The following is a 576,716-nucleotide window of genomic DNA, read 5'->3' as shown; positions in this document are numbered from 1 at the left end:
AATTGTCCGCAGCAGACCGGCCCTGACGGAAGCCACCCTGGGACGGAGCCAGGATACCGCGCGACTCAAGGACCCAACACAAACGCCGCCCCACCATACGTTCGAGCAATTTGCACAAAACGTTGGTGAGGGTAATGGGACGATAGCTGTCCACCGCCATAGTGTCCGCACCGGGCTTCAAGATGGGGACGATAACACCCTCTCGCCATTGCTACGGGAACACGCCCTAGCTCCAAATGCGGTTAAAGATGGTGAGGATGTGTCTCTGGCAGTCCCTGGAGAGATGCTTCAGCATCTGCGCGTGGATGCAGTCTGGTCCCGGTGCTGTATCAGGGCAATCGGCGAGGGCAGCGAGGAATTCCCTCTCGCTGAAAGGAGCATTGTATTTTTCAGAACGATGTGTGTGGAATGATGACGGAGTCCGCTCGGCGCGCTCCTTTAGAGAGCGAAAGGCAGGAGGGTAAGTTGCAGTCGCAGGTGGTCAGCAATGGCGGCAGTGTCAATGCAGACAGCGCCGTCCAAGGAGATTCCAGGGACACCCATAGGGGTCTGGTATCCATAAATCTGCCAGATGCGGGACCACACGAGCGACGGGGAGACACGGGAGCCCAAGGATGAAACGTACCTCTCCCAGCACTCCTGCTTACGCCGTGCAATAAGACGATGGGCCAAAGCACGGAGCTTCTTAAAGGTGATGAGGGTCTCCAGCGACGGGTGCCGCTTATGACGCTGGAGAGCCCGCCTACGGTCGCGAATAGCCTCACCAATCTCCAGCGACCACCAGGAGACAGCCTTCCTCCAAGGGAGTCCAGAAGAGCGGGGGATGGCAGTCTCGGCCGCAGAAATAATTGACGAGGTCAAGACACAGACCACCTCGTCAAGGTCGAGCTGAGCCAACACATGCTCCACGGCGTGACCGCGGTCATCAGAGACAGTCCCACCCCATAGAGGGTTGTGGGCATTGAAATCGCCCAGAAGCAGCAATGGCGGCGGGAGTTGAGCCAGCACCGCAGCCAAGACATGTCGGGGAGCTGCCCATATGGAGGAACGTAAACAGAGCAAACGGTAATATCCGGCGAGAGCTCAATCCTGACAGCGACTGCCTCCAAAGGCGTCAGAAGGGGTACTTGTGAGCTACAGACAGAGTGGTGAACAAAGAGGCAAACTCCACCTGAAGCTCGTTGACAGTCAGCGTGGTTCTTATAGTATCCCCGATAACCGTGAAGGCGCAGTCTTGGGCTGTAGCGCATGGTTTTCAGTTTTCGGCAGCCAAGACCTGTGTTACGCATTTTTGCCGGCGACGCACTGTTCACCCGGAGTCACGGCTTTATCTTGACGGCGAGCTTCTTACAGTGGTGGAGTTACATAGGTTTTTGGAGGTGGTTTTTGATGCCCGGTTGACTTGGCTGCCTCATATTCGGCAGCTTAAACAGGCGTGTTGGCGGCATCTAAATGCTATTCGATGCCTGAGCCACACCAGGTGGGGCACCGACCGATATACTCTCCTACGGCTTTACCAGGTGTTAATCCAGCTCCGTCTGGACCATGGGGGTCTGGCTTATGGCTCAGTATCCCCATCTGCATAGCGGCTGCTGGACCCAATTCTCCACAGCGGGATACGCCTTGCCACTGGTGCCTTCCGGACCAGCCCTATGGACAGCATAGTTGTGGAGGCAGGTGTCCCTCCACTGCGGTTACGACGCCAACAATTGCTGGCTGCTTATGCTGCCCATGTTTTTAGCTTTCCTGGGCATCCAATTTATCGTGTCCTGTTCCCGCAGTCAGTCGTCCGTCTGCCAGAACGTCGGCCCCGGTCGGGTTGTCCGATCGCCGTATGCATCAAACAGCTTCTCTACGGGCTTATGTGTTTCCCTGTTCCACCTCCTTTCCGGGCCCCTCTGAGTACACCCCCATGGTGTGTGCCTCGCCCTTGCCTTCGGCTCGACTTGGCACAGGGCCCGAAGGACTCAGTCCCTCCGGAGGCCTTCCGACGCCGCTTTTATTCCATCCTGGCCACGTATCAGGGCTCTGGAGTTGTCTACACCTACGATTCTATGGTTGCTGTTCGTCTCGGTTATGCACTAACTCTAGGGGACCATTCTGAACAACGTTCGTTGCCGGCTGGCTGCAGTGTTTACACTGCTGAGCTGGTCGCCATCTTTCGTGCCCTAGAGTATATCCGCTCCTGCTCAGGTGAGTCCTTCGTTATCTGTAGCGATTCCCTGATCGGTTTATGAGCTCTCGACCAGTGTTTCTCTTGTTCTTGTCTGGTGATGGCTATCCAGGAGTCCTTGCATACTCTTGCCCGTTGTGGCAGATCTGTTGTCTTTGTTTGGACCCTGGGCCATGTTGGGATAACTGTTGACCGCCTGGCGAAAGAGGCCACCAGTGCACCGTCTCTGGAGATTGGCCTCCCGGCGACTGATTTGCGGGGACTATTACGCCGCAAAGTTTTCGATTTATGGGACAGTGAATGGCGCAACCTGCCCGTGCCAAACAAACTCCGCCGTATCAAGGAGTCTACTACTGTTTGGCTGTCATCCATGCGAGCCAACTGCAGGGTCTCAGTCGTCCTTTGTCGGCTTCGTATTGGCCACACCCGACTCACGCACAGTTATTCACTGTGTCGTGAGGATCCCCCACTTGTGGGGCGTCCTTGACAGCGGTCCATATTCTGTTGGAGTGCGCCCTTTTAACTGTGCTCAGGCAGACTTTTGTGCTGTCTGCTATGTTCTCTGCGCTTTAATTGACGACTCTTCCATAGCGGACATAGTTCTGCGTTTTATTCGGGCAGGGGGATTTTATCACGTAATGTAAGTGTGTGTGTTTTTGTGTTGATTCTGACCTATGACCTATGACCTACGACCTATGACCTACGATTTGTCTGTTTTTTTTTGTCATGTGTTTCTCGGTGGTTGGCTTTTCCCTTTTTGTTTGTGTGGCCGGCCAACCACCGTCACACTCTGTGTGATTTTAGTTCATCTTGTCTGGTGTTTGTCGAATTTTCTCTTGTCCTGTGTCATCTGTCTTTTTTCCGTTATCTGTTTTTATTATTTGTGAGTGTTTTTAAGTTTTGGAGCAATGGACCGATAACCGTGGCAGTCTGGTCCCTTTAATCCCCAAAAACTAACCAAACCAACCAACCAAGTCATGGGTGACGGGAATTCGGTAGTAGGAAAAGGAAGAAAAGGAAACCTAATAGGTGAATATGGATTGGGGCTAAGAAATGAAAGAGGAAGCCGCCTGGTAGAATTTTGCACACAGCACAACTTAATCATAGCTAACACTTGGCTCAAGTATCTTTAAAATGGCTGTATACATGGAAGAAGTCTGGAGATACTGACAGGTTTCAGATAGATTATATAATGGTAAAAGAGAGATTTAGGAACCAGTTCTTAAGTTGTAAGACATATCCAGGTGTAGATGTGGATTCTTACCACAACCTATTGGTTATAAACTGTAGATTAAAACTGAAGAAATTGCATAAAGGTGGGAAATTAAGGAGATGGCACCTGGATAAACTGACTAAACCAGAGGTTATACAGAGTTTCAGGGAGAGCATAAGTGAGCAGTTGACAGGAATGGGGAAAGAAATACAGTAGAAGAAGAATGGGTAGCTATGAGCGATGAAGTAGTGAAGGCAGCAGAGGATCAAGTATGTAAAAGACGAGGGCTAGTAGAAATCCTTGGGTAACAGAAGAAATATTGAATTTAATTGATGAAAGGAGAAAATATAAAAATGCAGTAAATGAAGCAGGCAAAAAGGAATACAAACGTCTCAAAAATGAAATAGACAGGAAGTGCAAAATGGCTAAGCAGGAATGGCTAGAGGACAAATGTAAGGATGTAGAGGCTTATCTCACGAGGGGTAAGATAGATATGCCTACAGGAAAATTAAAGAGATCTTTGGAGAAAAGAGAACCACTTGTATCAAGAGCTCAGATGGGAACCCAGTTCTAAGTAAAGAAGGGAAAGTAGAAAGGTGGAAGGAGTATATAGTGGGTCTATACCAGGGTGATGTACTTGAGGACAATATTATGGAAATGGAAGAGGATGTAGATGAAGATGAAATGGGAGATACGATACTGCGTGAAGAGTTTGACAGAGCACTGAAAGACCTGAGTCGAAACATGGCCCCCGGAGTAGACAACATTCCATTAGAACTACTGACGTCCTTGGGAGAGCCAGTCGTGACAAAACTCTACCATCTGATGAGCAAGATGTATGAGACAGTCGAAAAACCCTCAGACGCCAAGAAGAATATAACAATTCCAACCCCAAAGAAAGCAGGTGTTGGCAGATGTGAAAATTACCGAACTATCAGTTTAATAAATCACAGCTGCAAGATACTAACACGAATTCTTTACAGACGAATGGAAAAACTGGTAGAAGCCGACCTCTGGGAGGATCAGTTTGGATTCCGTAGAAATGTTGGAACACGTGAGGCAATACTGACCCTACGATTTATCTTAGAAGCTAGATTAAGGAAAGGCAAACCTACTTTTCTAGCCTTTGTAGACTTAGAGAACGCTTTTGACAGTGTTGACGGAAATACTCTTTCAAATTCTGAAGGTGGCATGGGTAAGATACAGGGAGCGAAAGGCTATTTACAATTTTTACAGAAACCAGATAGCAGTTATAAGAGTCGAGAGAGATGAAAGGAAAGCAGTGATTGAGAACGGAGTGAGACAGAGTTGTAGCACCTCCCCCAAGTTATTCAGTCTGTATATTGAGCAAGCAGTGAAGGAAACAAAATACACAAGCAGACATATATGTCTGTCCTTTTCCCCCCTAAATTAAGTCTTTCCACTCCTGGGATTGGAATGACACCTTAACCTCTCGCTTAAAACCCACATCCTTTCGTCTTTCTTTCTCCTTCCATCTTTCCTGATGAAGCAACCTTTTATAACCTTTAATCACCAATAATTGCGTGGATATTCAAACACACTCACTTAGAAACAATAGCTGGTTACATGATAACAACTCAGTATCTTATTTTACTGCCGTGCCGAGACATGCGGCCGGCGCCGTTCGTAGCTAGGTGGCGCTGCCGCGCCCAGCCGAGTTGCGGAGCGCCTCTATCGCCGTTTGCGCGTACTGTTGTGGCGGCCGTGTTAAATGTCGCGGCACTGTCACAACACTTTTCCCCCTTGAAAAAAAAAAAAAAAGAAAACACTTCCTTGGAGACATGGACAGTGCGGAGACATCCATGGCCTCTTGTGAGGACCCGAGAAGATCCCGCGGGGAGACACGAGAGTATGGTCGAAAATGTCCAGGACGGAAACTCCTGCGTGGATCGTGCCTCCTGGACGAGATGATGGGTGAAAACTCCGGAGCAGCATCCATAGGTGTCGTGGACCCAGGGGTCCCGGAGAGGGCGGCGTCGTGACTGGGGCAGGTCCCGGCGTACTCGGAAGCGGTAGCGACGTCGGCTGCATCAACACGTACGGTAGATAGGCAGCAGCGACGGAACTGGCTTCTCGGGCTGGTGGAGGCGAAGGAAGGGGCGGTGGCACCGGCATGCCCACCACTCGTGGGCGCATCTGGTCGTAATGGCGAACAACCGTGCCGTCGTCCGTACGTATTTCACAAATCCGGCGGCCGCGAAGAGCCTTGACCACTCCTAGAATCCATTTAGGGCGAGATCCATACCCTCGTGCCCACACGTCGGCGCCCACCGAGTATTTTACCCCACTAGGGGACACAGCACAATGCCTGACAGGGTGAAGCAGGTGCAGTAGAGTGCGCGGTTGGCGGCCATGCAAGAGTTCAGCAGGGCTGCGATCACCCAGAGGCGTGAAATGATAAGAACTCAGAAATTGCAGCAGAGCGCTATCTGTGGAAAAATCACTAAGGAATTTTTTCATCTGGCGTTTGAAAGTGCGGACAAGGCGCTCGACCTCCCCATTCGACTGCGAATGGAAGGGCGGTGCTGTAACATAATGAATCCCTTGTCCAGTACAAAAATCATGGAAGGCCTGCGAAGAGAACTGAGGGCCATTGTCCGTGACGATCGTGGATGGAAGACCTTCTAGCGCAAAGATTTTGGACAAAGCCAGCGTCGTCGCCGCAGTGGTGGGTGACGGACACAGAACAACAAACGGAAACTTTGAGAAGGCGTCAATCAACAGTAGCCAATAAGTACCGAGGAAGGGGCCGGCAAAGTCAGCGTGCACCCGTTACCATGGCTGCGCCGGATCAGGACACGGAGAGGGCATTGTACGAGGTGCAGCCAGTTGTTGAGCACACCGACCACACGCAGCAACCATGTGGGCGACGTCCGAATCAATACCGGGCCAATAAACGTGCCTGCGGGCCAGGGACTTAGCCCGAGAAATACCCCAATGGCCTTCATGCGACAGTTTGAGAACATCTTTGCGAAGAGAGGCTGGCACCACGACCTGTGGAGATGCGCCATCCGTGGCCAGAAGAACAACACCATCACGAACAGACTGACGAAGGCGCTAGGCATGGTAGTTGCGAAGGGGATCCGATGCCTGGCCCTTGGTCCTGTGTGGCCAACCCCGTTGAGCAAAACCGATCACCTGATGCAGGACCAGGTCCCGCGCAGTTGCCGACGCACCCTGCGTATCTGTAAGTGGAAAACCCTCGACCGCACGACGTTCCTCCTCATCAATGTGGAAATAGAGGAGTTCATCACGATCGAAAACCGAGTCGGGGCCCATCGGCAATCGCGACAATGCGTCAGCGTTGGCGTGCTGGGCCGTGGGGCGACAGTGAATCTCATAGTGAAAACGAGACAAGTATAAGGCCCAACGTTGCAGGCGGTGAGCTGCTTTATCTGGAAGCGACGCCGATGGGCTGAACAGGGAGACCAGCGGCTTGTGGTCGGTGATGAGGTGAAACTTAGAACCATACAAAAAATCGCTGAACTTTTTTAGAGCATAAATGATAGCGAGCGCCTCCTTTTCGATTTGAGAGTTACGCCGTTGCGCATCGTTGAGGGTCTTGGAAGCATAGGTGATGGGTCGTTCCGACCGATCCTCATACCGATGGGCGAGAACAGCCCCTAGGCCATACTGTGACGCGTCAGTCGCCAGAACCAAGTGCTGACCCGGACGGAATGTGGCAAGACATGGCGCCGACTGCAAATGAGCCTTCAGGCGGACAAAAGCCTGCTCACACATGTCGGACCAACAGAAAGGGACGTAACAGCTGATGCAGTGGATGAGCTACCACCGCCGCGGATGCAATGCATTTATGATAATAAGCAATCTTGCGTAGAAACACCTGAAGTTCTTTGACTGTAGATGGCCAGGGTAGAATGTTAATGGCCGCAACATGCTGACGTAGAGACATAGAGGACGTATACCCTTATGGGACAAGTGGAAACCAAGATACACAATGGAGGGTTGGAAGAACTGTGACTTGTCCAGATTGCACCTCAACCCAGCCAAATGTAAAACCCGAAACAGTGAACGCAAATTGCGAAGGTGCTCCTCAATGGAGGCCCCCGTGACAACAATGTCATCCAGATAGTTTATGCAGCCAGGAACGGAAGCCGTGAGCTGTTCCGAAAACCGCTGAAAAATTGCCTGTGCGCTTTAATCACCAATAATTGCGTGGATATTCAAACACACTCACTTAGAAACAATAGCTGGTTACATGATATCAACTCAGTATCTCTTATTCGACTGCCGTGCCGTGACATGCGGCCGGCGCCGTTCGTAGCTAGGTGGCGCTCCCGCAGTCAGCCGAGTTGCGGAGCGCCTCTATCGCCGTTTGCGCGTACTGTCGTGGCAGCACTGTTAAATGTCGCGACACTGTCGCAACACAACAATGGGTTGCAAAAGCTTTAATTTTGTGTGTGTGTGTTTGTGTTTGTTTTGTGTGTCTATCAACATACCAACGCTTTCGTTTGGTAAGTTACATAATCTTTGTTTTTTGATAATAACTTTTCACCGACATAAAAATAGTCAGTCCATAACTGATTGATCAAAACCCTAACTTACTTCACTGCTTGCCTCAGCACTAGCAGTCCATGTTACACATTCTGCCCATTATTGGTTTGGCAGTTTATGATAACCTATCAACTCCTTGCCCCACATTGGCAAGCCCTTTGGTTATTGCTCACATAGCATTTTAGGTAGTCCTCAGCTTCAGGAGCACAGCATTTTTATTCTTTTCTCTTCTTTTGCTACCAAACAACAAATTTTTCAGCAGTTTATTGTCATCATTTCCAATTTTTTGTATCATTGTGTCATATCTTTGGTTTAAATTGCATTAATGGTATAAATCATAGCATCTGTAACTTTAAAACAGTAATTAGACACTGTTAACAAAACCAGTTCTTTTCAAATGACATCAGGTAACATATACACATCATTAATAAATAAAATTTTAAATGTCATACTTGGGATCAAGTCAGGACTAAGAATTTCTTACTGTTCATTTATCATTGCTTTCCCACACACTGTTAGGTCATTACATATATAATACTCAGTTTTGAACACACATTCAGTTTTTCAACACTATATTTACCCCTATTTTCAAAAACAATTACATTTAGTCATATTCTAGTGTTCCTTTACCTTGTTTTCAGTATTCTTACCTTTTCTCGTCCATATTTTTTTTTCAATTACTTTCCCATTACATTTTCCCTTTACAATACCCACTATACTTACATTATTCTTGGTCATTTTCTAGTGTACCCAATTTATTTATCCATTACTCTTTACAAAAACATTCACCTTTAGTCATATTATACACGGAAAATTTAGTGTTATTAAATTTTTTATCGTTATTCAAATTCACTAAAAAAAACTGAGTATGTTTGGGGTTCAAATGCCTCTGAGCACTATGGGACTTAAGATCTATGGTCATCAGTCCCCTAGAACTTAGAACTACTTAAACCTAACTAACCTAAGGACATCACACAACACGCAGCCATCACGAGGCAGAGAAAATCCCTGACCCCGCCGGGAATTGAACCCGGGAACGCGGGCGTGGGAAGCGAGAACGCCTCCGCACGACCACGAGATGCGGGCGTATGGTTGGGGAACCACGATTTAAAATAAGTTTCAATTAATGTTAATTTAAAGTTTGAAGCAATTTTTTAAACTGTGGCTGGAACACTAGAAGTAAGTTATTTTAAAGTCAAATTTACATTCCGTAAGACATGATTCAATATAAAAAGGGAAGATCGAAAGAAGATAGTCAAAGTTCCGAATGAAGAAGGGGAAGGTTGCCAACACGAAAAGAATCGGAAGTAGTGCTGGCAATGACTAAGGCACCTGGTCCTCACCTGACAATGCAAAGAGTGCATGTCCCCTGAGAGTACAACATTTCATTCATCATAGGTTTCTGTGGACATACAACTTCAGGTCAACAATATATCTAACTCCTAAAGGTGTCCTTGACCTAGGGTACACAAGAAAATAAGCATTTGCATGTGGAGTTCCTTGCACTTCAAAAGGCCAATTGTAAATATATTTGAATTTAGAAATTTCATTATTAATTTCACTAGATTTTTCATGGGTCTCCACTAAAACATAATCTCCAAGCTTAAATTTAGTTGTTTTGAGGTTTATATCATGTCTTTTGGATCTAGTGGCCGCTTTCTCTTTCATTCTTTTCTTAGCTAACTCTTTTTTCTCATGCAGGTTAATTCCTACAATAGGTAGGAATTGCAAGATCTCTTCAATAATACTTTTACTTTTACAGTCCAACAGAATTTCTTCAGGGTTAAAACCTGTGGTTTCATGGTATAAAGTGTTCATGGTCTTTTCAAAGTCAGTTACAAATCTGCCCCAAGCCTCCTGGTTATGGTGACAGCAGGTTCTACCTAGCCATCCTTATTCACACATATACCTTTCGACAGGGTTACTAGCCGGGTGGTAGGCAAAAATATATTTAACTTGAACATCATGTTGCTTCATGCCTTCTTTCCAGATTTTTGAAATAAGTTGTGGCCCACTATCAGACAAGACTGCTTTAGGTTTACCAATGGTATTAAAATACTCAGTCATCTTACTAAAGACTGCTTTAGCAGTGGCTTTCCTGATGGGATATAATTTAATAAACTTGGAGAACACTTCCAACACTACAACAATGTAGGACCAATTCCCTGAGGTTTTTTGGTAAAGTACCATACAAATCCACTGACAATAATTCTAATGTTTCCTCTGGTACTGTATTTTGCATAAAACCTTGATTTACTCTATTTGTTACTTTTTCCCTCTGACAAACACCGTGAGATCTTATTCTCTGAATAATTTTCATAGCAGCACCTACATTAATCATGACCACATCAGTTAACTTTTCAGTACACTTTTTGGGACCACAATGCTCTAAGGCAAGATGAAAATAATCAATCACTTCAGTCTCAAATTGCCTAGGCCAACACACCTTCCATTCTTCAGTACTGGTATTCTTTCTCCTGTATAAAATTCCATTAAATATCTTGTAAGATCTACTGATTTGTGGGAAATTAGGGTTACTAAAATTAACTTTCGCTGTCGTCCATATTTCATCCTCATTCTGGTGGAACCTCATGCTTTCACAAATTTGCTCAAATCTTTTCCCACCTGGAACCTCATTAATATATCTTGTATGAAATTTGCCATCTTCATTACATTCCTTCGGTAAGTTGTCCATACCCTCAGGCAATCGTGATAAGGTGTTATCTATGTAATTGTCACTACCTTTAATATACAATATCTCATAATCAAACTGTTGTAAGTATAGGGCCCATCGATTCAAGCTGCCGGTAAAGAGTCGACAGTTTTTCAGAAAGGTTAATGCCTTGTGGTCTGTATGAATTATAGTTTTATGTCCCCATAAATAAGTCCTAAATTTCTTTAATCCCCAAATGATTGCTAAAGCCCCTTTCTTTGAAATAGTATAGTTTTTCTCATATTTAGATCAAGTCCTACTAGCAAAAGAAATGGTCCTATGTTCTGTTTCTCCAGATTCTGTGTTTTCCTGAAATATTTCAACACCAATACCATAAGCACTACTGTCTGTAATCATGTGAAATGGCTCACTTAAAACTGGATGATGTAAAATGTTTTTCCTTACTAACTCAGTTTTCGGCTGCCAAGACCTGTGTTGTGCATTTCTGCCGGCGAAGCACTGTTCACCCCGAGCCATGGCTTTATCTTGACGGCGAACCTCTTGCTGTGGTGGAGAAACATCAGTTTTTGGGTGTAGTTTTTGATGCCTGGTTGACGTGGGTGCCTCATATTCGGCAGGTTAAACAGATGTGTTGGCGGCATCTTAATGCTCTGCAATGCTTGAGCCACACCAGCTGGGGAGCCGACTGATCTACCCTCTTATGGCTCTACCAGCCATTAATTCAGTCCTGTCTGGATTATAGGAGCCTGGCTTATGGTTCAGCATCACCTTCTGTGTCGTGGGTGCTGGACCACATTCTCCACAGTGGGATTCGACTTGCCATTGGAGTTTTCCGGACCAGCCCTGTGAACGGCATACTTGTGCAGGCAGGTGTCCCTACATTGCTGTTAAGGCGCCATCGTTTACTGGCCGCTTATGCTACACACGTTTGTAGCTTGCGTGGGTGTCCCAACTATCATCTTCTGTTCCCTCACTCTGTCATCCATCTCTCAGAACGTCGGCCCTGGTCGGGTTGTACGATCCCTCTCCGCGAGGGAAAGCTTTTCCCCGGGTTTGGGATTTTCCCTCTTCCACATCCTTTCGGGCCCCGGTCCATACACCCCCATGGTGTGTGCCCCGCCCATTCCTTAGGCTGGAATTAGCACAGGGGCCGAAGGACTCATTCGCTCCTGAGGCCTTCCGCTGCCACTTTCTTTCCATCTTTGCCACATATCAGGGCTCTGGCGTTGTCTACACCAACGGCGGGATGATTGCTGGTAGTATCAGTTATGCTCTCACTCTAGGGGACCATTACAAACAACACTCATTGCCGGCTGGCTGAAGCGTTTTCAGTGCTGAGCTGGTCGCCATATCTCTTGCCCTAGAGTATGTCTGCTCCTGCTCAGGTTAGTCCTTCGTTATCTTTAGCGACTCCCTGAGGAGTTTAAGAGCTATCGACCAGTGTTTCCCTCACCCTCGTCTGGTGATAGCTGTCCAGGAGTCCCTCCATGCTCTTGCCCATTGCGGCCGCTCGGTGGTCTTTGTGTGGACCCCCAGCCATGTTGGGATACCCAGGAATGAACATCTGGACCGCCTGGCCACACAGGCCACCAGTGAACCTACTCTGGAGATAGGCCTCCTGGAAACTGATTTGCAGGCAGTCTTACGCTGTGCAGTTCTCTCGCTTTGGGACACTGAAGGGCGCAACCTGACCACGCCAAACAAACACCGTCCTACAAGTCGATGACAGGTGTGTGGCGGTCATTCATGCGAGCCACTCGAAGGGACTCAATAGTCCTTTGTTGGCTCCGCATTGGCCACACCCGCTTGACACACAGCCATTTACTGCGGCATGAGCACCCGCCTCTATGTCGCTGTGGGTTGGCTTTGACAGTGGTCCACATTTTTTGTTGGCCTGTTCCCTTTTAACTGTGCTCAGGCAGACGTTTGCACTGCTTGATAGGCTCCCTGCCCTTTTAAAAGATGACACTGCTATGGAAGGCTTAGTTTTGCGTTTTATTCGGGCAGGGGGCTTTTATCACGGAATCTAAATGTTTGTCCTTTTTCTATTGATTCTGGCCTGTGGCCTACGATTTTAATCTGAGTTTTTAGTGTGTTTCTCGGTGGTTGGCTTTTCCTTTTTTGTCTCTATTGTCAGCCAACCACTGTCACACTCTGTGTTCTTTTAATTCCTTTTATCTGGTCTCTGTCTACGTCTCTCTTGTCCTGTGTCGTCTGTCGTCTTTTCCATTGTCGTCTTTATTCTGTGTGAGTGTTTTCAAATTTTGGAACAAGGGACCGATGACTGTCGCAGTTTGGTCCCTTTAAATTTCCCAAACCAACTAACCAATTACTTGCATGGGAAAGACCTTGGAAGCGGATGGTCAACCGCCGCCATGACTGGATGTTAGATTCTCGGCAACTCCTTAGTCGCTTTCAGTGTGGGTTCAGGAGGTTTCGTTCCACCTTCGATAACCTTGCCCTCCTGGAGGCAGCTATACAACAAGCTTTCCTACTCCATCATAACCCTCTATTTGTATTTTTTGACATCGAAAAGGCCTACGATACCACTTGGAGGCATTTCATCTTGGAGTAGCCTCTGTGCAGACGCTGGTGAACCGCCACTTCATATGCGACGACGGCTACTTAACGGTGCGCCAGGCGTATAAAACTTTGTCCACACCATACACACCTGCGTACCATATCATTGCTCAGCTTCCTGTGACACAGCTATTTCATAACCGGCAACATGCGAAGCGGCCCTATGAGATGCGCGCAGGATAGGCTCTCTGCGATGGGTATGGCTGGTCTTCATGTTTTACGTCGTGGTAGGAGCAGATTTCCACCTTGGCTCCATGGAGACCCAGACTTATTTTAGATTTGACTAATTTTAAGAAAGATAGTAAACCAGATTTTACATTCCAATCTATGTTTTTTAACATTTTAGATGTGTATCACGGTTTTCCGTCGTTTACGCTGATGGCTCCAAACAGGAGAATTTCATTGGTTGCTCTTTAGTGTTCCCTGATGATGTTACCCGGATTCGCCTCCCTGATGAGTATACCGTTTTCGCAGTGGAGCTCCACGCGATCCTGAAGGCACTGGAGCAGATGAATCGTGAACGGGGATACTGATTTTTCCTCTGCTCCGATTCTCTTAGTGCCTTACAATCACTGCAGAATCTGTACCCAACTGAGGAGATGGTCCAGCTGATATATGATCAACTCTACCTGCTCCAAGGGCGGGGTAAGGAGGTGTCCTACTGCTGGGTGTCTGGCCCGATCGGAATATGGGGCAATGAACAGGCCGATCGGGCTGCCAACGAGGCCTGCAGAGAGCAGGATGTGGTCCAGTGTCCTATTCACGTGCAATCTGTCATTTCTGCACTCCACAAGAAGTGCATGGAGTTGTGGGAGGAAGAATGGCTGGCTGTGACGGCCAATAAACTGCGGTTGGTGAAGTCAAAAACTCGGCCGTGGCGTTCCTCCTGCCAGTTGCTCAGGCGGGAAGAAGTGGCCCTCACACGTCTTCGGATCGGGCACTGTCCTCTCACACATTGCTTTTTATTACGGCGGGAGGATCCACCGTTTTGTGATGCTTGTGGTGTGCACATCTCTGTCCGGCACATTTTAACAGACTGCATTTTATACCGTGATGCAAGGGCAGAAGCACAAGTTGCTGGGGATCTGCCTTCTGTTTTAGCTAACGATGAGAAGTGTGTGTCAAGAGTTTTAAGTTTTGTGCTGTGTCTGGACTCTGGCCTAAACTTTTAGGCTGGAGGTTTTAGTGTATTGCAGAGTGGCTGACACCTCCCTTTTTTCCTTTCGGTCAGCCAGCCATTTCCATCTGCTATATTGTCTTAGCTCCCTCTACCACTTTCTTCCTGTGTTGTCCATGTTTTACTGCTGATGACATGCTTTCACGCTTCGGTGTGAGTAGGCCCATATTTTTCAAAGCTTGTTACCTGTGTTTTACGTTATGTTTTATCTTACTGTTCTGGGTATTTTCTTAACACGTGTGTCAATCTGTTACTGACTGGGCGCTAAGACCATGCTGTCGTGCGCCCAAAAAACCCTCTACTACTACCACTACCGTACTGTGCTGGATGGTGCCGTGGCTGCGAAGATGGACCTCGCCATGGACGTCGGGAGTGAAGTTCCGCATCATGCAGTTTATTGCGCACCTTTTGAGTCATAACACGATGTCCTTTGGCTGCCGAAAAGCATTATTCAACATGGTGGTGTTGCTGTCAGGGTTCCTTCGAGACACAGTCCGTAGGTAGCGGTTATCCACTGCAGTAGTAGCTCTTGGGCGGCCTGAGCGAGGCATGTCATCGACAGATCCTGTCTCTCTGTACCTCTTCCATGTCCGAACAACATCGCTTTGGTTCACTCCGAGATGTCTGGATACTTCCCTTGTTGAGAGCCCCTCCTGGCACAAAGTAACACTGCGGACACGATCGAACCACGGTTTTGACCGTCTAGGCATGGTTGAACTACAGAAAACACGAGCCGTGTGCCTCCTTCCTGGTGGAATGACTGGAACTGATCGGCTGTCGGACCCCCGCCGTCAAATAGGCGCATGGTTGTTTACATCCTTGGCCGGGTTTAGTGACATCTCTGAACAGACAATAAGAATGTGTCTGTGATACGATATCCACAATCAACGTTTATCTTCAGGAGTTCTGGGAAACGGGATGATGCAAAACTTTTTTTGATGTGTGTTTTTTACATATAGCACTGGTACAGTGTTGGGAAGGTGATTACTAGAGTACGTAGCAACAGAAGAGATGAGCAGTACTATAATTTTCCTCCCTATTTCAATTTCGAAAAAAGACGGTAGATTCCACTATTAGTCTAGAATTACTTGGCTTCTTGTAAAGGACTAGAAGGGAAATATTGCCAGAGGCTGTAAAGCAGGTATTTAGTAACAGTAAAATTATATAATGGGAAACTTGCTCTCTTCAAGTTATCATATACATTCTACCTTGTACGTTTATTTTCTGAAACATTAAAGAGAAACGTTGATCTAATACGTAGATCAAGAACTAAAGTAAGTCATTGTAAAGATCTGGTACGGCAGGACTGAAACTACTCTCTGTCTCTGACTTGATCTTGATACTGCAATCATTAACAAACATGATATTACCACAGATATTACCACAAACATCTTCTGAGATTGTCCTAAATGCTTTCTCCGAAAATTATTTCGAGCAGTTAATCCACGAACCCACGCGAATTGTAAATGGTTGCGAAAACACATTTGACCTCTTAGCCAAAAACAATCCAGAGCTAATACAGAGCATCATAACTGATACAGGGATTAGTGATCTCAGGGTCAATACCGTTTCTTTCAAATCCACCAAAAACAAAAGCAAAATAATTTTATTTAAAAAAGCGGATAAAGTGTCACTAGAAGCCTTCCTAAGAGACAATCTCCATTCCTTCCGAACTGACTATGCAAATGTAGACGAGATGTGGCTCAAATTCAAAGACATAGTAGTAACAGCAATTGAGAGATTCATACCTCATAAATTGGTAAGAGATGGAACGGATCCCCCGTGGTACACAAAACAGGTCAGAACGCTGTTGCAGAGGCAACGGAATAAAACATGCGAAGTTCTGAAGAACGCGAAATCCCGAAGATTGGCTCAAATTTACAGACGCGCGAAATTTGGCACGGACTTCGATGCAAGGTGCCTTTAATAGGTTCCACAACAAAACATTGTTTCGAAATTTGGTAGAAAATCCGAAGAAATTCTGGTCGTATGTGAACTACACAAGCGGCAAGACGCAGTCAATACCTTCGATGCGCAGTGCCGATGGTACTGTTAACGACGACTGTGCCGCTAAAGCGTAGTTATTGAACGCAGTTTTCCGAAATTCCTTCACCAGGGAAGACGAATGGAATATTTCAGAATTTGAAACACGAACAGCTGCTAGCATGAGTTTCTTAGAAGTAGATACCTTAGGGGTTGCGAAGCAACTCAAATCCCTTGATACGGGCAAGTCTTCAAGTCCAGATTGTATACCGATTAGGTTCCTTTCAGATTACGCTGATACTATAGCTCCCTACTTAGCACTCATATACAACCGCTCGCTCACCGATAGATCTGTACCTACAGATTGGAAAATTGCGCAGGTCGCACCAGTGTTTAAGAAGGGTAGTAGGAGTAATCCATCTAACTACAGACCTATATCATTGACGTCGGTTTGCAGTAGGGTTTTGGAGCATATACTGTATTCAAACATTATGAACCACCTCGAAGGGAACGATCTGTTGAAAAGTAATCAGCATGGTTTCAGAAAACATTGTTCTTGTGCAACGCAACTAGTTCTTTATTCGCACAAAGTAATGGCCGTTATCCACAGGGGATCTCAGGTTGATTCAAAATATCTGGATTTCCGGAAAGCTTTTGACACCGTTCCTCACAAGCGACTTCTAATCAAGCTGCGGGCCTATGGGGTATCGTCTCAGTTGTGCGACTGGATTCGTGATTTCTTGTCAGGAAGGTCGCAGTTCGTAGTAATAGATGGCAAATCATTGATTAAAACTTAAGTGAAATCAGGTGTTTCCCAGGGAAGCGTCCTGGGACCTCTGCTGTTCCTGATCTATGTAAATGACCTAGGTGACAATCTGAGCAGTTCTCTTAGGTTGTTCGGAGATGATGCTGTAATTTACCGTCTAGTAAGGTCAACCGAAGACCAGTATCAGTTGCAAAGCGATTTAGAAAATATTGCTGTATGGTGTGGCAGGTGGCAGTTGACGCTAAATAACGAAAAGTGTGAGGTGATTCACATGAGTTCCAAAAGAAATCCGTTGGAATTCGATTGCTCGATAAATAGTACAATTCTCAAGGCTGTCAATTCAACTAAGTACCTGAGTGTTAAAATTACGAACAACTTCAGTTGGAAAGACCACATAGAAAATATTGTGGGGAAGGCGAGCCAAAGGTTGCGTTTCATTGGCAGGACACTTAGAAGATGCAACAAGTCCACTAAAGGGACAGCTTACACTACACTCGTTCGTCCTCTGTTAGAATATTGCTGCGCGGTGTGGGATCCTTATCAGGTGGGATTGACGGAGGACATCGAAAGGCTGCAAAAAAGGGCAACTCGTTTTGTTGAGCCCAACCTACATAGGTAGGAATGACCATCAAAATAAAATAAGAGAAATCAGAGCTCGAACAGAAAGGTTTAGGTGTTCGTTTTTTCCCGTGCGCTGTTCGGGAGTGGAATTGTAGAGAGTATGATTGTGGTTCGATGAACCCTCTGCCAAGCACTTAAATGTGAATTGCAGAGTAGTCATGTAGATGTAGACTTCTTTTCAAGAGATATACAACGCCGTTAAAAAAAAAGTAAATCGATTTAAAAAACACAGTGGTTTCAGTTTGACAAAGGATAAATAGTATTAACTATCCCTATTCATAAAAATATTGGACCTGTTGTGTACGAAACTCTTCTTTGTTGAGAACTTTGTTTCGGTTCTTCAACTGTTTGTAAAATGTAAGGAGTGTTGCATGTTACGTGCGACGTCCAGTACCTTAACTGCGATAGTGGATACAACTGCTCCCTGTAAAACCGTAAAACTGTTGAAGGGGCCAGATGATCTTGTGCCAGACAGTGATAAATTTTCACTTTTGTGTTTCATAATAATTTACTTTCATTCACAGGTTTTCCGCAGAATGGTTTTCGCAGCGGTTTAACTCTTCATACTTTTTTACAATTTACACTAACGGCCACGATAGAAAGCTGGATGAGTCACAGCTCTAGCACTGATCGCTTCACGCTGCTAATTAGACATTAACAAGGGAACTCCATTCGCTTTGCGACCAGAAGCGTTTTCTGGCTTATGTAATTCAGTCAGATATAATTCGTGAGAAACGTGCTGTAATCAAAGGTAACATCGACTGCTAGAATAATGCTTTGTGTCTGTAACGAGCTGTTCGCGTTTTTGCTGTCAGGGTCTGACATCGTTATTGACTCAAAGCAAAAGCTAAACTGTTACCTAATGCTTTATGTCTGCAACGAGCTGTTTTCGTTTTTGCTATCAGAGTGTGAATCGTTATTGACTCAAAGGAAAAGCTAAACGGTTATCTAATGCACAGTTTATAGAAGATAGTGTTCGTTGAGGTTTCACTGTAAGGGCGTCGCTTAATGTTGCATGTCCTAAAAAAAAAAAGAATAACTAAAACTAGACTATGATACTGTATAGAAAAACCCTTCACTGTGGAGCATCGTTAGTCGTTTTGTTTGCATTGTCAGGAGCGATTAAAAAAAGGGCAGATTAGCTAATATGCCCTGCGGCGTAACTAAATCTAACGTGCATAAATGGAGAGAACCCTAATTAGTTTGCTTCGTAGTGTGAATTCAGTCGCTTTCTGTCATAGAGAGACACAAAATGAAAGCGAAGAACGAGAGTTGTTTCTATGGAGTGCATACGCCTATACTTATGGTTCTGTTCTGGTGCAGAAGTAGTGAGTGTTACCTGAACGCTTCCGTCACAGCAGAACTGGTTCTTGACGTCCAACAGTACACGCATACGAGCTTCGTCAATCTTGTGCATACCTACGCAGAAGAAAGGACTGGTGAGTCGCCGCACATCGTGTTATTAGTACTGTACCGAGATATACACTCTTGAAACTTCCTGGCAGATTAAAACTGTGTGCCCGACCGAGACTCGAACTCGGGACCTTTGCCTTTCGCGGGCAAGTGCTCTACCAACTGAGCTACCGAAGCACGACTCACGCCCGGTACTCACAGCTTTACTTCTGCCAGTATCTTGTCTCGTACCTTCCAAACTTTACAGAAGCTCTTCTGCGAAACATGCAGAACTAGCACTCCTGAAAGAAAGGTGGTAGAGCACTTGCCCGCGAAAGGCAAAGGTCCCGAGTTCGAGTCTCGGTCGGGCACCCAGTTTAATCTGCCAGGAAGTTTCATATCAGCGCACACTCCGCTGCAGAGTGAAAATATCATTCTGATATACACTCATGCTCGAGAATTTTTTTTTTTATTAGAGATTCAACAGGCGGTATTGCTGGTGCTGGAAGCTTTTGTCTTAAATTATTTTTTGTCTTAGTTACATCATACTGGCTAATTTTTGCCCTAGACCTTAGTTTCAAGTGATACCACGAAATTATACTACCGAGCCGCGAAAATAGTTTGCTTTTATTATTCTGGGGAGCAGGATAGGACTACAACAATTGTCACGTATTTCAAGGTTATGGCAGCAGATGTATTTGGCAGCTTCTTGCTATTTCTTACGCACATTGGGAAAATACACGGTGTTTCTCGTGCTTGTAGATAGCTAATAGGTCTTAATGAAAGTTAGTACATAATTTGTATGCATACGACCTTAAAGAAACAAAGACCAGGAAATTTGTTTATGCTAACTGTATTGCTTAGCTCACATAGGATCAAATCTTTAGGGAAGCCGAAGAAACACTAGCGTCAGTCCCGAAGATTTTGGAGGAATACTACCAACATAGTTCTGTCCAACTGAATCCTCAAAAGATCTTTCTATCAACGTTCCATCTACGGAACAAACAAGCAAGACTCTCCGACAGTGGAGACCTCTATAACAGCTAGGTGTGAGCCTAGGCAGGTCACTGACATACAAAACCCACCTCCGGAATGCGGCAGCTATAATCAAAGCTCAGAACATTACACTCTGGAAGTAACAGGAACCGCCCGGGGTGCCCTTGCAGATCTTGAGCTTTAACTCTTTCACAATCAGTCGCAGAGTACTATTGTTGCACCTGGCTCCACAGTGCTGACATTAAAAAAAATGACACACTGCTCAGTGCAGCAATGTGCCTCATTACATCGAACATTCGCCCCACAAACACACACTGGCTACTGATTCTTAGTAACATTCCACCACCATCCTTAGATCACAATCGGTGCTGAACGTATGGACAACAATAGAAACAACCCAGAATTACCAAGTCATTCAGAATTTTCATTATCAGAACCCCAGCGATTGAGGTCTAGAAAACCAACGAGGCGCACAGCAATCAGTCTTCAGAACAGTCATTTCAATACGCAAAATGCCTGGAATAAAAAATAGCAGGTGCAAACTTCCTCGATGTATCACCAATTTATTAAAACTCCCTGGAAGCGTCCAGCAGAATTGCATTTACTCCGACAACAGTGGTGCCTGCTGAATCGTATCAGTAATGTAATATCTTGTATAGACACCTTGTATTAACCTGACACGTTCCACATCATTACGAAGTGTCGTATTCATGGTCTACGGTACAAGTACTAATGTAATGTAATGTAGTCTAATCTAACCGATCGGGACAGATTCGGAGCGTTTCTGGACAAGCGGGGTTGGATGTCCTCTCCTCAATGAGGCTGTGACGAAGTGCAGCAAACTGTACATCATGTAACATTTGAAACATTTCAATGTTCCCTCAGAAAATTCTAAGGGGCACTGGAACTCCTGTACAATTTGTCTGCAGAAGCTTCTGATTGGATTTCAAACATGAACTTTGGGCTAGAAACCATTATAAATTTCAGAGTGGGCGTTTCCCTGTAGAAATGCACGTATTTGTTGTCTGGCATTGTCTCCTGTCATCACACGCTAAACAGAATATTAGATTAGTGCATAAGTTCGTAGCGATTTTGTATTGCATGTTGTTATTCCGGCTCATATGACTTTATTTATTGATTGACGTTTCTTATTTCTAGTTCCCTGTTACTTGTCATTTTGTCATTTGGAGACAGTAGGTTGAGCTAGAAAAGGAGTGCTAAGTGGAAAAATCGGAACATATTCTTCTCTTTGGGCAACGGCCCTGTCGCAGTGGATACAGCGGTTCGCGTGAGATCAGCGAAGTTAAGCGCTGTCTGGCGTGATCGGCACTTGTATGGGTGACAGTCCCGGCCGCCATGCGCTGTTGCCATTTTTCGAGGTGCACTCAGCCTCGTGATGCCAATTGACGGGCTACTCGACCGAACAGTAGCGGCTTCGGTCACGAATACCATCATAACGACCAGGAGAGCATTGTGCTGACCCCACGCCCCTCCTATCCGCATCCTCCACTGAGGATGACACGGCGGTCGGATGGTCCCGATAGGCCACTCATAGCCTGAAGACGGAGTGCTTTATTCTTCTATCTGAGTTTACTAGAGAGAGGACAGAAACATGTGCGTCGTGTGTGAAGATAATGCCACTGGACAGAGCTCGGCAAGAAAATGGTCTTTTCGTTTTAAGGAGGACCGTTTTGGCATTAGTGGCTCTCCACATTCAGAAATAACTTCGAGGTTTGAAGAAGATCATTTAAACTCATGAATTGACGATGATGCATGTCAGTGTACGTGAGAAGTAGAAAATGTGATGAATGGTAATCATTCCACAATCATGCGATATTTGCATGCAATTGGTAAGGTTCAAACAGCGGGTGTACAGCTACTGCATGTTCTAAGGCAAAATCACAAAAATCTGTGGGCGGGCATATGTGCAGCTCTGCTTGCTCGCTTGTCGTCAACTGGCTCGTTAACAACCCAACGATTTCTATCCTGTGTCTGTGGGCGGGCATATGTGCAGCTCTGCTTGCTCACTTGTCGTCAACTGGCTCGTTAACAACCCAACGATTTCTATCCTGTGTCTGTGGGCGGGCATGTGTGCAGCTCTGCTTGCTCACTTGTCGTCAACTGGCTCGTTAACAACCCAACGATTTCTATCCTGTGTCTGTGGGCGGGCATATGTGCAGCTCTGCTTGCTCACTTGTCGTCAACTGGCTCGTTAACAACCCAACGATTTCTATCCTGTGTCTGTGGGCGGGCATGTGTGCAGCTCTGCTTGCTCACTTGTCGTCAACTGGCTCGTTAACAACCCAACGATTTCTATCCTGTGTCTGTGGACGGGCATATGTGCAGCTCTGCTTGCTCACTTGTCGTCAACTGGCTCGTTAACAACCCAACGATTTCTATCCTGTGTCTGTGGGCGGGCATGTGTGCAGCTCTGCTTGCTCACTTGTCGTCAACTGGCTCGTTAACAACCCAACGATTTCTATCCTGTGTCTGTGGGCGGGCATATGTGCAGCTCTGCTTGCTCACTTGTCGTCAACTGGCTCGTTAACAACCCAACGATTTCTATCCTGTGTCTGTGGGCGGGCATGTGTGCAGCTCTGCTTGCTCACTTGTCATCAACTGGCTCGTTAACAACCCAACGATTTCTATCCTGTGTCTGTGGACGGGCATATGTGCAGCTCTGCTTGCTCACTTGTCGTCAACTGGCTCGTTAACAACCCAACGATTTCTATCCTGTGTCTGTGGGCGGGCATATGTGCAGCTCTGCTTGCTCACTTGTCGTCAACTGGCTCGTTAACAACCCAACGATTTCTATCCTGTGTCTGTGGGCGGGCATATGTGCAGCTCTGCTTGCTCACTTGTCGTCAACTGGCTCGTTAACAACCCAACGATTTCTATCCTGTGTCCACCTGCTTGGCTGGGTGGTAACGTGGTCGCCTTCCCTGCAAGCGTGCCCGGGTTCGATTTCCAGCCGAAATGGAGATTTTCTCCTATCGGGGACAGGCGTGTTGTGTTCCTTTCATCCTCATGACTGGCGCACAAGTCGCCCAATGTGGCGTCGACTGAAATAAGACTTGCACTTGGCAGCCGAACTTCCCCAGATGGGGCCTCCCGGCCAACGAAGCCATACACTCATTACATTTCATTTCTACCCTGTACCATCAGTGGTAACGAGAAATGGTGTTTTTATGTTAACGCAATGGAAATACAAGAATGGTTGAGCCCAAACAAGGCAGAAACTCTCCTTACAAAGACCTAAGCGCATCCACAAAAGATAATGAATTTTATGCATCTAGTGGAACAGCGACGGTGTGGAGTACTAAAAATTCCTTCCCCGAAGTATAACTATCACTGCGGACTCTTACCGTCAACGAATGAGACGTCTTGCAGACGCAGTCCAAGAACAACGACCGGGAAGACTGCGTGGAGCGATTTTACTCTACGATAATGTCTGCTGCATGCTGCTGGACTGACAAAAGACACTACACTAGCTAGGTTGGGAAGCCATTTCGTACTCTACTTGCCCACCTGATCTTGCACCCTAGATCTGGACCTTCTCCGCACTCTGTCGAACAAGCTTCAAGGAACGTCCTTCCCTAAAGAAAATGCCCTCCGACCGTGGCTGAACGACTTCTTTGGCTCAGTGGATCAATATCACGTGTATTTCTTGTTTTTATTAAACTTACGGAAAAACGCTATGACCGAATGCACCAACACAGCACATAAATAGTGTTGTTTTAGGAAGGGCAACTGGATCAACGCCACTGTAAATGAGGCGTCTGCAGTCGTTCAAAACAGCAGCGACAAATACCATTTAGGCGTCCTGATACAAATCGCCGAACATTTGAATTTTTGGGTGGCCATTGTTTGCGAGGATCATACACATGAAGGTTCCCAAATGTTTGGATAACTCCTTCGTAGATCACTTGCACGGCAGAGTAGTGCCATAGACTTCTCCTGATACGGGAATAAAACAAGGCATAAGAACATAATGCTCTGAGGCATTTTTATGTGCACCGTTTACCAGAGAATGGTAGTCGACTTACCATTGGAAACGATAAGGGAATGTTGATTGGACACTTGCGTCTTTCCATATGTGGTCGATCTTCTCACAGTAGGTAATGGAGATTCTTGAAAACACGTAGAGGAACGGCGGAACGCAGCTTTATCCATGACCCAGTTATGTGTTGCAGGCAACAAACTGTAAATTGCAACAAACAAGACTTTTTGCCTGGTGCTGTAGGGAAAGTTATCGATAACAAGGAATATTTAGATTAGAGTAGGCAGTCTTCGGATCATTTAGAATAGTGATATAGCGACATCGGGTGATATGTCTGTATGAGGGGAGAATGAGAAAGCCTCTAAGCCCATGCACAAAGCTGCATTATTGCGGCAAAAATTTCAGGTTACTGCGAACTCCCAGAAAATTTTAGTGGGTCGCGTACTACATCCCAGTAGATGGGGTGCATAAGAATCGATGACCGCATTCTTATGCTATCTATCATTTTACTGTTGTGTCACTACTCCAGTAGTAGTCAATAAACGTCAGGTAACTGTATAACACTACTGTCAGCTACTGCTATACGATAACCTTAAAGTTGGGGGCAGTTAGTACAATGAAATTATTTTTATTCAAACAGTTATGGTATAGAACAACAGAGCAGTGTTACCCTCTGAGAGGAATTTGGGTATGTTGACCGTGTTGTACGTAACGGAGGTGGCTTATCGTAAGTGAAAGTAAAAATTACGTCAATATTTAAACAGTAACAAACAATGTTTCACCTATTTACACTGTTCAAAGAAAAAAGAAAATGGTCGCCAGCCTAATTAGGCAAGAGAATGAGTAACATTCTTATTCAAGAACTGAAAATAAGTAAGAGTAACTTTAATGGACAAACACAACCTATACTTTGTCACACGCGAGTGCAATGAACTCTGGCACCTGAGTACAGTATGTTCACGTTAAGGTTGGAGCTACCAGATCAGAACAAACTATTTGCATAAATATAACAGGTAACAAAACTCACTATTACCTTGAGAATTTAGTCAAACTGAATGGTCTCAATAATGTTACTATAGTATTAATTTTCAAACAAATTCATATCTGACACGAAATATGGATATAGTTGACAGCAAATTTAGTGACTGTGCATAGATTAAGTCATTCACTAATAAACATCTTTCTACTTAGAATGAAAATGAAATGGAATTCACTAACAAATTACTTCTCACTGTCCTTTTAATAAAGAAGTTACTGGTTTCATACATAGTGGTTTTTCTGTTACTTGTTACCTAGCATAAGCACAATAGACAAACTGTTGATCCTGTTACAACCTTAATATGCACTTTTAATACACAAAAGGAACCCAATATTTTACAGAATTTGACTTGAATAGCAAGAGCAATTGGAACTTTCTATAATTAAGTAACGTGGAGCATTTAAACTACTTTCAATGGAGGTGCCCCTTAATCTTTGACCACTGTAGCACAGCAAACTAAACACGCTTTCATTACATCAGTGAAACAAGCACTTAGCAAGCATGAACATATAACTCTCAACAGTTGCAGTTCTGAACTTCTACTGCATTGAAACACAAAATTGAGATATTTGTAAGATCCTTTCAACAAACAATATTAAATTTAGCACACTCTATTGCCAAATTAATTTTAATATGTTTTCAGTGAAGGACACTCGGTAATCACTTTAGCATGGGAAGGACCCTAAGTGGTTATGAGACTAGGGATAAAAAATCAAGGTAGTTTTAAGAGTATAAGTTACCTTATATTTGCGCACCTTAAAACATCGAATGAGCTGATCTTTCACTGTACATTACTATAATGTTCCATTACAATGATTGCACAGTGTGGTGGCGATTGCATGTTGGTAGGTGGATTTGCAGGTAGAATTGTTGGACTCTCGTTTCTTAGGGGTGATGATAGATACCAATTCCAGAATAGTTCCAGTTGTTTAGGTTGGTTGGTTTGGGGGATTTAAAGGGACCAGACTGCTACGGTCATCGGACCCTTTTTCTAAAACTTAAAAACACCCACACAGAATAAAGGCGAACAAGGAAAAGATGACAGTCGACACAGTGCAAGAGAAAATTAGAAAAACACCATAGAGAAAAAATAGGAAGAGCTAACCATCGATAAAATATTAAAAACTCAGTCTAAAACCGTAGGCAAAAAGCCAGACTCAACACTAAATAAAGATAAACACTAAGAGCAAATGATAAAAGCCCCCTGCCAGAATAAAACGCAGAACTAAGCCCGTCATGGCAGGGAGCGTATCAGGCAGCACAAATGTCTGCCTGGCCATAGCTAAAAGGGGACAGTCCAACAAAATGTGGGCCACTGCGAAAGCCGCCCCACAGTGACATAGAGAAGGGTCCTCCCGATGCAGTAAATAAGTTACTGTGTGTCAGCCGGGTGTGGCCAATGCGGGACCGACAAAGGAGAACTGAGGCCCTGCGATTGGCTCGCATGAATGTTCGTCACACAGTCGTCGTCTCCTTGATAGCATGGAGTTTTTTGGGTGTGGTCAGATTGCGCCTTTCAGCGTCTCATAGCGCAAAAACTTTGTGTAAGACTGCTTGCAAATCAGTCTCTGGGAGGCCAACGTCCACAGAATGTTTACTGGTGGCCTCTTTCGCCAGGCGGTCAACATTTTCATTGTCGGGTATCCCAACATGTCCTGGGGTCCACACAAAGACCACAGAGGGGCCCCTGGACAGCCATCACCAGACGAGAGCGAGGGAAAAACACTGGTCGATAGCTGCTCAGGGAGTCGCTACAGATAACAAAGGACTCACCTGAGCACGAGCGGATATACTCTAGGGTACGAAAGATGGCGACCAGCTCAGCAGTGAAAACGCAGCAGCCAGCCGGCAAGGATCGTTGTTCGTAATTGTCCCCTAGAGTTAGAGCATAACCGACACGACCAGCAACCAACGAACCATCAGTGTGAAACAAACCAGAGCCCTGATAAGTGGCAAGGATGGAATAAAAGTGGCGGCAGAAGGCCTTCGGGCCATGTGCCAATTCGAGCTGACGGCAAGGGCGAGGTATACACCGCGGGGGTTTATGCAGAGGGGCCCGGAAAGGAAGGGGAAGAGGGAAAACCCCAAGCCCAGAGATAAGCTCTGTGTCAATCGTACAACCTGACTGGGGCCGACGTTCCAGGAGATGGACGATTGACTGCGGGAACAGGAGACAGTAATTATGATGCCCGGGCAAGATACAAACATGCGTAGCATAAGCGGCCAGTAAATGTTGGCGCTGTAACCACAGTGGAGGGACACCTGCCTCCAGAAGTATGCTGTCCACAGGCTGGTCTGGCAAGTCGGAACCCGCTGTGAAGGATTGGGTCCAGCACCCCCAACACAGATGGGGATCCTGAACCATAAGTGAGGCACTCATAATCCAGACGGGACTGGATTAACGCCTGGTAGAGCCATAAGAGGGTAGATCGGTTGGCACACCAGCTGGTGTGGCTCAAGCATCGCAGAGCATTAAGGTGCAGCCAACACATCTGTTTAAGTTGCCAAATATGTGGGAGCCAAGTCAACCGGCCATCAAAATCCACACCCAAAAACCGATAGGTCTCCACCACAGTAAGAAGTTCGCCAGCAAGATAAAGCCACGGCTCAGGGTGAACTGTTGGTCGCCGGCAGACAGACGTTAAGAGGCTAGGGCTGCAGAACGAAAGGTCAATGACGGAGTACGTGCCATGTGCCACACTGAAATGTGTGAAGGCACCATCATTTAAAATGGAAAGGTCGAGCTGTGCCAATATATTCTCAACGGTGGCGCCTCGACCTGTTGCCACTGACCCCCTCCCCCCCCCCCCAACACACACAGAGGGTTATGGGCGTTGAAGTCGCCCAGTAACGAGAAAGGTGGCGGCAATTGAGCTATCAGAGCAGCCAGGACATGCTGCGGGACATCATCCGGCGGAAGATAGAGACTGCAGACAGTAACAGCCTGTAGCGTCCACACCCAAACAGCGACAGCCTCTAAAGGTGTTTGTAGAAGGGCAGACTCGCTGTGAGGAGAGTGAAGGACATAGATGCAGACGCCACCAGACACCCTTCCATAAGCTGCCCGGTTATTATAATAACCCCGATAGCCACGGAGGGTGGGTGTTCACATGGGCGGAAACAAAGTTTCATGAAGAGCAATGCAGAAGAAAGGGTGAAGGCTGAGAAGTTGTCAGAGATCAGCTAGGTGGTGGAAGAAACTGCTGCAGTTCCACTGGAGGATGACATTGTCCATGGCTGAGAAAGGCGTCAAGGGACTGGGGAGACAGATTACGCCACTGGGTCACCTGCTGCCTCCGATTGTGCACCTGTGCAAATGCTATCCATTGCGTCTGAGGGACCGGCGAGATCGAGGTCCTCAGCGGACGCAAGACTCTCCACCTCATCCTCAGACGCAGAGCTTGTAGGAAGTGGTGGAGTAGGTGCCACCGTAGGTTCCTTGGTCTTACAGGTCTTCAATGTCACTTTCTCTCGCTGTTCCTTTGGTTGCCATTGTTGGGAAGGCTTATTGGACTCGCGAAGCTTGACGACCAGTGACCTGTGTCTTCTTCAGCCATTGGTGGGGTTTCAGCTGTGCCGATGGTAAGAAACTGGGAAGGGAGTGACCCAAGGGATCCCTTCCGAGCGAGAGAAGCCGAAGAAGATTTACGCTTCTCCGGCTTAAAAGTGGGGGACTGGTGTTCCTGATGTTTGGGGGTGTGTTGCTCCTGAAGTAGATTGAGCAGGATCAACAGGGAGTGAAGTGCCCCCCACCATCAAAGGGGGCAGGTGTGGTCCTCTGGCTCTGAGAGCTGACGGTGTGTGGTGCAGCTATGGGGACTGTAGCAGGAGTGACAGTGGAGGCATAAGACGACGTCATGCGTACTGGATGAAGACGTTCAAATTCCGCTTAGCCTCTGTGTAGGTCAGTCGATCCAGGGTCTTGTATTCCATTACGTTCTGTTCTTTTTGTAGAATCTTATAGTCCGGCGAGCAAGAGGGATGGTGCTCTCCACAGTTAACACAGATGGGAGGTGTGGCACATGGAGTATCAGGATGGGATGGTCGACCACAATCGCGACATATGAGGCTGGAAGCACAGCGAGAAGATATATGGCCGAACTTCCAACACTTGAAGCAATGCAGTGGGTGAGGGATATATGGCTTGACATCACAATGGTACAACATCACCTTGACCTTCTCAGGTAATGTGTCGCCCTCAAAGGCCAAGATGAAGGCACCGGTGGCAACTTGGTGATCCCTCGGGCCCCGGTGGACGCGCCGGACGAAATGGACACCTCTTTGCTCTAAGTTGGTGCACAGCTCGTCATCAGACTGTAAAAGAAGATCTCTGTGGAAAATAATGCCCTGGACCATATTTAAGCTTTTATGCAGGGTGATAGTAACAGAAACATCCCCCAGCTTTGTACAAGCGAGCAAGGCTCGTGATTGGGTAGAGGATGCTGTTTTTATTGAGACTGACCCTGACCACATTTTGGACAAGCCCTCCACCTCCCCGAACTTGTCCTCTAAATGTTCTACAAAGAACTGAGGCTTCACAGACATAAAGGATTCCCTGTCAGCTCTGGTACAGACGAGATATCTTTCACTGTCATTCATAGCCTTTCGGTCCTCCCATGGTGTGGCCAGGGAGGGGAATGATTTGGGTTCATACACATTAGCCTTAAAGTAAGCTTTTCAACGCTCAGTGACTACTGGTGGCTGGCCACCAGCCATAGAAGATGTGCCACGCTTCATTACGTGTCATCTACCCTGATGCCACCTCCTCACAGGCGCCACCCAGCCACAGCAAGAGCCACCTGGCAGGATGGCCATTGCTGGGAGTCCTGGTGCCTCAGAGACATGGGCATCTACTCCTTGGGATACATGGGGAGTTAACGGCGCAGTCATCAGTAGAGCGATCTCTGCGTTGTCAGTGGGCTACAAGCAATAGGGTACATGGCAGCCCCACCACAACGGACTGACTACCGTGCTGGATATTATGTGCCATAAAGTCCATGGTCGTCGTCTCCGCAAAAAGCAACACTACACAGTGCATAGTGAAAATTACACCCAGGAATACATCCTCGTCCAAGAGATGGAGAACGAGCGGGATGGCAATGCGACGGCGAGAAAGCTCAGTAGAGGTCTTAATGCAGGATGGACAAAATGCACCATGTAAGGCGCCCTTTCCCAGTTGGCACGCTCTGCGGAAGAATTTGCAAAGATGGAGGCCAAACGCAACAGGGGACCATGACATAAAGGCCGAATCATTTGAGACTCCTTTTAGACGCCTCTTATGACAGGCAGGAATACCGCGGGCCTATTCTTACCCCTGAACCCGCAGGGGGCCAGTTCTTTATCCATCCATCCGAGGCATTGGAAAGCGTCAGGAAAAGCCTCTCTCGGAACCAGCACATACACAACTTTTACATGAGCAGTTGATAGTTTGGTAGATCTTCTCCGACTGACTCTTGGTTTCCCCTTTTCTACCTATTCCAACCACAATTTGCACGTGCTGCACGCTTCTGTTCCCGAGAGGAACCACCACACCTTTTACATGTAAAAAACTAAGTACCCTAAGTGAAGGTCAGCAGTTTACATAACAGCAAACGAACATATTAAATAAAACAGAACATTTGCACATATTGATAGTTCTACACAAACACCTTTACAGAAGCTCAATGACGTAACATTAAATAAAACAAAAGGCAAAATAAATCAATAGAGCATTAGAGCTATGGTGTTACAACTGCAGTTGCCTACATCTGTAGACAATTTTGGTGTAGCCGTGCGAGTCTTCAATGTCAGCAGTTTACATTCTCTGAGGAATGAAGTACAACGTCCTTCCTTATATGTCTGTTATCTGAAACGTTTCTCATTTCGAAGTTAAAATTAATAACGGGGTTTGTACTCAACCATATGTGCCGCATCCCTGGTCCTGGATTTTTAGACAACTGTAAATAGACAATAAAGTAAATGAATATTTAATCAAGTATTAAGTTTCAGAATATTGTTTATTGTAATTTTGAAAAATCTAACCTTCTGTACATAACTAAGATAATTTCTAACATGAACCTTGCTGGCACATTAAAACTGTCTGCCGGACCGAGACTCGAACTTGGGACCTTCTATTTTCTAACATACTTATAATAATGAAATGAATCTTACTTAACAGGCTACATGCTTTCTGTTCAACATCACACAAAGTACTGCCCCCGCACCCCAACATGACTGTCACTATATATATATTCTTTAACAATCCACAGTATAGTTGTAAATGGTTTTGTAAAGAAATAACAAAGAAAATTTGTGTCTCCTAATTAGTACAGTATTTCGTTAATTACATTGACTCATACATATTAAATATATGAGTGAATTTTAGTGTGTTTACTAATTTAAGTGTTTACAAACGCTTTTAACAATACTTTGGTTGTTTTTATTAATTACAGAAGATTCATGGTTAAGGGAATATTCCTACCAATTACTGAGCCTACTCCCTTCAATAGAATTACAATGTAATAACTGGCTAATTTGTATCTATTCCGCAAGTACATGTTTATGTACACCCCTATAATATTTATGTCAGAAATTTTCTGTTTATGGTCGAAAAATATTTTTAAATCGGTTTTAATGGACTGTTACGTCTCAGGATGAAGTACAACTTTTCTTCCTTATTTGTCTGTTACCTACTGGAGACTGTTGATAGAAGAATCCTTACTCGTTCTTAGAATGTATCTGAAGTGACCAAGTAAAGTCTTGTAGCCAAAATTGGTTTGCAGTCGGCAAGATGTGTGGTTGGGTTTCTAAGGATGAAGTGAAAAGTATGATTGAATACGCCTACAATCACCGAGAGGAATACTGTAACATGTTGAACTTAGTACAAAGAGTCCTCGGTGAAGTCCGCATACAGGTCCTCGGGCAATGCAAGTCACGTGTTGAGACCAGTTCTGTTGCCCTTCACTGGAAGGGGACGTTGTGACTGCAACTAGGGTGATACTCGGCTGCTGCTAGACTGGAGCTACTCTAAATCACGCGATCCATCTACATCTGCGTGATTACTCTGCAATTCACAATAAAGTGCCTGACGGAGTGTTCACTGAACCACTTTCAAGTTGGCTCTCTACCGTTTGACTCACGAACAGCGCGGAGAAAAACTGGTTTCTCTTATTCTATCGTGATGATCATTTCTCCCTATGTAGGTAGGTGCCAACAGAATGTTTTCGCAATCGCAGGAGGAAACTGGCGATTGAAATTTCATGAGAAGATCCCGTCGCAACGAAAAACGCCTTTGTTTTAATGATTGCGTCTCCAATTGATGTATCACGTCTGTGGCACTATCTCCCCTACTTCGCGATAGTACAAAACGAGCCGCCCTTCTTTGAACTTTTTCGATGTCATCCGTCAGTCCGACCTGATGCGGATCCCACACCGCACAGCTATACTTCCGATGGCCGTAACAGTCTGTTCCCTTCAATCCCACAAAGCAACCAACCAACCAACAACTTTACTCCAGAAAGGGCGGACAAGCGTGGTGTAAGCAGTCTCTTTAGGAGGCCTGTTGCACCTTCTAAGCGTTGTGCCAATAAATCGCAGTCTTTGGTTTGCTCTACCCACAACATTATCTATGTGATTGTTCCAATTTAGTTTCTTTGTAATTGTAATCCCTATGTACATAGTTGAATTTACAGCGTTCAGATTCGTGTGGCTTACCGCGTAATCGAAATTTAGCGGATTTCTTTTAGTGCTCATGTGAATAACTTCACACTTTTTTATTCAGCGTCAATTGCCACTTTTCGCAGCATACAGATATCTTACCTAAATCATTTTGCAATTCGTTTTGGTCATCTCATGATTTTACAAGATGGTAAATGACAGCAACGTCTGCAAATATCCTAAGAGGGCTGTTCAGATTGTCTCCTATGTCGTTAATATAGATCACGAACAATCTATAACACTTCCTTGGGGAACGCCGAATATTTCTTCTCTTTTACTCGACGATTTTCCGTCTATTACTACGAACTGTGACCTTTCTGACAGGAAATCGCAAATCTACTCGCACAACTGAGGCAACATTCCACAGGAACGCAGTTTGGTTGGAAGACGCTACTGAGGAACGGTGTCGAAAGCCTTCTGGAAATCTAAAAATACAACTGTTTTGGCCTTTAATGCGAAGGTCCCCATTGGGGTTTGACCTCCATTTTTCCAAATTCAACAGAAGTACGAGCCTTTTGGTGAAGGACACCTTACATGGTGCACCATCAGTCCTCTGTGCCCTAAGACCTTGGCACTCTTTATCGTCTTCGTGTCGTAACTACACCTTCCATCCCTTATTTTGGGCGTACACCTCCGGTGGATTGTGTAAGTTACATCATTAGTGCGTCACCATCTGCATCCACGATCACTATGGACTACCCATGGCACTCAAAATCCAGCACAGTAGCCAGCCCGTTGTGGTGGGGTCGTCATGTACCCTCTAGGTTGTAGCCCTCTGACGACACAGTGATCGTACTGCCGATGCCTGAGCTGACACCTCCTCACGTAAGCCAAGGAGTAGATGTCTGTCTCTCTGGGGCATCAAGACTCTCGGCAACGGCCATGCTGCCAGGTGGCCTTTGCTGGGGCTGGCTGGCGCCTGTGGGGAGAGCCCCTGGTCGGAGTGGGTGGCATCGGGGCGGATGCTCCGCAATGAAGTGGGTGAAATCTCACTCTGGTGGTCGCCCGACCGCCAATGTCTCTAAGCGTGGTAAGGTGGAATTTAACACTGTGACATATAGCCCGAATTCGTTCCCTTCCCTAGCCACACCATGGGAGGATCGTAGGGCTGCGTACAGACAGGAGTTGTATTCACCGCGATACCTTGTGTGCAGCAGAACTGATGGGGATTGGTTTTTGGGAACTAAGCCTCCTTTCTTTGAGCACAATCTCGAAGATAAGTTTGGGGAGGTGGCGTCTCTTTCCAAAATGAGGAGCGGGGCCATTCTGATACAGGCAGCTGCATCTGCACAGTCCCGGGCATTACTCGCCTGTGAGAAGCTCGGTGACATCCCCATTACTGTCACCCCTCATAAGTCATTAAATTTGATCCAGGGGATTATTTTAAAGATCTTCTGCTGCAGTCTGATGATGATCTACGGGAAAACCTGGCACGAAGAGGTGTGCACTTCGTCCGTTGTGTCTTTAGGGGGCCGAAGGATGATATGGTCGCTACTGGTGCCTTCATCCTGGCCTTTGAGGGCGACTGCTTGCCTGAGAAGGTCGAGGTCATGATCTACCGGTGCGATATCAAGCCCTATGTCCCCCCCCCCCCCCCTGTATGCGATGCTTCCAGTGCTGGAAATTCGGACACATGTCCTCCAGGTGCACTGCCAGCCCCACGTGTCGTGATTGTGGACAACCTTCGCATCCTAATGCTCCATGTGCTCTCCACCTCCACCTGCGTTAACTGTGGGGAGCATCATTGTCCCTGCTCGCCAGATTGTGCAGTCTACCAAAGAAAGCGGAAGATACAAGAAATTAAGACCCTGGACCGTTTAACTTACCAAGAGGCAAAGAAGAAGCTAGAACGACTCAACCCCACACCTATATTGAGAAGTTATGCTACCGTCACACTGCCGCCACCAGCTCCTGCAACGACTCCCTTCTCCGTTGGCCCACAGAGAAATCAAGTAACGCCTGCCCCACAGCTGGGACAGGCCACTCTCTCTTCCACTGTTCCCAAAACACTCAGTTTGGGAGCAGTGCGCCCCGAACAACCGGGGACGTCAGTCCCCACCTCTCAGCCGGAGAGACGGCAGCCATCTCCGGCTGCTCAGCCGGGGGGGCTGCAGCCCTCTCCGGCTGCTCGGCTGGGGACGCAGCAGCCTCCTCCGGCGTCACTTGTTCGGAAGGGATCCCTTGGGGGAGTCTCTCCCAAGGTCTTCCGCAGTGTCTCACAAGACACTAGCCAGTAGCTGAAGAAGGCACCAGCTGCTGGTCGAAGGGCTTCCCGCTCTTGTCTGTTCCTGATGATGCATCAGAAAAGCCCTCCCGGCATGCAAACCCTCCTCCGAAAGACAAGAGAGAGAAGAGGAAGCTCTCTAAGAAGGATAAGGACACAGTGGTTCGTGAACCACCGCTTCCTGTCACCTCAGCCTCTGAGGATGAGGTCGAGCTCTTGGCGAGATCGAGATCATCAGGGGACGCAGTCTCCTCGGAAACTAGGGCCGTAGCGACGTCCGTCACTCAGTCGATGGCCGCATGTGACCCTGCGAAGTAATTTGCCTTTTCCGTGCCTGCATGCCCGTAAGTAAACGCTTTGTACAATCCTCCAGTGGAATTGTGGCGGTTATTTTAGCCATCTACCCGAGCTGTGCCAGCTTCTAAGCATGACACCTGCTTTGTGCATTGCCCTCCAGGAAACCTGGTTCCCGATAATGGAGACCACTGTCCTTCGTGGATACAGGGGTTATTACTGCAACCGTCGCACTTACAATAGTGTGTCAGGTGGATCGTGCGTGTATGTCCTTACCTCTGTATATAGTGCTCCTGTGCCCCTTCAAACATCATTGGAAGCTGTGGCTGTCAGAGTAAGGACTACTCAGGACATAACCGTCTGCAGTGTGTATCTCCCTCCAGGTGGTACAGTCTCCCTGACCGAATTGGCTGCACTTGTCACCCAACTTCCCACGCCTTTTCTTCTCCTGGGGGATTTTAAAACTCACAATCCCCTATGGGGTGGAACGAAGATTACTGGCCGAGGCAGAGATGTCGAGAATCTCATCTCCCAACTCGACCTCTGTCTCTTAAACACTGGCCCCGCCACACATTTCAGTGTGGCGCATGGCACGTTCTCGGCCATAGATCTGTCGTTGTGCAGCCCAGGGCTTGCACCATCGGTCCACTGGAGAGTCCATAACGACTTGTGTGGTAGTGACAATTTTCCCATCTTCCTTTCACGCCCCCAGCATCGCTCCCATGCCCGCTTGCCTAGATGGGCATTTAGCAAGGCAAATTGGGAAACGTTCTCCTCTGCTGCCACTGTTAACTTTCTCCCCCATGATACCATCGATGTGGCGGTTGAGACACTGACTGCAGCTATTGTTTCCGCTGCGGAACGCACCATTCCTCTTTCGTTAGGGTGCCCCCGGCGAAAGTCAGTGCCTTGGTGGTCCCCGGAGGTCGCTGAAGCCATTAAAAAACGTCCGCGGGCCCTTCAGCGACATAAACGGCACCCGTCTTTGGAGAACCTCATTTTCTTCAAACGTCTACGTGCTCAGGCACGGCGGCTCATCCAGAGGCGGAAACAGGAGTGCTGGGAGAGGTACGTTTCCACCATTGGTTCCCGTACCTCACCCTCCGAGGTGTGGATGAAGATTCGTCGCATCTTTGGATTGCAGCACTCTACAGGTGTCCCACCGATGCCGATGCATTTGCCGAGCATTTCGCGCAGCACTATGTTCGGGCCTCTGCATCAGGGAATTACACGCCCGCGTTTCGCGCGCTAAAACGCCGGGAGGAATGCGAACGGCTTTCTTTTGCTTCTCGCCATCCTGAGGCGTATAACACCCTGTTTAGTTTGTGGGAACTCCAAAGCGCCCTGGCACAGTGCCCCGATACAGCCTCTGGGCCAGACGGCGTCCACAATCAGATGCTCAAATACCTATCCCTGGACTGTCAGCGATGTGTTCTTGCCATCTTCAACCGCATATGGGGCGATGGTGTCTTTCCGTCGCAGTGGCGAGAAAGTACCATCATTCCGGTGCTGAAGCCTGGTAAGGACCCGCTTAATGTGGTTAGCTATCGGCTCATCAGCTTGACAAATACTCTGTGCAAGCTCCTGGAACGTCTGGTGAGTCGATGGCTGTGTTGGGTGCTCTTGTCTCGGGGTCTTCTGGCTCCGTGCCAGAGCAGCTTCCGTCAGGGCTGTTCCACCGCCGGTACTTTGGTCTTCCTTGAGTCTGCAATCCGCACTGCTTTTTCCAGGCGCCAACACCTCGTCCCCGTCTTTTTCGACCTCTCCAGAGCATATGACACTACGTGGCCGCACCATATTCTCGCCACGTTGCTCGGGTGGGGTCTCCGGGGCTCTCTCCCCATTTTAATTCAGAATTTTTTATCTGATCGGAAATTCCGCGTTTTAATTGGCACATCCCATAGTTCACTTCATATCCAGCAGAACTGCGTTCCACAGGGCTCTGTATTGAGCGTGCCCCTTTTCCTTGTGGCCATTAACGGCCTTGCAGCAGCAGTAGGGTCGTCTGTCTCACCTACGTTATATGCTGACGATTTCTGCATCTTCTTCAGCTCCTCCACCATTGGTGTTACAGAACGTAGGTTGCAGGGAGCCATACGCAAGGCGCAGGAATGGGCCCTAGCCCATGGGTTTCAATTTTCTGCTGTGAAGACTTGTGTCATGCACTTTTGTCGGCGTCGAACTGCCCATCCACTTTTGTCGGCGTCGAACTGCCCATCCCCACCCTGAGCTCTATCTTGAGGGTGCCATGCTCAGGGTTGTTGACACTTACTGTTTTCTGGGACTGCAGTTCGATGCCCGGCTTACGTGGCTTCCACATATGTGTCAGTTCAAGCATCAGTGCTGGCAGCATCTGAATGTCCTCTGCTGCCTCAGAAAAACAACTTGGGGTGCAGATCGTAACATGCTGCTGCAGCTCTACAAAGCCCTCGTGCTGTCCCGACTGGATTATGGGAGTGTGGCGTATGGCTCAGCGTCGCCCTCAGCATTGCAACTGCTGGACCCCGTTCACCATTGTGGGGTTCTACAGGCGACAGGAGCATTATGCACCAGCCCTGTTCATAGCCTCCTTGCTGGGGTTCCTCCGCTTCGTATTCGGCGTTAACAACTGTTAGCGAACTATGCTGCCCACGTCCATTGTTCGCTCCATCACCCTAACTACCATCTCCTTTTCGCTAATGCGGCAGTCCATATCCCACACCTGCGGCCACGATCAGGCCATACAATTGGGATGCGTGTTTGGTCGCTCCTTCCTGAACTCGAGTGTTTGCCTCTTCCGTCTGCTTACCAGGTCCGCCCACATACACCACCTTGGTGTATTCGTCGGCCGCAGCTTCGGATGGAACTTTCCCGATGGCCTAAGGATTCGGTTCCTCCTGCAGTCTTGCGCCGCCATTTCCTTGCTCTCCTCGGCGCATACAATGACTTGGAGGTTATCTATACCGATGGCTCGATGGTTGATGGCCATGTGGGGTACGCTTATGGTCATGCGGACTATGTCGACCAGCGCTCCTTGCCGGAAGGCTGCAGTGTTTACACCGCAGAACTGACAGCCATTTCTCGTGCCCTTGAGCGTATTCGTACCAGCACTGGAGAGTCATTCGTCATTTCCAGTGACTCGCTCAGTAGTCTGCAGGCTCTTGACCAGTGCTACCCACGCCATCTCATTGTTGGTGCCATACAGGGGTCCATTCACACTCTTGAACAGCGTGGTCGTTCAGTGGCGTTCATATGGACCCCGGGCCACGTTGGAATCGCGGGAAACGAACTTGCCGACGAGTTGGCCAAAGAGGCAACCCGCAAACAGACGCTGGAGATCGGCCTACCGGCATTTTATCTCCGAAAGATTTTGCACCGTCGAGTCTTTGGGATGTGGGGAGACGAATGGCGCGCTCTGTCTGCACCTAATAAGCTGCGGCAAGTAAAGGAGACCACGACCGTGTGGGGTTCCTCCATGCGGGCCTCTCGCAGGGATTCTGTTGTTCTGTGTAGGCTCCGCATTGGTCACTCTTGGCTGACGCACGGTCATCTGCTGCGTCGAGAGGACGCCCCTCATTGTCGCTGTGGTGCAACCATGACGGTGGCGCATCTGTTGTTGGAATGTCCTCTTTTAACCGCTCTCGGGTGTGCTTTTAATCTGCAGGGTGATTTATCCTCTCTTTTAGGTGACATTGTCTCTATGGCAGATCGGGTTTTACGTTTTATTCGCGCAAGCGGCTTTTATAGCTCCATTTAATTTTATTACATCACCCTCTTTTGAGCTGTATTTGTAATTAGTTTTGTGTTGTAATTCGACTCCATCCTAATCTTTCAGGTGGAGGTTTTAACGTGTTGCAGAGTGGCTGGCTCATCTTTTTATTTTCGTGATCAGCCAGCCACGAACCAATGCAGTTTGGTCCCTTTAATCCTCAACCAACCAACCAACCTAAAAATATGGAATCAATTTGACATGCCCTGTCGGTAGCACGCATTATTTCATGAGTATAAAGAGCTAGTTGTGTTTCACAAGAACGACATTTTCTGAATCCGTGCTGATTGTGTGCCAATAAATCATTTTCTTCGAGGTAATTCATAATGTTCGAACACAGTATATGTTCCAAAACCCTACAGCAAATCGACGTTAGTGATATGGGCCTGTAATTCAGCGGATTACTCGTATTTCCCTTTTCGGGTATTGGTGTGACTTGAACAATTTCCCAGTCTTTAGGTACGGATCTTTCTATGAGCGAGCGTTTGTATATAATAGCTAAATATGGAGCTATTGTATCAACATACTCTGAAAGGAACCTGTCTCGTATACAATCTGGGTCGGAGGCCTTATCTTTGTTAAGTGATTTAAGCTGCTTTGCTACACCGATGATATCTACTTCTATGTTTCTCATCTTGGCTGTTGTTCTTAACTGGAATTCAGGAATATTCACTTCGTCTTCTTTGGTGAAGGAGTTTCGGAAAACCGTGTTTAATAACTGTGATTTAGTGGCACTGTCATCAGTGACTTCACCGCTATTAGCGCGCAGTGAAGGTATTGATTGCGTCTTGCTACTGGTGTGCTTTATGTACGACCAGAATCTCTGTTTTCTCTTAGATTTCGAGGCAGAGTTTAGTTGTGGAAACTATTAAAACGATCTCGCACTGAAGTTCGTGCTTTATGTCGAGCTGCAGTAGAACTTCGCTAATATTTAAGATTTTGCGTTCTTTTAACACATTGACTACTACTTGAGTTAAATATAACTCACAGGAAGTGTTCTCTTCGGGCCAAGTGAAGCAAATACAACACACTGACATTTTTCCATTTAAAGCTCCGTGGTGCAGTTGTAACTCACAGGAGCGTGCTGTGACTTGGTGTTACAGAAGGTTAAAGCCGCAGTAATTAATCATGTTCGTGGCCTACGTTTTTCTAGAGCTCAAGAGTAGTTATTGACATTTGAATTCGTGAGTTATATATAACTCACGTGGCTCAGCCGTATTCGACTTTTCTTCTTTTTATTATTTAGTTTGACATATTACTTGCCGGCCGCGGTGGCCAAGCGGTTAAAGGCGCTACAGTCTGGAACCACGCGGCCGCTATGGTCGCAGGTTCGAATCCTGCCTTGGGCATGGATGTGTGTGATGTCCTTAGGTTAGTTAGGTTTAATTAGTTCTAAGTTCTAGGCGACTGATGACCTCAGACGCTAAGTCGCGTAGTGCTCAGAGCCATTGGAACCATTTTTGAACATATTACTTACACAGTAGACTGCAAATTACATACAGTTTTATTTACATTCTAATTGCAACAAGATTGAAACTGAAAAATTTGGGTCATTCCACATTGTTTTTCTAACACTTGTATGCACTGTGCTTTATGAAAAAACACTCTACGCAAAAATGTGAGTCACAATTCTTACATTTCCATGCAGTTTGTTTGCATTTCTTGACAGCTTTCTCTTGTCCAAATTCATTCTTCATTTTTTCGTTGCACACTGTACATCTACATCTGGCTGCTGCCATGTTCACAAGTGCACAAATCTGCAGGTAACGCGGTGGCTTTGGTGAGAGATGTCTCAGGTTCATTGACATCTTGTGTATGGAGTAGTCTCGAAGTCACTTCCTCATTGAATTCTGTGATGGAGTTCTTGTCGTTGTTGATGTATCGGTAAATCACATGAGCATTTACCAGTGCTGACCCTGTCAACAATTCAATTGCAAGCTTCCTGTACCATTTTACACCCCGCCTAGACAATGCGAGTACGACTTCATTTGGCCAGAAAAATTTATAAAAGACTTTGACAGATTATAGTCAATTATCATTGCTGGGTTTTTATTTGTGCCCTTCCTGGTATGAACTTCTTATTCTTCTTCTCCATGAAAAGTGCTGAGTATCAGAACATCCCTCTTATCTTTCCATTTCAGTACTGCTACACCTGTGGTACTTTCCTTTGCTTTGTGTTCCCCCTTCTTCAGTTTTGCCTGTACAACATCACGAGGATTCAGTTTCCTGTTTGATCTTACAGTGTTGATTGTTCAAGAAGCTGGTGTGCTAGATGAACACCTGTGTAAAAGTTGTCTGTATATAAGATTCTCTTCTCATTTAGTAATCCACTTATAAGGCTCATAACAACAGAAGTGGCTTGAGGAACACCAGGATTCGCATTCTTCCCACAGTAAACTTTCATATTCCAGGTGTAGCAACACTTAAGACAAAAGTTTGAACAATTTAATTCTGAATTTAAGGCGCTTATTCTTTATATACTGAATGAAACTTAGTCTTCCTCGAAATGGCACAAGTGTTTTGCCAATGTAAACTTCTTTCTCCGGCACAGCTACACTTTGAAATCTCTGCTGTAATTTATCAATAAGATGTTGAATTTTGAATAAGCGGTTTCCCAATTGGCACTGGTTGTTACCGGAAAAATGCCACGTACGTAAAAGCAGTTCAAAACGATTGCGTGACATAACATTTTGTACATTGTTGTGATGGAGGATATTTCTTCACCAATAATTTGGAATCCTCGATTTTACATTTAGTGACATCCACAACAAAAATCCTAAAAATTGTTCAATTTCAGTTTTGCTGACATCAGTCCACGTTTTCAGTCGTGAATTAATAGTTAGTGAATGACTTTCTGAGATTTGTTTTGCGTACAAATTAGTTTGTTGAGTCACATATTCTAAAATTTCATCAGTTACAAAATATGTGAAGAAATCGTATGGTGTCTTGCCCTTGAGAGTTAGTGCAGCAGAAGCATTTACACCAGAACTGGAATGAATAAATATAAAATTTTATATTTTTACCCGTAACTGGCCCCCAGGCAACATCATTAGTATTTGTTCTAAGTGTGTCGTCTTCATATTCACAACTTTCTGATGTTACACTTACTTCAATTGAACCTGAATCAACTGCAGTAGTTATGGCACTAACATGGTTAGGTGTGCTTTGTTACCTGATTTTTACAGCTGTGAAGTCTGGTTCTTTGACTGAATGTGGACTTAAAACTCTTCTTCCTATCTTCACCGATGTGATTCCATCATCAGACCTTCCGGTTTCGCTTCCGGTCTCCTCTGGTAAAAATTCACCTGAGCTACCACCAAATAAAGACACAGAATGTTCATTACTTATGTCCATAACTTCATTTAAAAGTTGCTGTACATGCCTTTGTTCATCTTCATAACTTCTACGAGACTTTTCTTCTGCCACAATATCACATTGTTACGGAGCAAAGAACGCTGAATAAAGTCTGTAGCAACAATGCTGGAAAGCAATAATGGAACTTTACCCAAATAATGCTGTGGAATGAAAAACTAACAGGAGTACAAACCTAAAATTATCAGCGACATAGCAAGTGACACACCTGATACCTTTACTCTGGGGCCATGTGAATCATATGTAACTCACACAAAAAATTTAAAAAAATAGGTAACGAAATGCAATATTTTCACTTTACTTGCACTAGCAAGTTTACTTGGAGCAAACTAATGCAGGATACTGAAAAAACGTAAATGGCCCAATGGGGTCGATAACCCAACTATACCATGGCAGTCAATGTGTTAAATTTTTCATGTTCTTGTCGTTGCTTCTGCAACAGCGATCTGACCCGTTTTATGTGCGGTGGGGGATCAGTAGCATCACTTATTAATTTATGTGATATACAGGGTGTTACAAAAAGGTACGGCCAAACTTTCAGGAAACATTCCTCACACACAAAGGAAGAAGATATGTTATGTGGACATGTGTCCGGAAACGCTTACTTTCCATGTTAGAGCTCATTTTATTACTTCTCTTCAAATCACATTAATCATGGAATGGAAACACACAGCAACAGAACGTACCAGCGTGACTTCAAACAATTTGTTACAGGAAATGTTCAAAATGTCCTCCGTTAGCGAGGATACATGCATACACCCTCCGTCGCATGGAATCCCTGATACAGCCCTGGAGAATGGCGTATTGTATTACGGCGGTCCACAATACGATCACGATGAGTCTGTACATTTGGTACCAGGGTTGCGTAGACAAGAACTTTAAAATGCCCCCATAAATGAAAGTCAAAAGGGTTGAGGTCAGGAGAGCGTGGAGGCCGTGGAATTGGTCCGACTCTACCAATCCATCGGTCACCGAATCTGTTGTTGAGAAACGTACGAACACTTCGACTGAAATGTGCAGGAGCTCCATCGCGCATGAACCACATGTGTCGTACTTGTAAAGGCACATGTTCTAGCAGCACAGGTAGAGTATCCCGTATGAAATCATGATAACGTGCTCCATTGAGCGTAGGTGGAAGAACATGGGGCCCAATCGAGACATCACCAACAATGCCTATCCAAAAGTTCACAGAAAATCTGTGTTGATGACGTGATTTTGCACAATTGCGTGCGGATTCTCGTTAGCCCACACATGTTGATTGTGAAAATTTACAATTTGATCGTGTTGGAATGAAGTCTCATCCGTAAACAGAACATTTGCACTGAAATGAGGATTGACACATTGTTGGATGAACCATTCGCAGAAGTGTACCCGTGGAGGCCAATCAGCTGCTGATAGTGCCTGCACACGCTGTACATGGTACGGAAACAACTGGTTCTCCCGTAGCACTCCCTATACAGTGACTTGGTCAACGTTACCTGGTACATCAGCAACTTCTCTGACTCGGACATTAGGGTTATCGTCAACTGCACGAAGAATTGCCTCGTCCATTGCAGGTGTCCTCGTCGTTCTAAGTCTTCCGTAGTCGCGAGTCACAGGCTGGAATGTTCCGTGCTCCCTAAGACGCCGATCAATTGTTTCGAACGTCTTCCTGTCGAGACACCTTCGTTCTGGAAATCTGTCTCGATACGAACGTACCGCTCCACGGTTATTGCCCCATGGTAATCCATACATCAAATGGACATCTGACAACTCCGCATTTGTAAACACTCTACTGACTGCAAAACCACGTTCGTGATGAACACTAACCTGCTGATGCTACGTACCGATGTGCTTGATGCTAGTACTGTATAGCAATGAGTCGCATGTCAACACAAGCACCGAATTCAACATTACCTTCCTTCAATTGGGCCAACTGGCGGTGAATCGAGGAAGTACAGTGCATACTGACGAAACTAAAATGAGCTCTAACATGGAAATTAAGCGTTTCCCGACACATGTCCACATAACATCTTTTCTTGATTTGTGTGTGAGGAATGTTTCCTGAAAGTTTGGCTGTAACTTTTTGTAACACCCTGCTCATCTCTCAATTTCCGTCGATACTATCTCTTTGAAATCATTCCACATCGTTTCTACGCTTACATGATCAGATCGGAAGGAATGGAGACTGTTTCTTAAAAAAGCGTCAAGGGAATTTTTATCAGCTTTTTTAAAGAGATGTACGTCGGTGGCGCCTCAGCCGAGGGGGCGTGGCATTAGTGGGGGTGGCGGTTGGGCAGCGACAGTCGCTGTCGCTGCCTTTCTACGTGAAAGGGTAACATTTGGTAGTTGTGTACCAAGTTTACGTTGCAGGTTACAGAAGTTGCTCAATGTGACGGCCACCTGCATCTAAAACAACATGGTACCGCACTAGAGATTGCTCTACTTCTGCCCGCAGTACTTCAAGGGGACCATGGAATATTCAGCCGTCGTGGCACAGCTCGTGCAGTGCTTGAAGATCGCTCGTTGCGTCGGGAATTCTCAGCCATGGCAGCAGTAACATCTCCAAAAACTGGACCGCTGTTTGCCGTCGGCCTCTCCTAAGAGCCATTTCCGGACAGGCAATTAATTAGAACTTCTGAATCATGTTCTTCAATTCCGGTGTGGAAAGAGAACCTCTGTGTATTCCTTTAATGCGTCGATTCTGGCAAAGAGCAGCAGTTCTATTGCTGCCCCCAGAGGCTCAGCATTCATTTGCAGGGTACGGGCTTGGCGACCCCGGGGTTCCTGAGCTGGGCTGGTAAGCGGCGCCAGTCCCGTGTCACCGTAAGGTCTGGGCACACTTCAGCGGCTGTGGAATGTTGTGTGTCTCAGAGAATGGAGAGCTTGGCTTGACCGCCCGGATCGCGGGGATGGCATAAACCTCTACAAACAATCCCTCAATCTCAAGGTGTGCTGCGCGCTGATGAGATGCATGGCTGTTGAGGTGGAACAGTCGTTAGCGGGCAGGCTCTGGGTAACCTGCCGCACCTCAGTTGTATAAGGCTTACCTAGGCACGCAGGGCTCTGTCTAGGTGGACTTCTAGTTCCCTAGCTACTCGTGGGACCGAGATGGAACCCTCAAACTTTTCTTCTTCTCCCAGCAGAAAGGGTGGGCCGCTGGTAGGTTCCAACACCCAATCCAACAAGAGGGCTCATGTAGCCAGTCCTCCTGATTCCGTCAGTAGCAACAGAATGCATGCTGCTTCGCAGAATGTGTTTGTTATAGTTAAAAGAAAAGAGGGGAGTTTTGATAGTGTTTCATCATTTTATATACAGAAAGGCTTCGAAGGCATTGCTGCCACCTTAAAATCTGTTAAGCACTTGCGAAATGGAACCTTGTTGGTTGAAACACCTAGCTTCCAGCAAGTCACGAACCTTCAGAAGGCACAATTCCTTGGGGAGTTTGCGATAGAGACTGGATTTCACAACACCTTAAACTACATCAAAGGTGTTGTGACTTGCAGGGATATCGTTGACATTTCCCAAGACGAACTGAAAGCTGAATGGTCCCAGGAAGGCATTGTCGACGTGCAACACGTTATGAAAAGGGTGGATGGCGGTCTCGTGAAGTCAGATTCGAAAATTACTACTTTCAACAGCACCAAAGTACTGGAGCATGTGAAGGCGGGTTTTCTACGTCGCAGTGTACGACCTTATTACCCCATCCGCATGCGGTGTTTTAAATGCCAATACTTTGGGCATACTACTCTCGGCTGTAGAGGGGAAGCCACTTGCAGGAAATGTAGTAAAGCTGCCCATGAGGGAGTTGGTTGCTCCTCTCCTCCCAAGTGTGTCAACTGGTATGGGGATCACACTGTGTGGAGTAGGGATTGCAGAGATTTCCTTGAGGAACGGAAGATCCAGGAACTTAAAACCACAAAACGCATCCCGTATAGTGAGGGGAAGAAAATATACAGGTCCATGCAGCCACTCGCGTTCGCTGTCTCCTTTTCTTCCTTTCTGAAACAGCCAGTCTTGAAAACTGATGCCGCTACACAAACGGAGGTTGCTACTGTCAGCACTAGCACCTGCGTTTGTCAATGTACGTGTGTTGCTGCCGTTCCTGTGAAGCCTGCTCCCCCCCCCCCTTCCTCCCGGCCTTCTGACCAAGCTGTAGTAGCTGACGTCATGGACCTACCTGCCCCTCCATAGGTCATGTCATGTGCACTGCCCAGCGCTGCTACACCCCCTCCAGCTTCTGAGATTTTGGCTCCAATGCCACCTCAGACCAAAAAATCTAAGCCAAAGCCATGGGTAAAGGCTCACCCACTGAAGGAGGCTGAAGGCATACAGTCTGCTGATGTTGATGTCATTCTCTCTGACGTCTCTCTCGACTCCTCATCAGAGGCGATGGAGGTTGATGTCAGACTGGGGCAATTATCTCGCCCCAAAACTGAGCCTCCACATGTTGTGGACTCACCTCCCGGACAGAAAGTGAGGATGAAGGCACTCCCACCCAGATATATATGGCTCCCATTTTACAGTGGAACATGAATGGATTCTGGACACATGTGGAGTAACTGAAACTCCTACTACAGCAACGTCCCCTGTGCTTGTGTTTACAGGAAACACATTTAAAACCATCTGATGCTCCTGTACTAAGGGGCTATATGTTATATCGCAAGGATGACCTGACTGGGGAAAGGGCCAAAGGCAGTGTCTCCGTGTTTGTCAATAACACTACTCTGCTCTCCCCCTGGATACTGACCTGCAAGCAGTTGCAGTTTAAATTCATTCATATTGGAGGCTTACCGTTTGCTCCCTTTATTTACCTCCTCTGGATGCAGTGAACTTAGAGGATCTTACAGATCTTATCGAACAACTCGACTTCAATGACCATCATGTCCTGTGGGGCTCCACTTCTCTTTGCACTTGAGGTCGAGTTTTGGAGAGCCTCCTGACATCTCAAGTGTTGTGCATCCTCAACACTGGTACTCTGACTCGTTTCTCTACTGCTACTGGGTCATTCTCAGCCATTGACCTATCTTTCTGCTCTCCAATCCTCACCAACTCTGTTCACTGGGAGGTCATTGACGATCTTCATTCGAGCGATCACTTCCCCATCCAAATTCATCTCCTGCATAGTGTATTGGTGGAGCAGAGGATGATTGGCAGGGCTCACTGGCCACTTTTCAGTCAGTTGGCTGTCTTTGACTGCCGCAACAGCGTACAGGAATGGGTGAATCACATCATACTTGTGATCCATCATGCTGCTGACCTGTCCATACCAAAGTCTTTTGGCCCTCTTAAGCGGCGTCTTGTGCCCTGGTGGACAGAAAAGTGCCATTCAGACATCAGCGACAGGCATGCGGCTCTTCAACGATTTAAGTGCCGCTCAACAGTGTTCAATCTTACTGCCGTTCGAATCGCGAGAGCCAGGGCATGCCGTGTCATTAAAGAGAGCAAGAAAAGGTCATGGAAGGAGTTCCTGGACTCCATCAACCATTGCACTTGTGCCACAAAAGTATGGGAAGCCATCCGGAGGATTTCCGGTGTATGCAGCCATTTACCAATAGCTGCAGTCCTGAAACTGGGGTACGTCCAAACGACACCCAGCAACATTGCTTAGACGCTGGCAGAGCTTTTTGCACAAAGTACTGCCACTGCAAACCAGGATCCAGCGTTTCGTCGTTACCGTGCGACTGTCAAGAGAGCAAACTTGGACATTCGGTCGAACAGTTCTGAGGCCTACGACTCCCCTTTCTCCAAGTGGGAACTGGAATCGGCACTTATTGAGACTTCTGTTCCCCCCTCGTGGAGGGAGGAAATTCTCATCCCTCTCCTCAAAGCAGGAAAGGACTTCACATGGCCGAGTAGTTATTGGAGTATCGCGTTGACCAGCTGTGTTGGAACGACCCTGGAACTGATGGTTAACCGTCGTCTGGTTTGGCTGTTAGAAACCAGATAGCTCCTTAGTCGCTGTCAGTGTGGATTCCGAAAATTTCGGTCCACAGTCGACAACCTGACACTCCTAGAGGCTGCTATTCTGCAGGCTTTCCTCCGTTGGCATCACCGTATCGGTATCTTCTTTGATATCAGTCAGGCATATGATACTACTTGGATCCCTCAGGGGGCTCAGCACTCGTTTGCTGGGTACAGGCTTGGCGAACCCGGGGTCCTCGGGCTGTGGACTGGTGTGCGCCGCCAGTCTGCTGATACCGTAAGCTCTGGGCATACTTCAGCGACCACCGTTTGGCGCAACGGTGGAACGTTGTGTCTTAGGGACCGGGGATCTTGGCTTGGTTGCCTGGATCGCGAGGACGGTACATACCTCTATAAAAAAAACCTTCAATCTTAAGGTGTGCTGCGCGCCGTTAAGATGCATGGCTGTTGAGGTGGAACAGTCGCTAACGGGCAACCTCTGGGGAACCTGCCGCACCTCAGTTGTACAAGGCTTATCCAGGCATGCGGGGCTCTGTCTGGATGGACGTAAGTTTCCCTAGCTGCTCGTGGGACGACCATGAATACCACGAATTCTTCCTCTTTTCCTCATTCTAATTTTTCGCTGGCCAGTGGGATGGGTGGACCGCTGGTAGGCACTACCGCCCAATCCAACAAGAGGGCTAGGTTAGCCAGTCCTCCTGACTCCGGCGTCAGCAAATGTACAGCGGTTCAGAGTAACAGAGCACATACTGACAACCAGAATGTGTTTTTAATAATAAAAAGGAAAGAGGGTTCCTTTAAAAAGGTTTCGCCATTCTATATCCAAAAGGGTTTAGAAGGAATAGCTGGAACATTAAAATCAGTGAATCATTTACAGAATGGGACACTGCTTGTTGAAACATCAGCTGCTCAGCAAGCAGTTAACCTTCAAACAGCTAAAAGCTTGGGGGAATACACTATAGATACACAGCTTCAAAGCACCCTGAACTCCAGTAAGGGTGTTGTTACCTGTAGGGATCTCGTGGACATTCCTGTAGAAGAATTAAAGAGTGAGTGGGCTCAGGAGGGAATTGTTGACATTCAGAACATCATGAAAAGGATGGATGGGAACCTGGTGAAATCAGACTCCTTCATTCTTACTTTCAATACCCCCAAACTCCCAGAACACGTCATCGCAGGATTTCTTCGACTAAACGTCCGGTCGTATGTTCCAAACCCAATGCGCTGTTTTAAGTGCCAGCGTTTTGGGCATACAACTCTAGGGTATAAAGGAGAAGCGATGTGTGGCAACTGTAGTAAGGCTGCCCATGACGGAATTGACTGTTCGTCGCCTGTCAGATGTATAAACTGTTCTGAAAGCCACCCTGTTTGGAGTTGAGACTGTAGAATCTTCCCAGAGGAACGTAAAATACAAGAAATAGAAACAACTAAGTGATCTCCTACAGTGAAGCCAAAAAGATCTTGAAGGCCATGCAGCCCGCCAAATTCGTTACGTCTTTTGCTTCCATTGTTCAGAAGCTGCCTCCAAAGGTCGATGCATCTACACAGACGGAGGTTGTTAGTATTGGCACGAACACCTGCACATGTCAGTGCACTTGCAAGACAGCAAGTGTAACAGAGCCTGTCGCCCCTCCTAGAACAGCAGAGAAAGGTACAGTAGCTAACATTGAAAAGCCCCAGGCATCTCCGATTGCTGAGGCTGTTCCAAAGCCCAGCATGGTCATAAACACCCTAGCTCCGGTTCCAGAAAAGCCCTCTAAACAAAGAAAAGCACATGTGAAGCAGCACCAACAGATTAAATCGGCTGGTAAACCCTCGGATCACGTTAATGTGGTCCCGCTAGACTTTTCATCAGACTCTTCCCCAGAGCTGATGGAGTCTGAGAATATGGGGCAATCATCTCGCCCCAAGACTGAGACTCCACCCGGTGCAGTCTCCCCACCTCGGCGGAAAGAGAGGCAGAAAATACAACCACCGTGATGGCTCCCACACTACAATGGAACCTGCAAGGGCTCAGGACACATGTGGAGGAACTACGTCTATTGATTCAGGATAGAGCTGTAAGTGTATGTCTGCAAGAGACAAATTTCAGTGAAACGTACACCCCAGAGCTACGTGGTTATGTCCTCCACAAAAACGACGACCTGAGTGGACAGAGAGCTCGAGGAGGAGTAGGTATCTTCGTCAACACCGACTACCACTCCTCGCCTATCTCCCTCACGACGGATTTACAGGCAGTTGCAATATTAGTCCATGTGCGTTATATGCTAACAGTATGTTCGCTTTACCTGCCCCCACATGAAGTGCTTGACGAAGAGGCTTTCAGTGATCTTCTTACACAGCTCCCCCACCCCTTCATCCTCTGTGATGATTTTAATGCACACAATATGCTTTTGGGGCTCTGTGAGTACTTGCCCAGGGGTAGAGCAATTGAGAGGCTTCTCCTGTCTACCAGTGCCTATTTGCTAAATACAGGTCAAAACACGCATTTTTACATTGCAACTGGGTCGTTCTCTGCCATTGATCTCTCGCTTTGCTCTGCAGCCATCCCCCACAATGCTGCATGGGAAGTGGTTGATGACTTACACGGCAGCGATCACTTCTCCATCCGGATGCATACCCCCTGCGGGTTTGGGGGTAAGAATAGGCCCGCGGTATTCCTGCCTGTCGTAAGAGGCGACTAAAAGGACTCTCAAACGTTTCGGCCTTACGTGATGGTTCCCTCTTGGGTTTGACCTGCAATTTTCAAAATTTCCGTTATTAGTGCGTGCCAGTTGGGGAAGGACGCCTTATATGGTGTTTTTCTATTGGTCCATCGTGCACCACCATCTTGCATGCTATCTGTTGTTGTGTGGCGGGATTTACACCCCATGTCTTCTGGGTTGCCTCCTCGTCTTGTGCGCAATCCCCTTCTTAGCGCCCATGACAACTGTGGACCCTTTCAACACCTAAAATCCAGCACGGTAACCAGTCCGTTGTGGTAGGGTCGTCATGTACCCTCTTGGTGGTAGCCCCCTGACCACACAGGGATCGCACTACAGATGGCAGAGCTGTTTCCTCCCCATGCATGCCAAGGAGTATGTGCCCATCTTGTCTGGGGCACGGGGACTCCAGGCAATGGGATATCGGCCAGGTACCCATTGCTTTGGCTGGGTGGTGCCCTTGGGGAGAACCCTCGTTCGGAGTAGGTGGCATCTGGGCGGATGTGGCGCAATGAAGCGCAATAAATCTCACCAAGGATGGTGGTCGCACTGCCACCAGCGTCTCTAAGCGAGGCAGAATTGAATTTTATGCTGCACAATATGACTCTCAGTCGTTCCCCTCGTTGGCTGCGCTGTGGGAGGGACGGAGATTTAGTGCCAAGCTGGAGCCTTATGTTCCACAATACCTTGTCTGCAGCAGGACTGATGGTGACTCCTTTCATTCGACAAAGCCTCTGTTTTTTGTGGAACACCTGGAGGATAAGTTTGGAGAAGTGGCGGGGTTGTCTAAAATGAGGAATGGGTCCATCCTCCTCAAGACGTCCTCCCCAGCCCAGTCACGGGCGTTGCTCTTGTGTGATAAGCTGGGTGACGTCCCTGTTATCATCACTCCCCACAGTAGCTTAAATATGGTCCAGGGGATTATATACCATCGCGACCTCTTGTTACAATCCGACGACGAGCTGAGAGCTGACTTGGAACGACGTGGTGTGCATTTTGTCCCTCGTGTACACAGAGGACCCAAGACTAACAGGGTGGCCACCGGTGCCTTTATCTTGGCCTTCGAGGGTGCTGTATTGCCTGAGAAGGTCAAGGTAATGGTTTACGGTTGTGACGTCAAGCCATATGTCCCTCCCCCGATGCGATGCTTCCAGTGCTGGAAGTTTGGGCATATGTCCTCCCATTGCCCATCCAGCGCCACATGTCGAGATTGCGGAGGCCCATCTCATCCCGATTCTCCATGTGCGCCTCCGCCTGTCTGTGTCAACTGTGGGGAACACCACTCTCCATTCTCGCCGGACTGCACCGTTATTCATAAGGAGTGGAAGATAATGGAATTTAAGACCCTGGACCGGCTTACTTATCGTGAGGCAAAACCGAAATTCGAAAGGTAGTAGCCTGTCCCACTTCGAACGTCCTATGCTGCAGCCACGTTATCGTCGCCCTCGTGGGCGGCAGTTGTCGCCTCATCTGTGCCGCCTTCAGTGGGCCCTCGGGGCCGTACATCTGTCTGCCCCCCTCGTGTCTGGGGGCAAGCCTACCTCTGTTGCCCCCTTAGCAGTTGGGGGCAAACCCTCTTCTGTCACTCCCCCCGCACATGCTTCGGGAATGACATCTGCTCAAAAACCAGGGGGCTCGATCCCTCCCCCTCCCCCTCCTTCTCCGCCAGCGTTGCCTCTGCCGGTTCCTCTCTCGCAGAAGGGGTCCCTCGGGGCCCTCCCCTCCCTTCTTCCGTTTCTTCTCCTACCCAGCCGGATGTCAGCCAGTGGCTGAAGGTTCCGCCACCTGCTGGTCCTAGGGCTTCTGCGTCGTCGTCAGCTTCCGACGCTCCTTCAGAGAAACTCTCCCAGCCCTCTAAGCCAAAGGACAGATGCGAGAAGAAGGAAAGGAACGTGTCCAACAAGAAGGACGTTCTGGCGGCTTCAGAACCAGCTGCTGTAAATAGTTCTGGCTCTGGGGATGAGGTGGAGATCCTCGCACCTGCCGCAGATCTCGCCGTGACGGAACCCTCGGGGGCCTCTCCTATGGACACAGCTGATTCTCGCCCAGTGGCGGCCGTTGACTCCGCGGCGCCGTCTGCCTCTTAGTCGCCTTCACGCCCTCCCAGTCCATTCCTGCTTCCATTCTCAAGTGGAACTGCCCCGGTTACCTTTCAGCGGGAGGGAATTCCTCGCTGCCCTCGCCGATTGCCCTGATACAGCACCAGGACCGGACTGCATCCACGTGCAGATGCTGAAGCATCTCTCCAGGGACTGCCAGAGACTCATCCTCACCATCTTTAACCACATTTGGAGCGAGGGCGTGTTCCCGTCGCAATGGCGAGAGGGTGTTATTGTCCCCATCTTGAAGCCTGGTGCGGACCCTCTGGCGGTGGACAGCTATCGTCCCATTACCCCCACCAACGTTTTGTGCAAATTGCTCGAACGTATGTTGGGGCGGCGTTTGTGTTGGGTCCTTGAGTCGCGCGGTCTGCTCGCTCCATCCCAGGGTGCCTTCCGTCAGGGCCGGTCTGCTGCGGACAATTTGGTGCAGCTGGAATCTGCTATCCGTACGGCCTTTGCCCGCCGCTAGCATCTCGTTGCTGTATTTTTTGATCTGCGGAAGGCATATGACACAACATGGAGGCATCACATCCTTGCTACGCTGCGTGAGTGGGGTCTTCGTGGTCAGCTCCCAGCTTTTCTTCAAAACTTTTTATTGCGCCGCTCTTTCCGGGTGCAAGTCGGTGCCGCCTCTAGTTCATCTTATACACAGGAAAATGGGGTCCTGGAGGGCTCGGTGTTGAGCGTCTCCTTATTTCTAGTGGCTGTTAATGGTCTGGCTGCAGCCGTGGTGCCGTCGGTGTCTCCCTCTTTGTATGCCGACGACTTCTGCATCTCATTTAGCTCAACGACTATGGGAGTCGCCCAGCGCAGGCTGCAAGTAGCCGTTCGCAAGGCAGCATCATGGACTCTGACTCATGGTTTTCAGTTCTTTGCAGCCAACACTCGAGTTATGCACTTCTGCAGGCGTCAGACGGTCCTCCGTCATCCTGAACTTTACCTCGACGGCCAACTATTTGAAGTGGTGGACACTAGCCGCTTTTTAGAACTCGTCTTTGGTGCCCGGCTCACATGGGCTCCCCAAATTACTCAGCTGAAGCAAAAGTGCTGGTGGCACCTCAACGCCCTCCGCCTGCCTGAGCCATGCGTCTTGGGGTGCATATCGCTTCACGCTGTTGCGATTGTACAGAGCCCTTGTGCAATCCAGGCTTGATTATGGGAGCCTGGCCTATGGGTCTGCATCACCCTCAGTGTTGACGTTGTTGGACCCCATACACCACTGTGGGGTGCGGCTTGCAACTGGCGCTTTCCGTACGAGCCCCGTGGATAGTCTGCTGGTGGAAGCCGGGGTTCCCCCGCTGCGGATTCGCCGCCACCGACTGCTCGCCGACTATGCTGTCCACGTGCATTGCTCACCGGGCCATCCCAACCATTGCCTGCTTTTCCCTGCCATGGTTGGTGCTCCCTCTGCCTGATCGACGACCTTGGTCTGGGCTTTCCTTTGCTGTCGGCACCCAGTCCCTTCTGTCGGAACTGGGGTCATTCCCTCTTCTGCCTCCCTTCCGGGTCCTTGCAGCCACGCCTCCCTCGTATATGCTCCGTTCGTCCGTCCGTCTGGACTTTACATGGGAACGCAAGGACTCGGTCCCGCCTGTGGCCCTCCGTCGCCGTTTTCTCGCGCTCCTCGCCTTATTTTCAGGCTGTGAGCCTGTCTACACTGATGGTTCTCTGGTAGATGGTCGTACTGCCTACGTATTTGCTCACGCTGCCCATGTTGAACAACGCTCCTTGCCGGCTGGCTGCAGTATTTTACTGCAGAGGTGGTGGCCATATTGCGCGCTCTTGAGCATATGCGTTCCTGCTCAGGTACGTCCATCGTCATCTGCAGTGACTCCCTGAGCAGCCTCCAGGCTATCGACCGCTGCTATACCTCTTCTCCTCTAGTTTATTCAGACGTCTGTTTTTGCCATTACCCGCTCTGGTCGTTCGGTGGTCTTTGTTTGGACGCCAGGTCACGTTGGCATCCCAGGAAACGAATGTGTCGACAGGCTGGCCAAAGAGGCGATCGACGCCCCCGCTTTGGAGATCGGCCTCCCGGCTCGTGATCTGCACCTCGTGTTGCGCTGTAAGGTGCTTGGGATGTGGCATGATGAGTGGCGTAGCCTGACATCGCCGAATAAACTGCGGGTTGTTAAGGAGACGACCGATGTGTGGCGGTCCTCTCTGCGGGCTTCTCGCAGGGACTCTGTTACCCTGTGTTGGCTCCGCATCGGCCATACCTACCTGATGCACAGACCTCTTTTGCGTCAGGAGGATCCCCCCCTGTGTCAGTGTGGGTCCCGGTTGACGGTCGCCCACATTTTGTTGGAGTGTCCCCGACTGCACACCCTCCGGCAGTCTTTTAGTCTTCCGGGCACATTGCCTTTGGTTTTATGCGACGATGCCTCCATGGCTGACGACATTTTAAATTTTATCTGTGGTAGTCCTTTTTATTGTTCCATTTAGGGAGGTCCTGCACCTTTCCCTTTCTGTGTCTCTTGTCCTCGAGTCTCTCATAATTGGTTGCAGATTTTAGTGTGTATTCGGATGGTTGACTCTTTCCCTTTTTTGTTCTCATGGTCAGTCACCCAGTCTTCGGCCCTCTTCTTTTCTTCCGTTTCTTTCTGTCCGGTGTTCGTCTGTACTCTTCTTGTCTCTAGTGTTGGCTGCCACATTTGCCTTCTTTCAGTGACTGGGGGGGGGGGGGGGGAAGCCTCCTCCCCCTTGGGATTTTACCTGCTCCATAAATTTTCGTCTCGCCTGTTTTTGGAATGGGGGACTGATGACCTTAGCTGTTTAGTCCCCCTTTAACATCCCAGCAACCACCACCACCATAATGTCCTTTGCTGCCAGAATGAACAGGAGCGGGGTTAGTGGGTCTCCTTGGAGTACTCCGTTTGTTTGCCTTATTGGTTCAGACAGGTCGAGGTTGTCCGAGATCCTCATCTCATTCCATTCATTTATGGAGTTTACAATCCTCGTCCAGACGCTGTCTCTTCCCAGGGTTTCGTCGAGCATCCTCTTTACTAATGATCAATCGAGGAGGTCGAAGGCCTTTGTGAATTCTATGAATACAGCATAATATTTTTGCTTCTTATCGATGGTTTTCCATATGTTTTTTAAAAGCAGCTCCACTGCTGTGATAGTGGATCTTTTTGCCCTGAACCCGAATTGAGATTCTGGGAAGGTGGTCTTCCAAAGTGTGTCTTATTCTTCCTGTGATTAGTTTTGTGAATACCTTAAAAGGGTTGTTTTCCAAGGCTATTCCTCTGTATTTGTTTGTGTCCTTTGGGTCGCCCTTCCCTTTGTTCATTACCCTTACTATTGATTTTCTCGACTGGCCTGGGATTTTTTGCTGCTTCATTGCATTTGTTATAAAGTTTTGTCCAGGTTGGTGCTAGCAGATGGGCTGTGTCTTTAAGGTATTCGTTGTAAAGCATGTCCGGTCCCGCTGCTTTCTTCCTTTTTGTTGCTTCAATGATGTTTCGGACCTCATTCGGAGTGAGTGGGGACCAGGCTGCCATCTCTTGCGGTGTGAGGTCTTGACTTGCTACCTGTGCTCCTTCTGTACAATCTTTGTTGATAATGTCTTTGAAATATCTCGTCCCTTCTTCCATGCTTATATAGTGTGACTGTGCCTGCTTTCGGGGGCGGACTGCAATGAATGGGTCTCTCCTGGCTTCTTCGGCTAGTCTTCTTCCCCGTGTGCCATTCTCTTCTCCCTTGTTAGTGATTTGTAGGATCTTCTTTTCTCAGCGTATGTTTGTAGTAGTGAGTAATTATCTGTGTTCGTTTTTAGTCGGTGTAAAGCTTGGAGTACTTCTTTTCTTTGGTGATAACACTCTTGATCGAACGGTGGTTTAGCTCTTCTCACTTTCCTGGGGGTGGTTGCTTGTTTAAAAGTTTCTCCAGTTCAAGTGCTGCCTCCTGTACTTTTGAGTTGTCTATTAAGCACTCAGTTTGTTCTATCTGGCCGTGGTATTCTTCCACTTTCCTTGGATCCAGTATCCTTAAGAGCAGTCTCTTCTCTTGGTTCTCTCTTGCCTTCCAATCACTTTGTATGACTATGTTCATCAGGATGTGTTTTCTTATAGGCGTGTGGTTTGCATTCCAGAGTGGGCTTATGTCCCCTTTTATGTTTCCTCTTATGAGGGACGTTGGTGTCGTTTAGCAGGATGAGGCCTTCTTCTTGTAGTGATTCGATTACTAATTTTGTTTTGTGATTCTGTACACCCAACCGACAGTTTAAATCCCCTGCGATAAGTAAAGGGGTGTCTTTCTTGCTCCGTCTTATTTGTTGGCCCAGTTCATCGATTATGTCTATGACCGATTCGCTTGGCTGGAAGTAGGTTGCTAATATTGTGATGTGTTTTACTTCTATTAGAATGGAGTGATTTAGTTCTGTTGTCGCTATAATTGGTGTTATTCACGGTTTCAGTAGGACTGTTATTCCCCCTTGGGGTCGCCCCCTTTCTCCTTGCTTTGGCAGCATATTTATGCTATAGAATTTAGGGTGTTGCCAATGATCTGTGAGAAAAGTTTCTGTGAATATTGCTACATCATAACCTTCGAGGAAGTCTGTTGGAGCTATGCATGCTGCGTTTTTAAATCCTTCTACATTCCATAACATTATCTTCATTTTTTTTCTCCCTTCATTTTCTCCTGGTTTTGTCGTCTCCGGGCACATCTGGTTTTGACACTCTACTACTGGTGTGCTTCTCAGATTGTCTGCTATGTTGTGGCATTGCTGGTCTTGGGCCAGTGAAAATCCTGAGTTCCTTCGATGACAGCCTCTTGTAGGTTGGCCGGTTTCTGGCTTCATTATATAGGAAGTCCTGATCCCTGATAGGTTTCTTTTATCTTTCTCCCCTCCCATATCGTATTTGTCGGGTCTCTGATGACCTTACTTCTTTTCCTGTTGTTTGCGTTATCTGTTCCTCTTTTGGGGGTGGGGGTAGCGGGTCCTCTTCTGTTGCTGATGATGTTGCTTCTTTTTCCTCTATCGGGCATGGTGAGGTTTGTAGGTCTGCTGCTGTAGGTGCTGAGGTTGTTTCTTTTTCTTTTATATGGCACAGTGCAGGCTTTCCTGCCTCTTCCTTCATTGGTAGTATTATGGGTGTGTGTCTGCCCTTGTAGTTTGTCAAATTTTCCCAAAATTTCTTTGCACAGAATGGTTTTTCCGCGGTTGTTTCTGTGTAAACCGTGCCTTGTGAAATGCTCTCTTTGTGAGCTTGTTGCATTTATGAAAGTCACATTTGGGAAGCTGCTACATATCTTCCTAAATATCCTATTTGTTCTGGTAATTTCTTTATTTACGCAGGACTCGACCATCAAGTCGTGTCTTTGAGGAATGCTTAGTACATTTACTTCAGAATGAGTAGCTTTCCCTAGAGTTTCCCTCAGTACTCTTCTTGCATTGATACTTTCGTTTCTATAAATGTCGTTTCCTCCACCTATAATGACACATTTCGCACCTTTTGTTACGGATGTTTCCCAGGATTTCAACACTTCACTTAATGGCGCGCCTGGCTTGGTGATTCCGCTTACTTTTAGTTTGTTTTGCATATTGGCCATATTTTCTGCTAAGCCTCTTCCGTGGCTGTCTGAGAAGATGTATACGTCACTTTTATTTCTATTATTCTCACTTGTCTCATACATATGATCCTTACTTTTAGTTCCCTGTTTGATCGAGTCTTCATTGGTGTCAGGAAGCTCAACTTTATTCATTGTTTTCAGATCGTGATGTTTTTACACTATTTCACACGCCAGGTTATTTTATGCCTAGTACTCTGCTCGATTTTCACTTCTTGTTTTGGTTTACGATCCCAATTTACCCCTTCTTTCACACGCCAGCTTATTATAGGACTAGCAAATGACTCATTTTCCACTTTCTGTTTTAGTTCCCTGATCGATTTTACTAGGTTCTTTGTATACTCTTTAGCTTGCAGTAGATCCTGATCTAGAATTTGTGCGACCTTTTATTCCTGCATATTTGCTTGTTTTAATAAACACATTGATCGTAAACAACAACTGATTACTCCACAGTCACAAATTGTGCTTACCTTTTGAAGTACGTCTTGTTCTTGTGTATAGCCAGCGTTTCCTTCCTATGCATTGTCTTGTTTTGATAAACACATCGGTTGAAAACAACAGTAGCTAATTTCCCCCTTGTCACGTTTCATGTTTGAGTCGCTGAACACAGTTTTAATCCATTTAGAAGACTTTCACTGCATAGAATACATTTTATATCGGTGAAATATACGTTTTTCCCAGAGCCCCTTACTACTGCTTCTCTACTCGCCGCCATGTTTACACACTATTGTAAGTGCTACGGTTGCAGTAATAACCCCTGTATCCACGAAGGACAGGGGTCAGCATTGCTGGGAACCAGGTTTCCTGGAGGGCAATGCATAAAGCAGGTGTCATGCTTAGAAGCTGACGTAGCTCAGGCAGATGGCTAAAATAACCGCCACAATTCCACTGGAGGATTGTACAAAGAGTATCCTGGAGGGGCATGAAGGCATTGAAAAGGCAAATTACTTCGCAGGGTCACATGCTGCCACCGACTGAGTGACGGACGTCGCAACGTCCATCGTTTCTGAGGAGACGGCGAGATCCAGGTCATCAGGGGACGCAAAGAGCTCGACCTCAGAAGAGGATGCTCTCTAAGAAGGATAAGGACCCAGTGGTTCCCTCGCCACCGCTTCCTGTCAGCTCAGCCTCTGAGGATCTCTCTTGCCTTTGGGAGTGCCTTTTCTGAGGAGGGTTCGCATGCTGGGAGGGCTTTCGTGACACATTATCAGGAACAGAGGAAGAACGTGTAGCCCTTCGACCAGCAGCTGGGTTGGTTTGTGGGATTAAAGGGACCAGACTGCAACTGTCATCGGTCCCTTTTTCCAAAACATAAAAACACCCACACAGAGTAAAAAATGGATAATAGAGACAACAAATGACACAGGACTAGAAAAACTCAGACAAAGAACAGACAAAACAAATTAAAATCACACGGAGTGTGGTGGTGGTTGGCCAACCATAGCGAATAAAAACTCAGCCTAAAATCGTAGGCCAAAGGCCAGAATCAACAAAATAACGTAACAAACACTCAGATTAAACGATAAAAACCCCCTGCCTGAATAAAACGTAAAACTAAGCCAGCCATAGCGGGTCATCAGTTAAAAGGGCAGGGAGCGTATGAGGCAGCGCAAATGTCTGCCTGACCACAGCATGCGAACCCTCATTAGAAAAGGCACTCCCAAAGGCAAGAGAGATCCTCAGAGGCTGAGCTGACAGGAAGCGGTGGCGCGGGAACCACTGGGTCCTTATCCTTCTTAGAGAGCTTCCTCTTCTGAGGTCGAGCTCTTTGCGTCCCCTGATGACCTGGATCTCGCCGTCTCCTCAGAAACGATGGACGTTGCGACGTCCGTCACTCAGTCGGTGGCAGCATGTGACCCTGCGAAGTAATTTGCCTTTTCAGTGCCTTCATGCCCCTCCAGGATACTCTTTGTACAATCCTCCAGTCCCTGCAAGTGGCTCGCAGGGCTGACCGCCACACAGCTGTCGCCTCCTTGACAGCACAAAGTTTATTACGTGTGGTCACTTCGCGCCATTCATCGTCCCATAGCGCAAAAACTTTTCGGCGTAAGACTGCCCTCAAGTCAGTCTCTGGGAGGCCAACGTACAGAGATGGTTTACTGGTGGCCTCTTTCGCCAGGCAGTCAACATGTTCTTTGCCCGGGATACCGACATGACCAGGAGTCCATACAAAGAAGACAGAGCCGTCGCAATGGGTAGGGATGCCTGGAAAGCCACCACCAGACGAGAGCGAGGGAAACACTGGTCAATAGCTCGTAAACTACTCAGGAAATCGCTACAGGTAACGAAGGACTCACCTGAGCAGGATGGGATATACTCCCAGGCACGAAAGATGGCGACCAGCTCTGCAGTAAAAACGCTGCAGCCAGCCAGCAAGGATCGTTGTTTGTAGTGGTACCCTAGAGTTAGAGCATAACCGACCCGATCAGCAACCATCGAACAGTCAGTGTATACAACGCCAGAGGCCTGATACGTGGCTAGCATAGAATAAGAGCGGCGGCCCTGTGCCAAATCGAGCTGAAGGCAAGGGTGAGGAACATACCATGGAGGTGCACGCAGAGGGGCCCGGAAAGGAGGTGGAAGAGGGAAAATCCCAAGTCCAGAGAGAAGCTCTTTGACGCGGAACGCAATCGTGCAACCTGACTGGGGCCGACGTTCTGGCAGATGGACAACCGAATGCGGGAACAGAAAACGATAATTTGGATGCCCAAGCAAGCTAAAAACATGGGCAGCATAAGCGGCCAGTAAATTTTGGCGCCGCAACCACAGTGGAGAGACACCTGCCTCAACAAGTATGCTATCCACAGGCCTGGTCCGGAAGGCACCAGTGGCAAGTTGTCACCTGCTGTGTAGTGTTGGGTCCAGCACCCGCAATGCAGATGGGGATGCTGAGCCATAAGCCAGACTTCCATAATCCACATGGGACTCGATTAACGCCTGGTATAGCCGTAAGATGGTAGATCGGTCGGCGCCCTAGCTGGTGTGGCTCAAGCATCGCAGAGCATTTAGATGCCGTCAACACGTCTGTTTAAGCTGACGAATATGAGGCATCCAAGTCAACCGGGCATCAAAAACAACTCCCAAAAACTTATGTGTCTCCACTACAGCAAGAAGTTCGCCGGCAAGATAAAGACGCGGCTCAGGGTAGAGTGTTCGACGCTGGCACAAATGCATAATGCAGGTCTTGGCAGCCAAAAACTGGAAACCATGTGCTACAGCCCAAGACTGCCCCTTGCAGATAGCGTCCTGTAGCTGACCTTCAGCAGCTGCAATGGTAATGGAGCTATAGTAGAGGCAGTAGTTGTCAGCATACAGGGAAGCGGAGACAGAATTGCCCACTGCTGCAGCAAGCCCGTTTATTGCAATTAAAAACAGGCGGACGCTGTGGACAGATCCCTGTGGCAGCCCGTTCTCCTGAACTCGGGAAGAACTATGTGAGGCTGCGACTTGCACGCGGAAGGTTCGATGCGACAGAAAATTTCGGATGAAAATCGGCAGTGCACCGCGAAGACCCCATCCATGAAGCGTAGAAAGGATGTGATGACGCCATGTCGTATCGTACGCCTTCTGCAAGTCGAAGAAGATAGTGATCAGGTGCTGACGACGGGCGAGGGCAGTATGGCTGGCCGACTCCAGGCTCACCAGATTGTCAGCGGTGGAGCGGGCTTTACGGAACCAACCCTGAGACGGGGCTAGCAGGCCCTGAGACTCCAGTACCCAATTCAAGCGCCGGCTCACCATCTGTTCAAGCAACGTGCAAAGAACGTTATTGAGGCTAATGGGACGGTAGCTGTCCATCCCCAAAGGGTTCTTGCAAGGTTTCAGAATGGGGATAACAATACTTTCCTGCCATTGCGACGGAAACTCACCCTCGACGCAGAGATGGTTGTAAAGGTCGAGCAGCCATCGCTGGCAGTCCACTGAAATGCGTTTCAGCATCTGACAGTGGATTTGATCTGGCCCAGGAGCAGTATCAGGGCAAGCGGCTAGGGCACTGCGAAATTCCCACTCACTGAACATTATACGATTCTGGATGGTGGGTGCAAAACGAAAAGCTCCGATGTTCCGTCCACTCTTTAATGGAGCGGAAGGCCAGGGGGTAATTCGCAGAAGTGGAACTCAGAGCAAAATGCTCTGCCAAGCTGTTTGCAATGACGTCGGAGTCAGTACAAACTGCTCCATCCAGCGAGAGTGCTGGTACGCCATTGAGGCGTCGAATCTTGTCCCAGACCTGCGATGGAGAGACATGGAGGCCAATGTTGGAAACATACCGCTCCCAGCACTCCTGCTTGCGTTGGTGCATAAGGCGGCAGGCCTGCGCACGCAGCTGTTTGAAGGCAATGAGGTGTTCTATGGAAGGATGTCACTTGTGACGATGGAGCGGCCGCCGGCGATCTTTAATTGCTTCACCGATCTCAGGTGACCACCATGGCACAGTCCTCCGCCAAGGGGACACAGAAGAACGAGGAATGGGAGATTCTGCGGCAGTAACGATGCTGGTGGTGACTGAGTGAACCACTGCATCAATGTCGTCGTTAGAGAGAGGCTCAATAGAGGCAATGGAGGAGAACAGCTCCCAGTCAGCCTTAATCATAGCCCATCTGCGGGGGGCTCCCAGAAGAGTGACGCCGTGGCAGTGACAGAAAGATCGGAAAGTGGTCACCATCACACAGGTTGTCGGAGCTCACCTAGATCGTGGAAGAAACCGCTGCAGTTGCACTGGAGGACGGTATTGTCCATGGCTGAGAAAGGCATGAAGGGACTGGGGAGGCCGTTTACGCCATGTGGTCACTCGCTGCCACCGTTTCAGTACCCGTGCGAGTGACATCCAAGGCGTCTAGGGACCGGCGACATCAAGGTCCTCAGTGGACGCCAGGATCTCGACCTCATCCTCAGACGCAGAGCTCGAAGGGTGTGGTGGGGTCGGTGCCACCGCAATTTCTGTGGCCTTAGAGGTCTTTCGCTTGGACTTCTCTTGCTGAACCTTGGGTTTCACCAGCTCGGAAGGCTTCACCGATTCAGTCTCCGGGACGGAGGAGGATCGCGAAACCCTACACCAGCCGCTGGTGTGGACTTATGCCACTGTCTGGCGTCAACCTTCCCGCTGGTGGAAGTCTGGGAAGGGAGGGACACAAGGGAACCCTTACGAGTGAGAGTAGCCGAAGAAGTTGGACGCTTCTCCGGCTGAGAAGTGGGGACAAACGTCCCCGATGGGTGGGAGGATGTTGCTCCTGAGGTAAGTGGTGCAGGAGCAACCGGGTGGGTAGAGAGCCCCCCACGGGCAAGGGGCCAGGAGGAGTTGTACTGCTCATCGAGCCGGCTGGAAGTCTCTAAACGGATGGGGCTAGCACAGTTGTTGTAGCAGCGGCGTAAGAAGATGTTATTCTCACAGGATGTACCCTGTCATATTTCCTTTTGGCCTCAGTATAGGTCAGTCGGTCCTGGGGCTTATATTCCATGATTTTGCGCTCTTTCTGAAAGACTTTGCAGCCTTGCGAGCAAGGTGAATGATGCTCTCTGCAGTTGACACAGATGCGGGGCACATGGAGTATTGGGATGCGATGGGCGTCGGCAGTCTCGACATGTGAGGCTGGAAGTGCAGCGAGAAGACATATGGCCGAACTTCCAGCACTTAAAGCACCGCATTGCGGGAGGGATATAGGGCTTGACGTCACAACAGTAGACCATCACCTTGACTTTCTCTGGTAATGTATCACCCTCGAAAGCCAAGATAAAGGCACCGGTAGCAACCTGATTGTCCCTCGGACCCTGATGAACGTGCCAGACGAAATGAACACCTCTACGCTCTATGTTGGCGCGCAGCTCGTCATCGGACTGCAAAAGGAGGTCCCCTATGGAAAATAAAACTCTGGACCATATTTAAATTCTTATGTTGTGTGATGGTAACGTTAACATCCCCCGACTTGTCACAAGCAAGTAACCTGCGTGACTGGGCAGAGGATGCCGTTTTTATCATAACTGACCCAGAGCGCATTTTGCACAAGCCCTTCACCTCCGCAAAGTTGTCCTATAAATGGCCGACGAAGAACTGAGGCTTTGTGGATAGAAAAGATTCCCCATCAGCTCTCGTACAAACTAAGAATCCGGGCGAATAACTGGCAGGATGGCCATTGCCGGGAGTCCTGATGCCCCAGGGAGATAGGCATCTACTCCTTGGCATACGTGGGGAGTTAACGGCGCCGGCATCAGTAGAGCGATCCCTGTGTTGTCAGGGGGCTACAACAAACAGGGTACATGGCGGCCCCACCACAACGGACTGGCTACCGTGCTGAATGTTAGGTGACATGTGGTCCATGGTCGCCGTCAGTGCAGAAAGTGGCACTGCACAGCGCAAGATGGAAAGTGCATGCAGGAACATATCCATGTCCAAGAGATAGAGAGCGGGCAGGACTGCAATGCAACAATAAATAAGCTGGCGAAAGATGGACACAATGCACCAAGTAAGGCACCCTTCCCCAATCGGCTCGCTCTTTGGAAGAATTTTGAGATATGGAGGTCAAACCCCTACAGGGGACCATCGCAGACGTCTGAAAGTTTTGAGACTCCTTTTAGTCGCCTCTTACGACAGGCAGGAATACCGCAGGCCTATTCTAACACCCAAACCTGCAGGGGAACAACCAGCAGCTGGTGGCTTCTTCAGCCACTGGCTAGTGTCTTTTGAGACACTGAGGAAGTCCTTGGAAGGGTCTCCCCCAAGGGACCCCTTCTGAAAATGTGAGGCTGGAGGAGGCTGTTGCTTGTCCGGCTGAGGAGCTGGAGAGGGCTGTCGGTTCTCCGGGTGAGAGGGGGGGGGGGACTGAAATCCCCGGTTGTCCGGGGCGCACTGCTCTCAAACTGGTTTTTTTTTTTGCGAGTAGTGGAAGATAGAGTGGCCCCTACCAGTGGTGGGGCAGGCGTAGCTTGACTGTTCTGTGAGCCAACTAAGAAAGGAGTCTTTGCAGGAACTGGTGGCCACAGTGTTACAGCAGCATAACTTCTCAACATAGGTGTGGGGTTGAGCCGTTCTAGCTTCTTCCTTGCCTCTTGGTAAGTTAAACGGTCCAGGGTCTTAATTTCGTGTATCTTCCTGTCACGGTGGTAGACTGCACAGTCTGACGAGCAGGGAGAATGATGCTCCCCACAGTTAATGCAGGTGGGAGGCGGAGCACATCGAGCATTAGAACGCGAAGGTCTTCCACAATCTGGCAGTGCATCTGGAGGACATTTGTTCAAACTTCCAGCACAGGAAACATCGCATAAGGGGCGGGACATAAGGCTTGACATCGCAGCAGTAGATCATGACCTTGACCTTCTCAGGCAAGCAGTCGCCCTCAAAGACCAGGATGAAAGCACCGGTAGCGATCCTATAATCCTTGGGTCCCCTAAAGACACGATGTATGAAGTGTACACCTTGTCGTGCCCAGTCCTCCCATAGCTCGTCATCAGACTGTAGCAGAAGATCTTTATGAAAGATAATCTCCTGGACCAAATTTAGGGTCTCATGGAGAGTGACGTTAACATGTATATCACCAAGCTTCTCTCAGACGGGTAATGCCCGTGCTGTGCAAATGACGCTCCTTGATCAGAATGGCTCTGCACCTCATTTTGGAAAGAGACACCACCCCTCCTTTGGCCCTTCCCCCAGCCAGGTCATCCCTGCGATATAATGTATGGCCTTTTAGTACAGGAGCATCAGATGTTTTTAAATGTGTTTCCTGTAAACACAAGCACAGGGGGCGCTGCTGCGTAAGAGTTTCAGTTCCTCCACGTGTGTCCTGAATCCATTCATGTTCTACTGTGTAATGGGAGCCATCTATCAGGATGGGAGTACCCTCATCCTGACATTCTGTCGTTGAGGGGAGCCCACAACAGGCGGAGGCTCAGTTGTGGGGCGAGATGATTGCCCCAATATGACATCTACCTCCATCGCCTCTGAACAGGAGTCGAGATAGATGACAGAGAGAATGACATCAACATCAGCAGATGGTGTGTCTTCAGTCTCCTTCAGCAGGCGAGTTTTCGCCTTTGCTTTTGGTTTCGACTTTTTGGTCTGAGGTGGCGTAGGAACAACAGCCTCAGAAGTGGTAGGGAATGTAGAAGCGCAGGGTAGTGCACAAGACTTGACCTTGGAGGGGCAGGAAGGTCCATCATGTCAGCCACCATGGCCGTTTCTGAAGTCCGGATGGAGCAGCAGGCTTCACAGGAACCGCAGCAGCACACGTGCATCGACAAGCGCAGGTGCTAGTGTTGACAGAAGGAACCTCCGTTTGTGTAGTGGCATCAGTTTTCAGGACTGGCTGTTTCAGAATGGAAGAAAAGGAGGCAGCGAACTTGGGCGACTGCATGGACCTGTAAATTTTCTTTGCTTCACCATATGGGATACGCTTTGTGGTTTTAAGTTGCTGGATCTTTCGTGCCTCAAGGAAAGCTCTGCAGTTCCTACTCATCACAGGGTGCTCCCCAGAGCAGTTGACACACTTGGGAGGAGAGGAGCAACCAACTCCCTCATGGGCAGCTTTACCGCATTTCCCGCAAGTGGCTTCCTCTCTAAAGCTGAGAGTAGTGTGCCCAAAGTGCTGGCATTTAAAACACTGCATTGGATTGGGGTAATAAGGCCATACACTCAGATGTAGGAAACCCGCCTTCACATGCTCCGGTAGTTTGGTGCTGTTGAAAGTAAGAATAAACGAGTTTGACTTCACGAGAGCGCCATCCACCCTTTTCATAACGTGTTGCGCACTCGACAATGCCTTCCCGGGACCATTAGGCTTTCGGTTCGTCTTGTGGAATGTCAGCGACATCCGTGCAAGTCACAACACCTTTGCTGTAGTTCAAGGTGTTGTGAAATTCAGTCTCTATCGCATACTCCCCAAGGAATTGTGCCTTCTGAATGTTCTTGACTTGTTAGAAGCTAGATGTTTCAACCAACAAGGTCTCATTTCGCAAGCGCCTAACATATTTTAAGGTGCCAGCAATGACTTCTAAGCCTTTATGTATGTAAAATGGTGAAACTTTATCAAAACTCCCCTCTTTTCTTTTAACTATAAGAAACACGTTCTGCGAAGCAGCATGCATTCTGTTACTACTGACGGATTCAGGAGGATTGGCTACATGAGTTCTCTTGCTGGATTGGGTGTTGGAACCTACCAGCGGCCCACCCTTTCTGCTGGGAGGAGAAGTATAAAAGTTCGAGGGTTCCATCTCGGTCCCACGAGCAGCTAAGGAACTAGAAGTCCACCTAGACAGAGCCCCGCGTGCCTAAGTAAGCCTTATACAACTGAGGTGCGCTAACTACTGTTCCATGTCAACAGCGATGCATCTCATCAGCGTGCAGCACATCTTGAGATTAAGGTTTTTTTTATAGAGGTTTATTCCATCTTCGTGAACCGGGCAGTGAAGCCAAGGTCCCCATTCCCTGACACACACAACGTTCCCCTGCCGCGCTGCACAGTTCTTGCAGAAGCATGCCCAGAGCTTACGGTCATAGGTGATAGGCGGCGCTTGCTAGTCACAAGCTCAAGAATCCCTGGCGGCGCTTACCAGTCACAAGCTCAGGAACCCTGGGGTCGCCAAGCCCGTACCCAGAAAATGAATGCCGAGCCCCTGGGGGTGCTATCAAGACTACTGTTGTGTGGCGCTGCTCCTTGCAGGTCTCTCGCAAGGCTTCTGTTGTACTCTACCAGCTGCGCGTTGGTTTTTATTGCGCTGCGAGGACCCTTCTCTCTTTCGTTGTGGTTCGGCTTTGATGGTGGTCCATATCTTGTTGGATTGTCGGCTCTTAACTCCGGTCAGGCAGACGTTTGCTCTGCCTGATACACTTCCTAACCACTGTCACACTCTGCGTGATTTTAATTCCTTCTGTCTGGTCTTTGTGTCTTTCTTGTCTTGTGTCGTCCCTTGTCATCTCCACTGTTTGTTTTTATTATTTGTGGGTATTTTAAGTTCGTGGAAAAATGGACCAATGGCACTTGTAGTCTGGTCCCTTTAATCCCACAAACAAACCAACCAATCAGTAACGCTGACTGGGACTCGTTGACCTCCATTGCCACTATGATTCTCATTTTCATGACGTCATTGATGTGGGGGTTCACACGATCACCACCGGCATCGTTTCTGCAACGGAATGTGCAATTCCCTGTTCTTCCCGGTCCTCTTGGTGGGGACTGTACCTTGGAGGCCACCGGAGATCACCGAGGCGATTAAAGATCAGAGGCGGTATTCGTAATTGGAACTCCTCATTACTTTTAAGCGGCTCCATGCCTGAGCTTGACGTCTTATTCGCCAACAAAAGCAGGAGTGCTATGAACGGGATGTCTCCACCATTGGCATCCGTACCTCTCTATATCAGGTTTGGAGCATGATTACTCGGCTCTGTCGGTACAAGCACCTTTCAGAGCACCTGGGCTTCCCCATAATGGAGCAGTCTGTACTCAATCAGACACGATTTCAGAAGTGACCACTCAGAATCGTACAATGCTCCATTCAGTGAGTGGGAATTCCATACTGCTCTAGCCGCTTGCCCTGATACAGCACCTGTGTCGGATCGCATCCACTATAAGATGCGCAAACACCTCCTGGTGGACTGCCAGTGACAAATCCTCGACCATTTCAACCATATCTGGGTTGAGGGTGAGTTTCCATCACAATGGACGTGGCAAGAACCCACAGGAGGTGGACAGTTACTGGCCCGTTAGCCTCACCAACGTTCCATGCATTTTGCTCGAACCCATGGTGAGCCAGAAGTTGTGTTGGCTACTTGAATCTCTAGGTCTTTTGGCTCCAGCCCAGGGTGGGTTCCATAAGGGCCGCTGTGCCAAAGATAATCTGGCGTGCCTGGAGTGTGCCATCTGCACAGCATTTGTCCGCTTCAGCATCTGGTAGCCATCTTTTTTGGCATGCATAAGGTGTACGATTCAATGTGGCAATATCGCAGCCTCACTACGCTTCATAGGTGTCGTAGGGTCTTGCTTCCGATTTTCATTCAAAATTTTCTGTCCCTTCGTTCTTTCTGCATGCAAGCTGGTTCCTCCCATAGTTCCTCTCGAGTCCAAGAGGATGGTGTCCCACAAAGCTATGTCTCCAGTGTCTTTTTAGTTGCTATCAATGGGCTATCTGAGGCTGTGGAATCATCCATATTGGCTTCTTTGTATGCTGATGACGTTTGCCTGTACTCTAGCTCCACTGGTTTTATGGTTGCCGAACAGCAGCTACAGGGTGCTAATCGCATGGCGCATTCTTGGGCCGCCACACACGGGTTCCAGTGCTCGGCCGACAAGATCTGCATCATGCATTTCTGTCGTTGACACACTGTTCACCCTGTGCCGTGGCTTTACCTCAACAGCGAACCCCTTGCTGTGCTGGAGATGCACCTGGTTTTGGGATTGCTTTTTGGTACTCAGTTGACTTTGCTCCCTCTTATTCGAAAGTGTAAACAAACGTGCTGGCGCCATCTCAACGCTCTTCGCTGCTGGAGTTCCACCAGCAGGGATGCCGATCAGTCTACCTGACTGTATCAGCCCTTGTTTCAGTCCCGTCTCTATTATGGGAGCCTAGCTTACAGTTCGGCATCACCTTCCACATTGTGGTTGCTTGTCGCTATACTTCACTGCAGGATCTGATTCGTAACTGGAGCTTTCAGCATAAGCCCTGTAGGCTGTATACTTGTGGAGGCTGGTATCCCTCCATTGCAGATTTAGCGCCTACGTATACTGGCTGCTTATGGTGCAAATGTTTATAGCTTACCTTGGCATCCAAATTACCATCTCCTGTTCCCCAACGTGGTCGTCCATCTTCCAGACAACAGCCCTGGTCAGGGTGTACGATCATGGTTCACGTCTTGGTTCTTGGGCTCATATACGTGTACCCCTGTGGTGTGTGCCCCACCAATCTTCTGCTGAATTTTGCACAGGGTCCGAAGGACTCAGTGCCTCCTGAGGCCCTCCGCCGCCGCTTTCTTTCCATTCTTGCCGCGTTTCGCGGCTCTGACGTGGCCTATACCGACGGTTCGATTGTTGCTCGTCGAATTTGTTATGCTATTACTCTTGTGGATCACTCTGAACAATCATGGTCAGGTGAGTTATTCGTTATCTGTAGTGACTCCCTGAGCGGTTTACTAGCTAGCGACCAGTGTTTTCCTCGCTCTCGTCTGGTGATGTCTATCCAGGAGTCCATCCATACCCTTGCTCGTTGTGGCTGCTCCGTGGTCTTTGTGTAGACCCCGGGTATTGTCAGCATCCCAGGAAATGAATGAGTTGACACGCTGGCCAAACAGGCTGTCAGTGCACCAGCCTTGGAGATTGGCCTTTTGGAGAGTGACCTCAGCCTAGTTTTGCGGCAGAAGGTACTTGGCACATGGGGTGAAGAATGGCGCACCCTGCCGTCACCAAACAAACTTCGGGCTGTCAAGGAGACTACTGGTGTGTGGCGCTCCTCGTTGCGCACCTCTCGCAAGGAGTCAGTTGTTCACTGCTGGCTCCACATTGGCCACACCTGGCTGATGCATGGTCATCTCTTGTGCTGTGAGAACACACCTCTCTGTCGCTGTGGATCAGTGTTGACAGTGGTCCACATCTTGTTGATCTGTCCGTTTATAACTGCACTCAGGCAGACGTTTTGGACTGCCTGATACGATCCCTGCACTTTTATCGGATGTCGCTGGAATGGCAGACCTAGTTTCCAGTTTTAGTCATGGGGGGGGGGGGGTGGCTTTTATCGCTCGATCTAAGGGTTTGTGTCCTTTTTTGTATTGAGTCTGGTGTTTAGGCTTCGGTTTTAGATTGTGGTTTTTAATGTGTTTCCTGGTGGTTGGCTTTTCCTTTTTTGTTTCCATGATCGGCCAAGCACTGTAAATCTTTAAGTGCTTTTATTTCCTTGTTTTCTGGTTTTTGTCGTCCCTTGTTACCTCTTTTACTTGTTTCTATGACTTGTAAGTTTTTATGGTCGTGGAACAACTGACCGAAGACCTTTGTAGTCTGGTCCCTTCGACCCCCCCACATAGCAACCAATCAACCAACCGAGCCTGACGCCTTATTTGCCGATGGAAGCAGGAGTGCTGTGAATGCTACGTCTCTACACGGTCAGTGTACCTGGGCATTCCCTGAATGGCGCAGTCTGTACTTACTCCAACATGAATGCAAACTGCTTAGCGCAGCATTATGCTCAGAGTACCGCTTCTACAAATTACCTGCTAGCCTTCAGGTCCCTAAAAGAGTGGTTGGAACATCCAAGCCTTTCATTCAACATGCACCTCCCTGAATCATACAATGGTCAATTCAGTGAGTGGGACTTACAATGTGCCCTAGCCACTTGCCCTGATACGATTCCTGGGTTGGATTGCATCCACTATCAGATGCTCAAACACCTCTCCTATCAGATGCTCGAACACCTCTCGGTGACCTTCCAGCGACGGCTCCTAGACCTATTCAACCGTATCTGGGTTGAGGATGAGTTTCTGTCACATTGGCGAGAAAGCATTGTAATCCCCATATTGACACCTGGCAAGAACCCACTGGAGGTGGACAGCTACTGCCCCAGTAGCCTGACCAACGTTCTTCACAAGTTGCTCGAATGCATAGTGAGCCAGAGGTTGAGTTGGGTACTCGAGTATCAGGGCCTTCTGGCTCCGGCTCAGGGTGGGTTCCGTAAGGGCCGCTCTGCCGCCGATAATCTGGTGTGCCTGGAGTCTACCATCCATACGTCCTTTGCCTGCTGTTAGCATCTGGTCACCGTCTTTCTCGACATGCAGAAGGCATACGAAACGACATGGCGACATCACATCTCTCTACTGTTCATGGTTGGGGTCTTCGGGGTACGCTCCCGATTTTGATACAAAATTTTCTGTCAGTTCGTTCCTTCCACATTGCAGCCGCTGAACTGCAGCTGCAGGGCGCTATCTGCAAGGCGAAGTCCTGTGCTGTAGAGCATGGCTTCCAGTTTTCGGCTGCCAAGACCTGCATTATGCATTTCTGCCAGCGATGCACTGTTCATCCTGAGCCATGGCTTTATCTTAACGGCGAACCTCTTGCTATGGTGGAGACGAATCTGTTTTTGGGATTGGTTTTCGATACCCGGTTGACTTGCCTGCCCTATATTCGATAGCTTAAACAATCGTGCTAACTGCATCTTTACGTTCTTCATTGCTTGAGTCACACCAGCTGGGGTGCCGATGGGTCTAACATTCTGCGAGTGAACCAGGCTTCAGTCCTGTCTAGATTGTGGTAGCCTGTCTTACACTTCGGTATCACCTTCCGCGTTGAGATTGCTTGACCCCATCCTTCACAGCGGAATCCAACTCGCCACTGCAGCTTTCCTCACAAACCCCTCACCAGCATACTTACAGAGGCTGGTGTGCCTCCATTGCGGATCCGGCGCCACCAAATGCTTGCCGCTTATGCTGCACAAGTTTGTAGGTTGCCCAAACATCCCAGTTACCGTCTGCTGTTCACCAAATGGATCGTCCATCTTCCAGAACGGCGGCCCCAGTCAGGGTGTATGATCACGGTTCGCATCAGGGCACTTCTCTCTGGGCTTGAGGTTTTCCCTCTTCCCCTTCTTTCCCGGGCCTCTCTACATATGCGCCCAATGTGTGTGCCCTACCCATGCCTTCGGCTCGATCTGGCAGAGGGACCGATTGACTCAATCCATCCTGAGACCCTTCGCCGCCGCGTTTCGAGGATCTGACATTGTCTATACCGACGGTTCGATGGTTGCTGGGGACCTATGCTGGGGACCATTATGAACAATGCTTGCTGCCAGCTGGCTTTAGTGTTTTCTCTGCAGAGATGGTCGCCATCTCTCGTGCCCTAGAGTATATCCGCTCCTGCTCAAGTGTGACTGTCCTTATCTGTAGTGACTCCCTGAGCGGTTGACTAGCTAACAAGCAGTGTTTTCCTTGCTATCGTCTGGCGATCGCTATCCAGGTGTCCACCCATACTCTTGCCCATGTCTGTAGCTCGTGGTCGTGCGGTAGCTTTCTCGCTTCCTATGCCTGGGTTCCCAGGTTCGACTCCCAGCGGGGTCAGGGATTTTCTCTGCCTCGTGATGACTGGGTGTTGTGTGCTGTCCTTAGGTTAGTTAGGTTTAATTAGTTCTACGTTCTAGGGGACTGATGACCATAGATGTTAAGTCCCATAGTGCTCAGAGCCATTTAAACCATTTGAACCTCTTGCCCATTGTGGATGCTCCGTGGTCTTTGTGTGGACCCCAGGTCATGTCGGCATCCCAGGAAATGAACGTGTTGACACACTGGCCAAACAGGCTGTCGGTGCACCAGCCTTGGAGATTGGCCTTTCGGTGAGCGATCTCAGGTGTTTTGTTGCAGATGGTACTGGGCACCTGGGGTAAGTATGGCGCACCCTGCCTACACCCAACAAACTATGGGCCGTCAGTTAAGCTACTGGTGTGTGGCACTCCTCCTTGCAAGTATCCAGCAAGGACTCAGTTGTCCTCTGCCGGCTGCACATTGGCCACACCTGGATGACCCACAGTTATTTATTGCCCCACCTTTATGTCAATGCGGGTCAGCTTTGACGGTGGTTAACATCTTGTTAGACTGCCCGCTTTTAACTCCGCTCATGCAGATGTTTTTACTGCCTGATACACTTCCTGCACTTTTATCAGATGACGTTGCAATGGCAGATTTAGTTTTGAGTTTTATTCGTGCATGTGGTTTTATCGCTTGATCTAAGTGTTGGTCCTTTTTTGTGTTGAGTCTGGCCTTTGGCCTAGGATTTTAGACTAGGGTTTTTAATGCATTTCTTGGTGGTTGGCTTTTCCTTTTTTGTTTCTATGTTTGGCCAACCACTGTCACGCTCTGTCTGATTTTAATTCCTTTTGTCTGGTCTGTGTCTTTCTTCTCCTGTGTTGTCTGTTGTTATCTCCATTGTTAGTTTTTATTCTTCATGGGTGTTAAATGTTCATGGAAAAAGTGACCGATGGCCCTAGTAGTCTGGTCCCTTCAATCCCACAAACCAATCAACCAACTTCTCATGAATCAGTATGTCATTTTTGAACAAGACCATGCTTGTCCACTCATGGAATGTGTCTATGAACTATGGGCATTATGTTCAGATACTGCCAGGCCAACAAGTTCCTCACATCTCTGACCAACAGAACATGTGTGCGATCACCTCGCACGTCAACTCGGCCTCAGTATCCAGGATATCAAGTTCCAGTTACAACAGTTAGATATAAGCTCATCCCAAGAGAGGCTACTACGGGTTGCAAAGCCATTCTGATAAGTCGACTCATGGCTTAAGTTCTTTTGTGAATTTTGATCGATTTTGGACTCACTGAAATAGCTTCACATACCCTCACAACTCGTAAAGTTTCATTTCGGTACTTCTTACCCTTCCAGATGCTTCACTGTTTTTAGTCAGGCAGGTTTAGTTTTTCTTCACCATGTTGCTACTGAGCTGTTGTCATTTTAGTAAACGCAGTAAAGAAACAACATGTCGGACGTAGTGGAAGCCTATCGTCCTTCATAAATTGAGCTACATGGACGTTCTCAAAAGCAGTAGTGATTTTACACACGACAGTGTTTTCATGATGTGATTGACCTGTAAGACTGTAGAGAAGTAGCGACTAGTTGAGTGTGTTTTATGCCCTCAGATTACAGAGGAGTGCTGTACACGGCCAGGGTTCTAAAGGCCCTGCATTCGCGCTTCTGCAGGGCAACTTGTTCGGACTTGGCCTCCGTCCGAGCGTTGACGGCGAGCACTAGCTACAGCGTTCTGCATTTCCTCCCGTACATCAAACTTGATGACAGCGATCTTCTCAGCCAGGTAAAGAGACCAAACGTTTTTGAACGGTGTAGCGGTTACAACTTGTTAACGTTGTTAAATTTTCTCGTTTCATATCCTTTCAGAATGATAACACCATGTTCACGATGGGGATTCCTAAACTTCATTTCTATTTCATGGAATCTTTTTCAGGACAAGCGACAAAATTTTCAATCTTTGATTTTTGTGAACGATATTTTTATGTCGATAGCGATTATTGTTCAGAGACGACTGTCAGCTCATGTGATTTGAAATGGTGAAGAAATGATTTTAGATTTCATTTAAACTCCTCATCGATGACTGATATTTAAACACTGTGTTTCCAAAATGTGAACCCAGCGGAGCGAGCTCAATCGACTTGAATCTCGGTCGCGTAAAACATAAAAGATTTGTGTTCAATAGTCGTTAAAAATACGCCATGTTAATCTACTCATTCTGTTTGACGTAATGGTGTTAATATTTAACTGTGGTTTTATCCAAGGACAAAATATAATCAGTGCTATAGCCAAACATAAAGAAATAATTATTGAGAGCAGCAGTCACTCACAAGCAACACAATAACTCCGGAATGCACTTCCACTAAATGTAAGGGTATCATGTTGGCATCTCGTGGGAGCTCGATTACGAGGTACCAGGATCGATTCCTAGATCATTTCGTCATCACTGACGCGCTAGTCACCGAAATGACGCCAATTAAAAAGCCTTGACCCCCGGCGGGTCTAGGGGTAATAATAGGCCCACGGTATTCCTGCCTGCCGTAAGAGGCGACTAAAAGGAGTCTCCAACGTTTTTGCCTTAATGTAATGGTCTCCTTAGGGGTTTGACCTATCCTTTTCAAAATTTTCTGTTAGAGCATACCATTTGGGGAAGGACGTCTACGTGGTGTATCATAAATCCATCTTGCCCTCAGATCTGGCACACTCGATATCGTCATGGAGTTTGACTTGCACCGAGCTTCCGGCCACTTTGGTTGCGGTGTGCTCCAGGTAGCATACATTCCCTCCACTGTGCGCTTTCATCTTCGCCTTCACGTTACAAATGGCTATTCGACAGTCCATTATGATGGAGTCGTCATGTACCATCTTGGTGGTAGCCCCCTGACGACACAGGGATTGCACTGCTGATGCCTGATCTGCTATCTCCCCACATATGCCGAGGAGTAGATGCCTATCTCTCTGGGGCATCAGGACTCCCGACATAGGTCATCCTGCCAGGTGGTTTTTGCTGTGGCTGGGTGGCGCACGTGGGGAGAGCCCCTGGCCGGCGTGGGTGGCATCAGGATGGATGACGTGGATGACGCGCAGTGAAGCGTGACCCATCATCTCTCGCTACCACCAGCAGTCTCTACGTGATCGAGGTCTAACCTCAATGGCAAGAAATACGCAATGAAGCGTGGTACATCATCTTTTGCTGTTGGGCCTCCACCAGCAGTCTCTAAGCGCTCGAGATCTAACCTCAACGGGAGGAAATTTGATCCGAGATCATTTCCCTCCCTGGCCACTCCACAGGAGCAACGTCTGGCTAAAGAAGGCAGTGGAGATTATTCGCCCCAGTATCTCGTCTGTACGCGAGATGATGGTGAATCATTTATGTCGACCAAGCCCCAGTCTTTTGTGGAGCATTTAGAGGACAAGTTCAGGGAGGTGGCGGACTTGTCCAAAATGCCCCCTGGGTCAGTTCTAGAGTTATAGCATAACCGACACGACCCGAAACCATCGAACCGACAGTGCAAAACACGCCAGAGCCTTAATATGTGACTAGGGTGGAATAAAAGAGGCGGGGGAAGGCTTGCCCAAAATGCGCTCTGGGTCAGTTCTAATCAAAACAGCATGCTCTGCCCAGTCACAGAGGTTGCTCGCTTGTGAAAAGTTGGGGGATGTTTCAGTTACCATAACGCCCCATAAGAGTTTAAACATGGCCCAGGGTATTATATTCCACAGGGATCTTCTTCTGCAGTCAGACGATGAACTGCGCACCAACCTAGATCAACGTAGCGTTTACTACGTTCGGCACGTCCATCGGGGTCTGAGGGATAATCAGGTGGCTTTCGAGGGTGATACCTTACCTGGTAAGGTGATGGTGATGGTTCACGGCAGTGTTGTGAAGCCATATATCCCTCCTCCGGTGCGATGTTTTAAATGCAGGAAGTTTGGGAATTTGTCACCCACTGTACTTCCAGGGTCACGTGTCAAGATTGTTAACATCCTTCGCATCCCAATACTCCATGTGCCCCACCTCCTATCTGTATTAACCGCGGAGAACAGCATTCCCCGTGGTCTCCGGACTGTAGGGTATTCCAGAAAGAACAGAATATAAGACCGTGGACCACATGACCTACGCTGAGGCTAAGCGGAAATATGACAGTCTACATCCTGTGCCAATGACGTCAACCTACAGTAACAATGGTTCTCCAATCTCCTGCGTCGTCACATACGGTTGGCTCTATGACTCGCCAGAATCCACCTGCTCCCTTGATTGTGCGGAGCACTTCACTCCCTGTTGCTCCTGCTTCATCTACTTCAGGAGCAACACCCCCCTCCCCAATCATCGGGGACATCTGTTCCCACTTCCCAGCCAGAGAAGCGTAAGACTTCTTCGGTTCCTCTCGCCAGGAAGGGGTCCCTTGGGGATCTCACTTCGCAAGTTTAGACCAGTGGAAAAGCAGACACCCGCCAGTGGCTGAAGCAACTAGAGATCGCTGGTCGTAGGGCTTCACGGTCCTCATCCGTCCCTGAAACTGACCCGATGATGCCCTCCCAGCTGGAACCACCGAAGGCGCAGCACAAAAAGCTGAAAAAGAAAAGGCTCCCAAGATTACAGCCATATCGATGGCACCCATCCCACCACTTCCTATAAGCTCAGGGTGTCTGGTGGCGTCTGCATCTATGTCCTTAACTCTCTTCACAGCAAGTCTGTCCCTCTACACACACCTTTAGAGGCTGTCGCTGTTCGGGTGTGGACGCCACAGGCTGTTACTGTCTGCAGTCTTTACCTCCCACCGGATGGTCATGTCACGCAGCATGTCCTGGCTGCTCTGATAGCCCAATTGCTGCCACCTTTCTTGTTACTGGGCGACTTCAACGCCTATAACCCTCTGTGGGGTGGGTCAGTGGCTACATGTCGAGGCGCCACCATTGAGCATTTATTGGCACAGCTCGATCTTTCGATTTTAAATGAAAGTGCCTTCACACACTTCAGTGTGGTGCATGGCACATACTCCGCCATTGACCTTTCCATCTGTAGCCCTAGCCTCTTACCGTCTGTCCAATGGAGAGTGCATGACGACCTGTGTGGTAGTGACCACTTTCCGATCTCTCTGTCACTGCCACAGCGACAATCTTCTGGGCGCCCTTGCAGATGGGCTATGAATAAGGCTGACTGGGACTTGTTCTCCTCCACTGCCGCTATTGAGCCTCTCTCTAATGATGACACTGATGCGGTGGTTAAATCGGTCACCACTGGCATCCTTACTGCCGCCGAAAATGCCATTCCCCGATCTTCTGGGGTCGCCTCGGCGGCGGACTGTGCCTTGGTGGTCCCCTGAGATCGCTGAAGCGATTAAAGATCACTTGCGGGCGCTCCAGCGTCACAAGCGACATCCTTCCGTAGACCACCTTATCGCCTTCAAACGGCTGCGAGCGCGAGCCCGCCGCATTATCCGCCAACGCAAGCAGGAGTGCTGGGAGCGGTATGTGTCCACCATTGGCCTCCATGTCACTCCATCGCAGGTCTGGGCCAAGATTCGACGCATCTACGGCTATCGGACCCCTGTCAGCGTCCCTGCGCTCTCACTGAATGGAGCAGTTTGTACTGACTCCAACAACATTGCAAACCGCTTCTCAGAGCATTTTGCTATGAGTTCCGCTTCTGTGAAATACCACTTGCCTTCCGCTCCATTAAAGAGCAGATGGAACGTCGGAGCCTTTCGTTTCGCACCCACCATCCAGAATCGTACAATGTTCCATTCAGTGAGTGGGAATTTCACAGTGCCCTAGCCGCTTGTACTGACACCGCTCCTGGGCCTGACGGCATCCACTGTCAGATGCTTAAACCCCTTTAAGTAGACTGCCAGCGACGGCTCCTTGACCTTTAAAACCGTCTCCGGGTCGAGGATGAGTTTCCGTCGCAATGGCGGGAAAGTATTGTTATCCCTATTCTGAAACCGGGCAAGAACCCTTTGGAGGTGGACAGCTACCGTCCCATTAGCCTCACCAACGTTCTTTGCAAGTTACTTGAACGGATGGTGAGCCGGCGGTTGAACTGGGTACTGGAGTGTTGGGGTCTTCTGGCTCCGTCTCAGGTTGGGTTCCGTAAAGGCCGCTCCACCGCCGACAGTCTGGTGAGCTTGGAATCGGCCATCCGTCAGCATCTGGTCGCTGTATTTTTCGACAAGCGGAAGGCATACGGTACGACATGGCGTCATCACATCCTTTCTACGCTTCATGCATGGAGTCTTCGGGACCCTCTGCCGATCTTTATCCGAAATTTTCAGTCGTATTGTACCTTCTGCGTGCAAGTCACGGCCTCCCATAGTTCCTCCCGAGTCCAGGAGAACGGGGTACCACAGGGATCTGTCCTCAGTGTCTGCCTGTTGTTAATTGCAATGAAGCGGCTCGATGCAGCAGTGGGAAATTCTGTCTCCCCTTCCCTGTATGCTGACGACTTCTGCCTTTACTAAAGCTCTATTGGCATTGCAGCTGCTGAACATCAGCTACAGGGCGCTATCCGTAAGGCGTAGTCTTGGGCTGTAGCTTATGGGTTGCAGTCTTTGGCTGCCAAGACCTGCGTTATGCATTTCTGCCGGCGACGCACTGTTCACACGGACCCGCGGCTTTATCTTGATGGCGAACTCCTTGCTGCGGTGGTGAGACATAGGTTTTTGGGTGTGGTTTTTGCTGCCCGGTTGACTTGGCTGCCTCATATTCGGCTCCTTAAACAGATCTGTTGGCGGCATCTAAATGTTCTGCGATGCTTGAGCCACACCCGCTAGGGCATCGTTTGATCTACCCTGTTGCGGTTCTACCAGGCGTTAATCCAGACCCACCTGGATTATAGAAGCCTGGCTTATGGCTCAGCATCCCCATCTGCGTTGTGGGTGCTGGACCCTATCCTCCATAGCGGGATACGCCTTGCCACTGGTGCTTTCCGGACCAGCCCAATGGACAGCATACTAGTGGAGGTGGGTGTCCCTCCACTGCAGTTCCGGCGCCAACGTCTGCTGGCCGCTTATGCTGCCCATGTTTTCAGCTTGCCCGGGCATCCTAACAATCGTCTACTATTCCCACAATCGCTCGTCCATCTTCCAGAACGTCGGCCCAGGGCTGGATATACGATCGCGGTCCGCGTCCGAGAGCTTCTCTCCGGCTTGGGGTTTTCCTAGTTCCACCTCCTTTCTGGGCCCCTCTGCATACACCCCCGTGGTGTGTGCCCCGCCCTTGACTTCGGCTCGACTTGGCACAGGGCTCGAAGGACTCAGTCCCTCCGCGGGCCTTCTGACGCTGCTTTTATTCCATCCTCGCAACGTATCAGGGCTCTGGCGTTGTTTACACTGATGGTTTGATAGTTGCAGGTCGTGCTCTAACTCTAGGGGACCATTCCGAACAACGTTCATTGCCAGTTGGCTGCAGCGTTTTTACTGCTGAGCTGGTCGCCATCTTTCGTTCCCTAGAGTATATCCGCACCTGCTCAGGTGAGTCCTTCATCATCTGTAGCGATTTCCTGAGCAGTTTACACGCTACCGACCAGTGCTTCTCTCGTTCTCGTCTGGTGATGGCTATCCAGGAGTCCCTGCATACTCTTGCCCATTGTGGCTGTTTTGTGGTCTTAGTGTGGACCCCCGGCCATGTTGGGATACCCAGAAATGAAAATGTTGACGGCCTGGCGAAAGAGGCTTCCAATAAACCATCTCTGGAGTTTGGCCACCCGGAGACTGATTTGCGAGCGTTCTTGCGTGACTAAATTCTGGAACTTTGGAACACTGAATGGCGCGCCCTGCCTTCACCTAACAAACTTCGGGCCATCAAGGAGGTTACCGGTGTGTGGCACTCCTCCTTGCGGATCTCTCGCAAGGAGTCTGTTGTCCTTTGCTGGCTGCGCATTGGGCACACATGGATGACGCATGGCCACCTATTGCAACGTGAGGACCCACCTTTATGTCGCTGCGGCTGTTTTGATGGCGGTCCACATTTCATTGGACTGTCCACTTTTAGCTGTGCTCAGGCAGACGCTCGCACTGCCTGACACGCTCCCTGCCTTTTTAACAGATGACTCTGCCTTGGTGGTCTTAGTTTTGCCTTTTATTCGGGCAGGCGTTTTTTATCATTTAATCTGAGAGTTTATGTGTTTTAGTATTGATTCTGGCTTGTGGCCTCCGATTTTAAACTGAGTTTTTAATGTGTTCTCGGTGGTTGGCTATTCCTTTTTCTTCTCTATGGTCGGCCAACCACTGTCACACTCTGTGTGATTTTAATTTGTTTTGTCTGATTTCTGTCGGAGTATTTCTTGTCCTGTGTCGTCTGCCGTCTTTCCTGTTGTTCGTTTTTTATTCTCTTGGGGTGAATTTAGTTTTTTGGAAAAAGGGACCTATGACCATAGCAGTCTGCTCGCATTAATCCCACAAACCAACCAACCTGCAAGCTCTGTGTCTGAGGATTAGGTCGAGATTCTGGCGTCTGCTGAAGACCTGGATCTCGCCAGTCCATCAGACTCAACAGATTTCACTCGTGTGGGTACTGAGTCGGTGGCAGCAACTGACCCAGCGGTGAAAACTGCCTCCCTAGTCCCCTCACGCCTTTATCAGTCATGGACAATACCATCCTCCAGTGGGACTACAGCGGTTTCTTCCATCATCTAGCTGAGCTCCGACAACTTCTCGACCTTCGTCTTTTACTCTGTATTGCTCTACAAGAAATTTTGTTTCCAGCAATGTGAACCCCCTCCGTCTGTGGCTATCGGGGTTATTATAGGAACCGGGCAGTGTATGAAAGGGTATCTGGTGCCGTCTGCATCTATGTCCTTCACTCCCTTCACAGATAGTCTGTCCCTCTACAAACACCTTTAGAGGCTGTCGCTGTTTGGGTGTGAACGCCACAGGCTGTTACTGTCTTCAGTCTTTATCTTCCACCAGATGCTGACGTCCCGCAGCGTGCACTGGCTGCACTGATAACCCAATTGCCACCACCTTTCATGTTACTAGGCGACTTAGCCCCCTGCGGGTTCGTGGGTAGGAATAGGCCCACGGTATTCTTGCCTGTCGTAAGAGGCGACTAAAAGCAGACTCAACTGTTTCAGCCTTTAATGTGATGGTCCCCATTGGGGTTTGACCTCCATTTTTCCAAATTCAACAGAAGTACGAGCCTTTTGGTGAAGGACACCTTACATGGTGCACCATCAGTCCTCTATGCCCTAAGACCTTGGCACTCTTTATCGTCTTGGTATCGTAACAACACCTTCCATCCCTTATTTTGGGCATACACCCCCAGTGGATTGTGTAAGTTACATCATTAGTGCGTCACCATGTGCATCCACGATCACTATGGACTACCATGGCACCCAAAATCCAGCACGGTAGCCAGCCCGTTGTGGTGGGGTCGTCATGTACCCTCTAGGTTGTAGCCCCCTGACAACACAGGGATCGTACTGCCGATGCCTGAGCTGACACCTCCCCACGTAAGCCAAGGAGTAGATGCCCGTCTCTCTGGGGCATCGGGACTCTCGGCAACGGCCATCCTGCCAGGTGGCTCTTGCTGTGGCTGGGTGGCGCCTGTGGGGAGAGCCCTTGGTCGGAGTGGGTGGCATCGGGGCGGATGCCCCGCAATGAAGCGGGTGAAATCTCACTCTGGTGGTCGCCCGACCGCCAATGCCTCTAAGCGTGGTAAGGTGGAATTTAACGCTGTGACATATAACCCGAATTTGTTCCCTTCCCTAATCACACCATGGGAGGAACGTAGGGCTGCGTACAGACAGGAGTCGTATTCACCGCGATACCTTGTGTGCAGCAGAACTAATGGGGATTGGTTTTTGGGAACTAAGCCTCCTTTCTTTGTGCACAATCTCGAAGATAAGTTTGGGGAGGTGGCATCTCTTTCCAAAATGAGGAGCGGGGCCATTCTGATACAGGCAGCTGCATCTGCACAGTCCCGGGCATTACTCGCCTGTGAGAAGCTCGGTGACATCCCCATTACTGTCACTCCTCATAAGTCTTTAAATTTGGTCCAGGGGATTATTTTAAAGATCTTCTGCTCCAGTCTGATGATGAGCTACGGGAAAACCTGGCACGACGAGGTGTGCACTTTGTCAGTCGTGTCTTTACGGGGCCGAAGGATGATATGGTCACTACTGGTGCCTTCATCCTGGCCTTTGAGGGCGACTGCTTGCCTGAGAAGGTCGAGGTCATAATCTACCGGTGCGATATCAAGCCCTATGTTCCGCCCCATATGCGATGCTTCCAGTGCTGGAAATTCGGACACATGTCCTCCAGGTGCACTGCCAGCCCCACGTTTCTTGATTGTGGACAACCTTCGCATCCTAATGCTCCATGTGCTCTCCGCCTCCACCTGCGTTAACTGTGGGGAGCATCATTCTCCCTGCTCGCCAGACTGTGCAGTCTACCAACGAGAGCGTAAGATGCAATAAATTATAACGCTGGACCGCTTAACTTACCAAGAGGCCAGGAAGAAATTAGAACGGCTCAACCCCACACCTATGTCGAGGATTTATGCTGCTGTAACACTGCCGCCACCAGTTCCTGCAAAGACTCCTTTCACAGTTAGCCCACCGAACAGTCATGTTACGCCTGCCCCAACACAGGCAAGGGCCACTCTCTCTTCCACTGCTCCCAAAACACCCAGTTTGGGAGCAGTGCACCCCGAACAATTGGGGACGTCAGTCCCCACCTCTCAGCCAGACAGGCGGAAGACCTCTCCAGTTGCTCAGGCAACAGCCCTCTCCGGCTGCTCAGCTGGGGACATGGCAGCCTCCTCCAGCCTCACTTGTTCAGAAGGGATCCCTTGGGGGAGTCCCTTTCAAGGACTTCCCCAGTGTCTCACAAGACACTAGCCAGTGGCTGAAGAAGGTACCAGCTGCTGGTCGTAGGGCTTCCCGCTCTTCGTCTGTTCCTGATGATACGTCAGGAGAGCCCTCCCAGCATGCGAACCTGTCTCCCAAAGACAAGGGAGAGAAGAGGAAGCTCTCCAAGAAGGATAAGGACCCAGTGGTTCCCGCACCACCACTTCCTGTCAGCTCAGCCTCTGAGGATGAGGTTCGCTCTTTGCGTCCCCTGATGACCTCGATCTCGCCGTCTCCTCAGAAACGATGGACGTTGCGATGTACGTCACTCAGTCGGTGGCAGCATGTGACCCTGCGAAGTAATTTGCCTTTTCCGTGCGTGCATGCCCCTACAGGACACGCTTTGTACAATCCTCCAGTGGAATTGTGCGGTTATTTTAGCCATCTACTTAAGCTACGTCAGCATCTAAGCATGACACCTGCTTTATGCATTGCCCTCCAGGAAACCTGGTTCCCGGCAATGCGGACCCCTGTCCTTTGTGGATACAGGGGTTATTACTGCAACCGTAGCACTTACAATAGTGTGTCAGGTGGATCGTGCGTGTATGTCCTTACCTCTGTATATAGTGCTCCTGTGCCCCTTCAAACATCATTAGAAGCTGTGGCTGTCCGCGTAAGGACTACCTAGGAGATAACCGTCTGCAGTGTCTATCTCCCTCCAGGTGGTACAGTTACCCTGACCGAACTGGCTGTACTTGTCACCCAATTTCCCACGCCTTTTCTTCTCCTGGGGGATTTTAACGCCCACAATCCCCTGTGGGGTGGAACGAAGATTACTGGCCGAGGCAGAGATGTCGAGAATCTCATCTCCCAACTCGACCTCTGCCTTTTACACACTGGCGCCGCCACACATTTCTGTGTGGCGCATGGCACGTTCTCGGCCATAGATCTGTCGTTGTGCAGCCCAGGGTTTGCACCATTGGTCCACTGGAGGGTCCATGACGACTTGTGTGGTAGTGACCATTTTCACATCTTCCTTTTGCTACCTCAGCGTCGCTCCCATGAACGCTTACTTAGATGGGCATTTAGCAAGGAAAACTGGGAAACGTTCTCCTCTGCTGCCACTGTTGAATCTCTCCCTCACGGTACCATCGATGTGGCGGTTGAGACACTGACTGCAGCGATTGTTTCCGCTGCGGAACGTACCATTCCTCGTTCGTTAGGGTGCCCCCGGCGAAAGTCAGTGCCTTGGTGGTCTCCGAAGGTCGCTGAAGCCATTAAAGAACGTCAGCAGGCTCTTCAGTGACGTAAGCGGCACCCGTCTTTGGAGAACCTCATTTTATTCAAATGTCTCCGTGCTCAGGCCCGGCGGCTCATCGAAAGGCGGAAACAGGAGTCTGGGAGAGGTACGTTTCCAGCATTGGTTCCTGTACTTCACCCTCCCAGGTGTGGTTGAAGATTCGGCGAATCTTTGGATTGCAGCACTCTACAGGTGTCCCAGGGCTTACCATCAACGGGGCGGTATCCACCGATGCCGATGCAATCGCCGAGGATTTTGCACAGCACTATGTTCGGGCCTCTGCGTCGGGGAATTACCCGCCTGCGTTTCGCGCGCTAAAACGCCGGGAGGAAGGCAAACGGCTTTCTTTTGCTTCTCGCCACACTGAGGCCTATAACGCCCCATTTAGTTCGTGGGTACTCCAAAGCGCCCTGGCACAGTGCCCCGATACAGCCTCTGGCGTCCACAATCAGATGCTCTAACACCTGTCCCCGGACTGTCAGCGATGTGTTCTTGCGATCTTCAACCACAAATGGGGCGATGGTGTCTTTCCGTGGCAGTTGCGAGAAAGTACCATCATTCAGGTGCTGAAGCCTGGTAAGGACCCGCTTAATGTGGATAGCTATCAGCCCATCAGCTTGACAAATACTCTGTGCAAGCTACTATGTTGGCTGCTCGGGTCTCGGGGTCTTTTGGCTCCGTCCTAGAGTGGCATCCGTCAGGGCCGTTCCACCAACGATACTTTGGTCTTCCTTGAGTCTGCAATCCGCACTGCTTTTTCCAGGCGCCACCACCTATTCTCCGTCTTTTTCGACCTCTCCAGAGCATATGACACGACGTGGCGCCACCATATTCTCATGACATTGCACGGGTGGGGTCTCTGGGGCTCTCTCCCCATTTTTATTCAGAATTTTTTCTCTGTTCGGACACTACGCTTTTTAACGGGCACATCCCATAGTTCATTTCATATCCAGGAGAACGGCGTTCCACAGGGCTCTGTATTGAGCGTTCCCCTTTTCCTTGTGGCCATTAACGGCCTTGCAGCAGCAGTAGGGTCGTCTGTTTCACCCACGTTATATGCTGACGATTTCTGCATCTTTTTCAGCTCCTCCACCATTAGCGTTGCAGAACGTAAGTTGCAGGGAGCCATATGCAAGGCGCAGGCGTGGGCGCTAGCCCATGGGTTTCAATTTTCTCCTGCGAAGACTTGTGTCATGCACTTTTGTCGGCGTCGAACTGCCCATCCCCACCCTGAGCTCTATCTTCAGGGTGCCTTGCTCAGGGTTGTTGACTCTCACCATTTTCTGGGATTGCTGTTCGATGCCCGGCTTACTTGGCTTCCACATATTCGTCAGCTCAAGCATCAGTGCTGGCAGCATCTGAATGCCCTCCGCTGCCTCAGCAACACAACATGGGGTGCAGATCGTAATGCGCTGCTGCAGCTCTACAAAGCCCTCGTGCTGTCCCGACTCGATTATGGGAGTGTGGCGTATGGCTCAGCGTCGCCCTCAGCAATGCAACTGCTGGACCCTGTTCACCATTGTAGGGTTCGACAGGCGACAGGAGCATTCCGCACCAGCCCTGTTAATAGCCTCCTTGCTGAGGCTGGGGTTCCTCCGCTTCGTATTCGGCGTCACCAACTGTTAGCGAACTATGCTGCCCACGTCCATTGTTTGCCCCGTCACCCTAACTACCGTCTCCTTTTCGCTAATGCGGCAGTCCATATCCCACACCAGCGGCCACGATCAGGCCATACAATTGGGATCCGTGGCTGGTCGCTCCTTCGTGAACTCGACTGTTTGCCTCTTCCATTTGCTTTCCAGGTCCGCCCACGTACCCCACCTTGGTGTATTAGTCGGCCGCAGCTTCGGCTGGAACTTTCCCGATGGCCAAAAGATTCAGTTCCTCCTGCAGTCTTGCGCCGCCAATTCCTTGGTCTCCTCGGCGCATACCATGACTCGGAGGTTATCTATACTGATGGCTCCATGGTTGACGGCCGTGTGAGGCACGCTTATGGTCATGCAGACTATGTCGACCAGCGCTCCTTGCCGGAAGGCTGCAGTGTTTAGTTTTAGGGAAAAGGGACTGATGACTATAGCAATCTGGTACCTTTAATCCCACAAACCAACCAACCATTTATTTATTTTGTACCATCTCAGCCAACCCCGAAATGTACTGAATCACTCACCCACACATACACCCACGATTTGTATACAATATTTATGTTGATTGTAAACACGTTACTTATATCCACACAACTTTTCGGCTATACACTGCTCATACCATGTAAGTTACATGAAAGTAATGCTATTCAGTTACTTAATGTTGTTCTCTGAATTTTATCCGTGACACACAAATAAAATCGCTACACCACTCAAATCGTCTTGCCACAGATAATTAATACAACCCGGGCGAAGACAGGATAGGTCGCTAGTTTAATAATAATGTGGTTCTAGTCAAATTATTTTCGGAAATCGAGAAATTCTATATCTACCTTACTCCCTAGATCCATGGCTTTGAAGATGTCATGAGCGTGACAAAAGTGTGAAATTGGGTTCTACATGATCGATGTTTCTGGATTCAAAACTAGTTGGCATCGAACGGGCATTCTGTGTAATATACCTCATTATGTCTGAATTGAGATTATGTCTTAAGATTCTACAAGGAGTGGATGTCATGCACACTCTAGTCTCGTCTATCACTTCTTCTAACCGCCTTGATGTGTGTCATCTTTCAAATACTGGGCACAGTTTTTTGTTTGAGATGTCTTGGGTAGGTTATAGTTCAAAGATTAGCTAACTCAGCCATAAATTCGCCATAGAATCTGATAGGGAGTCGATCGGGCCCTGAATCTTTGTTTAATTTTAGCGATTTGAGCTGCTGCTGAACACCTCACACACTTTCACAACAAGGCGCTGGTTGTAGATGGCGCAGATCCCGGAGGCGGCGCTCTGGTGGGGTCGGTGGGCGCTGGTGACCAACTCGCCGGTGGATCTGGAGGGCGCCCTGTCCCACCTGCAGCTGACCATTCAGAGCCGCATGCTGGTGGTCCAATCGTCCACTGTGAGTGACCAACTCCTCCTGAACTTAACCGAGGTGTTCCGTGTGGCCAACATGTCGCCACTTGTGATTAAGCACTTGTGCGACTGGACGCCCAAGCAACTGCAGAACTGGACACCCAAGGTCTTGCGCCATTGGACACTTAAGCGTTTGTGCGACTCGAAGCGTGGAGACCGGGGCAGTATCATCTGGAGCCTCATGAAGAGTAAACCGAACCTAAATGCCATACACCTGAGAGCCGCCACTTTCAAGGTAAGTCCGCTCAATAGCAATCAAGTAAAAGGATAGTACAGAGAATGTTTGGACCATCACTAGCCAGCTTCTCGAAGACAAGAAGGGTACAGATACTGACGGAGGTGCGACGATAGCTAACAGTTACTGTTGTGTAGTTTTATGCCTAGCAGTATCCTGTAAGAGTAAACCCATTCAGTTTTTACCTGTGGTTTACCTGTGCCTTAGATACTTGGGCTTTGCACAGCTCTATTTAAAAAGAATAGGTGTATGTAGTCGTAGGGTCGAGCAGTGCACGTCTGCTTTCATGCCCCTCTGCTCATTAGCCGCAAATAATAACATGTAACTATTATCCTGCAGTCTATGCATTGGATAGATCTAGCGAGATGGCGCTGAGGTTAGCATATTGGGCTCGCATTCGTCAGGACAAAGGTTCAAACTCGTGTCCAACCGTTCTCATTTAGGTTTCCAGTGATTTTCCTGAATCGCTTCAGGCAAATGCCGGGATCATTCCTTTGAAAGGACACGGCCAATTTCCTTTCCCATCCTTCCCTCTGGGCCAGATAGCATCCACTCTCAGATGCTGAAACACCTGTCATTGGACTGCCAGCGACACCTCCTCGACGTTTACAACCGCATTTGGGTCGAGGGTGAGTTTCCGTCGCAATAGCGGGAAAGTCTCTTTGTCCCCATTCTGAAGCCAGGGAAGAACCCTTTGGAGGTGGAGAGCTACCGCATTAGCCTCACCAACGTTCTTTGCAAGTTGCTTGAACGGATGGTGAGCTGGCGCTTGAATTGGGTACTGGACTCTCAGGGCCTTCTGGCTCCATCTCAGGGTGGGTCCCATGTAGGCCACTCCGCCGCCGACAATCTGGTGAGCCTGAAGTCGGCCATCCGTACTGCCTTTTCCCGCCGTCAGCATCTGGTCGCTTTCTTTTTCGATATGCGGAAGGTGTATGATATGACATGGCGTCAACACATGCTTTCTACGCATCATGGTTGGGGACTTCGGGGCCCTCTGCCGATCTATATCCGCAATTTTCTGTCGTATCGGACCTTCCGCGTGCACGTCGCGGCCTCATATAGTTCCTCCCAAGTCCAGGAGAGTGTGTGCCACAGGGTTCTGTTCTCAGTGTCTGCCTGTTTTTAATAGCCATTAACGGGCTCGCTGCGGCCGTAGGAAATTCTGTCTCCGCTTCCTTGTATGCTGACGTCTTGTGCCTTTACTTACAGCTCTATTGGCATTGCAGCTGCTGAACGACAGCTACAGGGCGCAATCCGCAAGGCGCAGTCTTGGGCTGTAGCGCATGGTTTTCAGTTTTCCACAGCCAAGACCTGCGTTATGCATTTCTGCCGCCGACGCACAGTTGACCCGGAGCCGCGGCTTTATCTTGACGGCGAGCTTCTTCCTGTGGTAGAGTCACATAGGTTTTTTAGGGTGGTTTTTGATGCCCGGTTGACTTGGCTGCCTCATATTCGGCAGCTTAAACAGGCGTGTTGGCGCCATCTAAATGCTATTCGATGCCTGAGCCACAGCACGTGGGGCGCCGACCGATCTACTCTCCTACGGCTTTACCAGGCGTTAATCCAGTCCCGTCTGGACTATGGGAGACTGGCTTATGGCTCAGCATCCCCATCTGCGTTGCGGGTGCTGGACCCAATACTACACATCGGGATACGACTTGCCACTGGTACCTTCCGGATCAGCCCTGTGGACAGCATACTAGTGGAGGCAGGTGTCCCTCCCCTGCGGTTATGACGCCAACGTTTGATGGCCGCTTATGCTGCCCATGTTTTAGCTTGCCTGCCAGAACGTCGGCCTCGGTCAGGTTGTACGATCGCGGTCCGAGTCAAAGTGCTTCTTTCCGGGCTTAGGGTTCTCACTGTTTCACCTCCTTTCAGGGCCACATTGCGTGCACCCCCATGGTGTGTTCCTCGCCCTTGCCTTCGGCTCGACTTGGCGCACGGCTCGAAGGACCTAGTCCCTCCAGAGGCCTTCCGCCGCCGCTTTTATTCCATCCTGGCCACGTATCAGGGCTCTGGCGTTGTATACACTGACGGTTCGATGGTTGCTGGTCGTGTTGGTTATGCGCTAACTCTAGGGGACCATTCCGAACAACGCTCCTTGCCAGATGGCTGCAGTGTTTACACTGCTGAGCTGGTCGCCATCTTTCGAGCCCTAGAGTATATCCGCTCCTGCTCAGGTGAGTCCTTCGTTATCTGTAGCGATTCCCTGAGCGGTTTATGAGCTCTCGATCAGTGTTTCCCTCGTTCTTGTCTGGTGATGGCTATCCAGGAGTACCTGCGGCAGGTTCAGGGGTAAGAATAGGCCCACGGTATTCCTGCCTGTCGTAAGAGGCAACTAGAAGGAGTCTCAAAGGTTTTGGCCTTATGTGATGGTCCCCTCTCGGGTTTGACATCAATACATATTTCAAAATTGTTCCGAAGACCAAGCCGATTGGGGAAGGGCGCCTTACATGGTGCACTGTATCTGTCGTGCATTGATACCTTTAGCCGGCTTTCTCGTCGTTGCCATGGTGTCCCGCTCGTTTTCATTCTCTTGGGCGAGGATACATCCCTGGGTGCGATTACTACGCTGCACTGTGCAGTGTTGCTTTTAGCTGCGACGATCCCCCAGGGGCTCAGCATTCACTTGCTGAGTACGGGCTTGGCGTCCCCGGGGTCATGAGCTGGGGACTGGTCTGCGCCGCCAGTCTCCTGTCACCGTAACCCCCGGACATGCTTCAGCGACCACCGTACGGCGCGGCGGTGAAATGTTGTGTGCTGCGGGTAATGGTAATCTTGGCTTGACTGCCTGGATTGCGAGGAAGGCCAACCTCTAAAAAAACCCTCAAGCTTTCGATGTGCTCCGCGCCTAGAAGATGCATGGCTTTTGGGGTGGAACAGTCGCAAGCGGGCAACCTCTGGGGCACCTGCCGCACCCCAGTTGTATAAGGCTTACTCAGGCACGCGGGATGTCTGAGCGGATCTTTAGTTCCCTAGCTGCTCGTGGGACCGCAATGGACGCTTCGACCTCTACATTTCCCCCTACCAGTGGCTTGGGTGGGCCACTGGTAGGAAAACACACCCCATCGAAAAAGCGGCTAGGCACTGCGAGTCCTCCAGCGCCTGGTGTTGCTAGAGATTTAATAGAATGTAGTAACAGAGCATGTGCTGATAATCAGAATGTGTTTTTGATTATTAAAAGGAAGGAGGGTAGCTTTGAGAGGGTTTCTCCCTTATACATCCACAAGGGTCTTGAGGGAATTGCAAGAACGCTGAAATCTGTAAAGCGACTGTGCAATGGGACTCTGTTAGTTGAGACTTCTAGTTCCCGTCAAGTCGCTGCCCTTCGGAAAGCAACCTGTCTAGGAGAGTACGCTGTCGAGACCGAGCTCCACTCCACTTTGAATTATAGTAAGGGTGTTGTGACGTATAGGGACTTGGTGGATATCCCCACAGACGAGTTAAAATCTCAGTGGGCTGACAAAGGTATTGTTGACGTGCAGCATATTATGAAACGAGTCGATGGGGACCTCATGAAATCTGACTCGTTTATTCTCACGTTCAGTTGCCCGAGACTCCCAGAGCATGTTAAAGTGGGGTTCTTACGTTTGCCAGTAAGGCCATATTTCCCCAACCCAATGCGCTATTTTAAATGTCTGCGCTTTGGGCATACTACTTTGGGGTGCAATGGGATAGCCACTTGTGGTAAATGTGGTCAGCCTGCCCATGACGGAGCCGATTGTTCATCGCCTGTGAAGTGCGTGAATTGCTCTGGGAGTCACCCTGTGTGGAACCGGATCTGCCCCATCTATCTCGAGGAACGGAAGGTACAAGAGATTAAAACATCTAAGCGCATCCCCTATGGTGACGCCAAGAAACTCTTTAAGGCCATGCAACCTCATTGTGTTTTCAACATCTTTCGCTTCCGCTCTCAAAAAACCGGTACAACTGGCCACTGTTGCTACTCAAACGGGGGTTGCTAGTGTTAGCACTAATACCTGCGCTTGCCAGTGCACTTGTGCTGCTGCGATTGTTTTGCAATCTGCGGCTCTCCCCGCTACATCGGACAAGGCCGTGGTTGCTGACATTGGAGTATTTCCTGCCTCTCCCCATATGGCGCCTTCTGCCCAGGCGAGTAAACCTCCAACTGTTGACAAGGCTCTGCATTCTAAGCCCCGCAAGACAAAGCCTCAGAAGGTGAAGGTTTTGCCACCTGAGGAGACTAGTCAGCGGCGGTCCGATGACAAGGCCATCGTACAGTCTGACATCTCCAGTGGGTCGTCATCGGAGCTTATGGACATTGATGTCGACTGGGGGCTATCTTCTCGGCCCAGGAATAAATCTCCGGCCAGTACGGTCTCTCCTCCAAAGCACAGAGGTAGGGTGAAAGTTCAGCCACCCTGATCACTGGCTCCTATATTACAGTGGAACCTGAATGGGTTCAGGACGCATGTGGGCGAATTACAACTCCTTATACGAGAGTGCCCCTTGTGCTTATGTCTCCAAGACACACATTTTCGGGCCACTGATGCTCCTTTACGGGGCTATACCGTATATAAAAAAGATATGCACCCCTCATCTGAACTCCCTCTAGTCACCGACTTGCAAGCAGTTGCAGTTGACATTCTTGTGGGTCGGAGGCTCACAGTCTGTTCAGTTTATTTACCGCCTCCGGATGCGATAGACTCTGAGGCTCTCAAAGACCTTATTAGCCAACTCCCCCGCCAATTTCTTCTTCTGTGTGTGTGTGTGTGTGTGTTTCAGGTTTACGGGCGCTAAACAGCGTGGTCATCAGCGCCCAAACGCATAGAAACAGGAACACAAGCGGCGAAGGGACGAAGACGGACGCCGAACAAGGAGAACGGCTAAAAGACACAGGCCTGACGCAGTTCCAAATGCGCACATACAGAGGCAAAACAAGAGGAGAAGAAACACACTAAAAAAGGAAAGGAAACACAAGGAAAAGAGAACAGATACCGAAGGGAAACAAGGAGGTAATCGTGACTGGCGGACCTCTTACCTAAAACCTGGGTGAGCCAGTCACCCAGCAGCACATTAAAACCTTCTCCCTAAAATCCGAGGCAACAGATTGGACAGGACACAAAACCATAAGACCTTAACCACAGTCGCTGCGTCGTCTTGCAAAATAGAGGGCAAATGCGGTGACAAGGAAACCACCGCCCTCTGGTCAGAGAATAAAAGACAGTCAAGTAAAATGTGGCGGACAGTAATCTGGACGCCACAAGCACTGCAGATTGCGGGGTCCTCCCGCCGGAGTAAAAAACCATGCGTGAAGGGACTGTGTCCAATGCGGAGGCGAGTGAGGAGAACCTCATCCCGCCTGTATGACTGGTAGGACGTACGCCATGGTCGCGTAGTGGCCATTACCAGACGCAGCTTATTGTCAGAAACTGCCAACCACTCCTCTTCCCATTGATGCATAACACGAAAACGCAAAAGGGAGGTTACAGCATGGAGGGGGACGGCACATTCAACAACGTGAGGGAGAGAACATGCATCTTTGGCAGCCACATCCGCCAGTTCGTTTCCCCTAATACCCACGTGCCCCGGCACATAGCAGAAAGAAACCTCCTTCCCCTGCCGTTGCAGGTGGAGTAGGGCATCATGGATGTTCTGGACGACCGTATCCGCTGGGTACAAGTGTTGCATGGTCTGAAGGGCACTCAGGGAGTCAGAAAAGATGAGGAACTTAAGCCTGGTAACACATCTCATCTGCTCCAATGCCCGCAAGATTGCAAACAATTCGGCATCGAGGATGGTAAACGCCGCAGGAAGCCGTAACTTGACGACTCGATCAGGGAAAACAACAGCACAACTAACAGTGTCTCCCTGTTTAGAGCCATCTGTGAATACAGGTACATGGTCCGGATGCTGGTTTAAAATATCGTAAAATAAGGAGGTAAAAACAAACGCCGGAGTGCAGTTCCTCCGGTTCTCCGACAAGTTTGGAAGGATGCTGGGCCTCTGGAGCAACCAGGGAGGCAGGCGAGTAAAACCTTGTCGTTGGGGGGTCACACTCTCCACACCAAGGGACTCAAGCAAATGCTTGGCACGAATCCCAAATGGTTTTGCTGCCCTGGGACGACTGGAAAAGAGACGTTCCATAGGCGGTCGGGCAACGGTAGGGTACGCAGGGGAGGTAGGACAGGCAAGGAAATGACACAAACGTCGCACCATGAGGAGTTTCCGCCGGATGGCGAGCGGCGGTTCCCCTGCCTCAGCACACAGGCTGGGGATGGGGCTGGTACGGAAGGCACCAGTGGCCAGCCTGATACGCTCATGCTGTACTGCGTCAAGGATCTTCAGATCCGAAGGCCTTGCTGACCCATACACGGTGCAAGCATAGTCAAGACGCGATCGGACGAAAGCCCTATAAAACTGCAGCAAACGCGCCCGATCTGCTCCCCAGGACCGATGGCTCAGACACTTCAAAATATTCAGTGTCTTCAGGGCCCGCACCTTGAGGTCTTTAAGGTGAGGCAACCACGACAACTTAGAATCAAAAGTGAGGTCCAGGAACCTCACAGTGTCTCTAAAAGGAAGAACGGTGTCCCTCAGACGCAATTCAGGGGAGGTAAAAAGACGCCGAGAACGATTAAAATGAACACACACAGATTTGTCTGCAGAAAAGGTAAAACCCGTCTTTGCAGTCCATGCCTCTAAGCGCTTTATCGTAAGCTGTAACTGCCGACTAGCACTTACAAGACTGGAGGAAGAACAGAAAACAGCAAAATCGTCCACAAACAGGGCGCATTTGGCAGGACTCCGGATAGTAGGCGTGATATTGTTAATAGCAACGGCAAAGAGGGTGACACTTATAACGCTGCCCTGAGGAACACCATTCTCCTGCACGTACAAATCCGATAGCACATTACCAACCCGATACCGAAAGAGGCGGTGAGAAAGAAAGGACCGAATGAAGATGGGGAGACGGCCACGAAAGCCCCACTCATGGAGTTGATTGAGGATAAGGCGGCGCCAAGTAGTGTCATACGCCTTATTAATGTCAAAGAAGACCCCTAGACAATGCTGGTTACGTAGAAAGGCCTGCTGGATGGCGGCCTCAAGCAGGGTCAATTTGTCTATAGTGGAACGACATCTCCTAAAGCCACACTGAGAGGGGCTAAGGAGCTGCCAGGTCTCGAGCAGCCAAACCAGGCGGCGGTTGACCATCCGTTCCAATGTCTTCCCAACACAGCTCGTCAAGGCAATACTCCGATAACTACTGGGAAGCGTTCGGTCCTTCCCTGGTTTGAGGAGGGGAATCAAAATTGCCTCCCTCCATGAGTCAGGGTACGTGCCAGATAACCATATCATATTGAAACAGTACAGGAGAACTTCCTTGGATGGCAGCAACAGGTGCCGCAGCATGCTGTACCGGATTTGATCATGACCAGGCGCAGTATCATGAGCCACAAACAGCGCAGAATCCAGTTCCCACATTGTGAAGGGGCAGTTATAGGGTTCAGAATTTAGAGACCGGAAGTCCAAGTGACCCCTTTCGATGGCAGTGCGGTAGCGGCAGAAATATGGATCACAGTTAATAGTGGCGGTAGATTCCGCAAAATGCATGGCCAGTGTCTGGGCAATGTCTCTCGGCGCCGTGAGGAGACATCCCTGATGCAGCAATGCCTTGACAGGTAGCTGGCTGAGTTTCCCGGAAATCCTCCTCATGGCTTCCCATACTTTCGTAGAACTAGTGGAGCGAGAGATGGAATTCAAGAACGATTGCCATGACCGTCGTTTGCTCTCTTTAATCAGTCGCCGCGCTCTGGCCCTTGCCACCCGAAAGGCCGCAAGATTGTCAGCTGAGGGACGGCACTTGAAGCGGCGCAGTGTTGCACGGCGGGCGCGGATGGCTGAGTGGCACTCAGTGGTCCACCAAGGGACAGAACGCCTCTTGGGACGACCGGATGACCGTGGGATTGACAATTCAGCAGCATGTGAGATCACGGCTGCAACATGGTCTACCCATTCGTGGACGCTGGCACGGTGTTCCAAAACAGCCAGTTGGCTGAAAAGTGTCCAGTCGGCTCTGCAAAGGTGCCACCGGGGCGGCACTGGTAATGCCACAGCCTCATCCAGGAGGCGAATCCAGAGGGGGAAGTGGTCACTAGAATGGAGGTCAGCTGCAGCCTCCCACAGAGCGGAATCCGCGAGTGCTGGAGAGCAAAAGGAAAGGTGAATAGCCGGTGACGATCCGGAAGCAGTACAGAAATGAGTTGGAGCACCAGAGTTGAGGAGGCACAGTTCTTCAGACATCATGACGCTTTCCAGAATGCGACCCCTGGGGCAAGTAGTCGGAGAGCCCCATAAGACATTATGAGCGTTGAAGTCCCCCACAAGAAGAAATGGGCGAGGGAGTTGGCTAATAAGGTCCGTGAGAGCCTCAGAGTCTATCGCATCCGGAGGTGGTAAATAAACAGAACAGACTGTGAGCCTCCGACCCACAAGAATGTCAACTGCAACTGCTTGCAAGTCGGTGACGAGAGGGAGCTCAGATGAGGGGTGCATGTCACGGACAAAAACCGCAACACCACCCTTTGCCCTTTGCCCCATCAGATCATCTTTTCGATATACGGTATAGCCGCGTAAAGAAGGAGAATCAGTGGCCCGAAAATGTGTCTCTTGGAGACATAAGCACAAGGGGCACTCTCGTATAAGGAGATGTAATTCGGCCACATGCGTCCTGAAACCATTCAGGTTCCACTGTAATATGGGAGCCAGTGATCAGGGTGGCTGAACTTTCACCCTGCCTCTGTGCTTTGGAGTAGAGACTGTACTGGCCGGAGATTTATTTCTGGGCCGAGAAGATAGCCCCCGGTCTACATCAATGTCCATAAGATCCGATGACGACCCACGGGAGATGTCAGACAGTACGATGGCATCATCATCGGACCGACGCTGACTAGTCTCCTCAGGTGGCAGAACCTTCATCTTCTGAGGCTTTGTCTTGGGGGGCTTGGAATGCAGAGCCTTGTCAACAGTTGGAGGCAGAAGGCGCCATATGGGGGGAGGCTGGAAGTACCTCAATGTCAGCAACCACGGCCTTGTCCGATGTAGCGGGGAGAGCCGCAGATTGGCAGGTTTTAGTGTTAACACTAGCAACCTCCGTTTGTGTAGCAACAGTGGCCAGTTGTACCGGTTTTTTGAGAGCGGAAGCGAAAGATGTTGAAAACACAGGAGGTTGCATGGCCTTAAAGAGCTTCTTGGCCTCATCACAGGGGATGCGCTTAGATGTTTTAATCTCCTGTACCTTCCGCTCTTCGAGATAGATGGGGCAGATCCGGCTCCAGACAGGGTGACTCCCAGAGCAATTCACGCACTTGACAGGCGATGAACAATCGGCTCCGTCATGGGCAGGCTGACCACATTTACCACACGTGGCTATCCCATTGCACCCCAACGTAGTATGCCTAGTATGCCCAAAGCGCTGACATTTAAAACAGCGCATTGGGTTGGGGAAATATGACCATACGGGCAAACGTAAGAACCCCGCTTTAACATGCTCTGGGAGTCTCGGGCAACTGAACGTGAGATTTGACGAGGTCCCCATTGACTATTTTCATAATGTGCTGCACGTCAACAATTCCTTCGTCAGCCCACTCAGATTTTAGCACGTCTATGGGGATATCCACCAAGTCCCTATACGTCACAACACCCTTACTATAATTCAAAGTGGAGTGGAGCTCGGTCTCGACAGCGTACTCTCCTAGACAATTTGCTTTCCGAAGGGCAGCGACTTGACGGGAACTAGAAGTTTCAACTAACAGAGTCCCATTGCGCAGTCGCTTTACAGATTTCAGTGTTCCTGCAATTCCCTCAAGACCCTTGTGGATGTAAAAGGGAGAAACCCTCTCAAAGCAACCTCCTTCCTTTTAATAATCAAAAACACATTCTGATTATCAGCATGTGCTCCGTTACTACATTCTGCTAAATCTCTAGCAACACCAGGCGCTGGAGGACTCGCAGCGCGTAGCCGCTTTTTCGATGGGGTGTGTTTTCCTACCAGCGGCCCACCCAAGCCACTGGTAGGGGGAAATGTTGAGGTCGAAGGGTCCATTGCGGTCCCACGAGCAGCTAGGGAACTAAAAGTCCACTGAGACAGAGCCCCGCGTGCCTGAGTAAGCCTTATACAACTGGGGTGCGGCAGGTGCCCCAGAGGTTGCCCGCTTGCGACTGTTCCACCCCAACAGCCTTGCATCTTCTAGGCGCGGAGCACACCGAAAGATTGAGGGGTTTTTATAGAGGTTGGCCTTCCTCGCAATCCAGGCGGTCAAGCCAAGATTACCATTCCCCGCAGCACACAACATTTCACTGCCGCGCCGTACGGTGGTCGCTGAAGCATGTTCGGGGGTTACGGTGACAGGACACTGGCGGCGCAGACCAGTCGCCAGCTCAGGACCCCGGGGTCGCCAAGCCCGTACTCAGCAAGTGAATGCTGAGCCCCTGGGGTTATTTCTTCTTCTGGGGTACTTCAACGCTCATAATGTCTTATAGGGCTCTCCGACTACTTGCCCCAGGGGTCGCATTCTGGAAAGCCTCATGATGTCTGAAGAACTGTGCCTCCTAAACTCTGGTGCTCCCACTCATTTCTGTACTGCTTCCGGGTTGTCATCGGGTATTGACCTTTCCTTTTGCTCTCCAGCACTCGCGGATTCTGCTCTGTGGGAGGCTGCAGCTGACCTACATTCTAGTGACCACTTCCCCCTTTGGATTCGCCTCCTGGATGAGGCTGTGGCATTACCAGTGCCGCCCCGGTGGCAACTCTGCAGAGCTGACTGGACACTTTTCAGCCAACTGGCTGTTTTGGAACACCGTGCCAGCGTCCACGAATGGGTAGACCATGTTGCAGCCGTGATCTCACATGCTGCTGAATTGTCAATCCCACGGTCATCCGGTCGTCCCAAGAGGCGTTCTGTCCCTTGGTGGACCACTGAGTGCCACTCAGCCATCCGCGCCCGCCGTGCAGCTCTGCGCCGCTTCAAGTGCCATCCCTCAGCTGACAATCTTGCGGCCCTTTGGGTGGCAAGGGCCAGAGCGCGGTGAGTGATTAAAGAGAACAAACGACGGTCATGGCAATCGTTCTTGAACTCCATCTCTCGCTCCACTAGTTCTACGAAAGTATGTGAAGCTATGAGGAGGATTTCCGGGAAACTCAGCCAGCTACCTGTCAAGGCATTGCTGCATCAGGGATGTCTCCTCACGGCGTTGGGAGACATTGCCCAGACACTGGCCATGCATTTTGCGGACTCTACCGCCACTATTAACTGTGATCCATATTTCTGCCGCTACCGCACTGCCATCGAAAGGGGTCACTTGGACTTCCGGTCTCTATATTCTGAACCCTATAACTGCCCCTTCAAAATGTGGGAACTGGATTCTGCGCTGTCTGTGGCTCATGATACTGTGCCTGGTCATGATCAAATCCAGTACAGCATGCTGCGGCACTTGTTGCTGCCATCGAAGGAAGTTCTCCTGAACTGTTTCAATATGATATGGTTATCCGGCACGTACCCTGACTCATGGAGGGAGGCGATTTTGATTCCCCTCCTCAAACCAGGGATGGACCGAACGCATCCCAGTAGTTATCGCAGTATTGCTTTGACGAGCTGTTTTGGGAATGCGTTGGAACACATGGTCAACCGGCGCCTGATTTGGCTGCTCGAGACCAGGCAGCTCCTTAGCCCCTCTCAGTGTGGCTTTCGGAGGTGTCGTTCCACTATAGACAACTTGACCCTGCTTGAGGCTGCCATCCAGCAGGCCTTTCTACGTAACCAGCATTGTCTAGGGGTCTTCTTTGACATTAATAAGGCGTATGACACTACTTGGCGCCGCCTTATCCTCAATCAACTCCATGAGTGGGGCTTTCGTGGCCGTCTCCCCATCTTCATTCGGTCCTTTCTTTCTCACCGCCTCTTTCGGTATCGGGTTGGTAATGTGCTATCTGATTTGTACGTGCAGGAGAATGGTGTTCCTCAGGGCAGCGTTTTAAGTGTCACCCTCTTTGCCGTCGCTATTAACAGTATCACATCCACTATCCGGAGTCCTGCCCAATGCTCCTTGTTTGTGGACGATTTTGCTGTTTTCTGTTCTTCCTCCAGTCTTGTCACTGCTAGTCGGCAGTTGCAGCTTACGATAAAGCGCTTAGAGGCATGGACTGCAAAGACGGGTTTTACCTTTTCTGCAGACAAATCTGTGTGTGTTCATTTTAATCGTTCTCGGCGTCTTTTTACCTCCCCTGAATTGCGTCTGAGGGACACTGTTCTTTCTTTTAGAGACACTGTGAGGTTCCTGGGCCTCACTTTTGATTCCAAGTTGTCGTGGTTGCCTCACCTTAAAGACCTCAAAGTGCGGGCCCTGAAGGCACTGAATATTTTTAAGTGTCTGAGCTATCGGTCCTGGGGAGCAGATCGGGCGCGTTTGCTGCAGTTTTATAGGGCTTTCGTCCGATCGCGTCTTGACTATGCTTGCACTGTGTATGGGTCAGCAAGGCCTTCGTATCTGAAGATCCTTGACGCAGTACAGCATGAGGGTATCAGGCTGGCCACTGGTGCCTTCCGTACCAGTCCCATCCCCAGCCTGTGTGCTGAGGCAGGGGAACCGCCGCTAGCCATCCGGCGGAAACTCCTCATGGTGCGACGGGTGTGTCATTTCCTTGCCTGTCCTACCTCCCCTGCGTACCCTACCGTTGCCCGACCGCCTATGGAACGACTCTTTTCCAGTCGTCCCAGGGCAACAAAACCATTTGGGATTCGTGCCAAGCATTTGCTTGAGTCCCTTGGTGTGGAGCGTGTGGCCCCCCAACGACAAGGTTTTACTCGCCTGCCTCCCTGGTTGCTCCAGAGGCCCAGCATCCTTCCAAACTTGTCGGAGAACCGGAGGAACTGCACTCCGGCGTTTGTTTTTACCTCCTTATTTTACGATATTTTAAACCAGCATCCTGACCATGTACCTGTATTCACAGATGGCCCTAAACAGGGGGACTCTGTTGGTTGTGCTGTTGTTTTCCCTGATCGAGTCGTCAAGTTACGGCTTCCTGCGGCGTTTACCATCCTCGATGCCGAATTGTTTGCAATCTTGCGGGCATTGGAGCAGATGAGATGTGTTCCCAGTCTTAAGTTGCTCGTCTGTTCTGACTCCCTGAGTGCCCTTCAGACCATGCAACACTTGTACCCAGCGGATACGGTCGTCCAGAACATCCATGATGCCCTACTCCACCTGCAACGGCAGGGGAAGGAGGTTTCTTTCTGCTGGGTGCCGGGGCACGTGGGTATTAGGGGAAACGAACTGGCGGATGTGGCTGCTGAAGATGCATGTTCTCTCCCTCACGTTGTTGAATGTGCCGTCCCCCTCCATGCTGTAACCTCCCTTTTGCGTTTTCGTGTTATGGATCAATGGGAAGAGGAGTGGCTGGCAGTTTCTGACAGTAAGCTGCGTCTGGTAAAGGCCACTACGCGACCATGGCGTACGTCCGACCAGTCATACAGGCGGGATGAGGTTTTCCTCACTCGCCTCCGCATTGGACACAGTCCCTTAACGCATGGTTTTTTACTCCGGCGAGAGGACCCCCCCAATCTGCAGTGCTTGTGGCGTCCAGATTACTGTCCGCCACATTTTACTTGACTGTCTTTTATTCTCTGAGCAGAGGGCGGTGGTTTCTTTGCCACCGGATTTGCCCTCTATTTTGCAAGACGACGCAGCGACTGTGGTTAAGGTCTTATGGTTTTGTGTCCTGTCCAATCTGTTGCCTCGGATTTTAGGGAGAAGGTTTTAATGTGCTGCTGGGTGACTGGCTCACCCAGGTTTTAGGTAAGAGGTCCGCCAGTCACGATTACCTCCTTGTTTCCCTTCGGTATCTGTTTTCTTTTCCTTGTGTTTCCTTTCCTTTTTTAGTGTGTTTCTTCTCCTCTTGTTTTGCCTATGTATGTGAGCATTTGGAACTGCGTCAGGCCTGTGTCTATGAGCCGTTCTCCTTGTTCGGTGTCCGTCTTCGTCCCTTGTGTTCCTGTTTGTATGCGTTTGGGCGCTGATGACCACGCTGTTTAGCGCCCGTAAACCTCAAACACACACACACACACACTAAACTTCGGTTACACGGTAAATGTGTCACGTCTAAAGGCCGCAAATTCAACTAAATGTCTGGGAATTACAATTACCAATAACATAAACTGGAAGGAACACACATAAAATCTTGTGGGAAAGGCTAACCGAAGACTGTTTAATTAGCAGGACACTTAGGAAATGTAACAGATCTGCTAAGGAGACTGCCTACACTACACTTGTCCTTCCACTTTTAGAATACTATGCCTGGGACCGTTGCTAGATAGGATTGACGGAGTACATCGAGAAAGTTCAAAGAAGGGCAGCACGTTCTGTATTATCGCGAAATAAGGGAGAGTCACTGAAACGATACAGGATTTGGGGTGGACGTCATTAAAACAAAGGCGTTATTCGTTGCGGCAGAACCCTCTCATGAGATGTCAATCACTAAGTTTCTCCTCCGAATGCGGAAGTATTTTGTTGACACCGACCTACATAGGGAGAAACGATCATCATAATGATAGGGGAAATCAGAGCTTGGCGGAAAGATATAGTTGTTGGTTATATCCGCGCGCTGTACGATATTGGAATAATAGAGAATTATTGTGAAGGTGGTTCGATGAACCGACTGCCAGGCACTTAAATGTGATTTGCAGAGTATCCATGCAGATGTGGATGTAGATGTAGGGCAGAAGAGAAACCCTATCACCTTTGCAGTTCGAACAGGAATTAAGTGTGCAGTACGTTTCAGTTGTGTTATAGTTAGCTTACAGGATGGAAGAGCTGTCCTCTTAGCAGCCGAGTGATGGCGATGGCAGTGTTGACACTTCACCAGAAGATCATAAATGCTGTACTCTTTGGAAAGTCGGAGCGTTACCTGCAACCATTACCTGATATGTACAGAAATTTCATATGCAATGTACAACACCCACATTTTATCTTTTTGCTGTTTGTGTGTTATTTGTTTTTCAGAACATTCCTGTCCAAGATACAGTGAGAGTGAATGGAGAGATTCGTCTTACTGGGTACATGGGTGAAGTCTGGAATATTTTCGAACGCTACATGAATTTCAGGTAAGCCACTTTCACAAGAATTTTCGATGTATGTACCAAGTATTGTGTAAGACTTTATGTGTAAGTCTGCAGTTTTTGAAATCGAATTGTTGGTTGTTCTCTAGAGTTACTGAATTATGAATGTTCTTCTCTGTTCGTTCGGTGCACAAATTTTGCGTAGATTTAAAATGTGTATGTGCCGTGAAAACGAACACACAATTGAAGAGGTTTGGATGTGATATGTTCTGCAATACACTGACCTCTGCCGCCGTCAATAGATATGTGTTTTATTCCGTACATGGAAATGTGCCTTCTTGGAACCGAGCTAAGCTTTTAAAGTATTTTACTAATGTTTCGCACACTATCAAACAACTGAAAGAAGTATATATTTATTTACTCGCAGTTTACAAATTTAGTTGAAACTGATCAGTACCAAAGACAGCACTGCCTAAAAACTCGCTGTTAAATGTTTTATCGATTATCTTACGTAGATATAATTTGTTTCTGTGTGTACAAGTCTGGTGAGTAAGTGAGTAAAAGCCCTCGACATTATCGGGCAATAACATGGGAACTGAAATAAATTTTTTTGTATCTTAAGAAAATTTGTGTGCACTATAGCTTCTACTTTACGGTTGAACTCTGTCCTAAGGAAAACATTTCAGTACAAAATCAAATAACGAAACTCAGTACCGTAGACCAATAAAAAATTGCGAAAAAAGATATGTTACAGCTTGCACAAATAAGATTTTTATGTCGGATGTAAATACCTTTGAATGTTATGCCACCTTCTCGGAGACAAGGAAAAATCCATTTTCTTGACATTCTGTGTTTTTTTTCCCGCTGCTGTCTTCTTCTAACTTCCTGCCTAGCATTTGCGAGTGGATACTGTGCCAGCTGCAACACGGAAACCGAGGGAACAGGCGTCAAATTTCGACAACTAATTCAATTTTTATTAATGCAAAAATAATACAGCTCATTTAAATTTTTCTTTTTGATTTTTTTCCTTAAACATAGCACTCAGGTACGAATGTTATTGACTTTAATATTGTGCTTATACACTGAAGAGCCAAAGAAACTGGTAACCTGCTTAATATCGTGTATGCCTCCGTGAGCACGCAGAAGTGCCGCAATACAACGTGGCATGGACTCGACTAATGTCGGAAGTAGTGTTGGAGGGAACTGACACCATGAGACCTGCAGGGCTGTCCGTAAGTCTGTAAGACTACGAAGAGAAGCTGAATGAGGTTAAGGAGTTGGTCTTTGGTGGAGAAGGAGGGTCGGAAGCCACAATGGGTAAGAGGGAGGAGGTAGTGTTGATTGATTCAAAGACCTTACTGAAGACAGAGGTGAGGCAGATGGGACGATAGGAAGAGGCGACGAATGATTGTTGGGTGTGAGGAATAAGAGGACATGGGAAGTCTTCCACAGGTCAGGGTAGAATCCTGTAGAGATGATGACATTATAGAGATGGTGATAAGCCGGCTAGTGTGGCCAAGCGGTTCTAGGCACTTCAGTCTGGAACCGCATGACCGCTACAGTCACAAGTTCGAATCCTGCCTCAGGCACAGATGTGTGTGATGTCCTTAGGTTACGTAGGTTTAAGTAGTTCTAAGTTCTAGGGGACTGATGACCTCAGATGTTGAGTCCCATAGTGCTCAGAGCCATTTGAACCATTTTTTTGGTAGGGAAGGTGACGATGAGTCGTGTGCAGGTCTGGCACCCAGTCCCAGCGTTTCTTTGCTGTAATAAGGTTCTGTACATGTCGCTGTATTTACTGGTGGAGTTGGAGTGTCCCTACGAAAATTGCGCAAAAAGGAGCGATAGAGGTGGCGGGATTCATGGAGGAGGAGGACAGCCCGAGGAGGGAGAGTGGAACGGTGGGGTTGGATGGTTTTAGTAGGAACATGGGCCTCCACGAGATGTGGATGATGTCGTCAGGATGGTGACAGGTAAGAGGTTGGCTTTCGACCTGGGTGGCGATGGATTCCTCATAAACATCCTACGACGGTAGTCATGGATGACCTTGGGAGGGGGTGCTGAGTGGGGAGCCAGAGGGGATGGGTGGTGAGCAGACGTGATGGTGAGGACGGGGAGGTGGTTGCTACATGTGGGGTCAAGGATGTTGACAGCAATACGGCCAAGGAGGTTGGTGGAGGCAATGATGACATCGGAGGTGGTGTCGATTTCAGGATGGGTCTGCTGGGGAAGGGGAACAAGGTCACCTTGGATCGTGGAGAGGAACTGATGCCACCACCGAAGTGCAGCAGGGGAGTGGGTATGGATGTTGATGTCAGTGGCAATCACATAGGTGGAGAAGATGTGGTCAATGTGGGAGATGAAGTCATAGGGAAGAGGAGCAGTGGAGTGGAGATAGATGGTGGTGCAGGTAATGGTGAGGGAGGGGAAGAAGACGCTGAGGATAAGGTGTTTGGTGGGGTCATTGAGGAGGGTTTGTAGCCAGACAGTGATATACTTAAGGTGGCCGATTGCGGCTCTACCCTGGGCTCGAGGACCAGGAGCATCAGTGCAGTGGAGGATATAGTGAGAGGTGTGGATAGAATGGTGGGACTGGAGAAAGGTTTCGTTCAAGAGGAAGGTGTCGACCTGGTGGTGGGGGAGGGTGTTCATGAGTACATATTTGTTGGTGCATAAGGAGCAGATGTTCTGGAAGAGAATGTGACACTCATGCCATGCCATGATGGGAAGAGGTGGGGAGCGAAAAGAGGGAAGGGAAGAGGCTTAAACTGGGTTGTAGAGGCAGGTGAAGATGAAGTGGGCTCAGTTGTGGGAGTAAGTGGTGAAGGTGTTCAGGTGAAAGATGGAGTGGGCAGCAAGGGAGATCTGCTGGAAGGTATGGGGGCGCTGAAAAGGGTGAATGTTTTGGAGGACAATGGTAATGAGCCGGATGATATCCTCAGTCATGGCTGGTGGACAGAGGGAATTGTTGGGGTGGACAGGGGGATCAACGGGACGGACAGGGACTGTAAGCTCAGCGGTAGCAGGAGGTGGCTTAGCTTCACACTTGTGGGAGTAGGTGGGATGGAGGCTATTGCAGGTGTTACAGGAAGGAGGAGGAGCAAGGTTGGGGCAGTGTTTAGGAAAGTGGGAGGCCTTGCAATGGGGACATGTTGGAGGGGGGGTGGTTTACAGTTGGGGGGGTCAGGTGATCTTTGTATGTGAGGCATCACTGGCAGTGGTAGGACTGGGAAGGGGTTTTGGAGGATTCAACAGGGTGGTGACGGTGGTAAATCAGGGCAACCTGCGTGAGGAGATGGTCAATGGAGGGGGCAGACTCTGAAAAGACCCACATGAGGAAGGTGGGACCGGAGGTATTGTAAATACGGTGGGTAGAGTGGATTTCCATGTCTAGGTGGGAATTCAGTTCCGCCAACACCTCATCCTCCATGATCACTGGGCTGAGCTTAGTGATCACAGCCATGTAGGGGGGAGGGTGACAGGGATGCTAGGGGTGATGAGGAGAGGAAGGGTGTCAGGGGTGCATGAGGACCAAACATAACACGTGAGAGTTTATGGAGGAGGTCTGTGTGAAAGATTGATAAGGACTGAGTCCCTGCAGGGAATCAGTTGGGAGATTGGAGCACCAGATAGATACTTCCGTATCTCCCTGGTGAGTGTATGGGCATTAGGGAACTTAGCACCTGGGATTGACAGGACAAAGGTGTGGAGGGTGGGGACTGGGGTATGGGTGGCTGGAGGAGGGGTGGTGTCCATTTAGATGACGGGATGAGGAGGAGGAGGAGGTGGTGACTTTTTGTGGGAAGTGGTGGGAGCAGAATCGGCAATGGCACGCTTTTGGGGGTTTTGGAGACTATAGGCTGGGAGGAGGGGGGAGGGACGGGGAGGAGAGGGAGTTGGCGGGTGGCAGATCCTGGTGGTGTGGTGGAGGTGCCAGGAGAAGCAGCTGGTTCAGTGGTGGGGCCAGGGGGGTGCTGGTAAGCCCCTTATATACACTAACTGCTGGATGTGATGTCACTAGTGCTTGCAGCAACGCCCTATAGGGCACACTTTTGACTGTCGTTCGATGTGTCCACGCCGGCCGCGGTGGTCTCGCGGTTCTAGGCGCTCATTCCGGAACCCCGCGACTGCTACGGTCGCAGGTTCGAATCCTGCCTCGGGCATGGATGTGTGTGATGTCCTTAGTTTAGTTAGGTTTAATTAGTTCTAAGTTCTAGGCGACTGATGACCACAGATGTTAAGTCGCATAGTGCTCAGAGCCATTTGAACCATTTTTTGATGTGTCCGCTTCAACCGCGCAACGACTGCCTTCCACGCTGTGCTGAGTTGCAGGCCACCGTCTCTGTTTAGGGTGCTGTCGTCGATTTTTATTTCAATCCCAGAAGTCATTACTGCGAGCCACTACCGATGTTTTGTAAAATTAAATCCAGTGTCCGTTTTCTAAGGATTGATCAGTTAAAGCAGATTTCTGTGGGTAGCGTAGGTGATAAAACCTCACATGCCTCTTATGCGTTTGTTCCTCACCGCGTACTGACTGTCCGACACGAGACTGGTCAAATTCCCAAGGGTTCTTGTAGACCTCAGGTGTTCTGAGACTTGCTGCGTCTTTAGCTAGTCTCATTAATTGACGGATTTTTGTCAGAGGCCTGAACACTGATATTTTTTCAGCAGGCCGCTTATCTTGCTCAACACGGACCCACAGAACGGCAAGGAAGCAAGTTTCGTTTCCTGCTCCTCGCCGGTGGTGTTTTGTTTATTCTTGTTCGAAATCAGTTCATTTATTTGATAAACTTTGTAGCTGTTGTTCCTGGAGACCTTGCGTAGTTGGCTCAGGTCGTGGGCAGGTTATCGGTATTTGGTATCACTTCTTGCACGTTACTCCAGTATAAAACAGTGCGCTTCTGTGCCAGGTGACAATAGCTGATGGCTTGCAGATACGGATCGTTGTGGGTGAGTTTTCTACAGACGCTGTGGCCAAGGCATCCATCTCTTTGCAGCGGATGAGACCATCGAGGAGAGGCAATACATTGCCTTTTTCCATCTCCAGTGTGAACTGGATGTTACTGTTAATGCTGTTGGGATGTTTCAAGAACTCATCAAGTTCCTCACGCCTGTGGGGTCAAATTACGAACGTGCGTCAGCTTATTGAAAGAAACAGCTAGGCTTTAAAGGCGTCGTGCCCTAGGGAATGTCCTCAAAATTCTCCATGAATACGTATGCAACAGCTGGAACTAGCGGGCTACTCATTAGCACGCCGCCCGTCTGATCGTAATAGTGACCGTTGCACAGAAAGTGGGAAGACGTAAGAGAGTGCCTAAATAGGTCGACCACGTCACTTACAAAGAACTGGGATGCTAGGTCCAAACAGCCTTTGATGGACAATGCGTTACCCTTCCTCGACGGCGTTCTCTGCCGCGAACGAAATGGATGCCTGTGCCACAGCGCCTGTAGAAAACCCACCCACACCGATCTATACTTACACGCCATCAGCCATCATCACCCAGCACGGAAGCGCACTGTTTTACAAACATTAGTGCATTGTGGAAGTATGATATCAAACGCTGGTAACCTGCTTCATGAGTTGAGTAACCTATGTAAGGCCTCCAAAAACAACGGCTATAACGTTCATGAAATAAATGAAGTGATTTCTAACAAGAATCACAATAAAACAACCGACGAGGAGCAGGAAAAGAAACTTGCTTTCTTGTAGTTCTGTGGCTCTGTGTCGAACAAAATATGCAGCCTCTTGAAAAGACATCAGTTTCCAGAATCCGACAAAAATCCGTCAATTACTGAGACCAGTTAAAGACACAGCAAGTCTCAGAATACCTGGGGTCGACAAGATCCCTAGCGAGTGTAGCCAGTCTTATTTTGGCTAGGCAGTACATATTGTCGAAGGAGCATGAGAGGTTTTATCGAGTATGCTACCCCCAGAAATCTGCTTCCACTGAGCAAGCTTTACAAAACAGACACTGGACAAAATTCGACAAAACACTCGTCTTGGCTCTTAGTAACGGCTTCAGGTATTAAAATAAAACCGACAACACTCTGGCCTGCAACTGAGCATGGCGTGGGAGCTAGTGTATTCTAGGGGCGTACCAGCAGTCATACCACTTCACAATGGCCAAGGAGTGCTTGGTCGAAAGCTTGTGCAATTTTAATCGTTTGACGCGGCTGGAAACCCGAGAGCATTTTATTTAATGTTACCAGTGGAAAGCCGTATTGTTACGTTTCGACGATAACTGCCACTATTCGTATAACTCACAATGCGTGCGTATTACCTATGACGGAGTTACCCCTTGTTCGTCGCACAGGTCACCACAGTTCTAGCATTTCTGTCACCCATCTTCTTCACTGATGAGGCTGTATACGATGGTGCTCCAACTCACTGCACTATAGAGTGTGAAGCTAAAACAGCAGTACAGACACAAAGTTCTCTCTTGCCTTGTGTGTTCTCACGTGCACTTCCAATCACTGAAACCTACTGTCAAAGCTCTTGAATCTCCACCATCGAGCGGATGTAGGTCGCTTGGAACGTATTTCCCGCCTTATGTCCATTAGGCCTGTTTGTCCATTCAGAGATCGTTTCATGTAGTTTGTCCCAATTCAGTAAAATCATTGTGTATATTATATTACGGGACAGAAACAGGTTATCCCTCAGGGGGCTCAGCACTCGTTTGCTGGGTACAGGCTTGGCGAACCCGGGGTCCTCAGGCTGTGGACTGGTGTGCGCCGCCAGTCTGCTGATACCGTAAGCTCTGGGCATACTTCAGCGACCACCGTTTGGCGCAACGGTGGAACGTTGTGTCTTAGGGACCGGGGATCTTGGCTTGGTTGCCTGGATCGCGAGGACGGTACATACCTCTATAAAAAAAACCCTTCAATCTTAAGGTGTGCTGCGCGCCGATAAGATGCATGGCTGTGAAGGTGGAACAGTCGCTAGCAGGCAACCTCTGGGGAACCTGCCGCACCTCAGATGTACAAGGCTTATCCAGGCATGCGGGGCTCTGTCTGGATGGACGTAAGTTTCCCTAGCTGCTCGTGGGACGACCATGACTACCACGAATTCTTCCTCTTTTCCTCCTTCTAATTTTTCGCTGGCCAGTGGGATGGGTGGACCGCTGGTAGGCACTACCGCCCAATACAACAAGAGGGCTAGGTTAGCCAGTCCTCCTGACTCCGGCGTCAGCAAATGTACAGCGGTTCAGAGTAACAGAGCACATACTGAAAACCAGTGAAGCGTTTATGGAATGGGACACTGCTTGTTGAAACATCAACTGCTCAGCAAGCAGTTAACCTTCAAACAGCTAAAAGCTTGGGGGAATACACTATCGATACACAGCTTCAAAGCACCCTGAACTCCAGTAAGGGTGTTGTTACCTGTAGGGATCTCGTGGACATTCCTGTAGAAGAATTAAAGAGTGAGTGGGCTCAGGAGGGAATTGTTGACGTTCAGAACATCATGAAAAGGGTGGCTGGGAACCTGGTGAAATCAGACTCCTTCATTCTTACTTTCAATACCCCCAAACTCCCAGAACACGTCAAGGCAGGATTTCTTCGACTAAACGTCCGGTCTTATGTCCCAAACCCAATGCGCTGTTTTAAGTGCCAGCGTTTTGGGCATACAACTCTAGGGTGTAAGGGAGAAGCGATGTGTGGCAACTGTAGTAAGGCTGCCCATGACGGAATTGACTGTTCGTCGCCTGTCAGATGTATAAACTGTTCTGAAAGCCACCCTGTTTGGAGTAGGGACTGTAGAATCTTCCTAGAGGAACGTAAAATACAAGAAATAACAACAACTAAGCGTATCCCCTACAGTGAAGCCAAAAAGATCTTTAAGGCCATGCAGCCCCCCACATTCGTTACGTCCTTTGCTTCCATTGTTCAGAAGCCGCCTCTGAAGGTCGATGCATCTACACAGACGGAGGTTGTTACTGCTGGCACGAACACATGCACATGTCAGTGCACTTGCAAGGCAGCAACTGTATCAGAGCCTGTAGCCCCTCCTACAACAGCAGAGAAAGGTACAGTAGCTCACATTGAAGAGCCCCAGGCATCTCCGACTGCTGAGGCTGTTCCAAAGCCCAGCATGGTCATAAACGCCCCAGCTCCAGTTCCAGCAAAGCCCTCTAAACAAAGGAAAGCACATGTGAAGCAGCACCAACAGATTAAATCTGCTGGTAAACCCTCGGATCATGTTAATGTGGTCCCGCTAGACGCTTCATCAGACTCTTCCCCAGAGCTGATGGAGTCTGAGAATATGGGGCAATCATATCGCCCCAAGACTGAGCCTCCACCCGCTGCAGTCTCCCCACCTCGGCGGAAAGAGAGGCAGAAAATACAACCACCGTGATGGCTCCCATACTACAATGGAACCTGCAAGGGTTCAGAACACATGTGGAGGAACTACGTCTATTGATTCAGATTAGACCTATGTGTGTATGTCTGCAAGAGACAAATTTCAGTGAAACGTACACCCCAGAGCTACGTGGTTATGTCCTCCACAAAAAGGACGACCTGAGTGGACAGAGAACTCGAGGAGGAGTAGGTATCTTCGTCAACACCGACTACCGTTCCTCGCCTCTCTCCCTCACGACGGATTTACAGGCAGTTGCAATATTAGTACATGTGTGGCATATGCTAACAGTATGTTCGCTTTACCTGCCCCCACATGATGTGCTTGACGAACAGGCTCTCAGTGATCTTCTTACACAGCTCCCCCACCCCTTCATCCTCTGTGGTGATTTTAATGCACACAATATGCTTTGGGGCTCTGTGAGTACTTGCCCCAGGGGTAGAGCAATTGAGAGGCTTCTTCTGTCTACCAGTGCCCATTTGCTAAATACAGGTCAAAGCACGCATATTTGCATTGCAACTGGGTCGTTCTCTGCCATTGATCTATCGCTTTGCTCTCCAGCCATCGCCCACACTGCTGAATGGGAAGTGGTTGATGACTTACATGGCAGCGATCACTTCCCCATCCGGATTCACCTGCCACATGCAGTGGAACCAGAAAGGAAACCGCCTGGATGGGTGCTCGGTAGAGCCAACTGGGCACTGTATAGTCAACTCGCCCAGTTTGAACATCGGGTTAGTGTCCAGCAATGGGTGGATCATATTACTGAAGTGATCCACCGCGCCAGTGAAGCGTCCATCCCACAGTCCACGGGACAACCGAAGCGGCAGCCTGTCCCTTGGTGGAGCGACGAATGCCGCTGTGCAATCGGGGCTAGGTGGGCAGCTCTGCGTAGGTTCAAATGCAGGCCAACTGTAGAGAGAACATTGCAGCTTTTCGGGTGGCGAGGGCAAAGTGTCGTCGGATTATACGAGAGAGCAAGAAGAGGTCGTGGCAGCAGTTCCTTAACGCCATTAATCGTTCTACACGAAGTTCCATTGTATGGGAGACCATCAGGAGGATTTCTGGGAGAGGTGGGAGGTGCCCTATGGCTGCTAGAATGTGGAATGGTACTCTCCACACGACCTCAAAAGATATTGCCCAGTCTATGGCGGCTCATTTTGCAGCTATTACTGCAACCGCCAGTCAGAATCCAGCTTTCCAGCTCCACAGAGTGGCTGCTGAGAGGAGCAGTTTTGACTTCCGCTCACCCAATAGAGAAGAGTACAACTGCCCGTTTTCCATGTGGGAACTGGATTCTGCATTGTGTGGGGCTCGTGATACATCCCCTGGTCAGGATAGAATCCACTATAGCATGCTGCGGCACCTCACAGGGAGAAATAAAGAAATCCTCCTCCGACTTTTTAATTTAGTTTGGATGTCCGGTCACTTCTCGACTCGTGGCGTGAAGCAATTTTAATTCCTCTTTTAAAACCTGGGAAAGACTGCACGTGCCCGGGTAGTTACCGTAGTGTCGCCCTCACAAGCTGCGTGGGAAAGACCTTGGAGCGGATGGTCAACCGCCGCCTTGTCTGGATGCTAGAATCCAGACAACTCCTTAGTTGCTTTCAGTGTGGGTTCAGGAGGTATCGCTCCACCTTTGATAACCTGGCCCTCCTGGAGGCGGCCATACAACAGGCTTTCCTGCGCCAGCGTCACCTGTTGGGAACATTTTTGACATTGAAAAGGCATACGACACAACTTGGAGGCATCTTATCATCAGGCAGCTCCACGAATGGGGTTTTCGTGGATTTCTTCCCAATTTTATTCGGTCCTTCCTGTCGCCTCGTTATTTTCGGTACCGAGTCGGAGACGTACTGTCTAGTCGCTTTGAACAAGAGAACGGTGTCCCTCAAGGTAGTGTTTTCAGTGTGACGGTCTTTGCTATTGCTGTTAATAGTATTACGTCTGTTGTGAAAAGTCCTGTGCAGTGTTCCTTGTTTGTGGACGATTTCTCTGTATTATGCTCTTCTTCCAGCCTTGCAACGAAAACTCGTCAGTTGCAACTCACTCTCCGACGTTTAGATGACTGTGCACAGAAGAGTGGTGTTCAGTTTTCAACTGATAAGTCGGTGTGTGTTCTTTTTAACCGTTCTCGTTACATTTTTGACTTGCCTGAGTTGAGGATGAGGGACGCCGTTCTGAATTTTAAAGACACGTTGAAGTTTCTGGGGCTCGCTTTTGATTCTTAGCTTACGTGGCTGCCACACATTAAGGAACTGAAAAAAACGGTCTCTTAAGGGGCTGTCTATTTTAAAATGTCTTAGTCACCTCACATGGGGAGCAGACAGCACTTGTCTGCTCCGGTTTTACAGAGCCTTCGTGCGGTCCCGGCTTGATTATGGATGCACGGTGTATAGGTCTGCAAGACCCACTTATTTGAAGCTGTTGGATGTGGTGCACCATGGGGCGTTCAGAACGAGCCCCATACCGAGCCTGTGTGCAGAGGTAGGTGGACCGCCACTTCACCTCCGGCGGCGTCTACTAATGATGCGCCAGGCCTATCAAACATTATCCACACCATACACGCCTTCATACCACACTGTTGCTCAGCCTCCACTGGAAAGGCTTTTTCGCAACCGGCAACGAGCAACAAGGCCCTATGGGATTCGTGCAAAGCATTGCATTTTAGAGATGGGTGTGGCCGGTTTTAATGTTTCATGTCGAGGTTGGAGCAGATACCCACCTTGGCTCCTCCAGAGGCCCAGACTGATTTTTGGTTTGGCAAATTTTAAGAAAGACAGTACATCAGGTTTTACCTTCAAATCTTTATTTTTTAACATTTTAGATAGGCATCATGATTTTACAGTAGTATACACTGATGGATCCCAACAGGGGGATTTTCTTGGCTGCTCAGTAGTGTTCCCCGACGTGTCATCAGGATTCGCCTTCCCCAGGAATACACTGTTTTTTTCCGCAGAACTTCACGCGATCCTGAAGGCATTGGAGCAGATACGGTGTACTCAGGGCAAAAACTTTCTAATTTGCTCTGACTCAATGAGCGCATTACAGTCACTGCAGAACCTGTACCCAGCGGAGAAGTTGGAACAGCTGATTTACGACCAACTGTACATCCTCCAACAACAGGGCAAGCAAGTGTCCTTTTGCTGGGTGCCAGGGCATGTGGGCATACGGGGAAATGAACAAGCTGATAGAGCTGCCAAGGACGCCTGCAGATTACCGGAGGTGACACAATGTTCTATTCCTTTGCAAGGTATTGTTTCTGTGCTGCGGCGGAAGTGTATGCAATGGTGGGAGGAGGAATGGCTGGCGGTGAGGGTAAATAAGCTGCGATTGGTGAAACCCATCATCCAGCCGTGGTGTTCCTCCTGCCGGTCACCTAGGCGTGACGAAGTGACCCTTACACGTCTTCGCATAGGGCACTGTCCTCTTACGCATGCCTTCTTACTGCGGCGAGAGGAACCCCCGCTGTGTGATGCTTGTGGCGTACGAATCACTGTACGCCACATTTTAGTTGAGTGTGATTTATATCGTTCTATCAGGGCGGAAGTTAATATTAGTGGGGATCTGCCCTCGATTCTAGCCGATGACGAGGCGAGTGTAAGGTACTGTGATGTTTCTGGCCTTCAGCCAAAAATTTTAGGTTGGAATTTTTAGTGTGTTGCCGAGTGGCTAACCACTCATTTTTATACTTGTAATAGGCCAGTTCCAAACATGTGCTATGTGCTTCATTTTAACAATGTCACCTACGTTCTCTTGCAGTTATCCTCTTTATGTGCTGCATTCCACTTTGCAACTGTTGACGTCCAAACTGCCTATGTAGCCTTTCACTTTTAATTTTAGTCCTATTTTAGCACTTGCTGCATTTTAGTGTCACTCCGTTGTTGTTTCCGTTCGGGCGCTAAAGACTACACTGTTGAGCGCCCATATCCACCATATCCATCCATCCATCCATCCAGAAACAGGTTAAGAAGCCCTCATTGGGTTGTGTCTTTGTCGATGGTAGTAGGATCAACGGTTGTTATTAATGACGTGAGTAAAATGATGTATATATTTGTATTTACATACAAGTTGAAAAACGGCTGTGGCTGTACCATGTCTCTGCCCAGCCTTTGTACATCCATGGCTGTTTTTCAGTTTGTATGTTAACATAAATTTATGCATCACGTTACTTGTGTTAGTGATAACAGCCATTGTTGCTAGTATTCATTGTAGAGAGACGTTAGAGATGGGGACCTGTATCAGTAGCAGAGAACTTCCAACATTTTGAAACGATGGAATAAGATGCATTTACCTCTTTTCTTATGAAATGTTTTCCCAGATTGCGAATACGGTTATACAACAGTTACATTATTTCCTAGAAACGTAAGGAAATTTGCGCTGGATCATGCCTCCAGCCCAGATTCCCCGCTTGTCGCCTTACTGCTTGGGCTGTCGGAGCATGCCTCCAGGATCGATCCAAACTTCCACGTGTCCTAGTGCCTACGTCCCATAGTGCCCGCACACAGTTCATTTGATACCTCATAGGGAATTACATTGTATTCTCGTCACTTTGCCTTGCTTTGGCATGAAATACAGTAGTGGTGTGTCTACTTAGTTCGATGCGATGTTCCCTTGTAATGAGCGTGAAGTCCGTCTTCGTGTCAGGGTCCGGCACAAATTTTCATACGTTTCTAGCAAACCACATAGCTGTCGTATAATCGTATTCGCAATTTGCGAGTACATTTTATGACCTAATACCGCCGTCAGTCGTCAGCAGTGTATTCTTTCGGACATACATGCACGTCCGAAGGAACACTGCATAGAATTTGACAGACACACGACTACTGTGCTTTTGTTACTTCTCTGCGAATAGACCGCATCGGTCTGTTTTGTTTCGTTGTTAATCTGAGGTGAAAAGGCTATTATATCCCCCCCCCCCCCCCTGCTTACCCCTTATCCACCCAAAAGTCGGCACCACATTAAGTCCAGTTTATTCCTTCCGTCACTCCTATATAATCTTCCTTTTCGCAGCAGAATGACAACTGTAAGCAGAAAGCGAACTTTTGAGTGCAGTGTTCACGATACGTGTCTTTCCACATTAATTACGTTTATTTCGTAATCTGAAATCTTAATGATGTAGAACAACAAAAAATATAAAATCTGAAAACGTCCAAAGACGAAAACGAACGAGGAGTTGCAGGGGGAGAAGACAAAAAGCCTCTCGCCCCGTCTATAAAGCTGGCACTGATCGTTTCATATTACTTTCCTAGCAATTAGACGTATTACGTGAATGAAGGTGACTTCCCCAAAAGCTGAAAGTGCACACGTGTTGCAGCACCTCTTTCAAGGATATGAATAAGGAGTTTTGGGGGAAGAACGTGAGCGGCAACTGGACGGGTGTGATCGGCGCCATCGTGAGTGGCGAGGCGGACGTCGGCGCCGCGGGGGTGGCCATCACGCCCGACACGTTGCCAGTGGTGGACTTCCTCCTGCCCTTCATGCGAATACAGTAGGTGATGCTCTGCTCTGCGCGTCTCAGAGGCCTGCTTGTGCGCACACTCACCTGCTTCTTAGATTTTGCACGCCTCGTTTTCATTTTTCAGTGATGATAAAATACTCGACACTATTTCCAATCATTTTCTTATCGATAAAATAATTATTTCAAAACGACCAAAGTATGACATTCATTGCTTCATTCGTCGTGTTCCGTAGATGCCATTAGCAACGGGAACATTCGTGGACGCGGAACGTGCCAAGGACTATATAAACAAGAGGCAAGGAAGGAACACAGACTTAAGCTGTACACTGGAGCTATATCAACAGCAAATTACCACTGTATTGCTCAGTGATATTTATGCTCATGGCAACTAAAATAATTGAGTAAATTGGAATGAAAGCTCATTCTTAGAAAAAAGTTGACGCTTTCGCAGTAATACTAGGGCTTGCTGAAAAGTAATGAGTCAGAAATTTTTTATTTGAAATTATTTAAAGTTTCTTAAATAAAAACTTTAAAAAATTTCAGATAAAAAAATTCTGACGTTTCTTAAATCAAAACACCCCCCATGAACCATGGACCTTGCCGTTGGTGGGGAGGCTTGCGTGCCTCAGCGATACAGATGGCCGTACCGTAGGTGCAACCACAACGGAGGGGTATCTGTTGAGAGGCCAGACAAACATGTGGTTCCTGAAGAGGGGCAGCAGCCTTTTCAGTAGTTGCAGGGGCAACAGTCTGGATGATTGACTGATCTGGCCTTGCAACATTAACCAAAACGGCCTTGCTGTGCTGGTACTGCGAATGGCTGAAAGCAAGGGGAAACTACAGCCATAATTTTTCCCAAGGACATGCAGATTTACTGTATGATTAAATGATGATGGCGTCCTCTTGGGTAAAATATTCTGGAGGTAAAATAGTCCCCCATTTGGATCTCTGGGCGGGGACTAGTCAGGAGGACGTCGTTATCAGGAGAAAGAAAACTGGCGTTCTATGGATCGGAGCGTGGAATGTCAGATCCCTTAATCAGGCAGGTTGGTTAGAAAATTTAAAAAGGGAAATGGATAGGTTAAAGTTAGATATAGTGGGAATTAGTGAAGTTCGGTGGCAGGAGGAACAAGACTTCTGGTCAGGTGAATACAGGGTTATAAATACTAAATCAAATAGGGGTAATGCAGGAGTCGGTTTAATAATGAATAAAAAAATAGGAGTACGAGTTGGCTACTACAAACAGCATAGTGAACGCATTATTGTGGCCAAGATAGACACGAAGCCCACGCCTACTACATTAGTACAAGTTTATATGCCAACTAGCTCTGCAGATGATGAATTGAAGAAATGTATGATGAGATAAAAGAAATTATTCAGATAGTGAAGGGAGACGGAAATTTAATAGTCATGGGTGACTAGAATTCGTCAGTAGGAAAAGGGAGAGAAGGAAACATAGTGGGTGAATATGGATTGGGGCTAAGAAATGAAAGAGGAAACCGTCTAGTAGAATTTTGCACAGAGCATAACTTAATCATAGCTAACACTTGGTTCAAGAATCATAAAAGAAGGTTGTATACATGGAAGAACCCTGAAGATACTAAAAGGTATCAGATAGATTATATAATGGTAAGACAGAGATTTAGGAATCAGGTTTTAAATTGTAGGACATTTCCAGGGGCAGATGTGGATTCTGACCACAATCTATTGGTTATGACCTTTAGATTAAAACTGAAGAAACTACAAAAAGGTGGGAATTTAAGGACATGGGATCTGGACAAGCTGAAAGAAGCAGAGGTTGTATAGAGTTTCAGGGAGAGCATAAGGGAACAATTGACAGGAATGGGGGAAAGAAATACATTAGAAGAAGAATGGGTAGCTCTGAGGGATGAAGTAGTGAAGGCAGCAGAGGATCAAGTAAGTAAAAAGACGAGGGCTGCTAGAAATCCTTGGGTAACAGAAGAAATATTGAATTTAATTGATGAAAGGAGAAAATATAAAAACGTAGTAAATGAAGCAGGCAAGAAGGAATACAGACGTCTCAAAAATGAGATCGACAGGAAGTGCAAAATGGCTAAGCAGGGATGGCTAGAGGACAAATGTAAGAATATAGAAGCTTATCTCACTAGGGATAAGATAGATACTGCCTATAGGAAAATTAAAGAGACCTTGGGAGAGAAGAGAACCACTTGTATGAATATCAAGAGCTCAGATGGAAACCCAGTTCTAAGCAAAGAAGGGAAAGCAGAAAGGTGGAAGGAGTATATAGAGGGTTTATACAAGGGCGATGTAGGTGGTGGTGGTTGTTGGGATTTTAAAGGGGGACTAAACAGCTAAGGTCATCAGTCCCCCATTCCAAAAACAGGCGAGAAGAAAATTTATGGAGCAGGTAAAACCCCAAGGGGGGAGGAGACGCCCTTCCCCCCAGTCACTGAAAGAACACCAATGTGGCAGCGAACGCTAGAGACAAGAAGAGTACAGACGAACACCGGACAGAAAGAAACGGAAGAAAAGAAAAGGGCTGGAGACTGGTTGACTGACCATGAGAACAGAAAAAAAGGTAAAGAGTCAACCATCCGAATACACACTAAAATCTGCAACCAATGAGAGACTCGAGGAGAAGAGACGCAGAAAGGGAAAGGGGCAGGACCCCGCTAAATGGAACCATAGAAAGGACTACCACGGATAAAATTTAAAACGTCGTCAGCAATGGAGGCATCGTCGCTTAAAACCAAAGGCAACGTGCCCGGGAGATTAAAGGACCGCCGGAGGGTGCGCAGCCGGGGACACTCCAACAAAATGTGGGCGACCGTCAACCGGGACCCGCACTGACACAGGGGGGATCCTCCTGACGCAAAAGATGTCCGTGCGTCAGGTAGGTATGGCCGATGCAGAGCCGACACAGGATGACAGAGTCCCTGTGAGAAGCCTGCAGGGAGGACCGCCACACATCGGTCGTCTCCTTAACAGCCCTCAGTTTATTCGGCAAAGTCAGGCTACGCCACTCGTCACGCCACATCTGAAGCACCTTACGGCGCAACGCCAGCTGCAGATCACGAGCCGGGAGGCCGATCTCCAAAGTGGGGGCGTCGATCGCCCCTTTGGCCAGCCTGTCGACACGTTCATTCCCCGGGATGCCAACGTGACCTGGTGTCCAAACAAAGACCACTGAACGACCAGAGCGGGTAATGGCGAAAAAAGACTCCTGAATAAAGGATACCAGAGGAGAAGAGGTATAGCAGCGGTCGATAGCCTGGAGGCTGCTCAGGGAGTCACTGCAGATGACGATGGACGTACCTGAGCAGGAAAGTATATGCTCAAGAGCACGCAATATGGCCACCAGCTCTGTAGTAAAAATACTGCAGCCAGTCGGCAAGGAGCGCTGTTCAACATGGGCAGCGTGAGCAAAAGCGTAGGCACTACAACCATCCACCAGGGAACCATCAGTGTAGACAGGCTCACAGCCTGAAAATGAGGCGAGGAGCGCAAGAAAACGGTGACGGAGGGCCACATGCAGAACTGAGTCCTTGGGTTCCCGTGCCAAGTCCAGGCGGACGGTTGGCTGGGGCATACACCAGGGAGGCGTGGGTGCACGGACCCGGAAGGGTGGCAGAAGAGGGAACGACCCCAGTTCCGACAGCAGGGATTGGACGAGGACAGAAATGGAAAGCCCAAACCTAGGTCGCCGGTCGGGCAGGGGGAGGACCCTGGGAGGGAAAAGCAGGCGACGATTGGGATGGCCCGGTGAGCAATGCACGTGGACAGCATAGTCGGCGAGCAGTCGGTGGCGGCGAAACCGCAGCGGGGGAACCCCGGCCTCCACCGGTAGACTATCCACGGGGCTCGTACGGAAAGCGCCAGTTGCAAGCCGAACCCCACAGTGGTGTATGGGGTCCAACAACGTCAACACTGAGGGAGATGCAGACCCATAGGCCAGGCTCCCATAATAAAGCCTGGACTGCAGAAGGGCTCTGTACAATCACAACAGCGTGCAGCGATCTGCACCCCAAGACGCGTGGCTCAGGCAGCGGGGGGCGTTGAGGTGCCGCCAGCACTTTTGCTTCAGCTGAGTAATATGAGGAACCCATGTGAGCTGGGCATCAAAGACGAGTCCTAAGAAGCGGCTAGTTTCCACCACTTCAAGTAGGTGACCGTCGAGGTAAAGTTCTGGATGAGGGTGGACCGTCCGACGCCTGCAGAAGAGCATAACTCGAGTCTTGGCCGCAGAGAACTGAAAACCATGAGTCAGAGCACATGATGCTGCCTTGCAAACGGCTAAGTGCAGCCTGCGTTCAGTGATTCCCATAGTCGTTGAGCTAAATGAGATGCAGAAGTCGTCGGCATACAAAGAGGGAGACACCGACGACACCACGGCTGCAGCCAGACCATTAATGGCCACTAGAAATAAGGAAACGCTCAACAGCGTGCCCTGCGAGACCCCATTTTCTTGCATATAAGATGAACTAGAGGCGGCACCGACTTGCACCCGGAAAGAGCGGCGCAATAAAAAGTTTTGAAGAAAAGCTGGGAGCTAACCACGAAGACCCCACTCACGCAATGTAGCAAGGATGTGATGCCTCCATGTTGTGGCATATGCCTTCCGCAGATCAAAAAATACAGCAACGAGATGCTGACGGCGGGCAAAGGCCGTACGGATAGCAGATTCCAGCCGCACCAAATTGTCTGCAGCAGACAGGCCCTGACAGAAGGCACCCTGGGATCGAGCGAGGAGACCGCGCGACTCAAGGACCCAACAAAATCGTCGCCCCACCATAAGTTCGAGCAATTTGCACAAAACGTTGGTGAGGGTAATAGGACGATAGCGGTCCACCGCCAGAAGGTCCGCACCGGGCTTCAAGATGGAGACAATAACACCCTCTCGCCATTGCGACGGGAACACGCCCTCGCTCCAAATGCGGTTAAAGAAGGTGAGGATGTGTCTCTGGCAGTCCCCGGAGAGTTGCTTCAGCATCTGCGCGTGGATGCAGTCCGGTCCTGGTGCTGTATCAAGGCAATCGGCGAGGGCAGTGAGGAATTCCCTCTCGCTGAAAGGAGCATTGTATTTTTCAGAACGACGTGTGTGGAATGATAACGGTGTCCGCTCGGCGCGCTCCTTTAGAGAGCGAAAGGCAGGAGGGTAAGTTGCAGTCGCAGAGCTCGTAGCAAAGTGCGTGGCAAGGTGGTCAGCAATGGTGGCGGCGTCCGTGCAGACAGCGCCGTCCAGGGAGATTCTAGGGACACTCATAGGGGTCTGGTATCCATAAATCCGCCGGATGCGGGACCACACGAGCGACGGGGAGACACGGGAGCCCAAGGATGAAACGTACCTCTCCCAGCACTCCTGCTTACGCCGTGCAATAAGACGACGGGCCAAGGCACGGAGCTTCTTAAAGGCGATGAGGGTCTCCAGAGACGGGTGCCGCTTATGACGCTGGAGAGCCCGCCTACGGTCGCGAATAGCCTCAGCAATCACCGGCGACCACCAGGGGACAGCCTTCCTCCGAGGGACTCCAGAAGAGCGGGGGATGGCAGCCTCGGCCGAAGAAATAATTGACGAGGTCAAGACACGGACCACCTCGTCAATGTCACCCTGTGGGGGAGAAGCAATGGTGGCAGTGGAAGTAAAAGCCGGCAGTCAGCCCTATTGAGAGCCCAGTGGGGCAGGCGCCCAGAAGAATGACACTGGGCAGTGACAAATAGATGGGAAAATGGTGACTTCCGCACACGTCAGGATGCACTCTCCAGTGGAGGGATGGGACAATTCCGGGGCTCCAAAGAGAGAGATCGATGGCCGAGAACGATCCATGGGCCACACTGAAATGCGTGGGAGCACCGGTGTTCCAGAGGCTAAGGTCGAGCTGAGCCAACACATGCTCCACGGCATGACCACAGTCATCGGAGACAGTCCCACCCCATAGAGGGTTGTGGGCATTGAAATCGCCCAGAAGCAGCAATGGCGGCGGGAGTTGAGCCAGCAGAGCAGCCAAGACATGTCGGGGGAGCTGCCCATATGGAGGAACGTAAACAGAGCAAACAGTAATAGCCGGCGAGAGCTCAATCCTGACAGCGACTGCCTCTAAAGGCGTCAGAAGGGGTACTGGCGAGCTATAGACAGAGTGGTGAACAAAGAGGCAAACTCCACCTGAAGCTCATTGACAGGCAGTGCGGTTCTTATAGTAGCTCCGATAACCATGAAGGGCAGGGGTCCGCATTGCTGGAAACCAAGTTTCCTGAAGAGCAATGCAGAGAACAGGGGAAACACTCAGAAGCATCCGGAGCTCAGGCAGGTGGCGGAAATAACCACCGCAATTCCACTGGAGAATGGAAGCAGGAAGGGACTGGGAGGGCATGAAGGCGACATAGGGACAGATGGCGCCTCAGAGTCAACGGCCGCCACCGGGTGAGAGTCAGCTGTGTCCATAGGAGAGGCCCCTGATGGTTCAGTGAGGGCGAGATCCGCGGCAGAGGCGAGGATCTCCACCTCATCCCCAGAGGCAGAACTCTGTATAGCAGGTGGTACTGAAACCGCTGCAACGTCCTTCTTCTTGGTCACATTCCGTTCCTTCTTCTCGCATCTGTCCTTTGGCTTAGAGGGCTGGGAGAGTTTCTCTGAAGGAGCGTCGGAGGCTGACGACGACGCAGAAGCCCGATGACCAGCAGGTGGCGGAACCTTCAGCCACTGGCTGACATTCGGCGGGGTAGGAGAAGAAACGGAAGAAGGGAGGGCCCCGAGGGACCCCTTCCGCGAGAGAGGAACCGGCAGAGGCAACGCCGGCAGAGAAGGAGGGGGAGGGGGAGGGATCGAGCCCCCTGGTTTTTGAGCAGATGTGACTCTCGAAGCATGTGCGGGGGGAGTGACAGAAGAGGGTTTGCCCCCAAACTGCTAAGGGGGCAACAGAGGAAGGCTTGCCCCCAGATACGAGGGGGGCAGACAGAGATGTACAGCCCCGAGGGCCCACTGAAGGTGGCACAGATGAGGCGACGATAATGTGGCTGCAGTGTAGGATGTTCGAAGTGGGACAGGATACAACCTTTCGAATTTCAGTTTTGCCTCGCGATAAGTAAGCCGGTTCAGGGTCATAAATTCCATTATCTTCCGCTCCTTATGAAGAACGGGGCAGTCCGGCGAGCATGGAGAGTGGTGTTCCCCACAGTTGACACAAACAGGCGGAGGCGCACATGGAGAATCGGGATGAGAGGGGCGTCCGCAATCTCAACATGTGGCGCTGGATGGGCAACGGGAGGTCTTATGCCGAAACATCCAGCACTGGTATAACCGCATCGGGGGAGGGGCGTATGGTTTGACGTCACAACAGTAAACCATTACCTTGACCTTCTCAGCCAATACAGCAACCTCGAAGGCCAAGATAAAGACACCGGTGGCCACCCTGTTAGTCTTGGGTCCTCTGTGTACACGACGGACAAAATGCACACCACATCGTTCCAAGTCAACTCTCAGCTCGTCGTCGGACTGTAACAAGAGGTCACAATGGTAAATAATCCCCTGGACCATATTTAAGCTACTGTGGGGAGTGACGGTAACAAGGACGTCTCCCAGCTTATCACACAAGAGCAACGCCCGCCACTGGGCTGGGGAGGACGTCTTGAGGAGGATGGACCCATTTCTCATTTTAGACAACCCCGCCACTTCCCCAAACTTATCCTCCAGGTGTTCCACAAAAAACAGAGGCTTTGTCGTAAGGAAGGAGTCACCATCAGTACTGCTGCAGAGAAAGTATTGTGGTACATAAGGCTCCGGCTTGGCACTAGATCTGTGTCCCTCCCATGGCGCAGCCAACGAGGGGAACGACTGAGGGTCATATTGTGCAGCATCAAATTCAATTCTGCCTCGCTTAGAGACGCTGGTGGTAGTGCGACCACCAGCTTGGTGAGATTTATTGCGCTTCATTGCGCCACATCCGCCCAGATGCCACCTACTCCGAACGACGGCTCTCCCCAAGGGCGCCACCCAGCCAAAGTAACGGGTACCTGGCCGATATCGCATTGCCTGGAGTCCCCGTGCCCCAGACAAGATGGGCACATACTCCTTGACATGCATGGGGAGGAAACAGCTCTGGCATCTGTAGTGCGATCCCTGCGTGGTCAGGGGGCTACCACCAAGAGGGTACATGACGACCCCACCACAACAGACTGGCTACCGTGCTGGATTTTAGGTGTTGAAAGGGTCCACAGTTGTCGTGGGCGCTAAGAAGGGGATTGCGCACAAGACGAGGAGGCAACCCAGAAGACATGGGGTGTAAATCCCTCCACACGACAATAGATAGCAAGCAAGATGGTGGTGCACGATGGAGCAGTAGAAAAACACCACGTAAAGCGTCCTTCCCCAAATGGCACGCACTATCAACGGAAATTTTGAAAATTGCAGGTCAAAACCAAGAGGGGACCATCACATAAGGCCGAAACTGTGGAGACTACTTTTACTCGCCTCTTACGACAGGCAGGAATACCGCAGGCCTATTCTTACCCCCGAACCCGCAGGGGGGATGGGCGATGTACTTGAGGACAAAATTATTGAAAGGGAAGAGGATGTAGATGAAGACGAAATGGGAGATACAATACTGCGTGAAGAGTTTGACAGAGCACTGAAAGTCCTGAGTCGAAACAAAGCCCCGGGAGTAGACAACATTCCGTTAGAACTACTGACGGCCTTGGGCGAGCCAGTCATGACAAAACTCTACCAGCTGATGAGCAAGATGTATGAGACAGGCGAAATACCCTCAGACTTCAAGAAGAATATAATAATTCCAATCCCAAAGAAAGCATGTGCTGACAGATGTGAAAATTACCGAACTATCAGTCTAATAAGTCACAGCTGCAAAATACTAACGCGAATTCTTTACAGACGAATGGAAAAACTGGTAGACGTGGACCTCGGGGAGGATCAGTTTGTCTTCCGTAGAAATGTTGGAACACGTGAGGCAATATTGACCTTACGACTTATCTTAGAAGAAAGATTAAGAAAAGGGAAACCTACGTTTCTAGCATTTGTAGACTTGGAGAAATCTTTTGACAATGTTGACTGGAACACTCTCTTTCAAATTCTGGAAGTGGCAGGGGTAAAGTACAGGGAGCGAAAGGCTATTTACAATTTCTACAGAAACCAGATGGCAGTCATAAGAGTCGAGGGGCATGAAAGGGAAGCAGTGGTTGGGAAAGGAGTGAGACAGGGTTGTAGCCTCTCCCCGATGTTATTCAATCTGTATATTGAGCAAGCAGTAAAGGAAACAAAAGGAAAATTCGCAGTAGGTCTTAAAATTCATGGAGAAGAAGTAAAAACTTTGAGGTTTGCCGATGACATTGTAATTCTGACAGAGACAGCAAAGGAACTGGAAGAGCAGTTGAACGGAATGGACAGTGTCTTGAGAGGAGGATATAAGATGAACATCAACAAAAGCAAAACGAGGAAAATGGAATGTAGTCAAATTAAATCGGGTGATGCTGAGGGAATTAGATTAGGAATTGAGACACTTGAAGTAGTAAAGGAGTATTGCTATTTAGGAAGTAAAATAACTGATGATGGCCGAAGTAGAGAGGATATAAAATGTAGCATGGCAATGGCAAGGAAAGCGTTTCTGAAGAAGAGAAATTTGTTAACATCGAGTATAGATTTATGTATCAGGAAGTCTTTTCTGAAAGTGTTTGTATGGAGTGTAGCCCTGTATGGAAGTGAAACATGGACGATAACTAGTTTGGACAAGAAGACAATAGAAGCTTTCGAAATGTGGTGTTACAGAAGAATGCTGAAGGTAAGGTGGATAGATCACGTAACTAATGAGGAGGTATTAAATAGGATTGAGGAGAAGAGAAGTTTGTGGCACAACTTGACAAGAAGAAGGGACCGGTTGGTAGGACATGTTCTGAGGCATCAAGGGATCACCAATTTAGTATTGGAGGGAAGCGTGGAGGGTAAAAATCGTAGAGGGAGACCAAGAGATGACTACACTAAGCAGATTCAGAAGGATATAGGTTGCAGTAGGTACTGGGAGATGAAGAAGCTTGCACAGGACAGAGTAGCATGATGAGCTGCATCAAACGAGTCTCAGGACTGAAGACCACAACAATAACAACAACAAATAAAAACAAACGTTATTAACAGAATGAGATTTTCACTTTACAGCGGAGTGTGTGCTAATGTGAAACTTCCTGGCAGATTTAAACTGTGTGCCAGACCGGGACTCGAACTCCAGACCTTTCCCTTTCGCAGGCAAGTGCTCTATCGTCGTAGCAACCCAAGCACGACTCACGCCACCTCTCATTCTGGAAACATCTCCCAGGCTGTTGCTAAGCCGTGTCTCCACAATATCCTTCCTTCCAGGAGTGCTAGTCATCAAGTTTCGCAGGAGAGCTTGTGTGAAGTCTTTCAGATAGAAGACGAGGTACTGGCAAAAGTAAAACTGTGAGGATCGGGCGTGAGTCGTGCTTGGGTAACTCAGATGGTAGAGCACTGGACTGATGCAGCCACAATTGCACGACAGATGCCGTCGCTGAGGAAAACCACAGAAAGGCAGAAAGGGAAATTCAGTAGGCTGTCGCAGGAAAAACCTGGGGCAGAAGGTAAAAGAACAGAACGCGCCGTTATAAATATGACGACCAGTAACATCGACGCGGCTGCCATGTCGGCTATCAAGAACGGACTTGGCACCATCTAGAAACAACCATTTCGCTGGCATCATATGTGGTATAGAGCAAGCGGTTTGTAAGTTTCCCAGAGAAACTGCATAAGAATTCAACACGAAACGAGCCACGTTCTTTGAAAATCGAAGCCACCAGTCTCGAACTTGACAAGAGCTGAGCGTAATGGTCTTCACGTGCTCCGCAACAATCTCCTCGCTGTAGTTTTACCATCAGACAAGGGCAATGGAGCCGTCATTATGGAACGATTCGAATGTGACGCAAAGATCCGGTTGATGCTACAAGAGGCGACGTATCAAAAGCTTTCAAGCGACCCAACATCCACAATAATGAGGAAGACGTCGGGGCTTCTACAGCGGTCTTCACTGGAAGAGAATGTCGTTAAGAAGCTCATCCCTCAGGCACCTCGTCCACATACTTTGTACGGCCTTCCTAAGTTCATAAGGAGCACACTCCTCTACGCCTCGTCCTAAGTGCCATTGTATCACCGACGTACAGACTAGTCAGACATCTGGCCAGTCTCCTTACTCCGCACGTTGGTCATTGCGAGCATCACATCAAGAATACGACCGACTTCATCAGTCGCATTAAATATCTGCGCCTCGGAGAGGAAGATATGATGGTTAGCATTGATGTGGTGTCACTGTTCAAGCGTGTTCCCATCAAAGACTTTAGATTTGCTCTCGCAGTTATGGCTCGGAGCACTATGGGACTTAACATCTGTGGTCATCAGTGCCCTAGAACTTAGAACTACTTAAACCTAACTAACCTAAGGACATCACACACATCCATGCCCGAGGCTGGATTCGAACCTGCGACTGTAGCAGTTGCGCGGTTACGGACTGAGCGCCTAGAACCGCTAGACCACCGCGGCCGGCTCTCCCAGTTATTTGACGACACTGTTTTGGATTGATTTAAGCACACTCTGACATCATCGTACTTTTTGTATGATGGAGTATGCCCATTCGCTCCAAAATGGTTTAAATGGCTCTGAGCACTAAGGGACTTAACATCTGAGGTCATCTGTCCCCTAGAGCTTAGAACTACTTAAACCTAACTAACCTACGGACATCACATACATCCATCTACGAGGCAGGATTCGAACCTGCGACCGTAGCGATTGTGCGGTTCCAGACTGAAGCGCCTAGTACCGCCCGGCCACAGCGGCTGGCCCGTTAGCTCCAGTTATAGCCAACCTCTTCACTTCGAGAACATCGCCCTGGATATGGCTCTAGCAAAGTGTAGTTGCTTTTATCGTTACGTCGACGACACATTCGTTGTCTGGCCTCATGGGCGTGAGAAGCTGGGAGAATGTTTCAATCACGTCAACAGCATCCGTGATGGCATCAGTTTCATGATGGAGGAAGAGAAGGATGGTGTCTTGCCTTTTTTAAACGTCCTCGTTCGCCGGAAAGTAAATGGGCTTCTCAGCCACAGTGTTTATCAGAAACACACCCTGGGAGCTGATGACCACGCTGTTTAGCGCCCGTAAACCTCAAACACACACACACACATACACACAAACCGATATCTGTATGCTCCTCTGTTCTGAGGACATTTCTTCATGAATAGTATATATTGGATATAAACAGGGACATAGATGAATAAATATATTTATAAGCATGCTGCTACCGTTTTTTCGTGTAACTGTGGAGTGCTTATGCCCTGACGCGATTAACAGTAATCGGCCAGTTTGACCTCCAATAACGCATGTACTATTCAGCTTACATGCCTGTAATTCAGACCAACTTAGGTTTACACTAATAGATTTCTAAAGACACATCGATTGACAAAATCGGATGAACCATTTAGATTTTGCAAATTCGTTGCTGGGTGTTACTTGCATAATTTACAGTCAGATACTAAACTTTAAACTAATAAAGATATTGAAAATATGATTGCACCATCAGAATCGTTGTACAAATAATGGCAATGTACATGTTTCTTTTTAAGGTAGTATGATTCCTCTGGCTATTATTAATTTCTTCACAAAGTGAAATGTCTGCTATTATGGTGTCACAGAGTCTGCTATCTTTCGCACTCCCGGCACACACATGTCCTTGATCGACACAAAGCACAGTCCTCGACACCGCCTCAACATGGAATTCCCAGACACGCAGTCGGCCTGGACCACGCGCAGGGGCTACCCCTCTTGCTCCGGCCATTGTCTGGCACCACACGGCCGCCGTCGAGGCCTTTGCCCGACGAGCAACCCGTGCGGCCATGCCAACTCCGAACTTAGAATATTTTCAGGGCGCCACAACCCGCTCGTTACCTCACACAATGCACTCAAGGAACACACAAGCATGCTTTAAGAAATCATAGCACCATAGCTAGCAACCACGCAGGTTGAATGGCACAAACAAGTGTTGGTGTGGAAGCTTTTCAAGGAACGATATCTCATGAACGACTTACACTAGAATCCTACAACAAACGCCACTGACATTCTAATTTACAGTATTTTTAGTTTGTTAATGCCAATAGGCATGATTTCATTTAAAAAAAGTGTACGTTTGCAAAAAATGCACTTTGTAGGTGTTATTATGATCAGTTGATTAGCAAACAATATGAGCACCTGACTACCAATCCATTCTGTGAAAACCACGCATCAACAGCACTTTCCATTTCGGCAATATTTGCGGTTCAACTTTTATACACACAGTGTGTGTGTCTGTATTTTTTATTTGTTTTGTTTATATACTTACTTACTGGGCCACTAAGCTTTTGCTTACAAAATAGGTGGTCCAAACAGCTGAAAAGATTGAATATACCTGTGCGAGAAGAAGTGTGTAGGGTTGCAGTACCCATAGAACTAGAAATACTGGGCAGAATTACAGTAAGCACGTTTTTGTTTCGATAGCTGAGAATTTTTAGAGGAAATAAACTTGAAGGAAAAGGTAAGTAGTGAATGGGCAATCACAATGGCAATCAGAACTAACCGACTGCCATTTGCCCCTCTGCCAATGGCATCATTTAGATCTGTTATGGAGGATTGCTGTCAGCACACCGCTCTCCCAGCCACTGTCAGCTTAACAGACTTAGTGCTGCTACTTCTCCTCAGCTGCCACCGTGAGTGCATCTCATACCATTCCTCCCACCAAGGAAAAATCTCCAGTAGTTCTGGGAACTGAATCCAGATCCTGTACATGGTAGTAAGTCACATTTGCCACTCAGCTCCAGAGGAGGGCAAGTAAACACTAAATTCCCCTCAAGGTATCAATTAATACAAAAATAATTTCTTTACACGACTGTCGAGCCATACGCAGTAGTTAAAAATAGGGGCAGCTCCTGCATAGGCTTGCATGTTTGCACTACCCTCGGAAATAATTTTGTTGAACTATATTTCCTTCTGAGCTTTCTATACAAGTGGAGAATTAGAGTCCCGTTTACCTTTTTTGAATTGCACGGGCTCGCCCCAAGCGCCGAACGCAGCCACGAGGGACGGAAATGTGCCGACAGCACCTTGGATTTGCACTGCTCTTGCAAACCCGGACTAGGTGTCTCAGCGAGGGCGCGGGGTGCGGAGGCAATTCTTGGCAACACTGTTCTCGTATACGTGCTTTATGTGTATAAACATGTCGCCCGAAACACCCTGCCAGCCTCAGAAAAAAAACAGAACTCTTCCGGAGGGAATCCGAACTGTCAGATCTTGGAACAAAATGGGATTCTCGAACTTCCTTATCATTTCACATGTAACTGCGAGAGGTGTAACTATTCACTATGCGTTGTGCTCGTTGTTTCAGCGTGTGCTATAGTGCATTTTGAGGCTCAGGTAACAAGTGAAGGTGTAAAATAGTGAATCAGGTAATTTCCTCACTCTTTCAACCCTTCAACTTACGCAAGTTTGAAGAAAAATTAGAAATCAAGAGACTAGGTAGGCCGACTCCTACGTTGAATATTTCACAGACAGTCGTAAATTCAATAGAAAATTCAACTCCGAACTGTACAGCAAGCTTGAATGGCTGTGTGGTTGTAATTTGAAATAAATTTGAAATAATTTTGAATAAAAATCTCTCGGTGTACATGCCGCGTCAATTCAGGATAAAACTCCAAGCTTTCGAGCACTACCTCCATGGTCGTCATCAGGGCTACAACTGACTGTCGTAAAGTAGCGAGGCTCCCAGTTTTATATGCAAAGGACGGCTTCTGATTGGCTGGAATACGTCATAGCAACAGCGACATGGCGCGTAGTGAAGTGGTGCCCTCTACTTCCATAGATGTAGTTTCTATCCCGCGTTCTTGCAGCGCCATCCCTTGAATCAGGAGGTAAAGTGAAGGAAGTTTTCCTCTGCGATTTTTCTTTATCCAGTGCACTCTTCCAGGTGTTGGGAAGTGCATAGCCGTTGTCTCTGTTAAAGTTGTTATCGCTAAGTCTCATTTCGACTGCTTCCCGGATCACAGAGTCCCAGTAATTCGATGCGTGGGCTATTGCTTTGGTTTCTTCAAATAAAATCTTATGCTTGTTAAGTAGGCTGTGTTCAGCCACCGCTGATTTTTCCAAATACCTGTATTTCAGGTGGCACTGATGCTCAATGCAGTGGTCGACAACGGTTCTTACAGGCTGGCCCACGTAATTCTTGCCGCATTCGCAAGGAATACTATAAATTCCCGGCACCCTCAAGCCGAGACTATCTTTGACTGGTCTCAACATTTTCTTAATTTTCCTATGTGGTCGGAAAACTGGTTTTATTCCTTGCCTCTCTAGGACTCTGCCTATCTGACTCGTTGTAGCAACGCAAAATGGAAGCTGCGCTATGTGTTGGTCGTCTTCTTGTTTATGGACGGCATCGTGTCTTACTTTCTTGGAAAATACTGATTTAATTTTACGAGCAGAATAACTATTCCTCTTGAAAACAGTCGTCAAATGTTTAATCCCGGGACCGAGGTGATCCTTGTCGGAAATAGTCCTGGCTCTGTGTACTCAAGTATTCAGCATAGCTCTCGTCTGAGACGGATGATGGAAGCTGTGGCTATGCAGATATAAGTCTGTATACGTTGGCGTCCTGTACCCAGAATAGCCCAGTCGTCCATCCGGTTTTCGCTCCACCAACACATCTAAAAAAGGTACCATCCCTTCCTTCTCTACCTCCATTATAAATCTTATGTTTGGATGTACACCATTCAAATGTTCTACGAACTGCTGCAGCGTGTCACTGCCATGTGGCCAGATTAAAAAAGTATCGTCTACGTATCTGTAGAAGCATGATGGGCAGAGGTGAGCACTGCTCAACGCTTGTTCTTCAAAGTCCTCCATGAAAAAATTCGCTATTGCTGGTGATAGTGGCGAACCCATGACTGTTCCATCCGTCATTTAATAATAATTTCCACTGTATAAAAAGTAAGTGGTCGTCAAGGTATGCCGGAACAACTTCAAAATTTCTGAAGAAAAATGAGCAACCAACAGTTGTTATGTGTCATCCACAGGTACTTTGGTGAACAGAGAAACCACATCGAGGCTGACCATGATATCATTTGAGCCTATCTTCATCTGTTGTTTGATGATATCATAATTGTTAATATGATGTGGGCTGTGACCAACTATAGGCGCCAACAATTTAGTTAAGTGTTTTGCAAGCCTGTACATAGGAGAGCCAATAGCACTAAGAATCGGTTTCAACGGGACATTCTCTTTATGAACCTTTTTCAAACCGTACAATCTTGGTGGCCTAGTTGCTCTCGGCCATATGTTCTTCACCAGTTCGTCGGAGAGGCCAGAGTTTTTTAGTAGCTCCCTTGTCTTCCTGCTGAGCGCCGATGTGGGCTCCGATCTGAGAATCTGATATGTGCTATCCTCCAGAAACAATCCAACTTTCTTGTGGTAATGTGCAGCATTGAGGATTACCGTGGCGTTCCCCTTGTCAGCAGGTAAAACAACTAGATTTTCAACCTTCTGCAACAATTTCAGTCCTTGTCTCTCCTCTCTGCTGATGTTTGACTTAGGGGGCTTGGATGTCGCTAAAATCCGGCTAGTAGCAAGCCTTACCTTATCCGCTGCTTCTTGAGGAAGATGACGAACTGCTTGCTCCACTTGTAACGGCGCGTGGGGCACACAGTACTCTTTAAAGCCTGTACAATCATAAGTGAGCGGGGTTCACCTCATGAGAAAGGATTTTCGTATAGATATCGACCGCGTGTACCTGAATGGAGGCAAATCAGACTTACACCCACTCTGTAATAACAATGATCCGTCAAGAAAGTCCGAAATGCAATTACACGTCAGGATGGACCAAAAGCAACACTGAAGATGGTACCAATTTGATAATAATACGGTCGACAGCCTAATTAGGTATTAACTGAGTTTCTTCCCTGTACAAATTTGTATATATTCATGCAAAACAACACGTAGTAACACTGCATATTATAGTAGAATTTTAGAACCAGAAAATCTATTGAACTGATAGTTTCACGTTCTGTAGTGATATGGAAAAACCATGAGTACATAACACTACATTATAATGTATACTACAAAACTTTATACTCTCTACTAATCTGATTAAAATCGGGCATAGGTTACCCTAGCAATAGCACTATCGTGACACACACAAAATGTCAATTTTGATAAAGATAAAACACTGATAAATTCTGGCTTTTATATTGACTTTAACTTTTGCTGGTCAAACCAATTTAGAACACTTCAGAATTCAAATGAATAAAAAAAGGAGGGGACCCTGAAACTGTTATGATCACTGTATTTAAAAAAATGATTACTGAATTTATTATGCGTTCAAGATTTCCAGTATATAAGTTACTACTCTTTTCATCTTACTCCACAAGGCTTTGGTCAGGCCACTGCCAGACTCCAACTACTACTGCTGAGCCCATTGTGCCGTGCAGTGCCCGCGTGCATTTTCCCGCGCTCGCCTGCCATCCACCTTTTATCGCTCTCTCACAGACAGGGTATTCACCCGAGGTTTTGCATTATAAATATCCTAACACATTGCCTACGTATGGACCAGACGCACAGCTACAATTTTAAACGTCTTACAATAGTTCCAAAATTTGTTACGTTTCGATTCTATTACAATATTGCTTGACATTTGACATAAACATTAATATTCACATTAAAACTTGTTTACAGTTTTCTTAACACAATGACATGAAACAAAAAAGAAATGAAATCAGAACATCAATTAAACTAGTTTATCGAAAAATCAGACGAAAAGAAAATTACTTATATGTACAATAGTACAGCGTCGTTGTTGTTACACACTCCACTCAAACACAGGTAACTTACGTGGATTTTTTTTTGTTTGGGGTTTAAGGGTGCTCAACTTCTGAGGCATTAGCGCCCAGTCACAATTGTAAGAGCACATAGAATCTAGTAAAGCGGGGGGGGGGGGGGGGGGGGGCACCAGAAAGTTCTTACAGAGATGCAGATAAAATAAGTGAAAGAGTTAGATGTCTTTCGACAAGCCAGTCAAAGTAATAAAACGAAGAACACGAGCAGCCGCTCGAGAGTCATCAGCTAAAATATCCTGTGAAGTAGATGGCAGAGACAGGACAACACGAGATTGACTAAAACGGGGACACGACAATAAAACATGGCGCACTGTCAATGCACGACCACAAGGGCACTGCGGGGCTGGGTCACCGGAGAGCAGGTAGCGGTGGCTAAACCGGCAATGCCCAATCCGTAACCTGGTCAGAAGGACCTCCTCTCGCCTAGATGGTCGGAAGGAGGTCGTCCAAGGGGCCCGGAGCTGGTTTCCTTGAAGGGAGGACCAAGTATCCCACTACAATGACATAAACTTCTTACATACAACCCCACTAATGTCACCCCCTGCGGGTTCGGGGGTAAGAATAGGCCCGCGGTATTCCTGCCTGTCGTAAGAGGCGACTAAAAGGAGTCTCAAAAGTTTCGGCCTTCTGTGATGGTCCCCTCTTGGGTTTGACCTGCCATTTTCAAAATTTCTGTTGTTAGTGCGTGCCATTTGGGGAAGGACGCCTTACGTGGTGTTTTTCTATTGGTCCATCGTGCACCTCCATCTTGCATGGTATCTATTGTCGTGTGGCGGGATTTACACCCCGTGTCTTCTGGGTTGCCTCCTCGTCTTGTGCACAATCCCCTTCTTAGCGCCCACGACAACTGTGGACCCTTTCAACACCTAAAATCCAGCACGGTAGCCAGTCTGTTGTGGTGGGGTCGTCATGTACCCTCTTGGTGGTAGCCAACTGACCACGCAGGGATCGCACTACAAATGCCAGAGCTGTTTCCTCCCCATTCATGCATGCATACACCACCAGAATTTGAAACACGAACATCTGCTAGCATGAGTTTCTTAGAAGTAGATACCTTAGGGGTTGCGAAGCAACTCAAATCGCTTGATACGGGCAAGTCTTCAGGTCAAGATTGTATACCGATTAGGTTCCTTTCAGATTACGCTGATACTATAGCTCCCTACTTAGCACTCATATACAACCGCTCGCTCACCGATAGATCTGTACCTACAGGTTGGAAAATTGCGCAGGTCGCACCAGTGTTCAAGAAGGGTAGTAGGAGTAATCCATTTAACTACAGACCTATATCATTGACGTCGGTTTGCAGTAGGGTTTTGGAGAATATACTGTATTCAAACATTATGAATCACCTCGAAGGGAACGATCTATTGACACGTAATCAGCATGGCTTCAGAAAACATCGCTCTTGTGCAACGCAGCTAGCTCTTTATTCGCACGAAGTAATGGCCGCTATCGACAGGGGATCTCAAGTTGATTCCGTATTTCTAGATTTCCAGAAAGCTTTTGACACCGTTCCTCACAAGCGACTTCTAATCAAGCTGCGGAGCTGTGGGGTACCGTCTCAGTTGTGCGATTGGATTCGTGATTTCCTGTCAGGAAGGTCGCAGTTCGTAGTAATAGACGGCAAATCATCGAGTAAAACTGAAGTGATATCAGGTGTTCCCCAGGGAAGCGTCCTGGGACCTCTGCTGTTCCTGATCTATATAAATGACCTGGGTGACAATCTGAGCAGTTCTCTTAGATTGTTCGCAGATGATGCTGTAATTTACCGTCTAGTAAGGTCATCCGAAGACCAGTATCAGTTGCAAAGCGATTTAGAAAAGATTGCTGTATGGTGTGGCAGGTGGCAGTTGACGCTAAATAACGAAAAGTGTGAGATGATCCACATGAGTTCCAAAAGAAATCCGTTGGAATTTGATTACTCTATAAATAGTACAATTCTCAAGGCTGTCAATTTAACTAAGTACCTGGGTGTTAAATTTACGAACAACTTCAGTTGGAAGGACCACATAGATAACATTGTCGGGAAGGCGAGCCAAAGGTTGCGTTTCATTGGCAGGACACTTAGAAGATGCAACAAGTCCACTAAAGAGACAGCTTACACTACACTCGTTCGTCCTCTGTTAGAATATTGCTGCGCGGTGTGGGATCCTTACCAGGTGAGATTGACGGAGGACATCGAAAGGGTGCAAAAAAGGGCAGCTCGTTTTGTATTATCACGTTATAGGGGAGAGAGTGTGGCAGATATGATACACGAGTTGGGATGAAAGTCATTACAGCATAGACGTTTTATTCGCGGCGAGACCTTTTTACGAAATTTCAGTCACCAACTTTCTCTTCCGAATGTGAAAATATTTTGTTGAGCCCAACCTACATAGGTAGGAATGATCATCAAAATAAAATAAGAGAAATCAGAGCTCGAACAGAAAGGTTTAGATGTTCGTTTTTCCCGCTCGCTGTTCGGGAGTGGAATAGTAGAAAGATAGTATGATTGTGGTTCGATGAACCCTCTGCCAAGCACTTAAATGTGAATTGCAGAGTAGTCATGTAGATGTAGATGTAGATGAAGGAGTATGTGCCCATCTTGTCTGGGGCACGGGGACTCCGGGCAATGGGATATCGGCCAGGTACCCGTTGCTTTGGCTGGGTGGCGCCCTTGGGGAGAGCCCTCGTTCGAAGTAGGTGGCATCTGGGCGGATGTGGCGCAATGAAGCGCAATAAATCTCACCAAGCTGGTGGTCGCCCTGCCACCAGCGTCTCTAAGCGAGGCAGAATTGAATTTGATGCTGCACAATATGACCCTCAGTCGTTCTCCTCGTTGGCTGCGCCGTGGGAGGGACGCAGATCTAGTGCCAAGCTGGAGCCTTATGTACCACAATACCTTATCTGCAGCAGGACTGATGATGACTCCTTTCTGTCGACAAAGCCTCTGTTCTTTGTGGAACACCTGGAGGATAAGTTTGGGGAAGTGGCGGGGTTGTCTAAAATGAGGAATGGGTCCATCCTCCTCAAGACGTCCTCCCCAGCCCAGTCACGGGCATTGCTCTTGTGTGATAAGCTGGGAGACGTCCCTGTTACCGTCACTCCCCACAGTAGCTTAAATATGGTCCAGGGGATTATTTACCATCGCGACATCTTGTTACAGTCCGAAGACGAGCTGAGAGCTGACTTGGAACGACGTGGTGTTCATTTTGTCCGTCGTGTGCACAGAGGACCCAAGACCAACAGGGTGGCCACCGGTGCCTTTATCTTGGCCTTCGAGGGTACTGTATTGCCTGAGAAGGTCAAGGTAATGGTTTACCGTTGTGACGTCAAGCCATACGTCCCTCCCCTGATGCGGTGCTTCCAGTACTGGAAGTTTGGGTATATGTCCTCCCGTTGCTCATCCAGTGCCACATGTCGAGATTGCGGACGCCCCTCTCATCCCGATTCTCCATGTGCGCCGCCGCCTGTCTGTGTCAACTGTGGGGTACACCACTCTCCATGCTCGCCGGACTGCCCCGTTCTTCATAAGGAGCGGAAGATTATGGAATTTAAGACCCTGGACCGGCTTACTTATCGCGAGGCAAAACTGAAATTTGCAAGGTTGCATCCTGTCCCTCTTCAAACTTCTTATGCTGCAGCCACGTTATCGTCGCCCTCGCGGGCGGCAGTTGTCGCCTCATCTGTGCCGCCTTCAGTGGGCCCTCGGGGCCGTACATCTCTGTCTGCCCCCCTCATGTCTGGGGGCAAGCCTTCCTCTGTTTCCCCCTTAGCAGTTGTGGGCAAACCCCTTTCTGTCACTCCCGCCGCACATGCTTCGGGAGTGACATCTGCTCCAAAACCAGGGGGCTCGATCCCTCCCCATCCCCCTCCATGTCCGCCGGTGTTGCCTCTGCCGGTTCCTCTCTCGCGGAAGGGGTCCCTCGGGGCCCTCCCTTCTTCCGTTTCTTCTCCTACCCTGCTGGATGTCAGCCAGTGGCTGAAGGTTCCGCCACTTTCTGGTCGTAGGGCTTCTGCATCGTTGTCAGCCTCCGACGCTCCTTCAGAGAAACTCTCTCAGCCCTCTAAACCAAAGGACAGATGCAAGAAGAAGGAACGGAACATGTCCAAGAAGAAGGACACTCCGGCAGTTTCAGTACCGCCTGCTGTCAATAGTTCTGGCTCTGGGGATGAGGTGGAGATCCTCACCTCTGCCGCGGATCTCACCCTCATGGAACCCTCGGGGGCCTCTCCTATGGACACAACTGACTCTCGCCCAGTGGCGCTATCTGCCTCTTAGTCGCCTTCACGCCCTCCCAGTCCTTTCCTGCTTCCATTCTCCAGTGGAATTGCGGCGGTTATTTCCGCCACCTGCCTGAGCTCCGGATGCTTCTGAGTGTATCCCCTGTTGTCTGCATTGCTATTCAGGAAACTTGGTTTCCAGCAATGTGGACCCCTGCCCTTCGCAGTTATCGGGGACACTATAAGAACCACGCTGACTGTCATCGAGGTTCAGGTGGAGTTTGCCTCTTTGTTCACCACTCTGTCTGTAGCTCGCCAGTACCCCTTCTGACGCCTTTAGAGGCAGTCGCTGTCAGGATTGAGCTCTCGCCAGCTATTACTGTTTGCTGTGTTTCCGTTCCTCCGTATGGGCAGCTCCCCCGACATGTCTTGGCTGCGCTGCTGGCTCAACTCCCGCCGCCATTGCTGCCTCTGTGCGATTTCAATGCCTACAACCCTCTGTGGGGTGGGACTGTCTCCGATGACCGCGGTCGCGCCATGGAGCATGTGTTGGCTCAGCTCGACCTTAGCCTCTTGAACACCGGTGCTCCCACGCATTTCAGTGTTGCCCATGGCTCGTTCTCGGCCATCGATCTCTCTCTTTGCAGCCCCGGACTTGTCCCATCCCTTCACTGGAGAGTGCATTGTGACCTGTGTGGTAGTGACCATTTTCCCATCTATTTGTCACTGCCCCAGTGTCATTCTTCTGGGCGCCTGCCCCGCTGGGCTCTCAACAGGGCTGACTGGCCGGCTTTTACTTTCGCTGCCACCATTGCTTCTCCCCCACAGGGTGACATTGACGAGGTGGTCCGTGTCTTGACCTCGTCAATTATTTCTGCGGCCGAGACTGCCATCCCCCGCTCTTCTGGACTCCCTCGGAGGAAGGCTGTCCCCTGTTGGTCGCCGGAGATTGCTGAGGCTATTCGCAACCGTAGGCGGGCTCTCCAGCGTCATAAGCGGGACCCGTCTCTGGAGACCCTCATCTCCTTTAAGAAGCTCCGTGCCTTGGCCCGTCGTCTTATTGCACGGCGTAAGCAGCCGAGTGCTGGGAGAGGTACGTTTCATCCTTGGGCTCCCGTGTCTCCACGTCGCTCGTGTGGTCCCGCATCCGGCGGATTTATGCATACCAGACCCCTATGGGTGTCCCTAGAATCTCCCTGGACGGCGCTGTCTGCACGGACGCTGCCACCATTGCTGACCACCTTGCCACGCACTTTGCTACAAGCTCTGTGACTGCAACTTACCCTCCTGCCTTTCCCTCTCTAAAAATGAGCTCTCCAAGCGGACGCCGTTATCATTCCACAGACGTCGTTCTGAAAAATAAAATGCTCCTTTCAGCGAGAGGGAATTCCTCACTGCCCTCGCCAATTGCCTTGATACAGCACCAGGACCGGACTGCATCCACGCGCAGAAGCTGAAGCATCTCTCCGGGGACTGCCAGAGACACATCCTCATCATCTTTAACTGCATTTCGAGCGAGGGGCGTGTTCCCGTCGCAATCGCGAGAGGGTGTTATCGTTCCCATCTTGAAGCCCGGTGCGGACCCTCTGGCGGTGGACAGCTATCGTCCCATTACCCTCACCAACGTTTTGTGCAAATTGCTCGAAGGTATGGTGGGGTGGCGTTTGTGTTGGGTCCTTGAGTCGCGCGGTCTCCTCGCTCCATCCTAGGGTGGCTCTCGTGAGGGCCGGTCTGCTGCGGACAATTTGGTGCGGCTGCAATCTGCTATCCGTACGGCCTTTTCCCGCCGTCAGCATCTCGTTGCTGTATTTTTTGATCTGCGGAAGGCATATGACACAACATGGAGGCATCACATCCTTGCTACTTTGCGAAAGGTGGGTCTTCGTGGTCAGCTCCCAGCTTTTCTTCAAAACTTTTTATTGCGCCGCTCTTTCCGGGTGCAAGTCGGTGCTGCCTCTAGTTCATCTTATATACAGGAAAATGGGGTCCCGCAGGGCTCAGTGTTGAGCGTTTCCTTATTTCTAGTGGCCATTAATGGTCTGGCTGCAGCTGTGGGGTCGTCGGTGTCTCCTTCTTTGTATGCCGACGACTTCTGCATCTCATTTAGCTCAACGACTATGGGAGTCGCCGAACGCAGGCTGCAAGCATCCGTTCGCAAGGCGGCATCATGGGCTCTGACTCATGGATTTCAGTTCTCTGCGGCCTAGACTCGAGTTATGCACTTCTGCAGGCGTCGGACTGTCCACCCTCATCCGGAAGTTTATCTCGACGGTCGCCTACTTGAAGTGGTGGACACTAGCTGCTTCTTAGGACTCGTCTTTGATGCCCGGCTAACATGGGTTCCTCATATTACTCAGCTGAAGCAAAAGTGCTGGCGGCACCTCAACGCCCTCCGCTGCCTGAGCCATGCGTCTTGGGGTACAGATCGCAGCACGCTGTTGCGATTGTACAGAGCCCTTGTGCAGTCCAGGCTTGATTATGGGAGCCTGGCCTATGGGTCTGCATCACCCTGAGTGTTGACGTTGTTGGACCCCATACACCACTGTGGGGTTTGGCTTGCAACTGGCGCTTTCTGTACGAGCCCCGTGGATAGTCTACTGGTGGAGGCCGGGGTTCCCCCGCTGCGGATTCGCCGCTACCGACTGCTCGCCGACTATGCTGTCCATGTGCATTGCTCACCGGGCCATCCCAATCATCGCCTGCTTTTCCCTGCCAGGGTCCTCCCTCTGCCCAACCGGCAACCTAGGTCTGGGATTTCCATTGCTGTCCGCGTCCAGTCCCTGCTGTCGGAACTGGGGTCGTTCCCTCTTCTGCCACCCTTCTGGGTCCGTGCACCCACGCCTCCCTGGTGTATGCCCCAGCCAACTGTCCGACTGGATTTGGCACGGGAACCGAAGGACTCAGTTCCGCATGTGGCCCTCCGTCACCGTTTTCTTGCGCTCCTCGCCTCATTTTCAGGCTGTGAGCCTGTCTACACTGATGGCTCCCTGGTGGATGGTCGTACTGCCTACACTTTTGCTCACGCTGCCCATGTTGAACAGCGCTCCTTGCCGGCTGGCAGGAATATTTTTGCTGCAGAGCTGGTGGCCCCCACTTTGGAGATCGGCCTCCCGGCTCATGATCTGCAGCTAGTGTTGCGCCGTAAGGTGCTTCAGATGTGGCATGACGAGTGGCGTAGCCTGACTTCGCCGAAGAAACTGCGGGCTTTTAAGGAGACGACCGATGTGTGGCGGTCCTCCCTGCGGGGTTCTCGCACGGACTCTGTCATCCTGTGTCGGCTCTACATCGTCCATACCTACCTGATGCACGGACATCTTTTGCGTCAGGAGGATTTCCCCCCCCCCCCCCCCCCCGTGTGAGTGCGGGTCCTGGTTGACAGTCGCCCACATTTTGTTGGAATGTCCCTGCTTTTGCACCCTCCGGCAGACTTTTAATCTCCCGGGCACGTTGCCTTTGGTTTTACGCGACGATGCCTCCATTGCTGACGACATTTTAAATTTTATCGGTGGTAGTCCTTTTTATGGTTCCATTTAGGGGGGACCTGCCACTTTCCCTTTCTGTGTATCTTGTCCTCGATTCTCTCATTGGTTGCAGATTTTAATGTGTGTATTCGGATGGTTGACTCTTTCCCAATTTTTGTTCCCATGGTCAGTCAACCAGTCTCCGGCCCTCTTCTTTTCTTCCGTTTCTTTCTGTCCGGTGTTCGTCTGTACTCGTCTTGTCTCTAGTGTTCGCTGCCACATTGGTGTTCTTTCAGTGAGTGGGGGGAGGGGCGTCTCCTCCCCCCTTGGGGTTTTACTTGTTCCGTAAATTTTGTGTCGCCTGTTTTTGGAATGGGGGACTGATGACCTTAGCTGTTTAGTCCCCCTTAAACATCCCAACAACCGCCCACTAATGTCAGATGACGGGACACAATGGGAGACTGGCCGAGGCAGGAGGCAGGAGGACTGCAGCCTTCGCTGCAGCTTCAGCAGCCTCATTCCCAGGCACTCCTACATGGCCGGGAACCCACAGAAAGCTGACAGTAGAGCCATCATCAGCAAAAGAATGGAGGGACTGCTGAATCCGGTGCACCAAGGGATGAACCGGATATGGAGCTCCAAGGCTCTGAAGAGCACTGAGTGAATCAGAGCAGAGTACATACGATGAATGGCGGTGGCGGCGGGGATACTGAACGGCCTGATGGAGAGCAAAAAGCTCGGCTGTGAAGCTGGAACAATGGTCGAGGAGCCGGTATTTAAAGGTGACGGCCACGACGACAAAGACACAGCCGACACCATAGTCAGTTTTGGAGCCATCAATGTAAATAAAGGTGTGACTGGCAAGTCGCGCACGAAGTTCGACAAACCGTGAGCAATACACTGCAGCCGGAGTACCCTCCTTCGGGAGCGAACTGAGGTCGAGATGAATATGAACTGGAGCCTGGAGCCAAGGTGGAGTCGGGCTGTCACCCAGTCTGAAGGTGGTAGGGAAGGCAAAATCCAATTGTCGAAGCAGGCGACGAAAGCGGACTCTAGGGTTCAGCAGGGCAGACATGTACAACCCATACTGACGGTCGAGAGAATCGGCGAAGAAGGACTGATAAGAGGGGCGGTCGGGCATTGACAACAGCCGGCAGGCGTACCGACAAAGCAGTACCCAACGCCGGTAGGTCAATGGTAATTCGGCAGCTTCAGCATAAAGACTCTCGACGGGACTAGTGTAGAATGCTCCGGTCGCAAGACATAACCCCTGATGGTGGATGGAATTGATACGGCGTAAGAGGGATGGCCGAGCAGACAAGTAGATGAGGCTCCCATAATCCAGGTTTGATCGGACTACGGATTGATACAAGCGAAGAGGACAGTGCGATCTGCTCCCCAAGATGAACAACTAAGAACTCTGAGGACATTAAGGGAACGTGTACAACGGACAGCCAAATAAGAGACGTGCGGAGACTAACAAAGTTTCCTGTCCAATGTGAGCAGTAGAAACTTAGTTGTTTCCATGAATGGGAGAACAACGGGACCGAGATGTAAGGATGGGGGAAGGAACGTTTTATATCGCCAAAAGTTGATGCAAACCGTCTTCTCTTCAGAAAACCGAAAGCCATTAGCCACACTCCATGAGTATAGGCTGTCAAGACAACGCTGAAGGCAGCGCTCCAGGAGGCATGTTCTCCGGGCACTGCAGTAGATCGCGAAGTCATCGACAAAAAGAGAGCCTGAGACATTAGGTGGAAAGCAATCCATAATTGTATTGATCGCTATGGCAAAAAGTTCTACGCTCAAGACGGAGCCCTGAGGCACTCCGTTCTCCTGGAGGAAGACGTCGCACAATACGGAACCCACACGTACCCTAAACTTTCGATCTGTTAAAATGGAATCAATAAAAAGGGGCAGGCGACCGCGTAGACCCCACCTGTGCATAGTGCGGAGGATACCTCCTCTCCAACAGGTATCATAAGCCTTCTCCAAATCGAAGAACACGGCTACTGTTTGGCCCTTTCGTTAAAAGTTGGTCATGATGAATGTCGACAAGATCACAAGGTGGTCAACAGCGGAGCGGCGGCGACGAAAGCCGCATTGAACATTGGTAAGTAGCCGTCGAGATTCAAGAATCCAAACTAACCGAGTGTTAACCATGCGCTCCATCACCTTACAGACACAGTTTGTAAGAGAAATGGGGCAGTAACTAGAAGGAAGGTGTCTATCCTTCCTGGGTTGGTGTATAGGAACAACGACGGCGTAACGCCAACGCATGGAGACTTGACCTTCGGTCCAGACGCGATTGTAGGTACGAAGAAGAAAGCTTTTGCTTGCCAGAGAAATGTGTGTCAGCATCTGAACGTGAATGGCATCTGGCCCCGGAGCAGAGGACCGGGACAGTGCAAGTGCACGTTCGAGTTCCCGCATAGCAAAGGGGGCATTATAATTTTCCAGATTCAGCGAGTGGAAGGAAGGTCGCCGAGCCTCTTCTGCCTCTTTCCTGGGAAGGAAGGCAGGGTGGTAATGGGCGGAGCTTGAAACCTCCGCGAAAAAGCGGCCGAAGGCGTCGGAGACATCCACAGGATCAACAAGTACCTCATTACCTGAAGTCAGGCCAGGTACCGAGGAGTGGGCCTTAATGCCCGACAGCCGGCGCAGGCCACCCCAGACGACAGAAGAGGTAGTAAAACTGTTAAAGGAGCTGGTGAAAGAGGCCCAACAAGCTTTTTTGCTGTCTTTGATGACTCTACGGCATTGCGCTCGGAGTCGTTTGTATCCAATAAAATTCGTCAACGTAGGATGGCGGCGAAAGCTGCGTAAAGCACGTCGTCGAGCACGGATAGCGTCTCTACAAGCCTCATTCCACCAGGGGACGGAAACGCGATGTGAAGAAGTGGTAGTACGAGGAATGGAACGTTCGGCAGCATTGATGATAACAGCCGTGAGGTATTCGACCTGACTGTCACAACTGAGAAAATCGTGGTCCGGAAAGTTCGCCAGGGAGGAGTAAAGTCCCCAGTCAGCTCTCGGTATGTTCCAGCTCGAAGGACGTGGGGATGGGGTGTGGTGCAGGAGACGAAATGGTCGCTCGAATAGGTGTCAGAAAGGACATACCATTCCAACCGACAGGCAAGAGTGGTAGAACAGGTCGAGAGGTCCAAGTGGGAGTAGATATGAGTAGAGTCCGAGAGGAAAGTTGGAGCGCCAGTATTGAGTCAGACAAGATTGAGATGGTTGAAGACATCCGCCAAGAGGGAGCCTCTCTGACAGGATGCATCAGAGCCCCGAAGGGGATGATGGGCATTGCAGTCGCCAAACAATAAAAACGGTGGAGGAAGGTGAACAATCAGGTGCATCATGTCAGCCCGACTAACTGCGGATGACGATGGAGTGTAGACAGTACAAACAGAGAAAGTAAAGGCAGAAAGTGTAATACGGACAGCTATTGCTTGGAGTGGGGTGGTCAATGGGATGGGATGGTAATAGACATCGTCCCAAACAAGCAACATGACCCCACCATGAGCTAGAATACCGTCCACAGGGGTGAGGTCAGACCGCTCCGGGGTATAGTGGGTAAAAGCAATACAGTCAGTTGGGCGCAACTTGGTTTCTTGGAGACCAAGGATGAGCGGACAGTGCAGGCGGAGGAGCAGTCGTAATTCCTCTCGATTAGATCGAATACCTCTTATGTACCAATGTAACAAAGCCATCGCTAGTCAGAAAAAGGGGGAACGAAACGGGTGAAGAGCTGGTCACCTCGACGGCGGCGGAGGGCCTGGTTTTGAGGGAACAACGCTACAACCAGCGGGAGGCGGATCCTGTACCATCGAGTCGTTGCCAGCTGCGGCCGCATTCCTGGGGTGCGTAGGAGGGGCAGCATCATTCGCTGACGACAGGCCAGCTGAGCGCCTGGCAGCAGAGCGTCCCGGCGAAACTGAGGACGGCCGGGACCAGTGACTCACGGATGGAGCGTCAGACGAATCGCGCCGGGGTGGATGTGGTGTGTTGGGGCTTACGGCGCTCAACATCGAGGTCATCAGCGCCCTGACACACATTAAAAGGAACGAACGTGGACAGACCTAAGTAAACTAAAGCACGCACTCAAAGAAAGTAGGAAAAGAAGGAAAATGCTACATAAGAAAGTAAAACCTAAGGAAAGGGGAAACATAGCAACAAGAATGTCACAGGAAATTGTAATTGGCTGGCCACTTACATAAAATACGGGCTAGCTTGTCACACAGTGAGCAAATTAAAATCCTCTCCCTAAAATCTTTGTAAAAAAATTTGACATGGCACTGAACTTTAAAACTTTAGCCACATTCGTCCGAGTGTTGCCTAAAAGAGACGGCAGGTCCGTTGGCAAGTCAGCTGCGGCCCGCTGGTCAGAAAATAAAACGCAATCCAATAAAACGTGGCGCACAGTGACCTGGACGCCACAAGCACCACACATTGGAGGGTCCTCTCGCTGGAGCAGGTAGCCATTCGTCATAAGGCTGTGGCCTATTCGAAGCCGAGTGAGGAGAACCTCGTCCCGACGATGGGGCTGAAAGGAAGTACACCACACACGCGTTGTGGGCTTGACTATACGGAGCTTATTGTCAGTCACTTCCAGCCACTCATCCTCCCACCAACGCATAACCCTTGAGCTCAACAGCGAGGTGAGTGCGTGCAAGGGGATAGCACACTGAGATACGTGTGGGGCGAGACACGCCCCCTTGGCTGCGAGATCTGCCCTTTCATTCCCAGCACTGCCGACATGCCCCGGAACCCAGCAGAAAGCTACAACCTTCCCCAGTCGCTGTAGTCGGATGAGGGCATCCTGGATGGTCTGGACAGTTTTGTCTGCCGGATACAAACGTTGCAATAAGTGAAAGGCACTGAGTGAATCGGAACAGACAAGAAATTTACGAGAGGAAGAATGTCTCATGTGCTCCAGTGCCTGCAAGATCGTAGACAATTCTGCATCAATGACAGCGAAAGTCTGAGGCAGGCGGACCTTGAAGACACGATCTGGAAAAACAACTGAGCAACCAAACAGAATCCCCTTGTTTCGACCCATCCGTAAAAACAGCTACATAGTTGTGGTGCTCAAATAAAATGGCAGAAAATGCTGCATTAAAAACGGTGGCAGGAGTGCAATCTCTCTTGTACTGCAATAAATCTAAAATCACTCTGGACCTCTTCGGTAACCAGGGTGGCAGGCGGTTAAAACCCTGGATTTGTGGTTGTACAGACTCCACACCGAGGGACTCTAGTACACGTTGCACACGGATCCCAAACGGCAACGTAGCCCGGGGACGGCGGGAAAAAAGGCGGCACAGAGGTGGATGGGCAACAAGATGGTGAGCAGGCGAGCTGGGAGCTGCAAGAAACTTACAAGCCTGGCGCACCAGCAGGAGCTGCCGCTGGATGGTAAGTGGCGGTTCCCCAGCCTCAGCACAGAGGCTGGGTATGGGACTGGTCTGATGAGCACCCGGGGCCAGTCGAATCCCAGCATGGTGAACAGCGTCAAGGATCTGCAAATAAGAAGGCCTCGCTGACCCATATACTGTGCACCCATAGTCCAACCGTGAACGCACGAAAGCTCGGTAAAACTGAAGGAGACGCGCCCTGTCCGCTCCCCAAGACCAGTGGCTGAGGCACTTGAGGATGTTGAGTGCCTTCGAGATTCTGGCTTTCAAGTCACGTAGGTGTGACATCCATGACAACCTGGAGTCAAAAATTAGGCGGCAGAGAACCGAAAACCCGTCTTTGCAGCCCACTCCTCTAACCGCCGCACTGTTAGCTGCAACTGACGGCTCACGGTTGCAACACTGGAGGAGGAACAGAAACAGCAAAGTCGTCCACAAATAAGGAGCACTGTACTGGACTCCTCACTGTAGGCGTTATACTGTTGATGGCTATGGCAAAGAGGGTAACTCTTAAAACGCTGCCCTGGGGGACACTGTTCTCTTGCTCAAAGCGATCAGGCAGTGTGTAACCGACGCGGGTCCGAAAAAACCGCTGAGACAGGAAAGACCGAATGAAAATCGGGAGGAGGCCACGAAACCCCCATTGATGCAGTTGTGCAAGAATACAGTATCTCCAAGTAGTATCACATGCCTTACTGATATCAAAGAAGATACCAATACAGTGATGCTGACGGAGAAAAGCCTGCTGAATAGCCGTCTCTAGGAGGGACAGGTTGTCGACTGTGGACCGAAATTTTCGGAATCCACACTGAAAGCGGCTAAGGAGTTGTCTGGTCTCTAACAGCCAGACCAGACGCTGGTTAACCGTCCATTCCGGGGTCTTTCCGACACAGCTTGTCAAGGAGATACTACGAGAACTACTGGGACATGTGCGATCCTTTCCTGGTTTGAGGAGAGGGATGAGGATTGCCTCCCACCACGAGGTGGGGAACACTCCTGTGTACCATATGAGATTAAAACATTCGAGGAGGATTTCCTTTGACGCCGCTGGCAGATGTCGAAGCATGGAGTACTGGATGCGGTCGTAACCTGGTGCAGTGTCAGAAGTCTCACTAAGAGCCGATTCAAGTTTCCACATGGAGAAAGAGGAGTTGTACGCCTCAGAACTGTTCGACCGAAAGTCCAAGTTCGCTCTTTCGACAGTCGGACGGTAGCGACGAAACGCTGGATCCTGATTTGCAGTGGCAGTACTTTGTGCAAAATGCTCTGCCAGCGTCTGAGCAATGGCTCTGGGTGTCGTTTGGAGGCATCCCCGGTTCAGGACTGCAGCTATTGGTAAACGGCTATGTTTACCTTAAATCCGCCGGATGGCTTCCCATACTTTTGTGGAACAAGTGGAACGGTTGATGGAGTCCAGGAACGCCTCCCATGACCGTTTCTTGCTCTCTTTAATGACACGGCGTGCCCTGGCTCTCGCGATTCGAAAGGCGGTAAGATTGACCGCTGTTGGACGGCATTTAAATCGGCGAAGAGCCGCACGCCTGTCCCGGATGGCGGAACAGCACTCTTCTGTCCACCAAGGCACAAGGCGCCGCTTAAGAGTGCCAGAAGACTGTGGTATGGACAGGTCAGCAGCATGATGGATCACAAGCGTGATGTGATCCACCCATTCTTGGATGCTATTGTGGCGGTCAAAGACAGCCAACCGAGTGAACAGTGGCCAGTTAGCCCTACCAATTATCCACGATGGTGGCCGCTGCTCCAGCAATACACCATCCAGGATATGAATGCGGATAGGGAAATGATGGCTGGAATGAAGGTCGTCAATGACCTCCCAGTGAACAGAGTCGGTGAGGGTTGGAGAGCAGAAAGATAGGTCAATGGCTGAGAATGACCCTGTAGCAGGAGAGAAATGAGTAGGAGTACCTGTGTTGAGGATGCACAACACTTGAGATGTTAGGAGGCTCTCCAAAATTCGACCTAGAGCGCAAAGAGAAGTGGAGCCCCACATTACGTTATGGGCATTGAAGTCTCCCAGGAGGAGAAATGGGCGGGGGAGTTGGTTGATAAAATCTGTGAGAGCGTCCAAGGTAATTGCATCCAGAGGGGGTAAATAAAGGGAGCAAACGGTAAACCTCTGAGGTGAATGAATTTCAACTGCAACTGCTTACAGGTCAGTATCCAGGGTGAGAGGAGAGGTGTGGTGGTCATTATTGACTCCACCTTTGGCCCTTTCTCCGGTCAGGTCATCTTTGCGATATGACGTACAGCCCCTTAGTACAGGAGCATCAGATGATTTTAAATGCGTTTCCTGTAAACACAAGCACAGGGGGCGTTGCCGTGCTAGGAGGTGCAGTTCCTCCACATGTGCCCAGAATCCATTCATGTTCCACTGTATAATGGGAGCCATCTATCAGGGTGGGAGTACCTTCATTCTCACTTTCTGTTGGGGAGGAGAGCCCGCAACAGACGGAGGCTCAGTTTTGGGGCGAGATGAGTGCCTCAGTCTGACATCAACCTCCATCGCCTCTGAAGAGGAGTCGAGAGAGACGTCAGAGAGAATGACATCCACATCAGCAGACTGTAGAACGTCGGTCACCTTTAGCAGGCGAGTCTTCACCTTTGTCTTTGGCTTCGATTTTCTGGCCTGAGGCGGCATTGGTGCCAAAACCTCAGAAGCAGTAGGGGGTGTAGCAGCGCTGGGCAATGCACAAGACTGGGCCCGGGAAGGGGCAGGAAGTTCCATGACGTCAGCTACCACGGCCTGGTCAGAAGGCCGGGGGGGGGGGGGGGGGAGCAGCTGGTTTCACAGGAACGGCAGCAGCACAAGTACATTGACAAACGCAGGTGCTAGTGCTGACAGTAGCAACCTCCGTTTGTTTAGTGGCATCGGTTTTCAACACTGGCTGTTTGAGAACGGAAGAAAAGGAAGCAGCGAACGTGGGCGGCTGAATGGACTTGTAAATTTTCTTCGCCTCACCATACGAGAGGCGTTTTGTAGTTTTAAGTTCCTGGATCTTCTGTTCCTCAAGGAAAACTCTGCAGTCCCGAATCCACACAGGGTGATCCCCAGAGCAGTTGACACACTTGGGAGGAGAGGAGCAGCCAACTCCCTCATGGGCGGCTTTACCACAATTCCCGCAAGTGGCTTCCCCTCTACAGCCGAGAGTAGTGTGTCCAAAGTGTTGGCATTTAAAACACCTCATGGGGTTGGGGTAATAAGGCTGTACACTGAGACGGAGGAAACCAGCCTTCACATGCTCTGGCAATTTGTTGGTGTTAAATGTAAGGATAAACGAGTGAGTCTTTACGAGAGTACCATCCACCCATTTCATAACGTGTTGCACGTCGACAATTCCTTCCCGGGACCATTCAGCCTTCAGTTCGTCGTGGGGAATGTCAACGAGATCTCTGCAAGTCACAATACCCTTGCTGTAGTTCGAGGTGTTGTGAAATTCAGTCTCTATCGCAAACTCCCCAACAAATTGTGTCTTCTGAAGATTCTGGGCTTGCTGGAAGCTAGATGTTTCAACCAACAAGGTGCCATTTCGCAAGCGCTTGACAGATTTCAAAGTGCCAGCAATACCTTCTAAGCCCTTCTGGATATAAAATGGTGAAACTTTTGCGAAACTCCCATCTTTTCTTTTAATTACAAGAAACACATTCGGCGAAGCAGCATGCGTTCTGTTACGACTACCTTAATCAGGAGGACTGGCTACACGAGCCCTCTTGTTAGATTGGGTGTTAGAACCTACCAGCGGCCCACCCTTTCCACTGGGAGGAGAAGAAGAAAAGTTTGAGGGTTCCATCTCGGTCCCACGAGCAGTTAGGGAACTAAGAGTCCACCTAGACAGAGCCCCGCGTGCCTAGGTAAGCCTTATACAATTGAGGTGCGGCAGGTTCCCCAGAGGTTGACCACTAACGACTGTTTCACCTCAACAGCCATGCATCTTATCGGCGCGCAGCACACCTTGAGATTGAGGGGTTGTTTATAGAGGATTATTCCATCCTCGTGATCTGGGCGGCCAAGCCAAGATCCCCACTCGTGAGACAGACAACATTCCACCGCCGCGCCGCATGGTGGTCGTTGAAGTATGTCCAGAGCTTACGGTGACAGGGGACTGGCGGTGCTTACCAGTCCCCAGCTCAGGAACCCCGGGGTCGCCAAGCCCGTACCCAGCAAATAAATGCTGAGCCCCTGGGGGCGCCGGGGTGGAGAGGGGGATAAAAACTTCTTCTTGGAAGTCACGGGGATGGTGGGCTGGACCCGAAGAAGGTCCTCACGCGTGGGGTCCGTTTTGGAACGCCAGACCTCAGAAGCCGGGGTCAGGAACGTTTCTCCGATGGACGCCTGAGAAGAGGATCGCTTCTCAGGTGGCGGAGGGGGAGGAGGAGGAAGGGTGGCCCCTGGGGCAGAGGGGGCAGGGGCCGCGAGGTAGGAGGATTTGTAAGGGAGGGATTTGGGAGGCGGACGCATAGACCCCAGATGGGGTGAGGAGGTGGAGGGGGGCCAGGATAGGGGTGAGGATACTGTGGAAGGAGTGGACATGACTGAGGCAAACGAAGTTGTCAACGTCACGGGATGGAGGCGGTCATACTTCTTCCTGGCCTCAGAATAAGGGAGACTGTCCAAAGTTTTTAATTCTTGAATCTTCTTCTCCTTCTGATACGCGGGGCAGTCTAAAGATCTAGGCGAGTGGAGGCCAGGACAATTGACCCACCGAGGTGGTGGGGTGCATGTATGTTCCTCAAGAAGAGGACATCCACAATCGCCACAAAGGGGCTTATCCTCACACCGTGATGACATGTGCCCGAAGCGCAAACACTGAAAGCAGCGCATAGGAAGCAGGATGTAAGGTCGCACGTCGCACCGGTAGCACATCACCTTTACCTTCTCTGGGAAAACGTCCCCCTTGAAGGTGAGGATAAAGGCCCCGGTGTGGATGCAACATTCTTTGGGGCCGCGCTGGACTCGCCAGACGAAATGCACGCCTCGGCGCTCCAGGTTGGCCCTGAGCTCCTCATCAGATTGCAGCAGGAGGTCCCGATGAAAAGTAACACCCTGCGTCCTATTCTGTGCCAGATGCGGGACAATGGACACTGGGATGTCCCCTAGTCTGTCGCACGCCTGGAGCGCCGCCGACTGTGTGGCGGAGGTGGTCTTTATAAGAACGGACCCCGAATGCATTTTACTGAGAGCCTCGATTTCCCCGAAGATGTCCTTGATGTGCTGGACAAAGAACATGGGCTTGGAGGTGGCGAACGTCCCCCCATCGGTCCGAGAGCAGACTAAATAGCGGGGGAAGTACTTCGCCCCAAGCCGGCTGACCTGTCCTTCCTCCCAGGGAGTGGCCAAGGGGGAAAGGGCAGGAGAACGAGAACCAGAGACAGTACCTTTCTTTTTAAAAGACTCGGCCGCATATCTATCTGATAAATGTAGACGTTTCATCTACGAAACGTCCGCCCTGATACCACCCACTCCGACCAGGGGCTCTCCCCATGGGCGCCACCCAGCCTCAGCAAGGGCCACCTGGTAGGATGACCGTTGCTGGGAGTACTGATGCCCCACAGAGACGGGCATCTACTCCTTGGCCGACGTGGGGAGGGTGCAGCTCAGGTATCGGCAGTACGATCCCTGTGTTGTCAGGGGGCTACATCCTAGAGGGTACATGATGACCCCACCACAACGGGCTGGCTACCGTGCTGGATTTCGGGTGCCATGGAAAGTCCATCATGATCGTAGGTGGAGATGGGGACGCTATGGGCGGAACTTGTGCAACCCATCAGGTGTTTAGGCCCAATTTGAGGAATAGTGGGTGCAGTTACAACGCCGTTACAATGCTGAGTGCCAAGGTCTTAGTGCACTGAGGACCAGTGATACACCATGTAAGGCGTCCTTCCCCAAAAGCCTCGTACTTCTGTAGAATTTTGAAAAATGGAGGTCAAACCCCAAGGGGGACCATCACATGGATGGCCGAAACGGCTGAAACTCCTTTATTCGCCTCTTACGACAGGCAGGAATACCTTGGGCCTATTCTTATCCCAGACGCACAGGGGGAGGGGGGGAATCTTACGTGGAGCTGGGGCAATCCTTTACTGAGAGCCGAGATGGTAGCTTCATCAAGTTCCTTGCCAGAGAAGTTGATAACAGTGCAGAGAATACCGTTGGACCCAGTAGTTCCTTGATCACGGTTAAGCCGCTCAAATTTATCGGCCTGTTTCGCTGCAGTCCTGCTTAAATTGGCTTGTTGGTGCGCAGCCAAAGTCATATCCACTCATTCCCAGTCCAAAGGTGAGAGGATTCCAGCCAGAAATAAATGGCAACAAAATAACAGGCGAGCGTTCATGTCTAGTTCATACCTAGTATGACATATCCTCTCTTTCACGATAGCGTGGCTGGTCTTTCGTAAAATTCTGTTTACTTCAGCGGTTGTGATGTTGTGTTTGACAGCTGCAAACTTTGGTACTACCTCCTTGTCACGACAACGTTGTTAAAAAGCCAGATTGCTCAGCAACTGAGACTGTTTCAGGCGCAGCTTCTCTAGGTGACGAACTCTGCGCGCTATATCCTCCCTGTAGAGGAAACTAATATGGCTACAAAGTCTTTCGCGACGTATTTCTTGATTTATTTGGAGGAAAGCTTTTGTGGAATAAACAAAGAGTCTGTGATACTCAACACCTACATGACAAAATCAGAAAACACGAACTTTCTTCGATATATGTGAGTGGCAAGTCTAGGCAGTGTGAACATAGCTACCCAATTAGACAGTGGGCACAGAAGATCTGTGGCTTTACACAACCAAAAAGTGACCGATAACATGTTCATACAATAATTAGCAACTGAACCCACTTCTGTGCTGGTGTTCTAGGGATAGTGTCTTAATTTTGATGAAAAATCGTTACCAATGGCGGCTGAAGACTTTCAGCATAAGAAATCATCCTCATTCTGCCAACGACCTTGTTAAAGAGGGCGAAGGAGTGGACAGAGGTTCAGGGCGCTCTTTACCCCTGCAGTGGTAAACTGCCCCTAAGAGGCGGAAGAATCAGCAATGATCAACGGCATGAGGTTGCAGAAGGCAATGGAAACCACTGCATTAAAGACACATAATTTGTATTTACATGGCATGGGCCTGCAATGGAAAACGTATCATGATGATCTCTCCATTCACAGAATACATCGGACTAGTCTCCCATTTGGATCTCCGGAAGGGGCTACCAAGGGGGAGATGACTGTGAGAAAAAGATCGAACAACCAACGAAAGGATAGTGTTCAGTGAATCGGTGCGTGGAATGTTAGAAGTTTGATCATGGTAGGAAAATCTGAAAACGGAAATGTTAAGACCCAGTCTATCAATCTAGATGTGGTGAGGGTCAGTGAAGTGAAAGGAAAAAAAGAGTAGCATTTCTGGTCAGCTGAGTATATGGTATAATGTCAACAGCAGCAAAAAATGTTATCAAGGGTTCAAAAAAAGGCTCTGAGCACTATGGGACTCAACTGCTGTGGTCATTAGTCCCCTAGAACTTAGAACTACTTAAACCTAACTAACCTAAGGACATCACACACATCCATGCCTGAGGCAGGATTCGAACCTGCGACCGTAGCAGTCCCACGGTTCCGGACTGCACGCCTAGAACCGCGAGACCACCGCGGCCGGCTGTTATCAAGGGTTTTGTAAACCCTCGTCGCCAGTTTTGTAAAGGCCTCGTCGCTACTGCTGTGGAGGCCGAGTTTGTGAGTCCTTGAAACGGCTTCTGGTGCAGTACACCGCTAAGACAATTTCTCCCTGCCACTGTTACACAGTTATACCCCTGGGGCAGGTGACAGAATAGGAGGACGAAGGTTCTACAACACTGCAACAAATTAGTAACAAATGAGTTAAAAAGGTTTACTTATCTTTGTGACTAGCTGAAATATAAATTCTGCAATGCTGCTTGCAATATAACACAAAAAGAGGCCTCAATGGCTAAGTGCAAATAATCGTAGGTACACTTCACAGTACACAGCAAATGCAATATACAGCAGCTGGCTTTTCACTTCTAAGCGTTCGATAAACGACGATCCGTAATGAAGTCAGTCCTGGACGATGATCTATAACGAAGTGGGCGAGAGCTGCTCTTCGGTATTCCGAGTAGGCTTCTGTCCTCTGTGGTCCGATCATTGGCGGATTGTACTCGGCCGGCAATTGGCCGAGGTGAATACGATATCTTCATCGTCAGCGCCGCCAGTGGAACTCGCACAAATGTCGAGTCTCTAAGGCACGAGCACCAGCTCGCATCTTTGCGCCTGGGGTGCTTTTGCTCTGGCTGTGACTTTTTCAGACGATACACCAAAGGGAGTATGATTTGGTATGTGTAGGAAGATAGGGCAGATAGTGAGTTGCTGTGAGTATTTCAGTGACAGGGTTGTTCTCGTCAGAATCGACAGCAAATCAACACCGACAACAATAGTTCAGGTATACATACCGACATCACAAGCAAGAAATGAAGAAATAGGGAAGGCATGTTAGGATATTGAACGTGTAATTCAATGCGTAAAGGGAGATGACAATGTAATACACGTGGGGGATTCGTTGGCGTGGAGGATTTTTTGGTTGATTCCGGGGAAGGGACCAAACAGCAAAGTCATTGGTCCCATCGGATTAGGGAAAGATGAGGACGGAATTCGATCATGCTCTTTCACAGGAACCATCCCAACATTTATCTGAAACGGTATAGGGAACTCACGGAAAACTTAAATCAGGATGGCCAGACGCTGGTTTGAACCGTCGTCCTCCTGAAGGTGCGCCTTGTGTGCTAACCACTGCACCATCTCGCTCGGTAGGGGGGAGAGGGATTGAATTGCGGTTGCAGGGGAAGGAGCAGAATAAAAGTTTACGGGAGACTAAGGGTTTCGTAGTTGGATTAAGACGCGAGACACTGAGTTATGAAATAAATTTCAGCTACTAATAGCGAATACTCTGTTCAAGAATCACAAGTACACTCTGTATTAAAACTGCATTTAGTAAAAGCAACTGCTTTCACAGCCACCTCTAAAACCATCCAGAATGAACTCCCCCAATGCACGCTCCAGTAATGCCAAGAGTAAATAATAAAGAAAGTTAAAGATGTGGAGCTTTTGGCTGTAACGTCTCACGAAGCCAGTGATGTAGCGTGCGGATCGTGATGGTTGCAGTATACAGGTACATTATTAATGGAAGACCAGTTGAAAAATTTTGGGACTTCATCACACCAGTGAAGCATGATACACAATCTTTGGCAATATACATCATAGATCAGATAAATGGTCACATGGTCAATTGTCCACACACACACTAACAGCACAAAAATATGATGATGGGAACCATTATTTAATTTTTTTGTGTGCTTCTGTGCCTTCTACGTGCAGTTACTTATACAGACTATTACTCCTCGTAGAACGCAGTCTAAGTATTGTCTTCGTATTACTGAGTACCGATACTCTCGAAGTTTGCACCTAGACTGGGCCGACGAGCGATGGGCTACTGGTTAAATCAGCGTTCACCAGGTCTCTGAACTCTATCTTCCTAGAGGTGTGGCGCTGCCCACTGTCTCCATTAGCGCGCAGGTCAGTGCCTTCTTCATGCCGTTTCTTGATGCTACGCTTGTCGGATTGCAGCGAAGATTTAGGACTGCGTACTTGTGTAAGGCCAAGCAGATGGAAACTGTCGAGACGCAACACGGCTATGACAAAAGAAGTACCCTCACAGACATCAATCACATCACGCAATATTCCCCCCCCTCCCCCCCCTGCGGTTTTGGGATAAGAATAGGCCTACGGTATTCCTGCCTGTCGTAAGAGGCGACTAAAAGGAGTCTCAAACGTTTTGGCTTTATGTGATGGTCCCCTCTTGGGTTTGACATCCATTTTTCCAAAATTTCCGTTGTTAGTGCGTGCCATTTCGGGAACGACGCCTTACATGGTGTTTTTCTATTGGTCCATCATGCACCACCATCTTGCATGCTACCTATTGTCTTGTGGCTGGATTTACACCCCATGTCTTCTGGGCTGCCTCCTCGTCTTGTGCGCAATCCCCTTCTTAGCGCCCACGACAACTGTGGACCCTTTCAACACCTAAAATCCAGCACGGTAGCCAGTCCGTTGTGGTGGGGTCATCATGTACCCTCTTGGTGGTAGCCCCCTGACCACGCAGGGATCGCACTACAGATGCCAGAGCTGTTTCCTCCCCATGCATGCCAAGGAGTATGTGCCCATCTTGTCTGGGGCACGGGGACTCCGGGCAATAGGATATCGGCCAGGTACCCGTTACTTTGGCTGGGTGGCGCCCTTGGGGAGAGCCCTCATTCGGAGTAGGTGGCATCTGGGCGGATGTGGCGCAATGAAGCGCAATAAACCACACCAAGCTGGTGGTCGCACTGCCACCAGCGTCTCTAAGCGAGGCAGAATTGAATTTGATGCTGCACAATATGACCCTCAGTCGTTCCCCTCGTTGGCTGCGCCGTGGGAGGGACGCAGATCTAGTGCCAAGCAGGAGCCTTATGTACCACAATACCTTGTCTGCAGCAGGACTGATGGAGACTCCTTTATTTCGACAAAGCCTCTGTTTTTTGTGGAACACCTGGAGGATAAGTTTGGGGAAGTGGCGGGGTTGTCTAAAATGAGGAATGGGTCCATCCTCCTCAAGACGTCCTCCCCAGCCCAGTCACGGGCGTTGGTCTTGTGTGATAAGCTGGGAGACGTCCCTGTTACCGTCACCCCCCACAGTAGCTTAAATATGGTCCAGGGGATTATTTACCATCGGGACCTCTTGTTACAGTCCGATGACGAGCTGAGAGCTGACTTGGAACGACGTGGTGTTCATTTTGTCCGTTGTGTGCACAGAGGACCCAAGACTAACAGGGTGGCCACCGGTGCCTTTATCTTGGTCTTCGAGGGTGCTGTATTGCCTGAGAAGGTCAAGGTAATGGTTTACTGTTGTGACGTCAAGCCATACGTCCCTCCCCCAATGCGGTGCTTCCAGTGCTGGAAGTTTGGGCATATGTCCTCCTGTTGCCCATCCAGCGCCTTATGTCGAGATGGCGGACGCCCCTCTCATCCCGATTCTCCATGTGCGCCTCCGCCTGTCTGTGTCAACTGTGGGGAACACCACTCTCCATGCTTGCCCGCCTGCCCCGTTCTTCATAAGGAGCGGAAGATTATGGAATTTAAGACCCTGGACCGGCTTACTTATCGCGAGGCAAAACTGAAATTTGAAAGGTTGCATCCTGTCCCTCTTCAAAATTCTTATGCTGCAGCCACGTTATCGTCGCCCTCGCAGGCGGCAGTTGTCACCTCATTTGTGCCGCCTTCAGTGGGCCCTCGGGGCCGTATATCTCTGTCTGCCCCCCTCGTGTCTGGGGGCAAGCCTTCCTCTGTTGCCCCCTTAGCAGTTGGGGGCAAACCATCTTCTCTCGCTCCCCCCACGCTTACTTTCGGAGTGACATCTGCTACAAAACCGTGGGGCTGGATCCCTCCCCCTCCTTCAGCGCCAGCGTTGCCTCTGCCGGTTCCTCTCTCGCGGAAGGGGTCCCTCGGGGCCCTCCCTTCTTCCGTTTCTTCTGCTACCCCGCCGGATGTCAGCCAGTGGCTGAAGGTTCCTCCACCTGCTGGTCGTAGGGCTTCTGCGTCGTCGTCAGCCTCTGACGCTCCTTCAGAGAAACTCTCCCAGCCCTCTAAGCCAAAGGACAGATGCAAGAAGAAGGAACGGAACATGTCCAAGAAGAAGGACGCTCCAGCAGTTTCAGTACCACCTGCTGTCAATAGTTCTGGCTCTCGGGATGAGGTGGAGATCCTCGCCTCTGCCGCGGATCTCGCCGTCACGGAACCCTCGGGGGCCTCTCCTATGGACACAGCTGACTCTCGCCCAGTGGCGGCCGTTGACTCTGCGGCGCCGTCTGCCTCTTAGTCGCCTTCACGCCCTCCCAGTCCCTTCCTGCTTCCATTCTCCAGTGGAATTGCGGCGGTTATTTCCGCCACCTGTCTGAGCTCCGAATGCTTCTGAGTGTTTCCCCTGTTCTCTGCATTTCTCTTCAGGAAACTTGGTTTCCAGCAATGCGGACCCCTGCCCTTCGCGGTTATCGTGGATACTATAAGAACCGCGCTAACTGTCAACGAGCTTCAGGTGGAGTTTGCCTCTTTGTTCACCACTCTGTCTGTAGCTCGCCAGTACCCCTTCTGACGCCTTTAGAGGCAGTCGCTGTCAGGATTGAGCTCTCGCCAGCTATTACTGTTTGCTCTGTGTACGTTCCTCCGTATGGGCAGCTTCTCTGACATGTCTTGGCTGCGCTGTTGGCTCAACTCCCGCCGCCATTGCTGCTTCTGGGCGATTTCAATGCCTGCAACCCTCTATGGGGGGGGGGGGGGGACTGTCTCCGATGACCGTGGTCGTGCCGTGGAGCATGTGTTGGCTCAGCTCGACCCTCGCCTCTTGAACACCGGTGCTCCCACGCATTTCAGTGTGGCCCATGGCTCGTTCTCGGCCATCGATCTCTCTCTTTGCAGCCCCGGACTTGTCCCATCCCTTCACTGGAGAGTGCATCCTGCCCTGTGTGGTAGTGACCATTTTCCCATCTATTTGTCACTGCCCCAGTGTCATTCTTCTGGGCGACTGCCCCGCTGGGCTCTCAACAGGGCTGACTGGCCGGCTTTTACTTCCGCTGCCACCATTGCTTCTCCCCCTCAGGGTGACATTGACGAGGTGGTCCGTGTCTTGATCACGTCAATTATTTCTGCGGCCGAGACTGCCATCCCCCGCTCTTCTGGACTCCCTCGGAGGAAGGCTGTCCCCTGGTGGTCGCCGGTGATTGCTGAGGCTATTCGCGACCGTAGGCGGGCTCTCCAGCGTCATAAGCGGCACCCGTCTCTGGAGACCCTCATCGCCTTTAAGAAGCTCCGTGCCTTGGCCCGTCGTCTTATTGCACGGCGTAAGCAGGAGTGCTGGGAGAGGTACGTTTCATCCTTGGGCTCCCGTGTCTCCCCGTCGCTCGTGTGGTCCCGCTTCCGGCGGATTTATGGATACCAGACCCCTATGAGTGTCCCTAGAATCTCCCTGGACGGCGCTGTCTGCACGGACGCCGCCACCATTGCTGACCACCTTGCCACGCACTTTGCTACGAGCTCTGCGACTGCAACTTACCCTCCTGCCTTTCGCTCTCTAAAGGAGCGCGCCGAGCGGACACCGTTATCATTCCACAGACGTCGTTCTGAAAAATACAATGCTCCTTTCAGCGAGAGGGAATTCCTCACTGCCCTCGCCGATTGCCTTGATACAGCACCAGAACCGGACTGCATCCACGCGCAGATGCTGAAGCAACTCTCCGGGGACTGCCAGAGACACATCCTCACCATCTTTAACCGCATTTGGAGCGAGGGCCTTGTTCCCGTCGCAATGGCGAGAGGGTGTTATTGTCCCCATCTTGAAACCCGGTGCGGACCCTCTGGCGGTGGACAGCTATCGTCCCATTACCTTCACCAGCGTTTTGTGCAAATTGCTCGAAGGAATGGTGGGGCGGCGTTTGTGTTGGGTCCTTGAGTCGCGCGGTCTCCTCGCTCCATCCCAGGGTTGCTTCCGTCAGGGCCAGTCTGCTGCGCACAATTTGGTGCGGCTGCAATCTGCTATCCGTACGGCCTTTTCCGGCCGTCAACATCTCGTTGCTGTATTTTTTGATCTGCGGAAGGCATATGACACAACATGGAGGCATCACATCCTTTCTACGCTGCGCGAGTGGGGTCTTCGTTGTCAGCTCCCAGCTTTTCTTCAAAACTTTTAATAGCGCCGCTCTTTCCCTGTGCAAGTCGGTGCCGCCACTAGTTCATCTTATATACAGGAAAATGGGCTCCCGCAGGGCTCGGTGTTGAGCGTTTCCTTTTTTCTAGTGGCCATTAATGGTCTGGCTGCAGCCGTGGGGTCGTCGGTGTCTCCTCCTTTGTATGCCGACTACTTCTGCATCACATTCAGCTCAACGACTACGGGAGTCGCCGAACGCCGAACGCAGGCTGCAAGCAGCCGTTCGCAAGGCGGCATCATGTGCTCTGACTCATGGATTTTAGTTCTCTGTGGCCAAGACTCGAGTTATGCACTTCTGCAGGGGTCGGACGGTCCACCCTCATCCGGAACTTTACCTCTACAGTCACCTACTTCAAATGGTGGACACTAGCCTCTTCTTCGGACTCGTCTTTGATGCCCGGCTCACATGGGTTCCTCATATTAGTCAGCTGTAGCAAAAGTGCTGGCGCCACCTCAACGCCCTCCGCTGCCTGAGCCATGCGTCTTGGGGTGCAAATCGCAGCATGCTGTTCCGATTGTACAGAGCCCTTGTGCAGTCCAGGCTTGATTATGGGAGCTTGGCCTATGGGTCTGCATCACCCTCAGTGTTGACGTTGTTGGACCCCATACACCACTGTGGGGTTCGGCTTGCAACTGGCGCTTTCCGTACGAGCCCCGTGGATAGTCTGCTGGTGGAGGCCTGGGTTCCCCCGCTGCAGATTCATCGCCACCGACTGCTCGCCGACTATGCTGTCCACGTGCATTGCTCACTGGGCCATCCCAATCATCGCCTGCTTTTCCCTCCCAGGGTCCTCCCTCTGCCCGACCGGCAACCTAGGTCTGGGCTTTCCATTGCTGTCCGCGTCCAGTCCCTGCTTTCGGAACTGGGGTCGTTCCCTCTTCAGCCGCCCTTCCGGGCCTGTGCACCCACGCCTCCCTGGTGTATGACCCATCCGTCTGTCCGCCTGGACTTGGCACGGGAACCCAAGGACTCGGTTCCGCATGTGGCCTTCCATCACCGTTTTCTTGCACTCCTCGCCTCATTTTCAGGCTGTGAGCCTGTCTACACTGGTGGTTCCCTGGTGGATGGTCGTACTGCCTACGCTTTTGCTCATGCTGCCCATGTTGAACAGCGCTCCTTGCCGGCTGGCTGCAGTATTTTTACTGCAGAGCTGGTGGCCATATTGCGCGCTCTTGAGCATATGCGTTCCTGCTCAGGTACGTCCATCGTCATCTGCAGTGACGCCTGAGCAGCCTCCAGGCTATCGACCGCTGCTATACCTCTTCTCCTCTGGTATCGTTTATTCAGGAGTCTGTTTTTGCCATTACCCGCTCTGGTCGTTCAGTGGTCTTTGTTTGGACGCCAGGTGACGTTGGCATCCCAGGGAATGAACGTGTCGACAGGCTGGTCAAAGGGGCGATCGACGCCCCCACTTTGGAGATCGGCCTCCCGGCTCGTGATCTGCAGCTGGCGTTGCGCCGTAAGGTGCTTCGGATGTGGCATGACGAGTGGTGTAGCCTGACTTCGCCGAGTAAACTGCGGGCTGTTAAGAAGACGACCGATGTGTGGCGGTCGTCCCTCGCAGGGACTCTGTCATCCTGTGTCGGCTCCGCATCGTCCATACCTTCCTGACGCACGGACATCTTTTGCGTCAGGAGGATCTCCCCCTGTGTCAGTGTGGGTCCCGGTTGACAGTCGCCCACATTTTGTTGGAGTGTCCCCGCCTGCGCATCCTCCTGCAGACTTTTAATCTCCCGGGCACGTTGCCTTTGGTTTTATGCGACGATGCCTCCATGGCTGACGACGTTTTAAATTTTATCCGTGGTAGTCCTTTTTATGGTTCCATTTAGGGGGGACCTGCCCCTTTCCCTTTCTGTGTATCTTGTCCTCGAGTCTCTCATTGGTTGCAGATTTTAATGTGTGTATTCGGATGGTTGACTCTTTCCCAAGTTTTGTTCCCATGGTCAGTCAACCAGCCTGCAGCCGTCTTCTTTTCTTCCGTTTCTTTCTGTCCGGTGTTCATCTGTACTCTTCTTGTCTCTAGTGTTCGCTGCCACATTGGTGTTCTTTCAGTGACTGGGGAAGGGGCGTCTCTTCCCTCCTTAGTGGTTTTACCTGTTCCGTAAATTTTGTTTCGCCTGTTTTTGGAATGGGGGACTGATGACCTTAGCTGTTTAGTCCCCCTTAAACATCCCAACAACCACCACCACCAAGATTCGACGCCTCTGTGGCTATCGGACCCCTGTCAGCGTCCCTGCTCTCTCACTGAATGGAGCAGTTTGTACTGATTCCGACGTCATTGCAAACCGCTTGGCAGAGCACTTTGCTCTGAATTCCGATTCTGCCAACTACCCCTTGGGCTTCCACTCCATTAAAGAGCGGATAGAACGTCGGAGTCTTTCTTTTCGCACCCACCATCCTGAATTGTACAATGTTCCATTCAGTGAGTGGGAGTATCGCAGTGCCCTTGCCGCTTGTCGTGATACCGCTCCTGGGCCAGATAGCATCTACTCTCAGATGCTGAAACACCTTTCTGTGGACTGCCAGCGACGCCTTCTCGACCTTTAAAACCGCATTGGTTCGAGGGTGAGTTTCCATCGCAATGGCGTGAAAATCTTGTTGTCCCCATTCTGAAACTAGGGAAGAACCCTTTGGGGGTGGACAGCTACCGTCCCATTAGCCTCACCAACGTTCTTTGCAAGTTGTTTGAACGGATGGTGAGCCGGCGTTTGACTTGGGTACTGGAGTCTCGGGGCCCTCTGGCTCCATTTCAGGGTGGGTTCCGAAAAGGCCGCTCCGCCACCGACAATCTGGTGAGCCTGGAGTCGGCCATCCGTACTGCCTTTGCCTGATGTCAGCAGTTGGTCGATGTCTTTTTCGACATGTGGAAGGCGTATGATACGATATGGCGTCATCACATCCTTTCTACGTTTCATGGATGGGGTCTTCGGGGCCCTCTGCCGATCTTTATCCGCAATTTTCTCTCGTATCGTACCTTCTGCGTGCACGTCGCGGCTTCATGTAGTTCCTCCCAAGTCCAGGAGAACGGCGTACCACAGGGTTCTGTTCTAAGTGTCTGCCTGTTTTTAATAGCCATTAACGGGCTCGCTGCGGCCGTGTGAAATTCTGTCTCCGGTTCCCTGTATGTTGATGACTTCTGCTTTTACTACAGCTCTATTGGCATTGCAGCTAATGAACGTCAGCTACAGGGCGCAATCCGCAAGGCGCAGTCTTGGGCTGTAGCGCATGGTTTTCAGTTTTCCGCAGCCAAGACCTGCGTTATGCATTTCTGCCAGCGACGCACTGTTCACCTGGAGCCGCGGCTTTATCTTGACAGCGAGCTTCTTACAGTGGTAGAGTTACGTAGATTTTTGGGGGTGGTATTTGATGCCCGGTTGACTTGGCTGCCTCATATTCGGCAGCTTAAACAGGCGTGTTGGCGGCATCTAAATGCTCTGCGATGCCTGAGCCACACCAGGTGGGGCGCCGACCGATCTACACTCCTACGGCTTTACCAGGCGTTAATCCAGTCCCGTCTGGACTATAGGAGTCTGGCTTACGGCTCAGCATCCCCATCTGCATCTTGGGTGCTGGACCCAATACTACACAGCGGGATACGCCTTGCCACTGGTGCCTTCTGGACCAGCCCAGTGGTTGGTTTGTGAGGGGGTTAAAGGGACCAGACTGCTACGATCATCAGTCCCGTTTTTCAAAAAAAACTAAAATCACCCACAGAGAATAAAAAACGAACAACAGAAAATATGGCAGACGACACAGGACAAGAAATACTCAGACAAAGAACAGACAAAACAAAGTAAAACCACAAAGAGTGTGGCAGTGGTTGCCCGACCATAGGGATAAAAAAGGAAAACCCAACCACCGAGAACACATTAGAAACTCACTTTAAAATCGTAGGCCAAAGGCCAGAATCAACACAATACAATAAAATTAATCAGAAACACTCAGATTAAACGATAAAAAACCCCTGACCGAATAAAACGTAAAACTTAGTCACCCATAGCAGAGTCATCTGTTAAAAGCGCAGGGAGCGTGTCAGGCAGTGCGGACGACTGCCTGAGCATACTTAAAGGTGGACAGTCCAATAAAATGTGGACCACTATCAAAATGGAGCCTCCCCCAGGGGCTCAGCATTCACTTGCTGAGTACGGGCTTGGCGACCCCGGGGTCCTGAGCTGGGGACTGGTCTGCGCCGCCAGCGTCCTGTCACCGTAACCCACGGACATGCTTCAGCGACCACCGTACGGCGCGGCGGTGAAATGTTGTGTGGTGCGGGGAATGGTAATCTTGGCTTGACCGCCTGGATTGCGAGGAAGGCCAACCTCTATAAAAACCCCTCAATCTTTCGGTGTGCTCCACGCCTAGAAGATGCATGGCTGTTGGGGTGGAACAGTCGCAAGCGGGCAACCTCTGGGGCACGTGCCGCACCCCAGTTGTATAAGGCTTACTTAGGCACGCGGGGCTCTGTCTGAGCGGACTTTTAGTTCCCTAGCAGCTCGTGGGACTGCAATGGACCCTTCGACCTCTACATTTCCTCCTACCAGTGGCTTGGGTGGGTCGCTGGTAGGAAAACACACCCCATCGAAAAAGCGGCTACGCGCTGCGAGTCCTCCAGCGCCTGGTGTTGCTAGAGATTTAGCAGAATGTAGTAATGGAGCACATGCTGGTAATCAGAATGTGTTCTTGATTATTAAAAGGAAGGAGGGTAGCTTTGAGAGGGTTTCTCCCTTTTACATCCACAAGGGTCTTGAGGGAATTGCAATAACACTGAAATCTGTAAAGCGACTGCGCAATGGGACTCTGTTAGTTGAAACTTCTAGTTCCCGTCAAGTCGCTGCCCTTCGGAAAGCAACCTGTCTAGGGGAGTACTCTGTCGAGACCGAGCTCCACTCCACTTTGAATTATAGTAAGGGTGTTGTGACGTGTAGGGACTCTGTGGATATCCCCACAGACATGTTAAAATCTGAGTGAGCTGACGAAGGAATTGTTGACGTGCAGCACATTATGAAACGAGTCAATGGGGACCTTGTCAAATCTGACTCGTTTATTCTCACGTTCAGTTGCCCGAGACTACCAGAGCATGTTAAAGCGGGGTTCTTACGTTTGCCCGTACGGCCATATTTCCCCAACCCAATGCACTGTTTTAAATGTCAGCACTTTGGGCATACTACGTTGGGGTGCAATGGGATAGCCACTTGTGGTAAATGTGGTCAGCCTGAACATGACGGAGCCAATTGTTCATCGCCTGTGAAGTGTGTGAATTGCTCTGGGAGTCACCCTTTCTGGAGCCGGATCTGCCCCATCTATCTCGAAGAACTGAAAGTACAGGAGATTAAAACATCTAAGCGCATCCCCTATGGTGAGGCTAAGAAGCTCTTTAAGGCCATGCAACCTCCTGTGCTTTCAACATCTTTCGCTTCCGCTCTCAAAAAAGCGGTACAACTGGCCACTGTTGCTACACAAATGGAGGTTGCTAATGTTAGCACTAATACCTGCGCTTGCCACTGCACTTGTGCCGCTGGGTTGTTTTGCAACCTGCGGCTCTCCCCGCTACATCGGACAAGGTCGTGGTTGCTGACAATGAGGTACTTCCTGCCTCTCCCCATATGGCGCCTTTTGCCCAGGCGAGTCAACCTCCAACTGTTGACAAAGCTCTGCATTTCAAGCCCCCCAAGACAAACCCTCAGAAGATGAAGGTTCTGCCACCTGAGGAGACTCGTCAGCGTCGGTCCGATGACGAGGCCATCGTACTGTCAGACATCTCCCGTGGGTCGTCATCGGAGCTTATGGACATTGATGTCGACCGGGGGCGATCTTCTCGCCCCAGGAATAAATCTCCGGCCAGTACGGGCTCTCCTCCAAAGCACAGAGGCAGGGTGAAAGTTGAGCCACCCTGATCACTGGCTCCCATATTACAGTGGAACCTGAATGGGTTCAGGACGCATGTGGCCGAATTACAACTCCTTATACGAGAGTGCCCCTTGTGCTTATGTCTCCAAGAGACACATATTCGGGGCACTGATTCTCCTTCTTTATGGGGCTATACCATATATCGAAAAGATGATCTGACGGGGCAAAGAGCAAAGGGTGGTGTTGCTGTTTTTGTCCGTGACATGCACCCCTCATCTGAGCTTCCTCTCGTCACTGACTTGCAAGCAGTTGCAGTTGACATTCTTGTGGGTCGGAGGCTCACAGTCTGTTCAGTTTATTTACCACCTCTGGATGCGATAGACTCTGGGGTTCTCACGGACCTTATTAGCCAACTCCCCCGCCCATTTCTTCTTCTGGGGGACTTCAACGCTCATAATGTCTTATGGGGCTCTCCGACTACTTGCCCCAGGGGTCGCTTTCTGGAAAGCGTCATGATGTCTGCAGAACTGTGCCTCCTCAACTCTGGTGCTCCCACTCATTTCTGTACTGCTTCCGGGTCGTCATCGGCTATTGACCTTTCTTTTTGCTCTCCAGCACTCGCAGATTCTGCTCTGTGGGAGGCTGCTGCTGACCTCAATTCTAGTGACCACTTCCCCCTTTGGATTCGCCTCCTGGATGAGGCTGTGGCATTACCAGTGCCGCCCCGGTGGCACCTCTGCAGAGTTGACTGGACACTTTTCAGCCAACTGTCTGTTTTGGAACACCATGCCAGTGTCCACGAATGGGCAGACCATTTTACAGCCGTGATCTCCCATGCTGCTGAATTGTCACTCCCACGGTCATCCGGTCATCCCAAGAGGCGTCCTGTCCCTTGGTGGACCACTGAGTGCCACTCAGCCATCCGCGCCCGCCGTGCAGCACTGCGCCGCTTCAAGTGCTGTCCCTCAGATGACAATCTTGCGGCCTTTCGGGTGGCAAGGGCCAGAGCGCGTCGAGTGATTAAAGAGAGCAAACGACGGTCATGGCAATCATTCTTGAACTCCATCTCTCGCTCCACTAGTTCTACGATAGTATGGGAAGCACTCAGGAGGATTTCCGGGAAACTCAGCCAGCTCCCTGTCACGGCATTGCTGCATCAGGGATGTCTCCTCACGGCGCCGAGAGACATTGCCCAGACACTGGCCATGCATTTTGCGGACTCTACCGCCACTATTAACCGTGATCCAGATTTCTGCCGCTACCGCACTGCCATCGAAAGGGGTCACTTGGACTTCCGGTCTCTAAATTATGAACCCTATAACTGCCCCTTCACAATGTGGGAACTGGATTCTCCGCTGTCTGTGGCTCATGATACTGCGCCTGGTCATGAACAAATCCGGTACAGCATGCTGCAGCACTTGTTACTTCCATCAAAGGAAGTTCTCCTGAACTGTTTCAATATGATATGGTTATCCGGCACATACCCTGACTCATGGAGGGAGGCGATTTTGATTCCCCTCCTCAAACCAGGGAAGGACCGAACGCATCCCAGTAGTTATCGCAGTATTGCTTTGACGAGCTGTGTTGGGAAGACGTTGGAACGCATGGTCAACCGCCGTCTGGTTTGGCTGCTCGAGACCAGGCAGCTCCTTAGCCCCTCTCAGTGTGGCTTTCGGAGATGTCGTTCCACTATAGACAGCTTGACTCTGCTTGAGGCCGCCATCCAGCAGGCCTTTCTACGTAACCAGCATTGTCTAGGGGTCTTCTATGACATTAATAAGGCGTATGACACTACTTGGCGGCGCCTTATCCTCAATCAACTCCATGAGTGGGGCTTTCGTGGCCGTCTCCCCATCTTCATTCGGTCCTTTCTTTCTCACCGCCTCTTTCGGTTTCGGGTTGGTAATGTGCTATCTGATTTGTACGTGCAGGAGAATGGTGTTCCTCAGGGCAGCGTTTTAAGTGTCAGTCTCTTTGCCGTCGCTATTAACAGTATCACGTCCACTATCCAGAGTCCTGCCCAATGCTCCTTGTTTGTGGACGATTTTGCTGTTTTCTGTTCTTCCTCCAGTCTTGTCACTGCTAGTCGGCGGTTGGAGCTTACGATAAAGCGTTTAGAGGCATGGTCTACAAAGACGGGTTTTACCTTTTCAGCAGACAAATCTGTGTGTGTTCATTTTAATCGTTCTCGGCGTCTTTTTACCTCCGCTGAATTGCGTCTTAGGGACACCGTTCTTCCTTTTAGAGACACTGTGAGGTTCCTGGGCCTCACTTTTGATTCCAAGTTGTCGTGGTTGCCTCACCTTAAAGACCTCAAGGTGCGGGCCCTGAAGGCACTGAATATTTTGAAGTGTCTGAGCCATTGGTCCTGGGGAGCAGATCGGGCGCGTCTCCTGCAGTTTTATAGGGCTTTCGTCCGATCGCGTCTTGACTATGCTTGCACCGTGTATGGGTCAGCAAGGCCTTCATATCTGAAGATCCTTGACGCAGTACACCATGAGGGTATCAGGCTGGCCACTGGTGCCTTCCGTACCAGTCCCATCCCCAGCCTGTGTGCTGAGGCAGGGGAACCGCCGCTCGCCATCCGGCGGAAACTCCTCATGGTGCGACGGGTGTGTCATTTCCTTGCCTGTCCTACCTCCCCTGCGTACCCTACCGTTGCCCGACCGCCTATGGAACGTCTCTTTTCCAGTCGTCCCAGGGCAACGAGACCATTTGGGATTCGTGCCATGCATTTGCTTGAGTCCCTTGGTGTGGAGCGTGTGGCCCTCCAACGACAAGGTTTAACTCGCCTGCCTCCCTGGTTGCTCCAGAGGCCCAGCATCCTTCTAGACTTGTCGGAGAACCGGAGGAACTGCACTCCAGCGTTTGTTTTTACCTCCTTATTTTACCATATTTTAAACCAGCATCCGGACCATGTACCTGTATTCACAGATGGCTCTAAACAGGGGGACTCTGTTGGTTGTGCTGTTGTTTTCCCTGATCGAGTCGTCAAGTTACGGCTTCCTGCGGCGTTTACCATCCTCGATGCCGAATTGTTTGCAATCTTGCGGGCATTGGAGCAGATGAGATGTGTTCCCAGTCTTAAGTTGCTCGTCTGTTCTGACTCCCTGAGTGCCCTTCAGACCATGCAACACTTGTACCCAGCGGATACGGTCGTCCAGAACATCCATGATGCCCTACTCCACCTGCAACGGCAGGGGAAGGAGGTTTCTTTCTGCTGGGTGCCGGGGCACGTGGGTATTAGGGGAAACGAACTGGCGGATGTGGCTGCTAAAGATGCATGTTCTCTCCCTCACGTTGTTGAATGTGCCGTCCCCCTCCATGCTGTAACCTCCCTTTTGCGTTTTCGTGTTATGCATCAATGGGAAGAGGAGTGGCTGGCAGTTTCTGACAATAAGCTGCGTCTGGCAAAGGCCACTACGCGACCACGGCGAACGTCCTACCAGTCATACAGGCGGGATGAGGTTCTCCTCACTCGCCTCCGCATTGGGCACAGTCCCTTCACGCATGGTTTTTTACACCGGCGGGAGGACCCCCCAATCTGCAGTGCTTGTGGCGTCCAGATTACTGTCCGCCACATTTTACTTGACTGTCTTTTATTCTCTGACCAGAGGGCGGTGGTTTCTTTGCCACCGGATTTGCCCTCTATTTTGCAAGACGACGCAGCGACTGTGGTTAAGGTCTTACGGTTTTGTGTCCTGTCCAATCTGTTGCCTCGGATTTTACGGAGAGGGTTTTAATGTGCTGCTGGGTGACTGGCTCACCCAGGTTTTAGGTAAGAGGTCCGCCAGTCACGATTACCTCCTTGTTACCCTTCGGTATCTGTTCTCTTTTCCTTGTGTTTCCTTTCCTTGTTTAGTGTGTTTCTTCTCCTCTTGTTTTGCCTCTGTATGTGCGCATTTGGAACTGCGTCAGGCCTGTGTCTTTTCGCCGTTCTCCTTGTTTGGTGTCCGTCTTCGTCCCTTCACCGCATGTGTTCGTGTTTCTATGCGTTTGGGCGCTGATGACTTCGCTGTTTAGCGCCCGTAAACCTCAAACACACACACACACACACACACACACACGAAACGGAGCCGCAGTGACATAAAGGTGGGTCCTCACGTCGCAATAGGTGGCCGTGCGTCAGCCATGTGTGCGCAATGCGCAGCCGGCAGAGGACAACAGACTCCTTGCGAGTGGCCTGCAAGGAGGAGCGCCACACACCGGTAGCCTCCTTGATGGCCCGAAGCTTGTTTCGTGAATGCATGGCGCGCCATTCAGTGTCCCAAAGGCCCAGAATGTTGCTGCTTAGGAATGCTCGCAAATGTGTCTCTGGGAGGCCAATGTCCAGAGATGGCGTACTGGTGGCCTCTTTCGCCAGGTGGTCATCATTCTCATTGCCGGGTATCCCAACATGGCCTGGGGTCCACACGAAGCCCACAGAGCGGCCGCTACGTGCAAGAGTATGCAGGGACTCCTGGATAGCCAACACCAGACGAAAACGAGGGAAACACTGGTCGAGAGCTCGCAAACCGCTCAGGGAATAGCTACAGATAACGAATCACTCACCTGAGCAGGAACGGATATACTCTAGGGCACGAAAGATGGCAACCAGCTCAGCCAGCTGGCAACGAGCGTTGTTCAGATTGGTCCCCTAGAGTTAACCCCCTGTGGGTTTGGGGGTAAGAATAGGCCTGCGGTATTCCTGTCTGTCGTAAGAGGCGACTAAAAGGAGTCTCAAACGTTTCGGCCTTAAGTGATGGTCCCCTCTCGTGTTTGACCTCCATATTTCAAAATTTTTCCGCAGAGCGAGCCGATTGGGGAAAGGCGCCTTACATGGTGCACTGTATCGGTCGTGCATTGAAACCTTTAGCCGGCTTTCTCGTCGTTGCCATGGTGTACCGCTCGTTTTCCATCTCTTGGCCGAGGATACGTCCCTGGGTGCGATTACCACGCTGAACTGTGCAGTGTTGCTTTCCGCTGCAACGACGACCTTACACATTTTTGCACCTAAGATCCAACACGGTAGCCAGTCCATTGTGGTGGGGCCGCCATGTACCCTGTTGGTTGTAGCCCCCTGACAACACAGGGATCGCTCTACTGATGCCTGCGCCGTTTACTCCCCATGTATGCGAAGGAGTAGATGCCTATCCTCCTGGGGTATCGGGACTCCTGGCAATGGCCATCCTGCCAGGTGGCTCTTGCTGTTGCTGGGTGGCACCCTTGAGGAGGGCCCTTGGTTGGAGTAGGTGGCATCGGGGCGGATGACCCGCAATGAAGTGTGGTACATCATCTCATGCTGCTGGCCAGCCACCAGCAGTCTCTAAGCGTTCAAGGGCTCATTTTAAAGCTAACATTTATGACCCCAAATCGTTCCCATCCCTGGCCACACCATGGGAGGAACGAAAGGCAATGAATGATAGTGGCATGTATTCGTCCAGGTATCTCGTCTGTACAAGAGCTGATGGGTAATCCTTTGTATCCATGAAGCCTCAGTTCTTTGTAGAGCATTTGGAGGACAAGTTTGGGGAGGTGGAGGGCTTATCTAAAATGCGCTCTGGGTCAGTTTTGATAAAAACAGCATCCTCCGCCCAGTCACACAGGTTGCTTCCTTGTGACAAGCTGGGGGATGTTAACGTTACCATCACACCACATAAGAGTTTAAATATGGTCCAGGGTGTTATTTTCCATAGGGACCTACTTCTGCAGTCTGATGACGAGCTGCGCGCCAACTTAGACCGTAGAGGTGTTCATTTCGTCTGGCGCGTTCATTGGGGTCCGAGGGACAATCAGGTTGCTACCGGTGCCTTCATCTTGGCCTTCGAGGATGATACATTACCGGAGAAGGTCAAGGTGATGGTCTACCGCTGTGACGTCAAGCCCTATATCCCTCCCCCGATGCGGTGCTTTAAGTGCTGGAAGTTCGGCCAGATGTCTTCCCGCTGTACTTCCAGCCTCACATGTCGAGATTGCGCACGCCCATCTCATCCCGATACTCCATGTGCTCCGCCTCCCATCTGTGTCAACTGTGGAGAGTCTCATTCACCTTGCTGGCCAGACTGCAGGATCTTACAGAAAGAACGCAAAATCATGGAATATAAGACCCTGGACCGACTGACTTACACTGAGGCTAAGCGGAAATTTGAACGGCTACATCCCGTGCGCATCATGTCATCTTATGCGTCCGTTTTCACTCCTGCTCCAGCTCATTTAGCTGCACTACAGACAGTCAGCCCTCAGCGTCAGAGGATCTCACCTGCCCGCTTGACGATGGAAGCCCCTTCTCTTGCTGTTGCTCCCACACCTTCTACCTCGGGAGCAGCACCCACTAAACCACCGGGGACACCAGTCCCCACTTCTAAGCCGGAGAAGCGTAAGTATTCTTCGGCTTCTCTCACTCAGAAGGGATCCCTTTGGTCACTCCCTTCCCAGGTTCCTACCAGCGGTACAGCAGACACCAACCAGTGGCTGAAGAAGCCACAGGCCACTGGTCGTCGGGCTTCGCGATCATCTTCGTTTCTGGAGACTGACTCCAATAAGCCCTGTCACGAACTTCAACCAAAGGAACAGCAGGACAAAACGACACTGAAGCCCTGTAAGACCAAGGCACCTGCGATGGCTCCTACTCCACCACTACCTACAAGCTCTGCACCTGAGAATGAGGTGGAGATTCTTGTGACTGCTGAGGACCTCGATCTCGCCAGTGCCTCAGACGCAATGGATAGCATTTACACGGGTGCTCCATTGGAGGCAGCAGGTGAGCCAGTGGCGTAGTACGCCTTCCCAGTCCAGTCACGCCTTTTTCATACATGAACAACTCCATCCTCCAGTGGAACTGCAGCGGTTTCTTCCACCATCTAGCTGAGCTACACCAACTTATCAGCTTTCACCCTTTCCTCTGCATTGATCTGCAGGAAACTTGGTTTCCGGCAATGCGAACCCCCGCCCTCTGTGGCCATCGGGGCTATTATAAGAACCGGGCAGCTTATGAAAGAGTGTCTGGTGGCGTCTGCGTCTATGTCCTGAAATCTCTTCACAGCGAGTCTGCCCCTCTCCACACACCTTTAGAGGCTGTCCCTGTTCGGGTGTGGACACCACAGGCTTTTACCGTCTGCAGTCTCTACCTTCCACCGGATGGTGATGTCGCGCAGCATGTCCTGGCTGCTCTGATAGCTCAATTGCCACCACCTTTCCTGTTACTGGGCTACTTTAACGCCCATAACCATCTTTGGGGCGGGTCAGTGGCAACAGATCGAGGCGCCATCGTTGAGAATTTATTGGCGCAGCTCGATCTCTCGATATTAAATGATGGTGCCTTCAAACACTTCAGTGTGGCGCATGGCACATACTCCGCCATTGACCTTTCGATCTGTAGCCTTAGCCTCTTACCGTCTGTCCAATGGAGAGTGCATGACAACCTGTGTGGTAGTGACCACTTTCCGATCTTTCTGTCACTGCCACAGAGTCCGTCTTCTGGGCGCCCTAGTAGATGGGCTCTGAATAAGGCTGACTGGGACTTGTTCTCCTCCACTGGCGCTATAGAGCCTCTCTCTAACGATGCAATTGATGCAATGGTTCAATCGGTCACCACCGGCATCATTACTACCGCCGAATCTGCCATTCCCCGTTCTTCTGGATCCCCTCGGCGGTGGACTGTGCCTTGGTGGTCGCCTGAGATCGCTGAAGCGATTAAAGCTCGCCGGCGGGCGCTCCAGCGTGACAAGCGACATCCGTCAATTGAACATCTTATCGCTTTCAAACAGCTGCGTGCGCTAGCCCACCGCATTATCCGCCAACGCAAGCAGGAGTGCTTGGAGCGGTATGTGTCCACCATTGGCCTCCATGTCACTCCATCGCAGGTCTGGGCCAAGATTCGACGCCTCTATGGCTATCGGACCCCTGTCAGCGTCCCTGCACTCTCACTGAATGGAGCAGTTTGTACTGACTCCGACTCATTGCAAACTGTTTGGCAGAGCACTTTGCCCTGAATTCCGCTTCTGCCAACTACCCCTTGGGCTTCCGCTCCATTAACGAGGGGATAGAATGTCGAAGTCTTCCTTTTCGCATCCACCATCCTGAATTGTACAATGTTCCATTCAGTGTGTGGGAATTTCGCTGTGCCCTCGGCGCTTGTCCTGATACCGCTCCTGGGCCAGATAGCATCCACTCTCAGATGCTGACACACCTTTCAGTGGTCTGCCAGCGACGCCTCCTCTACCTTTACAACAGCATTTGGGTCGAGGGTTGGTTTCCGTCGCAATGGCGGGAAAGTCTTGTTGTCCCTATTCTGAAACCGGGGAAGAACCCTTTAGAGGTGGACAGCTACCGTCCCATTAGCCTCACCAACGTTCTTTCCAAGTTGCTTGAACGGATGGTGAGCTGGCGCTTGAATTGGGTACTGGAGTCTCTGGGCCTTCTGGCTCCATCTCAGGGTGGGTCCCATGTAGGCCGCTCCGCCGCCGACAATCTGGTTAGCCTGAAGTCGGCCATCCGTACTGCCTTTGTCCGCCGTCAGCATATGGTCATGCGGAAGGCGTATGATACGACATGGCGTCATCACATCCTTTCTACGTTTCATGGATGGGGTCTTCGGGGCCCTCTGCTGATCTACTGATCTATATCCGCAATATTCTGTCGTATCGTACTTTCCGCGTCCAGGAGAACGGTGTGCCACAGGGTTCTGTTCTAAGTGTCTGTCTGTTTTTAATAGCCATTAACGGGCTCGCTACGGCCGTGGGAAATTCTGTCTCCGGTTCCCTGTATGCTGACGACTTCTGCCTTTACTACAGCTCTATTGGCATTGCAGCTGCTGAACGTCAGCTACAACCCGACCGGGGCCGACGTTCTAGCAGATGGACGACTGACTGCGGGAACAGGACAAGATAATTTGGATGCCCGGGCAAACTAAAAACATGGGCAGCATAAGCAGCCAGTAATTGTTGGCGTCGTAACCGCAGTAGAGGGACACCAGCCTACACAAGTATGCTGTCCACAGAGCTTGTCCGGAACGCACCAGTGGCAAGTCGTATCCCGCTGTGTAGTATTGGGTCCAGCACCCAAGATGCAGATGGGGATGCTGAGCCACAAGCCAGACTCCCATAGTCCAGACGGGACTGGATTAACGCCTGGTAAAGTCGTAGGAGAGTAGATCGGTCAGCACCCCACCTGATGAGGCTCAGGCATCACAGAGCATTTAGATGCCGCCAACACGCCTGTTAAGTTGCTGAATATGAGGCAGCCAAGTCAACCGAGCATCAGAAACCACCCCCAAAAACCTATGTGACTCCACCACTGTAAGAAGCCCGCAGTCGAGATAAAGACACGGCTCCGGGTGAACACTGCGTCGCCGGCAGAAATGCATAACGCATGTCTTAGCAGCCGAAAACTGAAAACCAAGCGCTACAGCCCAAGACTGCGCCTTGCAGATTGCGCCCTGTAGCTGACGTTCAGCAGCTGCAATGCCAATAGAGCTGTAGTAAAGGCAGAAGTCGTCAGCATACAGGGAACCGGAGACAGAATTTCTCACAGCCGCAGCGAGCCCGTTAATGGCTATTAAAAACAGACAGACACTTAGAACAGAACCCTGTGGCACACCGTTCTCCTGGACGCGGAAGGTACGATAGGACAGAAAATAGCGGATATACATCGGCTGAGGGCCCCGAAGACCCCATGCATGAAGCGTAGAAAGGATGTGATGACGCCATGTCGTATCATACGCCTTCCGCATGTCGAAAAAGACAGCAACCAGATGCTGATGGGGGGCAAAGGCAGTACGGATGGCCGACTCCAGGCTCACCAGATTGTCGGCGGTGGAACGGCCTTTACGGAACCCACCCTGAGACGGAGCCAGAAGGCCCCGAGACTCCAGTACCCAATTCAAGCGCCGGCTTACCATCCGTTCAAGCAACTTGGAAAGAACGTTGGTGAGGCTAATGGGACGGTAGCTGTCCACCTCTAAAGGGTTCTTCCCCGGTTTCAGAATAGGGACAACAAGACTTTGCCTCCATTGCGACGGAAACTCACCCTCGACCCAAATGCGGCTGTAAAGGTCGAGGAGGCGTCGCTGGAAGTCCACTGATAGGTGTTTCAGCATCTGAGAGTGGATGCTATCTGGCCCAGGAGCGGTATCAGGACAAGCGGCGAGGGCACTGTGCAATTCCCACACACTGAATGGAACATTGTACAATTCACGATGGCAGATTGCAAAAGAAAGACTCCGACGTTCTATCCGCTCTTTAATGGAGTGGAAGCCCAAGGGGTAGTTGGCAGAAGCGGAATTCAGGGCAAAATGCTCTGCCAAGCGGTTTGCAATGATGTCGGAGTCAGTAGAAACTGCTCCATTCAGTGAGAGCACAGGGACGCTGACAGGGGCCCGATAGCCATAGAGGCGCCGAATCTTGGCCCAGACCTGCGATGGAGTGACATGGAGGCCAATGGTGGAACATACCGTTCCCAGCACTCCTGCTTGCGTTGGCGGATAATGCGGTGGGCTCGTGCACGCAGCCGTTTGAAGGCGATAAGGTGTTCGAGGGAGGGATGTCGCTTGTGACGCTGCAGTGCCCGCCGGCGATCTTTAATCGCTTCCGGCGACCACGAAGGCACAGACACAGATGAACGGGGAATGGCAGATTCGGCGGCAGCAACGATGCCGGTGGTGACCGATAGTACCACTGCATCCATGTCGCCGTTAGAGAGAGGCTCAATAGCGGCAGTGGAGGAGAACAAGTCCTAGTCAGCCTTATTCAGAGCCCCTCTGCTAGGGCGCCCAGTCATGCACTATCCATTGGACACACTGTAAGAGGCTAGGGCTACAGATGGAAAGGTCAATGGCGGAGTATGTGCCATGCGCCACACTGAAGTGTGTGAAGGCACCATCATTTAATATCGAGAGATCGAGCTGCGCCAATAAATGCAGAACGATGGCGCCTCGACCTGTTGCCACTGATCCACCCCACAGATGGTTATGGGCGTTAAAGTCGCCCAGTAACAAGAAAGGTGGCCTGAATTGGGCTATCAGAGCAGCCAGGACATGCTGCATAACATCACCATCCGGTGGAAGGTAGAGACTGCAGACGGTAAAAGCCTGTGGCGTCCACACCCGAACAGCGACAGCCTCTAAAGGTGTTTGGAGAGGGACAGACTCGCTGTGAAGAGAGTTCAGGACATATATGCAGATGCCACCAGACACCCTTTCATAAGCTGCCCGGATCTTATAGTAACCCCGATAGCCATGGAGGGCGGGGGTTCACATTGCCGGAAACCAAGTTTCCTGCAGAGCAATGCAGAGGAAAGGGTGAAGGCTGATAAGTTGGTGGAGCTCAGCTAGATGTTGGAAGAAACCGCTGCAGTTCCACTGGAGGATGGTGTTGTCCATATCTGAAAACAGGCGTGAGGGGACTGGCAAGACAGATTACGCCACTGGGTCACCTGCTGCCTCCATTGGAGCACCCGTGCAAATGCTATCCATTGCGTCTGAGGGACTGGCGAGAGCGAGGTCCTCAGCGGACGCAAGAATCTCCACCTCATTCTTAGACGCAGAGCTTGTAGGTATTGGTGGAGTAGGAGCCAACGCAAGTTCCTTGGTCTTACGGGGCTTCAGTGCCGTTTTGTCCTGCTGTTCCTTTGGTTGAAGTTGGTGGCAGGGCTGATTGGAGTCAGTCTCCGGAACTGAAGATGATCGCGAAGGCCGACGACCACCGGCCTGTAGCTTCTTCAGCCACTGGTTGGTGTCTACTGTGCCGCAGGTAGGAACCTGGGAAGGGAATGACCCAAGGGGTCCCTTCTGAGCGAGAGAAGCCGAAGAAGACTTACGCTTCTCCGGCTTAGAAGTGCGGACTGGTGTCCCCGGTGGTTTAGTGGGTGCTGCTCCCGAGGTAGATGGTGTGGGAGCAACAGCAAGAGAAGGGGCCCCCATCGTCAAGCTGACTGTCTGTGGTGCATCTAAAGGAGCTGGAACAGGAGTGACAGTGGAGGCATAAGATGACATCATGCGCATGGGATGCAGCCGTTCAAATTTCCGCTTAGCCTCAGTGTAAGTCAGTCGGTCCAGGGTCTTATATTCCATGATTGTGCGTTCTTTCTGTAAGATCCTGCAGTCTGGCCAGCAAGGTGAATGAGACTCTCCACAGTTGACACAGATGGGAGGCGGAGCACATGGAGTATCGGGATGAGATGGGCGTGCGCAATCTCGACATGTGAGGCTGGAAGTACAGCGGGAGGACATATGTCCGAACTTCCAGCACTTAGAGCACCACATCGGGGGAGGGATATAGGGCTTGACGTCACAACGTTAGACCATCACTTTGACCTTCTCCGGTAATGTATCATCCTCGAAGGCCAAGATGAAGGCACCGGTAGCAACCTGATTGTCCCTCGGACCCCGATGAACGCGCCAGACGAAATGAACACCTCTACGGTCTAAGTTGGTGCGCAGCTCGTCATCAGACTGCAGAAGTAGGTCCCTATGGAAAATAACACCCTGGACCATATTTAAACTCTTATGTGGTGTGATGGTAACGTTAACATCCTCCAACTTGTCACAAGCAAGCAACCTGTGTGACTGAGGGGTGGATGCTGTTTCTATCAAAACTGACCCAAAGCGCATTTTAGACAAGCCCTCTACCTCCCCAAACTTGTCCTCCAAATGCTCTACAAAGAACTGAGGCTTCATGGATACAAAGGATTACCCATCAGCTCTTGTACAGACGAGATACCTGGACGAATACATGCCACTATCATTCATTGCCTTTCGTTCCTCCCATGGTGTGGCCAGGGATGGGAACGATTTGGGGTCATAAATGTTAGCTTTAAAATGAGCCCTTGAACGCTTAGAGACTGCTGGTGGCTGGCCAGCAGCATGAGATGATGTACCATGCTTCATTGCGGGACATCCGCCCTGATGCCACCTACTCCGACCAAGGGCCCTCCCCATGGGCGCCACCCAGCCACAGCAAGAGCCACCTGGCAGGATGGCCATTGCCAGGAGTCCTGATGCCCCAGGGAGATGGGCATCTACTCCTTGGCATACATGGGGAGTAAACGGCGCAGGCATCAATAGAGCGATCCCTGTGTTGTCAGGGAGCCACAACCAACAGGGTACATGGTGGCCCGACCACAATGGACTGGCTACCGTGTTGGATTTTAGGTGCAAAACTGTATAAGGTCGTCGTTGCAGCGGAAAGCAACACTGTACAGTGCAGCGTGGTAATCGCACCCAGGGACGTATCCTCGCCCAAGAGATGGAAAACAAGCGGGACACCATGGCAACGACGGAGGTCAAACCCGAGAGGGGACCATCATATAAGGCCGAAAAGGTTGAGACTCCTTTTAGTCGCGTCTTACGACAGGCAGGAATACCGTGGGCCTATTCTTACCCCAGAACACGCAGGGGGACCAGCCTAGTGGACAGCATAGTTGTAGAGGCAGGTGTCCCTCCATTGCGGTTAAAGCGCCAAAGTGTACTGGCCACTTATGCCGTCCATGTTTTTAGCTTGCCCGGGTATCCAAACTATCGTCTCCTGTTCCTGCAATCGGTCGTCCATCTGCTAGAACGTCGGCCCCGGTCAGGTTGTACGATCGTGGTCCGCGTCAGAGAGCTTCTCTCTGGGTTAGGGTTTTCACTGTTCCACCTCCTTTTCGGGCCACTTATCGTACACCCCCATGGTGTGTTCCTCGCCCTTGCCTTCGGCTCGACTTGGCACAGAGCCCGAAGGACTCAGTCCCTCCAGAGGCCTTCCGCCGCCGCTTTTATTCCATTCTCGCAACGTATCAGGGATCTGGCATTGTTTTCACTGACGGATTGATTGTTGCTGGTCGTGTCGGTTATGCACTAACTCTAGGGGACCATTCCGAACAATGTTCAATGCCTGCTGGCTGCAGCGTTTACAGTGCTGAGTTGGTCGCCATCTTTCGTACCCTAGAGTATATTCGCTCCTGCTCAGCTGAGTCCTTCGTGATCTGTAGCGATTCCTTGATCGGTTTACGAGCTCTCGACCAGTGTTTCCTTTGTCTTCGTCTGGTGATGGCTGTCCAGGAGTCCCTGCATACTCTTGCCCATTGCGGCGGATCTGTGGTCTTTATGTGGACCCCAGGCCATGTTGGGATACCCGGCAATGAAAATGTTGACCGTCGGGCGAAAGAGGCCACCAGTACACCATCTCTGGACATTGGCCTCCCGGAGGCAGATTTACGAGCCTTCCTACGCAGCAAAATTCTTGACCTTTGGGACGCTGAATGGCGCGCCCTGCCTTCACGAAAACAAACTTCGGGCCATCAAGGAGGCTACCGGTGTGTGGCGCTCCTCCTTGTGGGCCTCTCGCAAGGAGTCTGTTGTCCTCTGCCGGCTGCGCATTGCGCACACATGGATGACGCACGGCCACCTATTGCAACGTGAGGATCCACCTTTATGTCGCTGCGGCTCCGTTTTGACGGTGGTCCACATTGGACTGTTCAGTTCAGCTGTGCTCAGGCAGTCGTTCGCAGAGCCTGACATGCTCCCTGCCCTTTTAACAGATGACTCTGCTATGGCTGACTTAGTTTTACGTTTTATTCGGGTAGCGGTTTTTTATCATTTAATCTGAGTGTTTCTGTTTTATTTTATTGTTTTGTGTTGATTCTGGCCTTTGGCTTACGATTTTAAACTGAGTTTTTAATGTGTTCTCCGTGGTTGGCTTTTCTTTTTTTATCCCTATGGTCGGCCAACCACCGCCACAGTCTGTGTGGTTCTACTTTGTTTTGTCTGTTCTTTGTCTGAGTATTTCTTGTCCCATGTCGTCTGCCGTCTTTCCTGTTGTTCGTTTTTCTTCTCTTTCGGTGGTTTTAGTTTTTTTTGGGAAAAGGGACCGATGAGCATAGCAGTCTGGTCCCTTTCATCCCCCAAACCAACCAACCTTCGAATGTTAGCACAATGGTGACGTAAAAAATAATCAGCACTCCGAATTTAAGTTACGCTCCCTTTTTATTGCTTTTGTTGCAATATCACGTAACCCACAAAGCATCACTTCACAATACAAAACATACTTGAAAACATCTTCCTCACTGTTGAAGTTCACATTTTATAAGCTGACTACAATATACGTTTTTTCAACATGACGTCCAAGACTTGACTTTACAGTCTGTAACTCTCTAACTAACTACTTACGCGCCCAAAAATCAAGAGTTACAAGTACGTGAAATATCATGGTGACAAAAGAAAGAATACACACAAGAATAATATCATTGCAATATAAACATATCGATGAATCAGAGTACCTCTACATTAATGAAATCAAATCTGAATGTCGTCACAGAAATATGTTAACTACTTTACAGAAACACAGCAGAATATTGCTGGTATGGAGAGGTTCAGGTGAGGTGCCGTAATGGTTGCGTGATTCACGTACCATCACCAGCCACAGTGTATGGGGTAGAGCCATGTGGGCGTTGCCCTGTGTGTTGCAGCGCCATGGTGTTCCTGCACGGGACGGCCATCAGCGAGGTGGACTGGGCGTCCGCGACGCGCCCCTTCCCGCCGCCCCTCTGGCTGGCCTGCCTCGTCGTCGGCCTCATTACGGCTGGTGTCTCGGCAGTCCAGCTCTGCCTCAACAGCCGCACCAGGACACCCATTCCCGCGGCAGCAGCGGAGGAGACCCTCGTCTCTCTAGGAGCGCTCTTCTGCCAGCAGAGTAAGACCAACTTCAGTGTGGGTTGTGGCAGCTAGCGATCTCCTCGTAATACTAACACATACTGAGGTGATAGAAGTCATGGGATACCAATATGCCCATGTTCCGATGGCTGCTGTATTGTATACACAAGCTGAGTAAAAATGACAGTTCCGCCAAGGCAGTGCATTGGCCGATGCATATCTTTGGCGTGCTTATAGTCGCATGACGGGAATTAACACACTCCAAACGCTGAATCGTAGTTTTAGTAACCAAAACCAATCACGGGAACGCCTTGGGCTGCGGATCGGAGCCGCCAGGCGGGGAAGCCGCGGGTGGAGGAGCCCGCACCACCGGGTAAACACAAGGACGAGTCGGACGACAGACCAACGACAACCGACAACGGCCGACTATGACCGACACAACAAGGAAGAGATAAACAACGGAGGTTTGTAGAAACAACAACACCAAACACCAACAGTAAAACCGCTCGAAACCAGAGCCAGGCAAATGTCAACAACGAGCAACGACCAGAATGCAGTACCGCCGAGATAGAGACGCAATCCAGAGGGAGCACCAAACTGGCTAGACTAGGGTGAGAGCGGGTCCCTATATACGAAACCGGAGGGAGCAGCTATTGGCCGGGGTCTGCACGTGGTGTAGCGATGGCGCACTCGCTGCGCGAGAGCCGCTGTGCGGAAGAGCCTCCGCGGACGCGGAGCCCTCTATGGGCTAACCACGTCCATTTGTTCTGGCGCGTGTTCAACTTCCACCGCAGGAGGTACTAGAGTGGTTGCGGCTTTCCATTTCGGAAATCGTTAGGGAATTCAGTAGTCCGAGGTCCACAGTCTCATGCCGAGAGTACCAAATTTAACGCATTGGTCGACAGCCTTCACTTAACGACTGAGAGCAGTGTAAAGTTGTCAGTGCTAACAGACAAGCAACACTGTTCGAAATAACCGCAGAAATTAATATGGGATATGCGACGAAGGTATCCGTTAGGAGAGTGCGACGAAATTTGGCTAGGACAGCAGACGATTGACGCAGGTGCCTTTGCCAACAGCACAGCGTCTCCTGCAGCGCCTCTCCTAGGCTCGTGACCGTGTCACCTGGACCCTAGACTACTGTAAAACCATAGCCTGGTTTGATGAGTCCCGATTTCAGTTGCTAAGAACTGATGGTAGGTTTCGAGTGTTGAGCAGACCCAATGAAGCCATGGACCCATGTTGTCAGCAAGGCACTGTGCAAGCTGTGATACCTCCATAATGGTGTGGGCTGTGTTTACGTGAAATGGAGTGGGTCCTCTGGTCCAACTGAACCAATCATTGACTGGAAATGGTTATGTTCTGTTACTTGGAGACCATTTGCACCCATTCATGGACTCCATGTTTTCAAACAGTGATGGAATCTTTTTGGATGACAATGTGGCATGTCACAGGACCACAACTGTTGGTGACTGGTGTGAACAACATGGCAAATGATCTGCCCACCCGTCGGCCATTTATGCGACATAATCGAGACGTCAGTTTGTGTACAAAATCCTACGCTGGCAATTGTTCTGCAATTATGAATGGCTGTGGAGGCACTGTAGCTCAATGTTTCTTCAGGGGACTTCCGACCACTTTTCCAGTCATGCCATGCCGATTTGCTGCACTATGCTGGGTAAAAGGTGCTCCGACACGACGTTAGCAGGTGTGCCATGACTTATGTCACCTCAGTGTACACTGATGAGACCAAACATCTGGGAACTTGTCTGCCAGGTTGTGGGTAAGTCATGTCTCCGCAATATCCTTTCTTCCAAGAGTGATAGTCCTGCAAGTTTCACAGGGGACATTCTGGCGGAAGTAAAGCTAGGAGGACGGGTCGTGAATCGTGTTCTGTTAGCTCAGTTGGTAGAGCACTTCCTAGCAAAAGACAAAGATCCCGAATTCCAGTCTCTGTCCGGCCCACACTTTTAACTTGCTATGAAGATTTGTATAAGCTCGCACTCTGCTGTACGGTAAAAACTACATTCTGGGTCTTTGACTTTTGTGGGAATCGTGCATATCTTTGGGTACAGTGCATATTAAAGTGACTGGTACATAATTTTACTACATGTCTTTCAACTTGGCATTAGTTGTACACAGTTGACTGCCTAATTTAATACTTCCCTTGACTGTCTGGAGAACAGGAGGGGCTCTTGGGTTACAAAGCAAAAGTTGGATAGTCCTCTATCTTGAATTTTTAAATATTTTATTTATTTATTTATTTACTGAAACTACATTCTGATTAGCTGCCTCATTTTAATACTGCGTTGCAACTGGCTGGAGAGGGGTATGGAGGTGGAGTATATAGCACAAATGGGTTAGTTCTGCTGTGTTGCAATTTTTATTTCCCACAACTTTGCATTTTTAAGTTTCCTATCAGCTTTATCTCAATTTTTAGAATTATCCATCATTCTGATATGTCATTGCCGCTAGCATGTATGCAGTCCCCTGCACATGCATGCAGGCAGTTCAATGAGTGAAGTTCAAAGTGTGCTGTTTTAGCCACTGGCAATACCACTGCTGTGTCGACATATGAACGACATTATGAACCTAATTTCTGCCGTGAAATACACCCATAGACACTGTAGACGACCCATTAATAACGCCTGACTTACTTTTCACAAGGTTTAACAAAAAGAGGAGAAGTTTCTAAGAAGTAAAACAAACGAAATTTAAGTTTGAAGCAACATAGCGCAATGATTGCAGTCAATGTTCTAAGAGTAATAAGTAGTGCCTTACATGGTCAACTAGTTCAAGACAAATAAGTTTACCATTTGTGGCCTATGTTGTTAATGATCCTGTAAAAACTATGAATTTGTGTGATGGAAGAAACAATTTTCGATGGCAGTGTCTCGGTGTACTGCATTACAAGAGGAGGCGCTGCATTTCTATGAACGCCAACAAGCATTTAACGTTCATGCAGGTGAAGCGCTTGCTCAGTTCACAGCCACCATCTGTATCTTGGTGTGTGTCTGAAGATGGTCTGAAACAGACCGAAACCGGTAATCTTACATTTAAAATATAAAAAACAAAAGTTTGTTGTGGTTGTGATTGTTTATATTCAATTTTAAATACAAAATAAACCGCTGTAATCCAGAGAGACATGCTCTCAAAAATTACGTCTTTAGAAGTGACTGGGTTTCTAATCTTTCGCCCGAGGCAGAATGACGACCCCCCCGCCCCCTGATGTTTTGGGGGCTAGAATAGGCCCGCAGTATTCCTGCCTGTCGTAAGAGGCGAATAAAAGGAGTCTCAACTGTTTCGGCCTTTAATTTGGTGGTACCCATTAGGGTTTGACCTCCATCTTTCTAAATTCTTCCGAAGAGCGAGCCGATTGGGGAAGGGCGCCTCACTTGGTGGACTGTATCCGTCGTGCATTAAAACCTTTAGCTGGCTTTCTCGTCGTCGCAATGCTGTCCTGCTCGAATAACAGTATGGCCACCGGTGCCTTTATCTTGGCTTTCGAGGGTGCTCTATTGCCCGAGAAGGTCAAGGTAATGGTTTACCGTTGTGACGTCAAACCATACGTCCCTCCCCCTATGCGGTGCTTCCAGTGCTGGAAGTTTGGGCATATGTCCTCCCGTTGCCCATCCAGCGCCACATGTCGAGATTGTGGACGCCCCTCTCATCCCGATTCTCCATGTGCTCCTCCGCCTCTCTGAGTCAACTGTGGGGAACACCACTCTCCATGCTCGCCGGACTGCCCCGTTCTTCATAAGGAACGGAAGATAATGGAATTTAAGACCCTGGACCGGCTTACTTATCGCGAGGCAAAACTGAAATTTGAAAGGTTGTATCCTGTCCCACTTCGAACATCTTATGCTGCAGCCACGTTATCGTCGCCCTCGCGGGCGTCTGTTGTCGCCTCATCTGTGCCACCTTCAGTGGGCGCTCGGGGCCGTCTGCCTCCCTAGTGTCTGGGGGCACGCCTTCCTCTTCTGTCACTCCCCCCACAAAAACTTCGGGAGTGACATCTACTTAAAAACCGGGGGGATCGATCCCTCCCCCTCATTCTCCGCCGGCGTTGCCTCTGCTGGTTCCTCTCTCGCAGAAGGGGTCCCTCGGGGCTCTCCCTTCCTCCGTTTCTTCTCCTACCCAGCCAGATGTCAGCCAGTGGCTGAAGGTTCCACCGCCTGCTGGTCGTAGGGTTTCTGCGTCGTCGTCAGATTCCGACGCTCCTTCAGAGAAGCTCTCCCAGCCCTATAACCGAAAGGACAGACGCGAGAAGAAGGAACGGAACGTCTCCAAGAAGAAGGACGTTCTGGCGGCTTCAGAACCACCTGTTGTAAATAGTTCTGGCTCCAGGGATGAGGTGGAGATCCTCGCCTCTGCCGCGGGTCTCGCCCTCACGGAACCCTCGGGGGCCTTTCCTATGTACGCAGCTGACTGTTCCCAGGTGGCGGCAGTTGGCTCTGAGGCGCTGTCTGCCTCTTAGTCGCCTTCACGCACTCCCAGTCCCTTCCTGCTTCCATTCTCCAGTGGAATTACGGCGGTTATTTCCGCCACCTGCCTGAGCACCGGATGCTTCTGAGTGCTTCCCCTGTTGTCTGCATTGCTCTTCAGGAAACTTGGTTTCCAGCAATGCGGACCCCCGCCCTTCGCGATGATCAGGGATACTATAATAACCGCGCTGCCTGTCAACGAGCGTCAGGTGGAGTTTGCCTCTTTGTTCACCACTCTGTCTGTAGCTCGCCCGTACCCCTTCTGACGCCTTTAGAGTTCGTCGCTGTCAAGGTAGAGCTCTCGCCGGCTATTACTGTTTGCTCTGTTTACATTCCTCCAGATGGGGAGCTCCCCCGACATGTCTTGGCTGCATTGCTGGCTCAACTCCCATCACCATTGCTGCTTCTGGGCGATTTCAATGCCCACAACCCTCTATGGGAAGGGACTGTCTCCGGTGACTGCAGCCATGCCGTGGAGAATGTGTTGGCTCAGCTCGACCTTAGCCTCTTGAACACTGGTGCTCCCACGCATTTCAGTATGGCCCATGGCTCGTGCTTGCCCATCGATCTCTCTCTATGCAGCCCCGGACTTGTCCCATCCCTCCACTGGAGAGTGCATCCTGACCAGTGTGGTAGTGATCTGTTTCCCATCTATTTGTCACTGCCCCAGTGTCATTCTTCTGGGCGCCTGCCCTGCTGGGCTCTCAACAGGGCTGACTGGCTGGCTTTTACTTCCGCTGCCACCATTGCTTCTCCCCCACAGGGTGACATTCATGAGGTGGTCCGTGTCTTGATCACGTCAATCATTTCTGCAGACGAGGCTGCCTTCCCCCACTCTTCTGGACTCCCTCGGAGGAAGGCAGTCCCTGGTGGTTGCCAGAGATTGCTGAGGCTATTCGCGACCGTAGGCGGGCTCTCCAACGTCATAGGCGGCACCCGTCTCTGGAGACCCTGATCGCCTTTAAGAGGCTCCGTGCCTTGGCCCGTCGTCTCATTGCACGGCGTAAGCAGGAGTGCTAGGAGAGGTGTGTTTCATCCTTGGGCTCCCGTGTCTCCCCCTCGCTCGTGTGGTCCCGCATCTGGCGGATTTATGGATACCAGACGCCTATGGGTGTCCCTGGAATCTCCCTGGACGGCACTGTCTGCACGGACGCTGCCACCATTGCTGACCACCTTGCCGCGCACTTTGCTACTAGCTCGGCGACTGCAACTTACCCCCCCCCCCCTCCCGTCCCCGCCTTTCGCTCTGTAAAGGAATGAGCCGAGCGGATGCCGTTATCATTCCGCACGCGTCGTTCTGAAAAATTCAATGCTCCATTCAGCGAGAGTGAATTCCTCGCTGTCCTCGCCGATTGCCCTGATACAGCACCAGGACCAGACTGCATCCACGTGCAGATGCTGAAGCATCTCTCCAGGGACTGCCAGAGACACATCCTCACAATCTTTAACCGCATTTGGAGCGAGGGCGTGCTCCCGTCCCAATGTTATTGTCCCCATCTTGAAGCCCGCTTACGACCCTCTAGCGATGGACAGCTATCGTCCCATTACCCTCACCAACGTTTTGTGCAAATTGCTCGAACGTATGGTGGGGCGGCGTTTGTGTTCGGTTCTTGAGTCTCGCGGTCTCCTCACTCCATCCCAGGGTGCCTTCCGTCAGGGCCGGTCTGCTGCGAACAATTTGGTGCAGTTGGAATCTGCTATCCGTACGGCCTTTGCCCGCCATCAACATCTCATTGCTGTAGTTTTTGATCTGCGGAAGGTATATGACACCACATGGAGGCATCACATCCTTGCTACGTTGCATGAGTGGGGTCTTCGTGGTCAGCTCCCAGCTTTTCTTCAAAACTTTTTATTGCGCCACTATTTTCGGGTGCAAGTCGATGCTACCTCTAGTTCATCTTATATACAGGCAAATGGGGTCCTGCAGGGCTCGGTGGTAAGCGTCTCCTTATTTCCCATGACCATTAATGGTCTGGCTGCAGCCGTGGGGTCGTCAGTGTCTCCTTCTTTGTATGCGGATGACTTCTGCATCTCATTTAGCTCAACGACTACGGGAGTTGCCGAACGCAGGCTACAAGTAGCCGTTTGCAAGGCAGCATCATGGGCTCTGACTCATGGTTTTTAGTTCTCGTGCAGCCAAGACTCGAGTTATGCACTACTGCAGGCGTCGGACGGTCCACCCTCATCCTGAACTTTACCTTCGATGGCCCCCTACTTGAAGTGGTGGACACTAGCCCCTTCTTAGGACTCGTCTTTGATGCCCGGCTCACATGGGTTCCTCATATTACTCAGCTGAAGTAAGAGTGCTGGCGGCACCTCAACGCCCTCCGCTGCCTGAGCCACACATTTTGGGGTGCAGATCGCTGCACGCTGTTGAGATTGTACAGAGCCCTTGTGCAGTCCAGGCATGATTATGGGAGCCTGGCCTACGGGTCTGCATCACCCTCACTGTTGACATTGTTGGACCTGGAGTTCGGCTTGCAACTGGCGCTTTCCGTACGAGCCCTGTGGATAGTCTACTGGTGGAGGCCGGGGTTTCCACACTCCAGAGTCGCCGCCACCGACTGCTCGCCGACTATGCTGTCCATGTTCATTGTTCGCCGGGCCATCCCAATCATCGCCTGCTTTTCCCTGCCATGGTCCTCCCTCTGCCCGAATGGCGACCTAGGTCTGGGCTTTCCATTGCTGTCCGCGTCCAGTCCCTGCTGTCAGAACTGTGCTCGTTCCCTCTTCTGCCTCCCTTCTGGGCCTGTGCACCCACGCCTCCCTGGTGTATGACCCGTCCGTCCGTCCGCCTGGACTTGGCACGGGAACCCAAGGACTCGGTTCCGCATGTGGCCCTCCGTCACCGTTTTCTTGCGCTCCTCGCCTCATTTTCAGGCTTTGAGCCTGTCTACACTGATGGTTCCCTGGTGGATGGTCGTCCTGCCTACGCTTTTGCTCACGCTGCTCATGTTGAACAGCGCTCCTTGCCGGCTGGCTGCAGTATTTTTACTGCAGAGCTGGTGGCCATATTGCGCGCTCTTGAGCATATGCGTACGTCCATCGTCATCTGCAGTGACTCCCTGAGCAGCCTCCAGGCTATCGACCGCTGCTATACCTCTTCTCCTCTGGCATCCTTTATTCTGGTCGTTCGGTGTTCTTTGTTTGGACGCCAGGTCACGTTGGCATCCTGGGGAACGAACGTGTCGACAGACTGGTCAAAGGGGCGAGATCGGCCTCCCGGCTCGTGATCTGCAGCTGGCGTTGCGCCATAAGGTGCTTGGGATGTGGCATGACGAGTGGCGTACCCTGACTTTGCTGAATAGACTGCGGGCTGTTAAGGGGACGACCAATGTGTGACGGTCTTCCTTTGGGCTTCTCGCAGGGACTCTGTCATCCTGTGTCGACTCCGCATTGGCCATACCTACCTGATGCATGGGCATTTTTTGCGTCAGGAGGATCCCCCCTATGTCAGTGTGGGTCCTGGTTGACGGTCATCCACATTTTGTTGGAGTGTCCCCGACTGTGCAGCCTCCAGCAGTCTTTTAATCTCTCTGGCACATTGCCTTTGGTTTTATGCGACGAAGCCTCTGTGGCTGACGACGTTTTAAATTTTATCTGTGGTAGTCCTTTTTATGGTTCCATTTAGGGGGTTACTGTCTGCAGTCTCTATCTTCCACTAGATGATGGTGTCCTGCAGCATGTTCTGGCGGCACTGATACCCCAATTGCCGCCACGCCCATAACTCTCTGTGGGGTGGGTCAGTAGCAACAGATCGAGGCGCCACAATAGAGAATCTCTCCCTTTTAAATGACGATGCCTTCACACATTTCAGAGTGAAACATTGCACGTAGTCCGCCATATACCTTTCGATCTGCAGCCCTAGCCTCTTACCGTATGTTCAATGGAGTGTGCATGACGACCTGTGTGGTAGTGACCACCTTCCGATCTTTCTGTCAGTGCCACAGTGTTACTCTTCTGGGCGCCCTTGCAGGTGGGCTATGAATAAGGCAGACTGGGACTTGTTCTCCTCCACAGCCGCTATTGAACCTGTTTCTCATGAAGCCATTGATGTGGTAGTCCACTCAGTCAACACCGGCATCGTTACTCCCGCAGAATCTGCCATTCCCCTTTCTTCTGGGTCCCCTCGGCGGCGAACTGTGCCTTGGTATCGCCAGAGATCGCTGAGGCGATTAAAGATCGCAGGCAGGCGCTCCAGCGTCACAAGGGCATCCATCTTTCGAATACCTCGTCCCCTTTAAACGGCTCCAAGCACGGGCCCACTGCATCATTCGCCAACACGAGCAGGAGTGCTGGGAACGGTATGTTTCCACCATTGGCCTCCATGTCTATCTGTCGCAGGTCTGGGCAAAGATTAGACGCCTCTATGGCAAATGTACGCCTTTTAGCGTCTCCACGCTCTCACTAAATGGGGCAATTTGTACTGACTCCAACATAATTGCCAACCGCTTAGCAGACCATTTTGCTCTCAGTTCTGCTTCTGTGAATTACCCAATGGCCTTACACTCCATTAAAGAGCGATTGGAATGTCGGAGCCTTTCATTTCACACACGCCATCCTGATTCCTACAATCTCCCATTCACTGAGTGGGAATTCCACAGTGCCTTATCTGCTTTCCCCGATACAGATCACGGGCCAGATCGCATCCACTGTCAGATGCTGAAACACCTTTCAGTGGACCTCTGGGATGAGGGTGAGTTTCTGTCACAGTGGCGAGAAAGCAATGTTATCCCCGTTTTGAAACCTGGCGAGAACCCATTGGAGGTGGACAGCTACCGCCTCATCAGCCTCACCAACGTTCTGTGCAAGTTGCTCTAACGCATGGTGAGCTGCCGGTTGAGTTGGGTACTCAAGTCTCGGGGCCTTCTAGCTCAGTCTCAGGGTGGGTGTTTTTCTATTGGTCCATCGTGCACCTCCATCTTGCATGCTATCTATTGTCGTGTGGAGGGATTTACACTCCATGTCTTCTGGGTTGCCTCCTCCTCTTGTGTGCAATCCCCTTCTTAGCGCCCACGACAACTGTGGACCCTTTCAACACCTAAAATCCAGCACGGTAGCCAGTCCATTGTGGTGGGGTCGTCATGTACCCTCTTGGTTGCAGCCCCTGACCACGCAGGGAACACACTACAGATGCCAGAGCTGTTTCCTCCCCATGCATGCCAAGGAGTATGTGCCCATCTTGTCTGGGGCACGGGGACTCCGGGCAATGGGATATCGTCCAGGTACCCATTGCTTTGGTTGGGTGGCGCCCTTGGGGAGAGCCCTCCTTCGGAGTAGGTGGCATCTGGGCGAATGTGGCGCAATGAAGCGCAATAAATCTCACCAAGCTGGTGGTCGCACTGCCACCAGCGTCTCTAAGCGAGGCAGAATTGAATTTGATGCTGCACAATATGACCTTCAGTCGTTCCCCTAGTTGGCTGCGCCGTGGGAGGGACGCAGATCTAGTGCCAAGCTGGAGCCCAAGACCAACAGGGTGGCCACCGGTGCCTTTATCTTGGCCTTCGAGGGTGCTGTATTGCCTGAGAAGGTCAAGGTAATGGTTTACTGTTGTGACGTCAAGCCATACGTCCCTCCCCCGATGCAGTGCTTCCAGTGCTGGAAGTTTGGGCATATGTGCTCCCGTTGCCCATCCAGTGCCACATGTCGAGATTGCAGACGCCCCTCTCCCAAGGACTCGGATCCGCATGTGGCCCTCCGTCACCGTTTTCTTGCACTCTTCGCCTCATTTTCAGGCTGTGAGCCTGTCTACACTGATGGTTCCCTGGTGGTTGGTCGTCCTGCCTACGCTTTTGCTCACGCTGCCCATGTTGAACAGCGCTCCTTGTCGGTTGGCTGCAGTATTTTTACTGCAGAGCTGGTGGCCATATTGCGCGCTCTTGAGCATATGCGTTCCTGCTGAGGTACGTCCATCGTCATCTGCAGTGACTCCCTGAGCAGCCTCCAGGCTATCGACCGCTGCTTTACCTCATCTCCTCTGGTATCCTTTATTTAGGAGTCTGTTTTTGCCATTACCCGCTCTGGTCGTTCGGTGGTCTTTGTTTGGACGCCAGGTCACGTTGGCATCCTGGGGAATGAACGTGTCAACAGGCTGGTCAAAGGGGCGGTCGACGCCCCCACTTTGGCGATCGGCCTCCCGGCTCGTGATTTGCAGCTGGCATTGCGCCGTAAGGTGCTTCAGATGTGGCGTGATGAGTGGCGTAGCCTGAGTTTGCCGAATAAACTGCGGGCTGTTAAGGAGACGACCGATGTGTGGCGGTCCTCCCTGCGGGCTTCTCGCAGGGACTCTGTCATCCTGTGTTGGCTCCGCATCAGCCATACCTACCTGACGCATGGACATCTTTTGCGTCAGAAGGATCCCCCTGTGTGTCAGTGTGGGTCCCGGTTGACGGTCGCCCACATTTTGATGGAGTGTCCCCGCCTGCGCACCCTCCGGCAGACTTTTAATGTCCCGGGCACGTTGCCTTTGGTTTTATGCGACCATGCCTCCATGGCTGACGACGTTTTAAATTTTATCCGTGGTAGTCCTTTTTATGGTCCCATTTAGGGGGGACCTGTCCCTTTCCCTTTCTGTGTATCTTGTCCTCGAGTGTCTCATTGGTTGCAGATTTTAGTGTGTGTTTTCGGATGGTTGACTCTTTCCCTTTTTTGTTCTCATGGTCAGTCAACCAGTCTCCGACCCTCTTTTTTTCTTCCGTTTCTTTCTGTCCGGTGTTCATCTGTACTCTTGTTGTCTCTAGTGTTCGCTGCCACATTGGTGTTCTTTCAGTGACTTGGGGGGGGGGGGGCGTCTCCTCCCCCCTTAAGGTTTTACTTGTTCCGTAAATTTTGTTTCGCCTGTTTTTGCAATGGGGGACTGATGACCTTAGCTGTTTAGTCCCCCTTAAACATCCCAACAACCATCACCATCCTTGGGGGTCCACTGCCGATTTTCATCCGAAATTTTCTGGCGCATCGAACCTTCTGTATGCAAGTCGCGGCCTCCCATAGTTCCTCCCGAGTTCAGGAGAATGGGGTGTCAGAGGGACCTGCTTTAAGTGTCTGGCTGTTTTTAATAGTAATTAACAGGGTCGCTGTGGCGGTGGGAACGTCTGTCTCAGCGTCCTTGTATGCTGACGACTTCTGCCTCTACTGTACCTCCATTGGCATTGCAGCTGCTGAACATCAGCTGCAGGGTGCTATCTGTAAGGCGCAGTCTTGGGCTGTAACGCATGGCTTCCAGTTTTCAGCTGCCAAGACCTGCATTATGCATTTCTGCCAGTGACGCACAGTTCACCATGATCCCCATCTTTATCTTGCCGGCGAACTTCTTGCTGTGGTGGAGACACATCGGTTTTTGGGTATGGTTTTTGATGCTCAAATGACTTGGCTCCCACTTATCAGCAGCTTAAACAGACGTGTTGGCGGCATCTAAATGCTCTGCGAAGCTTGAGCCACACCAGATTGGGCGGCGACCGATCTTTCCTCTTACGGCTCTACCAGGCATTAATCAAGTTCTGTCTGGATTATGGTAGCCTGGCTTATGGTTCAGCATCCCCATCTGCATAGCGGGTTCTGGATCCAATTCTTCACAGTGGGATCTGACTTGCCACTGGTGCTTTCCAGACCAGCCCTGTGGACAGCATTCTTGTGGAGGCAGGTGTCCCTCCACTGCAGCTACGGCGCCAATGTTTACTGGCTGCTTATGCTACACATGTTTTTAGCTTGTATCCTAACTATCGTCTTCTGTTCCCGCAATCGCTCGTCCATCTTCCAGAACGTCGGCCCCGGTGGGATTATACGATTGTGGTTCACGTTGGAGAGCTTCTCTCTGGGCTTGAGGTTTTCCCTCTTCCACTTCCTTTCCGGGTCACTCTGCATACAGCCCCGTGGTGTGTGATCCACCCTTGCCTTCGGCTCGAATTGGCACAGGGCCCAAAGGACCCAGTTCCTCCAGAGGCTTCCCGCCGCCGCTTTTATTCCATCTTAGCCAGCTATCAGGGCTCTGGCATGTTTTACACTGACGGTTCGATGGTTGTTGGTCGTGTTGGTTATGCTCTAACTCTAGGGTACCATTACGAACAACGATCTTTGCCAGCTGGCTGCAGCATCTTCACTGCCTAGCTGGTCGCCATCTTTCGTGCCCTAGAGTATATCCGCTCCTGCGCAGGTGAGTGCTTCGTTATATGTAGCGACTCCCTGAGCAGTCAACGAGCTATTGACCAGTGTTTCCCTCGCTCTCGTCTGGTGATGCCTGTCCAGGAGTCCCTCCATGCTCTTGCCTGTTGCGACTAGTCTGTGGTCTTTGTGTGGACCCCAGGCCATGTTGGGATTCCAGGCAATGAACATTTTGACCGCCTGGCCTAACAGGCCACCAGTGAATCGGCTCTCGACATTGACCTCCCGGAGACTGATTTGCGAGCAGTCATCCGCCGCGAAGTTTTTGCACTTTCGGTCGCTGAATGCCGTGATCTGACCACACCCAATAAACTCCATGCTATCAAGGAGACGACGACTGTGTGGCGTTCCTCCATGCGAGCCACTCGCAGTGACTCAGTTGTCCTTTATCGGCTCTGTATTGGCCACACCCGGCTGACACATGGCTATTTACTGCTTCGTGAGGACCTGCCTCTATGTCGCTGCGGGGCGCCCTTGAAGGTGGTCCACATTTTGTTGGCGTGTCCCCTTTTATCTATGCTCAGGCAGACATTTGCGATGCTTGATACGCTCTCTGCCGTTTTAACAGATGACTTAGCCATGGCAAGCTGAGTTTTGCATTTTATTCGGGCAGGGGGCTTTTGTCACTTCATCTAAGTGTTTGTCCTTTTTTGTGTTGAGTCTAGCATTTAGCCAACGGTTTTTAATGTGTCTCTCGGTGGTTGGCCTTTCCCTTTTTGTCTCTATGGTCAGCCAACGACTGTCCCACTCTGTGTGTTTTAATTCCTTTTGTCTGGTCTCTGTCTAAGTCTTTCTTGTCTCGTGTCGTCTGTAGTCCTTTCCATGATCGTTTTTATTCTGTGTGGATGTTTTAAGTTCTGGAAAAAGGGACCGATGACCGTAGCAGTCTGGTCCCTTTAATCCCACCAACCAAACCAATCCAATCCCCCTAACCAACCAATCACTTATATGGTCGCAACTTTTCTCGTAGGCATGTGTTAGCTATCTATGTGCCAGAAAGAAATGTGTAAATACGCTGACGCGGATTGACTACATCCCTCACTAATGCCGGGGATCAAGTGTCAACGTGCCACCGTGATATTTTCAATTTAATTTTTAACTAATTTAGTGAAATTGCGTAATCGCCATATTCTGGTTGAAAGTTTTCCTAATGGCTTTTCCCCTTTCCTAGACATTGTCAGCCTTGAATTAAATGACTTTTTTCGGGTGATCTCCAAAAGATGTTGTTACCCGGTCTCAGTCCACAAGTCACTATTCTATGGTATTCCTAAAGAACTTGTTCATTTTTGGCGTCTCATAGATTACACGATAACGTCGATGGTCAATGAAGTCGACGGACGGTCTTGCTTCCTTCTCTTTTCAAGGAAGATAAAATGGTCCTCGTTCAAGAAAGCTTGGATCGATGTGCCTTTACTCACTTCGTCCGGTTACTCTCTTAAACTTCGACCATAAAATTGTCGCTCGAGCTATAAACACTTGTCTCTCCAAGGTGGGCCACAAGATCATTGCCATTCACCAAAGTCCAAAGTTATGTGGCTGGATGCACAATACTGACTTCTGTTATGTAGTTTCAGTGGCTGCGGAAAGTAATGTCTAAGGGGCCATGCTATTTTTCGACTTGCATAGTGTGTTAACTGCTTTGAGTTTTACGTATAAAGCCAGCCATGTCCTAGCCGATCTTCGCACAGGTATCTATGCTTCAGTGGTTGTGAGTGGCCACCTTAACTCCCCGACCCCAGATTTCGATCTCAGGAAGCCCCTTATCCATGTCTTTGTTCTTGGAACCCTTGCTTCGCCGTATTATCATGCAACTGCATGGCTAGACCATGTAGGAGGAAAGATTTTCGGTCTGCTCGTACGCCGATGACGTCATGGTTTTAGTTCGAAATGCCGACGACATTTTTGGGCTCAAGGATACCTTCGATTCCTTTTGTCGCCTTGCTGGTGTCCACATTAATTATCGCAAATGCACTTTACTGTCATCGCGATATTGGTCCGTGACCACAAGACTAAAGAGGCCATAATGGATAGCGACCCGACCAAACCGGCGGCACTTAACGGGCGAGAGGTTACGATTTGTGTTCAGGGAGTGATTCTCAAACACGAACTCGTGCTTCAGCAAGTGCGACTCTTAGACACCTATATGTTCAGTGATGTGTATAACATTGCACAGATATTCTCGCTTCCCATGACGATGACCGACAGACTCACCCAGCTATCGGTTCGGTTCTCATGGTGACGATAAATCTTTCGAGTTTGGTATGAAGTGATGACCAAGCCCAACGAGCTCGTAGGATGAAGTTTTCACGATGATAAAGTGAAGGCATCCATCTCGTTTGCACACACTTTGTCTCAACACGTACACAGACACCCTATTCCATTACATGTCGTTTATTGTCCTTTCTCCGGCTAGTCAGTCTGACTCCTCCTATCGATGTGGGATGGATTAGCTCTGAACTGCGCCATATCCTCTAATGCTTTATAATTGACATGCTCGTAGCTGCTTATATCCTTTCAAAGACACACCTCACTACCGGACTCTTATTATCCCGTCGTTGTGAACAATCTTGCCTCTCCCATGAAGAAACAGCTTCCCTGTCAATATCCTGGTAAAATGACTGGTGTCATCTTGGTCTTCCTATATTACCGGTGGAGATCACTTCGTCGCGGAGTAGTGTCACTCATCACTTCATACCGAATGGCTACCGTCTTTTTCACTTAGGTCTTCACACTACTGACCAAAGTGAGGAACTCATACCTTACTTCACAGGCTGGTCTCTTGTGGATGGACTCATTGGTTTTGGATTCGTTGACAGTTAGCTTTTCTTCTCAAGACCTTGAATCCTCTTTTTTGAATGAACTTCATATTCGTCCAGATGTATCCTTTTTTTTCCCCCGGACGAAAACGAATACGACCTCTGGATCCTGGGTCGCTACATTCACTATGTTGCTCAAGGAGAGAACAAGCCTCATCTCTGTGTCGTTCACCAGAATCTGGAGACCGCGCATGGGAAGTAGGATTGTTGATGTTTTTCAAAATATCGCGTTTCCGATATATCGATATTTAAAAGCATATCATTATCACAAGTCGGCATCTCGAGGAAATGTATCGATATATCGACGGAAAGAATACTGACGTACCCGCCTAAAAAAAAAGTCAGCTGCACATTGTAAATACACTGCCGGTTTTTAACCTTGATATTTGAGTGCTGATTTACTATTAGATATTCTGTACGTCAATACGCTAACAGCCTGCCTATCTCCCTTAGAGCAAGAATTGAAAGGAAAACAATGTACGTTCACGGTTGGCATAACCACTTTGCTAACAGTGGTAACTGCATGTAAATGGCGCAATAAAAGATGTCAGATCAGTCCGTCGTCTGGCTTCCTCATTGGATTTATGCGGAGTACTTCATGTTGACTTCCATGTCTTTTCATGTCTGCCAACGCCAGCGGCCTAGCAGTTTCTGTTGGTAGCGCCGATTACGTTGGCATTTGCCGTCACACATCTCTACCCACCACAAAGACCAGTCTTGTCATTTATATTTTTGTTCATCATTTTCAGTAACTGATTTTGAAGAATATCAATGTGAAGAAATAGCACACTAATTGGGTTGAAAATTATTTTTGGGATCAACTGATGTGTTATTTCTTAACATCGGAAATCTTGTTATTCCATTCACAACGCCGTCCCCCAGTGCAATCGAACTTCTTCTTTTGTGCCAATATACTTTCTTCACACAGTCAAAAGAGAAAGACTGGGCGTGATGAAAGCTCTAAAAGTAGTAAGGCTCCTTCACGCAGTGAAAATGAAATTATTCTACTACAACTTCTAAAGAACAACTTCAAATATTTAACAAACATTTTGACAGATATAATATAAAATAAAAATTAGGAACACGACAGTACCATATTGATATCGATTTGTCTGTATATCAGTGGAATAAATACCGCTGACATATATTGATATTTTTTGAGAAAAAGTATCGATATATCGATATTTTATCAACAGCTCTAAATAGCAGTGAAATTACAGTGAAATCCAGACCTTTAGCTACTGAGAGGCGTTGATAAATATCACTTGGGACAGTTGAAAATGTGTGAAACCCTGGCACTCGTGCTTACATGGTAGACGCTCTATCCATCTGAGCTACCGATGACACAGAATGTATCTCTGGCACGCACCCCGTGAGACCCACAACCCAACTTACTGTCCACACACCACTTTTGTAGTGTCTGCAGCTGCCATGTTGTCGAGAATTTTTTACAAAGATGCTTTTTCTCGTCTTTATCCGACAGGATATTTTATTGGCTTTTCTTCCTCATACACAAATAAAAAAATTTAAAAAAGTAAATAATAGAGAATAGATAGTGCATTAGCTGCCTAGTTTCTCAGAACCTTTTTGTCTAGTTTTGTTACTAATAATTATTCGTTTCTCAATTAGCAGCTCATAGTACGTAGTGATGTTAACTATGGTTGTCTGAATGTTCACGAAAGTAAAAGCCAATCTGATAAAAAAAAAGTTGTTAGAGACATGAGGTTATGGTATTGGAGGAAGCAGGTTCGTGTCCTGCTATCAGCAATTTCTTTTTTTCGTTTTCATTTTCGTAACAGATTCTGGTTCTTTCTTATTCATGTAACAAGAAGTATCTGTAGCAGTATTCGATGTACTGCTACATACAACAGCGAGCTCTCGGAGTTTCTTCGATGTTGTGACTTCATCCTGATTAAAAAAACGAAAGACGAAACTCCTGCAAGTGAAACAGCCAGCAAAGATATTTGTATTCTAGCTTGTTACGGATGCTTTACTATTTATTCCGAAAATGTCGCAATTTCCGAGGGTGTGTTTAGGCACGAACGTAAGAGCACAGCTAACATTACAAAACACTTTGCGGTGAATCCTTACGATATGTGAATATTCCAGGTGCAGAATCCAGCAATTATATGGACTGAGTTTTGTTTCCATCCCATTTTTCACAATAATAGGCGCAGTGACAAATAAGTTTTTTTCAGGAATAATTTGCTCATAAATTGTTCCCGCATTGTTTCACATGCAAACACTTTCGTGATCATCACAGCGCCCACAAAGATAAAAATCACTACACCAGACCGCACACAGGCTCATCAAAATCGAAGCAATCGAATTGGTTCTCGCCACTTTGAAATGCTATTTGTTATTTTTGTTTCGGTTGTAGCTGTCCCCAGAGGTAAGTGACGGACACATTCTTCCTACACGGACTGTCTGTGAACAAGTGACTTATTCGTGGCGCGGCAGGAGCATGCGTCACGAAACAATGGCCGTGAAGAAATGACCTGTCTTTCAAAGTGTTCGTGATGATTTCAGCTGTCAGCATCTTAGAGTGTACGCCGCGTAGCTTGGTGGGTGAGGTCCGGATGCGCAGAAGCACGGATGTATCACGTGACGTCCCAACCAACATTGTTCAGCCGCAACGTGCGCTCGAGTTCATTTCGTACTGTGTGGGACGAGTTTACGACTGGTTTTAGCAGTCCGCGTGGCGTTCTTTCGAAAGCAGGCGAGAGAAATAGTGCTTCGCGCGTACCAGTGCTTGAGACGGGGTTGGAAGCAGCATTCACGTCTGATCACAATCGAAAGAAATTCGTAAGTGAGCTCCACTATTTGAGCAAGAATGTATTACGGCGCAAAATATTTGACATGTTTAGTAAAGGTGAATATCCTACGGCAGAGAAGCTATGTTCATATATGAAAGAAGCTGACAGTTACAACGGTAGCAAATCTACCATGGTCACATTATTAAGGGAAAGGGGATTTAAATAAAGAAAGGCCAGTGACGGAAGAAAACTGCTCTTGGAGAGAAGCGACACTGAAGCAGAAAGAACTGTGTTCTTGAGATCAATGCACGACGCAAAACAAGCCGGAAAAATGACGTATTACGTCGATGAAACGTACGTGAATCAGGACCATTCAAGACCACTGTGCTGGAGGACAAGTGAGGATATTGGTGGTCAGAAGGTTCCTATAGGAAAAGGGAGACGCCTTAGTGTGCTACACGTTGGTTCTGCAGAGACAGGCTTCATACCAGAAAGTAAATTAATGTTTAAAACATCAGAGTCAAAGCCTTCATGCCGGCCGCGGTGGTCTCGAGGTTCTAGGCGCGCAGTCCGGAACCGTGCGACTGCTACGGTCGCAGGTTCGAATCCTGCCTCGGGCATGGATGTGTGTGATGTCCTTAGGTTAGTTAGGTTTAAGTAGTTCTAAGTTCTAGGGGACTAATGACCACAGCAGTTGAGTCCCATAGTGTTCAGAGCCATTTTTCAAAGCCTTCATATGACTACCACTTTGAAATGACTTACGCTGTCTTCAAACTGTGGTTTGCACAGCAGCTACTTCGTACCTGCCGGAGAAAATTTCTGTTATTATCATGGACAATGCAAGCGTGCACTCTGTACATATGAATAAGGCTCCTACTTCAAACACCAGAAAGGATGAACTTGTCATCTCATGTCAGCATCACAGATCGGGGCAAAGTGACTCATGCTCGTAAATACACAAAAGCCGAAATTCCACTCTTATGAGATGGATAAACTGCAAAACAGCTTGGTCAACGAGGAATCAGGTTACCATCATATCACTGCCACTACCGTCCTGCTGAGCTCGTATGGATGCAAGTTAAAGCCCATGTAGCAGAAAGAAACAGCATCTCCAGGATTGCTGATGTCGAAAAACACACACATGAAGCAGTGAACAACGTAAATATCGCTGCATGGGCAAACTGCGTGAGACATTCAAAAACACTTCAGGTTGGAAACTTTCACAATTAATCTCGACGATTCTGATTCGTCTGAACAGCGGGGGTGAAGACTATGTTTTGGGCTAACCGCCTAAGTACTGCTTTTTGCTGCTTAAGCCTCCATTATATAATTTGAAACTAGGTTTGCTTGGCTGGTAACGGACTGATAAAAAGATATTTGTTCCTTGTGCAGTTTCGGTGTGGACTTTGTTTAAAGCTTGTCTTTGGTCTTCAGCAGCTCGCTGATTTTGTTGTGAACTCTGTCTAAAGTTTGACTCCTATCCGTAAAAATGTGTAAAGTTTATTTTGTATTTATGCTGTTCTAACGGCTGTCTTCACTTTTGAAACGTTACTTATTCGTTCATTCTACATGATATGTTAGTTATGTCAGAGATTAAGTATTCTTATATCTTCTTCGAAAATTTGTGTTAGAAAGATTATCAAAATCTGTCTTTGCTTCCCCGTGACAGTTCCAACAAACAGCGAGTGGAAACATGTTATATTATGTATGGTAATAATTACGTACAATAGAAACAATACGGACGACAATTATAAATGATTTGATATAAACGAGGTGTCTAGAAACAGAAAACGCCATTGTTTTATAATCATGATTTTTAATGTATGACAGATCTTTTTAAAGTTTCAGAAATAAGATTCTTTCAGCTGCATGCCGAAAAACTCTACATGCAAATCGGTCAGACGTTTGCTTAAATCACTTAGAAAGACAGGTATAAATTTCGTATGTGCAAATATCTACTCAGCAGCTTCAGATACATAACTGTGACCACAGTTAACAAGCCATCACAAGGTGAACGTAATCGTCCGGTTCGAAAGGGACGTCTTGTAAAATATTTTATCAGTATTATAAAAATGGTTTGAGGATGGTCAAAGGCAACTGCTGGTCCCGGATGTGACAGTAATTATAGATGTTTCACTAATTTTCATTTATTCTTTTTAATTTTTATTTTTCATGAAATCACAAGGTGAACGTATTTCAAAGTTCGAAAAAGATAAATGGACGTGCCGCGGTTTTTCCCAATTACTCATTATGGTATTTTCGTGTTTGATCGACGGAAACTGTTGTAACTGCGACCGGGACGGTCGCGGGGCTGAAAAGACGGAAAGGGCGGCGGGAGCCGAGGAGAGGCCCGCGAGCAACAGAACAGCGGGAGAGGACGGACGCGACCAGCGGAGGACAGAAGGAACGGCAACTAGGTCGAACAACGGAGTCACAAGGAAACCTAACAACCACGTCCACTCGTGCACAGAACAAGTGAGCAAGCGGTCTAACGCGAGGCGATGTGTCAACAGACGAAGGGGGCGGGCTGGCAGCAGCTTAGTACGCTGCTCTACAGCCTGCAGGCTTTTTAAAAACGTAGGAAGAAAAGAAACAAGAAAAACAGGCGATAAAACGGTGACTTAAATTGTAAAACGGCGGAAAATTGTGGAAAGTTAAAACATGAAGCAAAGGGGTTGGAAATGTTAATAAAATGCACAGGAATCAGACAAATAACACAGTAGACACACAATTCAAAAAACATGGCGACAGTCTGGTTTCTGTTCGCAAGAGATAGAAAATCACACCCAGCGACAGTATGATGGCCGTTCGCAACACTTCCCAAATGACACACAACACTGAACACTCACTGGAAAACACTGCACGAAAATGTCGGCACAAAGATGACACTCCCTAGCCAAGGGCAGATGGGGAGGGAGGGGGGACCTGAATGAGGGGGAAAACAAGGAGGGAGGAGAGGAAAAAACGAAAGGGGGGAGGAACCAAAGGAGGGAGAGGACTCATAAGAGGGGAGAGGGTCAGGGCAGACGAAAGAGGGAATGTGAAAAAGCAGAGAAGGGAAATGCAAAAGGACTCAGGGGAGAGAAGGGGGCAGAGAGAGGGTAGGTGGGGAAAAAAAAAGAGGATGGAAGGGGGGAGAGGGAGCCCGGGAAAAGGACAGAGGAAAGGAGGGGGAGTGAGGATCAGAATTGATAGGAGGGATAAATGGAGGGAGAGAGGGCATCATCCAGGAGGGGGAGTTGATGGAGGACACCTTGGGAAAGCAGATGAAGGTTGTAGAGAAGGAGGGTAGGGGGGACGCAACAGTGAAGATGTGGCAGGGGGCGGTGATGAGAGAGGAGAGGAGCAACCAGGGGGTAAGGGGGATCAAGGTGGCGGGAGGTGTAGAGTATGCAGATATGTTCGAGGAATAGGAACAGATGGGGGAAAGGAATGAGGTCATAGAGGATATGCGTGGGGGACGGGAGGCATATACAGAAGGCGAGGCGGATTGCATGACGCTTAAGGATCTGGAGGGACTTATTAGAATTTGGGGGGGGGGGCAGATATCTAGGTGGGACTGGCATAACAGAGGATGGGACAGATTAAGGATTTGTAGGTGTGGAGGATGGTAGAGAACTGCAACCCCCATGTCCAGCCAGAGAGGCGTTTGAGGAGTCGGAGGTGGTTGTGGGCTTTGGAATGGATGGAGCGGAGATGAGGGATCCAGGTGAGGTGGCGGTCAACGGTGAGGCCAATGTAGGTGAGGGTGGGGGTGAGGCAGACAGGATGGGTGCAGATGGTAAGGGAGAAATCCAGGTGCCGGAAGGAGCGAGTGGTACGACCTACAATGATTGCCTGGGTCTTGGAAGGATTGATTTTCAGGAGCCACTGGTTACACTATGCGGCGAAAAGGTCAAGGTGATTCTGGAGAAGGCGTTAGGACCGTTGGAGGGTAGGAGCGAAGGCGAGGAATGCAGTGTCATCGGCATATTCCAAGAGGTGTACTGGAGGGGAGGGGGGGGGGGGGGGTTGGAGCATATCTGCCGTGTACAGGAGGTAGAGAAAGGGGAGAGGACAGAGCCCTGGGGCACACCTGCAGAGGGGTAGAAGGTGTGGGAATTGGCATTATGGATGGTAATGTAGGAGGGGCAGCGGGAGAGGAAGGAGGCCATCAGGCGGATGTAGTTGACAAGAAGGGCATAGGTTTAGAGCTGGCTGAGGTTTTTTTCCTTTATTGTTATTTTAATACCTATACAAACAGGTATGCTGTCAGCGGCATGCTACGCCGCTCTTCAGCCATAATGTTGACAATGACAGAACACAGGTTGGAGAAATAGAATGAACATAGTGACGGGCTAAAAAATAGTGGTCACAGATACACAAAAAAAAGTATGGAGCCGTTCACACTCGACGATAACGACACTGAAAACACGTTGACACGGCACACAGAACACTGATGAATCTGACGGCACAAGTGAATGTAGAAGCGTGACGGCAGACAGTAAAAACACAAAACGACGTCACACACACGAGACACAGATGGCAATGATCTCCTGTGCGCGAAAGTCCACGTAGCGTGTACGAGTCCGGAGACCTGCCAAGAGGGGAAGAAAGGTGAAGGGGGAGAGGGTGGGGAGGGGAGAACAAAGATGCCAATGGCTGAGGAGATGGGGGGAGGGGAAGCCCGGGGGAGGGTGGGGAGAAAGGGAGGAGGGAGGGTGCCGAAAGGAACAGACCGAGGAAGAGGGAGGAGGATAAAAGATAGTAGGAGGGGTATATGGATGGAAGGAGGGCATCATCAGGGAGGGGGAGCTGGCGGAAGCCACCTTGGGAGAGGGTAAGGAGGGTGGAGAGATGGAGAGATGGAGACCGGGTGGGACGTGGGAATAAAGGCGCGGCAGCGGGTGGGGGTGGGAGAGGATGGGCGAGACAAGTGGGTGAGGAGGATCGAGTTTGTGGGAGGTGTACAGGATCCGTATCCTCTCAAGGAAAAGGAGGAGGTGGGGGAATGGTATGAGATCGTACAGGGTCCGCGTGGAGGAGGGGAGATGGATGCGATAGGCGAGGAGGAGAGCATGGCGTTCAAGGATTAGAAGGGATTTATAAAAGGTAGGGGGGCGGAGATCCAGGCTACATGGGCATAACAAAGGATAGGGCAGATGAGGGATTTATAGGTGTGGAGTATGGTGGAGGAGTCCAGACCCCACGTGCGGCCGGAAAGGAGTTTGAGGAGATGGAGTCGGGAGCGTGCCTTTGTTGGCTGAGCGAGAGGCAGGCGCTTAAGTACGCTATCGGGGGCGCCCCTATTGGCTGGAACCACGTCTTCCACTGTGGCGCCCTCACTCTAAAAGCGGGCCGGGAGGTGCGCGCGCCACAGCTTACGGCGCGATGGTGCAGAGACCTCTAGGGGTCTTCGACGTCCATGACGTCTGGCGCGGATTCAAATTCCGCGGCGCGCGGTACCAGAGAAACGGAAAACAATGTAAATGGTTTTTACCATTACCTATTAACTTGCGTTATTACACTTTTTATACAGCCCCGTATCTTAAAGGCACACAGTTTGATGACGTGGCCTTCCTCAGAAAGGCCCTTATCGCACGCGTACACAGTTTTAATGGTCGGCAGTCAGCAGGCGACTGCTGAATGGAGCGCAGCTAAGGGTGTGGCCCTGACAGCGGCTCCGATATCGGTGGGTTCCGCCGAAGACCGACATCGGCCGGAGACGGCAGGGATTTTAGATCGATACGGCAGTACGTGCGCGGTCAGGCTATACCCGATCTTATTTCCCGAACGTATAGACTTCGGAGGACATTCGGTGAAATTCAAGCCAGTTTGTTTTCTTCGGTCAAATCAACCGACGTTCTCAGACACGAAATATGGAGCGTGAGAAACGGGTAAGTTTAGTCCACGGAAGAGTGAGTTTGTGGCATCCTGAGGATGAAAATATTATAATCGGGATTTTTCGGAATCTATGCACTGAAATCACAGGTTTATTCAAAACCTTAAATAGGCAAAATCTTTATTCGAAATTTTAGGCGTAGAGTAGAACCTCAAAAATTAATTTGTTCAATTGAAAAGGGCGGCGTATCTTACATGCTCATAGCTACTGTACTGGATCTTTTTTATGGTAGATTGTCACTAGTTGTCTAAAAATTATTACTACTGCTTACTGGCGTTTTATGCCTGTAGGGTAGTAATTATATTAACACGAAGTACTTTGCAAATATGGTGTACGGAGGGAATTTCCACTTCTATGTATTTAGGTTTCCAAAGTATCTTTACGCTATATTTATGCTTGTCTTTGACTCATGTGCTGAATGACTGTCTTTGAAGGTTAACTGACGTACGTCTGCACAACGTTAAATACATACAGCGAAACAATGTTTATAACTTGCTTTTCTTGCTTTTCAAGGTCACCAAGAATTATGTCGAGTATGTAACAGAATGTTTCTCCCGTCATCTTATATGTTCGCAAAACTTGTCTAGTTATTCCGATAACTGAGGACAGTGTGTATAGCACTCGCCACGTTCTCTACGAGACAGGAAAGCACATTCACGTGCATTTGGCGTCTGTTTAATAGCTGAAGCCGTTATGCAGAACTCGTGTCCAAGCACAGATGCGTCGTGGTATCCACCCCACCCTGAGACGTTGAAATCTAACCTACTTCATACATAGAATGGATTCTAACCTAACCTAACGCCCTTGATCCTGCCAAAAACTGGCGAAGCAGATCGGACGCACTACAATCAAGGTATCGGCCGAAGTTAGCGGCCGACCTGGCGACGATGTCTGATCAGCATTGTCAGTGCCACTGTGCACGCAGCCTAACGCACAATGGTTCAAATGGCTCTGAGCACTATGCGACTTAACATCTGTGGTCATCAGTCGCCTAGAACTTAGAACTAATTAAACCTAACTAACCTAAGGACATCACACACATCCATGCCCGAGGCAGGATTCGAACCTGCGACCGTAGCAGTTGCGCGGTTCCGGACTGAGCGCCTAGAACCGCGAGACCACCGCGGCCGGCCCCTAACGCACAGTGTGGCTGTATTGAAACATACGGTTCCCCTACCAACTACTGGCTGCGCAAACTGTACAGCCGCCAATTTACACTATGGGATCAGAAGTATCCGGACACCCCCAAAAACATACGTCTTTCATATTAGGTGCATTGTGCTGCCACCTGCTGCCAGGTACTCCATATCAGCGATCTCAGTAGTCATTAGCCATCATGAGAGAGCAGAATGGGGCGTTCCGCGGAACTCACGGACTTCGAATGTGGTCAGGCGATTGGGTGTCACTTGTGTCATACGTCTGTACGCGAGATTTCCACACTCATAAACATCCTTAGTTCCACTGTTTCCGATGTGATAGTGAAGTCGAAACGTGAAGGGACACGTACAGCACAAAACCGTACAGGCCGACCTCGTGTGTCCACTGACACAGACCGCCGACAGTTGAAGAGGGTCGTAATGTGTAATAGGCAGATGTCCATCCAGACCATCACACAGGAATTCCAAACTGCATCAGGATCAACTGCAAGTACTATGACAGTTTGGCAGGAGGTGAGAAAACTTGGCTTTCATGGTCGAGCGGTTGCTTATAAGCCACGCATCACGCCAGTAAATGCCACACTACGCCTCACTTGGTGTAAGGAGCGTAAACATTGTACGACTGAACAGTGGAAAAACGTTGTATGGAGTGACTAATCACGGTAACAATGTGGCGATCCGATGGCAGGGTGTGCGTATGGCGAATGTCCGGTTAACGTCATCTGCCAGCGTGTGTAATGCAAACAGTAAAATTGGAGGAGTTATGTTGTGGTCATGTTTATCATGGAAGGGGCTTGCACCCCTTGTTGTTTTGCGTGGCAATATCACAGCACAGACCTACATTGATGTTTTAAGCACCTTCTTGCTTCTCACCAGTGAAGAGCAATTCAGGGATGGCGACTGCATCTTTCAGCACAATCGAACACCTGTTCACAGTGCACGGCCTGTGGCGGAGTGGTTACACGACAATAACATCCGTATAATGGACTGGCCTGCAAAGAGTCCTAACCTGAATCCTACAGAACACCTCTGGGATGTTTTGGAACGCCGACTTCGTGCCAGCCCTCATTGACCGACGTTCATACCTCCTCCATGAAGAATGGAGCTGCCATTCCCCAAGAAACCTTCCAGCACCTTATTAAACCTATGCGTAAGTAATTTTGAGCCAGGTGTCCGGATACTTTTAATCACATAGTGAATGTGGCGTGCACTATAGTACAGCGATCGGTTTTGTGAATCAATGGGTTGGCAAACAATGTGGGGAGGCGGACGATATCTGTGCCGTGTATGAGAGGTACTCATAAAATTTTAACTATCAGCTCTAAAACATGAAATTAGGAAATTAATTGTTTATTTGCTTGCAAGTACATGTCTATGGCCTCGATACAGACTGAAATCCGCACACCAGTGTACTCTAGTACCCCGTTAGAGGAGCCAAATACAAAGGTTTTCAGCAATTACTGCAACCAGTCACCTTTTATGTAGATGTATTTTATTTAACCATGACCGGTTTCGAGCTGCCTAGCAACTCATCATCAGATGGTATATACATTCAGTGCTTTTTTGTACCCATTGTGTGGGTGGTTGAGTATCTGTGGCTAGACAGAAACGAGAACAAATAATCGCTACATGTGGTACAGTAACACGAAATATTTACATCATAATTTATGTTTAACGTATAAGAGCAAATAATCACTACATGTGGTACAGTTATACGAAATATTTACAGTTTAATTTACGTTTTGAGGTGTTACTTACAGATAAATCTTTCTGCAGGTATATATATCTCTTTTAGGAGGTATTCTTGAAACCATTGTTGTTCTTGTTTTTCACAATTTCACAAGTTAAAACTTTCTCTAGATGTATATTACTTTTATGAGGCACTGTTGAAAACATATATCTTGTTTTTCGTAATCATCGCTGAACACACATAGCCACAGATACGAATACAGGATTTACACATTATAAACAAGCCAAAGATTGCAATATAACTACATTATCAAAGATTTCAAGTTGACCAGAGACATTATTAGTCATCACTCACACTGACAAGAAATTTGTCTTTATTACATAGAAAATAAATATAAATTAGCTTAAACTAGTAAAATGTTTATTTATAAATTAACTGTGCAATTTTAACAGGTATATAAAACTAGATTTTTTACATTATATTTCAGTTACATTCAAGATTATTGGTATTGAGAGTATTATGACAGCTAATTTCTTGCTCCTTCCATTGGCTGATCTTAGCATATGATGTCTGGGATGAGAAAGGTTGATGGTTAACTTAAAATAATAAGTAATGCTGGTATTTGATAGAGTGTGGAAAAGGAGTTGGCGGTGGGGGGGGGAGGGGGTATAGGAAAATAGAGAGGGGGGGTTGAGAGGGTGATGTGGAGAGAGAAGAGAGCTGAAGGGGGGGGGGGGGGCAGAAGTGGTAGAAGCTTTTATGTGTGTGTGTGGGGGGGGGGGGCATTTTCTTTCTGAATGACTGTTTAGTTTTTTAAGTTCAAAGAATCTTTAAAATTTTGAAAGAAGGAGTTATTCGCCAATTCTGTCTGCTCATTTAAAATGGTATGTGGGGAATTATGTTTGTGAGTAAAAATCTCTAATTGTTCGAGAAGATCCATCTTGATTCCCTTGTCTACAGTGTGTAGGATTTGAAGGTTAGTTTTAATGTCTGTTATGGAATGTTTATTATCTGCTAGATGGGTAGCAAAAGTGGATCTATTTAAGTTGTTTAGGCGAAGTGCATCAGTGTGCTCTTTGTATCAGATCTCAAAATTTCTACCTGTTTGCCCTATGTAGTAGCAGGAACAGCTGTCACATCTTAATTTATATATACCAGATTTTTGGTAGGGGTGCTGGCTCTTTTGGTGTTGTGGACTATTTTGTTCTGTATTTTGTTGTTAGTGTGAAAACTTATTTTGACATTATGTGGTTTGAATAGCTTAGCAAGTTTGTATGAGATATTGCCGAGAAAAGGCATACAAACGAATTTGGTTTCTTCTGCTACTGAGGTCTGGTTTGCTGGTTTTGCTTTGATAGATATAATGTTTTTATCTAATTTTTCAATTATGCTTGGGTCATAAGCATTGTTTGATGCTATTGTTTTTAATATATTGATTTCATTAATTTTTGCAGTAGGATCAGCTTGAATCTTGTTGATACGGTTAAGTGCTGATTTGAAAAAAGCTAGTTTATGCTGATTTGGGTGGCATGATGTATTGTTTATTATGACATCTGAAGTGGTGGGTTTCCTATATATCTGAAATTTATGTTTGTTGTTGTGATATGTTATGTTTAGGTCAAGAAAATAGATTCAGTCACAGAGTCCACTGATTACTTTGAGTACCGTGCCATAAAGTGTTTTCTGGATTTGATGGGGGAAAATATTTGCAGCAATTAATGACAGGTTGTCGGACGTTTACGTCAACAATACGCTATAATATGAGATAATGGTCAGGAGGCGAAGACGCTTCCAGTATGAACAAATCAGCCTAAGAAACAAAGAAAGAAACGTAGAACATCTGGAGGCTCTGGTACTCGAATATCAGCTCACTAGAACTGAGACCACGCTGACGTCATTCAGTTACATCTAAGTGCAAGACCGTCAAATCTGTTCAACCCAGCATGTAAATGCCGATTTACTTGCCGTATCAGCATGGCCGCAGAGCATAGGTTTGAAACGCAACCTACGTAAAACACAAGCAGTCTTCGTCGTCCACAGATCCTCACAAAGGGCTTATTACCCCTCAGATCAGAGAATCTCTTCCATTATTAATCCTAAACTGAACAACCTTTCCTTTTCTGCAAGAACTTCGAGATAATCCTGGATCATCATTCAGAGCGGATGAAACACACAACTGCGGACTGTCAGAAGCTACCTGCATCACTTCACTCACTACAGAAGTGTAAAGAAGTATTTTCTTTCGAGTTGAAAAATACACTCAAAGAAATACTAACACTCCCCATACTTGACTAAGGTGATGCTATTTTCCAAAGACCTCCGTACGAAAGCTCACGCAGGCCGGAACAAGCGATGAATGCTTGTGCACCATACACCTGTGACGTGCGCTTTTTGGACCATATCACATCGACCTACAAAGAGGTATCATGGCTACGTACCGGTAAGCGTAGAGGCTATCATACTCTTTCTCAATCATTGCGCTCTCTTTTATTTGTCTTCAACTCTTAGTATACTATCTAATCAGTGCAGGAGAAATATTCGTTCTCAACAGAGTGAAGTCCTTTCTGTTCCATCACTAGCAATGCTATGTTCTCTAAATTATTTTCTGTATCAGGATCCCGAGTTTGGAAAAATCTTCCTCAAAATACCAGAGAAATTAAATTCCTTCCAAGCTTCAAAAGATGGGTAATGGTCCACCTTCTGTCGCAATAGCCACCTCGCCTACATTCTTTGCAGTTCATTCTCGTAGGTCCCCTTCCCCCAGAACTTTTCCCTCCCCCTTGTCGGCAGACTATTTATGTTCTGTTGTTTCCTAAGATCCACTGTTACTTCAGTCTTCTCTCCTTCGTTTATCCACTCCGCTCTGATAATATTAAACGTGGCGTCAAATGTGTTAAGTTAATCTATATCATTTTTAATGCCGTTTACATTATTGTTGTTGTTGTTGTTGTTGTTCTTAGTGTCAGTTATTATTGTTTTATTATTATTATTATTGGGAATGTTTTGCAACATCTTTTATATGTGTTGTTCGTGATCAGATGTAAGAGAGCGCCTTAAGATCCTGATTAGCCTAAATAAGCAACAAATAATCCATGTTCATCTACAAAACAACCTCAACATGAAAGTCTGCACACACTTGCCACAGAAACTCCCCTGCGGGTCCGGGGATAAGAATAGGCCTGCGGTATTCCTGCCTGTCGTAAGAGGCGACTAAAAGGAGTCTCAGCTGTTTCGGCCTTTAATGTGATGGTCCCCTAAGCGGTTTGACCACTCCATTTCTAAATATTTCCGTTAGTGCGTACCATTTGGGGAAGGACGCCTTACATGGTGCATTCTATATCCATCTTGCCCTAAGACCTGGCGTATTCGTTTTTGTCATGGAGTTGGACTCACACTGAGATTCCAGCTACATCGGCTGCAGTGTGTTCCGGGTAGCCTACGTTCCCTCCATTGTGCACTTCCATCTTTGTTCCCTTTATTAACAGGTATACGACACCCGACAACCAGCACGGTAGCCAGTCTGTTGTGGTGGAGTCGTCATGTACCCTCTTGGTGGTAGCTCCCAGCCTACACAGGGATTGCACTGCTGATGCCTGAGCTGCTACCTCCCCACATATTCCGAGGAATAGATGCATATCCCTCTGAGGCATCGGTACTCCCGGCAAAGGCCATCCTGCCAGGTAGTCTTTGCTGTGGCTGGGTGGCGCCCGTGGGGAGAGGCTCTGGTTGGAGTGGGTGGCATCAGGGCGGATGACCCGAAATACAGCGTGGTACATCATCTCTCGCTGGTGGGCCTCCACGAGCAGTCTCTAAGCGATCGAGGTCTAACCTCAACAGGAAGAAATTTGATCCAAGATCATTTCCCTCCCTGGCCACTCCATGGGAGGAATGTATGGCTAAAGAAGGCGGTGCATCCTCTGCCCAGTCATGCAGGTTGCTCGCTTGCGATAAGTTAGGGGACGTTTGTGTTAGCATCACACCCCATAAGAGTTTAAACATGGTCCAGGGTATTATATTCCACAGGGATCTTGTTCTGCAGTTCGACAATAAACTACGCGCCAACCTAGAATGACAAGGTGTTCACTTCGTCCGGCGCGTCCATCAGGATCCGAGGGATAATCAGGTGGCCACTGGTGCCTTCATCTTGGCCTTCGAGGGTGATGTCTTACCCGAGAATGTCAAGGTGATGGTTTAATACTGTTATGTGAAACCATATATCCCTCCTCCGATGCAGTGTTTTAAATGTTGGAAGTTCGGGCATATGTCATCCTGCTGTACTTCCGGGATCATATGGCGAGATTGAGGACGTCCTTCACATCCCAATACTCCATGTGCTCCGCCTCCCATCTGTGTTAACTGCCTAGAACACCATTCCCCCTGCTCGCTGGACTGTAGGATATTCCAGAAAGAACGGAAGATAATGGAATATAAGACCCTGGACCGCCTGACCTACTCCGAGCTAAGGCGGAAACATGAGAGGCTCCATCCTGTGGCAATGACGTCGACCTACGCCACTGCTGCAACGACGGTTCTCCCATCTCCTGTGTTGTCCCATCCGGTTGGATCTATGATTGATCAAAATCCACCAGCCCCCTTGATTGTGGGGGGCACTTCACACCCTTTTGCTCCTGCTCCATCTACTTCAAAGGCAACACCCCTCCAACCATCAGGGACATCCATTCCTCCTTCCCAGCTGGAGAAGAGTAAGACTTCTTCGGCTACTCTCGCCAGGAAGAGGTCCCTTAGGGACCTCCCTTCGCAAGTTCTGACCAGCGGAAAAGCGGACACTCGCAAGTGGCTTAAACAACCACCAGTCGCTGGTCATAGGGCCTCACGGTCATCCCTGAGACTGACCCAGTGAAGCCCTCCAAGCCTGAAGCACCGAAGGCGTAGCGAGAGACGCAGAAAAAGAAGAAAGTCCCCAAGAATGACAACCCCTCCCACTGCTTCCTACAAGCTCTGCATCTGAGGACGAGGTGGAGATTCTGACGTCCACTGAGGACCTCGATCTCGCCTGTCACTGAGACACCATGGATAGCACTGGCACAGGTGCTCAATTGGAGGCAGCAGCTGACCCAGCGGCGTAATATGCCTTCCCAGTCCCTTCACGGCTTTCTCAGCCATGGACAATACCATCCTCCAGTGGAACTGCAGCGGATTCTTCCACCATCTAGCTGAGCTCTGCCAACTTGTCAGCCTTCACCCTTTCTTCTGCATTGCTTTTCAGAAAAGTTGGTTTCCAGCAATGGGAACCCCCGCCCTCTGTCGCTATCGAGGTTATTATAAAAACAGGGCAGCTTATGAAAGGGTGTCTGGTGGCGTCTGCATCTATGTCCTTAAATGTCTTCACAGCGAGTCTGTCCCTCTACAAACAGCCTTAGAGGCTGTTGCCACAGGCTGTTACCGTCTGCAGTCTTTACCTTCCACCAGATGGTGATGTTATGCAGAATGTCCTGGCTGCGCTGGTAGCCCAATTACCGCCACCTTTCTTGTCCGCCATCTGTACTGCCTTGGCCTGCCGTCAGCACCTGGTCGCTCTCTTTTTCGACATGCGGAAGGCGTATGATACGACATGGCGGCATCACATCCTTTGTACGCTTCATGGATGGGATCTTCGCGGTCCAGTGCCGATTTTCATGTGAAATTTTCTCTCGCATCGAACTTTCCGCGTACAAGTCGCAGCCTCACATAGCTCCTCCCGAGTTCAGGAGAACAGGGTGCCACAGGGTTCTGTTCTAAGTGTCTGTCTGTTTTTAATAGCCATTAACGGGCTCGCTGCGGCCGTGGGAAATTCTGTCTCCGCTTCCCTGTATGCTCACTACTTCCGCCTTTACTACAGCTCTATTGGCATTGCAGCTGCTGAACGTCAGCTACAGGGCGCAATCCGCAAGCAGTCTTGGGCTGTAGCTCATGGCTTCCAGTTTTCGACTGCCAAGACCTGCGTTATGCGTTTCTGCCGGCGACGCACTGTTCGCCCAGAGCTATAGCTTTATCTTGATGGCGAACGTCTTGCTGTGGTGGAGACACACAGGTTTTTGGGAGCTGTTTTTGATGCCCGGTTGACTTGGCTGCCTCATATTCGGCATCTTAAACGGATGTGTTGGCGGCACCTAAATGCTCTGCGATTCTTGAGCCACCGATCTACCCTCTTCCAGCTTTACCAGGCTTTAATCCAGTCCCGTCTGTATTATGGGAGTCTGGCTTATGGCTCAGCATCCCCATCTGCATTGCGGGTGCTGGACCCAATACTCCAGAGCGGGATACGGCTTGCCACTGGTGCCTTCCAGACGAGCCCTGTGGACGGCACAGTCATGGAGGCAAATGTCCCTCCACTGCGGTTACGGCGCCAACGTTTGCTGGCTGTTTATGCAGCCCATGTTTTTAGCTTGTCTGGGGATCCAAATTATCCTCTTCTGTTACTGCAATCGGTCGTCCATCTGCCAGAACGTCGGCCCCGGTCAGGTTGTACGATCGCCGTCCGAGTCTGAGAGCTTCTTTCGTGGCTTGAGGTTTTCCCTCTTCCACCTCCATTCCCAGCCCCTTTGGGTACACTCCCATGGTGTGTTCCTCGCCCTTGCCTTCGGCTCGACTTGGCACGGGGCCCGAAGGACTCAGTCCCTCCGGAGGCCTTCTGCCGCCACTTATATTCCATCCTGGTCACGTGTCAGGGCTCTGGCGTTGTTAACAGTGACAGTTCGATGGTTGCTGGTCGTGTCAGTTATGCTCTGACTCTAGGGGACTACTATGAACAACATTCATTGCCAGCTGGCTGCAGCGTCTTTACTGCTGAGCTGGTCGCCATCTTTTGTGCCCTAGAGTAATCCGCTCCTGCTCAGTTGAGTCCTTCGTTATCAGTCGCGACTGCGTGAGCAGTTTACGAGCTATCGGCCAGCGTTTCCCTCATTCTCTTCTGGTGATGGCTATCCAGGAGTCCCTGCATACTCTTTCCCGTTGTGGCCGTTCTGTGGTCTTTGTGTGGACCCCAGGCCATGTTGGGATACCCGGCAATGAATATGTAGACCGCCTGGCGAAAGTACACCATCTCTGGACATTGGCCTCCCGGAGGCAGATTTGCGAGCGTTCCTATGCAGCAAAATTCTGGACCTTTGGGACACTGAATGGCGCGTAGTGCCTTCACGAAACAAACTTCGGGCCATCAAGGAGGCTACTGGTGTGTGGCACTCTTCCTTGCGGACCTCTCGCAGGGAGTCTGTTGTCCTCTGGCGGCTGCGCATGGCCACCTATTGTGACGTGAGGACCCATCTTTATGTGTCTGCGGCTCCGTTTTCACTGCGACCCACATTTTATTGGAGTGTCCACTTTTAGCTGGGCTCAAGCAGACGTTCGCACTGCCTGGCACACTCCCTGCCCTTTTAACAAATGACTGTGCCACGGTGGACTTAGTTTTGCGTTTTATTCGTGCAGGTTTTTTTTATCATTTAATCTGAGTGTTTTTTATGTCCTTTTTGTTTTGATTCTGGCCTTTGGCCTACGATTTTAGACTGAGTTTTCAATTTGTTCTCGGTGGTTGGCTTTTCCTTTTTTATCTCTATAGGCGGCCAACCACCGTCACACTCCGTGTGAGTTAATTTGTTTTGTCTGATCTCTGTCTGAGTCTTTCTTGTCCTGTGTCGTCTGCCCTATTTTCTGTTGTTCGTTTTTTATTCTCTGTGGGCGATTTTAGTTTTTTTTTAAAAAAACGGGACTGATGATCGTAGCAGTCTGGTCCCTTTAACCCCCACAAACCAACCAACCAACCAACTTGTCACAGAAATGTGCACAAAACAGTCATACTTAGCTGGGAAGGTGTACATGGGTCCAAACAAAGAACTGCATTCTGACTAAGGTAGTTGAATGTTTAGAGGGGAACCCCGGCTAATAATGCAACCATTTACTTTTACGGTTACCAGTCTTCATAAAGAGATACATTGTTCTTCAAATTATATCGCTACTGTTGTCTATGTAATATATTATATAGCTATCGGGTTTACCTGGCGTCACTTGGGGAGTTGATATGACATTGTGTGGTAGTTGGCATAAAGGGATAAACTTTAAAATATAAGAGGTGAACATTTTGTTGAAAACGTATTCTAACTATTTTCAATACTCGTTTGTATACAACATTTTTCATTTTGTTATCTGGAACACATATATATGCACAAATTTTTCGAATTTCCTGCTCGTACAGTTGACCGTGAGAGAAGCAGGAGTCTTTGAGATTGATGCCGCAATATCTTAAAGTTTCTTCTTGTGCTGTGTTAATTTAAAAACTGTAGGTTAATTTGAAACTTCCTGGCACATTATCAGGTGCAACAGTGACATTAAAGCCGAAATATAGATAGTGCGGAATGTAAATATAGTACTACACAATCAGATACCGCTTTACTCTTTCAAAAAGTACTGCATGACTGTGGCTCAACACCATCAAAAACTTTGTACCATATCATGTGCCATCCTGTAAGTGCTTAAGCAGACACTGAATGGAGTCGGGTCTGTTTAGAAAAGTGTTTCGTTTGCTGTAGATTTCAGTTCAAGAGTCATGTCCATAATGAGATTTTCACTCTGCAGCGGAGTGTGCGCTGATATGAAACTTCCTGGCAGATTAAAACTGTGTGCCAGACCGAGACTCGAATTCGGGGCCTTTGCCTTTCGCGGGCAAGTGCTCTACCAACTTTCTTTTCCACTTTGTTCGTTGTTGATCGTTGTGTTTGGTCGTTACAGACGTCACATGACATTCGTTCAAGTTCGTTGTTGATCCTTTCGCTCAGTTTTTTTTTATTACAGAGGCCAACCAGCGCTCTCTTACCGAACACACTGAGCTACCGTGCCGGCGACCAACTAACACTCCTGGAAATGGAAAAAAGAACACATTGACACCGGTGTGTCAGACCCACCATACTTGCTCCGGACACTGCGAGAGGGCTGTACAAGCAATGATCACACGCACGGCACAGCGGACACACCAGGAACCGCGGTGTTGGCCGTCGAATGGCGCTAGCTGCGCAGCATTTGTGCATCGCCGCCGTCAGTGTCAGCCAGTTTGCCGTGACATACGGAGCTCCATCGCAGTCTTTAACACTGGTAGCATGCCGCGACAGCGTGGACGTGAACCGTATGTGCAGTTGACGGACTCTGAGCGAGGGCGTATAGTGGGCATGCGGGAGGCCGGGTGGACGTACCGCCGAATTGCTCAACACGTGGGGCGTGAGGTCTCCACAGTACATCGATGTTGTCGCCAGTGGTCGGTGGAAGGTGCACGTGCCCGTCGACCTGGGACCGGACCGCAGCGCCAAGACCGTAGGATCCTACGCAGTGCCCTAGGGGACCGCACCGCAACTTCCCAGCAAATTAGGGACAATGTTGCTCCTGGGGTATCGGCGAGGACCATTCACAACCGTCTCCATGAAGCTGGGCTACGGTCCCGCACACCGTTAGGCCGTCTTCCGCTCACGCCCCAACATCGTGCAGCCCGCCTCCAGTGGTGTCGCGACAGGCGTGAATGGAGGGACGAATGGAGACGTGTCGTCTCCAGCGATGAGAGTCGCTTCTGCCTTGGTGCCAATGATGGTCGTATGCGTTTTTGGCGCCGTGCAGGTGAGCGCCACAATCAGGACTGCATACGACCGAGGCACACTGGGCCAACACCCGGCATCATGGTGTGGGGAGCGATCTCCTACACTGGCCGTACACCTCTGGTGATCGTCGAGGGGACACTGAATAGTGCACGGTACATCCAAACCGTCATCGAACCCATCGTTCTACCATTCCTAGACCGGCAAGGGAACTTGCTGTTCCAACAGGACAATGCACGTCCGCATGTATCCCGTGCCACCCAACGTGCTCTAGAAGGTGTAAGTCAACTACCCTGGCCAGCAAGATCTCCGGATCTGTCCCCCATTGAGCATGTTTGGGACTGGATGGAGCGTCGTCTCACGCGGTCTGCACGTCCAGCACGAACGCTGGTCCAACTGAGGCGCCAGGTGGAAATGGCATGACAAGCCGTTCCACAGGACTACATCCAGCATCTCTACGATCGTCTCCATGGGAGAATAGCAGCCTGTATTGCTGCGAAAGGTGGATATACACTGTACTAGTGCCGACATTGTGCATGCTCTGTTGCCTGTGTCTATGTGCCTGTGGTTCTGTCATTGTGATCATGTGATGTATCTGACCCCAGGAATGTGTCAATAAAGTTTCCCCTTCCTGGTACAATGAATACACGGTGTTCTTATTTCAATTTCCAGGAGTGTAAGCTACCCGAGCACGACTTACGACCCGTCCTCACAGCTTCAATTCTGCCAGAACCTCGTCTCCTATCTCCCAAACTTCACAGAAGCTTTCCTGCAAACTTAGCAGAACTAGCGCTCCTGGAAGAAAGAATACTGCAGAGACATTGCTTAGCCGCAGCCTGGGGGATGTTTCCAGAATGATATTTTCACTCTGCAGCGGAGTGTGTGCTGATATGAAACTTCCTGGCAGATGAAAACTCTGTGCCAGACTGAGACTCGAACTCGGGCCTTTGCCTTTCGCGGGTGTATTAACACTGTGTCCCGTACCGAGACTCGAACTCGGGACCTTTGCTTTGCGCGGGCAAGTGCTCGGTCCGGCACACAGTTTTAAATTACCAGGAAGTTTCATATCAGCGTACACTCCGCTGCGGAGTCGAAATCTCATTCTGTAGGTTAATTTGATTTGAAGTTGCACTCTTTTAAATTGGAACAGCAGTTCAGTAGAGATCTGCGGTATTCTGGGGGTAAGTAGTGTGTGTCCTTTGTACTTTCCAGTCATAAGTTCGGCTCCGATGATGTTATTCGATAGCTATTTGACGCTCATCCTTGTTGCATTACATAGTTCTGCTGAGTTGAGATCTCTGAGTAATATAACCGGAGATGGAATTTTAAGTCAAAGGCAGTGTAACTGTAGGTTAATTTGAAACTTCCTGGCACATTATCAAGTGCAACAGTGACATAAAAGCCGAAATATAGATAGTGCGGAATGTAAATATAGTACTACACAATCAGATACCGCTTTACTCTTTCAAAAAGTATTGCATGACTGTGGTTCAACACCATCAAAAACTTTGTACCATATCATGTGCCATCCTGTAAGTGCTTATACAGACACTGAATGGAGTCGGGTCTGTTTAGAACAGTGTTTCGTTTGCTGTAGATTTCAGTCCAAGAGTCATGTCCATTACGAGATTTTCACTCTGCAGCGGAGTGTGCGCTGATATGAAACTTCCTGGCAGATTAAAACTGTGTGCCCGACCGAGACTCGAACTCGGGACCTTTGCCTTTCGCGGGCAAGTGCTCTACCATCTGAGCTACCGAAGTACGACTCACGCCCGGTACTCACAGCTTTACATCTGCCAGTATCTCGTCTCCTACCTTCCAAACTTAACAGAAGCTCTCCTGCGAACCTTGCAGGTCCCGAGTTCGAGTTTCGGTCGGGCACACAGTTTTAATCTGCCAGGAAGTTTCAGTCATGTCCATATCCATATATGGCATGGAGGTTAGCTGTTTGGTGTTGTAGGAAGAGAGTGCTGCTTTTGGAAGCACTAGTGCTGACATCACTTCTATTGCAGGTCACGTCCTGGCAGCCCAGAGTGGCATGTACTGGCTGTTGTTCATGCTGCTGTTGCTGGGAGCACTGGTTTTTATGTCAAATCTCTTGTGGGCTACAAACTGGCAACCAAGCATGGCCCACATTGGCTGTTGTTCATGGTGCTACTGCTGGCAGCACTTATGCTGACATCTCACCCATTTTGGGTCAGAACATCACGGCCCAGAGCAGCATGCACTGGTTGTTGTTTGTGCTGCTGCTTCTGGCAGCCCTGATGCTGACATCAAACCCATTGCAGGCCACAACTTGGCAGCCCAGTGTTGCTTGCACTGTCTGTTGTTCATGGCTTTGAGCACTATGGGACTTAACATGTTGTTCATGCTACTGTTACTGGGAGCTCTGGTGGCTACGTCGCATCTGTTGCAGACCACATCATGGCGCCACATTGTGGCCCACAATGGCTATTGTTAATGCTGCTGCTGCTGGCAGCACTGATGCTGACGCCACATCCGTTTTGGACCATAACATCGCGGCCTAGAGTAGTCTGATGTGGCTGTTGTTTGTGTTGCTGCAGGCAGTGCTCATGTGACAGCCATTGCAGATCACAACGTGGCAGTCCAGTGCGGCCTCCACCAGCTGTTGTTCGTGGAGCACTGGTGCTGAAGTCACATCTGTTGCAATCCACAACATGGCAGCCTAGCATAATCACATCAGCTGCTGTTGTTGCTTCTGCTTCTGTTGGTGATACTGGTACTGATATCATGTCCATTGCAGGCCACAACATTACTTCCCGGCGCGGTCCGCATCGGCTGTCATTCGTGCTGGTGTACGCATTGGGCGCGCTTCTGCTCGCCATCTACTCAGCGTCCGTCACGTCCATGCGTGCTGTGCGCTACGAGACGGCGCCCTTCTCATCCCTTGCCGAGTTGGCGCAGGACCGTAACACTATTCTGGTGATGAGCAACAAGACCATCTGGGTGGACATGTTAGAGGTAAGCAGGTCTCATTTTGCACCAACAAGACCATTCAAAATTTCTTCCTTAACTTGGGCATGTGGTATTTCTGGGCGACAATTATTGAACTGTGTGGAAAAAAACAGTAAATTAGTTACAGACTACGGCATGCACACACTTTATTCAACATGTAAACGTCACTACAGGTATTCAGATTTAGGCCATGACATGTTCGATATCCTGCCATCGTTGGCGATTATGTGGCACAGACGAATAGCGAAGTTCTGCATGACCCACTGAAGTGTGTCGATGGTGTCGAGGACCTACTGAACGACTGTTTTCAGCTCAGCAGTGGTTTTGGAGTTATTGCTATACACCTTGTCTTTAAGGTAGCCCCACAAAAAGGAGTCGAACGTGTTCAGATCCGGAGAATATGGTGGCCAATCGAGGTCCATGCTACTGGCCTCTGGGTACCCCAGAGGATGAGGTCTTCAAAGTGCTCCTCCAGGACATCAAACACTCTCCTGCTTCGATGGGGTCGAGCTCTGTCTTGCATGAACCACATCTTGTCGACATCAGGGTCACTTTGGATAATGGGGATGAAATCATCTCCCAAAACTTTAACGTACCTTTCGACAGTCACTGTGCCATCAAGGAATAAAGCACCAATTATTCCGTTGGCTGGACACTGCACCCGTTGAGGGTGAAGAGACTTCTCGACCATGAAATGCGGATTCTCAGTCGCCCAAATGCGCCAATTTTGCTTATTGACGAACCCATCCAAATGAAAGTGGACTTCATCGCTAAACCAAACGACACAGCGCATGCTAATTCCCATCATACCCCGCGGTTGAACGTCGTCACGCAAACCGTTCAGAAGTTATGACGATTTTATTTCATATAGTTCAGTAACTGTCACCCTGTATTTAAATCTTGGTATCTCAGAACATAGTTACTTTAATGCAGTGCCATCTATTGGTAGCTTACAAAGCCACAGAAATCACTGAATTCTGTACTTGGTGATAGCAAATAAGAACAGCTATGAGTATTCCAGAATGCGATTTTCACTCTGCAGCGGAGTGTGCGCTGATATGAAACTTCCTGGCAGATTAAAACTGTGTGCCCGACCGAGACTCGAACTCGGGACCTTTGCCTTTCGCGGGCAAGTGCTCTACCATCTGAGCTACCGAAGCACGACTCACGCCCGGTACTCACAGGTACTGGCAGAAGTAAAGCTGTGAGTACCGGGCGTGAGTCGTGCTTCGGTAGCTCAGATGGTAGAGCACTTGCCCGCGAAAGGCAAAGGTCCCGAGTTCGAGTCTCGGTCGGGCACACAGTTTTAATCTGCCAGGAAGTTTCAGCTATGAATATTGTTTCTCCCACCAGTTAAACAGTGTGTGCTGTACTTCGTTTTCTGTGTGTAAGTGAATATACAGCTGCTGAATTATGCCTAGTTTACAGCTACCAGTATAGGCAACGTTAGACAATGATGTCCAGACTGAACAAGTGATGATTTTCTGTTTAAATTCGAGAGTATTTCGTGTGTGTGCCCTTGCCACTTCTAAAAAGTTAGAATTTCAGTCTCTCCTCCAACCCCATGATCCCTACCTCAAATTGTTCTGTGCAGCATTCTCCATGTCCTGTTAAATTTTTGTACACTCTTACGAAAACACCCTGTGTAACCGCATCGTAGTCGCGCTACGTTGCAGGTACTTTGCAACAATGCACTCAAACTCGCACGTGTAATACACTGAAGGGCCGAAGAAATTGTTACACCTCCCTAATCTCGTGTAGGACTCAAAATTGGACGCAAAACTGCCGCAACACGGCGTGCATGAAGTCGACTGATATCTGAAGTAGTGCTGGAGGAAACTGACACCATGAATCCTTCAGGGCTGTCCATAAATCCGTAAGACGACGAAGGGGTGGGGATATCTTCTGAACAGCACGTCGCAAGACATCCCAAATGTGCCCAATAATGTTCATGTGTGACGAACGGAAATGTTTAAACACAAAAGAGTGACCCAGGAGCCACTCTGTAGCAATTCTGGACATTTAGGGTGTCGCATTGTTCTGCTGAAATTGCCAAAGTCCGTCGGAATGCGCAATGGAAATGAATGGATGCAGGTGATCAGTTAGGATGTTTACGTATGTGTCACCTGTCAGAGTCGTATCTAGACGTACCAGGGGTCCCATATCACTTTAACCGCACACACCCCACACCATTACAGAGCCTCCACTAACTTGAACAGTCCCTTGCTGAGAAGCCGGGCCCAAGGATTCATGAGGTTGTCTCCATAGCCGTACACGTCCGTCCGCTCGACACAATTTGAATCGAGATTTGTCCGACCAGGCAACAGAAGTCCATCGAAGGTGCGAGGGATAAAGCGTTCTGTCGTACAGTCATCAATGATACACGAGTGGGCCTTCGTCTCCGAAAGCCCATATCCATGGTGTTCGTTGAATGGTTCGCACGCTGATGACTCTTGATGCCCCATCATTGAAATCTGCAGCAATTTGCGGAAGGGTTATCTTCTGCCACATTGAACGATTATCTTCAGTCGTCGTTGGTCCCGTTCTGGCAGTATCTTTTTCCGGCCGCTGCGATGTCGGAGATTTGATGTTTTACCAGGTTCCTGATATTCACGGTACACTCTTGAAATGGTCGTTTGGGAAAGTCGCCACTTCATCGCTACGTCGGAGATGCTGTGTCCTATAGCTCGTGCGCCAGCTATAACACCACGTTCAGATTCACTTAAATCGTGATAACCTTTCATTGTAGCAGCAGCCGATCTAACAACTGCGCCAAGCACTTGTTGTCTTATACTGGCGTTGCCGACCGCAGCGCCACATTCTGCCTGTTTAATCTCTCTGTATCTGAATATGCATGTCTATGCCAGTTTCTTTGGCGCTTCAGAGTATGATGAAGGAGGGAAGTGTGGGTATCAAAAATTGTAATGGGAGACTGCAGTAACCAGGTTCAAATGATTGTCTTCAGATTTATTTATTTAGCGTATGGCTCATAACACCACAGTAAAAATTACAGAAACACCACGATTTAAAAAAAAATCACATATGTATAAACAGAACAATAAATAACAGTTTGAATATAAGTACACCGCCAATTGTAAATTTACACTCAGAGAAGAGCAATCACAAGCAGACGTCAGGCTTAGATAATATATAGTCGATTGCCTCTTGGATCGCCATTAGAAAATCCTGTGGGTCACCCTCATATGCCCTTAGTGGGCATTCCTGCACCATGTGTTTGACGGTCTGTCTCTCAGCGCCACAATCGCAAGCGGCGGAAGGAAGTTTACCCCATCTGTGTAAGGAGTCGGCGCATCTCCCACAGTTGGTTCTGATGCGATTAAGAGTTGACCAAACTTTGCGAGGGCAATCAAATCCTTTTGGTTTACTAAAGATACATGGCATACTGTGGCAGTTTACTGCTCTTCTGCCCTCCCATTCCTCTTTACATCGGTCATTTATTTTAAAGTTGGTTTGGCGCAGAGCCTGTGCGGTCTTTAGTGGAGGATGCCTAGACTGGAGTCGCTTTCGTTGGATGTCGTGAGTATCTTCATGAGTTTGTAATTGAGGGTTGGTCATGGTTTTTTGAAATTCCCTAACCAGAGCGTGTTCTCGGCGCAGGTTAGGAGGGTCTATGTTACTGAGAACGGGCAGCCACACTGTAGGAGTTGGCCTGATTGTGCCTGATTTAATATGCATTTTTGCATTAAGTTGGCTATCTACCATATGTGTGTGTTTGCTGTTGAGCCACACTGGGGCACAGTATTCTGCCACTGGATACACCAAGCCAAGTGGGGATGTTCTTAAGGTAGATGCTGTGGTGCCGCAAGTGGTGCCACAGATTCAAGACTACAAGAAAAAGTACAACAGTTCTGTTAAGAATGCAATGAACTTTTGCATCCATTGCTTTTTGTATACCCAGTTGTTGGTGTTTCGATATTTTTTCCCATATTTAAGTGTAGTTAACGAGTGTGTGCCCACTGCTTACAGAGAGGCGAGACGGAGATGCAACGTGCGCTGTACAGGAAGTACGTGCGCCATTGGCCGCAGTCGCTCGGCTCAGTCCGCCCGATGGGGGACCTGCATCGCGCATGCGCAGAGCAGCGTGTGGCTGTGGTGGAGCCGCTGGAGGCGGTGGCGATGGTGGCGCCGCGGCTCAACTGCAGCCTGCGGCCCGTGCCGGAGCCGTTCGCCAAGCTGAGCCTCGGCCTGCCCATCCGCAAGCAGTCCCCCTACAAGCTGCTCTTCAACAGCATGTGAGTTCCGTCTTCGCCGCTCGCCACACACATACGTGACAGAGGGATGCCTTGTACGAGGTGTGTGAGAAAAGCGATGAGATGGACAACGCTGCTAGCGAACTGGCAATGCTCTATTCTTCTTCTTACATAGATCGGTGTGTTGGTGCCTTCCAAGTTTCAGCTCCATACAGCCATAACGTGACTTTTCAGACCGCAGAATTTAGAGCAACGTTGTGGCATTAAGTTTTGTGTTGAATTTGGTGATACTGCGAGTATGGCCTTTGAAAAGTTGAAACAGGCCTATGCGGAAATGTTCTTATGAAGAGAGCAAGTTTCTCGCTGGCACAAACCATTTTTAGAAGGTGTTGAAGATGAACCTCACTCAGGAATGACCTCTGAGCCGTGGCGTGGCTGCTGCCGTGCCTTTCGAATTCCTGGCGCCACTACCTCAGTCTGCCATGCGATGTCCCTCCAGTTTGAGGCCACTAAGATCTTTGTTGATGGAGATAGGGGTGTTGTGGCATGGTGAGTTCGGGGGCAGTAGCAGAGCGAGGAGGATGGTCTGAGAGGTCCGCCACACAAGTATGGCGAGCACTTGCACAAGCATATTGGGCACAGAGTCCGGTGAGTAGTTGCTGGGCATATTTGAGAGCCGATTTGAATCCATGGCTGACTTCAAGTGGCGTCTTCATGCGTAGACTGGGGCCCTACACTGTATCGTTCATACCGATCGGTGCACTGAGTTAGTCTCGGTAGTGATGTCGTTTTCGGTACTGTGTCCGAATTTTCTATTCAGTAAGCCCCCCCTGCGGGTTCAGGGGTAAGAATAGGCCCGCGGTATTCCTGCCTGTCGTAAGAGGCGACTAAAAGGATTCTCAAACGATTTGGCCTTATGTGATGGTCCCCTCTTGGGTTTGACCTCCAATTTTCAAAATTTTCGTTATTAGTGCGTCCCATTTGGGGAAGGACGCCTTACGTGGTGTTTGTCTATTCGTCCATCATGCACCACGATCTTGCATGCTATCTATTGTCGTGTGGCGGGATTTACACCCAAAGTCTTATGGGTTGCCTCCTCCTCGTCTCGTGCGCAATCCCCTTCTTAGCGCCCACAACAACTGTGGACCCTTTCAGCACCTAAAATCCAGCACGGTAGCCAGTCCGTTGTGGTGGGGTCGTCATGTACCCTCTTGGTGGTAGCCCCCTGACCACGCAGGGATCGCACTACAGATGCCAGAGCTGTTTCCTCCCCATGCATGCCAAGGAGTATGTGCCCATCTTGTCTGGGGCACGGGGACTCTGGGCAATGGAATATCGGCCAGGTACCCATTGCTTTGGCTGGGTGGCGCCCTTGGGGAGAACCCTCGTTCGGAGTAGGTGGCATCTGGGCGGATGTGGCGCAATGAAGCGCAATAAATCTCACCAAGCTGGTGGTCGCACTGCCACCAGAGTCTCTAAGCGAGGCAGAATTAATTTTGATGCTGCACGATATGACCCTCAGTCGTTCCTCTCTTTGGCTGCGCCATGGGAGGGACGCAGATCTAGTGCCAAGCTGGAGCCTTATGTTCCACAATACCTTGTCTGCAGCAGGACTGATGGTGATTCCTTTCTTTCGACAAAGCCTATGTTTTTTTGTAGAACACCTGGAGGATAAGTTTGGGGAAGTGGCGGGGTTGTCTAAAATGAGGAATGGGTCCATCCTCCTCAAGACGTCCTCCCCAGCCCAGTCCCGGGCGTTGGTCTTGTGTGATAAGCTAGGAGACATCCCTGTTACCGTCACTCCCCACAGTAGCTTAAATATGGTCCAGGGGATTACTTACCATCGCGACCTCTTCTTACAGTTCGATGACGATCTGAGAGCTGACTTGGAACGACGTGGTGTGCATTTTATCCGTCGTGTGCACAGAGGACCCAAGACCAACAGGGTGGCCACCGGTGCCTTTATCTTGGCCTTCGAGGGTACTGTATTGCCTGAGAAGGTCAAGGTAATGGTTTATCGTTGTGACATCGAGCCATACGTCCCTTCCCCGATGCGGTGCTTCCAGTGCTGGAAGTTTGGGCATATGTCGTCCCGTTGCCCATCCAGCGCCACATGTCGAGATTGCGGACGCCCCTCTCATCCCGCTTCTCCATGTGCGCCTCCTCCTGTCTGTGTCAACTGTGGGGAACAACACTCTCCATGCTCGCCAGACTGCCCCGTTCTTCATAAGGAGCGGAAGATTATGGAATTTAAGACCCTTGACCGGCTTACTTATCGCGAGGCAAAACTGAAATTTGAAAGGTTGCATTCTGTCCATCTTCACACTTCTTATGCTGCAGACACGTTATCGTCGCCCTCGCGGCAGTTGTCGCCTCATCTGCGCAGCCTTCAGTGGGCCCTCGGGGCCGTACATCTCTGTCTGCCCCCATCCTGTCTGGGGGCAAGCCTTCCTCTGTTGCCCCCTTAGCAGCTGGGGCAAACCCCCTTCTGTCACTCCCCCCACACATGCTTCAGGAGTGACATCTGCTCCAAAACCGGGGGGCTCGATCCCTCCCTCTCCTTCTCCGCCGGCGTTGCCTCTGCCGGTTCCTCTCTCGCGGAAGGGGTCCCTCGGGGCCCTCCCTTCTTCCGTTTCTTCTGCTACCCCGCCGGATGTCAGCCAGTGGCTGAAGGTTCCTCCACCTGCTGGTCGTAGGGCTTCTGCGTCGTCGTCAGCCTCCGACGCTCCTTCAGAGAAACTCTCCCAGCTCTCTAAGCCAAAGGACGGACACGAGAAGAAAGAACGGAACATGTCCAAGAAAAAGGACGCTCCGGCAGTTTCAGTACCGCCTGCTGTCAATAGTTGTGGCTCTCGGGATGAGGTGGAGATCCTCGCCTTTGCCGCGGATCTCGCCCTCATGGAACCCTCGAGGGCTTCTCCTGTGGACACAACTGACTCTCGCCCAGTGGCGGCCGTTGACTCTGCGGCGCCGTCTGCCTCTTCGTCTATGGGGTGGGACTGTCTCCGATGACCGTGGTCGCGCTGTGGAGCATGTGTTGGCTCAGCTGGACTTTAGCCTCTTGAACACTTGTGCTCCCACGCATTTCAGTGTGGCCCATGGTTCGTTCTCGGCCATCGATCTTTGCAGCCGCGGACTTGTCCCATCACTTCACTGGAGAGTGCATCCTGACCTGTGTGGTAGTGATCATTTTCCCATCTATTTGTCACTGCCCCAGTGTCATTCTTCTGGGCGACTGCCCTGCTAGGCTCTCAACACCGCTGAGTGGCAGGCTTTTACTTCCACTGCCACCATTGCTTCTCCCCCACAGGGTGACATTGACGAGGTGGTCCGTGTCTTGACCTCGTCAATTATTTCTGCGGCTGAGACTGCCATCCCCCGCTCTTCTTGACTCCCTCGGAGAAAGGCTGTCCCATGGTGGTCGCCGGAGATTGCTGAGGCTATTCGCGACCGTAGGCGGGCTCTCCAGCGACATAAGCGGCACCCATCTCTGGAGACCCTCATCGCCTTTAAGAAGCTCAGTGCCTTGGCCCGTCGTCTTAATGCACGGCGTAAGTAGGAGTGCTGGGAGAGGTACTTTTCATCCTTGGGATCCCGCGTCTCCTCGTCGCTCGTGTGTTCCTGCATCTGGCGGATTTATGGATACCAGACCCCTATGGGTGTCCCTGGACTCTCCCTTGACGGCGCTGTCTGCACGGACGCTGCCACCATTGCTGACCGACTATCCACGCACTTTGCTACGAGCTCTGCGACTGCAACTTACCCTCCTGCCTTTTGCTCTCTAAAGGAGCGCGCCGAGCGGACGCCGTTATCATTCCACACACGTCGTTCTGAAAAATACAATGCTCCTTTCAGCAAGAGGGAATTCCTCACTGCCCTCCCCGATTGCCCTGATACAGCACCAGGACCGGACTGCATCCACGTGCAGATGCTGAAGCATCTCTCCGGGGACTGCCAGAGACACATCCTCACCATCTTTAACCGCATTTGGACCGAGCGCGTGTTCCTGCCGCAATGGCGAGAGGGTGTTATCGTCCCCATCTTGAAGCCCAGTGCAGACCCTCTGGCGGTGGACAGCTATCGTCCCATTACCCTCACCAACGGTTTGCGCAAATTGCTCGAACGTATGGTGGGGCGGCGTTTGTGTTGGGTCCTTGAGTCACGCAGTCTCCTCTCTCCATCCCAGTGTGGCTTCCGTCAGGGCCGGTCTGCTGCGGACAATTTGGTGTGGCTGGAATCTGCTATCCGTACGGCCTTTTCCCGCCGTCAGCATCTCGTTGCTCTATTTTTTTATCTGCGGAAGGCACATGATACAACATGGAGGCATCACATCCTTGCTACATTGCGTGAGTGGGGTCTTCGTGGTCAGCTCCCAGCTTTTCTTCAAAACATATTATTGCGCCGCTCTTTCCTGGTGCAAGTCGGTGCCGCCTCTAGTTCATCTTATATACAGGAAAATGGGGTCCCGCAGGGCTCGGTGTTGAGCGTTTCCTTATTTCTAGTGGCCATTAATGGTCTGGCTGCAGCTGTGGGGTCGTCGGTGTCTCCTTCTTTTTTATGCCGACGACTTCTGCATCTCATTCAGCTCAACGACTACAGGAGTCGCCGAACGCAGGCTGCAATCAGCCGTTCGCAAGGCGGCATCATGGGCTCTGACTCATGGATTTCAGTTCTCTGCGGCCAAGACTCGAGTTATGCACTTCTGCAGGCGTCGGACGGTCCACCCTCATCCGGAACTTTACCTCGACGGTCACCTACTTGAAGTGGTGGACACTAGCCGCTTCTTAGGACTCGTCTTTGATGCCCGGCTCACATGGGTTCCTCATATTACTCAGCTTAAGCAAAAGTGCTGGCGGCACCTCAACGCCCTCCGCTGCCTGAGTCATGCGTCTTGGGGTGCAGATCGCTGCACGCTGTTGCGATTGTACAGAGCCCTTGTGCTGTCCAGGCTTGATTATGGGAGCTTGGCCTATGGGCCTGCATCACCCTCAGTGTTGACGTTGTTGGACCCCAGACACCATTGTGGTGTTCGGTTTGCAACAGGCGCTTTCCGTACGAGCCCCGTGTATAGTCTTCTGGTGGAGGCCGGGGTTCCCCCGCTGCGGATTCGCCGCCACCGACTGCTCGCCGACTATGCTGTCCACGTGCATTGCTCGCCGGACTGCCCCGTTCTTCATAAGGAGCGGAAGATAATGGAATTTAAGACCCTGGACCGGCTTACTGATCGCGAGGCAAAACTGAAATTCGAAAGGTTGTATCCTGTCCCACTTCGAACATCTTTTGCTGCAGCCACGTTATCGTCGGCAGTTGTCGCCTCATCTCTGCCACCTTCAGTGGGCCCTCGGGGCCGTACATCTCTGTCTGCCCCCCTCGTGTCTGGGGGCAAGCCTTCCTCTGTTGCCCCCTTAGCAGTTGGGGGCAAACCCTCTTCTGTCACTCCCCCCGCAGCTGCTTCGGGGGTGACATCTGCTTCAAAACCAGGGGGCTCGATCCCTCCCCCTCCCCTTCCTTCTCCGCCGCCGTTGCCTCTGCCGGTTCCTCTCTCGCGGAAGGGGTACCTCGGGGCCCTCCCTTCTTCCGTTTCTTCTGCTACCCCGCCGGATGTCAGCCAGTGGCTGAAGGTTCCTCCACCTGCTGGTCGTAGGGCTTCTGCGTCGTCGTCAGCCTCCGACGCTCCTTCAGAGAAACTCTCCCAGCCCTCTAAGCCAAAGGACAGACGCGAGAAGAAGGAACGGAACGTGTCCAAGAAGAAGGACGCTCCAGCAGTTTCAGTACCCACTGCTGTCAATAGTTCTGGCTCTGGGGATGAGGTGGAGATCCTCGCCTCTGCCGCGGATCTCGCCCGCACGGAACCCTTGGGGGCCTTCCCTATGGATGGAACTGACTCTCGCCCAGTGGCGGCCGTTGGCTCAGAGGCGCCGTCTGCCTCTTAGTCGCCTTCACGCCCTCACAGTCCCTTCCTGCTTCCATTCTCCAGTGGAATTGCGGCGGTTATTTCCGCCACCTGCCTGAGCTCCGGATGCTTCTGAGTGTTTCCCCTGTTCTCTGCATTGCTCTTCAGGAAACTTGGTTTCCAGCAATGCGGACCCCTGCCCTTTGCGGGTATCGGGGATACTATAAGAACCGCGCTCCCTGCCAACGAGCGTCAGGTGGAGTTTGCCTCTTTGTTCACCACTCTGTCTATAGCTCGCCAGTACCCCTTCTGACGCCTTTAGAGGCAGTCGCTGTCAGAATTGAGCTCTCGCCGGCTATTACTGTTTGCTCTGTTTACGTTCCTCCATATGGGCAGCTCCCCCGACATGTCTTGGCTGCGCTGCTAGCTCAACTCCCTCCGCCATTGCTGCTTCTGGGCGATTTCAATGCCCACAACCCTCTATGGGGTTGGAATGGTTCCAATGACCGCGGTCGCGCTGTGGAGCATGTGTTGGCTCAGTTCGACCTTAGCCTCTTGAACACCAGTGCTCCCACGCATTTCAGTGTGGCCCATGGCTCGTTCTCGGCCATCGATCTCTCTCTTTGCAGCCCCGGACTTGACTCATCCCTTCACTGGAGAGTGCATCATGACCTGTGTGGTAGTGACCATTTTCCCATCTATTTGTCACTGCCCCAGTGTCATTCTTCTGGGCGCCTTCCCCGCTGGGCTCTCATCAGGGCTGAGTGGCCGGCTTTTACTTCCGCTGCCACCATTGCTTCTACCCCACAGGGTGACATTGAAGAGGTGGTCCATGTCTTGACCACGTCAATTATTTCTGCGGCCGAGACTGCCATCCTCCCCTGGTAGTCGCCGGACATTGCTGAGGCTATTCACAACCGTAGGCGGGCTCTCCATCGTCATAGGTGGCACCCGTTTCTGGAGACCCTCATCGCCTTTAAGAAGCTCCGTGCCTTGGCCCATCGTCTTATTGAACAGCATAAGCAGGAGTGCTGTGAGAGGTACGTTTCATCCTTGGGCTCCCGTGTCTCCCCGTCGCTCGTGTGGTCCCGCATCCGGCGGATTTATGGATACCAGACCCCTATGGGTGTCCCTGGAATCTCCCTGGACGGCGCTGTCTGCACGGACGCCGCCACCATTGCTGACCACCTTGCCGCGCACTTTGCTACGAGCTCACCGACTGCAACTTACCCTCCTGCCTTTTGCTCTCTAAAGGAGCGCGCCGAGTGGATACTGATATCATTCACGTCAATCTGAAAAATACAATGCTCCTTTCAGTGAGAGGGAATACCTCGCTGCCCACGCCGATTGCCCTGATAAAGCACCAGGACCGGACTGTATCCACGCGCAGATGCTGAAGCATCTCTCCAGGGACTGCCAGAGACACATCCTCACCATCTTTAACCGCATTTGGATCGAGGTCGAGGGCGTGTTCCCACCGCAGTGGCGAGAGGGTGTTATCGTCCCCATCTTGAAGCCCGGTGCGGACCCTCTGGCGGTGGACAGCTATCGTCCCATTACCCTCACCAACGTTTTGTGCAAATTGCTCGAATGTATGGTGGGGCGGCGTTTGTGTTGGGTCCTTGAATCGCGCGGTCTCCTCTCTCCATCCCAGGGTGGCTTCCATCAGGGCCGGTCTGCTGCGGACAATTTGGTGTGGCTGGAATCTGCTATCCGTATGGCCTTTTCCCGCCGTCAGCACCTCGTTTGCTGTATTTTTTTATCTGCGGAAGGCATATGACTCAACATGGAGGCATCACATCCTTGCTACATTGCGTGAGTGGGGTCTTCGTGGTCAGCTCCCATCTTTTCTCCAAAACATTTTATTGCGCCGCTCTTTCCGGGTGCAAGTCGGTGCCGCCTCTAGTTCATCTTATATACAGGAAAAATAGGGTCCGGCAGGGCTCGGTGTTGAGCGTTTCCTTATTTCTAGTTGCCATTAATGGTCTGGCTGCAGCCGTGCGGTCGTCGGAGTCTCCTTCTTTGTGTGCCGACGACTTCTGCATCTCATTTAGCTTAACGACTACGGGCGTCGCCGAACGCAGGCTGCAATCAGCCATTCGCAAGGCGGTATCGTGGGCTCTGACTCATGGATTTCAGTTCTCTGCGGCCAAGACTCGAGTAATGCACTTCTGCAGGCGTCGGACGGTCCACCCTCATCCGGAACTTTACCTCGACGGTCACCTACTTGAAGTGGTGGACACTAGCCGCTTCTTAGAACACGTCTTTGATGCCCGGCTCACATGGGTTCCTCATATTACTCAGCTGAAGCACAAAGTGCTGGCGGCACCTCAACGCCCTCCGCTGCCTGAGCCATGCGTCTTGGGGTGCAGATCGCTGCACGCTGTTGCGATTGTACAGAGCCCTTGTGCTGTCCAGGCTTGATTATGGGAGCTTGGCCTATGGGCCTGCATCACCCTCAGTGTTGACGTTGTTGGACCCCAGACACCATTGTGGTGTTCGGTTTGCAACAGGCGCTTTCCGTACGAGCCCCGTGTATAGTCTTCTGGTGGAGGCCGGGGTTCCCCCGCTGCGGATTCGCCGCCACCGACTGCTCGCCGACTATGCTGTCCACGTGCATTGCTCACTGGGCCATCCCAATCATCGCCTCCGTTTGCCTCTGTCACCGTTTTCTTGTGCTCCTCGCCTCATTTTCAGGCTGTGAGCCTGTCTACACTCATGCTGCACATGTCGAACAGCGCTCCTTGGCGGCTGGCTGCAGTATTTTTACTGCAGAGCTGGTGGCCATATTGCGCGCTCTTGAGCATATGCGTTCCTGCTCAGGTACGTCCATCGTCATCTGCAGTGACTCCCTGAGCAGCCTCCAGGCTATCGACCGCTGCTATACCTCTTCTCCTCTGGTATCCTTTATTCAGGAGTCTGTTTTTTCCATTACCCGCTGTGGTCGTTCGGTGGTCTTCGTTTGGACGCCAGGCATCCCGGGGAACAAACGTGTCGACAGGCTGGCCAAAGGGGCTGTCGACGCCCCCACTTTGGAGATCGGCCTCCCGGCTTGTGATCTGCAGCTGGCGTTGCGCCGTATAGTGCTTGGGATGTGGCATGACGAGTGGCGTAGCCTGACTTCGCTGAATAAACTGCGGGCTGTTAAGAAGACGACCGATGTGTGGTGGCCCTCCCTGCAGGCTTCTCGCAGGGACTCTGTCATCCTGTGTCGGCTCCGCATTGGCCATACCTACCTGACGCACGGACATCTTTTGCGTCAGGAGGATCCCCCCCCCCCCCCCCCCTGTGTCATTGTGGGTCCCGGTTGACAGTCGCCCACATTTTGTTGGAGTGTCCCCTCGTGCGCACCCTCCCGGGTACGTTGCCTTTGGTTTTATGCAACGATGCCTCCATGGCTGACGACGTTTTAAATTTTATCCATGGTAGTCCTTTTTATGGTTCCATTTAGGGAGGACCTACCCCTTTCCTTTTCTGTGTATCTTGTCCTCGAGTATCTCATTGATTGCAGATTTTAATGTATGTATTCGGATGGTTGACTCTTTCCCATATTTGTTCTCATGGTCGGTCAAACAGTCTCCGGCCATCATATTTTTTCTTCCGTTTCTTTCTGTCCGGTGTTCGTCTGTACTCTTCTTGTCTCTAGTGTTCGCTGGCTCATTGGTGTTCTTTCAGTGACTGGGGGGAGGGGCGTCTCCTCCTCCCTTGGGGTTATACCTGTTCCGTAATTTTTGTTTCGCCTGTTTTTGGAATGGGGGACTGATGACCTTAGCTGTTTAGTCCCCTTCAACATCCCAACAACCACCTTAAATGATGGTGCCTTCACACACTTCAATGTGCGCATGTTACATACTCCACCACTGACGTTACGATTTGCAGCCCTTGCCTCTTACTGTCTGCGAATGGAGTGTGTATGACGACCTGTGTAGTAGTGACCACTTTCCGATCTTTCTGTCACTGCCACAGCGTCACACTTCTGGGCGCCCCAGCAGATGGGCTATGAATAAGGCTGACTGTGACTTGTTCTCCTCCACTGACGCTATTGAGCCTCTATCTAAGGACGACATTGAAGCGGTCGTTCACTCACCAGCATCGTTACTGCCGCAGAATCTGCCATTCCCCGTTCTTCTGCGTCCCCTCAGCGGAGGACTGTGCCTTTGTGGTCGCCTGAGATCGCTGAAGCGATTAAAGATCGCCGGCGGGTGTTCCAGTGTCACAAGCGACATCCCTCCATAGAACACCTCATCACCTTCAGACAGCTGCATGTGCGGGCGCGCCGCCTTATCCGCCAACGCAAGCAGGAGTGCTGGAAGCGGTATGTTTCCACCATTGGCCTCCATGTCTCTCTATCGCAGGTCTGGGCCAAGATTCGACGCCTCTATGGCTATCGAACCCCTGTCAGCGACCCAGCGGGCTCACTGAATGGAGCAGTTTGTCCTGACTCTGACGTCATTGCCAACAGCTTGGCAGAGCTTTTTGCTCTGAGTTCATCTTCTGCGAATTACCCCCTGGCATTCTGCTCCATTAAAGAGCGTATGGAACGTCGGAGCCTTTCGTTTCGCACCCACAATCCAGAATCGTACAATGTTCCATTCAGTGAGTGGGGAATTTCGCAGTGCCCTAGCCGCTTGTCTTGATACTACTTCCTGGGCCAGATTGCATCCACTGTCAGTTCCTGAAACGCCTTTCAGTGGACTGCTAGCGACGGCTCCTCGTCCTTGACAATCATCTCTGTGTCGAGTTTGAGTTTCTGTCGCTATGGCGGGAAAGCATTTTCATCCCCAGTGGGAAACTCTGTGTCCACTTCTCTGTATGCTGACGACTTATGCCTTTACTGTAGCTCTATTGGCATTTCAGCTGCTGAACGTTAGCTACAGGGCGCTATCTATAAGGCGCAGTCTTGGGCTGTCGCTCATGGGTTCCAGTTTTCGGCAGCCAATACCTGCGTTATGCATTTCTGACAGCGACGTATTGTTCATCTGGAGCCGCGGCTTTATCTTGACGGCAAACTTCTTGCTGTGGTGGAGACACATAAGTTTCTGAGAGTGGTTTTTGATGCCCAGTAGACTTGGCTGCCTCATATTCGGCAGCTTAAACAGGTGTGTTGGCGGCATCTTAATGCTCTGCGATGCTTGAGCCACCCAAGCTGGAGCGCCGACTGATCTACACTCTTACGGCTCTACCAGGCATTAATCGAGTCCCATCTGGATTATGGGAGCCTGGCTTATGGCTCAGCATCCCCATCTGCGTTGCGGGTGCTGGACCCAAACCTTCACAGCGGGATACGCCTTGCCACTGGTGCTTTCTGGACCAGCCCTGTGGACAGCATACTTGTGGATGCAGGTGTCCCTCCACTGCGGTTACGACGCCAACAGTTACTGGCTGCTTATGCTAACCATGTTTTTAGCTTTCCCGGGCATCCAAATTATCTTCTCCTGTTCCCCCAGTCACTCGTCCATCTGCCAGAACGTCGGCCCCGGTCGGGTTGTCCGATCGCCATCTGCATCAAATAGCTTCTCGCCGAGCTAGGGGTTTTCCCTGTTCCACCTCATTTCCGGGCCCCTCTGCATACACCCCCGTGGTGTGTGCCTCGCCCTTGCCTTCAGATAGAATTGGCACAGGGCCCAAAGGACTCAGTCCCTCCAGAGGCCTTCCGCCGCCGCTTTTATTCCATCTTATCAGGGCTCTGGCATGTTTTACACTGACGGGTTGATGGTTGCTGGTCGTGTCGGTTATGCGCTAACTCTAGGGGACCATTCCGAACAATATTCATTGCCAGCTGGCTGCAGCGTTTACACTGCTGAGCTGGTTGCCATCTTTTGAGCCCTAGAGTATATCCTCTCCTGCTCAGGTGAGTCCTTCATTATCTGTAGCGACTCCCTGAGCGGTTTACGAGCTCTCGACCAGTGTTTCCCTCGTTCTAGTCTGGTGATGGCTATCCAGGTGTAACTGCATACTCTTGCCCGTTGCGGCCGATCTGTGGTATTTGTTTGGACCCCAGGCCATATTGGAACACCTGGCAATGAAAATGTTGACCGACTAGCAAAAGAGGCCACCAGTAAACCATTACTGGAGATTGGCCTCCCGGAGACTGATTTGCGTCTTCTCCCCCCTTGGGGTTTTACTTGTTCCGTAAATTTTGTTTCGCCTGTTTTTGGAATGGGGGACTGATGACCTTAGCTGTTTAGTCCCCCTTAAACATCCCAACGACCACCACCACCACCACTGATTTGCGGGCAGTCTTACGGCGTGAAGTTCTCTCGCTTTGGGACACTGAATGCTGCAATCTGCCCACGCCAAACAAACCCCGTCCTATAGAGCCGACGCTGGGTGTGTGGCGGTCATCCATGCAAGCCACTCGCAGAGATTCAGTTGTTCTTTGTCGGCTCTGCATTGCCCACACCCAGCTGACACACAGTTATTTACTGTGTAGGGAGAACCCTCCTCTATGTCGTTGCGGGGCGCCTTTGACAGTGGCCCACATTTTGTTGGCCTGTCCCCTTTTAGCTGTGGTCAGGCAGACATTTGCGCTGCCTGATGCGCTCCCTGCCCTTTTATCTGATGACTCTGCCATGGCATGCTTAGCTTTACGTTTTATTTGGGCAGGGTTTTTTTATCATTTAATTTGAGTGTTTGTTATGTTTTTTGTGTTGATTTGGGCCTTTGGCTTACGATTTTAAACTGAGTTTTTACTGTGTCTCTCGGAGGTTGGCTTTTCCCTTTTTTTCTCTATGGGTGGCCAACCACTGCCACACTCCATGTGATTTTAATTTGTTTTGTCTGTTCTTTGAGTTTTTCTTGTCCTGTGTTGACTGTTGTATCTATTGTCCGTTTTTTTTTACTCTGTGTGGGTGTTTTTAAGTTTTGGAACAAGGGATTGATGACCGTTGCAGTCGGGTCCCTTTAATCCCACAAACCAACCAACCAAGATCTGGTACAGGTCCATCTGGAGCATTTTGCCATGCCACATACCTTTCCCCATCTTACCGAGAGCTGTAGCGTCTCTGTAAGCCCTCGTCAAGTCTGGCGCACCCCCTTCTACTGGCCTCTGCCCTCACATCGATTTTCAACGTTCTCAAATTACCTGATATTAATATGCCTCCAACCTTCTTTACTTGCTGCTTTCTGTTACAGTGCACAGTGAAAGTACGCAGAGGTGACAAAGGTCGTGGTTTAGCGATGACATAACGGTCAAAATGAATGGTTTACAGCAGGCTCGTCCAAACTGTACCTCTAGGGCCGTTAGCGCCCGCGATCGCCCGCGGCCACCGCCCCGGGCGAATTCGTGTGTTGTGGCAGTGGCCGAGCCGTGCCGCTTAGCTGGCCGTGCGGACCGCCCGAACGCCAGCCGGCAGATATATTTGTTCGACCGTTTTCCCTTCGGGCAGAGGACGCCTCACAAGTGCTCCAACTAGAGCTGATTGTCCTACAGTGCCGTATCCGCCTGAAGGACCGCTTTCTTATGTGTGAAACTTTCGATGATTTTTACAGCTGTCTTCCACGAGACAAATAACCTCTTTTGCACAAGCACGCGGCCAAAGTTCTCTCACTGTTTGATTCCACGTATATTTGTGAGCTCTTTTTCTCTCTTTTTAAAGCTTGCTAAAACTAAGAACCATTCATTCCTTGGTGATAAAAATTTGACCAATTCTCTGAGGTTAGCAGTCTCACGGAATATTGTACCGGGCCTAGACAAAATCGTTTCCTCGAAAAAGAAAAACCTGTAAAATGTCAGTTGTCTTCTTTAACAATGTTGACTGTAAGAATTAAATAGCATTATGACCTTAATTCTATTTTAATAAGTTTTCAAACTTGGTCAGTTAAAATTATTACATACAAAACAGCAAACTAACGATCCGATTTCTAAACTCTGAAAAGGGTTACAAAAAATTGTAGGACGAAGTATAACAAAAAAAATACTTACTTGTGGCTACTAACAGTAAGAATGAGACTCTACATCCCTTACATAAAATTAATTCCAAAATAGAATATTTTGTTTTCATTGGAACTGACCGCGGGACAGTCTAGCGCAGAGCAGTGCTGTGCGGTCTCACTCACTCTGCAGCTATCTCTCTCTCTCCTATGGCGACACTAGCGACACACGGTCGCGGACGGGGCGCTGAACTACACTGCCTTGCGCCTGGGCGCGGGCGCGCCCGCCTGGCGCAATTCTTGGATGAGCCTGGTTTACAGGAAAGGCAGAAAACGAAACGACATTTTTTAAAAACTTCATAAAACAACAGTAAAATTATCTATGCATTGGAAAGTTGGCCTAATTGTGACACTAAGTGTTCTCTACAAAATTCAAAAATTATTTCCTTCAAACAACATCCGATTCACCCCCTTGCAACCCTTTAAGTAAATTGTTCTTCTGATATTGTTATCGAAATTAACAAATACGACTAAAACAGGTGTGGGAAAAAAGGAAATATATCTCTAAACCATAATTTTTTGCCCCTCTGTGGGTCCGGGACTTAGAATAGGCCCAAGGTATTCCTGCCTGTCGTAAGAGGCGACTAAAAGGAGTCTCACACGTTTCGGCCTTTATGTGATGGACCCCTGTAGGGTTTGACCTCCAGTCTTCTAAGTTTCTCAAAGACTGCGCCAATTGACGAAGGGAGCCTTACATGGTTAATCGTGTCCATCATGCGCTGAGACCTCTCACATCTGCACTTCTGTTCATTCTCCAGCTGTTGGGTCAGGTCACCCTCCCAGGTGCGTTTTCCTCCATCCACTGTGCAGCATCGTTTTCTGTGCTGACGATGATAATGAACATGTTTGATTGTTTGTACCTGATATCCAGCATGGTAACTAGTCCGTTGTGGTTGGGTCTCCATGTACCCTGTTAGTTGTAGCCCACATAGGGATCACGATGCTGATGCCTGCGCTTTTTGTTCCCCACATATGCCAAGGAGTAGATGGCCGTCACCATGGGGCATTGGGACACCCGCCAATGGCCATCCTGCCAGGTGGCCGTTGCTGAGGCTGGTTGTCGCCCATGTGGAGGGCCCGTGGTTGGAGTGGGTGGCATGAAAGCCATGATGTATAGTACATCCTCTCTTGCTGGTGGTCAAACACCAGCAGTCTGTAAGCATCAAGGGCTCAATTTAATGCGCACAAGAACGACCCCAAATCATTCCCCTCCCTGGCCACACCACGGGAGGAACGCCAGGCTAAAGATGGCAGCAAATATTAGGTGCCCTGGTACCTTGTATGTACAAGAGCTAATGGAGAATCCTTTGTGTCAATGGAGCCTCAGTTTTTTGTAGAGCATTTAGAGGACAATTCTGGAGAGTGGAGTGATTGTCCAAAATGCAGTCAGGGTCAGTCTTGATAAAAACAGCATCCTCTGCCCAGTCACAGGCATTACTTGCTTGTGACAAGCTGGGGGATATTTCTATTACCATCGTACCCCATAAGAGCTTAAATATGGTCCAGGGTATACATTCCACAGGGACCTTCTGTTACATTCTGATGACGAGCTGCTTGCAAACTTAGAGCAACGGGGTGTTCATTTCATTCAACATATACACTGGGGTCCAAGGGATAATCAGGCTGCCACTGGTGCCCTCTTCTTGGCTTTTGAGGGTGACACATTACCTGAGAAGGTGAAGGAGATAGTCTGCTACTGTGATGTAAAGCCATATACCCCTCCTCCAATGCGGTGCCTTAACTGTTGGAAGTTCGGCCATATGTCTTCCTGCTGTATTTCCAGCATCACCTGTCTAGATTGTGGACGTCCTTCACATCCCTATACTCCATTTACCCCACCTTCCATCTGTGTCAACTGTAGAGAGCATTATTTACTGTGCTTGACAGACTGCAGGATTTTACAGAAAGAGAGGAAAATCATGGAATACAAGACCTTGGACCGACTGACCTACACTGAGGCTAAGAGGAAATTTGAATGCCTACTCTTACACCACTGCTGGGACAACAATTGTAGCTCCAGCAGTTTCGCCAATTCCAGTCAGCTCTCCAAGCCAGAAGACAACATCTGCCCCCTTGATGGTGGGTGGGGGGCATCTCCCTGCACCACCTTCTTTGGGAGCACTGCCTCTCAAACCATCAGGGACATCAATCCCCACTTCTCAGCCAGAGAACCGTAAGTCTTCTTTAGCCCCTCTCACTAGAAAGGCGTCCCTTGGGTCACTCCCTTCCCAGGTTCCTATGACTGGCAAAGCGGACACCTGCCACTGGCTGAAACAGTCATAGGACTTCATGGTCCTCGTCATTCCCTGAGATTGACTCAGTGAAGCCCTCCCAGCCAGATAAACCAAAGGTGCAGTGAGAGAAACCCAAAAGCAAGAAGGTCCCCAAAAACCCATATATTGTGGTGGCACCAATACCACCGCCACCTACAACTGCATATGAGGATGAGGTGAAGATTCTGGTATCCTCTGAGGACTTAGATCTCACTGGACCCTCTCACACAATGGATGTTGATAGAGCAGGTACTCAATCGGTGGCAGCAGGTGACCCTGCAGCATAAACTGCCTCCTTGACCGCTTCATGCCTTCCCAGCCTCACGACAACGCTATCCTCCAGTGGAATTGATCTATGGCAACTTTTAAGCTTTACACTGCTTTCTGTATTGCCCTCCAGGAAACCTGGTTCCTGGCAACACAGACTGCTGCCCTCTGCGGCTGTAGTGGATATTACAAGAACTGTCGTGAATAGCATCAGGTGGAGTTTGCGTCTATGTCCTGAACTCGGTATGAAGTGAACCCATGCCCCTTCAAACTCCTCTTGAAGCTGTGGGTGTCAGGATAAGGACGACACAGGAAATAACTGTCTGCAATGTATATCTTCCTCCAGATGGTGGAGTACCCCTGAATGTATTGGCTGCACTTATTCATCAACTCCCTAAACCTTTCCTACTTTTGGGAGATTTTAATACCCGTAACCCCTTGTCGGGTGGTACCATGCTTATGGCCAAGGTAGAGATGTCGAAAATTTACTGTCTCAGCTCGACCTCTGCCTGTTAAATACTGGAGTCCCCACACATTTTAGTGTGGCTCATGATACTTACTCGGTCATTAATTTATCACTTTCCCGCCCAGGACTTCTCCCATCTATTCACTGGAGAGCCCACAATGACCTGTGTGGTAGTGACCACTTCCCCATCTTCTTGACACTCCCTGGCATCATGCCTATGGACGCCTACCCATATGGGCTTTAAATAAGGCAGACTTGGAAGCTTTCACCTCTGCTGTCACCGTTGAATCTTCCCCTTACGGTTCCTTCGATGTGGTGGTTGAGAGGGTCACTAGAACGATCGTTTCTGCGGCGGAAAACGTGATGCCTTATTCCCCAAGGTGCCCCTGGCAAAAGACAGTGCCTTGGTGGTCGCCGGAAATTGCTGAGGCCATTAAAGAGCATAGGTGGGCTCTACAGTGACATAAGTGGCACCCGTCTCTGGAGAACCTCATAGTTTTTAAATGGCTCCGTGCCGGCGTTCGCCAGCATATAAAAAGACTGAAACAGGACTGTTGGAGAGGTACATCTCGACCATTAGGTGTCATACGTCACCTTCCCAAGTCTAGAAGAAGATAAGGCGTGTTTTTGGGTACCATTGCATTAACATACATGGCGTGCCATTTACCGACGCCAAAGCAATTGCGGAGCACATTGCTGAGCACTTCCACTCATGCCCTGACGAGTCATTTCTCCTCTGTACTGATTCATTGAGCAGCCTCCAACATATTGACCAGTGCTGTCCTCACCACCATCCTTTGGTAGTGACCATCCAGGAGTCCATCTATGCCTTGGAATGGTCCAGTCGTTCAGTGGTGTTTGTCTGGACCCCAGGTCACGTCCGAATTCCAGGAAATAGACTTGCCGACAGGCTGGCCAAACAGGTTACATGGAAATCCCATCTGGAGTTCGACATCCCCATACCTGATCTGCATTCGTTATTTCGCTGCGGGCCTCCTGGCTCCGTCTCAGGGTGGGTTCCGAAAAGGCCGCTCTGCCGCCGACAATCTGGTGTGCCTGGAGTCGGCCATCCGTACGGCCTTTGCCCGCCGTCAGCACCTCGTCACTGTCTTCTTTGGCATGTGGAAAGCGTACGATACGACGTGACGCCATCACATCCTGTCTACACTTCATGATTGGGATCTTCAGGGTCCGCTGCCGATTTTCATACGCAATTTTCTGTCGCATCGTACCTTCCGCGTGCAAGTCGCGGCCTCTCTTAGTTCCTCCCGAGTTCAGGAGAACGGGGTGCCACAGGGATCTGTTTTAAGTGTCTGCCTGTTTTTAATAGCAATTATCGGGCTCGCTGCGGCGGTGGAAACGTCTGTCTTAGAGTCCTTGTATGCTGACGACTTCTGCCTTTACTATAGCTCTATTGGCATTGCAGAAGCTGAACGGCAGCTGCAGGGCGCTATCCGCAAGGCGCAGTCTTGGGCTGTAGTACATGGCTTCCAGTTTTCGGCAGCCAAGACATGCGTTATGCATTTCTGCCAGCGACGCACTGTTCACCCAGAGCCGCGGCTTTATCTTGACGGCGAGCTTTTTGCTGTGGTGGAGTCACATAGGTTTTTGGGTGTGGTTTTTGATGCCCGGTTGGCTTCGCTGCCTCATATTCGGCAGCTTAAACAGATGTGTTGGTGGCATCTTAATGCTCTGCGATGCTTGAGACACACAAGCTGGGGCGCCGACCGATCTACTCTCCTATGGCTCTACAAGGCATTAATCCAGTCTTGTCTGGATTATGGGAGCCTGCCTTATGGCTCGGCATCCCCATCTGCGTTGCGGGTGCTGGACCCTATCCTACACAGCGGAATACGACTTGCCACTGGTGCCTTCCGGAGCAGCCCTGTGGACAGCATCCTTGTGGAGGCAGGTGTCCCTCCGCTTCAGTTAAGGCGCCAGCATTCACTGGCCGCTTATGCTGCCCATAAGTCTCCTGTTCCCGCAGTCAGTCGTCCATCTCCCAGAACGTTGGCCCCGATCTAGTTGTATGATTGTGGTCTGCATCCGAGAGCTTCTCTCCGGGCTTTGGGTTTTCTCTGATCTACCTCCTTTCCAGGCCTCTCTGCGTACACCCCAGTGGTGTGTTCCTCATCCTTGCCTTCGGCTCGACTTGGCACAGGGCCCGAAGGACTCAGTCCCTCTGGGTGCATTCCGCCGCCGCTTTTAGTCCATCCTCGCTACGTATCAGGGCTCTGGCGTTGTTTACACTGACGGTTCGATGGTTGCTGGTCGTGTTGGTTATGTTCTAACGCTAGGGGACCATTATGAACAACGATCCTTGCCAGCTGGCTGCAGCGTTTTTACTGCTGAGCTGGTCGCCATCTTTCGAGCCCTAGAGCATATCCGATCCTACTGAGTTGAGTCGTTCGTTATCTGTAGCGACTCCATGAGCAGTTTCCGAGCTATCGACCAGTGTTTCCCTCGTTCTCATCTGGTGATGGCTATCCAGGAGTCCCTGCATTCTCTTGCCCATTGCGGCCGCTCTGTGGTCTCTGTGTGGACCCCTGGCCATGTTGGGATACCTGGCAATGGAAATGTTGACCGCCTGGAAAGAGGCCACCAGTAAACCTTGCCTGGACGTTGGCCTCCCGGAGACTGATTTGCGAGCAGTCTTGCGCCGCAAAGTTTTCGCGCTATGGGATGCTGAATGGCGCGGACTGACCACCCCTAACAAACTCCGTGCCCTCAAGGAGACGACGACTGTGTGGCGGTCATCACTGCGAGCCGATCGCAGAGACTCAGTAGTCCTTTGTCGGCTCCGCATTCGGCACACTCGCCTGACGCACGGCCAGTTATTGCGCCGTGAGGACCCACCTCTGTGTCGCTGCGGCTCCGTCTTGTCTGTGGTCCACATTCTGTTGGAGTGTAGCCTTGTAGCTGCGCTCAGGCAGACATTTGCGCTGCCTGACGCGCTCCCTGGCCTTTTAACAGATGACTCTGCCATGGTAGACTTAGTTTTGCATTTTATTCGGGCAGGGGATTTTTATCATTTAATCTGAGTGTTTCTTTTTTGGTGTTGATTCTGGCTTTTGGCCTCCGATTCTAAACTGAGTTCTTAATGTGTTGCCCCTTTCCCTTTCTGTGTATCTTGTCCTCGAGTCTCTCATTGGTTGCAGATTTTAATGTGTGTCTTCGGATGGTTGACTCTTTCCCAATTTTTGTTCCCATGGTCAGTCAACCAGTCTCCAGCCCTATTCTTTTCTTCCATTTCTTTCTGTCTGGTGTTCGTCTGTACTCTTCTTGTCTCTAGTGTTCGCTGCCACATTGGTGTTCTTTCAGTGACTGGGGGGAGGGGCGTCTCCTCCCCCCTTGGGGTTATACCTGTTCCGTAAATTTTGTTTCGCCTGTTTTTGGAATGGGGGACTGATGACCTTAGCTGTTTTGTCCCCCTTAAACATCCCAACAACCACCACCACCACCACCACCTTAATGTGTTATCGGTGGTTGGCTTTTCGTTTTTTTTTTTCCTCTATGGTCGGCCAACCACAGTCACACTCTGTTTGATTTTAATTCGTTTTGTCTGATCTGTGTCTGTGTCTTTCTTGTCCTGTGTCGTCTGCCATCTTTTCTGTTGTTCTTTTTTATTATCTGTGGGTGTTTTTAGTTTTTGGAAAAAGGGACTGATGACCGTAGCAGTCTGGTCCCTTTAACCCCACAAACCAACCAACCAACCTATTTCGCTGCACGGTTTTTCAGCTTTGGGAGACGGTATGGCATAATCTCAGTACGCACAACGAACTGAGTGCATCTAAGGAGACTGCGAATGTGTGGAGGTCCTCAATGAAGGCCTGTCCCAGGGACTCTTTGGTTCGTTGCCGGCCCCGCATTGACGACGCTTGGGCGACCCACGAGTACCCCAATGCTGGTGCGGCGTGCGGTTGACAGTGGCCCACATACTCATCCGCTGTCCATCTTTGGCTGCCCTGCGTCATCAGCTTCGTTTATCGGACTCGTTACAGCTAATCTTAGCAGACAACGCATTATTGGCTGATCTAGTTTTACGTTTCATGCGTGATGGGGGTTTTATCCTTCTATATAAGTTTTAGCGCTTATCTTTTGTCCCTCTGTTTTCTCTTCCCTACTGCTGTTAGGTTGGAGGTTTTGATACGTGGCAGAGTGGCTGACTTCTCCTTTTTATTCTAGTAGTCGGCCAGCCACGGTAATCTGCTTTCTTGTTTTCATCTCTTCTGTTTGTTGCGTCTCTCTGTTATTAAGTGAAATAAAAACTTCCAAATGACGTAAAAGTAACAAATTACATTTATGTGGGAAGAGAGTCATAAAAGGTCCTGTAATATTTACGAATGATGTTACTGTTAACCAAATTGTTTAAATGTAGAATTTTGTTTCCTGAGAAGGTTATTTTTACAGCATAAACAGTTTCAGATACAAATTACTCCCATCTTCATTCCCTGTTAAACGCCTCTTTCTCCCTTTGAACTGAACTTTTCCTTTCACGGACTGTTTGTAGCTGTTCTTATACTGAAACACATCAATTCCCTTTTCACATCGAAATAATTTAATTTCGGACACTTTGAAAACACTCTCGTCAACGTCCTTAGCCCTGTAAGGAGCCATCTCATCATTCAAAGCTTTAATGTCATTGAAATCTGAAAAACCTATTTCTCAAAGATATAGCCGATTTCCCTTCTTTTTTGCATTTCGGATGACTGATAAGTATTGATCGGGTACATAAATTGGCCCTGACTACTTAGCAATCTCGAGAAGAGAATGAACATTGTAATCAATGTGATTTTTACGATAGAAACATTTTGTTCCATGATTTCTGCGAGCCACAGTCTGAGTTTATGGCACTTACTTATTCATCTATTGCCCTCCACAACTGTCAGAGTAAAATACGACAGCTGTCCCAGGAAGGTTCTTGGATAACTCTTCTTGCTATTTCTACCTCGCCTCGGTTTCCAATGCCTCGATTTCCTCTGCCACGTGATGACTGGGTGTTGTGTGTATCTCCTTAGGTTAGTTACGTTTAAGTAGTTCTAAGTTCTAGGGGACTGACGACCATAGATGTTAAGTCCCATAGTGCTCAGAGCCATTTCAACCATTTGCCATCCAATGCCTCGTTTCCAATCTCAGTGACCTGCAACAAACAACAAAAATAAGTAGAACAGACTTCAAGAGTAATTATAGATAGTGAAAAAAATGTGTATATGTTCACTTACCGTGACACTGTAACAGTTGAGCCTCGACTTGTAGGAAAAGGTAGATGTTTGTCCCGTTGGTACCGGTAAGACAGCTTGTAAATCATGAACAGTAAGTTGTATTTTCTTATTTTGAGCCAACTCCTCATCCAAGTTTTATTCTATGCGACTCAGTTCTTTTTCCTTCTGATGTTCTTGAAATGCTTCTTGTAGCTTTGCCTTGTCTTCGTGTGTAGCGTTTTTGTAAGCTTTGCATTGGTCGCACTGATCCTTCTTTGGAACAAAAAATCCGGTGTTAAATTCGGTAGTGAATATATTCAGGCGTCATAATTCGCAGCTGGCAGGTTAGTGGACGATAGCACTGAAGAGTCATTTCTGTGCATTTCTGCGACGGATAAGCCACCATCTATGAATACTGTAGTTGTGTCACTTCTTACATAGTGACTCTCAATATGGGGAATTGAATTTATGTGATTCCTAACTGACGTCAAGATTTCTGAATCGGTCTTACAGTATTTACATGTTGTCTCCTTTTGCCCACAGATGTAATCCCAGTGCCAGTCCTTTTCACTTCGATAACAGTACGGATTTGCCTTTCGGTTATCCCCAAAGTGTTTATCAGAAGTGTTTTGCACACATGAATCTTCTACTCATCTTCCACCAAGTAGAAAACGCAATTCGGCTTTCTAGGTTCTTGGGTAGTAATGCGACGATATTTGAGAACGAGCGTTTCAGTGCATTTATTTAGAAAATCCCGTTGTCTTTGTAACGAACTCAGTAATTCGTGAACAGTTGGCATCTATAGTCTTCTGTTTATCAGTACACGGAGCACCCATTTTTCGAGTCTTGACAATTTCATCCGGACGTGATGTTTAATTTTTTTCCACTGTTTCTCAAAGTTTTGGCTTTTACTGTGCCCCAATTGCTAACATTTCGAATTCTTTTATTAGGCTTTTTAATGGGAGTTTTTCCTTATGGACGACTGATTCTTCACTTGAATTAAGCGATTCATCGCTGCTTGATGGATGATAATTGTCACTCGAGCGGGAGGAGAAATCTGAACTGCTGTCGAAAGTGCTGCTCGGTAAAGGAGATGTTATTGGCAACCTTTTCAGAACTGATTTAGTCGCGCTTGCCCTTTCAACCACATACACATTTGTAGCTTCTGGCAGTTGTGTTACCTTGGTATTTATGTTTTGATGATGATGCCTGGTAGGTTGGTTTGTGGGGGTTGACTACAGAGGCCATCTACAGTATGCTATGGCACCTCACAATGGGCAACAAAGAAATCCTCCTCGCACTTTTTAATGCAATTTGGACATTGGGTCACTTTCCTGACGCGTGGCGTGAGGCAGTTTCAATCCCTTTTTTAAAACCTGGGAAAGACCGCACGAGCCCAAGTAGCTACGGTAGTGTTGCCCTCACTAGTTGCATAAGGAAGACCTTGGAGCGGATGGTCAACCGCCGCCTTGTCTGGATGTTGGAATCCCGGCAACTCCTTAGTCGCTTTCAGTGTGGGTTCAGGAGGTTTCGTTCCACCTTCGATAACCTTGCCCTCCTGGAGGCGGCTGTACAACAAGCTTTCCTACGCCGTCATCACCTTCTAGGTGTATTTTTCGACATTGAGAAGGCCTACGATACCACTTGGAGGTGTCTCATCCATGGGTAACTTCTCGAATGGGGTTTTCGTGGTTGTCTTCCTCTTTTTATTCAGTCTTTCCTCTCGCCACAATATTTTAGATACCGAATTGGTGACGTCCTGTCTGATCGCTTTGAGCAGGAGAACGGTGTCCCTCCTGGTAGCGTTTTAAGTGTGACTCTCTTTGCCGTCGCTATTAATAGCATTACGTCCATAGTGAAAAGTTCTGTCCAGTGTTCTTTGTGGAGGATTTCTCTTTGTTTTGCTCTTCTTCAAGCCTTGTAACGACAACTCGTCAGTTGCAACGTACGATTAGACGTTTGGATGACTGGGCGCGGAAGAGCGGTTTTAAGTTTTCCACCGAGAAGTATGTATGTGTTCTTTTTAACCGTTCTCGTTCGATTTTAACCTTTCCTGAGTTGCGGATGAGGGACACTATTTTCACTTTTAAAGACATGGTGAGGTTTCTGGGGCTCATTTTTGACTCCAAGCTCACGTGGTTACCTCATCTTAAAGACCTGAAACGGCGGTCACTTAAGGCTTTAAGGAATTTAATATGTCTTAGCCATAGTACATGGGGAGCTGACAGGACTTGTCTGCTCCAGCTTTACAGGGCGTTTGTGCGATCTCGGCTCGATTATGGGTGCACGGTGTATGGGTCTGCGAGGCCTTCTTACTTAAAGATGTTGGACGTTGTGCACCATGAAGGGCTTCGGTTGGCCACTGGGGCATTCCGAACTAGCCCCATACCAAGCCTCTGTGCAGAGGCTGGTGAACCGCCACTTCCTATGCGGCGACGGCTACTTACAGTGCGCCAGGCGTATAAAACTTTGTCCACACCATACACCCCTGCATACCATACCGTTGCTCAGCCCCCTCTGGCACAGTTATTTCATAACCAGCAACGTGCGACGCAGCCCTATGGGATTCGCGTACAGGATTGCCTCGCTGCGATGTCTATGGCTGGTCTTCGTGTTTTGCGTCGCGGTTGGAGCAGATCTCCACCTCTGCTCCTCCGGAGACCCAAACTTATTTTAGATTTGACTAATTTTAAGAAAGATCGCATACTAGATTTTACATTCCAATGTCTGTTTTTTAACATTTTAGATGTGCACCACGGTTTCACTGTCGTGTACACTGATGGCTCCAAACAGGCGAATTTCCTTGGCTGTTCTGTAGTGTTCCCTGATCAAGTTACCCGGATTGGCCTCACTGCTGAATATACCGTTTTCGCAGCGGAGCTCCACGCGATCCTGAAGGCACTGGAGCAGATGAATCGTGTTTGGGGCGATCTATTTCTTCTCTGCTCCGATTCTCTTAGTGCCTTACAATCACTGCAGAACCTGTACCCTACTGAGGAGATGGTCCAGCTGATACATAACCAACTGTACTTGCTCCAACGGCGGGGTACAGAAGTATCCTTCTGCTGGGTGCCTGGTTATGTCGGCATCTGTGGCAATGAATATGCTGATCAGGCTGCCAAGGAGGCCTGCAGAGAGCAGGATGTGGTCCGGTGTCCTATTCCCTTGGAGTCAGTCATCGCTGCACTCCACAGGAAGTGCATGGAGGTGTGGGAGGACGAATGGCTGGCGGTGACGACCATTAAACTGCGGTTGATAAAGTCAACCACTCGGCCGTGGCGTTCCTCCTGCCGGTTGCTCTGGCTGGAGGAGGTGGCCCTCACACGTCTTCGGATCGGGCACTGTCCTCTCACACATAGCTTTTTATTACGGCGGGAGGATCCACCGTTTTGTGATGCTTGTGGTGTGCACATCTCTGTTCGGCACATTTTAACAGACTGCATTTTATACCTTGATCCACGGGCAGAAGCACAAGTTGCTGGGGATCTGCCTTCTGTTTTAGCTAATGATGAGATGTGTGTGTCTAGGGTTTTTAAGTTTTGTGATGTGTCTGGACTCTGGCCTAAAATTTTAGGCTGGAGGTTTTAGTGTATTGCATAGTGGCTGACTCCTACCCTTTTTTCCTTGCGGTCAGCCAGCCACTTCCATTTGCTACATTGTTTTAGCTCCCTCTAACATTTTCTTCCTGTGTTGTCCATGTTTTACTGCTGACGCGCTGCTTCATCCCACGTTTTGGTGTGGGTGATCACATGTTTTTCAACGTTTGTTACCCATGTTTTCTGTTCTGTTTTATATTCCTGTTCTGGGATTTTTCTTGACACCCGTCTCACTAAGTTACTGAACGGGCGCTAAAGACCTTGCTGTTGTGCGCCCAAAACCCCTCTACTACTACTACTACAGAGGCCATCGGTCCCTTGTTCTACGACCATAAAAACCTACAAGGAATAAATATTAGTAATGAAGGTAACAAGGGACGACACAGAACGAGAGAGACACAGACAAAGACCAGAAAACAAGGAAATAAAAGCACATAGAGTTGTACAGCAGTTGACCGACCATGGTAACAAAAAATGGAAAAGCCAACCACCAAGAGACACACTAAAAACCGTTTGCCAAAGGCCAGACTCAACAGAAAAAAAGACACAAACCCTGTGATCGAGCGATAAAAGCCCCTGCCCGAATAAAACTCGAAACTAATCCTGCCTTTGCAGCATCATCTGTTAAAACTGCAGGGAACGTATCAGGCGGCGCAAACGTCGGCTTGAGAGCAGTTAAGAGCGGCCAGTCCAACAAAATGCGGACCACCATCAATGCTGAACCACAGCTACAGAGAGCTGGGTTCTCGCAGTGCAATAAATAACTGTGCGTCAGCCAGGTGTGGCCAATCCAGAGCCGATAGAGTAGAATTGAGTCCTTGCGAGAGACTTGTATGGAGGAGTGACACACACTGTTATTCTCCTTGACGACCTGAAGTGACTGCAGATCACGCTCCAAAAGGCCAATCTCCAGGGCCAGTGCACTGACAGCCTGTTTGGCCATCTGTTAACCCATTCATTACCCAGGATGCCGTCATGACCTGGGGTCCACAGAAAAACCACGGAGCAGCCGCAACGGGCAAGTGTATGGATGGACTACTGGATAGCCAGCACCAGGTGAGAGTGAGGAAAACACTCGCCGATAGCTCGTAAACTGCTCAGCGAGTGACTACAGATAACAAAGGACTCACCTGAGCAGGAGCAGATATGCTCTAGGGTTCAAGAGATGGCTAGCAGCTCTTGAGTGAAAACATTGCAGCCAGCCGGCAATGGGCATTGTTCAGAATGATCCCCAAGAGTAATAGCATAACCAACTCTACCAGCAACCATCGAACCATTGGTGTAGACCATGTCAGAGCTGTGAAACGTGGCAAGGATAGAAATAAAGCGGCTGTGGAGTGCCTGAGTCCTTAGGGCCCTGTGCCAAATCCAGTCGAAGGCATGGGTGGGGCACACAACATGGGGGTGTACGTATATGGGCCAGGAAAGAGGTGGGAGAGGGGAAAACACAAGCTGAGAGAGAAGAGCCCGGATGTGAACGGCGATCATACACCCTGACAGGGGCTGCCGTTCCGGAAGATGGACGACCGAGTTGGGGAACAACAGACAGTAATTTGGATGCCCAGGCAACCTACAAACGGGTGCAGCATAAGCGGCCATTAGACTTAGTCGCTAGATCTGCAGTGGAGGGACACATAGAGCATTGAGATACTGTCAGCATGTTTGTTTAAGCTTTTGAATATGAGGGCGCCAAGTTAACCAGACATCAAAAAGCAATCCCAAAAACCGATGCGTCTCCACCATGGCAAGAGGTTCGCCGTCGAGGTAAAGCTATGGCTCAGGTTGAAAATTGCGATGCCAGCAGAAACGCATGGTGCAGGTTTTGGCAGTCGAGAACTGAAAGCCATGGGTGACAGTCCAAGACTGTGCCCTGTGAATAGTGCCCTGTAGCTGCCATTCAGCAACTGCAATGCCAGTGGAGCTATAGTACAGGCAAAAGTCATCAGCATACAAAGAAACCGAGATGGACGTTCCCACAGCAGCAGCGAGCCCATTGATAGCAACTAAAAATAGGCAGACACTCAAGACAGAGCCTTGCGTGACCCCTCTCTTCTGGACTCGGGAGGAACTTTGGGAGGAACCAACTTGCATGCAAAAGGAATGAAGCGACAGAAAATTTTAAACAAGAATTGGGAGCAGGCCCCTGTGACCCCACTCATGAAGCGTGGTGAGGATGTGATGTCACCATGTGGTATCGTACACCTTCCATGTGTCTAGAAAGACGGCAACCAGATGCTGACTGCAGGCAAATGCCATACAGATGTCAGATCCCAGGCAGACCAGGTTATTGGTGGCAGAGCGGCCCTTACATAGCCCACCTTGGATGGAGCCAGAAGGCCCTGAGATTCGAGTAGCCAACTCGACCTCTGACTCACCATGTGTTCGAACAACTTGCAAGTGAGGCTAATGTGGCGGTAGCTGTTCACCTCCAGTAGGTACTTGCCAGGTTTTAACACGGGGATGACGATTCTTTCCCGCCATTGCGATGGGAACTCACCCTCAACACACATACGGTTGAAAAGGCAAAGGAGGCATCGCTGGCACTTCACCAACAAGGTGTTTGAACATCTGATACTGGAGGCAGTCCAGCCCAGGAGCCATATCAGGGTAAGCGGCTAGGACACTTTGAAATTCCCACTCACTGAACAGGGCATTGTACGATTTGGGGTGACACATGTGGAATGAATGGCTCCGATGTTCCAACCGCTCTTTCAGGGAATGGAAGTCCAGTGGTTAATTCATAGAAGCAGAACTCTGAGCAAAATGCTCTGCTAAGAGTTCTGCAATCGTGTCTGCTTCAGTACAGACTGCTCCATTTAGGGAAAGCTCAGGGACGCTGACGGGGGTCTGATATCCATAGAGACACCTAATCTTGGTCCAGACCTGCCATGGAGAGGTGGACACATACCTTTCCCAGCACTTCTCCTTCGGTCGGCGAAGGTGTTCCAATGATGGGTGCCACTTATGACGCTCGAGGGCTCGCCTGCCATCTCTAATCGCCTCAGAGATCTTGGGTGACCACCAGGCACAGTCCTTTGCCGGTGGGAGCCCATCTGAGGGGGGGGTCGGGGGGGGGCGCCCAGAAGAGTGACGCTGTGGTAGTGACAGAAAGATTGGAAAGTGGTCACTACCACACAAGTCGTCATGCACACTCCATTGTACAGATGGTAGAAGGCTAGGGCTGCTGACCGAAAGGTCAATGCCTGTGTACGTGCCATGCACCACACTGAAATGTGTGGAGGCACCATTATTTAAGAGGGAAAGGTCGACCTTTGCCAACACTTGCTGAACGACAGTCCCTCAGCTTGTTGTCACCAATCCACCCCACAAAGGATTATGGGCGTTAAAATCGCCCAGTAACAGAAAAGGTGGCGGGAATTGGTTTGCCAGTGCAGCTAATACATGATGTGGGACATCACCATCTGTTGAAGATAGATACTGCGGACAGTAACAGCCTGAGGTGTCCACACCTGAACAGCGACAGCCTCTAAGGTCCAGAATGAGATTTTCACTCTGCAGCGGAGTGTGCGCTGATATGAAACTTCCTGGCAGATTAAAACTGTGTTCCCGACCGAGACTCGAACTCGGGACCTTTGCCTTTCGCGGGGAAGTGCTCTACCACCTGAGCCATCGAAGCATGACTCACGCCCGGTCCTCACAGCTTTACTTCTGCCAGTATCTCATCTCTAAGGTCTTTGAAGAGGTAAATACTTGCTGTAAAGAGAGTGAAGGACATAGATGCAGACTCCACTAGACACCCTCTCATAAGCTGCCCAATTTTTATACAAACCTCGATAACCACGGAGGGCAGAGGTTCACATCGCTGGAAATCAAGTTTCCTGGAGAGCAATGCAGAAGAAAGGGTGAAGGCTGATAAATTGTTGGAGCTTAGCAAGGTGGTGGAAAAAGCCATAGCATTTCGACTGGAGAATAACATTATCTGTGCCCAAAAAAGGCGTGAAGGGACCGAGGAGGCAGCTTACGCCGCTGGGTCACCTGCAGCCACCGAGTGAGGTCATGTGTCCATTGTGTCTGGCAAGGGAACCTCCCCATCGCACCCCCCTGAGATTTAGTTATAAGTTGGCACAGAGGATACGCCTTGAAAAACTGAACACAGATCAATCGAGAAAACAGGAAGAAGTTGTGTGGAACTATGAAAAAAATAAGCAAAATATACAAACTGAGTAGTCCATGCGCAAGATAGGCAACATCTAGGTAGTGTGAGCTCACGAGCGCCGTGGTTAAGTGGTTAACGTGAGCAACTGCGGAACTAGAGGTCCTTGGTTCAAGTCTTCCCTCGAGTGAAAAGTTTAATTTCTTTATTTTCGCAAAGTTATGATCTGTCCGTTCACTCATTGACGTCTCAGTTCACTGTAATAAGTTTAGTGTCTGTGTTTTGCGACCGCACCGCAAAACCGTGCGATTAGTAACGGAAGGACGTGGCCCTCTAATGGGAACCGAAAACATTTGATCGCAAGGTCATAGGTAAACCGATTCCTCCACAGGGAAACACGCCTGATAAATTTACACGGCACTGGTGACGTCATGTGCGTCACATGACAGGAATATGTTGTCGACCCACCTAACTTGTACACTTGACGAATGGGTAAAAAGATTCTTCTACCTTGCCTGATTTAGGTTTTCTTGTGGATGTGATAATCACTCCCAAAGAAGTGATGAAACATAAGAGTTTGTCACATCAACTGAAACAAATAAATGCAACAGTTTTCGCTGAGCTCTGTCAAAACATATGTTTTAAACGTTTTCAAATTTTTCCGTGTGTTTCGATGTTTGTTTAGGTGTAGCGTCCCCATACTGCGGCTCAGTTACCTTGCATCGGACGGACGGACGGATAGATAATAATTGTCTGAAAATAAAAAATAAAGCTTTTCACTCGAGGGAAGACTTGAACCACACTAACCACGGCACCACGGCGCTCCTGAGCTCACACTATCCTTGATGTAGCCTGTCTTGCACATGGACCACTCAGTTTGTATATTTTGCTTACTTTTTTCATAGTTCCACACAACTTCTTCCTGTTTTCTCGATTGATCTGTGTTCAGTTTCCCAAGGCCTACCTACTGTGCCAACTTATAACTAAATCTGAGGGGGGTGCGATGTAGAGGTTCCCTTATGAGTGTCTGGCGAGATCTAGGTTCTCAGCGGATGGCAGAATCTGCACCTCCACCTCTGATGCAAAGCCTGTAGGGTTGGGTGCCACTGCAAGGTCCTTGGTCTTGGAGGTCTTCTTCTCGGACTTTTCCCACTGCTCCTTGGGTTTCATTGGCTGGGAGGGCTTCACTGATTCAGTCTCCAGGACACAGGAGGATTGTGAAGCCATACAACCAGCTTCTTATGGGCACTTCAGTCACTGGCGGGCGAGATCTTTCTCACTGGTGGAAACATGAGAACGGAGGGACCCAAGGGACCCATTGCGAGCGAGAGGAGCCGAAGAAGTTGGATGTTTCTCCAGCTTAGAAGTGGGGACAGATCTGCCTGATGGGTAGGGGGTTGTTGCTCGTGAAGTTGGTGGTGCAGGAGCAACAGGAAGGGTAGTGCCCCCAACAATTAAGGGAGCAGGTGTAGTTTTTCGCCTTTGAGAGGTGACTGTTGTAGGTGGAGCTGATGGGGCTAGAATACTGGTAGTGACGTTGTAAGAGGAGGTCATACGAACAGGATGGAGGCATTAAAACTTCCGCTTAGCCTCAGTGTAGGTCAGTCAGTCCAGGGTCTTATATTCCATGATTTTCTTCTCTTTCTGAAAAATCCTGCAGTATGTCGAGCAAGGTGAATCATGTTGTCCACAGTTGGCACAGATGGGAGGAGGGGCACATGGAGTATCGGGATGTGATGGGCGTCCGCAATCTCGACATGTGGGTCTGGAAGAACAGCGGGAAAATATAAGGCCGAACTACCAGCATTTAAAGCACCACATCGGGGGCAGGGATATAGGGCTTGATGTCACAGCGGAAGACTCTCACCTTGACCTTCTCAGGCAATGTATCACCCTCAAAGGCCAAGATGAAGGCATTGGTGGCAACCTGATTATCCCTCAGACCCCGATGAACATGCGAGACAAAATGAACGCCTTGCCACTCCAAATTTGCGCGCAGCTCGTCATCAGACTGCAAAAGCAGGTCCCTGTGGAATATAATACCCTGGACCATATTCAAATTTTTATGGAGCGTGATGGTAACAGAAACATCCCCCAACTTGTCACAGGTGAGTAATGCCCGTGACTGGGTAGAGGATGCTGTTTTTATTAAGACTGACCCAGAGCCCAGTTTGAACAAGCCCTCCACCTCCCCAAACTTGTCCTCTAAATGCTCGACAAAGAACTGAGGCTTCATCGTCGTGAAAGATTCCCCATCAGCTGTCAAACAGACTAGGTATCGGTGCGAATAAGGTACACTGCCAAGCTTAGTCTTTTGTTCCTCCCATGGTGTGGCCAGGGAGGGGAACGATTTGGGGTCATATGTGTTTGCATTAAATTGAGCCCTTGAACGCTTAGAGATTGCTGGTGGCTGACCACCAGCAAGAGATTATGTACCACACTTCTTTGCGTGTCATCCACTCTGATGCCACCCATTCTGACCAAGGGCCTTTCCCACGGACGCCACCCAGCTGCAGCAAGGGCCACCTGGCAGGATGGCCATTGCTGGGATTCCTGATGCCCCAGGGAGATAGGCATCTACTGCTTGGCATATGTGGTGAGTTAATGGCGCAGGCATCAGCAAAGCAACCCCTGTGTCGTTAAGTGGCTACAACCAACAGCATACATGGCGGCCCCACCCCAACGGACTGGCTACTGTGCTGGATATCAGGTACAAAGAAGTCCATGGTCGTCGTTGGTGTAGAAAGCGACATTGCATAGTGGATGGTTGAAACTGCACCCAGGAATGTATCCTCGCCGAAGACATGGAGAATGGGTGAGACCCCAATGCGATGACGAGACCAGGGCGAAAGATCTGAACGCACTGTGGACTGATGTACCATATAAAGCGCCCTTGCTCAATTTTCCCGCTCTTTGGAAAAAAATTAGGTGTTTCTAGGTCACACCCTACAGGGGACCGTCACATAAATGCCGAAACGTGTGAGACTGCTTTTAGTCTCCTCTTAGGACAGATATGAATACCGCAGGCCTATTCTAACCTCCAGGCCCGCAAGGGGGGGGGGGGGGAGGGAGGATGATGTCTGTGACTCCACTGTGCTCACTTGCTTGTCTCTTATTTCATAGTGTGGGCTCTTTACTGCTCATCTGAGCTTGTGGTTCGCTTATTATGGAACAATTTACTTCCCTTGTCACTTTGTTATGCTCGACTAGCCCTTGAAGATCAACCCCCCAGGGGCTCAGCATTCACGTACAGGCTTGGCGACCCCGGGGTCCTGAGCTGAGGCCTGGTCTGCACCGCCAGTCTCCTGTCACCGTAACCCCCGGACATGCTTCAGCGACCACCGTACGGTGCGGCGGTGAAATGTTGTGTGCTGCGGAGAATGGTAATCTTGGCTTGATCGCCTGGATTGCGAGGAAGGCCAACCTCTATAAAAAACCCTCAATCTTTCGGTGTGCTCCGCGCCTAGAAGATGCATGGCTGTTGGGGTGGAACAGTCGCAAGCGGGCAACCTCTGGGGAACCTGCCACACCCCAGTTGTATAAGGCTTACTCAGGCACGTGGGGCTCTGTCTGAGCGAACCTTTAGTTCCCTAGCTGATCGTGGGACCGCAATGGACCCTTCGACCTCTACATTTCCCCCTACCAGGGGCTAGGGTGGGCCACTGGTAGGAAAACACACCCCATCGAAAAAGCGGCTACGCGCTGCGGGTCCTCCAGCGCCTGGTGTTCCTAGAGATTTAACAGAATGTAGTAACGGAGCACATGCTGATAATCAGAATGTGTTTTTGATTATTAAAAGGAAGGAGGGTAGCTTTGAGAGGGTTTCTCCCTTTTACATCCACAAGGGTCTTGAGGGAATTGCAGGAACACTGAAATCTGTAAAGCGACTGCGCAATGGGACTCTGTTAGTTGAGACTTCTAGTTCCCATCAAGTCGCTGCCCTTCGTAAAGCAACCTGTCTAGGAGAGTACGCTGTCGAGACCGAGCTCCACTCCACTTTGAATTATAGTAACGGTGTTGTGACGTGTAGGGACTTGGTGGATATCCACATAGACGTGTTAAAATCTGAGTGGGCTGACGAAGGAATTGTTGACGTGCAGCACATTATGAAACGAGTCAATGGGGACCTCGTCAAATCTGACTCGTTTATTCTCACGTTTAGTTGCCCGAGACTCCCAGAGCATGTTAAAGCGGGGTTCTTACATTTGCCCGTACGACCATATTTCCCCAACACACTGCGCTGTTTTAAATGTCAGCGCTTTGGGCATACTACGTTGGGGTGCAATGGGATAGCCACTTGTGGTAAATGTGGTCAGCCTGCCCATGACGGAGCCGATTGTTCATCGCCTGTGAAGTGCGTGAATTGCTCTGGGAGTCACCCTGTCTGGAGCCGGATCTGCCCCATCTATCTCGAAGAACGGAAGGTACAGGAGATTAAAACATCTAAGCGCATCCCCTATGGTGAGGCCAAGAAGCTCTTTAAGGCCATGCAACCTCCTGTGTTTTCAACATCTTTCGCTTCCGCTCTCAAAAAACCGGTACAACTGGCCACTGTTGCTACACAAACGGATGTTGCTAGTGTTAGCACTAATACCTGCGCTTGCCAGTGCCTTGTGCTGCTGCGGTTGTTTTGCAATCTGCGGCTCTCCCCGCTACATCGGACAGGGCCGTGGTTGCTGACATTGAGGTACTTCCTGCCTCTCCCCATATGGCGCTTTCTGCCCAGGCGAGTCAACCTTCAACTGTTGACAAGGCTCTGCATTCCAAGCCTCCCAAGACAAAGCCTCAGAAGGTGAAGGTTTTGCCACCTGAGGAGACTAGTCAGCGTCGGTCCGATGACGAGGCCATCATACTGTCTGACATCTCCCATGGGTCGTCATTGGAGCTTATGGACATTGATGTTGACCGGGGGCGATCTTCTCGCCCCAGGAATAAATCTCCGGCCAGTACGGTCTCTCCTCCAAAGCACAGAGGCAGGGTGAAAGTCAACCACCCTGATCACTGGCTCCCATATTACAGTGGAACCTGAATGGGTTCAGGACGCATGTGGCCGAATTACAACTCCTTATACGAGAATGCCCCTTGTACTTATGTCTCCAAGAGACACATTTTCGGGCCACTGATGCTCCTTCTTTACGGGGCTATACCGTATATCGGAAAGATGATCTGACTGGGGAAATGGCAATGGGTGGTGTTGCGGTTTTTGTCCGTGACATGCACCCCTCATCTGAGCTCCCTCTCGTCACCGACTTCCAAGCAGTTGCAGTTGACATTCTTGTGGGTCGGAGGCTCACAGTCTGTTCAGTTTATTTACCGCCTCAGGATGCAATGGACTCTGAGGCTCTCACAGACTTTGTTAGCCAACTCCACCGCCCATTTCTTCTTCTGGGGGACTTCAATGCTCATAATGTCTTATGGGGCTCTCCGACTACTTGCCCCAGGGGTCGCATTCTGGAAAGAGTCATGATGTCTGAAGAACTGTGCGTCCTCAACTCTGGTGCTCCCACTCATTTCTGTACTGCTTCCGGGTCGTCGTCAGCTATTGACCTATCCTTTTGCTCTCCAGCACTCGCGGATTCTGCTCTGTGGGAGGCTGCTGCTGACCTCCATTCTAGTGACCACTTCCCCCTTTGGATTCGTCTCCTGGATGAGGCTGTGACATTACCAGTGCCGCCCCGGTGGCACCTCTGCAGAGCTGACTGGACACTTTTCAGCCAACTGGCTGTTTTGGAACACCATGACAGTGTCCACGAATGGGTAGACCATGTTACAGCCGTGATCTCCCATATTGCTGAATCATCAATCCCATGGTCATCCGGTCATCTCAAGAGGCGTTCTGTCCCTTGGTGGACCACTGAGTGCCGCTCAGCCATCCCCGCCCGCCGTGCAGCTCTGCGCCGCTTCAAGTGCCGTCCCTCAGCTGACAATCTTGTGGCCTTTCGGGTGGCAAGGGCCAAAGCGCGGCGAGTGATTAAAGAGAGCAAACGACGGTCATGGCAATCTTTCTTGAACTCCATCTCTCGCTTCACTAGTTCTACGAAAGTATGGGAAGCCATCAGGAGGATTTCCGGGAAACTCAGCCAGCTACCTGTCATGGCATTGCTGCATCAGGGATGTTTCCTCACGGCGACGACAGACATTGCCCAGACATTGGCCATGCATTTTGCGGACTCTACCGCGACTATTAACTGTGATCCAGATTTCTGCCGCTACCGCACTGCCATCGAGAGGGGTCACTTGGACTTCCGGTCTCTAAATTCTGAACCCTATAACTGCCCCTTCACAATGTGGGAACTGGATTCTGCGCTGTCTGTGGCTCATGATACTGCGCCTGGTCATGATCAAATCCGGTACAGCATGCTGCGGCACTTGTTTCTGCCATCCAAGGAAGTTCTCCTGAACTGTTTTAATATGATATGGTTATCCGGCACATACCCTGACTCGTGGAGAGAGGCGATTTTGATTCCCCTCCTCAAACCAGGGAAGGACCGAACGCATCCTAGTAGTTATCGCAGTATTGCTTTGACGAGCTGTGTTGGGAAGACGTTGGAACGCATGGTCAACCGACGCCTGGTTTTTCTGCTCGAGACCCGGCAGCTCCTTAGCCCCTCTCAGTGTGGCTTTCGGAGATGTCGTTCCACTATAGACAACTTGACCCTGCTTGAGGCCGCCATCCAGCAGGCCTTCCTACGTAACCAGCATTGTCTAGGTGTCTTCTTTGACATTAATAAGGCGTATGACACTACTTGGCGCCGCCTTATCCTCAATCAACTCCATGAGTGGGGATTTCGTGGCCGTCTCCCCATCTTCATTCGGTCCTTTCTTTCTCACCGCCTCTTTTCGGTATTGAGTTGGTAATGTGCTATCTGATTTGTACGTGCAGGAGAATGGTGTTCCTCAGGGCAGCGTTTTAAGTGTCACCCTCTTCGCCGTCGCTATTAACAGTATCACGTCCACTATCCGGAGTCCTGCCCAATGCTCCTTGTTTGTGGACGATTTTGCTGTTTTATGCTCTTCCTCCAGTCTTGTCACTGCTAGTCGGCAGTTGCAGCTTACGATAAAGCGCTTAGAGGCATGGACTGCAAAGACGGGTTTAGCCTTTTCTGCAGACAAATCTGTGTGTGTTCATTTTAATCGTTCTCGGCGTCCTTTTACCTCCCCTTAATTGCGTCTGAGGGACACCGTTCTTCCTTTTAGAGACACTGTGAGGTTCCTGGGCCTCACTTTTGATTCCAAGTTGTCGTGGTTGCCTCACCTTAAAGACCTCAAGGTGCAGGCCCTGAAGGCACTGAATATTTTGAAGTGTCTGAGCCATCGGTCCTGGGGAGCAGATCGGGCGCGTCTGCTGCAGTTTTATAGGGCTTTCGTCCGATCGCGTCTTGACTAAGCTTGCACCGTGTATGGGTCAGCAAGGCCTTCGTAAACGGAAATGGCATTGACCTAAATGTATGAAAAGACCATTTTGCTCACATCAACACTTACGTGAAGAACAGTTATGACAAAAAAGTTATTTAAAAGTTGAGGAAACGATGACGCTATGTACAACTAGGAAGCAGAAGTTATTCAAACATCGGGAAAACAACGACAACGTACACTTACGTCGTTATTGCACGAAGCATTTTAGTTGAAATGAATCTCAGTCCGCAGTATTAATAACTTGTGTCGTCATTTGAGTGGATACGTTATTGCATTCACCAAACTGAAACACGCCACTGACAATTACGAAAATGTTCTTCCCAACCCAAGTCACAACAATCGATATTTCCACAAAGACGCAACTACCCTCTCTAGCAGTACTATGTATAACTACAGTTCTGACGACCTTGCACTGCATGCGCTACCTTTTTCTGAGATGACTGATAAATAACGTCGATTTGGTGAATTTTTCAGTTGTGCCATTGTTCTTCCGGAACAGTGATATACAGGTCGCGGCATTATCACGTACACAAAGTTGAAAAGGGCAGTGCATTGGTAGAGCTATCATTTGTGCCCAGATGATCATTGTGGAAAGTTTCCGATGTGATTATGGCCGTACAAATTAAGAGGCTTTCATTGCGGAATGGTAGTTGGAGCCGGACACATGGGAAGTCCAATTTTGGAAATCCTTAGGGAATTCAGTATTTCGGAATACACAGTGTCAAGAGTGTGCCGAGAATACCAAATTTCAGGCGTTACCTCTGACCATGGACAACGCAGTGACTGATGGCTCTGACGTAACGACCGAGAGCGGTGTTGTTTGTATATAGATGTCACTGCTAACAGACAAGCAACACTGCGTGAAATAACCGCAGAGATCAATACGAGGCGTACGATGAATGTGCCCGTTAGGACAGTGAGGCGAAATTTGGCGTTAATGGGCTATGGCAGCAGACGACCGATGCGAGTATCTTTGCTGAGAGTACAAAATCGCCTGCAGCACCTCTACTGGGCTCGTGATCATATTGGTTGGTCCTTAGACGTCAGGGAAACCGTGGCCTGGTCAGATGAGTCGCGATTTCAGTCAGTAAGAGTTCAGGGTAGGGTTCGAGTGTGGTGCAGACCCCACGAACCCATGGCTTCAGGTTGTCAACGAAGCACTCTGCAAGCTGATGGTGGCTCCATACTGGTATCGGCTGTGTTTACACAGAATGAACTGGGACCTCTGGTCGGACTCAAGCGATCTTTGACTGGAAATGGTTATGTTCGGGTACCTGGAGATTATTTGCAGCCATTCACAGACTTCATGTTCCCACGACAATGCGCCTTGTCAGTGGGCCACAGTTGTTTCCGACTAGTTTGAAGAACATTCTGGACAATTCGGGTGAAAGATTTGGGCACACACATCGCCCAACGTGAATCCTGCTGAACATTTTAAAAAAATATATAAACTCCAATCAAACACGCCACGAAGGCCTAATAGTACTGTCCGGGTGTCGTGTCATCCTCAGTCCATGAGGGGGGGGGGGTGGTTAGGAAGGGGGGGGGGGTCATGTGGTCAGCCTACTGACCTCCCAGTTGTTTGTCAGTTTACTAGAATGAAGCAACTACTTCTCAATCAAGTAGCTCCTCAGTCTGCCTTAAGAGGCCTGAGAGAATCCCGCTTGCCAACAGCGTTCAGCAGACCGGACAGTCGCCCATCCAAATGCTAGCCCAATTCGACGGCGCTTAGCTGTGGTTATCTTACGGGAACCGGCGTTACCACTGTGGCAAGGCCGTTGGTCCCATGAAACGTCTGTGGGACGTAGTGGAGAGGTCAGTTCGTGCACAAAATACTGCACAGACAACACTTTCGCAATTATGGACGCCTACAGAGGGAGCATGGCTGAGTATTTCTACAAGGGACTTCCAACAACTTATGGAGTCCATGCCACGTCGAGTTGCAATAGTACGCCGGGCAAAATGAAGTCTGACACGATATTGGGCGGTATCTTTTTTCGCCTTACAGGGGAACCTCCCCATCGCACCCCCTCAGATTTAGTTGTAAATTGGCACAGTGGATAGGCCTTGAAAAACTGAACACAGATCAATCGAGAAAACAGGAAGAAGCTGTGTGGAACTATGAAAAAAATAAGCAAAATATACAAACTGAGTAGTCCATGCGCAAGACAGGCAACATAAGAGCTCAGTAGCGCCGCGGTCCCGTGGTTAGCGTGAGCAGCTGCGGAACGAAGGGGCCTTGGTTCAAGTCTTCCCTCTACTGAAAAGTTTAATTTTTTATATTCAGACAATTATTATCTGTCCGTCCGTCCGATGCGAGGTAAGTGCGCCGTAGTATGTATCCACAAGAAAACCTAAATCGGGCAACGTAGAAGAATCTTTTTACCCATTCGCCAAGTGTACAAGTTAGGTGGGTTGACAACATATTCCTGCCATGTGACGGACATGCCGTCACTAGTGTCGTATAGAATATATCAGACGTGTTTTCATGTGGAGGAATAGGTTGACCTATGACCTTGCGATCAAATGTTTTTCGGTTCCCATTGGAGAGGCACACGTCCTTTCGTCTACTAATCGCATGGTTTTGCGGTGTGGTCACAAAACACAGACACTAAACGTATTACAGTGAACAGAGACATTAATGAACGAACGGACAGATCATAACTGTGCGAAAATAAAGTAAGTACACTTTTCACTCGAGTGAAGACTTGAACCGAGGACCTCTCGTTCCACAGCTGCTCACGCTAACCACAGGACCACGACGCTCCTGAGCTCACATTCTCCTTGATGTTGCCTATCTTGCGCATGGACTACCCAGTTTGTATATTTTGCTTTTTTTTCATAGTTCCACACAACTTCTTCCTCTTTTCTCGATTGATCTGTGTTCAGTTTTTCAAGGCCTATCCACTGTGTGAACTTGGAACTAAATCTGAGGGGGGTGCGATGGGGAGGTTCCCTTGTTAGTAGATAAACAGCTTCGTCAGTAGAGCAGTCTTTCTGAAATCCAACCCCCCTGCGGGTCCGGGGGTAAGAATAGGCCTGTGGTATTCCTGCCTGTCGTAAGAGGCGACTAAAAGGAGTCTCAACTGTTTCGGCCTTTAATGTGATGGTCCCCATTGGGGTTTGACCTTCATTTTTCCAAATTCAACAGAAGTATGAGCCTTTTGGGGAAGGACACCTTACGTGGTGCACCATCAGTCCTCTGTGCCCTAAGACCTTGGCACTCTTTATCGTCTTGACGTCGTCACTGCACTCTCCATCTCTCATTTTGGGCATACACCCCTGAAGGATTGTGTAAGTTACATCACTAGTGCGTCACTATCTGCACCCACGATACCTATGGACTTCCCATGGCACCCAAAATCCAACACGGTAGCCAGCCCGTTGTGGTGGGGTCGTCATGTACCCTCTAGGTTGTAGCCCCCTGACAACACAGGGATCGTACTGCCGATGCCTGAGCTGACACCTCCCCACGTAAGCCAAGGAGTAGATGCTCGTCTCTCTGGGGCATCAGGACTCCTGGCAATGGCCATCCTGCCAGGTGGCCTTTGTTGTGGCTGGGTGGCGCCCGTGGGGAGAGCCCCTGGTCGGAGTGGGTGGCATCGGGGCGGATGCCCCGCAATGAAGCGGGTAAAGTCTCAATCTGGTGGTCCCACGACCACCAACGTCTCTAAGCGCGGTAAAGTAGACTTTAACGCTGTGGCATATAACCCCAAATCGTTCCCTTCCCTCGCCACGCCCTGGGAGGGTCGTCGGGCTGCGGACAGACAGGAGCCATATTCACTGCGATACCTTGTGTGCAGCAGAACTGATGGTGATTCGTTTTTGGGGACTAAGCCTCTGTTCTTTGTGACCCATCTTGAAGATAAGTTTGGGGAAGTGGCGTCTCTTCCAAAATGCGAAACGGGGCCATTTTGATACAAGCAGCTTCAGCTGCACAGTGAAGGGCATTACTCACCTGTGAGTAGCTTGGTGACATCCCCGTCAACGTCACTCCCCATATGTCACTAAATTTGGTCCAGGGGATTATCTTTCATAAAGATCTTCTGCTACAGTCTGATGACGAGCTACGGAAGAACCTGGCACGACGACATGTACACTTCATTCGTCGTTTCTTTGGGGACCCAAGGATAATAGGATCGCTACCGGTGCTTTCATCCTGGCCTTTGAGGGCGACTGCTTGCCCGAGAAGGTCAGTGCGATGTCAAGCCCTATGTCCCGCCCCCTATGCGATGCTTCCAGTGCTGGAAATTCGGACACATGTCTACCAGATGCACTGCCAGCCCCACGTGTCGTGATTGTGGATGACCTTCGCATCCTAATGCTCCGTGTGCTCCGCCTCCTACCTGCGTTAACTGTGGGGAGCATCATTCTCCCTGCTCGCCAGACTGTGCAGTCTACCAACGAGAGCGTAAGATGCCAGAAATTAAGACGCTGGACCGCTTAACTTACCAAGAGGCCAGGAAGAAATTAGAACGGCTCAACCCCACACCTATGTTGAGGAGTTATGCTGCTGTAACACTGCCGCCACGAGTTCCTGCAAAGACTCCTTTCACAGTTAGCCCACCGAACAGTCATGTTACGCTTGCCCCATCACAGGTGGGGGCCACTCTCTCTTCCACTGCTCCCAAAACACCCAGTTTGGGAGCAGTGCACCCCGAACAATCGGGGACGTCAGTTCCCACCTCTCAGCCAGAGAGGCGGAAGCCCTCTCTGGCTGCTCAGGCAACAGCCCTCTCTGGCTGCTCAGCTGGGGACATGGCAGCCTCCTCCAGCCTCACTTGTTCAGAAGGGATCCCTTGGGGGAGTCCCTTCCAAGGACTTCCCCAGTGTCTCACAAGACACTAGCCAGTGGCTGAAGAAGGCACCAGCTGCTGGTCGAAGGGCTTCCCGCTCTTCGTCTGTTCCTGATGATACGTCAGGAAAGCCCTCCCAGCATGCAAACCCTCCTCTGAAAGACAAGAGAGAGAAGAGGATGCTCTCTAAGAAGGATAAGGACCCAGTGGTTCCCGCACCACTGTGTCCTGTCAGCTCAGCCTCTGAGGATGAGGTCGAGCTCTTTGCGTCCCCTGATGACCTCGATCTCGCCGTCTCCTCGGAAACGATGGCTGTAGCGACTTCTGTCACTCAGTCGATGGCAGCATGTGACCCTGCAAAGTAATTTGCCTTTTCCGTGCCTGCATGCCCCGACACGACACACTTTGTACAATCCTCCAGTGGAATTGTGGCGGTTATTTTAGCCATCTACCTGAGTTGTGTCAGCTTCTAAGCACGACACCTGCTTTGTGCATTGCCCTCCAGGAAACCTGGTTCCCGGCAATGTGGACCCCTGTCCTTCATGGATACAGGGGTTATTACTGCAACCGTAGCACTTACAATTGTGTCATGTGGAGCCTGTGTGTATGTCCTTACCTCTATATAGTGCTCCTGTGCCCCTTCAAACATCATTGGAAGCTGTGGCTGTCAGAGTAAGGACTACCCAGGACATAACCGTCTGCAGTCTCTATCTCCCTCCAGGTGGTACAGTCTCCCTGAGCGAATTGGCTGCACTTGTCACCCAACTTCCCATGCCTTTTCTTCTTCTGGGGGATTTTAACGCTCACAATCCTCTGTGGGATGGAACAAAGATTACTGGCCGAGGCAGAGATGTCGAGAATCTCATCTCCCAACTCGACCTCTGCTTCTTAAACACTGGCGCCGCCACACATTTCAGTATGGCGCATGGCACGTTCTCGGCCATAGATCTGTCGTTGTGTAGCCCAAGGCTTGTACTATCGGTCCACTGGAGAGTCCATGACGACTTGTGTGGTAGTGACCATTTTCCCATCTTCCTTTCACGACCCCAGCGTCGCTCCCATGGCCGCTTGCCTAGATGGGCATTTATCAAGGCAAACTGGGCAACATTCTCCTTTGCTGCCAATGTTGAATCTCTCCCAAACGGTACCATCGATATGGCGGTTGAGAAACTGACTGCAGTGCGGAACATACCATTCCTCTTTCGTTAAGGTGCCCACGGCGAAAGTCAGTGCCTTGGTGGTCCCTGAAGCCATTAAAGAACGTCGGCGGGCTCTTCAGTGACATAAGTGGCACCCGTCTTTGGATAACCTCATTTTCTTCAAACGTCTCCGTGCTCAGGCACGGCGGCTCATCCAGAGGCGGAAGCAGGAGTGCTGGGAGAGGTACGTTTCCACCATTGGCTCCTGTACTTCACCCTCCCAGGTGTGGATGAAGATTCGGCGCATCTTTGGATTGCAGCACTCTACAGGTGTCTCAGGGCTTACCACCAATGGGGTGGTATCCGCCGATGCTGATGCAATCGCCGAGCATTTTGCACAGCACTGTGTTCAGGCCTCTGCATCAGGGAATTACCCACCTGCGTTTCACGCGCTAAAACTCTGGGTGGAAGGCAAACGGCTTTCTTTTGCTTCTCGCCGCCCTGAGGTGTATAACGCCCCATTTGGTTTGTGGGAACTGCATAGCGCCCTGGCACAGTGCCCCGATACAGCCTCTGGGCCAGTTGGCGTCCACAATCAGATGCTCAAATACCTGTCCCCGGACTGTCAGCGATGTGTTCTTGCCATCTTCAACCGCATATGGAGCGACGGTGTTTTTCCGTCGCAGTCTCCAGAAAGTACCATCATTCTGGTGCTGAAGCCTGGTAAGGACCCGCTTAATGTGGATAGCTACTGGCCCATCAGCTTGACAAATACTCTGTGCAAGCTACTGGAACGTATGGTGAGTCAACGGCTCTGTTGGCTGCTCGAGTCTCAGGGTCTTCTGGCTCCATGGCAGAGCGGCTTCCGTTCCACCGCCGATACTTTGGTCTTCCTTGAGTCTACAATCCGCACTGCTTTTTCCAGGGGCCAACACCTCGTCTCTGTCTTTTTCGACCTCTCCAGAGCATGACATGACGTGGTGGCACCATATTCTCGCTACGTTGCACAGTTGGGGTCTCCGGGGCTCTCTCCCCATTTTTATTCAGAACTTTTTATCTGTTCGGACATTCCGCGTTTTAAATGGCACATTCCATAGTTCACTTCATATCCAGGAAAATGGCGTTCCACAGGCCTCTGTATTGAGCGTACCCCTTTTCCTCGTGGCCATTAATGGCCTTGCGGCAGCAGTAGGGTCGTCTGTTTCACCCACGTTATATGCTGACGATTTCTGCATCTTTTTCAGCTCCTCCACCATTGGTGTTGCAGAACGTAGGTTGCAGGGAGCCATACGCAAGGCGCAGGCGTGGGCCCTAGCCCATGCATTTCAAATTTTTCCTGGGAAGACTTGTGTTATGCACTTTTGTTGGCGTCTAACTGCCCATCCCCACCCTGAGCTCTATCTTCAGCACGCCATGCTCAGGGTTGTTGACACTTACCGTTTTCTGGGATTGCTGTTCGATGCCTGGCTTACGTGGCTTCCACATATTCGTCAGCTCAAGCGTCAGTGCTGGCATCATCTGTATGCCCTCCGCTGCCTCAGCAGCACAACTAGGGATGTAGATCGTAATACGCTGCTGCAGCTCTACAAAGCCCTTGTGCTGTCCCGACTGGATTATGTTAGTGTGGCGTATGGCTCAGTGTCGCCCTCAGCATTGCATCTGCTGGACCCCCTTCACCATTGTGGGGTTCGACAGGCGACAGGAGCATTACGCACCAGCCCTGTTCATAGCCTCCTTGCTGAGGCTGGGGTTCCTCCGCTTCGTATTCGGCGTCAACAACTGTTAGCGTACTATGCTGCCCACGTCCGTTGTTCGCCCTGTCACCCTAACTACCGTCTCCTTTTCGCTAATGCGGCAGTACACATCCCACACCTGCGGCTGCGATCAGGCCATACAACTGGGATCCGTGTTTGGTCGCTCCTTCCTAAACTCGAGTGTTTGCCTCTTCCGTCTGCTTACCAGGTCCGCCCACATACACCACCTTGGTGTATTCGTTGGCCACAGCTTCGGCTGGAAGTTTCCCGATGGCCAAAGGATTCGGTTCCTCCTGCAGTCTTGCGCCGCCATTTCCTTGCTCTCCTCGGCGCATACAATGACTTGGAGGTTATCTGTACCGATGGCTCGATGGTTCATAGCCTTGTGGGGTACACTTTTGCTACTATGTCGACCAGCGCTCCTTGCCGGAAGGCTGCAGTGTTTACACCGCAGAAGTGACAGCCATTTTTCGTGCCCTTGAGCGTATTCCTACCAGTACTGGAGAGTCCTTCGTCATTTGCAGTGATTCGCTCAGTAGTCTGCAGGCTCTTGACCATACGCCATCCAATTGTTGTTGCCATCCAGGAGTCTGTTCATGCTCTTGAACAGTGTGGACTTTCAGTGGTGTTCATATGGACCCTGTGACATGTTGGGATAGTGGGAAACGAACTCGCCGACAAGTTCGCTAAAGAAGCCACCCGCAAACTGCCGTTGGAGATCGGCCTACCGGCAAGTGATCTCCGATCGGTGTTACGCCGTCGGCTCTTTGGGATGTGGGCAGACGAATGGCGCACTCTGTCTGTACCCAAGAAGCTGCGGCGAGTAAAGGAGATGACGACCGTGTAGGGTTCCTCCATGCGGGCCTCTCGCAGGGGTTCTGTTATTCTCTGTAGGCTCCGCATTGGTCACTCTTGGCTGCGTTGAGAGGACCCCCCCTCATTGTTGCTGTGGTGCAACCATGAAGGTGGCGTATCTGTTGTTGGAATGTCCTCTTTTAACCGCTCTCAGGTGTGCTTTTAATCTGCAGGGTGATTTATCATCTCTTTTAGGTGACAATGTCTCTATGGCAGATCGGGTTTTACGTTTTATTCGCGCAAGCGGCTTTTATAGGTCCATTTAATTTTCTTACATCACCCTCTTTTGAGCTGTATCTTTTAATTAGTTTTGTGAAACGACTCCATCCTAATCTTTTAGGCTGGAGGTTTTAACGTGTTGCAGAGTGGCTGGCTCATCCTATTATTTTCGTGATCAGCCAGTCACGATCCTCTGCTGTACAGTTTTAATTCTTTCTGCCTTTCTTCTCTGTTGTTTTTGTTGCTGTGCTCCGTTTTCCATGTTTCTTTATTATTGACGTTGGGGATTTTCTTCCCTAGGAATTTTTATCTTGTGCTTCGAATTACAAATGGATGGTTTCACTGTGCTCTGTGTGTTTATGAAACAAGTGACCGATGACCTATGCAGTTTGGTCCCTTTAATCTGTAAACCAACCAACCATCTGAAATACAAGTTGGACTGGGCAAGTACCCAATTGCTACAGCATAGGATCGCCTCCTCGTTGCATCGAATAAAGAAACATCGATACATCGAGTGTATTAAAGCGTGATCATCAGATCGGTTCTGTTCGATGTACGGATGTTATAGGTGGGGTGTTTTGACGCGGCAGGGTGCTGAGGATGTGGTCGTCGGGCGTGCTGCAGCGGCTGGACCGGCAGACGTGGCCCGCGTGGCTGCTGTCGGACCTGCGCAGGCCGCTGCGCCGCCGCCACAGAAAGCGAACGCAGCCGGCCGTCGCCCTGGACGACTGCGCGCCCGCGCTGGCCGTCGCCGCCTCCGGCTGCCTGCTGGCGCTGCTGCTGCTCGCCGCCGAGGTGGCGCTGCACGCCGCCCGGCGACCCTGAAACCACAGTCTAACGTAACAATCGCGACACTCACTGCTGTAAAAGTTGTTGCCGTTTGACAGATGGAGCGACACTAGCGCTCCAAGCGGCGGGTAAGGTGAACGGCAGACGCGTCGTAAGCATAATGTTTGTTTGCATCCATTTCCTACGCAATTTATTCGAGTTATTTTCTTGCCTCCAAGAGTTTGTGTAGTATCAGAAGGCATATACGTTTCTAAAAATGATTCTAAAATATGCGCAAGTATGGACAAAAACCGTGAATAGAGTGACAAGCTAGAACACATTCGTGAAGAAACACTTGTGACATTGGACAGAATTGCAGCTTACCACGTTGATATCAAAAGAATATAAACATACAGATTCACATGTAAGTAGCACAGACATGTACCTCTACATGCAAAAGCGATCGACAGCTCGTTTATCGTTCTGTAGGCTTACTGTGTTTGTCATTGTCGCCTGTTGCCACAAGTACGACCTTCATCTTTATATTACCCTAAGTGGGACAAGCAACTGCTAAATAGTGGGAGACATATGCTGAAAACACTATAATGAGCTGATTACATTACATTTCACGAAAAACCAAATATTTGAATAATTTTCAAACAATCTGTCATAGGACTGTTTTACAGCTTTACATTGACTGTCGAATCTTTGTGGCAGTTTCTTCTTCATCGTTAGCTGAGGGGGTTTATTTGGAATATCAAACAGTGTGGGTACTGCATTCCAAAGGGGTTTGTTATTGTCTGCGTTCATGAATCGGTTTTGTTCAAAATGTAGCGAACAAAAACTAATATTATTATACAGGTAAGCTGGGTCTTTCTTCGTAAGGTCTTCTCGTCTGCTATTAACTAGCCATTTTCTGCTCCTAAAACGAAACATTCATTATTTACACACATATAGTTTGCAAGTGAATCCTGACGATACTGTTTAGTAACATGATGGTATATACCTCCCAGGATCCTTGGGAAACCTAAAAAGGACAGCTGTGGTGTCTTCTTCCTGTTGTTGTTGCAATTTATTGCGCTACAAACGCTCCCGATGCTAAAAACCATTATATAAACCAAAATAAACAATCATTATTCGCTTTCACGATCGCGCCGAACTCACAGTTCAACCTACTGGCCGCTTGGGGCGCTGTAGCAACAGATTAAAGCCGAAGTGTCGCGACTGTTATGTTAGACTGTGCTGAAACCCTCTCTACACGACCGACCTTCTTGTCTCGACCGATTACTCTAGACGGGTGTGTCTACTGCAGCGCCCCTAGCGTTTGATTACCTTACTGACCAGGAAATGTGATCCCAGTAGTGAGATCAGCTTTTTGAAACCATCTGTACAATATTGTGGGCTGAATTCCTAGATATCACATCTCGCAATCTTCCACCCTGGGGAGCTCTCATTTCCAAACGTGATCCGCTAGAGCTTTAGGAAAGAAGGGCTTCCTATGCAAGTGGTTGTGGATTCGAATCTCACCAGGTGCTTTGAATTTTTTTACTTTTAAATCTTTATCGTAATGACTTTGATTACTTTTTTATTCAGTTAATTATCTGAGATATAACTTTTATTTACATGTTTTTTTGAAATTATTTAACCACCTGTGGGGCGGCGAGTAAGTTACTTCACTGGTATAAATTTTTGATGCCGACTCATGAGCCTGGCAACTAATTTGGTGGTCAGCCAGAAAGCAAAGGGAAACATACTGACCTTAGTTTCCAGTCTGTAGGGCCACATCCTGGTCCAGCCCACTGAAAGAAAAGTGTCTATTTCCCATTTCTTTGCCGGATCAGGATTATTACTTCAGTAAAAGTTTAAAGTTCCAATCAAGATTTAATTTAATTAAAGTTTCTCACAAACAACACTTAAAATTGCGTTATGTTCAATTGAAAACAAGTCTTTTTGATCTAACACCACCTTTAGCAGTTCAGAGCCGACCCCTACGGTAACTTCCTACCAGATTGTTTGTCGCCCTGACTAACATCACTCAATTGAAAGTTTGCAATAAATGTTCAAAAATTAATGCTCCCCATAAAAGTGGAAATAAATTCACCACTTGCCACGCGGAATTGAATTTCACACGGACGGCATACTAACAGTTGTTTTACCGAATTCTAAACGATCCAGGATGGTGTACAATACCCGCGAGTTTCACTGCCAAATATGCGCTTGTCACAGCTCGGCTCTGACGTCATCCGAGGCAGAGCGCGACCAGACGTTCAACTGGCGTGGACCTCACAGTGTCTGAGAGCGAAGTGTCAGGGGCTGTATTTATAAGGGGCCGGTGCGGACTGCCGAGAAAACAGCTGTTGTCTCTGTCTATTTGCATACGGCGGTAGTCTACAAACGACCGCTATCTCGGGTACATAATCTTTAATAATATAATTACCAATCACTTCAGAAACTTCTTAATTTTTTGATGGTAAGCAGATAAGCAGTTTGAAAGCACGTAGAAAGTTTCAGCTCGCTAGAACGAAAACTTTGCTTAATAGAATTTATTTAGTGGAACTAACGGTAGATTGTTACCTCTGAACCATATCTTTGCTAAGAATTACATTAGTTGCTATTTATGTTACAAGTCTTAAACTTGGTGTAGCTCTATTATTTCATATATTTGATCATCTGGTTTAACCAAAATCCTCTATCATTAAAATTTCAAGTACTTGATCTACAACACTTAGGTACATTTTAGTTACAAAATTAGTTTTTATTTACTCAAAAACTATAAGAGGTAGATTAACGTGGACTCTCTGTTATTATTTTACGGGTGTACTGAAGAATAAAACAAATTTTCAAGTTACTAAGTCCATTATTTAACGCCTCTGATTTTTCTCTTAAAACGGCATTTTTCCATAAACTATTAAGTTTGCAACATCAAGAATTGGTATTTGGAACATTATTGCACTAAACTACAACTTAACCAAGTTTTAAACATAAATTTTGATTTTTAATTTCATACTAAATTGTGGTGCAATACTTGTGCGCTACATCTAGACGCGTGAAGGTGACGTGGCGCTACTGGAAGTGAACTTGGGTAAGTCCCAGAGATCTCGCTCGCCTCTGTATATCACACATGATACAGCGTTTGGTTTACTTCACACCATATCAACTTTTTCAATCCTTCTCGTTTTGAATTCTTGTGATTCTTTTTCCATACAAATCTTGGATCGTGTGAATTTTATTATTTGTATTTATCCATGGCGATATTCAAACATTTGAGAATTCTGATCTATCAATGAAAAAAGAAAACAGAAAACAAAATCATCTATTTACATTGAGTCTGCAGTGGTGTCAAAAATGTACTTTTGGGTTATAAAACATACATTTTCTTGGATGGCAATACTAACACAAACATATAAAACATAAATTCTTATTGCAGTACTTACAAAATAATGCAGATCAAGAGTCAAACGAAGGAAGAGTTTATAAGTAAAACGAAATTCAAGCAAAATGAGGAATAATGAATGCAATAATGTGGATGAAAATATAGGACGATGGATCAGAAGAAATTAGATTGATGTTAAAGAGATGGAAATAATTGAAGTTACTCACACAATGACCCCAAGTGGAAAAAGAATTATAAGAATAAAAAATGTAAGCAATTGAAAAAGTTCATGTGCTGATTCAAATAATGTGACAAAGTATATAAGTAAAGAAAGTTATATTTAAACCAATCAAGTGAATGAAATAATGATCAAAGTCACTTCCATATAGATTTAAAAATTAAAAAGTTTCAAAGTACCTGATGAAATATGAATCCATAACTTCCCACATTTGAGGCCTGTACTATAACCATTGGCAGCTGAAGACTTCGGCAGAAGAAGTCACTCTCATTTTGCCCATGACCTTGTCAAAGAGGGTGGAGGAGTGGACAGAGGTTCAGGGCACTCTCTTGTCCTATGGGTGGGAAACTGACCCTAAAGGCAGAAGAATCAGCAATGATCAATGGCGTGAGGATGCAGAGGGCAATGGAAACCACTGCTTTGAAGATATGTAACGTGTATCCACAGGACATCCATTGGGAAAAGATTCCGGAATAGTCCCCCCCATTCAGATCTCCAGGAGGGGACTGCCGAGGGGGAGGTTACCATTAGAAAAAGATTGAATAATAAACGAAAGGATAACGTTCAACAAGTCAGGGCAAGGAATGCCAGAAGCTTGAATGTTGTAGGGAAACTAGAAAATCTTAAAAGGGAAATACAAAGGCTCAGTATAGATATACGAGGGGTCAGTGACGTGTAGTAGCAAGAAGACAAGGATTTCCAAAAATGGTTCAAATGGCTCTGAGCACTATGGGACTCAACTGCTATGGTCATTATTCCCCTAGAACTTAGAACTACTTAAACCTAACTAACCTAAGGACATCACACACATCCATGCCCGAGGCAGGATTCGAACCTGCGACCATAGCAGTCGCACGGTTCCAGACAGCGCGCCTAGAACCGCGAGACCACTGCGGCCGGCTAAGACAAGGGTTTCCGGTCAGATGAGTATAGGGTAATATCAACAACAGCACAAAATGGTATAGTGGGAGTAGGATTCCTTATGAATAGAAAAGTAGGGCAGAGAATGAGTTACTGTTAACAGTTCAATGACAGAGTTGTTTTATCAGAATCGACAGCAAACCAACACTGACAACGATAGCTCAGGTATACATGCCAACATCGCAAGCTGAATATGAAGAGATAGAGAAAGTGTATGAGGATATTGAAAGTGTAATACGGTATGTAAAGGGGGGGAGAAATCTTATAGTCATGGGGGACAGGAATGCAGTTGGAGGGAAGGCGTAGAAAAAAAGGTTACAGGAGAATATGGGCTTTGGACAAGGAATAAGAGAGGAGAAAGACTAACTGAGTTCTGTAACAAGTTTCAGCTAGTAATAGCGAATACTCTGTTCAATGTTCAAGAATCGCAAGAGGGGGAGGTATACTTGGAAAAGACTGGGTGATATGGGAAGATTACATCATAGTCAGACAGAGATTCTGAAATCAGATTCTGGATAGTAAGGCCTACCCAGGAGCAGATATAGAATCAGGTCACAATATAGTATTAGTGAAGAGAAGGCTGAAAAAGGAAGAATCAATACGCAAAGAAGTGGGATACAGAAGTACTAAGGAATGATGAAATACGGTTCAACATCTCTGAAAAGTGCCATCACAGAAGTTGCGAAGGAAAACATAGGTGCAACGAAGGTAACTATTAAGAAACCATGGGTAACAGAAGAAATACTTCAATTGATCGATGAAAGGAAGAAGTACAAAAATGTTCTGGGAAACTCAGGAATACAGAAATACAAGTCGCTGAGGAACAAAACAAATAGGAAGTTCAGGGAAACTAAGACGAAATGGCTGCAGGAAAAATGGAAGACATTGACAAAGAAATGATTGTCAGAAGGACAGACTGAGCGTACAGGAAAGTAAAAATAACCTTCTGTGACATTAAAAGCAAGGGTGATAACATTAAGAGTACAACAGGAATTCCACTGTTAAATGCAGAGAAGAGAGCAGATAGGTGGAAAGAACACATTGAAAGCCTCTATGAGGGGGAAGATTTATCTGATGTGATAGAAGAAGACACAGGAGTCGATTTAGAAGAGATAGGGGGTCCAGTGTTAGAATCAGAAATTAAAAGAGCTTTGGAGGAGTTAACCTCAAATAAGGCAGAATGGATAGATAACATTCCACCAGAATTTCTAAAATCATTGGGGGAAGTGGCAACAAAACAGCTATTTACATTGGTTTGTATAATGTATGAGTTTGGTGACATACCATCTGACTGTGGGAAAAGCATTATCTACACAATTCCGAAGATGGAAGGAGGTGACAAGAGCGAAAATTATCGCACAATAAGCTTAACAGCTCATGCATCCAAATTGCTTACAAGAATAATATACAGAAGAATGGAAAAGAAAATTGAAGATGCACTTGTTGACTATCCATTTGGCTTTAGGAAAGGTAAAGGCATGAGAAAGGCAATTCTGACACTGCGGTTAATAATGGAAGCAAGACTAAAGAAAAATCAAGACACGTTCATAGGATTTGTCGACCTGGAAAGAGTGTTCGGCAATGTAAAATGGAGCAAGATGTTCGAAATTCTGAAAAAAAGTAGAGGTAAGCTATAGGGAGAGACAGGTCAAATAAATTATCTACAACAGCCAAGAGGGAATAATAAGAGTGGAGGACCAAGAACGAAGTGCCTTTATTAAAAAGGGTGAAAGACAAGGATGTAGCCTTTTGCCCCTACTGTTTAATCTGTACATTGAAGAAACAATGATGGAAATAAAAGAAAGGTTCAGGAATGGAATTAAAATGCAAGGTGAGAGGATAATAATGATATGATTCATTGATGACATTGCTATCCTGAGTGAAAGTGAAGAAGAATTAGATGATATGCTGAATGGAATGAACAGTCCAATGAGTACAGAGTATGGATTGAGAGTAAATCGAAGAAAGATGAAGGTAATGAGAAGTAGTAGATGCGAAAACAGGGAGGATTAATATTGGGATCGTTCGTCAAGAAGTAGATGAAGTTAAGGAATTCTGCTACCTAGGCAGTAAAATAAAAGAATGATGGATGGCACAAGGAGGACATCAGAAGCAGACTAGCAATGACAAAAAGGGCATTTCTAGCCAAGAGAAGTCTAATAATATCAAATATCATCCCTAATTTGAGGAAGAAATTTCTGAGAATGTACATCTGGAGTACAGCATTATATGGTAGTGAAATATGGGCTGTGGGAAAACTGGAACAGAAGAGAATCGAAGCATTTTAGATGTGGTGCTTCAGACGAAAGTTGAAAATTAGGTGCAGTTATAAGGTAATGGATTAAGAGATTCGGCACAGAACCGGAGAGAAAAGGAATTTGTGGAAAACATGGATAAGGAGAAGGGACAGGATGATAGGACATCTGTTAAGACATCAGGGAATAATTTCCATAGGATGCAAATGCTACTTTGAGATGAAGAGGTTAGCACAGTAGAGGAATTCGTGGCACACCATGCAACTAGCCTATATAACATGTCTTCTTTAAAGCCGCTGAGAATCACTTGAAACTCCAAAAATTATTTTATGTTATTCGCAAGCAAAGGCCCACCAGGGTGAGTGGCTGCAGAATGTAATACCTGGGACCTCAAACTATGTCACTGTACAGATGCTTTCAAAAAATTGATCCCGCTGTCGGGGGATTCTCCTCAGTGAAATTTACTAACAAAATGCAGGACAAGCCATGATAGAATTTACTAATGATTAAATCAAATTTTATAGTGGAATTTCTTGTCAAAGATCATGTGGTAAATTGATCAATAAGAAAAGTGTCATCAAAACATTTCAGAACATATACCTTTATTTACTTGAGCAAATATATACTTGCAAACATATCAGAAGAATATGTAGAACACAGTAAATAGCTTCTTTTGGCTTTGTCCTTTGTATATTGTTTTCTTGCTAATTGCGAAACAGCAACGAAAATTATTTTTCTCATCCAGCAATTCTGACTTTTTCACTGATGACATAATTTTCTCTACAACACTTTCATCTTTTTACGTTCTTATTTATGCACAGTCTAGGGATTTTTTGCTGTGTAAAACGTAAATTGACTTGTCCTATATCATGATGTGCTTTGCTGTACAAATTGTATGATCTACAGGACCAACAATAAATCAAATCAAAATCAAATCAAATACTTTTTACTTTCACTTATTTCATATACACTCCTGGAAATGGAAAAAAGAACACATTGACACCTGTGTGTCAGACCCACCATACTTGCTCCGGACACTGCGAGGGGACTGTACAAGAAATGATCACACGCACAGCACAGCGGACACACCACGAACCGCGGTGTTGGCAGTCGAATGGCGCTAGCTGCGCAGCATTTGGGCACCGCCGCCGTCAGTGTCAGCCAGTTTGCCGTGGCATACGGAGCTCCATCGCAGTCTTTAACACTGGTAGCATGCCGCGACAGCGTGGACGTGAGCCGTATGTGCAGTTGACGGACTTTGAGCGAGGGCGTATAGTGGGCATGCGGGAGGCTGGGTGGACGTACCGCCGAATTGCTCAACACGTGGGGCGTGAGGTCTCCACAGTACATCGATGTTGTCGCCAGTGGTCGGCGGAAGGTGCACGTGCCCGTCGACCTGGGACTGGACCGCAGCGACGCACAGATGCACGCCAAGACTGTAGGATCCTACGCAGTGCCGTAGGGGACCGCACCGCCACTTCCCAGCAAATTAGGGACACTGTTGCTCCTGGGGTATCGGCGAGGACCATTCGCAACCGTCTCCATGAAGCTGGGCTACGGTCCCGCACACCGTTAGGCCGTCTTCCGCTCACGCCCCAACATCGTGCAGCCCGCCTCCAGTGGTGTCGCAACAGACGTGAATGGAGGCACGAATGGAGACGTGTCGTCTTCTGCCATGAGAGTCGCTTCTGCCTTGGTGCCAATGATGGTCATATGCGTGTTTGGCGCCGTGCAGGTGAGCGCCACAATCAGGACTGCATACGACCGAGGCACACAGGGCCAACACCCGGCATCATGGTGTGGGGAGCGATCTCCTACACTGGCCGTACACCTCTGGTGATCGTCGAGGGGACACTAAATAGTGCACGGTACATCCAAACCGTCATCGAACCCATCGTTCTATCATTCCTAGACCGGCAAGGGAACTTGCTGTTCCAACAGGACAATGCACGTCCGCATGAATCCCGTGCCACCCAACGTGCTCTAGAAGGTGTAAGTCAACTACCCTGGCCAGCAAGATCTCCGGATCTGTCCCCCATTGAGCATGTTTGGGACTGGATGAAGCGTCGTCTCACGCGGTCTGCACGCCCAGCACGAACGCTGGTCCAACTGAGGCGCCAGGTGGAAATGGCATGGCAAGCCGTTCCACAGGACTACATCCAGCATCTCTACGATCGTCTCCATGGGAGAATAGCAGCCTGCATTGCTGGGAAAGGTGGATGTACACTGTACTAGTGCCGACATTGTGCATGCTCTGTTGCCTGTGTCTATGTGCCTGTGGTTCTGTCAGTGTGATCATGTGATATATCTGACCCCAGGAATGTGTCAATAAAGTTTCGCTTTCCTGGGACAATGAATTCACGGTGTTCTTATTTCAATTTCCAGGAGTGTATCTTGTAGGAGAACACTAGTAGCAATAGATTCGAGGACCTTGTGCAACATTTCAATGTGCCACGAAAACAAGAAAACCAGAGGTGTACGGCCAGTGTAGGAGATCGCTCCCCACACCGTGATGCCGGGTGTTGGCCCTGTGTGCCTCGGTCGTATGCAGTCCTGATTGTGGCGCTCACCTGCACGGCGCCAGACAGGCATACGACCATCATTGGCACCAAGGCAGAAGCGACTCTCATCGCTGAAGACGACACGTCTCCATTTGTCCCTCCATTCACACCTGTTGCGACACCACTGGAGGCGAGCTGCACGATGTTGGGGTGTGAGCAGAAGACGGCCTAACGGTGTGTGGGACCGTAGCCCAGCTTCATGGAGACGGTTGCGAATGGTCCTCGCCGATACCCCAGGAGCAACAGTGTCCCTAATTTGCTGGGAAGTGGCGGTGCGGTCCCCTACGGCACTGCGTAGGATCCTACGGTCTTGGCGTGCATCCGTGCGTCGCTGCGGTCCGGTCCCAGGTCGACGGGCACGTGCACCTTCCGCCGACCACTGGCGACAACATCGATGTACTGTGGAGATCTCACGCCCCACGTGTTGAGCACTTCGGCGGTACGTCCACCCGGCCTCCCGCATGCCCACTATACGCCCTCGCTCAAAGTCCGTCAACTGCACATACGGCTCACGTCCACACTGTCGCGGCATGCTACCAGTGTTAAAGACTGCGATGGAGCTCCGTATGCCACGGCAAACTGGCTGACACTGACGGCGGCGGTGCCCAAATGCTGCGCAGCTAGCGCTATTCGACTGCCAACACCGCGGTTCCTGGTGTGTCCGCTGTGCCGTGCATGTGATCATTGCTTGTACAGTCCTCTCGCAGTGTCCGGAGCAAGTATGGTGGGTCTGACACACCGGTGTCAATGTGTTCTTTTTCCCATTTCCAGGAGTGTATTTCCCGCGACCTCGCGCAAGCTGCTCAACACTCTCTAAGTATTTCCTGCGACCGTCCATCACGCCTTCCCATCCAGCACTCCTCCGTATCCTCTGCCTCCTGATGTTCCTCCCCCACTTCCATACAGTCTCTCCACTGACTTCGTTAGTTGCCTACCATAGTAATGAGCACTGTGATTGGCTAGAGTGCTCCAGCCATGTCTCCAAGCCAATGCACTCTCACAGACATATTGAAACACATATGAAATTTACATTTAAATAACTCGAAGTTAAATAAACATTCATACAGCTGGACCATAAACTCTCTCTAACACACATTATTAAATACATAAACAAATTAAATAGACATATATCAAAGGAATAGAAACAAAAGTAACCTAATGTCTCTGTGCTTTCTAAAACACTGTAAATATTTGACCAATTTTTTCATGAATAGTGTATATCAGACATAAACAGAGACATAGCTGTACATAATAATTTATCTATCCACCACCTTTTACACATAACAAAAATAGAAATTCTTCTACAGAATAGGAGCTGTCAAGGAGAAACTTTTTAGTTTGTTTTCAAATTGAACTTTGCACTGCCATGTGTTATTAGCCACTACCCATCTGCCCTGGCAGATGATCACACATTATAGCAGACGTTGATGCATCACCTAGCAATGACCACATATGTGAGCTGTAAGCAATCTGGGACAAGAGTTTTCTCTGCCATGCAAATCTTTGCCACAGTGCCTGGGTTTTACCCAAAAAGAATGCCACAGTGAGCACTCCTAATCTGCACCACTTCCCATGCCGATGCACAGTTGTCCACATGATAAAGCAGTGATTAAATGTTTCTTACATGTTACAAGTTATTAATTTGTCGGAGCCTGACTGATTGCCGTACTGCTACAAAACAGGTGCCCAACCTATGAAGATGTCAAAGGTGAGTGTGTGCCTATTAAGGGAACAGTATTGCAGGCTTTCCTTAATGACAATGGTGAACTAATTGACATAAGACTGAAACAATATTTTGGAGCATGAATGATTCAGCACTGCCTCACCATGGCCTTTCTGATTGTGGAATGTCTGCTTCATGGAGTCTGTTATGATATAGAGAGTGGAGTGTAATCCAACCCCATTATGAAATAGGTAACCCTTTGAGGCACCACATGTGCTGCCATTAGGGACAGAATCTGAATGTTATTAGATTAGTTCACCTGCCGAACACATGTGCATTATTGTGCATTATTGTGCAATGCAGTTACTTTTGTTATTGTACTAGATTATTCACTACGTTCTCAATTTGTAAATTGTATATGTTTTTGCCTTGTTATTTTTATTGGGTTAGATAGGCTCATGTTACTCATGAAAGTCCAGTTACTTGTGTATTGCCTAGTTCTTCAATCCCTGTATTAAATTAGTCACATTTGCCACCTCACAATAATGCCAATGATATTTTTGCATGTCATCTAAAATCATTAACTGATCTTTCTTATGGACAGTGGGCACTCATGGTGTTCACTGGTATACCACCTGTCCTGAGGTGCCTTTCTTCATAAGTGTTTTTGTAAGTTTGTGCAACTGATTGTGCCTTGTTAATGTTCCAATAAAGGAACTGTTCAAATCCAGACTTCCTTCCATGACAGGTTTCCATGATTTACCCTGCTTGCCTAGTAATACTACTGTGTCTGTATATTGTGTTCAGTGAGGAACAAGTGAGAGACCAAGAAGCCACTCTCCCACAACCTCTTTGACTTCAGGGGCAGGTCAACACTCCATATGTTATTATCATTATAGATTTGGGTATCAGGTGTGCAAATGCATGTAGGCAGAAGCTGGCAGCAATCAGACATAAGTGCAACATCCAATTGCCAAGCACAATTGCAGTGCCTGTTTATGAGTGATCGGAAGTCAGGCTGCAAGTATTTAGTGGATACTGGGCAGGATTTGTCTAAATTTTCCCAAACCCTATTATGCTGAAGTTGACCAACAACTCTGTTCTGCTAGTCTGCAGTGAACATGTTTTCACATGGAACTTCACAATTGTGGATGTGACAGAGCCCATCATTGCAGCCAATTTCCTTGCTTACTACCACCTACCACTGGATGTGGTAAATGCATGAATCATTGATGGCAAATGCATGAATCATTGACAGGTTTACATTCCTGACAGTCTGAGGATTCTGATGGAGCACAGCAATGCACATGGCCAACATTGTGCAAGTGGTTTTCTGAGTCACTAGTTTTATGACTGGTTTGGTGCTGCCCACCATGATTTTCTCCCTTGTGACATCCTTTTCATCACAGGGTAGCAATTACACCCTACACCCTCAGTTATCTCTGTCTTCCTCTACAGTTTTTACCCTCTACAGCTCCCTCTAATACCATGGAAGATACCCCTGATGCCTTAACATGTGAACTATCTTTCTTTCCCTTCTTCTTTTCAGTGTTTTCCTAATGTTAGTTTGCTCACTGAGTCTATGGAGAATGTCCTCATTTCTTACCCTATCAGCCACCTCATTTTCAACATTCTTCTGTTGCACCACGTCTCAAAGACTTTGACTCTCTTCTGCTCTAGCTTTCCCACAATCCGTGTCTCACTATCATACAATGCTGTGTTCCAAACATACGTTCCCAGAAATTTCTTCCTCAAGTTAGGACACATGTTTGATATCAGCAGACTTCTTGTGACCAGGAATGCATTTTTGGCCAGTGCTAGTCTGCTTTTTATGTCATCCTTGCTCCATCTGTCATAGGTTATTTTGCTGCCTAGGTAGCAGAATTCCTTGACTTCATGTACTTCCTGATCCCTGATTGTAATGCTAAGTTTGTTGCTGTTGTCATTTATTCTATTCCTCATTACTTTTGTCTTTCTTTGATTTACTCTCAATCCATATTCTGTACTCATTCCGTTCATCACATCGTACAATTCTTCTCCACTTTCACTGAGGATAGCAATGTCATCAGCGAATCTTATCATTGATAACCTTTCACCCTGAATTTTAATCCTTTTCTTGAATCATTCTTTTATTTCCCTCATTGCTTCTTTGATGTATAGATTAAACAGTAGGGGTGAAAGACTACATCCATGTCTTACACCATTTTTAATGTGAGCACTTCAATCTTGGTCTCCCAGTTTTATTATTTCCTCTTGGTTCTGGTACATATTGTAAATTACCCACCTTTCCCTGTAGCTTAACCCTATATTTATCAGAATTTCAAACATCTTGTACCATTTTGCATTGTTGAATGCTTTTTTCAGGTTGACAAATACTATGAATGTGTCTTGATTTTTCTTCAGTCTTGCTTCCATTATCAACCGTAATGTCAGAATTGTCCCTCTGGTGCCGTTGCCTTCCTTAAAGCCACACTGTCATTACCTAACAAATCCTCAATTTTCTTTTCCATTGTTCTGTTCATTATTCTTGTCTAGGTGCATGAACTGTTAAGCTGATTATGCAATAATTCTTGCACATGTTGGCTCTTGTGTGGGAGAAAATTTTCTGAAATCCTGGTGGTATGTCACAAGTCTCATACATTCTACACACAAACATGAATAGTCATTTGTTGCCACTCCCCCAATGATGTTAGAAATTCTGATGGAATGTTATTTATCCCTTCTGCCTTATTTGATCTTAAGTCTTCCAAAGCTCTTTTAAATTCTGATTGTTATTCTGGATCTCCTGTTTCTATCTCCTGTTTCTTCCATGTGGACCCCTGTTTTTTCTTCTATCATATCAACAGACATGTCTTCCCCCTTGTAGAGGAGTCCAATGTACTCTTTCCACCTATCCAATATCTCCTCTGAATTCCCATTGAACTTTTAATGTTACCACACTCACTTTTAATTCCACTGAACGTTATTTTGACTTTCCTATATGCTGAATCTTTTCTTCCGATGATAATTTATTTTCCAATTTCTTCACATTTTTCATGCAGTACCTTTGCCCTAGCTTCCCTTCTCTACTTGTTTATTTCACTTCTAAGTGACTTGTATTTCTGTATTCCTGAGTTTCCCTGAAAATTTTTGTGCTTCTTTCTTTTAACGATCAGCTGAAGTATTTCATCTGCTGTCCATGGTTTCTTCGCAGTTGTCTTCCTCGTACCTATGATTTTCTTTCCATCTTCTGTGATTGCCCTCTTTAGAGATGTCCATTCCTCTTCAGCTGTACTACCTACTGAGCTATTCATTATCACAGTGTCTATCAGCTCAGAGAACTTCAAATGTATCTGTTCATTAACTAGTACTTCCATATCCCGCTTTTTCGCGCACTTCTTTTTCCTGACTGGTCTCTTAAACTTCAGCCTACTCTTCATCATTACTAAATTGTGACCTGAGTCTATATGTGTTCCTGGGTACTCCTTACAATCCAATATCTGATTTCGGGATCTCTGCCTGACAATGATGTAATCTAAGTGGAATCTTCCTGTGTCTTCTGGCTGTATCCATGTATAACTCCTCCTATTGTGATGCTTGCACAGATTATTTGCTATTACTGACTGATATTTATTGCAGACTTCTATTAGTCTTTCTTCTCTCTTGTTTCTTCTACGAAGCCAATGTTCTTCTGTAACACTTTCTTCTACTCTTCCCCTACAACTGCATTCCAGTCCCCCATGACTTTTAGATTTTCATATCCTTTTAAGTACTGAATTACCTGTTCAACATCCTCATACACTTTCACTACTTCTTCAACTTCAGCTTGCGATATCGGCATGTATACCTGAACTATCATTGTTGTTATTGGTTTGCTGTCGATTTTCATGAGAATAACCCTATCACTGTGCTGTTCACAGTAATTGACTATCCTACAACATTGCTAGTCATAATGAATCCTACTCTCATTATTTTATTTTCTGCAGCTGTTGACATTACCCTTTACTCACCAGACCAGAAATCCCTGTCTTCCTTCAATTTTACTTCACTGTCCCCCGCTATATTTAGATCGAGCCTTGTCATTTCCCTTTTCAGATTTTCTAGCTTTCTTATCATGTTTAAACTTCTGATATTCTGTGCCCTGACTCATAGAGCATTATCCTTTTGTTGGTTATTCAATCTTTCTCTCATGGTCACCTCCCCCTTAGCAGTAGCACCTCCCTCCTCCCCCTCCCCTCTCCCCTGGAGATACGAATGGGGGACTATCCCAGAACCTTTCGCCAATGGAGAGATCATCATGATACTGTTTCAATTAGAGGCCACATGTCCTGCAGATACACGTAGTGTCTTTAATGCAGTGGTTTTCATTGCCTTTGACATCCTCATACCCTTGATCCATTACTGATTCTTCGACCCTTGGGGCAGTTTTCCACCACAAGGGCAAGAGTGTGCCCTGAACCTCTATCTGCTTCTCTGCCCTCTTTGACAAGCCCATTGGCTGAATGAGGGTGACTTTTGGCTAAATGAGGGTGACTTCTTGTGCCAGAAGTCATCGGCTGCCATTGCTGGTGATTTTTATTAAAAATTTAAGTAGTGGTGTGGTTCGAACCTCAGACCAAGGGCGTTTTGTTTACTAATCAAAGACCATGGGTGCATGCTTCGTATGACTGCCTAGGGAGCCTAAAGAGGTAAGGCACAACACAGAGCACTATGTTAAAACCACCATGGACTGCTTGTCTCAAGTAGATCCAGATGTCTAGTTCCTAACTGCTTAGCCTTTGTAAAGGCAGAGTTTAATGCCATGCTGAAGGAAGGTATTATTCGTCCGGCCAGTAGCCGTAGCCATGATTAGTTTCTCTCCTTGTCCTAATATAATCTCAGATTGTTTTGCATCTGTTGATAGGACATTATATTCTAAAGGAAACTTTGTGAACAAGGGGGAAGAAATGTCTGATTGTACAAAAGAAGTGGAGTCAGGTGTCCAAACTGAATCAGTGAGGGTGCAGCTGCATTCTGTGCATAACCCAAATCTATATTCCATTTTGGTACCAACACAATTCGGAGCTACTATATATATATAAAATAGAAAGAAACTTCCACATGGGAAAAATAAATATATTAAAAACAAAGATTCCAAGACTTACCAAGCGGGAAAGTGCCGGTAGATAGGCACAATGAATAAAAAACACAAACACACACACAAAATTTTGAGCTTTCGCAACCGGCGGCTGCTTTGTCAGGAAAGAGGGAAGGAAAAGGAAAGATGAAAGGATGTGGGTTTTAAGGGAGAGGGTAAGGAGTCATTCCAATCCCGGGAGTGGAAAGACTTACCTTAGGGGGAAAAAAGGATAGGTATATACTCGCGCGCACACACACACACACACACACACGCATATCCATCCATACATATACAGACACAAGCAGACATATTTAAAGGCAAAGAGTATGGGCAGAGATGTAAATCAAGGCGGAAGTGTGGAGGCAAAGATGATGTTGAATGACAGGTGAGGTATGAGTGGCGGCAACTTAAAAATTAGCGGAGATTGAGGCCTGGTGGATAACGAGAAGAGAGGATATATTGAAGGGCAAGTTCCCATCTCCGGAGTTCGGATAGGTTGGTGTTGGTGGGAAGTATCCAGATAACTCGGACGGTGTAACACTGTGCCAAGATGTGCTGGCCATGCACCAAGGCATGTTTAGCCACAGGCTGATCCTCATTACCAACAAACACTGTCTGCCTGTGTCCATTCATGTGAATGGACAGTTTGTTGCTGGTCATTCCCACATAGAAAGCGTCACAGTGTAGGCAGGTCAGTTGGTAAATCATGTGGGTGCTTTCACACGTGGCTCTGCCTTTGATCGTGTACACCTTGCGGGTTACAGGACTGGAGTAGGTAATGGTGGGAGGGTGCATAGGACAGGTTTTACACCGGGGGTGGTTGCAAGGGTAGGAGCCAGAGGGTAGAGAAGGTGGTTTGGGGATTTCATAGGGATGAAGAAAGAGGTTATGAAGGTTAGGTGAACAGTGGAAAGACACTCTTGGTGGAGTAGGGAGGATTTCATGAAGGATGGATCTCATTTCAGGGCAGGATTTTAGGAAGTCGTATCCCTGCTGGAGAGCCACATTCAGAGTCTGATCCAGTCCCGGGAAGTATCCTGTCACAAGTGGGGCACTCTTGTGGTTCTTCTGTGAGAGGTTCTGGGTTTGAGGGGATGAGGAAGTGGCTCTGGTTATCTGCTTCTGTACCAGGTCGGGAGGGTAGTTGCGGGATGCGAAAGCTGTTTTCAGGTTGTTGGTGTAATGGTCCAGGGATTCAGGACTGGAGCAGATTCGTTTGCCATGAAGGCCTAGGCTGTAGGGAAGGGACCGTTTGATATGGAATGGGTGGCAGCTGTCATAATGGAGGTATTGTTGCTTGTTGGTGGATTTGATGTGGACGGATGTGTGAAGCTGGCCATTGGACAGATGGAGGTCAACGTCAAGGTGAATCTGACAGAACCAAAGGAGTTGAGGTTGGAGAGGAAATTCTGGAGCTGTTGTTCACTGTGAGTCCAGATCATGAAGATGTCATCAATAAATCTGTACCAAACTTTGGGTTGGCAGGCTTGGGTAACCAAGAAGGCTTCCTCTAAGCGACCCATAAATAGGTTGGCATACGAGGGGGCCATTCCGGTACCCATGGCTGTTCCCTTTAATTGTTGGTATGTCTGGCCTTCAAAAGTGAAGAAATTGTGGGTCAGGATGAAGCTGGCTAAGGTGACGACGAAAGAGGTTTTAGGTAGGGTGGCAGGTGATTGGCGTGAAAGGAAGTGCTCCATTGCAGCGAGGCCCAAACATCCTGGCCGCCCCATTGTAGATGGTTACTAAGCCCCCACAGAATGTATCTCTTCCTACGTCGATCAACACCTTCAACCCATTACATGCAGTCTCCCATCCTTCATCAAAGACACCAACTACTTTCTGGAACGCCTGGAATCCGTACCCAGTCTGATACCCCCAGAAACCATCCTTGTAACCATTGATGCCACTTCCCTATATACAAATATCTCGCACGTCCAGGGCCTCACGGCAATGGAGCACTTCCTTTCACGCCAATCACCTGCCACCCTACCTAAAACCTCTTTCCTCGTCACCTTAGCCAGCTTCATCCTGACCCACAATTTCTTCACTTTTGAAGGCCAGACATACCAACAATTAAAGGGAACAGCCATGGGTACCGGGATGGCCTCCTCGTATGCCAACCAATTTATGGGTCGCTTAGAGGAAGCCTTCTTGGTTACCCAAGCCTGCCAACCCAAAGTTTGGTACAGATTTATTGATGACATCTTCATGATCTGGACTCACAGTGAACAACAGCTCCAGAATTTCCTCTCCAACCTCAACTCCTTTGGTTCCGTCAGATTCACCTGGTCCTACTCCAAATCCCATGCCACTTTCCTTGACGTTGACCTCCACCTGTCCAATGGCCAGCTTCACACATCCGTCCACATCAAACCCACCAACAAGCAACAGTACCTCCATTACGACAGCTGCCACCCATTCCATATCAAACGGTCCCTTTCCTACAGCCTAGGCCTTCGTGGCAAACGAATCTGCTCCAGTCCTGAATCCCTGGACCATTACACCAACAACCTGAAAACAGCTTTCGCATCCCGCAACTACCCTCCCCACCTGGTACAGAAGCAGATAACCAGAGCCACTTCCTCATCCGCTCAAACCCAGAACCTCTCACAGAAGAACCACAAAAGTGCCCCACTTGTGACAGGATACTTCCCGGGACTGGATCAGACTCTGAATGTGGCTCTCCAGCAGGGATACGACTTCCTAAAATCCTGCCCCGAAATGAGGTCCATCCTTCATGAAATCCTCCCTACTCCACCAAGAGCGTCTTTCCGCTGTTCACCTAACCTTCGTAACCTCTTGGTTCATCCCTATGAAATCCCCAAACCACCTTCCCTGCCCTCTGGCTCCTACCCTTGCAACCGCCCCTGGTGTAAAACCTGTCCTATGCACCCTCCCACCATTACCTACTCCAGTCCTGTAACCCGCAAGGTGTACACGATCAAAGGCAGAGCCACGTGTGAAAGCACCCACGTGATTTACCATCTGACCTGCCTACACTGTGACGCTTTCTATGTGGGAATGACCAGCAACAAACTGTCCATTCACATGAATGGACACAGGCAGACAGTGTTTGTTGGTAATGAGGATCAGCCTGTGGCTAAACATGCCTTGGTGCATGGCCAGCACATCTTGGCACAGTGTTACACCGTCCGAGTTATCTGGATACTTCCCACCAACACCAACCTATCCGAACTCCGGAGATGGGAACTTGCCCTTCAATATATCCTCTCTTCTCGTTATCCACCAGGCCTCAATCTCCACTAATTTTTAAGTTGCCGCCACTCATACCTCTCCTGTCATTCAACATCATCTTTGCCTCCACACTTCCGCCTTGATTTACATCTCTGCCCATACTCTTTGCCTTTAAATATGTCTGCTTGTGTCTGTATATGTATAGATGGATATGTGTGTGTGTGTGTGTGTGTGTGTGTGTGTGCGCGCGAGTATATACCTATCCTTTTTTCCCCCTAAGGTAAGTCTTTCCGCTCCCGGGATTGGAATGACTCCTTACCCTCTCCCTTAAAACCCACATCCTTTCATCTTTCCTTTTCCTTCCCTCTTTCCTGACGAAGCAGCCGCCTGTTGCGAAAGCTCGAAACTCTTTGTGTGTGTTTGTGTGTTTTATTCATTGAGCCTATATATATATATATATATATATATATATATATATATATATATATATATATATATATATATATATATATATATATATTAAAAACAAAGATTCCAAGACTTACCAAGTGGGAAAGTGCCAGTAGATAGGCACAATAAATAAAACACTCAAACACACACACAGAATTTCTAGCTTTCGCAACCGGCGGTTGCTTCTTCAGGAAAGAGGGAAGGAGAGGGAAAGACGAAAGGATAAGGGTTTTAAGGGAAAGGGTAAGGAGTGTGTGCAGGTGAGAGCGTCCATCCATACTTATGGACAATTTCACACTTTAGGTCAATCTTTCCCTTCTTGACATTCTTTTTCATGGTACCAATTTCCCCATTATCTCTTGATCTTCTCCTTTGTCTTCACTTTCTTCTGTTATTTTTTACATTTTTACTCTCAATATTCTTCCACTTTACTTCCATTTATTACCTGTTTTCACTTCACCACATGTTCTATTACATTGTATCCCTTTTTCTTAAACGTAAGTCTTATGATCTTCATTGTAGTCATTGTCATTATTCTATCCAACATTATAATCCTAATTATTTGTTATCTCATCCCCTTCACTCTCTATTCTTTTTGCTCTTTTTGTCCCTTACCATTTATTGGTTTCCTTTTTATCTGTACTATTCTTCACTTCCTATGCTGCATTTATTCATCCCTGTAGGTATTACGAGGTGTAGCACTGTAATAACACACTTTTGCAGTCAAAAGAACATTTATTTATTTTACTAGTGAACAAAGTGAATACAAAAATGGCTGTTGAACATAGCGCGAGAACACATAAGAAAAAACAAAGTCAAAGAACATAGTCCAAAGAAATGGCACTTCTCACCAAAGGCACCACAGAGGCACATCTCCCCCCTCCCCCCGCCCCTCGGCAATGAAGAGCACAGCTGGGGAGAGGTAGCCGATCTCATATCAACAAAAAATCGTGTGCCAGCGTGGTGAGCAAAAGTGGCATCCAGCAAACGAAGTGGGCACCTCAGAAGCCACATTGACACGGTCCTGTGCATTGGACTGCAGCACAGGTGGATGAAAGTCGCTGTGATGGTGGCATCAGCAGATGAGGCGTCGCTGGAAGGGGCAGGTCGGGGGTTATGGGAAGTGGCTCCAAGAGTGACCAGGTTTTAATTCATGCACTGAAACCTTACTCGATCATCCGTTGAGCAGAATCATGAATGTATGAACTCCACAGTGTAAGATGCAGTGCAGACCTGAGTATGGAGGTTCCAGAGCCTCACAAACAGAGTCATCTCATAGAATTACGAAATTGCATGATGCCAAGTCTTTGTGAACAAACACTGGTGGTGTGGAGCGACCGCAAGACAGGGGTGGGAGAAAGTGGGCCACGTGCACACGTACTCGTTTGACAAGGGCCGGCATGTCGATAGCATCAGTTGGGGGTGTGTCCTCGACCAATTCAGCTTGCCAGGATGAGTGGTACTCCATACAAGATCTCCGCCATTGAAGCATTGAGGTCCTCCTTGTGTGTGAATTGGATGCAGAGCATGACCCATGGAAGAGCCTTAGACCAAAGCCTGCTGTGGCACATGAGTGCAACTTTTAGAGTTCTGTGTCATCGCTCAAATAGGTCATTGGCCTACGGATCATATGCCTTTGTGTAAATTTCGCCATTCTGCACAGCTCACACAGTTGGCCCTGGTCGGTAGTAAGTGAAAGGGGCCAGCCAAATCCCTCCACCCATGCCGATATGAAAGTGCAAGCAATTGTGTCAGCTGTAATTTCTTACCAGGGGGACCTCCTCAACCCAAAGGGTTATGTGGTTGATCATGGACAGAATGTATTTGTACCCCTTGAAAGGGGGAAGAGGACTGACCCCATCAATGTGCACATGGTGCAGGTGGCCCTTGGGGATGTTGAACTGTCCTAAAGGTGGTTGCACGTGTCTGCCCACCTTACTGTGTTGGCAAGGAATGCACACACGTGTCCAGGAGCAGCAATCATGGCGCACATCCAGCCAGATGAAATGTCCAGTGACGAGTCTTGTTGTTGACCACATCCCGGGGTGGGCAAGATTTTGTAACACATCGAAGATCCTGTGCCGAAGGGTGGACACCACCAAGAAGCAGGGGGCGAGCCAGTAGAAATGTCGCACAGGACAGGGGATGACGTCCCATTCAAGGTAATAGGTTTGATGGCGAGCAAAGACTCGGCATCCGAAAGCAGTCACTGCGTGTCCGTGTCTTCAGCCTGAAGTCACGCCAGTTCATCTAGGTTTAAGGGGGCGGAGATCACAGAGATACGGGAGAGGTAGTCAGCAACTACATTTTCCACACCATGGATGTAACAAGCATCCGAATAATGTTGGCAAATAAAGTCCATGTGCTGGAAGTGATCCTTTGGTGGAATGCGTATTGCGTCAACATGAGGTTTATGGTCCAAATAGATGGTGAAAACATGCCCTTCTATGTCAGCCTTAAGTGTTTGACTGCCTCATAAACCAAAAGAAGCTTGCAGCTGAAGGCTGACCATTTACACTGACTCCTGGTTAGTTTTTTGAAAAGAAATGGAGTGACTGTGTGGAGTCTGCAGTGTGCTGTTGGAGGACAGCACCCACTGCTGACTCGCTAGTGTCAGTAGTGATAGAAATGTGTGCCTCAGGATCAAGATGTGCGAGAGTGATAGCTTTCACGATGGCTGATTTCAGATTGTTGAAAGTGTTGAGCATGGGCTTAGTCCAGTCCAACTTATGCTTCCCCATGGTATTTTTACCAGAGAGAACGTCGCTAAGGGCCAACTGGATGGAGACAGCCCGAGCAATATGTTGCTGATAAAAGTTCACCATCCCCAGAGAACAGTGGAGTGGCACATAATCTTCAGGGAGAGGCAGTGTGAGAATGGTTGTGGTACGAGAATCAGTAGGGGAGGCTTTCGACTGGGACCGTATGACCAAGGAATGTAACAGATGTGGAACAGAGTTGCGATTTGTCATGGTCAATAACCACACTGTTGGGAACGGGAGCCACACGAACTGCATCAAGGTGAAGTTTGTGTTCCTCAGCAGACAAGATCAGTATGTCATCCAAATAGACAAAAGGGAAAGGTAGAGGTAGCAAAAATCGAATCAATGAAACGTTGCGATGACTGTGCAACATTTTTCAGGCCATAGGGCATGTAACAGTATTTGAAAAGACCAAATGATGTGATGATGGCCGTCTTCGAAATGTCTGGTGGGTGCATGGGAATTTGGTGATACACCTTTGAACAGTCCAAGACAGAGAAGAACTTCAAGCCATGCAGTAACTGAGTGAAATCCTGGATATGAGGAATTGGGTAGTTATCTATTATTGTCCTAACGTTAAGGGACCTGTAGTCCCTGCAAATGCGTAGCGAACTGTCTTTCTTAGGCACAAGATGGATACGTGAAGACCACTTGCTATCCATCAGTTGGAGCATGCCCGAAAGCCAGTAAATCCTGAAGAATTTCTTTCAATCATAGAAATTTGCAACTGTTAAGACATCGAGTTTTATGACGTACGGGTGGTGCATATTCTGTGATGCGTGCCATTGCTGATTGCCAAAACCCACAAAGGGAGACAGGCAGAGGACGGGAAGGGGAGGAAAGGAGGATGGGTCATGAGCGATGGCTGTTCACTTACCTTGCTTGGCCAGAATGACATGGGTGGTGTGTCAGCAGTGGACAGCGGCTGAGGGCATGGCGCGGCAACCATGCAATGCAAGGTATCTTGCGGAGTGGGAACGTGCACGTCCTGTAGATTCAACTCTGATGGTACGGAACAGGCAGCTGAGGAATGTAAGCTTGACATAGGAACCATGCAGAATGAAGATGCAGTAGAAGTGGCTGATGAATCCGAAAGAACTGGCTCTGCAGACAGACTGCAAATAATATTTTGTGTGTGAACCAATTCAGCCGAGGCAGCGGCAATATGTGTGTTTAACTCCTTGTTATGTGTGCAGAGCCCATTGATCTGCGTGCAGACGCCTGCCAAGTCAGAGAGACATGCAATAATACCTTCAAACAGAGATGTGCAAGTGGAAAGTGTAGCCAGAGAGGTGGAGAATGGAGTTGTGCCAAACTTGTTCGAGTGTGGAATGGCAGAACGAGACACGTGGCGAAATGTTGCAGCCTGCAGGTCTGGCAAAGTTTGTAGTGGTGTCCAACCTGATCACAGGTTCATCCATGTCAGCGACATGGAAGGTTCAAAGAAAGGTTGTGACCGGTGATATGCAAAGCAACATCTTGATCGAGCCAAGGACTGCGATAGGTGAGTGATTTGCGGCTATCAAAGTGAGGTTATCAGGAGAAAGCGTGTTGCCGCTAGCTTGGCCGGGATAACACGATAACGCTGACATCCACACCTGTGTTCATGAGAAAGTGCGTGGCCAATGACAGATCCATGACAGAGAGGCATCATGCTGCTGGAGCAAGTGGTGCGGCATCAGAAGGCAAGTGCCGTCAACGATCACAGCGGGACATAGCGCCTAAACGCGCTCGCTGGAATTGTTTGGGTACACACCGGGCGCATGGCAGTTCAGGCTGCTGCTCGAGTGAGGTCTGTTGCTGTCGGGAGGTCACAGGCAGTACCTCCTGAAGACTGCCAGGAGGCAGTCCCTGGCAGGCTACTGAGCTGCTGAAGCATGTGCCCTGCCCTCTACTGGCAGGGCGCGGAACTGAAAGTGCAGGCTTGCCAACTGAAGGTGAAGGCGATGTCATCCATGACAGATGATGTCGGTGACGAATGATTGCACAGGCCTTATCGGCTATGTGTAGATGAACATTGAGGGGTCCACTACATAAGCCAGTAGGTGGGGTTGTAGGTCTGATGGAATCTTGAACACTCCACAGGGTACACAGCATGGTGTCTCGTAAAGCTTGGTCATCAATTAATGCACAAAGGCGTCGCCAAAGCTGCGAAGATGTGCAGTCATTGAGGTGCTCATCATGGATGATGTGGTGGATAGCCTCTGCTGGAGGGTGGGAAAGGCGTTCAATCAATAATGTTTTTGCCGTTAAATGCTTGGGTGAGGTGGGCAATGAGAGGAGCAGATTACTGATAAGGTTGGGATGAGCGTGGAGGTGGCTTACCAGGCAGTCGAAACATGAGTCATCATCCAAAATTCTGTGGATATCCAGTAGATGGCCCACCAATGCGAACCAAGTCTTAGGGTTGTCCTTTTGCAACCCAGGTAGCTTAGGAAATCTGCTGGGTAACACATGTTGATGCAGTAGAGGGATGCAAAGGTCGGTGTGATGGTCTAGGAAGTCTTCAATGCTAGGAGTGCAGTAGAGGTGGACGATGTGACACACTGCGTGGTGGGGTGGGGGGGCTGTTGTGGTTGGCAGGAGAGCCAACCCGTATAACTAAAGGAGGCCGAAATGCACGCGTTTTAGCTCATGCAGGCTGACGTGAGGTCTGGAACATGACAAGGGAATTAGAATTAAGAAAAACGGACGTATCTGGTGGAATACTTAACTTTAATCCATTAATGACGAATGTCGCTCTTGACATTACATGATTCACAGTATCAATCGTAACTGATAATGGTGCCTTGCTAGGTCATAGCAAATAACGTAGCTGAAGGCTATGCTAACTATCGTCTCGGCAAATGAGAGCATAGAAGTCAGTGAACCATCGCTAGCAAAGTCGGCTGTACAACTGGGGTGAGTGCTAGGAAGTCTCTCTAGACCTGCCGTGTGGCGGCGCTCGGTCTGCAATCACTGATAGTGGCGACACGTGGGTCCGACGTATACTACCGGACCGCGGCCGATTTAAAGGCTACCACCTAGCAAGTGTGATGTCTGGTGGTGACACCACAGGGGCGGCCACAGACAGCACACAATGTGGAGTAAGCTGGTGCAGCCGACTGCACGATGTGTGCCAACTGCAGGCCCAGAGGTGGGTGTGGCATGGGCATAACGACTGGTGCTGTTGCAACAGCAGGCGGGAGGTGGTTGCGATGCAGCGAATGGGGGGACTGATCCAGAAACCGGCGCAGAATAAATGGCTGCTGCCATTATGAGAGCTAGTGGAAGGTGAGCGTGGTGTGACCATGGAGCGATGGTCATAGAAACCGGCACAGTTAAGTTGACCGGTGTTGCAGAGGCAGTGTTGGGGATGGGGGGGCTGCAATGACATCAGGCCTATAAGAATGTGCAACCCTGTGTACGTGAACGTTTGAATTACAGTTGTGAACTTTGTTGGCACATCAAACCAATCTGAAGGTGAGTGATTAGCTGAGGGGTGAAACACAACATCCTTCACTTCTTTACCATTCAGAATGTCACTAAGCAGTGCGCACCATCCGTGCAGCAGGCGTTTCTGCATAGTAGCATTCGACGGTGGTCATGTTAGGCTGGTAGTGGTTAAATGGCCGCCAACATGCTTTGCATAGACAATTGTTCACTTTTAACTAACTGCACATTGGACCGGCACATGAAGTTTTTGAATGATGAAAAGAAGCACAAAATGATTTCTGAACACACAGTGATAATGTTGGGGTCACCACTGTGGACATTACAAGGTGTAGAACCATAAAACATGCTTTTGCAGTCATAAGAACATTTATTTTACCACTGAACAAATTGAATACAAGAGAAGCTGTTGAATATGAAGCACAGCCAGACATAGACAAAATCCAAGTCAAAGAACATACTCCAAAGAATTGGCGCTTCATGCCAGAGGCACCACATCTCTTTGTGTATCAATTTTATAGAAAGTTCCAGGGATAGGGGAATATGATTCAGTGATTCAACCATGCTTCATGTACTTTATGGACTACTGATTGTGAGTAAGTGTGTTGGAAGGTAGAAGCAACTGCCTATGCTTTCAAATTTCTTTTCTTCAGAGTTGGCTATATTTCTGGGACTATTTCATAGATTCAGTTTGCCAGTACCCATCCCTGTCAACTCGTGCCCTACAGAAGCTTGCCTGATGTAGGTTGAAAGGTGATAGGTAATTTACCAATTGTTTAGGTGGCTACTGTGAATGTACATTGCTTGGGAAAGGCAAGTGAGTGGTTGCAGTCCACCACATAGGTTTGACCTGCTGATATTGTTTAATTGTAAAATCATTTGTATTTTTTATTGTTTCTTATATGCGTTACATCACAAGTAAAGAAGTAATAAGTTGCAATGTCATGCCTGAGACAAAAATGAACAGTAAAAATGCAGTAAGAAATAACTTTTTCCATTTCATCATTGTGTGGGAGTGTCAGCGAGAAAAAGTTTCTTGAAGGTTTGAAATTGTGTATCAAGTTTGTTGCAAGTTGCTAAGTGCTGTCACTGTCAAATACTGGATGAATAAAATCTGGTTATTCAGGTGTTGTGGCCTAAATTTCTTTTTCACCTCTGCCCCTTCAATTGTTTGGTGGTTATTACCTCCACAGCAATTCTTTCCAGACGTTGAATATTAGTGTACCAAGTTTGGTTGAAATTGGTCCAGTGGTTTTGGAGGAGATATGGGATATACATAATACATTTTTTTATATGTATGAATATCTCTTTTTTGCATGATTCAATTTTGATGAAATAAAGCATAAACAGCGCCCCAAAGTATGCTCAAGTTACCTGTGAAAACCTCATGAAAATTTGGCTAGTAATTTTTGGACATTAACGTTTTCAAGGACAAACAGAGAGACACACAGTTTTACTGACATATTATTAGTATGAATTTAGAGCTGAACACTATCTCATTTTTTTCTCAAGATATTAATTTTTATATCCAATGGATGGTGTGCCCAGTTCTGTCCATGCAGTCTTGCGAGGTGCTATGAAATACTGATCATCCAAATTTAAGAAACCTGTTTGGTAAAAAATTTGATTTTCGCACATCTTACCATTTGATACATTCGCCCAATAAATGACATATTTTCTTGTTGTTATTCATCATAGTTATTGTGTTGCATTAAATTAAGTAAAACATTGCAAGTCTGCAAAGGTAAAAACGACTGCACAGACTTTGCAATGTTTGGTTTCAGCTCATATGTTTCTGTAAATGAAATGTAGATAAAATATTTAAATTGTATTTAAAATTGATAGCAAAGTGCTACCTCATTTTGTCCTCAAGATATTGGTTTTTATATCTGTCAGTCAGCCATGCATGACCCATCCAGTTCCATTCTTGAACATTCAGAATCATGTGCTCTTAACAATTGTCATGTTTCATAAATGGTTCAAGTTATTATAACACTTTTTTTTCAAATTATAGTATGCAAAGAGGTACTTAGGTTTATAAATACTTGAAACATTTTTATTTACTGAGAGTTGGAAGTAACTTGTCTGCAGCAGTGAGGTGGTTGGTGGAACAGAATGCGCAAACATGTCAGTAGCATTTAAGGAAAACCCAGAGGCTGGTTTTACACAAGTCCTCAGCACCTTGGGAGAGTGAAGTACAATGAGCTAACTTGCCCACAGCAGTCAAAGAGTTAATAATTAAAAATGTATGAAGCTAGTTATGAAACTGCTGCATAAAATAGCGGGGAATTAGTTACTGTACATGCATGGTTATTCATAAGTATCTGTGGGGCTTCAGAAGACGACTACATGAAAACTATAAGGCATATATAAAATGGACACACATCAGGATAGAGCATCTCTGCAATTTTTTAATTCATAAGTACTCTATCTGGGCACAGTTTTGTGGTGTGGCAAACCAACATCAGTATGATAGTGAAACTCTTGCCATAGATGTGTCAACATATCATTGTGGATATCAACATTGACATTAATTATCCTTCCTTGCAACTCTTCCAGATTAAGTGACACTGGAGGCAGCAACACATTGTCTTTGACATAATCACATCAGCAGAAATAAGTAAGGTGATCATGGAGACCACTGAAGATGAGAATCATAGGCTTTTTTTTATCTCTTATAGTTTTCACATGGTATTTTTTTATAAAATTGTTTCCAAGCCATCACAACTGACTCACATTTAACAAATTCAAAGAGACAAAACACACTCATCGCTCCATTGTGCACTGTGTTCTGATGTGCCTACCCATTAGTGATCCACCATGCAACTGTGGGGATCGCGATGTTACAGGGTGTTTCAAAAATGACCGGTATATTTGAAACGGCAATACAAATTAAACGAGCAGCGATAGAAATACACCGTTTGTTGCAATATGCTTGGGACAACAGTACATTTTCAGGCAGACAAACTTTCGAAATTACAGTAGTTACAATTGTCAACAACAGTTGGTGCTGCAGTCTGGGAAACTCTATAGTACGATATTTTCCACATATCCACTATGCGTAGCAATAATATGGTGTAGTCTCTGAATGAAATTACCCGAAACCTTTGACAACGTGTCTGGCGGAATGGCTTCACATGCAGATGAGATGTACTGCTTTAGCTGTTCAATTGTTTCTGGATTCTGGCGGTACACCTGATCTTTCAAGTGTCCCCACAGAAAGAAGTCACAGGGGTTCATGTCTGGCAAATAGGGAGGCCAATCCACGCTGCCTCCTGTATGTTTCGGATAGCCCAAAGCAATCACAAGATCATTGAAATATTCATTCAGGAAATTAAAGACATCGGACGTGCGATGTGGCCGGGCACCATCTTGCATAAACCACGAGGTGTTCGCAGTGTCGTCTAAGGCAGTTTGTACCACCACAAATTCACGAAGAATGTCCAGATAGCGTGATGCAGTAATCGTTTTGGATCTGAAAAATGGGTCAATGATTCCTTTGGAAGAAATGGCGGCCCAGACCAGTACTTTTTGAGGATGCAGGGACGATGGGACTGCAACATGGGGCTTTTCGGTTCCCCATATGCGCCAGTTCTGTTTATTGACGAAGCCGTCCAGGTAAAAATAAGCTTCGTCAGTAAACCAAATGCTGCGTTTGAATTTTGTATGGATAGAGGTGTAAACTCTGGCACATGAGATGATACGTGGACGTTGGCGTCATTTGGACCGCAGCTGCAACACGGCGAACGGAAACCCGAGGCCGCTGTTGGATCACCAGCTGCACTAGCTGCACGTTGCCCTCTGTGGTTGCCATACGCGGTCGCCCTACCTTTCCAGCACGTTCATCCATGACGTTCCCAGTCCGTTGAAATTTTTCAAACAGATCCTTTATTGTATCGTTTTTCAGTCCTTTGGTTACCTTAAACCTCTGTTGAAAACTTCGCCTTGTTGCAACAACACTGTGTTCCAGGCGGTGGAATTCCAACACCAGAAAAATCTTCTGTTCTAAGGAATAAACCATGTTGCCCACAGCACACTTGCACGTTGTGAACAGCACATGCTTACAGCAGAAAGACGACGTACAGAATGGCGCACCCACAGACTGCGTTGTCTTCTATATCTTTCACATCACTTGCAGCACCATCTGTTGTTGAAAATTGTAACTACTTTAATTTTGAAAGTTTGTCTGCCTGAAAATGTACTGTTGTTCCAAGCATATTGCAACAAACGGTGTATTTCTATCGCTGCTCGTTTAGTTTTTATTGCTGTTTCAGATATACCGGTCATTTTTGAAACACCCTGTATGTACGGTAATATCAAGCCCAACATTAAGTATTCGCTCATTTATAATGAATTAACTTTATTTTGATCATGTCAGTACAAACACATCGGATCGAATACAGAGTTCGGAACACACTGAGATCAACAGTTTTCAGAGAAGTTCGTTCTCAAAGATGAGGCGGTCGACCCTTGCAGTTGATAACCGCCACACAACTATTCCATGGTTTGTATCATGAATATACAGTTGCAGAGATGCTTAGTCCACTGTAAGGTGCATGTATTTTAGGTTTTGTGCAGCAGTCTTCAGAAACATTAGAGCTACTTATGAATTATCCTATATATGATTAATAGTTCATAATGATGTAGAATGAATGAATTTGTAAGCTAATTAATGTATTTTGTATAAATGTTGAAAACTTACAGATGATAGTATAGCTCAGTATAAATGTTTAAGTTTCATAATAGTGGTGTGTATGTTATTCTGTTACACTACACATTTCAAGAGAGTCACATTGTTAAAAAGTATAAGAAAGTGAAAGGATTTCAAACTGAAAATTAATAACCAAAGGGAAATACAAAGCAGAACCAGTAAAAAAATTATTGCTGATATTTGTGTCTTATTGACCAGTAGCAGTTTTCAACAAATACTTTTTTTCTTTTATTTTCTTCAGTACCTGTTTTCAGTTTGAGAGATTGTGGACACTAGCAAATTATGACCATTATGCAATGTGGTTTTACTGAGTGACCTAATTTGTCTTGTCACATGTTTTGTACGTAGCTTCACTTCTATAACACACCAAGTAATTCCTTCTTTATGTATTGTATTACTTTTATTCTATCTATTGTAAAGGTGAGAAAGGTAGGCTGTCTGGATGTGGGCTGTGTTCTCTGTCAAAAATGGAGAATGCGTACAGCAGCAAAGGCAGTTCCTGGTGAAAATTCAGCAATACTATATTAGCTAACCATTCTATTGATTGTGCTCCATTCTCTGGTATATATATATATATATATATATATATATATATATATATATATATATATATATATATATATATATATATTACGTCACTATTGTGCTAACTTTGAAAGGTTTAATCTCCAAGAATGATTTGTGAAGCACATCTACAAAACTTTTGAATATAGCAGAATAAATCCTAGACCTTTTTGCATCCGAGCTTGGAATCATCACCACCTAGATTTTTGACAATAAAAAGGAAGTGTAACTTAAATTGGGAGTGCTGATTAATATATATATATTAATCAGCACTCCCAATTTAAGTTACACTTCCTTTTTATTGCTTTTATTGCAATATCATGTAACACACAAAACATCACTTCACAATACAAAACATACTTGAAAACATCTTCCTCACAGTGTCTGTTAAAGTTTACATTTTATAAGCTGACTATAATATGCGTCTTTCCAACGTGACCTCTAAGACTTCACTTTTCCAAAGTCCGACTCTAACTAAGTAATAATCCCTTACGCGCTCAAAAATCAGAGTTACAAGTACATCAAAGACCATAGTGACAAAAGAAAGAATACACATAAGAATAATATCATTGCAATATAAACATATCGATGTATCACAAATGAAATCAAATCTGAATGTTGTCTCAGAAATATGTTAACTACTTCTACTGAAACACAGTAGAATATTACTGGTATCAAGAGATTCAGGTGAGGTGCCGTAATGGTTACATAATTCAAGCACCATTACAACCTGCAGGTGTGTACATCTGGCAGGCGGTGTGCGCATGCCACTCAGGAGACAGAGTGCTGCACTCGCATCTCTAGTAGGCGAGGCAAGCTGAGACAGCTGGATGTGGCCACTCTGCAGTCACAAGCAGCCACCATATTTTCCCTAATGCGGTGGGTTGCATCATTCCAGTGGTATAGCAATGACATTGCCTGGAGTCAAAGTCTGGATCTATGATGAGGAGCAGGGGTGGGCAGATGGCATGGTGTGCCTGCCCGGCCTGGGCAGGCTGGCAGAAGTTCCTCCTTTGCGGTCCGGCTGACACACGGCAGGACCCGCAGTTGGCCCTGCCGTGCCAAACATGATCTACCTGTCTGGACCAGAGTTTAAATGCTGCTTCATTGTGCTGAATTCATGGAGGGGCTCTGTTTGTGGGGAACTGTAACCAATCTGGAACAGGGCAATGATTGGCATCTGGTGTAATTGTTAATGATGTGGAAGTCAATCAAACTAGAGTGGCTTCTCAAAGACTGGCCCCAGGGCACTGACACCTGAGACGGTGTCACGGAAGTCTTGTTGCTGCTGAAATGTGCTGATAAAGCAGGGGCGATGTCTGGCTGTGGCCAATGTCCATGGCTTCTGGCCTAATTTCTGCATGCTCATAGTCCGATAAAATGGGATCTGACCAGGCAGTTCAGTGACAAGTACCTGCTGTCTCACTGTGGCCTTGTTGCAGTTTTTGGCTCTGACTTCTGCTCCCAGTATTTGTATAGTTTTGTTTAGTTACAATATTCAGGTTTTCTCTCCTTGTTGTTGTTGTTGTCTTCAGTCCTGAGACTGGTTTGATGCAGCTCTCCATGCTACTCTATCCTGTGCAAGCTGCTTCATCTCCCAGTACCTACTGCAACCTACATCCTTCTGAATCTGCTTAGTGTACTCATCTCTCGGTCTTCCTCTACGATTTTTACCCTCCACGCTGCCCTCCAATGCTAAATTTGTGATCCCTTGATGCCTCAAAACATGTCCTACCAACCGATCCCTTCTTCTAGTCAAGTTGTGCCACAAACTTCTCTTCTCCCCAATCCTATTCAATACCTCTTCATTAGTTACGTGATCTACCCACCTTATCTTCAGTATTCTTCTGTAGCACCACATTTCGAAAGCTTCTATTCTCTTCTTGTCCAAACTAGTTATCGTCCATGTTTCACTTCCATACATGGCTACACTCCAAACAAATACTTTCAGAAACGACTTCCTGATACATAAATCTATATTCGATGTTAACAAATTTCTCTTCTTCAGAAACGCTTTCCTTGCCATTGCCAGTCTACATTTTATATCCTCTCTACTTTGACCATCATCAGTTATTTTACTTCCTAAATAGCAAAACTCCTTTACTACTTTAAGTGTCTCATTTCCTAATCTAATTCCCTCAGCATCACCCGATTTAATTTGACTACATTCCATTATCCTCGTTTTGCTTTTGTTAATGTTCATCTTATATCCTCCTTTCAAGACACTGTCCATTCCGTTCAACTGCTCTTCCAAGTCCTTTGCCGTCTCTGACAGAATTACAATGTCATCGGCAAACCTCAAAGTTTTTACTTCGTCTCCATGAATTTTAATACCTACTCCAAATTTTTCTTTTGTTTCCTTTACTGCTTGCTCAATATACAGATTGAATAACATCGGGGAGAGGCTACAACCCTGTCTCACTCCCTTCCCAACCACTGCTTCCCTTTCATGCCCCTCGACTCTTATTACTGCCATCTGGTTTCTGTACAAATTATAAATAGCCTTTCGCTCCCTGTATTTTACCCCTGCCACCTTTAGAATTTGAAAAAGAGTATTCCAGTCAACATTGTCAAAAGCTTTCTCTAAGTCTACAAATGCTAGAAACGTAGGTTTGCCTTTTCTTAATCTTTCTTCTAAGATAAGTCGTAAGGTCAGTATTGCCTCACGTGTTCCAACTTTTCGACGGAATCCAAACTGATCCTCCCCGAGGTCTGCATCTACCAGTTTTTCCATTCGTCTGTAAAGAATTCGCGTTAGTATTTTGCAGCCGTGGCTTATTAAACTGATAGTTCGGTAATTTTCACATCTGTCAGCACCTGCTTTCTTTGGGATTGGAATTATTATATTCTTCTTGACGTCTGAGGGTATTTCGCCTGTCTCACACATCTTGCTCACCAGCTGGTAGAGTTTTGTCATGACTGGCTCTCCCGAGGCCGTCAGTAGTTCTAATGGAATGTTGTCTACTCCGGGGGCCTTGTTTCGACTCAGGTCTTTCAGTGCTCTGTCAAACTCTTCACGCAGTATCGTATCTCCCATTTCGTCTTCATCTACATCCTCTTCTATTTCCATAATATTGTCCTCAAGTACATCGCCCTTGTATAAACCTTCTATATACTCCTTCCACCTTTCTGCCTTCCCTTCTTTGCTTAGAACTGGGCTGCCATCTGAGCTCTTGATATTCATACACGTGGTTCTCTTCTCTCCAAAGGTCTCTTTAATTTTCCTGTAGGCAGTATCTATCTTACCCCTAGTGAGATAAGCTTCTACATCCTTACATTTGTCCTCTAGCCATCCCTGTTTAGCCATTTTGCACTTCCTGTCGATCTCATTTTTGAGACGTTTGTATTCCTTTTTGCCTGCTTCATTTACTGCATTTTTATATTTTCTCCTTTCATCAATTAAATTCAATATTTCTTCTGTTACCCAAGGATTTCTAGCAGCCCTCGTCTTTGTACCTACTTTATCCTCTGCTGCCTTCACTACTACATCCCTCAGAGCTACCCATTCTTCTTCTACTGTATTTCTTTCCCCTATTCCTGTCAATCGTTCCCTTATGCTCTCTCTGAAACTCTGTACAACCTCTGGTTCTTTCAGTTTATCCAGGTCCCATCTTCTTAATTTCCCACATTTTTGCAGTTTCTTCAGTTTTAATCTACAGGTCATAACCAATAGATTGTGGTCAGAGTCCACATCTGCCCCTGGAAATGTCTTACAACTTAAAACCTGGTTCCTAAATCTCTGTCTTACCATTATATAATCTATCTGATACCTTTTAGTATCTCCAGGGTTCTTCCACGTATACAACCTTCTTTCATGATTCTTAAACCAAGTGTTAGCTATGATTAAGTTGTGCTCTGTGCAAAATTCTACTAGGCAGCTTCCTCTTTCATTTCTTACCCCCAATCCATATTCACCTACTATGTTTCCTTCTCTCCCTTTTCCTACACTCGAATTCCAGTCACCCATTACTATTAAATTTTCGTCTCCCTTCACTATCTGAATAATTTATTTTATTTCATCGTACATTTCTTCAATTTCTTCATCATCTGCAGAGCTAGTTGGCATATAAACTTGTACTACTGTAGTAGGTGTGGGCTTCGTATCTATCTTGGCCACAATAATGCGTTCACTATGCTGTTTGTAGTAGCTTACCCGCATTCCTATTTTCCTATTCATTATTAAACCTACTCCTGCATTACCCCTATTTGATTTTGTGTTTATAACCCTGTAGTCACCTGACCAGAAGTCTTGTTCCTCCTGCCACCGAACTTCACTAATTCCCACTATATCTAACTTTAACCTATCCATTTCCCTTTTTAAATTTTCTAACCTACCTGCCCGATTAAGGGATCTGACATTCCACGCTCCGATCTGTAGAACGCTAGTTTTCTTTCTCCTGATAACGACATCCTTCTGAGTAGTCCCCGCCCGGAGATCCGAATGGGGGACTATTTTACCTCCGGAATATTTTACCCAAGAGGATGCCATCATCATTTAATCATACAGTAAAGCTGCATGTCCTTGGGAAAAATTACGGCTGTAGTTTCCCCTTGCTTTCAGCCGTTCGCAGTACCAGCACAGCAAGGCCGTTTTGGTTAATGTTGCAAGGCCAGATCAGTCAATCATCCAGACTGTTGCCCCTGCAACTACTGAAAAGGCTGCTACCCCTCTTCAGGAACCACACGTTTGTCTGGCCTCTCAACAGATACCCCTCCGTTGTGGTTGCACCTACGGTACGGCCATCTGTATCGCTGAGGCACCCAAGCCTCCCCACCAACGGCAAGGTCCATGGTTCATGGGGGGAGGTTTCTCTCCTTATTATCCCAAAAAAATCCTCCATTGGGCAAGTATTTTCTTCAGTATTAATACAAATTTGACTGACTGTGCTAGTAAATTATGAAGAAACTGCCATTTTTCTTGTGAAAACGTGAACACAGCAGTAACCACATGGAGGCTATGTCTAATGAGATGTTTTCATCCAAAAGCTATACTTTAATGTTTTATGCTGACAGCTTGTCTATGTTATAAAAGTTTATAAAAAATAAGTTTCAGTAAAGGTTGATTATGCCAAGGCTTCTCTTGCTTTTGTCATGTTTAAGATTTATCTTAAGTCACTGAAAAATGTAAGATGTGAAGCATCTTATGGCTTCAACATCATTAGTAAAAACCAATTTGGATATTGAGAACTTATTTCTATTATGAAACCCATACCCTCAGTCACAAAATATATATATTGGAATGCCTAGACAAGGAGTGGTCAGCATGTGGCTGTCTGCCATGCAGAAGACCCCATTTTAATTCCCAGTATTGCCAGTGATTTTTCCTTTTTGATGGGACTGGAATGGGGTGCATTCAGTCTCGTGATGCCAGTTAAGGAATTGCTTGACTGAGTAGTAGTGGATCCAGGTCACAAAAACTGACAACAGCTGGGAGATCAGTGCACCACTCCATACCACATCCAGTGGTGCCATTGGCAGAAGATGACATGGTGGTCGGATGGTACTGACGGGCCTATAGAGACCTGCAAATGGATTTTATACAAAAATATTACCACTTGTTTTAGTCCAAACTGCACCCTTTTCCACACTGACCATGAAAGTTCAAAGAAGGTTGCTATATTACTAAAAGGTTGGCAGATACAGGGAGTACATTGTACAAAAAGTCTTACATGTCCAAATAGATTGTAGACTTAGCTGGGAAAATCACATCATCCAATCTTGAAAGGGCTGTGCTCTACAGCATTTGCCACCAGGGAAATTTCCAGATATCTATATCACAGAGTCTGCCCATTTTGGTTATTTCCACTCACTTTTGTGTTATGAAATCATATTCTGCAACAATTCATAGACAAGACATTTGTTCTTCCTTTTTCCTGTCATCCAGAAAAAGATCATCTGACTTAGTGTGAAGGACTGCCAAGAACCTCCTGCTGTCATGTTTCATGGGGATACTGACCACCATCTTGCGATACATATATTCAGTCATGAGCTTTATAACTGATGGTCTTCCTTACTGTGAAACAAATAAAACATGACTCATTCTACTTGCTTACAACCACATATGGCTATGGATCTATGAAATACGCATTAACAAATGACACAACAAAATTGGTGAGACATTCATGACTGCATGTTGCGCCACTGTCTGTTATCTTTCATCTCACGATTTTCTGGTGATGTTTGTTTAATGATTTTTCTGGTGTTTTGTCAGTATGAGTGACTAACAATATCAGAGACTTGCTATCTATTGCTGGTGTCAGACTGCAGTGGAACCCATGGTCAAGGGTTAATATAACCTTTGTATTTGCCACACTAGGGTCTGAGGGTCTTTTCCTAGTCATTATTGCTATTGCTCTCCCACTGTTACGTGCTTCACTTGTTCAATGCAGAATGAAAATCCAGGATGTGTTTACCTTGAGGCTTTCTTGTAAAACCTACTATCTTGCTTACAAATATCAGTGGCTTCCCTAAGCATATGGGTTGGTGGCTCATCTACAGAGCAAGAAGCTGCATGTCGGCGAATTTTATTCAGTGAATGGTCTGAAACAACGCATCCTACCTCATGGCCAGTTTCTCCACCTGTTGTGACCTGTAATATTGCTTGCATTTGATGATCATGATATCTTCTTTTTCTTCTTCTTCTTCTTGCGTTACGGCCTCTGTAGGACCACAGGTAGCCCCCTCATGGACTGCATTTTCCTCTTCTTCTCCCAGAACCTCTTCATTCTTTCTTTTCTTCTCTCCCACTCTTCTTCTGAGATCTTCAGTTTCCATTTCTCCTGTCAGTTCCCCTGGTGACACTCTAATATTTTCCTGTATTCTTCTCTGTCATTGATCTCCAGCATATTTGTTGGTGTATATTTGTTCCTCCAATTTTCCTTTCCTTCGACCTTGATCCCCAATTCCAACCAGTCCTTCCGGAGTTCAATAACCCACTTGGTTCCTGTCTTTCCCCTTGTCTTCCCTGTTGTTTCCCATACTCTCTTTGTCATTCTGCCCATACTCATCCTAACTACATGTCCAGCACCTTGCCCTTTTGAGTCTGATTTCCCCGGATATTGTTCTCATGTTCCGGTACAATTCTTGCCTAGGTCTTCTCATCCATCTCTCTTTACCTCTTTTGAGACCTAGTATTTTTCTCTCTTCTTTCTCTAGTTGTCCTGCCCCATTTCTTTCTAGTGTCATTGTCTCAGCAGCATATAATACTGCATTCCTCACTGTTGCCTGTAGTGGCTTATCTTCGCCTCTGTGGATATATTCTTTTTATTGTATATCTCTCTCGTCATGCAGAAGGCTGACCTCATGTTCCTTCCTGTTATAAATTCTCCCACGTATTTAAATTTGTCCACCATTTGCACTGTGCCTTCCCGTGTTTCCCAGTCTGAAGTGGTATTTAATGTCTTTGTCTTGTTATAGGCAATCCTCAGTCCCACCTTTCTGGCTACCTTACTTAGGTTGTTGAGTTGTGTCTTTGCGTCTTCTTCCATCTCACTTACTATTGCTATGTCATCTGCAAAGACTAGGCAGTCCACTTGAGCCCTATTGTCTTTTTTGTCCCCCACATGGGTCTTTGGTATTCCCATTTCCTCGTTTATTGCTCTCCTTGCCTGATCACTTCATCCAGTGCTATATTGAACAACAATGGTGACAATCCGTCTCCCTGTTTAGCACCAGTCTTGATCTCAAATTCTTCTGATGGTGCTCCTCTGAATCTCTCCTTTGCTTTTGTGTCTGTCAGAATTTCTTTTATGAGTTCTTGTGGAGTTCCATCAAGTCCTCTGTTTTTCAGGATCCTAACAAGAGTCTATCTGTTGATGGAGTCATATGCCTTTGTGAAGTCCATGAAGGTTATTACTGTTTTTTTGTTTTTTAAGGCCACGTGTTCTGTCAGTTGCTTCAGGATAAATGTCTGTTCTATTCAACCTTTTTTTCCCACTTGGTGGTTGCCAGCTCTACTTTCTACCTGTTCTTCTACTCTCTTGAGCAATAGTTTTGACAGCACCTTGTATCCGAACTCTAGTAGCGATATCCCTCTGTAGTTTTTCCATCTCTCTTGTCCCCCTTCTTATGTACTGGTACTACAGTTGCATTCATCCATCCTTCTGGCAACTTCTTTATTCTCCAGATCTGGTGAATTGTGCTGGTCATAATGTCTATTGCTTTGTTGCTTCCCTACTTTATCATCTCGGCTGCTATGCCATCTTCTCCAGTTGCCTTATTATTCTGTAGACCACTTATGGCATGTGTGACCTCATCCCTGGTTGGAGAGCATGGCTCTCTCTCTTCTGTATTAGTTCCCAGTTCCAGATCTTCTTCAGGTGGTTCACAGTTCAGCAGGTCATGAAAGTGCTCTGCAAAAATCCGACAGTTCTCCTTCACACTGACAGCCAGCTCCCCTTTCTTATCTCTGATAAACAGTACTCTACCCTTGTATCCAATCAGACTCTTTTTGAATTTTTCAAAAAGTGTCTGCTGTATGATCATGATATTCATGGATCATCTGATTTTTCCAACATATGCTTTTTCACATGTATATACATTTCTTCTTTTGGTGCATCCCTTTGCTTAGTTTCATAAAATTTCTTATTGAACCTGTGGATTATCCATTGTACCTGATAACTCATTCCACAGTATTAAGTGTTTTCTATTATTTGGTTCTGTGCACCACATACCAATCCTCTATAAGTAAGGGGTTGCCTTTCTCTAATTTTTCATATGTTTTCACCCAGGAATTGCCATTATTTTAGCTTTTCTCCTAACCTAACTGATGGAAAATAATCACAACACCAAACAATTATTACTGTAGAATAATAAGATTTTGGGAATACATTTGTCTAGGCAATATATTTAAGTGATTAACATTGCAATATCACAGGTCAATGTAAGTTTGAGATAAGCCATTCCAAATGGTAAATGCTGATAGGGAACAGATAACATAGCTTTCTAGTTGTGTGTTTCCCTTCGCCTCGCACCAAACCTCTAAAGGCAAGTGGTTGCCTTTGCTTTAATTTATGTGTGTTTCCATCCTAGAATGTATATTATTGTTATAGTTTTTCTCCTAAACTATTTGCTATACAATGATATATTTTTGTAACTATGTTCAGTGGTACATGTGGATACTGCCTGTGAAGTGACTAGCGAATAGAGTTAGTAGTACAGAATTAATAAATTAAAATCTTCTACTAGATGCTGAACTTGTACCGCATGAACAACAAATATTTAGTAAGCAATAAACTGCTTTCCTTTCATTAATTTTATTAGGCTGTAAGCAAGAAAAAGTTTAGAAAAAATTTTAAATTATGGAAGTCTCTAAGTGCTCTTTTTGTCAAATACTGAATGAATATTGTCTAGGTAATTTGAGAACAGTGAGTTATGCTGGCTCGAGATATATACACTAATAGGAAAATAAATCACAATACCAAGAAAGAGTTGTGTGAGAGCAACAAAAGTTGACGGGTATGTTTTGAAAACTGAAAGATGACATCTATTGGAATTTTGTGCAAGTCACATGACAATGATGCTAGTAATGTCACTATGAGGGTACAAATCAGTTTTGTTTCAAATATGTGCTATAACTGTCAAGAGTGTTAATTACCTTTGAGATTAGACATTAATCAGTTTAAACAATTATCACAAATGGTTTGTAAACCCTGCCCTTTTAAATGATTTCCTATAATTCAATACCCCCACCCGATATCTCTAATGTCATGTACTATCGTAAATGTGTGAAATCCATTTAAATTTGCATTCAGTTTTACAGTTTCTAACTAACTTTTAGGATCCATAAAACGGCTCCCACAGAGAGGGGAGGAAATTTGTATGGTGAGCAGTTTTATTGAGAGGAAAAAAATATGCTCCCAAATTTTTAAAAATTTTCCATTATAATTGTCTTTCGTACGACATAAGGTACTTCCTCTTTGGTAAGACAGTGCCTGAGCATGGACTGGCATAGAACAGGATATTTTGCATAACAGTCATGCTCAGTCGATGTGAACATTGTCTCATAGTAGTACCGTCACCTGGCGATGCTATGTTGATGGTTGTAAGCCAACTGAAGTACCATCTGCCCTCCAATGGAGGATTGGATGGGGCCATATGGGACACACCAGATAGGTTGGTGAGAGTGCAACAGCATTGAGAATGCTCTCTTCTTTACCAGCTTGGTCCATGACCAGACGTGTCCACTAGTTTCTCCCCTTGGAGGTGCAATGCCTCTCAGTTTAATTGCAGCAGCCTCCTGTTGCTGTAGTGAGTTTAGAGTTTAGTGCACCTCCACTGGCGACTGGAATCAGTCTTTTTTTGGAAGGTTTCCTCCCAGCATGATCGGGCACCCTACTTTCCATTCCTTTAGCATCCTGACAAAGTCCAGCATGTACACCATGTTACGGATGCAGCATGTTGCTGAGTTGTGAGACAATATTGAACAATGTTGTAACTAGTGACTCATATCCTAACAAATGTGCCAGAACCACCATTATCATGTGTTTGATCATTCTTCTCCCTTCTGTTACCCATACTGCATTCTGACTGCTTACAGTACCATATTTTCAGCTAGCAGCACAAAGTGGAACTATTTTTTTTAGCATACTCCACAAGCACACCAGTTAATGAACATACCTACTATGTTTCAGCATGCTGTGATATATGTAGCCCACACTAAAGCGCTCAGAACACGGCCAGTTTAATTATAACCACTTGGCATTAGATGAAAAATGGAGCTGAATAGTATAGGAGGGAGAAGCAGTGTTTTTTTTTTCTTCTAAGGCAGCAGCTGGTTTTCTTCTAATATTCTTATAGAAAGTAATCTGAACATAATCAGTATAATTAGCAGTTTGAGTAGGTTAGTGACCTTCATAATTTTTTTTAGCCTACTTCATGTAATCAGTACTGGCTCCCTTTGTCTGTTAACATATAAGTTGACAATATGTTAACAGAGTCTAAAAGTCGAATCTCAGAATTGTTGGGTAACACTGCCAGTCTATCTGGGCATGGTAACACAGTAGGTACCTCAGCCAGGTATAACATAACAGACTTAAGACTATTAAACAATACTTCACTGTTATCTGTGGCAATCTATTAGATATGAGATATTAGTGTAGATTGATAGCATATCAAAGCTGTTTCTGACAGGGATGAACCAAGGTTCATGTATGGTAAGGACAGTACAAGCACAAGGATGGGTTTTAGTCTCTTCTTGGAATAGGGCGATTTCACAGTTCCTTATGCCAGTAGTAAATGAGAAAGTAGAATACATGTAATAATTGGTGTGGGTAAAAGACTAAAAGGCATGAAGAGAGATTGCCATGTGTTTTTGATGATCTTTACTAATGATCAGGACATCTTGAGTTTGCCAGAGGATGTGTTTCGGGGTGGCTAGATAGACAACTGGAAGAAGTGTGTAAATGGTAACACTTGCATTTGTAGTTGGCAGAATTGACAGGTGGAGAGATTAGTGCACATAAAATGTCTACCTATCATAATAAGTACGCCTTGCAAATGGAATAAGAATATGGCAGAGTTGATTCCCATAAGGGGTAAACTATTTGCATTGGTGACAATGGGTGGAAAGAGATGTTAGTGAGTGTTTGCAAGAACAGTGCAGCAGGTAATAGGTTAACAATAAGTTTTTGTTGTAAACATACCTCAGTAATAGCATGTCAGGTAACACAGTAGCATGTAACTGGATTGTGTGAGTGTTATAAAATAGAATTTGTAGTGTCTTAGTTACTTTCAGGGTAGTGGTTACGTTTGACAGCTCTTCATGCATGGTAACCAATTTGTGCTGAATTGAATTCCTCAGTATCAAATGTCACTGTCACTAAATGATGTTACAGTAAGTTAATATGTACTGGATGGTGCCTCTAGAACAGTAATGTTATCGTTATGGTCACCCATCATTGACTTTCCTTTTACCGGTTAACTACAGCCAGTTCTTATGGAAATAATCTACTCTAGCTCATGCTCAATTGTTGCCATAATCCAAACCTTAGGGAAATGGGGCAATTCACATTAGGGTAAACATGTTCCATCTCAAGTATAATGCCCTAACAAGGTATGTGTTTCCACAAGGGAAATGGTAAATCACTGGATCAGTCACATCAGGGGAAGTGATGTTGAAGTGTCAGGGAAGCTTGTCCCTAACAGTGTTATTTATACATAAATAAGCAAATACGAACTGACACACATCCAACTCTTCTCAGTACATATTCACTCATAATGAGCAATACCCAGCTGCAATAATTGTCAATACACACATGACAAAAAATGAAGTTAATTCTGTGGCCAGGCTGAGAGGGAGGGGGAAAACTATCACTCTTTACACAAATGTAAAAATAGCAATGCGGTGTTCAATAACCTTATGCCAAACACAATTATCATTATTAGTAGATAGAGCAGCAGTGGGCATAGTCAACTTTTTCATTATTAATTCAGATGCTACTGCCTCATATCTTTTAGTTTCCAAACTCTTGAACTTGTGAAGGTACTTTGAAAATGTCTGCGTGCTCTGAGGGTACTGATTGACATCTATACCTCTTGTGTTATCATTGCTTCTTGAGTCTTGTTAGCCTTAATGCAGCAAGGTATTGCTCATTAGAAGCAAATGTGTATTGCAAATATTTGGTAGTATGTGTCAGTAACTGTTTAAACTCTCACTGGCTCTCTCATAAGCTTCCTTATGAAACCTCCCGTTGTCATCTTCTAGTATTAATGTGTCAGAGAGTGTCTATTTCAAATGTGAATCCTCATATGTAGTGCAGGTACTTGTGCTCAGCTTACCTTCAACCATAACAATTGGTGTGCTGGATTGACAACTCTTGTAGGAAGCCTTGACAGTTCTTCGATGATGAACTTACTTGTGTAGAATGGAAGTTTCTTAGCGATGTGACAAATAACAGGCAGTCAGTAATGAATGTAATATACAATGTGGCTACTTAAAGCAGCTCTGGACTGGCTTGGTGCAAAATATGTAAGTTGTATCTGAGGCAAATAAATAAGAAAAGCTCGGCTCACAAATACCTAGTTTGTGCTCAAGTGCAAAGTGTATCATGGTGCTAGTAGTAAAATGACAATCCGTTTTTCAGTATTGGATTTATGTGCAGTGCTGCAGTATGTGAACAATTCTTCATGTTTGCAGTAGTTATGAAAGTCTTCCAGTGTCATGTGGTACAGTGTAATAGGACGAATGTACAAATGCAAAGAGTATCTCCAGTATGGTGGGATATAGTATTAATTATTAAGAATTTGTAACAGTTTGGGTATTGCATTTGATCACTAAAGGTTGACTGTGTATCCAAATAAGTTATTCCAGTTTGTTGTGCTAGAGTTCTTTTCTTCAAAACTTTAATGCAACATGTTTGTCCAGTAGCAATGTGTAATTTTGACACATAGAGGGCTGGCTCACTACATGCTCAAAGTATGTAAAGCCTCACTAGAGTCATGGTTTTTTCACATAAATCCAATGTAGGTACTCATGGGTGTGTAGGAGTAAACATATTAAGAAGGTATGTTGCATCACTTGTGTATTAAATTGTGAACAATGGCTTATATTAGCAAAGTTTTTATAGTCAACTGATCTGGGTCATAGTGTGCTCTACAGCACCTGCTCGTGACGCAGTTCACTGCTCATTAGTGCACAGTATTTGCTATCTCAGTGGGGTCAGGTTGCGCATCTGCCCAGGTGGCTTGTGGCTCAGCATCACTGTGGCCTCACAGGCAGCTGCTACAAAGAATATTCATAGCTGGTAGGCAGCCATTACTGCAATATTCTATTTTATTATGCAGCATCAACAACTATATTGGTTCATGGTATGTTCAGGAGGCATATATGGAATTTATTTTTATGTCAAAATAGAAAGATATTTAGTGAATATTTAGTGATTTTGAGGTTGAAAATCTATAGCCTCAATGGTTCCGTAGGCTGAATACACAAAGTTACTCCTGGAAGTTCATATTTTAATATGGGGCTAATAAATAGACAACCTGTTCCACCTTGGTCTGATGACAAAATTATGGATGGTAATAGGGAATTAGCATTGTTTAGCCTTCAGGTTGAGTCAGATTTCATTATAAACGTAATTTTATTAGCAGTGCTATTAAGGATCAACGGTTCCATGCATGGTTCAGAAAACTGCTTATCTTCCTCGTAGTAGGCAAGTCACAGAGACGTACACAGAAACAGGGGCCTTGCTAATGTGCAGACCTCCATGATGCAAGGTTGATAGATAAGACAATCCAAGCCAACTGGAGGGGTGTTAATCAGCTGTCTTAACATGGCGGACAAATTATGTTTAGCCAACAACTAAATTATTTACACTACTAATTCATATAAACTAAACAGCAAACTCAAATTACATTTAAATCTACATCTACATCCATACTCCGCAAGCCACCTGACGGTGTGTGGTGGAGGGTACCTTAAGTACCTCTATCGTTTCTCCCTTTTATTCCAGTCTCGTATTGTTCGTGGAAAGAAGGATTGTTGGTATGCCTCTGTGTGGGCTCTAATCTCTCTGATTTTATCCTCATGGTCTCTTTGCGAGATATACATAGGATGGAGAAATATACTGCTTGACTCCTCAGTGAAGGTATGTTCTCGAAACTTCAACAAAAGCCCATACCGAGCTACTGAGCATCTCTCCTGCAGAGTCTTCCACTCGAGTTTATCTATCATCTCCGTAACGCTTTCGTGATTACTAAATGATCCTGTAATGAAGTGCGCTGCTCTCCGTTGGATCATCTCTATCTCTTCTATCAAACCTATCTGGTACGGATCCCACACTGCTGAGCAGTATTCAAGCAGTGGGCGAACAAGCGTACTGTAACCTACTTCCTTTGTTTTCGGATTGCATTTCCTTAGGATTCCTCCAATGAATCTCAGTCTGGCATCTGCTTTACCAATGATCAACTTTATATGATCATTCTATTTTAAATCACTTCTAATGCGTAGTCCCAGATAATTTATAGAATTAACTGCTTCTAGTTGCTGACCTGCTATGTTGTAGCTAAATGATAAGGGATCTTTCTTTCTATATATTTGCAGCACATTACACTTGCCTACATTGATATTCAATTGCCATTCCCTGCACCATGCGTCAATTTGCTGCAAATCCTTCTGCATTTCAGTACAATTTTCCATTTTTACAACCTCTCAATATACCACAGCATCATCCACTAAAAGTCTCAGTGAACTTCCAATGTCATCCACAAGGTCATTTATGTATATTGTGAATAGCAAAGGTCCTATGACACTCCTGTGCAGCACACCTGAAATCACTCTTACTTCGGAAGACTTCTCTCCATTGAGAATGACATGCTGTGTTCTGTTATCTAGGAACTCTTCAATCCAATCACACAATTGGTCTGATAGTCCATATGCTCTTACTTTGTTCATTAAGCAACTGTGGGGAACTGTATCGAACACCTTGCGGAAGTCAAGAAACACAGCATCTACCTGGGAACCCGTGTCTATGGCCCTCTGAGTCTCGTGGATGAATAGTGTGAGCTAGGTTTCACATGATCGTATTTCTTGAAACCCATGCTGATTTCTACAGAGTAGATTTCTAGTCTCCAGAAAAGCCATTATATTCAAACATAATATGTGTTCCAAAATTCTACAACTGATAGACGTTACAGATATAGCTCTATAGTTCTGCACATCTGTTCGACATCCCTTCTTGAAAACAGGGATGACCTGTGCCCTTTTCCAATCCTTTGAAATGCTACACTCTTCTAGAGACCTACGGTACACTGCTGCAAGAAGAGTAAAATCGATCTGGTACCCCATCAGGTCCAGTGGCCTTTCCTCTTTTGAGCGATTTTAATTGTTTCTCTATCCCTCTGTCATCTATTTCGATATCTACCATTTTGTCATCTGTGCGACAATATAGAGAAGAAACTACAGTGCAGTCTTCCTCTGTGAAACAGCTTTGGAAAAAGACATTTAGTATTTCGGCTTTTAGTCTGTCATACTCTGTTTCAGTACCATTTTGGTCACAGAGTGTCTGGACATTTTGTTTTGATCCACCTCCTGCTTTGCCATAAGACCAAAATTTCTTAAGATTTTCTGCCAAGTAAGTACATAGACTTTACTTTCGAATTCATTAAATGCCTCCCACATAGCCCTCCTCACACTACATTTCGCTTTGCATAATTTTTGTTTGTCTGCAAGGCTTTGGCTATGTTTATGTTTGCTGTGAAGTTCCCTTTGCTTCCGCAGCAGTTTTCTAACTCAGTTGTTGTACCACAGTGGCTCTTTTCCATCTCTTATGGTGTTGCTTGGCACATACTCATCTAACGCACATTGTATGATGGTTTTGAGCTTTGTCCACTGATCCTCAACACTATCTGTACTTGAGACAAAACTTTTGTGTTGAGCCATCAAGTACTCCGAAATCCGCTTTTTGTCACTTTTTCTAAGCAGAAAAATCTTCCTACCTTTTATAATATATTTATTTATGGCTGAAATCATTGATGCAGTAACCGCTTTATGATACCTGATTCCCTGTTCTGCGTTAACTGTTTCAAATAGTTTGGGTCTGTTTGTCACCAGAAGGTATAATATGTTATTGCCCCAAGTCAGTTCTCTGTTTAACTGCTCAAGGTAGTTTTCAGATAAAGCACTTAAAAAAAATTTCACTGGATCCTTTGTCCCTGCCACGCGTTATGAACATTTGAGTCTCCCAGTCTATATCCGGCAAATTAAAATCTCCACCCAGAACTATAACATGGTGGGGAAATCTACTCGAAGTATTTTCCAAATTATACTTCAGTTGCTCAGCCACAACAGCTGCTGAGCCAGGGGGCCTATAGAGACATCCAATTACCATGTCTGAGCCTGCTTTAATCGTGACCTTCACCCAAATTATTTCACATTTCAGATCTCAGTCAATTTCCTTTGATACTATTGCACTTCTTTTCACTATAAACACGCCTCCCCCTTCACTGTCCACCCTGTCTCTGCGGTATACATTCCAATCTGAGTTTAGAATTTCATTACTGTTTACATCTGGTTTCAGCCAGCTTTCTGTCCCTAGTACTATGTGGGCATTGTGACCGTTTATTAACAAGAGCAGTTCTGGGACCTTTCTATAGACGCTCCTGCAGTTTACTATTAGCACATTAATATTGTTATTCCCTGTTGCATTTTGCCTATTCCTACCTTGCCGTGTCTCATGAGGTGTCTTGTTGGGCCTAGGGAGGGAATTCTCTAACCTAAAAAACCCACATGTGCACTCCACACGTACTCTGCTATCCCTGTAGCCGCTTCCTTCATGTAGTGCACACCTGACCTATTCAGGGGGACCCTACATTTCTCCACCTGATAGCGGAGGTCGAGAAATTTGTACCCCGGATCTCCGCAGAATCGTCTGAGCCTCTGGTTTAAGCCTTCCACTCAGCTCCAAACCAGAGGACTGCGATCGGTTCTGGGAACGATACTACAAATAGTTAGCTCAGATTCCACCCCGTGAGTGAGGCTTTCTGTCTTCACCAACTCTGCCAACCACCAGTATGAACTGAGGATGACGTCTGAACCTAGACGACAGGAGTCATTGGTGCCGACATGAGCAACAATTTGCAGTCGGGTGCACCCAGTGCTCTCTATCGCCGTCGGCTGGGTCTCCTCCACATCTTGGATGAGAGCCCCCGGCAAGCAGATAGAGTGAACATTGGCCTTCTTCCCCGACCTTTCCACTATATCCCTAAGGGGCTCCAACCCTCACGTAATGTTGGAGCTCCCAATCACTAATAAAACCCTCCCCCCGAGTGCCTGCTCAGACCTTGCTGAAGAAGTGGCCACATGTCACAGGCAGAGCAGGTGATGGCACACGGCCGGCCTCCACATTGAACCTCTGCCACATGCACTGCGAATGCCGCTGAACCCGCCACTCCCCTTGGGGAGGGGGTGGTCCAACCATGCCTGGTACCCGCGAAGATGTCTCGACAGCAGGGACAGTTGGTGAAGCATGTAACACCTGGGATGTGCCATGCGACGCCCCAGACTCCCCACTGCTGCTACACTCTGAGGCAGCAGCCTGAAGACGGCTGACCGTGGCCATCAACACGTTCAGCTGTTCGCGAGCAGTGGCCAGCTCCTCCTGCGTCCGTACACAGCAGTCACACATCCTATCCATCCTAAGAAATCAATTTATTGTAGAGAATTAATCAACTTTTAAATAGACTGCTAATTCACTCTACTTGTGGGATCCAAAGAAAATCTTTTCAAAGAACCACAGTTAGTAGACATTACTATGCAAAAGACTTACAAGAAAGTCTCAAAAGAATACTAAATATTTCAGGAAATGAGCCATGAATAGTTTATTCAGTGTACAGCAGTGGTTCGAGGTATTAATTTGATGCCTATCTGTCAGCCATTACTTTAAATGTGTGATCAGTCAATCATTAAATCTTTGCATTTTACTGTTTCTTTTCCATTATTTTCAAGGAAGTATGTTATGACATAACTTCAATAGGATTTAAATTGCATTTATTCTTCTGGGTAATAGTGTTAGAAATGTATTACAGTTTGAATTGGAGGTTGTGTCACAGTTTGTTTCCCTCGTACTTGTTTATGTCCAGGCTTAGGGCGTGGCTGAACACAGGTGTGCACTATCCATTGTACCAGGATTGGATACATTATACATGATGCTCACACTTTTCATGATGGTTGATATGTGATGGAGAAGAGGAGAACCCGTCCAGTACAAATATGCGCTTGGTGTGATGCATCTGTATGGCATCCCTACGAAATTTATTGGTTTTATCAGCTTGTAACTCTGTTGCTGTGTCCTAATGGGATAAAATTATGACATTCTCTAGGTAATCCATGGCTGCATAGCATGAACATGTTTCTTGTAATATTTCTTGTGGTAGTGTACAAATCTTGGTGCTGCTGAAAATAAGCTTGCATTCTTTCACTTCTTATTTCAGATACAGGTTACTATTATTGCAAAGACATGGTATTACTGAGAGTGGAAAGTTTTATTGAGACTAATTTGTTGTAAAAAACTTGATAATGAGTGAAAAATGGTGAGCAATTATATCACCTACTTCAGAACCAGTTTCTTACATAATTTGAACAAACGTTATTTCTTTGCATAGTATTAGTTGCTTCAGTGACTGTATTTCAATTAATTGCAATACTTCCTAACTGATGTTGCTATTTAGATGCAGCTGTCTACTGATGCAGTCAATGAAACATACCAATTCAACAATGTAATCTCATTTTGTTGATGTTCTAGTGTATGCCCGCTCAGCTATGTAGTAGACCTGCTGAGAATGAATAATCAACTGTTTGGTGGTATAGCGCCAGGCTTGCTATATGTCAACAGAATTAATGTGGAAGCTCAACACACTGTCACTCTGAAAGAGTCTCATTTAATTAATAATAAATTTATTGGCTGTCACTGAAAGTTGCATAAAAAGATAAAATTTGTAGACATTATGGTAGAAAGTATGAGAGTCGTTACGAAAGTAAGCTATCCTGTGTTTTATAAGCACATAGACCTGTTTATTTCTACAATGGTTTACATCAGTTTCCAGCTTGAACATTTAGCTATTTTTTGACATAATCACTATTTCTGTCAATGCATTTTTGTTGACGCTGTGGCAGTTTTTGTATGCCCATGTCATACCAGCTCGCCGCCATGCTGTTCAGAAAGTTATGAACCTCTTCTTTCACCTCATTGTTGAAGCTGAATCGCTTTCTGGCCAAATGTTCTTTTAACCAGTTGAGAAAGTTGTCCTGTTCAGCTGCAAGGCAATGAAGAAATGCGCAGGAAGCATCAACTTGTTGCCGTATGCGGTCTTCAGTCAGCGTGTGTGGCACCCATCTTGCGTACACCTTCCGGTAGTTCAATGTTTCCATTAAAATTCTGTGAGTGGTGCTTCGGGAAACCTCAGCAACCAATATGCAGAGATCATTCAGGGTGATCTGACGATTTTCACCCATGCTTTGCTCAACCTTCAACACTGTCTCCTCAAAAATTGATGATCTCCCACTCCTTGGTTCGTCACGAATTTCAGTCCAACCAGCTGCAAACTCTCTACCCCACTTACGAACATTTTTGACACCCATGCATGGCTCACGATATATGTCCGTCAATTGGCGATGGATTTCAATCAGCACAGTGCCCTTTGTGCTCGAAAACCAAATAACTGCCCGCAATTTGCACTTGGCAGTAACATCCATTGGGAGCTCCATTCTCAAAGGCTGCCAAGCGAAGACTGAGCACCTGAGTGAGGTGTTCACAAGTTTGCACACAGCGCGTGAAGCACTCTTCATAACAGTGTGACCAACTGCCACACAAACAGAGTTCTGTACTTATAAAAAAAATAGGAGACCTTACTGTTGGGATTGCCCTCATAATTCATATCCCTTGTGTCCACAGACTCTAGAGTGAGGATTGTATAGAAAGTAAGTATTCTTGTGAAATTAATTGCTATACAGCATATGAGAGGCTCTCTGTAATATTTGAGCAACTGATCTGTTTTGCTTATATTCATCCACTCTATCTAATATTTGTCCATCACAAAATTGTATTATGTTCATTTCAACATCATTTAGACCGAAAGCAAAACACAATAAAGCTTGAAGCTTCACTATTGATCATTCATAGGGTATCAGTTACTATTCATTTGATTCAATAGCTAATGTTCTCAATAGCCCTAATGGTACCTTCACAGTCTTTCTTCCTAATTGGTACAAAATGCCACAATTGTAATAGCTTTTACTGTTCAGTAGATCACCACTTGTATTCTCCATTAAAGCAACATAGTTTGTCTTCCACTGCTCTAGTTACTAATCCTTAATGCTACAACTTATTCTACAGCAAAGAACACTTACATGTGATGAAGTGTCACAAGCATCTTCCTTGATCATATCGAGGGGCATCATGCATCTCTATTGCAATTAAATGTGTCCACCTGATACTTGTATATCTACAATTCAAATGGCAAAACAGAATGTCACTCCAGTTATCTGCATACCTGTATGCAAATTATGCCTCACATTTTTATACTCTACCATAAATCTGACAATGTATTTTCTTTTCTTTTTGTAGAAAAAAATTAGAACCTAGATGTTAGGGCATAGCAGTGGTGATTTCCTAAAGTGTAGCAAGAACATGCAGGGAGTAGCTTGTCCTTTTTCTTTACTTTCTGTGCAGTAACACCTTTGCTTGGTGCAGAGCCAGATGGTACAGGTGGCAGTGGCACAGCTGGACCATGGTACATCTTAAGCAAGTGAAAGTGCACTCTCTCAATACACTCAGACAACTGAATCTCTGCATTTATGTGGTAGGTCGCCTATAAAACAGGGTAGGTGTCCTCATACAGAGGAGTGAACGTTTTATTTCTTCCCTTTCTTCCTACTGGATTTTGGAGCAGCACAAGATCACCAGCCTTATACTATGGAAGTGTAGCCTTTTTGTTACTATGCTGCAATTGTCTTTGAGTAGTTTTGGCAATGTTCTGCTTAATCTGCTTACCAATTGACATAAGATGGTGGCCCAATTCTTCAACTCCAGGTGGAAGTTCATCTAGTTCAAATGAGAAGTTCATGGTCCTTCCATAGATTGCCTCATGGGGCATATACCAGGTCAATTCATGTGCGCAGCTATTGTACTCCAAAGTGGCATAAGTGACATACCTATTTCAATCTGAGTCTGCCTTCCCTACTTAATAAGACAAGCATTCGAATGATTATGGAAATGTTTGAAGTGGCCGTTAGTCTACAACTGAAAGGGTGTTGGGCACCATTTCTTGCTTCCTAACAGTTTACAAAAAGGCCAGACATGAAGTTAGAACCTTGGTCGGTCATAGCATTGGGACTTCTGAATGGAGGAACAAAGTGATTGACAAAGGTGCAAGTGACCATTTCAGCCGTCATGTCTTTGTGTAGTACTAGACATAAATACCGTGAAAAGCAATCAGGAATAGACAAGATGTACTTATTATTTTGGGTACTTTGTTCAAAGGGGCCAACAGTGCCTAACGTGGTGATCTGAAATGGTCTTGTAGTTTTTGGGAGAGTTTGAAAAGGGATTATGTTCCTTGGAGGGAGTGCTCTCCATCTGAAAAGTAAATGATTTCGAATTTATTTCTATATGTCTGTTTGTCTGCCTTTCTACCAAAAGTGAAAGACTATCCTAGTATTTGCGGCATATAGCCCATTATGACAGACCTGAAAACTGCCTTGACATTGTGCTGTAACATGCTGCTGTAATACTTTATTTATCATCACTTTCTTACCCAACGAGCTTTGTGATATAGAACACCGTCTTCATTGACAAACTGTGAGTGAGAAGCATACTGTTGACTTTCTACATATTTCTCTCATGCTTCCTTTAGCTCCTCTATTAAAACATCATTTGTCTGAACAGTTCTGACTTTGTGGCTTAGCGCGTCTGCAGTTTGATGGAGATGGTCTGGCTTGTGACGTACTGTGTAATCATACTCTGCTAGCTTCAATGCCCATCAAGTTAAGTGACTGCTGCAGTCCTTTAAACTTAAACTCCATACAGGGACAGTGTGGCAAGTGACCACAGTGAACTTGCATCCATATAGGATGTAAGGGATAAAAGTTCTTACTCAGTAGTGTTATACTTAATGTCAGCTGAATTCATCCGTCTGGATGCGTAACCTATAGGCCTTTCCTCACTACTGGATTCTTGAGCTCTGGCATCTACTAACATATCAACAGCCTTCCATCTGAGTTTACCTTCTAGCATTAAATTCGCCACCTCATTGATCCTACCCTTATGACTGGATTCATAATTCTGGCTGGGGGAAGGATGAGTGGCAGTGCATACCCCTTGCTCATTTTCTTATGGTGTATTGATCCACTGAGGCCTCCCATTTCTTCCGCCATTTTGCAGAGCTCTCTGTGGAACACTTTGTCTGTTGTGTTGTGGATATTTGTTGCTTGGATTCACAATTGTGCAGAATTTTGTGCAACAAGGAGCATGACAATGCTCTGTAGTGTGGTTTTTGCTTTCTACACTGCTGGCAGTTGGTATTGTTAATAAAAATTTGGCGCAATTCTTTACTGTATGCAGGAGTTGAATCAAACCATCTTGCTTCTTCACATATTAATGCTAATCAAACTACTTTTTGCAGAGAGGTGGAGGAGGCTACTTTTACCTCTCTCCTGATCTATGGGTTAATTCACCACATAAACAAATCAATTGCTCTTGCTTTGGCCTCCTCAATTAGCACATCATTACAAGTTTGATTCTTTCCTATGGCATAATTGTGGCATGATACAGTTCTGGTGTGATCAGTAAATGCTTTGAAATACTCTCTGTTCTTCTGTCAGAGTGTCAATAACTGATCTCGGTTATAACTGACACCCTGCTTGTCAGAATAGTACTCCAGTAATTGCTATACCAGGACACCAAAAGTGACTGCATCACACAATGCATTGGCTGACTCAACATATGTACGTGCATCACCAGAAAGTTATATTTTTATTACATTTAAAAGTAAGCTTTTGGCCCAAGAATATATTTGCCGTACATCATGATAATTTTGGAGGAATGTGGTGACTTTTCATGTGTTTTTCCAAAAAATGAAGGTACAAAAATAATTGCAGGTAGTGTACTGGCAGAATTAGACACATACATGATAGGATACACTGCAGGAGCTTTGGTTGGGTGTGTAGCAGTTTGTATTGATGCCTTTGGGTTTCATTTGCAAATTTTCAGTTAAATGCTTTACAAGGACCTGTATGTGATACTAAGTTCTTCAGTAAGCTCTCAAATAGTTATCTGTCTGTTTGAATGAATGAAGTTTGCCACTTTTGGCATGTTTCCTTTTGTTTTGAGGTTAATGGACATCCCAAACATTGCTCATCTTCTAATAACACTTCCCACTTTTAAATCACTTGTACCATTTGTAAACACTCTCCAGAGTTATAGCACTATTGCCATACATCAATGTCAACATTTCATGAGTTTATTTGCCACTTTTTTGCAACTTTGAAAAGGACTTAATGTTTGTGCACTGTTCAAAATCCGTGATGCATGATAGAAATGGTAAACACAACCTGACTCTAGCGTCTCTGGATGGTGACTGACAAGTCAGAACATCTTCTAATAATTTCCGGGTATGCAGCCGGATCCAGATTTCTTACAGATGAATGGAAAAACTAGTAGAAGCTGACCTCGGGGAAGATCAGTTTGGATTCCGTAGAAATGTTGGAACACGTGAGGCAATACTGTCCCTACGACTTATCTTAGAAGCTAGATTAAGGAAGGGAAAACCTATGTTTCTAGCATTTGTAGACTTAGAGAAAGCTTTTTACAATGTTGATTGGAATACTCTCTTTCAAATTCTGAAGGTAGCAGGGGTAAAATACATGGAGCAAAAGGCTATTTACAATTTGTACAGAAACCAGATGGCAGTTATAAGAGTCGAGGTACATGAAAGGGAAGCAGTGGTTGGGAAGGGAGTGAGACAGGGTTGTAGTCTCTCCCCAATGTTATTCAATCTGTATATTGAGCAAGCAGTGAAGGAAACAAAAGAAAAATTCGGAGTAGGTATTAAAATCCATGGAGAAGAAATAAAAACTTTGGGGTTCGCCGATGACATTGTAATTCTGTCAGAGACAGTGAAGGACTTGGAAGAGCAGTTGAACAGAATGGATAGTGTCTTGAAAGGAGGATATAAGATGAACATCAACAAAAGCAGAGCGACGATAATGGAATGTAGTCGAATTAAGTCGGGTGATACTGAGGGAATTAGATTAGGAAATGAGACACTTAAAGTAGTAAAGGAGTTTTGCTATTTGTGTGTAATACGAAAAAAGACACAAGAAGGTGGTGTTTAAGAATCTGTCAGAGTTATTGCAGAAATATCTTGATCCTCAAGTAATGGTATCAGCATCATATCCATTGTACAGGAATTGCTACACTTACTACAATAACAAATTTAGTGACAATCCACTGGAACAATCACCATATCCTGAATCTAAAACTGAAGAAGACAGGTCTGATGTTCATATTCCTGGGTGTGAAGTTGTTGATGCATTGAATGTTAGCATTTCTGCTGTAGCCCCTACTATAGCCCCCCTTAAACATCCAGGAAAAGTAAGAAGCACAAGAAGAAAACAAAATGTAAAAAGAAAAGGGGAAGAAATTGAAACAAGTTTTACACAAGCAACATCTTCAGAATTTTGTGAAGTGTATAATGTAGATGCATTTGGTGCCTAATTTGAAGATAGTGATATGTGCATGAAATGTGAAGTGTGGTTTCAAAACTTAAATACTGCTACCTTAGAAGCCATCTATATTGAGATGGCACAGTTACTGACACTATTCTAAGCAGCATGTACAGAAATACATTCTCACTTCCTCACATTATTTAATTTCAAAAACTCATAAAATAAAGAATGAGAAAGGTATTTGGGCATGACCAGACTGTTCTTGGGGGCATCTGTTGCAAGATGAGATGCTTACTGTTGCTCTGGAATATTACCTAAGTGATAACAAAGAATGCAGCAGGCAAAGTCCTATCCAGGCTGACATTATCTCTGTTAGTGCAAGTGGCAAAGTTAAAAAAGGTAAAAAGATTTATGACAAGATCAATAAGAGAAGCAATTTCCTAATGAAAATGGAGAACCTTTTTTTAAAAGTGGTCTCACAAAATTCTACTCCTTATGACCAAAATGGGTAAAATGCCAGCCAGTGAAGAAAGTATGCACATGTATTTACTGGGCTAATTTGAAACTTGTTTTTTTTTTTTCACCATAAGCAGTGTCAGAGGAAAAAAGTACACAGAGATGGGCCTGATGCTTTTAGTATGTTCAGAACCACAAGATAAATGTTGGTTGCAGGACTGTGCAGTGTGTCCTGGTGCTGAAATGATGGTAGCTGAAGCATTGCACCTTCAGGATACTGCCAGTGACTTAGCTTATGCTTTGTGAAAGGAAGGGGAGTTGATGAAGAAGACAGTAAAGCCAAAGAAGTTTTTTTACAGAGGTTAGGCACTGGTTCAGGAAATGAATAGCTCACCATCATATCTGGAGAATTCAGAGACAGGCCATAGAAGAAGTAAAATCAGGAACATACCAGAATACAGACACATTAGTTCTTCATTTTGACTTTGCTCAGAACTGGTCTGTTGCTTTGCAGAACAAAATTCAAAGTTACCACTGGCACACATCACAGATATTAATATTAACATGTGTTGCTCACTTCCTTGGAAGATCACACTGTTCTGCTATTGTCAGTGATCTCACTCATGACAATGCACACACTTGCCATGCTGTCAGCATAATAATTGATGACATAGCATCTGGAGGCCATGCATTTCTTAACAGTGTGTTTGTGACTGATGGTGCAGCATGTCATTTTAAAAACCACTTTCAACTTTATGAGCTTGATCAACATTGAATACAGGATTAAGACAAAAAGTGCATATTTTCAACAAAAGGTCATTAAAAAAAATGCATGAGATGGGGTTGGAGGTCTCTGTAAATATCTTGCAACAAGATTTGTGCACACCATATCAACATTAGTAACAAACATGAGACTGTTAATGCTAAATAAAAGTACATTAAGAGAATTCTGTTTCAAAAAGAGAGAAGAATTGTCTGCTGCAAAGCCTTGTGGTAGAAATTCAATCAAATAACTACAGGGTTGCATCCTGGAGTAGCACATACATAGCAAGAATGGTTCTCCATGAAATGCAGCCTGTTACTGTGTGTGAAATGCATAAACCACAGTATACATTAGAAGACTTTGTAGTGAGTCACTTCATTTCTTCTGTGTATGACATTCAGTGGTGGGTGTAAGATAATAAGTGTCTCTCATGAGCTACAAGATGCAACTGTCTCCTTTGTAACACCTCATTGTCCTGCTAATGCTTTCAGATGGCCATCAATAAAAGATCAGTGTGCACTTCCCATTTCCCAAGTACTGCTCTGTTTGCAAATTCAGCTTGGCTATACAAGTTCAATGAGAAGCTGATGAAAAACAAAAAATGAGGTCTTTTCAATAGTGCAGTGCTAACTGTTACATTGTAGGCAATTTTAGGTCATGAAAAAGTAAAATCATGACAAAAGACAATAATAATTTGTGAATAATATCATAAAAAGAAAAAAAATGAGTATAAATATTCTATATCTCATTTTTGTTATAAAATGCTTTCTCGAACAAAATTATAAAGCACTTTCCCACTCACTTGTTGTTATTGTTATGGTCTTCAGTCCTGAGACTGGTTTGATGCAGATCTCCATGCTACTCTATCTTGTGCAAGCTTCTTCATCTCCCAGTAGTTACTGAAACCTATATCCTTCTGAATGTGCTTAGTGTATTCTTCTGTTGGTATCCCTCTATGATTTTTACCCTCCACACTGCCCTCCAATGCTAAATGTGTGATCCCTTGATGCCTCAGAACATGTCCTACTAACCGATCCCTTCTTCTGGTCAGGTTGTGCCACAAACTCCTCTTCTCCCCAATTCTATTCAGTACCTCCTCATTAGTTATGTCATCTACCCATGTAATCTTCAGCATTCTTCTGTAGCACCACATTTTGAAAGATTCTATTCTATTCTTCTCAAAACTATTTATCATCCACGTTTCACTTCCATACATGACTACACTCCATACAAGTACTTTCAGAAACGACTTTCTGACACTTAAATCTATACTCGATGTTAAAAAATTTCTCTTCTTCAGAAACGCTTTCCTTGCCATTGCCAGTCTACATTTTATATCCTCTCTACTTCGACCATCATCAGTTATTTTGCTCCCCAAATAGCAAAACTCCTTTACTACTTTAAGTGTCTCATTTCTCGATCTAATTCCCTCAGCACTCACTTATAATGTTGTAAAGTAATTATTTTTATTCAGAAATACCAGTTTTGCATAACATTTACTTAACACCAGTGATCAGTTTAAATATTTAAGTGTTCATGATTTTTGATGATAATTATGGGCTGGGCTGAATGGTACTGTGCTCAGCCCAAGTAGAAGAGTGGAAGCAGTGGTATATTGAAACTTCTCTGGGCATCAATAAGACAGTGTTGCCCATTCATCGATGCTTTTGGCAGCAACTGTGCTCACTTTTGGTTGCTTTTCAAGGAATCAACCTTGCTTTGGCACCTCACTCTTCAGATGACACCACATTCCTGTCTCCTACTCTCCACGCAGTTGTCATGTTGGGCAGTGGCACATGATGACATCATGGGGGAAGACTGGAATCAGATGCAGATGAGGAGAGTAATGACAGCCAGTGGCAGCTCTGTTTCCTCACTCCATTATCCACCTTGTGAATGACCAGGAATGTCAGCCAAAAACTAGTGTATTTATTATGTGTGCAAAATAGTCTAAGTCTTCTTGGAAGAAGGATCACAAGACTGTGATCCACTTTTAAGCTGGCTGCAGGAAGAACTTGAAACAAGCAGTAAAGAATTTGCCAAATGTTCAGCAGGTGTACAACCTGAAATATCAATATCACCCAAATAAGGTGAAAAAGAAGGGACTTTTGCTATTAATTGTTCCAGGAACCACTGAAAAGTAGCAGGATCTGAAGCACTTCCAAACAGTAGTCTTTGAAATCAGAACAAACCCAGGTGAGTGTTTATCACTAAGTGTTGATGGGACTGCTCAGCGAGATGTAACTGCAAGTATGCCTCATGTAAACGAGACTTCAAAAAAACATCTGTCCTGTCCCACTGTGTCCATTAATTCCTCTGCTTATTGGAGAGGAAATGAATACACAATGGTTTGTGGGTTTACTGTTGCTTTAAAATAACAACACAGATGTAAAAAACCTGACAGCTTTTTGAGAATGATCAAGGGTGATGCCCATTGGCTTACAGAAACAGGTTGGATAAACCCATTGTCTTCCCATCATTGCAGTTACAGAGGAAATTGCTCATGTACTGCATCAGGAACAGGCACTGCAGGCAAAAATTTCAATTGCACATTGTCTGTAACAGTAAATTGCACTGCAAAATCTTTAGCCCTTCCCAAACCTGGTTCAAATGGTTTTACATAAGCCAAAAACATTGGTAATGTATGGAAGTTCTGGTTGAAAACTATGAATTATTTAGGAATAAAAGAGATGCTTCACTAAAAGGCAGAAGCCGTGCATTGTCAATAGACACACAAACAGAAGGTAAGAATTTTGCTAGTTTCCAGAATGCACTTCCTTTTTCAAACATGTAGGGAATACATGCACACAAACACACACATGCTCAGCCAGATGCACATGCCTGTCTCCCTACATTCTGCTCAGTTGACTGTCAGCTCTTTCTGAACCCTGGTGAGTACACTGAAGTAAGATGGGGGTGGTGTGAGGATGGAGAGAGGCAACAGGCAGGCAGGGAGGGGGTCAGGGGGAAGCATCTGTCACCTCGTAGGAGAGTGGGGAGCCATCTTCGGGATAGCTAGTGGTGCAGGTAGAGCAGGCGGCTGGCAGATGGCTAGGCACACAATATCATAGACTAGGGCGTGAGATAACAGCACACAGCTAACTGATGTGGAGACACAAATTGGGCAGGGGTACTGGGACAGGGAATGCTGTTCACACACAGACGCGTACGCGCATGCGCGCGCCCACACACACACACACACACACACACACACACACACACACACACACACACACACACACACTCACACACACTATTGGGTGGTGGTGGTGGGGGGGGGGGCAGCAAGTTACTTTATGTTTAGGTCAGGAAGATTATGGGAGCGAAGGATGTGCTGTACAGATAGCTCCCACCTGTGCAGCTCAGGAAAGCAAGTGGTGGTAGGGAGGATCCAAATGGCATTGGTTGTGAAGCAGCCATTGAAATCTTACATGTTATGATCTGCTTCATATTGTGCTACTAGGTGGTCGACCTTGTTTTTGCCTAAAGTTTGGCAGTGGCCATTCATTCTAGTTGACTCTTGGTTGGTTGTCATACCAATGTAAAACACTGTGCGGTGGTTGCAGCAGAGCTGATGTATAACATGACTGCTTTCACAGGTGTCCCAGACTCTGATGGGGTAGGATAAGCCTATGATGGGACTGTAGTAGGTGGTGCTGGGTGGGTGAATTGGGAAGGTCTTGCATCTAAGTCTTCCATGAGATATGATCCCTGTGGCAGGGGACTAGGGTGGGAGTGACATAGCGATGGACTAGGATGTTATGGAGGTTGAGTGGGCAGCGGAACACCACTTTGGGAGGGGTTGGAAGTATCTGGGTAGGATGTCCCTCATTTCAGGGCATGATGACAGATAATCAAAGCCCTGAAGAAGGACATGGTTCAGTCATTCAAATCCGGAATGGTACTGGGTGACAAGAGGGATGATTCTTTGTGGTTGGTTCTTGGGATAGCTGTGAGGATGAGGTGGGTGTGTCAATATGGCACAGGAAATCTGTAAGTTAGAACTGAAGGTTATTGCCTGTCTGCGAAGGTCTTTGTGAGGCCTTCAGCATATTGGACGAGGGAGTTCTCATCACTGCAGATGTATCTACCAAGGGTGGCAAAGCTGTATGGGAGAGATTTTTTAGTGTGGAAGGGGTAGCAGCTGTGAAAGTGCAGGTACTGTTGGTGATTGGTAGGGTTCGATGTGGACTAAGGTATGGATGTAGCCATCTGAGAGGAGAAGATCAGCATTTAGGAAAGTAGCACAATGGGTGAAAAAGGACTGGGTAAAGTGTATGGGAGAGAAGGTGTTGAGGTTGTGGAGGAAGGAGGATAAAGTGTCCTGGCTTTGGGTCCAGATTATAAAGATGGCATCAATAAACCTGAACCAGACCAGTGGTTTGGGGTCTTGGGAAGCTTGGAATATTTTCCACTAGGTGGCCTATGAAGAGGCTAACATAGGTGGGTGCCATGGCTGTGCCAAGAATTTATTTGAATACCTCCCCTCCAAAAGTGAAGTAGTTATGGGTTAGGATATAGTTGGTAAGATGTATGAGGAATGAAGTTGTGAGTTTGGAATCTGCAGGACATTGGTAGAGGTAGTGTTCAATAGAGGCAAGACCATGGGCATGACAGATGTTGATGTATAGGAAAGTTACATCAGCAGTGACAAGCACAGTCCTGATGGAGAGTCAGTGCAGGAGGCAGTAGGTATCTTTAATGTCGGAGACTAGGGTTTGGACAAGTGGTTGGAGATGTTGAATTCAGCAATCCACTGTTTTGAAGTTTGTTCTGGCTCCAGCTTGAAAAAATTTAAACCTTGGTATTGTTACGTGAACCTGACTGTGATAATGTTCATTAAAACAGTTGAAAGGAAATACTGAGAATGTTGGTGCCACTTACTAAAACAAATGACACTCTACACATGGAAAATGGCAGTTACAGTGCTGTTTGACAATGGCAGTTATAGTGCTATATTTTTAAAACATTGAGACCACAAAAAATTGCAAGGTGTTCTCCACATAAGAGAAAGCTATCAGGCTTAGAAACACTCAATTAGACACTGATTTGTAAGCAGCTTTAGAAACAGCCACCACAAGGGGTCTGTTATGCCGTGATAGTTAAAGACATTCATGTTCTCCTTTGCCCAGTAAGAAAATTGCTGATTTAAAACAAAACATCTGTGAAATCATTGTGAGAGCTCTACAAGAGAATTATGTAGAATAAGGGTTCCAGAAGTGTTCATTTTTCAAACCACTGGGATATTAAAACACATGTCCACACCCTCTCACAAAGTGTGTGGCAGCAGGAGATGAAATTTTAAGAAAAAATTGCCAAATTTCATGGCCCATCTCAATATTGATTTCTCATCAAGGAAGCAAATGTCGTCCATAAAAATCTGCATAATATGACAAAAGCCTGCTTTTAGATTTACCTTTACAAAGGTAAATTAAGGAATTCTGACTTCATTCAGCGCTCATTGCTAAATTTGAGCTGGATGCTGTAACTTGGCAGAATTCCAATTGCATATAGAATATAGTATATAGGGAATAAAACGAAATTACTTGAAGAACTGGAAGACCAAGTAAGAGAAGATAACATTAAGATAATTAGGGATCTGAATGCTCAGATCAGCATGGATAGAAATGGATATGAGGAGGTGATGGGCCCTTTTGGATATGTAAGATGAAGTGTTGAGGGTGAAAAAATTCTAAATCTGTGTGTAAGGACTCATCTTTTAGTGAAGAATACATTCTTCAAGAAACAAGATAGCCATTAGATCGATAGATACGGCTGGGATGCCAAATCTAAGACAGTTATAGACTATATATTAACAGACAAATTAACTGGAGGAAATGGAAGGGACACTAAAGTCATACCAAGGTGAGCACTTGGATAGTGACCGCAGATTACTAGTAGTTGATCTAAATTATAAGATGAAAAGTTTGAATGCTGTACAAAGAATGCCAAAATTAAAGAGTGGAAGTTGAAAGAATAAGAAAAGTTTGCAAAATCTAGTGACACAAAAATTGCCAAAAACTGGAAGGTGTAGTGTAGAGGAAGAGTGGAACTTATTTGAAACATCGATAGTTGACAGTTCAGTGCAGATATGCAGCAAAACAAAGGGTGAAATGAAAGACAAAGAAATCAGTTGGTGGAATGACAGAGTAAAAGATGCAATTAAAAAGAAATGTAATATGGCAAAGAAAAACACAGCATTTGAAAAAAGAAATCAGAGCCAGGGCTGGTGCCAAAAGATGAACACAAGATGACAACACTGGAGAAGAAATACCAACAAACAAAACTCCAAGCAAAGAGAATTGTGAAAGAAGAAAAGGAGAGGAGTTGGGAAATATTCACCCAGAAACTAGAGAAGGATAGCAAAGGGAACCAAAAACTGCTAAATGGGTTATTGAAAAATAAAAGATTTGATAGAGAAGACATAAAAGCAATTTAAACAGAGGATGGGGATATTATCAGGGACATGGAAGGCATCAGAGAAGAGATGAAGAATTATTTTGAAATCTTACTGAGTGAGGAAAGTGCACAAAAAAGTGACACCAAAGTCATTGAAGGAGCAGGATCAAATCTCTTGGTTAGAAACTGAGAATTCCCTGAAACAGATGAAAAGTTGGAAGGCAGCTGGATTAAATAAGCTGACATTGTATACGATTAAAGCCACAGGAATCCATGGAATACAGTAGCTACACTGGGTGCTGGGGGTGATTTGGAAAGAAAACAAAGTGCCAGATGAATGGAAAAAAGGAATTATAATACCATTGTTCATGAAAAGTAGTAGAAAGAAATGCACCAACTACTGAGGAATCACACTGTTATGACATTGCTTCAAGATACTGGAAAGGATCACAGAAAAAAGATTGCAGAAAATTCTAGAACACCAATTAGAGGAACAACAGCATGGGTTCAGAAGTAATAGGGGAACATTAGATCTCCTTTTCTCCCTCCATCAGTTAATGGAGAAGTATTGGGAAAAAGGAAAGGACTCGATAGTAGTATTGGGGATTTGGAAAAAGCATGTGACAGTGTACCAAGGGATGAAATATGGGAATGCTTAAGAAAACACAATGGTTCCTGATTCATTAATTGAAAAAGTCCAGATGCTGTATGATGGTTGTCAGAGCAGTGTACAAGTAGGAGGTGGTAGATCAAAATGGTTTAAGACAAAGAGGGGTGTTCAGCAAGGCAGTTCACTCACCCCTATACACTTCATTACACTTATGGACACAACCATGAAAGAATTCAAGGAAGAAGAAAATGATGATCTCAATGCTTTTGTTTTTGCTGATGACATTGCTGTTTGGGGGGGAGATGGAATTGGAGGTTCAGAGGAGACTAGATTACTGGAACACAAAATTTAAAAAATTCAAGTTAACTGTGAGTAGGAACAAGAGAGTTGAAATAAATATGAGCAGGACACCAACACCTTGAAACATCATACTGGCGGTGGGGAGGGGGGTGGGGGGGTGGGGTGAGGTTGAATGTGTGAAAAGCTTCAATTATCTGGATAGCATCATATCACACAATGGAAGTTCCAAACTAGAAGTCTTAAACAGAATAACAAAATGATCTAGCTTCTTCTACCAAGTACAAAATCTAATTTGGGACAAGGAAGTTCCTTTAAGAACCAAACATATCATTTATAAAACTTATCTCCTGCCAATCATGGTTTCTAATGTAGAGGCCTGTGTCATAAATAAGAGAGAAGAGAATCAAATACAAGCACAGGAAATGAAGCTCTACAAAAAACTAGGAGAGACAGAGTCAGGAATGATTATGTAAGGAGAGACCTGCAGGTGACATTGGCTACTGAGGAGAGGATGAGTGCTTTGATGCCAGTATTTGGAGATGGAGGTACCAGGAAGAAAACCAATTGGGTGGCCAAGAATGAGATGGACAGACCAGGTTAAGGAAGATCTCAAGAGGAGAGGAGTAACATGGGATGCAGTGGAGAGCGAAAAGCTATACCAGGACAGAAACTAGTGGAGGCATATCTTTCACCAAGTTCCTGCCAGGCTCACTGGAAGGAAATCCTGACGATGATGATAGAATTTTCATAATTGTAAACTAGCATCATCTTAATGATAATTTATTGAGATAGCTTGAGTAGAGAACATTTGAGATTGTTGTTATTGTGGATGTAGTAGTTTTTGGATTATACATTTCAACATTACAGTCAATAACACTCAGTCTGACTTACTCTTTGGTCAGTGCATAAAGTTTAATTAAAAACACAAATAAGAACAAATACATAAAATTACACAAAAAGCACAAACAGTCCAAAAACTCTCTAAAGGTGTAAACTGAACAAAGTGTTAATTTTATAAATAAGCTTGTTTTTCCCAATACCAATACTTTATGTAGAATTGTGAAGAGAAACAAAGATTTAGCAGTTGCATTACACATTGTGTGTTGGTCAACTAAAGCAGATGGCAAGACCCAAGATTGCCCTCTCTTATACAGACTGCTTGAATTCACTTAAAATGAATATGAACAGTTATATGCCATACAATGTAGGCTTTCATGGCCAGTATTGTCTTTACTTAAAACTGGGCTGATAGGCCATGGTCAATGTATAATACTCTCCCCTGACATTTTGTCTCCAACTGTGGGAGACATTCTCTGAGGTAAAGCAGCGAACTGTGAAGAGAACTCCTGTTACACTGCAGGGGCACTTCGACGGTTATGAAATTTCTAAAGGTGAAGAGGATGTTTCGCTCGGCTCAGGCTTATCATATTTACAACTGTATGAAATCTGCAATGCTACAGAAAAGGATTCATTAGACACAGCGAGCACAGGCAGAAGCCAGCAGTAAGCTTTTTCATCTCCACTTGGTTATCAGTAATGCTATGCAGTGTGGTGATTGGGATAAGATTGACAGTCTAACACTCAAAACTATGGAAGTTAGTGCATAAATATCAGTAAATAGGCAGAAGAAGAAGCTTGCTAATTTACTGAAGAACCCTTCAGGATATTCAGTTGAGGACAATTCTCGAACTGTTATTAACCCTCCGCTACATGCGCAATTTTTTTTACATCCGCTACACACGTGCGGACTAAGAGTCCGGATTGCGTTTTATATCATTTTCATGAACAATTACGACATTACAGTTGGCAAATATAATGTATTTGAGTCTGGATAACATAAATAAAACAATTAATTTGTAAACACAATGTATTTCAGCATCAGTAGTGTACATAAAATATTTTAACTCATAATTTACCCATAAACCAATGAGAACATTTATTGTACTCGCTGACATTTAGGTTCATTCTGTTTTTTCACTGTTTTCCCAAATGAACACTTATCTTAAGTAAATTAGTTCAGAAACTCTTTCAGAAAACTATTTTTTTTTCAGCCTACTGTCAATTCAAGTAAATCTCTCGTGGTGGTTGCCATTTGTACTGCACTCACTGCACAGATATGTACCAACATGTTCCAGGCATACAAATTTATTGCACACATTGCAGGAAAATCTCGTCAGTCTGTTTTTTTTCCTATCACAGAAGTTGCATCTTCCTCGAGCTGTTGTTTGTGGAAGTCTAGGAAGAGCTTCAGCTGTTGGTAATCCCAAAATTTCCTTGATACGATTCTTGATGTTCACCAGTGTATTTAGATGATTGACCTTCACTGTCATGTAATCATGCACCAGTTCTTTGGCAAGAACTTTTAGATAGTCTTTTCTGGGAATTGTTGAATCCGAATTGCTCTTGTAAATTATGTATCCATTGATTTCAGCAATGTTTAGAAGAGAGGAAAAAATTATAAATGGCCATCTTCTGGTAATTCTTGTCACAGAGTATGTACATTTCATCTCATCAACTTTATCCACACCAGATTTAGTCTTGTTGTAAAATGTTATTATTTCTGGCTTGCACTTTCCCAAATCACTGTCAATACTGTCATCATCATGTAATGTAGACAGTACCAGAACAACCTTGTCTTTCTTAGGTTTATATGAAACTAGTCTCATATTCTTCCTAAATGCAAAAATGCTGGATTTCACAAGACGATCTTTTGCTACTGTCGTAAATGGAGGAATTTCAAGTTTATTTTTTTGAATTGTTCCAACTATTGTCAGCTTGTCATTTTCCAACACGTCAGCCACAAGTGGAATTGATGTGAACCAATTGTCACATGTCACATTTCTGCCAGATTTGGGTATGCATTTCACCATTCTTTTGACAATAGCATGAGGTGTGTTATCACAGAGATAAGGCCCATCCACTTGCTTTCCACAGTATATTTCTAAATGGCTGGTATAGAACATCCTTGCATCTGTAAGTGCAAACATTTTTATACCATTTTTTGCCAGTTTTGATGGAATGTATTGTATAAATCCACATCTGCACCAGAATGCATCCAGCATTTCATCTACTGTAACTAGTTCTGATAAACTATAATGTTTCTTGCAGTTTTCATTGAACTGATCTATCAAGAATCGGACAGCAACTAATTTGTCTGTTTCTTTCCTATGAGCTCTGTTTCTAATGTCATGAAATCTCAGACATGTCAGCAAGAAACAAAAACAGTTTATGCCCATTAAAAGTCAGAAGTACTCCACTCCAGTACCATCTGCAGCCCAGAGATCTAGTAAATTAGTGTGTGATGTTCGTGGCACATCTGCCAAGAAAAGGAGTCCTAAACAAGCTTTGATTTCTGTAATGTTAGTGTCTGCAGCATCTCTTTCTCTGGAATATTTAGAACGGATGGTAGCAATGTAAATATTAGTGCAGTGAACAATTTCTTCTAAAATGTCATCTGTGAAGAAAAGTTGTAAACAATCAGTTGATGCTTGGCATTTTTTGCTTCACCTATGACTCCCGGTAAATGCTTGTTTTGGATTAGATATTGATGGCTGTACTGCATACCGTCTTTCCCAAAATACAAGTCAAATTTTTCGATAGAATCACTTTCGTCCAGCGACTGTTCACTATCTGAATAGTGATCACTTTCGAATATTGCCTCCATATCACTACATTCTTCATTACCAAGCTCTTCATACAACCACTGCAAAACCTGATCGTCATCCACCGTTCTTCTGAAAAAAAAAAGTGTATAACTTATTTCACTAATCGGTTTTGGTCAATGAAAAGGCTCATAATTGTATGACATTTTGGATGCTAAAGAAATAAAAACAGTTTCTAAACGTAACTGTCTATGTTTTGTAATATTATAAAGGAAGAAACCTCCTTACCTGCAATACATCGTAAAAGAACTGATGATAGAACTGCGCCACACAAATGCACACACACGGACTGACACTCCACACCTCACGAGTTTGCTGCTTCTGGCAATAATGACAAACTTCAGTTGTTGCCAATAATTTGTTACGGAACGAGGGGAAGGTAGAAAAAGCTGCTAATGGAAATCTTGAGTTTATAAGTGATTGTTGATGGAAAGATGAAACTGTGGACTCACAGTCTGCGGTGCGTGTAATGGAGGGTTAACCTGTCTGATAAAGATTTGTCAAAAGTTGAAATTTCTGTATTAGCCAAAGGAGGCAATTTTGCTATGATGCCCCAAAGTGTACCCACAGAGGATATTGTAGCAAAACTGAGGCAGGTATCTGTCAGCTTCCACAGCAGTCCATTGACATAATTAGGATGGAAACACCTAGGATTTTATGTACATGTAAGCCACCTAACAGTAATTTGTCCCAGGCAGAAAGGAAGGCACTGAGGGATATAAACGCAGATAAAAACATTATTGTCCTTAATATAGGTAAGGGGAACGCCACTGTCATATGGAACAGTGAGGACTATCATGGAAAAATCAATGATATTTTGGTTCCCTCCAATTACAAAAAACTTCAGAATGATTTGACTATGAAGATTTTAAGAATGACCAATAAACTGGTGAAAGTGTCTTCATTCTCCTCCAAGGATAAGAAGCTGCTTTGTAAAACAGAAGCGTACCCACCTAGACTTTATGGATTACCCAAAGTGCATAAACCTGAGGTTCCATTGAGGCCAATTGTCAGCACTATAAGTGGGGCAACACACGACACGAGTTAGCTAGACACCTTGCCTCACTAGTGCGATCTTATATTGGTAAGATGGACAATCATATTAAAATCTGCTCATTTAATTGACAAGTTAAAGGAAATGAGCATGGGCCTGGATGATATCCTCGTTTGTTGTTTACCATGATTCTGGTAAACGAAGCTATCTTATGCATAGCAGATATTTTTCCTACTGATGTTGTGACATTATTCTGACACTGCCTCAGCACAACCTACTTTCAGCACAATAGTGACTTTTATGAACAGATTGACGGGGTGGCTATGGGTAGCCCTCTTAGTCCTGCTGTGGCTAATTTGTTTACGGAGACTTTTGAACAACGAGCATTGCAGACTGCCAGAAAGAGACCAGCCAGATGGTATCGCTATGTCAATGACACATGCATAGTATGGACACACAGAGCAGAGGAGTTGGATGCCTTCCTGACACATTTAAACATCATTAATCTGCAAATCCAATTTACTATGGAGATGGAGAGTGACAGGCAATTGAATTTCCTGGATGTGTCTGTGATTAAACAACGGGATGGAATGTTGGGCCATAAGGTGTATAGAAAGACCACACATAGTGATCATTATTTGCAACACCCTAAACAAAAAAAGAGGTGTAATGAAAACCTTGGTAGACAGGGTGTACAAAATTTGTGAACCTGTTTATTTAAAAGATGAGATTGAACATCTATGGTCAACTTTTGAGAATAATGGCTATTCTAATAAGGATATAGATTGAGCACTTCGCTCTAGGCAGAGAATCAGGAGCAACGATGAACAACAGTCACCCAACAGCAAGGTTTTTCTTTCGTTTTAAGTAAGGTCACAGATCGCACTGGGAAAGTGTTAAGCAAGTATGAGTCGAAAACTATCTTCATACCAACCAGGAAAATAAAAGAATATTTAAGACCAGCAAAAGATGCACGACAGCTTTTGGCTACACTGGGGGTATATAAAAATCCTTGCTGTTGTGGACAGGTTTATATCACTACCACAAAGAGAAGTGTGAACATAAGCGGAATTGCCACCTGGGTCACATGGATAAATCAGCCATAGCAGAATATGTTTACCAGGAAGGTGATCATGAAATAAAATTCAGTGACATGAGCCTCATATCTAAAACCTCACATTATTATGTGTGCATGTATAGAGAGGCTATCGAGATTGATAAACACCATAATAATTTTAACAGGAAAGACAAAGGTGTTAATTGGATAAGATTTGGATGTCAGCATTGCACTGCAAGTGTGACAATCGATTACTTTCAATCAAGAATGTTGGCATTACCAGAGACAGTCCCATAGCTGATGTCACATGATGGGCAGTAGCACACTCTGTACTGCCTATATAATCAGTGCTTCTTCGATTTCTCTTTGCAGTTTGCCGCTTTACCTCGGAGATGTTTCCTGCAGTCAGAGACAAAATATCAAGGGAGAGTTTTATAAGTTGACCATAGCCTATCAGCCCATAAGTTTTAAGTGAAGTTGTACGCCACAAAGACCTGTGGATCTCTTTTCTTAAATGGCATGCACATTCTGGAGGTATTACAACCATTTATGAGACCTTGATGGTACGAAGGAGCTATGCCATGGCCACACAGCGGGGTCACACATTGGTGTGGTTCGTGTTGATTCACTCTGTAGGTGGGACTATACTAGACATGGCCTACACCTCAACAGGAAAGGGAAGGGTAAACTGGCTGGGCTGATAGCAGGAAATTTAAAGGGGGGAGGAACTACATCTCATGGTGGAAACTCTTTTTTAGTGTAAGATCAGTGTCCAGTGGGAAACTCAGCCATGCAAGTACTAAAGATGTCAAAAAAGTTCAAGATAGTTGCAAAAGTAAAATGAAAAATGTTAGTATATTTCATCAAAATATTGGGGGATTGAACAATAAAATTGATGAGCTTCTGCTTTGTTTAGAAGATATAGAAACTGAGAATGTAATAGATGTACTATGCCTGTCTGAGCATCACATTGTCACTGATATGCAAAAGGTTAGCATCAATGGGTACAAATTAGCTGCACATGTAAGTAGAGATAATATGATGAGAGGAGGAGTTGCCATATATGTCAAAAGCTTCCACAGTGCAAAAAATTTAGAAACTAAAAAATTTTGTGTAGAGCAACATATGGAAGCATGTGCCACTGAACTTAAACTAAAGGATGGCACTTTCATAATTGTAACAGTGTATAGGTCCCCCTCAGGGAATTTCCAGCTATTTCTGGAAAACTTGGATGCTTTGTTGTGCTATCTGTCAGACAGGGGGAAGCAAATTATCATTTGTGGGGATTTCAATGTTGATTCCCTGAAAGAGTGTAATAGGAAGAATGACCTTTTAGTATTACTCAGTTCTTTCAATTTGAGCTCCGTCATTGATTTTCCTACTCGGATAACAAAGAACAGCAGTACATTGATAGATAACTTTTTTATAGACCAAGATAAGTTTAAGGACATAAATGCTTATCCTGTTGAGAATGGTCTTTCAGATCATAGTGCACAGCTTGTTACAGTACATGACATAGCTCCATGCAGTATAATAAATCAGACTTTCAAAGCAGTGCGTTCAATTAACAATATAAATATTGCAAACTTTAGGGAAAGCCTACAGCAGCTAGACTGGGATGAAGTGTATAAGGAACCCGATGCAAACTTGAAATATAACTTATTTCACAATACATTTTTAAGGGTATTTGAAAATTGTTTTCCCAAGAAAATAGTTAAACATAATTCCAAGAAAACATATAAAAAACCTTGGCTAACTAAAGGAATAAGAATATCTTGCAACCGCAAAAGAGAACTGTATCTAACAGCAAGATGGAGTACTGACCCCGAAATTGTTCAATATTATAAAAACTATTGTGCGGTACTAAGAAAAGTTATTAAAAAGTCCAGAAGCATGTGTATCATGTCTGAGATCAGTAACTCTGATAATAAAATTAAAGCAATTTGGAATATTATTGAAAGGGAAACAGGGCAACCAAGAGCACAGGAAGACTTTAGTGCAATAAAATTGAATGACAAGTGCACTAACAAACAATCAGAAATTGAAAATATTTTGAATAATCATTTTTTAAATGTTGTGGAGAAAATAGGATCTAGATCTTCACTAGAAGAGGCAAGGCTATTAATAGAAGAGGCCATACCTGCACAGTTTGAAACAGCTGTAATTCCACCAACCTCTCCCTCTGAAATCAGTAAAATAATAAACTCACTGAAAAGTAAAAGCTCTTACGGAATTGATGGCATTTCCAGCAAAGTACTTAAAGCTTGTTCCCCACAGATAAGTAGAATTCTCAGCCACGTATGTAATAGCTCTTTGGAGCAGGGTGTTTTCCCTGATAGACTGAAATATGCCATTGTAAAACCATTGCATAAAAAGGGGGATATGTCGGATGTCAACAACTACCGCCCAATCTCTCTTCTGACAGCTCTATCAAAAATTTTTGAGAAAGTAATGTATTCAAGAGTAGCCTCCCATATTTGTAAAAATAAAGTACTAACAAAATGTCAGTTTGGTTTTCAGAAAGGCTTTTCAACAGAAAATGCTATATATGCTTTCACTGATCAAATATTAAATGCTCTGAATAACCGGACATCACCCATTGGTATTTTTTGTGATCTCTCAAAGGCCTTTGATTGTGTAAATCATGGAATTCTTTTAGATAAGCTAAATCATTATGGTTTGAGTGGGGCAGTGCACAAATGGTTTAATTCATACTTAACTGGAAGAATGCAGAAAGTTGAAATAAGTGGTTCGTGTAATGTTAAAACAGCTGATTCCTCAAACTGGGGTGCTATCAAGCACGGGGTCCCACAGGGTTCGGTCTTAGGTCCTTTACTGTTCTTGATATACATTAATGACTTACCATTCCACATTGATGAAGATGCAAAGTTAGTTCTTTTTGCTGATGATACAAGTATAGTAATAACATCCAAAAACCAAGAACTAAGTGATGTAATTGTAAATGATGTTTTTCACAAAATTATTAAGTGGTTCTCAGCAAACGGACTCTCTTTAAATTTTGATAAAACACAGTATATACAGTTCCGTACAGTAAATGGCAAAACTCCAGTAATAAATATAGAATTTGAACAGAAGTCTGTAGCTAAGGTAGAATTTTCAAAATTTTTAGGTGTGTCCATTGATGAGAGGTTAAACTGGAAGCAACACATTGATGGTCTGCTGAAACGTCTGAGTTCAGCTACGTATGCTATTAGGGTTATTGCAAATTTTGGTGATAAGAATCTCAGTAAATTAGCTTACTATGCCTACTTTCATTCACTGCTTTCGTATGGCATCATATTCTGGGGTAATTCATCGTTGAGTAGAAAAGTATTCATTGCACAAAAACGTGTAATCAGAATAATTGCTGGAGCCCACCCACGGTCATCCTGCAGACATCTATTTAAGGATCTAGGGATCCTCACAGTAACCTCACAGTATATATATTCCCTTATGAAATTTGTTGATAATAATCCAACCCAATTCAAAAGTAATAGCAGTGTGCATACCTATAACACCAGGAGAAAGGATGATCTTCACTATGCAGGGTTAAATCTGACTTTGGCACAGAAAGGGGTAAATTATGCTGCCACAAAAGTCTTTGGGCACCTACCAAACAGCATCAAAAGCCTGACAGATAGCCAACTAACATTTAAAAATAAATTAAAAGAATTTCTAGATGACAACTCCTTCTACTCATTGGCTGAATTTTTAGATATAAAGTAAGTAAAAAAAAAAAAAAAAAAAAAAAAAAAAAAAAAAAAAAAAAATTAAAAAAAATAAAAAACTTAATCATTAGTGTCATGCAATATTTTGTGTAATGTAATTTCTTGTACAGACATCTTTTATTAACCTGACACGTTCCACATCATTACGAAGTGTCGTATTCATGATCTATGGAACAAGTATTAATCTAATCTAATCTAATCTAATCAGCAGATTTTACTGTCCAGATCTTGTTATCCATTAATTCTAGGTACTCCTGCTTCAGTGAAGCTTGACTGTGCTCACTGACCATTAGGTTATATCACCAACTGTTAGGCTGTAGCATCTAAAGCAAATTTGAAGGGAAATTTGTGCTGTATAGGTCTCCATGGTCACTGCATCAGCTAATTTCTACCCTTGATCTCCAGATGTCCTAATACCTAGCAGTATCATCTCCTTCTCTAAATGTTGTAAGTAAATGAGGTTTCTTTGGAGGGAATGTGCACTAGATGGCTTGCAATGCACTCAAGGAATCAACCATATTAAGAATATTGTAATTAAAATCTGGCTCATTAACTTCATGTCATCAAGGTCACTTATGGTACATATTCCTCCACACGTAAACTGTGAATTCGTTTAGAACATAGATCTTGAAGCTGGCTATGGTTCTGATTGTATAGGTACCTGTGGCCAGCTATTCGCTTTTGGTGAATAGCGTATATGATTTTCAGGCATGTAGGTCTTGATGATGTATGCACCTAGACCTAATAATTCAAACAGGACAGAATTAAAATAAAACTTGATAAGAGTCACTGTGTCATGCCTCTTGTATGTGTAAGTTCCTCAACGAACCTTGTATGAGAATCAAGCAAGAGACCCAATGATTTCACTGACTCTTTCACAATGAGAAGGGTGTCCTTAATTATCAATTTGGTTTCATTAAATATGTGCAATTAACATTTTCCCCATCAAGAATTTGAAGCCTTTCCATGCAATCTCTGCTCCAATCTCATTGATGTCAGGTAAAGCCAAAATGTTGCTATTGAAGGAGGAGCAAAAGACTGAGAAATCACCTTCACATTATTATTACTAGCAAGGCAAAAAGTATGTGGTATGCAAATAAAATAGCTAATTCACAGGATAAAATTAAAGCCATATGGTCAGTTGTGAAGGAAGTGTCTGGTCAGCAGCACAAGGTTGATGATATAAAGTCAGTTTGCAGTGATAATATTTCTGTTACTGATATAAGTACAGTATTTAACAACCATTTTCTGAGAATTGCTGGTGAATTAAATAAAAATTTAGTATCTACAGGAAATCATATAAATTTCTTAGAAAATGCCTTTCTGAGATTGACGTCTGAAATACTCCTCTGTGATACAGACAAGATGGAGATTGAGACCATAATCAAATCACTGAAGACTAAGGACTCTCATGGATATGATGGAGTGTCTAGTAGAATATTAAAGTACTGTGCTGCACATGTTAGCCCTGTATTTAGCCATATTTGTAATTTTTCCTTTAGGAATGGTCAGTTTCCTGAGTGATTAAAGTACTCAGTAGTAAAGCCGCTTTATAAAAAGGGAGAAAGGGATAATGTAGATAATTTCAGACCTATTTCTATGCCATCAGTGTTTGCAAAAGTTATTGAAAATACTGTGTATGTAAGGTTAATTGATCATTTTATATCACACAATTTGCTATCAAATGTACAGTTCAGCTTTAGAAGTCGTTTGACAACTGAAAACACTATATTCTCTTTTCTCTGTGAGGTTCTGGATGGGCTAAACAAAATGTTTTGAATGCTTGGCATATTTTTTGATTTAACAAAGGCATTTGACTGTGTTGATCACACAATATTGCTCCAGAAGTTGGACCATTATGGAATAAGGGGAGTAGCTCACAATTGGTTCACCTCTTACTTTAGCAACAGGCAGCAAAAGGTCATTATTCACAATGTTGATAACGGCTGTGATGTGGGATCTGTGTGGGGTACTGTCAAGTGGGGGGTGCCCCAGGGATCAGTGTTGGGGCTGCTCCTGTTACTTATTTATATAAATGATATGCCCTCTAGTATTATGGGTAACTCTAAAATATTTCTGTTTGCTGATAACACTAGCTTGGTAATAAAGGAAGTTGTGTGCAACATTGACTCGGTTTCAAGTAGAGCAGTACATGACCTCAGTTCATAGCTTGTAGGAAATAAACTAACGTTAAATCACAGTAAGAGTCAGTTTTTACAGTTCCTAACACACAATTCAACAAAACCTGACATTTTAATCTCACAGAACGGGTATATGATTAGTGAAAGTGAACAGTTCAAATTCCTAGGTGTTCAGATAGATAGTAAGCTGTTGTGGAAAGCCCATGTTCAGGATCTTGTTCAAAGACTTAATACTGCCATTTTCACTATTCGAATGGTATCGAAAGTGAGTGATATTTCGACGCATAAATTAGTCTAGTTTGCTTATTTTCATTCACTTATGTCGTATGGTGTTATGTTTTGAGGTAACTCTTCCCATTCTAGAAGGATATTTTTGGCTCAGAAATGGGCGGTTCGGGCAATAAGTGGTGCGAGTTCACAAACATCTTGTCGACTTCTTTTCACGAATCTGGGTATTTTGACATTGGCCTCTCAATATGTATATTCCTTATTGTCATTTCTTGTTACCAGTATTAGTTTATTTCCAACAATCAGCAACTTTCACTCAGTTAATACTTGGCAGAAATCAAACCTCCATTTGGATCGAACTTCCTTAACTTTTGTGCAAAAAGGTGTGCAGTATACTGCTGCATCCATTTTCAATAAGCTGCCACTCGAATTCAAAAATCTTAGCAGTAATCCATGCGCTTTCAAATTGAAACTGAAGAGCTTCCTCATGGGTCACTTCTTCTATTCTGTCGAGGAGTTCCTTGAAAAATTAAGATGATTCTCATTGTATTGCTGATAGCATTTGCTTAAATTTATGGACTGATTTTCTTTCAGGTTCATGAACATTTATTTTTATCTGTTATTACTTTTTATGTTGTGAGTTCATGTACTGACACGTTCCGTGACATTGGAGATTTGCTCCTCAATTTGGTCCTAAGGAACTTGTCATTTAAATAAATAAAAAATAAACATAACGAGCACTCTCCAGACATCCTTCCTGTAGGTGTTATGTTATTGATTTTTCTAGAAAAGACATTGACATTTCAATTTATTCGGAGGACACCAACATTAGGTTCTAACTGGTCTGATAGGGCTTCTAGAGATCAGTATTTTGGAACATGTTAATTCCTCTCATGTTAGAAATTATTTGGATTTAGTTCTTTGGTGCTAATTGGAAAATAAATTATATCACTTTGCTTCAGGAGAAAATAACTGCCAAACCCTAACTGACAAAGTACTATGAAACAAATTACCAAAAACAGAATGTGTAGGCTTAACAGGTGTTTGGGACTGAGTTACAACAGAGCCATCTGGTGGAATTGCATCCTCAAAGTCCATCTGCTCATGCTCACACCTATCCTTACCTGTGATCCAGTTGCTCATGCTCTGCAGTCCAGTATGTGATCTTTGATGGCAATGCTCTGTAACACTACAATGCTGGGAGATGTTGATTCATCAGCAAATGAAGAGCAAACAAATCTGGTAAACTCATAATACAGCGTGTTTGAAAAAGAACTCCCTAGTTTTAATGTGTCCTGGAATCTGTATAAAGTGATATACACTATTGTAGTTTGTGGTGTTTGATCTATCAACTCTCTAAGTTTGGTTCCCCAGTAGTTGGCAGGTCTGCTTGACCTTGAGACGGCACTAGTGCTGTTTTGTCCTATGTTCCCTCATCTGAGTCCAGGTGTGCGTGTGTGTAGTGCAGTGCAGAGCAACTCTTTTCTGATTAGGCTACACTTCATGTCAGTGGAACAGTTAATCATCATAACTTCAGAATTTGGAGGGGCAGAGCATCTACATGAAGTTATTCAGCATCAATGTGACTCTCAAAGTGATGTATAGTGCAGTTTGATGGAAGATCGTGTGATTGGTTCTTTCATTTTTGTAGAAAAAGAACAGTAAATGAGGACATTGATTGTGACATGTTGACAGAGTACATCTTTCTCCAAATGGGTAATATTGAGGTGGAAAAGGGGCTTGTGTTTTTGCAACAAGATGGCGCCCCACTTCATTACAGTAATCACATGCATGCGGCTCTTGACACTCGCTTTCCAGGAAGATGGACAGGCAGGACTGGCCCAATACCTTGGCCAACACAAGCCCAGACTTACCCTCATAGAACTTTTTCTTTTGGGGCCACATAAAAAATGTTGTGTACAGTGAAAAGATCAGAGACATCAATCATTTACTGAAAAGAACTGTCGTGGCAGTTGGGGCAGTTACACCTGAAATGTTGGTGAATACATGGCAAGAAATGCAATATTGTCTTGATGTGTGCAGGGCAACAAATTAACATTAAACAAAACTTGAAGGAACTCTCTTTCATGATATGTACTCATTGATGTAGTTTTTCGTTAAATTTATACTTAAAACTAGGGTGTTCTTTTTCAAACACTCTGTATATTGTTGAGGTCCAGTCTCCTTCAATTTGATTGTTGTACATTTGTTATAACAATGATGCAAAGCTATGTGCGCATTTATCAGAATTCACGGAGCTCACACAATTGCAACTACTTTTGATCATCATGACTCTGCTGTCATGAACAAAGAAATTACTCACATATGGGTTTAAAATAATAAGTTGCCACATCACTGCTATACTGTGTGGTATACAATTTATAGTCAATGCTACATGGGACGTAAGACCACAATGCCAGGGTAGTTTTGGATTCGCTGATCTAAATCCGCTACTTTGACCAGAATGTCATCCATGACAATCTCCAGACCACTCAAGTAAAGAATTAGGTAGTCAACAACATCTTACTTACTGCCATACGTTGGAGTGATGGTGTATTGCACATTGTAAGCTTTTCTCATTGCCTATCATCAGCCAGATCTTTGTAGACTATGACATTCAAAACATACTTCATCAGCACCAATCAAAATAACTGCCTGTGTGACTGTACTTGATTAGGCATTGTTAACTTGATGTGAGCAAAAGCAAAACTTATTAGGCCTATAGACTTGGAACTGATGTTTGCCACACATCCAACCAATTTGTACACCAAGCGTGTTCTCCATGAAGAATGACTCGTCACTCCTGTTACTAACCTTCTTAAGCTGCAGTGATGTCAGATGATCCACTTTAGGACCATTAGTGCTTCTCATAATATAATGTTTTAACTCAGTTGCTCCAGTGGCAACGCTCTCAGAGTGCTATTTTTCCTTTCTGTGCTGCTCTGCCTTGGACGGTTCCATCTGGTCATAGTTGATGGTGTGTCCACCCCTGAAAATTACACTATATTTTTATTTTTTGCCCTGCTGGTATTCATACACCAGCCTTCTAAATTTCCTAATGACAAACTTGGAACTACCACCATGATGACTTGCATTTTTTGTGTGTGCTTTCTCTGCACTATGCAACAGTGGCTTCTCATGACCTCTGTCAGCTACTATCAATTTTTTAAATTATGCTCAATAAAAATTCAAATATCACACAATCCTAAGCTTGGATCATGATGCAGTTTTCACCAATCTCACTTTAATAGAAATTCACATCCATCTATGTAGATTTCCACCTGCTTACATATCTTAATCATTATTGTAATCTACACACTCAGTAACTCTGAGAAGATCATGCATAGTGAAATGATATATCATTGCTATATCTCACCCCACTCCCATTGTTTTTAAAACTTCTAGGAGTAAAAATATTAGAAACTGAGATTTTGGTTAGTACTCAACAATATAGGTACGCTTTATTCCCACCCACATCCGTTTAATACAATAAGTTTTCTGTACCTCGTTGGCTTATTTACAAGTTGGTCCATTACCTTTTTATGCATTACCAATTTATTCTAAGTTAACATTAAAAATTAATATGCAAATTCCAATAATAACATAAACATGTGAGTATAAGAATCAATCTTCCAATCTTATAGGCTAGATGTAGACACAAACCTAAGTGTAACATACCAAATTACAGTAGGACAGTGTCTTTAGGCAGTGTACATACTACTTTCACTGCTACTCTTTTGCACTGTGTAACACTATGACCCCTAATTCACAACATGGTTTCATGTGATAGTGTTAAATTGTGATGATGCTGCCCTTCGAGGTCCAGCAAGAGTCATAGGACATATTACTGCTGCACACCACATTGCTGTAATGATGTTGTCTCCTTCCTTGTTACTGCCAGCTTCTTTTCCAATACCTACTCTGTCTCTCCTTATCAACTGTAACTAGGTTGGCAAACCTCAAAATCTTGGCATCAACTGAAGACCTCCAGTTGCCTTACTGTGTTGTGAAGTTTGATTAAAAGTTAGACCAAATTTCCTTTTTCTGAACGCTTTGAAGGATAGGATTCTCATAACCCAGAAAATGTTTGTAGCTGCTGCTGTTATTCACTACGTTTTACTTCTGTCAGTGTATCCAAGTCTCAACTCCATCAACATTTTTCCTCTAATTTCTGTACTGTCCTATTATGATCAACTGAATATCATACTTTCTTGGTTTGGTTCACTTCTTTTACTAGACATCCATATGTGTACTTAACTTATTCTATATCTATGCCCATCCAGTAACTTAACTCTACTCTGGTGCTTGCCTTGTCATAGTCCAGAAACCACCAAAACCATGAAATATAATCGCTACTTCACCTTAATACAACCTAAAACACTCCAACATCCATTAATGTTCTGGATCACTGCTTCTAATATTGTGGGTTCGCTTCGATTATTCCTAATTCCTATTTTTCAGCTTCATACATTTCCCCATTAATCAAACCTCTGTTCTCGTTTAGCTAACTGGAGTACATTACTTTTCTCATGCTACCTTCCCACCATTTTATATCCACATTTTATTTACTTGTCATAAGCTCATTTCAGTAACTTCCCTACCAATTATTCCTTGGAAATTTCTCAGTTAAGTATATCTGGACTAGAAAGAAAGAGAATAGATCAACAAAGAGAGAAAGGGAAGAGAACAAGGAAAGGAAGGTTTGTTCTATAAGCTCAGGTGCACACAGTTGCCCAACTGTGAAGGCTCCGAAAATGTGGAAAACCCTTATGCTCTCTCATTAGGATACTGTCTCGTCTTCCATCATCCATTTATGTATTTCTGTCTCAACTTTCCTTGGTTTCCCTTCTAGAGGGCTGCTTCCACTTCCTCATTCTGCTTCCCTTTCAACTCTAATGCCATATGAACTTATGGTACATACTTTTCTGTTGAGTTTGCCCATATTGTGAAGTTCAGCATTTCCCATAACTTGATCCTTTTTGCTTCCCGAATGGTACCACTAACCACCTTTTCATTTGCATACATTTTTAAAAACACAAAGCAATACATAAAAAAAAACCTGCTGCTACAATGATGCTAACACTTAGCTTTGGAATGATCAAGAATTTGTGCTCTCTGATGAAATCATTAAATTGCTCACATAATATGAGTTCAAGCCAGATTGCTTTAGAAATTTCCCTATAGCACAGAAGATTTTAATATTTGATACTGGATGTACTGCCATATTTGTTTGACATGGCAAAGCTGGAAGGTATTTTGAGAAATTTTTGAAATCTTAGAACCATTGTCGGATAATAACTTGCTGTCCTAATTGCCTGCTAATGCTGTGACAGTGGGATTAACATCATGTAGTGGTTCTTCCTGCTTTATTTATTTCATTTGTTGTCCCCCGTGTTGACGTGCTGCGTTGATACACTGGCTGAAAAAAGGGGTTTGTCATTTGGACACTGACTACTGTAAAAAATGAGGCTGAGAGGTACACAGTTGCGTTTCACTGTTCACAACCCCCTAATAATGCACAGTTATATGGCCAGTGCACTATTGTTTAACTTTTGATAAGCCTCATTAATAGTTTGCAGGCAAAGCACCACATACTGCTTCAATAGTGTCCTGTTGAACATCTATGAGCAGTAAAACCTAACCACATAGTTCACAGTTCTTGAAGAATAGAGAGGTACATATGGAGCAGCCACTATTGTTTTTACACAGGGTCTAATTGCTTAACACGTATTCCACAGTTAAGATGAAGCATAGCTGTTGATATAACGAACATAGGTTCCTCGTCTGAAACTCGGCTGTGGACTGACTTGTTTTGTGACCAAAAATTGGGCCCTTATATATCATCACAATAATAGGTGCTAAAACTACACATTGTTCAAAGTTTAATTTACAGAAATTACAATTAAAACATAACTCATTAAATTAACTGAATACATAAAAAAAATTGTTCTTTTTAACAGTTTCTTCCACTACAAGAGTTTGGCCGAATTATTAGTTTAAATCATTAAATTAACATATATAGTTATGCAAACAATACTTTGGACAGAACTGTTAATTACTTTGTAATTAAGTAAGAGCTGGCTTTGCTAACATGTTTTTGAATATGTTGTTGTTGTGGTCTTCAGTCCTGAGACTGGTTTGATGCAGCTCTCCATGCTACTCTATCCTGTGCAAGCTTCTTCATCTCCCAGTACCTGCTGCAACCTACATCCTTCTGAATCTGCTTAGTGTATTCATCTCTTGGTATCCCTCTACGATTTTTACCCTCCATGCTGCCCTCCGACACTAAATTGGTGATCCCTTGATGCCTCAGAACATGTCCTACCAAGCGATCCCTTCTTCTGGTCAAGTTGTGCCACAAACGTCTCTTCTCCCCAATCCTATTCAATACTTTCTCATTAGTTATGTGATCTACCCATCTAATCTTCAGCATTGTTCTGTAGCACCACATTTCGAAAGCTTTTATTCTCTTCTTGTCCAAACTATTTATCGTCCATGTTTCAGTTCCATACATTGCTACACTCCATACAAATACTCTCAAAAATGACTTCCTGACACTTAAATCTATACTCGATGTTAACAAATTTCTCTTCTTCATAAACGCTTTCCTTGCCATTGCCAGTCTACATTTTATATCCTCTCTACTTCGACCATCATCAGTTATTTTGCTCCCCAAATAGCAAAACTCCTTTACTATTTTAAGTGTCTCATTTCCTAATCTAATTCCCTCAGCATCACCCGACTTAATCCGACTACATTCCATTATCCTCGTTTTGCTTTTGTTGATGTTCATCTTATATCCTCCTTTCAAGACACTGTCCATTCCGTTCAACTGCTCTTCCAAGTCCTTTGCTGTCTCTGACAGAATTACAATGTCATCGGCGAACCTCAAAGTTTTTATTTCTGCTCCATGGATTTTAATATCTACTATGAATTTTTCTTTTATTTCCTTTACTGCTTGCTCAATATACAGATTGAATAACATTGGGGAGAGGCTACAACCCTGTCTCACTCCCTTCCCAACTGCTGCTTCCCTTTCATGCTCCTTATTAGTACCATTGAATAGAGCCAAATAAATACTTTAATAGTTCTATTAGTTGTTCCTCCAAATGTTTATAACTATTTCAGAATTTGTTTTTGTTTACATGTCAACAATAGACTTTAAATTATGAAACAATTACTGATGTCATCCAATAATTAAAGATATTAACTAGGAATAGTTGAAATAAATTAGAAAAGCAATTACATACATGAAACTAATAACAAAATTTGATCTGGTGTTATATTCTTTAAAACTGAGCGCCAGCCTTTATCTTCTATGAAAATGCAGATTATATTCACGTATGCTAATGGTAAATAGCTAAAAGTAACAAAATGAATTTAAGGAGACAGATGGCAAAATAGGAGGGGAATTGAAATTATCCAATCTTGCTTCGTCACAATCAGCTGTATTGTCACTGGCTCCTCTTCATATAACAAATCTTTAATTACTGCTTTTCTTTGAAACTCTGGCTTAGTTAGTGAATTTCCTGGTTTTACACTTCCTACAGGCAGACATTGAAACACACTAAACATACTGTCATGCAATGACAGTTGACAAAGATGCTGAGCTTTACCTCACAGTGTACACACCCTGGGTCCACTGGGAAAGCCAGGAAAAACACAGGGATTTTTTCAACCAGGAAAATCTGGGATAAATCTAGAATCTTTTTAGAATTTCGGGAGTTTTTCATTCTTTTAGTTTTCAGTTAAATTTTTGTAATACTGAGTGGTAAAAATATTTTTCTTATGAGGAATGTTTCTATAGCCCACTACTGAAGAATAATACTGTAGCAATAAAACATAAATGAGAGAATAACACCAAAATAAAACTTAAGCTGCAAAGAATATGTATCATTTACAGCAACAAAACTCACTGCACATGCAAGCATCTGCTGACAGTAAAATTTATCAAAGGCTATGCAATACTTCATTACAACTAAACTGCTTTTGATGAGTGTGTTGTCACAACTATTTACATCAATAATAGGTCATGGGGAAATATTGTGAATGGTGGTTTGAGAAGTGCTACTTTCAAAGTAAATTTTGTTTTATGCAAGATGAATCATGTTATGTGTGAGAAAGTGCGATGAACTTCTTAAAGCATGGAGCATTTGACTCTTACTCAAAACTTAACATTTTGAGGACCAGACACTTGGAAAAATTTCTGCATTAGAAGAGCACCCACTTATGCCTTCATTTAAAATTTTGCTGGCACATTTGTGTTTGACATAAGTCTTAAATGGTTACAAACATTAATAAATACCAAGCCTCTAGGTTAGTTTTTCATATTTATTTTAGATATTTCAGAGGTTACAAATTGTGCAATGATAATGGAAAAAATCATAATTATCTTTAAAAAATGCAATGTGAAGTCTTTGCAAATACACACATATTTGGCTTTTCTATAGAAAAGTCAAAGTGTTCAACAGCACATTTATTAAGCTAGATAACACACAAAACATTCAGTGGCAGCAGTGAAATTTATAGTTGTTTTTATCAGAAATATTCAGCTGTTGCAATGTAAGCTGTGCTCTTAGGGTCCTGTATAACCACACCCTCAGGAAAAAAAACAGCTTCTCTTGTAGCTATACTGTATTTATATTGATTTAAACCTATTAACATTTCATATTTCTGTGTTTGTGGTACTAAAAGCTATGTCCATATGATGCTTCTCTTGTCATGCACAATCACAGATGCATGCGAATAAAACAGTATGCACAAATATTTGTGAAAAGAATGCTTCATTTCTATTTCTAGTAGTTTGTTGGGGAATTACACATACCCCATCACTTCTTTCATTCAGATGTCAGTCTCCTGAGTTGTTGTGCTTTTAAGTCACCACAGCATGAATATTCATTCACAGTTTTCATATGTGCTTCTCATAAATTTCTGCTTATTCTTTTCTGTTTTTCTGATTTGACACGTAAGGTATCTTATTTTTCACAGTGATATGATCAGAGATTTTTTATCTGTTACTTGATGCTCAAGGAAACAAATCTCAAACTTTTATTCAAATAATCTTCATAAGTGGCAATTTTCTTCATCTGTAATCATCTGTAAACTTAAGTGTGCTTCCTTTGGAGTCAGCAGACATTATTGCACGTAAATTGCTTCACAGCATTACATCAACACACTAAACAATCAAACACACATGGGTCCCATCTGTCTGTCATCTTCTAAAAAGTGCAAAGATTCCCATCGAAAACAGGTAACAATTGAACTTTATTCACAGTCTTCATTTCCAGGAAATTACACATGATGAAATGTGCATATTACTTTGTTGGAAATTTGAGTTGAAAATAAAAACAGGCATTGTGTGGACACACCTTAACACTGATGATGCTTGGCTGACTACATCACATGTCCTATGCCCTGAATATCTGCTGCATTGACTGATGAAATAGTATGACATGAGCTATGACTAGCTTGACAATAGTGTGTCACAATCTCGATTTTGCTTGTTTGTATTCTATCACTTCTAAATTGAAAGTGCTTTCACCCCTGCACTCTTATTCTGTTTTGAAACTCAAAGTTCTCACACATACCAGCTTAACAAATTGTTATTCTTTACTCTTCCTATTGCATTCAGTTCCTGTTTTCCAAACAGCCTCACAATTCCAATTGTATCATTGGTACATAGTCCATATGAATGTGATGATGGCTTGACTGCTGTTGTGTTAGTCATGCCACTCAGCACTCATTCCGTGCACTGCGGGTATGCCCCGTCCCCACTCTTCAAGGGTATGAGTCTCTTCACACTGAAAGAAGTAACTAGAACACCTTGGCAAATGTTTTAACAGATTGGGCGGCTGACCTAGAGCCCCCACCAGTCACAGCTACACACCATCAAGGTCAGTCATGGTGTCTGTGTACCACAGTTTGTTTACACATAATCTGTGAATATTGTTTGCCAGTTTTTTGCTTAAGTTTGACACCTCAAACTTCATTGCCTTTGGTCGACCCCCAACAAGACAATGTCTACTTTAATAGGTCATATAGCATATGCTGATTGCCATATTCTACACTGTCATTACAGTGTCTCCTGTTTTGTCACCTGTAGCTTGTGTTTTGTGTGAAATCTTGACTATGCATAGGCTACATCAGACTAACACCATCTTGCTGTAGCTGTCCATTCTTCTGTGTGCCACACTTGTCATCAATCAATCCACTTCTTTGAGGATCATAATTATCCCATGACACTGTAACCATCTCTCAATGAACACACAGTGTCAATGTACATTCCATACAGTCTGTAAAAATTTATATAGTCAAGCCCTTGTCAGTATACTTTGTTCTCTTTCAACAGTATTCACAGAACCCTTTCATGGTGCCACTACCTGATTGGCCCCATTTCCCACTCCTCAAATCTACTAGTAACTCTGTAGAATTTGCAAGCCAATACTCTTTGAGAACTTGATCATGAAATTCTTTTGAATTGTGATAAACATAGCTGTATTATCCATCCTCCTTATGGACCTCCCTTTAAAATCTCTTACAACAAAAGAAATTTGTTCCTGTGCTAACCAAGATACCTGAAGCACATCCATAAATTCCTGTGTGAATAATTTTGTGTGCACATTTCCATTCAGATCAAAATCATTGGATTTTAGACAACAGATGAATGCTGCTTCCAATTAGATAACAGGCAAATGCTGTATGGCACATGAGACAAATGTAAAATCTCGTGGCTTGTTTTGTCTAGTTTTGCAACAGATATTTGATTACACACCAGCTGCTCTTTTTCAAATGAAGTGCTTGTGTTTGCTCTGCATCAAACATATGATTCTTCTCAGTTACATGAGTGTTAAAAAATTAATGCACTGATTGAGCATTATTTTATCCATTATACAGGGTGCTACAAAAAGGTGTGGCCAAACTTTCGGAAAACATTCCTCACACACAAAGAAAGAAAATATGTTATGTGGATATGTGTCTGAAACGCTTACTTTCCATGTTAGAGCTCATTTTATTACTTCTCTTCAAATCACATTAATCGTGGAATGGAAACGCACAGCAACAGAATGTACCTGTGTGACTTCAAACACTTTGTTACAGGAAATGTTCAAAATGTCCTCCATTAGCAAGGATACATGCATCCACCCTCCATTGCATGGAATCCCTGATGCGCTGATGCAGCCCTGGAGAATGGCGTATTGTATCACAGCCATTCACGATACGAGCACAAAGAGTATCTACATTTGGTACCGGGGTTGCGTAGACGAGAGATTTCAAATGCCCCCATAAATGAAAGTCAAGAGGGTTGAGGTCAGGAGGGCATGGAGGCCATGGAATTGGTCCGCCTCTACCAATACATCGGTCACCGAATCTGTTGTTGAGAAGCGTACGAACACTTCGACTGAAATGTGCAGGAGCTCCATCGTGCATGAACCACATATTGTGTCGTACTTGTAAAGGCACATGTTCTAGCACCACAGGTAGAGTATCCCGCATGAAATCATGATAACGTGCCCCATTGAGTGTAGGTGGAAGAACATGGGGCCCAATCAAGACATCACCAACAATGCCTGCCCAAACGTTCACAGAAAATCTGTGTTGATGACATGATTGCACAATTGCGTGTGGATTCTTGTTAGACAACACATGTTGATTGTGAAAATTTACAATTTGATCACGTTGAAATGAAGCTCCCGCATCTCGTGGTCGTGTGATAGCGTCCTCGCTTCCCACACCCGGGTTCCTGGGTTCGATTCCCGGCGGGGTCAGGGATTTTCTCTGCCTCGTGATGGCTGGGTGTTGTGTGATGTCCTTAGGTTAGTTAGGTTTAAGTAGTTCTGAGTTCTAGGGGACTGATGACCATAGATGTTAAGTCCCATAGTGCTCAGAGCCATTTGAACCATTTGAAATGAAGCCTCATCCATAAATTAGAACATTTGCACTGAAATGAGGATTGACACATTGCTGGATGAACTATTCACAGAAGTGAACCCGTGGAGGCCAATCAGCTGCTGATAGTGCATGCACACACTATACATGGTACGGAAACAACTGGTTCTCCCGTAGCACTCTCCATACAGTGACGTAGTCAATGTTGCCTTGTACAGCAGCAACTTCTCTGACGCTGACATTAGGGTTATCATCAACTGCACGAAGAATTGCCTCATCCATTGCAGGTGTCCTCGTCGTTCTAGGTCTTCCCCAGTCGCGAGTCATAGGCTGGAATGTTCTGTGCTCCCTAAGATGCCAATCAATTGCTTCGAACGTCTTCCTGTCGGGACACCTTCGTTCTGGAAATCTGTATCAATACAAATGTATCACGCCACAGCTATTGCCCCGTGCTAATCCATACATCAAATGGGCATCTGCCAACTCCACATTTGTAAACATTGCACTCACTGCAAAACGACGTTCGTGGTGAACACTAACCTGTTGATGCTACGTACTGATGTGCTTGATGCTAGTACTGTAGAGCAATGATTTGCATGTCAACACAAGCACTGAAGTCAACATTACCTTCCTTCAATTGGGCCAACTGGCGGTGAATCGAGGAAGTGCAGTACATACCGACGAAACCTCAGTACGACTCAAATCACGTAATTGACTGCAGAACAGCTAACGGTAGGGAAGTGCTATGAGCAAGACATTACAGCACCCTGTCGCCGCATTCCACGGGGCGCCGAACCAACGACTGTGCTAACATCCGCAACCAAGTGTCGCGCAGCCCTTCCTATAAACACGTGTTCATCTTGAAAAGTATCCATTTTTGGACCTGTTTTTTTCTTTTTCAATGAGTACTTTCACCTCTCAAAGTATTCAACATTTTTATGAACATCCGATATAAGTTTATTGTGTGCATTTACATTTTTTTTCCTTTTATGTAGACGTGGATTTACGCAACACAAGTGCAAATATGTACAGCATGTTTGTGAGCGCTACCTGACATAAATTTCTACCAATGGCTTTTAAGTGTATTACATTTCTCATGTTTAAGTACTCACGCGAAGAGAGATGTAACAGAACAAAATTAGCAGTGGATTAGGTCCATTTATAGGTGCAAAAGCAGAAAACATTGTTGTGAGGGATCAAGAAGGTATGTGGAGCGTACACAGTCAGACAATGGACGTCTTGCGAGGATGTATGCAGATGAAAACGCGACGAATATTAATACACACTACATGAATCTGTTTTTGTATATCATGCCTGCGTAGTCCGCCCCGGGTAGCTGAGTGGTCAGAGCGACGGAATGTCATACCTAACGGCCCGAGTTCGTTTCCCGGCTGGGTCGGAGATTTTCCTCGGCTCAGGGACTGGGTGTTGTGTCGTCCGTCTCCTCATAATTTCATTCCCATCGACACGCAAGTCGCCGAAGCGGCGTCAACTCGAAAGACTTGCACCAGGCAAATGGTCTACTCGTCGGGAGGCCCTAGCCACATAGCGTTTTAATTTATAGCTCTACACTCATAATTTTTCTATTAAAATATGATTAAAAAGTGTTGAAAATATTTTTTAAATTATTGGTCTTGAACTGGATTTTTGTAAGTAACAGATCTATTGCAGTAATAACACTTTGTAGGGATAAGATCACACTAAAGTTGTCTTCACAGAATTATTTTCTTTCATTTCTGTTACTCTGCTGGATATTGGCCACAGGCAAATCACATTATAATACTGATACGTGAACAAGAAAACTGAAGTACCGATTTTTTAAAATTAATTACACAAGTAGGCCAATGAAACTTATATAATTCGAAAGGAACTTTGCGTAGGCCGCGCTGGATTAGCCGAGCGGTCTTAGGCGCTGCAGTCGTGGACAGTGCGGCTGGTCCCGACGGAGGTTCGAGTCCTCCCTCGCACAGCGGTGTGTGTTAGTCCTTAGGACAATTTAGGTTAAGTAGTGTGTAAGCTTAGGGAGTGATGACCTTAGCGGTTAAGTCCCATAAGATTTCACACACATTTGCACATTTTTTTTGAACTTTTCCGCAGAGGTGCAAAAAAAAAAAAGAAAAAAAAAGAAAAAAGAAAAGTGCATATGTAACAGTTAAGAGTGGTAAAAGGAAGTAGATGATTTCACATTCGTAGCATTGATGGTACACACTCTGCCACCCATTAAAATCTTCAGTACCTGAACATTGAGAACAGAAGAGCTACCAACCTGTGCCCCGCCCACCGATCAGAAATGACACAGAGAAGTAACAACATTTTGTGAAATCGCATTGTAGGGGCTTTCAAGTTTATCTGGTTCATTTGCTGTAAAGCATGCATACCGGGCAGCTGCGATGCGACAGGTGCTAGGTTTATGACGTCGGCAGTGAAAATCAACATATCGTAGTAAGCAAGTCTGTAAATGACGTTGTATATTGACGTCATTATTTCGCTTACTTTTCTGTAAGAGTAACTGTGTGATCATTTGCTGTCATTACCAGAAAATTTGAAGCAAGTACCTAATTTTTGATTTCTTCATTTTGAACAACTACGACTTCCAACTCCTCTTATTATGCGGAAACTATATTTGTTTTGGGTATGCCTAGGACAAGAACGCCAACGGGTCAGAGTGAAGAATGCAGAGCTAGACAGACAGTTTTTGCACAGAGAAAGTAATAGCCTTGTGGACATGCATAATGATAATGCATCTGTTTTATTTAACAATCGTAATATTAATATCTGTGGATAGGAAATTGAAGTACCGATGTTTTAAATTAATTACACAGGTAGCTACATTGACGTAGATGTGCACAAACGAAAAAAATCATGTGTGTACATAGCCATTATGTGAACTAAAGGAATAGACACACACATGAAAAAAGTCCTGCTTTGTCCCTAACATTGCCACAAACTTCTATCAAGAATAACGATCGGGTGCTTTGGTAGAAATGACATACGGAAGTAACGATTCGCAAAGTTGCATTCTAGGGACGTTCGTGGTTCAAATGGCTCTGAGCACTATGGGACTAAACATCTGTGGTCATCAGTCCCCTAGAACTTAGAACTACTTAAACCTAACTAACCTAAGAACGAGACACACATCCATGCCCGAGGCAGGATTCGAACCTGCGACCGTAGCAGCAGCGCGTTTCCGGACTGAGCGCCTAGAAGCGCTCGGCCACCGCAGCCGGCGGACGTTCATGTTTAATGTTGCAGATAGTTAAAGAGAAATCAAACAGTTATTTCAAGCTATAATGCAGCGTTTGCCAGGTAGGCCTATCAGTTCTGCGGCTAAAATTTCAGACACTTTACGATACATGACATCTGCTGTCACAGATCAGGTCCACTGACGCAACTGGTCGAATTTCGACCACAGACGATACTAGTTTTAATAAATCATCACTGTGTGTATCTGCTATTATTCTTTTTTTTTATTTTTAATGGATTATTCGGTTCTGACACTCAATAGTACTGATGGGTGTAGTGATGGCTGTCTTTGTTAGTACAGACTTCAGCATCAAAGAACACGTTTGCTGCTGAATTACGGCTACGCAACATACTTATTTGCGATGATGTATTTTGTTAACTGTGAGACGCAGTACCAAACAGCAGAACTGAACATGTTTATTGTGAACTATGTTGAGCACATACAACTGATTACTTTGCCGTTTTGGCTGTTCCCTGCGAGCAAACCACATTAAAAAAAAAAAAAAAATAGTATGCTGAAGAAACATACACTATGTGATCAAAAGTATCCGGACACCCCCAAAACATACGTCTTTCATATTAGGTGCATTGTGCTGCCACCTACTGCTAGGACTCCATATCAGCTACCTCAGTAGTCATTAGACACCGTGAGAAAGCAGAATGGGCCGCTCCGCGGAACTCACGGACTTCGAAGGTGATAAAGTGATTGGGTGTCATACGTCTGTACACTAGATTTACACACTCTTAAACATCCGCAGGTCCTCTGTTTCCGATGTCATAGTGAAGTGGAAACGTGAAGTGACATGTACAGCACAAAAGCGTACAGGCCGACCTCGTCTGTCGACTGACAGAGACCGCCGAAAGTTGAAGAGGGTCATAATATATAACAGGCAGACATCTGTCCAGACCATCACATAGGAATTCCAAACTGCACTACAAGTGCTATGACAGTTAGGCGGGGAGTGAGAAAACTTGGATTTCATGGTGGAGCGGCCGCTCATAAGCCACACATCACGCCGTTAAATGCCAAACGACGCCTCGCTTGATATAAGGAGCGTAAACATTGGACAACTGAACAGTGGAAAAACGTTATGTGGAGTGACGAATCACGGTACACAATGTGGCGATCTGACGCCAGGGTGTGGGTATGGCGAATGCCTGGTGAACGTCACCTGCCAGCATGTGGTGTTATGGTGTGGTCGTGTTTTTCATGGAAGGGGCGTGTCACCATCAAAGCACAGGCCTATATTGATGTTTGAAGCACCTTCTTGCTTCCCACTGTTGAAGAGCAATTAGGGGATAGCGACGGCATCTTTCAACACGATCGAGCAGCTGTTCATAATTCACGGCCTGTGGCGGAGTGGTAACATGACAATAACATCCCTGTAATGGACTGGCCGGCACAGAGTCCTGACCTGAAACCTACGAAATACGTTTGGGATGTTTTGGAGCGCCGACTTTGTGCCAGGCCTCTCCGACTGACATCGATACCTCTCCTCAGTGCAGCACTTCGTGAACAATGGGCTGCCATTCCACAAGAAACCTTCCAGCACCTGACTGAACGTATGCATGCGAGAGTGGAAGCTGTCATCAACATTAAGGGTGGACCAACACCATATTGAACTCCAGCATTACCGATGAAGGACGCTACGAACTTGTAAGTCATTTTCAGCGAGGTGTCCGGGTACTTTTGATCACATAGTGTATTTTCCCTCAATCTACAGCTTTTCTGATTGACTTTTTTTGGAGAGACACGAGGGATTGTCTGCTTGATGAGTGTCCATACCTCATCGTCAATGTACGTAGTAGCTCTGTCCGTCAGTATGTCAGCTCTTTCGTAGACCAAGGGTTTTTTGGTGTTTAACATTTTACCCTCATACATTATTACCTTTTTTTAGAAAAGCAATTGCACCCTTGCTATAAAGTGTACCTGGGCGATGTTAAAACGAGTAACACGAAGCAGGTCACGTGCTGCCTCCTGGCCCTGGGGTATACACGCACAGCAAACAGAAAAATGGGGGAGTTGGACTGCAAGGCCAGTCAAATCTTAGAAGGCGTGAGCAGAAGATTGTAACCTCCCCCCTTACTAATCGGTTAAGGGGATAATACTACCGTGATCGCGAATGCCTAATGAATTTGATTTTGGACATGGCTATCATATACGAAGAAAATCTGACCGGTTTGTAGAGGTTATCTTAATGAGCAAACTATTCTACTCCTGCACGTTATGCTTCTTTGGATTTTGTTTCATACTTCTGAATCCACAACAAATCTGAGTGGACTAATACAGAAATTAATTAATATGGTGGCCAGCCCAATTTGGGCACTGTCAGCCCAGTATCTTTACAGTACACATATACTATATTTACAGTAAACATAATGGGTAAATGTTTTAGTTATGTATCGTAGAGTTTCACTATCATGTGACTGGAAGTGTTGTCATCATGATATTTCTTCCAGTGGTTTTCCTATGAATAATCAACATCAGGAAAAAATAGGTACGTGATGTTGGTACACATTCTGATTATATTGCTGTGCTAAAACACATTCCAGTCGTTGTCCCACACAGATAAGAGTGTTAAGAAAGTCTGACGTGATATTGAAACGGTGATATTTTGTCTCTCTTTAGCGCTCTTATCAGTGATGCTGGAAGTTGGTTTTCTCCTTTTACCTTCTTCCATTATTTGTTCCGATACCGCCTCATTCAAAATGTATATCTTGATTATTTGTTTTATCAATTGGAGCAGTGTGCAGAGAGACTACATATGTATTTATTATTTAAATAACTTGTATTTCTGTACCATTTCATATCCTATGCCATTTGGGTGGAGACTGCTTACAGTGTTATAGAGAAGAAAACGTCTGTATAAAATGTATGCTGCCTTCAATTGTTAATTCTCAATAGCATTTTCGCGAAAAGAGTGTTGTCCAGTACGAGGTCAAATGATATGAGCGTGTTAATCAAACCTACCGGTAACAAGTACAATATTACATTATTGTTCTTCTATTGGGAACAGTCTTCTACGAAGCTAGTAAGGACCCTGTTACAGCATTTTCACAGGAAACAAACGATTCACTGCTACGATATGTGTGGTCAGCCGTCTTATAAAGCACATGGGGTGATCATAACTTTTTTGTTTCAATGTTCGCTTTTTATTCTTCATAGGAAGCAGAGTGTGGATCTGTTTTGCGATGCATCGATTCCAGTTTACCACATTCTACATAAACAAAACGCATATTTGATGATCCCACTGAGGTTGACAAGATGAGACAAGTTGTGGTCTCTGAAGAAACTTTCAAATGGCAAGATTGCTAGTAGTAAGGTATTCATTGGAGATAACAGGTTTTGGCAGAGATATGTTGCCATCTTTGGATCTTACGCTTTATAATACTACATCAATGTACTATAAGCGTTACTCCACTTACAGTACTGATGGAAAAGATGATGTAATGTAATAAAGCATAAGATCCAAAGATGGCAACATAGCCTTGCCAATACCTGTTATCTAAATCCAATGAATACTTTACTAGCGATCTTGAAAGTTTAGAATTTTTTCAGAGTCTATACTATTGCAGATCGTCCCTATTCTGATATAATATCAGGAACACAACTTACTGCATATTGCTCTCAGAATATTTTTCCTTAGTACAATCAACTTTATAAATTCCTGCTGCACGAAAAAGCTTGGCCATCGTTATTAGTCTGTCATTACTGCTATTACTCCCAATATTTAGAGAGATGTCTAGTAAGACAAATTTTGCCCGACCGGTTGGCCGTGCGGTCTAACGCACGGCTTTCTGGGCGGGAAGGAGCGCCTGGTCCCCGGCACGAATCCCCCCGGCGGATTTGTGTCAAGGTCTGGTGAACCGGCCAGTCTGTGGGTGGTTTTTAGGCGGTTTTCCATCTGCCTCGGCGAATGCGGGCTGGTTCCCCTTATTGCGCCTCAGTTACACTATGTCAGCGATTGCTGCGCAGACAAGTTCTCCACGTACGTGTACATCACCATTTACCACGCAAATAATAGGGGTTACACTTGTGTGGTGTGAGATGTTCCCTGTGGGGTCCACCAGGGTCCGAACCGGACAATAACCTTCGGTTCGGTGTGGGGCGGCGGAGGGGTGAAGTGGACTGCAGTAGTCGTCGTGGGGTAGCGGACCCCTGCGGCTGTGGCGGGGACGGAACCTCTCCATCGTTTCTAGGTCTCCGGTTCACATACAATACAATACAAGACAAATTATGAGAACATTTCACGGATGCCTGAGTTCTGGATATCTGACCATTGGCTGTCACACGTTTTCTGGAGGTGACACATTACCCAACTGATTGAGCACTGGCCTCCTGCAATAATAGATGCCCCCAGTGATTTTACCAGTTGCTGAGCGGTCTCTATTCTGGTCACTGTACTTATGGACGGAGGGAAGGAATATCTTGGCCATTACGCATAGCAAGACTCAGGGCGAGGGTTCTCTTACACACAGAGGGATTTACCATGATTACTGTCAACCAATGCTTGCACGTTGAGACCGTGGCTGTTTTGCCCCCATGTCTAGACACTTCATTCACGCGGATAAGAAGACGTGTTGGGTGGCCTCGGCTACAGCCGGTATCCCTAGGGCTGACTGGAGGGTAGGACTGCTGGAAGCAGCGTCGAGGGTGGAGGCGGTTGGCGGCGGCAGCATCAGAGGCTGCATCGCAGGTGGCACTGAGGGAAGGGAGGCGGCGGCGGCGCTCGCTGTAGCTCCTGCAGAAACATGCATCACCTTCCCTATAATTGCTCAGGTATTTCATGAATGCTGCGGTTCTCCGCAGCTGCGTTGTATCAAATAGAGGCAGAGGTATCCGCGGCCTCTGTGAGTCGATGACTTTGTAAGTGGTGACAGTTTATGCGATTGACAGTGTTGGATAGACCGTCAGAGACAGAGAATCTCCTGTTCCTGCTGCTAATAAGGCGAGCACACAGTTCGTTTGCTATATATTTTTATGAGCTTCCAATAGGAGCGACGTATTTACAGATACCTGTGTAGTCACCAGATTATTTTTGTAATTTCTTGCGTGTTCAAGTGCTTACTAGGCACAAACTTTTATTTTAACAACAGCGTAGCATACAGTACCGCTGTTGTTATTGACCCTCGTATCGTGTAGGCTTTTGTTTGTTTTGGTTACTGTAGCTCAGTGTTGGTTAGTCCGTCAGTGAGAGGGCACTTCGAATTCCTGCTCCTAATCAGCCATGTTTACCGTTCGTTTGTTAAGTATTTTTATGAGCTTCTAACAGGAGCGACTGCAGTAATGGATAGGAACTGTGATTGCTGTTTGCAGATGCGAGCCAAACTGGCGACCCTTCACTCACAGCTCCAGGCTGCGTTGGCTTCTGTTACACAGCTTGAGGCTGCTGCCAAAGGGCGTCACTATGGAGGGTCGGACGCAGGGATGCGAGGGACGTCGAGCACATCCCACGTGTCCCCCAATCGATCCACTGCTGTGGCTGCCCCAGGTACTGCCCACACTGAGGTTCACCTCTCACCCGTGGTCGAGTGGGAGATCATTCCAAAGTCTGGTAGGCAGTGGTGTTCTGGATACATACCTGACTATTACACATTAAGACCCTGCTCAACTGTTGGCGGCCTCTGTCAGTCACCAGAAGAGGTCGGCCTGTACGTGTCCCTTCATTTTTCCGCTTCACCATCACGTGAGAAACAGTGGAGCTAGGGATGTTTAGGAGTGTGAAAATCTACTGTACAGACATATGACACAAGTGTTACGCAATCACCTGACCACGTTCGAAGTCCATAAGTTCTGCAGAGCGCCCCATTCTGCTCTCTCGCAATGTCTAATAACTACTGAGGTCGCTGATATGGAGTACCTGGCAGTACGTGGCAGCAGAATGCACCTAATATGAAAAACGTGTGCTTTTGGGGGTGTCTGGATACTTTTGATCACATAGTGTATGTTGCATTGTGATTGTCGGAGAGCATGATGATGCTGAGGTGATACTGATGTGACTGATGTAATGTTCAAGAGACATCATGATGCAATGTGATGTTAATAGTCTGATGTTAATGTGATATCGAGAGCAGTGGAATGAAACTCACTTAATCAGATAAAATATATAAAATTTTAGAAAACTGCTAGAAACTGTATAAGATGTGTAAAAATGTATAAATTTGTGTAATATACTGAAAAATAGGAAAACGTGGAAAAACATATAAAACTGTGTAAAATAAGGAAAAACGAGGGTACTTACATAACGGCATGCGTGTAGTCTCTGTTGGTGTCTCGAATGATGAAAATCGCATAATATTAAATTTAAATTTTTATGAACAAATATCTAACACTGTAGTCTTTGAGTGAGAAGACTGAACCTGATACCCCATTATCTTATCAGCAAGGCCCACTCTATCTAGAATCGGTACTGACAACCTACAGGCATCAAGAAGTTGTTAACCACAGCAGTTTTCCATTAATCGTGCTGTGCACTGCACACCATCGACACAGTTGCACTTTAAAAGTTCTTTAGCCACACGATATCGGATTTTTTTTATTTACCGTATACTATTCGCTTCTAACATACATACTTTTCACCCATCACAAAAGCATTGACAAATATGGTGAAGAAACATTTCGTAGACAAGGTGTTGATTTGCTAAGTTTGTAGATGCTTGGTGGGATATAAATAAGAGATTCTACCTGTCATCATTTCCCTACCAGCAGATGAAATCGATCTCACCAGTTAAATTACTGTTGCCTGGACTGTGCAGACATCAGACTAAATTTCCTGCACCAGGGAATTATTTTGCGAAGATAAAGCGAGAAATAATGACAACTGTCCTGGTCTCTAGAGAGAGTCATAAACGGAAAACAAAGAGGGGTCTTGGAAACTGAGAACCATGAACGAAAGCACTTAGCCATCAGGAGTCATTTAACACGAGCACACAGACAGGAGCCGCTCGGACTGCCAGCACTAACTATTTCCACAAACGTGAGCAGGGTTGTGATATTTATTATTTTTGTCTTCATTAAAACAGCAAATAGTTAATACTTCCATCCAGAAGGCAAATATTTGTTTATAAAGAATGATTAATGTATAATAAGGCGTCGCATAGCGATGGTGGAATTTTCTAAATAATGTAATTCGTCGTCTTTGAGCGGCGACATAAACAGAAGAATACGGATAAACATGCGATCCTTCATTTTTTCTTTCGCTAGAGAACAAGTGAAGCCTTGAGCGCTAATAGACTTGTACTGTTTTTCTTAAGTAAGACGGACGCAGATTTGTGGCAGTCTGATCTAATTTTTACTAAATGTATAAAAACGGGTTATGTCTATGTTGTATTCTCCAACAGTTTATTGAACTTCTTCTACAGTACAGTAGCTGGCTGTAAAATAGATGTAGACGCCCGTCGATCTAGCTGGAGATGTTGTTCCTCTCGGTCGGCTGGTACTTCGATCGGCGGTGCAGTACAGCGGCTTCGGTGATATCTTCTGGGAGACTCTGCTACAGCGGTTGCCATTAGCAGCGGAAGAAGACTGGTCTGCCTTCGACCGGCCGGGCCTATATAGTGAACTGGAGTCAATAGAAACCCAGAATAGGAATCCGTGGCCGGATATGTCGCGGCGACCTCTGTAAGGAAAGGTTCCTATTAATCGACTGGAATCTTCGGCGTGTTTACCTGGTGTCTTCGCCTGTTTGGCTGTTGGTTTGTTTCCCTCATAGCGTGGCTGTTATGCGCTGCTGCCTGCCAGTTAGGGGAACCAGATGGCAGACAGTACAGTCTAAGTTTGAGTGAAGTGTAAAAAGAAGAACTGTTATAACTTATCGTGACGACGCACGAGCGACTCAAAGAGGACAATGGCTATATAAAAGAGCGCTCAATGGACGTGAAACGTACACAAAAATCTACCGTCACTGTAGTACTAAGCTTAAGGTACAGTATCTGTTTCAGTTATAACAAATATTTGTTCTGAAGATACTGAATCATTTAGCAGTGCTCATTCCTATCATCTCCTCTGTATTATTTTCATTTTAATTATGCATTTTGTTAAGATTACAGATCCCAAGATCAGAAGTCCAATGTGCGTGTTACATTGACCGTTTTATCGTCTTCTTGTATCAGCTTTAATGTTGAATTTCCCTTTTGTGTCATGTTACAGTTGTTTTTGCGCCCTTAAGAACTTTCTGGTCGCTTAGGAAATTGTTCTCTCATAACAACAACTTCACGACCGGCTATGATCGTATCTACGATCATGAAGTAATTAGAAAAACGATAATGCAATTTCTTAATCAATAGCACGCTAGCTGTGACTGCTTCAAGCCACGCGAAACTGCAAGTAAAGACTATTCACATTTCATAATGCAATATTTTATGATAATGGCCAATCCATGATTCTTACGGCAATTGTGATTGATAAAAAAGTAAGCGAAATCTCAATTTCCAACTTTTCCATTGTATAACATCACTTTTATTTTGTTACATCACAGGGTCCATGTTACTACGTGCTGACATTGCTGTGGCTTGAATTTGAAAGTAAGGCCTCTGATCTTTTGTCAGTTTCGCCATGTTGCGTATCTTATGAATTACATGATTGGTTATCATGAAGACTGCTTTGCCCCCGCCATTCGACAGTCTTCTAGTCAGGCAAGGCATCAGTGGTTTCAATTGGTCGTAGAAAATTAATTTTAATGACTGAAGAGGCAGATTAATTTCTTCGACTTTTTAATTAACTGATTATTTTGTAGTGCAGTAACTGCTATCTGTGAACTCGTAATTGCTTATGCAATACGAATCTTTTATGTAAAATACGATTATGTTTTTGTTCAAGCCTCTTTCTCAGGGTACTGTTTTGGACAGCTGTTGCGATGCCTCCACGTACTTGTATGTCTCTATATGACTGGTTTTGCTGTGTGCTGGCTTTGGCTTTGTAGCAGTCAGTGGGACCTGACTATAGTCTTTGAGCACTTTTTTCATGAGATGCTTTGGACAGACAAGCTATAGTGGCGCAGATGTGAGCAGGCCTCCAGGTTTAAAGTTATGTACATTTCATAAATTACACACAGTAGTACATAAGAAACAGTAAATAAATTCTCCTTGGAACTATATTCAGTGTGGCCTCCTTTCTTTCTCAATGGAACCGCTCAGAATCCTTGAGCATTTTGCTCTGTTCTGTTTCGTGTCGATCATACTTACAACGATATAAACAGTCAAATTTCCTCATGATTATGCTTAAGAACTAATGCCCAACGTGGCGGTAATTTTTAAGTTGATTAAAAGACGCGCATTCTGACCTCTAGAGAGCGATAACATCTGTGGCAACAATAAAAGATAGCGAGGCCAGAGCTGATTATGAACGAGCAATCCAAAAGGTGCTAATTAATTAGTAGCTGTCTGTTTGTCTGTGTTGAGACCTGAAAGAGACTAGCCGCGTGTGTAAAAAATATACTCACGTCAAGTGTTGTTAACCTCGTGAATGTATTACGTACAGCTTGTGTGTGAAAATATATCCATTACAGTTTTAAAAAAAGTTGTTTGAATATTTTATTTATTAGTCCAAACCAATGTTTGGAAGGTCGTGTGGCCCTGCAAGGACACCACAAATATGGTGGGGAACACATACGTCTTCAACGCCGCGGTGACACGTTAAAGAAATTATTTCAAGACTGGACGTAAGAACATTTTTCGTTTTTATATCTATGTTTTCATAACGAAATCTTATTGTTCAGTTTTTCTTCATTAGCTATGGTGACTGTTCGGATAGCCCTAACGCCTCCTTTACCCCATAATGTATCGTTTAACCCTTTAATTAATACTTCCTTTATCATTTCCAGATCCTTTTTCCCAGTAATTTCCCTACAAATGGCGACCGGAAAGTGACCGCAATCTTCTAAAATTTTACGTGTAAATGCAACAAAAATCAGAATGCGTTATTGAAGATAAATATTGTACAAGTAATTATTTTTTGTTGCATATTTATGGTATACGAGGAAGAAGGATCAGGAGTATTGTTGCATTTTATGCATACGAGAGCAATTCCATGATGATTCTGTGTTTTGTTCAATTTCCCAACCTTTGTAGCAAGTAACAAAGTCCAAACTTGTAATGGGTATTCTTGTGGTGTTTGTTATGTTATAGTACCTGAATTACTCACCATCTTGTGCGAGTAAAAAGTAATTTCTAAAGAGATAGAAAAAGTTTTCTGTAATAATTTTCTGACATCCAGACTAGTCGTCAAAGGTGGGTTGTCTAGGAAACGAGCTTTCTCGGACTGGTAGACAGCATTCAAACAAAACGCGTAAATGAGTTTTTTTTATAAAATGAAAAGATTACAATACTTAACTTTCACTATTAAACAGAAGTGTTAAAAGCCAAGGGCGACATGCAATACAAGCAAAGTTCTTCAGTATAAACAGCCCTATGTCCGTGTTACAGTACAAGCAAAGTAACGAGCGTTGACGCTTCTGTCCAAGTCGCTAGTCTTCAAGCTACTCTTCAACTGGGCAGAGAGGCGCAGCGCTTTTGTCCTCTTTGCGCAGAGGCCGCTGTGGTGGTGTTGTCGTCCTGGGGCCCTATTCTGTATCGTTCATACCGATCGGTGTAGTAGGTTAGTCTCGGTAGTGACGTCATTTTCGGTTCTTTATCGAAATATCCTATTCAATAAGCTTCTGAGACCTGTTACCGTACAGTCCTCTCACCGATTTTACGACAATTGTACCGAGAGGTTTTGGATTTCGGTGTGGCCCTGACGATCGGTGAGCTGTGGTTTATGTACATCTATAATTTGTTGCTTTAAACGTATTAAGCGGTTTTAGCTTTGGATTTAGTGATTGTGTTACGAAAGAATCATCAAAGGATGCAGCCAGTTGGAAACTGAGTTCATAATAGACTATATTCCTTTGTGAGAAATATGGTTAGGTTAGGTTGTTACTGTGATTGATTACATCCAAAAAAGAAAAGAACGTTTTCGGTCAATAATCTCTCAAAATACGTGTTACTTTTATGCAACTAAGAGTTTAAACCTAATTAAATATCAAGACATTGGCTCTGCTTACGTATATTACATGAGTGTGAACTGACGTTACTAGTGACTTTGTGTATGTTTTCCCACAAATGGTTTAGTTAGTAATTATCGACACGTGTTTACAACTTTCAAGTAATAACGGAAAGCAATTATGTGAAGTCTGACATTGGAAACCTTCCAAACTATCATGCATTTATGACTTACGCAGAACCGTTTGGTAACGAAGTCAGCCTGCGTTCCTCTATGGAATAGTAAAAAAAATTATAACTGCAAAGCTATTGTTTGGCGTGGCCAAGTGGTTAGCTCGCGGTAATGCATTACGAAAGGACACGGGTTCGTGCACGGATAGATATTAAAAAAATTTCCCTCTTCCTTTTCGCAACACGTTCTAAAACATTGTTAATCGTGGAAGTTAAAATTTTTCTGCAATATTCGCTATTACTTACATGTAAGAGCGCACTTCCTCAGTAATAATTTCGTAATTTCTGTGTGTTTAAAAAACGAAATATGAAATTGCTGCAGATGAAATTGCTGTGAGTGAAACAACCGACAGTGACCTCTATATTTTTTTCTTATCAGAAATAATTCACCATTTTTTACGAATATGTAGCGATTTCCGAGTATGCGGTTAGACAAGAATCTAAGAGCACAACTTCAATTGCTGGGAATGTAACTAGCAGCAGTCATCTTGAAAATCTTGCTTGTCACAAGTATTTATCTGCGATCGTATCCTTTGCCGTAATATTTTTAGACTGTAGCACCATATACGAAACATTTTCATTCATGTTATAAACTTCGAAGACTGCAGGATCTATCGAAAATGTGTTTTTTCAATTTTGTTTTTAAGACCCAAATCGTTGACGTATCATATGAGGAAGTGGGCTACTCAATCATTTGGATCTCTAGGAGCGAGTTATAACCACATTCTGTTCATCTTCTTTTTCTTTGAAACTCTCAGAATCAATTTTTCGGATGTTTTTATGGATGTATTAGTACAATGTGGTACTAAACACTGTTCGTAATTCATTTTCCGAAACGTAAAATCCAAAACACGATGTCAGTGTGAATGAAATTTGTATGCATTTCAGCTGAGGTTCATGGAAATGGATATGCTGCGCCTGATACTGTTAAGGAAGAGGCAAGAACGATGAAGGCGGGCACGTCAGCTCAATGGAATGCGGCGTCATGCGTTATGGCAACGTAAACGCAATTTTCGGTACTTGGAAGAATAGCTCGCCTGTGTCGTGTGCTATCCGCTTTGTGGCGCCGTGCACCCTGCAGTGCGCATGCGTGGATTTCGGCCACTTGCTTTTGATAAGCTTGCGCGACGCGAACCGATAAGAGCGCTTCGGTTCTCTAGACCCGAACGGTATCACTTCCGAAATGCATACTGAATAATGCAGGGCCTCTAATTCGAGTATTAGACCTTTCGGTGCTCTGGAGTAACGAAACCATCGGTTCAATGGTGGAAAGATACAGAATAGGCACCCTGGAGAGAGGTCGGTCAGCTTGCGATTGGCTGACGTCTTCTCACAGCCCTCTCTGTTCTATCGTTCAAATATTACGTGTGTTTGTCAAAAATGGAATCCAACAAAAAGCAACAAATAACTGTTAATAACGGTGAAAATGAAAATGTCGAAATATCGACAAATTTGCCAATAAGAGACTACAATAGGGAGTCTCATGAGCGTTTTGGGCATAACACGTGGGTGCGTGACGAGACTGGTCCTCAGTCAGTGTTGGAGGGTGAAACTTCTAATAGTAATGATGAAAGAAATAGTGAAACTGACAATGAAAACTTTCGCTACTCAGTTTTGAGCGACCGAAGCGAATTCATAAGAACGAGTAATGTGGATAGATCAATATGCAATGGTAGGAATGAGGCAGAGAGTAACCAAATATTACAGGCAATATTTAAAATGAGTTCAGAAATGTCCAGCATGCTTACAGAAATGACCAATGTACGCTCAGAAATTGCTAGTATACGTTCAGATAACACAAAAATAAATACGGAGACTGCCGGGGTGCAGTCAGGTAATACGGAATTAGCGAACGAAATCAGTAGCTTGCATACAAAATTCACTTAAAAATCGAGACTTTGCAACAGAAGTCAGCAACCTCGATCAAAAACTTTCTAATAGTGTCAACGTGATAGAACAAAAAGTCAGTACGTTAGTTGGTGATCCTGAAACTTGTATAATAACTGGAATACAGATCTAACAGAGACCACTAACGCACTTAAAATGAAGGTTTCTAGGATGAATATACAGTTAAGCCATAAGACGTTAAAAGGGAAGAGGAATAGGGTGCGGACCAAGTAAAAAGTGTAACAGACGAGCAAGAAACCTTCCAAAATGATCATAAAAATCTGACCGAATTGGTCACGATTGTGCAAACAAACGTGTAAGGTGTCAGGCAAATCCAACACCTTCCATGAAAACTCTGACATGATAAGCAAATCCAGTAGTATGTCACATAGCTTCGAATAAATCGTGACATTAAATTAACCAAAGAAACACGAGTAACGAGTGAGCAAATGGAATACCACAGACTAACACAAGAATGCCTCAATGCATGTCATACCTTCCCACCGTGAGACAGACGCAGTTCCGAGGGGAGAAACGAGAACAGAAGCCGAGAGCAGAACCGTGTTAAGGTAGAAGGCCCTACGATAAGGGACGGACTGGATACCCACGTCGCCAGCTAACGACTAAGGCCACACCACCCACAAGTTTTAGCGTGAGACTTTTTCACGTCTCTGTTACGCCAAGGACCACCCCCCAGCCCATGTTAAAAGCTAGAGCCCTCCAGAAAAACAGTATAGATCTTACAATAACACAAAACGGGCCACACCACCCGCAAGTTTTAGCGTGAGACTTTTTCGCGTCTCTGTTACGTTAGGACCACCCCCAGCCCATGTTAAAAGGTAGAGCCCTCCAGAAAAACATTACAGATCTTACGATAACACTAAAAGGACCACACCAGCTGCAAGTTTTGGCGTGAGACTTTTTCATGTCTCTACTACGTTGCAAACTTTAAAAACATTGCTCCACCACGAAAAGTATAACGTTCCTCATTGGATAGACAGAATTTGTGTACGTGGAGCTTAAGGTTAACATTGAGACCCTGATTGGTCAGATGAAAACACAGCCAGATAGTATTTTTTTAAACCAACTTCGGTAAATGGTAGTAAGGAGAAGCGAGGAGAGGAGAGTTACTTCCGAGACGGCGAGGTGAGCTGAGCTGTGCTGATCGCCGCCCCCTGACGAACACCGACAAGGTAATGAACGCACGCGATGCCGCATAACAACGCATAAAGCTTCACTCAGGACAGCAGAAGTCTCATCTGTTACACCTCCTTTTTGCGTAATACTAGTGTCGATCGGCAATTAAAGCTCATGGTGTTCACATTTGCCACTTGAAGTAAAAATCTGAAACGCAATGACTTTTCTGTTATATAGTTATTGAGAAGCCACATCAGCCACTGTAATTTACGACAAGTTAGATAAGCAATTAAAGATAATTGAGGGTCACTGTAGACCATTTTGATAGTTTTCTCTTTTGTGAAACTTAATTTAAACCTAGATTATAGATGAGATATGGTATAGGTCATCCTTCGATCCATTGTAGAACTTGGAAATCCATTCAGGAAATATTCGTTCACATTTTTGTTGAACGCAGTTGGTTTTTACGATCCTATATTAAAACATTTCCTTTTATCAATAGTGCAATTTATAAACGATGTTTTGTGAGTAGAATAAAATTTCAAATGGTAAACTTAACTGCTTTTTCGATGTTATTTTACCAGCTAACTAAAATAGGAAAACCTTGAACCCCTTCCACTAAATTTAGTTAATATTAAGATTCTTTTACAGGGAGTGCAGTGGAGCTGACACTGAAATCATTAAGTATTTGGTTATATCATCGCTAGTCTCACTGAACTCTTCTGAATCCTACATGCCATGGGTGGTCTGGCGTCTCCTTACCAGCAACAGGTCCCAGGTTCAAATTAGTCAATTCCCTAAAAAACACGCTCAGAGCGTCGTTCCGCGAAAGTTGTAGGGAGACACGATATAGAACAAACAGACACCACCATGAATGTTTAGAAAACTTTACACATAATTCCAAATGTCGACCCTGCCAGGATGGTAAAATACCATGACTGAAGGTCGACCAAATGCCTAACTAAGTCAGAAAAATATCCTGTTGAAAAATTTACGTAAAATTTTTTTTTTCTAAAGTTGTACATAGTCGAAAACAGTAGCAGCAGCGATAGATAGTAAGAAAGTATTCATTAGAGACATTCTAGCAGTGATAATAGCATAATTAAGTTATGAATTTTAATATTGTTAGAATTAAGTTTTCTCTCCAATACAAGCGCACAGGTGGCGGATACGTCGTTGACAAGTTGGTTCTGACCCAACAAGTAAGTGAATTGATTGTCAAGTCGTGTGAACAAAAAGTTTATGAAACGCGTGAGATCGTATGAGCGCATGTTGACTCGAAGTAGGGCGCGTGAATTGCTTTTAAAACGGAAAATAAGGGATTCGGAAAGATTAGCAATGGCAGATCGAGAGCTTGACCGAATTGAGGTAGAGACCCAGCACGAAAATGGATAGAGAATAGCGGACAGTGCAACAGACGATGTAGTATCTCGAGAAATAGGACATATAACGCACCATAACGAGGATAATGTATGTCAAAGCACAGAAAACCTAGGTCAGCTTACGACAGAGGAGCAGGAAAGTAGAGAGACAGTTGATGAGGATTCTAACTTGCGTCTTGAATACGTAGAACCCATAGTACAAGTAATTAGAGCTCCCTCACCATAGAGTACAAGGAATGCGAGCAGAAACGTGTCACAGCACAGTTCAATGCAATCGGTTGCAAACCAACAATTGGGCGAAAACACAGCGCAGGACGTTGGAAGAAAACGCAATAGGCCCCACCAATCTGGCAAAATTATTACGATTAATGACGGAAACCATGACAAGACAAAATAAAGAAATTGCGAACCAAATTAAAATTCAGAATGGAGAAATGACAAAACAAATTGCAGAAACCACGAGACAAATGCGTGCGATTAAAGAACAAAACCAAAAAATTCAGTTACACCTAAGTCATATTGAAGACGAGGCAAAATAATCTCGAGAAGTGATAGGAAACTTAATAACAGGTTACAATCAATTGAGAACAGACATTGACAAGGTACAAGTGGACGTACAAACATTGCGTAATGACACTCAGGACGAGATCAAAACATTACGTAACAACATCCAGGGAGAAGTCAAGAAACTAGAGAAACAGATAAACTTAATTACTAGACAAGAAGCAGGTACAGCGCGTGAAATTGTTGAAAAGAGTGTGTTACACAAACGTATCACAAAAGCAGCGCTGAAAAGATATGATAACCGAATAGTCAAAATAGAAGCGCAAACGAAGCGACAATTTCAGAAATTGCGAACAGAGTTGTTGCAAACCATTGAAGAGCATAGTGAACAGGATCGAACAAGCACAGAGTCTGCAATCACAGGCGGAAAGTAACATAAGTGAAATCAGACAGCCTGCACAGCAACAAACACGTTTCGAAATTCTCGATAAACAAACGTCATCACAAACACATCCGGAACCACAAATGTATGTTTCAAGACAGTTTGGATCGTGCAATGACGCAGCAAGGTTAGCCAGACAAGATACCCAACCAAAAGGTGACAATGGAAAGCCAGGTCGCGAAGAGTACAGTGCAATGCATTCAGCTACACGTTCACAACCGATGGAAGAAAATTATTGTGTACCACTCCAACGATACTACGCAAGGGTAGGCTAAAGTTACAGTGGAAAATATCCAATGGATCTACCACAACCGGAAGGAACGACGGGAGAAATGATCAGAAACAACAGTGGCGAAGAATCGCGAATTTCATATGGGACTATGACGAAGTACGACAACGATCTATTCCTCACTGTCAGAAAATTTCAACTCTTTCGAGAAGGAAACTCATTACATCCACGAACTTTTATTGATCAATTCCGAGTAAAATTACCAGAACACTGGACACTAGCACACAAATTAGACTTTATATGTGCGTACATGTCAGGAACAGTCGCAGAAACCATGCAGAATGTTGCAGCTACATGCCGATCGTACGAAGATTTCAGAGAGACGTTTCTCTCACGATATTGGTCCAGCGAAGCACAGAACAGAGTGAAGTACGAATTATTACAGAACCCATATTTTGAAAATTCAGGAGAGAAGAGTCCCGTGAAATTTTTCGAAGTAATGGCAAACAAAAATGAATGCTTAGATGTACCATACAGTGACGGAGAGTTGATTAAATTATGCGCGATGAAGCTACCATTGAAATACCAGCAATCATTAGTAGGTCGCGGAGGCAATGACGTTGAAGCATTTAAAGGTATTCTAAGGGAAGTAGAGTTCATATTTTCGGAAGATGACGCAAGAAATAGACGAAGCGCACGTGAAAACGAAAGCAAAAAGCAATGGAATCCACAAGACACAGTACGAAGAAACAATAATTACGAACCAAGTGATAACTTCGCACCAAGAAACGACAATACATTTCAACAAAGAACCCGTTATGGATTTAGAAGAGAATATGGCAATAACTATAATTTACCCAGGAACGGCAACAACTGTTACAGAGGGAATAACGACAACTGGAACGGGTACTGGAGAACCAATAGGCCGACAAATTATCAACAAAGAAACCACTATCAAAAAGCTGAACTAGAAAAGCAAATACAGATAGAAGAGGCGGAGGTAAGACCACCAAACCCGGATAAACGTTCGAATTGACAGCTACGCGCCCATGCCAAAGGGAATGGCGCACCGACCCACGACAATTGCAGCACCTTGAACAGAGACGTAAAAATCTTATCACGAGAAGAGAAGAAGAAAGAAACAAATCCGCAGGGACCAGATGAAAACGAAGACAAGAAAATAACAATATCGTGTTGGGACGAAATTAATTGGGAGAATACTGACGAGGAAGGTGAATTACCAGAGGCATGCACAACGAATGTAGGAGGAAAGGACGAAGTAATGAGTGTTGCAGAGCTATTGGAGATGGAAACCAGGGAAAGCGAATTCAATGATGATGATGCGCAGTCGACAAAAGTTGAAAATAAGTTACAAGTGGGAACACAACCCAACGTATATAATGAAGGAAGTTATGAAGCAATAATTAGAGCATTTAGATGCGATTATGTGGAAGTCCTCCCCCCATGAACCATGGACCTCGCCGTTGGTGGGGAGGCTTGCGTGCCTCAGCGATACAGATAGCCGTACCGTGGGTGCAACCACAACGGAGGGGTATCTGTTGAGAGGCCAGACAAACGTGTGGTTCTTGAAGAGGGGCAGCAGCCTTTTCAATAGTTGCAGGGGCAACAGTCTGGATGATTGACTGATCTGGCCTTGTAACAATAACCAAAACGGCCTTGCTGTGCTGGTACTGCAAACGGCTGAAAGCAAGGGGAAACTACGGCTGTAATATTTCCCGAGGGCATGCAGCTTTACTGTATGATTAAATGATGATGGCGTCCTCTTGGGTAAAATATTCCGGAGGAGAAATAGTCCCCCATTTGGATCTCCGGGACTACTCAAGAGGATGTCGTTATCAGGAGAAAGAAAACTGGCGTTTTATGGATCGGAGCGTGGAATGTCAGATCCCTTAATCGGGCAGGTAGGTTAGAAAATTTAAAAAGGGAAATGGATAGGTTAAAGTTAGATATAGTGGGAATTAGTGAAGTGCGGTGGCAGGAGGAACGAGACTTTTGGTCAAGTGACTACAGGGTTATAAACACAAAATCAAATAGGGTTAATGCAGGAGTAGGTTTAATAATGAATAGGAAAATAGGAATGCGGGTAAGCTACTACAGACAGCATAGTGAACGCATTATTGTGGCCAAGATAGATACAAAGCCCACACCTACTACAGTGGTACAAGTTTATATGCCAACTAGCTCTGTAGATGACGAAGAAATTGAAGAAATGTATGAGCAAATAAAAGAAATTATTCAGATAGTGAAGGGTGACGAAAATTTAATAGTCATGGGTGACTGGAATTCGATAGTAGGAAAAGGGAGAGAAGGAAACGTAGTAGGTGAATATGGACTGGGGCAAAGAAATGAAAGAGGAAGCCGCCTGGTACACTTTTGCACAGAGCACAACTTAATCATAGGTAACGCTTGGTTCAAGAACCATAAAAGAAGGTTGTATACATGGTAGAAGCCTGGAGATACTGACAGGTTTCAGATAGATTATATAATGGTAAGACAGAGATTTAGGAACCAGGTTTTAAATTGTAAGACATTTCCAGGGGCAGATGTGGACTCTGACCACAATCTATTGGTTATGACCTGTATATTAAAACTAAAGAAACTGCAAAAAAGTGGGAATTTAAGGAGATGGGACATGGATAAACTAAAAGAACCAGAGGTTGTACAGATTTTCAAGGAGAGCATAAGAGAGCAATTGACAGGAATGGGGGAAAGAAATACGGTAGAAGAAGAATGGGTAGCTTTGAGGGATGAAGTAGTGAAGGCACCAGAGGATCAAGTAGGTAAAAAGATGAAGGCTAGTAGAAATCCTTGGATAACAGAAGAAATATTGAATTTAATTTATGAAAGGAGAAAATATAAAAATGCAGTAAATGAAGCAGGCAAAAAGGAATACAGACGTCTCAAAAATGAGATCGACAGGAAGTGCAAAATGGCTAAGCAGGGATGGCTAGAGGACAAATGTAAGGACGTAGAGGCTTATCTCACTAGGGGTAAGATAGATACTGCCTACAGGAAAATTAAAGAGACCTTTGGAGATAAGAGAACCACTTGTATGAATATCAAGAGCTCAGATGGAAACCCATTTCTAAGCAAAGAAGGGAAAGCAGAAAGGTGGAAGGAGTTTATAGAGGGTATATACAAGGGCGATGTACTTGAGGACAATATTATGGAAATGGTAGAGGATGTAGATGAAGATGAAATGGGAGATACGATACTGCGTGAAGAGTTTGACAGAGCACTGAAAGACCTGAGTCGAAACAAGGCCCCCGGAGTAGACAACATTCCATTAGAACTACTGACGGCCTTGGGAGAGCCAGTCCTGACAAAACTCTACCATCTGGTGAGCAAGATGTATGAGACAGGCGAAATACCCTCAGACTTCAAGAAGAATATAATAATTCCAATACCAAAGAAAACAGGTGTTGACAGATGTGAAAATTACCGAACTATCAGATTAATAAGTCACAGCTGCAAAATACTAACGCGAATTCTTTACAGACGAATGGAAAAACTAGTAGAAGCCGACCTCGGGGAAGATCAGTTTGGATTCCGTAGGAATATTGGAACACGTGAGGCAATACTGACCCTACGACTTATCTTAGAAGCTAGATTAAGGAAAGGCAAACCTACGTTTCTAGCATTTGTAGACTTAGAGGAAGCTTTTGACAATGTGAAAATTCTGAAGGTAGCAGGGGTAAAATACAGGGGGCGAGAGGCTATTTACAATTTGTACAGAAACCAGATGGCAGTTATAAGGGTCGAGGGACATGAAAGGGAAGCAGTGGTTGGGAAGGGAGTGAAACAGGGTTGCAGTCTCTCCCCGATGTTATTCAATCTGTATATTGAACAAGCAGTGAAGGAAACAAAGGAAAAACTCGGAGTAGGTATTAAAATTCATGGAGAAGAAATAAAAATGTTGAGGTACGCCGATGACATCGTAATTCTGTCAGAGACAGCAAAGGACTTGGAAGAGCAGTTGAACGGAATGGATAGTGTCTTGAAAGGAGGATATAAGATGAACATCAACAAAAGCAAAACGAGGATAATGGAATGTAGTTGAATAAAGTCGGGTGATGCTGAGGGAATTAAATTAGGAAATGAGACAATTAAAGTAGTAAAGGCGTTTTGGTATTTGGGGAGCAAAATAACTGATGATGGTCGATGTAGAGAGGATATAAAATGTAGACTGGCAATGGCAAGGAAAGCGTTTCTGAAGAAGAGAAATTTGTTAACATCAAGTGTAAATTTAAGTGTCAGGAAGTCATTTCTGAACGTATTTGTATGGAGTGTAGCCATGTATGGAAGTGAAACATGGACGATAACTAGTTTGGACAAGAAGAGAATAGAAGCTTTCGAAATGTGGTGCTACAGAAGAATGCTGAAGATTAGATGGGTAGATCAGATAACGAATGAGGAAGTATTGAATAGGATTGGGGAGAAGAGAAGTTTGTGGCACAACTTGACCAGAAGAAGGGATCGGTTGGTAGGACATGTTGTGAGGCATCAAGGGATCACCAATTTAGTATTAGAGGGCAGCGTGGAGGGTAAAAATCGTAGAGGGAGACCAAGAGATGAATACGCTGAGCAGATTCAGAAGGATGTAGGTTGCAGTAGGTACTGGGAGATGAAGAAGCTTAACACAAGATAGAGTAGCATGGAGAGCTGCATCAAACCAGTCTCAGGACTGAAGACCACAACAACAATGTGGAAGTAGCGACGAAGGAGGAGAAGAGAGACGAGGATGAGGAAAAAGTAGAGAATGTAGAAGAAAGCGTAAATGAAGGAAGAAATAGGAAGTGGAAATAAAAGAGAGAGAAGTAGAAGTTCGAAGTCACAAGGGAAATTTCTAAAAGGACTCATGTATGATTCAGTGGAGAATTCGTTGATGCAAGAAGAAGAAGAATAGAACCAACTCTTTCAAATTCAACCAATTGTGAAGGCCATGGTAAAGCATATCCCAGTCAATATTGTAATTGATAGGGGAACTGAACTAACTACGAACTCAGAAAATTTATTCATGCAGTGTAATGCCAATGAGGAATTTCCAGTTCTGAAAATACGTAAGATTAAAGTAAGAGGTCCTATTAGAAACAATGCTGCGGAAGTTACGAGACAAACAAGGTTAACTCTTTCGTGACAAGGTCAAAAGATGGAAGCCAACTTCGTGATTATATCTAAACTAACTGTAGATTTGATTATAGGTGCAGATTTTTTAAATGAGAGACGAGCGATAATAGATATGGGGAAAGGTAGCGTAACATTCGGGAGTGTCACACTTCTCTTTGAGCAAAAGCTAAAATTAGAATAAATACCAGTTATAAACAAACAATTAAGAATGACGCGAGATAAACAGGATGAAGAATTAGAATGGTATGCACAAAAGAAGGAAACGCCTCAACTCATGTTAGAAGTCCATGAAGAAATCGACGAAAAATTGCAAGAAGCTCAAGGTATTTCGGGACACAGTAAAAGAGAATTAGAGGGTATTTTACGAGATAAAGCAGAGGTAATTTTACCTAAGACTGGCACTATTAAACGCCTTCAGTTCAAGTTTGAAGTAAAACAGCACAAACCGTTTAGAGTGCCACCCTATACAATCCCATTAAGCTAAAGGAATAAAGGATTCTAGGAGATATCTAAAATGTTAGATGACGATATTATTGAACCAGCTACCTCCACATATAACAAACAGCCCGCTCCATATTGTACAAAAACGAGATGGGAGCATTAGGTTAGTGCATGATTCCAGACAGATCAACACAATCATAATCACTGAGACATATCGCCCAGAAAAATTATAAGAATTGATACAAAACTTCCACGGTGCTAAGATATTTTCATCAATTGATTTATGGAGCATTTATCGTATTCGGTAGATGTTACCAGTTTAAACGATTGCCATTTGTTTTAAACATATCATCAGCAGCGTTTATTAGGGGATTTAATTCTATACTCAGTCCTGAAATTTTACAAAAAATTACTTGTTATGTTGATGATGTGATTATAGCAGAACCCTCTTGAGAACATCACAACGACACATTAAATCAGTTTTTACAGATCATGAAAGAGCATGGGGTCACAGTAAATAAAAGAAAAACCAAACTTGGAAGGCGGGAGGTCAAATTTCTAGGACACATAATTTCCGAGAAAGGGGTAACGCCCGACCCAGAAAAACTAATGGCAATCAAAGAAATCTGTACTCCATATAATAAGAAAACTCTCAGAGGATTTCTAGGTCTCACCGGATTCTATAAAAAATGTATTTGGATCGACTCTCTCGCAACACCACGCCTATGTGAATTGACAGGAAAAAACAAGCCATGGGTATGGGATCATAAGCCAATGAAGAATTTTTAAAAGTGAAAAACGCACTAACAACAGCACCGATTTTAGCACATCCTGATCTAACACAAAATTTTTCTATGGCCACGGATAGCGCGAAAACAGGTTTAGGAGTTGTTTTATTCCAAGAATACGAACAGGCAGGGCTAAGATCATATAGAACAATTGCGTTTGCCAGTCGGGTACTCACAAAAAGCGAGAAAAACTATTCAGTCACGGAGCTGGAAGCATTGGCCATTGTATGAGGCTTCCAAAGTTTTCGATAATTCCTGTTCAGAAGAAAAACAAAAGTATACACTGACCACAACGCATTAGAATTTCTGTTATCCGCCAAACTAACTCATGGGAGGTTAGCCAGATGGATGTTAATACTACAAGAATTTGACTTCACTATTACACACATACCAGGACCAGTGAATGTATTAGCAGATGCTATATCACGATGTCCATAGGGTCCATCCAATAACATAGGTTTGGAAGCAGCAGAAGACCAGTTTACAATGTACTATATGAAACAAGTACGTTTCGAAAACTACATTACGACAGCATTGAAAAACATAGGCAAAGAACAGGACGATGATCCCGAAATACTAGGAATCAAACACAAGTGGAGAAGTAAGGATTTTCCAGACATTCGACAGCACTATCTCGTAAAAAACAATGTTTTATTTTTTAGACGAAATTTTGCAACGAATGAATGGTTAATTTATATCCCAGATGAACTAATTAATAAGTACACATGGTATAACATTTAAGTAATGGCCACTTTGGACCAAAGAAATGCTTTTTAAAAATAAAACAAACAAGCCATTTTCCTAAAATGGAAAGACGAATTAGAACAGTAATAGTCAAATGCAAAAATTGTATGAGGGCTAAACACGTCACTTTCCAAACCAAACCACCTATGTTTCCAATAATCCCTAAAAGAGTAAAACAAATAGCTGCAACAGATTTGTTTGGGGCCCTCCCACACACAAAAAATGGATATGTTTTCATATTTGTCGTTTTGAGACCTTACTTCTAAATATGTTACCTTAACACCATTAAAACGGGCAACAGGTCTTACTGTAAGTAAATCATTTAGACAAGATTTTCTCAGACAAGTAGTTCTAGTGGAACGGATAATTTCTGATAATGGCCCACAATACAAATCAGTGCAATGGCAGAACACGTTAAAACAACACAAAATAAAACCCATCTACATATCTAAGTACAATCCTAGCGTAAATCCAGCAGAACGATCTATGAAGGACATAAGCACTTTATGCCGATTATATGCAGGCAAAAGATACAACACTTAGGATATATACCTTAAAGATTTTCAGGAAGTAATAAATGAAATACCACATAGCACTACACTACTACCTCCAGTTACTGTACTTAAAAATATTGAACCCCCAAACATAACCAGAGAAAATGTTAGATTTCCTATTGTACCAAGTAGACAGCACAAACAAGTTATAGCAACAGCACTGTCCAACATCAGAAAGGCAGCCATTAAAAGAAAAGGAAGAGGAGATAGAACAGCAATTAAAAGAACATTCTCAGTAGGCCAGAGAGTATTTGTAAAAACACACCATCTCTCCAGCAAACAGAAAAACAAAATACATAAATTTTATGCTGCATACAAAGGACCTGTCATAATTAGCTGAATTGCTCATGATAATGCTGTGGAACTAATAAAACCCAAAACAGGCAAAACCTTAGGACTTCATCAAGTGCGCCATATCAAAAAGTTTGAAGATTAATTTTATTACTGGTAAATAATCAGCACAATATTTCAAGATTATGTTGCAGATAAGATCGTCAGGAGAAAGAAGAATGAAGAGAGAGGAAGGTGGGAAAAAGAAAGTAGTTTCAATAATAACACCAATAGTACCATAGATTAAGGTGAAGGGATAAAGTGTAGATAGTCTAACAGCATGAAATACTAAAATACTATACACCACGACACTACACAAAAATAAAAATTTGAGGATTCTTGAGTAGATGTTAAGACTCCAAATATCTTAGAATTGTAACATGGAAAGAGCGCCGAAATTTGTAAAGATATTTAAGAAGGCATAAAACAAGTAAGTTAGGTAAAACTTTTTGTAAGAACCATTGTAAAAACTCCAGCAAGGAAGAGATGCAACGAACCACAAGCTGCAACGCGAGAAGTATCAAGAAAGAAAAGGACGTAATTAGCAAGACACGATTCCTACAACACAGAAGTGTCGAGAGAAGGGAAAGGACAGTGAGACCAACAGAAGGCTCTTGTAGCTGAAATGGGCTGCTGTATATCTGCCAAGCGGAACCACAGAGTGCCGGAACCCTGCAGAGACAATACAGAACACCAAACGCCAGAAGGGACCGGTGCAGGCACAATGGACTTTCACCGCTCGTAAACCCCGGGGCGCCCCCACTCAGCGGAGCGAGCAAAAAACGGCCCGACGAGAAGACCGCTTGGGCAAGCCACCACTGGCAAAAAATATGTGTAAAAGTGACACTACTGCTATTAAACAGCACGCTGATGCACGAAACTGAAGAAGAACTTCCACAAATTAAAAATGACACTCCCAAACAATTTATTAAACTGTTACTAGGAGGAGAACTTCAAAGCGACTAGTTATCAATAAATATTTCCATATGCTGGCCAGAGAAGAACCAAGAAGCAAGAAAGAAGCAGAGAAAAAACAGGAAGAACAGAAAATGAAGATTCGCAAGATTGAGACAAAGAAAGGAGATGGGTGAAGAATAGACTACATACCTTCCCAAATCCCTATCCTATTGTAAACTAGTCGTCTGCGAAGTATTACAATAAAAACGACTGCTTTCAGCGACACATAACGATGACTTTCACGCATACAAAGCCAGTACACCATGAGATTCTGCACTCACAGCTCCATTCCATTATGGGACCACCACAACAGCAACACACACTTGCAAAGCCAACAAGGAACGACGAACGAAGCTGTACATCAAATACTTGCCCACATCCATCTCGCTCAAGTCCATCACCTTCATGCAAAAACATTTGCCAACCTCATGCTTAAACATTCATATGATTGTGTGAATGTGTGAAATCAAATTATGTGATGTAGGAAGTGTGCAAAAGCAACGTGTGAAAAACTAAATAGGTTAAGCACACCAAACAGCTAATAAACTACAAAATAGCAGTCATTGTCTATGGACGTAAGTAAAAAATAGACTATCGGTAAAAATAAGTCATTAGTTCTGAAATGGACAGTATATAAAGAACAAAAGTAAGGCATAATAAACACTAAAACAATATGCCACTTACTTTTTCCTCATAAAAATAAAAGAATAACTATATTTTACTTATTTTCTCCTTATAAAAACAAAGAATAAAAAATTAGCTTGTTGGATGTTTTCCCTTTTTTTATCATTTGTACCATTTGTTAGGATAATATCTCAATACTTGTGTACGTATGTTTCTTTGTCAAAGCAGTTCCTGGAAAGAATTCTTATTGGTTAGTGTAACAACGTTGAAATGAGTGTCTAGAACAAAAACATTTTTCTTTTACATGATATTTAGAAAATGTGTTAGGAATAGATACTTAATTACAACATTTATAAATACAATATTTCTAAGAAAATCGATGTGAAAGACTCCTCACTTTCGAACAAAAACTTCTTAAAAAACAATCTTCACACTTAAATAAAGAGAGAAAATAAATAAAAATTATTACTAGCATAAAATATTTTTCTCTTTTCATTTTTGATTATAATATGGAAGAATATAAAAATATAAATTAGTAATACAAAATAGTATAGAACAGAATAACGTAGCTGAACAGTACGTAACAAAATTTAGATAAATTAAAAAATTTTTGACTGACTTAGACAACGATTCAATCACTGCCTAAATTCAGTGCAAAAATTAAGTTCGAAGGGTGGTGATATGTAAGGTGTCAGGCAAATCCAACACCTTCCATGAAAACCCTGACATGATAAGCAAATCCAGTAGTATGTCACATAGCTCCAAATAAATCGTGACATTAAATTAACCAAAGTAATACGAGTAACGAGTGAGCAAACGGAATCCACAGACTAACACAAGAATGCCTAAATGCATGTCATACCTTCCCACCGTGAGACAGAGACAGTTCTGTGGGGAGAAACGAGAACAGAAGCTAAGAGAGCAGAACCGTGTTAAGCTAGAAGGCCCTACGATAAGAGATGGACTGGACACTGACGTCGCCAGCTAACCACTAGTGCTACACCACTCACAAGTTTTAGTGTTAGACTTTTTCGCGTCTCTGTTACGTCAAGGACCACCCCCCAGCCCATATTAAAAGCTAGAGCCCTCCAGAAAAAACAGTATAGATCTTACGATAACGTTAAAAGGAACACACCAGCTGCAAGTTTTAGCGTGAGACTTTTTCACGTCTCTGTTACGTTGCAAACTTTGAAAACATTGCCCCACCACAAAAAGTACAACGTTTCTCATTGGATAGACAGAATTTGTGTACGTGGAGCTTAAGGTTAACATTGAGACCCTGATTGCTCAGATGAAAACACAGCCAGATAGCTTTTTTTTTAAAACCAACTTCGGTAAATGGTGGTAAGGAGAAGCGAGGAGAGGAGAGTTACTTCCGAGACCGCGAGGTGAGCTGAGCTGTGCTGATCGCCGCGCCCTGACGAACACCAACAAGGTAATGAACGCACGCGATGCTGCATAACAGCGCATAAAGCTTCACTCAGAACTGCAGAAGTCTCATCTGTTACACCTCCTTTTTGCGTAATACTAGTGTCGATCGTCAATTAAAGCGCATGGTGTTCAAATTTGCCACTTGAAGTAAAAATCTGAAACGCGATGATTTTTCTGTTATATAGTTATTGGCAAGCCACATCAGCTACTGTAATTTAAGACAAGTTAGATAAGCAATTAAAGATAATTGAAGGTCACTGTAAACCATTTTGATAGTTTTCTCTTTTGTGAAACTTAATTTAAACCTAGATTATAGATGAGATATGGCATAGGTCATCCTTCGATCCATTGTAGAACTTGGAAACCCATTCAGGGAATATTCGTTCACATTTTTGTTGAAGGCAGTTGGCTTTTACGATCCTGTATTAAAACACTTCCTTTTATCAATAGTGCAATTTATAAACGATGTTTTGTGAGTCGAATAAAATTTCCAATGGTAAACTTAACTGTTTTTTTGACGTTATTTTACCAGCTAACTAAAAATAGGAATGCCTTGAACCTCTTCCACTAAATTCAGTTAGTATTAAGATTCTTTTACAGGGAGTGCAGTGGAGCTGACACTGAAATCATTAAGTATTTGGTTATATCATCGCTAGTCTCACTGAACTCTTCTGAATCCTACATGTCATGTGTGGTCTGGCGTCTCCTTACCAGCAACAGTTCCCAGGTTCAAACTAGTCAATTCCCTAAAAACCACGCTCAGAGCGTCGTTCCGCGAAAGTGGTAGGGAGACACGATATAGAACAAACAGACACCACCATGAATGTTAGAAACGTAGCCGAATTTGTATCGACTTGCGGAGAACTACCAGACGACGTATGCAAACTCACGCAAGATGTTGGGCTTTTAAAACTGGGTCATACATTTCTAACATCCGAATGTGAAGGGCTTAAGAAGTATATAAAGAAATTAAACGAAGGAGCCGAAACGGGAATATTTGTCAGTGATTCCACGTTCTCAGAAAAGTGTATCCAGAAACACAGCACTCATGACGATGCCGTAGAGGAAATAATTAATGAGCGTGAAACTATAATGCTTGCTAAAATTGACAATGACATGTGAACGGTCGAAGGTAAAATTCGTTCTTAGCTAATAAGCGAAAGGAATAGGTCAAACGGTCTATCTGTAGCTACAAATCAGAATCGGTCAGCTATAGAAAACGCGAACACCGTTTCGCCACTGTCAGAGTATGATACAGGCGAACCGGAAGAATTCGCAAATAATCACGCGAATGTGTCAGCGTTGTCGGATTCTTCCATGCCGTCAAAAAAGATGCGTAGAACGTCATCGGAGTCAGATGAAATACCGCAAGAAATACTTTCTGTCCTGCCGCCCGCGGTGGCGCTTCAGCCGGAACCGTGCGACTGCTACGGTCGCAGGTTCGAATCCTGCCTCGGGCATGGATGTGTGTTGTCCTTAGGTAGTTCTAGTTCTAGTTCTAGTTCTAGTTCTAGTTAGGTAGTTCTAAGTTCTAGGGAACTGATGACCTCAGATGTTGAGTCCCATAGTGCTAAGAGCCATTTTTTGAACCTTCAGTGCTTCTTAATGAAGTTTTCCTCAGACAAAGACAATTTCCGGTCTTTTCATAGGAAAAGACGCTCCAAATGGTATTTGTGTAGTCATTTAGGAACATATTACTCCGCTATTGGTCTGAACAACAAAAAAATCCAATTCTTTGTAGGAGCGATTCAGGTTGACGCTCTTAGAGACAATGAATTTAATTGATAAAAGGAGAATATATAAAAATGGAGTAAATGAAACAGGCGGGAAGGAATACAAACGTCTCAAGAATGAGATCGACAGGAAGTGGAAAATGGCTAAGCAACGATGTCTGTAGGACAAATGTAAGGATGTATTAGTATATATCACTAGGGGTAAGATAGATACTGCCTACAGGAAAATTAAAGAGACCATTGGAGAAAAGAAAACCATCTGTAAGGATATCAAGAGCTCAGATGGAAAACCAGTCCTAAGCAGAGAAGGTAAGGCAGAGGTGGAAGGAGTATATAGAGGGTCTATACAAGGGCGATGTACATGAGGCAATATTATGGAAATGGAAGAGGACGTAGATGAAGATGAAATGCCAGATAGGATACTGCGTGAAGAATTTGACAGAGCACTAAAAGATCTAAGTCGAAACAAGGCTCTGGGAATAGACAACATTCCATTAGAACTGCTGATAACCTTGATAGAGCCATCCACGTCAAAACCCTATCATCTGATGAGCAAGATGTATGAGACAGGCGAAATACCCTCAGACTTCAATAAGAATATAATAATTCCAGTCCCAAAGAATGCAGGTGTTGACAGGCGTGAAAACTACCGAACTGTCAGTTTAATAAGTCACAGCTGCAAAATACGAATTCATTACAATCGGATGGAAAAACTGACAGAAGCCGACCTCGGGGAAGATCAGTTTGGATTCCGTAGAAATGTTGGAACACGCGAGGAAATACTGACCTTACGACTTATCTTAGAAGATAGATTAAGGAAACGCAAACCTACGTTTCTACGAGTAGCATTTGTAGACTTAGAGAAAGCTTTTGTACAATATTGACTGGAATGCTCTCATTGAAATTCTGAAAGTATCAGAGGTAAAATACAGGGAGCGAAAGGATATTTACAATTTGTATACAAACCAGACGGCAGTTATAAGGGTTGGGGGCATGAAAGGGAATCAGTGGTTGAGAAGTGAGTGAGACGGTGTTGTAGCGCATCCCTAATGTTACTCAATCTGTATACTGAGCAAGCAGTAAAGAAAACAGAAGGAAAAGTTGGAGTAAGAATTAAAAACCATGGACAAACAATAAAAACTTTGAGGTTTGCCGACGACATTGTAATTCTGTAAGAGACGGAAAATGAGCTGGAAGAGCAACTGAAAGGAATAGACATTGTCTTGAAAGAAGGATGTAAGATGAACATAAACAAAAGCAAAACGAGGATAATGGAATGTAATCGAGTTAAATCAGGTGGCAATGAGGGAATTAGGTTAGGAACTGAGACCTTAAAGTAGTAATTGAGTTTTGCTATTTGGGGAGCAAAATAACAGATGACGGTCGAAGTAGAAAGGATATAAAATATAGACTGGGAATGGAAAGGAATGCATTTCTGAAGAAGAGAAATTTGTTAATATGGAGTATAGATTTAACTGTCAGGAAGTCTTTTCTGAAAGCATTTGTATGGAGTGTAGCCACGTATGGAAGTAAAACATGGACGATAAATAGTTTAGATAAGAAGAGAATAGAAGGTTTCAAAATGTGATACTACAGAAGAATGCTGAAAATTAGATACGTAGATCATGTAGCTAATGAGGAGGTATTGAACAGAATTTGGGAGAAGAGGAATTAGTGGCACATCTTGACTAGAAGAAGGGATCGGTTGGTAGAACACATTTTGAATCATCAACGGATCACCAGTTTAGTATTGGAGGGAAATGTGGAGGGTAAGAATCGTAGAGGGAGACCAAGAGATGAATACACTAGGTAGATTCAGAGGGATGTAAGTTGCGGTAGTGAGTCGGAGGTGAAGGAAGTTTGGACAGCATAGAGTAGCATGGAGAGCTGCATCAAACCAGTCTCTGGACTGAGGACCACAGTAACAAGCATTCTAAATAGTAAGGATTAAATTATGTACATATTTATCGTAAGGAAAATGAGACTCTTGACAGCTTCAGGAATGAGCTAATATTCTGACTATTTGAATGAAAAAATTAGCACATGTATGTAAAAAGAATGGAATATATACATGAGGAAAAGAAACAAACAGACAAACACACACACACACACACACACATACACACACACACACACACACACACACACACACACACACACACACACACACAGGAACTATTTACAAACGTAGAAACACACGGAGGAAGGAAAAACTATGTACAACGAGATTATTAAGCGAATGAAAGAACGAGGTATACTAAAAGCAAATACGCTTTGTATTGTACTAGCTACACGTTCTTAATTTTATTTATTTATTTATTTATTGTTCCGTGGGACCAAATTAAGGAGAAGTCTCCGTGGTCATGGAACTAGTCAATACATGAAATTACAACACTATAGTAGAAACAGATAAATTGAAATACAAGAAACGTATTCAGGCGACAATTCGTAAGTTTAAATAAAGAAAGTCAACAATGTAACACTGTAATTTGCTTAATTTTTCAGCTCTTCCAGGACTCCTCGACAGAATAGAAGGTGTGAGCCATGAGGAAACACTTCAGTTTAGACTTAAAAGCGTTTGGGCTACTGCTAAGATTTTTGAGTTCTTGTGGTAGCTTATTGAAAGTGGATGCAGCAGAATAATGCACTCCTTTCTGCACAAGAGTTAAGGAAGTGCATTCCACATGCAGATTTGATTTCTGCCGAGTATTAACTGAGTGGAAGCTGCTAACTCTTGGGTATAAGCTGATATTGCTAACAGCAAACGACATTAAAGAAAATATATACTGCGAGGACAGTTACAGAATTCCCAGGCTATTGAATAGTGGTCGACAAGAGGTTCTCGAACTTACACCACATATAGCTCTAACAGCCCGTTTTAGAGTCAAAAATACCCTTTTTGAATCAGAAGAATTACCCCAAAAAATAACACTGTATGACATAAGAGTATGAAAATATGTGAAGTAGACTACATTTCGTGTCGAACTGTCACTTATTTCAGATATTGTTCTAATGGTAAATAAAGCAGGATTTAGTTTCTGAACAAGATCCTGAACATGGGCTTTCCACAACAGCTTACTATCTATCCGAACGCCTAGGAACTTGAACTGTTCTGTCTCGCTTATAATATGCCCATCCTGGCTGATCAAAATATTGTGAGTTAGGAATTGTAAAAACTGAGTCTTACTGTGATTTAGCATCAAATTATTTCCCATGAGCCATGAACTTATTTCATGAACTATATTGTTTGATAAAGTTTCAATATTACACACAAGATCCTTCACTGCCAAGCTGGTGTCATCAGCAAACAGAAATATTTTTGAATCACCTGTAATACTGGAAGGCATATCATTTATATAAACAAGAAACAGCAGCGGCCCCAGCACCGACCCTTGGGGAACGCACCACTTAACAGTGCCCCATTGGGACTGAACATCACTACCACTCCCAATATTGCAGAGAATTACCTTCTGCTTTCTGTTCTTAAAGTAAGAGGCGAACCAATTGTAAGCTACTCCCCTTACTCCATAATGGTCCAACTTTTGCAGTAATATTTTGTGGTCAACACAGTCAAAAGCCTTCGTTAAATCAAAGAAAACACCTAGTGTTCGCAGCCTTTTATTTAATCCGTCCAAAAACTCACAGAGAAAAGAGAATATAGTATTTTCAGTTGTTAAACCATTTCTAAAACCAAACTGTACATTTGACAGCAAATTATGTAAATTTAAATGGTCCAGTAACCTTGTATATACAACCTTCTTGATAACTTTAGCAAAAACCGATGGCATATCAATAGGTCTATGATTTTCAACATTATCCCTGTCTCCCTTTTTTTTAAAAAGTGGATTCACTACCGAGTACTTTAATCGGTCAGGAAACCGACCACTCCTAAAGGAAAAGCTACAGACATGGCTATGCACTTGGCTAACATACATAGAACAATACTTCAGTATTCTGCTAGATACCCCGTCATATCCATGAGAGTTCTTGGTCTTTAGTGATTTAATTATTAAGTCAGTCTCCCTCTTGTCAGTATCATGGAGGAGCATTTCAGGTAACAGTCTTGGGACACTTTTTTTCTATGAGCTCTATATGATTCCCTGTTGGAACTAGGGGTGTATTTAGTTCACCTGCTATATTCAGAAAGTGATTATTAAATACTGTACATATATGCGACTTATCAGTAACACGGACATTCCCACTACACACTGATTCTATATCCTCGACCTGTCTCTGCAGACCAGCCACTTCCTTTATGACTTACCATATGATTTTAATTTTATCCTGAGACTTAGCTATTCTATCTGCATACCACATACTTTTTGCCTTCCTAATAACTTTTTTAAGCACCTTACAATACTATTTGTAATGGGCTGCTGATTTTAGATTTTGATTGTTTCTAACATTTTGATATAATTGCCACTTTATTCTACAGGATATCCTTATCCCTTTAGCCAGCCACCCAGGCTGCCTGTTTGTGCTAGTACCCTGTTTTGAACGTTATAACGGAAAGCAACTTGCAAAGAGCACGATAAAAGTCTTGAGGAAAGCATTATATTTATCGTCTACTGTATCAGAGCTATAAACATCTTGCCACTCTTGTTCCTTGATAAGGTTTACAAAGGTCTCTACAGCAACTGGATCAGCTTTCCTAAACAGTTGATAACTATATTTAACATGTGTTGCAGCACAAAATTTTTTTAGAGTTAAAACTTGTGCATCATGATCTGAAAGGCCATTCACTTTTTTGCTAACAGAATGCCCTTCTAGTAATGATGAATGTACAAAAATCTTGTCTACGGTTGTTCTACTGTTCTCTTGCACTCTCGTTGGAAAGAATATGGTTTGCATAAGATTATATGAATTAAGGAGGTCTACCAGCATCCTTTTTCTTGCACAATCACTTATACAATTAATATTGAAGATACCACATATAACTAACTTTTCGTATTTCCTATAAAGTGAACCAAGAACCTCCTCTAGCTTTAGCAAAAATGTTGTGAAATCGGAGTCTGGGGATCTATCAATAACAACAGTTAGAAGTTTAACTCCACTAAATTTAACCACATTTGCACAACACTCAAACACCTTTTCAGTGCAGTGCTTTGAAACATCAATTGACTCAAATGGGATACCGTTTTTCACATACATGGCTACTCCCCCACACCGCAAAGAGGTCCTAGAAAAGCTGCTGACCAACCTGTATCCTGGTAAAGGAAGCCTCTGAATTATCTCCTTATTTAAGAAGTGTTCAGATTTACCAATAATTTCAGAGTCAACATCTATAAGCAGTCACTAACTTTATCTCTAATAACTTGTATATTTTGGTGAAATATACTAATTCTCTCATTTTTCGGATACCTAGGCTTTGTCGAAAGTGGTTCTTGTTAGAGAGATTTCCCTTAAACAGGAATACCTATCAGCTGACTTCAATCTAAAAAAGGTGCAGCTCTAACACCCACTAGTACAAGAATTTTCCCATGAGTGATCTCACCACCCCAGCTATGCTGTCACCTATAAGGTCTGTCAACCTCCCCCTCCCGTACCTGTTGAGGAGCAGGCCATGTCTAGTGAAACCCGTCCTGCTGATAGACTCCACCGACACCACTGAAATGTGACCCATGCCTTCTGTCATCAGCGCACCCCCAAGTCTCATGTTATTACGCCTGACGGCTGTATTAACATGGGGCCGATCGTGATGCTGAAACAGTTCGACGAAATGCACATTCGTGTTGCCAGTCTGAGTGGCTATCTTTTCCAGGTCACCATCTATGTCATACTCCCCATCCCTATCAGTACTGTTACCAGCCCCACCCACAATCACTACCTGATCCTCTTTAGTAAAATCCCTACATAACCGCCTATGTTAGCAGTCACCTGAGCCAATCCTGCATTAGGCCTCACAATGCTGGTAACCTGGTATTCACTCCCCAACACTTCCTGCAAATGCTGACCTACACCTCTACCATGAGAACTACCTAACAGCAGAACCTTCTACTTTCTCTTAGACTTTGCAAATGTCCTAGCCACCGTAACTCCTGAGGTCCGCTGCATACTTCCTACATCTACAGCTACTAGAGATTCTTCTCCACTAGACTCTGGCAGTTGGTCATATCTATTGCAAACACCAATAGTAAAACACCTTACCCTAAGTTTGCTATATATAAGTGTTTGCTGAGTGCAATAAAAATTGAATAAGGTCTGAAGGTGAAGATAGCTGGTAATGGCCAAAATTTAACAAATAGCTTGGCTAATAAGTTGCTTAATGTTTTTAAGTCCTTTCCTAGCCTCTCATCGCATGTGGTGGACATGTTCTTGCATGTATGACGACAGCAATATTCATGATCTTCAGATTCAGCTCTCAGATGCTCTCTCTTGTAATGACATTTTCTCGTCGTATAAAAGAGAAAACTATAATGAATAAAAGGAAAGAAGGGAATGATTTTTAAGAAGGAAGTTTACCTAGATGGGACCTAAGTAAATGTAAAAAATGCGCAAGGTTTAAAAAAAAACCTTAATCCTTCATAAAATGTGTGTATGTAGAGTCTATTTCAAACAATTTTGTAATTAGCTTTAAGTTTCATGTGTTTGTATATGTATGTAAATCTACATGAAAGTACAAACATGTCCCATCAAAACTTGTGAATCAGAAAAAATCATGACGCAAGAAAGTGGTAAAGTGCAACGCACTTAAAGTGTGACATACCTCAAATCAGTTAGGCACCCACCCACTGAAAAACTGATGTGCTGCGCATCGTTAAAAGTAAGCTCTTCGTGTGCACAATGTTATCTGCAGACCGGTTACAAGACTAGATCGTCTGTGAACTCGCACGAGACCGTGTACGACTAAAGACAATGCCACGATTACTCAAACAATGAACAATCACGAATGATACTATAAATGGTAGTCAGATCCAGGAGTGTACCCAACAAGCGGCTCGAACAAAAACAATAAAATTTTTCCTTTCTCCTGTAGTCAATAATGACGTATGTAATCCCACGATATTAATCTCAAAGTTTGCAAAACCTATAAAGAAAGAACGAGAACCAAAAATGACATTTACACCTTTTTCTTATGTGTTGGACTGAGAAAGGGAACTGAAAATTTTACATGTATAAGTATGTAATGGTACTGTAATATTAAGATATATTTTCGTATTTTTGTAAGGTGGAGTGTAAACCTGTAAAGAAATATCACACTTCCACAAGAATGGGATAACCTATCTATGTAATTAATACCTGTTTCTCTTTTGTTTATTTTTGTCATAACTGTAGAAAGTAATATCTAGAGTTAAGTTATGAGTAAAGAGGTTCTCATCTTAATTAATTAAACATATCACCGTATGATCCAAGAGAACAGATTAAAATAATAAAAGACCGCAAAATAAAGGCTCTGCCCATATGCCCTTACTAATGATGACACACTGCCTCCCTCTTTATATTTGTATACGTAAATTTTTTATAATAACTCAAATTGTTTATGTAAAGGCAATGATCAGTTATCTGTAAGTACTATATGCTGTATATCTCTGTAAACATCACACAGGAGGAGGTAGATGTGGGTGTAATTTTTTAGTCGATTAAAAGGCGCGCTCTCTGACCTCTAGAGAGCGATAACATCTGTGACAACGATAAAAGATAGCGAGGTCAGAGCTGACTATTAACTAGCAATCCAGCACTCACTTATTAATTAGTAGCAGTCTGTGTGTTGAGACCTAGGCGCATGTGTAAAAAATGTACGCACGCCAACCATTAACAACCTTGTGAATGTATTACGTAAAGATTGTGTGTAAAAATATATGCAGGAAAGTTTCAAAAAGTTGTTTGGATATTTCATTTATTAGTCAATGAAAGTCCATCGTAACAAATGTTTGGACGGTCGTGTGGCCTGGCAAGGACACCATAAATAATGGAGGGAAACACTAACGTGACATCGCGGCGATGAAGAGGCATAAGAAATTATTTCAAGACTGGACGTAAGGACATTTTTTTATTTTTATAGCTATATATTCATAGCGAAATCTTATTGTTCCATTTTTTCTTCATTAGCTACGATGACTATTCGAACAGCCGAACCCCCTCCTTTACCCGATTATATATTCCAGAATAATCTTAAGAAATCATTTGACGCTTTGAATAATATTTCCATTATCATTTAGAAATCCTTTTTTCCAATAATTTCCCTACACCAATTAAAACGCTTTTCATTGTTTTCTCTCTTTTTCTCAAGGGTGATACTTAATTCCTTTATTTTATATGCCTTGTTGAATTTTTCTCTTTCTTTACACTGATCGTAGAGTGCCGCATCTTAAGCTGATCTATTTAAGTGGGAGCTGTCACACATAAAGTCATTCAAAGTAAACAAAGGGGTCGCAGATCGAAATGGAAACGGAAACAGGCACCATCCACTTGGGTTTTAGTCTGCTGTGGAGCTCCTAGCGAATATTTGCTGTATTTCAATTACCACTGTCTATCTCATTTTTTCCAAGATCTGATCAGATTGCGCAACTTGTTCCATAATCATGCTTAATTTACTCCTGTCCTACCTTTTAAATCATGTATTCTGATTCGTTTACGTGCCCTTTTGCTCAGAATGGTTGATATTGGGAGTCGTACCAGCTTCCTACACCGGTATCCTTTCGCACGTGTGTCTGGTGTCATGCGAATAAGAATCTTATCCTTACTAATTTTTTCTGCCTCAGCGAGTGTCCGAAATGTGTCAAAATGTCCGTTCACTGTGTGATATCGATAGCCTGATCCGGTCTGTCTTTCGGGCGGGCGAGGTGGAGGGGAGGGGGGGGGGGGCAGAAAGGAGTTACTTTAATGTGCGAGTTACGTCTAGTCGTCTCACACGGCAGTCACCTACAGGATGCCTTCTGCTGCATGAAAACAGACACACACTGGCCACTTGTCCAGTCATTCGGGGACACGTGCTCCTTCTTCTAGCAAATCTCTGTCTGAATCATACCACTCTCAGTTATATCGGCAGCTCATCATTGGCAGAGGTATTGTCTCTCTCTTTCCTGTAGGTTCTCATAGTGGAACTACCAATCATTGAATAGCTTGATAATAATTTAAACTTTAACAAAACAAAACATAATTTCCAAACCATTCTTAAGTCATATGAAAAATAGATTAACGACCAACTTTTCAAACAATATCATGACGCAGAATCAGCTGGCCTTACAATTTACTTGGAAGCAACTCGTAAGCATGAAGACGTCAATATAAATTTTAAGGAGATAACTAATGAACAGTGTAATATTTCCAGCATTATTCGACGCCAATGTTAGGTTCTACAACTATGCAAGAATGGTTACCTAGGACCCTTTCCACTTGGTAAGGGCTGTGATAGAAAAGGTACAACTCTGATATCTTACTTTCAACCAGGTATGATCGAAGGTGATCCAAGACCTCCTTCTTTAATTGTGGGTTTCTGAGCAGTACTGTCATGCTACTCTTTTCTCAAAGTTTCCTTCCTGCTGATTCACCTTAATGCAACTGTTAACTTGGTTTCTAGGTTAACTGTAGGGGAAGGAGGTAATCTCGACACTTCTATTATTGTCGTGATTACAGGGCTGTCTAACATCAGCTCTGTCATCGAATAACGAGTGTTGCCGCGGATCAGACCGTTTATTTCTTCTAATTGAGGAATACACTCTACCCATTTAGAACTTTTTGTGGAATAGAGTATTCTTACGAGTTTCCCTACTTCTTCGAGGCATATTTCTCAGCTTTCTGAAGTATTTTAGTGATAGAGATCGTCAATGGTGGTGCACCCTCCTGCGTATTTTGCGGTGGCATATACAGCAAATTGTTTGATTTACGCTTTCTTCCTTGCCCATTTACGAATTACACTATTATAACGTACCTATCAGTCTGGTTATTTGGTCGGTAAGTATTAGTCTGTTTTCTTTTTTTCTTCCCTGGCCTGTTCTCACTATGACCGTGTGAGGCTTGAGACCACCTAGCAGAACGATATTGACCTTCAGTATTGGAGTCATTCAAAGTAGGATTTCTAGTGATTGTTTCATACTTACAACGAGGATGATCAGCAGCTACCTTCCTACCCATTTCAACATCCTCTGGTCAATCGAAAGTATCATCTGAACTGTGTTACTGCTAACCACAGCTACTCAAAGTTCCTAGGAAGCTAGGGATCCTTGCTGACAGACAAACTTGTGGTTGGTACACAATTTCAATTAAAGAACAAATTTCATTATCACCAAATTACAAAATTAGAATGAGAAAATATAAAATATTAATTAGGACCTTTGTCCTCTTAAGAAAATATACAACTGGCTTTCACAAATGGCTGAAGCGTCTACTTAAGTTCTAAATTATTTACACCTGTTAAGTTAAAGAATTTAACATATGTAAAAGCAAACATATTCAGAATCTTAAAAACTTTGATTTAAATCAGTTGCTAGCTGCATCAACAAATGAAAAGGTCGGCTCTTAAAAAACGACTGGATGAAAATGCCTTGTAAACATATTCATGAGAAAAGTTAACAACACCAACTGAAATACAGCAATAATATATTGTTTGAGCGATTTGCTTAGTTGGCCAAGGCTTCGCATGGACCCACAGTGAGGTTGCTGTCAAGCAGGACGCCAACACCAGTGCCAGGAAAGCAACGGCCGGGTCCGAGCGGCAGGGCAAGCTGACAACCAGTTAGACCCGAAGGAGCGCTTCCGAAATCTATAAAAAACTGAAACTAAAGTTAGAATACACAATGACGGACCAAATACACACAAAGGAATACCACATTCGTACAGCACCCAAAGAGGGCGTGAGAGTAAGTCGGGCAGGCTCAAGTGAGAATGTCTAATCCTACAAAAGGCCTTTTAAAGCTTATCAGTAGTCACAATGAAACTGACTTAACAAAACTCTGCCCTTCATATCGAAGATAGTCTAGAATTGAAACTGGGCGAAGAGCACACTAATCAACATACTACATCAAATTAACACTGCAAGGAACCTTCAAAACAACCAGTAAACCTCTAATTAGACTCCGCTCCGCGGAAACAACACCTGGAAGCCTTAGACTTCGTAGGTTCCATATAACACTCTCTTATTCAGAACCGTCTTTAACTGACCTCCAGTAGATACATCTTATCACCATAAGTTTCACTAATCTTCTCAAGTTAATAGCAGAATACGAGTCATACGTAACTTCATGCTTCCAGTTACGCGATGAGAAGACGGACCCGACACCGTTTCGCACGCAAACGCGCCGACTAATCAGCGCCGTCCACCCGGCACACGGCAAAACGGCGAGGACGGCGAGGATCAGGCACAGAGGATCGAGACGAGGGCCGGCCTTCAAAACATGTTGCCTCTTTGAACGCCGACCAGAGAGCCCTCCGCCACACGCCAAGCCGGAAAACCAAAGTCAGAACAGTCAGTGATACAAGACGTGACGAACAGACGATGCTAATCCAAGAAGTGCTCCACCACTTCGAAGTACATCAAACTACGCGTTAGAGAGCGCCTGACTCCCAGATGACACGTCTGGTCACATCACTGTGTGAAAAACTCTTAGTTAAGCTATGTACAATCTGAACAGTACCTTCCAGTAATCTGCCACCAGACCCTTGACTTGGATGTCAGGTGCTGGACAAACACACTCAGCAGTTGTCGGGAGCTAATGCGGACTGAGTCGTACCAGTCACTGAGATTTTGTAAAAAAGCAACGAGTTGAATTTTGGAAGACATTCTTTTAAATCGTACCAAATTCGGTGGAGAAAATGTCGTGTGAAAGGATGATAATTAGGTTCTACACGAAACACAATGTTTCCTCACAGGCTGACTGTTGTGTATTCGTGTCATCTGGAATGTCTGTAGCCTTCTCTGATTTCAGGTGACTAGCTCTGTGTATCCCAAAGACCATAACTAGGTCCAAAGGTGCCTGTGCCGGCACAGGTCACAGTGGGTCCGCGTGCACGACAGTGTGACACAAGAAGTGAGTGTGGGACCTTCACTTTGGATCTGCCACCCTAGTCTTTGGTGGGGCCACTTGGGATGTCTTTGTGGACACGGAAACCTGCCTGGGGCTCTACCAACAGCGACGGCCATGCAGCCATGCATCGTGACCGCATCTAGTTGATTCACTCACCAGCTAAGTATGACACTTAAAATCTCGCAACTTAAATTATTAGATAATTTTTGTGCTAATTTACGTACTCCACAGAAATCGTATCAGCAATCCATGCTTTGAACACTTCTAACTGCCCTTCTACACATATCAAAATTTTTTTGCATCACCTCCATTTCGAGAGTTCCGGAACATGTACAAAAAATTGGAATAGACATCAAAATAAACATCATTTCCGCCCTTTCTATTGCTCATGAAAACCACACACTGCATGTCGTACCACCATACAGCGAGACCTTCAGAGGTGGTGGTCCAAATTTCTGTACAGACCGGTACCTCCAATACCCAGTAGCACGTCCTCTTGCACTGATGCAAGCCTGTATCCGTCGTGCCATACTGTCCACAAGTTCATCAAGGCACTGTTGGTCCAGATTGATCCACTCCTCAACGGTGATTCGGCGTAGATCCCTCATAGTGGTTGGTAGGTCACTTCGTCCATAAACAGCCCTTTTCAATCTATTACAGGCATGTTCGATGGGGTCATGTCGGGAAAACATGCTAGCCACTCTACTCGAGCGATATTGTTATACTGAAGAAAGTCATTCACAAGATGTGCACGACGGGGGCGCGAATTGTCGTCCATGAATACAAATGCCGCACCAATATGCTGACGATATGGTTGCACTATCGGTCGGAGGATGGAATTCACGTATCGTACAGCCGTTACGGCGCCTTCCATGATCACCAACGGCGTACGTCCGCCCCACATAATGCCACCCCAAAACAGTACGGAACCTCCACCTTGCCGCACTCGCTGGAAAGGGTGTCTAAGGCGTTCAGCCTGACTGGGTTGCCTCCAAATAGATCCACGACGATTGTCTAGTTGAAGGCATATACGACACTCATCGGTGAAGAGAACGTGATGGCAGTCCTGAGCAGTCCATTCGACATGTTGTTGGGCCCATCTGCATGGTGTCGTGGTTGCAAAGATGGACTACTTCATGGACGTCGGGAGTGAAGTTGTGCATCATGCAGCCTATTGCGCACAGTTTGAATCGTGGGTGCACGAAAAGCATTTTTCAATGTGGTGGCGTTGCTGTCAGTGTTCCTCCGAGCTATAATCCACAGGTAGCCGTCATCCATTGCAGTAGTAGTCCTTGGGCGGCCTGAGCGAGGCATGTCATCGACAGTTCCTGTCTCTCTGTATCTCCTCCATGTCCGAACAACATCGCTTTGGTTCACTCCTAGACGCCTGGACACTTCCCTTGTTGAGAGCCCTTCCTGGCACAAAGTAACAATGCGGACGCGATCGAACCGCGATATTGACCATCTAAGCATGGCTGAACTACAGAACATTCCTTGTGGAATGACTGGAACTGATCGGCTGTCGGACCGCCTCAGTCTAATAGGCGCTGCTCATGCGAGGATGCTTACATCTTTGGGCGGGTTCAGTGATAAAACTGAACACTCAAAGTAACTGTGTCTGTGATACAATATCCACAGTCAACGTCTATTTTCAGGAGTTCTGGGAACCGATTCAAAACTTTTTTGATGTTTGTGTTAAGACTGCCTTGCTTCAGCAGCACACAACAACTCAGTGCGGCCAGATATAACCAATTTTAACTGCCTCCATTTGTTACTCAATTGTTTCCTTCAATTCACACGTTAATTTATCACTTGCACTTCCAAATTTCTTCCAATTTAAGAAATCCCTCTTCAAATTTGTGACAATATTGGCATTCTGAACAGCTTGTGCTTCTAACTGTACTGATAATTCTTCCTTTAAGACTTAAACTGAACTGACAGTTTGAGCTGGCCATGCTGCTTGGGCTTGCATCGTTACTACTCTAACGAGTAGGGAAACCGACCTGTGTGTCACAGTCGAAAAGAGCTGGTTGCAAAGCAGTACTCCCCTTAGGTTGATCCGTACCTGCTGTCTTCTCTGTTGATGGTCGTGTGCACATTCGCTCATTGTCAGCATGGTGCAACTCGTTGGCGTTGTTGGTGGCAGTGTCTTCACCATCGACAGCAGTGGCGTAAGATCTGCAGTGGTGGAGTGCGTCTCAAGCCAGGTCGAACGCTGGTGCTGGCCAGCTAGAAGGGGCCTCGTACGCTCTCATGAGGCATGATATTTGGGGTGGCTGGCCTCTACTCATCACGGGCCGTTAATTTCTCTCATGTAGCTGCGATTGCCTTAGCTGGAGAATCGATTTTTCTGTAAACACTTGGGTGGGAAGGCACAACATACGGGATGACTGAGCTTTCCCCCTCAATGTCTGCTAAGCCACCTGCCCGGCATTGTAAACATTGCCTCATGGCTATTGTCTATTGCTGCAAGAAAAACTGACACTCTCTAATGTGATGAAGTGGTATAAGAAATACGGTTGCCACCCACAGTATTGGAAATGACTAGCAGGAAACAGTATGTACTCTTGTACCTACTAAAGGCTCAACAAAGTATGGTTAAGATGAGCTAGGGAGAAGCGTTTCGCAGTTTTTGTGTACGAGTCTCGATCAAGGCTGTAACATGGGTCTGCAGTAAATGAATTAAGACACAAAGGAATTAAAGACAATAGCTGTGCCAGTGAGCATTGATTCATGTCAACAGTACAAGTTGAAAATTTTTACGAACTGGTATTTCAGCCCAGGTCTCCTGTTCAATAACAGATGCACTGAGCACTACGTGATCTGGACACAGTGGTCACCACAGCTGCATGGACTATCCTAGCGGGCCTCCCGTCAGACCCAAATTTTGAACTTATACCACACACTAACAATGTAGCACCCCTGCTCTTTGGTCTCATTACTGACGATATCTCGCCGATTCTCGTAAGAGTTCGAGCTTGGTGTGCATCTGCACTGAAGGGACAATTGACTGTCTGTGTCTTAACTGCTAATGAGAAAGGGTAGTACATCAGTAGTGTGTGGTATCAGTTGAGAACTTGGGTCTGATAGGACGGATGCTAGGGTAGTTCATATGGCTCTAAGCACTGTTGGACTTACGATCTGAGGTCATTAGTCCCATAGACCTAGAACTACTTAAACCTAATTAACCTAAGGACATTACACGCACCCATGCCCTAGGCAGAATTAGAACCTGCGACCATAGCAGCAGCGCGGTTCCGGTCTGTAGTGCCTAGAACCGCTTGACCGCTAGGGTAGTCTGTGTGGTTGTGATGGCCACTGTATTGGATGGCATTGTGGTCAGGGCATCTACCTAGTAAGCAGGAAGCCTGGGTTTGAATCCTGGTGCTGCATAAATTTTCAGCTATTCCCATTGATATTAGTCAATGCCCCTGGAGCGGCGCGGCACGTTTTTTTTTTTTTTACCGACATACCAGTGTCCAGCAATGTTCATTTGTCTAGCTAAAAGCTGTAGTAGAAAATACTAGACCACTACTGTCTATTGCAGGTCGCAACCTACATAGAATTGTCCGGTAAACGGGATGTGGCTAGCAACTGAAATAAAACTTTTAACTTGGCAATGTAAATTTTCAGGTGTATTTTTAACGATAAAGATCACAGTTAATACTGCCAAGTCCGTACTAAGTGGCAACACAATGTAAAGTTTACACGCACACCACAATCACACACGTAGCCAGTTTATGGTATTTAGACCCCTTACTGAAGTTGATAGAGTTCACCGGATCGTTTAGTTATGAAAATGCTCGCTCAAATGTTGTGCACTCTGCTCTACACGTAATACCTGTTCCGGTCTTAGAACGTACAACACGCCACGCGGGTTTTAACTAACAGTGAAAAGCATTAATTTTGATATTCCGTCCAAAATTCCACACGACTTTCACTATACCGTTCACTTAAATACACTTTGTACTACTTCGCGAACTCGTAATTAGCATTTTTCCGCGATGTTACAGTAGTTTCGTCGGAGCTGTTATTAGTTCGAACCCTCAGCCCCTACTCCCCTAGATCACACCAAAGGCTTTGTTCCCAGCATAGACTGGCGCGAGCCTGCATTTTTCTGGTTGGCTGATATCACAAACAGCAAATCAGGTTGGAGTATTATCCCGCGCTTTACTTTACATAAGACCAATCATAGTAAAACATTTCTTTTTATGGCAATTGATAAATAAATAAATTTAGAAAAGTATCAAATATAAAATTACTCCTTCTGAAATTACCGATTAATTTGTGTTCTACTCACGATTTATTAGTACCATAAACTGACTGCACATTAATTACAGTAAATCCCCTGTATAGTTTAACTGGTAGTTCGTGAATAAACGAAACAATTTTCATTTACTTCTGTTCTTCTTCACTCATACAACACTCACACTGCTAATTACCACACATATAAAACAATTATAATTATGCAAATACATTAAATATTAATCAAACATAACTTTACTACACTGTTTCGACTACACTGCTAGCACTGTCCGTCAACTCCTGACGTCTGCCGCCTCCTGGTACAACTACGTGCAGCTCTGTAACTCAGGTCCATGTCAGGTGGTGACATCTGTCGATGACTCATGCCTATAACGATGTCGTCCTAACAAGTGACAGGAGCGATGCGAAGGCGCTGCGCCTCACTGGCAGCTGATGTCTTTAATTCCTTTGTGTCTCGATTCATAGTGGCTGTAGGATCAAAATGGTTTCTATTTTCTCTGACATGTTCCGTTGATGAATTCTTTAACATTGTCTATCATGGTCGACAAATCTGTAGACTTGTTTGTGGGCTGCTAAGTTAGTAGGTGTTTGATGATATGTAAATGATAGATTCTAGCTGTTACTGTTTTCCCTTCCAACAGACAGAAATGACCTCACCCGCTAATCTCCTGATCCTTAGATCATGGAGACAGCAGACTCATTAATTACAACAGGGAAATCTTTTGCCGAGATAAATCATTTGTTAAATGATGGGAAACGGAAAACAGAAAGAGAATTGTAATTAAATCAGTGGCATTCTTTATAAAAACACATACACGTTAGGTAGCTTTGTCACATAGAAAGGAATTTAGCCAGTCCTGGGCAGTATTGTAGGCAACTGGCCTGCTGTCGATCAAGCGAAATGTACATAAAACAGGTAAATAATCAAATAAAAAACAATAATAATTCGTCCAGTTCCTAAGAGAGAGTGATAATCGGAAAAAGGAGATGAATTTGGGGAATGTAGAATCATTAGCGAAGGCAGTAAGCCATGATGAGCCATGTAATTAGAGTGCGCAGACAGGGGCAGCACGTAAAATTCTTATTGCTCTAACATCGGTGGAACTGTAACGTTGGTTGCTTGCAGTGCAAATTGCGTATCTGCATTTTTATCACATGAAAGTTACTACAAACGTTATACGGCATAACGTCTTGACTAAGGCAGACTTAATCTACACGTGGTTACTTCCAAGAAAGCGAAGCAGTAGATGTCTCACATAATGGTGTCAACTACCGCGGTACTGAACCCGACTAAGAACTACAACTAATTGGGGCTCAAAGGGTGTCTCTCGTTAGTTTTATAACCTACAGCGGTATTCCTGGTCAGACAGATAAAGTCCATATCGCCAACTAGACTAGGTGGCGGGGGGGGGGGGGGGGGGGGGGGAGTGGCAGTGCTAACCGTTGCTACTGATTTCGTGCGAGCCAGCTTGCAATGCTCAGGTTGGCGACCCTGTTGTGGAGCCAGTTTTCTGAACGTGCCATCATTTCTATGGCTTGAAGTTGAAAACAACGGCCTCGGAACTTCTGCCGAATTGCGCCACTTTGTGTATTTTATGAATTAAATGGTTTATGGTCATGATACCTGCTCTCTCCCCATTATTCGATACATCTCTACTCAGGCAAGCTACTGGTGGTTTCGGTTGGCTAAGGAAATTGCTTTGATGTCGAAACAGGCACATTAATTTCATCATTTTTTAAATTAATTGATTTATGGGCCATGACTATTAGCGCTGAAATTATAATTACTTAAGCAATACGAATCTGTGACTGGAAACGTGTTATAAGTTTTCCTCAAGGGGACTTCTGCACGTGATCTATACTCACTGAAAAGTCTCCTTTTGAACATATTTATACATATACAGTGTGGTTATAATTGAACCTTCACTGCCTGAGCCAGTGTAGACGGAAAACTAGTTACGATATTAGCAAGCTAGCCAAATTTATAAGAATTGTATTCTTATATGGATATGGTGTCTGTTCTTTCTAACTTGTCCGAAAGAACAGACACCATATCCATGTAAGTATATAATTCTAGTAATACCGGTCATGACCTTCTTCTGTGCTGATATACACATATTACCTGAACTCTTACGGGACTTGGTAAGAATGTCTTCCACGAGTAATGAGTGTGTTGGGTAGGGACACTACAAATGTAGTGTGTGGACATATAAGGTGAGGATGTCGGTCTCGCGGGAGGCATGCGCGAGATAGTCCCTGCAGTCGCGTTATCCTCTGTGCCCTTGGTAGCTCAGACAGCCGGCACGGTAGCTCAGCGTGTTCGGTCAGAGGGTTTAGCTACCCCCTGTAATAAAATAACTGAATGAACGAATCAACGAACGACCTGAACGAGTGTCATCGGATGTCCGCCGCGAACAAATTCAACGTACAATATAAAACAAAATGAGATTAAAATAAAGGATGGACAGAGCGTCTGCCATGTAAGCAGGAGATCCCTGGTTCGAGTCCCGGTCGGGACACACATTTTTACCTGTCCCCGTTGATGTACCGGCTGATCAAAAAGTCAGTATAAATTTGAAAACTGAATAAATCACTGAATAATGTAGATAGAGAGGTACAAATTGACATACATGCTTCGAATGACATAGGGTTTTATTAGAACCCAAAAAAATACATAATGTTCAAAAAATGTCAGACAGATGGCGCTTCATCTAATCAGAATAGCAATAATTAGCATAACGAAGTAAGACAAAGCAAAGATGATGCTCTTTACAGGAAATGCTCAATATGTCCACCATCATTCCTCAACAATAGCTGCAGTCGAGGAATAATGTTGTAAACAGCACTGTAAAGCATGTCCGGAGTTACGGATGTTGTCTTTCAGCATCCCTAGAGATGTCGGTCGATCACGATACACTTGCGACTTCAGGTAACCCCAAAGCCAATAATCGCACGGACTGAGGTCTGGGGACCTGGGAGGCCAAGCATGACGAAAGTGGCGGCTGAGCATACGATCATCACCAAACGACGCACGCAAGAGATTTTTCACGCGTCTAGCAATACTACGTTTCTTTTTTTCTGTTCTAATAAAACCCCATGTCATTCCAAGCATGTGGTTCAATTTTTACCTCTCTATCTACATTATTCCGTGGTTTATTTAGTTTTCAAATTTATACTAACTTTTTGATCACCCGGTATATCAATGACCGTCGGAAGCTGGAGATATTAATATATAATTCTAATTTCGTTATAAGAACTGAGTTCAGTCAGTGCGCTGCAAGATTTGCATTGTTAGTGTTGAAACACAAACATATTTGTGCATTACAGTTGCAGACAGACAACGTGGGTCCGGATAGGGTGAGCAGGACTTTCCTAAATAGTGCTGTTTTTTATAAACAATAGTGCTGCTGCTCAACGTGCTCATCGACGCATTAAGAAATACAGCGAGGTTCTCATTCCTCATCGAGTTTGAAGAACATGATTTGGCAGTTCGAATTAACTGCCGATCTGGGAACTGCTCCTGGGCAGAGGCCAACGGCCAACTGCCCCAAAAATTTGTGATTACATTACTGTTGCCATAGATGAGAATGTTGGACGTATTATGCAATCTTCAAGCAGCTGAATATATCCATAGTTCACTGTTCGGAATTCGCTGTGAACAATTGTGAAATGGTATCTCCACCGCGGTTCCAGGCTGTTTCGGATTCAGATGTAACAACACAATTATGTCAAGATGTTCCATACTCTGATGAGCCAAAACATTAAGACCACTGCCCACCGCGACGTCGGATGCCGCCTCGTGGTTTTGTGAGCACGTGACGCAGTAACAAAAACATGTAAGAGGAAAAGACGTAGACGGGGGTTATCCTAGAGAAGATATGACGCCAGGTTAGCCGAGAGCGCTAATTCACTGCTTCCTGGACTCGGGTAGGCGCGCTGGCCACGGATCTAATCCGCCTGGCGGCTTAACGACGGAGGCAGGTGTGCCAGCCAGCCTGGTTGTGGTTTTTAGGCGGTTTTCCACATCCCACTAGGTGAATACCGGGCTGGTCCCCGCGGCCCGCCTCATTTACACGGCTGGTGAAAATATGGGCTGCAAATGGGGAAATCAATTGAGATAAGTGACTTTGACAAAGAACAGATTGTTATTACGGAGAGCCTGTGAACGAGTACTTCGAAAATGGCGAAGCTGGTCGTATGTTCACGTGTTATTGTCGTGAACACCTACGGAAAGAGGAAGGAGTACAGTGAAACTACCACTAGGCGCTAAATGGTTGGATATCCACGACCGTTGACAGAACGTGGGGTTTGGAGGCTTGTCTGCTCTGTAAAGTAGGACAGGTGGTAATCTGTTGCATCACTGCCAAATGAGCACAATGCTGGTGTGCGCAAAAGTGTTTCGAAGCTCACTATTCATCGTATACAGTTGAACATCTCCGCAGCAGATCACCCCTACGTGTTCACATGTTAACCTATCGACTTCGTGAATTACAATTGCAGTGGGCACGGGACCATCGGAATTCGAACTTCGATCAATGGAAAAGTGTTGGATCTTCGGGTAAATCACATTTTTGCTACACTAGGTCGATGGTCGTCTCCACAAAAGCCGTCATCGCGGTGAACGGCGGCTCGAAACGTGCAGGCTGGTGGGAGCAGTATTATGCCATGGGAGACATTCTCTCGCGACTGAATGGGACCCGTGGCAGTAATCGAAGACTGGCTGACAGCCGCGAACCACCTACATCCCTTCTTGCTGAATGTCTTCCCCGATGGCGATGTCATCTTTCAGCAGTGTAATTATCCGTGTCTCGGAGCCAGAACCGTGATGCAGTGGTTCTCAGAATTCTAGTGAACTCGTGTTGATGTCTCGGCGACCAAGTTCTCCTGATGTAAATGCTATGGAACCCATCTGGGTCGCTATCGCGCCCCATCACTCCGTAAGCAAATCAGGGGTCCGTTGTTTACTCGAATTACATGACCTGTGTGTGGATACCTTTTGCCACATACCTCCACAAACCTTTCTACAAACTGTAGGATCCCTGGTACGCAGAACCAGTGATGTATTGCGTTCGAAAGACAGACAAATAAGCTATTAAGCAGGTGGTCATAACGTTTTGGCTCACACTTAAAGTCTCTCACTGTTGGAAAATGAAAGCACAACATAAATTTTATTTGAGAGTTTATTAAGTTCAATTCATAATACTCGTAATACGATCTAGAACATTTCAGAACATGCGCCATTGTTTTGAGACTGTAATCAGTAACGCTATCTGTTAGTAGCATGAGGAACAGTTCGCATAAATATTGTCGTTCCGTCTGAGCACTTTAGTATTTGGTGATAAATTCACTTGTGTAATCAATTATATCAAAAGTTAAACAATACTGGAAAGTAGAATGTGTGTTAAAAAAGGAATGATGTATGTAAAACATTCATTGTTCTCGTACAACAACTGCTCTAATTAGGCAGAGATTTTCTCTGTCGAACAAATTTGAGAGTACCGCAGTTGGTTCTTCCTGGCACTGGCGTATGCTTTGAGAACATCCTGTGACGGTCGACGAAATATATATCCAGGAATACTTACAACGTGGCTATATGCGGAGACACTACAAGAAGAGATTTGCCACTGTGTAATAATTAACGTAACGTGGCTGTTAAAGCAGCGATGAAGGATATGAAAATTACGAGTACTTATCTGTCATTGGATCTCAACATTACAGAAACAATCCAGCTAAGTTATAATTAAATGTAAGTGTAGTTTATCACTAACGTTTTGCATTCACATTCTGAAACTCCAGAGTTAAAGATAGTGTAAACAGTTGATCTGTTTTATTAATTATTTTCATAACATTTGATTATAAAATATTTTGTCACTCAAGTATAAAGTTTCATTACAAGCGTACTTTCTCTGCAACTGTGGCAAACTATTTAGTTTAGTGTCTGCAGTGCATTATCTGTTTAATAGTTATGTTGATTAGTTCATGACAGTATTTTAACGTGTGTGTACCATGTTGTGAATGATTAGTGTAGTTATTACGTTTCTAATTCATTACGTGACTCAGTGTTGCGTCATAACTCGTCTTTATCTGTTCCATGTCGACCTTCTGCACTACTGGCCATTAAAATTGCTACACCAAGAAGAAATGCAGATGATAAACGGGTATTCATTGGACAAATATATTATACTAGAACTGACATGTGATTACATTTTCACGCAATTTGGGTGCATAGATCCTGAGACATCAGTACCAGAACAACCACCTCTGGCCGTAATAACGGCCTTGACACGCCTGGGCATTGAGTCAAACAGAGCTTGGATGGCGTGTACAGGTACAGCTGCCCATGCAGCTTCAACACCATACCACAGTTCATCAAGAGTCGTGAGTGGCGTATTGTGACGAGCCAGTTGCTCGACCACCATTGACCAGACGTTTTCAATTGGTGAGAGATCTGGAGAATGTGCTGGCCAGGGCAGCAGTCGAACATTTTCTGTATCCAGAAAGACCCGTACAGGACTTGCAACATGCGGTCGTGCATTATCCTGCTGAAATGTAGGGTTTCGCAGGGATCGAATGAAGGGTAGAGGCACGAGTCGTAATACATCTGAAATGTAACGTCCACTGTTCAAAGTGCCAACAAGAGGTGCCCGAGACGTGTAACCATTGACACCCCATACCATCACGCAAGGTGATACGCCAATATGGCGATGACGAATACACGCTTCCAATTTGCGTTCACCGCGATATCGCCAAACACGGATGCGACCATCATGATGCTGTAAACAGCCAGAACCTGGATTCAACCGAAAAAAATGACTTTTTGCCATTCGTGCACCCAGGTTCGTCGTTGAGTACACCATCGCAGGCGCTCCTATCTGTGATGCAGCGTCAAGGGTAACGGCAGCCGTGGTCTCCAAGATGATAGTTCATGCTGCTGAAAACGTCGTCGAACTGTTGGTGCAGATGATTGTTGTCTTGCAAACGTCCCCATCTGCTGACTCAGGGATCGAGACGTTGTTGTACGATCTGTTACAGCCATGCGGATAAGATGCCTGTCATCTCGACTGCTAGTGATACGAGGCCGTTGGGATCCAGCACGGCGTTCCGTATTACCCTCCTCCTGAACCCACCTATTCCATATTCTGCTAACAGTCATTGGATCTCGACCAACACGAGCAGCAATGTCACGATACGATAAACCGCAATCGCGATAGGCTACAATCCGATCTTTATCAAAGTTGGAAACGTGATGGTACCCATTTCTCCTCCTTACACGAGGCATCACAATAACGTTTCACCAGGCAACGCCGGTCAACTGCTTTTTGTGTACGAGAAATCGGTTGGAAACTTTCCTCTTGTCAGGACGTTGTAGGTGTCGCCACCAGTACCAACCTTCTGTGAATGCTCTGAAAAGCTAATCATTTGCATATCACAGCATCTTCTTCCTGTCGGATAAATTTCGCATCTGTAGCACGTCATCTTCGTGGTGTAGCAATTTTAATGGCCAGTAGTGTATTTGTCGTAGCTGTTTTGCTTCATTTTAATAACAGATTGTCAGTACGTGAACATAAAAGTGGAATATTATCATCATACGCACTCAAATTTCACTCTAACACGCCCTTGGGGTGTATGATGTCTTCAGGTTCTATTTTCAAATAATTAACATCTTTTATTCTAAATCCCGACGGCAGCGATATAAGATGGTCGTCACATTGAGCAAGCTTTGCAACAATCAAAGTAAATATGGTACGCAACTTACAAATGTCACTCTGTCATGTAGAAATTAAAATGCGTTTCTTTCAATGATTTTTTAGTTATTTCTCTCCTGCATGTCCTTTCAAATGTTTCCAGATCGTTTCATTGTCCTTTGGTCACACGTTTTTCGTGGGGGTTCTCTGTAGTAGTGAAAGTTTACTTATAACCATCCTTTATTTTAGGACACATGTTCTTAAATTTGTTGTCAGGTGGGAGCTATTACAGAAATGCAACAAATACTACTCACTGTCAATTGATGGCTAGTCACTTGATAATGAATTTTCATTCCGCAGTGACGTGTGCGCTGATCTGAAACTTCCTAGTGGATTAAAACTGAATACTGGGTCACGACTCGAAACTGGGACCTTTGCCTTTCGCGGGCGTGTGCTCTCCCCACTGAGGTATCCAAGCATGACTCATGACCCATCATAACAGCTTTACGTCCGCCAGTACCTGATCGCCTTCCTTCCATACTTCGTAGAAGTTCCTCTGCATACCTTGCAGTACTACACTGAAGAGCCAAAGAAACTGGCACACCTGCCTAATATTGTGTAGGGCCTCCGCGAGCTCGCAGAATGCTGCAAAACGTCGTGGCATAGATTCGCCTCTTGTCTGAAGTAGTGCTGAAAGTAACTGACACCATGAATCCTGTAGAGCTGTCAATAAATCCGTAAGAGAACAACGGGGTGGAGACCTCGTACGAACAGCACGTTGCAAGGAATCCCAAATATACTCAATAATGTTGATGTCTGAGGAGTTTGGTGGCCAGCGGAAGTGTATAAATCCAGAAGAGTGTTCCTGGAGCTCATCAGAGTCAGAGTAGCATCTAGAAGTATCAGGGGTCCCATATCACCCGAACTGCATACGCCTCACACCATCACAGAGCCTCCACCAGCTTGAACCGTACCCTGTTGACATGCAGGGTCCATGGAATCATGAGGTTGTCTCCATACCCGTACACGTCCATCTACTCGATTCAATATGAAACGGTACTCGTCCGATCAGCAACATGTTTCCAGTCATCAACAGTCCAATGTCAGTGTTGATGAGCCCTGGTGAGGCGTAAAGTTTTGTGTTGCGCGCTAATCAAGTGTACACGAGTAGGCCTTCGCATCCGAGAGCCCATATTGATGATGTTTCGTTGAATGGTTCGCACGCTGACACTTGCTGATGGTCCAGAAATGAAATCTGCAGCAGTTTGCGGAAGGATTGCACTTCTGTCACTTTGAACGATTCTCTTGGGTCGTCGTTGGTCCCGTTCTTGCAGGATCATTTTCCGGCAGCAGCGATGTCGGAGATTTGGTGTTTTACCTGATTGCTGATATTCACGGTTCACTCGTGAAATAGTCGTACGGGATAATCCCCACTTCCTCGCTACCTCGGAGATGCTGTGGCCCATAGCTAGTGCGCCGACTATAACACCACGTTCAAACTGACTTAAATTTCGATACCACGCCATTGCACCAAATATTTGTTGTCTCATTTGTAATCTGTTCGTCATAAGAATAAACCTGATGTAAGCAAACACAAACGCGATGGTTGGTCAGAAGTCGTAGCATACATACACTGGTGTTGTTATGCTCTTGGAAGTAGGTCCCACTTATGTATTAGATATATCATTAATAAGTTACATTAAATGAAACTTGAAGATAGTCAAATGCATTAACAGCCATCAACGTTTTTGTTAATCACGCTTTAGCTACGTAGTTTTGATTTCAAAAATCGTGTACAGTCACAGCCTTTACAGCGTTGAGCTCTGATTGTCGCGCAGTTGATGCGCAATATGAAATGGCTGAGACTGCGCTCTTTTCCGTAGTTGAAACACGCGTGTGGAATACGGTGAACAAGTGCCGAGAAATAGGCTGTTCTTAATGTTCTACATAAATTAACGGAGATAATCGGCTTTGAAGTTTTCCCAGTTACTGTATGTAATACAGTTGATACACAAGCCCCCATTGTACGTGAAGCGCACTCGGTAGCGTAATGCAATGATAACCAAATATAGATAATGCATCGTTGGTTCAAATGTCCGAAGTATCATTTTTTTCTCGTTCAGTTTGAAATACCTACATCTCGTAATTGCAAAACTCACCATTTTTATGAATAATGCACGTCTTCTTGTTTCTAATTACATATTTCTCGCGAAATTCCTGTTTTCATTTCAAATACAAAATCCTAATTATCGAAATTTGATTAAAGGCTGTTCATAAAGTTACTTAAATTAAGACAATATAACAATTTAATTTTTAAAGGCAAAAATGAAAAACCAAATACTCTATTTTGACTGTCCATCGTTTTATACCACACATGTAGATAAGTGTCGTAGAAACATCAAAAACAATCATTTTCACAGCATAAAACACCATACAAAGGCTGCATTTTTACATTTGCCACTGTACCATTACAATATGAACCTAATAGAACTGATCTGGAGACAAGTTTCAGGATTCCTCCCGAGAAGAAACAAGACTGTTAAGCTGCCGACCGTACTGGAACTAGCGCACACAGTTTTTTCATATGCCACTGCCGAACGCTGGTGGTATATAGAACGGCTCGTCACAAAAGAAGAAGAGAAAATAAGGCGCCTTGTTGGCTTCGTGCATTCTGACGTTGATAGGCTCGTTATCAACGTAGCAGATGACACTTCCAGAACTGAAATGTATTTCTCAGATTCGGATAAGGAAGGAGCTAAGAGATTACCAGACGACTGACTGTAAGTAATACTTCCAGTGGCTTCAATATTCAGTAGTACTGTGAAATCCCTGCAGTATGCTTTTGCATTACACACAGATAGCTCAGAAAAATTACGCTATGTTTAAGTAATAAATTTTCAGCACTATGTCAGGGGAGGACGAGTGCATTTTATGCTTTCCGTCTGGTCACCTAAGAAGCGTGCGGTAGTGCTGGAGTTTCTCCGAATATTATTTCATTCTCTTTAAAAATTAAATGACATTCAAAGCTATATTGTTTCTCTGCTCGTCTCTTTTTACGTCAGAAGTGCAACTCCTCTCGTCAATGCAGTTTAGTTGGACCGCTGGCTGGTCAGTGCTGCCCAAGTTTAATGTGCCGCCAAAGCCGTTCTCCCGCATTATCAGTCAGTCTATGGGCGTCTAACACAGCATAAAACGTATCATTATGATCGTACTTGACTGTACATGTCACAGCTTGGCTTCCGCTCCACGTGAAACGAAATCCAATGAGATTCAGGCAGTCGTGGAAGAATATATTGTGCAATGTTTGCATCAGGTTTATTCTTATGATGAACAGACTATAGGCGTTGCCGACTGCAGCGCCGTATTCTGCCTGTTTACATATCTATATATTTGAATACGGATGCCTATAAAAGTTTCTTTGGTGCTTCAGTGTAGTACTCCATGTCTCCGCAGTATTCAGTCTTCTAGAAGTGCTAGTCCTACGACATATGTAGGAGAACGTGTGTGGAGTTTGGCAGGTAGAAGAAGTAAAGCTGTGAGGGCGGGTTCTGAGCCGTCCTTTGATAGCTCAGTGAGCACTTACATACGAAAGGCAAATGTCCCAGTTTCGAGTCTTGCTCCAGCACACAGTTTTAATCGGCCGGGAAGTTTGAGTTAGTCCTTGTTCGCACCGAAGATACTTAATACATTCTTTTATTGAAATCGAGTTTCGTCTTTCCTTTTAGATTTTTATATGTTATTGTGCAATAAACTTGACTATGGGGTCGTGTACGCTTTTGGTTGTATCGGGAATTACTAGGATAGTGCAAAGCAGCTAGCAGTGACCAAGTCTCGAGAGCTCCATTAAAAAGCTATTCTGCTTTTAGCATATAGCTTGCACTGAAAGAGGTTTTCATTCACATCACCGACTGTTACAGCATCATACTGAAAGTAGCGTGAGCCCAAGACGCCGATATTGTGCAAGTGGGCGGGGGAAGATCTTGATTGAGAAGGAGCCTCATTCCCAGAATGGATACTGTTACTTCTGTTAATTTTCTCGACTTTGAAACCACCGTCAGCTTGGAGTGAAAGACTACAAGTTTCCTTAGTTTTTACCTCTTCTTTTTGACTGTCATTTGAGTCTTCTTATCATGATAAAATCACTTGTTTGATTTTCAAGAGGCAGTCTGTGTGTAGGAGTTTATATTTATGTATCTTCTTCTCGTGGTTAAACGCTCTGAGGCGTTTTCAATAAAGTGTTACAGGATTTAAATCATCAGAAAGCATTTCAAATATTTTCCACACAAACTTCCTGGCAGATTAAAACTGTATACCGGACAGAGACTCGAACTCGGTCCGGCACACTGTTTTAATCTGCCAGGAAGTTTCATATCAGCGCACACTCCGCTATAGAGTGAAAATTTCATTCTAGAAATTTTCCACACAGTTTCAAATAATGACATCGAACGTTTTTAGGACTGTTGATATCGAATGATGATTTTCAAATGGATAGTAAGTATTAATAAGGTTGACCCTAGACATGCCGGTTACCTCCATGTGGCAGAGGTCTGTGGGCGTGGCTTCTACGGAGTACAGTTCATGTTGGTTTCCAGAGGGCTCATTGGTCTGTACTTTAAGGCGTCGTAGCAGTCTCCAAATGATCTTCACGTTTTACTGCCTACAACCTAGGGAAATGAACACAGTGGGTGAATCTTCACTCTATGTTTTTGCGTCTCTGTTACGTTTTGATACGTCTTTAATCGACGTTTAATGAAACAGGACTACTGGGTTACCAAAAATATTTACCAGTGTTTTACAATCCAACAAGTTACGAAGGAGAGTAGAAGGCTGGGTTTGGTTGTGGCTAAGCGTATTTGGTGAACCATTAGACAACGTTATTTACAAGACATACCTCGTAAACAGAACTTAAACAGTTAAAAGGATACAAAGTTTAAAGCTGACTTTGCAGAAAAAATAGATAAAAGTTGAACTATCTTGGAAAAGATGGACCTCAGTAATGATTGCCAAATTTTAAGATTAGCAACAGCTGGCTTGGCGATAAATTGGAGTGGTGCTGGAAATAGTTTTCAAAGAACACCACAAACAAAGATGTAAAAAAGGTCAAAGTCAATTATAGTAACACTCTTCGAACGATGGCCAGTATTAGTTACACCACACAACCACTGTAGTAGCTCATAAGCGACGAGCAGAATTCACGACTGTCTGGATCTGGGCCAAATAAACAGCAACGACTACCAAAGACTCATAAATTTTCCAGTTTTTTGTAAATCACAGCAGGAAATAGTATGAAAACAATAGTGAACTTTTCCGTAATTCTAAATTTTATGTTTTACCATTTTACTTCTAAGCAGTGTCTGGTATTCAAATGAGTTGCCGACCAACACTTCTCAGTAAAGCACTGTTCCCGAAGTAGCGAATCAAAGTTGCTTGTACGCATTACGGCTGCAAATTCGAGAACATCAAGAGTTTATTTATATAGTTGATAAGTGGAATTCAGCAAAAATATTTTTATTTTCATTTCAACTGAGAAATATTCCACAAAATTAACATTTTGACGTTGGTCTAGGCTGTACCTTTCCTTCACTGCTTCAAATTTTCCCCTATTGCTGCAAAAATGAGAAAATGAACACCTTTATTTCCTAATCCTACATCCTCTGGGACAAATTTCTTCCTTTTCGTGCATGTATTTCTTTCCGTCAGAACGTGCCTTGCAGTTCTGGAACTGATATCCTTTGCATTCTTTTGACCCAGCAGTCCCTGAGCAACATTTCACCTAAACTCCAAAAATGCAGTTTTTCCGTACACCTCACAGTGCAGTTAGTATACATTTATAAATATTTTTATGGTACTTTTCCCAGCCCATAAGCAGATTAAGTTTATCGATATGGTTCACACTTCGCATATTAGAATGTGGTCCTTTAATACAAAAGACAGTAAATTTATTTTTCAGTGCCGGCCTTTCCTTTCTGGACACAAAAAAAGCAAGACGTACAGTTTTGTTGTTTTTGCACAAAAATATCCCAGCTCCAGAGGAAGGGTCCTTATAATCAAAGTCACTTCCTTCCATTTCTTTAGAAGGTGAAATGCCAGTTGGGAAACTGTTGCTCTTTACCCTCACTGTGCCACAAGTTAATGCTTTCTTCTGGGCAACCGTGATTTGATCGTAATCGCATGAAATGATACGGAGCCTCCTGGCTATTCTCCTCATAACACTCACGCCGTCGGCCTGTACATGGTTTGACGACATAAGTCGTATGACACGTCCAGTTATTTCATTTGACTTCGCGACGGGACCACTTGCTTTTCAGCGCATCATCTATCTAATTCAGTTGCTTGTGAGCGTTTTTACCAGTAACAGGGAATCGTCATCTTTGAAAGACTGTATGATGAAGACAAGAAATCTCTTGAATTATATATTTCTCCTCTTTTATGAAAGGCATAGAAATTGCCAATACACTTAATTTACTGCTGTGTGTGTACCGAAGGTGTTTCATGTTTCCTATAATGTGACGCAGCAATCTTCAGAGAACTGTAATCAAGTCCTATTACTTGGCGTAAGAAAGCTACAAATACCTTCTCGTCAAGGATATATTTTGTGGACTGTAATTTTCCCTGTGTGTTGCTTTTTCCGCAATGAGCACCGCTATCGGTGTAACAATAAGTTCTCAGTCACGTCCGAGTGAAGACGCCTGCACAATAGTGCATTCTGTGACACGTACGTGGCATGGTCGGGCGGTACGTATTTTCAAATATGCATCATACAAACAGAGCAAAATCTTTTTTTCCGACCATTTAATAATGATGTTGATCTGACTTTGTTAGAGGATTACATGTTAGCATCATTTATCAAAGGAAGATTTATACAAGATTTTTTAGCACGTTAATATTTTTGGAAATAAACGATTCGTTGAATAAAAGTTCCATCAGCTACAGTGACATTAGGTTTGTATAGAGATCCGCACTGAGAACTGATAATTCATTTCTTCATATGGTAACAAGATAGAAAAGGTGATCCCCTGTGAAAGTCACTCACTTTAGCCTGGGTCAGGGAACCCTTCTTCCGTCATTGGTTTTCTTTGAATTGCAACACGGCAGGTGCAGGCGATTTGGGTGAATAGAAAGGAGTCTATCGAATCTGTAACCGGTATAAGAACGTGAGGTGCAATGTCCATTTAAAAATGGAAAGGTGGATGTAGATTAAGTTAGTTAACAGAGTAAGAACGAAACGATATTGCGAGAGATTTTTACGGAATGTATCCATCGTTCAGCATTCCTTAACTTAGAGCTCCATACTCAGGGAACCAGTGCTGGGGAAGCAGATGTAGGAATACTGCACTGTCGTCCTAGGAAATGTCCAGAGGGACATGTTTTACCTTTGGTTTTCTCTAACTTGTTATGAAATGTTTATTTGTGTCATGTGGACGTCTGTGTTGAGTGCTGGCACAGTGTAGTGTTGCGTTTGGGTTGTTATGGATGAAGGGAAGAGAGAGGGTGGAACCCGGTGGCGCGACATAGACTACTCCTCTAGAATAGCACCGAAGGGAACGCCTAGCTTAACGTGCCTATCCATCCGACAGACGGACGAACATCAACAGTGTCAAATGCCTTCACTTATTGAGACACTGCAGAGAAGTTTGGAATTTAATACATAATACCGGCACGAAAACTTATGATCAGGAACTTTGCGCTACTTCTTCCTCTCCTTGCCGACCAATTACAGGAAGTGAAAAATTTTTACCAATAAGATTCGAACATCGAGCGTAATCGTAAGATCGTGCGTTAGCGATCTCGGCTACGGAGCTGGGTATATCATATAATATAAGTAGACGAATTCTCGCTGGTAACGGACTTAACTGTGTGACAGGTAAAGCTGTGATTTCAAAAGTGTGTGTGTGAAAGCTGGGATTCACAGTGCCTTATGTATGATAATATATTCCACAATGGTCGTGAAACTTTAATTGTTATTATTCAATATTTTAGTAGTCAGTAATAGAGCATATTCATAACAAGCTCCTTAAATGCGGTCAAATTAGTTAGTACAAACAATCGTTGTTAGAAGCGAATACGACCACCTGGTGTGAGCTATATTAGTAATCAAACAACCTGACTGACGAATGTTAATTATATTTTAAAAACAATTCACTACCAGAATGAATTTTCATGAAGCACAGTACTGAAACTTTCTGGTAGATTAATCTGACAGGAAGTTTCACTAATTTATTAGTAGGGAGATTATGAGGGAAACAAAACGATAAGCATAATTAAGACAGTCTGTTCAGAGGTGCTCATCTTTCAAATCAACACCCGCTGACGCGAAACGTTCGATAACTTGTTGCTCCACTTAAGGCATTGTAAATTGCTTGGCTCCTCATTGAAGCACAGTCCATGGGATCGTCGAGGCACTGCTGCTCAAGTACGTTGACTGTGGTCCCGCTTAGGTGACCCACTATGTGAGGAGGCTTCTTGCAACTACGGACTGCGAGACTAAACTGGTCCCAATCATGATCAGTCTGGTTACCGACAGCAGACACTGCAGGTCATTCGGTTCGCAAGTGGAGCACAGTGTCCTTGTCTGTTATCACCTTGAAAAACCAATCCATCTTGAACTGTTGAGTGCAGGGATGGAGAATGGATAGAGAATCCCGTGCCAATACTTAACTGTCCTCAAATTACCCTCTGTACCGATGAAAGGAGTTCGATATTCGTACATGCTATGGGGCCAAAAGAAGAACGGCCAGTGTCGATCGGTCAGAGCCAGTGTGCTTCCTGCCGCCGTTGGATAAGCAGCTGCCAGCATAAAGTCGTATACTCCCAGCTCACTCGTTTGTTACATAGTTTAATTCTTAATTTCTTTGCGTGTCTTTGGTACTTGCATTGTTTAATCCATAAATTTCGGGCGTATTATAGTATTTGAGAGTTGTAGCATCGCGTTTTTAGTACCTGAATAGTGTAAAATCGCGTAGTCTCCTTCCGCCGCCGAGCAGTGTATCAGCAGTGCGCAAGTAGCAGCATTACTGCATTTACTAGGCAGTCTTGTATTTTAATAACCGTTTAAATCTTGTGTCGATTTGTTTGTCCTCTCTGTAGATTAATTCAGACGTTCTTTGCACAGCAGTTTTTAGCATGGATAGGGACTGCAACTGCTGTGTTCGGATGCAGGCTGAGTTGGCATCCCTTCGCTCCCAGCTTCAGGCAGTGTTGGCTTCGGTCACACAGCTTGAGGCTGTTGCCAATGGGCATCACTGTGGGGGTCCGGATGGGGGTTTGTCGGGGACGACCAGCTCGTCCCACGCATCCCCCGATCGGACTACTGCTGTGGCTGCCCGGGATACTGCCCGCATTGAGGCTGATCCCTCACCTGTGGTAGAGTGGGAGGTCGTCTTGAGGTGTGGCAGGGGGCGAAAGACATTCCGGAGGGCTGAACGGAAGGCCTCTCCAGTTTGTCTGACGAACTGGTTTCAGGCTCTGTCTCAGGCTGATACTGATCTTCGGCCGGACATGGCTGCTTGTCCTCTTCCAGAGGTTGCCCCTCAGTCTGCAAGATCCGGGCGGTCGCAGAGGGTGGGCTTACTGGTAGTTGGGAGCTCCAACGTGAGGCGCGTAATGGGGCCCCTTAGGGATATGGCAGCAAGAGAGGGGAAAAAAATCAATGTGCACTCCGTCATTCCAGATGTGGAAAGGGTCCTACCGGATGCCATGAAGGGTACAGGGTGCACCCATCTGCAGGTGGTCGCTCATGTCGGCACCAATGATGTGTGTCGCTATGGATCAGAGGAAATCCTCTATGGCTTCCGGCGGCTATCGGATTTGGTGAAGACTGCCAGTCTCGCTAGCGGGATGAAAGCAGAGCTCACCATCTGCAGCATCGTCGACAGGACTGACCTCGGACCTTTGGTACAGAGCCGAGTGGAGGGTCTGAATCAGAGACTGAGACGGTTCTGCGACCGTGTGGGCTGCAGATTCCTCGACTTGCGCCATAGGGTGGTGGGGTTTCGCGTTCCGCTGGATAGGTCAGGAGTCGACTACACGCAGCAAGCGGCTACTCGGGTAGCAGGGGTTGTGTGGCGTGGAATGGGCGTTTTTTTTTTGCGTTAGATGGCCTTGGGCAAGTACAGAAAGGGCAACAGCCTCAAAGGATGAGGCCAAAGTCAGGACATGCGGGGACGAAGCAGCAATCGGTATTGTAATTGTAAACTGTTGAAGCTGCATTGGTAAAGTATCGGAACTTCAAGCGCTGATAGAAAGCACCGAAGCTGAAATCGTTATAGGTACAGAAACCTGGCTAAAGCCACAGATAAATTCTGGCGAAATTTTTACAAAGGCACAGACGGTGTTTAGAAAGGATAGATTGCATGCAACTGGTGGTGGCGTCTTTGTCGCTGTTATTAGTAGTTTATCCTGTTGTGAAATAGAAGTGGATAGTTCCTGTGAATTATTATGGGTGAAGGTTACACTCAACAACCGAGCTAGGTTAATAATTGGCTCCTTTTACCGACCTCCCGACTCTGCAGCATTAGTGGCAGAACAACTGAGAGAAAATTTGGAATACATTTCACATAAATTTTCTCAGCATGTTATAGTCTTAGGTGGAGATTTCGATTTACTAGATATTGACTGGGACACTCAGATGTTTAGGACAGGTGGTAGGGACAGAGCATCGAGTGACATTATACTGAGTGCACTATCCAAAAATTACCTCGAGAAATTAAATAGAGAACCGACTCGTGAAGATAACATCTTGGACCTACAAACAGACCCGAACTTTTCGACTCTGTAAGTGCAGAACAGGGAATCAGTGATCATAAGACAGTTGCAGCATCCCTGAATATGGAAGTTAATAGGAATATAAAAAAGGGAGGAAGGTTTATCTGTTTAGCAAGAGTAATAGAAGGCAGATTTCAGACTACCTAACAAATCAAAACAAAAATTTCTGTTCCGACACTGACAATGTTGAGCGTTTATGGAAAAAATTTAAGGCAATTGTAAAATGCGTTTTAGACAGGTACGTACCGAGTAAAACTGTAAGGGACGGGAAAAACCCACAGTGGTTCAACAACAAAGTTAGGAAACTACTGTGAAAGCAAAGAGAGCTTCACTCCAAGTTTAAACGCAGCCAAAACATCTCAGACAAACAGAAGCTAAACCATGTCAAAGTTAGCTTAAGGAGGGCTATGCGTGAAGCGTTCAGTGAATTCGAAAGTAAAATTCTATGTACCGACTTGACAGAAAATCCTAGGAAGTTCTGGTCTTACGTTAAATCAGTAAGTGGAGCAAAATAGCATATTCAGACACTCCGGGATGATGATGGCAATGAAACAGATGATGACATTCGTAAAGCTGAAATACTAAACACCTTTTTCCAAAGCTGTTTCACAGAGGAAGACCGCACTGCAGTTCCTTCTCTAAATCCTCGCACAAACGAAAAAATGGCTGACATCGAAATAAGTGTTCAAGGTATAGAAAAGCAACTGGAATCACTCAACAGAGGAAAGTTCACTGGACCTGACGGGATACCAATTCGATTCTACACAGAGTACGCGAAAGAACTTGCCCCCCTTCTAACAGCCGTGTACCGCAAGTCTCTAGAGGAACGGAAGGTTCCAAATGATTGGAAAAGAGCACAGGTAGTCCCAGTCTTCAAAAAGGGTCGTCGAGCAGATGCGCAAAACTATAGACCTATATCTCTGACGTCGATCTGTTGTAGAATTTTAGAACATGTTTTTTGCTCGAGTATCATGTCGTTTTTGGAAACCCAGAATCTACTCTGTAGGAATCAACATGGATTCCGGAAACAGCGATCGTGTGAGACCCAACTCGCTTTATTTATTAATGAGACCCAGAAAATATTAGATACAGGCTCCCAGGTAGATGCTAGTTTCCTTGACTTCCGGAAGGCGTTCGATACAGTTCCGCACTGTCGCTTGATAAACAAAGTAAGAGCCTACGGAATATCAGACCAACTGTGTGACTGGATTGAAGAGTTTTTAGAAAACAGAACACAGCATGTTGTTATCAATGGAGAGACGTCTACAGACGTTAAAGTAACCTCTGGCGTGCCACAGGGGAGTGTTATGGGACCATTGCTTTTCACAAAATATATGTAAATGACCTAGTAGATAGTGTCGGAAGTTCCATACGGCTTTTCGCGAATGATGCTGTAGTATACAGAGAAGTTGCAACATTAGAAAATTGTAACGAAATGCAGGAAGATCTGCAGCGGATAGGCACTTGGTGCAGGGAGTGGCAACTCACCCTTTACATAAACAAATGTAATGTATTGCGAATACATAGAAAGAAGGATCCTTTATTCTATGATTATATGATAGTGGAACAAACACTGGTAGCAGTTACTTCTGTAAAATATCTGGGAGTATGCATACGGAACGATTTGAAATGGAATGATCATATAAAGTTAATTGTTGGTAAGGCGGGTACCAGGTTGAGATTCATTGGGAGAGTCCTTAGAAAATGTAGTCCATCAACAAAGGAGGTGGCTTACAAAACACTCGTTCGACCTATACTTGAGTATTGCTCATCAGTTCGGAGATAGAGAAGATCCAAAGAAGAGCGGCACGTTTCGTCACAGGGTTATCTGGTAACCGTGATAGCGTTACGGAGATGTTTAGCAAACTCAAGTGGCAGACTCTGCAAGAGAGGCGCTCTGCATCGCGGTTTAGCTTGCTCGCCAGGTTTCGAGAGGGTGCGTTTCTGTATGAGGTATCGCATATATTGCTTCCCCCTACTTATACCTCCCGAGGATATCACGAATGTAAAATGAGAGAGATTCGAGCGCGCACGGAGGCTTTGAGACAGTCGTTCCTCCCGCGAAACATACGCGACTGGAACAGAAAAGGGAGGTAATGACAGTGGCACGTAAAGTGCCCTCCGCCACACACCGTTGGGTGAGTACATTTATACAATGTAGATGTAGAAGACTGGCCCGCCTCCATGGTGAACGACCGGAACTGCATGCCTGAAACGAACATTGATATCAAGCCACCTTTACAGTCTCCTTCGACAATTTTGGTACCAGACAAATCATGCACTCGTCTGTGCAGACAAGTAAGCGCCACTGACCCAGTTTACATTCCAGGTGTTCCTTTGCCCACTTTCTTCGCACACCATGTCTCTGTAGTTTACTTTTTCTTTTCCCTTCTTGTTTCTTAATGGGCTCGAATAGGGCTGACCGTGTACTGTCTTGGTCGACACAGCCCTCCCAGTAGCCGCCAAAGTGGCAGCGCGCAGTACTGTTTAGTCTTCCATGAGATAACACGACCTGAAATGTGTGTTTATGGGCCCTCACGTAGCGTCTCTCACCGTGGGCGACATCTACTGGCTGGATTTTGTTGCGTTGTGTCTCACGGTAGCAGATGAATGTTCAATTGATGTCGAGTCGATGTGACGTACACGACTTCGGCGGGCAGTATTCCTGCGGGCAATCCTCTTTGCTGAAAAAGGTCCACGTCTGAAATGACCCTTCGAGGCATGTCGGCAGACTGAACAGCGTACTCAAGCAGCGCTGTCCCTTACATGATTCCAGATGTAATGTTTCCACTTAGTCACTAAAAACCTTTTACTTTTATCTCCATAACGCAGGTGCTGCACATAGCAATATATTGTAGGCAAAAGGCATCGGTACTACATTCGTACAGGTTGGCGAAAAATAGGTGTTAGCAAGTTTTTGTCTACTGCAATGCAAAACTGGGTGGTAGATTCTCGTTATCATATGTTTGCTACAGCAGACAACCTGAAATTTAATACAGAACGTTTACAAAGTGCTTTTCCTCTGCGGCAAGTATTGCGTAAAGCCTTGTACTGAATTTCGTGAGTACTTTTTGGAGAGTATTATTTTAGATTGCATGCATCTTCCCGAAAATGCCAAGCACTTTACGTAAGAAAAAATAATGGCTCTGAGCACTATGGGACTTAACATCTGTGGTCATCAGTCCCCTATAACTAAGAACTGCTTAAACCTAACTAACCTAAGGACATCACACACATCCATGCCTGAGGCAGGATTTGAACCTGCGACCGTAGCAGCCCCACGGTTCTGCACTGCAGCGCCTAGAACCGCACGGCCACCGCGGCCGGCGAGTTTTTGTGCTGCGTGTCTTATTGATGTAGGTTCGCACTCGTTCCACTTTCTCCAGAGCTTCAACTGCGACTGATCGTCCCTTTCTCGAATCATGTATGGGTCTAGTCTTATTAAAACATTTCATCGACCTGTTAAAAAAACAGAGGAAACATTACACAAAACCTGTCACAGAGGATGCTTAAGAAAATTTTGTCGTCACAGTTTTATTGTAGTTTTGTGCTGTAACCTCACCAACAAGTGGTCATTCTGGATGGCGCTGTTCTTGGAACAATGTGTGTGGAATGCGCGTCTCGCTATAACGATATGTCCAGCATTTGCGTAAAATGGCCTTACGATCAACAAACACTGTCCCAGTGTTCGTCATTCGATTCTAAAATGTGAACTGAGATATCGGTGAGTGAGCTATATTATTTTCAGAGCTACAATACGACAATATCTCAAGGAGAATCATTTACGGCGTCCAGTTCAACTACAAAAGACAAATACTTTCTCACCAACACCTATTTTGCATCACCGTATACAAGGGCGCTAATGTCGGTTAAACGTGATCAAGAATATGTCTGAATCGTCCGTTGTTTAAGGACAACGGAACATTGTAGCCAGAAGGTTCCAGTGTGGCAGTGTGATGCCACGGCCTGGAAGGTCTCTGTGCTGAAAATCAAGACGTAATTAGTTAATTGGTTTTCTTCAGGTTTCTAGTAGTAATTATGGTGTGCATCTTGGTGACTAACTTAGTTATCCTTATTTATCGGCTTAGGAAGTGCTTCCTTCGCCGTGGTATTGTGCCTCAAATAAAACCGCTAACCCCACCCCCGATTTTTAGAGAATGGAACTACACTCCTGGAAATGGAAAAAAGAACACATTGACACCGGTGTGTCAGACCCACCATACTTGCTCCGGACACTGCGAGAGGGCTGTACAAGCAATGATCACACGCACGGCACAGCGGACACACCGGGAACCGCTGTGTTGGCCGTCGAATGGCGCTAGCTGCGCAGCATTTGTGCACCGCCGCCGTCAGTGTCAGCCAGTTTGCCGTGGCCTACGGAGCTCCATCGCAGTCTTTAACACTGGTAGCATGCCGCGACAGCGTGGACGTGAACCGTATGTGCAGTTGACGGAATTTGAGCGAGGGCGTATAGTGGGCATGCGGGAGGCCGGGTGGACGTACCGCCGAATTGCTCAACACGTGGGGCGTGAGGTGTCCACAGTACATCGATGTTGTCGCCACTGGTTGGCGGAAGGTGCACGTGCCCGTCGACCTGGGACCGGACCGCAGCGACGCACAGATGCACGCCAAGACCGTAGGATCCTACGCAGTGCCGTAGGGGACCGCACCGCCACTTCCCAGCAAATTAGGGACACTGTTGCTGCTGGGGTATCGGCGAGGACCATTCGCAACCGTCTCCATGAATCTGGGCTACGGTCCCTCACACCGTTAGGCCGTCTTCCGCTCACGCCCCAACATCGTGCAGCCCGCCTCCAGTGGTGTCGCGACAGGCGTGAATGGAGGGACGAATGGAGACGTGTCGTCTTCAACGATGAGAGTCGCTTCTGCCTTGGTGTCAATGATGGTCGTATGCGTGTTTGGCGCCGTGCAGGTGAGCGCCACAATCAGGACTGCATACGACCGAGGCACACAGGGCCAACACCCGGCATCATGGTGTGGGGAGCGATCTCCTACACTGGCCGTAGACCTCTCGTGATCGTCGAGGGGACACTGAATAGTGCACGGTACATCCAAACCGTCATCGAACCCATCGTTCTACCATTCCTAGACCGGCAAGGGAACTTGCTGTTCCAACAGGACAATGCACGTCCGCATGTATCCCTTGCCACCCAACGTGCTCTAGAAGGTGTAAGTCAACTACCCTGGCCAGCAAGATCTCCGGATCTGTACCCCATTGAGCATGTTTGGGACTGGATGAAGCGTCGTCTCACGCGGTCTGCACGTCCAGCACGAACGCTGGTCCAACTGAGGCGCCAGGTGGAAATGGCATGGCAAGCCGTTCCACAGGACTACATACAGCATCTCTACGATCGTCTCCATGGGAGAATAGCAGCCTGCATTGCTGCGAAAGGTGGATATACACTGTACTAATGCCGACATTGTGCATGCTCTGTTGCCTGTGTCTATGTGCCTGTGGTTCTGTCAGTGTGATCATGTGATGTATCTGACCCCAGGAATGTGTCAATAAAGTTTCCCCTCCTGGGACAATGAATTCACGGTGTGCTTATTTCAATTTCCAGGAGAGTATTTACTTTGGAAATGAGTTAATGATTTAAATATTTTTCAACATTTAAAACCTTCATTGTTGAAGATGCAAAACCCTGTGTCGCATTATTGATCCATAGGCTATTCATTGGTGGAGTATTATTTCGCTAAGCGCTCCATTTGAAGAAAAGTTAGTGTTTCACGCATCTCAGTGATTAAGACGCCGTATCTTCTGAACTACACTCCTGGAAATTGAAATAAGAACATCGGCGTGCATCGGTGCGTCGCTGCGGTCCGGTCCCAGGTCGACGGGCACGTGCACCTTCCGCCGACCACTGGCGACAACATCGATGTATTGTGGAGACCTCACGCCCCACGTGTTGAGCAATTCGGCGGTACGTCCACCCGGCCTCCCGCATGCCCACTATACGCCCTCGCTCAAAGTCCGTCAACTGCACATACGGTTCACGTCCACGCTGTCGCGGCATGCTACCAGTGTTAAAGACTGCGATGGAGCTCCGTATGCCACGGCAAACTGGCTGACACTGACGGCGGCGGTGCACAAATGCTGCGCAGCTAGCGCCATTCGACGGCCAACACCGCGGTTCCTGGTGTGTCCGCTGTGCCTTGCGTGTGATCATTGCTTGTACAGCCCTCTCGCAGAGTCCGGAGCAAGTATGGTGGGTCTGACACACCGGTGTCAATGTGTTCTTTTTTCCATTTCCAGGAGTGTATATTTGTACAGTGATATAATTTTGCAATTACATCCAGTGATATATGTGGATATTGCTTGAAAATGTGGAGCGAATGGAGTTACAGCAGTAGTAAAGAAGTAATAAATTATAACGTCAATTCTGTTGATGAATTTTTACCACATGAACAGCGAAAATCCAATAAGCTATGAACTCTTTCCTTTAATTATTGTATTGGAGGTGGCAGTGAGAAAAAACATTTCGAAAAGATCTGATAATATGTGTAAAGTTAAGTGCACTCATTCTCAAATGCTACATGAATGTAGCGTAAGTAATTTGCCTCAATATATACAGCTTCTAACTATAAAACTGGACTTGTTTTGTTAATCCTCTAACAAAATACTGTATCTCTTAATGGGTAGGTTATGACAGTAAGTTAAACTTTTAAGTTTGGTCAACAATTATATGAAATACTGAAAATCTAATTTTTGTTGTTCCTGGAGGCCATTAGATTGGAATCACCATGGTTTTTAAAAAATGGAACCACAGAAATTTCTGTTGCTAATTTCTAAACTTTGAAAGAGCCAATCCCACCGCACATCTCTCTCTGAAATCAAGCAAGTAGTTTGCAGGAATTTCTGTAGTTAGAACTTAATAGGTATGTGTTTAGAACATCAAAACGACTACTGTCGTATCCAACTAAGAGTGTCTAATCAAAAGTTCAGAATAGTTGGGAAGACTTACTTTAAAACATACTAAACATATTTGGTAACATGTGTTTTTTTAGTACTACCTGACTGTGAAGGTCGTAGGTGTTTTCAAAGGGAAAAGAAAAACAATTTATTCTCCATATTTTCATTTATCAATAAGTTATTGAATCGTTTTTTCTTTGGGAAAAACTACGTACACCATAATTCCAGAATTATTAAAAGGAGTGTCTCTAGAGTTAATTTAAGACCACATTGCAGAGACTAAAAATTTGATGTTTTGGAAACTATTTCACAGTACCTAATTTCATTACTGTTCTTCGTCGTTGGCAATATTTCTCTTTTGTTAAAAACACGTGGTTCAAAGCGTGCTTTAATATAGTGAATTTAACGGTAAATTAAAGAATTGTTGGTAGAGCAATTGCTTGTACTCCGGTGAACGGTATCTTATGGCAACTCTTAGAACTTTGTATTACATTATAACGCATACTAGCATTTTAGTGTCATAATATTTGGGAAGGCTGAGTGACTGTAGTGTGTTACACTTTAATAAAGTGTTCTTATCTGTCATCTCTCCGCATCTGAGAGTTTTCCTGCGGTGTCACGGAATACAATTCATGAAATTCTGTGTGTTTTAATACCGAAACCTACTGCAATTTCCTGGGTCAGCTAAGCTCACGTATGCTATAACTCTTTTAATGTGTGTGATGCTGCTACACAGCGAAAACCAGATGCAAATCTAGAAGTAGCTTCATTAAGTGGCTACGGTACTTGTTTTTCTTATGCTTTCGGTTAGGAGTAGATGAGTGTAACTGAGGAGGCGTCGGGAAACGATCAGCATGTCTGTGTTGCATTTCAGCTGTCGAGAGTTTCCACAGGGCCGGCTGGAGATGCTGGCATTCGTTGTGTTGCTGTGCTTAGCGACCACCACGGTGGCCCTACCTGCGCCACCGCCGATGTCTGCTGGCGGAGAGGGTGAGCAGCTGACGGAGTGCTTGCTGTACATCGCCCAACGCTACTTCTCCGCAATGTCGACCGTCGTTCTGTGGGACGCCACCGAAGAAATAGATGAGGTACTACCATCCACCTATACAAGAATGTTTCATTTAATACAAGATATGGCAAGTCTGCGATACCCAACAACCAAATGTATCTTCACTTAAGCTTCTGGAGATTAGCACTGGAAGCTGTCCCTAAGAGAGTTGTATGAATCCTCATTTACATTATTCTCAAGATGGTAGAATCCACTAGATCTAGTATAGACGGCAGTGTCAATCACGTGGAAATAATATTGCCTACCTCAGCCAGACGCGTTACGAAGGAAATGGAAGCTCCTCAGGTACAACCGAGACATTACCAAAAGTGTTTCACATGCAGCCATTAACAACTCATACAGCTTCGCTGACGTTCTGGAAATAAAATATCGCTTTTCACAAACTTTAAAACAGAGCTGTGTTAACTTTAAAAATCAGCAATTTGGCAATACGTGCTCAACCGCAAACGTATTGCTAATGAATGATGTACAGAACAAAATGAGGGTAGAACACAGACAGATTTACTGTAAACACAGTACACATCTAAGTAAAATCGTCCTGTCTTTATCTGTGATAATGAACATGTAGATTTCACAAGATAGAGGTATTTTGTTAATTTATATAATTTATTATGTAACCTTAGAATTGTAATGTTACTTAAATTCGTCATAATACAAATGTGACCATAGTGCAATGCTATGGCATACTTACGTAATACGTATTGAAGTATAAGTGGGGAGTTTTGTAGCTCTGTATACAGGGTGTTTCAAAACGGCATCACCAAAGTTAGATGGGATGCAGAAGGTGTCTTGAGGAACAAAGTAGCGGTAGGAATCCGTTACTGGAAACGTCGTCCGACGACGCTACAGAGCTATATATGGCGATTCAGTGATGACGTTACAAACTATCAGGGATTATGGAGAAACTTAAATTCAAATGGCTCTGAACACTATGGGACTTAACATCTACGGTCGTCAGTCTCCTAGAACTTAGAACTACTTAAACCTAACTAACCTAAGGACAACACACAACACCCAACCATCACGAGGCAGAGAAAATCCCTGACCCCACCGTGGGAAGCGAGAACGCTACCGCACGACCACGAGATGCGAGCAATGGAGAAACTTAAATGCATCGCTTTGAGATAAGAGACCCAGGTCCGGAAACGGAAGAGTCGTAAGTTATAAGCGTAAATAGTTCCGATACCTCTGACAGTGGAATACATGCCCCGGTGCTGTTCTTGCTAAGATTGTAGTGGAGGCAACTTTCAGAGGCAGAAGTGTGAACCAAAACAAGAAAAAAATGTCCGGTATCCATTGGTTGAAAATGCATACCTGAGGGGCTATGAGCAGTTCTTCATCTTCGCTAATGTGAAAGGTATCTCCTCTATTGAACAAGTGCTCATAGGCCTTAGATATGCATTTTGCAGACCATGTGTGGTAAACTTTTTTTTTTTTGCTTTGGTTAATACTACCATCTCTGAAAGTTGGCTACCCTAAAATCTTAGCAACAATAGTGCTGATAGGAGTATTACACTGTCAGAGGTATCAGAACGATTTTCGCTTATAATTTTCCACACGTTCATTTCCAGACCAGGGTCCCTTACCGCAAATTGATAAATTTATCCTTCTCCACCATCCCTGAAAGTTTCTAACATCATAACAAAATTACCCTGTATACGCATACATATACCGTCACCGGCGCCTAAAACTTCGATGCTCTGTAGCGTCATTAGATGACCTTTCCAGACACGGGTTCCTATCCTCATTTCATTCGTCAAGATTCTTTCTACATTCCCTGAGGTTGTCGGTGTAATTTTGAAACGCCGCGTACACAAATTCCCGTCTTTATGTCTTCTTAGTGAATTTTCCTCATATTTATCGTGTTTTCCTTTCGTGTTTATTCGTTTTCTATGATCTGTGTCTTGCAAAATCAGGTATTTCCTTTACATATATGTACATTATTGGGAATTCTAGTCGTTGAGCAGAAAAGTAGTCTAGTACTATGTAAATTAAGAAACCAAACTTGAAACTACAGATAAAACTTTTGTAAATGGATCGTGTAATGTAATGCAATATCAGTGACACAAGGATTTCTGTGAATAGATCGGTTGATTCTCAACTGTAATGTAAGTCAAGGGCGCAGTGGATGAACTGCAGGGTGAATCCAAAGATTCGATAGCCGGACGACCCGCCGTAATTTCCTGTCACAAACCACTTCTTTCACCTGTAGCAGTATTTGTTGATGTGAAATACGCCGAACTGCTCGGTGATTCGGAATCCGCGTTAACCTGCAGGTCCTCCAATAACGGGCTGGGGAGTCATTTCAAATGCCGGAGGAAGCGAACAGCATACCAACTCGACTTGGATCATTCCCAAGTAAGCACTGTGGTGTTCAAGCGAAACTTCGGATTTACAGCGCCTTTATCTTCGTTCACTCGCCAGTAACAATTCTGAAACAGGTTCCGATATTGCTCTTCATACTATTTAGAATTGTAGTGACTTAAGCTTACTCAACAAAATATTAGTTGCTCCCCTTAAAAGAACACAGCGCTCTCTGGTTGGAACGCTATGAATGGTCTAGAACTAGTACCAGGCAGTCACGCAAAACTCCACAGTCTGAGTCACGGCAGTCAAGTGCTGTACGTGTTTCAATCGTTTATGTGGAATCAAGGTCGTAAGGTGGTTCGATGTGCAGATCAGACAGAACGGCCGAAACCAGCTATTGTGTTTGGACGTGTCCACGACTCTCCTTGGATGAATCTGTCCGATTTCTTGGTTTGTCAACGTTGACTGTACAAAGTACCTACAAGGATTAGTGTTCCACTGGCTATCGAATCTTTGGATTCGTAGTTTGCAGGCTTTCATTGAACACTGCACCCTCGATACACACTACAGTTGAGAATCAACCGATCCATTCACAGAAATCCTCGTGTCACTGATACTGCATTACATTACATTACATGATCCATTCAGAAATTTCATCTATAGTTTCATGGTGTAATAAGAATGGCCGTAAGAAAATCCTAGCCGACGGACACCGGAGACAAGTATCACTCCTTAATGACTATTGATTTCAAACCTAATAGAAATTGCTGCTTTACGTGTTTGCAGGTCCATTTCAAACAGTTTACGAGCGGACTTTCCGCAAAGGGAGCTGCATGTTATTGACATTTCGAATCAGATACCTAGAAAAAGGCCATTTGTGTTAGCGGTGTGAAGCCGTACGTCTTCAACGGGCCAAACAACACAAAAACTAGACAGTCGCTGACTGAAAGCGTCTGAAGAACCACGATTTTGCCTTTTTCCAAATCATGGAAGGTGCCTTTTGGACTGAGAGCCCAATGAGGCCCTGTACCCGTAGTTTGTGGAAGGTGTAGTTAAGGCTGGAGGTGGTTCTGTGATGTTCCGGGCTCCCTCGTGCAGGGTAATTTGAACGTGACCCGGGATGTGCGCTTCAGCACTCTCGGTGGTCCTTGTACTCTCCTTTCTCTTACCTCATTACAGTGACTCTGCTCTGGACGCTCCTATCTTCCGAAATGAGAACAATCCTACACTCGTATGTTCCTGGTTTGACGATCAGTGAGGCATCCAGCGTCAACGGCCATGCCGAGGTGGGTACACCAAAATGGCTCTGAGCACTGTGGGACTTAATTGCTGTGGTCATCAGTCCCGTAGAACTTAGAACTACTTAAACCTAACTAACCTAAGGACATCACACACGTCCATGCCCGAGGCAGTATTCGAACCTGCGACCATAGCGGTCACACGGTTCCAGACTGAAGCGCCTAGAACCGCACGACCACACCGGCCGGCGTGGGTACACCATTTGCTGTCAGATGACCTAAGTTAAGCACCGTCAGCCATGGCCAGTACCTGAATTGGTGTCCGTCCAGGTCCACCTTGTGCTGTAGCCAATTTTCACTTTATGTTAACGGCAGAGAGGACAGGGAAGGTGATGGGGTAAAGTTTCTGATCTACAGTCTTTGCGCCAATGTCTGGGATTAAAATCCATACTTCCCCGCTGTATTTCATGAAGTGAGGGCATGTGACGTTGTTGATGGTGATCCGTCCATCACATGGACGCTCGGCAGCGTCCTTAGTGCTATTCCAGAGGAAAAGGCTGTGTACTGGCCAAAGGTTTTACCCTCTCCCTTCTCTCATCATCTGAAACATGAATATGACAGTCCATTCCACACACATACACAAAAACACACACACTTACACAGCACACAAACACTTACAAACAAACACACATTATAGTCATCTACACTCCACAGATATACTTTCTGACACATCTCTCATACCTTACAAAGGAAAGGTGCCTGCAAGCTAGGAGAAAACCGTACAATTATTGGGCTGAATCTGCCCTTCGGGGTCTCCTAGCCGTTCGTGTATACAACTTTACTTTACTTTACTTTTAGGCATCCTGTTGCTCCTCGACTACTCCACTAAATCATACAATAAGCAATCAACATCCTCAAAAGTCGGTAGATTTACGCCTCGGGTATAATTATCAATGAATGGATTCATCTGGCTATGTATAAACTTTTGGACTGTCTTCATCTCTAAATCAAGGCTTGAGGCGGTGTTGCACGATATTAGCGTGCTCTATCCTGTGGTTTACTATCTGTGTGTTCGTTATGCTTATCTTGGTCATACACTCTAAGACAAAGAACACAACACCCCATGAAAGAGTTATTCGAGTGAGATGTAAATCGGTAGATGTGCTGTACATGTACAGACAAGAAAATAATTAAAATTTAAGAAAAAATAATGCGGTGGTCCAATCTGGCCCTTTTGCAAGAAATTATTCGGCCTGGCATTGATTGGCAGAGTTGCTGGATGTCCTCCTGAGGGTTATCGCGCCAAATCCCGTTCAAGTGGCGTGTTGGATCGTCAAAATTCTATGCTGGTTGGAGGGCCCTACCTGCAATGCTCCGTAATTCATCATTTGGGGAGAGACCCTGGGCCAAAGCAGGGTTTGGCAAGCATGAAGGCAAGCAGTAGAAACTCGCTCCTGTGTGGGCGAGTGTACACCTGTTGAAATGTAAGCCCAGGGTTGCTTGCCATGAAGGGAACAGAAAGGGGCATAGAATATCGTCGACTGCTGTGCTGTGAGGGAGCCGCTGATGGCAACCAAAAGTCCCGGCTGCGAAATGAAGTGGGACCCCAGACCGTCACTCCCGGTTGTGGGGCTGCATGGCAGGCGACAGTCAGGCTGGTATCCCCCGTTGTATGAGCCGTTTCCAGACTTGTCTTCGGCCTGGAATCTCACTGACTGGAGTCGAATTGTTGACGGTGATGGGTCCCACTTCGAACTTAGCCCTGATGACCAATGAAGAGGGGCCTGCAGACGCCGAAGACACCAGTGGGACACCACACTGACTGTCGCCCCTCATACGGCCCGACAACCAGGAGCGGTGGTCTCGGGTGCCAATTCTTCATAGCAGGACTCCTTTGGTAGTCATCCACAACAGCCTTACGGCACAGCGGTATGTCGAGACCTTTTTTTTGCCCTTCTTGGTAAGCCATCCTGGGAATACATTTCAGAAATGATTAAGCACTCTTACACACGGAGAGAATTTGTACTGCTTGTCTTCGTGTTTGCCAAACGCTTCGCTTGCCAGCAAGGTCGCTGGATCTCTCCTCAGTTGAGACTGTTTGGACCATTATGGGCAGGGCCATCCAAGAAACTGGGGATTCTGATGATCTAACGCGACAATTGGGCGGGATTTGGCACGATATCCCTCAGGAGAACGTCCAGCAACTTTGTCAATCAGTGCCAAGCCGAATAATTGCCTGAATGAGGGCCAGAAGTGACTAACACATTACTGACTTGCTCAATTTGTAATGCTCTCTCTCTTGAATTAATAGTCTTTTTTTTTTTTGAAATTGTGATCATTGTCTGTACATGTACATTACATTTATAAATTTCCGTCCTATTCGGATAATTGTTTCGCGATATGTCGTGTTTTTTGTCTTGGGAATGTACTTCTCCAACAGTTCTTATGTACGTCTAGATCCACACAAGGAAGTTCCTAGATTTCTCAGGCTGTGGACATTTGAGGAACTTGTGCGGGAGCCTTGTCCAGTATGTTGATTACGTCGAATAGCTGTTCATTAGATGAAAATACACATATGAAAGTAATTAGAAGTATTACAGCTTCTTCCTACTGAACCTTTAAAAATTTACTTTCAAAATCTTTTGTTAAGGAATTTACTTTATTTACTGGCGACATTGACACATTTAATCACACTAGGTGAGTGTGGAAGTAGTTGCCAGGAAGTAATTGATAGAAAATTACGTTTAACAAACGGGAATTTATTCCTAAAACCTTTTTCAAAACAGATTTAAAATTACAAGCAGAAAAAAAAGCACACACAAAATATCAAGTCACAATTTAACAAATGTGAATTTTATTCCTAAAAGCCTTTTCAAAACAGATTTAAAATTATAAGCAGAAAAGCACCCTCGAAACATCAAGTTACAGTTTTATTTAGAGGCAAAGAACAATATTAACAATAGGAGGCGTCGGGCTGAGAAGGTTGCCTGCTCCCTTTCAACACGGACGTAGTCATGAGCGCTCACAACAACCTCTGAAAGAGTACACTGGTGCAAATCTGCAACACACCAGATTACTTTAAACAAAAATTTTTAACAACTGACACAAACATGTAAACTATGCATCCTGTAAGAGGAATGGAAATGGTACAACTCTCAAATTATTTGCCATCGAAAGTGCAATTTCTTTTAAGGACTGTTACAGTGGATGTGTTGCAAGCTTATAACCTAAAATGACTATTTAAATAAAATGTACAACATGCTCTAGATTACACATATACCACCTAGCAAGATGATAAGCAAGATAGAAACATATTTCAAGAATTCGACCTTTAAGCAATAAATTCGTCAACACCGAATCCGACAAACATGACAGAGGTAGCTATATTACGTATGGCAGACCGACAGACAGACAGACACTAACTGCCTAACAAACGCGGATGGGAGACAGACGAGCAAGCTGGGGAAGAGAGACTGACCAAGAAAACAAGTAGAATTTAACAAGTAAATGAAAGAACATATCACTAATCACAAAACTTCTAAAACTGCGATGTCTGGCGGAGACCTGGTGCAGCACTTCCAATACGCTCTCCCAAACTGTCCGCTGCCAGCCGTTTCAACGGACGCAGGAAGGCGCGCCAATCTCCCGTCTCACGGCGTCGCAGCTCGCCCCGGCCAGACCGATATCGTGGGTTGACTCCTGTTCCTCTCGTGTCGGCCTCAAAGCCACTACGCCTCGCTATACGGCGCGGCCACTGGACTCATGTGGCGACCTCACATGCGCCGACGCTCCAGGCGGAGAAGTCATATTTTGGCTCAGTGCGCCACCGACCAACCGATCGATCCAACCGCCAATGCACATTACCTGAGCAAACTCGAGCAGACTGGCGGCCTAGCACTCCGGACGACCGACAGACACTAACCGCCTCACCAAAGAGGACGAGAGACAGACCCAGACTAACTTGGCTGACCAACTGACCAGACTCGCCCAGACTGACAGACTGCCCTGGCTGACCAACTGCCTCCGACTGACTGGTCGACTACGACTCCCCAACTCCAAGTTTTTTTTTCTTTATTGTTATTTAATACCTATACATAGGTAGGCCAGCAGCGGCGTAACTGAGCCGCTCTTCGGCCACAGACATGAACATAGTACAAGCAGTACGAGATACAAAGAGACATGGAGGTTAAAAAACAGTAGACAAACAGAGTAAAATAACAGAATCCGTTCACTGTGGAGCAGTCAAGTTAAAAGCGATTCACACAGCACATAACGGAGAGATACAAAGTAGCACACGTGAACGATGGAGCACGGAACAAGAGACACGGATGCACTAACAGGACGACAAAACACATAAGCACTGCGGCGACAATCTCCGGCGGTTGGTGATGCACTTGTCACACAAGTAAGGCCGGGGGCCTGCCAGAGGGAAGGGGCGAGGGTAGGAGGGAATGGGGGAGGGGTTGATGCCAATGGGGAGAGGATGGGAGGGGTGGTGTGTGGAAGCCCAGGGAGAAGGGGAGGGGAGGGAAGGAGGGAGGAAGAGAAGGGAGAGAGGGTGCCCACAGGATAAGGAGAGGAGAGGGAAGGCAAGGCTCAAAGTTGGTAGGAGGGGTAGATGGAGGGGAGGAGGGCATCATCCGGGAGGGGGAGTTGGCGGAAGCCACCTTGGGAGAGGGTGTGGAGAGTGTGAAGATGGAGAGCAGGTGGGATACATGAGTACAGGCGCGGCAGCGGGTTGGGGTGGGAGAGGATGGGAGAGACAAGCGGGTGGGGAGGATCAAGCTTGCGGGAGGTGTAGAGGATCTGTATCCGTTCGAGGAAAAGGAGGAGGTGTGGGAAGGGGATGAGGTCATAGAGGATCCGCGTGGGGGAAGGGAGGCGGATGCGATAGGCAAGGCGGAGTGCATGGCGTTCAAGGATTTGAAGGGATTGGTAAAAGGTAGGAGGGGTGGAGATCCAGGCGGGATGGGCATAACAAAGGATAGGACGGATGAGGGATTTATAGGTGTGTGCGGCCAGAGAGGAGCTTGAGGAGGCGGAGTCGGGAGCGTGCCTTGGCTTGGATTGTCCGGAGATGAGGAGTCCAGGAGAGGCGACGATCAAGGGTGACGCCAAGGTACTTGAGGGTGGGGGTGAGGTTAATAGGACGGCCATAAATGGTAAGATAGAAATCAAGGAGACGGAAGGAAGGGGTGGTTTTGCCTACGATGATTGCCTGGGACTTGGAAGGATTGACCTTGAGCAGCCACTGGTTACACCAAGAGGTGAACCGGTCAAGATGGGAGTGGTGAAGGTGCTGGGAGCGTTGCAGGGTGGGGGCGAGGGCAAGGAAGGCGGTGTCATCGGCGTACTGGAGAAGGTGTAGGGGGGGTGCAGGCGGAGGCATGTCCGCCGTATAAAGAAGGTAAAGAAGAGGGGAAAGGATGGAGCCTTGGGGCACACCGGCGGAGGGGTAGAAGGTGTAGGAATCCGTGTTGTGGATGGTGACATAGAAAGGACGGTGGGAAATGAAGGAGGCGACCAGACGGACGTAGTTGATGGGAAGGGCAAAGGCTTGGAGCTTGAAGAGGAGACCAGAATGCCATACACGGTAATATGCGCGTTCAAGGTCGAGGGAGAGGAAGATGGCAGAGCGACGGGAGTTGAGTTGTTCTGAGAGGAGGTGAGTGAGGTGAAGGAGAAGGTCATCGGCAGAGAAGGATGGCCGAAAGCCACATTGGGTGGAGGGAAGGAAGCGGTGCTGGTGGAGGTGCTGGTGGATGCGGCGGGTAAGAATGGATTCCAGGACCTTGCTGAAGACCGAGGTAAGGCTTATAGGACGGTAGGAGGAGACAGCGGAAGGTGGTTTATCAGGTTTGAGGAACATCAGGATCCAGGAGGTTTTCCACAGGTCGGGGTAGAAGCCGGTGGTCAAGACCACATTGTACAGTCTGGCCAGGGTAGAGAGGAAGGAGGCGGGAGCTTCACGGAGGTGACGGTAAGTAACACGGTCGTGACCAGGAGCGGTGTTGCGTTTGGTGCGGAGTATAGCTAGGATGTCTTGAATAGTGATAGGGGTATTGAGTTCGGTGTGTGTAATGTTGTCCAAGTATTGGAAGCCAGGAGCAAGTGGAGGGACAGAGGTGTCAGTTCGATAGCGGACATCGGGGAAGAGGGAATAATCATACTGGGGATCGTCAGGGATGGTAAAGATATCCGTGAGGTAGGAGGCAAAATGGTTGGCCTTACTAAGGTTGTCAGGAAAGGGACGGTCATTATGGAGGAGAGGATAGTAAGGGGGGGGGGTTTAGATCCGGTAAGGCGGCGGAAGGCAGACCAGTACTTGGACGAGTTAAGAGGTAGGGTAGCATTAAGACGGGTGCATGTCTGTCGCCAGTCCCGGCGTTTCTTAGGCGCGAGCAAGTTCCGGATGTGTCTCTGGAGTTGCCGGTGGCGTCGTAGTGTGTCCCGGTCACGCGTGTGAAGGAAGGCACGGTAAAGACGACGGGATTCTCGAAGGAGGAGAACGGCCTGTGGGGGTAAAGTGGGACGGTGTGGGTGGATAGCGATGGTAGGGATGTGGGCCTCCGCGGCCTCAGACAAGGTCTGCTGGAGAAAGGACGCGGCATGGGTGATGTCATGAGGTTGGTGGTAGGTGAGGGGGTGGCTATCGACTCGGGCAGTAAGGGTATCCCGGTAGGTATTCCAGTCGGCACGGGAGTAATCATGAACATACCTGGGTGGGTCAAGGCGAGGGTCGGGACGGGGGCGACGACCGTCAGATATGGTAAGGAGGACAGGGAGATGGTCACTGCCAATAGGATCAAGGACGTCCACCGCTATGCGGCCAAGGAGGTTGGGGGAGGCCAGGACAACATCGGGAGTGGTATTGGATTCAGGGCGGGTGTGTTGGAGGGTGGCGAGGAACGGATGCCACCGCTGTAGCTGGGCAGCGGAGTGACTATGGATGTTAAGGTCGGCGGCAATCACGTAGGAGGAGAAGGTACGGTCGATGTGGGAAAGGAAGTCGAAAGGAATAGGGGCAGTGGAGCGGACATAAATGGTGGCACAGGTAATGGTGAGGCCAGGGAAGAAGAGGCTGAGGATCAGATGTTCTGTGGGGTCAGAAAGGAGGGGTTGGAGCCGAACAGGGATCTGGCGGTGGTGGCCAATGGCGACTCCACCACGCGCTATTGGGAGGGGATTGTCGGAGCGATGAAGGAGGTAGGGGGAGGTGTGGATGGTGATGTGGGGCTGGAGAAAGGTTTCGTTCTGGAGGAAGGCATCCACGTGGTGGGTCGTGAGTATATGCAGAAGGAGGTTTTTGTTGACAGGAAGGGAGCGGTTGTTATTGAACAAGATACGGTGCTGTCACGCCATGATGGGAATTTAGACGAGGGTGTCAAGACGGGAGAAGGTGAAATGGGCCTGGTTATGGGAGTAGGTGGCATAGGTATTGAGATGGAACATGGAGCGTGCGGCGAGGGATATCTGCTGGAGAGTGTGGGGGCGCTGAAAAGGATGGACGTTTTGGAGGACAATGGTGACAAAGCGGATTATGTCCTCGGCAGTGGGGGGGGGACGAAGGGAGTTACCAGGGGGGGTAGGGTCATCCAGAGGGTGGACAGGGACGGTGAGTTCAGGAGTGGAAGGGGCTGGTCGAGCCTTGCATTTCTGGGAGTATGTGGGGTGAGGGAGGTTACAGGTGTTGCAGGATGGAGGGGACTGAAGGTTGGGGCACTGCCGGAGGAAGTGCGCTTGCTTGCAGTGCGGGCAGACAGGGGCCTCGCGGCACTCAGATGTTGGGTGTGCATTATAGCGCAGGCATCGGATGGACTGGGGAGGGGAGCGGGAAGGGTCGACCTTGTAGCGGCGGTTGAAGAGGAGGGCACCCTCCTTAAGGAGAAGGTCGATCGAAGGAGCGTGCTCAGAAAAAACCCGCATAAGGCGGGTGGGTACGGCAGGGTTGTGGATCCGGCGAATGGTACGGACATCGAGGTAGGGATGCGCCTTAAGCTCTGCCAACACCTCCTCCTCCGTGATCGTCGGACTAAGCCGAGTGATCACGGCGGTGAGGGTTGGCAGGCAACGCGGGTGTTGGGGTTGACAGGAGGAGGAAGGGGAAGGAGCAGGGGCGAGAGAGGCATTGGGGCCGAAGCGGGTAATGGGGATGCGGGATAGGATGTCGGTGTGGAGGGTGGGGCTAGAGGAGGTGATAAGGACGGAGTCCCTACGGGGGGTGAGAAGGGAGATAGGGGCGCCAGGAAAGTGTTGGCGGAGGAGCAAGGTGAGGTTGCGGGCCTCCAGGAGAGAGGGATCTGGATGGGAAAGGAGGTATCTGTAGGAGGGGGTGGTAGAGGAAGCGGTAGAAGGGGCGGGCGGGGAGACATCCATGGCATCTTTGGGGGGAGGAGGGGGAAGGGGCTGTGATATCTTGGGAGTGGAGTAGGCAGGGGTGCCACTTGGACGTTTTACAGGATGGGAAGAGGGGCGGGGTACAGGAGCAACTGGGAGATGGTGGGAGGAGGCAGGTCCCGGCAGTGGTGCTGGGGCCGGTGCTGCAGATGATGCAGGTGCGGGCGCAGGTGTTGGTGCTGGTGCTGGTGCTGGTGAAGGTGCGGCACGGGTGGTGGCTCTCCGAGCCACAACCCTGGCGGGGGCTGCATGAGCGGATGAAGTGGCGTGGGGGAGCGGACGGAAGGGGACAGGTGAGGTGGCTGGGGGAGAAGGAGCGACAAAGGGAGCCGGGGAGGGAAGGGTGAGGAGGGGTGGAATGTAGGGGGCGGGGGGTGTTTGAGCACACCAAGTAATGGTGGTGGTAGCTGCTGAGGGGGAGGTGTAAGTTATGGCTGTGATAGTGGCGGTGGTGGTAGGGGTGGTCATGGTGAAATGAAACAACTGAACGGGATGAGGGAAAAAGAAACACTAAGGATGACAGACAACGAAGACGAAGAGGAAGACGAACACTACACTACACTACACTGCACAAGTCCAGGAAGGCGAAGACGGCGGCGGCGGCTGCTGCTGCGACGGCGGGTAGCGGGGTCCGGGGCCCCGCCCTGCTGCTGCGGCGGCGGACGAGGACGGGCTCGGCGGCGGGCTGGCGGAGGCGGCGGCGGCGACGACGAACGGCGAGCAGGAAGGGCTGCACCGGCGACAGGAGTCGCGCCGCGGGGGCGGCGGCTGCTGCTGCTGCTGCTGACACTGGTGCCTGCGCTGCCGGAACTGTTGGAACTGCTGGAACCGCTGGAACTGCGACGGGAACCGCTACTGGAACTGCTGCTGCTGCTAAACCTATCGCTTCGACGATTGCGGAAATCAATCCTCGAAGGGCGCAACTCTCTCGAGTTCCGCCGAAGAACCCCCCAACTCCCAGCTCATAGCGCCCCTTAAATGCACGCGAGCAGCAACATTTCCCCTTTTCCACCAGAGGGAGACACCAAAGCTGCGATTGCCACAGCGGCGCCACCGCCTGAAATGGATGGCGATAGCTTCACACTACGCGCTGCGGCGCGCTCTTCAAAACAGCAATTTTTAACACGGCTCACCTTCATATCTGCAAATAACGTGAGAATGCTTGTGAGAAGCGAAATTGCAGTAAAGTGTGTAGTATAAACCACTCGTGATTTTATTCCTTTACTTACAGGAAGAGTAAGGCTTTGCGGTACAGTTTTTTTTCGCAGCAGATGCCCTCTGGAGCCATCGTATCACTTCAGTCAAACAATTCCTGTGCGCTACAGGCGGGGAGCGCCGTCGCGCCAGGGCTCGTGCGCCGGCTGCACAGTGTGTCCAGCTGGACTCTAGTGTCGCTGGCCAGAGGCGGCTGCTGCCGCGGCGGCGTGGGTCGCAGGGCGCAGGCCTTCCTGCTGCTTCTCCGCCACGCGCCCCGCCTGCCTGAAGCGCTCGCCCGGCTGCGAGGCCTGCCCTGGTGGCAGCCGCGGGCAGAGCTCCTGGTGGCGGTCGCTGACTCTGTCAACTCCACGCAGGTAATCGCTGCCACCTCTGTTTCTGTCACATACAGCATGCCTATAATCTGTTCTTACTATTCAGTCAAACATCGATTTCGTCATTTCAGGAAACTCAACCAATACAAAACCTTAATCTGATTAACCCCCTTTTTATGCCCGCGACCACGTTTTTAAATTTCTTACCAGTTCCTTCTAATTCTCAAATGTATGTACACTACTGGCCATTAAAATTGCTACACCAAGGAGAAATGCAGATGATAAACGGGTATTCATTGCACAAATATATTATACTAGAACTGACATGTGATTACATTTTCGCGCTATTTGGGTGCATGGATCCAGAGAAGTCAGTACCCAGAACAACCACCTCTGGCCGTAATAACGGCATTGATACACCTGGGCATTGAGTCTAACAGAGCTTGGATGGCGTGTACAGTTACAGCTGCCCATGCAGCTTCAACACGATACCACAGTGCATCAAGAGTAGTGAATGGCGTGTTGTGACGAGCCAGTTGCTCGGCCACCATTGACCAAACGTTTTCAATTGGTGAGAGATCTGGAGAATGTGCTGTGCAGGGCAGCAGTCGAACATTTCCTGTATCCAGAAAGGCCCGTACAGGACCTGCAACACGCGGTCGTGAATTATCCTGCTGAAATGTAGGGTTTTGCAGGGATCGAATGAGGGGTAGAGCCACGGGTCGTAACACATCTGAAATGTAGCGTCCACTGTTAAAAGAACCGTCAATGCGAACAAGAGGTGAGCGATACATGTAACCAATGGCACCCCATATCATGACGCCGGGTGATACGCCAATTTGGCGATGACGATTAGACGCTTCGAATGTGCGTTCACCGCGATGTCGCTAAACACGGATGCGACCATCATGCTGTAAACAGAACCGGAATTCATCCGAAAAAATGGTTTTCCTATTCGTGCACCCAGGTTCGTCGTTGAGTACACCATCGCGGGTGCTCCTGTTTGTGATGCAGCGTCAAGGGTATCCGCAGCCACGATCTCCGAGCTGATAGTCCATGTTGCTGCAAACGTCGTCGAACTGTTCGTGCAGATGGTTGTTGTCTTGCAAACGTCCCCATCTGTTGACTCAGGGTTCGAGACGTGGCTGTACGATCCGTTACAGCCATGCGGATAAGATGCCTGTCATCTCGACTGCCAGTGATACGAGGCCGTTGGCATCCAATCCAGCACGGCGTTCGTATTACCCCCGTGAACCTACCGATTCTATATTCTGCTAACAGTCATTGGATCTCGACCAACGCGAGCAGCAATGTCGCGATATGATAAACCGCAATCGCGGTAGGCTACAATCCGACTTTTATCAAAGTCGGCAACGTGATGGTACACATTTCTTCTCCTTACACGAGACATCACAACAACGTTTCACCAGGCAACGCCGGTCAACTGCTGTTTGTGTATGAGAAATCGGTTGGAAACTTTCCTCATGTCAGCACGTTGTAGGTGTCGCCACCGGCGCCAGCCTTGTGTGAATGCTCTGAAAAGCTAATCGTTTGCATATCACAGCATGCTCTTCCTGTCGGTTAAATTTCGCGTCTGTAGCACGTCATCTTCGTGGTGTGGCAATTGTAATGGCCAGTAATGTACATTTCGGCTGGCCTCTGTTTCCGCCTACCACCGTCCATCACGATCCTGTATAACGTAATTAATTTCCTCTTTCTCCTCTCCCACACTGAATAACTTTGAATTTCCTAATCTTCCTGGACGCTCTAAACCGGAGTTACTTTCAGCCCCGATTATCAACCATCGCACTTTGCACTTCTTGTAGCAACATCTAATCCCAGACGTACATCTATACACTCTCCATATCATGTCCCAACAAAACCCGTACTTGACCATGATATCAGCGTAGACATCCACACAGATTTACAAGAACACTCATCTTCCCTGACATATCAGTGCTCCTCTACGTCCCATATTTGCTTTACTCACTCAGATTCTTAGTTAGGATCCTTCTTTTTAATTCGTCTATCCCACATTGTTTTCTAAGACGTTCTTCCATCCTCAAACCTCCTCTCCTTTTTTTACTGTTCTAATGAGGACAAAAATATTTTAAGAGAGCATACCAAGAGGTAAAGACTCCGAATTTCTTATGTGAAGACACTTGAAGCTTTAGAAATAAAGCAGACGTTCTTAACATTCTACATATTTATTCTTCGTGTCTATTTATTTCTCAACATAGTCTCCCGAGCGACGGACACATTTCTCCCAACGAGAGACCTGTTGTTGATACCATCACTGTAAAATGTTTGATTTTGTTGGTGGAGCCACAACCTCATCAGTTCTTTCAGCACTTTACCACTATCAAAGAGAAGTCCTCAAAATTTTGCAAACAGATGTAAGTCGGATGGGGCCAAATACGGACCATATGGAAGATGATCAATGACAGTGTCCCAAGACGTCGGATTGATGAAGATGTCGCACCACTCGCGTGTGGTATGCCATTGTCTTGCGAAAAGCGTGTCGAGTGTTCAGAGCAGCGGATAGAAGCTGACAAAGAGGCCCACATGACCATCATGGCCACAAAGAGGACGTCCGAGGACCTCCTTTAGGATGTGGAAGTTCAAATGGGTCTGAACACTATGGGACTCTCTGAGGTCATCAGTCCCCTAGAACTTCAAACTACTTAAACCTAACTAACCTAAGGACAACACACACATCAATGCCCGAGGCAGGATTCGAACCAGTGACCGTAGCGGTTGCGCAGTTCCAGACTGAAGCGCCTAGCACCGCTCGGTCACTCCAGCCAGCAACTTGAGAACAGTGTATACGATTGTGATCAGAATATGATGTTGACATTCTAAATTTAATTCTCTGTCAGCATAGGTAGCTGTTCTTCCTGATCCTCATAATTCTGTTTTGGTGCATGCTTTTACCTTGATTTTACTGGCGACGAAAATGACATTTGTTTCATCAATTCACTATTCTGCTGATAGAAAATATATTGAAAATGACTTATACTAAACCATTTTGCTACAAAAGCTGTGGGAATTCCCACCAGGAACCAATGTCCCAACTGTAAGGGGTCCTTCTACCCGGTACATCGATTACAGGGAGCATCTAATTTGCACACAGATGTTTAAGCCAAATGTTAAGGAACAGAACTATATCATCAGACTAAGCGTTACTTTTTTCTACCCAAAAAAATTACATAAATTACAAATTTTTAATGCTTTCAAAGAGCCTTCCAGTCGTGGCACCCCTGGCTGGACTGCTGTCTGTGTGCTACAGGTGCTGAGTGGGCTGTTACGGTTGCAGCTGTGGAAGGCGCTAGTGCTGAAATGGCAGCTGTCTACATGGTTGTGGTTCTCTTGGTTGAACTGCCACCTGTGTGCTGCAGGTGCTGAGTCAGCTGTTGTAGCTGCAGCTGTGCACTGTCATCTGTGTGCTGCAGTTACTGAGCAAGCTGTCGCAGTTACAGCTGTGGTATGCACTGGTGCTGGACGGTCAGCTGGGTGTGTGGTTGTGGTACCCTTTGGCAGAGTGCCGTCTGTGTGTTGCAGGTGCTGAGTGAGTTGTCGCGGCTGCAACTGTGGAATGCGGTGGTGCTCGATGAGCAGCTGGCTGTGTGGTCGTGGTTTCCCTGGGCCGACTGCCGCCTTGGCCGCAGTACCACTGCCAGCGCTTTGCCCTCAGCAGTGGACCACTGGAACACATCGGCTGCTACGTTCCAGCTCGGAGTGGATTTGTACCCAGACAAGACGGCAGTCCAGGTTGACGGCTGCAGCCTCACCGTCGCTACTTTCCACCGGCCGCCATTTGTCATGCTCTCCAAAGATGGGAATTTGTCTGATGGGTAGATGTCTACATTAAACTCAATTAAGTATGTTACAAACACTTCCTTACACAAGTTACAGCACACGGGCTAGGATAAAGTGAAGCCGAATTTCTACACTAACGTGTGTCATATTCTCAATGTGAACAAGGAAACTGTGAAGCACTCAGAGTATGACGACTCAGTGAGTGACGCAAAGATGTCAGCCTCTACCCTCAGTGAGCATCCTATGGAGAGATCTGGAATGGCGTTCACTCAGCCCAATGACCATAGATGAGAAGCATCGAAACTGGTACTGCCTGACAAAAAAAGTGAAGTAGCCAGATGTAAGGCGGAAACGAAGTCAAACTTAACGGGTTGAGAAGGCATATGATAATATTTTACTGACTAGAACATGACACAAATTTATGAAGAACCTGGCAGACTGAGCCCAGTTGTTAGTATGACATTGCAGCCCCTCTGATCTGGATGCAGTCACTGATTCTGGCGGAAAGTGTGTTATAAAGCCGTGACTATCGTGGTCTATGGTAGAGTCTTTGATTAGTAATCAAAACGTCCTCGGTTCCAGGTTCGAATCCTGCCACTACTTAAATTTTGAATAAAAATCATCAGCAGTGTCATAAGAAATCCCTCTCAATCAGCCAAAGGCCTTGTCAAAGAAGGCGAAGAAGCAAACAAAGGTCCAGGTCACTCTCTTCCCCCTTGGGGTGCGAAACTGCCTCTAAAGGCGGAAGAATCAACAATGACCAACGGCAGTTTTAAGATGCAGACGGCAATGGAAACCACTGCATTAAATACACATAATGTATATCCTTGGGACAAGTGGCCTGTAATTAAAAAGTGTCATGATCATCTCTCCGTTGGCTATAGATTGCGGACTAGTTCTCCATTCGGACCTCCAGGAGAGACTGTCAAGAGGGAGGTGACATGAGAAACAAACAGAATACCCAACGAAAGGATAACGTTCCACGAGTCAGGGCGTGGAATGTAATAAGTCTGAACGTGGTGGAGAAGCTAGAAAACCTTGAAAGGGAAACGATAAGGCTCAGTCTAGATGTAGCGGAACTCGTTGAGGTGAAATGGAATGAAGACAAGGATTTCTAGTCAGATGAGTACAGGGTAATATCAACAGCGGCAGAAAATGGTGTAACAGGAGCAGGATTCGTTGTGAATAGGAGTGAGTTAACTGTGAACAGTTCAGTAGTAGGATGGTTCTGTTCGGAATCATCAGCAAACCAACACCGACAACTATAGCTCAGGTATACATGTCAATGTCGCAAACTGAAGGTGAAGAGATAGAGAAAGTATATGAGGATACTGAAATTCAGTACATAAAGGGAGATGAAAACCTAATAGTCATGGGGAACTGGAATACGATTGTAGAGGAGGGAGTTGAAGAAAGGATTATGGGAGGATATGGGCTTGGTACTAGAAATGAGAGAGGAGAAAAATTAATTGAGTCAGCAATAAATTTCTTCTAGTAATAGCAAATATTCTGCTGAAGAATCACGAGACGAGGACGTATTATTGGAAAAGGCCGACAATATGAGAAGATATCAATTAGATTGCCGGCAGATGGTTGGGCAGAGATCCGAAATCAGGTACTGGATTGTAAGAAGTACCCAGGAAAATAATAGACGCAGATCAGAATTTGGTGGTGATGGAGAATAGGCTGAAGTTTTAAGAAACTAATCAGGAAGAATCAATGCGCAAAGAAGTGGGATGCAGAAGTACTAAGGAATGCAGAGGTACACTCGAAGTTCTCTGAAGCTATAGCTACTGAGATAAGTAATAGCTCCGTAGGCAGATCAGTTGAAGGGGGATGAGAACCTCTAAAAACGGTACTTTTGAAAGAAAAACATAGATTCAAAGAAGGTAACTGCAAAGAAACCATGAGTAAAAGAATAAATACTTCTGCTGATCAATGAAAGAAGAAAGTACAAAAATGTTCAAGGTAATTCATGTATACAGAGTTACAAGTCACTTAGGAATGATATTAATAGGAATTGAAGGGAAGATAAGGCGAAATGGCTGCATGAAAAATTTGAAAAAATCAAAAACAAAATTATTGACTCCGCATACAGGAAAGTAAAAACAATCTTCGCTGAAACTAAAAGCAAGGGCGATAACATTAAGAGTTCAATGGGAGCACCACTGCAGAGGAGAGAGAGGATAGGGTAATGAATACACTGAAGGCCTCTCTGAGGGGGAGGACTGGCCTGATAATATGATAGAAGAAGAAACACGAGTCTGTATAGAAAAGATAGGGGATCCAGTATCAGAATCAGAATCTAAAAGAGCTCTGGAAAACTTAACATCAAATAAGGCAGAAGGGATATTTATACAACATTCCATCAGATTTTCTAAAATCATTGAGGGAAGTGGCAACAAAACGACTATTCACGAGCTCGCATCTCGTGGTCGTGCGGTAGCGGTCTCGCTTCCCAAACCCGGGTTCCCGGGTTCGATTCCCGGCGGGGTCATGGATTTTCTCTGCCTCGTGATGGCTGGGTGTTGTGTGATGTCCTTAGATTAGTTAGGTTAAAGTTGTTCTAGGGGACTGATGACCATAGATGTTAAGTCCCATAGTACTCAGAGCCATTTTTGACATTTCACGCTACTGTGTGGAATGTATGAGTCTGGCTATATACCATGTGACTTTCAGAAAAAATACTATCCATACAATTCCGAAAATTGCAAGAGTCGACATGTGCGGAATTTATCACACAATCAGCTTAACAGCTCAGTTTGGCTGTAGGAAAGCTAAAGGCTCAGAGAGACTATTCTGACATTGCGGTTGACAGTGGAAGCAAGATTAAACAAAAATCAAGATATGATCATAGGATTTGTCGACCTGTAAAAAGCGTTCGACAATATAAAACGGGGCAAGATGTTCGAGACAAAGTACGAAGTGCTTGGGGGGGGGGGGGGGGGGGGAGGGTTGTACTCTTTCACCCCTACTATTCAATCTGTACATAGAACAAGGAATGACGGAAATAAAAGAAAGGTTCAAGAGTGAAATTAAAATTCAAGGTGAAAGGAAATCAGTGATAAGATTCGTTGATGACATTGCTGCCCTCAGTGAAAGTGAAGAAGAATCATAGAATCTATTGAATGGAAGTACAGTCAAATGAGTAAAAAAAAAAAAAAAAGAAGATTGAGAGTAAATCGAAAAAGACATAAGTAATGAGAAGTAGTAGAAATGGGAACAGTGAGAAACTAAACATCAGGAATGGTGATCACGAAGGAATTCTGCTGTGCAGGCAGAAAAATAACCCACGACTGATGGAGCAAGGTGGACATAAAACGCATACGAGCACTGGCAAAAAGGGCATTCCTGGCCAAGAGAAGTCAACTACACTACTGGCCAAACTGCTACACCAAGAAGAAATGCAGATGATAAACGGGTATTCATTCGACAAATATATTACACTAGAACTGACATGCGATTACATTTTCAAACAATTTGGGCGTATAGATCCTGAGAAATCAGTACCCAGAACAGCCACCTCTGGCTTTAATAAAGGCCTTGATACGCCTGGCATTGAGTCAAACAGAGCTGGGATGGCGTGTACAGGTGCAGCTGCCCATGCAGCTTCAACATGATACCACAGTTCTTCAAGAGTAGTGACTGGAGTATTGTGACGAGCCAGTTGCTCGGTCACCATTGACCAGACTTTTTCAGTTGGTGAGAGATCTGGAGAATGTGCTGGCCAGGGCAGCAGTCGAACATTTTGTGTATCCAGAAAGTCCGGTACAGGACCCGCAACATGCGGTCATGCAATATCCTGTGGAAATGTACGGTTTCGCAGGGATCGAATGAAGGGTAGAGCAACGGGTCTAACGCATCTGAAATGTAACGTCCACTGTTAAAAGTGCCGTCAGTGCGAACAAGAGGTGACCGAAACGTGTAACCAATGGCACCCCATACTATTTCGCCGGGTGATACGCTAGTATAGCGATGACGAATACACGCTTCCAATGTGCGTTCACCGCAACGTCGCCAAACACGGATGCGACGATCATGATGCTGCAAACAGAACCTGGATTCATACGAAAAAATGACGTTTTGCCAGTCGTGCACCATGGTTCGTCGTCGAGTACACCATCGCAGGCGCTCCAGTCTGTTTTGCAGGGTTCAAAAAGGCTCTGAGCACTATGGGACTTAACATCTATGTTCATCAGTCCCCTAGAACTTAGAACTACTTAAACCTAACTAATCTAAGGACAACACACAACACCCAGCCATCACGAGGCAGAGAAAATCCCTGACCCCGCCGGGAATCGAACCCGGGAACCCGGGCGCGGGAAGCGAGAACGCTACCGCACGACCACGAGATGCGGGCGTTGCAGTGTCAAGGGAAAGTGATAGGAGGCCGTTGGCATCGAGCACGGCGTTCCGTATTACTCCCTGAACCTACCGATTCCATATTCTGCTAACAGTCATTGGATCTCGACCAACACGAGCAGCAATGTCGCGATACCATAAACCGCAATCGCCATAGGCTACAATCCGACCTTTCGTCAAAGTCGAAAACGTGATGGTACACCTTTCTCCTCCTTACACAAGGTATCACAACAACGTTTCACCAGGAAACGCCGGGCAACTGCTGTTTGTGTATTTGAAATCGGTTGGAAACTTTCCTCTTGTCAGCACGTTTTTGGTGTCGCCACCGGAGCCAACATTGTATGAATGCTCTGAAAAGCTAATCATTTGCATGTCACAGCATCTTCTTCCTGTCGATAAAATCTTGCGTCTGTAGCACGTCGTCTTCCTGGTGTAGCAATTGTAATGGCCAGTAGTGTAATTAATTTCGATTATTACTTCATAAATGAATTATTTCATAAATGAATCCAGAGATGAACGTAGTAAACAGTATATGATTGTGTAATTAATAATAGAAATTTTAAGTGTGTAAATAATTCGTAATTTCAAATGTTTCTAACAAAAATATTTTAACTCTACATTCAGAATTAGACTTACACATTACAACTTCGAAACTAAAATATTTTATTAAGTAATTCCCTTTCATAAATTTTAGCTTGCAATATAACATATTGTGTATAAACTTATATGAAAGTTTTCAGAAAATCAACTGAGATAATACTGACGTGTCCAAAAGTCGAAAAATAATACTGGTATCGACAACTACTGTCGAGGAAAATGAATGCTAGAGGAAGATTTCCCGTTACAGTCCGCATCTTCCCAACATGATATTTCGTCGCTGTAACTAGAGGTCTTCGTCAGTGGTTCCCTGAGACTGGTTGCCCGACTTTTATTTATTTCATTCTTAATCTCTTCATTGTCTCCGAAAGGGGAAGGCAGGCTGTTTTGGTGCGGCGCTCTTCCACACTGCTGCAGGTGTTCCCTCTTCCGTCCAGTTCCAGCATTCTTCCATGATATTCGGTCAACGCCCGTTTTTTTGCGCTCTCGCACTGCTGTAGGCGTTGGCTACGCTGTCTGCACCCGTTGTGGCTCTCTCTCGCGGCGGTGTCCGTCTCCAGGTGTCCCGTATTCGGTCTGCACCCCTGAGGCGCGCTTTCCCGTGCTCCAGGTGTTCCCTATTCCCCTTCACGCCCGCTGTGGCTGTCTCCCCCGGTGGAAGCCGCCTCTTGGTGTCCCCCACCCAGAGAGCGCCCACGAGGCTCGTTCTCTGCCGTCCCCCAATGCCATAGGCGTCCACTATGACATTTACCTGCACTGTGGCTCTCTCTCGCAGTGATAGCAGTCTCCTGATGTACCGTATTTGGTCCGCTCGCACGAGGCGTGCTCCCTGCAATCTCGCGCTCCTACTGGAGTTCCATATTATGTCTGTTTCCACTGCGGCAGCCACTTGTGGTGGAGACCGCCGTACGGTGTTCTGTATTAGTTCTGCTCCTGTGAGGCACGATCCCTGAGACATCAGCTTGTTGATGCTGTTCCATATCTCATCCGCATCAGCTGTGACCGTCTCCTGCAGTGGTGGCCGCTGCCTGGTGCTCCACATCTAGTCCGATCCTGTCATTTACACCTGCAGTTGTCTGAGGTTCATTACTGGAGACGGGAACTTTTTTCAGTGTTTCCACAGCGTTTCAAACATCGGATTCCACGCAGTGCTGAGTTGGTGTCCTGGTTCCCGATTGATTGCGTTTCCCGTCATTTTGATTTCAATTGATTCATTGATTACACTATCTTAGAATCAGGGGTTCGGACAAGGATACTGGCTTTATCATAGACCATGATGTGTTTGTGTTCCAGGCTCTGGTCTGCTATTCCTGATTTTGTGGCCTGGTGTAGGCTGATACTTCTTGGGTGTTTCTTACATCTTATTTCCACTGTTTTGGTGGTTTGGCCAATATACGATACACCACATTCACAAGGTATGTGCTAAATACACCAGATCATCCTTGACCGTTCCAAGAAGACCTCTGATTTTGTTTGGCAGGCAGAACACACTTTTGATTTCGTGTTTTTCAAGGTTCTACTGGTCTTGACAGATATAGGTACTGAATATGGTAGAAAAGCTATCTTCCCTTTCCAGTGTATCACATAATACAGTGGGATGTAGCGCTGTGTGGATGTCCCTGATCGAATAATTATTGTCAGTGAACTCTTGTTGAAGATGGTGCAATTCCGTGGTCAAGCTGTCAGAGTCGGATAGTGTCTTGGCTCAGTGGTCAAGTGTTCTATTACCTCTCTCTTTGGTGCTGAGGTATGGCAACTATCACTAGATATGTCAGTATCTGTTGGCTTTTGATACACACTGCGGTGAAGGTGCCATTTGCCTTCCTCTTCACTACGACATCTAGGAACGAAATTGACCATGTTTGTGTAGTTCCATGGTGGACTTTATGTTAGCATGTCGAGAGTGCAGATGGTCCACAAAATCATCGAGTCTTTCTCAGCTGCAGGGCCAGATGACGAATGTGTCATACAGATATCTGAAGAAACATATGGGCTGGTAGGTGGCAGTTGTAAGGGCCTCGTCCTCGAACTTCTGCACAAACAGACTGGCTACTACTGGAGACAAAGGGCTATTCATCGCCACTTCTTCAGGCTAATAGAACTGGCCTCCACACAGCAAGTAAGTAGATGTTTTTAAAATATACTTGAAAGGATCCAGCAAAGTTCCGTCAAACCTCTCACCAATCACACTGAGTGTATCCTGGAGTGGTACGCTGGTGGAACCACGTCAAAACTGACCATGAGGTCTGCATCTAAGACACGTAAGTATTTGAGATTTCCATGAAGTCTGACAATTTGTGGATTTGGTGGACGCTTTTTCCCACATATGACGCCAACATCTTCTTAAGGTAGGCAGCAGTCGGGTAGGTGGCTACGCCGGTGTTGCTCACAATGGGACACAGCATTGGGGATTTTGGCTAACCCACACAACTTGGGTGGTGCCAGTGCCTTGGATTTCAGTTGCTACACAACCTTTGCATATCATCTTGTTTTCTTAAGAAGAACCTTAGGTTTTCTGTCCACTCTAATGCTCGGATCATATTCTAGTGGATTATAAGCAGAGTTTTCTAGAAGTTCCCGATCCTTCAGGCTGTAGTGAGTCTTCTGCAGTATGAATGTAGAAATCTCTTTATCCATGGTTAGACCACTATGCCCTCATCCTCCAGTAGCATCTTGAGGGCTGACCTCTCATCTCTTGAGATGGTTGTTTCCGGCGGCTTGGCTCTGGTTAGCGACCTGCTTGTCTCTCTCCGAATCCATTCTGCCACACGCAAAATATTTCTACAGCTACCAGCACCAGTCAGCAATTATTCTCCAGTCCTACGGTTATGCATGATATTAAATCTGCTTTTGCTTTGACGAATATTGATGTTTATGGTTGTCAAAGTTATTGTTGCTGTTGTACATGTCGGTAAGATTAATACATAATGTGTTATGTAAATTACATTCGATGGATTCAGGATGGCCACACAGAACGTCATGCAGGAACTCAACGGCACCACATAACTAGCACCTGAGAGGACGAACATAGCGCATACTTTGACATGCAGGTATTTTTTGGCACATGAGGTACCTTGAGTCAGGAAATGAGATTGTCTGCAAACAGACAAGTATCCACATGGAAAGTGCAGCGACGTTTAGGGTACTACTAACTTTCTATGTGGCAAAAGGGAGACTCGCACCAAAGGTGGTGCGCCTGATGATGACACTGAACACTGTAGTGGCACTACGTCGTCTTTTGAGAGGGTCGTTGTGAATGCTGCGATCGACGTACCCGCGTGTCGAGGTTCTGAGGAGAACGAACTTTGCCATACTATATCATACTATATCATCGTCTTGCGGTCCCTAGCACCTGGCGTGACGAGAGGTGACAGTGGTAAAGCTACACCATCACCTTTGGTTCTCTTAGCCGCTATATTTCGCATAGCCGTGTTAAAACCAGGGACTCTGAACTATATTCGAGGTCTCCGTGACAATGCCTTTCAAAACGTCGACGCAAGACCACATGCTTCTCTGATCTCCTGACCTACCGTCATGCAGAATGTATTCGACTGTAGCCTCAGCCGGCAGATTATTCACATCTGCCATCTGCTGAAAACATCTGGTCACCTCTCGCCAGCCACTATCTCATTAACTTTGACACAAAAATCAAGCAGCAGGGAATGATAGACCTCTGTGTGTCATCTAAGCACAGTTTGACTCGATGCCGTGCTGGTACAGGGAGTTATGAGTGGTAAATCTGGCGCTCTGATACCTTCGATTTCCCACTAATTTGATCGTGTGTTTTTTCTAATATTAAACATAAGCACAATACGTAAAATTTCATTTCTAATGCTTCCTTGTGTTACAGTCTGTAATGGTGAACAGTGTAACTGAAAGTCCAAATTCAGTGATTAAAAAGTATTAGGTCTGAAGAACAGATCTGATTGAATGTGCAATACAGAATAAAGGAAAAACTTTAGAAACTGGCTTCGGGCAAGATCAGTTCAGGTTCTGGAAAAAAGTTGTAACAGGCGAGCCAATATTGACCCTGCGACTTATCTTAGAAGATAAAGTTTACAGCTTTCGTAGATTTGGTGAGCGCTTTTGACAAAGTCTACTGGAATACACTCTTTGAAATTCTGCAGGTAGCAGGGGAAAATACAGGAAGCGAAATATTATGTACAACTTGTGTAGGTGGCACTTGATAATTCGAGGGGCCTGAGAGGGAAACAGTGGTTGAGAGGTGACCGAGACAGGATTGTGACCTATCCCCTATTATCTGTACATTGACAAGCAGTAAAGGAAACTGAAGAATAATTTAGAATAGAAATTACAATCCGAGGAGAAGAAATAAGAACTTTGAGGTTTGCTGATGACATTTTAATTCTCACAGAGACAACAAAGAACTTGAAATAAGAGTTGAATGGAATGGACAGTCTTGAAAGGAGGATATAAGATAAGCGCCAACAAAATCAAAACAAGGATAATGGAATTAACGAATGAAGTAAGGTGATACTGATGGGGTTAGATTAGGAAACTAAACACTAAAAGTAGTAGATGAATTTTGCTGTATGAGCAAGTAAAATAACTGATAAAGGCCGAAGTAGAAAAGATGTAAAATGTAGACTAGAAATGGCAAGAAATCCGTTTCTGAAGAAGAGAAATTTGTGGTTATCGAACATAGATTTAAGTGTTAGGAAGTCCTGTCTGAAGGGATTTATTTGGAGTGTAGTCTTATATGGCAGTGAAATCTCGACAATAAACAGTGCAGACAAGAAGAGAACAGAAGCTTTTGAAATGTGGCGCTGCAGAAGACTCCTGAAGATTAGATGGGCAATTCATGTCACTGATGAGTTGGTACAGAATAGAGCAGAGGTGAAAAGACATTTGTGGCTCAACTAGGAGAAGGGATCGCTTGATAGGAGTATTCTGAGGCGTCAACGATTCGGCAGCTTAGTATTGCAGGAAGTGTGGGGGTAAAAATTATGGAGGAAGACCAGGAGATGAATAAAGTAAGAATGTACAAAAGTATGTGTGTTGCAGTAGTTATTCGGAGGTAAAGAGACTTGAGCGGGATAGTGTAGCTAGGACAGTTGCATCAAATCAGTGTTCGGTCTGAAGATCACAATAGAAACATGCAATATACTACAGGGTCCTGATTTCCTATTTCAGTCACAAGTAGCTGTTTTACGCAGTGTTTCCACTCACGTCCCTACTGGATAGGGCAGATCAAGTGTTGGAGGTTTGGCGTTCTGTTTTCCTAACAGATGTCTCAGTAGAGTTGCCTTGGTGGTCCTCTAGTCATTCTTCTTCCTTTCCAATTAAGGTCTTTCCAGACTCATTTAATCCCTTGTATTTTGGAGTATTTCTTGATTTTGTGCTTGGCGGTAAAGTTCTTTGGTCTGGAACTTTAGCATAAATTGATAGCTGTTTGCTGGGAAGTATTTTTCGATATTCTCGTAGTAAAGCATTTTTCCCTCTGAGACGGGAGGGGGAAATATTGCAGAGTGTTGATAACAGTGAAATGGTTGCTGACGTCAACCTTATTGTGTGAATTAGTTGCACACCAATCTTCTTTACGTAACAACCAAGTGTGTGCCAGTATTCTGCTACAGACTGTTCCAGGTTCAGCGCATTTATCCGCAGTGCTCGTTCCTCTGCTCTCCATGAGGTCGCTGCTGGTTTGCGCAAGATATTGTTTCGTAACTCATGTTTATCTGTATTGCGTGAAATATATTAAAGTTACGCTATAGCGGAAAAGCTCTCGTAAAGTTGATGCAACACACATAACATACCAGCCCAGAAATATCCGTCTAAGCAAGTAATGCCGCCACTAAATAAATTTAGAATTAATTACACCTGTAAGTAGACTTATAATTCAATTGAAATGTGCAATAGAAGTAATTACCAGTCGATATCGGCTGCCTAATCGTAAGTGAAGACATTGCTCAACACGACACGGTGAGGTACAATGTATACAAATATTTAACCACTGAGCATTACTATACGATGCAGAATGGTAAACATGTCATTTAATATGACGTCATCTTGAATGCAGCGTGTGTAAAGTGAAGAAATAATTTCACACTTCGAAACACACAAGCATACTGAAACTGCTGTCGGACATCTGAGTATAACAAAAAATTAAAGAAAGAATCTACTCAGTGCTTAACTAATTTAATAGATGGACAGTGCTAAGTTCGTAACGGCAACAAGTACTACTTAATTTTAACAGTACAGCGGAACGAACTGAGGAGCACATCAACAAGAGCACCACAGTTGCCCCAAAAAATTTTACAACGCAATGAAACTGAACAATAAGCTGTCTAAAGAAGATTAAAGAAAGACCTGAAATCCAAATACGCTGCCTGAAAAAGGAAGTGAAGCACCGAGGAAAGATGGACGGATGTCCATGTGACTTCGTTCACATCATAGGCGGCTGTGTAACTGATTTGAGATGCAATTCACTGTGACAAGTGGAACTGCCTTAGTGTTATTCGTGTTTGATGTTATTTCCAGGCTTTTTAAGGTATCTAAGGGGCGTGAACAGTGTCAGATGTTGCGTGACCACTGTAGAAGACACGGAAATTTGTGTGAGACAGCGTTATCAGCACCTGAGAGAATTTGGAATGGGCATCATTGCGGGCCCCCATGTGGCTGGTTGGTCGAATAGTGCAGTATTCGGGTTTGTGGGCATTCGAGTGTGATGGTGGCTCAATGTTGGACTCCCTGGGAACGTTGTGGCAGGGATACTCATTATCAAGTTTCCGGTCGACCACATCTGACCAGTACAAGGAAGGACCGTCGTAATGTGCACCAAGCACATCGTAATGCCTTCACAGCTGTGCTGTCACCCAAGGACAAGTAGCACCATTGGTCGCAGATAAGCAGAAGCTACTCTAGGAGTTTACCATCCCATGTGTAGGATGTTGTTAACACTACAACATACACGGATGGGTTTGGTGCAGTGATCTGGAAAGATGGACTGCTGATGAATGACGCTGGATTGCGCTCAGCTACGAATTATGTTTCTGGGGAAAGGTCTCATTCTTCCAATGGTCTGAAAGGGCAAAGTGTTAATTATTTGTGGCTCCATTGTCTGGGGAGCCAATATGATATGGCTTCACGTCGGGACTGGTACTGATGTAGAAAATTCTGGCGGAAGAACGGTTTGTCGTGGACATCTTGCGGCACCATGTGTTACCTCTCAAGCGACAGTGTCATGGTGCCATTTTTCAACAGGACAATGCTATTGGACACATGTCATGTGTTTCTAAGAACTGCGTGCTGATGCAGAGATACTTCCTTGGGAAGTAAGATGTCCAGATCTGTGCTGATAGAACGTGCGTGGAAACAGGTCAGACGTCAACTCCGTCTCAGTGCCATTATTCAGGATATGAAGAACCAGTTAGAACAGCTATAGGCAACCGTAGTTCAGGAGAGGATATAACGGCTTTATGACGCCCTTGCCAACCGAATCACTACATGCAGCCAGATCAGTAGGACCGAACATCATAGAGATAATTGGGCTCTTACTATCAAATTCTTTGTAATTTTGACTCGATTTTAAACAGCATATACTCTCTCAGTCATACAATTTCGTTTCATTTCCTGATGCCCTTCTGGATGCTCCGTATTAAAAGTAAGTTAAGGCATACCTCTTAAATAATTCATACTATAAATTCAAGGTTTATTTAGATACAGGGTGTCAATTATTGAATTATATGAAGAGAACGTAAATTAGTTACAAACTACGCAGTGCACACACTTGATTCAACATATAAACGTCACTACAGATATTCGGGTGTAGGTTATGACATGTTTGATATGCCTACCATCATTCGCCATGATGTGGCGGAGACGAATAGCGAAATTCTGCATGACCCGCTGTAGCGTCGGAGCGTCGATGCTGTGGATGACTTCCCGAATGACTATTTTCAGCTCAGCAGTGGTCTTAGGCCTATTACTGTACACCTTATCTTTAATACAGCCCAACAAAAAGGAGTCGCATGTGCTCAGATCCGGGGAATATGGCGGCCATTCGAGCCCCACGCCTGTGGAGATGAAATAATCTTCCAAACGCTTCACGTATCGTTCGGTAGTCACCGTGTCATCTAGGAGTATCGCGGCGATTATTCAACTTCTGGACATTGCACACCACACAGTCACCCGTTGACAGTGAAGAGACATCTTGATCGCGACATGCTGATTCTTAGTCCGCGAAAAGCGTTAATTTTGCTTATTGACTGAATCCATACATATGAAAGCGGGCTTCGTCACTAAATCAAACCATGCGCTTGCGCATGCTAATTCCCATCATGCACCGCGCCCAACCGTGCAGTTTGAACGTCCCAACGCAAACCGTTGAGAAGTTATGACGATTTTATTTCATACAGTTCAGTAACTGTCACCCTGTAACACAGCATAGAAATGGTAAAAACTGACATTATTTTATAATAAACAACTGTTACTCTGCAGTATATTGTTACGGCTTAACGAGTCTTACTGTAAAAGCTCTAACTAGGATCTTTAACCTCTTTCCATTCTCTGGAGAGGAACATCTCATTCACTTTGGTGAGATGGAAACTGAGCTATCTCGTGCGAGTCATGTACACAACATAAAGAACCCGATAGAACGGTAGAAGTGTCGTCCAGGTTCTGATGCCAGTCGAATGTGTGTGTGTGTGTGTGTGTGTGTGTAATGTAATGTAGTGCATATATTGTGTTAGCGACCAGTGACGTGACACAACTGAATGGGGTAAAGGTATTTTTGTGGAAAGATAATACTGCTGTTTTTTTTAAAGTGTTTCCTTTTTCATTTAAGTCAACACAAAAACTAACCTCCGCTCGAACAGGGCATGAAGGCCGAACGGTACCGACCTGCCGCCGTGTCATCCTCAGGCTACAGGCGTCACTAGATGCGAATATGGAGGGGCATTGGGTCACGACACCGCTCTCCCGGCAGCTAGTCAGTTTACGAGATTCTCTAAGTTGACATGTCCGATACAGTTTTGTAAATTCCAAGGAGCGGATCAAGTCTGCGACTGGTGCCGCAGCAGACAGGGTGCGAGTGCTGGCTGCTGACGCGTTGCGCAGGTTTGAGGTGCGGATATTCCTGGAGGCGTCACGGCGGCTGGGCGTGCGCCACCGGCTGCGCGCCCACGGCGAGCGCCTGTGGAGCGGCCTCAAGCAGGACGTGGCCGTCGGCGCGGCAGACCTGGCGTTCGCCGCCTGCTCCTGGCTCGAGGACGCCTACCGCATGCGCTACGACACCTCCGTCGTGTACCACAAGGAGGACCTGCTCTGGTGAGGCCGCCACGTCCACACTACTCCACTACTGGTCAGTCTCCTCTACATATCAGAGTAGCACCCTACCCGGCGTCCTCAATCATACACTGAAGAGCCAAAGAAACTGGTGCACCTGCCTAATATCGTGTAAGGCCCCCACGTGCACGCAGAACTGCCGCAACACGACTTGGCATGGACTCGACTAATGTCGGAAGTAGTGCTGGAGCGAACTGACACCATGAATCCTGCAGGGCTGTCCATCAATCCATAGTAGTACGGGGGGTGGATATGTCTTCTGAGCAGCACTTTGCAAGGCATCCCAGATATGATCAATAATGTTCGTGTCTTGGGAGTTTGGTGGCCAGCAGAAGTGTTTAAACTCAGAAGATAGTTCCTGGCGCTGCTCTCTAGCAATTCTGGACGTGTAGAGTGTCGCACTGTCCAGATCGAATTGCCCAAGTTCGTCGGAATGCATAATGGACATGAATGGATATCAGACAGGATGCTTAAGTACGTGTCCCCTGTCAGAGTCGTATCTAGAAGTACCGGGGGTCCTACCACAATCTATTGGTTATGATCTGTAGATTAAAACTGAAGAAACTGCAAAAAGGTGGCAATTTAAGGAGGTGGGAACTGGATAAACTGAAAGAACCAGAGGTTGTACAGAGTTTCAGGGAGAGCATAAGGGAACAATTGACAAGAATGGGGGAAAGAAATATAGTAGAAGAAAAATGGATAGCTCTGAGGGATGAAGTAGTGAAGGCAGCAGAGGACCTAGTAGGTAAAACGACAAGGACTAGTAGAAATCCTTGGGTAACAGAAGATATATAGAATTTAACTGATGAAACGAGAAATCATAAAAATACAGTAAATGAAGCAGGCAAAAAGGAATACAAACATATCAAAAATTAGATCAACAGGAAGTGCAAAATGGCTAAGCAGGGATGGCTAGAGGACAAATGTAAGAATGTAGAGGCTTATCTCACTAGGGGTAAGATAGATACAGCCTACAGGAAAATTAAAAAGACCTTCAGAGGAAAGAGAACCACTTGTATGAATATCAAAAGCTCAGATGGAAATCCAGTTCTAAGCAAAGAAGGGAAAGCAGAAAGGTGGAATGAGTATATAGAGAATCTAAACAAGGGCGAAGTACTTGAGGACAATATTATGGAAATCGAAGAGGATGTAGATGAAGACGAAATGGGAGATATGATACTGCGTGAAGAGTTTGACAGAGCACTGAAAGATCTGAGTCGAAACAAGGCCCCCAGAGTAGACAACATTCCATTAGAACTACTGACGGCCTTGGGAGAGCCAGTCCTGACAAAACTTTACCATCTGGTGATCAAGATGTATGAAACAGGCGAAATAGCCTCAGACTTCAAGAAGAATATAATAATTCCAATCCTAAGAAAGCAGGTGATGTGAAAATTACCGAACTATCAGTTTAATAAGCCACAGCTGCAAAATACTAACGCGAATTCTTTACAGACGAATGGAAAAACTAGTAGAAGCCGACCTCGGGGAAGATCAGTTTGGATTCCGTAGAAATGTTGGAATACGTGAGGCAATACTGGTCCTACGACTTATCTTAGAAGCTAGATTAAGGAAGGGCAAACCTACGTTTTTAGCATTTGTAGAGTTAGAGAAAGCTTTTGACAATGTTGACTGGAATACTCTTTTTCAAATTCTGAAGGTGGCAGGGGTAAAATACAGGGAGCGAAAGGCTATTTACAATTTGTACAGAAACCATATGGAAGTTATAAGAGCAGAGGGACATGAAAGGGAAGCAGTGGTTGGGAACGGAATGAGACAGGGCTGTAGTCTCTCCACGATGTTATTCAATCTGTATATTGAGCAAGCAGTAAAGGAAACAAAAGAAAAATTCGGAGTAGGTATTAAAATCCATGGAGAAGAAATAAAAACTTTGAGGTTCGCCGATGACATTGTAATTCTGTCAGAGACAGCGAAGGACTTGGAAGAGCAGTTGAACGGAATGGATAGTGTCTTGAAAGGAGGATATAAGATGAACATCAACAAAAGCAAAACGACGATAATGGAATGTAGTCGAATTACGTCGGGTGATGCTGAGGGAATTAGATTAGGAAATGAGACACTTAAAGTTGTAAAGGAGTTTTGCTATTTGGGGAGCAAAATAACTGATGATGGTCGAAGTAGAGAGGATATATAATGTAGACTGGATATGGCAAGGAAAGCGTTTCTGAAGAAGAGAAATTTGTTAACATCGAGTATAGATTTAAGTGTCAGGAAATCATTTCTGTAAGTATTTGTATGGAGTGTAGCCATGTATGGAAGTGAAGCATGGACGATAAATAGTTTGGGCAGGAAGAGAATAGTAGCTTTTGAAATGTGGTGCTACAGAAGAATGCTGAAGATTAGATGGGAAGACCACATAACTAATGAGGAAATATTGAATAGGATTGGGGAGAAGTGAAGTTTGTGACACAACTTGACTAGAAGAAGGGATCGTTTGGTAGGACATGTTCCGAGGTATCAAGGGATCACGAATTTAGTACTGGAGGGCAGCGTGGAGGGTAAAAATTGTAGAGGGAGACGAAGAGATGTAGGTTGCGGTAGGTACTGGGAGATGAAGAAACTTGCACAGGATAGAGTAGCATGGCGAGCTGCATCAAACCAGTCTCAGGACTGAAGACCGCAACAACAACAACAACGCCCCACACCATTACAGAGCCTCCATCAGCTTCAACACTCCCCTGCTGACGTGCAGCGTTAATGGGTTCTTGAAGTTGTCTCCATACCCGTACACATACATCCACTCGATAGAATTTGAAACGAGATTCGTCCGACAAGGCAACATGCTTCCAGTCATCAACATTCCAATATCAGTGTTGAGGGGCATAGTCGAGGGGTAAAGTTTTGTGTCGAGCAGTCTTCAAGGGTTCACGAATGGGCCTTCGGCTCCGAAAGATGATGTTTCGTTTAATGTTTCGCAAGCTGACACTTGTTGATGGCCCAGAACTGAAATCACCAGCAATTTGCGGACGGGTTGCACTTCTGTCACATTGAACGATTGTCTTCAGTCGTCGTTGGTCCTGTTCTTGCAGGTTTTTTTTCCGGCCGCAGCGATATCGGAGATTTGATGTTTTACCGGATTCCTGATGATTACAGTACATTCGTGAAAGCCAGCCGGGGTGGCCTAGCGGTTCTAGGCGCTTCAGTCTGGAACCGCGCGACTGCTACGGTCGCAGGTTCGAATCCTGCCTCGGGCATGGATGTGTGTGTTGTCCTTAGGTTCGTTAAGTTTAAGTAGTTCTAAGTTCTAGGGAACTGATGACCTGAGAAGTTAAGTCCCACAGTGCTCAGAGCCATTTGAACCATTTTGAACACTCGTGAAATGGTCGTACGAGAAAATCCCCATTCCTTCGCTACCTTGCAGGTGGTGTGTTCTATCGCTCGTGCACCGACTATAGGCACGTTCAAACTCACTTAAATCTTGATAACCTGCCATTGTATCAGCAATAACCGAGTTAACAAGTGCGCCAGATACTAGTCGTCTTATATAGGCGTTGCCGAACGCAGCGCCGTATTCTGCATGTTTACAAATCTCTGTATTTGAATACGCATGCCTATACCAGTTTCTTTGGTGCTTCAGTGTATATGGGATGTGTTCCAATGTCTTTTTACTCTCTGTAAGTCCGTCTAACATCATGGAAGTTATTCCCTCTTGTCTTCCTCTACAGTTTTACCCCCTATAGCTGCCTCTAATACCACTGAAGTTATTTCTCTTTTCTTAACACACGTACTATCATCCTGTCCCTTCTTCTTGCCAGTGTTTCCAATACATTCCTTCCTTCGCCGATTCCTTATTTTATATGTCCTCATTTTCAACATCTTTCTGTTGCACCCGATCCCAAATGTTTTGTCATATTTTCCGATTTTCCCACAGTGCACGACTCACTACCATACAGTGGCGTGCTCCAAATGTACATTCTCAGAAACTTATTACAAAGATTAAGACCGATGCTTTTTACTAGCAGTTTTCGATTTTCCAAGAGTGGCAACTTTGTGCAAATCTGCTTTCTACGTGCTCGTTGCTTCGTCTGTCACGCGTTATTTTGCTTTCAAGTAGTAGAAGTCCTCAACTTCGTCTACTTTGCCGTCCTCAGTTTTGACGCGTAATTTACAGCTAATCTCACTTCTGTTTCTCTTCGTTACTCTCTTTCTTCTTTGTTTCAGTCCAATCCAAATTCTGTACACATTAGAGTGTTCATTACTTTTGAAACGTCCTGGAATTCTTCTTCACATTCACTGATGACACTAGTGTCACCAACGAATCTTATCATTAATATCTTTTCAAGAACTTCCAGCATGCTGGAGTAACTTGTGTCAGCAACTTCTGGTAACCAATAGAACGGGAAACCAGTTCACGTTGCAAATATTTTATTTTTCTCCATCATTTGGATTTGCAGCTCCTTGTGCTTACAGTATTTGCAGTTAAAATTATGTAAAAAAACATTCTGAATATCTCAGAGCTTTAAAAAGCAACAGCTCCCATAGCACATTTGCTGACCACCTTATAGCCCACCATCACCACCCAACTACAATACAAACAGACTTAAGAATTCTAAAACCAGCCACAGCCTCTACAGCAAACTGACTATTAAGGAAAACTTCCACATACAGAAGGCAACAGCAGAAGGAAAGCAGGTCATAAATGAATACACTACACTCTACAAGGGCATACTATTTAACACATTAAAGGAACTTTACAAAAAAGAGAACAGAAACAGATAAAGTCTACACACACAGACACAGACACACACACACACACACACACACACACACACACACACACACACACACGGAAACTGGATACACCTCACTTTGCTAAGAATCACCGTTTTACACACAAAGCAACACCGTGTAAAAGACAACACAAACAGCTAAGAAGCGTACAGAAAACACACACACAAGATAAAATGTAAACAAAATTCCAGTTTTGCGCCGAACTCTCTGGTGAACAAATGAACACTGACTGGACTGGGACACACAATAAACACAATTATACTGTGTTTTGGTGAAGTACAAAGCATTTTTATGACCTCATTCGTGAAAATATGTGTTATATTTATGTGTGCATCACGACACCTCACCATGATGCTAAGAATAAAAGGGCTTACCACACGAAAACGTAAGTAAAACGAATATAGGCTCGAAATATCGCGGCAAACTAAATTACGTTAAGATGATAGGTTAACTCCCAACAAAATTTCTCTCCAACATCGTTTAGTTGCAGATGACAAGCTACCTGTAATGAATAATACAGAAGTGGTCCTGAAAAATCATGCACAGAAAGTGTAAAGGTATTAACAAAATAAAACTATTGTTTGAACTAAATATCCACATATTTCTGTAATAATTTACTAACAATGTTTCACGGTACAGATTAAATAAAACAGAAACCCACTGTTGATGGCACAGTGGTGCTTAAACATGGTCGGGTACTTGAAAAAAAGGTGTTTTGTATAACTGGCGGACCTCACCTCCTACAGTTTTATTTTTCATTCGATGACTAGTCTCGTGCCGGGACCCATTTTCAAATCAACATGACAAAGTCGTAAAATGGCATTTCCGAAAATGTCAAAAAATGTGTAATGTACATTCACAGTGTATACAGATAACTCCAGTTAGTCACCGGCAGGAACGGTGCACACGCATCATATCGAGATGCAGAATATCATGCTGTCCAATGCTTAACATGTTTAAGATTTAGGCAAATAGGATAAGCGTATCTGCCCGAAACCCCAATGGACAACTCGTAAGTTTCATCAGAGACAACGTGACATTCTGCTTAGCTGCTCGACAGATACATGCTATGTTCACAGGCAACTGAATTCGGGTTTCCACATGAAATATTCGTGTATAATTAGTCTTCCACCCAGGCTATCCACTCTGTTCTGTACTAGGCAGATTTTTGATTTCATTGTTTGACTGAAAATGCAGGGTGAGGCAGGGAATTAATCCTAATTTTAAGTTCGTGCTGCGAAGAGTCGGAATAGGCTCCAAGGTCATGGTGGCAGCGGACGCTTACATTGGTACCGGTATTCACTGAACGAACAACGTGCTTTTGCTGTCGAAGCCTATCTTTCTAAAAACCGGTCTTCAGTTGTAGTGCAGCGTCCTTCGAGTTCTCGATATCAAATTCCCCCTTCGAAACAGTGTTCCCGACCATAACTCGATCCTATTATGTGTAGAGAACTTCCATTGATGTGGCAGTGTTGACAAAAAGAGAGTTGGAGCACAGGGGACCGTTAGAGGTCCTAAAAACATTGAGCATATAAGAAGGTCAACGTTGCAGTCTCCCCCAAGTGCTGTGCTCGCAAGCGCGCCTCGTCGCTTGCAATGTCTAGCCGTATTGTGCATCAGATTCTCCAAGGAGACCTTCAGTTTCTTCCGCATAAAATGATGATCGCTCAAGAGCTCTCGCAACAGGACCGACAATATCGACGACAAGCTTATGAAGATAGATTGAAAACTATATTTTCCTCACGATGAGGCATTTTTTCACGTTTCTGGATGTTTTAATAAACGCAGTAAACGTTATTGGAGTTGTGTGGATTCTGGGAAAGATCACGAGAAACCTCTACAGTGATAAGGTTACAGTGTGATGTGCAATCAGTGCTGAGAAAATCACTGGACTTTTTTTTTTTTTTTAAGTGAGAATAACCATGCTGTTACCGTCAGTGGTGGACGGTATGTGAACATGATCCACAACCTTAACAAATATGAAACTCGTGTGGTTTCAGCAGGATGGTGCCACGCTCCATACTGATCGAAATTCGACGAATGCTTTGAGGGACGTCAAGTTCGATTTCACGGTACGGCCACATTCCATGGCCTGCACGCTCGACTGATTTCAGTCTGTGCGACTTCTTCTTTGGGATTCTCTCAAAGTTAAAGCTTATAAACATCGCCCAATATCCACGGATAGGCTTGAAGAATGCTATAGTTCTTAAAATAGGCCGTATTTTAAAACAGATGTTCCATAAATTGATGCAGAACTTTAGAAACCGCATGTAGCTGTGTATTGACAACGATGGACGTCACTTGCATGATTCGAAGTTCAGAAGTTAATAAAATCAATCTTCCAACTATACTTTATTGAGGTAATAAGTAAATGCTTACTAGCACTTTTAGTTTTTCTTTTATTAACTTTTATAGTTTACCTCCCTTACCCTTTGCATAAATTATTGACGTATTCTCTGCCTCGTGATGACTGGGTGTTTTGTGATGTCCTTAGGTTAGTTAGGTTTAAGTAGTTCTAAGTTCTAGGGGACTGATGACCATAGATGTTAAGTCTCACAGTGCTCAGAGCCATTTGAACCATTATTGGCGTATGGTGGTAAACCTCTTTGCCTTACGCAATATCTTCCTCGCCATGCATACTTACTGCAGCTACTTTATCTTCAATCGTTGGGCACGAGGCAACGGCTAAAATTGGTTTCTAGTAGAGGGCCCTTACGTAGCTGTTTTCCCAATGTGGGCTAAAAAAGTCGTAATATATCCCATACTCTGCCCAAAAATAAAGAATGTGTAATGTTTTTTGAAATGATTTGTCTAAGGCCAAGGGATGAAACAGAGCAGAGAAACATCTGATCCAAAGAAACATTGATGGAAAGAAACATGTAATTGCTTGAAACTAATCAAGGTAATTAATAAGCAATTAATTAGCGATTTGAGAGAATGTTGAAGTGTTAAAAGGTCCGTGATATTTTCTCAGAAAAAGGTATTTTCGTATGGTGTTTAACTGTCAATAAAGAGTTTTTCAAATAAAGAAATACGGAAAAGATTGACAAATGTGTTTGGGTAGTGACTGTCTAAAAATAAGAAACAAAATAGATTAGAGATACATTTGATGCACTTTTGAATGAAGGTCAAAATCATCGACAGCAGATGAGACTCTTCTGCGTACATAATCTACCAGACAAATATCCTCTGTTATTCTTAAGAAGTCCACCGCTCGTCGTCTCGCGGTAGCGTTCTCGCTTCCTGAGCACGGGACCCCAGGTTCGGTTCACGGCGGGGTCAGGGATTTTCAGCTACCCCGAGATGACTGGCTGTTGTTGTGTCTTCTTCATCCCCATTACGGCCAGAGGAAGGCAACGGCAAGCCACCTCCATTAGGACCTCTCCTAGTACGGCGGTGAGCGCCTTTCCCCTACGCTCTGTCAAGAAGCATGGGACTACATTTCCATTTCCATTCTTACAAATTCTGTGAGTCTAAGATAACCATTGAACTTTAAATTCTCAATCGGCACCTCATTTCCTATAAATGATATCAATCATCATTGAAAGACTCCTCAAGTGTATCTCTAATCTATTTTGTTTCTTACTTTTAGACGGTCATTACCTAAAAACATTTGTCTTTTTTTCACTATTTTTTCTAACCTAACATAACCCAACCTAACATTATCATACGAAAGTGTCTTTTTATATGCAACATGTCTACAAATTTTTGACACTTCAATTTCCTCTCAAATCAGTAATTAATTATTTATTAATTACTTTCATTAGTTTTAAGCAATTAAATCTTTCTTTACAAACCTAGACCTCACGCTGGTCAATGGCATGCCCCATTTTTCCATTTCCTCCTCTTAGTTTGGCTATGAAAATTTGAACAAAAATCCATTGCATGATTTCTAGGGAGTCTTGTTTTCGCTCTGCTCAAACATTTGACCAAACTTTTGTTTCAGATCTTACATAACGGTATATCAATGCGCATAGGCCCAAGTTCAGGTGCTTCAGTTCCTAAAGAATCTAAACATTCCTTTTTATTTGATATAGTGAACTTAGTGGTAACACAAACCATGTTATATAGTGATTATAAAAACAGATTACTGTTAAAGCTGGGGTAAAATATTTCTAGACTGACTATACTCACTTATAAAGACTGAATTTCGGGTAAGTGATGGTGTTCACTATACTGAAATTTTTATCCGAGAGGAAGTCTCAGTGTGGCTTCTGTCACAAACAGTGCATATGATTTGAATTAAATTTCATTTATATTACACCGCTGTGACATACTTTTCCACCTGTTTTTCTTCATTTGGGGAAGCATTCCTGGCAAAGCTAACACTCTCCAGCAGTTTCTGCTTTAGTGTTGACATCCGTCCCTCGTGGGATCGGTGCGGGGGAGTACGTGACTTTAGTAGTGCACGTTCAGGTGCGTGCCCGGCGAGCAGCCGGTGGCGGCGTGGCGCGCCGTGGTGGAGGCCTTCCCGCCGGCCGTGTGGGCGCTGGTGGGCGGCGGGTGGGCGGCGGCGGCGCTGCTGCTGCGGGCGCCGCTGGACGCATGGGCGGCGCTAGTGGGCGCCGCGGCCACCGTGCCCGCCGCCTGGTGGCGCAGGCTCTTCTTCGCCTGCTACCTCATCTTCTGCCAGCAGGTACCAGTAATGCAGCCTGCATTACAGTCCCTCTCCACGGGAATATACATAAACTAACATTTTACCTGCATCTTTGCTCTCGTATCTGTTAGACACATATGTTAAAAACACCCTCTCCTCATCCTGCTCTCTGTGTCCAGTTCTTCCTCCCTCCACCTGTCCACCTCAACCTTACACCTCTATCTGTCTATTTCCTCCTCCCCACTCTTCCACCATTTTCATTTTCTCCTTCCTCTTTCTTTGTCCATTTCCTCTAACCCTCCCTCAGACTATCTCCTCCTTTCCTTCTCTCTTTCCATCTCCCCCTCTCCCTCTTCCTTTCCCACTGTCCACTATCCTACTACACCTTCCCCTGCCTCATGCATCTCCCATCCTGCTGTCTCTCTCTACATTTCCTCCTCCCTTCACAATGCCCATCTCTTCCTTTATCCAGCTCAGTCTGTACTCAGTCATGATGCTTATTGTAAATTGTAGCCCTTGCAGTACAGTTCAATAAAGCATGGCTGACATGCTGGGCAGGCTACACATCAGGGGCTTGAAAAGCGTGAATTTGCTCCTGACGTATGGACATCCATGCAAAGCACGTCGATAAAGCAGACCGATACTACTACAATACATAACATGGGTATTAGAGTGTCCCTTATCTTGTTCCAAAATTTTTTCGAAAAATTTTCACTCGCCCATTAAATGTTTTCTATTTTACTAAATTTACTACATAAAAAAATCTTGCCAGGATGACACCAACCTCTGCAGAATTTAGGTTCTGTAGTATTTGTTAGTGCAAAAGTTATTGATGACTGCATAAAATCAAAACTTCATGCCGTTTTCCTTTTAGGAGGTGTTTACCATTCCTAAGAATGTTTTCTTTTTAATGTTGCTTTCGTGCAATCTGGGTGCAGTTTAGTCTTTTAAACATGAAGCAACACAAATTTCTTTTGTTCCTCATCTACAGTCAATAATCTGTGAAAATCTTCCATAAACTTAACACACCCTTCAGATGAGTCATAATGTAATGTATTGCGAATACATAGAAAGAAGGATCCTTTACTGTATGATTATATGATAGCGGAACAAACACTGGTAGTAGTTACTGCTGTAAAATATCTGAGAGTATGTGTACAGAACGATTTGAAATGGAATGATCATATAAAATTAATTGTTGGTAAGGCGGGTGCCAGGTTGAGATTCATTGGGAGAGTCCTTAGAAAATGTAGTCCCTCAACAAAGGAGGTGGCTTACAAAACACTCGTTCGTCCTATATTTGAGTATTGCTCATCAGTGTGGGATATGTACCAGGTCGGGTTGACAGAGGGGATAGAGAAGATCCAAAGAACAGCGGCGCGTTTCGTCACAGGGTTATATGGAAAGCGTGATAGCGTTGCGGAGATGTTTAGCAAACTAAAGTGGCAGACTCTGCAAGAGAGGCGCTCTGCATCGCGGTGTAGCTTGCTGTCCAGGTTTCGAGGGGGTACGTTTCTGGATGACATATCGAATATATTGCTTCCCCCTACTTATACCTCCCGAGGAGATCACGAATGTAAAATTAGAGATATTCGAGCGCGCACGGAGGCATTCCTGCAGTCGTTCTTCCCGCGAAACATACGCGACTGGAACAGGAAAGGGAGGTAATGACAGTGGCACGTAAAGTGCCCTCCGCCACTCACTGTTGGGTGGCTTGCGGAGTATAGATGTAGATCTAGATGTAGATGTAATGGCTTATAACTCCTTCATTATCCTTCTAGCATTTAAATATCAAGTGCAGCTCCTCCATCTCAAAGGCCTTTCTTGAATAAAAGTTGTGTCCACAATCTTCAGGCAAGAGATCAGATGTCTGCTCTTGCTTGACAGAAAATCACCCAGTATTTTCTCTGAAATGAAGATGAGATTGAATTAAAACCACCTATAAATGGTAATCAGAATAACATGAATATCATATAATGGTCCATCCAATTCTCTACAAAAAGAAATACCTGTAGATCTCTATTCGATTTGTGGAGTCTCTCTGTCCACATTTTGAGTTATACTTGTATCTTTATTTTCAGTAGATAGTTGTGAGAGCACTAGCATTTTAAGCAGTAAATTGCTCTTTCCATCTACCTGGCTTGATGCATTGCCCCAGGAATTAAATTTTCAATTTTTGTTCCAAAACCTCTTCCCAGAAGTATTACACAGGGTTCTGTGAGTTCATGATAATCATCTCTCACTGTTGGTTTGTATAATTAACTTTCACAAAAATGTCTTAATTTCTAATGCATTAAAAAATACATCCACAATTGTTTGACAGAATGAAAATTACTGACATTGATACTTTTCCAGTTTTCTCTCAAATGTTTAAATACTGGTGAGTCAGTGTTGTTTGTGAGACCATGCACTTACTTTCAAATACACTTTTTAGACTAAGTCCACACATGGAATGATGACATGGAAAATTCAACCCCCTGTCCAATTTGTGTTCAAGTAAGATGCATATTCCATTAAGATGACCAGTGTTTCGGGCAGTTCTGTCGGTGGACAGTATTTGGACGTTGTCCTCAATATCAGAATACGTTAACGCATTACAAACACCGTTTGATCGCTCTTTACGAGACACATTCAGTAATTTTTGAATGCCAAGGAGCTGTTCCCAAACGTAACAATGATTGGAAGTCTTTCTTCTTCACTGTTAAAAAATAAGATTTTCTAATACAGAATTCCTCAGTATTGTGTGACCAAATGCCACAGCTATTAATTGAAAAATAAATAAAGAATCTCCTACACGTCTGTCCAAGGCAGCTGCTAATTTTTCAGTAACAAATTCTTTGGTACCTCGCCTTGCACCATCCTCCAATGAATTATCCTCAGAAGTATGTTCTAAAAACGTACCGTCACCATCCTCAGTTTTATCTGAACTTGAAAATGCCTTATCTGATTTTTCAGATGTTGTTCTTGTGGTCTTCAGTCCAGAGACTGGTTTGATGCAGCTCTCCATGCTACTCTATCCTGTGCAAACTTCATCATCTCCCAGTACTTACTGCAACCTACATCCTTCTGAATCTGTTTAGTGTATTCATCTCTTGGTCTCCCTCTTCGATTTTTACCCTCCGCACTGCCCTCCAATACTAAACTAGTGATCCCTTGATGCCTCAGAATATGTCCAACCAACCGATCCCTTCTTCTAGTCAAGTTGTGCCACAAATTTCTCTTCTCCCCTATTCTATTCAATACCTCCTCATTAGTTATGTGACCTACCCATCTAATCTTCAGTATTCTTCTGTAGCACCACATTTCGAAAGCGTCTATTGTCTTTTTGTCTGAACTATTTATCGTCCAAGTTTCACTTCCATACATCGCTACACTCCATACAAATACTTTCAGAAAAAAAGTTCCTGACACTTAAATCGGTACTCGATGTTAACAAATTTTTCTTCTTCAGAAACGCTTTTCTTGCTATTGCCGGCTTTCAGATGAAGAAAAAGGAAGTACAGCGAAAGTTGTAGAAGTAGAAGCTGTTCACTTTCGTTTATCTTGCCTTTTCTCATCTTACAATTGTCTCTTCCTTACCCTATCTTCTTCATCTGCAAGTATTCAGTCTACTCCTACATGGTAGCCTTTATGTCTTGTCTCTCTTTGTCGAAGTAAAAACCTTGTGTCATGTTCAACGTGATTGTTTGTAGCGCACTGGCATGTGCGATGTAAAATAAATTGTCGAAATTGTTTATAGATTTCTCTTCGTGGCTCATAAACATATAGTGACACTTTTCTGGGTATTTTGGTAAAATTCGCCACCCCAAATGCAAGTTAATAAGTTTTTGTGAACAGCGCTGAACAGCTCTTGTCTTAATTCTTGCTTTCTCCCAAAATATAATGCGCTCTTGAACCACAAGATTAGCCCTTTCATTAATAGCTAATTTTACTTCCCATATCATAAAATAAAATTCCATCAATTGCCAGTTTGATGGTAATTTGTGTCCAGCTGTTGGGTGTTTTATATCTCCTTTTAAAACTTCACATTCCTTGGCACTGCATAATTAATGTGACATTTTAGATAAAAAATGTAAAACACATGTAGCACAATTGGTAAGAAATAAACAACTAACTGACTGCATTGCCTGTGCATATACCAACAATCTGAGTTGATGTCAGCCAGACAGCTATGAACAATGTCAAAGATCATTTTCTCATGTGTGTTTGCACTCAAGTCAACATGGGTTATAGCACTTTGATCTCAACAATATTTTGTACAGATCTGTTTACTGTGAACTCTCAAAAATACTGAAGTTGGAAAATAAGGGACTCCCTAATCACTGGTTGCCCTGCATGGCAGGAATGTTATGTGGGAACAGTATCGGTCTGCCAAATCAAACTGTCTTGCAGGGTGGCCTACATGTTGGGGCCTATAGAAATGTTTCTTGCTCCTGACATGTAGGCTGCCCTGCAGAGCAGGTTGATTTGACAGGCTGATGCTGTTCTCACACAAAACGTGTGACTTGCAGGGCAGCCTATACGAACATATCTTCACTCCTTTTGGAACTTGGAGGTTATAAAGCTCACAATACTGACGCTCGTTAAGCGTGCTGTTTCTGTGCCAAAATATAGTTGATATTGCACATACACTCAGGTTTATATATATAAGCGATAAAATGTAACATTTATATGTGGGGGGTTTCAAGGTATTGAGAGGAATTATTGTTAAACTGGGGCTATGACTCGGGTTCTTGCTGTGTGCACAGAGAGAGCAATTGCTAGCACTCTGGCTCTATAGTCAAATATGTAATTTCGACTTTTGGTTTTGTCAAACGATTTTAAGTTGTCATTGTATTAGCATCTCATGGTTATGACATTTTTTTGTTGTTGGCGAAAACTGCAAGCTTTTCTCACTTGTAGCATGCAGAGAAAGGTATGTCCATTTCTGATATCAGCCCAAAGATGATCAAAATAACACATTTCTTTACAACGGATCTGTAATCAGTTTAAAGTTATGTATTATTGCGATCGTGATAATTAAGTATATAAAGGAATTTTTATATTAACGTTTTAGCAAATTAAACTTATGCAACACATCCTAAGGTCATAATAACCCCAAAGCTCCTTAGCCATGTAATGCCAGAATAGGCTAAATCTGCTGTTTCGTCACAGATGGTCACTTTTAGACATACAAGAGAATTCTGCGAGGAATAAATGGTATGTATGGGTACTCAAGATTGAAAAACGATTTTCCATTTGAAATGCTTCTCTTGCTGTTATTCTTTAATTCTGCAGCAGAACTAAAGTCACAGCACATATACCCAAACTACTGAGACTTACACAAATGCAGAGCCTTAAGAGACATAAATTACATAATAGGACAGAGATAAGATCAGTTAGTTCTGTTGTATGTTTTGCAGAATATTTGTCTTGCAAGCTTTTGGTTGCACAATGATGAAGCATGTGGAGTGGGAATTTCATAAACCTTCTGCAAAATCAGGTTATTAACGCCACACTCACTGAATGTGTGTTTGCAAGCTAATTCTATATATTCCTCATTAGGTTACAGCCGGCTATGAAGTATATACTAAGGTGAGAAAAATCATGAGATAACTGCTAATATCATGTAGGACCTCCTCTTGCCCGATGTAACGCAGCACCTCCACATGCCATGGACTCAACAATTCGTTGGAAGTACACTGCAGAAATGTTAAGCTATAATGCCTCCATGGCCACCTATAATTGCAAAAGTGTTGCCGGTGCAGGATTTTTTGGATCAACTGACCTCTCGACTATGTTCCATAAGTGTTAGATAGGATTCATGTTGGGCAATACGAGTGGCCAAATCATTCGCTCGTACTGTCCAGAATTATCTTCAAAACAATACTGAACAATTGTGGCCCAGGGACGTGGCGCATTATCATCCATAACATAAAGCCCATGAATGGTGGCAAATGGTCTCCAAGCAGCCGAACATAACCATCTCCAGTCAATGTCCAGTTCCCTTTGACCAGAGGATCCAATCAATACCATAAACACAGTCCACACCATTATGGTGCCATCACCAACTCGCATAGTGCCTTGTTGAAAACTTGGGTCTATAGCTTCGTCGTTGAGTCTGCGCCACACTCGAATCCTAATCGTCTATTGTACAACCGATATGGTCACAGTAATCTGCTAACCCAAAAGTGACTGCAGTTCCTTGCCTATCTGAGGTTTTGGAAAACTCTGTGCAGCATTCACCAATCTTGAATATGTTCATACCCCTTCTTGGCTAATTACATCTCCCAAGTAATTTACCCCTGTGACATACCGCACAAAATGATGCTTCTCTATGCTAAGTGTCAGATTTGATACGTGTCATCTCTTAATCCCCCCCACCCCCCAACCATTCTGTATGATATTCCATATCTTTCACAGATACAGTAATAGCGGTGGGGTACACTATACATTGTTTCGGCTTTAATACCTTCAAACTCTATCCAACAAACGTTGGAACACGGCTGGTGTATTTTTCAAACTAAATGACATTCGCTGATACCTTTAGTACCCATAGAGAACTGTAACGACAATTTGTGCCAGTCTTCTGGTACTACTTCCAGTTGATAATACTCACTCGCTAGCGGCTTGAGGCGCCATGTGACGGACTCCGTGGCCCTCCTGCCAGAGGTTCGAATCCTCCCTCAGGCATGGGTGTGTGTGTGTTGTTCTTAGCGTAGGTTAGGTCAAGTTAGTTTACTTAGTGTGTAAATCTAGGGACCGATGACCTCAGCAATTCGGTCCCTTAGGAATTCATACACATTTCAACATTTGAACTCACTCGCTAAATATATAGTGGAAAAATACTTGCGTTGTCCGAAGTTGCCTAGGGTAATCATAGAACTGGTGAGGTATCTGTGGTTGCAGTAGAATTAATACTCCAACCATTTTTTTCAGTACCGTCATTGCAGGCACTCCACATGAGCTGGTACTCGCATAAGTGTTAGTTAACGAAACTCCTCCGTCACAGGTTGTAGGTCATACCGCACCCAGTATGGCTTATATTATATCAGTGATTAATTCCTAGTCAGGATTCTGTGTTGTGTAGCCGAGGCCATCAGATTCCACTCGTCTTCAAATTCTAACGATAATTCCTCCTTAACCTATCAATACTATATCCGTTTATTTTAAATGCTTCATCTTTTCATGTAATGCATTCAAACTGATGGCTCGCTTATGCTTATGTTTAAATTTTCCTGTCTAGGTCATCTTTGTCTAGAGCATCTAAATTGGCTACCAACAGTCATATAGGCAAATACATGTCTTTGGTCCCAAACTTCCACTATCCACTAACCATCTATTTCCTGAAAGTGGAGGACACTACTCTACACAGAACATCATGCTTTTTCTAACCTATTGTTTTCCCTTAATCTCTCAGTTACACAATATACATTTACAGGTAGATCCATTTCCATACTCATCCACAGTAGTTTCCTGTACCTTGAGTACTCCACTATGTAAAATCATTCTTAGTATTTTGCATGCAGTTTAACTGATTCCTGATGGCAGTATGTTCCTAGCAACAGTTTTCCCCAAATGGAATGATGTTCCACACTGTTCTACCACACATTATCCCAGGTCAATTTTAACGTGATGTTTATACAGGCAATCTAGCCCAAGGTGCACGCTGTACGCATCACATATATGGGGCAGAACTTCCCTATTTTCCTGAAACTGCTTTGCTCCCATCTGAAAACTAAACATTGTTAAACTCGACGACTGCACAACATTACTCAAATTCTACATAGTCTACACCAGAGGTACTCAACCTTTCTTACCTACCAGACACTTTTGTATCTCTGTTAGTAGCAAAATTTTCCAACTGTCCAGTGGTTACTTAGTAATGGTGATTTATAAAGTAGTGTAGAATGACAGCCTGTAGTAAACTGATGAGACAGTTTATTCAATCTCGAACACGCGACTGTGGTTTTACAAGCAGCGGCTAAGATCAGGTCATATTTGTGATGACAGCTGAAATCAGTTTGACAGGAGCATGTGGAGGGCCAGTTTCACACTATGCTCCACAGATGGGGCTATCTCTGGAGTTCCACTAGCCGCTAAGGTGACCGTGTCACCGGAAAAACCCGTCCGTTCGGCAGCACAATGGCTGCTCATTTCTCGGCGCCGCTTGTCCCGTCCAGTGAAAAATTAAAGCCATAATTAATAAATACTGAAGCCCATGTGTCGCTGAAGAGCCAGTAGGCTCATTTGAAGAGGAAAAGATGAACGATTACGCGTGTGAACATGCGCCTTCGATAGCCGCATTAGTTTATAAGTTATTGTTAGTTAAATGTTATAAATAATTCCTGAACTGTAAAAGTAAATATCTCAGCGACGCATTTTGCAATTGCAGCAAATGTCTACGTATACACCTCGTAAAACTGTATCGAACTGTGATAGTAGATTTATTGAAATTGTTCACATATTTAAATGAGAAGCCGAAAAGTGGATTTTGCGCAGTTAAAAACAGCTTTTCCTTCCAAATAAATAGAGAAACATCAAAAGTAGTGGCAGTATTGTAAACTTGAAATATATAGAAAATTATTCAGTGTATAATTAATTTTTTTAAAATTTTTACACTTAAAAATCCGAAAATGGAGGAAAACAATAGAAATTATTGTTTATAAATAAACTACAGTAGATAAAAGAAAACTGATAACAGCACAATATTTCTCGGAAAATTTTCGTGTGATTTGATTACAAAAGGTTAAAATTAAGTATTTCAGCCATTTTGGTGTTTAGTAGTTTAATTGACTTCAGTGGTGATTGATCAAGGTTTCTTGGGTGAACAGCGGCAATTCGGACGCCGTTGGTGGCGGTCAGGCTGTGTTACTCTGTGTTAGGAGAAAACATTATCTGGTGAGTGCCGAAATAGGTCTGCTTGTGTGAATTATTCAGAGTTCCTACTGTCGGACATAGATATTTTTCGGTATCTGATGAACTTGATGCTTTCGGTTTGCTTGCGACACAAGCTGCACCTACAAAGTTTCAGTGTGTAGCCATTTTCGAATTTATAGTTTGATATACTGTGGAACTTCAGTGGTTCTCTAAAGATAGATCACGCAATTAATCGTTGCTTATTCAACCGTCTCCTAGGACTTAAACACGGTCAGACTCTGAAATTAATTTAGTGACAGCTGTGACCTTCGATTTTTCTTTGTTCTTATTGGAAATAAATTCGAATTTGTGAAAGTTTAAGAAGTACGTGAGCACACATGTTATTTTTGCACAGCAAATCCTGCCTATGTTTATATTAAATACTTTCGTGGGGCATTGTGTACATTGCGACGAATGTGACTTGGCCACCCATAGACGAAACATAGCCAAAATTTTAAGTCCAATCATATTCACAGGGGACCATTGCAGTGTTTGTACTGTGTATGGTGTGGGTAAATATTTTCGTGCTGTAGCACATGGGGTTCCCGAGCTGATATAGAACTTGTGAACAGTTCAGAAGTCTGATTTTTGGCGAGTTTATGAGAGAGAGTGTATTTTATTTAGTCAACCACACAGCATGCACATTCCCAAACAACCCGTACGGTCTCAGTGGGGAAGTAATTTTACATTAGAAAATTTACGAGGCAGGGTTATTGGAAGATAAAGCATATATTAATACTTACTTACCAAATACTATATGTAAAAATTTTATGAAAATGTAATGAAAATGTTTTTAAGAACCCTACCATCTACCACCCACGATGAAAGCTGGAAAGTCCAGTAAAGGGTGGTAGGGAGCAGAATGACTAGTGCTGGTCTACATAATGGAAAGTTAATTGCCTGTTTCCCATGAGGTTCAAACTTGCTGCAGAGACATGTGGACCTGTGTCTAACAAAAACTTATGTTCTCTACCGTTGACCACGCCACTCAAACAACATTCTGTCTTTATATGCATTTCTGCAGCATTAAAGTTATTGGTAGCATTAGCCAGGGGACCTGGGGCTCCCATTGCCGTTTAGGGGCTGATTATTCATATTCCGTCCCTTCCCACTATGTCCTTTACATTGCGTACACTCTCGTTCTTGGTGTCCAACATTCCCATGTTTCTTTCGATGTCACTGAAGATAACTTCTCCAAGTGTGGCCAAACGACCACATGGTAGTACTTAACGTTAGCGGCAATCATGAAAAGCACTGCAGTGTATCCAAAACTGTTGTGTCCTGCAGTTGGCAAGAAAGAACAAATGATCAAATTTGAACACACTTTATTTAACTAAAACGCCTTCTTAGTGTGCACTAATTTCCAAACTCAACAACAATAAGAAAAACAATAATTTTTGTGGTGGTTGAAGCAAGATAAAGTTATAAGACAATGAAGAGGAATAATAACAATGAAAATACTACGCTACACAATTTCAAAGTGGCGTTACGCCCAACAAGATACAAATTTCTACAGAAGACTACAGCGAGTGTCTACTGGGCTAGAGCTGGCGTAGGCATCGGCCAGAGCTGTCATAGGTTGCGGCGGGCCGGGATCGTTCTCTCTATCACTTATCAAAAGTCCACCTACCTTGATATGCTTCTTTCTGACGTCCCTTCACTCTGTAGTAGCAAATACGTGCTAGGCAGTGTAAAACAGCGTTGATGAAACCACTACCAAAAACCTACCACACAGAGGCCGCATAACTCGAGTTGAAAATCTGTTCCTGGAAGTTCATATTTAAATAACTGGGCATTCAGAGGATGTATTCTACTTGCTGAAAGCATTTAAAATTAGATTGAATCTGTTTTTTTCATATAGAAAAACATGAAATGGCTGTCAAGTCTGTATTTAATATGGTACTGCTCCATCATTCAATGTTCACTGTCTCCACAACATAGTTTCACTTGAAAAGAAGACAGAATTTTTGCAAGTCCGACCTGACTAATTTTCATGATCTACTAGGTACCGACCCACAACTACTTGCCAGTTAAACATTCGGTCGTTTCAGGGGTTTTCTTCGAAAGAAGTGCTCGCCAAAGTATTCCGTACAGAGCACAAAACATGTCACGCAGAATTGTTACTATGACCAGAAAGTTCACACGCTCATAACTCTAAAAATATTTAATTTAGAAACACCAAACTTTCATTAAAATGTTTGTACCTCCAGTCGCTTCATTTTACAGAGTATTTTTATGGAGCTATCTAACATGGTGTTATCCGTAGGCCAGTTAGCAAGCGACTATCTATTGAACTACTCTACTCACTGTCCACTCCACTATATTCGCTTGGGAACAGCTTAATTCTGATTGGCTATTGATCTAAGCGACCAGTTAGAATGTTCCTCCCAGATCATTCTCGCGGCAAAACCTGCCTTATACAATCAATAATCTGATAGTAATTAACGTCATTAAAAATCAATTTCTAGTATATTGTTTAATCAAAATAAGCGAAGTACGAATTATTCTCCAAATTTATAAATAAACTTATTCCGCCTCTAACTTTCATTTTGGCTGCTTTCATACAAAAGCAAGCTCACACTGACATATGTCATCTGAATCAGTGTTGCACCATAGCTTTCCCACGGTCTATTTGTACAAGGTTTTATCAAAAATAACATGTGAAGTTTTAACTTATCTCCCACACACAATCTCTCAGTCATTCCCACGCACTCACGCAACAAAATATAATCAACTAATAATTTTGACTGATTTTTGTAGTACATAATGCACAGTGACTAAAGTGATAAAGAAGAAAATTCTAATTAATTGATTTTTATGCACTGGTAACTTTGTAATGGCTTCAAAAGATAATGCAAGTCAACCTGTTTTGTTCCTAACATGGTTTTAAAAAGCAAACATTGGTTTTAGGACTTGAAGGTAATTTTCTTTATCTCTGCCACTATAATAAATCGAAATCTGAAATTTTGACAACATCATTCCATTAAAAACAAAAGGCTGTGTACCAAATTTGAACAAAATCGGATAATAACTAATATCGATTATTTAGATTCGTAGAGGGTATGAATCTTCATATTGACTGACTGTTACGTTATGCAGTTCTCACGGCAGGCAGCTAATAAAGAATAAAAAGCATAGCCATCATCCAGCCACCAAACAGCTGCGTAACTTAGTGTAACGAATGTCATCTCGTAATAACTTGCTACATTACAGTCTGTAGGTACACACTGCCGGTCAGACTCTGCTGGCGTGCTTATAACACCGATTTTGCGGAGTGCTACACTTTGTCACATTAGTTCCAGTTGGTGGATCTCTGTCACATGGCTTTTTACAAAGTAGTGCCGTGTTTATGCGGAAGGTATGTTGATGTTTACATTCACTGGCGATGTTTTGGTATGAACTATTGAAGGGAGGTCGGCAGCCCGCCTCGCATGTCTGTTGAGCGGACCCACTAACTCATAAGGGGCTGCTACGACAAAAACATCGTATAGCGCGTCTGTCCGCACAGATGTACACAGTGTACCAGTCGTCGCTGGTTTCGCGGCTGGCGCAGCCGGGCTCCGAGCTGCCGGTGTCGTCGCTGGCGCAGCTGGCCGCCTCCGCGCTGCCTGTGGGGGCGGCGCCGCAGGTGCGCGCCTTCCTGCGTGACGTGAGCACGCCGCACGTGCCCGCGCTGCGCCGCCGCCTGCTGCCGTGCCCGCAGCTGCAGCCCTGCTTCGACCGGCTCGCCTACCGCCGGGACCTGGCCGTCGTCTGCTCCAACGCGTACACCCGCTACGTCGTGCCCCGCAGGTATACACGGCTCCCACAAATCTCGCTATATTCTTTTCCGTTTCATCTTGTCACTGTTTCTATGCAATCGATGCCATCCTGTCCTACTGTTCTTACACACACGAGGGAAAAATATCTCAGCTCAACAGGGAAAGCTCGTGATTTTTAAGGAAAAAAATACACATTTTGTGAAATATTTTCTTTTAGATCATTCACATTATACAACATTTTTCAGTGAAGCTCCTAAGCGAAGCCCCCTTTACTGCAGCCACTTCATTTATAACGGGCGCCAGAATGTTTCTTCTTCTCCTGCAGGGGTCCCGCAGCTGTCACCACATTCCCGTCTCTGTCGCCTCCTCGATCTCGCCATTCTTCCTCATTCCTCTTCTCTTCATCGCTTCTCGCATACAACTTATCCGTGGCCTTCCTGTTCTCCTTACAGTAGGTTGCCACAAAAGTACTCGTTTTGGCCATTTACCTCCACCCATTCTTTTGATATGTCCAAGCCATCCATCCTAGCTGCCTTTCTTCTATTCTATCCGTAATACAACACCGGTGTCCAAAATTAAAGCAACAAACGGAAATATAGCAAAGGTTGCGTTTATTTTGCGACAAAACAGTATAAAAATGTGATAGTAAAGTAGAAACAATGTAAAGAATACAGAACATAATCAACTGCAACATGCATAAAGGTAGTCAAAAATGTTCTTCGTTTTTCTCCAACTAAACAGGTTTGGATACACGTTCTAAAAACTGGTTAATGTGCTCAGTATGGAGTGTGACCATCTCTGGCACCAATACAGGCCTGATAACCATGGGACATGCGGTGAATGATATCATCAATCACATGTTGACGCAATAACGCCCATTCTTCCTGCAGAGCTACTCTCAAGTCTTGGATAATGTTTGGTGGATGCTGACGTGATGCAACGCATCTCCTTAGTGCATCCGAGACACACTCTATGAGATTCAAATTGGGAGACCCCGCAGGCCAAGCTGTGCGTGCATTATCTACCGTTTCCGAAAAGCATCAACGATCTGTATTCTATGAGGTCGAACATTATCGTCCATATATACGAAGTCTGGGCTCACAGTACTCTGTCGTCATTGCTAGTGTGGTTGTCCATTGATCCGAATGCCATCTTCCTTACAGAAGACGATAGTAAAGACATCTGTTGACAGTTCATATGACTATATCGTGAATTAGACACAGGATGGGGATACAGTAGTTTGTTGCTTTGATTTTGAGCACCATTGTACAATGAGTCTGTATACTTTCCCTAATGCCGTTTTTCTACATGGTGAAGTCCGTAAATCCTACATTCTCTTCTCAAGTTGTCCACTTCTAAAGCTCTAAGCCTCTTTTTATTTCCTGCTGTGAGTTCTCAGAATTCATTCTCATCGCTTGTTATTGGTTCTGTGATGGATTTGTATAAATGTATTTTAACCTGTAAACTCATTTTTCAGGAGCAAACCAAAATAGGATTTAATTTTTTGAAAGCCACCCTTCCCTGCCTAATCGTTTGTTGGATATCTCTGTCACATCTGCTACCACTTGATAGGATACTACTGTGGCACTTAAACTATTTATACACTTTAATAAAATGTCTGTCAATGTCCAAGTTACTTCCCTCTTCTCTGCGATATATATATTCCATCTTCTCAAAATTAATGTTCAAACTCCTTTTTCATACATTCACAGCAATTTCCCAAGCAGGTAAGACATACCATCATCATCATTTGCTACAATTACATGATCATCAGCATAGGAAGACACAAGCTCCCTACTTCAATCTTCATGCTCATGCACTTCTACGCCATAGATCCACTGCCTTCTGCACACACCTTTTAAAGAGTGTGGAAGACAGAAAACGTACTCGTTTCAGTCATTCAATTATTCTGAAAGCGTCTCTAGCAGTTACTTTTCCCAGTTTTATGACACATTTTGTCGACTTTTAGAGGTTTGTGATACTTCTTACGTAAATATCTGGCATTTCCCCTGACCACAGCACCTCGAACCATTGCTTTAACAGCACTGTGTCATATGCTTTCTCGAGATCTATGAAGACCAAATGACTACTTAGATTCCTTTCCAATCTTTTCTCCGTGATCTGTCTTAAGGTAAATATGCTATTTACACATGATCTGCCTCTTTTAAAGCCACTTTGTTCTTCCATTTAATTAACGAACTTCTCTGTTCTTGATTTTAAAATCGTCCTGTGGAGCCTCCTAATTAAATTTGTGTCATTTATGCCGCGAGAACTGCTACACACTTTCTAGCTTCCTTTTTATGAATGCGGCTTGGGTACATGAAAGTTCCATGGAATTTCATCCTCATGCTAGACAAATTTATTAAATAACTTGCTTAGATATTAATACAGAATTCTTGGGGCATACCTCACTAATTCTATTTGAACATTTTGGGACCATGATCAATTTTCACTCGTGTAGCGCCTTCTGTACTTCTTTCATAGTTATTTTCTCTGTGTTTCTTAAACATATTTCCATTTAGAAGATAATAACGATCTTGTCACAAAACATGTAAAAGTACAGCAGACTAATGTGCATTTGGCAATTCTTTGTCTGTTGTAGCCAAGCATAATCAAAGGGGAAATCAGTTTCTAACATTTATTTACACTGATCACATTACTGCATTCAAGAAGTACAGTAGTCAAATTTTGCATAAGACTTACATTATGTGATGATATTAATAACCATGGACCTTGTCGTTGGTGGGCAGGCTTGCATGCCTCAGCGATACAGATAGCCGTACCTTAGGTGCAACCACAACGGAGGTGTATCTGTTGAGAGGCCAGACACACTTGTGGTTTCTGAAAAGGGGCAGCAGCCTTTTCAGTAGTTGCAGGGGCAACAGTCTGGATGACTGACTGATCTGGCCTTGTAACACTAACCAAAACAGCCTTGCTGTGCTGGTACTGCGAACGGCTGAAAGCAAGGGGAAACTACGGCCGTAATTTTTCCCGAGGGCATGCAGCGTTACTGTATGATAAAATGATGATGGCGACCTCTTGGGTAAAATATTCCGGAGGTAAAATAGTCCCGCATTCGCACCTCCGGGCGGGGACTACTCAAGAGGACGTCGTTATCAGGTGACAGAAAACTGGTGTTCTACAGATCGCAGCGTGGAATGTCAGATCCCTTAATTGGGCAGGTAGGTTAGGAAATTTAAAAAGGGAAATGGATAGGTTAAAGTTAGATATAGCGGGAATTAGTGAAGTTCGGCGGCAGGAGGAACAAGACTTCTGGTCAGGTGAATACAGGGTTATAAATACTAAATCAAATAGGGGTAATGCAGGAGTCGGTTTAATAATGAATAAAAAATAGGAGTACGAGTTGGCTACTACAAACAGCATAGTGAACGCATTATTGTGGCCAAGATAGACACGAAGCCCACGCCTACTACAGTAGTACAAGTTTATGTGCCCACTAGCTCTGCAGATGACGAAGAAACTGAAGAAATGTATGAGGAAATAAAAGAAATTATTCAGATAGTGAAGGGAGACGAAATTTTAATAGTCATGGGTGACTGGAATTCAGCAGTAGGAAAAGGGAGAGAAGGAAACGTAGTAGGTGAATATGGATTGGGGCTATGAAATGAAAGAGGAAGCCTCATCATAGAATTTTGCACAGAGCTCAACTTAATCATAGCTAATACTGGGTTCACGAATCATAAAAGAAGGTTGTATACATGGAAGAAGCCTGGAGATACTGACATGTTTCAGGTAGATTACATAATGGTAAGACAGAGATTTAAGAACCAAGTTTTAAATTGTAAGACATTTCCAGGGGCAGATGTGGACTCTGATCACAATCTATTGGTTATGAACTGTAGATTAAAACTGAAGAAACCGCAAAAGGTGGGAATTTAAGGAGATGGGACCTGGATAAACTGAAAGAACCAGAGGTTGTACAGAGTTTCAGGGAGAGCATAAGGGAACAATTGACAGGAATGGGGGAAATAAATACAGTAGAAGAAGAATGGATAGCTTTAAGGGATGAAGTAGTGAAGGCAGCAGAGGACCTAGTAGGTAAAAGAAGAAGGCTAGTAGAACTCTTTGGGTAACAGAAGAAATACTGAATTTAATTGATGAAAGGAGAAAATATAAAAATGCACTAAATGAAGTAGGCAAAAAGGAATACAAACGTCTCAAAAATGAGATCGACAGGAAGTGCAAAATGGCTAAGCAGGGATGGCTAGACGATAAATGTAAGGATGTAGAGGCTTCTCTCACTAGGGGTAAGATAGATACTGCCTACAGGAAAATTAAAGACACCTTTGGAGAAAAGAGAACCACTTGCATGAATATTAGGAGCTTACATGGAAATCCAGTTCTAAGCAAAGAAGGGAAAGCAGAAAGGTGGAGGGAGTATATAGAGGGCCTATACGAGGGCAATGTACTTGAAGCCAATATTATAGAAATGGAAGAGGATGCAGATGAAGATGAAATGGGAGATATGATACTGCGTGAAGAGGTTGACAGAGCACTGAAAGACTTGAGTTGAAACAAGGCCCCCGGAGTAGACAACATTCCAGTAGAACTACTGATGGCCGGGGGGAGAGCCAGTCCTGTACCCTCTGGTGAGCAAGATGTATGAGAGAGGCAAAATACCCTCAGACTTCAACAAGAATATAATAATTCCGATCGCAAAGAAAGCAGGTGCTGACAGATGTGGAAATTACCGAACAATCAGTTTAATAAGTCACGGATGCAAAACAGACGAATGGAAAAACTGGTAGAAGCTGACCTTGGGGGAGATCAGTTTGGATTCCCTAGAAATATTGGAACACATGAGGCAATACTGACCCTACGTCTTATCTTAGAAGCTAGATTAAGGAAAGGCAAATCTACGTTTCTAGCATTTGTAGAGTTAGAGAAAGCTTTTGACAATGTTGACTGGAATACTCTCTTTCAAATTCTGAAGGTGGCAGGGGTAAAATACAGGGAGCGAAAGGCTATTTACAATTTGTACAGAAACCAGATTGCAGTTATAAGAGTCGAGGGACATGGAAGGGAAGCAGTGGTTGGGAAGGGAGTGAGACAGGGTTGTAGCCTATCCCCGATGTTATTCAATCTGTATATAGAGCAAGCAGTGAAGGAAACAAAAGAAAAATTCGGAGTAGGTATTAAAATCCATGGAGAAGAAATAAAAATTTTAAGGTTCGCCAATGACATTGTAGAGACAGCAAACGACTTGGAAGACCAGTTGAACGCAATAGAAAGTGTCATGAAAGGAGGGTATAACATGAAAACCAACAAAAGCAAAACGAGGATAATGGAATGTAGTCGAATTAAGTCGGGTGATGCTGAGGGAATTAGATTAGGAAATGACACACTTAAATTAGTAAATTAGTTTTGCTATTTGGGGAGCAAAATAACTAATGATTGTCGAAGTAGAGATGATATAAAGTGTAGACGGGCAATGGCAAGGAAAGCGTTTCTGAAGAAGAGAAATTTGTTAACATCTACTATTAATTTAAGTGTCAGGAAGTTGTTTCTGAAAGTATTTGTAAGGAGCGTAGCCATGTATGGAAGTGAAACATGGACGATTTCTAGTTTGGACAAGAAGAGAATAGAAGCTTTCGAAATGTGGTGCTACAGAAAAATGTTGACGATGAGATGGGTGGATCATATAACTAATGAGGAGGTATTGAATAGGATTGGGGAGAAGAGAAATTTGTGGCACACCTTAACCAGAACAAGGGATCGGTTGGTAGGACATGTTCTTAGGCATCAAGGGATCACCAATTTAGTACTGGAGGGCACTGTGGAGGGTAAAAATCGTAGAGAGAGACCAAGAGATGAATACGCTAAACAGATTGAGAAGGATGTAGGTTGCAGTAGGTACTAGGAGATGAAGAAGCTTGCACAGGATAGAGTAGCACGGAGAGCTGCATCAAACCAGTCTCAAGACTGAAGACCACAACAACAACAACAACAATACATACACATCATCAGCTTACAGTAAGAAATTGGTCAGTAGAGTATAAGCTGTTGACTACCAACAGATTCTTTAGGCTCTTCGTAAACTAGATTCTATTAGTAGTAAACTTTTTATGGCAGATGACAATCCACGTGTGTACGTGTACCTCACTCCTCATGGTAATGTACATGTGCGTCAGTGAAAAAGACCAATAAAAAGGTGTTAGCATGTGGACGTAATGTGCTGTTCCAGTCTCTTCTGTACCTAAGGTCCATCACTGTTCCCTTTGGATCCCTACGTAATTCGGTTCTCTCTGATACACACGATCGAACAGCGGAGGAGTGGTACTCAAGCGTCAACTTTAGGTTACAATATCTCCGGATGTAATTAACATTTTACAATGCAACAAACGGCACCGATTACGTATGTGTTTATATGTTCAGATGTGCTAACAAAAATAATGGGGTTCCATTTAAAAAAACGTAGGTTTGTGTTAAAAAACATACTTCCGTGCATTTTTGTATGGTTTGTATTAAACAATTACACTAGCCCCTCTCCTCACGTTCGGTCTGTGGAATCGGTTCGTCAGTATTTGATGTGGTTTACCAAATATATCCAGCGGTAACGTTAGGTGACTCACCTTGTATATATATATATATATATATATATACGAGGGTAAATCAGTTATTATCCGCAAAGTAGTTACAAATTTTTTTATACTGAAATAGGAAACTTACAAGAACATCAGTTTTCGACATAGTGTCCCAGCGTTTCAGTGCACTTGGTCCATCGTCGTACAAGATTCCCGATGTCCTCATAAAAGAATGTTCTCGGTTGAGTTGCGAGCCAGGAATGCACCACTCCTTTCACTGCTTCGTCTGAGGCAAATCGACGGCCCCTTAATGCCTGTCTGAGTGGACCAAACAAGTGATAGTCAGAAGGGGGAAGATCGGAACTATATGGAGGATGATCCAGTACTTCAAATTTGAGTTTCTGGAGCATTTCAGCGGTGTGGGCAGCAGCATGCGGACGGGCATTGTCGTGCAACAGCACAACACCTTCTGACAGCAATTCTCGGCGTTTGCTTCGAATTGCAGACTTAAGCCTGGCAGTAAGCATCTCACTGTAACGTGCACTGTGTATTGTTGTGGCCCTGTCCCCATAATGTTCCAGTACTGGACCTTGTGCGTCCCAAAAACCGCAAGCATCAGTTTTCCTGCGGACGGTTGGGTCTCGAACTTTTTCTTTCACGGCGAATTTCGGTGTTTCCATTCCATACTCTGCCGTTTACTCTCCGGCTCGTAATGATGGGTCCATGCTTCGTCACCAGTAATGATCGTGTCTAAGAAGTTGACCCTTTCGTTACCACAGCTATTTAGATGTTTTTTGCAGATATCGAAGCGTGTTTGTTTATGCAACTTGCGACGGGTCAGGCTCTTATCGCGCAGTTTCCTTTCCCTGAAAGAAAATCCACCTACCTCGTTTCTTAGGTAGTTGCTGCACTCGCCTCTCCTGATAGCAGCTACTGGAAAAATTGCAGAAAAGCAGTGTTGAAGAAACTGCAATTTAATAGCCGCTCACCGGAGGCCGCGATACATGTTTGCTGAAATACAATCTATGAGCAATCTTCCTAAATAAATTGAGTTATTGGAATGGTATTAATTGTTTACTCAAACGAGAACGCGAAGTTGGTAATTCTATTTAAGCTCTTTATTGTCTTTAAGCCTGATCATCAGCCCGCTAATCTACGTTTGAAGAAAGTTCAGTTCACAATTCTATCCACACTCAAACCCCGCCAGAATTAGCTTTCAAAGTTACGGAATTTACTTTACTGCAACACAGACGATTTTCTAACATACACGTTTGCAGTCGATGTTCAATAATAGTTCGTTTTTTAACGTTAATGCTCGCCATAAGCACTTAGTAAAAGTTTACGAAGTACCGCCACGCTTTTAATTATTAAAGTTACTCGCGTCTTTCGCGGAACGAAAAGTCACAACTCGCTCAAACTCACACTACGCGTTACTGGACTCTTCCAGTCTCAAATCGCACAGTACCGAACCGATGAAACCGTTTTATGACTTCATTTTACACATTATTCGCGAGGACACATCAAGCATGTCTCTTCTCGATCACAGTTCCTTCGCGACTCCTCATCCACTCGCGACTCACTCTCCTAGTCTGCTAACCGTCCTCGCATCTCATTGGCTCACACATCACACAGCCAATCAGAATTAACTCTTTGGGTGCGCCTCGCGCCAAAATCTAGCACGCACCAGTCATGACTTCTGAATCATTTACGTCATGATTTCTTGTTACACAAAATTTACTGTATAATTTAACAAACCGAAAGGAAAACTAGACTTTACTTTATTTCCAGAAATTATTTAAATACTCGCGAACGTTCTGGCTGCTTGTACAATACCATACACTCTTGGACATCCGACATTCACTAAGATGGGGAACCACTGGCGACTCTGTTCCCACGGTTACATCGTCTGAACACTTGCGAGTTCCAACCTAGATTTTATACACTTGCAAAGAATGGCGAATGTCCCTCTTTCATTCACTCAGGCACACTCATTCACTCTCACCTACTCATATAAAATAACTGTTCACAAAAATTCAAAACATTTATGGTTTTAACAAAGTTATAGGTGAATTTCTAAAAGTAAAATTCTCAAAATAAATACAAAAGCACGGAAGGTGATTTTGTTTCATAGTTGGATGGTCACTGAAGGTGATCTATACATAATGGTATTTATTTAGACTCGGAAATTGTAGAAATTTGCGTTTTCTGTAAGATTTTTCTAATTTCCAAAATATGCAGGTTTCAAAGCTCAAATTTGGATGACTTATTTTTATTCATAACAGAAACTAGTATATTAACTTTTAATTTCCTCAGGTTCCTCAGTTAGAAGTTATTAAAGATGAAAGTTCCACGTTATACACGCGGCTAGTTAGCGCACAGGTCTTACATTCTCACGGTACAGACATGCCATATGGTCGTGACGTCAGACGAACGGACACCGGTAATCTGCCCGCTACAGCACATATGCTAATCTGATGGCTACTTTACAGTCTGTCTACATTTCACAGTAAATATTTGATAGAAAACTGTGCGCTCGCACTAGTTGCGACGCCACACACCTCCTGAGGAAACTAAATTTTTTCATTCATGACAAACTTTTAGTTTTCTAAAAAAATTTCTATTAAAGATTTACTCAAACAGCTATTTAACATTTATAGTTCCTGTACATCAATCATCCACTTATACCTAGGGCTGACGACCTACAAAACATCTTATATCTAAACATGCACTTTTATCATCATTCAAAAAAAAAATTTTTTCAGATTACAAAAATCTATTTACAAATTCCTGAAAGAGAAAACAAACCTAAATACTATCTTGATGTACGTCACACGCACACTAACACTACTATCGCTATGGTGAGCGTCACTTTTTTACCACTTACACTTAAGATTTTGATAGCACTCGTAGTTCGACCGGGTCCTGCTTGGGAGGTCCATTTCAAGTCTCGTGCTACCACCTCTGTTTACTTCGGCGCACCTGAAACATCAGCTGGCCTCAGTTCCCTTTCTAACTGCTACGTCTTAACCTACAGCAGCGATAAATGGCGCTATCTGCTTGACTCTAAAGTCTCATATTTTTGATAAAATTTACTTTACAGTATGTACAATTTTCAAATTTTTTTTTTTTTTTTTTTTAGGTAAAAGTGAATTGACTTTCCTAATGCAGTACCGAAGTGGCACATTTACTCTTTAATTACTTCTTCATCTCATAATCAAACAAGTTATGGTTACATAAGAAATACTAAGAAAAACAATTCCTACAAATAGTTCACAAATACATAATAAATCTCCGCCAGCACTGGTGACTCTCCAGTTCCTGTACAATACACAACGATATAAAATATACACAAAATTATCAATATTACAATTCTGTCTCCAGGCAATCTCCTGTAGTCCTGTATCATAAATTAAACACTGAAAAATACATATTTACTTATTCATTTATCAACACTACAATCCTTATACTAATCTCTACGACAAACTTGGGGAGCTTTGTGTGTCTCTGGTCAAAAATGGAATCGATGTCATGGGTACTTTCCTCATCTCACATATCTGGAGTTACTTCAATTTCTTGTCAACATCAGGTTTTCTCTAGTCACATTCGGGTTTAATTTACAACTCTCATACTCATACTTCACACACTCAGGTTAGTATTTGTTAAAGCGTTTCCTACTAATCTGCGAAACCTCGTTACCCATACTTTCTAACATACATCCACCTCCTGAGTTACCAACGTCGCCTCAGCTCTGTTTACATTCGTAGCCTCACTTCCTTTTGTTTACAAACATCTCCTCTGTTTACCAACAAACGCCACCTCTGGTTACCAACATTAAGCTTTTTATTTACTCACCTTCGTAGCCTCACTTTTTCCTAATATCGAGCTAGCCAAACACTATGCTCATTCTTTCTCCTTTTCTCACATATTTCTCTTCATTTGACAGTCAGTCCTGCTGCACTGTCCCTTTAACTTAACTTCCTTTACCCCTTTGACAGTCAACCTTGTTGCACTGTACCTTTACTCATTTTACCACTAAATCACCTCCTGAGGCTCTGACTTCATTGAACAGACAGTTTTGCTGTACTGCTCCATTTCCTTTCCTAAACATTAGCTTAATGCTACGTCTTAACATATCGTTCTGTTACTTAACAAACAGCTTCAATGTTCGTCACCATATTTTCTGAGGCTCTTACATTTCTTAGTTATTTTACCTTTCTAAGGGCATTACTCACACCTTAGGCCAAACATTTACTTTACTGAGACTTATTACTTATCTGAGGTATCTTAATCCTTTTTGATTTTCTCTTACACTCATTCCTTACGCTTAACCTATACTGCACTGAGGTTCTTTCCTACTCATTACTTAAACACTTTATCACTTAAAAACTACGATAGAGAAGAAGGAAAGACGATAGAATTTTAGTTCTGAATGAAAGAAGAGGTAGGTTGACAATACGGAAAAGAAAGTGGAAGAAATATTGTCAAACGACTCGAGACCTAGTGCTCGTCACGCACTTAGCTCTGCAAAGAGTGCAAAGCTCTCTGAGGTATCTACTCACTCCTGGCCACGTCTCTCTTTTGAACATATCTTTTCAAATCCACAATGTTCCTAAGCCCTAACACCTTATGTGATTTCACAAACTCCAGTCTATAAGCATTTGGGTGAGGCTTCTCTACGATTCTAAATGGGCCCACGTACTCATCGGTAAACTTCTTTGTTTCTGACGTAAGTTTCTTAGATCTTTCCCTAGTTTTCACTAGCACTAGATCCCCTACCTGAAAACTTAAATCGTTTTTCCTTGCTTCATCAATATCAATTAATTCTAGTAATTTCTCCTCGATCCTATTTCTGACACTCACAAGCTCAGACGGATCCTCTACTTTTTTGCCACCGTACTCATTATAGCCCTCCAAGAATTTCTCTGTTTTACAAATACATATAGGAAAATCATTCTGCTCAGGATCCTCACATAGCTGCTTACCGATGAAAGGTATAGTAATTAGTTTACCCTTAATTTTTACCATAACATCATTGGTAGAAAAATTCACCCATCCTTCATATTTATTCAAAAAGTCAGCCCCCACCAATATGTCTACACTCAGTCCATTTATAACTAAGAAGTTCTGTCTTATTTCTACTTCCTTAAATGCTATGGGTAGAAACACTTCCTGTTTTACTGTCTTCTTAGTCTTACCGGTTGCTACTACAATGTTCAAGCCACTTATTGGCATCTTAACAATCTGTTTACTGTTAGGGAGTTCATTTACCAAGTTCTGGGATACTGCACAGACTTCCGATCCAGTATCTATCAAACATTTAACTGGTTCATTTAATACTCTTAGCTCTACTATCGGTTGCCCTAAGTACTCTTTATTTATTTTGGGTTCTGCTTCCTCCAATAAATCTTGCACAATTTCTCTCCTTTCGAAGCCTGTCTTTTGGATGGCAATCACATTCACACTTACAGGGTTTATTTCATGCTTATTATCACCCTCAATTCTAGTGGCAGCTCCTATTAGCCTATCCACTATTGCTAAGTCAAAACATTTTTCCAATGTTTCCCCCTCTTTCTCATTAACCTCCTTTTCTACGACCCTATCCAAGGCGTCGTCATTAACCTCTACCTCCTCCTCCAATCTATCCTCTTCTTCGTAACTATCTACAACATCAATTATCTTATCAAGCACAGTCACAACCCTGCCATTATTACTGTTCTCACCCCTATCCGACAGCTCTTCATTAGTTTTACTGTGCATAATGTCTTTCTGATTATTACCCTTATAACTAGTACTTAGTTCTTCAATAAGTGGCTTCTTATGATTATTCTTACAGTTAATTGGTTCATTAACCTCCACTTGACTTAAAGCTACTATCTCTGTCTGTTTTACGTTATCCTCCCTAAATTTTGTAGCAACAACATTTATGTTAGGTGGTCGTTCAGGCTGCTTTCTTATGAATGGTTTTGCCAGCGGATTTAACTTTAAACGCTGTTGCCTACGATCGCCAGCACACTCGTAGACAATTAATGGTTTTCCGAGCGCGGTGCGTCATCACTATGCCTCCAGCTGACCGCCTCACCTCCTGACATCTGTCGGCCGCTGTCATACTGCTCGCGTTCATTGAACCTGTTAACATATGTTCTTCCTCTACCACGTGAACTGCCACGGTATCCGCCGCCTCTCTGAACACCCATCCTATTAATGTTTACATCCGCGCGATTGTCATTCTGCCTAGCAGGCGGGCGATGCTCCCTCCTCATGTTTTCTTCTTCTTTTTGGACGGATTCAACCCTTTCTAAATACTGTACGAACTTGTCAATGTTATCTCGGGGCGCAGATATGATCTTAGTTTTCCAGTTCCACGGTAGCTTATTTTCTACCCCTAATATGATCTGTTCTGTTTCTAACTTATTACTAAGGTAGGACAGAGTTGTTACCCACCTTTGAACAAATCGTTTGATGCCCTCTCTCTTGGGGTCATACTTCTCTCCCGACCAGAACCGATTAAGAACATCCATCTGCTTTCTCTTTCCCCAGTATTCCTCAAAGAACGCTAATTTAAATTCTGACAATTTCGCGTATTTTTCAGAGGCTACATTCCCCCATACTCTGGCCTCTCCCATCAAATTTGAAGTGATAAAGCCTATCTTTTGTTTATCGCTCCATACTTTCGGCAAAACGTCTTCAAAATCGTTCCAAAATTCTCTGGGGTGCATGTTCTTACTTGGGTCAAATTTTAAAAACTGTCTGTGGGTAACATACGCAACCTCGGTAGATTCAATTATTCCACTGGAAATTATACTACCACTATGGTTAGAAACACACTGTTCTACTTTGGTTAGTCTGCATTCATGCCCACAAAGTTGCTCATTCACACTTTCACTGAAATGGCTTATGTGAGTCTCTAAATTATTGACCTTATTTACAACTTGCTCTCCAAGTTTCTCACACCGAATTTTGGTATCATTTACTTTACATTCTAAGGCGGCATGATTAATTTCATTGGAATTCTCTACCACTTTTATGTGCTCACATACTTTATCTAATTCTGCATCAACATGGGATTTAAATTGCTGTTGATCCTCAGTAACCGATTCGTGTCGTCAATTCACTTTGCACTTGAACAATATTTTCTGTACATTCTAGTTTAACCTGCTGTATTTCAACATTTACTTTACTACTGAGCACTGCTAAATCTTGCTTCCAACAGTCTCTGAGATCGGATATTTTGGAATCTAAATCAGCGCCCATTTTAGTCATCTCATTACTTAAATCAGATCCTAATTTAGACATTTTTGAATCCATTTTACTTGACATATTAGTTTCCATTTGTGACATATTAGTTTCCAATTTTGACATACTGGAATCCATCTTACTTGACATATTGGAATCCAACACGTTCATCTTAGTTAATAGATTCATCAGCATACTGGCGACATTATCCTTCGCCCCCTCATTTGCTGATACAATGTCCCTATTAACATTAACTACCGGCATGGGTAACTGTAACTCACTGGGCACTGACATATTTGGATCTGACTCTAAACTATAATTAACATAGGATGAATCAGTCAAACTACTACTGAAATTGGGTTGAGACACGTCTAAACTAAAATTCATGGGGTCATTTTCCCCTGTCTCCATCCCACTATCACAACTTAGTTCCGCCTTTTTGTCACTTGGTTGAAACTCAGCCATTTTTCTCAGTTTGACTCCACAAACACACAAAGTTTTCAAAAGCACTGTACTTAACTTTGTGCTTCGGCGTGCTGCGTTGCTGCTAGATGAAACTGCGGGTCCGTTCACCATACACTGCAATGCTGTACCAGTTTCCGGGCCCCCGCTCGAATCAGCGCTGCCAACTGCCACTGCTGTCGTCGCCTCTGCGTAGTCTCCGTAGCTCGTCGTCTGCCAGACGCCGTCGTAGACTGCTATTCCAATCGGCGCGTAGTCACCGAAAAATTCTTCCGTTCCGTACAACACATTACAGTTCACGGACACTTTCACTGTCCTTCCTATTCACGTGGCGATATCAATTTGTACGCTACACAGTTCCTACACATAGCGAGCACTTCTGTATTGTCCGGTAATTGTCACTACTGCTTTTTTTGAAATTCACTGGAATTTACTATTTTTATTTCCCGGGCCGATGCACCACTTGCGACGGGTCAGGCTCTTATCGCGCAGTTTCCTTTCCCTGAAAGAAAATCCACCTACCTCGTTTCTTAGGTAGTTGCTGCACTCGCCTCTCCTGATAGCAGCTACTGGAAAAATTGCAGAAAAGCAGTGTTGAAGAAACTGCAATTTAATAGCCGCTCACCGGAGGCCGCGATACATGTTTGCTGAAATACAATCTATGAGCAATCTTCCTAAATAAATTGAGTTATTGGAATGGTAGTAATTGTTTACTCAAACGAGAACGCGAAGTTGGTAATTCTATTTAAGCTCTTTATTGTCTTTAAGCCTGATCATCAGCCCGCTAATCTACGTTTGAAGAAAGTTCAGTTCACAATTCTATCCACACTCAAACCCCGCCAGAATTAGCTTTCAAAGTTACGGAATTTACTTTACTGCAACACAGACGATTTTCTAACATACACGTTTGCAGTCGATGTTCAATAATAGTTCGTTTTTTAACGTTAATGCTCGCCATAAGCACTTAGTAAAAGTTTACGAAGTACCGCCACGCTTTTAATTATTAAAGTTACTCGCGTCTTTCGCGGAACGAAAAGTCACAACTCGCTCAAACTCACACTACGCGTTACTGGACTCTTCCAGTCTCAAATCGCACAGTACCGAACCGATGAAACCGTTTTATGACTTCATTTTACACATTATTCGCGAGGACACATCAAGCATGTCTCTTCTCGATCACAGTTCCTTCGCGACTCCTCATCCACTCGCGACTCACTCTCCTAGTCTGCTAACCGTCCTCGCATCTCATTGGCTCACACATCACACAGCCAATCAGAATTAACTCTTTGGGTGCGCCTCGCGCCAAAATCTAGCACGCACCAGTCATGACTTCTGAATCATTTACGTCATGATTTCTTGTTACACAAAATTTACTGTATAATTTAACAAACCGAAAGGAAAACTAGACTTTACTTTATTTCCAGAAATTATTTAAATACTCGCGAACGTTCTGGCTGCTTGTACAATACCATACACTCTTGGACATCCGACATTCACTAAGATGGGGAACCACTGGCGACTCTGTTCCCACGGTTACATCGTCTGAACACTTGCGAGTTCCAACCTAGATTTTATACACTTGCAAAGAATGGCGAATGTCCCTCTTTCATTCACTCAGGCACACTCATTCACTCTCACCTACTCATATAAAATAACTGTTCACAAAAATTCAAAACATTTATGGTTTTAACAAAGTTATAGGTGAATTTCTAAAAGTAAAATTCTCAAAATAAATACAAAAGCACGGAAGGTGATTTTGTTTCATAGTTGGATGGTCACTGAAGGTGATCTATACATAATGGTATTTATTTAGACTCGGAAATTGTAGAAATTTGCGTTTTCTGTAAGATTTTTCTAATTTCCAAAATATGCAGGTTTCAAAGCTCAAATTTGGATGACTTATTTTTATTCATAACAGAAACTAGTATATTAACTTTTAATTTCCTCAGGTTCCTCAGTTAGAAGTTATTAAAGATGAAAGTTCCACGTTATACACGCGGCTAGTTAGCGCACAGGTCTTACATTCTCACGGTACAGACATGCCATATGGTCGTGACGTCAGACGAACGGACACCGGTAATCTGCCCGCTACAGCACATATGCTAATCTGATGGCTACTTTACAGTCTGTCTACATTTCACAGTAAATATTTGATAGAAAACTGTGCGCTCGCACTAGTTGCGACGCCACAAACTGGGTGAGTTGTTTTGGGACCAATCTTGCACAAACTTTAGGAAACCCAAGACTGCTTTGGATGATTTCGTAGGGAGAACCGTGACTAATTTTCAGACGATGTGCCACTTCTTCAATAGTTAATCGTCTGTCTAAGAGAATCATTTCACGTGAATGCTCAATCGTTTCTTCATTTGTGGCGGTAAAAGGTCGTCCAGCTCCTTCATCGTGCGTAAAGTAAGAGCCCTAAAATATAACCTTGTGGAATACCACCTGTAATTAGTTCCCTATTGGCTGTCGTCTCATAGCTAAATACAGGAGTTTTTTCTACTAACATCCCTATGTTTCCTGTATATGGTGAAGATGACTGAAGTGATCCACGATTAAGTTTCATACGGATTACAGAACCTACTGTATATATTGTTATTATCATTAATAGTTCGGAAATAGGTCTACAGAATATTCAGCTGTATTTGTTCAGACTATTTTCCTTTGTTACCTGTCGATATTTATATTCATCTTCTCATTGACGTCTTGCTCTCCTGTTTAATATAGTGTTTAGGTGAAAAAGATCATAGACTTTTCTCACTGCAAGAGTGTCTTCGAAGGAACGTGCCTATTGATAAAAGTTGGTATGATTCATTCTTTTGTGATTAATGACCTGTTACCAATAACTTTTGCATCCAGTTTTTTTCAGATGATTTGAGCGGTATGCACCGTTGCTTTAATTTTTTGCAAGTTAATCAGTGAAAAGAATCCCTTTCGTATCTTAGAATACAACGGCCTTAATGAACGTAATTCGTAGTTTTCTGATAAAGAACAGCCGCCTTCTACCCATAATTCTGTCTACCATTTCGTTCTGGAGCGAAGTGGAGGTCCCCAAATGTCATCCAGACTAACAAACCGGCGCATGAAATCAGTTTGATTCCTCGTAAAACGATCCATACTTCGCTTTTTGTAAACTTTACTCCCTCTTCTGATATGCCTATACTCGTCTAATTACCAAGCGCTCTATACCATGTTGCATAGTTTCTCGATGTTTTCGTCTGTGGTAGCATTTACGGGACACCGTTCAAGTTGATTTGTTGTAAAAATATTACGGTTTCATCTGAAAGCAGCTGCTCATTTCTCAACTGTAGAAAACGAATTTTCTTATAGCTTTTTCAACTTAAGTTCAAAAATGGTTCAAATGGCTCTGAGCACTATGGGACTCAACTGCTGTAGTCATTAGTCCCCTAGAACTTAGAACTACTTAAACCTAACTAACCTAAGGACATCACACACATCCATTCCCGAGGCAGGATTCGAACCTGCGACCGTAGCAGTCGCACGGTTCCGGACTGCGCGCCTAGAACCGCGAGACCACCGCGGCCGGCTCAACTTAAGTGATGCGCGTATAACGCTACTCTTAAAAAGACAGGTATAGAACTGCGGTGTTCTTCAGCAGGAAGGAACATACCGAAAACAAAGTTATATCAACTTCGAACCCCTCTTCGTTATGACTGGACATTTTCTCGTTGCTTTAACTCCACTGTTAATCTGCATTACTTTACATGAGTCACATTCCACTCTTCACACAGAGAGGAAACACGTAACGTGGGAAAAGTTAAAAATTTACGATGATTTAAGTTTGAAATGTTGCTCCTCGTTCGTAGTTTCGATGCCCGTCTAGTTTTTGGTACAGTCCTGTCGCCGCAGCGGCCACAGTCGTCGAACGCTTACCCACCGCGCGCTGCTCGAGGCAAATCACGCTACATATTGATCCGTAGACTCTCACCCACAGACTCTCACCCAAAGGGTTTATTGGTGGCCTTGGATTATTTCTAGGCCTACTGCAACAAAGCTGTAAAGCCAAATAAGCACGGTCAGTCTCACTTAGACCCGCGAAACAGGGTTAAAACAGTACTTTCATCTATAATACTACTCAGTGGCATCAAGCCATTCGACTTCTTTCAAAAGCTCCCAAATCCGACCACTGGATTTGACAACAAAGACAACAGTCATAAATCGGTTTCTCACATCTCTTGTAAACAAAACATCTAAAGTCGAAGAGGGTAAGAACATACACGAGAATTTCTATTGAAGCGAAACTCGTTTATTAAACCTCGCCAAGTCCACTTCGTTCGTTGCACAACGCCTTCAGCTAGCCAGTTGCTGCACTCTGTGTTAAGCTGCCTCTACCTAAATAATGCATATACGCTAAACAGCACCGGCGCACACAGCGACACTGTCTGCGAAAGCAGTAAGTAATCGCCGACCAGTCATAAGCCGAGCAATCAGAAGCCATCCACGGGCTATAAAAAGGCTACCACAGCAGCAGTGAAGACAGAATTCCTGACGATGACGATGGAGGTAATTGTCGAAACTTCGATATTTTATCCAGAACTGACGCGGCAAGAATACCGAGAATGTTTTACATAGTAAGTGCCGTCGCGAAAAACTTCGTTCCCAACAATAAAGGATATCAGGCAGTGGCAGCTGCCAATAACGCATTAGTTAAGAAGCGTATCTCGCAAATAGTGCAGGTCGATGGTTCAAACAAATTTCGGGCCTGCAGCCGTTCGTTGTTCAATACTTCGCACGATTCTTCAACTGGGCACCCGCCACTCATCTTCAGGTGAGCCGTCGCAGACTGGGGAAAACGTCCTCCGTTCCGCGATCTATAGCGTACTGTAACTATTCTGCACGTGCGTCGAAAACTTGGTAGTTGAACCACTCTGCCCGCCGGCAGCGCCCTCGCTGGTCGAATAGCGGAACTCTGTCGCTCTCTGCGTTGCTTTTGCACGGCCGTCGACGCACTCTGTCGCCTTCGATTTGAGCAAATCGTGGAGATCATGGGATTCCATGCACTGTCTAGCTGGTAGCCGCTGTCACGGTTTAACAGATTTTCCGCCAGTCGTATCTCTACGGATTCTTTAATAATGGAGTCCCAGAAAGACGTTGCTGTGGACGAAATCGTTGTTTTTTCATACTCCATCGAATGTCCAGTAGAAATACAATGTTCAGCAATAGCGGACTTGCTTGGCTGCAAAAGGCGAGTGTAACGTTGATGTACAGTGCAGCGTTCTTTCACGGTGCGTGTGGTTTGACATATATACGCCATTCCACATTGGCACGGTATCTTGTAAATTCCGACCTTTCGTAGTTGCAGATTGTCGTTAACTGATCCCACAAAGTCCGCAATCTTCGATGGTGTGCGGAAAACCACTTTTACCTGAAATTTTCTGAGGATTCTTGCTATTTTAAACGAAGTGTTGCCAACGAAAGGAAGAAAAGCTGAAGATTGTTCCGGCATGTTCTCCTCTTTATTCACTTCCTGATTCTTAGTTTTAACTGTTGGTGCCCTGTTAATCTGCCGGATGGAGTACCCATTTTCGCTGAATACTGTCTTTAGATGGGCGAATTCTTCAGATAAGCTGTCTAGGTCTGAGACAGTATGAGCTCTACGAACAAGTGTTTTAAGCAAACTCATGGTCTGCGATGGGTGATGGCAACTCGATGCTTGCAGGTACAAATCAGTATGAGTGGGTTTCCGGTAAACTGAATGCACTAGACAACCATCATTCTTCCTTCGAACCAGAACATCCAAGAAAGGCAAACAACCATCTTTCTCTATTTCCACGGTGCCCAGTTGAAATATCGTGCGAAGTATTGAACGACGACCGGCTGCAAGCCCGAAATTTGTTTGAACAGTTAATTCGCCGGGAAAATTTTAAAATTCACAGTGCAGGCCGATTTTAGTGTCTCTGGGACCCGCCAGCCAGATGGTATGTAGGCCATGTGTGCGTCGTGAATGTGGAGCTCTGCCCGCGCTGTACAGGTACATGTCCGGCGACCGCGTGCTGATCCGCGCGCTGCCCGAGGTGCTGTGGCGGACCAACACGGTGATGCTCGCGCCGGAGGGCTGGCCGCTGCTGCGCCGCCTGGACCGCGTGCTGGCCGGCCTGCTGCAGGGGGGCGTGCTGGCGCACTGGTGGGCGCAGCTGACGTCTCGCAGAGCCGCCTCGGGGGCGGAGGGGGAGGCCGACGGCGGGGGCGGCGAGCAGGTGCTGGCGCTGCGCCAGCTGCACGGCCCGCTGCTGCTGCTGGCCGTCGCGCTGCCCGCCGCGGCGCTGCTGCTGGCGGCCGAGATCCTCTGGCACCGGCGCAGGGCCACCAGGAGGCGGCAGCCGCACTGCCGCAGCCGGCGGCCTCCAGAGGAACCACGAGCGTCTGTTTTGAAACAAACCAACTGATAACTTCTTAGCCCTGCAACACCCAGACCCATCATATGGCTGACCAATGACAGCGGGCTTCTACTCCTTCATATGTCAGACCAATGAAAGCATGCCCTTACTGTTTTTCGGATTATTTGTTGAATAGTAATTCTTTAACGTTATTCCGTCTCCCTTAAGCCTCCTCTCTTTTTTACTACTCGAGTTAATTTTATTCGTCTTGTGGTTTTATTTACTTAGATATAATTATATACAGGGTGTTACAAAAAGGTGCGGCCAAACTTTCAGGAAACATTCCTGACACACAAAGAAAGAAAATATGTTATGTAGACATGTCTCTGGAAACGTTTACTTTCCATGTTAGAGCTCCTTTTAGTACTTCTCTTCAAATCATATTAATCATGGAATGGAAACACACAGCAACACAACATACGAGCGTGACTTCAAACACTTTGTTGCAGGAAATGTTCAAAATGTCCTCCGTTAGCGAGGATACATGCATCCACCCTCCGTAGCATCGAATCCCTCATGCCCTGATGCAGCCCTGGAGAATGGCGTATTGTATCACAGCCGTCCACAATACGAGCACGAAGAGTCTCTACGTTTGGTACCGGGGTTGCGTAGACAAGAGCTTTCAAATGCCCCCATAAATGAAAGTCGAGAGTGTTGAGGTCAGGAGAGCGTGGAGGCCATGGAATTGGTCCGCCTCTACCAATCCATCGGTTACCGAATCTGTTGTTGAGAAGCTTGCGAACACTTCGACTGAAATGTGCAGGATCTCCATTGTGCATGAACCACATGTTGTGTCGTACTTGTAAAGGCACATGTTCTAGCAGCACAGGTATTTGAATTGTTTACTAAAAGCAGTTTTTCACTGGTTTAATGTTTTATTTAATAAGAGGTGCTGTAAGTTGTCTCGAGTCCCTGTTTCCTGAGACTAGTATGACCTGCCCCCCCCCCCCCCCCCCCCTCCGCCAGTTCAGATAGATCCTGGGTACGCCCTTGGGTGCTTCCTTGCCTCATACTGTATCGCGGCTTCAGCTTTTTCAGTTACTCCCTTTACAAAATGGCTCTGAGCACTATGCGACTTAACTTCTGAGGTCATCAGTCGCCTAGAACTTAGAACGAATTAAACCGAACTAATCTAAGGACATCACACACATCCATGCCCGAGGCAGGATTCGAACCTGCGACCGTAGCGACTCCATTTACGTCTGCACATATCTTATCTCTCTGTTTTTTGGCAAATTTTGCATCCAAACTTAACTGATCTACTCTGAGACTTAACCTTTGTCTTCTGTAGCACACGCCTTGGAGCTCGCCGACTGCGTCCGTCACATTTTTTATCCACGCATCCACTTGGGATTGCGTCTCCTGATTGTGGGGATGTGCTTCACTAACGTTTTGTTACTCCCTTGCAAGTTGTTCCCGTCTATGATCTACGGATGATACTGTTTTCGTTAACGTATTTATATGGTGGGAACGTCGGTAATTATGTCTTGTTTCAGTTGTTTACCTAGTTCTGCCAACCTCTCGGATAGTTCGTCAGATAATTCAGTACATATAGTTTTGCTCACCTCATTGAACTGTTGACTAATTCTATTCTTGAAATCGTTAAATGCTTGATTTTGCTGTGTGAAGTGTTGCCTTATATTTTCCTGATGTTTTGTGAACTGCTGTGTCATACCCTTAAGCTGTCGTGTTACACTTTCCTGAAATTTCTATTGTTTTTGTAAACTGTTGTGTTATTTGTTGCATGAGTTGTGTCAAGTTGTGTGTCTCACTAGTATATACATTGTTTTTACAACCTGTCTGCTGTTCTTGCGTTCGCGATGTCGTGAGCAGATAATCAAAGGAATTTTCGTCGTCATCATTTATTGAGAGCAGGACGCCAACTTCGTTGTTTAGGTTGCAGTCGGTCAGTTCACGAGTTGGCGCGTTACCTTCAATTGCATTATGTACTGCTGCTTTCAGTAGTGTACGGTACCAAATAATCACCGCAACTATTGAAATTGTCGATCTGTCACACGAAGCACAGTATTTTTGTAAGTAGGCTGTTTAGGTTTTTTTTATTGGTAACGCCGCCGCCACGTAGCGCTCTGTATGAAAATCACTGGCTGTGCCGTGTGAAGTCTGTGGCTGGTTTGCATTGTTGTCTGCCATTGTAGTGTTGGGCAGCGGTAGCTGGATGCTAACAGCGCGTAGCGTTGCGCAGTTGGAAGTGAGCCGCCAGCAGTGGTGGACGTGGGCAGAGAGATGGCGGAGTTTTGTAATTTGTATTTTAGTTGGCAGTAATGGCGCTCGCTGTATTGCAGTAGCTTGAGTAACGAAGATTTTTGTGAGGTAAGTGGTTTGTGAAACGTATAGGTTAATGTTAGTCAGGGTAATTCTTTTGTAGGGATTTTTGATAATATTGTGTGTCAGTTTAAGCACAGTCATGTTGTGTAGTTCGTTTCGGTGGTTCGCTGTTGGCGAGATTTTGTGTTTGAATTTTCATGTACCGATTGGTGATAAGCAAGTGGTTTGTCGGTCGGTCCGTGGCTGACCTCGGTTGGGTTCTGACGGATTAAGCGTAGCTGGGCTCAGAACCTGTCTCATCTAAGTGAACGAGGGCAGACCGACCTCCGTGGAGGCCTTCTGGGTGCCACCGGTGTTTAATTATCTGTTGTTAGCTATTTTAAAACTTAAGCTTCGGGATTTGCTTGTTTCTTAAAATTTTGCAAAATTAATTTTTCAATTTATCTTTCAAGCTTAAACAGTGTGGCCTTCTCCCTTTAAGGATTATGGTAATATATTTTGAAATTTTGAAGTTTAATTGTGGCCCTCTGAAATGTCCCCTTAGAAAAATTGTACATGACTGTGCTTAAACTGACACACAATATTTTTAGCGCAACGCAATCTGACTTTCAAAAATCCCTAGAAAAGAATGGCCCTGACTAACTTTAACCTATACGTTCCACAAATCACTTACCTCACCAAAAATCTCAGTTACTCGAACTACTGCAACACAGCGAGCGCCACTACTGCCAGCTAAATAAAATATTCAAACTACTGAAGTCACTAACTACTGAGGCACAGTTAGCAAATGAAAGATTTTAATAGAGAACAAACAATGTATTTACCTTAATAGTCATAATATATATAACAGTTCATGACACCAATTCATACAAATTTCAAATCTCCGCCATCTCTCTCCCCACGTCCACCACTGCTGGCGGCTCACCTCCAACTGCGCAACGCTACGCGCTGTTAGCATCCAGCTGCCGCTGCCCGACACTACAATGGCAGACAACAATGCAAACTAGCCACAGACTGCACACAGCACAGCCAGTGATTTTCATACAGAGTGCTACGTGGCGTTACCAATATAAAAACCTAAACAGCCTACTTACATAGCCCCCATGCTCCCCACAAAAAATTTTACAAATTGTTTTGGGCAGTGGCCAATACAGATTTGAAAACAAATTTCATAATTACAATAACAAAGAAATCAAATGTACACACTTATTGACATAATGTTGGTCAAAGCTAAAATTTTCTCACAGTCCATAAAGACAGTCCTGATCATCCATCACAGTAAAATTGCAGTTTTTTTCTCAAAGTAGTGGATTTCCATACACTCTTGAAGTAGTGTTGTCCTTCCAACAGAAAGACAGTGCTGACTCTTGACATGCAGACAGGTAATGGGCCACAACAGAGCAAACCCACAGCAGAGTCAGTCGAAGTTTTGAAGAATATTGGTAGGTAGGTCATCACAGAGCAGACCCACTGTAGTCCTAGTAGAGATTATGGTATTGGGGGGCCACCAAAGGTGCAGACCCAGTGCAGTCCTTGTAGAAATAATGGTATTGGTGGGCCATCAAAGATGCAGACCCACTGTAGTCCTTGTAGAGACGGCCAGCAGCCAGCTGTTGCGACTGTGCAGGTGCACAATCACCTTTGAAGAGTCTTGCGGAGAATATAGCAAGTCCATAAACCACCACTTGTGCAATCACAAAGTTTTTGGAATTGTCCTTAGAAGTCTTGCAGACAATATAGCAAGTCCCACCATTTGTGCACCCACAAAGTTTTTGGAATTATCCTTAGAACCAGCAATGCTGTCAACCAGTCCCTTGCTGAATTATCAACATACGTGCAAACACTATCAGTTCTTCTTCTCACATATTGTCCAGACACTACAACCAACAGAAATGTGTGCAGTGTAATGTAATTTACAAATTACTTAATTTGATCAACTGGTGTCAATTACAATTTTATAACTTAAGAATACAATAACAAAGGTACAAAATATATCATTAAAGAACATAATAGTATAGATAACATTTGCAGTAATACAGGCTTTACAAAAGAATCGAAATAACAAATACATCAATGTTACAGGAATTATGACATAAGTAAATACATAAAAGATCAGAATAACTTTTGAAACATCAATTTCACACATGAGCATTAGAACAAAACGGAATAAATAATGTGTAAACAGCTTTACGAAGTAAATAACATGTTATTAATGCAAATTATATTTGAGGATAACAGTATTCCTCATCATAGTGAATGTAGCTTAGTATTAGAAGAGAAAAAATTCTATGAAACAGTACACAGACACAGGAAGAAAATAAATACACAAGGGTACACAAACACATAGTGGGAAAACACAAAAGGAAAGGACGGGGTTTGTTTTCAGGGTAACATTTGGTACTGCAGTCCAACCCAAAACTTCATTCCATAGATCTTTCATCTTATTTCAACATTTGTTTCCACCAAAAAATCCTGTCAAAGCATGCTTTTTGTATTTATATGTTCACATATTTCTTACCTCATTATTTATTTTCCATTATCTTAGCTCATCATTTATTTCCAAGAAAAACCTACCTATACCTGCTTTCTGTACATTTTTTGTATAACCTCTCAGTGTATTTCTTCCAATTCATCGCAACTCATTCTTTCATATAGGCTACCCCATCTTAAGCTAACTTAAATCTACTGAGCTCAGATGCCAAACTAAGGGACGAGGCAATGCAGCAGCACAAAACAAATTAACACAAACAGCAATGACCCAAAAAAATGGAAATTGGTAAAGCAATTGCAATATTACAACTAATATAAGGCGCTCTGCAGCAAACAAGAAAAATAAATCCCTAGTAAAACTGCCTTAACAGAGTAATACAAAGTGAAATTCAGTAACAATATGCCTGGCAAACAGCAGCAGCAAATGCAATAACTTATATCTAAACATGACAAAGCTCAAGCAGAAAAAATATTACAGTAAAGACAATAATGCAGAAAAAGGAAATGTCTATTCACATATTAATATCTATGTCATTAAAGTGGTGCACCACAAACTAATTCTACAAAAGATATTACCAAGTAGTTGAAAAGAAAATTAAGTATGCAGTTACTGTTATTAATCCCTTCTTATTGTTCTTTCCATTCAAAGTGCTCCTTTTTCGAAGAATACGGATCATAAAATTATTATTTAATAGATCTGTTGGCAGAAAGTGTTCACATTAGCAAATGCATTTAATTTTATTTTATAAAATCAATGCTGCAACACAGCTGGAAATCAGATATCAAATGAAATAACCAACTATGTACAAAGCAAAGCATAAGAACATCATTCAATAGCCATGTGGCATTTCATAAGTAGTAAAAAAATCTCTCATCTAGAAAGACAGTAGTCATGATCAGGTGTGTAGCATAAACTATTTCTCGTCATTTCATTAGGCATTTCAGTAATATCAGAAAGTACGATATGTTTCCAAGTAATGAGCGTGTCGTATTTGCGATGCTTTCTACAAAGGAATGTCAATAGCAAGGTTAATGGTCTCCTTTTTCCTCAACCTGTGCCTTTGAAAGGCACACACTAATGGCTTTTTTCCAGGCGACGCACAGCTGGGCGTCAACGACGCATTACGTCATGGTCACTTGGCTTTCTTACCGAAATATTACGACAGCAGTTTACACTACAGTGACAGTCTCATATAAAAAACTTCACAGGTCAAGAATTTGCGTTACAAATGTGTAGAAACAAAATCCTATTAATATAACAGTGTCCAAAAAAATTTCGGCGGCATTGTAATACATTCACGCATTTACATACGTTTCATAATTCTGAAAGTACGATTCTCGGTTTCCAACAACGTTTTTCACAAACCAGAGTCCCTAACCACTACTCATTATTCCTTACCTTAATCGTCGACACTTGTTCAATATGTCATCATAACACATACGTAGCATAATCAAATATCTCATATAGCATCAGCTTACTGATCATAAACATACTGCAACAGCATAATACACATAGTCATCATAATAATAACATCATAACACCTCAGTGAACTCTCAAAATCGTCGTAGCTTCCTCCAATAATTTCAAAACCTAAAAAAAAATACTCTGCTCATGTCAAAAGTGTCATCTGCCTCAAACGTACTTTAAAAATCGTGATCCCATACCAAATACATCATTCAAAGTTCTCATAGTACCACAATGGTTCCGAAAAAATATGAAAATTTCACAAAGTACAGACAAAATACAATTTCATAAGTGTGAAGTTATCAAATGGTGTAAATACGTAAACATCTGTCACTGGTGTAGTAAAATAAATGTTTGTTTCTTTCAGTTAAATGATCAGATAGCTGTGTAATTTATGTGTTAGAGAAATATGGTACCGATGTGTAAAGTTGTATAAGCAAATACCATATTAGCTAAGGCCCCTTGTGCTTGCCAAACACATGGTACACAAAGTAAGTGTGTACCCCCCTGAGGATTAATGTAATTATACCCTCAGGTGTTACAGATTACAGCAATGGAATGAAATGTATCACGGAAAACCTTTGTATCATTGTACTTCAAATATCTTTAAAAATAAATGTTTTAAGTACAAAATTAGTCACTCAAATACGTGTACTGTAGCGCTAAACTGTGCGTCTTGTTGTAAGATAATCTCTGTGGAAGTGTCGTAGTTATCGTCCTCCGAAAGCTAAGTTCTGCAGAAGTCAATGTACTTACCTCATGATAAACAAAAGTGAAATGCTTTGCGTATAGGTATCGTAGTTACTACGCTTATTGCCGTGATTAAGTAAGTACTGTACTGTAACGTATTGTTGTGCTACAGAAAAGGCTGTCTCATTGTAGCTATACCAAAAAGTTACTACTGAAACATGTTTTCTTTTCCAGAAGAATTCAGAAAAACTGTGCAGATATAAAACAGATACACCGCAAAAGCACAACGTAAATTGTGTCACACATTAGTAGCGTCATGATATAATCGTGTAGTTATCAAAGAAACCAAATGCTAAGTCATCTTTAATCTTACAGAAAGTACTTCAAATAAAGAATGTCTTTTCAACTAAACCAAAATGTTGCATTAAAATCCCATTAACAGTATATGTTCTAAGTATGTAAGCCTTATAGTCGTTACGTAATCGTGCAACTAACAAGCAAGAATGTACAAATAACAACAATGTGTTGTCTATTCACTATAACAATGCATTCGTAATTTCTGTTTAAAAATGTTCCCTAGGTTCTAGACTGGATAGTTAACTCCAAAACATTGTTGCATGTTAACAGTTTCTCAGTGTGACAAAGCATACTAGAAATGTCAAGTGAAATGTTTTATGGCAAAGACAAAGTTAAAAAGCTGATTATATTTCAATAAACGGTTTTACATGTGAAACGTGGTGTAAACCTTTACTCTTCCTAGTGCTCAGAGTTAACTTGAACGCAATTATCATGCTGTATACGTCGGTAAAGAATACTGGAATTTTCCTCAAGGTTAGCTTATGTTATTTTTCTTTGAGCCAGCCGGCGCACGTGGCTGCCTGCGGTGCGATTCATTGTCTGTCTCTTTGTTGGCGCGCGCCGTTATTGGGATTAGGAGACCTAACTTCTACAAATCCACCTTGTCGAGAGGGCCCAGATCTGTTTGAATCCCTCCAGTTCTGATGAAATTCCGGTCTGTCGTTATGATTATATCGTCCGTCGTCATGTCGGTCGTTCCTGTAGTTTCTTGTTTGTCGGTTAAGTGCTGGAGAATTTCTCCCTGAATCGTAACTGCGCGCTGGACCGTTGCGTCTGACGTTATTCTGTCTCCCTTGATAATAACTGTTTTGGTTCCCATATTGTCTGTTTCTATGGTTGTCTCTGTTGTATTCATTACTACGGAAATGCGATCTTTCTCTGCAACTATTATTATTCCAAAGGTTGTCATACGGGTGGTGTCTGTTTTGGTCACGATTTGTGTTGTGAGAATAGCCTTGTCGTGTCCAGTTATTTTTTTCATCGCGGAATTGCGACGGATGTGACCTGTAATTGTTGTGTTCCTGTTTCCGCGTTCCGCGATTGTCAGTAGCAATTTACTATTCTTGTAAGAATCCCTGAAAAGCTTCAATGTCATCTTTGCAACGTCCTGCCAAAATAATATTTCTTAAATGTTCAGGCAATTTGATTAAACAAATGCGGATGAGTTCTGAGGGGCTGTATGGGTTTGAAAGATCCTGATTCTTAGGTAACATGTCTTCAAAATATTTCGCAAGACTGGACAATTCAGATTGTTCAAAGTGTTTCATCATTATGATGCTATGTTTTACTCGGTCTTGTGTAGCTTGAGACCAATATGCTGAGAGGAAGGCATGATAAAATTCTTGCTCACTGTGACAATCGTGAATGACCGATCGCATTCTTTCAGCTGATTCATTCTCTAAGTAGCCACACATAAATTCTAATCTGTGCTCTAATGACCAGTTGGGAGGAAAAAAATGAGAGAATTGATGAAGCCACACTTGTGGATGAATTTCGTTGCCAGAATTTTTAAATGTTTTGAATTTACGTGTAGTAATGAACAGCTTATAGTCAAAATCATCATGTCGGCGAGTCGCATGTCGGTCATTGTTACGTCGTTTCGGCGGTTCCATCTCAAAAATTCGGTGAACTTTGCAAATTATTTCAAAATCTCCGAAGTGCCCTGTGTTATTATTTTGTGGCAGTTCTGTATGTTTATGTCCCTCTTCCCGTATTGGAGTGCGAGTGCCCTCTGAAATACGCAATTCTTGTATTACCTGTGTCAGCTGATCTTGTACTTCCCGGATTTCTCTTTGCTGTTGCGTATTAATTTGATTCTGATTTTGTTTGAATTTCCTAATTTGTTCGAACTCTTCTGTGTCATTAAAGCCTACCGGTTTTGTGTCATTCAGATTATCATCTACCTTCGTAGATAAATTATTTAGCTGATCCGAAAGTTCAACTACTTTCTCTGATAATGAACTAATGTCCTCCATGTGTCTTTCTGAACCAATTTTCAGAGTATCTACTGCGTCCTTTAACTTTTCTTGAGTTTTTGCAAGTTGCGTAACCGAATCGGTAGATGCAACTGAGTCAATTTTAGCTTGCAAGGTCTCATGATTTTCATGAACAATAGTTTGCAGTTCTTTTATGGCTGCTTCGTGATTCTGTAATGCATTTTCATGCCGCGAAAAAATAGGTTGGAAATGCTCACAAATTTGTGTTTTTACGTCATTGCAGACTTTTTGACATTTCGATTCGATTTTATGTAATTCAGTAGTTAAATCTTCATGTGTTTGTTCAAGCGTATGTTCCACTGAGTCTAACTTTTGAAGCTTTTGTTCCATTGTGTCTAACTTTTGAAGATTTTGTTCCATTTTGTCTAATTGTTGCTGTGTTTGTCTCTGGTGTTGTTCCATTGTGTCTAACTTTTGAAGATTTTGTCCCATTTGTTTATGATTTTGTTCAAGCGTTGTGTCTAACTTTTGTAGCCTTTGTCCCATTTGTTGCATTAACTGTAATAACAGTGCACTGGTGCCTGAAACATGTTCCTCAGTGCTTTTCAGCAGTGAAGTTGCACCGGCAACGTTCACATTTTGACAAGAAGAAAATGTGTCTTGACTTATTTTTGAAAATGGTGAGGACCCAAAACCTGAATCTGCAGTATTTGCAAGATTGTGTCCCGTCATTCCCGATTCCTGAGGCAAGCTGTTGCCGACCGATCGATCGATAATGCTTCCCTGTTCACTACCTGTTTCACTGTCTACACCATTATTTGATGCCCGCTCCATTTCCCTATGCATAGTTACCAAATTACTACTTAGAATGTCTGTTAATTCATTATACAGTGGTGCTGGTAAGCTATGCTCGTCGTCAGTATTATTTCTCAGTTTACTTTGGAGCCTAGTGTTACGTTTTACACACGCCATTATTGTCACAATATTTCACACGAGAACGCAGAAAACCACAATTTGAAGAGCAAAATAAGAGAACACATTAACGTAGCACTGAAAATAGTATCTAGTTAATTGCAAGCGCAGCTGCAAAATACTTGGTGCAAACCTACATGCATGCCACAACTGTTTTACTGTACAACAACGAAAGATTGCAACTACAATGGAGATTCTCTCTACAATTACGCACTAGCAATAAACAAAATCTACACTGATTACACAAACTACAAGAAAAAATCAGAAGATTCCAGTGAGGTCCCCTTAGAAAAATTGTGCATCACTGTACTTAAGCTGACACACAATATTCTTAGCGCAACGCAATCTGACTTTCAATAATCCCTACAAAAGAATGGACCTGACTAACATTAATCTGTACCTTTCACAAATGACTTACCTCACAAAAATCTTCGTTACACAAGCTACTGCAATGCAGTAAGCGCCATTACTGCCAGCTAAATAAAAGATTCAAACTACTGAAGGCACTAACTACTGACAGGCATAGTTAGCAAATGAAAGATTTTGATAGAGAACAAACAATGTATTTACCTTAATAGTCATAATATGTATAGCAGTTCATGACATCCAGTCTTACAAATTACAAAACTCCGCCATCTCTCTGCCCACATCCGCCACTGCTGGCGGCTCACCTCCAACTGCACAACGCTACGCGCTGTTAGCATCCAGCTGCCGCTGCCCAACACTACAATGGCAGACAACAATGCAAACCAGCCACAGTCTGCACCGGCACAGCCAGTGATTTTCATACAGAGCGCTACGTGGCGGCGGCGTTACCAATAAAAACACCTAAACAGCCTACTTACATTTTTAATATAAATAAACCAAGTTCAATAGGTGCCTACCAAGCTTGAGTCATTACCTTCAGGTTAAATCCATTCTGTTTAGTCTCGAGTGTGACAAAATCGATGCGGGAACAATCCTCCAGATACAGTGTGAATTATTCGTGTCTGTTCCGAACCTCTTGATGCAGGATCTCGGCGACGAATGAAATGATGAACAGATAGGATTCGAACTTGTAACCGTGTGAATAAATATTCCTTTTCTGATAACTTTTTACAATACTTTTTATGAGCTGTTAAAACACACATTTTTAACAATGCTGGTACGAAGGGCCCAAGCGTACATCTGTAGGCTACCATTATCCGAAGCAAAAGAGCGAAGACACAGGAATTAATAAAATGAAGAGCGTTTTTCTCACTTTGTTTCATACAGATATTTAACGATGTATCAAAACATTATCCTTGCCACAAAACAAATCATTAATTTACCTTTGACGGTGTCCTTGGTTCATAGCTCAATCAGTTTACATATAATCAAAATATCCACGGGTGTACTGCCGGTCTATAGTTTCCAACGCGCACATGTCGCCATCATCAGATGAACTGACGGACTGAGCTCCTGTGAACGTGCCGGCACGGAGATCCGTACGCTATGGCTGCTGAGGGAGAACTGGGTTCGGTCGCGGCGGCGGCCTATTTAAATACCCTTGGCCGCGGCGCGCTCCCTACGCCGTCCGCGCCCTGCGCCACGGTCGCGCGGTGGAACAGATAGCGACGGCGTCTGAAGAAGGTTTTCGGTTGAGCTGCGAGCCAGGAATGCATCGCTTCTTTCACTTCTTCGTCCGAGGAAAATCGACGGTTCCCTATTGGCTGTTTGAATGGACCAGACAAGTGATAGTCAGAAGGGCAAGATCAGGACTGTATGGAGAATGATCCTGTACTTCAAATTTTAGTGTCTGACTCGTTACAGCAGTGTGGGCAGCAGTATGAGGACGAGCATTGTCGTGCAACAACACAACACCTTTTGACAGAAATCCTCGGCGTTTGCTTCGAATTGTAGGCTTTAGTCTGGCAGTACGCATTTCACTGTAGCATACACTGTTTACTGTTGTGCCCCTTTCCCCATAATGTTTCAGTACTGGACCTTGTGCGTCCCAAAAACCGTAAGACTCAGTTTTCCTGAGGTAGGTTGGGTCTTAAACTTTTTCTTGCACGACGAATTTGGATGTTTCCATTCCATACTCTGCCGTTTACTCTCCGGCTCGTAATGATGGATCCACGTTTCGTCACCAGTAATTATCCTGTCAAAGAAGTTGTCGCTTTCGTTACCATAGCGATTGAAATGTTTTTTGCAGATGTCCAAGCGCGTTTGTTTATGCAACTGTGTGAGTTGTTTTGGGACCCATCTTGCACAAACTTTATGGAACCCAAGTCCGTTGTGGATGTTTTCGTAGACAGGATCGTGACTAATTTGCACATGATGTGCCACTTCGTCAATACTTAATCATCTGCCTAAGAGAATCATTTCACGTGAACGCTCAATGGTTTCTTCATTTGTGCGGCAAACGGTCGTCCGGCTCCTTCATCGTGCGTAACACTTGTGCCACTATTTCGGAATTTCTCAATCCATTCGCAGACACTCTGTCGTGTCAAAACACTGTTCCCGTATCGCCTTCGATGAATTTCGGCCCCTGATACGCCTTCCGACCACAAAAGACGGATCACTGAACGTTGCTCTTCTTTAGTGTAAAAAGACTGCGGAGCAGCCATGGTCAACAGCATGGGTGCGATAACGAAACTAACCTAGTGGCTTGAAAACTGCAAAGAAATAACAACAAACAAACAAAGCATGCACCTTCAACGTAAAACGATAGTACTACCAAAATAAACAAAAATATAACTAAATTGCGGATAGTAATTAACTTCCCCTTCGCGTTTTTCTGTCTGTATGTAAAGGATAATCTCTGCAACTACTGTAGTGATTGGGATTCGGTTTGTGTCTTCACATTTTAGTCTCATTTTGAAAAGCTCTTTACCAGAACCTAACGCCATCCAGTAAGGAAGATTTCAATGCTAAAAGTTGTCAGTCATCAACCCATTATTTTAACTTGCAACAGTTTCCTTATTTCTGCAATTTGTGTTGCCAGTCGGGAATCAGTATAATTTTCTTACAAAAAAAGTTTCTTTTCCCTTGGAAAAACATACGTTTTGATTTTCTGGTTGTATTAGAATTTTTTCAGAACATTTTAGAACACAATTATATCATATTAAGATTATTATTCCTTGATGCTAGTGGAGTATCGTCTCAGTATTAGAATTTTTTCAGAGCATTTTACAACACAATTCTATCATATTAACATTACTATTCCTTGATGCTAGTAGAGTATAGTCTTAGTTTGCATGATATTCATTTGCAATTTGTAAGCAAGGATTTCCAGGCATTTACTTTAGTGTGGTGTTGGTGTGGTGGTGGTCTTCAATCCGAACACTGGTCTGATGCGGCCCTCCATTTTATTCTAACCTGTACAAGCTGCTACACCTCCGAATAACTACTGCAACCTACGCTCTTTTGAACCTGCCTACTATATTCATCTCTTGGCCTGCTCCTACAGTTTTTACCTAAATTGGTAATGCCTTGATGTGTCAGAATGAGTCTTACCAATAGGTCGGTACTTATAGACAAGTTGTGACATAAATTTCTTTGTTTCCCAATTCTGATCAGTACCTCCTCACCAGTTACAAGATCTAGCTTCCATTCCGTTCTTGTCTGAACTGCTTATCTTTTGTACTTCATCCACTTTCATACAAGGCTACAATCAAGACAATTACCTTCAGAAAAGACTACCTAACAGTTAAGTCTATATTCGATGTTAACAAATATCTACTCTCCTTAAACACTTTTCTTGACATTGCGCTCCTGTCTACTTCTGCCATTAATAGTTATTTTGCTGCTCAAATACCAAAACTCATTTACTACTTTCAGAGTCTAGTTTCTTAGTCCAATTTCCAAGGCATCACCACATTTAATTGGACTATATTCTATTTTTCTTGTTTAGCTTTTGTTGACGTTCATCTTATATCCGTCTTTCAAGACACTGTCCATTCCGTTCAGCTGCTCTTCCAAGTCCTTTGCTCTTCCTGATAAAATTTCAATGTCATTGATAAACCTCAGAGTTTTTAATTCTTCTCCCTGAGCTTTAATTCCTGCACCAAATTTTCTTTCGTTTCCCTTACGCTTACTCAATGTACAGACTGCATAACATCGGGGATAGGATACGACCCCGTCTCACTCCCTTCTCAACCACTGCTTCCCTTTCATGCCCATCGACTCTTATAACTGTAGTCTGGTTTCTGTACAAGTTTTACATAGCATTTCGCTCTCAGTATTTTACCTTTGCTACCTCCGGAATTTCAAAGAGAATAGTTCAGTCAACATTGTCAATAACTTTATTTAAGCCTACGAAAGACATAAACGTATGCTTGCCTTTCCTTAACCTATCTTCTAAGATTAAGTCGTAGGGTCAGTATTGCCTCGTGTGTTCCAATATTTCTCAGGAAACGAAACTGATCTTCCCCGAGGTCGCTTTCTGCCACAGTCCCCATTTTTCTGTAAATAATTTATGTTAGTATTTTGCAATTGTGAATTATTAAATTGCTAGTTCCGTAATATTCACATCTGTCACCACCTGTTTTATTTGGAACTTGAATTAGCACGTTCTTCTTGAAGTCTAAGGGTATTTCGACTGTCTCATACACCTTGTGCACCGGGTAGAACAGTTTTAGCATGACTTTATTCTCCAAGGATATCAGTAATTCTAAGGGATTTTCGTGTACTGCAGATCTATGTTGCTTTGGGCGATGAAATCATGAAATCAGCAGAGGACGAAATAGGTCAAATGACAACGACTACGAGATATCCATGTTTGTCACAGAAGACACATAATTGAATTCTTGGAAGGAGAAAATGTAGAAATGCAGCGAATGAAGCACATGAAAGGGAAGAGAAACGTCTAAAAATGAGATTGACAGGTAGTGCAAAATGGCTAAGAAAGAATGGCTAGAGGGAAATTAAAAAGGCCATTGGGGAAAAGAGAAACGAAAAAAATGGTTCAAATGGTTCTGAGCACTATGGGACTTAACATATGAGGTCGTCAGTCCCTTAGACATCATACACATCCATGTCCGAGACAGGAGTCGAACCTGCGACCGTAGCAGTCGCGCGATTCCGGACTGAAACGCCTAGAAGCGCTTGGCCATTGCGGCCGGCAACATTTGAATGAATATCAAGAGCTGAGATGGGAAACCAGTACTGAGTAATGAAGGGAAAGTTGAAAGTTGAGAGGAGTATGCAGACGGGAAATGTAAAGTAAATGAACTTGAATGCAGTATCGTAGAAAGGGGCAACGGGCCTATATGAAGATAAAATGGGAAATATGATACTTTAAGAAGAATTTGACAAACAACTGAAATAGTTCTATAGCTGTAGTTACGAAAAGGAGATGTCGAAGGAGTAAGAGGAATAAAGACTCAAGTTATTGCATGCAATAGCCTTGTATTCAAACGACACGCATTGAGAACACATTTTTCAAATTGTAACCTTCACACCCATAATGAGGCAGTGTTTCTTAATCATGAAAGCTGTAAAAAACAGACCTCTACTTTTTTAAAAAAAGTCAGATTTGTTAAATACCTTCTTTTCTTTGTCTTGATTCTATAGTCTGCATTTATGACGAAAATACCTTATTAAATAGTAGATGTGGATGTTAATCGTAAATAAAACACATAAAGTTTGCATTATAGAAGTTTTCAACGTAGCAACCCACCACGAAGTCGCAAAATATAAATTCTGAAGATGGTTGTAGCAAAACAGATCTACGAAAAAATTACAGTTGTATGACTTGTGAATGACGCACAACTGTGAAAAATTACAATTGCTATTTCAGCCATAAGCCACTGTCTTCTCAAAATTGTCTTCAATGGATGAAATAATTTTTAATATCACTGTAACAGTTTAGAACTTCAACGGTCGACCCAGACCGAGCAAGGTGGCGCAGTGGTTATCACACTCGAAGAAATGACCGGGTGGATGGCATCGGAAGTTCACTGGGGCTTTTTGCAGATGATGCTGTGGTGTATCGAGAGGTTGCAACAATGAAAAATTGTACTGAAATGCAAGAGGATCTGCAAAGAATTGACGCATGGTGCAGGGAATGGCAATTGAATCTCAATGTAGACAAGTGTAATGTGCTGCGAATACATAGAAAGATAGATCCCTTATCATTTAGCTACAAAATAGCAGGTCAGCAACTGGAAGCAGTTAATTCCATAAATTATCTGGGAGTACGCATTAGGAGTGATTTAAAATGGAATGATCATATAAAGTTGATTGTCGGTAAAGCAGATGCCAGACTGAGATTCATTGAAAGAATCCAAAGGAAATGCAGTCCGAAAACAAAGGAAGTAGGTTACAGTACGCTTGTTCGCCCACTGCTTGAATACTGCTTAACAGTGTGTGATCCGTACCAGAGAGGATTCATAGAAGAGATAGAGAAGATCCAACGGAGAGCAGCGCGCTTCGTTACAGGATCATTTAGTAATCGCGAAAGCGTTACGGAGATGATAGATAAACTCCAGTGGAAGACTCTGCAGGAGAGACGCTCAGCGGCTCGGTACGAGCTTTTGTTAAAGTTTCGAGAACATACCTTCACCGAAGAGTCAAGCAGTATATTGCTCCCTCCTACGTATATCTCGCGAAGAGACCATAAGGATAAAATCAGAGAGATTAGAGCCCACACAGAAGCATACCGACAATCCTTCTTTCCACGAATAATAAGAGACTGGAATAGAAGGGAGAGCCGATAGAGGTACTCAGGGTACCCTCCGCCACACACCGTCAGGTGGCTTGCGGAGTATGGATGTAGATGTAGATGTAGATGAAGAACATGGTTCAAACCCGCGTCTAGTCATACAGATTTAGGTTTTCCGTGGTATCCCTAAATCGTCACGGGCAAATGCCGGGATGGTTTCTTTGAAAGGGCACGGCCGATTTCCTTCCCCATCCTTAACACAATCCGAACCTGTGCTCCATCTCTAATGACCTCGATGTGACAGGACGTTAAACTCAATCTTCCTTCCTTTTACATTCGACCCAGTGAACCGTTTAATGGGACCGTATAAGATTTAATTCTCTATCGACGTCGATTACAGTTGGGGAGGAGGAGGTGGAGTGGTTTTAGGAAAAGCGTGCAGCACTTTCAGCTGCAAAACAGAGCAGCTTTCATTTGGAAAGTGTACTTGTTATGGTACTGTTTAGTGAGAATTACTGATGAGTGCGTCTGAAACGTCCTATCTAATTACCATTGATGGTAGACGGAAGGAAGAACGTAAAACTTGCTGTCGACACAAAGACTCCTTCTCTTGAGCAGCACGAAGTAGGCTGCTGAGCTTAACGTGCTCATGCGGTGGACGTGTCGCCATCAATGGTAGCAACTTGCTCTCACTTCATGCGGCACTACGAAGAAATTTAGTATTTAACCCAGGTGACTGACACACAGTCAACATGGTTTTAGAAAACATCGTTCCTGTGAAACACAACTAGCTCTTTATTCACTTGAAGTGCTGAGTGCTATTGACAAGGGATTTCAGATCGATTCCGTATTTCTGGATTTTCAGAAGGCTTTTGACACGGTACCACATAAGCGGCTCGTAGTGAAATTGCGTGCTTGTGGAATATCGTCTCAGTTATGTGACTGGATTTGCGATTTCCTGTCACTGAGATCACAGTTAGTAGTCTTTTACGGAAAGTCATCGAGTAACACAGAAGTGGTTTTAGGCGTTCCCCAAGATAGTGTTATAGGCCCTTTGCTGTTCCTTGTCTATATAAACGATTTGGAAGACAATCTGAACAGCCGTCTTTGGTTGTTAGCAGATGACACTGTCGTTTATCGACTAATAAAGTCATCAGAAGATCAAAACAATTGGCAAAACGATTCAGAAAAAAGAAATATCTGAATGGTAGTTGACCCTAAATAACGAAAAGTGTGAGGTCATCCACCTGAGTGCTAAAAGGAACTCGTTAAACTTCGGTTACACGATTAAACAGTCTAATCCAAAAACCGTAAATTCAACTAAGTACCTAGGTATTAAAATTACAAACAACTTAAATTGGAAAGAACACATAGAAAATGTTGTGCGAAAGGCTAACCAGAGGCTGCGTTTTATTGGCAGGACACTTAGAACATGTAACAGACCTACTAAGGAGACTGCCTACACTACGCTTGTCCGTCCTCTTTTAGAATACTGCTGCGCGGGATCCTTACCAGATAGGACTGACGAAGTACATCGAAAAAGTTCAAAGAAAGGCACCACGTTTTGTATTATCGCGAAATATTTGAGAGAGTGTCACAGAAATGATGCAGGATTTGGGCTGTAAATCATTAAAAGAAAGGCGTTTTTCGTTGCGACGGAAACTTCTCACGAAATTCCAATCACCATCTTTCTCCTCCGAATGCGAAAATATTTTGTTGACCGCAACCTACGTAGGGAGAAACAATCACCATGATAAAATAAGGGAAATCAGAGCTCACACGGAAAGATATAGGTGTTCATTCTTTGCGCGCGCTAGACGAGATTGGAATAATATAGAATTGTGAAGATGGTTCGATGAACCCTCTGCCAGGCACTTAAATGTGATTTGCAGAGTATCCATGTAGATGTAGATGTGGACTGTGAGATTCTTAAGAACTTCACACTGTTACCGCGCCTCTTACTGTGATGGCGAATTTTTTCCACTGACTGCCTCCACATTGAAGAACATAACACTGGTGCCCACGAGAGACTTCGACCAAGGAGACCAGTGAGATAATTAAAGGTAACAGTCCATCATTATCCATTTCACATTTTGAAATTGTACTTCCTACAGGTAACGCTGAGAATGTCCTACAATCAGCAAAGCTCTCTACTCTCACTAAGATCTGCTATTATATCTCTAGAAAAATTAAAAAATCACGAGCATAAAGAGACGCAGGGCCGTTCTATAGAGGAGTGACCCAGTTTCTAGGTGCTGTACCACCACAGTGCACTTCACGCGGACAAGTGAGCGGATACAAAGTTTTTGTTATTTTCTGTGGAGTCATGGGTACCCCAGCGTAAAGAGTACCTCAGGGAGCACTGTCCATTTAGCCCCTAGTTCGAAACATTTCTCATTGTATTCTCCGATGCAGTTAAGAGTACGGTGTTACAGGAAATCCAATAGTTTGCTTTTGTGAGTCTCTAAAGGACGCAAGGAGGGAACAAAACAATAGATGAACTTTCTTGCGCCCTGAGATGCGACAAAGGAAGCGACTGGCGCTCTGAGTTTCCGGGATGTCTTCAGGGAAACTGCGTACCATAGGGCGGGACTCTGTTTGCCAGTTGACCTCGTTTCTAACTAATCCTTTAACGTTTAACCGCTTGCGACGCATACATCCGTTACAAACTTGGCGCGCGTCACGTAGTCTAATAAGGCGACCGGGGGCAATACTGCCAGGAGAGCGCACGTCGGCAGTATACACAACGCTGTTTCATCACAACGTGAATACACAACTTGCTTGGCCTACAGCGCTTCATGCGGTTCTTAATCGTACTAAGAATTTCATGAACATCGCTCATACATGGCAGAGAAAGCTTTCTTCCTCGTCTTTTAAAGTTCTGTATAAGGGAAGCGCAGTAAGAAAGCCGCCAGCTGCCATTTTGAGTCCATAGCGCTGCTAGTCATACATTGATTGTTGCAGCATATTTATATATTTCTCTTAAAGAAGCAAGGTCAGCTGCATAGACTTGAAAGCATCAGATTCGAACTGAAAGTCTCGAGTCATCAGGAAGAAGAGATGTAAACCAAGAGAGTCGAAAAATATATTTTGTGGCGAATGTACCTGTTGTCGTAAGTGGCTTTAAACCGAACGTCACCAATGCTTAGCAACAGCAGCAGAACACAGCAAACGTCGTAGATCTGAAGGTAAAATCAAAGACTCAGGACAAAATCTAGGTTTATGGAGTAGTTTTCTTTAGGTAAATTAAATAAAATCTATCTAACGTAAACAACTGACAGAAATAAATCTCCCTAGCAGCAAGAGATAGGATTAAAAGTTTTTCTCCAGAAAGATTTCTTGTTGCATTTCACAAGCTATCATTTATTACCGAGACAGAACCACAGCATGCGAGTGTACTGTAGACTTAATAATCTTGTAACATTTTGTCAAGAAATTTTTTACTTAAGCAAAGGATTATGCAAGAAATAAATACCTTGGCTGAAATGGGTATGCAACGAACAGTGTTGCGTTTATAGATACAGATATGTCAGTCAAGCATGATGAATTAACAGTGCATAACATTGCATAAAAAGTGCAATAGTATCGAAGGAAATTGACGGAGATCTGAAATATGAAATAATTTGGGTGAAGGTCATGGTTAAAGCAGGCTCAAACATGGTAATTGGATGTCTCTACAGGCCCCCTGGCTCAGCAGCTGTTGTGGCAGAGCACCTGAAGGAAAATTTGGAAAATATTTCGATTAGATTAGTTCTGGGTGGCGATTTTAATTTGCCGGATATAGACTGGAAAACTCAAACGTTTATAATGGGTGGCAGGGACAAAGAATCTAGTGAATTTTTTTGAAGTGCATTATCTGAAAACTACCTTGAGCAGTTAAACAGAGAACCCACTCGTGGCGATAACATATTAGACCTTCTGGTGACAAACAGACCCGAACTATTTGAAACAGTTAACGCAGAACAGGGATTCAGCGATCATAAAGCGGTTACTGCACCGATGATTTCAGCCGTAAATAGAAATATTAAAAAAGGTAGGAAGATTTTTCTGTTTAGCAAAAGTGACAAAAAGAAGATATCAGAGTACTTGACGGCTCAACACAAAAGTTTTGTCTCAAGTACGGATGGTGTTGAGGATCAGTGGACAACGTTCAAAACCATCGTACAACATGCATTAGATGAGTATGTGCCAAGCAACATCGTAAGAGATGGAAAAGAGCTACCGTGGTACAACAACACAGATGACAAAATGGTAGATATCGAAATAGATGACAGAGGAATAGAAAATCAATTAAAATCGCTCAAAAGAGGAAAGGCTGCTGGACCTGATGGGATACCAGTTCGAATTTACACAGGTCGCGCAGGAACTTGCCCGCCCCCCTCCCTCTTCTTGCAATGGCGTACCGTAGGTCTCTAGAAGAGTGTAGCGTTCCAAAGGATTGGAAAAGGGCACAGGTCATCCCCGTTTTCAAGAAGGGACGTCGAACATATGTGAAGAACTATAGATGTATATCTCTAACGTCGATCAGTTGTAGAATTTTGGAACACGTATTACGTTCGAGTATTATGACTTTTCTGGAGACTAGAAATCTACTCTCTAGGAATAAGCATGGGTTTCGAAAAAGACGGTCGTGTGAAACCCAGCTCGCGCTATTCGTCCACGAGACTCAGAGGGCCATAGACACGGGTTCACAGGTAGATGCCGTGTTTCTTGACTTCCGCAAGGCGTTCGATACAGTTCCGCACAGTCGCTTAATGAACAAAGTAACAGCATATGGACTATCAGACCAATTGTGTGATTGGATGAAAGAGTTCCTAGATAACAGAACGCAGCATGTCATTCTCAATGGACAGAATTCTTCCGAAGTAAGAGTGATTTCAGGTGTGCCGCAGGGGAGTGTCATAGGACCGTTGCTATTCACAATATACATAAATGACCTGGTGGATGACATCGGAAGTTCACTGAGGCTTTTTGCAGATGATGCTGTGGTGTATCGAGAGGTTGTAACAATGCAAAATTGTACTGAAATGCAGGAGGATCTGCAAAGAATTGACGCATGGTGCAGGGGATGGCAATTGAATCTCAATGTAGACAAGTGTAATGTGCTGCGAATACATAGAAAGCAAGATCCTTTATCATTTAGCTACAATATAGCAGGTCAGCAACTGGAAGCAGTTAATTCCATAAATTATCTGGGAATACGCATTAGGAGTGATTTAATATGGAATGATCATATAAAGTTGATCGTCGGTGAAGCAGATGCCAGACTGAGATTCATTTTTAAGAATCCTAAGGAAATGTAATCCGAAAACAAAGGAAGTAGGTTACAGTACACTTGTTCGCCCACTGCTTGAATATTGCTCACCAGTGTGGGATCCGTACCAGATAAGGTTGATAGAAGAGATAGAGAAAATCCAACGGAGAGCAGCGGCTTTGTTACAGGATCATTTAGTAATCGCGAAAGCGTTGCGGAGATGATAGATAAACTCCAGTGGAAGACTCTGCAGGGGAGACGCTCAGTAGCTCGGTACGAGCTTTTGCTGAAGTTTCGAGAACATATCTTCACCGGGGAGTCAAGCAGTATATTTCTCCCTCCTACGTATATGTCGCGAAGAGACCATGAGGATTAAATCAGAGAGATTACAGCCCACACAGAGGCATACCGACAATATTTCTTCCCACGAACAATACGAGTCTGGAGTAGAAGGGAGACCGGATAGACGTACTCAAGGTACCCTCCACCACACACCGTCAGGTGGCTTGAGCATTATGGATGTAGATGTAGTTGTGGAATCTTGGTTGATAGTGTAACACATTTTCTTTTAGTGTTAATACTCAATAATAAGAATAACTCTTTCACGCAGTATTCTTGAGAACTTCGGACAAGTGATGAATGATTGTTTATTCTTAGTGAGGTGTAGAACCTCCTGGAAAGACTATTTAAGGCGCAGTCGCCATATTCATTTTGTGTATTCTATTCTCGTCTGTTCTCCGAGATTCAGTCTCTTAGATATTCGGAGATTCATTCGCATTTTTATCAGATATTCATATTACCAAAAATTCAGAGGCTCAGATAATCCGATTATCAGATTTTTAGATTAATAGTTTACCAGATTTGGTATGTACTGCAGCTGCTGAATTATCGATATGATGGTTTCATTGCCAATGTGGAAAGTAGACAATGTAATGAAAGTGTCTGTGTACGTATTTTAGAAACCTTTCCTCTGCCTTATCCATAATAAATGCGGTCAGTAGCTGTGCTTGTGTGGTTTGACGATTCTTTGTTTTTTAATTATTCAGGATTCCATTTTCCGTTAAATAGTAACCCCTACTCTCCGAGCTTGCGAGAAGTAATTTGAGTGTTACGAATTCCAGTAGCAAAAATAATTCAGGTTCAAATTTTATATTTGAGTTACAGATTAATTTCGTATACTAAAACCACATGAGCCGCACATTGGCTTGAACAAGAATGGATGTAATATCAGAAAGGATAAAGAAAGGATTTTTACTTTAAATTCACATCAGGATCTGTGTGAAATTAATTTCAGCTCGAAATAGAAAGCATTCAGTTTTGAGTGTTGTAAATGCTTGTTCTTCATGGTCAAAATAGTTGAGCATTGTTACGTAATTTCACTGGACCATATAAGGTATCAATTTCATTTGCATAGTAAATGTTTGATTTTATGAAGTAAAAATACTGGATTTGGTGACGACCATCAAAAACTGTTCAAATGTGTGTGAAATCTTATGGGACCTAACTGCTAAGATCATCAGTCCCTAATCTTACACACTACTTAACCTAAATTATCCTAAGGACAAACACAACACCCATGCCCGAGGGAAGACTCGAACCTCCGCCGGGACCAGCCGCACAGTCCATGACTGCAGCGCCTCAGACCGCTCGGCCAATCCCGCGAGACACGCTTATCAGTCTTCAGGCCACTACTTTATAGAGATATTTGTTTTTCTCAATCCGAATGTTTAATACAACTTACGATGCAGTACAACAGCAAACAGTCCACACATGCATTCGTCAACTAAAATGTAATTAATACAACATGTAAGGTTTCAGGCAAATCCAACACCTTCCATGAAAACCCTGACATGATAAGCAAATCCAGTAGTATGTCACATAGCTCCTAATAAATCGTGACATTAAATTAACCAAAGTAATACGAGTAACGAGTGAGCAAATGGAATACCACAGACTAACACAAGAGTGCCTAAATGCATGTCGTACCTTCCCATGTGAGACCGACGCAGTTCCGAGGGGGGAACGAGAACAGAAGCCGAGAGCAGAACCGTGTTAAGCTAGAAGGCCCTACGATAAGGGACGGACTGGACACCCACGGCGCCAGCCTACCTCTAAGACTACACCACACGCACATTTTAGAGTGAGACTTTTTCGCGTCTCTGTTACGTCAAGGACCACCCCCCAGCCCATGTTAAAAGCTAGAGCCCTCCAGAAAAACAGTATAGATCTTACGATAACACAAAAAGGGCCACTACCACCCGCAAATTTTAGTGTGAGACTTTTTCGCGTGTCTGTTACATTATGACCACCTGCCAGCCCATGTTAAAAGATAGAGCCCTCCAGAAGAACAGTATAGATATCACGATAACGCTAAATGGTCCACACCAGCTGCAGGTTTTAGCGTGAGACTTTTTCGCGTCTCTACTACGTTGCAAACTTTAAAAACATTGCTCCACCACGAAAAGTATAACGTTCCTCATTGGATAGACAGAATTTTTGTAGGCGGAGCTTAAGATTAACATTGAGATCCTGATTGGTCAGATAGCTTTTTTTAAACCAACTTCGGTAAATTGTAGTAAGGAGAAGTCAGGGGAGAGTTAGTTCCGAGATGGCGAGGTGAGCGGAGCTGTGCTGCCCGCCGCCCTGACGCTGCCTAAACACCGACAAGGTAATGAACGCATTCGATGCCGCATTTTTGAGCGCATAAGGCTTGACTCAGAACTGCAGAAGTCTCATCTGTTACACCCCGTTTTTGCGTAATACTAGTGTCGATCGTTAATTAAAACTCATGGTGTTCACATTTACCACTTGAAGAACAGATCTGAAAAGCGATGATTTTTCTTTTATATAGTCATTGAGAAGCCACATCAGCCACTGTAATTTACGACAAGTTAGATAAGTAATTAAAGATAATTGAGGGTCACTGTAGACCATTTTGATAGTTTTCTCTTTTGTGAAACTTAAATTAAACCTAGATTATAGATGTGATATGGCATAGGTCATCCTACGATCGATTGTAGAACTTGGAAACCCATTAAGGGAATATTCGTTCACATTTTTGTTGAACGCAGTTGGTTTTTATCATCCTGTATTAAAACATCTTCTTTTATCAATAGTGCAATTTATAAACGATGTTTTGTGAGTCGAATAAAATTTCCAATGGTAAACTTAACTGCTTTTTCGACGTTATTTTACCAGCTAACTAAAAATAGGAAAGCCTTGAACCCCTTCCACTAAATTCAGTTAGTATTAAGATTCTTTTACAGGGAGTGCAGTGGAGCTGACGCTGAGATAATTAAGTATTTGGTTATATCATCGCTAGTCTTACTGAACTCTTCTGAATTCTACATGTCATGTGTGGTCTGGCGTCTCCTTACCAGCAACAGGTCCCAGGTTCAAACTAGTTAATTCCCTAAAAAACACGCTCAGAGCGTCGTTGCGCGAAAGTGGTAGGGAGACACGATATAGAACAAACAGACACCACCATGAATGTTTAGAAAAGGTCTCGTACAGAACACTATGTTTACACTCTGAACTTTCTCATATTTCTTAGTCTAGCATAGGAACAGAAATAACATACCGAGGCTTAAAAGAGTCTGCTGTACTCTTCCGATTGCATTTGCATGTCTTCTAATGCTTTTTACCTTGTTTAATTTCTTTGTTTCCTGCAACGATACACTGAACGCGAATAAACGAATGAGAAACGCATGCAGTAGTCTTAAAGGATTTAACAATTAATTACAAAACGAAGTGAAACAACAGTCAGAGGATTTGACACAATTAGACATTATTTCTAATTCAGTGTTTCAAGCATCTGAAAACAAATAATTTTTTAAATGAAACAGAGTTTTTAATATACTACGTTTCTAAATCGGAATAAAAAGTATAAAATAGTTTCTCCTAGTCTCTACAGATTCCTAGACCTTCAACAGTTAGTCCTGAAAATTGTGTATTACGGATATTTTCAATCTCTACGTAAATTTTTGTAAGATCTGAAACGAAAAACACATGGCAAATTCAATAGATAAAAGTAAGGAGGGGACCTAACCGTGTATTAGTTAGCAAGTAATGTGACAATAAGGGGGTGAACTATTCATGCAACAGTTATGCGTTGCATGCGCCCACGTTTCGTTTCGAATCTAACAAATATTTTCATAACTGTTACAAATTCACTACCATAAATTTTAAGAATTGTCTGTATGAGGTTAGGAATCCGCTTGGGTGTACGACAAATTGTTTCATACTTTTTAGTCCGTTTTAATAGGGTAGTATATTGAATATTCATTTTTATTTAAATAATTATTTTCCGCTTTTTAGTCTTCGGTATGTGAAAGTTTTCGGTCTGCTTCAAACATTTTGATGAGATTACAACAGACATATATGGTAAATTTCAGGTTTATTTCAGTTTGTCTTCAACTGAATAAACCAATACGTTGATTTCTTCTACGTATATCTCACGAAAGGACCACGAAATTAAATTATAGCTCGCACAGAGGCTTACCAGCTGTAGTTCTTCCCACGAACCATTCGCGACTGTAGCAGGAAAAGGGGTAAATGGCAGTGGCACACAAAGTGCTCTCCACCACACACTAGATACGAAAGAGGGTTAATACTGCATTGTCATCCAGTTCCGAGCTAAAGTTAAAATGTCAAATGCAAAATATGTACTGAATGAACAGACAAGAAAGCGATATCCATCTCCTCTTCCTTCCCCTCTCTGCTCAACTGTACTCGCCCACTAAGAAACCACCTGGAATGCATTCCATCACTCCCGCAGAACATGCCAGCAAAGCAGGGGAGCCTAGGTGTCAAGAACTACCGACGGACCAACAAGAAGGCCAGTAAGTATGATATTCACATCCAGTTCTCAGCTGTGTTTAAAATTTCAGGTCTCTAGCTCATCGGGAAGTTAATTTAAAAACAACCGCAAAAATTTTACTGAAGAGACAGACAGAAAAGAAAGCGACCTAATAGAAACATGGTAATAAAAAGCATGGTTGTATCAAAAGAGTTTAACCTCATACCATTGTATAACAACGTTAATCATCGATTTGATCAAATTGAAACACAGCTGCCCTCATAAGCGAATCTTAACTAATAAGATGATTTACTTTAACACATAAAAATTACTTTGGCCTCATTTTTCTCTGCAGGAGTATTCCTTCTAGCCTCGAAAAGAGCAGCCGAGGTACTGCACTGTGGCATTATTTCAGTGAAAACTTCAGGAAATTCTTAACACATGCTGTGCTACACAACCAACAGATGGGTCCGTTATTGCTGGAAGTGTCATGTGATATTACTTCAGCCAATCACGAAATACAGACGGGAGCAAGTGGATGGAATGGCATCAGAGAACTTGTCGAGATAGTTTCCAGTTCTCCCCTCAGCCTCTTGCATCCGAGTTTGGGTATCTTTCTTGCTTTGTATCTTTCTTATATTCACACAAACTGTAGTACTCTTTTAGTTGCCCCATTATGCAGGAACTTAGTAGATCTGGTCTTGTGTACCAGTTGTCAACATGTACACTCCTGGAAATGGAAAAAAGAACACATTGACACCGGTGTGTCAGACCCACCATACTTGCTCCGGACACTGCGAGAGGGCTGTACAAGCAATGATCACACGCACGGCACAGCGGACACACCAGGAACCGCGGTGTTGGCCGTCGAATGGCGCTAGCTGCGCAGCTTTTGTGCACCGCCGCCGTCAGTGTCAGCCAGTTTTCCGTGGCATACGGAGCTCCATCGCAGTCTTTAACACTGGTAGCATGCCGCGACAGCGTGGACGTGAACCATATGTGCAGTTGACGGATTTTGAGCGAGGGCGTATAGTGGGCATGCGGGAGGCCGGGTGGACGTACCGCCGGATTGCTCAACACGTGGGGCATGAGGTCTCCACAGTACATCGATGTTGTCGCCAGTGGTCGGCGGAAGGTGCACGTGCCCGTCGACCTGGGACCGGACCGCAGCGACGCACGGATGCACGCCAAGACCGTAGGATTCTACGCAGTGCCGTAGGGGACCGCACCGCCACTTCCCAGCAAATTAGGGACACTGTTGCTCCTGGGGTATCGGAGAGGACCATTCGTCCATTCGTAACCGTACCATGAAGCTGGGCTACGGTCCCGCACACCGTTAGGCCGTCTTCCGCTCACGCCCCAACATCGTGCAGCCCGCCTCCAGTGGTGTCGCGACAGGCGTGAATGGAGGGACGAATGGAGACGTGTCGTCTTCAGCGATGAGAGTCGCTTCTGCCTTGGTGCCAATGATGGTCGTATGCGTGTTTGGCGCCGTGCAGGTGAGCGCCACAATCAGGACTGCATACGACCGAGGCACACAGGGCCAACACCCGGCATCATGGTGTGGGGAGCGATCTCCTACACTGGCCGTACACCTCTGGTGATCGTCGAGGGGACACTGAATAGTGAACGGTACATCCAAACCGTCATCGAACCCATCGTTCTACCATTCCTAGACCGGCAAGGGAACTTGCTGTTCCAACAGGACAATGCATGTCCGCATGTATCCCGTGCCACCCAACGTGCTCTAGAAGGTGTAAGTCAACTACCCTGGCCAGCAAGATCTCCGGATCTGTCCCCCATTGAGCATGTTTGGGACTGGATGAAGCGTCGTCTCACGCGGTCTGCACGTCCAGCACGAACGCTGGTCCAACTGAGGAGCCAGGTGGAAATGGCATGGCAAGCCGTTTCACAGGACTACATCCAGCATCTCTACGATCGTCTCCAGGGGAGAATAGCAGCCTGCATTGCTGCGAAAGGTGGATATACACTGTACTAGTGCCGACATTGTGCATGCTCTGTTGCCTGTATCTATGTGCCTGTGGTTCTGTCAGTGTGATCATGTGATGTATCTGACCCCAGGAATGTGTCAATAAAGTTTCCCCTTCCTGGGACAATGAATTCACGGTGTTCGTATTTCAATTTCCAGGAGTGTAGTCTGCGTTCTTTTCCCAAATAAGGTTCCAAACGTTTTGTTACTATGTTGAGTGTAGAACGATTTTCTGGGCCCCGAGACACCTACGCATTTGTCATTCCGCACTTGCATGTCTTCTACAATCCCACCGAAAGGAGTGAATGTCCAGGAAGATTAAGTTATCTATAATGAAAGTATGACGATAACGTTTTGGCCCATCTCTGATTTGTTTTTAAAAAAAGAGACTTCGTCATTTCCTCAAAAATTGAAATTCTGTACTATATCAAGGCTCGATCTTTGTCTCTGTTAATCGCCAGGTTTCATGTCGCTTTCTAAGACAAGATTTTAATTTAGCAGGGAGTTTCGTTACACTACTGGCCATTATAATTGCTTCACCAGGAAGAAATGCAGATGATAAACGGGTTTTCATTGGACAAATATATTAGACTAGTACTGACATGTGATTACATTTTCACGCAATTTGGGTGCATAGATCCTGAGAAATCAGTACCCAGAACAACCACCTCTGGCTGTAATAACGGCCTTGATACGCCTGGGCATTGAGTCAGACCTTGGATGGCATGTACAGGTACAGCTGTCCATGCAGCTTCAACACGATACCACAGTTCATCAAGAGTAGTGACTGCCGTATTGGGACGAGCCAGTTGCTCGGCCACCATTGACCAGACGTTTTCAATTGGTGAGAGATCTGGAGAATGTGCTGGCCAGGGCAGCAGTCGAACATTTTCTGCATCCAAAAAGGTCCGTACAGGACCTGCAACATGCGGTCGTGCATTATCCTGCTGAAATGTAGGGTTTTGCAGGGATCGAATGAGGGTAGAGCCACGGGTCGTAACACATCTTAAATGTAACGTCCACTGTTCATAGTGCCATCAACGCGAACAAGAGGTCACCGAGACGTGTAACCAACGGCACCCGATACCATCACGCCAGGTGATACACCAGTATGGCGATGAAGAATTCACGCTTCCAATGTGCGTTCACCGCGGTGTCGCCAAACACGGATGCGACCATCATGATGCTGTGAACAGAACCTGGATTCATCCGAAAAAATAAGGTATGCCATTCGTGCACCCAGGTTCGTCGTTGAGTACACCATCGCAGGCGCTCCTGTCTGTGATGCAGCGTCAAGAGTAACCGCAGCCATGGTCTCCGAGCTGACAGTCCTTGCTGCTGCAAACGTCATCGAACTGTTCGTGCAGATGGTTGTTATGCAACCGTACCATCTGTTGACTCAGGGATCGAGACGTGGCTGCACGATCCGTTAGAGCCATGCGAATAAGATGCCTGTCACCTCGACTGCTAGTGATACGAAGCCGTTGCGATCCAGCTCGACGTTCCGTATTGCCCTCCTGAACCCACCGATTCCATATTCTGCTAACAGTCATTGGATCTCGAACAGCAATGTCGCGATACGATAAATCGCAATCGCGATAGGCTACAATCCGACCTTTATCAAAGTCGGAAACGTGATGGTACGCATTTCTCGTCCTTACACGAAGCATCACAACAACGTTTGACCAGGCAACGCCGGTCAACTGCTGTTTGTGTATGAGAAATCGGTTGGAAACTTTCCTCATGTCAGCATGTTGTAGGTGTCGCCACCGGTGCCAACCTTGTGTGAATGCTCTGAAAAAACTAATCATTTGCATATCACAGCATCTTCTTTCTGTCGGTTAAAATTCGCATCTGTAGCACGTCGTCATCGTGGTGTAGCAATTTTAATGGCCAGTAGTGTACTATACTACTCGGTACAAGTAGCGCCTTCCCTGCTATAACTGGTGGCAGCAGTGAACAATAAACTACTAAAATATGGTAAGTTGACGGGACATTCCACTACCCTTAAGCCACAAGTCTGATACGAGCGACGAGTCGTCATGTTTAACACAGGGGATTCGTATTCCGGAAGAGTGGAGTTGAAATCAGCTTTTATCCGTCCTGATTTACGTTTAAAAGGTTTCCGTGGAACCTGTTGAGGTGAATGTTACGTGCCTTCTTCAAGAAGGCCACCGGAGATTTCTTTCCTCGTCCTTGTGCGTTCCGCCTGCAGTGAGCTCGATTTTGACAATCTACACCTATATCTACATCTACATGGATACTCTGCAAGTCACACTTAAATGCCTGAGTGAGGGTTCATCGAACCGCCTTCTCTATTATTCCAATAAAGAACAGAGCGCGGAAAAAAACCAACACCTATATCTTTCCGTACGGGCTCTGATTTCTCTATTTTATTATGATGGTCGTTTCTCTCTATGTAGGTCTTCGTGAGAATCATATATTCGCATCCGTAGGAGAAAGTTGGTGATTCAGATTTCCTGAGGAGAGTCTCCTGCAACGAAAAACGTCTTTGTTTTACTCATGTCCAGCCCAAATCCTGTATCAAGCCAGTGACACTCTATCCCTTATTTCTCGATAATACAAAATGTGCTGCTCTTCTTTGAAGCTTCTCGATGCATTCTGTTAATCCTATCTGGTAAGGATCCCAGACTGTGCAAAAGTACTCCAAAAGAGGAGAGTTAAGCGCAGTGTAGACAGTCTCTTTAGTAGCTCCGTTACAGTTTCTAAGTGTTCTGCCAATAAATCGCAGTCTTTGGTTTGCTTTCCCCACAACATTTTCTGTGTGTTCTTTACAATTTAAGTTGTTCGTAGTTGTAATTCCTAGGTATTTAGTTGAATTTACGGTCTTCAGATTTGTTTGAGTTATCGCGTAACATAAGTTTAACGGATTCCTTTTAGCACTCATGAGGATGATCCGACACTTTTAATTATTTAGGGTCGGTTCACAATTTTCTCACCATACAGATACAATTTCTAAATCGTTTTGCAATTTGTTTCGATGTTCTGACGACTTTACTGGACAATGAACAACAACACCATCTGCAACCACAGTCGAAGACGGTTTCTCAGGTTTTCTCCTAAATAGTTTATATACATAAGGAACAGCAGATGGCCTATAACATTACCTTGGGGGATGTCAAAAGTCACTTCTGGCTTACTCGACGACTTTCCGTCAGTTACTACGAACTGTGACCTCTCTTACAAGAAATCTCGAATCCAGTCGCGTAACTGAGGCGATATTCCATAAGCACACAATTTGATTACAAGAGGCTTGTGTGTTAGCGTCAGAAGCCTTCTGGAAGTCTAGAAATACGGAATCACTTTGAAATCCGTTATCAGCAGCTCTCAACACTTAATGCGAATAACGAGCTAGTTGTATTTCACAAGAACGTCGTTTTCGAAATCTTATTGACTTTGTGTCAATAGACTGTTCTCGTCGAGGTTTTTCATAACGTTAGAATACAATATATGTTCCAAAACCGTGCTGCATGTCCACGTTAATGATATGGGCCTGTAATACAATGGATTACTCCTGTTGCCTTTCTTGAATATTGGTGTGATCTGTGAAACTTCCCAGTCTTTGGGTACGTATATTCCGTCGAGAGCGCGATGGTATATGATTGTTAAGTAAGGAACTATTGCATCAACATACTCTGAAAGGAACCTAATTGGTATACAGTTCAGATGGTTCAAATGGCTCTGAGCACTATGGGACTCAACATCTTAGGTCATAAGTCCCCTAGAACTTAGAACTACTTAAACCTAACTAACCTAAGGACATCACACACATCCATGCCCGAGGCAGGATTCGAACTTGCGACCGTAGCAGTTCCGCGGTTCCGGACTGCAGCGCCAGAACCGCACGGCCACCGCGGCCGGCTGGTATACAGTCTGGACCAGCACTTACTTTCGTTGGGTGATTTAAGTTGCTTCAATAATCCGAGGATATTTACTTCTAAGCTACTTATATTGGCAGTTGTTCTTGATTTTTTATACCTATTTTCGTTTATTTGTGGAGGATTTGTGAGTTACGCTGCTCAGTCTCGCTACAACAGCCGCGTGTTCACTAATACGTGAATCCGTTTTATGCGTCCGCAGCTTGTGGTCGTGCGGTAGCGTTCTCGCTTCCCACGCCCGTGTTCCCGGGTTCGATTCCCGGCGGGGCTAGGGATTTTCTCTGCCTCGTGATGACTGGGTGTAGGTTAGTTAGGTTTAAGTAGTTCTAAGTTCTAGGGGACAGATGACCATAGATGATAAGTCCCATAGTGCTCAGAACCATTTGGACCATCCGTTTTATACTGTTTATAAGCTGGGATTATTTGTTGCCAAAAGGTCAAGTGTGTTTTCTCAACCGTTTACTATTCGATTGGGCTCATGAACTAACACCTCGAAAGAATTTTCAGAGAATAAGTTTAGCACAGTTTCAGCTGATGTTTCATGCGTACCTCCGGATTTAAACATGTCTTTTGGTAAACATATCTAGGGTAAATGAAAGCCCGCATCTCGTGGTCGTACGGTAGCGTTCTCGCTTCCCACGCCCGGGTTCGATTCCCGGTGAGGTCAGGGATTTTCTCTGCCTCGTGATGGCTGGGTGTTGTGTGATGTCCTTAGGTTAGTTAGGTTTAAGTAGTTCTAAGTTATAGGGGACTGATGACCATAGATGTTAAGTCCCATAGTGCTCAGAACCATTTGGACCATCCGTTTTATACTGTTTATAAGCTGGGATTATTTGTTGCCAAAAGGTCAAGTGTGTTTTCTCAACCGTTTACTATTCGATTGGGCTCATGAACTAACACCTCGAAAGAATTTTCAGAGAATAAGTTTAGCACAGTTTCAGCTGATGTTTCATGCGTACCTCCGGATTTAAACATGTCTTTTGGTAAACATATCTAGGGTAAATGAAAGCCCGCATCTCGTGGTCGTACGGTAGCGTTCTCGCTTCCCACGCCCGGGTTCGATTCCCGGTGAGGTCAGGGATTTTCTCTGCCTCGTGATGGCTGGGTGTTGTGTGATGTCCTTAGGTTAGTTAGGTTTAAGTAGTTCTAAGTTATAGGGGACTGATGACCATAGATGTTAAGTCCCATAGTGCTCAGAGCCATTTGAACCATTTGGTAAATGAAGTCACCACCAACTATAATGGTTTTTGTCGGGTACGTGTTTGAAATTAGACGGAAGTTCTCTTTGAACCTTTCAGGAAATGAATCAAATTATTACTTTATTCCGGTTGCCGAGAATGACCTCTATCCATACTAAACCTCAGGAAACATCCACTTCAACTTCGCTAGAAGAAGACTACTTCTAACGGCAACAAGTACGACCACCGCCAACGGTATTAGGCCTATCCTTTCTGAATACCCTTAATTCCTTCGCAAAATTGCGGCGGAGCTCCAGCTTTAGTGAACTTTCTGCGCCTGTAACGATCTAAGAATCAGTACTTTGAGCTCTGTTACTTTCCCAACACAGGTATGACAATTTACAGCTATTATACCAATGGTTCCTACATCTACATTCTTCCTGTGTTCGATCTGCGCCCTTTGTGACTGAATCCCTTTTTGTGTTTTCCCGAGACCTCCTAACCTAAAAAAACCGCTCAGTCCACGCCACACAACCCCTGCTACTCGCGTAGCCGTCTCCTGCGTGCAGTGGACTCCTGACGTATTCAGCGGAACCCGAAAGCCAACCATTCTATAGCGCAAGTCGAGGAATCTGCAGCCAACACGGTCGCAGAACCGTCTGAGCCTCTGATTCAGACCCTCCACTCGGCTCTGTATCAGAGGTCCGCAGTCGGTCCTGTAGACTATGCTGCAAATATTGAGCTACGCTTTCACCTGGAAGCCTTTAGCACTTCCGTCAGCCGCTCGAAAACAGAGAGCATCTTTTCCGATCCAAAATAACACACATCATTGGTACCGACGAGAGCTAACACCATCAGTTGCCTGCACCCTGCGTTCTTCATGGCATCGGGAAGGATCAGTTCCACGTTTGGAATGACTACACCCGGCAAGCACATGGAATGCACATTGGATTTCTTCCCCTCTTTAGCAGCGATATCCCTAAGGGGCCCCATAACGTGCCTAACATTGGAGCTCCCAAATACCAATAATACCTCCCTCTGTTGACTGCACAGATCTTGCAGGCTTCCAGGTTTCCTCTGATACAGGACAAACGATTACATCTGGCTGAGGGACAGAGTCAGCCACCGACGCCACCTGGAACCTGGTTGGCAGACTAATCGAGGAGGCTGTAATGCGCCAAATTTAAAGTGCATTTTCAGGTGTTGTCGCTTCATCTTATTATCGGAGTTGACTATTTGTTGGAAGAATCGAGAGTTTATTTATGAGTTTATGAAGTTTTTATGTGTATGCTTTTGAAACCTTGTAGATTTTGTCGCCTGGTGTACGTGGAAAGCAGATTCCAGTCAAGTCAGCTAGGTTACTGCGCCCAGCCGACTGCAGAGCTCCGGCGTGCGGCAAAGATTACAGCAACGTAGTAGCTGGCCTCTACAAGATCACGCGGGCGGCTGCTGAGAAGAAGCACCCATTGTTAAGGAGAGAATTAGGGTGATACGTTTATTCGCCGTAAGTGGTTATCGACTTGCCCCTTAAGAATTTTCGTTAGTCTCTCATGAGTCTCAAGAGTTGGTCTCAAGCCTCGATGAGCGAGTTGCAACCAGAGGGTCGTAATAAGTTAGTCTGCTTCCGAGAAGACACGGGAGAACTCAAAGCAGCTCATAAGTCGTTTAGGTAGACACTTTGAAAACATTAACAGCTTGTTGGAGAAAGTAATTATTTCGCTGATTCGCGAAGGAAAGGAGCAAGATAAATTTGTGACGAAAATTAGAATTTTGTGGGTAGCAGCAGTTGAGGCTACTATTAATTGAAAGTCTGACATGGGTTTCTCCTTTTTGTAACTTATGTGCGGACGCAGTGGCTGAGCGTTGGCTCTCCAAACTAATTTGCGAGCTAGTGACGGAAACTTCAATGAGAATTAAGGGTTGCGTAATGACCTGAAGTGTCGATAGTTTACAGCGACAACAATCGAATGTACACAGCAAAGGGGATCGGGATTAGTTAACATAGTAGTGGTAGTTAGCGCTTCGCAGTTGAAAGCTGTCAATAGCGCTCTGAGCTGTCAGGGATTTTCTTACGTCTTCTGAACTACAGTATCCTATATGGAATCATATTTAGTGGATGGAGCTAAATGCTGAATTTGCTGCAGTTGGCGAAATTAAGTAACAACGACTGGGGAGTGGTGATTCTGCGCGTTGAAGTGCATTCTTTCTTCCAGAGCTTTTATAACGGGTGTTGTGATACACAGTGTAGGTGTTCACGGGATGCTGCCACGAGACACTAAGCGCATTAGTACTTTAAATCCACGTTCTCTGTCGCATGTCTGAAGTGACATTAGTAATTAAATGAAAGTGCTTCTCTTGTTACACGTTTTCATTCCGTGAGCAGTGAATGACCACATTCCTCTGTTCAGTGCTCTATAGTTCATCGCAGTTTCGCAGTTCTGCACGTTTTTGCTAGTAAATTAATACGAACAAAGTGAAGCAAATGCATTCGACCTAATACGAACATAACCACGTTTCTGTCAAAGTACGAACGATATGCAGTGAAAATCAATAGCTCCGACAGTCACTCCGACTAATTACGGCCATGATAGCTTTTTCCGTAACGTGTGTTTAAGTTACAGCAGTGTTCAAGTCCGTAATTCAGTGAAACGTTTTAGTTAATTTACGTCTACTGCAAAAAATTATTAGGAAGTGTTAAAGTTCAAATGGCTCTGAGCACTATGCAACTTAACATCTGTGGTCATCAGTCGCGTAGAGCTTAGAACTAATTAAACCTAACTAACCTAAGGACATCACACACATCCATGCCCGAGGCAGGATTCGAACCTGCGACCGTAGCAGTCGCGCGGTTCCGGACTGAGCGCCTAGAACCGCGAGACCACCGTGGCCGGCGAAGTGTTAAGGTCAAACACATTACTATTGACTCTGAATGTTAATTGTACAATTAACGAAATAACCAGCCACTACAGGGCGTAGTGCACCTTCCCTTCAGACAGTGAAATTTATTCATACACGCTGTGTGTCTTTTCACATAACGCTTGTCTAATATTGTACTCTGTGTATTTGCTGATATTGTGTGGGCCGGCCTTGCGACCGAGCGGTTCTAGGCGCTTCAGTCCAGAACCGCGCTGCTGCTACGGTCGCAGGTTTGAATCCTGCCTCGGGCGTGGATGTGTGCGATGTCCTTAGGTCAGTTAGATTTAAGTAGTACTAAGTCTAGGGGACTGATGACCATAGATGTTAAGTCCCATAGTGATCAGAGCCATTAGAGCCATTTGATATTGTGTGGTTCCAGACTGAAGCGCCTGGAATCGCTCGGTCACATGAGTCACCTTCATTTTTCAGATGAGCAAAAATATCCACTTGTCTGATTTATTTATAGACCCCCACAATTTACTGAATGACTAACTAGAACTAAAAATCAGATCAATGCCGGTAGAAAATTAATTCATCATTTTTATTCTAGACCATGCATAACGCATTTGCTTCATTTACTACAGTTGTTAACGTCGTTGTATAAGAGTCTTATCGTTCTTTGTACATATTATGTAAATAATATAGCAGTATTGGTGTATACAGTATATGGGTAGCACTGTGAAGATTGTGTGCATTGATTTTCTCCTTCACACCTCTCCCCCCCCCCCCCCCCCCCCACTCCCTATCCCCTTTGTCTTCACCCACATATATGCCGATATAAATCAAATGCTAAGTCCGAGATCACTTGAAAATTAAATCAAATTGCTACAAATAGAACATTTAGCTTAACAAAATTGCATATAATACAAAGAAAAATTAAAGAAACCAACAAAAATAAATCTTTTGGAAAAAAAATAATAAAATGTAAAAAATTAAATATCAGATTACCCTACCTAACCTCCACTCCCACACTATCCAAAAAGTTTTCTCAGGTGTCCTGGAAACTTCCATAACTATGGTGGTATTATTGTCCACAGTCTTTTAAATTGTAGAATAATTACTTCTCTATAAAACTTCCCTAAAATCTGAACATTGTTCTTTTTGTCTTATTGTCTCTAAAAATAATAGAACAACTGGTGTGGTGAACTACATTACCACATTTATAATGAAGGATTAACATGTACATTTTATGTTTTAATATTTATTACACTTACTACAGTTGTTAACATTCATACAATGAGAGTCATAACATTCTTTCTAAACACATGTATAAATAATATTGCATTATAACTGTATAATGGACAGTGTGTTGAAAAGAGGATGAACATCAACAAAAGCAAAATGAGGATGATGGAATGTAGTCGATTTAAAACAGGTGATGCTGAGGAAATTATGTTAGGAAATGAGACACTTAGAGGAGTGGATGAGTTTTGCTATTTGGGGAGCAAGGTAACTGTTGATCGTCGAGGTAGAGAGGATACAAAATGTAGACTGGCAATGGCAAGGGAAGCTTCTGAAGAAGAGAAATTTGTTAACGTCGAGTATAGATTTAAGTGTCAGGAAGTCTTTTCTGAAAGTATTTGTATGGAGTGTAGCCATGTATGGAAGTGAAACATGGACGATGAATAGTTTGGACAAGAAGAGAATAGAGGCTTTCGAAATGTGGTGCTGCAGAAGAATGCTGGAGATTAGATGGGCAGATGATGTAACTAATGAGGAGGTACTGAACAGAATTGGGGAGAAGAGGAATTTGTGGCACAACTTGACTAGAAGATGGGATCGGTTGGTAGGATACGTTCTGCGGCATCAAGGGATCACCAGTTTAGTATTGGAAGGCAGCGTGGAGAGTAAAAATGGTAGAGAGAAAATATACTAAGCAGATTCAGAAGGATGTAGGTTGCATTAGGTACTTCGAGATGAAGAATCTTGCACAGGGTAGGGTAGCATGGAGATCTGCACCTACCAGTCTCTGGACTGAAGACCACAACAACAAAAAGTGTATATATGGAAAACACTGTAAAGATTATGAACGTCGGTGTCCCCCTCCCTTTAATTTCCCACATCTGAAATACTAAGCCATATCTTATTTACTTTACTTAAAAAGGAAAGATTCTTCATTATACTCTTTTTTAAAAAAATGGGGTAACTGAATTAATGTTGTACGTTACTATATTTATAATGGGAAATTGTCCTGTACATTTTATATTTTTAATGTGCAGAACAGTTAATACAGTTGTTAACTTTTATACACTGTGGGTTACTGTTCCCTAAAACAGTTGCGTAAATTTAGTGATCACTGTATGCATTGTACACATTAGTTTTCCTACTTCCTACTTTCCTCTCCCCCAACCCCCCACCCCACCTCTGTTTTTAATCGTCACCTTCTTATTCAGACTACCTCTCCCACTCTAGCCAACAACTTTCTCTCTGATGTTGTGTCCTTTTTATAATTAAGTTGGTCTATTGTTTACAGTCTTTTTTAATTACATATTCTCTACCAAATTGTGCATAAAAAGTGAGGATTGGTATTTCTACTTCAATGTATTTAAAATAATGTAACAACTGGCATTATGTACTACATTTCTATATTTATAATGAAGACCTGTCCTGTACATTTTAAGTTTTTTTCTATTTAGTACATTACTACAGCTGTTTACATGCATACAGTAAGAGGATTATCGTTCCTTTTAAAAACTTCTGTTAATAAAATTGCAGTATAGGTGTATATATGGATAACACTGTAAACATTATGCACATTGGCTGTTCCCCTTCTCCTCCCCCACGCCTTCCCATTCACTTCATCCACTTAATCTGACTACTCCATCTTTCGTCCCCTCCCACATCAGTATCCCTCAACCACTTATTAATTTAATGCCTCTGATCCATTCCTGTTAATCCTAATGTGCACCATTCCATCATTCACTATGCACCCATTCCCCCACCACCACCTATCTTGTCGTAATCCCCCCACCCACTACATTCTCCAATTTTGTATCATTGTACGCTTGGTATTTTAGAACAATGATTGACGTTTTTACGTAATGAATTTTAAATTACGATTATGTTCGTGAACATTTAATATAACTGACCAATTTTTAGACATCGTTGTAATTTATAACAGCGTATAACTGCTTATTTTATAACTGCCCGTGTTTCAAATATTTTACTACCTTGCAGGAATCTACTTCTGTGTACCTTTAATTGTGATGACGTAAGTCGCGTTTTTACATACATATTGGGAAGTTGGCTCTTCGCGCCTTATAATGTAAACACTGGCATCTTCTGCCGACTTCTAAGATAATGTAACTAGCTTCTATAAAAAAGAGTCCTACTACCTGGTCCCTTGACATACCACAGATCACATGGTGCAAACTGGAATGTCTTTATGATGGTCTTTGACGATCGTTTCTCTTATGTTTGTCAGTGTCTGCTTAGACACAGTGTAACGAAGTTTAAACCAGTGATTTGACCGTCTGGTTTATTCCACAACCATATCAAGTGAGTAAGTCACGGTAACTGCCAGTAAACTAGGCTATTACACAATTTTCATCATATTTACTTTTGACAAAATTGGTTTGAATAACCGAAGGTACAAATTTTGACGATGTGTTGAACTCAAGTTTAATGACTTTTGATACCTAAGTAAGAGAACCATTCAAGCAGACCATGCTTTAATTTAAGTATAAGCCCTGCTATTTTTCTGATACTTGTACTTTTATTGTGATTTAATCGGTTGCAGTTGTAACACTTGAAAATGACGTAAGGCCGAAATTTAGATTGTGGAATAAAACCTATTGTACAATCAAATGGCGATTATATTTTTCGAAGAGTTTTATATGGCTGTGGTTCCACACCAAAAGAAAATAAATAATTTTTTTGTTTTGAGTTTGTAGTGAAGATGAAAAATACGTAACTCCTGACTTGCAAGTTGCTGATGAGCTTTTATTACCAATGAGTAAGGGCAGCCACTAACTGTGCTAGTGAAAACTGTTGAGCCAGGCTGTGTAAATTATAGATGAGTACTTTGTTGTAGCATGAAACTTTTAATTATTGATTCCCAGAATTTGTAATATTAATCATTATCCTCGTTGTCGTCATCATCATCATCATCATCAAGAACAACAACATCCTCATAAACGTTTATTGCATTAGCGGACCCTTAAGGCCTAAAAGAGGGAAATAACAACAGTGCAAAACGAATAAACACAACACACTATTAAAAGAATTTAAAAAAAAGAACACATTAGAGAACACACAATGAAAAAGTCAGAAGTCCCAACGGAGGAGATATCTGCTGCAGATGGCAGGACGTAGTTTTCGGTTTCTAGTTTCATCTTTGACCACTACCGGTTCCACTTCTTTAAGGATTGTCAATAGCTGATCCATTCATCACGCCGTTGGACGTCCCTCTGCGCATTTTCCAGCAGGTTGAGAATGAAAGACTTCGCCCGGGAGGCATGAAAAACCACTGTAGGATCTTCTGCCCCAACATTCGGCCAGTGTTTGGCTTTCCAAACCACTGGTGCAGGTGCTCTTTCATTCGTTCCCATTATCTTCCACGGTGTTTAGAAACATCCACAGATATTTCGAAGTACCTTCCTCTCGAAGGTGCAGATTGCTTCTTCAGTTATTACTGGTGCCGACCAGGTTTCACAACCATAGGACAATACCGGCCATACTGGTGTCATGTACATCTGGATCTCGGAATTTGTAACAGTAAGATAATAAATGTTGCCAATTCATTCTGCTCATTATTCACCCGTTTATGGCTCACACTACCTACCTATATAATACCACTAACAAAGAACATGAATACAGTTCCACGAAGTGTGGTTCTTAGACCTAGAAGCGAGGTCGCTGTGTTCGTCGAACATTGGCTGTTGTCTTGACTCCATTCACGAGACTGCATTAGCGGATTGCTTTCGGTCTCGGAGAGGCGCTGGCCAAGGGCCATCTAGCAGCAGGTAGGCGGGCGCAGTGAAGCGTGGGGAAGGGCAGACGTTGTAGGATAGGGTGGGGTAAGGAAGGGTCACCGGCCGCAGAGGTCCGCTGCGTGCCCAGCTCCCTGACGTCCTGTTCTCGTGAATGCCTTTTGCTGGGATCTGCGGGATTGCTCCGCGCCCGCTGCCGTCTTTTCTGCTCGGGGCAGCTAAGGCACAATGGCTCTGAGAAGTCGTCAGATTTCGGCTCCAACGTTGCACAGCCGTTTTGTAAGCTCAGAGCGACTGCCGTCTGCCAAAACGCCTGAGTAATCCTAATAACGATTAACTGTGATCATATACTGCCAATTAAGCACTTTCATTCCCTGGAAATATCAAAAGGTACCTTATATCGTAAACGCTGTAGGCTAGTACAGAGTGCTAATGCCTCAGACACACCACTCCCAAAAGCAAAGACGAAAGCCACCCGACGTCTTCCTAAAGTCACGAATTGACTACAGAAATCCCTTGAGGCCAAGAGACCTCGTAGGTTTCTGGCATATCGATGTTGATTTTTAGTATTTGTTAGCATTTTAAGACACCTCTCATCCAGTGAAGCTGAACGGATGACGTTTGGTGTGACTGACGCTTGGCGCCCTATACACAGAATTTGTTCTTTTTTCAGATTATACGAATATTGTTGCGAAGTTTAGGAAGGAAACCTAAGGAGAGAAGAAAGTTAAGGAGGTTTTTGTGACCGTTTGTAAATAGAGTTTTACAAATGGTCTAACATTAAACGACTGGAAATATTCCTCTTTCGATTCCCATTATGTACCTACTGTTGTGGTTGGCAGGAGAGCCAACCGTGTTCCTAAAGGAGGCCGAAATTCACGCGTTTTAGCTCACGCGGGCCGGCGTGAGGCCTGGAACATGACAAGGGAATTATAATTGCAAAAAAACGGACGTAGCTGGTGGAATACTTAGCTTTAATCCATTAATGGAGAACGTCGCTCTTTGTGGTACATGATTCACAATATCAATAGTACGGATACTGGCGCCTTGCTAGGTCGTAGCAAATAACGTAGCTGAAGGCTATGCTAACTATCGTCTCGGCAAATGAGAGCGTAGAAGTCAGTGAATCATCGCTAGCAAAGTCGGCTGTACAACTGGGCTGAGTGCTAGGAAGTCTCTCTAGACCTGCCGTGTGGCGGCGCTCGGTCTGCAGTCATTGATAGTGGCGACACGCGGGTCCGACGTATACTACCGGACCGCGGCCTATTTAAAGGCTACCACTTAGCAGGTGACATCACACCTACCAGAAGTAATACGGAGGGTATCAGATTCTAATTTATTGGGCGTTCACCTTAATGAAAATTTCAGCTGGGGAAACCACGTACCTACAAGAAATAATATAGGACGTATAAAATTCTAATTCTTGGGCGTACACTTAAATGAAAATTACAAGTGGAGATACCATATGCGGGAGCTGACATTCTTCAAATTATAGGTATGATTCCACGGATTGTATAAAACGGAAGACTCTCACTTTTAAAGAAGAGCTCCTTACCTAGTGATGTCATCAAGAAACTTCGTCCTGGTGCGGCGGTTCCTCCGAGATTGTATGGTTTACCCAATATTCATAAGAGTGGTATTCCTCTACGTTCCGCTGACAGCAGTTTTGGCGCCCCTACCTATAATTTGGACAAATATTTAGCTTCAGTCCTCAGGCCATATGTGGAAAAATGTGAACATCACATATCAAATTCGTCCGACTTTATTCGACGATTTAAATCGTTGTACTGTGGTCTGTCTAACTTGCTCGTCAACTTGGGTGTCATTTCTCTCTTTACCCGGTTTCCTCTTCAAGAGTCGCTCTTACTAATCGGTGAGAAATTAAATGAAGAAACCATCACGTTATGTCGTCATGTGTTGACTTCAGCGTATTTTCTTTTTAATGATGTATATTTTGAGCAAACTGACGGAGAGGCTATGGGGAGTCCAATCTCCCGCATAGTCACCAACCTTTGTATGGTTTGGTCACATAGAACTGATGCTTTGAATCGCTTTTTAGATCATTTTAAGCGTCTACATTCGACTATTCAATTTACTATGGAAATTGAAACTGATGATAAACCATTTCATGATGTTTTAGTTCAAAGAAAGGACGATTGGGCTTTTGAACACAGTGTGTATCGGAAACCTACTCATACTGACCGCTATCTTCATGCGACCAGCTGTCATCCACCAACGTAGTGGAGTTTTGTGGACTCTGGTGAAAAGAACTTATCCCATTTCTGACGAGGAACATTTGAAAGAAGAACCTGATCATTTGAAGATTGTTTTTAAACAGAATGGATATACGGAACAACAAATATGCCATGCACTTCAGTTTGGTCCATCACGCGAACCAATAAAGGATACTTTTGACGCTGTTGCTTATTTACCCTTTGTGAGAAGTATATCATCCAAAATTTCAAGAATTTTAAGAAAATATTAACAGTATTTTTACGCCGGTGGCCAAGACTAGAGCCCTTCTTGGCTCAGTTAAAGATAATTTGGGCTTGAGGAAGCCCGGGGTTTATGAAATACCGTCTCACTGTGGAAAGAAGTATATTGGTCAAACTATTCGAACTATTCAGGACCGGTGTTCCAGCCTGAGAAGTCGGCAGTGGCGGAACACTGCCTTAACGAAGAACACAGGATGATGTATGACAGGACACAATTGATCTCTCCTGCTTCTCGCTATTGGGAATGTCTTCTTAAAGAATCTATTGAAATTAGATTATCAAGTAATATTATTAACAGGGACAAAGGTTTTCCTCTAAGTAAGATATGGAATCCGATTTTGTCCGACATTAAAGAACAACGGTCTTCTTTTCGATCACTGGATTCTTCCAACCAGTGCTGTAGCGATTTATCGTTTCTGCCGTCTTCCCCCACCGGCGCGCTGCGTGTCTACTTGCCGCCAGGAGGCGCTGCCCATCACCTCGTCCAAGCGCGGTGCTCTGTCCGAGGTGTATGAAGGTTTTCGTCGTTGTGGCTGGAATTTAGTTCTGGCGAGGCAGTGCACGAGCATTAACTCACCTGAAGATGGCGGCCAGCTGGTCCGCCGAAATATTGTGTCTGGACGACGACATGATTCGGCTGCAAACCCGTGAAGAATATTAGCAGTCGAAACTTCCTGGCAGATTAAAACTGTGTGCCCGACCGAGACTCGATCGCGGGACCTTTGCCTTTCGCGGGTAAGTGCTCTACCATCTGAGCTACCGAAGCACGACTCACGCCCGGTACTCACAGCTTTACTTCTGCCAGTATCTCGTCTCCTACCTTCCAAACTTTATTACTGGCAGAAGTAAAGCTGTGAGTACCGGGCGTGAGTCGTGCTTCGGTAGCTCAGATGGTAGAGCACTTGCCCGCGAAAGGCAAAGGTCCCGAGTTCGAGTCTCGGTCGGGCACACAGTTTTAATCTGCCAGGAAGTTTCATATCAGCGCACACTCCGCTGCAGAGTGAAAATCTCATTCGGGAATATTAGCAGTTATTACGCCGGCAAAGTCTACGAAATCACATATGCGAGAGCGTTCAGTGAGTAATGCTACACTTTTTTTCCCTGAAAGCAGGTTGGTTTTATTCAGGGTTCTAATACACCACATTATTCCCCACTCTTTTGGATACAAACCTCTGTTTTTCAGTATAATCTCCGTTAAATTTGACGGCCTAACGCCACTTTACTGGGGCGGCCTGAATGCCCGCTTGGTATCACTCCGCTGGTCGATGTCAGAGTCAACGTGTTGCTGCGTCAACAAACGCTCCATCATACACGTACTGCTTCCTCCGCAGTTACTTCTTCATTGGGTCGAACACGTGGAAGTCGGTCGCGCGGACTAGCCAAAGCGGTCTGAGGCACCTTGTCACGGTCCACGCGGATCCCCCCGTCGAAGTTTCGAGTCCTCCCTCGGGCATGGGTGTGTTTGTTGTTCTTAGTGTAAGCTAGTTTAAGTTAGATTACGTAGTGTGTAAGCATAGGAACCGATGACCTCAGCAGTTTGGTCCCATAAGATCATACTACAAATTTCCAATTTACAGATGGAAGTCGAAAGGGTCGAGTTCCGGGCTGTAGGGTTAATGAGGAACAGACCAAGGAAGTTCTGTGAGCTACTCTCGGGTGGGCAGAGTTTTGTGAGGCCTTGCGCTGTCTTGGAGAGGTTCGTTTGCATTTTTATGGCGACGAGCACAATGAAGTCGTTCCTTAAATTTCCTGATGGGAGCAGAGGGCACGTCAGAGTTTTTCCTCGTTCAGTAAGGGAGGGCATCAAACAGAATAAATAACCGCTTCAGTGTCCCAGAAGACCGTCGCCACGACTTAACTGTCCGAGGAGGCGGCTCTGAACTTTTTCTTCGCAGGAGAGGACATGTGGCACCATTCCATGCATTAACGTTTTGTTTCCAGTTCGAAGTGATGATGAACCCATGTTTCATCGCCTGTGACGATGTTCAACAAAAAATTAACAAGATCAGCCTCATAACACGCAAGCAACTCTGCACAGATGGTCCTTCGCTATTCTCTATGGTCTTCTGTAAGCTGGCGAGGAAACCAGCGAGCACACGCCTTTTAGTCCCCCAAGTGGTGGACCAGTGTGTCCGCACTACCAACAGAGACGTCCAGCTGAGCAGCGAGGTGTATGACTGTGATTCGTCTATCACCTCATATGAGAGTGTCCGCACGTTCCAACGTCGCAGGAGTCACAGCTTTGTGCGGCCGGTTGGCGCGTAGGGAACCGAACAGGTTTGCGCGACCTTGTTGCGATGCCCCACACACCTCACCCACCCAACGACTCGTCGTGGTTTTGGTCACCACCACGTCTCCCTGAACATTCTGGAAGCGACCATGAATGTATGCGATGCTCTGATTTTCCGCCAAAAGAAACTCAATGACAGCTCTCTGCGTGGAACACATCTCCATTACACACACCATTTTGAAGGCTACATGAAGCGTCGCCACATATCGACACTTCATGAAACTATAAGGGCTGAAGAGGGAATATTCCACGACGTCACACAAAATTCCGAATTTTTTTCAATCTGGCAGAAAAAAAGTTGCCATTCTTATTGAATTCATTTCGTAGTACTGCTGCTAATATATTCAGGTTACATTATCTTCACCACAGATGTAGCTGTAACTATACGAGTAGTATACAATATCTTAAAAGATTTAGGGTCTTCCATCATTGGTATTCCAAGGGTAATATTTTGGAACAACACCTTACTCAGGTAGAAAGTATTCATACGGTAATAAGATGTGATTATAATTACGCGTGGGATTCAACATGTACATAGTTTGCAGGAAAGAAAATAACTGGTTGACACGTTCGTGTGTGCAGAAATTAAGAACGTGTAGCACGACTCACCTATCGGAAGAACTGATCAATACTTGGTGTGGCACGAATGAGGAAATCTCCGAAATAAGAAAGCAAGCGAGGCGAGCCTCAACATGATATTATTTGTCTTGTTGCGGTATTTCCAACCTTAATAGTACTTGATACTTTTTAACACAATGTAAACGGCGTACCCTGAATATAACGGCGTTGCTGATTCGTCGGTTATGCTGTCTGCTGCACAGCCACAGCTGTTTGCTTACTATACAGGGTGAGTCACCTAACGTTACCGTTGGATCTATTTCGTAAACCACATCAAATACTGAAGAATCGATTCCACAGACCGAACGTGAGGAGAGGGGCTAGTGTAATTGGTTAATACAAACCATAAAAAATGCACGGAAGCATGTTTTTTTTAACACAAACCTACTTTTTTTAAATGGAACCCCGTTAGTTTTGTTAGCACATGTGAACATATAAACAAATACGTAATCAGTGCCGTTTGTTGCATTGTAAAATGCTAATTACATTAGGAGATATTGTAGCCTAAAGGGCCGGCAGCGGTGGTCCCGCGGTTCTAGGCGCGCAGTCCGGAACCGTGTGACTGCTACGGTCGCAGGTTCGAATCCTGCCTCGGGCATGGATGTGTGTGATGTCCTTAGGTTAGTTAGGTTTAAGTAGTTCTAAGTTCTAGGGGACTAATGACCACAGCAGTTGAGTCCCATAGTGCTCAGAGCCATTTGAACCATTTTTTGTAGCCTAAAGTTGACGCTTGAGCACCACTCCTCCGCTGTTCGATCAGGTGTATTGGAGAGCACCGAATTACGTAGGGATCCAAAGGGAACGGTGATGGACCTTAGGTACAGAAGAGACTGGAACAACACATTTCGTCCACATGCTAACACCGTTTTATTGGTCTTTTTCACTGACGCCCATGTACATTACCATGAGGGGTGAGGTTGACATACACACGTGGTTTCCGTTTTCAATTACGAAGTGGAATAGAGTGTGTCCCGACATGTCAGGCCAATAGATGTTCAATGTGGTGGCCATCATTTGCTGCACACAATTGCAATCTCTGGCGTAATGAATGCCATACACGCCGCAGTACATCTGGTGTAATGCCGCCGCAGGCTGCCAAAAAATGCTGTACATGGATGGACACCTAAAGTAGTTAATACATAGGATTAGTAATAAGTAGGATAAGCAACATTATTTCTCTACTAATAACAATTATGTGTGAGTGTGTGTGTGTGTGTGTGTGTGTGTGTGTGTGTGTGTGTGTGTGACTGGCGGTCAACGGCTCGAAGAAACCATTCCGAGGTATTCACCGTCAGTCACATTTGGTGATGGTACTAATAAATCTCTCATCTATCCTATCTTCTTTTTATATTCTTCTTAAGAAACAACAAACTTTTATTTATATATCAATCTTAAATTATTATTTTGAAAAGTATTATTCTTTGCAAATGTTGTAGATAAAACAAAAGGAAATAAAACTGTAAAAAGATGAAAAACTAAAATTGTAAGATGTACGACCTGTTTTAAACATCAGGTAACTGGTGTATAATTTGGCGATATATAAATAAATAAAAATCTTATGGAAATATCGAAACTATCCAACTATGTTATCCAGAAAGGGTGAAATGCAGCGAAAGGTAAGATCTGGAATCGAATACCAGTCTAGTACCAACATTTTCAATATTTAGAGTTCAAATACACCTTTCATAACGACTGGTTTATTATTAAAATAAAATTTCTAGTGTAAGAAAGTTTACAGGTGACAAAGGATCTACTTGCCACATCTTTCACAGCTCTCGTCATCCAATCTACACCGACTCTCCTCCATTCGGTAGTGAAGCGACAAAATTTTTAATAAGCATTTGAAAGCTCAGTGTAACTTCACATTATTAAATAGTCTTTACTATAGCTGAAGAAAGTAAATTCAAGTTTGTTAAGAATGATTGCCTGAAGTTTGAATGAAGCCCCGATCTTATGCATACGAAGCTAGAACCATTCCAATAAGCCATCAGTATACATATCTGGATTAATCATGATTTACTCGTAATGAATGATGCTCCACATCGGATGAGAATTCTGACCCCATGGAGAAGGGTTACAGCCTGTTCAAAACATTCATTTCCTTTAATGTCCTATGTAGTCATTCACCATTTGAGTCTGCTACTTAACACGTATTTTCGATTTTGTATTCACCGATGTGAAACAACATAACGGCCCATCTGAACGAACTGGTGACACAGTACGATGCAGATATTTCCACAGGCAATACTACTTTCCACTTGAGCTACAGCTGTGTTACATGTATTTGTAGTATAACGTTAAATCTGGCGCAATGCAAAAGTAAAGCTGATGATTCGAACTAACGTTTCTCATTACTGTATGCTTTTTTAATCTCATTTCGCCTCATATAATTCCGTAAGCAAGAGTGTTGTGGCTTTTCTCATGCTGCTTGTGACGTGTAGAATATTAAGGTATGTAATTTACCATTGCAGGCAAAATTTTCCTGAAGAAGTAGATTGATGCATGAATTAGTGGAGATTTTGTCTGTCATGTTGTCACACACGTTGCTATATTTATCAATCGTTATTTTTTTATTGCAAGGACGTATTCTATCTTACACATTAGAAGATTATGCGGACCGTTTTTTAACTATTAGAAAACGGATGGTGAAAACAGAAAAGGTCGAAAATCTGTGACGTTCTATTTTCTTTGGATTTAATAGAGGGTTGCAGACAACCGAGGCGTCTGGAAATATTTGTGCCTTATATGGGATGAGTGCATCGGAAAACTCACATCAGAAAATATTTTTCTCGTCTCAAATTTGATCTTCCTGATGTGAATTATTCGCCTCACTCAAGAATACCAACAGCCTTTGATGAATGGCAGTTTTACTCTTTAATACTACGCTCCTTACGACTTTAGCCAAACGTGATGAATTACGGTAATTACACCATCGTGAGACACTTGCTTTCAGTGAGCAATGTTGGCGGAACAAGAAAGGAAGGATGATAAGGGTTAAACATCCCACTGATAGCGAGGTAATTAAGGGATCAAGCAGAAGCTAGGATTGTTAAGGATGGGGAACGATACTGACTGTACCTTATGTCTATACCGTATACACAGGATTTGCCTTAATCAGATTAAGGAAGCAACGGAAAACCTAAATGAGAATGGTCAGACGTGCGTCTGAGCCACCGTGTGTCGGCTACATACAGATAAAATAATAGTTGGCCCTAACAAATATCTGAAAGAAGGATTTGATATTCGGTGGCACTGGGAAGGAGTTTTGTGTTATGAACTGCATCCCAGAGTTGCTCACAGCGCAGTTGACATCTCTTGCCAACAACTGAGACGGCTTGTGATAGCCAGATGAAAAAAAAAAAAAACGACAATGGAGTTAAGATGCGTAGGTGGTTGTAATCTTATTCTTGTAAGTTAGTTTGTGGAAAACATCGAGGGAAATGCCTTAGAGTCGGAGGATTTGAAACGTGCGTGTTTTTTCAGATATGTTTTTCAGATAGTACCAGTGTTTTAAGGAACCAGTTGAAATTAACTTAGAAAGTAACGTTGTAATTCAATAACAGCACGCTGCTTGTAACGTGAGTCGTTTGTAGACGCCACTTTGATGGTGAACTACGGCTCTGCCACCTGTCACAACGATTGGAAACTTCACCGGCGCGCAGAACAAACATGAAATGTTAAGCACTAACAAGGACGTTTGTCTATAAAAATTAATGGCTTTTTTTCTAAATGTGGGGCAATACCTATTGAACGACTCTCGGCATCATAAAGTAGTGCTACTGTTTAAGTAATCCTCCAAGTTAATTAACATTCTTCAATCGCATAGTAATCCAGGAAGTGTCGAAAAGAGAATTACTTGATCTCCTCCACATAGATAGTAACTGTTAAATAATCAGATTACAATTTTGGCGTTGGCATTTGTACATGTCCTCCGGGGAACATGAGGACGTTAAGGATTATTCAAACTAGCCGTGAGAACTCGATACTAGCTATGACAGCAATGGACGTCTTGTGCACCCTTCTATACAATGCTACCCTCGGTGTTGGTAATGTGAATCTGTAACTTGAGCGAGCCGGCCGCGGTGGTCTCGCGGTTCTAGGCGCGCAGTCCGGAACCGTGCAACTGCTACGGTCGCAGGTTTGAACCCTGCCTCGGGCACGGATGTGTGTGATGTCCTTAGGTTAGTTAGGTTTAAGTAGTTCTAAGTTCTAGGGAACTGATGACCACAGCAGTTGAGTCCCATAGTGCTGACAGCCATTTGAACCATTTTGTAACTTTCGAGAGTCGTTAAATAAGTACTGCCCCACATTTGTTTTTTAAAAAAGTCATTAATATATATAGACGAACGTCCTTGTTGGTGCTTCACATTTGATATTTGTTCTGTGCGCCGGTGAAGTTTTGGACCATTCTGACAGGTGGCTGAGCCGTAGTACACCATCAAAATGGCGTCTACATACGACTCACATTACAAGCGGCGTGCTGTTATTGAATTCCTGTGTGCAGAGAAAGACACCGTGGTGAACATCTATAAATGTTTGTGCTCAATCTATGGCAATGCTGCACTTGACAGGATTACAGTTGAGCGACAGTTGCAGCCTCAGGAAATGCAGAAACAGAGTTGCACGATGAGCCACGCTCGGGACGTCTTGTCACAGCCTCTGCTCCAGACATGCTGAATCGTTCAGATGCCATTCATTATTCGTGCCGATCGGCCCATCAGAATTGGCTCTACAGTTGTCGGTCAGCATTGGAAGTGCGTCTGCAGTGATCGAGACTGTGGAATATTCAAAGAGGTGCTCACGATCGTTTCCACGAATGCTCACAGCGGACCACAAGGTTCAAAGAAAGGCCATTTCACTTGAATTATTGGAGCGTTTTGAGACCGGGAATTCTCTACGGGAAACTTTGATGGTGATTAAAGTGTTAGTCAGGCAGCGAAAACATGGTTACACTTAAAGGAGAAGAGCCTTCACCAGCAGGGAATACATGCTCTTCCACAGCGTAGTCGTACGACCATAGAACGTGTTGGTGACTACGTAGAAAAATAGGATATGGACAAGACATGTTGATTTATATTGTCACAAAGTTCTGTCTCTTAGCAAAAAATAAGTTCTGAGGAAAAAAAAGTGGGGCATTGCTTATTGGATGACCCTCGTAGTTCGAACACAGTGCAGAGTGTTTCGAAGTTGTTCCGAGTAGCGATAGAAAATAGTTCTACAGGTACACATGTTATTAATGAAACGAGTAGACAGTGAACTCTGAGTGGTAAAGAACTACAATTCTACCAATATAGATACTCATCTAGTCTTAAATCATAACACTGCAGCTATGGTATTTGAGATTTCTGCATCTGCCATCACATTTGTCAGTTCTGCTATTTTGCTTATCTTATCACACGCTTGTAGATTGGTGGCTACGTGATCACGCTACACGAGATAGCAAAATAATGTGAACAGTTGTAGTAATGGGCTGGTTCAGAAGCCGAGGTCGACGTGCAGTGAAAAACCAAACAGGGTTCCAAAGAGGACAGATTGTGGGAGCCCGATTATCTGCAGCATCAGTAACCAAGACAGCCAACTTATCGAATGTTTCGAGCAAATGTTTCAACAATCTTGACAGCCTACACAAAACATGGGAAGACATCATGGTGCAAAGGTAACAGTGCGCGCAAATCAAAACTAAAGGACAGAGATCATCTCACGCTAACACGAACTGTGTCAAAATAACACAAAACTACAGTGGCTAAAGTGACTGTAGAGTTCAGTAGCCATCTTCAGGACCCCGTATCTATTGACACTGTCGGCCCAGGCCTACAGGCCTGATTTCTTGATTCCAATGGTTAACCATGGAGGTGGAAGTGTGAGGGTGTGGGCAGCCATGTCATGGCATTCTGCTGGTCCCAACATTGCTCTCAAAGGCTGCGTTACAGCCAACGATTATGCGAACATTTTTGGTGAGCAGGTGGACCCCATGATTCAAACATTGTTCGCTAACAAAGATGTTTGGACTCCCAGCATAGGACCTTTCTAGGTTCAAACATGCCGTTCCTAGCTGCTGATGCGAAATAAAATAGTTAATGTCTCTTTGTTTGTAGTAAAAAATGGTTCAAATGGCTCTGAGCACTATGGCACTTAACATCTGAGGCCAACAGTCCCCTGGAACTTAGAACTACTTAAACCTAACTAACCTAAGGAGATCACACACATCCATGCCCGAGGCAGGATTCGAACCTGCGACCGTAACAGTCGCGCTGTTCCGGACTGAAAGCCTAGAACCGCTTGGCCACCGCGGGCGGCTAGAGGATCTTCAAGAAGGTTTTACTGTGCGGTTGCTTACATGTTGGGCGTAAGGAAACTCTTGTCGTTAGGGCATTTTTGGCAGTACTTTTATCAAGGCAATACAATACCTCAACGTTACCGACTAACATCTGAATAGCTTTGGGATTGCTCGCCATCATGGGGCTGCTAGTGTGGCTCTTCAGACCATCTGACCTCAGTCCTAACCCACATATCTGTGACGACACAGAGGGGTGTGTGCGCTTGGATCCAGATCAAACCAGTCCGTAAATTTTGACTCGAATCCGTGCAAATTCTAATGGCTTCACAGATTTCCTCAAGACTGAAATCGCAACATCATGAATGCGGCATGAAACGAATGTCAACCTGGAATGCAATGTACTATATTTTCGGATATGCTAGCAATACGAATGTCAGTGCAGCTGCACAAAGGAGATTGGAGTAACGGCTTCTACATTCTATAGAAGGAAAAATTAAACAGGTGAATTCTCATTCAGAAATCACTTTCGTATACACATCAAAAAAAGTTTTGCATCACCTCGGTTCCGAGAGTTCCGGAACCTGTACAGAAAATTGGAATAGAGATCAAAATAAACATTAATTCCACCATTTTTATTTCTCATGAAAACCACACATTGCATGTTGTACCACCGTGTAGCGAGACCTTCAGAGGTGGTGATCCAAATTTCTGTACACACCGGTACCTCCAATACCCAACAGCACGTCCTCTTGCACTGATGCAAGCCTGTATCCGTCGTGCCATACTGTCCACAAGTTCATCAAGGCACTGTTGGTCCAGATTGTCCCACTCCTCAACGGTGATTCGTCGTAGATCCCTCAGAGTCGTTGGTGGGTCACATCGTCCATAAACAGCCCTGTTTAATCTATACCAGGCATGTTCTATAGGATTCATGTCTGGAGAACATGCTGGCCACTCTAGTCGAGCGATGTTGTTATCCTGAAGGAAGTCATTCACAAGATGTGAACGATGGGGGCGCGAACTGTCGGCCATGAAGACAAATGCCTCGCCCATATGCTGCCGATATGGTTACACTATCGGTCGGAGGAAGGCATTCACGTATCGCATAGCCATTACGGCGCCTTCCATGATCACTAGCAGCGTACGTGGGCCCCACATAACGCCACCACAAAACAGCGGGTAACCTCCAGCTTGCTGCACTCGCTGGACAGTGTGTCTCAGGCGTTCAGTCTGACCGGGTTGCCTCCAAAGACGTCTCTGGCGATTGTCTGGTTGAAGGCAAATGCGACACTCATCGGTGAAGAGAACGTGACGCCAATCCTGAGCAGTCCGTTTGGCATATTGTTAAGCCCATCAGTACCGCGCTGCATGGTGTCGTGATTGCAAAGGTAGACCTCGCCATGGGAGTCGAGAGAGAAGTAGCTGATCAAAAAAATGTGTGTGAAATCTTATGGGACTTAACTGCTGAGGTCATCAGTCCATAAGCTTACACACTACTTAACCTAAATTATCCTAAGGACAAACACACACAAGCATGCCCGAAGGAGGACTCGAACCTCCGCCGGGATCAGCCGCATAGTCCATGACTGCAGCGCCGTAGACCGCTCGGCTCATCCCACGCGGCAGTTGCGCATCATGCAGCCTATTGCGCACAGTTTGAGTCGTAATACGACGTCCTGTGACTGCACGAAAAGCGTTATTCAACATGGTGTTTTTGCTGTCAGCTTCCCACCGAGCCATAATCCGTAGGTATCGGTCACCCACTGCAGTAGTAGTCCTTGGGCGACCTGAGGGAGGCATGTCATCGACAGTTCCTGTCTCTTTGTATCTGCTCCACGTTCGAACAACATCGCTTTAGTTGACTCCGAGATGCCTGGACACTTCCCTTGTTGAGAGCCCTTCCTGGCACAAAGTAACAATGCGGGCGCGATCGAGCCGCGGTATTGAGCGTTTACGCATTGTTGAACCACAGACAAACGAGCTGCTTACCTCGTTCCTGGTGGAATGACTGGAACTGATGGGCTGTCGGACCCCCTCTGTCTAATAGGCGCTGCTCATGCAAGGCGGTTTACATCTCTGAGCGGGTTTAGTGACATCTCTGAACAGTCAAAGGGACTATGTATGAGATACAATATCCACACTCAACGTCTATATGTTGTTGTTGTTGTGGTCTTCAGTACTGAGACTGGTTTGATGCAGCTTTCCATGCTACTCTATCCTGTGCAAGCTTCTTCATCTCCCAGTACCTACTGCAACCTACATCCTTCTGAATATGCTTTGTGTATTCATCTCTTGGTATCCCTCTACGATTTTTACCCTCCATGCTGCCCTCCGACACTAAATTGGTGATCCCTTGATGCCTCAGAACATGTCTTACCAAATGATCCCTTCTTCTGGTCAAGTTGTGCCACAAATTTCTCTTCTCCCCAAACCTATTCAATACTTCCTCATTAGTTATGTGATCTACCCATTTAATCTTCAGCATTCTTCTGTAGCACCACATTTCGAAAGCTTCTATTCTTGTCTAAACTATTTACCATCCACGTTTCACTTCCATACATGGCTACACCGTACAAATACTTTCATAAATGTCTTCCTGACACTTAAATCTATACTCGATGTTAACAAATTACTCTTCTTCAGAAACGCTTTCCTTGCCATTGCCATTCTACATTTTATATCCTCTCTACTTCGACCATCGTCAGTTATTTTGCTCGCCAAATAGCAAAACTCATTTACTACTTTAAGTGTATCATTTCCTAATCTAATTCCCTCAGCATCACCAGACTTAATTCGACTACATTCCGTTATCCTCGTTTTGCTTTTGTTGATGTTCATCTGATATCCTCCTTTCAAGACACTGTCCATTCCATTCAACTGCTCTTCCAAGTCTTTTGCTGTCTCTGACAGAATTACAATGTCATCGGCGAACCTCAAAGTTTTTATTTCTTCTCCATGGATTTTAATACCTACTCCGAATTTTTCTTTTGTTTCCTTTACTGCTTGCTCAATATACAGATTGAATAACATCGGGGAGAGACTACAACCCTGTCTCACTCCCTTCCCAACCACTGCTTACCTTTCATGTCCCTCGACTCTTATAACTGCCATCTGGTTTCTGTACAAATTGTAAATAGCTTTTCGCTCCCTGTATTTTACCCTTGCCACCTTTAAAATTTGAAAGAGAGTATTCCAATCAACATTGTCAGAAGCTTTCTCTAAGTCTACAAATGCTAGAAACGTAGGTTTTCCTTTCCTTAATCTTTCTTCTAAGATAAGTCATAAGGACAGTATTGCCTCGCGTATTCCAGTATTTCTACGAAATCCAAACTGATCTTCCCCGAGGTCGGCTTCTACTAGTTTTTTCCATTCGTCTGAGAAGAATTCGTGTTAGTATTTTGCAGCTGTGGCTTATTAAACTGATAGTACGGTAATTTTCACATCGGTCAACACCTGCTTTCTTTGGGATTGGAATTATTATATTCTTCTTGAAGTCTGAGGGTACTTCGCCTGTGTCATACATGTTGCTCACCAGATGGTAGAGTTTCGTCAGGACTGGCTCTCCAAAGGCCGTCAGAAGTTCTAAAGGAATGTTGTCTACTCCCGTGGCCTTGCTTCGCCTCAGGTCTTTCAGTGCTCTGTCAACCTCTACACGCAGTATCGTATCTCCCATTTCGTCTTCATCTACATCCTCTTCCATTTCCATAATATTGCCCTTGTATAATCCTCCTATATACTCCTTCCACCTTTCTGCCTTCCCTTCTTTGCTTAGAACTGGGTTGCCATCTGAGCTCTTGATATTCATACAAGTGGCTCTCTTTTCTCCAAAGATCTCTTTAATTTCCTGTAGGCAGTATCTATCTTACCCCTAGTGAGATAAGCCTCTACATCCTTACATTTGTCCTCTATCCATCCCTGCTTAGCCATTTTGCACTTCCTGTCGATCTCATTTTTGAGACGTTTGTATTCCTTTTTTGCCTGCTTCATTTACTGCATTTTTATGTTTTCTCCTTTCATCAATTAAATTCAATATTTCTTCTGTTACCCAAGGATTTCTACTAGCCCTCGTCATTTTACCTACTTGATCCTCTGCTGCCTTCACTACTTCATCCCTCAGAGCTACCCATTCTTCTTCTACTGTATTTCTTTCCCCCATTCCTTTCAATTGTTCCCTTATGCTCTCCCTGAAACTCTATACAACCACCGGTTCTTTCAGTTCATCCAGGTCCCATCTCCTTAAATTCCCACCTTTTTGCAGTTTCTTCAGTTTTAATCTACAGGTCATAACAAATAGATTGTGGTCAGAGTCCACATCTGCCCCTGGATATGTCTCACAATTTAAAGCCTGGTTCCTAAATCTCTGTCTTACCATTACATAATCTATCTGATAGCTTTTAGTATCTCTGGGGTTCTTCCATGTGTACAATTTTCTTTTATGATTCTTGAAGCAAGTGTTAGCTATGATTAAGTTATGCTCTGTGTAAAATTCTACCAGACGGCTTCCTGTTTCATTTCTTAGCCCCAATCCTTATTCACCTACTACGTTTCCTTCTCTGTCTTTTCCTACACTCGAATTCCAGTCACCCATGACTATTAAATTTTCGTCTCCCTTCACTATCTGAATAATTTATTTTATTTCATCATACATTTCTTCAATTTCTTCGTCATCTGCAGAGCTAGTCGGCATATAAACTTGTACTACTGTAGTAGGTGTGGGCTTCGTATCTATCTTGGCCACAATAATGCGTTCACTATGCTGTTTGTAGTGACTTACCTGCATTCCTATTTTCCTATTCATTATTAAACCTACTCCTGCATTGCCCCTATTTGATTTTGTGTTTATAACCCTGTATTTATTTATTTATTTATTTATTTATGCATTTATTTTACCTGGCAAGATTAGGGCCTTCAGGCCCTCTCTTACACCTAACCAGGCATACTCAGATTGAACGAGTTATAGTTTCTACATAACATTAAGGAAATATAGCCTATTATGCAGTATTGATGTTAAAGAAAAAAATAGATATTATAACAGTAGTACAATGATAATTATAACAATAAAAAATAATTATAACAATCAATAATAATAATAATAATAATGATGATGATGACTATGTATATGAAAGTAAACATACTTTTCTTTTCTGAATGTCAGTCCCATTGTTAGCTGGGAATTTTCTCGTTATGTTCTTGCAGCTTGTGAGTTATTCTCATCGAGCAGAGACATAGGACGATAGAATGGGGTGAAAGAGATATATGAGAGGTAGATAGGTTAGAGGAAGAGAAATAGAACGGTGAAATTCGAAGCTGTGATGGAGAGGAGAAAGAAAGAGATGGGAGGGGCACAACAATGGTGGCTATACCGTCCCTAATATGTAAGTTTTGAGTTCCCTCTTGAATGTTGAGTAGTTCTGGATAAGACGAAGATCACAGGGGAGCGCGTTCCATAGTCGTATGACTGAGATGGAGAATGACACGGAGAAAGATCTTGTGTTATGTAAAGGTACAGCCAAGATGATAGACGTATCCAATCTGGTGTTGCGATTGTGGAATGATGATAGGTGTTTAATGTGAGAAGATAAGTATTGGGGGCACCAGTGGCTAAGAAATCGATGAAGTAAGCACATCGTGTGGAGATCGCGTGCCTTATGTGGGCGTATCCAACCTAGCTGGGAGTATGAAGGACTGATATGATCATACAACCGAATATTGCATACGTATCTAACGCAAGCAATCATCACTAGCTCGAGGCATCTAGAATTTTCACTATTTGTGCCGTGTTGAACTACATCGCAGTAGTAAAGATTAGGCAAGACTAGTGTTTGGACTAATTTTTGTTTAACATGGGTTGGAAATATTTTTCTAAATTTTTGAATTGCATGTAGGGAGGAGAGCGATTTCCGGCAAGCTGTTTGTTCTTCCCAGTTTGGGTGTTCATCCAAGATTTTTCCAAGGTCTTTTACTGTTTTTTGGTATGGTAGTTGGGTACCATTGAGGAGTATTTTAGGGACCGTTTCGCGAAAGTACCGGCTGATTAACTTTGGATGAGATATAAGTATGACCTGGGATTTCTTGGGGTTCAGTTTCAGACCTAGGTTCTGTGCCCATCGAGAAACAGAGCAAAGATCTGCGTTCATACTCGCTACTGCGCCAGGAATGTTTTTGGGGCTTGCACTTGTGTACAGTTGGATGTCGTCGGCATAAAGATGGACCAGAAGTCTTGTTCCTCCTGCCACCGAACTTCACTAATTCCCACTATATCTAACTTCAGCCTATCCATTTTCCTTTTTAAAATTCTAACCTAGCTGCCCGATTAAGGGATCTGACATTCCACGCTCCGATCCGTAGAACGCCAGTTTTCTTTCTCCTGATAACAACATCCTCCTGAGCAGTCCCCGCCCGGAGATCCGAACGGGGACTATTTTACCTCCGGAATATTTTACCCAAGAGTATGCCATCATCATTCAATCATACAGTAAAGCTGCATGCCCTCGGTAAAAATTACGGCCGTAGTTTCCCCTTGCTTTCAGCCGTTCGCAGTACCAACACAGCAAGGCCGTTTTGGTTATTCTTACGAGGCCAGATCAGTCAATCATCCAGACTGTTGCCCTTGCAACTACTGAAAAGACTGCTGCCCCTCTTCAGGAACCACACGTTTGTCTGGCCTGTTAACAGATACCGCCCCCCCCTCCCCCCCCCCCTCCCCCCCCCCCGTTGGAGGCACCCAAACCTCCCCACCAACGTCTATATGCAGTTCTGGAAACCGGGGTGACGCAAAACTTAATGATGTGTGAATGTTGACTGCATAGGAGAGGATTTTTTTATGTCTCTTGTGACAAGGAGACCCGTCTACCAGTTTGTATTCGAATTCGATAACGACAGGGTTGTGTCCCTTCAACACTGCAGTTTATCGTTTCGCGATATTACTGCTCCCGTTATAGACGACCCAAAACTGTAATGAAATATTGGAAACATTGCTTTCAGAACATTTATACTGAACGCCATGCGGAATCTCAACGGCTCCACACGGCCAGCGACCAAGAGGGAAGACATGACGTTCTCTTCGCCGCGCAGCATCGTACAGCCACGTTACTTAGCTCTACAGTCATTAAGTGTGTTTCCACACGGACAGTTTGGTGACGTCTAGGGTGCCATCGACTGAGAGCCCAGCTACCGATGTTATGGTCCACCTTGACGCGGCAGCAGAGGCAAGCCGGCTGTAGTGTGCTCAGCTACAATAAAGGACACGGGAATAGAAGCACATTGTCTATTCAGCCGAGTCCCAGTTTTGCGTACAGAATCACGACAGGAAAATCCGTCTGCGCGGGCTTGAAGGACAACGGACTCTGTCAGATTTAATTCACATCTGGGTCTACATCATACTCCGCTCGCCACCCCGCAGTGTGTAGCGGAGGGTACTTCTGGAACCACTAAATCTTCTCTTCCCTGTTCCACTCGCAAATGCAGTTCGCAAGAACGATTGTCGGTAAACCTCTGTGTTAGCTCTAATTTCTGGTATTTTCTCGTCATGGTCATTTCGCGAGACGTATATGGGAGTAAATTATATGTTGTGCGGCTCTTCCGAAAGTGCTCTCTCGAAATTTCTATAGTATATCTTTTCGTGATAAACAAAACCTCTCTTATAGCGTGTGCCACTGGAGTCCGTTGAACATCTCTGTAACGCTCTCGCGACGACTAAACGATCCCGTGAAGAAACGCGCCGCTCTTCGTTAGATATTTAATATTTCTTTTATCAGTTATACCTGATGAGGATCCAATATTGCCTAACAATACTGAAGAATCTGTCGAACAAGCACCTTGTAAGCCACATACTTCGGGGATGAGCTACATTTCGGTAAGTTTCTTCTTGTCTATCTTACTCCGGCAAATGATTTTCCGACTGTTCCTTTTCTATGGGCGTTTCACTTACGGTCGCTCTGGATAGTTGCTCCTGGATATTTTACGGTAGACACTGTTTTCAGCACTTTGTCATCAATAGTGCAGTTGTACAATATACCAGGTGTAGAAGTATGAAACCGGAATTTGGTTGCAATAATTACACGTCTGTTGTTTGAAACTGATGAACAATATTTTATTCAAAATAATCTCCATTGCTATTTATACATTTCTCCCACCTCTCCGGCAGGCTATGAATGCTACGCAAAAAATAAATAAATAAATAAATAAAATAAAATACAATAAAAACATAAACAGTTCTTCTTTTGAAGCGAACCAGTCGGCGAGCCATTTTCGTACTTTCTCATACGTATTGAAGCGTTGTTCTTCGAGAGCGTGTCCCAGTGATGCACATAGATGACTATCGGACGGAGCCAAGTCTGGAGAATAAGCCGCACGCCCCAGTATTTCCCAACTGAACGCCTCGATCGTTTCCCTGACCCGTTTTGCTGTGCTTGATGGGGCGTTATCATGGAGCAATATGACTTAGTGGTGCCTTTTTCTATATTCCGATCGTTTTTCGCGTAACGTTCGATTTAAATCGATCATTTGCTGGTGATAGCGATCAGCGGTAACGTTACCAATAAGTTTTATCAGCTCAAAATAGATGACAGCCTTCAGATACTACCAAACACAGAGCATTGTTTTCTTTCCAAAGCGATTTGGCCTGGCAGTGGTTGTCGATGTTTACCTGTATTCGCACACGGTTATGATTCTCCAAATATATCCATTTTTCATCACCTGTCACTATTAGTTGGAGAAAAGACTTCCTTTGGTATCTGGCGAGCAGCATTTCACAAGTGGGCTTTCGATTTGATGAATACTTATCGGGTTACCAGCCGAGTGGTGGTGTCGTCTAGTCGCAACGCTTCGATAGAAGATGATGGGTACGAAACTCATCAAAACGTTGCGACAAGACGACGCCACCACCCGGCTGAGAACCCGAGAAGAATTCATCAGTAGAATACGCCGAGAAAGACTGCAATCGCATATGTCTTTCGGTTTGCTCGCTGTCTTTCATTCAGTTCATACGGAACCCGTTTTCCCACTTTCTGCTCCTTGCCCATAGCTTTCAACCGCAGAGCAAAGGCTTTTGGCGTCACATTCAATTGTTCCGCGAGTTACTGTTGACTTTGAAAATCACCTTCATACAATAAGGCCTGCGATTGTTGTCCTCAAACTTTTTCGGTGGTTGCCTGCGTTCGTCGTTTCTCACGTCAAAGTCACCACTTTTGAATTTTTTGAACCACTCAGTGTTTTCCCAAGAGCGTGTTCGCCGAAAGCTTAGACAAGCATTCGATGTGATTCTGTTGCAGTTTATTTCAAATGATAACCGAAAACCAAAGCTGTCCGCAAATCGCAGTTCGTAGGCACAAAACTCGACATGTTTACGAGTTTGAAACAGATACCCATGTAATGAACTTGTGTTACTGTGTGTTGACATTCGTCGTCAGGAGTTACAGGAAGGAGGTGGTGCTGCAGACGCAGGCTCACCAGACCTTCACTGACGGCTAGCAACATCTATAGGGAAATTCCGGATACATGCTCCTGCACCTGATAGATTTCTTTTCCTATGTATGCACAGTAAGTTACATTTATTTATATTCAGGGTCAACTGCCAGAGTTGCATCATACATCAATTTTCTGTAGGCTGTTTTGCAAATCCACACTGTCTTCTGGCGTTGCTACTTTCTTATAGACAACCAGTAGTACAAGTTTATATGCCAACTAGCTCTGCAGATGATGAAGAAATTGATGAAATGTATGGTGACATAAAATAAATTATTCAGGTAGTGAAGGGAGACGAAAATTTAAGTCCTGGGTGACTGGAATTCGTCAGTAGGAAAAGGGAGAGAAGGAAACATAGTAGGTGATTATGGATTGGAGCTAAGAAATGAAAGAGGAAGCCGTCTGGTAGAATTTTGCACAGAGCATAGCTTAATCATAGCTAACACTTGGTTCAAGAATCATAAAAGAAGGTAGTATACATGGAAGATTCCTGGAGATACTGACAGGTATCAGAGAGATTATGTAATGGTAAGACAGAGATTTAGGAATCAGGTTTTAAATTGTAGGACATTTCCAGGGGCAGATGTGGACTCTGACCACAATCTATTGGTTATGAACTGTAGATTAAAACTGAAGAAACTTCAAAAATGTGGGAATTTAAGGAGATGGGACCTGGATAAACTGACTAAACCAAAGGTTCTGCAGAGTTTCAGGGAGATAATAAGGGAACAATTGACAGGAATGGGGGAAAGAAATACAGTAGAACAAGAATGGGTAGGTCTGAGGGATGAAATAGTGAAGGCAGCAGAGGAACAAGTAGGTAAAAAGACGAGGGCTACTAGAACTCCTTGGGTAACAGA

General features: G+C 45.6%; 1 non-coding gene across 1 annotated transcript; it reads right to left on the bottom strand.

The window, feature by feature from the left end:
- Positions 1–19,239: 19,239 nt before the first annotated feature.
- On the bottom strand, positions 19,240–19,314 carry Trnas-cga (transfer RNA serine (anticodon CGA)). Its single transcript has one exon. It is a non-coding gene; the product is annotated as a tRNA-Ser (tRNA).
- Positions 19,315–576,716: the final 557,402 nt, after the last annotated feature.

The sequence above is a fragment of the Schistocerca gregaria genome, chromosome 4, assembly GCF_023897955.1.
Source record: "Schistocerca gregaria isolate iqSchGreg1 chromosome 4, iqSchGreg1.2, whole genome shotgun sequence".
NCBI lineage: Eukaryota > Metazoa > Arthropoda > Insecta > Orthoptera > Acrididae > Schistocerca > Schistocerca gregaria.
Note: the sequence above shows the minus strand (reverse complement) of the source record. Positions and strands in the feature narration are given on the sequence as shown.